Genomic DNA, 449,860 nt, shown 5'->3' with positions numbered 1-449,860 from the left:
GTGGTGGAGTTCTATCAATCAGAGATTGATAAGACCGAGTCAGGTCCACAGGGTGGCGCGCTAGGCGAAGATGCCTTGGCATGCGTTCCTTAATTCTACATTTTTTAGGCATCCAATATTTTAATTCGTCGTTTGGAGTGATCAAAGCCATCTCGAGTTCCACAATCCGCTCGGTTTGTTGCCGATTCTGCAGAGCCGATGGTTGGGTGGAGCCGAATAATGGGACCCTGGGACAATGTGCTCATTTTACTCCGTCGGCGCCGCTTTTTGATTGCTCCCCCATCGGAATTTACTTAATACGCTCATGCTTATACCGGATCATCAAGGATAATTCAGTCATAAACATTGGGGCTCCTGCTTCTCCGTTTCAAAACTCGATTTTATCATGTCACCGAGTGAATATTCGAAATGACGGGTTGGCACTCGATCTGGCCAGTAGCTTAAGAGAAAGGGATCAATCCAAATATATAACTCGGTCCTGTCAATTCAATCAACTTCGGAAGTAAGCAAGGCCAATGTAGTCACGCCACTACTTCGGCAGTACTTAGGTAGATGGTAGTTGCGGACCCGTCCATAATTTATTTAAGGCCTCGTGAAATACTAAGCTTCATAAGCAATAACTACGCATACACGGGGTACCTAGGGACGTCGGGAGCTTTTACGACAAACGGAAGATCGCATAGGTCCCCGCTTTCTTGACTCGGTGTTTATTACCGAGTTCTTCCTGTCAAAACTTTCGCAATCCTTTTTCGGAAACCCCACCGGAATCTTCTCGGTCTCCGCACCTCCGCCATCGCTCCACATGGTGAATCACCATCTCCTATTCGCTAAGTACAATATTCGATCAGCATGGTCGGCCTAATTGTCTCATATCAATTTGCTTGATCCCGTGTGGAAACAGCGTCTCTTCACACTTGAATCGGCCAGCTGAGGCTGTTCATGGAGCTGGGAAACAAGATACTGCTGATCAAGAACAGTCTCGGAACATGACCGAGGAGTCATTGTGAAGGAAATCAAATTATTTGTATCATGAATGCTTATCGTTTCGTATTGGTTATGTCTGCACAATGATGCTCATGATATACCAAACTGTTTGAAGTAGTACAGTCTCGAATGATCAAACCGAAATCTGTTCAGAGCTGCGGGTCAAAAGTACCGATTCAAGAGTACGCAGGTATTAGGCAGAACTTGAAATTGGTGGAAAAGTTTCCGAAACCGTCATGGTATTGAAACCCCTATTCTCGCTCATTCCAAGCAAGGTTGAATAAAAGAGCTTTTCAGGCTCTTTATTATATACGAAGTGTCGCAACATGGATATCAAAATAACCGCCAGCCCTACCCAACAGGGCCCCAACTCCAAATCCAATTCAAGACAGACCCGAACTTGGCGAAACCGAATAAAACGAAATGAAACAGAGAATGATCTGACCAAAGAGATCAAAACTCCTAAAAAGTTAGCAACTCACTTCACCTACGCAGGAAGGATATTAACATCGAAATTCTCCTCCACCTCCGCAACCCTCCCAACAACACACCTCGTACTACCGAGCAAGCTCCCCGCAAACCCTCGATGAACCATCCCTAGGTGATTCATGAAGACATCCAAACTGCCAAACGCAAGAGCGGATCGATCATTCTCAAAACAGCAAAACATACACCCGAACGTACCAATCCTCGACGTATCGCCATTATTTCGAGTCTTACGGGCGATATGGGACTTTGCCAGGAAAGACCACCTGTATCGGACTTTACTGGCGGCATGTGTGTAAACCCTTTGGTCGAAGCGCGCGTCATTGGAAGAATTGCCTCGTGATTGGGAATGTGAACTGGAGGGCAAATCTTTTGATGCCATTGGCATATCAAAGAAACAGCTTACGCATTTCCATTTCGGGACAAGACTGTAGTATCCGACCGGCACGGAGTGGACTTTAAATCCTTCAAACCCGGAGTTTTGTTTCCAAGCCCCCCTTGCAGAACCCGGCATAGTCGTTACTTCGGCTTGGTGGCCAGAGCGCGACAGTAGTTGAGAGGGGTAGAGGGATTATATCACTAGCACTTCGGTTGGAGCTGCCGCTATCGAGGGACATATCGCTGTGTATGGATGGTGTTGGTGGTGCTTTGGATACGCTGAGGTTGATGTTGGGTGTATGTTGCGTAGGGGGTGGTGGTTGCTGTTGTTGATGGTGATGTTGCTGTGGGTTTTGATAATGTTGCATTTGGCTCGGACTATAGTGATAAGGGTATGATTGATCTTGGCGATCCTGCTGTCCGTAAATCAGGTCATAATCTGCTCTTTCTTGTTCTTTCTCTTCGATGACTGATATCCAGGGATTCTCGCTCAACACGTTCTGCTCAACGGGCGTCTCGAGCCCGGGGGGCCTTCGCCGTGGAATTGGACGCGCACCACTGGGTTCCATGTAAGATGTCTGCGGTGGGGATGGAAGTCCCGTCGGAGTTCCTGAGGGTAGACCTGAAACAGCTGCGATGTCGGACCGGTCGTCTCGTTCGCTTCGATCGCTGGACTCCACGGAAGATCGGCGTCGGTCGCGCAGCCAGCTATTAAACGTCGAGCTAAACGAGCTAAATCTTCTCTCGCTTCTATCGCGGGAGTTTCCTGTATCGATTGAAGCCCTATGGCTAGCAGAGGTTATTTCTGGCGGCGAGCTGGATAGACTCCCCGTGAAAACCCGTCCTGACATTGTACCTGGCGCTGGCTGGCCCGGCGAGTAGTAGAAACCCGCAGGATATGAATGTTGCTCGGAAGGTGCCTGGCTCGACGAGAGTGCGCTGATAACACCGATGTATTGAGCGAGACCCGATTGCGGCTCGATAATAGGTAGCCCCGGTGCAACTGGCGACATCATTTGCCATGGTATTGGAGCTGTTTGTGCTAACCGCTGATATAGTTCGTGCATGGCGGAAATCGTTCTGGCACGGCTCAGATCGGAAACGTTGAGGAGGGCTAAGATGTCGAGATGGGCACCATCTTCGCGAAGGTGCGTGAGGAGGGTTATTTGAAGCCCGATGAGAATGTCTTTCATCGTGGCTTGGGCGATTTCATCGCCCACTTCGAACCGTTGGCCAAGGCGACCGACGTGTCCGTTCCACTGGGTTAGGATATCGACCCTGCTCCGCTGCAGGGAATTCTCCAGGTCAATGGCAGTGGAGGATGCTGCCTGGGGGTGAGAGTTACGACGTTCACGCCATTTCCTTCTCACCTCCTGGAAGACGGCGCTTCCATCGTGATAGGCGGAAATGACTGTCATATAGATGTGAGCTGAAGCCGGATAGCCGAGAGGGTGTAGTAATTCTTACCAGCAGCGACACACGCGACAACAGCAATTACCTCCACTCCAGACATCGCGGGGAGTGGAGAGCCTTTTGGGATGGGTTGGCTGATTTGATGATAGTCCAAAGGCTAGCAGTGTGTTGTTGAAGAAAACTGGCGATGGTTGAAGATGGGGGCCAACGGGGAAGGATGGAAAGGATGAATGATAAAGAGGGGAAGAGGGAGAAAGGGTCTAAGCTTCAGACAAGCAGATGAGAAGAAACGCCCAGGCGTTGCGGTTTGGCCCAGCTTCAGTCAGCACAAATAAAATGAATCATTTCACCCGGGTGAGGGGCGCCAATGAAGACGAACGCTTCCAGTGAGGCTGAGTCTTGGCTCGCTTAATCCATGCATAATGTAGCAAGGATGAAGCACCGTAGGCAACGATAATTCCGTTTGAATACAGATGATAGTTGTAATATAGTAAATTGAGCATTATTTGCAGGATTAGTATCTTGTTGATACTAGCTAGAACTATCCTGTCAATATACATAGTTGCTGGAGTGGATCGACTCCACCGGATCCGCCATAATGTCAGATGCGATTGAGCTAAACATGTCCAGGTACAGATTACATGAGTAGTTGCAGCAAGGCGAGTAGCTAGCAGTGCGTAGGATTTATTTCTACTATTTGGCAACCAAGGAAAACATCTACCGGTGAGATATGCAACCCTTAAAATCAAAGGTTATTGCCGACCTTCTCCCGTTATGTCGCCTCTCAATCTGCGCTCGGACACTAAACCCCACGTGATATTAGCCAAGATGCTTGAAAAATCTCCGAATGGACAGATACTGTTTATCCAGTAGTTCGATCGTGTCGGCCGGGACGGGAGTAAAAATCATCTATAACATGATCAGAGCATCATGGCCACATCTGCCAGCGCGCCAAAGTGACATTCGAAAATTTCCTTTGCCATGATAGACTGGAGGACTGCCATTGGATGTAATTATTCCGCAGTTACCCCTTTCAAATGTGTGAAAAGGCTTGGTACTTGAGGCTTGTAAGCTTGTTTCATCAATGTTCAAGTTGGAGATCATCGTCCACGTGTGGGCCAACTACCTAGGTATAAATTACCCAAGTGCTTCAAGTTCAAGTTACTTTCGCTCACGTTTCATGCCAGTGCCAGTGCCAGTAGTTCAACAAGCTTTTAGGTTCAAGATCCATCTTAGTCTATCGCTTGATAGCCTAGCCTATACGCAATGTCAAATTCCATGCGACTTCTTAGAGAGGATAAAAGAGTTATTCTAAGGCTTGAAGGAAAGAGGTCAATACTTGACCTCAACTCAAATACCACAATCAGCTTTATAGTGCTAGTACTACAAGTCCTAGTATTTTTTGATACACAGAAATTAAATGTATATGTACAGTGTAATGACAGGCCGATTACAAAATCGATCAGCGATAATAGAAGCTCAATTATTTCCAACCCCTTTTCCACCTTCAATTCACACGATATACCTTAGCAGTTTTCACTCGCTGTGAGAATAAGATTTGGTGGTTGGGCCTTCCCACTTATGCCGTCCTCGAACAGCCCAATCCACACAGGCGAATAACATCACAAAGCCAAGTACCGGTCCGGCATAGTTCATATTCTCCGCTGTAACGGGCAGGGTCGCAGGAAATGGCAAGAAGATAGAAAAATAAGTAGCAAAGAGAATGGCAACAAGATTAATGGGGAGCCCAAGTTTCCCTAGAGTAAAGTTTCCTTGTGGGATATCCTGGGGTGCCGTCAAACGCTTCCAAACAAGGAGGCCAAGAGGGATAAGGTAGGAAATGTAGAGACCGAGCGTGCTGAGGGAGAGAATAGCGTTGAATGCAGCAGTGGACCCGATTTGAATGAATGATAGAGCGAAAATGCATGATGAAACCAGGAACAAAGCTCGGATGGGGATTTTGTAAGTTGGGTCGACAACGGCAAAGAAGTCGGAAAAGGGAAGCCCATTATCTCGAGCAAACGCCCAGGTGAGACGTGTGACGGAAGCAAACCCGTTGAAGAGGGCGATCCAGCCGGGCATCATGCCCATTGCCATAAGAACATAAGTAGCTGCTTTTGATCCGGTTGCCTGGTAGGCGATTGTTATGATGGGGTAGCCTGTTGGGCTGGTCAGGGCTTCGACGTAATCTCCCATGCAGTAGAGAGTGGCGATCAGGTAGGCGAATGCGAGGGTTCCGTTGATTAGGGTACCGTATATCATAGAGCGGGGAACCACGATTTTGGCATTTTTGACTTCTTCCGCCATGTGGATTATACCGTCGACGCCTGTTGGAATTAGTCTTGTTGAATTCTCTGACAATTTGGAGGGACGTACCGGCCAGGGGAGTGATGACACCAAGGAGACCGATGGAGTACACAACTCCCGAATCCTTCCATCCACTCAAGCCCTCGACGAAAGTGTTCCACACAAAGCTGTCGGGGTTCCGAGGGGCGAGGCAAACGAAGACAGCGATAGTGACGGGCAGGAAGACGACATGCATGATTCCCGCAGCGACCTCAATGGCCCCCATAACACGACGAGCAAATATGTTGATAACAATAGGAACTATCGCAACTGCCCACATAAGCAAGGTACCGCGCCATCTTTTCATTTCATACTCAGGGTTTGCCAGCACAACCATGCCCTGGATTTCGGTTCCGATGAAGTATGGCGCGATACCGACGAGAGCGCACCAAGAAAAGACAGTCACCCAACCTGATATTTTCAGAATTAGCCTAGAATAACGAGAAATTGGAAAGGTATATGCCGACCTTGGAAGAAACTGATAAAGCGTCGTCCACGAGGTGCGAGGAAATAACTCCAGTGATATTGAGCACCTGCGGTTGGGTGTCTGTTCGTCTCGGGATTAGCAGGGGAAGGTCGCATCGAGTTTTTCCACGTACATAGAAGCAAGCTCCGCTAATGAGCACGCGATTGCCATGTTACCAATGATGCTCACAAGAATACCATAAACAATCACGGCAGGACCACCATTGTAGAGCCCCGCGAGCAAACTGCCACCGGCAGACTCCCATGTTGCAAGCAGAGTAGCAGAAAATGCAATCGAAGAAAAAAAGTTCAAATATCTCTTTTTAAATTTAGCGTCTGAAAACACAGTTGAATGCTAAACCTTGGAATACTCACCTCTAATTGTTGTTTCTGGCGAAATGTTGCTCCTTCGTAGGCATTATTCCCACTGCCTACAGGTCCAGTTCGCACAGCGCTGCCGCTCTTCATCTCGATTTCTTCCTGCATATTTTCCTGCATGATCAAAGACAGACGAGTCCGGAAATGTTGAAAGGAGAAAAAGAAATTCTACAGCAAATAGACTGTAATCGGCCTGGGCACGGGAAGAAGTACTCGAGAATATTTCTCGCCCCCCCTCTTTTGCATAGTAAACAGGCGCTAGACAGGGATCTTGAAAGCGCAATGAATACGAAACTAGTATTCAACACCAATGCTGCAAGTCTCTGCGCCGCGCTGGAAATGTTCCCTCTAGCTTCGGCGCAAACCCCTTGTCGTTCGAATTGGAGTACGCGACTAGTATTGTTTAGTGCGGGATCGGGAATCCTCTGAACCAAATCCCCGCTTCGGGGCAAATTTTAATTGCACGGCCAAGTCTCCGCGCCTTATTGTTGGTAGTTAGCCGTGCGCCGTAAAATGCTCGGCATAATTCAGAGGCCAGCAGACGCGGCATTCTGGATCCTGCGTGCATGTCGCCCGGCCGATTGTAGGCCTTGTGGACAATCCTATTGATGGAACCACACTCGACCCACTTAGATTGTCTCTAACCATTGGATATACTAAACAAACTAGTACTGCACTCCATAACTACTGGACAGGGTTTCCATCCTGTTAGTTTCACATTCCCAAGGATTCGTATCCCTGTACATACAGAGAACTAGACAAGATACGATGGTGCTGCACGAAACAAACAGCCACCTCGCGCGGCTCCTGCAGGGATCACTGGCCAGAGCTAAAGAAAAACCGAGGGCTGTAAATTGGCCCCAGAAACAGAGTTTACATACTGTCAGGGATACCATGAAGCAGGCTCTTATTAGCTATGTGGTGGCACCCATCTTTGCAAAGTTTGAAAAGTTTGAAGTCGATGTGATGCTGCCATGGCCGACCAAAGAGAACCCTTCTTGACAATATCAAGCGATAATCGTGGTGCTATTATCACTGTCACCTCCATCGCTTTTCTCATTGTGGCCATAATATTTGTGCTAGCTAAGTTCGGTTCAGCCATTTATTTCAAGCAACGAAGATCAGCAGTCAACCTTCCGATCTGGAGCGCTCTAATCCTTGCATTTATCCAAGTCATTATCTTGCAAAAGGCTGTCTACCATGGACTGGGAAAGCACCAGGACTGGCTCAGCGAAGGGGAGATTCAGTCCTGGAGCAAGTTCGCTTTCGCTGGCCATATTCTGCGCATTCTTGTCTTGACACTTTCGAAATTATCGACCACCCTCTTGGTTTGGAGGTTAACACCGAATAAGAGCCTTCGTCGCAATTGCGCTATCACCTCTGGGGTAGTTGTCGCGTGGTCAGTATTCGCCGTATTGAGCATCGCTTTCCAGTGCGAAATGCCTTATCCGTGGCTATACTCCCCTGATCGATGTGCCGGAAAGGTCAGAAATTACCCAAATACCTGCAACCATTTCCTTACCAGCTCATCTAACCGTTAACAGGGAGCTTTATTATACCCGATCGCAATTTTCAACATTCTCACTGAGATTGCAATTGTTGTCTTGCCATTCATCATGATGCATAATGTGCAGATGGTCTGGCATAAGCGCGTCAAGGTCCTGTCCTCTTTTACCTCACGGCTAAGGTATTTCGTCATGACTTTCAAAAACATCTCGCCGGATTCAATGGCTAACAAAATAACCCATCACAGTATCGCCATCCTGGGCATCGCTCATCTAGCCCTCTTACCTTCATTCGTCCATTCAAATGATGTCTCCTGTTTGTGACACCCGGTCTCCTTTCAATCCTCATCAAACTCTCTTTAAACTCATCTGACAATCATATAGGGGCAATTGTCGATTGGGAAATAATGGGCCAAGTAATGATGCTCACATCCGTCATAATTGCATGTGTCCCAACCCTCTATCATATCTTCGCTGGCCTACATTCGGGTCTTACCTCAACCGAGATCCCCGACGCGATCGGCCTCGAGGGCCCACGGACGAAAGGTAGCGCATATGTGAACCAATCCTGGTCCGGAGGAAGCCAGTCGCAATCTCAATCGCGCTCGCGGTCGCGGTCGCGGGGAAAGCCGAGGAAGAATGGTCGCTCAATGTTCGATGGTTGGGGAGGTGAGAATCGGGTAATAACTGAGGTTTCGACGGGCCAGGATACGAATCGGAATGATCATGGTCGTAGGGAGTCTGGTTCAAGCGATGGCACAGAGAGCACGAGACATTTGACACAAGATCATCATGGGGCAGGGACAGTTCTAAGGACGGTTGATGTTACGGTCGAGATTGAAGAACAGGAGCAGTATCATCGGGATCGAATTTGAGGGTCCATACTTGGTAGTGCAAAAAGGGCTCTGATAGATAGAGGACATGAAGTAGACCAATACCAATATGCCGATAATGAACCATACCTTCCGCAGGGGCGTCCATATTGGACAGTGCTTCTAAAATTTCCGAATCACGATTTCTCGGTAATAAATTCACCTTACTTGAGGGGTAGCGTGCCCTATTTCCAAAGTAGGAATTTGAGTCAAGTCAATATCCACATGATAAAACCCGCAATTTTGCCCCACTGGTCTTATTGTACAAATTAACAGACCTAGAAATACTGAGTACGATGATTGAAAATCAAGTACTAGTGAATGATAGAACTACGCTAATCAATTGTACTAAGCTTATGACCATATATATTGAGAGTACCTAGGTATCCACAAGGTTCAATGCGCGTATGTAAATTAACTACCACATTTCATGTGCCGCTTATAAATTGGCCTCGGTAGAAGCCGGGGGTGAAGCACGGAGTACTAACTATTGTAGTTAGCAGGGATGAAAAGGTCCATCGGAATGCCACTGCCCACTAACACCTGGGCAGTACTTTTGTCCTAAGCGTGGCCTCGTCTAAAGGGGAATCGTGCTTGGCGTCTCGGGCATTGACTTTTTCGTTTTCATTTTTTTTTCTTGTTCACAGTATGACTGTTGAAGGGGCTACCTCTTCGCTAAGGTTAGTGAATAATTACTACATGCCTGTACATTGAATGTGTTCTCGCCGGGTAGGACTCCCATATCTTTTGGTTGTGCTATATTATCGGGCGCTCGATGATACCACGTCACTCTCTAGGGCCGGTATGGGGGACCTAGTGGCAACTTGAAGTGGCGATGCTTACAGACGTCGCGTAAATCATCTACCTAGCTATCTTGTACGAACTATCCCTGGGCGCCAGTACTACTAGTAGGTATGCCAAAAGTGCCCAGGTGGTAGCCGAGAGCCCTGGAGGTCCAGGGACTCGGATGGCTTTTCACTACTGCACCTGGGCAGTAGGCGAGTGACTTCAAATATATTAGTACAACTTCAAGTTTGAAATCCCGTGCCAGGTGGGCCCATCTCGACTCAGGCTTGGTGGTATTCTTTACCCCTTTCTACCTAGGTACTAGCCAGGTATACTAAATGCCCGTCAGAGTCGGCGATATTCGATAGCAGAAAGATTCCCCTTATATCCAAGCTAACAGCAAAGTACCGGGGTGGTTTGTCAAAAACAAACTGCCTTCCAAGGTTGATATTGATTTCCCATCATCTCCCCCGCCCTTGAGTAATTTTTTCGAATTGTTTGCATCAGTCGAATAGGTCTACAGCTCATTCTCTAGGAATTTTTAAAGGTCAATTAAACGTTTGCAGTCTGTCGGGGTTGACCCTGGTATGCCCAATGCGGGTTACGACCCAGGAAACATCACAAATCATAGCTTGCCCAGGTGTTCGACAGGACTGGTAGCAGGATTTCAAATTGGAACCTTGGAACTTGAAGATGATGATGTTTACCGGCATAACTACGAATAGAAATGCCACCTGGGCAGTGCGAAACAGTGTCCTGGGGTTCTCGTAGATTGCGACCACATACTTTCAATCTGAAAGGGATGTAAAATATAGAGTAGTTAATCATGTGCTTGTATTTAAATTATACTGTATCGCAGGGCGCCAATGCAGGTATCAGGGAGAGAAAAAAACAGAAAAAGAAAACGAGGTATTAGAAATCAAACCAGAGACAAACCGCCAGGTACAAAAAAATCGGATACACTCTGCTGCTTTGCTAGCAGCATCCCCCCCCCGCCGGCGTGCTTGAACAACCCGGACCTCCTCAGTCTCGATATTCGGCGTCGCCAGTCCGAGCCAACTTCTTCTCTTATCCCCGATCCCCAGCCGGAAGCTCCCCTCCACACTGGGGGTCGGCATGCCAAAGACCCCATCTATGCCTGGGGTCATTGCAGCTAGTGCAGCAGCCTCTGCGTCTCGTCGATTCCGCTGTTCAACCAGTTTCCGTGTAATAACACGGAATACTTCTTCGATGCCTTCTCCGTCTTTGGCGCTGATCTCATGGCAGCAGTCCCACCCGATCTCTTGTCCCCAGAAGGCAGAGCTCCGTTTACTATCCGGGCTCTGTAATGCACAAGCACCCACTGAAGTCGCGACACCGAACGCACTGGTGCTTCCTGCCGAAGCAGAGATACTGCCAGGGCCAGGGCCAGGACCACCAGCCCCGCCCCCACCATTGCCAAAGACGCCAGATCCAAAGCCCAGTCCTGCGTTGCTGATGCCCATGGCGGTGGCGGGCGGGGTGGATGCTTGTGTGGGGTAGAGTTGTTCGGCGACGTAGGCGATGGTTCGTTCGAAGGGGATGCGTCGACGGCTAGGATCTTCAGAGACGATGTCTGACTTCGTCCCGACTACGTGTATCACGAGGGGTTGCTGATCTTCTACACCGCTAGCTGCTCCACCGCTTTCAGTGCCGAGGTTACGCCGCAGTTCGCGGAGCCAGCCGGCCATCTCTTGGAAGGAGTTCTCATCCGTAATGTCATAGCATAGTAAACAGGCGTGTGCGCCGCGGTAGTAGAGGCGTGAAATGCTTCTGAATCTCTCCTGACCAGCTGTGTCCCATATTTGTAGCCGCACGGTTGTGTCGGAGGGAGTATCGAGGACGCGTTTTGTAACGAAGGATGCGCCGACGGTGGAGGTTGTTGTGGAGGGATTAAAGTCGTTGCGGACGTAGCGTTGCACGAGTGAGGTTTTTCCAACTCCTAAACGTGCGAGTGTTTGTTAGCTGCTCTGTTCGTAAATATGGTCTGTTATATGTTTTGCCGTGGAGGGGTATGGTACCCTGCGCGCCCAGGACGACGATCTTGGCCTCCAGAGAGGAGCTCATCGTGTGCAAGAGGTTTTGAGCATATCGGAGTGATCTTTCGTATGAGAAGCCAATGGAAAAGTGATCCTAGATTGCACAGAAATCACAGGAAAATGGTAGAGGTGGGAGGAAAATGAGTCAAGGGGAACAACGGAAGGGAAGAAAGTTGGCCGAAACAGGATGGAATAGATTCACGGGATCAGCTGAGCCGATCACTCGCGTCAGCCTTGCGCCACTTGACTGTTATTTCGTGTCTGAGTACATTAGAGCGAGGGGTAGAGTTAAATCGGAAGTATAAAGCAAGTCAGATTGCAGTGGAGACCTGCATGAACTACTTTTGTACGGAGTATGGGGAAAATAACCTGAACCAGTTCCACTTTCACGATGGGACGGGTACAGAACATCAATATTGGAAATCTATGCACTTAGAATATCATAAACAATTTTAACAGCATCTTTTGTTTGATTTACTGACATAGTGCTTTAATCCATTCCAAAGTCATTGCTATATTTCATCATCCTCCGCTCGGATGCATTTCTTTGAAATCTCTACTTTGCGAGCTACGTCATTGGTGGAAGGAATTGTGTGAAAATGTAGAATTGCTGGAGGAATAGCCGAGACCATGCCTTCATCGACATAAATCATGAGACAACTTGAAAAAGAAATGGGTATATATATGAAATCCAATCTGGTTTGATCCCAGGCCTGCAGACAAAGAACAATCGCACCTGCCAGTGGGCATCATTGCAAGTTGTAGCACCGCGATCGTGTCACTCCGCACCGGAGAGGCAAAAATATCAATACAACCATTTCCCCTCTACTGCGGCTGCGACTGAGAGTACTCCTCGGTCATCTGGCTGCTCTCCGCCTGCCGCTTGACATTACCCTGTTGTGAAGAGTTGGACGAAGCAGACTGGCCCTTCTCGGCATCATCACCACCGCCCCCGCCAAATCCATACTCCAGAGCCTTTTGCTCAATCTCCTCGTCCGACAGCTTAGGAAGCTCCTTCGCCGCGCGCACATATGACATGTTTTCGCAGAAACCCTTGGCAAAGATGAGGTCGATCTCCTCGAGACTGCGGCCTGCGGTCTCGGGGTAGAAGAAGATCATCGGTGGGATGAATACGGCGTTCATGACGGCGAAGAAGAGGTATGTTCGCCAGCCGATGTGCTCGATCATAACGGGGGTGATCATGACAACGGTGAAGTTGAAAAGCCAGTTGGAACAGGTTGAAACGGCGTTTGCCTTGGCGCGGGTTCGAATGGGCGAGATTTCGGCCGGGTATAACCAGGGAAGAGGGAGGATTGATGCGCCGAAGAAGGACATGTATAGGAACAGGCCGAAGACTGCACCCTTGGCTGGTTCGGTGGTACCGGGGATAAGGCAGGCGAAGACAATAATCATCGAGACCATTTGGCCTGTCATTCCGCCGATGAAAAGCTTACGTCGACCGATCTTTTCAATGAAGAACCAGGAGAATGTTGCGAAGATTGCGTAAACGATCATGTTTACACCACCAATTAGGAGGGACATAAACTCGGTTTGGTTGAGGGATTGCTTCAGGAGGACAGGCAGGTAGTAGATGACTGCGTTACAGCCGGACAGCTGTTGTGCGATTTGAGACGATGACCCGATCAACATGCGACGAAAATGTTGAGTCTTGCCTCCAGTAAGAAGGTCGGAGTATCCAGCTCCGTCGGAGACGCCAGCACTGATGGATGTTAGCTTGTTTCTTTTCGTTCGATGGTCTCTTTAGGGACACATACGCTTCGATGGACTCAATGACAAGTTGCTTCTGCAGCTGGGTCTCGGGGTCGTCAATTTCCTTGCCGGCCAACGCCGCCAACACGTACTCTCCTTCTTCGATCTTGCCCTTCGAAATGAGGAAACGGGGAGAATCGGGCAGGTAATACATTCCGACGATGATGATACCACCGAAGATAACCTGGAAGGCGATGGGGAACCTCCAGGCAAGGTCTGGTGGGCCGTAGGAAGCACCGAAGTCAATCCAATAAGCGATCATAGTACCAATGGCGATGGTACCTCCTTCAATACAGATGAGAAGACCACGGTTGCTGGTGCGCGAGCACTCAGCCTGGTAGGTAGGAATAGTGGAAGTGTTCATGCCGTTACCAATACCGGTGATGACACGGCCGAAGAAGAACTGCAAAAGAGGAATGTGGTCGACAAACGAGGTAACTTGAATGATCACACCGATAATCATGATGGCCGCACCGCCGATAACCATCTTGCGGCGACCCAAAATGTCAGCAGTGAAGAGAGCAAACATGGCTCCGAAGAGACAGCCCAGCTCATAAACTGCAGTAATCAGAGCTTGCATTGTGTTGTCGCCCTTGGCAGCTGTGAAAACGTCGGTGAAAGCAGTGGCGGAGATAATTCCAGACATGACACCTTGGTCATAGCCGAAGAGTCTGAATGTGTTAGACATGGTCTGGCACCAGTAGAAGGGGAGAGGGAACATACAGGAAACCCATTGTCGCAATGGTTGACACCGTCTGCGACAGTGACCTCCCACTCATGCCAATAAAGGAGGGCGCCATGGTTTGTATCAAACGATCCTGGATATGTTATGAATTTGTATACTCGAGGCAGTATATTGGAGAATGGATGCTCAATCCTGCACGTGGAGAAGGGAGAGAATAGAGACACGCAGAGAGAAAAACAAAAAAGGCGAGATAAACCGCGGGGGAGGAAGGGGATATTTGAATACCGCTACATTTTACGAAAGTGGCAAAGAGATGCAATCGTGGGGCATCACTGACTTCCCCGTGTCTCTGGTCTCTGGTCTTGCACAATGCGTGCAGCAAGCAGCCAGCAGTGAGGGGAGACTAGGACAGAACCAGCACCAAGGACGGTGTCGAGACGGTACACTGGAACACTATGGAGTCCAAGACGATCCACTTGTCTGCGCCGGCGGCTCCGCGAGGTGGAGCCAAGATCCCGAATGCATCAATTATCGTGGATTAAGCATTTTCCATGACCCCCGCCCGGGCTTGTGCGGTTTGCGTCCCTGGCGACATCAACTAAGGTGGAGCGAGTCGAAATTTTAGGTGGGCGCAGAAATGGCTCAGTTATGATTGGTATTGTCGGTATTTTCCTGGTGCCATCTCCCTGGTTAATCCGAATTGGAGTAAATGAAGAGGAAATAAATGAGACAAATAAAGTAAAACTAATTTCATTATTAAGGGTTGAGGCAAGGAGCTCAGTTGAGAAACCAATCAACCGAGAATAGGTTCGACTGCCGCCTTGACAAAACCAAATAATAAATCAAAACAACAGCTTTGCTTACAATGATAATATCAACATGCAGTCTGCCGGGCTGGTGGTCTGGATTCTCAATTCGCCTTGCGCCCAAGTGGGTGGATTTTGTTTGTTTCCGAATCCATCAGGCAGGTATGTCGAGCTACGCCATCGTGTAGTGCGGTGGCTTCACATACAGTACAGACGCTCGATCTAATTACAGCTTGTCGGCCTTGCTGTTACCCTAATCGATCTTGTGCAGACACGATCTCTTGGCCCCGGCACAAAGGCCTCGGGCTATAATTATCGGGATACCGTCACCGCGTCCCGAATCAAGCGGTACGGTGGACGATGATACAAGAATGCAGCCGTGTTGGAACTAGCAAGCGGATCAGCGGGGCAAAGGGTGGAGCCGTGCGTGGAGCTCGGGCTCCCTTCGTCAGGTAGAATGTGCATTCTTTGCTCATAAAAATAGCGGCAAGCCAGATGGATGCACGTTCTTTTAGAGTGAGAGCTACCTACCAAAATCAATATAGACAGGGATGGAGGGGAAAGACAAAGTGCGGTGAGTGGCTGGGACTTTTTTATGCAGATACCTAGGTAGTTTAATTTAAAAATTTGTCTTAATCTTATTGCACGTTCTAGATACAAGTTCACTGTTTCGGTGGGAGAGCGGAGCTTGGCCTTGTCTTAGCCGTAAATCTGAATGCATTGTGTGTAGCGTCTGGTTAGTGCACTTCAATCCCTTTGTTCGTCTTCGTCTTGTGATAAATCCAATTTTGAGTATGCCACAGTATACTTCCAGATGCTTTATAGTTCGATACTTGCTTTGTGTCACCCTTGGTACAACCCAAGCCTAATTTCATGGCCTCCCGCAAACTTGAACATGTTCATCAACCACCGTTGACCATAACGGCGCCCGGGTTGAATACGAGATGCTGCCAACCCGTCAACTAAAGCACCTTGCCCCACGCCATGTCTCACGCCCGACCGAGAAACCTCTGGCCCAACGGGCGACCGATATCAGACTCCGCTATGATGTAGCTGCCACAGGTGGGCCATGGAAACCTTCGAGAAACATTCAAGAGGATCAGTGAATGGGCGAGGAGACGGAAAAGGCACGGGGATTTTGATTCTGCCCTCCCACGACTACCTACATGTACATCTTAGTCAATGAATGGACTGACCTGCGGGCAACGCCCGAGCTAGTCAACGCTGGATGGAAGGGTATTTCTTTTGCCATAGACTAGTACCAACTGGGAAGGCCGGTAGGGCTCTCAAAGTATTGATTGGGTTTTACGTGTAGCCTTCATTACGTGTTGTCGTCGAGGCAAGCCCTCGGGTAGGATGATCGGAATGAGGTTTGCTTCACGTTGCGTGCATTCAAGCACAGACTTCCTCCGCTTTCCCCGATATTGGCCTCTCCATCCCTCATCTTTCGTATTGAGTTCAAAGGGGCGGAGGCAAAGATACTGTGACGCGATAGTCTAGCCTAAAGAAGATGAACATTATATCTGCCCTGTTTATGCCAACCCTACGTCATATCGAAGTTGACGAGTACCAGGTAGCCATTCGTATCTACATAGTGTAGCTGCAAAAGCTCCTCAGCGAGAGTTTTCTGTTCAACTGCTATAGGCCACCATATTTCTATCAACTCTCGATGCGACGTCGGCTGATGGTTTGGTAAAGGTTCGTCTAGCTGGGCTGTGACGTACGGGGATCAGTCGCGTCCGCGGGTCAGCTTCACGGTGTTATAACCCCGCATCATTAGATACCATCTTCACACAGCACAGGTGTCTGGTTGAATTTACTTCAGACCAGTATTTCTAGCAGAAGAATACGAATACCTGAATTAGGAGCGAATCTACACTCTACATAAGGACCGCGCAAGGCGAAGACGCGGTAGCACTCGGAAGCCCCGGCATCGCCAAAAATGAAATGATGGAGTTACTTTTTCGGTTGATTGGCTAGAGCAGTGAATGCAAATGCGGTCTCCATGATTTAATTTCGGTCTGGGGATATCCCGGGGGTTTGCGTTCTGGAATTTCGTTCCCAGGAAAGCCTCGAGGTCTATGAAGCCTGACATGGGATCGGCAGTGGCGTCGCCAAGCATTCTTTACCGCGATCGATTTTCTCCCTACCACGGTAAACTTGTTTTGTTACCCTTTTAACGTTATTTATACTGTCATGTTGTAAAGAATTGAGGGGAAATCACCCAAGTGCAATTTGTTACAATTTTGGTTGGGGGGATTACAATCGTCGTGGAGTCCAGCGCAGCCCCTTTTCTGGGGCTGTTCGCGTCGCGATCATCGCCCTTCGTGCGTGCATTCTCGCCTCGCCTTTCCTTCCCAAGGGATAGCCCTAGGGATAATATCGACCTCGCTTTCGCTTCTAGAATTGTCCTGTCTCGCTTTTCCTGCCTTCTTTGGACATTTCTGGAATGCTTCCTCGCCCGCACACGTTAATAAAGGTTCTAGCTGCACATCCGAGCCTGCTTCAAACTGATTATCGATGATTGGCGGTGGATGCTGTTGATCACTCTCTCCGCAAGCAAATAATTCCACTCATGTTGTTGGATATTACAAGTACATCCTTTAACATGGATAAATTGTTTTGTTTACTGGAATATCTTCTCTACACAATGTTTTGATCTACTATGTACATGCAATTTTATATTTGAGTATCCATGGATACCTAGCCAGAATAATGAGAAGCCCTGAAGAGGATTTGCTCGATAGGTCTTTTTAGCTACTTATGGATCAACTAGGTAGTGGTAGGAAGTCCTATCGGCTCCCAAAGGAGCTTGTGTGTTGAAGAGCCGCAATCCATGAACTTGGGTACCTTAGGCCATCTGGACGTCGGGATGTTAAATAATGCCCGTGGGCCTACTAGGTGCCTACTGGGTAGCTACTGGTGTCACTGTACTAGGATATGTCCGAAGCCCTCTAGGCTGGCCTCGGACATTCAAAGGACTCTGAATGTATTAGTATCCATGGATCCATCAACATTACCAAAGCGGTCATGGGCCCGGGGAGCTTCTCCAGGGCTGCCTCAAGTGGGTACCTGCGTACTTCAAAGTCTGAGCTCAAGCTGTTCAAATGTAATAACTTGAAGAACTACTACTATTACCATGAACATGGCCAGCTGGTGGGCTGCTAATTAAAAACTTGAATTGAAAATGAACCTGGAATATAATCAACTTGAATAACTCGAAAGAGTGAGTCTACCCGTACCTCCAGGGCTGTCTTGAACGATGCCAATGGATCTTTAATATGCTATCTTCCAACAGTCTAGAATTGATTGAAATTCACACCCAGTAGGCACTGACTAGGGAAATCCATGGATGTATCTCCATTGAAGGAAGGATAACAGTTGAGTTAGACGTCAGAGCCAGCTCTAGGATCCCTATCCTGGATGTTTAGATATTTAGACACTAACATGTCTTTTATCTTTCTTGCATTATTCGTGCTGTCCGACAGAGATGCCCCCCGTCGACCTTCGAAACCAGAAACATAGAAAAGCCCCGGTGCCAGCTCCAACTGATCATCCTTGGCCGGTTGATCCCTGTTTCCATCCACTACAGGCAAACCATTTGGCCAAAATTTGCGATTAACCCATCGAATCCAGGGTTTATAGAAACATTCGTCCCTGTCCATCCAGTACGTTGGCCCCGGTATCCCCGCCTGCGGTATGCCTCGCCGAAGTGATATAGTAAGAAACCACCTTCCCCATTCGTTAGCTTGTAGCAACTTTGATCCGGAAAGGTGACACTCTCTCGAGCCTTGCCGCATTTTTTCATCAATGCGGCAATATCATCGTCTGTGAATGGGGCCTTGGATACAAGTCGGTAAAGGTTCTCCGGCCAGATCGATCTGTCGTCATCAAGTACAGTACTGAAAAGCCTTGTGATCGAGATAAACGGCGGGGTTGAACATGAATTTCCAGGATCTGTTTTTCCATCGCTTTGCACGTTCCATATGATATTCGGCCCGTTGGCGAATGACCCGCGGCCGTGATGGAGTGTCGAGTTGAACGCCTCGCGAGCCAGTATTTTCCCCGTTATGAAATTCGTGACGTGGAGAGGAGTGTAGCTTGTATTATCCGGAGTGATTGGCAGCGAGGGCTGAACCGAAGGTGTGCTTGCCCTAAGGGGGCGGCAATGATAACAGAGTCAAATGTCTCGTTGTGATTTTCTGTCAGTCCCCCGGGAGATTGCACTGTCCAATGGACATCCCATGTTGAATCAGGCCGCCGAGTCAATTTGGTCACTGTGGATTGCAAATTTAAGAAAAAGTTCTTTCGCTGGCCCAGTTGCTTGACCACGCGATTTAGAAGAATCCCAAGTCCCCCCCAGAGGCTCACTTGGGGTTTTGAGCTTATGAAGTAGCGTTCTGAGAAATCGGATATTGAACCTTGGTCTGGACCTGGTCGCGTCTGTATGAGCAGCTCCTTCACCCTGCTCTGAAACCTATGCCAAGCCCAATTTTCCTCGTCGTGCTCCAAAAGATTTCGGATACCCTGGAGTAAAGGGTCGATGTAGTGGTCCGAGACTGATTTTTTATTCAAGGAGGAAAATACATTATACCAGTATCTTGGGGACAAGAGATAGGTTTGGACAGTCCCTACCGCGTTTCCCCATGTTACAGGGACATCATCAGTCGGATTCAGGTGCAGGGTCTGACCATCCCATGTACTAGCTCGTTCGTGGAGTATTGTGCCGAACTGGTCACTCCCAAGAAGAAAGTCACTCTCAATCTCAGCCTCAGAAGAGGTCTTACGAATCATATCTCCAATCGCTGTATCGTCTGAATCAAATGTATGCGCTCCGGTATCGATAGGTATTGTTGATGTCCAACGATTTCCCGGGAGCCCGTCGTATTGATAGGCTGTTCCGATTCGCCCTCCAAACTGTGGCTCTTTGTCAAATATTGTAACTCTGGTTGATATGAGGCCAGGATCGTTACTTTCGAGGAGGTCTGCGAGGTATATTCCGGCAATCCCGCCACCTTAGGAACGTTAGAAATGATCCAATAGGAGCGGTTTTGCCTAAAATGTGCTTTCGTTGCCGATAAAAGATTCAATTTCAATATGAGAATATGGCCTACCGATAATAGCGACTTTCGCCTTGTTGCCAGTTTCAACTGTCTGAGCCCCGAGGGGTTGTCTGTCTGGATATGGCTGGTGTATCCCAACTGGATATGAATTTGAATTTGGTTGATTTTTTCCCTTACTTGACCCAATTCCAAGCGGTAAGGGGTTTTCAACGGGTAGGGAATTGAGTGCCGATATGGGGACGGCAAGTAGTAAGAAACAAGCAACCGCCAGAAGGCTGGAGGACTGGCCTTGAGAACAAGATGACCTTTTACGACGAAGGCCCATTTTATCAAATTCAAGCACCACTTTGGTACAATTGATACCGTGTTAGTGTATTTGCGCAAGAGAAAATACACGAGAATCATCTTTTTAAATGTTAGCTTCAACCCTGAAGGATTGGTTGGCCCCCGTCCGAGAATCTCAACACCGTGGCCCCAAACACCTTGGCAAGTATGGGTTCAAGTCTTCTCAAGATACAAGTTGCTGGTAAATTTGAGTCATGTAGATGTTGATGAAAAAGACAGATTGTGCTCGGAGTAAAGGATTTTTGAACACACTACCGCAGTTCCGAATATAAATCCTTGATGGTGGGAAGCGGGTCATATTTATGCCCAGGTACTGCGACGGACTATAGTACAGGCTCGGGTTTGTCGCCGATAGTCAACGACTGCCAACCTTGGAAGGTTCCAAAATTGGATTCAAGACAATTCTCACCTCAGAATCCTGATACAAATTCCATCTATACATAGCTAACTCACAAAACCAAACCCTCAAGTCAGCCAATTCCCCTCCTCATCCTCCCACCCAAGATCAACCACATCCCAACCCATAAACGTCCTCCTTTTACCAGGCGTTTCCTTCCAACCGAAATCAAAAAAGGCCTCATCAGTAACCCGCTGCTTCCCAACCTTCTCATGGAAAGAATTAATTCGCTCCACTTCATCTCCAGTCAACTTTGCAAGCTGTCTATTCTGCGCGAGGCGGACCGGAGAACTCGAATGCGGAACAACAATAACACCACGCTGAACAAGCCAAGAGAGGATAACCGTCCCGGCTGAAATATCATATTTCGACGACAATGATGTGAAAAGCGGATCGTTGTAGATACTCGTCGTATTCGTGTATTGACTCGATATCCCACCAGCAAGCGGACTATGCGGTACTCACTCGTTAGCGTAAAGGTTCACAGCCCTGATATTTCCAACTCACCCCCAAGCAATAGGCCGAATCCCATTCTCAAGACAATAAGGCACAAGCATAAGATTAGGATTCCGCGGCTGAATCTCAATCTCATTAACAACAGGCCTAACAAAGACCCCCGGATCCCTCAAAAGCGGCTCTAACGTTCGAATCGTGAAATTTCCCACCCCAATACTACGACACTCCGGTCCAATCAGTTCTTGCATCTGTTTGTATACCTCGATATACGTTGGACTTTCCCCAGGCCACAGTGGACGTGATGGGTCGTCTTTGTTGTATCCTTGAGGCCAGTGCATGATGTAGATGTCAATATAGGTGCCGATTAAGGCGCGGGATCGTTCGAATGCGCCCCGGACATCGGTCACATCTGAGGGTGCTAGTTTGGTGATTATGGTGAATTCTTCGCGGGGGATCGGGCTTTCTAACACCGCTGCTCCGACTAGGTCTTCTGTGAGGTAGATTCTGGATGTGTCGATTGTGCGGTAGCCGGCGTTTATGGCTTGGGTTATTAGGCTTTTGACGTGGGTTCTTTCTGAGGGTGGGAATGTGCCTCCGCCTTCTGGGTTGGTTTTTTAGTTGGAACTTAGTGGATGGATAGGTTCATGTTGATATTGAGAGGGTTGTGCTTCGGGTTTTGGCTTTGGCTTACTTTTCATGGCACCGAAGCCGAGGGCTGGTACCTTTTGGCCTGGGGGTACATTTGGTGAGTATTGAGGATTTTTCGAATGGACAGTGCTTTCTTACCATTGTTTAATTCGAAAATGGTGGTTCCTTGCGGAGTGGCACTGGATGAAGCCATATGAGAGGTTATCCTGGAGTGATCGAAAGGGATGTAAGTGGGAAAGGCGTGGATATATTTGCAGCCCTGGAGTGAATTGAAAAAGGCTAACAATCCATCGATAGCCGGGATATCAGTAGCTTTAATAGCCACAGTATAGGACTGGGATTATCCGGCGTGCAGGGGTATGGGGTATCACATCAGCATTCTAATTCTATTGAAGGGCTAGCTTTACTTACTTCTCGCGTATTTCAGGGTCCGAAGTCCGAGTTGCTAGTCTACATAGGCCGTTACTCTTTTGTATGGTTGAATGGTATTTGTCAGCTTACTACTAGTAACTAAGTTAATTCGGATTTGTCAGAATTGTATTTGCTTTTTGTTGGGTATCTCCAAGGGTCATGGGCATTGTTGGAAGATCCATGAGATAGTTGCTATTGAGATGCAACTCTGTACACCTTACTAGTAGGCCCAAGCTAATTTAGTAGTAGTTCACATACTGGTATGCAAGACCATAATGTACATTGATATTGGAATGTATCTTCGGTGAAGTTAAGAAGGTGTATATTTCATACTTCAAACATGGTACGGTATACACGTCGACTGATGAACCACCACCAGTACGATTGATTAGGTGGAATTCACAAACCACCAGTTTTTAATATTTACAATTAATCAGCCCAATAGGACAAAGTTTTCAAAGAAGTCGAGAGGCTGGGTGCTGGTGCAGATACAGACATAAATGCACCCAACGCAACGCAACGCTAAAAGGACGCTATACAAGCAATAGTCAACTGGATCCATATAGTTCACAGCTCGACTACCTGCGGCGCATTGGCCAGTTTTCCACTCGCCCTATACATGCATGCTGCATTCACCATCCACCCGCCGTGTTGACTCTCCCCGCCCCAGACCTGCGCCCAAACCACGCCCAACACGCCATAAATCAATACGCGCGCCGCATCGATCCAGCTGGCCGGGTCAAAGAGGTCGCGAAGGAAGCCAGCCAGCGAGAGGAGACGACCGTACTTTGCGCGCGGTCGGCGTGAGGCGCAGAGTCGTTCCCAGGCGCGCTGGGCTTCGTCCCAGAAGACGGGTTCGCGACCGGCGGAGTTGTGGATGTGGCCGAAGACGTGGAGGGCAGGCTTGATGCGCCATGATTCGGCGAGGAGGTTGGGACAGCCTGTTGAGTAGATGGGTGACATGTCAAGGTGGGATTGTGGCGGGGTGTGGGTGACTAGGATGTCTGTGTCTGTGGGAATGGTGCGTGTCCAGGCGTCGTGGTGAGGTGGGTAGGTGAAGGCGTGTTCGGGACCGAAGGGCATAAGTGCGGGGATTTGGGGAGCGCCGTAGATTGTGAGTGAACGTGTGTGTTCGTTGTTGATTAGAGGTGTAGTGGCGGTTGGTGGGGAGGAGGGCGCAAAGTCAAGTGTCACAGATGAGTGTTGGAGGTAGTGGATGTCACCCCAGTCGATGCGCGAGGCGGTTAGCTCGTCCAAGGACCGGATGGAAGCTGTGGAGGAGGAGACGGTGGCAAAGGAGGAGGCGCTGGTATCTTCGCGATCTTCTTCAAGGCGCGATCGCATGTCGAAGTAGCTGTCGTGATTGCCGCCAATGACGACTTTGTGTTGGTGTGGAAGGCTGCGCAGCCAGTCGACAGCAGCTTGGATCTCGCGGACGGAGCCATCATTGGCAAGATCGCCGGCATGTATCAAAAGATCGCCATCGGGGACATCGGGCCATTGGAGAGTATGTGTATCGGAGAGACAGACAACGCGGATTGGGGGATCTGATGGCGGCAGTCGGGGAGAGCCGCGGAGACGGAGGAGGAGCTGGTGGAAAGGGTATAACAGGGCGACAAGGGGGGATGAGATGAAGTAGTCGGGGATCGAGCGATGGTGATAGGGGTTTGACATGGTGGGAGGGGGAGGGAACTCGAGAAGTGGTGAAGTAGAAGAGAAGTAGAAAAGAGAAGAAGCGGAGGAGGAAATGCGGAGAGAAATGGATGACATCAGCAGCCAACAAGAGGTAGTATAGCTACAGGATAAATGGAATAAAAACGTGAAAAATAAGTGATCAATAGGGAGTACTAGCAGTAATTCTAAAGAGTATAATATATTTATATTGAAAGAGAATAACAAGATGATGGTAGGTATACTGGTATCCTAGATCGGCAGTATATAAGAGGGGATCTCAGAGAATGGAATGGATATAAAAACGGACAGTATTAAATCAAATAAATTGGATAAAAATGAAGAAGAATATAGAATACAATATAGATAGTTATGTAAATATATACAGAGAAAACAAAGGAGAATGGGCAAAGCTGAGTAGAGATACTAGCAGTCCAATACTGTAAGGGTTAACTACTGCAAAGGGGAATGGATATAAGACTGCGCAAGATTGAATGGAATAAATTGAATAGAAATGTAAGAAAGAGAGTTCTAGATCTGTGGATCCAAACGAATATATACTAAAATAGAAGAGAACAAGCATTGGAAGGTAGAGAGATAGCCTGGTTGTATAAACAATGCTCCAGTGTGTACAGAGTAGTAGTACATAGTTGACTAGGTTGATAAAATACACTTCTATACAGCTACAAGTACAACAGAAATTAGCAAATGATCAGAAACACTCTATAGCGCACTATTACTCTTGATAACAACACGATAGTTACAGAATTGTAGCACTGATGGCATACTCTAGTTGTAGCATCGGTACTCTACTCTACTTCTCTCTACTTCCGCCACTGCACTTCTTCCCTCCGCATCTCCCCTCGACTCCGACTTCGACTTTGCGGACTCGATTCCCTCGTCGCATCCTTGGCCTAGATTGCTCTTTTGCACCTTTTTCTTGCTCATTGGTATCCTCTTTCTTCGTCGTGACCTCAACATCCAAGTTCCCAGGTATATTGGCACCGATCTCAGGCCCACTTGTCGCCCGATGCGACATTTGCCACATCCGTCCCAGCTGTACTCAGCTCTGCTGCATGCGGAATCCGATCGTCTCGATTCTTCAATATTCTGATCATCCCAGGCACTATCTTGATCTTGATCTTTCTGTGTCAAAGTTGGGAATACACCACAGAGTCGGCCTGAAGTCAACCTCAAAGTCGCCACTCACCCCAGCCACTCACCACTCACCACTCACCACTCACACCAACTCAACACGGGCCCGCACACTTCATTGCCCCGCCTCATCTTGCACTCCACAAACATGGAGGGCGTTGATCTCACCAAAGTTTTAAACAAGGGAAAACAGATGGCCAGTGTCGCCGCCTCCGCCGCCAATGGCAATGGTGCTGGCAAAAAGAGGAGAAAGGGTGACTTGAAGCCCATCGTCACTAGTGATGCGACCCCCGGCGCGACGGAATCGTATGTAACTATTTTTCTTTCTCTCAGCTGCGAAGCTATCAGCTCCCAACAGCTCCCCCCCCTGCTTTATCCCAGCTCTCTTACCTTCTTTCACCTCACGTCACCGTCCACCATCACCACTAATGCCTTTCTCCAGTACCGGCGCCGCCACCGCTGCCTCCGCCTCTAAATCCTCCGCCCCCGCCTCACGATCGCCCTCCGCCTCCTCAGGTGATGAACTCGAAACCACAGCCGAAGAGGAAGACTCCGAAGACTACTGCAAGGGTGGCTACCATCCTGTGGCTGTCGGCGAAACATACAACAATGGTCGTTACGTCGTCGTGCGCAAACTCGGTTGGGGTCATTTCTCGACCGTGTGGCTATCGCGCGATACCACCACCGGCAAACACGTCGCGCTGAAAGTCGTTCGTTCCGCCGCCCACTACACCGAAACCGCCATCGATGAAATCAAACTGTTGAATCGCATCGTTCAAGCCAACCCTTCCCATCCCGGTCGCAAGCATGTCGTCAGTCTGCTCGACTCCTTCGAACACAAGGGCCCTAATGGTGTCCACGTCTGCATGGTTTTCGAGGTCCTCGGAGAGAACCTGCTGGGTCTGATTAAGCGTTGGAACCACCGCGGGATTCCCATGCCCCTCGTGAAGCAGATCACCAAGCAAGTGATGCTTGGTCTGGATTACCTCCATCGCGAGTGTGGCATTATCCATACCGATCTGAAACCCGAAAACGTTCTTATCGAGATCGGCGATGTCGAGCAGATTGTCCAGGCCCACGTTCAACAGGAGCAGGCGAAGAAGGATAAAGAAGACAATCGCAATGGTCGCCGACGGAGGCGTACCCTCATTACTGGCAGTCAGCCCCTGCCCAGTCCGTTGAACAGCAGCTTTAGCGGTTTCGACTTTAAGCATAGTTCCTCGAATTCACACAGCAGTCTCAGTCAGATGGTCAACGAAGCAGGTGAGTGCGGTCGAGATGATGCGGGGATGTTTCCTGTTCGCTCTGGCTCAGTGTATACTAACTTGACAGCATCGGGAGACCCTCCATCGATGAAGGAGTCACTTGGCATCGCAGAAGAAGATAAACAGCAAAGCCAGCGCGAAAAGACAGCGTGAGTTCACACCCCGTCTTCGCACACTCCCATTCCCATTGTCTCCCCCATGGACTGCGCTAATAGGTCACAGCGATCTCCTGGAGAGAGAGGTATCTGGTATCTCGCTCAACAAAACTTCCCAACCCGAAGACGAAATCGATCCGAATATAATCTCCGTTAAGATCGCCGACCTCGGCAACGCCTGCTGGGTCGGCCACCATTTCACCAATGACATTCAAACGCGACAATATCGTTCCCCTGAAGTTATATTAGGTGCCAAGTGGGGTGCCAGCACAGACGTGTGGAGTATGGCATGCATGGTGAGTGTTTGAAAGCCACCCACCCTCGTTCATTCGGGTTGCTTTGCTTTGCTTTGCCCGCCTCAGCTCTAACAACCATCAGGTCTTCGAACTCATCACAGGAGATTACCTCTTCGACCCACAGTCCGGCACAAAATACGGCAAAGACGACGACCACATTGCGCAAATCATCGAACTCCTCGGCCCCTTCTCCAAATCCCAATGTCTATCCGGCAAATGGTCCCAAGAGATCTTCAATCGCAAGGGCGAACTGCGTAACATCCACCGTCTACGCCACTGGGCTTTGCCCGAGGTCCTGCGCGAAAAGTATCACTACACCGTGGAGGAGAGTATGCGCATTAGCGAGTTCCTTCTCCCGATGCTGGATCTTCTTCCTGAGAAGCGCGCCAATGCGGGTGGCATGGCGTCGCATGAGTGGATGAGCGATACGATTGCGATGGAGGGTATTGGGATGGGAATCACGCCCGGAACCCGCGGTGAGGGAATTGATGGGTGGGCGCAGGAATACAAGAGGCGATGAAGGGGGCTGGCCGAGTTGGAATGTTGGAGGGAGGGGACAGCGTTGTTTTCGTGCTGAGTTGAGTGGGAGGTTACGATCTATTACATCCAGTCCGGTTCTGTCCAGCGTCTCCTTTGAGGTTGATTTTTTCTTTTCCTTTTCTCTTGACTCTTTTCCGATTTGGATTTATTCTGCTATGACCATGATGTTGTGAGTCTAACGATCTTTTTTACCTCCTTTCATCTCCTCCTCTTTCTTCTTTTTTGTCTTCTCTTACGGGAATCAGTCTGGTCGGGCCATGTCTTTGATTTGATTTTGGATTTTTATTTCGCTTTTGTTCGGGTTGGGTGTTTTTGTTCTTCTCCTTTTCCCCTGCGCTGTCCCGTATCCGATCCCACCCCATCCCATCCTATCAATGCCTGCCCCTCGCTCGCCTAGCCCGCGTTCCCTGGCTTCTATAGATTCTCCCGCTAGCCTGATATCATCCCTAGCGAGAATAAGCAATGCGCTTCTGCCGCTTGTTATCAACGTATACGATTTGAACTGCCTCGGGCTGCATTATAGATTTCATTTATATCCGTATTCGGGTTCGTATTCATTCAACTTCGCTCGGTAACTCGGCCGGAAACCAGCCTACACTCGACCAATCGATGTAGAATTCCCCCATGCTATCTTCTTTTACCTCGACGCCTTCGGAGCGGAGGACTTCTGCTTGGCGCTGGGCACTGCCGGGTCCACTGGTAAATGTCAATGCATGCGAGGAGTGGGGAATTATGAGACGGAGCTTCGCGAAGTAGAGTAAAATTGCCAGGGACTTACCGGTGAGAAATCATTCCTTTGGCATTAACGACTCGCTGCCATGGTACGGTGTCGTTTGTATAGTGATGGCCGGAGTCAGCGTCGGGTAGTGATTTGAGACATACGCCGACTTGGCGGGGTCTTTGGGCTGGATTGGTCGTTAGTCTTGGCTGATTTCGTCATATAGCCTCGTTTAGTCCTGGAGTCCTCTGGATATGATATACTGGACATGCTGGGAAGAAGGAAATGATATTGGAGACGAGGTAAACGTACGCTCTCCTAGAAGTAAGGCGATATGTCCGTATGAGGTCACTTTTCCGTGGGGGATTTCTTGAATTGCGGAGTAGACCGCGTTGGCCCATTGTTCTGCTTCTTCTGAGCGGGGCATTTTGGTCTGATTTGGGTTCAGGGTTGGATTTGGATGATCTTGATCGTTCAAGTTGTATTTCAAAGCATATCCCGGTGGAGGAGGTCTTGTTGTAGCCAAGGAGTGCCAGTGTGCTGATTGGTTGAAGGCTGGAATTTTGTTCTTCCGGTTTTTGGGTATGGTAATTTTCAAGTTGCTGTCTGATGTATCAAATTTATCAATATCCTCTGCTAGTAGTTTCGATTCTAGAACCTCAGCATATTTGATTAGCTCTTGGTATCGGTCGTTTGACGGTAAACCCGCACTGCTGAACTACTAGCTGGGAGGGTGGTTTGGCCTCATATGACAAAAGATTTCTTTTGTCAGTCGACGTTGAGTACGGAACTTCGGAGTTTTCGATTTTCATTATTGAGCAAGCAGCAACTACTAGTATATTGGTGGAAATTATCGGTGCATGATCTATTGGTATTGCTTGTAGTATGTGGACTCATTAGACCACACACGTGGAAAAGGTACCGCCTAGGTAGTACCATTGATGGGGGGGGGGAGTTAATAATGAAGTTTATTTAGCACTGGTTAGTTAATACCCACCACTGTATACAAGTCTTGAGTAATGACTTGGCAGCTTTTTCTAAGTACCTAAGTATGTACAGGGCTAGGTATAACTACTAGTATGGTGTCGGAGGGTGCTACTGAGGAGGAAGCAGATGGCTTGAAACTGGTGATGAGATGAAGAGAGAAGCTATCTAAACATTGAAGGGGCAGTCTTGGATGCCTGAGGCGCCGGTGCTGGCTAGGCACCTGCCCTCAACATATGAGCCCTGCTCTTACTTGAACACACTGGCAGATATAATCTACTAAACATGACTCAGATCTCACACTGCTGAAAATAAATTGAGAATACTAGATAAAATCAAACCAGGTGACCGGTTCTACGTCGGGAAGAGTATCTAATAGCATGGCGGGATCAAAGATGAACAGAAGCACTCGCCCCGACGAACAACTAATGCACAGTGTTGAATCTGTAGAAACACTGTCTCCGGATCCAACAAGAGGGCCATTTCGGTACTCTGGTGGTAGCCACAATAAGCATCGAGAATGCCAAGTGATAAATCTGCTAAATCTGCGGATGCTCCCGGATTGGCCCTGTAGAGAGCCGTAGTGTGTGAGACTATTGGGTCCATAAAGAGAAAATGAATCTGACACGACAGTACCATTGAAAATCTTCAGACTCGGGTTTTCGGAGAAGAAAGTATCCACATAATAGGTACCGATGAACGTCTGCATGCATTTCGCGCTTTTTATATCCCAAACCCGAACTGTGTTGTCACTAGAGCCCTCTGCAAGAAGGCTGAGGTTATTTGAGAACATTAAGGAGTATGTTCTTCCACGTGAACCTTTTAAAGTCCGAATGCACTGCCCGTTTTGAGCATTCCATATCTTGATTTCACAGGGGCTCCCGTCCTCGACCACCGCGACGGAGGCCAGAAGCCTAGAATCATGAGAGAAGTATAATTCTGATTCACAATTATGGCTGTCAATTTGACGCGGTTGTTGTCGATCCTTGGCATCCCATATTCTGACTGTTCCATCAGCTGAAGCTGAAGCGAGGATTTGAGAATCATGCGAGAAGACGACGGAGCTTACGGCAAACTGATGGCCAAAGAATGTCTGAAGGCATTCTCCGCTATATGAGTCCCATAATTTGATGCTATGGTCCTCTGAGCCCGAGACAAGAAGTTTTGAGTCATGTGAGAATTCTAATGACTCCACCCAAGATGTATGGCCGTGCAGAGTCGTAATACAGTTCCAATTCTGCGTTTCCCATAGCTTTATACCCCCATCCAAGGTTAATGAACAGGAGCTGAAAAGCTTGAAATCAGAAGAGAAAGCCAACGAGTTGACCATGTCTTCATGGGCATCAATAGTGTGAAGGCACTTCCCACTGTCAATATTCCATATTTTGATCGTTCTATCGCGTGAGCCTGACGCAAGACACTTTATATCTGGGGAGAAGGCAAAATTCGTGATGCGATCGCTATGTCCTTCCAGTTTCCGCAAAAATTCCCCATTTCCAGAGCTCCAGAACTTGATAGTCCCATATCTTGATCCGGTCACAATGGTATCGGGCCTCGGAAAGAATGCGCCACAGGATACTTCATTGTCACAACTGCCGAGGTTCGAGATGCATAGCCTCTCAGTGATATCCCATACTTTGCCAGGTGAGGTCAAGGCTAGAAGCTTCGAGTTGGACAGATAGGAGATAGCGAAAATCCAGGTTTCCTTCACATCGAAATTAGATAGACATTGTCCACTATTCGAATCCCATACCTTCACAGATCCAGTCGAACAAGACGATGCGACCAGCTGAGAATTAGGAGAGAAACAAACCGACTCGACTGGGCTTCCATGTTCGAGGGCCTGTAAGCATGGACTCCAGTGATATCCCACCATCGGTTTATGATTTATCCAACGTGGCTCCTCAGCTTGATATTGAAGTCTTGTTATACTCTTCTCTGGGCTAAATATTAAGGCACCAGCATACACTTGGAGTGGCCAGTCCATAATCCCGCTTTGACCGTACAGGATAAATCGACGGGCATCCTGTACTCTATCGATCAAGTCTTTGCCAACTCGTTTTGTCTTAATGCAAGCAACAATATAAGTTAGCAATGTGGTAACCTTCGTACGTTGTCCTCATGTTTCCATCTTTGTGTTGATATGAATACATACGTTGATCAGTGCCTCAATCTTGAGAATCAATGGTACAACATTTGAGAGACTCCTCATTAAGCTCATCGCTTCAATCCAGTGAAGATAGTTTATGCGGAAGAATTTGTCCACAGGACCATCCTTCTCGAATCCGTCTAACACATCTTCGCAGACCTTGGACGAGCATAGCTCGAGATGATCCACCCAATAAAGGCATGCGTAACGGATTGGGGCCAGCGGGTCAGGATCTGGCTCCTTGACTTTCCCTATAGGGTATCCGGGATGTACTAGATTGTAGATATCACGTCGAAGTGTTCTGTTCATTGCGTCCAAGGACCTCAAAAAAAGGTCATGATGTAACGCTGTTTCGCCATGAGGGTAGATCTCGTGGTCTGCTTCTCGACGAAGGAAATCCCTCCCAGATTGGTGAACTAGTGAGATGATAGATTTTCGGAGAGTGAGGAAGGAACCGCAAAGACCTATGATCTCTTCAAGATCTGAAAGTTCGATATGATTAGGCATATAGGAGTTCAGCTCGTCCAAGGTAATCGGACGATACACTGCGGTACAAATACCGAGTACAGACTTGCAAAGCTCGGCATCTCCGGTGTGGCGCATCTGATCAAGCATCCGCTGATAGAGACTATCAAGGCCAGCAGGAAACTCTCGTAGCTTCCTGTGAACAGCTCTTCTGGAAACATCAAATCTGGAGATTTCCTCACAGACCAAGGCCACCCACAGAAATGTACCGCGTGCATTTTCTGACAGATACTGACAAATCTCATTTCTGTCATCAGTAGAGATTTTCATTTTACTTGTTAAGATTTGAACCTTGAAGTTGATAAATGAAGCAACTGCCTTCGACACGGCAGCTTCATTGATCTCAAGCCAGAGTCTCTCTTTTCGGGGTGCTGTTTCGATGGTTTGCTCGATTGTCAGCCAATTACGGCTTGAGACGAGCCACTTAACATGTGGATATAAAGATGACTTCTCAACAATCAAATCGAGAAGAAGCCCCAAGTCTGTGGTGCATTCGTCTAGGCCATCAATTATCAAGTATACTTTTTCCAACAATGGATCTTGGAGGATACTAGTCAGTATCACTAACAGCACCTCCCAAGAATTTGCATCCTCAAAGGCCTTTGATCCAGCCCTATCATACTCACGTCGCACATGAGAGATCAGGGAAGGATTTTGATCAATAAACATGAAGATCAAACCACGAATAACAGCAACAGCATGATTTATCCGAGCATCCGCGGCCTGACAGAAAAAAAAGACAATAGTTGTCTCTGGATGACACACAACCTTGGCCAGTTCGTTAATGATTCCACACAAAAGCATGGTCTTGCCTTTCCCAGGATCCCCTTTGACCCAAAGAAGATGACTTTCTTGCTCACTATTGGACCATCGATTGAAATCCGCATTATCAAGCACCCACACGTATGCGTCTTGCAACAATCCACCCTTGGCTCGCTCAATCCTTTGTTTATCGAGGCGAGGATTGGTCGCATGCAAAGCTCGAAGGCAGGCACGATTTTCTGACACTTCTGCATTTTCTAAAGAGATATGAGTATTTGTCTGAAGCGATGTATTGTAAAATGCTTACCAGTCTGTGAATAAAAGTTTGCTGTGATATTGCCATCGTTTCGTTCGACCTGAAGGCCCGAGTTTCCAGCACCAAAAGAAGAGGTAGCCAGTTGGGCCCCAGACCTTTTTTCCGGTTTCGGGGACGAGAGATCCTCGTGGGATCGGCGCCTTTTGAGTACCTGCCTGAAATCCTCCATCTAGGTATGCTTTTTGCTGGACTCAAAGCTGCAAGCATGAGATAGATGCTACAATGATTGATGGTTGTCATATATTAATTTTATGCGAAAGCACTGCATTTTCCAAGGTTGTTTGCCTGATCACTCCCTGATCAGCCGCACCCCGCCATCAGGTGACTTTGATGCAAGGTCGATGAACATGGAATAGTGCATTTTCTGGGGCTAATACCTCCAAGGCTGCTCATGAAATATGCCTTGGATGATTTTTGATATACTATGTACTCCGGGGCTACCTAGGTAGTACACTGGCACGTAAATACTTATGTATGCCCACTGGCAGGTGATTCATGCGTCTAAGGTTTACTATACTATCCTCCGAGCTTGTCCTACTTTCCGTGGTTTCTTGTTGTGAGAATCAGATTTGAACTTCCAAGTTTCACACACAAACATTTAAAATGAACTTCAAGTACACAAGACTTTGAAAAATCTGTTAGATAATTAAAAGATGATTGCTATGGATAATTGCAAGTGTTTTTTGTTTGTTGGGATACACTTCGGAGTAAGGATAATCCGGCCATCGGGTCGCCAAATTCGGAAGGTTCCAAAGCGGAAGATCGAAGCAGCTTCAAAGTTCAAGTTTAAGTTTACTTCAAGTTCACCACAACCACTACACACATTCCAACCGTCGCCATGCCTGGTTCACTCGCCGATTACCTGGCGAAAAATTACCTCAACGCCGACCCAACCACAGAACGACCAAAAAAGAAGCGCAAGAAGACCAAAACCACCGACGCCTCCAACGGCCTCATCATCGCAGACGATGACCCTCCAGACCTGCGCAATATGTCTACAAAGACCGGCGATGACGACGAATATAACCCCACAATCGACTCATCCTTCAAATCGGCCGAGTTCCGCCGCACAAAGAAATCAACCTGGACGACCGTTGGCGGATCCGCGCCTGGCGCGGATGACGACCAAGCTGCCGCCGACGCGATTCTCGCCTCTGCAGCTGCAGAGCGAGCTGCACGAGAGGATGACGATAATGAAGAAGGGGCTACACTGGTCAAAGAGGAAGATGAGGGTGGACCGAAAATGGAGTCTGGAGTTCGCGGAGGTCTACAAACAGCAGCGCAGACAGCCGCGATGGTAAAAGCGCAAGAGAAGAAGAAAAAGGCCGAGATGGCCAAATATCAAGACCCCGCCGCTGCAGACTCAGGCTCACAGGAAACGATCTACCGTGATGCCTCGGGACGAATTATCAATGTTGCTATGAAACGCGCGGAAGCGAGGAGGGCGGAGGAAGAGAAGAAAAGAAAGAGGCGGAGGAACGTGAGGCGGCTATGGGTGATGTCCAGAGACAACAAAAGGCGACGCGGAAACAGGAGCTCGAGGAGATCAAGTCTATGCCTCTTGCGCGGACAATTGACGATGAGACTCTCAATGATGATCTTCGGTCGCAGGCTCGCTGGAATGATCCTGCGGCGGGCTTCTTGACGAAGAAGGCAGCCCCTGGGGCGAGTGTTACGGGGAGACCTTTATATCGGGGTGCGTTTCAACCAAATCGATATGGGATTCGACCGGGACATCGGTGGGATGGAGTGGATCGAGCGAATGGGTTTGAGAAGGATTGGTTTGCGTCGAGGAATAAGCGGGATCGCATGGAGGCGCTGGAGTACCAGTGGCAGATGGATGAGTAGGGAGGAGACATATTATAAACGGGGTATAGTCTGGATATACTAGTATTAATGTCGATGATAGGGTGGTGCTGATGACGCTGGCGTTACAGTGCTATCTACTACAGTTTACAGTCAGGTGTCTACTCTTGTAGTATTTAGTGTAAATATTATAACAAGCCGTATGACGATCATATAATTATCATGCTCATTAATTCAGTGTATGCAATAAAGTGTAGAATATAACTAATTACTCTACTGCACTCTGCTCTACTTTGATGTCACGTTGCCGCGGAGGTGATGTTTACCCAAACAAAACTTCTCCCCCACACAACTTCAACTTCATCTTCAACCCACCCCTCCACTTCAACTGTAGTCCACAAAATGCAGTCCAGAACAGCTGAGAGTCCGATGGAATTTGAGTGGCAGCATCGTCAACCTGGCGATGCCAGCTCCGGCTTCCATCAGGTCGCTCTGCAGCATGAGAACAAGAAGCGTGCGCCCTTCATCCCTCCCCTCCCATCAATTTCATTCCGTTCGATTCCATGCGCCTTTGCCTTTGACCCTGAACTTTGCTAACAAACATCTCATTGTAGGCACATACAGCGCGTTTGGTTCCCCTGAAAAGACAAAAGTGCCCGGTCTCCGCGCTCCCAATTCGCATCCTTTCCTTTTCTCTCAACAACCGGCTTCGCCCTCACCAGCACCCTTCACCTCGCAATCATCTTCACAGACCCCACGATTCGGCCAGTCAGCTTGGACGACACCGCGCAAACCTGCTGAGATCGATTTCTCCTCCGGCGCAGAGAACTTCTCATCACCCGAGAACGCAGACAACGAAGATACACCCGAACATCCCTTCCGACACGAACGACAAAATTCCCTCTTCAACAATCGCGGACGCTTCGCTCCTAACGCCAGTCCAGGTCGCGGGGAAATTCGCAAGAATCACTACTCCGGCGCTGTTGCCCGTCGGGTCTTCAAGAAGCGACAACGGGATAAAGAGATTGGCCGACGAGTTCGCGTGGATAGCGACGACGAGAGCGATCGACCCAGCAGTAGCGAGGGGCTACCAGGAAAAACGAAAAACCAAAAGAGATCCGGGAGGAGGGACCAAGCGACAAACAGCTCTGCATTATCACAATTATTCACCTTCCTCGAAGCACATCCCAATATGCCAAGTATCCTGTCCTGGTGGGCGCAATTGACGCTCAATGTGTCCATCTTCTCCATGGCCGTTTACGTCGTTTGGTCCGTCCTCCAGTCCATCCGCGGCGAATTCCAGCATATGGCCGAACAAGAGTCCAGCGGGATTCTCAATGAGATCCATGATTGTGCCAGCAAGTACCTGACCAATGGATGCGAGAGCCCGCGTCGCGCACCGGCGTTAAGTTTGATGTGCGATGACTGGCAGGTTTGCATGGATCGCGATCCGGCCAAAATCGGCCATGCGAAGCTGTCGGCGGCCACCATGGCGACAATTATTAACTCTTTCATCGAGCCAATCAGTTGGAAAGCGGTGGTAAGTGGTTCTGTCACTGAAGCTACAGCTGCAGCTACTCGCAGTTCCCCCCACTACAATGCAGATCCTCGGCTAACTTGTCCTTCTCGTACCAGATTATCTTCCTGGTTGCCATGTGTGTTATGACAGTTGTCAGCAACTGGTCCCTGAGCGCATTCAGAAACAACCTTAACAACCAACAAGGCTATATGCAGCAACCAGGATACTCGAACTCCTCTGATATGAATAGAATGTACCACCCGGGCCTGCTCCATCACTCGATGCCCAACTATGGGCCCCCTTCACAGCATCAGTCGCACCATCTCGCACCACCGTCCGCCGCGGATGCCGATAAGGAAAACGTGCCGCTCAGATTGGAAGCGCCGAATATGGATTTCGTCACGGAACGCAGTCGAGACCGGGAGGCCCACCTCCGCTCGCCGAGTCCCATCAAGCGGACCCGTCAGTTCTCGTGAGATCAGCATGAAATTCCTAATTGGGTAGGCGTCTTTCAATTCTGTTTTACTTTCGCCGTCCGTAGTTGGGATGGTTTGCATAGCTTGTGGATTTTATCGGAATGGCTCGGGTTGGTTGGGCTGGCCTTTTGGTGTTCATTTTATCGGTCAATATTTTTCATATCTTAGTCTCCCCATTCGGGTGTATCTTTCTTTTCTGTATTTAGCACTCTTTGCCGACTTCATTTGGTCTTGGCCCAATATTTTACTTTCTTTGACTCTGTCATATTCCATTGCAGTTGGGTAGAGTGTAGCGAGATCCTGGCGATACAGTGGCATAGATGCATTTACCTTTGACATCGATCTCCCCTTTCCTGATATAACTAAGAGAGAGTCTCATGAGAACAGTGGAGGAGCCTTTGAGAAGATCCGCGGCAAACATCGTTAACCTGAACTAACTAGGTACACCATGGCGTCACAGACGTGGAAGTATAGGAAAACTCGAATGCAAACACTTTCCCGACAAATCACCCCCGGCCAAAACAACCCAAAGGAATCTCGGCAAACTCAGATATACTCCAAAATGAACCCTCGGAACATGAAACAGCTCCACTGCAAATTAAACAAACTAACTACTAGTAATGCATCATCCATGGCCGACTTCGCCGATGGCCGAGCCTTGGCGATTTTGCCGCCGCAACCATAGAAAACCCTCGGCATCGGCGAACTCATCGCCCAACCAGATGCACGAAACCATGAAAATTTTCCGCCCGGGCCGAGTCCATGATTGGGTCGTTATGTTATATCGGCCTGACAGCTCTCGGCATCCATATGCGTCACTGCGACACCGCGCCATGCCGCGCCGTGCCGCGCTGCTGCACACGTTATCTCGCCCATCGGCGAATTTTCTTACTCGGCATCGCATGGCAGTGCAGTACATTGCGTGCGAATGCGTGGAAACGTGCAGGCGAGCCCCGAAATATGATGTTTTCGAAGAACCAGTGGGTAGTAGAATTCGGGCGAAGTGAAAAGTTTTCGTTTGGCTGTGATAGATCTAGGTATAATAAGCTTCCATCGTCCTGGTTTGGTGAAATTCATTAAACTTGAAGGTCTATCTAAACTTGATCAATACACTCGCTCTGATACACTCGCTCATAATCCTCGGATTAGTTACTATATCAAGTCTATTTTCAAACTGCTCCCCATCCACAAATGCACCACGAACCCAAACACGATGTCGAAAACAACACCACCTATCCCGAAGGCGGCCTCCAAGCCAACCTCGTCGTAGGCGGCAGCTTCAGCTCGATAATGGGCGGTCTAGGCCTAATGAACAGCATCGGAATCTACCAAGCCTGGATATCAACCCACCAACTTTCAGCCCTCAGCGCCGGCCAAATCGGCTGGATATTCGGACTATACAACTTCATGGTCTTCTTCTGCGGCATCCAAATCGGTCCTATCTTCGACGCTCGCGGTCCACGATTACTCATGTGGTTTGGCTCTGCGCTGATCATAATCACCTTCGTTGCTATGGGCTTTTGTACCCTCTACTGGCACTTTCTCGTCGTCATCGGAATTCTCGGCGGAATGGGAACAAGTTTTATCTTTATTGTCCCCGTTGCTAGTATTGGGCATTTCTTTAATCGACGCCGTGGCGCTGCGACGGGTCTTGCTTTGTCTGGTGGAAGTATCGGGGGTGTGATTTTCCCGCTTGTTCTTGAGACTCTTGCGCCTAGGATTGGTTTCGCTTGGTCGACTAGGATTATTGGGTTGATTACTTTAGTCCTGCTCATTCCGGGCGTTGTTCTCGTCAAGGCGAATCTCCCGCCCAAGCCGCCCTCGCCGCCGTCTGCGAAGGTCTTTCTGCCTGATTTGGGGATTTTGAAGAATCCTGTTCTTGCATTTACGACTTTAGGGGTGTTTTTTATTGAGTGGGGGTTTTTTATCCCGCTCGAGTATATTGCTTCGTATGCTTTGGCTAATGGGATTGATCGGAGACTGTCTTATCTGATGGTTGTTTTTCTGAACGCGGGCTCGTTTCCGGGTCGGTGGCTGCCGGGGATCTTGGCTGATAAAATTGGCCGGTTTAATACACTGCTTTTGACGAATATTCTTTGTCTGGTGTCTGTTTTGGCGATTTGGATGCCGGCTGGTGGGAATGTTGTTGCTGTTATTATTTTCTCAGTTGTCTTTGGATTCGCCAGTGGGAGTAATATTAGTCTTGTTCCTGTTTGTGTTGGGGAGTTGTGTCCTGTTGAGAACTATGGGAGGTATTATACAACGGTTTATACCATTGTTAGCTTTGGGTGAGTTCAATGTTCCCCCCGATTCTCATGGAGTACTTATTTCAACATGCTAATATCTTTCACAGGGCTTTGACAGGTGTTCCTATTGCAGGAGAGATTCTTCACCGATGCAATGGCGAGTATTGGGGGTTGATTGCTTTTGCTGGGTGTGCTTATGCTGCTGGCATTGTGTGCTTCTCTGTGACAATGTGGCTGCGGCGGAAGGGGGTGAAGAATTAAATCTGCTGTCGGTGGTGATGAAAGGCGATGATTATGATGATGAAAATAAAATTAGATTTAATGATGCATTTGAGATGAATAGACCCTATCTAAAAGCTTCCTCTCCTTACTGTACATTGTTATAGCTCCCCCGCACGACCCCGCATTCAATCACGGCTTCCCCGCACCCGCGGCCCGTTTCCAATCAATCAGGAAAGTCTCGACTTTACTTTCCTTTAACGATTTCAGGTAGCTGGAATGTCTAGACTACACTTGCCAGCACCACGTCTTCTTATCACTTTTGTCTGTGAAATTTGGATGAACACCTTCCTCTTCTGAGAGCTTGAAGAAGCACGCAATGCTATTCGATTGATCAGAATGTCCTTATTGGAGGCACCCGGCTTCCCACCCGGCCAGTTCTCCACTCTCGGGCGATGCTGCCGGGACTCAACCTCCTCAAGAGGGAAAGACACGCGCCGTTGGAATTTCCGTTGGAGTTCCCCTCGGAGATGCGGCCGATGCAGAGATACAATGTTTATAATAGGCCACCCCGAACGTTGTTCGAGTTGCTTTTGGTTTTCTATTTCGATCCGAATCTCTAACACATCCCATCAAAAGTGAGCACTGCTACTACCCCGCCATCGTCCAGGCCTACGATTTTATATGGATTTCAATGGTGCTAACCTTCGTCCCTTCAATAGTGTCTGCCAACCTGGTTCCTCTCACCGTCATTAAGGGCGCCGGCTCTGAGCATATCCCTCTTCCTCAGGGAGAGAACGCCACCCTCGCCGACTTCCACTCTATCCGGACCAACACTACCCACAGCCCCGCATACTTCACCTCTGGCTTCTACAAGATCGAGGCTGGACCCGCTCGTCCTGCCCACTACACCTTCGAGGAGACCAAGTACATCCTGAACGGACAGATCGACATCCTGGTACGTCAATTGCTTCCACCACCATCAGCGGCAGTAGATCTCTTGTATAAATACATACTAACGTTTGGCTTCCCCAGGACGAGGCCACTGGCATCACCCACCACCTCGTTCCCGGTGACTTCGCCTTCTTCAACGTCGGAACAAAGGTCAAGGTTCGTTACGACGACAACCCATTCACCGCGCTCAAATCGCCGGGTCGCTCAGAGAAAAACAATACGCTGACATGGATTTTTTTCCGGCCAGTTCTCGACGAAGTCTAGCGGTCTCGCTTTCTACGCTGTTACTCGCCCTGTTCGCACTCCCCACCCCAACCTCCAGGGCCGCGAGGAGGAGAAGAAGTCGTCTCGTCTGTAGGCTATGAATGTTATGGAATAAATGATAGATGCAATAGCAATAGATACTGGCATTTTGCCTGATGGATTCGTTTTTTGATTTGATCGAGTAAGATGTTGTATTGATTGATCTCCAAGGCTGTAGTTTATTTCCCACACTGCTACATTGACATGCAAATTGCGGCTGCGAGTGTGAGGACGGCGGCTCGGGGCTCTAAATTTTATTGAATTGAATTTAGTTTACCTACTAGTAGCTCGGTAGATCCGCAATGATGGAATTTCCATTCCACCTTTACCTAGGTAGTATGGAAAGGTAGTTCTGATACGAGAGGTCTCATGTCGCGCAGAACCGCTAGGCCTTGGACACACGTCAGAAGGTTTGTCCCATTGCACAGCCTTTGTCAGTTCACACTTCTATATCTAGGTCTTTTTTCCGGTTTAATAGCTTCTCATCCATGGAAAAGTTTCCTCTGCAATCACGCCTTCTTCCAGCAAGGTTATTCAACCCAGCGCACGTGTCTTTTACTTTGAGCCAGCATCTTTCATGCTCCACATATCTTCATATTACTATCTCCTTTATCTACAGACATTATATAATTAGTGAAATCAACCCCTGACACAATATGCTTCGTTTCCGCATCCAACAGCTACTCAACCCCCGCACAAGGCATGCCAGCAACACCTAGGTAGTTGCAAAATGACATGCATTTATTACTATCATAAATTTTATAATTTATTACAAACCCTGGAGGGAAATGCTATTGATAGATACAGTCATCCGGAAGTTCACAATCTTTATCTTAACCAGCCGTATCGGCACTACAAAAACACAACCTAGCACCCTGAAAGAAAATACCCTCCTTCTCATTTGATGAGTAAGATATTTATTTGGCGAGTGACAGAGGTATCGATAACAAGAAATTTGGACTTATCTACACAATCTCAACAAACAAGACGCCAACAATGGAGATTCAATCGGTAAGAAAACAACTTTCGGCAGGGGCAATCCACAGAATTCTGGGACCTGGCAAGGCACCTACCTGGGCTCCGTTGACAGCGGCCTCCCAGCTGATTTAGGGCCGGAGAAATTATTCCCGGCCTGTCACACTTCATGGGGGTTGCAAACACGAGACAAGGTAATGGAGTCATCTTCTGGCTTTGGTCACCATCAGATCCAGCTGACAAGTTGCAATGCTTCAACAGATGGATACGACGATTGAACTGGAATAACGGGGAAGTGGCCGCAAATGTCTGGCATGATTTTTTTTTTTTCGAAAAGAACCCGCATGGAAACCTGTCTAGGCAAAAGAAGCAGAAAACCCTCCCGGGATGGGAGAGTTAGCAATGGCATTACAGACAATTTGTTGCAGACCGCACATACTGCATGCTAATCGCGGAGTTGTTCTTCATATTCATCGAAATGTTCCGACCACTTTTCTACATATCTAACTACGCCGCGGAGCGTGGCATAGATGCGACCCTAGCATCCAACCTACCAGCTATTGTCAAAAGATTATCGATTTCTATGGCTCCCTAGTCTGGTCACATCCTACTAGTGGCTATATTTCACACCACTATTATTCACCTGGAGAGTATTCCGTTTTACCGTGTGTTACTTTCATAAATTATAGAAGAGCACAATCATGATCTACCTTTTCTAAAGTGACCCAGCGTGAATGTTGAGGACGACGAAGTTTCGACAGTAGGCAAAAGGTCCGGGCGAAGGCCACTAAGCTGTCTGGCAACCTTACCGTGGCGTCGGTTTCGATAGGAAAATTCCAGACCATCAGATATAATTCTATTCAATCTATTCACTTTATAATGTTCGTATTCATCGATACAGGCACCATTCATTACGGTCCAATTGAGAAACTCGGTGCTGCCAAATCCTTGACCAGCCTTTGAAAAGGTTGATGAAATTAAATGTGATGATTTGGTTTTAAAGTTTCTCTCCTAGTTTGTAGGCGCAATTTTTAATTGCCAGCTTTGAATGACCAAGTCAATGTTGGCCCCGATCCATCGCATCTACACTGATAAGCTTAAATCCAAGCCCCACATGCCGACCATCTGCAATGCCGATGCCGACCCTCGGGGACAGTCGGAGCAGCTCACGCTTCAAAATTGAGCGGGCGATGGAACTGGGATGCAGGTTGAATTATGATTCGCGAATAATTACTCTATTGCACGAAGAAATGTTCCCTGTCATGCATTTTCCTTGGCTGTCTACAAAATACACACAGACCCTATTGATCTCATCGCTAAGTTTATGGCGTGCGCGAGCTGCTCCACTTGTTCCTGACCCTTTGTATTCTTCCCAATCATCGCAACCACCCTGACCGCACAAGTGTCTAAATACACAGCTAACCACGAATTATCCCTATTAATTCCTTCGATCATTTCTCTTTCAATTCCCGTAAGATCCACCAGTAGTCACTTCAGCACCGCACAGCGAAAACCCATCGAAATCCACCCCAATCCACAATCCCAATCCACCGCCCACAATAAACCCAGCGCGACCGTGGCCCATCACGACATTTTCAGCAAATGAACGCAGCCCACATTCAGATGTCACCACACACGATCACAAGCACGGTGGATCGGAGAGCACCGTCTGCCCCGCAGTCTCGTGTTGATCATAATGGTTGACTTGCAGATTTCTCCCCTCCCTTCATTCCTCTCCTTGCGCACTTCGCGTTTCACGGATTCTCGCATTTGAAGGGTCGAGCTTCGATGCGCAGCGACGATGGTGGACAAAAATGACATCGATGCGGTCGCATACCGCGCGACAGATACTGAGAATAGTATCCAGAAGACGGATAGCCCGATTGATGGGGTTAGGGATCCGTTTGGGGCGCCGCTGAAGCGTCAGCTCAAGTCGAGGCATTTGCAGATGATCGCAATCGGAGGTAGGTGTGATTCTACTACGTTGAGGGGTATTTTGATTGGGATACTAAATGATTAGGTATCATCGGACCTGGATTGTTGGTTAGCTCGGGAAATGCGCTTCACGAGGGAGGCCCTGCTGGGGCCTTGATCAGTTTCCTCTTGGTTGGACTCAGTGTTTTTTTTGTCATGTAGGTCAATCTACTGCGATGCGAGTAGATCCGATGACAGATTTACTAATCATTGTAGGCAATCGTTGGGCGAAATGGCTACCCTTATTCCTGTCACTGGTTCTTTCGTCGAATATGCCGAGCGTTTTATCGACGATTGTCTCGCGTTTGCACTGGGTTGGGCATACTGGTGGTTATGGGTAACGGTGAGTGAGATAGCGGCAAGAAGAGATTCTGCATTTCCTATGCTCCCTGCATGACCTAAGATCGCTAATGGAAGTTCATTTTAGGTCCTCGCCAACGAATATAACTCTATTTCCCTCGTTATTGGATATTGGACAGACGCCGTACCGCAATGGGCCTGGATCCTCATCTTCTGGGTAATGTTCCTTGGGCTTTCAAATTTGGGAATTCTGGCATACGGAGAGATGGAGTTTTGGCTTTCCCTGTAAGTGATATTCCTCAAAGTACCTCTCTCTCTCTCTCTCTCGTTACTAATAATACCCAGAATCAAGGTGATTGCACTGATCGTGTTTTTCATTCTTGCTATTATCATTAGCTCTGGCGGTATCGGCCCTGGACCTATTGGGTTTAAGTACTGGCATCAACCCGGCGCTTTTGCGGATTCGATCAACGGAGTAGCGAAGACATTCGTTGTTGCCGGAACATTATACGCTGGAACCGAAATGTCCGTCTCTGCAGAACCCATTTACTACTCTGATTCGCGGCTAACTGTATTTTAGGGTCGGAATCACCGCTGGAGAGTCAGCGAATCCTCGCAAGGCTGTTCCGCGGGCCATCCAACAAGTCTTTTGGAGAATTTTGATATTCTATATCGGTTCGGTGCATGCTCCTCTGTGTACGATTTTTGCTAATTCCTCTCAGGTACCATATTTTTTATTGGAATCCTCATGCCATACAATGATAAGAGGCTTCTTGGTGATACCTCAAAAACAGCCAGCTCCCCGTTGACGATCGCCCTTGCGGACGCTGGAATCCTCCCCGCCGCACACTTGATCAATGCGCTCATCGTTATCAGCGTGATCTCTGCGGGCAACAGTTCTCTATACGTCGCGTCACGAACGCTACTCTATATGTCCCGCAACGGAAAGGCTCCCAAGTTCATTGGGCGCGCGAATAAGGCCGGAGTTCCTTGGGTTGGCCTTATTTTCACGAATGTGTTCGCTTGTATCGTCTTCTTGGGCCAGTCATCTAGTGCTGGCAAGGTCTATTCGGCCCTCATCACTCTGTCTGGAGGTATGTCACACCAGATCTCGCGAACTTCTGCAATGTATTGACAATCACTAGTCGCGACATTTTTGGTCTGGTCTGTTATTGGAATCTGCCATATTCGCTTCCGCAAAGCGCTCGTCGCGCAGGGTCAGGATCCTGCGAATTTACCCTTCCGCGCGGCATTCTACCCCTGGGGAACTTATTTCTCTCTGGGCTTGAATGTATTCCTCGTCTTTTTCCAAGGGTATACTTGCTTCCTCAAACCGTTCAGCCCTGACGACTTTGTGATCAACTACATCCTGTTACCGGTGTTCGCTCTGTTCATCATCATTTACAAATTCTGGAAGAAGACCAAGTGGGTCAAATTGGAGGAAATGGATATCTGGACCGGCAGAAGGGAATTTGCCGAGGAAGAAGAACCAGCCAAGGAGACCGGGCGTTGGTGGATTCGTCTCCGTGATGTTTTTGTCGGCTAGCCCTCAATTACCTTATTTATGCTAAAAAGAGATACACTTTCTGTTTTCAATGGGGCGCTCGGCATTTCTCCAAGGTTCTTAAGCCAAGATTCTCCCCTAAGCGAGCTCGCGGACCCACGCCGATCGCACTCCCGAGCCCATCATTGAGATCGATCGAGCACTCGCCGCCTCTCATCGACAACTTGGCGCTACTTGGCGTGGTCGAGATGACGCCGCTGACCAGCCGATTCTTCACTGATTCAAGTTTGGCCAATTTAGCCTCGTCGCTAGTCGCAATACATAAGTCAGACGCTTCGCCATAATGGTTCCCCAAATCTCAATCAGGGGACCCCCCCACACCTTAAACATTTGCGCCTTGTGTCGCGCGGCCTTCAATATGGGTCCTAACGCGATCGCTGGTTCGTCCTCGAAACCATCTGACTATCACCGTTTGCTTATATTCTAATGATAAAATTAGAACGCTCATTCGGCTACATCGACCCGAATTTCCCGGTTCCCCACGGGGAAAATGACACCAGTATCATTATTTATGGTTACACGCCATCGATCGCAGTCGCTGCTTTCGCCGCCGCGTGGTTTTTCGTCCATCTCATCGTCCATACGGTGCAGAACATCACGACTCGCAGCTGGTGGTGGATGACCTTTTCCGTCGGGTTAGTCTTCGAAATCATCGGATACATAGCCCGATCTCTTTTGGCCAAGCAGAACCCCTACAATCTCATCTATTTCGTCCTGAATTACTTCTTCATTGTCACGGCTCCGGTATTTCTCGCTGCAGGCATCTACACGATTCTCTCTGCGCTCATCCCAAGACTCGGCAGCCGGTACTCGTTTCTGAGTCCGAAGGTTATTTTGGCTTTCTTCATCACCTCCGATGTTATCTCGACAGTTGTGCAAATTGCGGGCGCAGTATTGGTCGGCGTGAAGGAGTCGCGCCAGGAAGATCCAACTATTGCAAACCACATTCTCCTGGGTGGGTTGGCTTATCAGGTCTTTGCTATGAGCATTTTCGTCATTCTCATGTCGACTTTCCAATTCCGCGCTCGTCATTCTATCAAACAGAATGGCCTTCGTCTGTTCTGCCTCTCGTTCTCGGTTGCTACGATCATGGTCTACTTGCGGACTGTGTTTCGTCTGGCGGAGACGGCGGAGGGTTTGGGTGGAAAGTTGTCGACGCATGAGGTTTATTTTGCTTGTCTTGAATTCGCACCCATCGCGCTTGTTGTCCTGTTGCTTGCGATCTGGCATCCAGGTCGCTGTATTGGAGCACGTGTGCGGACTGAGGTGCCCAAGTACTAACTAGTACTACTTACTACTAGTCAGTAGGTACTAGCAATGCTAGGCATCGGTTTGAACTGCTGCATTGAACACATTCAATCAAACTTCAAACGAAGTTTCTTGTATACTATTCGTCGACTTGATTATTTACGTGTCGGAACGAAGTAATGTTAATCATATACTGCTGTCTTTCTGCTCCATTTAGATAGTTCTCCCGATTCTTTTGTCTAAGGTTGGTAGTTTTCAACTTGATGTTCTTCAGGACAGATTCGGTTAACGCGGGTCGCATGTGTTGCAAGTGAAAGAAAGCACTCTCACTGGCGCAAGAATTCAATGTATCGCAACCAATGATACCCCGGTCGTAATGTATAATATATTGTTAAATATACTGTCATGCAGATCAATAAACCTTGGAGTCAGCACAAAATATCCAGCCTTGGAGTCTGAAGGTCTACAATCTCCCTCCTCTAAATCGGACTCCGTCGGAGTGCCAAGATGCATCGGCGTCCTCCGTCTGCGATAAGAAGCAACCAAACCACCTGGGCATTGCGACCGAGTTGTTATTGTTTGGTTGAAAATTTTGCTTGAAAATGATTCCTCCGAAGGTAGCTTCCTTTTTCTACGAGCTAGGAATATGCATCTCTACAAGCGACTTCTTAGCTATGCAAATTGCATCCCCACATCAACTTGACGATCTGACCGTTAAACTAACATCGTGGCCATCAGCAAGTTCACCCATTGGCCCGATAGTAACCTGCAGAAACCTCCACTTCGGCACGCAGAGGGTCCACGCCAGATTCAGCCCAGTGCCGGCGTATAGGGCACATGTCCAGATTCCGAGCGCCAGTTGATCCTTCACGCTGCTGGTTCACCCAATCATCTCTGCCCTGTACCTCATCCTTAACTCACTGTAGATCGGCGGACATTCCCGTTGGGGGAAGGGTGCTCTTTTGAAAAGATAGTTCCTGGACTTGCAGTTCACGCGGCCAATTGAATTCTTGTGTCAACGGGAAGGTCAAATGTAACATCGTTTGGCGCTGTTTCGGCTGAAGATGAGGGGGTGCCAGGAGTCGGATATTTGGGGGATATGATTATGTTTCTGCAATGCGAGAAGAACTATATAAGGCCCTGAAGATCCAGCAGCTATTGGTATTGATCAACAAAATATCGAAGATTATCCATACAATCCAGCTGATCTCCCGTTGATCGCGACCAAACCTTCAAGATGCAGTTCACCAAGGTACAAACACTCTTCCATCATCCCCGAAGTATGCCATACTAATACAAACCCCAAAGATCATCACCCTCGCCACCGTCCTTCTGACCGGCGCCGCTGCCATCGCCATTCCCGCCGATCTCGAAACCCGCGCTTGTGCCTACACCTGCGGCAGCAACTGCTACACTAGCAGCGCCGTGAGCTCTGCCCGATCCGCTGGCTATGACCTTTACTCCGAAGGTTCGACCAAGAACTCCTACCCCCACGTCTACCACAACTACGAGGGTTTCGATTTCTCCGTTAGCGGCACCTACTACGAATTCCCCATCCTGAGCTCCGGCAGCGTCTACAGTGGTGGTTCTCCTGGGGCGGACCGTGTTATCTTCAACACTAATGACCAGCTTGCTGGTGTCATCACTCACACCGGTGCTAGCGGTAACAACTTCGTTGCTTGTACTTAGATCCCACGGATAGGAAGTATATCATTATACAGAGCAGATAAACAGTATTATATGGATGCAATCGTCTATCTGGTCGATGGAACTATTTCTCTGCATTAAATGCTCGTACTGAATGTAGAAGACGATCTTTCACGTAAACACAAATGGGAATTGTGTCAACATGCTGTGTTGTCTTCCTTTGATTTTGGTACCTAGAGGCAAACAGCAATCGACACCCGCACAATGTAAAAATGTGGGATCTTGTCGTCGCCGGGGTTTGGCACCACCTGTCTGTGGGTATAACTAACTAGTTGTGATGGGACCGAGAGGTGTTCCAGGGATCATATTTTTTATCCCTTCTCGTCCGAATCTAGCGTCTCATGTATCTCAGAGACATCACATTCAAGTTACCTCCGAGTCCAGTATGCCACAGAATGTTGGCGGATTCAAGTTGGACAGAGCAGATAAGCTCGTTGTCGGGATCTCGGGGTTTACTACGTTGTTAAGGGAAAGAGGCTCGGCTGCCCATGTGAGACTCGAAGGTTGCCGTCTTGTTTTCCGGTGTATTCGGAAGTTGTTGCTAAGCTCAAGAGGCAAAGGCTCTGAGATGAGGAGCTGAAGCTACTCCCAGCTCTGAGTGAAAAGGAAATCAAAAGTGAGGCTGGGCTAGTGGGGGCATTTAAATGGGCTGAGGCGGAAACGGGAAATGTGGGAATGCGGGGATGTGGGGTGGCCTGAGCGACGCCAGTCGTGTCCAACTCGCACGCAGGCAGGTCAATTAGATTCAGCTTGGCGGTGACCATTCGATTTCAACTTGAATACGATGTCCCCCGCAGGACTTTTGGTTTATAGCTATCGTTATCGTATCGTCAGCTTTTTCGGCTTTTGAGTGGGTAGAATCGAATCTTCGAAAATCAATCTCCAGGGTCAGATGGTTGAGACGGCATAAGGCTTTCCTTTCAGCTCGCAAGGTCTTTTTCTAGACTGACTTCAAAACGGTGTGTCCCTTGCAACGGTTATTTTACGCAAGGAAAACTTTGAAAGCGATAGCAGCAATGACCAAGACGGCAAATTTGACCTCGTCGAATATCAGATTTCACATTTTCAAGAAGAGACAAGAAATTGTTTGTCATCGTTTTCGCGACACTACAATAGAACGTACATCCATAAATGCCGACGCATCAACAAGGCAATACCTTAGTTAACAGATTGGTAGTGCACTTGGGTTGTTCTTCTCCTCTTGACTATGTGCAAAATACCTAGGTATGATCAATGACAACAGGAAATTCTTATTTCTTCAAAGGTTAAGCCGACACTCTGAGATTGAAAATATGCGGGAGTGAGAGAATGTGAACAAACAACGGCTACCCAGGTATGCCACAGGAGGTCTTTTTGGGGAACGCATCACAATCGGGAGGCTATATTTGGTAATTTCCAAGGTTTACTAGTACCTAATAGTACTAGTAGGTATTTCTACATAGAGAAGCATGCTCCCGCCGTTCAACACATAAGTGCCGAGATGTGATTAATATTCAAGTCTACCAAATATGTAAACTCAGAACGTGGGGTAAAGCCGCGGGCCAGATTAGCATTGAGTACCCAAGTTGAAGTCGAGGTTACAACACGGTGTACTACTCCCCAAAAAAGGGCCCAAATCAAGCCCTCAAGTGAATGCGATGGCCAAGGTAAGCTCGATTTTCAAGAAGAGCCCCTGCAGGATACGAAGCAGACAGCATAGACGGGGGTGGCATGGAAAGATATTTGATGAACTAGATACAGGGTCCAATTAATATTGTGGGAATTTAATGTGGGGCCGGTTATTTTCCAGGGGAGCTGTTGTACAACAATCAAATTGAGTACATGAGCATCACATATGATATAATTAGTATGTAGTATCCGCCGCTTGAAACCATAGATCTCCAGTGGCTGTTATTGTTTAGATTTTGTCCTGAAAATTGAGATACCTATGTATAATTCTGATACTAGTACTAAGCGCTAGTTTTCTTGAGCATTGCCGGTGGTGATGCCTAGATTTGAAACTCTCCAATTCATAAGTGTTTAAAGCGTTTTCTCCATTCTTTCTCCATGATGAATAGCATAGATCTCCGTAAATTCAAGAACTCACCGGGCGCTCTTGGTACTGAAAGTCTAATCTGAGCTGGTGACCGATAGTTAAGCCCTAGCATGAACACAATTTCCTCGTTCGTCCACCATCATTAGTACCTAGACGTCGATTAGCATACCGTAGCATGGAGAGCACTCCTATCTACGACTATTAACAAACTTCATGGTCCTCTGGGCTCCACTTGCGATCGCAGCACCATGATCCCATGACCTGGCCATTTGACCCCACTGGCACTGACCCTGCATCAGATACTTGGCGAAGGGAAATAGTATTTAAGCCCTCATAAATCCGAGTCTTGGGTTTAGAGCCAAATTACCGAATGATTTTCCTCAGCCCACCACTTAAATACGGCTACGATAAGAAGTCCGATGCAATTTAGGATTTTGTGGAAGCAGAATGCTCACCCGGTGATGTTATTCTTTGAGAGAAGAAGTCCTGTCCCGAAGGCAACAAGTCCGTGTTCGGATCTGAGACAGAGTTTCATACTTCAGAGGATGCACGGGTGAACTTATCAGCCGAATTTCGTGGCATGTCGCATATCAAATATTTCACCTACTAGTACTCTCTATGAGAGCATATAATCCTAGAAAGGACAAAGCATGCAAGCCAAATAGCTTCCGACCTTTGTTGACCTATCGTTTATCACTTCGTATATCAGATAGTAAACATATTTTGGTTCCTGAATGCTGAAAATTAGCTCCACAAGAAATGCTGACGCCTACCTAGCTCCGGCATACGGGGAGTTCATATTTCCGCCGAAGGCAGATGATGCTTTTGACAACCTTGGAACGCTAGACATGAATACTAAATTCAGGCTGAACTCAGAAAGGTGCTCTAACCATCAACATACCTCCGAGTCGCCGAGAGCAACCATCTAACGGATGCTTCCGTTTTTAATTGGCCACGCGCTGAAACCCCACCATCAACGTTCTAGAAATGCCAGCATCCTGTGTGTCGGTCGCCACGCCGAGGACTGTTCGGCTTCTCCAAATTGCACCAGCCATCGGCCTCTTTCTCGGCCGGAGGAGAATCGGAGTAAGGTGGCGTTTATTCTACATAATTCACGCCCAGTCTGGACTCCCTCTCTACTAGTTACAGTATCCAGACGTACTGTATTATGATCACTGGGGCGCTAGAAGGTCCGAGTCGCGCGGAGGCTTTGCTCAGTGATGACATATGCTAGAAGACCCCCCCTTTACCCCCAGGGATGCATAATCAAGTCTCCATGCGGGGATCCTCGGATTCATGCATACAGAGTATCACTGCGATGGCAGCTGTTTGCAATCGCTGATTGACGTCAGTCCCCTCGGCATACTTACCTGTGGGGCATTAAGCGTGCAGGGGATTCGTGAATAGCATCGGGTGGGTCAACGTGAAAACCGGTATGACGCATAATTTTTTCGTAGTAATCAGTACCAGAACTCAGAAATCTTCCAGCGAAAAGAAGCGCACGTACCTGGCGTTTGTGGAATTCCGTTTGACTTCCCGTCTAGCCGACTTTTGGACCAGAAATTTCGTTTTTCGTGTAACCTTCCCAAGGGGTGCGATGTTATCAAGTAGCCGTGCGGCCCCCGTCGATCATCCATGTCGCCATTGGTTTCGGATGCATTCCTAACCCTCTTCCCGAGGTATTCCCGTCAGTGCGATTGGCTGGTTTGCCAATGATCCTCTCTGGGCGGCGTCCCACTTTTGGGGGTTTGGCTGCTTCTTCAGACCTCGATTTCGACGAGACTGAACTTGAATCGGATGGGGGAGGAAAATTGAGCAGGTGTCAACGCAAATATTTCGTTCCAATCAATCCCAGCATATATCCCACGAGCAGGCTTATCAAGTAAACAGTCAAGTAGCGATTATCAAAATTGGCGCGCAAAAATCTGCAAACATAGCCGCATTCACCTCGGCCGACCCACACACCCACCCAAAAGTGCATCAGAGGACCCTCTTTTAATCAGGTTTCTAGAGCTATGACGCTAGAAGGCCAGTCTCAACATCAAAGTTTTACTGAGTGTACATAAGAAAAGGGATGGCGGTCGCAGAATTCCAGCTGACAACAATCCCCAGTCCCGACCATCCCACGATTACCCCGGATGGCGACTGACTCCTCAATTTCATCCGCTGAAAAGCGCGATGAGATCATCCCATCGACCGAGAAGCGCGAACTCAAGGAGGAAGACGCGTACGATGTATTGGGCTACTGCTGGCCTCGCTGGAAGAAATGGTCTTACCTCGCCGCTGTCGCTTTCGTGCAGGTGTCCATGAACTTCAACACCTCAGTCTATCCCAATGCTGTCAAGCCCCTCGCGGCGGCATTCAACATCAGTGAACAACATGCTCGGACTGGTCAAATGGCCTACCTAGTCACCTACTCCATTGGCTGTGAGTTGTGGGCGCCATGGAGTGAGGAATTCGGTCGCTGGCCCATTCTCCAGCTCTCCATGTTCCTTATCAACATCTGGCAAATTCCTGCTGGTTTGGCACCTAACTGGGGTACTATTGTCGTCGCGCGTGCATTGGTACGTAATTCTCGATCATTCGATGTCAAATGTCACCTATATGCTAACCAGTCGCAGGGTGGAATCTCCACTGCCGGTGGTAGTGTGACTCTTGGTCTTATTGCCGATATCTATGAACCCGATAATCAACAATTCCCATTGGCCTTTATCGTCCTTTCTTCGTGCATTGGTACCAGTATTGGCGGTGTCATTGGTGGTCCAATCGAGCGATGTGAGTATTCTCCTGTTTCTAGTCCGGGAACTAGACTAACCTATCACGACTATAGTCCTCGAATGGGAATGGTTCTTCTGGATCCAACTCATCTTCGGTGGTGTCACTCAGGCAATCATCTTCTTCATGCCCGAAAGTCGATCGACCATTCTCCTCGACAGGGAAGCTAAGCGTCGTCGTGAAAGCGGCGAAGACCCGAACGTATACGGACCGAACGAACTCAAGAACCCCCGTGTGTCTCTCAAGGAGGCCGGCAAGATTTGGTGGCGACCCTTCCGCATGCTTCTGACTGAGCCCATCGTCTTCTGTCTGTCCCTGCTATCTGGATTCTCCGATGCTCTGATCTTCACTTTCCTGGAGAGCTTTGCTATTGTCTACGAGCAGGGATGGGGCTTCGGTATTCTGGCACAGGCATGGGCTGTCATTCCTATCAACCTTGCCTACTTCATCACATACTTCACATATTTCCCTTGGTTCTGGCGCGATGAGAAAATCCGACAGACCAAGGGCAACGATGCGCTTACACCCGAGCGTCGCATGAAATGGCTCTTGTTCCTTGCGCCGTTCGAACCGATCGGACTGTTCGGTTTTGCCTGGACTTCCTTTGGTCAAGAGCGCGGAATTCCATGGATTGCATCCATGATCTTCTCTACCATGGTCGGTATCGCAAACTACGCGATTTACTTGTCTTCGGTCGACTACATGATCGCTGCGTATGGTCCCTACTCGGCTTCTGCTTGCGGTGGTAACGCCTTCGCTCGTGATCTCCTTGCTGGTATCTCGGCCATGTACGCGACTCCAATGTACAACAACATCGGAAACAAGTGGCACGTCGAGTATGCCAGTACGGTCCTGGCGTGTCTGTCTTGTGTCGTCGTTGCCCCCATCTATGTGTTCTACTGGAAGGGTCCTGAGATTCGTGCCAGGAGTAAATTTGCTTCTGCGCTTGCTGAGGATCGCAAGCAGAATGAAGGCCGCAGAGTTAGCAAGGCTGCTCCCGAGCAACTGCCAGAGAATGCCTAACCTTGGAACCGTCAAGCTCAAGTGGACTTGAATTTCCTTGAAGGCCCCGGGCTCTCGAGGTTCAGTGACCTCAGAGGATCGACTTCTATTTGTTTGCATCCGTTAGATACGGGTTCGGAGTTGGTGATCTGATGATTTAGATGTAAATACCACGCATCACACCTACCCCGTAGGTAGTATACTATTTTACGACTGAGCCATGATTATAAATAGTACTGATTAATGTACCTGGAGGTACTTATTTGAAGTTTTAAAATGCATACCCACTACCTACAAGGCAGTAACTATTATCCAAGGCTTTCACTTTCACTAGTAATTCTATTAGTAGTAGCACTTCTGCATGAAGAAGATCAATTATACTTCTCACCTGACAATGCCACTCAGAATTGCCAGATGATACCATGAGATAGAGCATTGGCGAACTGGTGGAGTGGAACAAAGACGCGGACAGGGGCGATCGGAATTAATTCCGGGGGACTTGTGGGGGTCAACTAGAATGTTTTGTTGCGGTCACTCACTCCACTTGTCTCTCCACTCTGGACAGCAGCGACCACCAACAATTAGTTAACGATTGACGACCAAGTCAAGGTTTACATAATGAAGCGGTCGATATCAAGGCTGGCAAATCGTTCCTTGTTCTACGCGAGGAGACATGCCTTCAAAGCCGCTGGAGCCACAAGCCGAGGTTACGCGACCGCCACGGGCCAACCACGATCGTTGACTCCCTTCGCATATGGAGCTGTAGGAGTGGCCGTGGGAGTTTTGGCTACGGCTGGTATCTTGCGATCAAACGATACAGGATTGAGAAATAATGATGGTACGCCGTCTTATGCCGATAAATCGACGATGCTCAAGGTGGAAATCCCCCAGCCGCGTGAAAGAGACTCAGACTGATAAAAGACAGGCTGCAAGAGAAATCCAGAGTCTGCTGGGTGAAGACGCAGTGAGCATGGATGTAGATGATCTCGAATCTCATGGGTATTCGGAGGCATCTACTTCAAACATCGACAATCGCCCGGTCGCAGTCATCATGCCTACTTCCACCGAGGAGGTGTCTTTGATTGCAAAGATCTGCAATGAACATCGCATCCCCATGATTCCATTCGGCGCTGGATCGAGCGTGGAAGGGAACTTTACTGCTCCTTATTCCGGATTTAGTATTGACTTGTCACGCATGGACAAGATCATTGCTTTCCACGAGGACGACCTAGACGTCGTTGTTCAGCCCGGTGTCAATTGGGTGAACCTCAACGATACGCTCAAACCAGCGGGTCTTTTTCTTCCTCTCGATCCCAGTCCTACAGCTCATATCGGTGGAATGGTCGCGACAAACTGCAGTGGCACAAACGCTCTTCGCTATGGGACGATGAAAGACTGGGTCGTGAACCTCACCGTCGTTCTTGCAGATGGATCCGTCATCAAAACACGTCGCCGACCGCGCAAAACCTCTGCCGGATATAACTTGAATTCTCTGTTCGTCGGATCGGAAGGCACTCTCGGGATTATCACGGAAGCAACTTTGAAGCTGGCAAATGTGCCTTCGCACTTTGGTGTTGCCACTGTCGCCTTTCCAACCGTCAAGGAAGCATCCAACGCGGCGACCGCGATGATTCGCAGCGGAGTATCTCTAGCTGCCTTGGAACTGATGGACGATGTTCAGATGCGCGTACTGAACCAAGTTGGAGGCACTGCTGGAAAAATGTGGCAAGAGAAACCTACTTTGTTTATTACATTTTCCGGCTCACAGCGGACTGTCGAAGATAGCACGGGGGCCTCACAGACTATCAGCTCCGCCTACGGAGGATCGGAATTTGTTTCTGCTACCGACGAGAAGACGATGGATGCTCTTTGGTCAGCGCGCAAGTCCGCTCTTTGGGCCATGCTGGCGATCAGACCAGAGGGCACGCAGATTTGGTCAACTGATGTTGCTGTCCCACTCTCACACCTCGCTGAGATTGTTGAACAGTCCAAGGAAAACTCTTCCAAGCTTGGCCTTTTCTCGACTGTATTGGGGCACGTTGGCGATGGCAACTTTCACCAAACTGTTATGTATAATCCGGAAAAGTCCGAACAGGTGGAGGGGGTGAAGCGCTGTGTTGATACTATGATCATGCAGGCCTTGAAGATGGATGGTACAGTATCCGGCGAGCATGGAATTGGTCTTGGAAAGAAGGAATGCCTGGAGAAAGAACTGGGTCCAGCTACTATCGCTGTCATGAGGGCTCTGAAGAAGAGCCTAGACCCTTATTGGTTACTAAACCCAGGGAAGGTCATAAACTTCTAGTTTATTGCCTCAGGCACTTGATGGTGTTCTGCTTGTACAACTTGAAATAAATATATGGGAAAGTCCGAGGTCAACTTGGAACTTGAATCGATTTATCTACCAGGTGTCATGCACTTCAATCTTCCGAATCATTTGAAGGATCAAGAGGATTGAGTTGGAAAGAGATATACTAGTACTATTCCTCAAATTTGACTACTACTTCCTACCCAACCTTCGAAAAGAAGAGGCGATCTAGATTGGTGCCTGAGGCTCGACACGAGATGAACATGGACATAAATTGCCCAGGTATTTTCCTGGCATCGAGGGTCAAAAAATAAAAATTTTCCTATATTTAAGCCCGGTGAACAATTAGCTATAGTGTCAATCACACCTTAATAGATTGGGGGCCTGAAGTGGTTGAGAGGGGGAAGTGGGTGGACTCGGAGATGCTCGATAGCCGAGTCGATCCCCGCATCATCTCCGACAAGTCCGAGCGTATCTTTAACATCTCCGCACTGGCTTCCACCTCGGTGCTATTGATTTTCTTTTATTCCACGTCCGTCGGCTATCTGTAATATGGAGTCGCCGAGGGGAAGCGCCTCCGTCTCATCGCCACAAATCCCAACAAAGCGCAAAAGACGGACCTTGTCATGCTTACAATGCCGGCGCCGGAAGTTGAGATGTGATCGAAACCAGCCTTCTTGCACTCGATGTCAGGGCCAAGGAATTGAATGTGTTTTCGAGCATCCCCCGATAAACCAGCAAAGGCGAATTGCCGACAATAATCAGTCCCACTCGGAACGTCGGGCTGATACGCTAAATTCACCAATCGCAATAATCACACCCCCGCAGGGCCAATATGCCCCTTCAGCAACGATCAGGAATCCTACTTTGGAAGCCCCACAGAGCCAAGGAACTTGGGGGCTTTTAGGAGAGCAAGCGATGAACCCCTTGGTTCGTGAGAGGCCCGCCATCATGTCAGATTCGGTACAACTACTGGAGCCCCCAAAGCCTCGGAAGAAGGAAAATGTCATCTTTAGGGGGAAGAATTTCAAAACGCAATTTTATGGAGGGAGCAACCCCACGAGCTTGATTGGTGATGTAAGACCTATTTTGCTTCTTTATGAGACATTTTACGTGCTCAATCTGATTCTTGCTAGTTCCCCGAGCTCCGCTCATTTATGCAGGACAGCATTAAGCAGCACCCATCGCTTCCACGTGTCCAGCGTGAACTAAAGTCTTTGCAAATAAAATGGAAAGCAGAGAAGCAAATGGTATTTCCCTCAATCAAAGGGGAGTTCCTCCATCTATTTCCGGATGAAGAAACGTCGAATCGCCTGATCCATGTCTACCTTGACACTGTGGAGACTACATATCGGGTTGTCCATGTCCCAAGCTTCTGGAAGGAGTATCAAAGCTTTCTAGTGAACAAAAAGTCTGCCAGACCCGCGTTCGTCATTCTTATGCTATTAATGATGTCCACAGCGAGCTGTTTGTCGGGAGAAAAAAGCACTCACGTTGGTGACAGCGCCGTTGTACGCGAACGTGCAGCGTTATGGATCGAAGTGTCCGAACAGTGGCTGCAAAAGCAAAGCCATAAGCAAATTTACCTAGCTATATGGCAGATCCGTTGTCTGTTACTTCTCTCCAAACAGGTCAATGTTATTAAGAAAAAACGCATCTGGACAGAAGCAGGTACTCTTCTTAGGCAGGCCATGGCTGCAGGATTTCATCGAGATCCTGGGAATTTAGGCCAAAAGTGCACTGGCTTCGACCATGAAATGCGACGACGATTATGGGCTACCATCACCGAGTTGGAGCTTCAGGCCTCGATTGACCGAGGGATGCCTTCGGCACTTGCAGGTGTCTCGTCGGACTGTGCGACTGTTCAAAATATTGACGACGATGATCTCATAGATGAAGCTGATGACACATCCCGATCCAAGGACTGGGACCGATACACAGCGAGCTCTTATCTGCATGTTTCAAGATCCAGTTTCGCTCTTCGTGCTACCCTGAATTCCTTAGTCAATAACCTCGGTCTTCCACTACAATGGGAACAAGTCGTGGATTACGAAGAGTTGGTAAAAGCCGAGGTCGAAAATCTCCCGTCTTGGATGCGATCAAGTCCTAGTGATGGTGGTGGAGGGCTATCGGGAGCCATTTTGCAGATTCAGCTGCAACAGCTTTTAATTCTTCTACACATGCCATTTGCCAGAAAAATGGATCCCAATTCTCGATGCTCCGTCTCCCGGATGATATGCTTTCAAGCAGCGCAGAGAATCCTCGAGCAGGTTCGGAAGTTATCCCAACATCAATACTCGTTCATTTTGCTCTTTCGGCAAGAATACTTTCGAGCGGCGTTGGCGGTTTGCCACTGCGCATACATAGCTCATAATATTCCAGGTACTACTTCTTGAAACTTTTTTGTTAGGGCAACGGCTAATCGAAAATTATAGGAGATCTACTCGGCACAAACATTAGACCATCCATCGAGTACCTTGACGATTCCTTGATGTTGTTTGAAGATAGAATTACGCGCCTCGGCACTGATTTCACACGATATTGGTACATTTCCGCCGGTCGATCGCTGCTTAATTCAGCTGTGGATCCGTCGGATGAGACCAGACAAAAGCAACAAGCAATCGAACATGTTGCGAGGCAATACCACCGAATCCGGGGCTCTCAAGAAGATTCAATATCCGTAAAGATGAGGGTATGTAAACGGAAGCTCTTTGCCAAAAACAAACACTAATTTGACTATACAAAGCTCAACTTGACAGAGCCCCCCCGCAACCGGTGACCCCAACGCTCTGGCAACATTTTACGACTCATCGTATGATTACGAATCAGTTAATCCGGTATGTCTTCGGAATTCGATCAAGTCGAAATACCTCTGAATGTTGCATATCTAACCCCGGCCAGGTTGATTTCCCTTTGGAGTCTCTGGAGGAAGAGTTCTTTTTCGGCGATCCAGCCGCTTGGACATTCTCGAACTTTGAATTAATTTGATCGCGATATCTTGCTAGTACTAGTATTGTAGCAGCAATGAAAGGACATATAAATCAAGATTCATCCACCCAAAGAATTCAGATATTTCAAGTGAGCCGTAGTACATTCCGAAAATAGGCACCGGGTATGAAGAGGCGACTCGGAGACGTAGGTTCCGAGCGAGTCAAAAGGTTAAATTGGTCAATCTCACCATACACAGTATAGGTCTTGCGTTATCAGATCTCGGGGCTATCGGGATATGCATAGTCGCTCCTTGATAGGTTGCATCCTCTGCTCGGAGATTGTTGAAGCCCTGAGATCTAAAGCCGAGAGACCGACCCATACAGCTCGGAGCTCTAGTATAAAAAGGACATGAATCCAGCAAAAAGTAAACCTCCCAACAAGCGACTTGAGCACATTTTAATTCTAAGTCAATTATACTCTACGTCACAAACGTTCAACATTTCCCGCCATCGAGATGTCTTCCAAATCTACCGATCAGACCAAAGTCGTCGATGCATACATCAAAAAGCATCTCATCGGCACCGACGAGGGTCTCGAGCATGCCTATACAAACAGCACCGAAAAGGGTCTCCCAATGATCGCGGTCTCTCCGGCCCAAGGAAAATTTGCGTCGATGCTCACAACCATTGGTTCCGCGCGCAACGTGCTAGAGATCGGCACTCTTGGCGGATACTCTACCATCTGGTTCGCCAAAGCCGTCAAAGGGCGCGGGAAGGTCACCAGTATCGAGGTTTCGCCGCATCACCGTGATGTTGCCATTGAGAATCTGCGCGCAGCTGGTGTCAGAGTGCCGGAAGAAGTGGATGTTTTGCTCGGAGCAGGCCTTGAAGTTCTACCTAAGCTGGCAGCAGAGATAGAAAAGGGGGAGAGAGAAGCATTCGACTTTGTATTCATCGATGCCGACTGGCCTAATCAGTGGAATTACTTTGACTTTGGACTTAAAGTGTCGAAGGGCCAGGGGGCTGTTATTTATATTGACAACGTTGTTCAGAACATGTTGGAGAGCGGCATCGTGGGGAAGAATCAACGAGATGAGGAGGCTGTCGATGTCGTTGCCAAGACTGGAGCAGACGATCGGGTCCATGCTGTTGTTATGCAGACTGTTGGGTCGAAGACTCATGATGGATTTTTGTTAGCTATTGTGAAATAGTTTCTTATGTTGGAATATAACCGCAATGCAGCTCGGTTTTATTTCTATAAACATCTCCTTTCGCAGATAGACAGTGAAACTCATCATGCCGACTGTGATGTTCCATTCTTCGCTTTATTCCCATTCTCATCATCGGAAACAACATGCTCAGAGTCCAGCTCTTCAACCTGATTACCAAGGAAATTGACAAATTTAGGAACCTCATCAGCCTCAGTGGGCTTCAAAAATACTCCAAGTTCTCTTGTCTGCGGTAAATGGCCTTCGATGTAAGAGTCGCGAGTCAAGAGAACTTCAACCATGTGACCATGCCATGGACCACGCAGGAATTCCATTATTGGCAAATCGAGCTCGTCAAACTGAAGATGGAATTTTTTGACAAGCTGATCAAGTTGCTTATAGCAATGTTGATCTTCGTCCTGGATACTTTGTACCTCCTCTTTATCCATGATAAAATCCGCGTAAGTATGATAAGGCGGCCAAGTCGTGATCTCAATGCAGCACGTGTGTCTCAATGCAAGTGCTTCAAATGTCATTAATCGGATAATGCTGTGGTCTCTTTCTGATGTCGTTTCTGTCAAGTCAACGAGAGAACTCAAAAGCTGGAAATATTGAGCCCTCGCCAGCGGATCGCTGCGAGACCAGGGCCACTCCAGAATCCTGTTAGATCTCCGAAGAGCCACCAAAAGTGTGGTACAGCCTCCAGCGCAACATCGGCAGGTACAGCAGTCTTTCACAAACGGAACTAGCACAATGGTGCCTTTGTTCTTTTTGGTCCACGGTAGCGATTCAAGCATGCCTTTGCTAGAGGTCATGTCAGAGCGAACCGTACTTTCAAGGTGGCTAGCGAGCTGAGAGCCCACGACATGAGCAATTGTTGTATTCGAAAACGGTAGCTTTTTCAAAATGGATGCCCCTTTATTAACAAGCCATTCCAGAGCTCCTTGACGTAGCTGGTAATCCAGAGCGCAGGTCATCAGGGGTGTTAAACCACGGGCATCTGGTATATCAATGTCTCGAAAGCCAGCCCGAAATAGATCATCCCAGACATCCAGATTATAGGGAACGTTATGATACACCGACCCCTGATCTTTCAACTCACACCGTAGAGAGTGGGGGATCGTCCACCCATTTCTGATTATCTCGGTACATACCCGAGGTGCGTGGACATCAAGAATGGTCTCATCACTAAAATCAGTGAGTATCTCAGCAAGACATCCTGCTGGTAAGCATGACTGGGCCATATCATATAGCCTTTTCCGACGATTCCTGTACTCATTAATCAGGAGTAACCGGGCCTTTTTTGACGTGCAGAAGTATATGTCAAAGTTTTGAAAATTGCATCCACCTTGCAACAAAGGAATAATTGAATCACAGTAATCGCCACAATCAAAATCAGTGGTATCAGACGTCGAATATGGACAGTATCCCAGTCTTGCCTGAGAGGCATCGGCCCCAAACTCCAAGAGGATATGAACACCATCAGGCCATCCTACTGCCAATTCGAGCAATGATAAATGCTTTATGCGTTCATTGGCCAAGTTCGTACTCCCGCATTGTAACGCTTCTCGCAGTTCCTGCTCCGATTCTAGCATCAGTATTTTGACAATTTCGGGTAGGTCCACCACTTTGAAGATTCTTTGTCAGAGATAGAAAGAAAATATGAAACAGGACTCGGGATTTGAACTTACAATCAATGTTCCTACGGAGGAGGCAGCGAAGATTTTCCTTCCCAAATCGCGTATAGGGCAAGAAATCCACAATAGCACCATTATTAATGAGGTACAAGGCAAGTATATGATCGCCTTCTCCCCATTTTTGATTTATAATGATTTTCATAATCAAGTTACGGGTGGAGTTGCGGATGTTGTAACCACACTCAATCGCGAACCGCATAAATTGGGACAATAAGTATCGGCCCGAGTTGGTTTCCCTGTTTGGATAAACGTTCACCAACCAGAAAGCCCACTTTGCTGACACAGTTAATTGAAAGTTGGCCAGGGCATGATGTTCGGAATCCATCTACATACCTCAACAACCGAGACTCCTTCTTTCGTTATATCATCAAGTCCAACTTCCCCTGCCGAAATGGCCTTTTGAAAATCACTGATCAATTCTTTCTCAGACCGCTGTAGCAATTCAGGATCATCCATGAGTCCAATCTTCATCAAGCGGCCGAGGTGCATTACTTTTTCCGCCCAACAGTCTTCGCCCCGATAGACCTGCACCTCCAAAACCGGTGAAATGGAATATACCCCCGCTCCATTTGAAAGCGAGACTGAGAGAGTGATCTTTCGATGAAGCCAGCCACTATAATACTGAAACAATCTCTTGGCTGAGTCTTCACGGCGGGCGCACTTAGTGAATGGTGTCATTGCCAACAGACGAGCTTCGATATCCAGGTCGAAATCATCACTTTGGGTGATGAGATCGGATTGTGAATTTGAGTCGGCGAGACTAGCGCATTCACCACAACGATCACACAGTGATTTGAGCAATGAAGGTGCTGGCATGTTATCTCTCGGAAAGGTAGATAAAGTAACATGCTATAACAGCTATTAGACAAAGGTGCGAAGTTTGAGATTGCAATCAGAGTCATACAATATCCTGCACGAGTTTGAATGTATTTTCTTGGAAGCAATTTGTCTTCTGTGCCTGCTGGGCATTGAATCTAGAGACCCTTAGTCGCGAAAAGCATGAAAGATAGGCTGATGGCACTCACATTGTCAAGGCGAGTTGTATCGTCGATTGTACACTATCCAGATCATCCTTGATATCTCGCAAGGCATCTCGTGCGCGAACTGGATAGGCCACATTCTTCCATTTGTTCCTGAGCTTTTCTTTCAGACTATCTGAAATGACAGGCTTGGCCTTGGCGAGCCTATTCTCAAGTCTTTTCAAATGCCGCTCAAGCTGCGACGCCTTCTCGGCTATGTCATTTGCAGTTTCAGAGTTCGTTACCTGGGTGTCTTCTATAAAATCGCGTAGTTGTTTGAGTGGTCCTTTCAGTGATTCGGCTTTCAGGCCGATACTCTCGATTTCGGCGTCATAGTCGCGGAATGCCTCCACGTACTCGGTGATTTGCTTGCATAGCTGGATACCTAGTGAGATGATACCGACCGCACCACTTGCGATCGAGAACGGATCGGACATGATGAACTCAGTTCTTCCGTTTCTTTCGCATTCAAAGTGGCATCCTCGGTAGTTGCAATCGAAAAGATTTCAAGTTGGGAGCATGGTGGTTACTGGCATTTCAATCCAACACACCGACACGAACACAGCCCGTAGACAACTCAGCCTCAGAGCCAGGGCCCAGCGCATAGCTTTGGGGCTGGCGCTACCTCAAACAAGTCCAGATCGCGTGGCTCCAATCAACCCCGGAATAAAATGCGGGGCAGATGCATCACGGCCCCGTTGTAATAGGTCGGAATCAGCAGATACCATGCGCCAATGTTCTGCTTGTGAGATCCAGATAGAGGGGTTGTTAGCTTTTTATCATAGTGGAAATTATTCTAGCTGACATGTCGAAAATTTCACAACTTCCAGTCCATTTTCTATAAGGCTGAGTCCAGTTCTTCCGAACCGTAGGGCTGAATTCAGCCACTTCCGCAGATCTACACGGATCCCTTTACAAAAATTATATTTGAAATAATTCGATTGAAATGAAGAAATTTCATGCTGATGCATTGCACTTAAAAGCAAATAGCTAATAATTCGAGTCTTTCATGCCTGAATCCCCTAATCATAATACTCCTCATCATACTCAGCCTGATCCTCCCTACCATCCTCATAAGCCTCCCTGCGCATCTCATTCTCCCGTTCCTCTTGTTCCTCACGATCAGAGGAGTCATCAGAGTCTAGGCATTGAAGTTAGCAAAAATATCCTTCAAACTCAATTAAGTATCTGGAAGGGGGGATGGGAAACATACTAGTCTCATGCTCAATCACTGCACCCGCAATACCACCAAGCGCCAAACCCGCCGCACCAGCCGCAAGATATTTGCCCATATTACTGGACTTCTTCTCCTCCTCCTGCGGGGCATAGCCGCCGCCACCGCTGTATCCGCGCTCATCGTAGCCAGACGGGGGAGGGCCGGGGGGGAGGCGCATAGTATCCGCCCTCTGGGGGTGGAACGCTTCGTGAGCCGTCGTAGTAGCCGCTTTGAGGGCCTTGGGGTGCAGAGGCTGGGAAGGGGGATTCCCATTGCGAGCGTCCGGTTGCTTCTTCGACCCAGAAGGCGCGGCGGGTTGAGGGTTCCCATTCTTGGTGCCAGCCTGGTGGTGCGGGTGGGGGTGGGTTTGGTGGGGGGCGGGCGCCGGGGGGGGAGGGGCGCTGTAGGGGCTTCGTTCGTAGGGGGGGGCGGTTGTCGTATTGGGGGGGGTTGTTGGTTGTAGGGGGGGGGGCTTGGTAAGGGCTTCCTTGAGGGGGTGGTGCTTGGTAGGGACTGCCCTGTGGGGGGCGGTTGTAGTCCTGGTAGTAGGACATTGTGAGGGTGAGGGTTGGAGGATGAGGGTAAATGGATGAGGAGGGGAGAGAGGAGGAGAGGAGGGAGGGAGGGAGGGGAGGGTTTATAAAAGGTGGTGGAGTTGGGGAGTGGGGTGTAGATGTTGCTAGTGTTTTGTTGGTAGTTGACTAGACAATATCAATATAAAAGACTAGACTAGGCTAGACTGGAACAGAGGAGGACGGATTGGTAAACTAAGGAGACTTTCATCCGGGCCACTCCGTTGACTCCACTCGTTTTTAGCGCCAGGGAAATGGTGGAGGTGAGAGTGGAGGTTAGGAATGGATGTTCAGGGCCAGGCAGATCCATTCGTGAGACAACTGCTGCTGCATGACAGAAAAGCAAAACAAACAGCTGGATGCGGGTGGTTGAGATGAGATGGAATCAAGTGAAACACGAAGAGCTGCGTGTTACCGTCGGCTGATATTGTCCTGGTCAATGTACACTGTGTATGTATAGATCAGATTGGTGTCAAAGCCCAAGGTACATGCGGGTATGGAGTATACGAAGCAGGAAGTCATAGATACAAACCCCTAATTGCAAACTGTGGTTGGCTCAAAGCTTGACGGCGGCTAATAAAGTGGCAGCCTGGAGATGGGACAAACCCTAACTCACCCCTATATACGATTAAATAACGCTACTGAGCCACACTGCGCCCCTATCATCTTCTATTATGATGAATAGTTAAAGGGGCTCCTCTTCAGGGGGAAGTATAGAGTACGGAGTACATAGGCTCTCTGTACTCCGTTCTTCTTACATACTGTACATAACCCCTCATGACAGAATGAACCCTGCCGAAGCGGAAATCCCGCAGCTCCACATCGGCTGTCAGGAGGCAGCAAGTCGAATCATTTCATGCCATGCCCCCCGTAGGCGGACCAGTCAAGACCGCTAGCGCATGTGCACAGCCACTGGCAGTGGCACACGTGGCGCAGTTACATTCGGAGATGGTTGGCATTGGCTTGGCCAGCATGTTGGGTCGTTGGGCGTGGAGGTGGAAGGTGGGCTGTTTTGAAGGCTGGACGAATTGAGTGGAGAGAATAGAGTACAGTGGAGGTGAGGTGGAGTTCGGGTTGAAGGATCAGGGCTACAGATAAGGAGAAGAGAGGAGGGGATTGTTACGGAGTCCAAGTCTGGCAAGTGTTCGGAAGATGTGATATGTATTGTCAAACTATCCGAATAAATAGCAATCGAGATCCAGCCAAGGAGCTACCATCTGCAAAATGCAAATGGCCTGCAGTTCAGCTCAGCTGAGTTCAACTAATCCTAAGCCCCCGCCCACGCGCTGGCATTGCTGTTATCGGGGTAGAAGAAGGCACCCAGCGCAATGATCACGTAGGCAGCGATCAACAGCGCACCCTCCAGGTAATTACTGCGACCATCCAGGACAAGGAAGTTCACCACAAACGCCGTGACAAACAGACACACCGTTTCGAAGAGGGTGAAGTAGAGCGACATGTCCTTGTCCATGCACCATCCGAGGATGACAACAAGCGGGGTGACAAATATAGCTAGGGCATTGATTAGCTCGTGTCCATAAAAGGGGATTCCCACATGATAAATAGGGAGGAGACTCGGCATTGCTAGAACTTACCAATTTGAATACTACTTCCAACAGAAACACCAATTGACAAATCCATCTTGTTCTTCGTCGCGACGGTGACCGCAGTAACGTGCTCGGCGGCATTTCCGACAATAGGGAGAATGATCAATCCAATAAACGCCTCACTGACAGGTGAACTGGCGATCATGTCCGGAATCGCGTCAACGAGGAATTCGGCGCAGACAGCAACCAGACCAGTTGAGAGAAGAAGCATAACCACCGCTGCAGTGCGAGACATTTCTGGCTCGATATCCTGCGGCGGTGAAGTGGGAGCGATGGGGTCCAGAGGGTCGGTAAGACGTGATGCGCCCCTAGCAAATTGCACCGCGTTTCCGACCGGTGGGTGTCGATTGACCCGCGCTGGGAGGGAGTTACTGCGTGCCATGGCCGGGCGAGCAGCGGCACTTCCCAGTTGAGGGGAGTTGGCCGGGCTCTGCGAACTGAAGACTGTGTTCGAAAGCAACGAAGGAATTGGTCCGAAGGGGGACCACTTGCGTTGAGCCTCATTCTCGCCTGCGCCTTCCATTCCTGCGAAGTTCGGAGTAGATTTGGCGCCCGACATCGAAGGACGCGGGGCCTGAACGTGCGCCGGGAGGATCTGCGGGTGTGCCTGAGCTTGAGCTTGAGCTGTTGCCACAGCCTTCTCGGCGCGCTTGGATCGGCGCTTCTTGCGTTCGCGACGACGATCCTTTTCGCTCTGCGCGGTGCCAATCTTGCTGAGAGCTTGGCCGAAATCACGAGAACGGAATTCAGACGAACCCTGAGCGTCAGCATCAGCATCATAATTGATTTCATCATCGACCGCAACACTGTTGGTGCTGCCGATTGAGTGGTCGACGGAGGCCTGGTTCTCGTTCACCATGACCCGCTTTTGGGTCGATTGGCGCGACACCGTACCCTTGGAGGTGGTGCTGGTACTGGATTTGCGGCGACGGCGGTTCTCAATTGCCTTCCGGATGCGCTTGGCGGTGGTCCAGGACGTGGTGGTATCGACGGACTCGTCACTGGAGCTGGATGATGAATCGGAGCTGTTCAGGAATTCGGCGAGAACACCGGGGTGCGACTCCTCATCAATGATGCGCTGGGGCACACTGGCATAAAGGTAGGAGTGCGATTTCAACTGGAACAGAATGTACAGAATGTAGACCAGCAGGAGAACCACGCTGGTACCACGGCTAACTTTGAGCGTTTGGCTGTCGGCAAAGGTGCTGTCGCTGAACGACGCGTGGAAAGCGGTTGGCAAGAGCAGCGACATGACGGACAGACTCAGCATACAAGCACTCATCTGGGTGACGGTGCTGTTGTACATCTGTTCCTGGAAGCGGAGACCACCGAAGAGGAAGGCCATTCCCATGATCAACAGCAGGTTAGCCAGGATGGATCCGAGCAGGGACGCCTGCACAATACGAATCTCATTCTTGACGAGTGCAATGATGAAGATGATCAGCTCGACGGCATTACCGAAGGTGACGTTGATCAAGGCGCCAATGGTATCACCAAGGCGACTGGCGACACTCTCCGTCGCGTGGCTCAGCAGACCTGCCAAGGGGATGATTGCGACGGCATTCATGGCGAAGACAATGGCCGGGCTGAGACCGGCAGCCTTGCAGGCGATGCCGATAGGAACAAAGACCAAGAGGACATTGACCCAGCTGTGAATGAGAGCATCCTTGGTGTGGTCGTAGAAGCGGATGCTGCCATTGCGCATGCGACGCAGCATGCTTAGTTGTTTCTTTTCATCGTCGGGCTCGGTGGGGCTTTCACCCTCGGCCTTGGCGACTGGGGGAGTCACTTCAGCATCGCGAGAGGTAGAGGAGGAGGAGATGGTATCGAGTTGAGGTTTGCTTGGGGTCCTTTGGATGGTAGGACCGCGAGATGATGCGTGAGCTTTCGCCCACGAGTTAATCCGGTCTGGAGGTGACAAGTTAGTGGAGGTGATCATAAGGAGATAAGGGTGGAGGTGAAGGTGGAGTTGAGCTAACTCACGCATGTATTTCTAGAACCAGTCACTGATTCAGGGTAGGCAGAAGCCTTGTGGTGGAAGATGGAGAGAAGAAGAAGAAGAGAAGGAGAGAAGTTGAGGAGATTAAGAGGAGTCACGAAAAGGAAGGAACAAGTCTTGGCAGCCGGACCAAAGATCGAAGATGAGGAAGGATCGACCTGACACTTTGGACACTTTAAGAAATCGCTCCTTCCCTTTGAACCCTCCACATTCCTGCCTCGTCAGCCATTCCCACCTGACGAAGTTCAGCCCTAACTGGAACTCCTAAATATGTCACTATGTCAACTTTACTTTTACTTTGTACCGACAATCCTGATGTCACTTCACCCAGAATGTGTACACGTACTCTCAAACATTGATTCTCCCGTAAACCTTGCACCTCCTATTCGATGATCGCCACGCCTCGCAGGGCGGCCCCACCCGCCTTTCATTATTGGTCCTCGCCAACAACGACCTGGCGAGAACGAATAAGACAATTGTCTAACCCTGCCCCCCGTAAGCCGTACGCCATATGGAGTAACCTGTACGTTTACGGACTAGATCAGATACGCTTGTACATGTGTACTCTACATGATGTCATGTCATACGGGTTTCGGGTGAGAATCAAGTGCGCAACCATTCCCTGTTCTAGCCATTCTATTTGTAGACTATGTGCGAGCGAATCGAATCACTATTCGCCTCGCCTCACTCCGGTCCAAGGTTACTCGTATCAGTTTCCCCAATCGGTATAACTGTGGCAGTGACTGTGGCTTGCACTGCCACGTCAACCGCTGCACTGCCAAGCGGAGCGGAGTCTTCCCACCAATTATTTCGGCGAATCTCCGTGCCGCTCCAGGTTAAGCTAAACCAAGCCAAGCCAAGCCGATTCTATTCTATTCCGCGATCCCAATGCTCTCCTCTTACTGTCGAACCTTCCAATTCACGTACCCTTTCGCCCCCGCTAATTGCCAAGATCCGCGTCATGCTCCGGTGAAAGCTCAACAGTTGAGGAGACGGGGCGGGAATGCCTTGGTCAGGCTCTAGGTGCACTATTGTGTCATTTTGAGTCCCGTCGCCCGACGCCGTCGTCTAGTGGTGACCATAAGCAATACTCGCATGAGTCAGATGTCGCCTCCAGGTAAATCAGGGATGATGCGAACATCTCTTGCTGCACTTTATCCAGGGTGAGCATGTTGGCTGGGCTTCGCAGCGTAGCTTCATCAAGCGTGTCGCGAATATTTGGCTCAAGCATTCCCATCATCAAGATGGTTGCGCTGCGCAGATCTGAGAAGTAGTTCTAGAAGTAAATATATTGGTAGCTGGTGAGTAACACTAGCTGCGAAAACTAGAACTTGAAGAGACTTCCTTGGTCCTCGCCTTCAAGTTCGGGTCGAGTCTGGTCCAAGTTGGCAGGGGGTACCATTTTCGGAGGAATAATATAAACCCCTCGCACTTGGCTATGATTTTCAGCGAGAAATTCTTGGCCATCCTCGGATGCCGTCGCGATCGCAGTATTCTTCCTACGCCAATGACTACCAGTAATCACGCATCGAGCGTGATCCCGCAGGACTAACGGCTTGGGTAAACGTGCAAATCTGCCCTCAGAATTGACCCGCTTCACATAATTCGCAGACCACACGGTGACTATCATATCCAGGTTAGCTGTATTTCAATGTGGTCGATAGCCTGAGAATGGTCCCTACACCGAAGAAGGATGCGATCGGCCAAGAACCCCGCAAAATCCTGCAGAGCCGCTTCACATCACCCCCTGTCACCTTGCAACTGGATGAAGCGGCGCTTGTTAAGCCGGTTTGTAGTTGTATGGTTTTGGCAGATGAATCGGTAGGTGTAAAACTGGAAGAACCTAAGAAAATGCTCTTGCAATATGATGTGGTCATAAAATGCTTGCACCAGTCTGGGGACGCTGTATCCCATCTGCACTTTTTCTGGAAATCGGGTCAGCATCTTTTCCATGAATGATTTGGGTTTGGGGTCATGCAAATTGTGGGGACCACGTTGCACACATCCTTGCTGTGAGGTGTTCAGTATCTCTTTTATGATTGATAACTCAGTTTATGCATATTAGCCTAAGCTTAATAGGGGCAGTAACTATGATATGAATTGATCGAGGCAGATATCAGGTTCTGGTTCTCTTGGAAAGAGAAGAAAGCAGGACATAAATATCCTGATATTCATTTACTTTTCGTTGGAGAATCTCTCCTGGTCATTTTGATTTCACTATTGCATTGTATGTCGTAGCAAACGAATTCATTTTCTTTCATGGACAACAGAGCATCTGTCTCAGTTCAGTGACAAATTGAAAACTTATTTGCTGTGCACCACAGTATTCTTCTCATCATCTCCCTATAATAAACACCATTCATATTCATTTCTTCGTCGCTTCTTCGCCAAAGAATGGCATCTCATCTATGTTGCCTGCGGGATGAGTCAACGACCAACCTTCAAGAGTTTATGGGTCAACTTGTGTGTAGTAAAATAATGTGAAAAGTATTATCCATGGATAAATACTAGTATTACCAGTAGTTTTATTATCATGATCCATCTTCAACTTGAAGTTCCAAGGTTCCAATTCGAGATTCAGATCATCGTACTCGGAGTCGTGCCTAGGCGCAGTGGGCAGGAAATATATCATAGACTCTGGGCACTAGAGAACAGAACCTCGGGACCCCACTCCAGGGCTGACAGGAATTCATATTTTAAAATCAGAACTTGAACTCGAAATAAATAATCGATTGCGACCTAGATATCTGCCCAATTCCCTAATGATTGAAGTTGCCCCGATGCTGTTGGAAATGCATCATTACACTTTTCACGTGACCGGGATCATTTACCGACATTTTGCCATTTCTCGTATCGCCGCTTCCATCCCCAAACTTGAAACTTGAAGCTCGACCAGAAGCCAAGGGCGAGAAGTTTGAAGCTATGGGTACAAGGTGTGGCTATCGATAAACCCACACCTAGAAGCTTGATGTGATCCACCCTCCACTAACGGCATTTCGCTCGGCACAATCGCGGATCCCTTCTCGGCAACCCGATATCCGCCGCATGCAGTTCGCGATCGCAACTTCGACCTTTCTTCATTTTTCACAGCGGCGAAATCTCACTGGGGCTCATCTCGACGGCCTACCTGAACTGTTTTTCCTTGGTCCACCAATCCATTTGAATGTCGTCAAGTTGAAATATAGCACACTGACAAGTGTGCGTAAACTTCGAAATGACGTTGAAAGAATCCCGGTCTCAGACCGGAAAAGAGAGGTACGCATACAATATCTGATGCATGGATACTGTGTCTGATACCCTCGAATAGATTGTCAACCCCTAAACGGCTGTGGAAATATCTCGATCTAGACTCGCATAGCGTACTCATGATGCTGAAGGGAGCATTGGCGCCGACTATTACCATTGCAATGTATGCTTACATCCAATGATCTCCGACTAAAGCATCACTACAAAGCTATGCTTACAGTTCAACTGCAATTGCTGAAACACCACATACAGATACCAGAGTACCGCAATTTCAAATATCACCACAACTATCGGTTACCTCTCGGCCTTGATCTCTGTCCTCTCACAGGGCCTTATGCCGCGCGCAAAGTTCATGAAGATCATGTTCTTCGATCTACTGTCCACATGCGTCTCCGCATCAATCTGCTGTCTCGCTGTATTCTGCGCCGTCAAGGCACGCGAGCATAATACGCCCCCCGATGCAAGCGAAGCGGTTCGAAATGGTTTTAGCAGCGATGCCTGCGCTGTCTCTGCGATCTGGCTAATTTTCATGATCTGGTATCTTCCCTCTTCCCAATGAATATCTCTAGCTCTTTGACATGCTAAGAATATTCTTCCAGGGCGGCAAATTCTTTACGCGCGCTCAAACCAATGGAGCTGCAGGATCCAATGGTTGCGTTTTCGATCTTCGCCTCCGTGACTGTCACTCGCGCTGGCATGTTTACGTCCCTCTCTGAAGGATTGGAGTTTATCTCTCAGCTTCTGAAGGGTTTCATGATCGGCTTTGCTATCGCGGCTGGGGTGTCACTGTTGATACTTCCCATCACTAGCCGCGGTAATGTCTTCCAAGACATGAAGCGGTATGTCGCGGCTGTGGAGGGGGTTCTTGATGCGCAGATCGCCTTCGACGAGGGTGGTGCTACGGGCGGGATCTTCGGAAGGGGGTTTCTGCGTCGGGCACGGACCGCGATGGGTCGTGATGGGGAGGAGGTTGAAAGTGAGAGTGACACAGATCTGCAGGACAGGATTAAGGATCTGCAGGGGTCAATGGCTAAACTCAATGGGATGCATACTACGCTGCATGCTGATCTGTTCTATTCGAAAGATGAGATCGCATGGGGAAAGCTGTCAGCGGACGATCTGAGTAGTATTGCCTCGTTGTTCCGGAGTCTCTTGCTTCCACTGGCTGGAATGTCGATGGTGCCGGAGATCCTGGAGTCGATTGTTAAGAATGAAGGTCTCGGCACGGCTGAGGGTGACGATCTAGGAGAGCTGGAGTCAGATTCGAGACAGGGGGATGTTCAGCGGGTTGTGGAGACGCATCATGCGCGGCTTGTTGAGGCGGCTGATTTGGTTCGTTGTGGATTGGCGCATTTTCTGTTTGCCTTGGAGCTTATTTCAGCTAAGCATTTGGATCGCTTGAAAAAGACACACCTTGCCAGGTACCACCATGACGAGGAAGCAAGGGGGGAAAGCTTGAATCCCGGCGATCAGGACTTTACGTCAATGTTTGAGAATCAGTTGCACGCTTATTACGCGCGAAGGAAGGACCTTCCCGAGGCACTTATGAGTCTTGAGGCATTTTCTGAGAAACATGATCGTGATGTTGATGGAGGGGCCCGTGGACATGGCGTGGCTGCAGATCCGCCTGTCTGCCAGGAGTTCTTTCTCACTCTCTATATGGCTCATCTCCAGGACGATCTCTTGACGGCAACCATGAAACTGGTTAATTTTGCTGACAGCAAGATTGCCGATGGCACAATGGCCCGGTCGAGATTGATATTCCCCAGGCAAAAGTCTATTCGCGACTGGTTGTCCTTGAGCCACGGCAAAGATAGTCAGTCCTTGCCTGAAGATGGGGGGGTCATCTGTGGACCCTGCGAATATTGATCGCACAGAGCGACAAACAAGATTTCCCGATCCGGAACATCTCCCGCCTGCAAATATGTGGGAGAAGGGTAGTACAATCTTGCGTGTGATTTCCCATGCGCTGAAATCTGACCAGAGCACCTTTGGCTTCCGCGTAGCCGCCGCCTCGTTCTCGGTCGGCATTCTCGCGTATCTGCATCAGACGCAAGACTTTTTCATTCGTCAGCGATGTATTTGGGCGATGATTGTCATTGTCATTGGTATGAACCCGACAAGTGGACAGACCATGTTTGGATTCGTAGCGCGCATTGTCGCAACGGTCATTTCGCTCGTATTAAGCCTGATCGTATGGTATATTGTTGATGGGAAAACGGCAGGAGTGATCGTTTTCCTCTACTTGGCAAATGTGTTCGAGGTAAGTTATGAATCTAAATTTTCAAGATTCCAACATGCCCAGGTGATATCATTCTAACAAGAACAGTATTACTTCTACGTCAAAGTACCGCAGTACTTTGGCCCGTCGGTTATTTCAATTGTCACCTTGAATGTCATCATTGGCTATGAGCTACAAGTCCGCAAACTCGGTATACAAGCTGCAGAGTCCAACGGTCAGCCATACTATCCCATCTATCTTTTTGGACCATACAAGCTGGCAGCTGTGGCCGCTGGATGTGCAATTTCCTTTTTCTGGGTTGTATTCCCATATCCCATCACAGCTAAGTCTCAGCTCCGTCATCTCCTCGGCCGAAGCATGTTCGTCTTGGCCAGATTCTACAGCTGCATGCACACAACTATCGAACTTTGGTTTGGTGGTGGACTAGGCAGCGCGGACGATGAAAGTTCCCCAGGTTATCAACTTCAAGCATCCCGACACAGAATATTTAAAGAGGAGATGATGCTACTCAACAGCCTTCGAATGCACAGTCATTTCAGTACATTCGAGCCCCCAATCGGAGGGAAATTCCCGAAGAAAGTCTACGACGATATAATTTCCGAGATCCAGCGCATCTTGACCAGTATGTCCTTGATGGCACACACGACACAATGCTTGGACGTACTTTCTATCGAATCCGAACATGCTGGTCATAAAAGCGATGGTCAATGGATGGCACGGTTGGCAGAAATTGCTCTAAAATCGGCGGATTTCAATTCCCATCGCATCACTTCCTTACTTTGCCTTCTCTCTGCTGCTATCACTAATTCCCAGCCCTTACCACCGTATCTTTCGACGCCGGACTCATTCCCTCTTGCGCGGCAAATGCAGAATATTGACGATGAGCTGTTGAGTATTCGACATATCGGAGATCCCTCGTTCTCGGCATTCGTTGCCCTGGAGGTATTGAGGTCTGTTGTGAGTTTCAGTTTGCAGGAGTTAATCGAGTAAGTTTAGTCTAACCAAATTGGCTTTGTGGAATGCTAACATAGTCAGTAATGTGCGAAAACTGGTCGGGGAGTTGGATTTTGATTTTCATATCCCTCAGATTCACCGCGACGCGGAATGATCGCAATTGTTGCAGCCCGGTATTTAAAACAAACAGCGGCACCACATGATGTCCAGAAACCTTGGAATTTGATCTAAGTATAATGAAAATCACTTGCATGCGTGGGATTAATGATAGAAAGACGAATCGTCATGATATCCACACTGCAAATTTCAATTTATTGGAAATGCAAAAGCGATCCTTTAGTAGTACTTGATCTATCTTCTATGACCTCTCACTTCGAAAACACCACCATCTACTTGCACCTACAACAACTTATACTTAGCAGCAACCCCCAAACAAATAACCATAAACGCAACAAAACATCCCACAATCCCAAAAAACCAAGTCAACCCACTATCCTCCTGACCAGGAACCTCAACATTCATCCCCCACAATCCCGTAACAAGATGACACGGCACAAAAACCGTCGCGATAAGCGTAACCTTACTCAGCGCCGAATTGATGGTCAAACTAATCCTCAAACTCGACGCACTAAGCTGCGCCAAACAATTCCCCTGACTCCGACCAATGATCTCATCAATATGTCCCAACGTCGACAACGTCGTGACGAGATGATCCTGTACGTCACCGAGGTAGAGGAGTAACTCGCCGCCCGGAAAGACGGGAGATCGATCGGGTGCTTCGCAGCGCTTCACGAAGCCGTTCAGTACGTCCACTTTGCTGTGTAGACAGCGGATGATGTGGGTGATTTTCTTGCGGAGGATGTCGACGGTTGGGATGAGGGATTTTACGTCGTCGATTCGGGCGATGAAGACTTGGTCTTCTATCGCTTCGGATTCGTGTTCTACGGAGCGGGTGTAGGGTTCGAAACTGTCGACTATGTCGTCGCTGTGTTGGTTGTTAGTTTTGCATTCGATGTATTAGCGGGGGGACTTGACTACTTACATCAGAGCGTAGCAGATCCAGTCACTTGACAATATCAGGGGATCGTGCATTTTGCGGATTCGCGAGCGAACTCGCTTGATATGATGGCATCCGCTTGGGGAGAAGGTCACAACGCCGTATTGGAAGACGAGAATGTACATCTCGGCTGGATGGGGGTATCCGGGTCTTTCCTCTTCTTCTTTTGCATTGTCGACTAGTGTCTGGAAGGAGATGAGGTAGTAGTTTTTGAACACCTCTACCTTCTCTCTCGGTTCACGGATGACGATATCCTCCACCGTGAGCGGGTGAATGGAAAGTGCCTGTGCTAGCTGGGATACATCTTCTTCCGATGCATCGCACACATCGATCCACCAGGTTGGTCTGGATGGGTCGGGACGTTGCTTCGTCTTCTCTTGGATGATGTGGTCGATTTCACCACCGGGGAAAAGCTCATCCCATGACGACCCTGTGCTGGTGTTTAGTGTGTCCGAGGAAAAGAAACTGAAGTGGTCGGGCTGCTGTGGCTTTTCGACTTGCGCCAGTTTTTCATGGACGGAGGAGGTGCTGTTTGCTGACATTTTGGCAGGTTTTCTGTTCGGCCATCGGTGGGCTTCTGTTGGCGCTGATTACGGCGCTGTTCCTCATGGGAGAGCTTAGCCCATAGTAATATGACGGGCTTCGCTGGTTGTTGTGTTGTGCCAGTGTGAATGCTGTGCACGTCTTCATCGGTATGTATAGCAGAGTTTGACTGAGACGCTGTGACCTGGGATGGAATAGAACAAAGTAGGATGAAATGAAATGCGGCGAATGAGTAATGATAACCAGGGTGAAAACTCGGGCTAATCTTAGCCCCCTTTCGCTCTGTGCTTTCCCCTTCTTCCATTTCTCCATGATCCATGTGCCCTCAGCCCTACCCGTCGACCCACTATGATGACGGTGGGTTGTGGTGGCCAATTGTGTCCAATTTTGACAGGATTGGGATCGGAAGGTCGGCACTGAAAACTTTTCCGCTGACTTGGCACTAGGCAGATGGATTCTGAAGTAGTAAACGAGAACGAAGTGCAGGGACCTTGGGAACAAGAGAGAGAGAGAGAGAGAGCATGTATAAAGCGCTGCGTTGGAAATTTTCTAGCTGGAGCGAATGAAATGCGTGGTGATTAGGCTGGTCAGCGGTATTTGTATAGTAGCAGTCGTTATGCCGTTATCCACATGATCCAACGCGACCATCGATCCCTCTTGAACATAATTGAGTGCTTTCATCCATCCAAGGAGAAGTGCACTCATCTGATGGTGCGTGGTAATTCCCGGAAGCCGCCGGCTCTAGCAAGGGGTGAGATTGGCACAACGAAGACAAGTGCATACGTCCGCATTATAGATACATTATTCACCCAGATATTAAGCAGCGGTCACGAACCACCTGCCGATTTCCCTGTCCAGATAGCATTGGAAATTGAAATTATGGGCTAGCAATGGAGTGACGCGCCGACGAATCATCCATTAAACTGGCAGCCCTGGAGTCACGGAGAGTTGCAGCGACTAGAATAAATCGCACCCAGAACGAAGCTTGAGAATTTTGAAGAGAAAAGCATGATCTTTGATACAAGTCAGCATAGCAAAATGAAATTGAAGTTTGCAGTGGTTATATACATACGATGATGTCCTACGTTCATTAGTAATTATCAATGCTATCCCCCCCGAATGGCCGTCAGGGATCTGCGAATCCGGGGATAAGCTAGGACGAAAAAGACGATGACAGCCAACAGTATGAGGAAAGTGGGTAGAAACATAAACGTGAAGAGGAGCACGCTGATTCCAAGGGTGGCATGCTTGCCGCGAAAAGCTGGGCGGGCCATGACGACTTGTGGGTGAGCTGGATGAGCAACAGGCTGTCTTTTGTGTGGGGTGCCCAGGTGGTGAATAAAAAGACTTGGCAGAATGTGATCGAGGGAATTGGGAGAATTGCGAGGGAATATTGGGGATAATGCCCAGTTGCCCGGTAATTGGAATTGAAGATGTCACCCCGGTCGCCGATCGGAGATCGCCTTGTATGATATACGGGGGTATACGGGGGTGGCTGCAGGGGAGAAGAAAGGGGAAGGGGAGGACGAATGAATGTGGGTGCCTGCGTTGATGAGTGGGCTATTTGTCTTGGCTGAGGTCGGAGGATAGTGGTCTTTAGTGAGTATCTCTAATTGCAATTGACATCTAGAATAGTTGAGTAGATGCTTAACAACTACTCTGAATAGTGCGTATATCTGATTTCCCTTCCCTTGCCATTCCTGCACCACATATCCCCATTCTTTTCGTGGACAAAAGACCCAACAGGCAGATGCGGAATCCCAATTGGGCTTGGCGCAGGCAGCAACTTTTCCTTTCAAATTGAATTAAATGAATTATGTGTGGTTGTTTTTCTTGTTTTCGAGACATTCCTGCTGGGACCCGTCGATTCCGTCAACTCCGTCTTGTACAAATTTCGTCACCTGGGTCAGGCTACGTTTGATGAAAATTCTAATTTGAATGCGGCAATTCGTGTGCCAGGTGTTCTTCCTCGTTTTCTGCCACTCAGGAGGCTCTCCACGGTGGGTCACGAGAGAGATTGTTCCACAATGATGCAAGCGAGAGAAGAGGGAGGAAGGGAATGATATGAGAGTGTCAATAATGAATAGAAATGGCATGAGTGACAATTCAGAGTCACTGTCATTATACAAAAAGTATTATCCTCAAAAGTGTCACTCAAAAATGTCTCATGCAATGCAGCCGATGCTTCTTCGCCTTGTAGGGCTGAGGTGGATCTATGACAACCACAACAAAGTACCAGAGTAAGCAGAAGCAGAATCGGCAGAATAGAATAGAATCGAGGATAATTCAAGCTCTAAAATAATAATCTGATTACGGTAACATTAATTGGATGATTATAATAATAGTAACAATATTAAATACCCCATAAATGCAAATAAGAATCCCCTTCCCCTTAAGCGCTGATCGATCGCTAGCGTCCCCCCCGCCGCCTTTTCTTTCTTTCCACGCCCGCCTTTTCTTTCCAACCTCACTTCTTCTCCCACTTCCCCCACACCGTCTTTTCGAAACCTTTTCTCCGCATGTCTCGATGTCTTGGCTCGCCGGGATCTCCCTTGAAAGTGCTGAAAATGATAACCTTGGTGTCGACTGGGTCCTGCAATATGAATTCGGTGACTTAGGTATGTCCGATAGCTATAGCTGTCCCCGCGGAGTTAAGCTCATATGCTAACCACCCACTGCAGAGCAATCGCAGGCCATCGCTGAGTTTCGCACTCTCATGGCCGATCTGACTGAAGCTGGTCTTCGTGTTCAAATCCGTCATGGCCATGGAAAAGCCCTCCTCGTCTGCATTCGTGTCCCGAGGGACCACCTCGGCACAATGGTGCAGCAGTCAAGGTATACATCTAGCTCAACATATTGCCTCATACCCCCAAGCCTACGTCATGAGAGCCATACTAATATGATTCACAGAGTCAAAGATTGGATGTACGCCATTACCCACAAACTTCCGTCAGCCACAGAAACTTCCGCAACCGCCGAAACCCCCGCCGAAGAAATCCGCTCCATATACCACGCCGTCACTTGGTCCAAAGAGTTGGGCGGCGCTGGAATCACACCCGAATTCGGCAAATGGGAACGCATCACCGCGTCATTCCCGCTACACGATAAGGACGCCTGCACAGAGTTGTTGAGGGCGTGGAGTAGGAAGACCGTCCTCACAATTCGGGATCTGGATACCATCCGCGCGCTCTTTGGTGAGAAGGTCGCCTTCTATTTCGCCTTCATCCAATGCTATTCTATTGCTTTGGTTATACCTGCCGCGATGGGCATTGTGGGTTGGTTATATTTCGGTCCTTATTCGATCATCTATGGGTCTGCGCTATGTGTGTGGTGCATCTGTTTTGTCGAGTACTGGAAAGTCCGCGAATTCGACCTCGCACATCGGTGGGGGGTGCGCGGTGTGGGTGTCCTCAAGGTGAATCGCCCGCAGTATAAATGGGAGAAGGAGATCAAGGATCCGATTACTGGCCAAGTAACGCGTGTCTTCCCTGGATGGAAGCAGTTTCTTCGTCAACTTTTGCTAATCCCGTTTGCCTCGGTCGCGGCGGTTGCGCTGGGAAGCTTGATTGTCGTGACTTTTGCTTCGGAGGTGTTCATCTCTGAGGTCTACGATGGGAAATTCCAGGGTTATCTAGAATTCGCGCCTACGATTATTTTCTCGCTATCGCTGCCATTTATCACTTCGCTGCTGACGAGCATTGCGACCCGCTTGACGGAGTACGAGAACTACCGCACGAGAGATCTTTATGATCTGGCCCAGACGCAGAAGACTTTCGTCATGAACTTTATCACTTCGTTCCTGCCGACTATCCTCACAGCCTACGTCTATGTTCCATTCGGAAAGACAATCGTACCCCATCTCGACATCATCAAGCGAGCGGGTTTGAATATTGAGATGGCGCACAAAGACTTCCAAGTTGATGGGTCTCGCTTCCAGCAAGAGGTCATCTACCTGTCAATGACAGCACAGATCTTCAGTTTCTGTGAGGAGATTATCCTCCCATACGTCAAACAGAAGCTCTACCAAAAGTGGCGCAATTACCAAGATCGCAAGGCTGGCTTGACTCGCCAGCGCAGTTTCTCCAAAGCAACCGATCTCCTCCTCCTGGACCCGCCCGGCGAGACTCCATTTTGCAACGACTCCGCGAAGAGGCCGACTCGGATGGCTACGAGGTCGAGGAAGACATCCTGGAGATGTGCGTTCAATTCGGATATCTCGCGCTATTCGGCGTTGCCTGGCCACTTGTCCCACTCGGTTTCTTGCTGAACAATTGGCTCGAACTACGCGGTGACTTTTTCAAACTCGCCCGCGAAAACCAACGACCACCACCTATCCGCGCGGACTCAATCGGTCCATCTCTGCTGGGGCTGGATTTCCTGGCTTGGATGGGAACGATCTCCACTGCGGCTATTGTCCACATTTACCGCGGTAACATGGAAGAGGTCCACCTCTCCTCTCTTCTTCTCACCGTCTTCATCGCCGAACAGGCCTACCTAGGCATCCGCTTTATCGCCGCCACAGCCATGCAGAAGATCTTCGCGGAAACATTGTACCAAGAAGAAATCTGCCGCCACGCCGTGCGGAAGGATTTCTACGAAATGAGTGCGGGCATTGCGTCGGGTCGTGCGGGTTCACCGGGTGATTCGCCCGGCCGTGTGCGACAACGTGTTCGCTTCCATGAGCGTGTTAACGTTTACGAGTCTGGGACTGATACGGGGCATTCGGATGGGTCTCCTTCTCCGACGACGGAGAAGGTCCAGGATGATGTTCTCAAGGGGTCGGATCGGGAGGCGGCGTTCTGGAATGCCCATTCTTACGACACGGCTGATGCGGGTGCGAAACTTATTCGGGCGCTGAGTGAGAACCCCATGGAGGAGAAGAGTGCGAAGAGGGCTTGATTTGCATTTTCGGTTGCTTTTGCATCAGCTAGCGTGATTTTCTAAAATGAATAGATTTTTTTCCTAAGTTCAATTCTCCGACTGTGGCCTACCCAGCGCGCATGACAAGCGCTGCAAGCGTACTTTAACCTCCCTACTTCCAAGGTTGACGCCATTCGATAATACGTTTTTGCGCGATGGATATCCACAACGATATCTGATTCGATGCCGGCTCGTGACACCCCGAAATGGATGTGGCGGCGAAGTTCCATCCTCCAATATGCATGCAGTAAGCACTGCGTGCCTTTCCAGTCTCTATCCAGCTGATATGTACATATACGAAGACACTAAACTCGATACGACTAGATCGAGAATTACCGCAAACGCCTCAGAGAAAGTTAGGGACCCGCGTTCCCACTCTCTCCCTCCTTGCCAACCTTAGGAAACCCAAGACTTCGAACGATGGGTCCCACCGTATCCTTTGGCGATCACAACTTCGGGCCGCAGGTCGGGATCAATAATGGGACTATCAATAACGAGTTTCATCATTCTCCCAGTAAGCTACATGTTATCCCTTCAAGTGACTACCGAGCTAACTGCGATATACTAGCCTTCGAGACACAGCTACCAATGGTACCCGAAGCTCTCTTCAACTCATTCCGAGACCAACATGAAAACGAATGTCTGGAAGGAACGCGAGTTGGTCTTCTTCGCCAGATCAGAGAATGGGCTTCCTCTCCCCGAAACTCGCCCAATGGCCAATGTATAGTATTTTGGTTAAATGGAATGGCCGGAACAGGGAAATCGACAATCTCTCGAAGTGTTGCAATGTATTTCAACGAAAGAAACGCATTGGGCGCCAGCTTCTTCTTCAAAAGAGGCGAGGGAGACAGAGGAAATGCCGGGAAGCTTATATCATCAATTGCACGACAATTCGCAATCAGCATCCCTCAACTGCACCCTCATATTGAACAAGCAGTTTCTGCTGACCCGGGCATTGCCATGAAGGGGATGAAAGAGCAGTTTAATAAACTGATCATTCACCCTCTTCTGAACTTATCATCTGAGCAGGCAGATGTTTCGCAGACAGTCGTCATATTAATCGATGCGCTGGACGAGTGCGACGGAGATGAAGATATAAGGCTCATACTCCACCTTTTACCCCAACTTCAACAGTCAAATCCACTGCATTTCCGGGTATTCATTACCAGCAGGCCAGAGCTTGAAATTCGTTTAGAGTTCTCCAGGCTTTCGAACCACCAGGACTTCATTCTGCATGAGATTGCCAAAGAAGTTATCGCAAAAGATCTATCACTATTCCTGAGCCACAGACTGTCCACAATCAGGTCAAATCGCTCCTTACCTGATAATTGGCCAGGCGATTCAACACTCGACCAATTCGTAAAACTATCCTCGCCGCTCTTCATATTCGCTGCTACCATTTGTCGCATGCTCGAAGATCGCTCCTTTGACCCTGCGGAAATCCTTGCCGACATACTATCGTCCTCAGACATTCTATCGAAACTGGATAGAACATATCTTCCGGTTCTCAAAAGGCAGTTTGGTAGCTCCGAAACCACGAAGCATCGAGAACGGGTAATTGCGAGATTTAAGCAGATCGTGGGTGCCATTGTGATTCTCGAGAAACCACTGCCGATCGCCTCGCTTTCCAAGCTTCTCGATACCACAGAGACGACGATCCAGAACACTTTAGACACTCTACACTCGGTTCTTAGTGTTCCAGATAAGAAACATTTCCCAGTGCGGCTATTCCATCTATCGTTCCGAGACTTCCTTCTTGATCCAGAAATACGGGAAAAAACTCCCCTGTATATTGATTCAAGAGTTGCAAATCGTCATCTGACCATTCAATGCATGTCATTATGTCGGAAACACCTCCAAAGGAATATTTGCCAATTGGCTGAAGATGGGACACCTCGTGTAGATCTCGATCTCGACACCCTATCTTATCATCTCCCTTCGGAGCTAGGCTATGCCTGCTGCTATTGGGTATATCATCTAGTATCATCTGCAGATTCATCAGGCGATCCTTTCTTCGAGAATCTTCTCAGGGAAGCAATTTCATTTCTTCAGAAACACCTCTTGCACTGGATGGAGGTTCTGAGCCTCTTAAGTCAAACTTCAGAGATTTTAAGGTCCATAGACCTTCTATTGGCAATTATATCAGTAAGTTGTACATACTATTATGTCAGATAGCAGAGACGATTAACATTAGGAATCTAGAATCGGAAGGATGACAGCTCCGACACGTTCGAGTTTCTTCACTATGCAAGACGCTTCATACTCAAAAACTTCCAGGTCGTCGATGCATTTCCTCTCCAACTCTACAGTTCTGTATTGGTATTTTCTCCCAGGAATGCAATCCGCAAAAAGCTTGAATTCAATCTTCCCCCGTGGCTATCCCAACTACCGGTGGTAGATGAAACTTGGAGTCCAGCGTTACAGACCCTCGAAGGCCATGAAAGTCAAGTTTTCGGAGTGACTTTCTCGCCTGACGGTCGGCACTTGGCTTCTGTTTCCGATTACTCAATACGAGTCTGGGACCCCACTACAGGCGACTTGGAATACAAGATCGAATTCGATGAAGAACTTAACACCAAACCCTCTGACAGCCCTGAGAGGAATCACTTCGAGCCGCTGGCCTTTTCCCCCAATGGCCGATTTCTGGCGTCTCTGTCTCTTCGTGGGAGACTGAGGGTCTGGGATAGGGCAATCAAAGCCTTGCGGGATGATGCTCAACTCAACCGCGCTGATATCCAAGCAGTAAAGTTTTCGCCTAGCAGCCAACAACTGGCGTTTGCGTCTGGCATGGGGGAGATGATCCTGTATGATCTCATAGATGGCACTGTGACGCATAATATGATCGGATATCGAAAGCCAGCCCTGGACAGGGTATTTTCTCCTGGTGGCTGTATTCTTGCGTCTGGATTTTCAGATGGTACGATTGAGCTCGCTGATCTCATGACGGGAGCAATCAATCACAAGTTCGAGGGTCATTCAGTGTTTCCAGTTGAGTCTCTACAAATATCGCCCAATGGAAAGCTTCTAGTGTCTTTTTCACCGCATCAAGGGAGGACTAGACTATGGGACGCCACGAGTGGCAGGCTAATTCACGAAATTGACACTGGTGTTCAGAAGCTAATGTCCCGCCGACTGGCTTTCTCTCCTGATAGCCAAGTACTGGCTCTTGTGGGGTATGACGGAATCAGCCTTTGGGATACTATGACGGGTAATCGCAAGATCTCATCCATACATATTAAGTTCCGTGAAAGACAGAGTGATATTCACGATGTTCGTGAGTTTGCCTTTACATCCGATAGCTCCATGCTGGTGGTGGCTTGGGCAAATAAGTTTATAACTGGCTGGGATTGCTCGACAGCAGTTCTAAAACTAAGTTATGAGACGCAACCAGACTTAATTTTGTCAGCAGCGCTAGCATCAGATGGCCAACAAATGCAAATGGCATCTGGTGGAGTTGATGGTATTTTACGCCTCTGGGATCTCGCCGCACTCACGGCTCTAGAAGTTGAGTCTAATGAGATTGAATCCATGTCGATGTCAGCCAATGGAAGGCTATTGGTATCAAAATATGTGGCAAAAACGATATATCCCCATTTCTTTCATCCTCCGAGTCCATTCAGATGTCCTCCACCATTAGGTGTCTGGGACACAACGACGGGCGTTTGCAAGCATATGCTTCAGGTTCATAGCAACGACTCGGAAAGGACATTTACGTCCAGAGGGAATCTTACAATACTAATTTCTGCAATCGCCTTCTCTCCTGACAATCAAATGATCGCGCTGATGAGCAATTACACGAACCGCACTGACACAATCCAAGATAAGATATCATTATGGAACACAAGAACAGGCACCCAGAAAGGCACACTCCACACAGCTCTGCCTAACGGGCAACAGCCCTTATCTTCATCCCCTTGCCTAGAATTTTCGCGAAGTGATCTATTGGCATGTGGTATGGATTACATAGTTATACTCTGGGATACGAAAACTGGCGCACAGTTAAAATATTGGCGGGTGGATCAGAAGGTTACTAAACTTGAGTTCTTCAACGGCGGGCCAAGCCTGGAAAGTAACTTGAATATTACTGGTCTCCGCAAATTTGGCCATGAAACACACCTGCGAACCAACTTCGGTGTGCTTGATTCAGGGAATGATACTTTCTGGAAAAATCCATTCCAAGTGAGACTGGTAGCTTTGGCTTTGCGGCGAAAGCGAAATCTTCGAAATGCATTTGGTTCCATGATGATTAGAACTGGTGAACGAGAGGAAAGGACAAGCCAGATGCCAATCACCTTGATGCAAGATGGAATTTCAGGTCAATCCAATACTCAAAACCAAGCTATCTCGCAGGTATCCCTGGAAACCAACAATCAGTGGATCACATTGAATGGCAAAAAGGCAATTTGGCTTCCTCCAGAGTTCCGGCCTTTGACATTTGAGGTTGGGATGCGTGACAATCATACCATAATTGCCTTGGGACTCAAATCTGGGGATGTCTGTTTTATTGGATTTCGCATGTAATGGGGTAACAAGTATTATTAACGAAAGCCATTCTCTCTCCTTGCCACACCAATCTTATTACTCAAGTTCATGCAACCCAATGACGTAGGAAAGCTCTAGTGCGCGGACAGTGTGCAAAAGCAATAGACCGGATACCAGGTAGTTCCTTCTAGCGGGCGTCAAAGGGACGAGTGAATCACGCGCTTTGATCTCTTTGTTTTTTTTTTTTTTGAATAGTTTATTATTAAATTTACTTCTCACAATTTGGCTGCCTGTAGTGAGTGGGTCATAGGTTGCGTAATGCAGAGAGCAGGTGTTCTCGCCTGTGTGTTCACCAGGATAGGTTAAAGCTTAACCAGCCAATACAGAAATAGAACAATCCGGCCTGCAATATCCTAGTAAGCACTAGATACATAGTATACAATAAGTAATACTATACTAGCATACTAGTAATATATGCCAAGCGTAGGGCTGAGGATCCACGGTCAGCCCTACGCCCCACACTTTCCTTCTCCGCCTTTTTTCCCCTTGCCAACCTTGGCTTCCTCTCTTCCTCTCTTTTTGTTTCCACTTTTCCACTCTTTCTTTCTCCTGTACCTCTCTTCACCTCCTCTTCACTCCTCTATTCCCCCCTCCCACCTACCTCCACCACCTGTCGGTCGTGAGACATGTGAACTGGTTCCATTCACGACCGACGACATCATGGCCACCCCCGGGGCCTCCTCCGACACCCTCATCGCCCCCTTGTCCTCACCGACTCACCCCCAATACCCCCCAAAAACACTTCAAAAAACACCGGAAATTCCCTCATCGACCTCACCTTCGGATCTCGAATTGTCCACCATAGCCCCCATTCCCAAACTCGCCCGCGAAGCCAGTGATATCACCTGGCAAGAATCCCTCGAATCTTCCAAAGACCAGGTCACCCTAATCCGGCGCCGCGGTCGGTTTCGCCTACTCCACCAGCAACAGTTTAAGAACAGCCTCCTTGCCAGCGTAGGATATCTCGAGCTTGCCAATGCCGGCGACTTTGCTGCGAATGTCTGGAATGAAATTCCGGTCCCGAAATTCGCCGCTGTCCTGATGGGTATTGGTGGTACGTTGGCGTTGGGAATGATCCTCGTGGCCATTCAGGATTTCAAATTGAGTTATCGCAATGTCAAGCTTCTCCAGGCGGAGCGGGTACACTTGACTCGACTTCAGCAATATCATTGCAAGAATGTGGAGATTACGAGGTTACTGGGGAGTCGGCTGGGTGTGATTTACAGGGAGATGGGCACTGAGGTCGTGGACCGCATTGTCATGGACGTTCTGATGGGTTTGGGGTCGATGCTGGTCGGTATCGGTACCCTGATGGCTATCGGTGGTGCTAATCCGAAGGTGTACAAAGCCAGTAACCTTCTCTCGGGCTATGTCGGCAATGGACTTGCGGCGTTGTTTGGAATAGCCAATGCTGTCTGGTCAGTGTGTTTGATTCGAAGATTCCATTTACATGACGCTGCTGTCAAGGCGAGTGAGCCCGATGATGAGATTCGGCGCCGACTGCATACCCGCTTTCGACGCTTTCATTGGCATGCGATCGTCAACGGACTTAATGGATTAGTTGCCGGTGCCGCGTCGATGGTCACTGCGGAGCGATGGTGGGGTTATGTTGTACTGATCCCTTGTATCATCTCCCTTGTTTTGTGCAACTATTTCTGGAGGAAAAAGCTCGGCTACGACCGTCCTATCTTGGATCACGCTTCTCTTGCCCGGATGCAGATGACACCCTTGCTAGAAGACTTGGAGTATGTCATAGCGATGCAGAAAGGTCTTGCTGCACCGGAAGATCCCATCTCCCAAACCATCGTCCAGCGAGACTCCTTTCCATCAATCTTGCAATTCATCGTGCGAAATCGAATGTTGGAGACATACTGCGACTCACTTTCCCGCGATAAAAAGACTCACTTCCTCCTCAACTCACTCCCCTCGCCGACCGATCAAATCGTTCTCAACCATGACGTTCTTCTTCAGTTATCTGTTCCCACTACCCACGCCCCGATCCTTCTCCGCCATGCACAAAAGTTCCTGCGGAACGAAGGCGTGCGCACTTTTACCCATCGCGAGCGCCACCTATTGGAGCTACTCGGCTACGCTGTCTGGCGGGATCAGACACCGGTCGTCGATGCTCGATAGGATGGATAGACTAATTTCATTGCGGTTTTCCACTGCCCAGGCGGCTGGTCGCCTGCCCTGCATTGCATGGTGTTTATTGTCATAGATGCTGGCCATTTTCAGTTCATACGATACACATGTGCATCTCGATTCGCGGTGTTATTGTCTAGCAAGTCTAATGTATCCGATGAAAGAATAGAACAAGGATCCCTCGATCAAATATTCACATTCTACTAGTATTTGATGCTTCGTCATATCTCGTAGCGATCTTCCGTAGACACCTGGCACTGGATCAAATTGTTCCTTGCAATGCAGCAATTTAGCTATCCAGACCAGGGCAGTTCTCGCTCGTCTCGGCGATAATGGAGCTATAAGGTGAGGGATCGGTCCAAATGATGTTGAAGCTGTACATCAAGTTAGTAAATTGTCTCCAACTCATAGTCTCTGCAACTAGCACATACCTATCATCGGGATAATCCGGCGCATCCTTATCACCAAGTTCCTTAACAATATCCGTGAGAGCATCATGCTCCCAGCAAATTAGAATATTGCCACTTCCACTATACCCATCAACCACATCCTTCACGCAGTCAGGATCATCCCGGTCGCAGGATGTATCAACCGTGAGACCCAGGTCGGTAGCGAGGGGTTGCACAGTGTCGAGGGGTCGTTGGCGTTTACCATCTGCATGGACTAAATCAGCACTGCTCCATTTCATGTTGTGTTTCGATACCCAAAGAACTGGAGCTACCAACCGCTCTTAGGTGTCTGAGCCATAATATATCCAATATTATACTCGGAGCTCGATCCGAAGACATTACGCAGACATTGTGCACGCTGCACGCCCGCGGTGCTGAGTCCGTTTCCGTCGTCGGGCTTCTCACCGTGGCGGATCAAATAGACCGTTGGTGAGGCGGTTGCGAGTGTCGCGGCTGCGAGGAGGGAGATGAGGGATACGTTGACCATTTTGCTTGAATCAGTTCGAGTTGTCTTCAAGTTTGACTTTTCAGTTCGAGTGACTCAGATGTGTCGAGTGATCGGTATTTATACGCCCGTCGTACTATAAAGGTTCCTGCGTTAATCCCCGATCCAACCAAGGTTCAGCCCTGGAGCGAAGAACAACCTTGTTGGTCAGTTGCCCCAAACTTGAAACCTGGAACTTGGAATAACATCTAGGAGTGCCCCGGCTAGTCCATGCGAATACCACCCTGGTTGTGCCGACTTTCTCTCGGTCGGACTTTTCCGATCGTGCCTGACCAGACATCTCCGTGATCGGCGCGACATGCGCGGTGGTGCTGTTTTGATTCGCTTGTCGATCCTGGGGCTAATGCTTGTTTGGGGAAATGGAGATTGCCCCGCTCGGGTTTGTTTGGAACGCGAATGCGAGATGGAATATCTAGAAGATATTCTATTTATTTGCATGGGGTAGCGGGGTGAATCGGGTTTTGTATTTGGGTTGACGGAGAGCCCTGGATAATGGTAAGTATATCAGGAGTAGTATAAGACTGCCGAGGTGCAAGGGTGCAGTTATAATCCAGGATCTGTTCAGGTGTTCAAATGAAGAATTGGAATCAATTTTGTAAGCTCGAAGATGAAAATGTGTCTACTACGAAGTACTCCGTACTGCATCAACACTTGCAGTGTATCTCTGAATACATGTGGGCAACAGGCACGATAACCTGGAAAATGAAATACTCTAGTAGGACTATGGAATTGACTCCCCCTCCTCCCTAATTGACCAAGAATACGAGGTCTTGTCCAGCTAAAAACTAAACAATCCACTTCTCCTCTTCCCATACGGATAAACAATCAACGCTGCAATAAACAGACCAATAGTAATCCCAATAGCAACCTGAATCATGCCAAACCCCAAGCTAAACACCGAGCTAGCAGATGCAAGACCCGCCCCGGGCGCAGTACTAGGCGCCTCGTGCGACGAAACATTCTGACGAATCTCATTGGCAGATTGAACGCCAGAGATCAAGGTTCCCGTCGCGGCCAGTCCAGACGGTACCAGGATGAATATGCCCGGGAGAATTGCAGTCGCTGCATGTCCGTGCCATAAACGACTGTACAAATTTCCCATGATGCCGATTGTGAATGCCCCGACTGTGTTCGCGACTTGTGAGTTCGATCCCAGGCGTTTTGTGCTGAAGTAGTTCGTTGTGTAGCCGCATAGCGCGATGACTGTCATTGGAGGAAGTTGTTTCCATTTCCCTTGGTTGATTATGAGGAGCCAGACTGTCATGACGGCGACGAATGGGAAGCGTTGGACGTAGGGGTTTGAGAACGCGCCATCCTTTGGGCAGGTGATGTCTGATACGGCGCCCTTGTCTATGAGTCCGTAGACGGTTGTTCCGACCGTGATGCCGTAGCCGAGGAAGAGTGAGAAGATAATCGCGTATACCATTCGAATAGAACCTGCAATGATCTGATGGGATTGTAGCTCGAGACTACTGCACAGGACCAGAAATCCTGGAAGGATCAGTGCGATTGAGGCTTGGGAGATTGCAGAAAAGCAAAAGAGGTATTGCCGTTTACCATCCACGATGGCCCTGGGGATACTTCCAAATGCTCTTGCTAGAAAGGAGGTCACCACTGTCGAGGTCACTTCGAAAACATTCGAGTAGAGAGCTGATCGAGGAGCGGCCACATGTTGCATCAGTCCAACAAGTATACCATTGATGAAGATAATGGGCATATCGATCGGTCGAGCGTTGAATGCGAATGGTCCGACTGTCGCGGTAGCAACCCCGTATATGAGAACAATAATATACTTGGGGAAACGGGGCTTCTTAGCCATCACCTCGTCCAAATCTTGAACGGCCTCCTCAATGCCTATCACGTCGTGGATGATGTTCTTGTATATGAGGTGCGTATCCGATAGTCGGGCCAGATCAACCCCTTGGGCCACTCTAACAAGCTTCACTTCCGTCGTTCTCGTGGACGGATCATCGAAAGACATTATCATGCATCCGGGCAGATACAGAAATTGACTGTCCACTTCCAAGACCTTCGACGTCATCTGCATATACTCTTCGAGTCGGTGAGTCGGAGCTCCGAAGGACATCAACGCCCGACACAACTGCATGATATACCGCTGTCGACAAATGATTTCGGCAATGTGCACCGTGACTCGAATCTCATCTTCCAATTTCACCTTCTGATCAGACTGTTTGCCCCGGCGCTTCTCGGCCGCGGAAATCACTTCATTCGAGACTGGCGTGGTCGCTCCGCTCAAACTCACATTATTCCCGCTCCGAGTCGACTGCGCTGAGTTCGGCGGCCTTTTGTACCACTTGACTGGCTTTCTTTTGGGCGTAGTTGTCCCGGCTGAATGTTGAGATGGTGCTCCTGGCGTCGGACCTTTTTCTCCGGGTTTCGAATCGACAGTAGAGACGGACGATTGACTGTTTGTGCGCGACATGTCTCCCCCATCCTGGCCACCGCCATTCAACTTAAGCAACTGAGACAAGATCCCACCTCCACCGGAGCGATATCGTAGTCCTTCGTCTTGACTGGACTCATCATCGCCCCCGATAAACACGTTCCCACCATGCGGATACGGTTTCGGGCGCGTCTTGCGTCGCTTGGCGGAATGGTCTTGTGTCAGGTCCCGTACCAGTCGATGCGCTTCCGAACTACTTCCTGCTTGGTTTTGTCGCTTTTCCTCTTCTGACTTGTGCATGCTGTCCGTCACATCTGACACTGGTGGTTGACCGCCGGTCGCCCAGTCGCTGTGGTATACGCCCGAATATAAATCGTCGCCGCCGGTTGGTGGTCGTCCCATTCGCTCGGCCCAGCCCCTAGCTCGGCCTCTGAACTTGTCTTTTGTTGATCGGAGCCGATTGCGCGTACATTGGAAGTTAAGCGTCTGGGGCGCTGGGCCTGATGGCTTCGGCTGTGACGCTGGACCCTCGGCCTTTTCATTCGTGCTTGTATCTTGGTTCTGGTCCTGACCCGCTTGTGGTGCTCTCTCGTTGAGCGGGGTGTCTGCTATATCTTCTGATACGTGGGCATAAGGTGTTGTCGGATGATGCGGTAGTCCTTCGCGCTGGGAGCGATCGTGTTCGGCGCTTGCATGTCGGCGTGGTGCATTTTGAAGCAATCCGCCCGTGGATCTGAATCGTACTCGGGGCGATGGTTGTTGTGTTTCATCTTGGATGGCTGTTTCGCCGGAGTATCGTGATGTGAGATCTGCTAGATCCTCTGGTGGGTCGGTGAAGTAGTTATCGCTATCACTATCGTTCGAGGAGGCGGATGTGTCTTTCTCTTGGGAGGACATTAGGGTTGGTGGTGTCCTGTTCGACAAATTCTAGAAAAACATTGGCCTTCGAACGGTGAAACGAAACTATCAAAATAGAGTCAGCTCAGACTCGAGACCGAAAATCGAGGCACCTGGTTACCTTTCGCTCCAAATCTCTCACTGCAGGTATCGCTGAGAATTCAAACTATTCAGCCGGCTTTGGTCGGCCACACAACTGATTTCCCTTGAGTCGATGGAGTACTGTGTGCGTGAGGTGGCCATTTGCACTCTAATGAGCTCATGGAGGCGGGACGGGGTATACTCCCTCGGGCCGTGGCAAACTCATCACTGACCGGCAAGTTATTTGGCCCAATCGAAGGAGATGAGGAAGTAACCTTCTTCGTCTAGAAGCAATTAGGATTAATTTGCCGCTTTCAGCCGCGTCACCTCTCGGGATCTTTGTCCGAGCGGAAATAGAACCAGCAATACATCTAATCTAAATAGAGTGTGAATGATCACTACTGTTAGCGGATCTGAGATCAAGCTTTGGGTTTTCAACATACTACATTTTCAGGTATCCATGAGATATAAAGTTAAAGAAATTTCACGCTGGCCTCCATAGACAGCTTGCGTCAGCCGCTTCAGAGTCTGCGATCAAAAACCACAAGAATAGGATATTGAAAATGTGCTCCACCTAGTATCCTCTCTCTTCTGCTGCACTCGACCTCGGCAGTATTTACAAAACGAATTTCCGAATCCGATGTCAGCTCGTGCTTCTTAATTGTTCTCCGCATTTCCATTGGACGCACTTGGGGCTTTCGTGAGTATTTGGTCAAAGTACCCCGTCATGCCTGCGGTATCCTCCAACTCGCCCACCCATCCAACATACTGATCAGGGCGAATGATGGCCACAGCACCCCGAACAAGATCAACTCCCCACTTCTCATATGCTTTGCCTTGACATTCGGCATCGTAGTTGCAGGCCCTCTCCGACCAAATACGATCATAAGCCCATCCCATGACTTCATCGAATGGTCGCAATACCTCTGGGAAGTCGTGATACTCAACCTCATCCCAAGGGCTGCTGTGTATGGTTAAAGTGCTGATCGGGCCATCGAACTGGCTGATCGGGGCGACATATCGGTTGAGAATAGAGGGTAGTACACTGCCGAGTTGATCAACCCGGTCTTTCTGCATCGGAAAGCGGATATCACCCGCAAGGACGACAAGTCGGAACCGTCCATCACTCTCTAATATGTTTGTTGTCCATCGCGTATCAAGCCGGGCTTGGTTGAGGAGCTTCCGAACGGGGAATTTCTCTCCGGGCACTAGTCCCTGGAATTTCTGCTCCTTGTCATTGCTGAGTTTGTGGACTAGATTGCTGGCGGGATAGAATGCCTTGCGTCCTTCGTAGAAGTCTTCAAATTCCTGATGGATCGTGCGCGCGTCTGTCTTCTGTATCTCCTCGGACGCATTTTCGTCTTTTGTAAATTGCGACGAGATTTGTCGATCGTATTCGACCAACATCTTCGCCAGAGGCAGTCGCTCGGCATTATACGTGTCCAGTATAGAAGGCGAGGCACCTCCTTGTGCGACAAGGGCCAGTTTCCAGCCAAGGTTGAAACCATCCTGTAAACTCATATTCATTCCCATTCCGATCTTTGGCGAGTGTGAGTGGGCAGCGTCGCCGGCAAGGAAGACACGGTTCTCTCGAGATAGTGTCGAGGCGACTCTCTGGCCGACGCCATACGCGGAAAACCACTCGCAAATCTTGAAATCGAATTCCCATGGGCTAAGGATTGCTTGGACCATCTTCCGGAGATCGTCGGGGGTAAATGTGGATTTGTCGCGGCGGCCGTTGGTTGTGCCATTTTCTGCGTCGGGTGTCTGTGTATCTTGGCCCTTTGGCATTGGCACGTAGAGGCGCATGAGGTTGCGCTCGCGGGGAACTATCAAAATTGAACCGGCAGCATTCTCCACCATAGCCAAGCGGCGAATATCAGCTGTGGGTATTTTTTGGGTTAGTCTGGTGTCAAGATGCGCATCGCGATGAATCACTTACGGAAGTTGGAAATGGGGACAACATCAGCCACACCCCTAGGGACGAGTTAGTTCCAATCGGTCGAATTTGGAGGCTCGGGTTACATACCAGACATATTCGGTGCTTGATCCTTCCATGGCAAGTCCCATCTGGGTCCTCGTCCAACTACGCGCCCCATCGCAAGCAAGTAGGTATCTCGCTTTGACGATCTCGACCTTCTCCTCCCTTTGAATCTCCGGTGGGACGCCATTGGATTCATCGGAAAGCTGGCGATTTACAACACCGTTTTCGAGCTTGATCGGTCCGTTCTGCGCTTTCGCCTCCCCATTAACTGAATTCTTAGGATTGAGAGTCCGAAGTTGAACAGTAATAGGATAAGCTGCGTGGTCCTCTTGGTCCAATTCATTAAAGTTGAGTGCCTCGGCGACAACACCTCGCTCAACCTTGATAGACGAATTCTCGTGAATCGAATCGAGAATGAATTGTTCCAAACGACCTTGTCCCAAAAGCGTATGGACGAAAGGCATGCGGGATTCATTATTCTCGCCAGAATGCTCTTGGCGCACGAGCTTCCCTTCCTCGTCGAGGCCCTATTCAATCCGAAAGGTATTAGTCGATTGCGACGTGTTTGAAGGGCGCAATGAAACGAACCCAGTAAGTTGAAATAACTGCCGCAACTCCTTCATTCCGAACGCGATGGTTGAATCCACAGCTATCGAATAGCTCTAATGTGCGCGGCACCAGCCCGTCAGCATGGCCGAGCATCACCTTCTCTGCGCGCTTGTCCACAATGCGGGCCTTGACTCCATAGCGAGCCATCCAGTATGCCGCCATCAGGCCGGCAGGGCCGGCTCCGATAATGAGTCTGGATACATCACGCTGTCAGTTCTCGCGCAAATGAAAGTGACGATGCGATTCTGAATAACTCACACATCTGTTTCAGACTCGGGGTACTTCGTTATGGTCATGATGGACTTTAGTAGAGACGAACGCGTATACCTAGGTATGTTGGTGGGCAGCGAACGAGAGAAGATTCAAGAAAGAATTCGCAATGCGCCTACGTGGGCAGATCACCGACTCTTAAGAGAAATTCAATCCATCATATGTATGATTGACAGCGCAGCTTGGTTTTGTCGCGGCGCATCCCCTGCGCATGGCACTAGACTGCATCATGTACATCTACCAATGGTCAGATGGTTCGTGTAACCTTGTCATAATTGCTTTCGATCGCTGGTCAATGCAGGCGGTTTATCGAGTGGATCGTCCGGTCGGGTATTATTCCTAGCTGCAATTGAAAGGCATAAAGGGCGCGAGAAAAAGTAAACCACACGGTCGCGGTGGGGAATGGCGCAGCTGGCAGCAAGGATATCACGCAGCTGAACATGCACAAGCGCCTCTGTGGAGAGCTGAAGGGAAGAAGGGACATGGTGGCGTTCTTGGGGGGGATTTTCCTTCGTTCGTCAGGTTTGCTTGTCAGGTTCGTTCATTGGGTTCAGCTAGAACTCGAAAGCAATAATAAAGTTAAAAATAGAATATTTGGGAAAGGAAAATGGTCTGCTAAACAGCCTGGATCCTGCAGAATTGTGCAAATCGCTCATGTCTGTCTATTTGTGAATTCTTCCCACGTTTCTTGTCAAAAGCCATGAGCTATCAGGAACTTGAATGGCTGTCTTTGTTCATCTTGGATCTTCTTTTTTAATTGGTTCCTTTTTTTTTCACTTGGGTTTCTTTTCTTTTTTTTTCGCGACCTCCGACCCCCTCGCGCATTCGCGCGTTAGATGGGGCTTGTACTACATCAGATCGCGCACAGACAGCTGGGATATGCAAATGCGGTTCTGACAGATCGCTTAATGGTTTACGGAAAGTTTTTAGACTACTCCGTACGTATGAATTAAAGGCACCCCAAGGCTTATGAATCATGTTTAGACACAGCTACTTTGTGGTGATCTGTGACTTTTGTAGTTCTTTCTCTGACTGTTGCCGCAACTTGAAGCCTTCCGAGGTTGAGGATCTTGACCCACAGCTCAGCTCCACAGCCCTGGAGCTTGATTCGCAGTTGTTTCGCTACTAAATAGTTGACTAGTGGTTACTATCATGACGATCACACGAAACTGCCCAATCAAACCTTGAAAAGAATATGCTAATGGGCATGCAGGTGTTATTCCTTCGCAGATATCGCGACTCACTGGGCTCTCTAAATGCTTTTCCTCTTCAAATTCCGAGGCTTCCTTTTCTATGAAGAATAAGCTGGCGCATTACGGTGTGAACACGATTCACTGTTACCAAATTCTACGTCGAGATTCGCCCCAGTAATTCTTCCGATCACACTATTGGCAACTCGATTTCCGAGATGGAGGAAGTCCCGATTCAATCCAGGGCGGAAGAGATGCCGGTCTAATACTACGGAATTTCATTAGGTCAAACTTGGAAGCTATGAGATATTATTTCTCAAGCTCAACTATCTTCTTGGGTATCATAATAGCAAAAGCCGTGCAGGCTGCACAAGAAATTCAGATGCCATCGACTGTATACGATGCGCATGCCGCCAGCGAATCCATCGTCATCCAGTCCATGTTACCAGAGTCTCCTAGATAAAAGTGGGTGCCGGGCATCTTCCAGGTATTAGCAGAGGTTAAACTTTCTTGTGGAGGGAGACTCACCATCAGACTCCAGTCAGCCATTATCTCGGATACCGGATCGATTCCCATGTCATCCTGGCTATTCGTATCAACGGTCGCAGCATCGATCTTACCCTCCAGGATACTCAGACATCCGGCCTCTGCCTCATCTGCTGCTTCTAGAAGCACGGTTGGGAGTTCCTCTCTTGAGAGACCGCGCATCAGTCCATTAATCTGTGCACAGACAAGACAAAGGAACAGATATCCTTTGATGTTTGTTTCGCCTGCTTCAATGCAGTGTAGAGACCACTTTTTGGCCTCTTGCAGGACGGAATACAGATCCCGGCGGAGGGACATCGGGCCTAGGGTGGAGGTTTCTTCTTGAACTTGCGTTTTCAGTTCGGCGGCGATAAGAAAGACGGCTTGCATGGACGATGTGCGGAAGCTGCCACTTCCACAAAGTGCAAGTCGAGACAGGTCGTCAGTCTCTAACGGCAAAGCCTTATCTTGTGAATGGCTTGCCATGGCTGTTGACATTGGGAAGATGTTGCACCATGTCTTCAGCGATGTCTCGATAACAACCCTTCTTGAGAATGCGTACTGGGTTTCTTTCAATGACGCACTGAAAAATGGCATGTGAATTGCCGTCATATAACGCCGGATGAGGAAGTCCACGATTCGCGTCTGGAAACGAGATGGTTTTCTTGCGCCGGTCCCCTTGGCTTTGTACCCCTGTAATTCTCGAGAGATCTGTTTTGAAGCTCCACGTAGTTCCTGGTCAAGGCGAAGTGTCTCCTCGTATCCGGCGTGGGAGGATATGCTATTGAGTGTCTTGACAATGCATAGGCGGAGGGGCAGCATCTTTCGAAGGGCCAAGGCGACAGATACATCAGTGAAGACATCATCTGGTGCTGGCGATGGGTTTTGCTGGTTGATTGCTTCATCGTCAAAGTTACCAGGTGGCATGGTGTTGAAGTCGTTGAGAGAGCAGAGAGGAGGACCCCCTGATTCCATGCTGGCTTGCAAATCGAGTTCCAATATAGTATTCCAGAGCCTTCGTCGCATTTCCGATGAATAGCATGACATTCTGGGGAGGAACTCTGGGTCTCGATTAAGCCCCATGTAGACTGCGAAACGGAGCAGCTCACCGGTGGACACCCACACAAGAGCCCCGTCGACTCCGACGATTTCTCTAGCTAAGAGAAGGAGAATGTTAATCTGGAGGAATTGGAGGCTGAGTCGAGCTTTGAACTCGGGTTCTGAAATCCAGGTCTGTGCTTCATGGACCCATCTGATGGCCGTTGCTCTCATGGTAAATCTGTCATCATAGACTGTGGAGCCGATTGCCATTACGAGCTTCAAGAGGATCACAAAGGCTGTGTCCCCGTTCTTTGATTCCATGGCGGCCTCATAATCGCGTCTAAATGTTGGGACATGAAGCACGCGGTAGACTGTCTCGGAGGCTCGGAGATAGTTTGCAACCAGCACATCAGCGACATCCCTGCGGGGAAGATCGAGCGTCGGTGAACATGGCCATGCTGGGGTGCGCTGAGCCTTGATCATTTTTCCGAGCCACTTGCACTTGGACAGGTTTGTCATCGCTCGCGCACCTTCATTATGAAGCATGGGCTCTATCAGATCAAGAACTTCGGCAAACTGTAAATATTCATTGTCAGTATCTGTTCTCCATATTGCATGGGCAAGAGTAGTGATGTACCTGAGCAACTCCATTCATCCAGTGACTTTGGCCAAATACTCTGGTTTTGTGCATGATGGATCGTGATATGGTTGGCGGTTGGCCCTCAGTGGCGCTTTCAGAGGTTACATGAAATGTACCAGCGAGGTAAGATGTGGTTGTACTGATATTGTAGTTGGGACTTGGGGTCGTAGGTCCGGCAGAGGCCCGGGGTGTCTTGGCCAGCTGTTCCTCGAGTTGCTTCACTCGAAATCTCAGGTGATGAAGCTCTTCTGTTGGTGGTTGACTTGAAGGGGTCATGATTGCCCTGTCTGATGGAACTGACATAGATGGGCTTGGTCCACTCGGCGCTGTCATCACTGCGCTGGGTGTATGGGCAGCGTCTGTTTGCATCTCTGTGTGAGTGTCATCTGGCGGATGGATTTTGGTGCTTTGGTTGTCGGATACGCCCATCGCACGTTTCCAAGTAGATGGCGGCGGTGGTGAGACCGCCTCGTAAACACAAGTCGCATTTTTGGCTCTCACGCAGTTGCTGCATGGTGTCTCCCGATCGCATTTGATCTTTCGTTTGCGGCACAGTAGACAAGATCTGAGAAGCTGTCAGCTACTCACGAGACGTGAAAATAATGAAGAAATGTGGTATTCCTTTGACGTACATTGGCGGCCGGCGGCGACGCCGTTCAGATCGCGGCTTGTGGTGAGGATCCATACTCTCCCATATTTCGGATCAGATAAGATACAACGCTGCTTTGTTCAGCCACGGCAGACCCCGAACATCTGCAAACACCGAGATCCGAGAGCCGAAGGATGTCGGATGACTTGCAGAAGGGAAGTTGGAAAGGAGAGAAAGATGTGCAGAGGAAAGAAGGACGAAGCAGCAAAGGAAGGTGAATGTCGGAGTCGGAGTCGGGAATTGCACATTTGGTCTTCCTCGTCTGCAATTTCCCGAGATGCGGGCTGGGCCAATCACGGGACTGGCATCTATGGGTGAATGGGCATTGCTAGAGTATAAACAAGACAAGACAGAGTCATTCTTTCGTAGTTCTGGAAGTGTGAACCACAAGGAACATTGCAACATTTAATAACTTTTCTTTTTCACCACTATCATCGCTTCGCAATCCACACATCATGTGTGATGACGGCTCTTGCACCCACTGCAATAATGATGCAGCTTTTGATACCTTCAACACAAGCACACAACCTTCTGGTACATCCAAAATGGCCTCAAAATACAACCAGCCATGCTTTGCTCTGAACTACGAGTGGCAGAATGAAGTCACCACTCTCAAGTCTGCAGAAGATGGTAGCAACCTGGGTCCACCTCCCGATGGAGGTATCAAAGCTTGGCTTGTCGCAGCCGGAGCAGCTTGCATCTTTTTTTCGACTCTTGGATTCGCAAATTCATTCGGTGTCTTCGTGGAGTATTATCTCTCCCACCAACTGCGAGGCCAGTCGGCAGACAAAGTGGCCTGGATCGGATCCGTCGCTGTTTTCGTGCAGTTCGCGGCAGGCGCGGTTGGTGGCCCTCTTTTTGACCGTTACGGCGCTTGGGTATGTAAATAACACTCCTTTCATTTGTATTTTCCATCTTTAGAGGCACCACTGACACCAACAAGGTTATTCGACCCTCCATGTTCTTCCTGGTGTTCGCCATCATGATGACTAGCCTTTGTGCCCAGTACTGGCAGTTCATGTTGGCCCAGGGTATTCTACTTGGCATCTCCATGGGGTTCTTGCAGTTCCCAGCAATGGCTGCAGTCACGCAATACTTTGATAAGAAGGCTGGCGCAGCACTTGGCCTGGTAATCTCCGGCTCCTCCATCGGCGGTGTTGTCATCCCAATCGCGCTCTCAAAAATGCTGAACAGTACCAATCTGGGGTTCGGATGGTCCATTCGCATCATTGGCTTCCTCCTTATTCCATTGCTGGCTTTCTCTTGCATCACTGTGAGGAGTCGTCTTCCCGCTCGTCAATCGGCTTTCCTTCTTCCTGGCGCCTTCAAAGACCGCACATACTGCATGCTCATCGCGGCGCTGTTCTTCATGTTCATCGGCATGTTCCCGCCACTCTTTTACATACCCACCTACGCCGTGGAGCGTGGCATGGATGCAACCTTAGCATCTTACCTACTTGCTATTGTCAACGGAGCGTCGACCTTTGGTCGAGTCGTGCCCGGAGTCCTCGCCGACAAATTTGGAAGAATCAACGTCTTCATGTTCGGGGGAATAGCTTCTGGTGTCGTTGTCTGCTGCATGAATGAAGCAAAGTCCACCGCGGGATTGGTGGTCTACGCCGTGATTGTCGGCTTCACCACTGGAACCATTATTTCCGGTGGCTCGACAGCTTTGACGCTCTGCATCAAGAGTCGTCAGGATAGTGGTACCCTCCTGGGAATGGCACTGGGCCTTAGTTCCATTGCTGCTTTGATCGGTCCTCCTGTGAGTGGAGCATTCGTGCAGCACTACGGCAGCTTTGCCCAGATGTCTATTTTCAGCGGCGTGATGTGTCTGGCTGGTGGCTTCATTGCATTTGCGGCGAAGTCGACTACTCCCCATGGCCTGCTCGGGAGAACTTGAGCATGCGGGTGCCGGTGCGGGCTTATTCATCGACATTCGTGCTTTGACAAAGTTTCCTTTTGAAAAGCCCGGCGTCTGATGAAAATTCCAAGGTCACTGAGTTCTGGATCCAATGAATTCTCCATATGATTGCTTCGATAAATCCCACCCATAGAAAGCGAAAGATACTTTGTTGATCCAACGTCAGCTTGAACCCCATAAATTCCGAGTAGCCAGGGCGAGTTCTGAAAGAACATAGGTATTGGCCGGTATATCTCTATCACAACTTCTCAGAAACCAACAAGACTGGAATTTCCATTGTGGATAAGAATTACCACCGGGGCATGTACTACAGCTTTTCCAACTCAGGCCGACTAGTAGTATAACTGTTAATCAATGTTCCTCCGGGTCAGGGTAATTCAAACATACAAGAAGACCAAAGTACTTCCAGATTCATCACAATCAGGCAGTAGATTTTTGTCTTGGTTCGCGGTATCTGAATGAGATAACTGCTCGCTCCCCTGGAATTGAAGACGGGAAGACTGGAAATGACCATTCCTCTGGAACATAACGTAACTCTGCCTCGACATCATGCTGTTCATTCGAGACACGAATTGCCTTGCTGTTTTCATCGTGAAGAATAAATCCCAGTAGTCCGATTTCTTGAAAAAGTCATCGTCGTATCCTGCTTCCTTCTTCATCCATTTCACCAAGTTTTTGCTCCATAATGTCAAGCTCTTTCTCCATCATGGCAAGTTCTTCAATGAGCATCTCAATAAGAGCTGGAATTACCGGGGAATTTGTTCGAGGTCAGATCCATGGACTTGTCCGTGTTTGATATGTAGCTGTCTAAAGTTTCTTTGACTTGTTTAGCGGATGTGGAAATGGTGGTCGGTTGGCAAAAGAGTTCCTTGTCGAGTGGAAAGGACAAAAGTGTGCTCGGAATTCCGCTTGAAGTTTGGCCTTTGGCTCAACGGGTCATGGATCGGCGGTTCGCAAATTGCCGGCGACGATCCACAGGGGTACTCTCGAGAGTATTGAGGGAACGAGAGGAAAGCTTAGGTTTCCTTGGCTCAGGACCTTGAAAGCCCCATCGCCTCGACATCAAAATCTGTCAATTCATCAATCGCACGAGAAGCTTGATCAAGGACATGTTCATTCTGAGAAGTAACCCAGAGAACTTCTTGAGTTGGCTCGTTCCCTAGCTCTAGTAGTGCATTTGCGAAAAGACGTTCGGCGTGAAAATCCCTCGCAGTGATCAAGAATTCATCGATGTCATTCTGGAGCCGGTGGACTGAAGCTTGAAGCTGGAGACCCGCAATATCCAAGTGTTCAAAGTACTGGGGCTATGCCATTGTTTCGTCGGTGAGTGCTCTTGGTTGTTGAGTTCTGTTATTGATGGATGACTTTTCAGAACAAATAGCATGTTTCTGTCGGATCAGCTGCTCTTCCATGACCCTCAGAGATGCAACTCTGACTCTCTGGCCTGTGTGGACCTCGTAGATTCGGAGGATCTTGGGATCCTGAGAAAGGTGCCGGAATCGGCAAGATCTGGAGCAGAGGTTTGCAGCGGTTCTATCTCATCTTTTGGCAGAATGTCAGTAAAAGAGGAACTTAGGGGGTGATTCTGAAACAGACCTTCGCTTCCCACAGGTGGGCTGGATCTTCAATGATCATTCCAGTCTCCCCGGAAGGTCCTCTTCCGTGGCATATTCAAGCTCTTGGATGCAAATATTCTCTGGAATTTTTGTAAAGGTAGCTTGATGTAAAAGAAAGAGGGATGTTTTATCAAATCTTAGAATGGCAGGGGCTTGGTTTTGGAGTGAAAGTTTGACAAAATTTCCGTGAATGTGAAAAGTGAATGTGAAACGTGAATCTAAGCAACCTGAGAACATTTCGGGCCTGAAGGTCTCAACTTGACTGGGCGCCCCAGCATGTCCGTCACTGACATCTTGGGCCCATAGAACACTGGCAATTTTCTTTTTCGTTTACGACATGGGAAAATGAAAGAATAAGTAGGTAGAATTAAAAAGGTTCGGGAATAGTCTGATAGGTGAAAAGAAATATAGATGCAAAGATCACCAAAAAGGAGATATTACTAAGGAATTCTTTTCTTGGAGGCTTTTTCGCAGAGTATCTAATCTTGCGATCAATACTCAACCTACTTGAATCTCACGAAAATAGTACTACATCATACCATTCTCCATTGTCACAAAGATCCCCTGTATATAGTCTATCTCCCAGCCCAGAATCGCAGGAAGGCTTCTTTCTTTGTCTTTGAAACCGGATCTTTCTCATTATTCCCGTCATTCACAATAGGCAATCCATCATTTCCAAGATTGGTCACAGCATTCTGCGTCTTCCCTAGGAAGTAATTATTCTGGAAGAACGCTGCGATTAGTGGAATAAATGCAATTCCAAGAGCTGGTGCAATACAATAATATAATGCACGGCGGTAGGCCACAATAGCACCGACCCGCATCGGATCATCGAAGTCATAGCTTCTAATCATAGTGACCTGGCCAAACAGCTTCTTCACATCGGCCTCTGTCGCGGTTTCCGGGAGGTGTGTCCGTAGTTGGTTTGGCATCTGGCTTGACCAAATAACGACGACAATGGCGGATCCAATAGCGCTGCCAATTTTCGACCAGAGGGAGAGGAGAGAAATCACGAGCGCGACATCCTGGTGAGGAACTGATGCTTCAGAGGCGACACGCGATCCAACGACAGACATTGAGCCACCAAATCCGATCAGAATCATGGAAAGAACCATGGCTGCTGTGTTGTCAGTTGCCATGTCTCCTTGCAACATAATTCCCATGCCGATAATCTTGATACAGAGACCAACAATCTGGATCGCTTTGTATCTGTGGGTCCAACGTTGCAGGAGCCCGACGAGGGGTCCTGCAATACAAAGTGCGAGGGTTAGCGTATTTCCATAGTAAACCCAATCTTGGTAGCTCCATGGTTTGGCGATGTAGACATAGGAGCTCCAGTATAGACCGCGCAAATTCCCGGCAACTATTTATTTCATATTGTTAGATATTCGGGTTCTCAAGGCTGAACTAAACGATTATACGAACGCATATAGGTACTATCAATTATAACGGCCATCAAGAAAGTCTTGTTGAAAACCAGTCGACGAGGGGCGCTCGGGACTCGGGCCCATAAGATCTCGTATACCACGTAGGCGATGAGTAAAATGCCCCCCCACAACCATCATTGCGATCATCGAAGGGTTCTTCCATCCTCCATCGGCATAAGTCTTCAAAGAGAATGGGAGGAGAAGCAAAGACCATCCGAACCCCAGGAGAACGAGGCCAAAGGCGTCAATCTCTTCAAGGTTGTTCTTGAATACTTCCATCCAAGTCTGTGACGGCTTGACGGCCGGTGCAATGATTGCGCCGCGGGGGACTCCATGGCCTTCTTTCTCTACCAATTCTCTAGCATCACGGCGATTGGCGTTTGAAGATGCGATATTGACAATACCATGCTTCTTAGCCTTGCGGTCTAGCCAAATGAGAACGGCAATGGCCGGCCCTAAAGCGACAGGCATTATGATGGCAAACATTCCGTACCCCCAGCGCCACTGATTCCGGCTGTCGATTGCCTGGACAATCTTTCCAGAAAACCAGGTATTGACGATAAATGGAGTAGACAGGAGGGAGCTGGTGAAGCCACGCCATTCCAGGGGAGTAAGATCGGCAACAATTATATCATTGGTCAAGTCCAGACCGGAGCTACCGATTGCGACGAAAACCTCACCGACGATATAGGCGGATATTGTTTGGCACGAGGCAACGATTATGTACCCAATCACGTAAAACGCGAGCACCAGGAGATATGTATATGGGCGTGATGTGATGTCGGAGATCTTAGCAATGAAAGGCTTGCTCACTGCGCTGATTATGCTTGTAGCGATGGAAAGGGTCGACAGGATGGAACTATGCTGCCTAAAGTATGAGGAGGCCTCGAGTGAATAGTAGGATGTTGTCGATGAATCGAGTGAGTAGGCCCACGCGCAGACCAATACCGAGATGGAGACCAGCCACAGCGATGTACGATTTATCTTGGCCTCGCGGTAGATAGCCTCCATGCGAGTGACACCCTGTGACTGGAGAACATCGCCAACTTTGGATTTTGCGAGGGTTTTCCCGTCAATTTGGGCCTCACTTTCCGCCGAGACGGTGACAGGGTTGATCTTGTCGTCGACTGCGTCGGGCATTCTGGATCGCGTGAGTGGATTGACGGTCGACAACAGAAAGGATAACGAGCGAACTAGCTTCCTTATATAACTTCTAGCCTCCGAGTCAACCCTCATGGTGCCTAGCGCGAGCAATCCAAATTTTCAAGGTAAAAAAAATTATCTGTGTTTTGAGGGGACATCCAGCCAGTAAGAGGGTTCTACAGGGTACATTCAGCGCGGCCATCTAATCTGATCTGATAGGGGCTCCACCTTGAGCAGGCCTGAGCACAGAGTTTTATAGGTTCTCTCAGTCTCGGTCGCATTGCATTTACTGTTCCGGACTAGAGCGGGATCTATTCCAAGGTATCATCGACCTGGGAGGGAGTGGTAGCCCTCATTGGTCCAGGGCCCGATGAGAAGGTAATTCAAGCCGGGATGCCTCCGGGAATCAAGACATTTGACATTCTTGGCGCAGGGTTTTTCAGTGAGCGGGATCCTATCATTGAGAATCCCAGCGAATCGAGGGATTTCAAGTTGGACGTCTAGCAGCTACTCTTCTAATCTTCACTAGGTATATACAAAGGAACTTGAAGCTTCGATCCCGTCGGGTTATTGCCAAAGCTTTGAAAAGGGGTTGAAAATAGTACCACGTGTACATTAGTATCGTTGGACATGATCTTCTGACCCTCCTCCTCTCTCTCTTTTCCTCCCTAGACTACTACCAGGCTAATTTAAACCGGCTACCTACCTAAGTGGGTATTGACAGATATTGTTGCATAGAATTATGGTGTTATGAACTAAGGAAAGGAAGTAATACCTGAACTATGAGCTAGGTCAGCAATGCCAGATGTCAATCTGTACAATACTGTACCGTGGACCTCGATTTTCCACTTCTTTCGCTCAGTAAAAGAAGAGAATTTCTGCTGTCTTCAGGGAGGGCCGCATTCGGCGTGCCCAGAACCGCCGTCTTTGCCGCGCTGAAGAGCCCAGCAGGAGCAGCAGCCTGGTACTAAGCATACTCAACTTTCTACCGATATTCCGCGCTATTTGACTAGTACTGGAGTGATCTGATCTGCCTCGCTCTTTTCTCCAAGAGTCTTCGTGAAGTCCGTCCCGAGGTCGTTTATTGGCAGACGCCAAGACTCGCTCGCTCGACCCCATATTCCTAATCAGGAAGGCAGAGCACTATCCTTAGCTTAAAAAATATACTCGTCGGTAGAACTATGCACCGTAGCTTATATACCACTCGCTTTGATGTTTGCAAGATAACTGCAACTTGAAGATAGCTTTTATTCCTGCTTCCATGGCTTCTAATCTCGAACTCGTGTCATGAGTTCGCTGCAAACTGGGTACACAGGGCCATTCAGATAATTAAGGCCGAGCAAGCGTTGGTGGTCGATCATATTACTAGGCCACAAGCGATGGAGTATCCGTTGATAAAATATCCAGAAACTACCCAGGCACATTTGGCAGCATCTTGATACCTATGGTTAGTAATTGATAATTCACTAGATATCCCATTTGATCGGAAATAATCTCGGGTTGTTTAGGGAGAATGAGGGCCAAATGCAACCGCCATTTAACGATGCGCCTCGAGTGGTGAAACTTGATGAATATCACTTAGTCTCGTGCAGCACTCCATCTAGAGTTAGTCTAGGACCTCGAGATATATCGTTCTTTGAAAGTCCGATATATATATGCCTACCTAGGTAGGTACACTACATTCCCGTATTTGGGGGGGCATCTTCTCGACTCCTCTCTACTAGTACTCGTGGACCCACAACGATGCCAACAGCATCGACGCCGAAATTAACATCATCATAGTCCACTCTCTTCCGTATCCCTTTAGACTTTGTACCTCTCAGCTTTTTCCATCATTTATCCATCGGAAATGCTGTTTCTGCCATCACCCATCCACCGCCAGCGCGTCTTTGTTGTCCGTCTCTCGTTCCGCTCGCAAGGGGGGCGATCCGCGCGGCCCGCGAAGCTACCGCATTCCAGACATCCTATCCAGATCAAAACATCAGGTTTATCGGTATCCTGACGACGCCATGCCAACCGCCTGGTCTCCTACATGCCAGAAGGGTCTGGCCAGATCCCTGGTCCTTTTTCCGCCATGCCTGGAGTTCCAATGTTTACTTCTTCTCCTCCCTCCCTCTGCTACCAGCTTGAAAGGATATCCTTGAGGGTTGTGGTTGAGAAATTGAGGTTTGAGGATGCGGAGCTCACTATCTGTTGCTACTCTGGTAGCCTTTGTTGCTACTGTGTCGGGATCGGTCGCTCCTCTTCGTGAGAGTGACATTGAACATCTCCACGAAGTCAATCAGGGCCCATCGGAATCAGTCTTCTTTCCGGGTTTGTTTCCGACACTGTTATCCCAGGTAGGCGGTACTCCGAACTTTCTCGATGCACTGCTTGGAGATGCAAAGCCAACAGATACCCCGAGTCCGGAGCCTTCCAGTCCCCCTGAGGCTGTCAGTCCGGTGGAAACGCCGACTCCTGCGGAAACACCCTCTCCAGCAAAGACATCCACTCCAATTGAGTCTCCTGCTGCCTCGGAAGAACCTGATTCGCAGAGTCTCACATCTCCTTCAGCACCTGCCTCGCCGCAAACACCGAGTTCTTCAGGTGTTCCCTCGTTGCAGTCTTCTACACCGGTCCCTTCCTCCGCAGGAGGTGCCCCCACAACTGTGACCTATACTTTGACCCCAGCCTCGAGCCAAAGTTCGTCATCAAAGCAGATTCAGACATTCTCAACTCGCCCAAAGCCAGAGTATGTGATCGCTACCTCCCAAGCTACGGCTCGTGCTGACTATTACCAGATCTAACAGCCCAACCTTCGCCCCGGCGTCCAAGACATGTGCTCCCAAAGGACAACCCTCGCGTCGTGTCTTCTGGTTGGACCAACAGGACCACAAAGGACAAGGCGCTGGTCTGGCTCCCTATATCTCCGAAGATAACTCGTACCCCGTCTACCGAAATGTGATGCACTACGATGTTGCGAACGATGGTACGGGCGATCAGACAGCAAACCTCCAGAAAGCTATCGATGACACCGGAACCGGGGATAGTCGCAAAGGACATGGGGTCACTCGCTTCCCTGCTGAGGTGTATCTCCCCAGTGGTGTCTACCAGCTTGGAAGCACGCTCAAATTGACCGTTGGAACTATCATTGTTGGTAACCCCAACAATCCACCCGTCATCAAAGCATCTCCCAGTTTCCGTGGCCAATTCCTAGTTCTGGGATACGACAAAAACAACGGAAACCCTGAAACTAGTTTCATGATGGTGATGAAGAACGTGATCTTGGACACAACTTCGGTGGATGCCAATGTCGCCATCACTGCCCTCCAATGGGGCGTGGCTCAAGGATCCGGTTTGACCAATGTCGAGGTTCGCATGCCGACTGGCCCTGGTACACACACCGGTATTGATCTAAATGCTGGTTCAACTATTGCTGTCACCGATGTGGTAAGTTTTTCTCCCGTGACAAAATCGCGATGCCGGTCTCAACTAACTTCAACAGCGCATCATCGGCGGTGCCACCGGTATCAAAAACTCGAATCAACAGGTCAATTTCAAAAACATCCACTTTACCGCGGTTGGCACAGCCTTTTATGCCGCTGGCGGATGGACTGTGCTGCTCCAGGGTGCGACTTTTGAGTCCTGTGGTACTGCTGTCAACATGACCGATAATGGACTAGGCAGTCTGGTTCTACTAGACTCGACGTCGACCAACAGTGGAACTGTCATTCTGTTCCATGACTCCTCTCATGACGACGGGAACCAGAACAGCCAGTTCACTATTGAGAATCTTTCCCACGATTCCCAGCACCCTATCGCGGTTGATAGCACCGGTGCTACTCGCTTAGGACCTGCTTCGCACATTGACACTTATGTCTGGGGCTCAAGAGTACCTGGCCAGTATGAAACTGGAAAGGCTTTCGTTACTCAGCGATCGGAGAATCTACTGGTTGGTGGCAAGTATTTTACCAAGGCCCAACCTACCTATGGGGAATATGGCGATGATGATATCGTGAACGTTAAGACGGTGCCGGGCCATGTCGTCAAGGGTGATGGCCGAACTGATGATACGGAGGCTTTGAATGCTATCTTGTTGAAGAACGCTGGGGAGTGCAAGATTACCTACATTCCATTTGGTGTTTACCGAGTTTCCGATACTCTCTTCGTACCTGTGGGCACTCGAATGGTTGGTGAGGCATGGGCTGTCATCTCAGGCTATGGTGATGCCTTCAAGAATCCCCGTCAACCTCGTGCGGTTGTCCAGCTTGGTCGCCCTGGAGATGTCGGCGTTATTGAAATTCAGGACATGCGGTTTGCAGCAGGTGAAATTCTCCCTGGTGCAAAGATTTTGGAGATTAACGCTGCCGGAGCCCAACCTGGAGATGTTGGTCTATGGAACACCATCGTCACAGTTGGAGGTACCGCCGAAACGACAATTTCCAATAGCTGTACCTCACAGGATCCCAAGGACTGCATGGCTGCCTTCATGGTGATGCACCTAACAAACAGCTCGTCTGCATACATCGAGAACTTCTGGGGATGGACAGCGGACCACAACCTGGATAGCGAATCTCTTCTCACCATCATTTCGACCGGTCGTGGTATTTTGGTCGAAGCGACTCAAGGCACCTGGCTCACCGGTACTGGCTCCGAGCACCACTGGCTCTACAACTACAATTTCCACAAGGCCGAAAACGTGTACGCCGGTCTTCTCCAGACTGAGTCGCCTTATATGCAAGGTTCTGGCGAATATGAGAAGGCACCCGCACCCTGGTTTGCCTATGCCCAATATGGAGATCCGGACTTCTCATGGTGCTCCACTGACGACGACAAATGTCGCAGCGCGCTGGCCACTAATATTGACGGGGGCTCCAACATTGCCCTCTACAATTCTGCTGCCTGGGCCTTCTTCGATGGGTCGTGGAATGGTCTCTACAATGAGCCCTGTGAGGGTAAGTGTCAATCGAATATGATGCGTGTTGTTGGATCGCCACACAACTTGGTGTGGTACTCGATCGGCACCCGCATGACGGATGTGATGATCTTGGACGGAAAGACTAATCCGACCGAGACGAGCCATCCTGGTGGATGGGAAGGAATAATTCAGGCCTATAGAGAATTCTCTGCATAGACAGGAATTGGATCAGGCTTGGTGCGCGCATGTGCATAGCATGGCATGTTATTTGGACATAGATGCATTTCTGAGACGGTCTTATATGGCTGAGTACTATTTTCTTAATGACTAGTATGATTTGATTTCCGCTTTCGTTCAATTTCAAGATGTTCAAACCCTTCCGGTTCTAAATTTTATCTGTGCTCCTAGTATTGATAATACTAAGGATTTTGCTCTCATATTTCCATCTGAGTTGATCTTTGATTGTGAAAATAGTACCATCCGATCTTTGGGCTAGACGGCAAGTTCATGCGATATAGAATTCGAGTTTTTGGTTGCAACTGAAATATCTGTCATCCGTTAGACGATTCTCCAGAAAAATATAGACATTGAAATAACTTGAAGACATCACGCTAACTTGTACCTGAATGTAACCTTGAAAAATGAAACAGCTGGGTACCAACAAGTCAATGAGATCCGACGGGGTGCGATAAATACTACCGTTGCCATTACGACGACGGAAGTATAAGGTCACTTTGCGAAAGAATGCCAATGCTGGTATTAAATCAAATCCAAGCTCAAAATTTTCATTTTCAGGATAAATACTGTGATTGTTTTCTGCCCCGTTCCCCATAAATAATAGTTACGCTTTTGCTTTTTTTTACCTAGCGAATCTGATCAGAGTATGGTAAGCTGATACCAGGATTATGATATTTTGAATGAGAAGTCCCTGGAGTATGAATTCACAGAAGACATAACCTCGTTGACATGATTCCCTTCGGGACACCCATCTAAGAAGCAATTATTTAGGTATCTCAGACTGTTGCTGCAAGATGAACGGTTGCTAGTAGTATAAATGTTGAGAAATTGAACATTCAACCAATTAGATCAAAAGTAACACCGTATTCATTTTCTATGAAATTCACTTGGCTTCCCGAAAAGAACTCAAAAAGATCGAAAGCACGACGAATGTTCGAGTATCACAAGACTTTTGTTGAAGTTGACATGTGGCTAAGAAAAAGCAATGACATGTCTTTCTTTACCACCTGTTCTCGCGGCAGGAGACAGTAGCGCCTTGCAAGTTCACAGATTGCCCGTGGGCCAAAGATAGCCAAGTCGTTCTGGCGTTGAAATCCAAAGTCCCGTGAGCACATTCGATGGTGCAGGCTCCGTCCTGTGGGAAAGCAATGAGCTGCCCGTTTGTGGCGTAGATTCCCCCGTTTTTCGAGAGTGCGGTGTTGCCCCAGAAAGAGCTGATGGGGTACTTTTTGCCATCAGCGGGGATGCATCTGTCGGCATTGAGTCCAGAAGGGTCATTGGCAAGTTGAATGGTTATGGTCCGGACATTTTGGTCCCATTCGGCGAAGGCAGGAGCAACTTGAAGCAAAAATGCAAGGCTGAAGAGGCTGGTATATCTCATTTTGAATAGTATTTTGGGACGAGGTTAAGAACAAGATAGGAGGAGTTTGAGAGGTTTCTTTCGTGGTGGGAGTGATTTGAGGGGTACATGGTACTTCCTTAAATAATTTCAACCGTAGCCTAGACCCGCCAGCATAAAATCACTTCAAGGAGTTTCTACAAGGTTTAGACGGGCCGAGGCTGAATTCTTGCTTCAATAGGCTTCTGAAGCAGCAAATCTAGGAAATTCTACGACGTGAATACTAACTTCATGGAAATGGCACGTTGGCCCAGCATTCCAGATTCCAGATGCAGCCATGACTTTCAAACTGGCGATCTAGCCTTGTATCTCCTAGACTGCATGGCTCAGGTACAGATCCTCAGTGGATGATCCTCTTCGGGTAAAATGACTGAAGTGTAGATACAACAGTATATGACAACCTGGACAAGAAATTACTTGCTAAGAAATACTTGTCGATGTGACGGTACCTGCCAAACGTCGCACATCGATCGCTAATTGGCTGGATATCTCAACCGCTTCCGGGGATTTTCAGCAAAACCACGGGATGGTTCAGCCACCCACCGCCTGACCCACTAGCTTATTAGTGTAAATCCCAAGTCTTAGATGCTTCTAGCGAAGTCACATCGTTCATTTTATGAAATTTCTGGATGCGCCCAGGAACCAAAAAAGGCTTTACAGGAAAATGAGAAGAGAAACACAGCCCTCCCTGTTACCTCCTATTTGTTCCTAGGTAGGTAGATTGCGGCAAACCTGCAGGCCGGGAGGAAATTAAGGGTTGAGGAAAGAATATCACCTCAGGATACTGGTACCTTGATAGCCCTCAAGTGCTAATACCCTAAGATAGCTACGGTACTATAAACAGCCCTGGAGCCCTGGAGTTCGTAGGATTCTCCGAGTCCACCCCCAACTAGAAAGACTCGTAGCTCCAGAGCTTCTTGAACTTGAACTTGACCTCCCATTTGGGAAACTCACTGGCAGGGAAGAACTTCAAATTCGAGTTGAGCTTCCACAACTTGAAGCTTCAACCTTTTTTGGAACTTCCAACTTCAACTTACGTTCCAAGGTTGAAGAACTACTAGTATAGAATGGAAAGCTCGAATCATGCCAGTGATACCTAGGTATATAGTAGTACCTAGTAGTAGGTAGTGCCTAATAAACTTGAACCTAGTAGTACTAGTATGACAGCATCCATGGCTTGGAGCTACTATCCTACATGACTAGTCTTAATTCGCTAATTTTGAGATATTTAAGTTAATAATTTGCGATATGATGTATGTTCTATTTTGCTACCCTTTCGTTCCTTCATTGGGCGAGTTGGATGTTTGTTCGTCGATTGCGCCTGCATTTCTTACGCACGTAGCATCAGATTAGGCCCCCCTTCCCGAGCCTGTGTAAAATCACGTGAGACTATCTATTTTTACCACTCCACGTGACTTTCCCGTGACCAGAGCTGTCCAATTTGCCTCTCGGTGCTGGCCGGAACAAACTCGACTCCATCCATGACACCCACAAATCCACAGCCACACCCACGAATTCATCCACTTTGCACCGCGTCAAACGTCATCAGTCTTGGCTTAGTCGGGAGTATTCCGTAGGAGACCCATCAATCAATTCAACACGCAGTTCGTTTCCTTCATCCCGCTTCAATGCCAGAATCTCCTTAGGCTTAGGCGGAGTCGTCCTCCTGAAACTAGATCCTGAAATGTGTCCCGGCCAGTCACATGCCTACCTGCCGTGGCTGGTGGAGATCTTCCCCGACATCATGGAATTAGGGGGGTAAAGCCTACAATGTGGCGCTGCCAGCCGAGGTCTCCGAGGCCTTTAACTTTGTTTGAAGGCAGCACCATATTTGTTTCTAATTCAGTGTACGGAGTAGGCTGTGCCAAATCCCGACCCCATTTTCCAGCATGCAGCATATCACAGCACGATCCAGTACTGTAGAGCCCAGCTCAGAAATAAGCATCACTTCGGCTATACAACTCATGCAGCCCGTCGCAGCAAATAGCCTCATGTGCCGCTGTTCCTCGAAGATCTCTCACTAAACCGTCAACAATGGGGGCGGACAACGGTTCAAACGAATCATCATCCGCCTGCTCAGCCCAAGTGGAGCTATTAAATGATGATTTGCTTTCCAAAATTGCACTTTTCGCTTCAATTCCACTGATCGGCCGTAAGCCTTGGCCCCATTTCTTTCTGTTCTCCGTTCTTCCCCCCTAAACGGCGTCATTGCCACTGCCACAACTGCGGACCCTGATGCCTTGACCCCAGTTTTGTTTGCCCATCGTAGTTACTATGTTTATCTAGGGGAAAATTGAATGCTCCGATCGACACTATAAAGAACCCCTGGGTCTCCCCGAACCAAAACTTATTATTCTCGTCCTATCTACTGCCTAGCCAGCCCTATATCCAAAATCCATCCCCAACAACAAACCACTTCGAAGAACATATCTCAACTTCATCTCCCTTCCACCACCTCCAAAATGAAGTTCACTGCCATTGCCTCCGCCCTTTTCCTGGCCACCGCTGCCATGGCCACCCCCGACATCGATGTCGACTCCATTGTCTCCCAGGCCGAGGGTATTGCCACCTCCGCCAAGAGCGCGGGTGAGTCCATTGGCTCGGATGCCGCTGCGGAAGCTACCTCCATCGGCCATGCCTTCGAGACTGGCGGTAGTGCTGCTCTGTCCACTCTGACCGGCGAGGCTGCCTCCATCGCCACCGCTGTTGAGAGCCACGTTACCTCGATCGTTTCGGGTGCTGAATCCGTTGGCTCTGACGCTGCCAGTAAGGCCTCCGCTTGGGTCTCTACCTTCACTTCCACCAACTCCGATGGCGAGAAGACCACCGGCGCTTCCACTATTACCTCCCGCGCCTCCACGGCCACCAACACCGGTGCTTCCACCACTGGCTCCGAATCTGCCAGCCCTACCACTTCCAACGCTGCCGTCGCTGGATATAATATGAACGCCGCTGCTGCCGGTATGGCTGGTATTCTCGGTGTTATGGTTGCTCTGTAAAGGAGTTATCCCTGAATGTATGATTTTTGGATTCGGGTTTCTGGCATGAATACTCGGGTACGGATATGGCTTCTCTTTCACGACTTTCCTTCATTGGTTTACCCTAAAATATCTTACCGTGCATTCTTGCCGGCATGGGTTAATACCGGCGTTCTGAACTGTATATATACCTGTCAATACTTTTGAATTATGAACTTGAACATTTTCTTTCAATTGGTTTCCATTCGAATACTGGTCGTATTGTACCTAGGCAATTCTATCACATGTACTAGTAAGCAAAATCGTGTACATTCCAAAATTCAAGTTCAACTTGAACTTGAAGTTGCAGGCTGCCATGTGGGCACATGAGCCTTCAACCATGGCTGCCCAGGTGGTCTTAGACATCCTATGCCTAGAGACTCGGAGTTCAGAATCCATTCCAACCTTGGAATTTTATCACCGGCTCTCCCAAAACTGCGCATCAATTGCAACCAATCGATTGAACAACTGATTCCGAGACCTCATACCCGTAAGATGGAACGATTGCCCGATCTCCTTGCCGACCACGACCATTCCATCGGCAGCCTCTTTACTACCAGCCGTCAATTCAACAATCAACTTGCCCTTCCACCCCAATCCTTCCGTCTTCCGCACCTCCTGGATCTCCGTGACTGGAATCTGAAACAGAACGGATCCCTTCTTCCGCGCTTCAATGCTCAGATCTTCCAATCCGGCTGATTGATACGTCGTGAAGTATAAAATGGGCGGTTCCTTGGTGGAATCGATAACGGCTGCCCCGCGCTTGCGCTCGAACTTTGCATCAAATTTCAATGGCCCGTATGGTGTGCCGGAGAAGCGATGGTTTTGGAGCATGCCTAGGAGATTCTTTGTGTGTGCTGATCCTGCTATTGCCATTGCTCGGTCGAAGGCAACGTGGCCGCGAATTGCGGTTGCGATTGTGCGGCGGAAGAACTTGAGGATTTTGAAGATCGTTCGCTTTTTGGGTTTTGATGCGGCGAGGCTCTCGGATGATAGGTTGGTGCTTGAGTCGGTTGAAACGCTAGCCAAGTCGCCTGTTTGGGGAATGGTCACTGCCTTGGACTTCTTGCGCTTGATTGGCCATGCGGGCTCACTGTCCTCGGTTGTTGGTGGTGGTGGGAGAGGTGATGAATTGATTTCACCGATTCGGAGGAGTGTTAAGGTTAGTTGGGCGTTTGTGGGTACTCCTTTCAGAAGTGTCCTATGCCATGATAGTGTTAGAGGAGTCGCTTTGCAAATGATGGGTTGATTAGTGGGCATACATGTTGATATCGAGCTGCTCCTTCCAGTCTGGAAATTTGCGGTTGAGAAGATCCGTCGTGTAGGTGAAAGCCGGTGCACCGAAGAAGGCGAATCCTAGAGCGAATCCGACAAGTTTGATGATCCAATAACTGGATGCGAATGGGGCGACGAGACACACGATGCTCAAGATACCTGAGATGCGGAGGCGTGTTGAAATGAGATAGAATGGTGGAGTAGGAGAAAGAATACTGCAATCCTATTAATACAAACTTTCTCATTTTTTCTTGAGTCTGGAGAACTCACTTGGCAAATCTTTCATAGATATCAGTGATATCACTGACCACTCGCATGGCTTTATCCATTCCTTGGGATACCTTCTTCTTCATGGGCTTTTTGGTCTTTTCTTCTGCAGATTTCTCCGCGGCTGCTTCGGGTGTGTCAGGCGTGATATCAGCCGGTGCTGCTGCAATAAGTGCAGTAGAACCCTCCGCAGTCTCTTCGTCAAGAGGATATCCGAATTTCCCAGCAGCACCCTCGACGGCCATCGTCGCAAAGCTATCCAGCAGCACTTTGGCTTCTTGCTCGGCAGTCTCTCCCTTGTGATTCTCCGGAACACCGGTCAAGCTGTCTTGGGATTCCTGTTGTTCGTTTCCCGGCGTGTTTGAAGTCGAATTGTCTCTTGGTGGCTGCGTTGGAAGAACGGGGAATAGGAGCGGCCGAATCGGAGGAAACATTATCAGCGCAATGAGTAGGCTCGTTGTCATCGGGATTAGGAGGTCAGCCGCCCAGGATGCGAAGTAGACCTGTTTATAAGTTCCAAGGTTAGTATAGAGTGCTGTCAAGCAGGAGAGAAACAATTTACACCGCAAAAGACCGCAGTGCGGACGGGCTCTTTCCACGACCGCAATCTCCCAACATGTCGAAAGAATTCAATCAACCCGACAACCACAGATATATAAAATCTTTCAAGTGTCATCCGAAGCTTTTCCGGAGGATATACCTCATTTTCCGCCCGATTCAGGTCCAGATCCAGATTCGCGCCCGGTACAGCTTTCACATGTAAGATTTGCTTCACATGTCAGTCCAGAAGAACGACTTCCGCAGGGCCAAGCCTTACCTTATTGAATCGCCGAATCAACATCCAAAGATCTTCATTCGAAAGACCCTCTGCAAGTGTCTCTTCCACAGTTCTCGATGAAGGCTTCCATTGCACATTTCGTGGGTTGTCAGTCACTCGTTGGAGCGGCCCGCTCTCCTCGGGTGGTTGGGTGAATTCGAAGCTGTCGGTGTCCTCTATCTCACCGGGAGATTCATGCTCTTGGCTCATATTCAACAGTTCGATGGCGGGAATCCGACGAAAGCTGCATGGATGTTAACGTGTCGCGATCGTGGAGCGGGGGATTGGAGAAGACGGGGTGAGCTCCGTGTCCCTGATGACTGTGGGGTTGCAACGTCATATTTCGGGCTATTTTTAGCGAAGATCGGCGTTCAGTTATGGGGTGGTTGGCGAGAAAGAAGCTTGAACAAGCCAATTCATCCTGGCGGCTTAAGTTTTGCATAGCGATACGTGAATTAAACGGCTATATGATTGGACCTGACGCTGCGCGAAAAAGGGTATAGAACAAGTCCAAGGAAGTCTCTAAAACCACAGGAATCGAACGGTCACTCTTCCTTCGCATATGTTGGCCCTCCGCTTGAGACTACTGAATTGGAGGCGCCAATCTCTGAAATTGAAGAGTTGTTATCGTCGACTGTCATGCGTGGGCCAGCAAACCAGTGTCGCGCAAACAAGAAATAGTAAGCCATACACCCAGCCCACACGAACCCATTTATTACAACTGTGTAATTCATATCCGCCGCTGCGACGAGAATTAGTCAAATTGCCCAAGATTGATAGCTGCGCAAGTAGAATGAACTCACGCGAAGGATTGGGACCGCCGGTTGGAAACATGGAGAGCACAACACCGAACAAGAGGTAGACAACTGCAATCCACGCAATGGGCTTGCTAAGACGACCGGTATAAAACTCGCCTGGGTAGAACCGTTCTTGGCCCCAGACAAGACGGCAGAAGATTGGAGTTCCCCAGGACAAGTAATTGCTTGCGACAAAGAGGGAGAATAAAGCGTTTGTTGCAGCATTGTTGATCAGACATAGGAGGCCCAGGATGAGGCTTATCACCACTAATCCACCAATCACTCGCACAGGCTGGTAGTGAATGCGTTTGCTGATATAGCGAAAGAAGTTCGAAAATGGAAGGGCGCCATCTCGTGAAAATGCCCATGCCTGGCGAGAGGCCGCGACAATCTAGATTGTTAGTATGGCTTAGGGGAATGATATTGGAGGGGGTAGACTTACCAAACTGAGTCCAATGAGAAATTGTATCAAACAAAGTACAATCATGAAGCCCAAAGCGCCATCTTTGCCCAGAGCATCGTAGTAAATCTGCAAGTCGAATTAGCCAATGCGCGATCGAACAAAATTGCAACAATTTACCTGTGCCATTGGTTGTCCAAACTTCGAGTTTATTGTATTGGTCACGTTCTGATCCATTGTCGCAGCCATGACAGATAATGTGAGAAATCCAAGTACACATGCAGAACCAGCCGACCAGATAATCCCCAGGGGCACTGCTTTGGCTGCATGCATCGCCTCTTCACTCATATGCACACAGGAATCAAAGGAGCCGATAGACCAGATAGGTGCGAGCCATGCAAGCATGAATGCCCAACCGGTAGGCCATCCAGTCTCATTGTCGACGTGTTGAAAAACATAGCTTCCAGGATTGAGCACTTCACCACGTGTGACTTTTCCAACCGGAAGGGCAATCACGGTCGCGATGACCAATGAGACATTGATATAGATACACGCAGTTTGAATCTTGGGCATAATGCGACCGGAAAACGCAGCACAGATTCCATGCAAGAGAATCAAGCCCACGTAGACGGCGTAAATCACGCCTCGTGACGCGGACCATCCATCATCGCGGGAAATTGAGACACAGGAAAGAATCATGAGCGCAAGTGTATAATCGACCGAACAGATTCCACCAATAAGACCGAGCGTGTTGCTGTATCCGATCAAGAAGCTCAGTGGATTCTTGTATTTCTCGCCGGCAAAATAATGGGTCCACCAGTATAGACCTCCCGCGGTTGGCATCGCAGATGCAAGATCGGCCTGGAGAGGAGTAAGTCAAGACAGTCGCACATTGATGTTGGGCGAGCTGTAAGATGGTCATACCATTGCCAGCCCAACCAGAAGAATAAAAATGCTTGCTGTGAACCACCCCCAAACCATACCGACAGGTCCTGCTGGCAGCGAAAACGCAAGGGTTGACGCAATTGAAGGAACTAATCCCATTATACTAAACGCGACCGCAAATACCTGTGGAGTCGAATACTGCCTCTTAAGTTCCTGTTTGTAGCCCATTTTCGCTGAGCGCGTGCCCGTCAGCTTGCAATTCACGCATACCGGCATATTGACACGTTTGTGAAAACTCACCCAGGAGTTGCGAATCTCCGGTGTCCGCTAGACCCGGTGTCCCGGAGAAGGTCATGGCCTCCGCGTCCCTCATCTTAGTCTTCGAAGGTATAGCAAAGTGACCTAAACAAGATCGAAGCGTAAACACTCGGGCTGCATGGCGGGGGAGCTCTTTAAGAGTTTTAGAAGTGCACGCGGGGTCACACAAGGCTCCGATCTGGTCTGGGCGTGCTTGCAGGCGGACCTGACAGGGCTAGAAAGATTTCCAGGTGGATCTGCAATCGCTGGCAGGTGGATCGCTGCGTTGAATCCTTTACCAGCAAGTGTACGGAGTACGGAGTACGGAGTAGCAATATCACGATTGGCTTCTTCGGCAGCAGGCGTGCAGAAGGCGTTTGTTGATTTTCCGTTTTCGTGAAGGTAATACTGTCTGATAAGCTTACTATGCAGGGGCTGCTGTGTAGGCGGCTTGAGAAAACTCATTCTTGAGTCTTCGATCCTTGCGTCGTAAATCGACGCTGCATTGATTGGTGGAGCCCTTCAAGTTAGCCCGAGTAAGCAGCCAAATTCCACCCCCTTTTCTGATCGCGTCGTTCCTAGCCTGAAGATCTGTGGAACAGTACCGAGTACGGAGTTGATGTAAATGTTCCGTTTTTTAGTATCTTTGCCCTATGCATGTGCTATCTAATTCTCTGTCAAATTGCAAGATGTTACCTGATCATTGATATGGGTGAGTTTAACCGGATCGTGGTCCTTCGAACTGGCCCCGCAGCTGACTGGGTCGCCCGGGTGATCTGCAGCTAGAATAGATGCAATTTTCTCTAACAATGACTCTATTGAAATTCCTATTGGCAAAAAAAACTTGCAAACCAGCGCAGGAAAATCGATAAGAGTTTTCTCTTTGAAAACGAAATACAGTTTTTCCGTGCATTTTGACTTGGCCCGTTTTCTCAAGTCCTCAACTCTCAACTCTCAACTCTCAACTCATTGCCCGGGGAAATCTAGCCTTGAGAATCGATAATAATTTCACTCAAATATCATTATATTGGCATTATGTTACATAGATAAAGCTCAATATTTCACGTATGCCTGGAGTTCCAAAATTAAGATTCCAAGATATTAATACCATCCAATAAGTGTAATGGACAGTCTGAATAGTGGCCAGTCAGGGATCAGGAACCACCACCAGTAGTAGTTAACCCCTACAACATTTGGAGACTTTACAAGGTTTCACCCTTAAAACCGAATATCCTTAAAGTTCATGCCATGGTGCTTGGGTTATATCTCAAACCTGCTGCTCAGGAGGCACCTGCTGATGGACAGGCAAGTGGTGTCGTACCTCATCCTCAGGGTGATGATGCAGGCCATCCGTGACAGTGTGCTCCGATGCTGCCGAGGATTCACTCTTGCCGGCCTTGACTTCCCATTCATTGTAGTCTTGGCCAGGGTTGATATTTTCCCAACGGACGAAACACAGGAGGTGGTAGAAGCCAGAGGCAAGGAGCGATCCGAGGAGAGGTCCAACCCAGTAAATCCAGTGATACCCGGGGAAGCTACGGTTGATCACATCGGGGCCTAACGAGCGTGCGGGATTCAAAGAACCGCCGGTATAGTAGTCACCTAGGGATCGATTAATGTTAGTTCACACATTGAGTCTAAATTCGAGTCATGCGTACCGATCAATTCTGCGACGAAGAATGTGAGACCAATGCCGACGGGGGCAAGATATGTGGACTTGTGCTTGACCACAGCCAACATAATGATTACCAAGACCAATTGGGCAGTGAGGAACATCTCAATGAAAAGACCCTGTACGATAGAGGCACCACCGCCCAATCTGGTGGCACAGTTCAATGGGCCTGGAAAGAGAGCGCTAACGACACCTGCTGCGGCAATACCGCCGACCAACTGTGCAGGGAACACAAATAGACCACGCATTGGAGGCAGTCCACCAGTGAGACAAAGAGCTAGCGTCACCTTGCTGGAATTAGCATTCCGAAATATTCAGAGAGGCGTTCCACATCGTACCGCTGGATTGAATAGACCGCCAGTCACACGGAAGAATGCCCAAACATTGACAGTCAAAGCGAAGCCGAAAGAAAGAGCCGAGTAGAGAAGATTCGAAGTATTTGGGTAGGAGCCAGGCGGAGGCATTGGTGTATTAGACACTTGCGTTCCGGCGAACGAAAAGAACAAGAACAAAAACGTTCCAACGAACTCGCCCACCACGCAAAGCAGGTTATAGCGCATCCTATCGGGCATTTGCAACATGGGAAGCTGGCCACGGCCACCGGGCCCCGGCGGGCCGCCCAGAGTAGAAGCTCCAGATGGCGCACGTTTGTGAAAGATCATCTTGGGGTGATGATTTCAACTAATTAATAGAATCGATTCGGGTCGAGAATTAAGATACTTGAAGGTATTAAATCTTCAAAAAGTCCAGACGACCAATTCTGTGTCAAACGTCCCTGTGACGAGATATTTATCCAAACACGACAAGCTATCTCAGACGTCACTATAGCAGGCTCTCCAAGTGTAGTCTTGGTCCATTCATCATCGACCGGATCTTGGCGCAGGGTGTGAGCGAGTTCGTCCGAGTCGCTAAGCATCGAAGTAATAGCCAGGGCAGTCTTGCTCGCCGGGCCATTTTACCTATTTTAGAAAGACGCACTTTCAAGCACCTAAGATAATAATTCAGACATTCAACAATGGTGAGGTCAATAATTTGATGTGTACCATGTTTATGGGGGTCAAGCCAAGCCATATGTCAAAACGGGCGCTTCCGAGTGTCCGCAAACGGATGTTCCGGCATTGTCTAGAACACAATCTGACACTTTGAATGGGGTTCCACACAAAGATCGGCTCTATAAAGATCGGTAACCGCTCTGATTGGACAGTGGATAAATCAACATATCCTATCCCACGCATCCCTATCATCTAGGTCTCATAGAGATTGCTCACCTGGGCATTTATGGGGGTGTTACATTTGAAGTTTAATTTCACGAGATGTACTCCGTAGAGTTCAGCTAGTACTCTATGAAACTTTAGTTCTTGAAGATTTTTTTTGGATTAGAATTGACGGACAGGTGAAATTCCGACTGGTATCTCATCGATGGAATGTATTTCCTAGGGAGTATGGAAAATTATCTAGTCTGGTGATATTGATCAGTGTCTTTATCACGCTTAACGTGTAAGATACGGATACTTAATTTCTGGAACATAACGGCCTCCAGCTTGACCTTCTGGGCTATTAATCAGATTCGAGAGTTCCCGAAACACCAATAAGGTTGAAATCCGGTTGAAAGGTGGCGATTAAAAGTCAACCTCCATATTTTGCCCACTTGATATGATTCAAGTACTGGAATTGAATGAATCATCGTCGTTGTGCATTACATGACTTGCGCTAAGATTACGATGCATTCAGGTGAGACCTAATATCATGACCCATGATAGAATGGTTGACAAACGATCGGATTCTGAGGGTTTTAGCTCTTCCCCAATAAGAAATACCTTCGTGATTCGCACATTTCTTCTTAGTTTTGGGGGACTGCATATTGAAAAATCTTGCCAGAAGCGATATGCAGCTCTCTTATTTATGCAAACCGTCAATTTCATTTCACGGGATGAAACTGAGGTCAAATGCCCAGGTGACTTTTGTCATTTTTGAGCGCTTGCCTATGCTTTTCCCGTCGACCATAAAGGCTGTCTAGAGAGTATTGTGAAATTCAAATATTCAGTATCAACTCGATTCCCAATGTCCACACCATAAGTTACTACTTTGGTATTGAATAGCAGTGCGCAAACCCTGGACAAAAACTAATCTGTTCTGCAAGTTAATGCCTAGGTAAGAACCCCTCTCACACGAACTTGAACCTTGGAAGCCAATTGTAGGGTTCTTGGCAATGATGTAGCATTATGCGAACTCATATTATGCCCCGCTAGATTATGCGGTTTTTATCCAAAAAAAAGTGAGGTGCGACAGATTGGTCAGTTCATCTTTAAAAATATCTTGATTAGAAGACAAATCTGCGTCGGGGGACTTCGGCACAGGTGGGGCCGTTCCTACACGTTCTCGTGTGGGCTGATTCGGTCGGGATTGGAGACCGGCGCGTGACCAGACCTAAGGGATAAAATCGGTGGATAAACAGAGCTAAGCGACGTGGCGGCGTAGAACTCGGGACGAACTGCGCAAGCCCCGATCATAGTACTCACTCCATGGTCAACGGAGGATTCTTCTACTTTTGTGTGACTCTAATTGGCGGGAGCCTGCTATCTGTCAAGGGAGATCGGCGATTTAAAGACGACTATTATAGAAGTTGCAGTAGCAAGGCCCCGCTCTATGTCATACTTAACAATTGAATTAATTATCTCTTGAAGCATTGGTCGGATTTTCGCAAACACTTACATCTCCTCTGAAGATAGCGCCGAAAAAACTCCAGTGGGCGGAGCACCAGCACACCGTGGTTAAATAATTTGATTTCAATTGTACAAGTCAACCACTCAGATTTCGGGATTTGGTCAACCTCCGCGGAGATGCGGGACAATCCGTTATCCTCCCGTTTTAACCGCAGAAACCGGCCAGGTACACCATCTCGACATTTCTAGATTTTGCATCCGGCCGAAGATGGGTCATGTGTTTGCAAATTTGAATTGGCTCATAATATAACGAGTAGAATAAATACCTGGTGCTTTTCCGGTCCACGGCAAGAAAATTCCATGTACATTAACTTTGATCACAGCAGTACATAGATCTTTGTTGTACTATTCAAGATCTATACCACATTTCCCCTCGACGGACCTCATTTCTCTCTCATCAGATAACCCACACTCTTCACCATGGGTTCCGTTTCCGGTTTGCGGCCAGACCAAATGCAGCTCATCAAAGCGACAGTTCCTGTCCTGGTGGAGCATGGCAAGACCATCACGACTGTTTTTTACAAGAACATGTTGGACGCACACCCCGAGCTGAAAAACGTCTTCAACATGCCCAATCAGACCAACGGGCATCAGCCTCGTGCTCTAGCGGGTGCCCTATTTGCCTATGCCTCGAACATCGACAACTTGGCCGCATTGGGCCCTGCCGTGGAGCTAATTTGCAACAAACACGCTTCTCTCTACATTGAACCCGAACACTACGAAATCGTTGGGAAATACTTGATCGAAGCCATGGGCGAGGTTCTTGGAGACGCTCTCACTCCAGAGATCAAGGACGCCTGGGCAGCTGCTTACTGGCAGCTAGCAGATATCATGATCGGCCGCGAGAAGCAAATCTACCAACAAAACGAAGGATGGACAGACTGGCGCGACTTCAAGATTGTCGACAAGGTCAAGGAATCCGACGAGATAACTTCTTTCTACCTGGCTCCCGTTGATGGCAAGCCGCTGCCTGCGTTTCAGCCAGGCCAGTACATTTCGGTCAAGGTTCATATTGACGAGCTGCAACATGATCAGCCTCGCCAGTACTCACTCAGCGACAAACCATCCCCTAACTATTATCGCATCAGTGTGAAGAAGGAAATCGGCTTGAAAGCGAGCGAGCCCGGTGCGTCAACTCACCCTGGCTACGTTTCCAACCTGCTTCACGAGACCAAAAAGAAGGGCGATTTAGTCAAAGTCTCCCATCCCTGTGGCGATTTCTTCTACTCCTCAAGCGAGGAAAACCAGCCTGTCGTTTTGATTTCTGCTGGTGTCGGCCTCACCCCCATGACCTCAATTCTGAACACATTGATTGCCAAGTCATCAACCACAAATCAAAAGCTTCACTTCATTCACGGTGCTCGAAATTCCAAGGCTCGTGCCTTCCAAGATCATATATCCTCCATTGCGAAAGACAATTCGAATATTCAGGCGACTTTCTTCACCAGCCACCCTTCCGCCGACAACAAGCAAGGGGTTGATTACCACCATGCTGGCCGAGTGGATCTGAGCAAACTAGATGCTAATGATGAGTTATTCCTGGATAACTCCCAAACACAGTACTACGTTTGTGGACCTGCGGAATTCATGAATGGTACGAAGGCCAGCCTTGAGGCTTTGGGTGTCAAATCGGGAAACATCAAGATGGAGCTCTTCGGAACAGGAGGCTTGTGAAATTGAAAGCACGGCTTTTCTTCTTAGAAACATTTTTTTTATTTGGCGGGCGTTTATACATACCATCTCATCTCTTTTTATAGCATGATTGAATGAAGCAAAGGGGCGCACATTCTTTAGTTCCTGTTTTACTCATGAACACAATTTCTTAGACATGGAAATGCCATTTCCGTGCTACTAGTACGCGTCTGTATCCATGAATATCTTGGCCACAAGCAAACTTGAATGTAATCGCAAGGGTAATTATATGAGTTTCATACTAGTATCATCGAATACTGCCGTAAGCGACAGAGCTTGCCAGTTTAACTTAAAACCTTGGAATGTAGTTCTTCCAAGGGTGCCAAAAGCCAATAAAAGTCCCTCATGATTTTTTTTTCCAATATATTCAAAGCTATATCCTACTCCTACTTTAGATAAATTTCAAGGCAGGATAATCGACAAAGGTTGATTTTTCGGACGGAGATACCGGTAATCGTCCGATTTTTCGGATCTTGCAACAGCCGACCGAACACCCTATTTCTAAGCAAAATCAAACCAAACACCGCCAAGTCCTTGCGAGCACGACCAATTTCATAAACACAGATAGCCTAGGAAGGTACTGTTAATGGTATAAGAGACCTCGGGAATTGCGTTCTTGTCAGCTTTTCCGAGAAATTATACCTATCTCCCGCAGCGCTCTTAAACCATCGGGTTCTGACGTGTAATATTTTTTAGAAAAATGAGCCCAATCATCGGTGTCTTCCCCGCCTCTGGTGGGCTGGGATCGAGCGTTGTGAATCATCTAAAAACACTTGTTCCTGCTTCGCAATTATTGCTAATCGCCCGCCACCCCGAAAAGCTAGTCGCCAGCAGCCGAGAAGGCGCTTCTATTCGACAAGCCGATTATGATATCCCATCGTCTTTGACCAATGCATTCGACGGGGTGGATGTGTTGATGTTAATTTCGTATGCGTCGTTTGAGGTCCAGCATCGGGCTGAGGTAAGTTTCCTGGACAGGTAATTCTAAATTAGACACTGACGAATGAGTAGGCCCACAAACTCGCAATCAATGCCGCTATCGCAAGTGGCGTGAAGCACATCTTCTATTCATCGCTTGGGTTTGCGGGTAACTTAAGCGATGAGAGCGTTGCACATGTCATGGGCGCTCATCTTCTGACCGAAAATTATCTCGCGGCCCAGAAAGATAAAGTATCCTATACTTCCATTCGGGAGGGGCTCTACTCAGAGTCTTTTCCTATATATACGGCCTGGTTTGATCCCAAGAGCCCGGTTGAAGAGATCACAATTCCACATTCGGGTGATGGCCCCGGTGTCTCGTGGGTGAAACAAGACAATCTCGGCGAAGCAACTGCTAGGCTAATCGTTTCATACGTGACGAACCCTACAAGATTTAGCTATCTCAACGAGAAAGTTCTCCTGTCGGGGCAAAGGGAAATATCGCTGACGGAGACGGTGGAAATTATCGGTCGCACTATCGGAAAAAAGCTTCGAATCAAGGAGATTTCGGTCGATCAATATGTTGATTTGCCTCAGATTGGGGATAAGCACACATACCACGGTATTGACCTCTCTAGAGAGTGGTCCACTGCCTGGCAAGCTATTAGGAATGGAGAGGCGGCTACTGTTTCTCTGGCTTTGAAGGATATCTTAGGCCGGGAGCCTGAAGATTATGAGACAACCATTCAGAATCTTATTGGCAATATCTAGGCAGCTTTGAATGCTGAATACCTTTTCTAGCTTTTGAATAGACATCTCATTATATTGTTGATTTTGTTTATTCCTTTATTTGCCACGACTGCCGATACCGTTCAGCGGGTATGGGACCTGAGGTAAAAGAAGCAGGATTGCACGCTTAGCTGGTTTAATGCAATTCACGGAGATAGATGCCCCATTATTGCAATTTAATGACCTCTTCGGCCCGGTCGTATGACCTCTATGAGTTAGAATGATTCTAGGTCTGGGCAGCACAATATGAGGATTCCAAAGATCCGATGTACTGAATCATCCTTCCTCTGGGTCTTTGATCTCCGGTCGAAATCTGTATTTGGAAATATAATTCTGCCAGCAGAAAAAGCGAGAAAAACGTAGTTGACGAGGTCTAGGGACTTGGAAATTTTATATTCGATCATTTATAGATTTGAATTTGCTGAGCGTCTGTACCCATCTAGCTTACTATTCAATCACTTGCTATGGTACACATAGTGCTGCACTAGCTTATTCCTTGAACTCCTTGACCCAAAGGTTGGCGGCCGCATACTCCGCGTTGTGAGCACCGTACCAGAAGATTTCCTTGGCCTTGTCCTCTCCGTAACCATCGATAGCGAACCAGGCGTCGCCCTTGTGTGCGAAGTAGCCCTTATCAGTTTGGTTAAAGCCGATAGTGGTGGCACCTTTAGGCGTGGCACCAGAATGGGGACGAGTGAGGCCGACTTCTGAGACAGAATTTTCCACGATGTAGAGGCTCTGGAAAGCAGTTGGGACACTGTTTTGGGAGGTGAATGAGACGGCACCATTAGCACCGCTGCGAACTACAACAGAATTAGATGAGATTCGGAATATAATCTTGCCATTTATAAACTTACGAATGGCGATCTCGTGAGTGGTGGTGTTGGCTCCGATCCAAAGGTGCTCTGCAATATGAATTAATTCATGTACATTTTGGTGATGGGGAGTATTAATGACTTACCACCGTCGGTGAGGACAGTATAGCCGCCGTCGGCGACGAGGGTGAAGGCAGCAGGAAGCTTAGCAGCAGCAACGGCGCAGGCAAAGCCCGCAATGGCAGCGAGGGAGAATTTCATTTTGGGTTTGGTTTGGATGAGTACGGAGTCAATCGGTGCCAGGGGCTACGAGTCTTTATACATGATCTCTCAGGTGACTATGCTGCAACAGCTCGGTTGAAGCGGGTGAGACACTACTAACCTCAATTACCAGCAAAAAATGGAGATTATACCACATATAATTGAGCTGATTGATGGCTATAATGGGGTAAACTTGTTTGAGGGTCGATCATCCGGGGAAATTGAAACATGTCTTTCATCACCTCATGGCCAGGCAACTTGATTTTCACCGACTTTCACAGAACATCTTTTTGACAATTTCGTGATTCATAAAGCGTGGGTTCAACTTTCTCTAGCTTCGAAATTCACCAAGAATGGAACTTTTCTCAATTACCCCTTTTCCCCTTGATGATGACTGGACGCCGACCCTGAGGTACGGAGTGCCTAGGGGGCCTTTCCATCTGCTGCGGGGTGGCTTTTAAAGGTATTAGTTACTGCCGATCTTCTATGATCGTCGGGAATTTTTCGGAGGTATTCCCAATGACGTCTTTTGTGCTATTCTTATCGAATAAGACTGGGCAGTCAAGATTCTGGGGGCGTATAATTGATGCCCCATCACTCAGTGGTTTACCTTTTCTCAATATAGACATTGAGGGGTTCCATAGACTACTAGACAGTTCTTGAGTACAGAGCAGCCAAGGTGGTTGTGCTAAGCAACCTTCCGTATTGACATTCTTCGGGCCTCCCGAGGTCGGAGAGACCGGAAAATGGGTAAAGTATGGGGACCGTGACCCGGTATTGATTGGACAACTCCGTTTTATCGGTCTTGATACGTAGCTCATTGTATCCTGTCAGATGTCGCACTGCAAGCAGAAGCTTCATTATTAGTCCGTGGTTCTTTTTTTGCCTTCACAGCCAGGGGAGACCTTTGCTCAAGAATTTGCGACCTCCACTCGTCTCGCTGATCTATTCGGGCTTCTGCTTGACGCAACTCTGCAGTGGCGTTTCTTTGTATCCGGTCTTATCATTCTCATTGTGGTTTCCTTTTCGATTATGTAACTGTCGATGGCATTTGTTTTCCACTATTTCTTTTTCTTTATCCTCTTCTTTTCTCTATCTGCCTTCTTGTTCTTCCTGGTTCAGATCTTATCCGGTGTAGGTCCGTATTCTCCTTTGCAATAGGCGAGTTTTACAATGTGGTTAAATTACAAGTCCGGTTTGTTTTGTCTTTTTACTTAATTTCTTTTACCTGTTTTAATCTAATTCACGTCCCCTTAATTGTTTGAACAAGTGAGGAAGATGATCTAGTGAGTAGTCTGTTCAGCGTTCACACTATAGACATAGGTATAATTCCTTTTGCGCGAATGTTCGACAATCAGAAAGACGAAAACCTTGGAAGCTTTACGGGACTCGGACCGGTTGACTGCCGAAACGAAATACCTCTCGAGTCTTTCTTCCAGTGGCTGGATGTTCCCTTTGTCTGTCTTACTCTGCTTTCTTCTCTTTTCCTTCCCTGTGCATCTGCACGGCTTCGCAACATTTCCATACTGCCCAAGCAATTTGTAAATGAGCCGTAGTGATGGATTCGCAATCAGTTCATATATTGGTCTCATCTAAGTCTTTGATAGCTGGTCCTGACCGTATAACTAAATCGTTTCATTTCAAAGGTTGTTACTCTGGATTTTGGCTCGCTGGCCTCTTTTATGAATTGTCCACAGGTTTTCTGTATTTGATTGCCTCAGTCCTCTTGAAGTATAAACCAGTCAATCTACTACATCACGAAAATAGCTAGTTGAAATATGACTCATTGCGATCACCGAAATCCTCCTCATTTCAGGTTGATATCGATCTTATTTATACAAGTAAAAGAAAAATGTTCCCGGTGCAGACTTCGCATCCATTGCTCCCAAAAGCAATGTGTCATTCACATATTTGAAATAGTCAATGATGGGTTTATCATCATAGATCATGGCTGTCGTGATCCCACCACGGTATTGCATGGGACGAAGCTTTTTGAGTTATAGAATCAGCTTACATTTGCCAATGACTAGCATGCAGCTGAATTCTCGGGGTTTACTTACTCTGGCATGACCCCAGTCCTCATTCCAAGCTCGAGAGCCATCTTCCTTATATCCCATAATGGGGTCAACATCTTCAGTGGATCGGAAGTCTTTGCCAGCCCATTTCAGGGCCTCCATCTTTGCCTCGGTCGGGTGGTTGGTGTTTACACTGCCGCCTTTCCAGGCACCTGTAAAATGATCGGGGCCGACAGGCTTAAGTTGATCAAAAAGTTCCCAGACTTCATCGTCGGTGAGATTTTGACGTTTAATCAAGTCTTCGACTTGCTTTTCAGGTGCACTTCGTTTATTGTCAGTTGCCATCTGAGTCTTCAAATTGCAGACCGTTCCTATTGTCTCCCTGACAGCAGTAGTACATACGGCAGTACTTACGGAGACATATTATCGGTCGACTCAGATAGGTAGAAGATCTGGGTTTGTAGAACCTAGGTAGGATAATGACCGGGTAGTAATAAGTCCTTGGCCGAAGCTGTCTTATTTATAACTGAAATTTGCGCACGTATGTAGCTGACTTTGCGTCACTGGGCTCAAGTTTCCAGTTTAGTGCATGAATCGTCTTCGCACATGATATCGATCGGCTCCTCTAGTATCTCGTCTATCTATGGTTCTATTCGCTTGGGCAAGAACGGTGGGGCTAATCCGCGTGGATCAAAGCCATATTGCCCCTTCAATGGATAACATACTCCATAGCGGCCGACTAACTGTCCCCATGAGGGGTAGTGGTGGCAAAGCTGAGCAGACGATGGGCCCTGATGCATTTCCACACTCACGGACCCACCACTCGCAGATTGAGGATGGCAATAAAATTTGCAATGGCATTGGCAAAACCTGCATTGTGATTTATAAATATTGAGATGGAGGAGTACACCCCAGCGAGGACGTGTGCGCATGTACCAGAATCAGATGCAAAGGGTCCACTAGGGCTGCCCCACGACCTGATGCTTGGAACGAGATCTTCACTCAAGATCTTTGACGATCGAAAAAGGAAAATCCTAGTGGCTGGGATCGGCTTGAAGGAGTCTCCGATTAGGCCGAGAATGCGTTGGAAATTGGAAGAAGCCTCCCGATGGACGAGTGAAAGAGCTTGAATTGATCTCCACTCCGAAAAACGCCGGCCGAGGCTGCATACCCTACAAACTCAGATGCTGCTACCTACTCCGTATGGGTTGAATGAGTGTGTCACAGATCGTCACAATGCACAATGGTGCCCAGAGTGTTGTCTCCCACCGCTTCGATGACGAACTTGCTGCAATTCCTTCCGATACTTCTTTTTCTTGATGTATCCACTCTGTAGGGATCCACATATCAACAAGCTCGCGTAGCTCAGTTGGTAGAGCGCGGCACTAGTAATGCCGAGGTCTTCAGTTCAAATCTGGACGTGAGCAATTTCTTTTTGATTTCGATCAAATGCCTTCTGTTCGAAGGCAACTCATTTAACTTGACCTTAACTGCCCAGGTGAATGATTTATTTTTCTTTCTTTTTCTTGTAGGGCTGAGTGACCTAAAGCAGCGGTCTATGCCAAGGTGACTAGGTAATTTCTGCTAGCTAGTAGAGAATTTCAAGTTCAAGTTCGTTCCAAGGTTCCAAGATTGGCAGCGCTGGAGGGTGGAATGAAACTTGAATATACCACCTACTAGGTAGTAGTAGTACTACGTACAGAATCGGAGTACCTAGTCCGTTTGTACATGCGATTTGTTAGTACTAACTCTGATGCTTATGCAATCATGTCACACCATATTTCCAGTTCTGAATTCACTTCTTATCTCGGAATTCCAACCTTGGAAGGCTAAATAAATGTATCGGCTCGACCTAAATTCTACCTAGTAGTAGGTATTCGAAATACCCGGTTCTTTTCTGGACTCTTCGACATCATCCATGGATGTTCAACTCGATGTTGAACTCGATGATCCACAGAAAAGGACCGTGCCGGTGTCTCTCAATACACTAGTGGTGGATCAGACTTTATCCCTCCGCCTGGGCGTATTCGATATTTTATAAGATTGCATCCTGTTTCCACATTATCGTTATGTACCGACGTAGATCCCGTAACCGGAACCCAAAATCCGGGGAAGCTTGAGACCGGCAGGTCAGCTCCATTTCAGATCCGTGGGTGCTGTCATCCGGCGATTCTAGCGTTAGCATGGTATCCACCACCGGGCCAGCGGGCTGCCGTGTCGACTGACTCCAGACTGGCGGGGGAGATTCCCGTCGAAATATTATACCATGTTACCCAAAAAGGGAGAGACAACGGTGAGCTCGCAGTAGATTAACAGGGTGGCTTGGTCCCGCTCGGCTCGGTATCGAAATCGGCTGCTGAAGGCCGAGATCTGTATTATCTTGCGCTTCGGGCGCTGTTGTCGATCGTGCCAGGAACAGACGTCGAGTAATTAAGGGAAAAAAGAGGAAAGGCGGGAATCGAAAGCCACATACGCAGTTCCAGATTATTCAAGGCAGCACTGCAATTTTTCTTCGGTACGAGCAGCCGAAATCAATTTGGTAGGTATAACGTCCCGCTATTCACCAAAACATAAAAAGAGTGGGCAGATCAGGAGATGATCGTATTGCGGAGAATTCCACGCACGGAACCGTTCACCGAGAATGGATATTTGAGGGTGTTCCGTTCCAATTTCGTGGACATGGAAGCGCAGACGAGTCACGAGGCTGGCCTTGTAGAATTCGTAGCAAAGCTCGGCGCCTCCCGGGTTGCGGACCAGGAAGGACTCTATCCGAGTCACCCCATGGCCCAAAACGGCAACTGACAGGAGACTTTTTGCTCTGTATAGGTCAGAGGGAATTGTGTGGACTTGGAATAGTTAATGGCTAGCTGTATTCGGTCCACTCCTATGGGTGCGGGACGGAAGTGCTTCGTGCATTGCATTTGTTTCGGTTTCACGGGGGCGTGGTGCATGGAGTCTGGATTTACATTACAGACACTGCAAATAACGCATGCATTCTGCAGACATCCCAGTAAGTCACGACGGGCGACGATACATGGAGTTGACACGTCTGAAGAATTTGTACGAATGGAGAGGGGACGGGCTTGCGACTGTCCCATCCGGGGAATGCATTCCAAGTGCCACTGTTCTGAGATGCATTACTAGTATATTTTCTATGCCTAGGTACTAGTATTATGTAGTATATCTACCGACCGTGGCAACGACTACTACTCTCTTAGGAAAATGTATACAGAGTGGCTTTTTCTTTTGACCACTGAACCCTGATCATGCGGCTTCAAGAATCTTTTGACTAGGGATAGAACATATCGCAATCTTAACTTTCTTCATAGGATTTTTATTCTTGATTCTATATTGCTTCAACTAAGCTGTGTGAATACCTCATTCGGGTCCTCTTTACCCTGGCAGGTCGCATAGCAGGGATCATCTTGGTCCTGCAGACATGCAGAGTAACCAGGAAATGAATTTTTCCGCTCGAGCCGAGAATTTAGGCCAAATAAGAAGGATCAATCAGGAATCTCCATTATGATTTAGTAAGAGCTACCTTGTACACACTAACCGCTTACACGGGATATAAAGTACGAAGTACTTTCGGCCTACTATATAAAGCAATGATTGCTAGCCTTTTCGGCTCCGAGTCTCGGCCGGCGCCTCTTGGCGATTCCAACTGACTGGATTGACGTCCGTTGGGTCTCCACCGCTGACATTCGCCCCGGCCCTGGCTGGCCTCGTCTTCAACGGTTTCACCCTTTTCTCTTCCTTGGGGCCCATCAGAAAGGGATGACGGCTGCATTCGGAGCCGGCCGTGTTATTTCGAGGTAACTATAATTTATACTAGTTAGTAGTAGGTATGCTAAGATGATCTCGGCTCGCCTGCACCGGGGCGCAATGGATTTTCGCGCCCGGAGACGACACCGTTTGTGGCACCAGGGTCTTTTGCTCGTTTTGATCTGGTTTTTTCCCTGACATCACAAGTCGATCTCGGCTCCTAGCTTCGGCCATTCGACCGTGAAGCAGTCGTAATCCTTTCCGAATCTGCCCCATCCCCCCTGGTCCATTTTTGACGAAGATCTTTCGGGTAGGTATATAATTCCTGCTGCGGCCGATTGGAACCTAAATTTATTCCATGGTAGCATATCTGTTTCGATCGATTCATTATTATTTTATAACCTTTTGGTCCCGCCACATTTCTTCCAACTTGTCTCGTCATTGATATCATCTCGATATCTTCTGATACTTCTCACACCATCGACTCCACCTACCACTGATCACCACAAGCGTCCTCTCAATGTGTATTCCTCCCATCTCCACGATGGCCGCTTTTAGTCGACCGAATGTGATGTCGACTTTAACGGCCGAAGATGAGCGATATCTCAATCAACAACTCAGTCCACAAACGCGCCCGATGGAAATGTTCCCTGGCACCAAGGGAACCGACCCCTTGCCCGTCAATTGGGCCTATGACAGTGCCATCGATTTGTTCTCTGTCAACCCAACTGATATGGATCCTGTTTCATTCGACTTTTCCGAAATGACCAACGCCGACACCAAGGATCTTTTCATGGATCCCTTCGGAACCCCGAGCGCGATTAACGGCTTCACAATGCCGGCCGGCGATGATGCCATTTCCCCCTCTTCGGTATGATATATAATCCCCGCCGCTTAATGCATGATCAAATAAGGCCACCGCTAACCCTGATGCAGGAGCTCGACAGTGACGATCAATCTTGGTCTACTGGAGCTCGTCAATCGATCGATCTCGCCCTGCCCGAGACATCCGTCACCTCCAACAAGCCCGTCACTCGGAATGCTTCACAGACTTCATCGGCGAGGTGGTCCTCGAGCCCAGATATCAAGACTGAAGAATACAGTGCCCCTCGCGCTCAGAAGCAATCAAAAACAGCTAGCGGTCGGAAGACTCGCAGTCTCTCCCAAGACTCCAATCACTCAACCAACCAAGACCCTCAGACACGCAATGCTGCCAAGCGCGCTGCCCACAATATCATCGAGAAGCGCTATCGCACAAACATGAATGCAAAATTTCTCTCACTCGAAAAAGCCATATCTCCAGCCGGAGTGCATAAGCAGACCTCGCGAGCCGGGGCTGGTTCTCTCAAGAAATCCGAGATTCTCAGCAACGCACTCACCTATATCGACAACGTTCAACAGGAAAACCAAGCTTTGCATAAGGAGCTAGCACTTCTGAAGCAGAATCTGCTACCGGGTGGAATGTGGCGTCATTCAAAACAGCCTCGCGTGTGAGTTGATGCCTGAGCATCACACACGATCCCACCACTGGTTGGAGCTTTTTTTTTTTTCATGACCGTGACACGACTTGTACATTTAAAATCGGCAACAATCTGTCGATCAGGCGTTGTTTGGGGTTATATGCGACCTTGGTGACATGGTTGGGATCGGGCGGCGTTTTGGTTGTGATTTTCTTTCTCTCCTTTCCCTCTCCCATCTTTATATGGTCATTCTCGGGTCATGGTGACAACAAAAGTGTTTCTCGTTCGTCTTGATGGGTCGGAACTGTATCCGATAGTTATGTCAAGCATCAATGTAATTGCCAAGACTCGGTTGATTTGTCTCTTTGTGTCCAATTCCTCTCACTTGTATGCTCGTTAGATGTAGTCCGGTCCACTGCATCGGCGCTAGTGTTGCCCGATCGGGCAGAAGTTGCGCCTCTTGTGTGTCATCGATACTCAGCCTCAGGTTGCTTCAAGATATAAAGGTCAGTTGACTCTCGAATTTATTTTCTGATCATTTGTTTCTCACCATTGTCTAATATAATGTCGAGTAGGTTTGAATGCTCTCTGGAAAGTTTAGATTCCGGATGACCGGAGTTGTGAAGATGGACATGCTGCAACTCAAAAACGTCCAAACCTTCAGCAGCAAGCACTCACCATGAATCATCTCTAGCATCATCAGCCCAGATGTTATGATAAATGATTGAGTACTCTCAATCCTAACGTCGATTTGAATTTCTGGTCCTGCTGAGGGCTGGTGCCTAGGCGCGGGCGCCTCGGGCAACCAAGACCGCCCTTTCCAAGATAGCTTCACCTGAGCTCTCTTCATATGATCACCACTTTCGTGCCCAGCTTTTATCTCTATAACAGGCCTCCGACAGGTTCGAAGCATCCGCTAGAGCGCCGGAGTACCCCATCAGCATTCGGGGGCACCACGCTCGATACGCAGGATGGGAGACTGCGTGCATTTCGAATGCAAATTTGCTGCCAAAGAAGTCGATGTGGTTGGAAGAATCACCTGAGCAAAAGCAATTGACCACTAACACCGTGAGCCGAAACCCATGTACGGGTTGCTGCCCAGGTGGTCAGCAGACACAAACCCCTTCCAAGGTTGTCTTGAGGTTGGAAGGGGAAATGCCTTCTGATACAAGGGCAGAAATCAGCTGCGGAATTTTAATAATGGGATTAGAAATTGGGATCAATCGTTAGCGCTGATTTTCATGCTGCCGCCGCTGCCACCGCTGCCACCACGACCCCCTTAGCGGATATCGCTCCAGATTCACCTAGCCGAGGCCGATCTGGCTGCAAATTCCTAAACAGGCTTGGTCCTCTGCACGGTACCTGACTATCATCGAAATGGCGAGACTTCATGGACTTTGAGGGCGCCATTAATGCTCATTGCCGCGGACAGTCTCAAGACTCTACGAAAACAAATTATACTGTATGTTGGAATACTTTCAGCCATAAACTCACCCCGCATTTCACCACCCATCAACCAAGAGTATAGTATCACAACAACGCGCATTCATCCGTTATCACTCAAGTCTTCGTTATTGAATCGAAAAGGGAAAGACAAGGAGATTCTGGCACCGAACACGGCGATACCGACCAATAATACGGCCAAAAGGTCCCAGCTTTCGGAAAGTCCCTCTCGGATCATCAAGTCTGCATGATGGAAATCGCTAAAATTACCTCTCGGTCCATTTTGCCTTTCGATCGACTGCCACGTTCCTCCATGTGTTCTCATTGCGCCCGATGATGCGGGACCTATGCCCCCTTCCCCCATATATGATCTTGAGCATACTCCATATACTGCGGCCTAATGCCCACGCCATCGTTTCGTCTTTCCTGATTCATGATTCAATTGGTAATGAGGCTTTTAGCCCAGACATACCGCTTGACGGGATTGGCCCTGGGACGGAATGTGGCTTTTAGTGTTCCTTGTGATGGTTCCGAAGTACTCCTTGTGCTAACTAGCGATTGAGTTGCTTGTCAAGGGTATAGTCTAAGGCAGCAGAATATTTGCTCCGCTACTGCTGAGACATTAAATGCTATCAAGGACTTCAGTCTTACCGGAATTATAATGGTGATAATATGTTTGAATCACCTACAATAACCTTGTCACTATCCGGGAGAGGATGGAAGTCAGCGGACAATTGTCCGCTGACGATAACGGCTCTCTTATCATTCCGCATGTACTTTCCGTTTTAAGCTAGTGTTGCCACCCGTCAATTCGCGCCTCGATTGCTTACGATGGTGGATGGCGGATGGCGGATGGCGGATGGCTGCATGACCCTACAGATATGCTTATTTGTGTCTGCTGAGAAATGGCTTTCGTTTGAATATTCTTCAACCAGTGGATGATACCACCACATAAAGTGGATACTAAAGGTAAGTAGCACAAGCCGCGATATAGCCTGAAATGCGTATGGCATATCACCCTGATGGTTTCTCAACAACTAGATCAGTAGAACTTGCTATGGCAATCTCCCTATCTACATTCTATATTGTATTCAATTGCTATTTAAAATGCCGGATCCATGGTATTTATCAGACTCTATCCCCTGCTTATCTGTGGAGAGTATAGAGTCATGATAGTATTGATGTGGCTCACTCAAGAAAGTCCTGCCGAGGGCGGTGCCATTTGTGGATCTCTCACTGTTCCGCCCCCCGCAAAAAAAAAAACGAAGGAAAAATGTCCAAAGTTGATCGATTCTATGACCAACATTGGTTGTCTGCGTGACCAATTTCTACTGTGTCCACTCAATCTAACTTCCGTGGAGTCTATCATTGGTTCGCTCCACCCCCAGCTTTATCTGTGCCCCGTATTTTTCCTGGGGGAAGAGAACGCGACACTGATACTGCATGGTCCGTGTGTGAGGGGGCGATTGTTCACCGCGGGATTCCGTCTTGAGAGGGACAGAGATACACTTATAATCCCAGGATACCAATCTCAGAAGGCTCCCTTCTCTTCTCCTGATCAAGCTTTGGCAGAAAATGGGCGTATCTCTTACTCGTCTCTACGCTGAATTGATCTTTATTGCCTCAGGTTGAAGTATGATGGACGTTGAAACGAATTCGCTTCCCCTTAAGCCACCCATTGAAGATGAGCAGGATGTGCAAGATGCGACCGACCTGGCTGCGATGGGCCATGCCCAGGCGCTGACACGCAAATTCAACATCTGGAGTATGCTTGCTCTGGCTTTCTGTGTTCTCGGTATGCACCATCATCATCGTCCCCTCCAGGTGGCAAGCGGCGAGAGTCGCCACCTTGAGGTATCTCTCTCAACACGCTGACGAAATTCGATTTCCAGGAACATACTCGACTTTTGCTCAAGATTTGAGCAGCGGTCTCTCCAATGGCGCCTCCATTACCATTCTTTGGGGCCTGGTGCTGGTCACGGCCTGTAACCTCTGTGTCGCCCTCTCGCTCGGTGAATTAACCAGCAGTATGCCTACGGCCCTTGGACAGGCCTACTGGGTCTACCGTCTGTGGCCCACACCTCTCGGCCGTTTTGTTTCATATATGTGCGCCTGGATCAACACGTTCGGATGGTGGACATTAACCGCCTCGCAAGTCGCCTTTATGACCGAGTTTCTGTTGGGCATGAAGACGATGTTCAATCCTGAGTGGTCCGGTGCTAGTCAAGGGTGGCTCCAATTTGTCGTCTATATCGGCGTCGTCCTCCTTTTGACCGCAATCAACGTGGTTAGTTGCCGCCGTGAGCAGATCCTGCCGTGGATCAATAACTTCGTTGGTGTCTGGTTTGCAGGGCTCTTCATCGTTCTATCGATGGTGATGCTTATTTGCGTTGGCGTCAAGAGTGAACTGAAATTCCAGCCCCCCTCTTTCGTGTTTGGCGCATGGATAAACCAGACCGGATGGAGTGATGGCGTTGTTTGGTTCACCGGTCTTGTGCAGGCGGCGTATGGGTTGACAGCCTTCGACTCAGTCATTCATATGGTCGAGGAAATTCCCGCGCCGCGGAAGAATGCTCCCCGTGTTATCTGGATGGCGGTACTGTTCGGCGCTATCACTGGATTTATCTTCATGGTAGTCTGCCTGTTCTGTATCCAGAATGTTGATAACGTCTCCGGAGCCGACCTACCATTTATGGAGCTGATGCTTGAGACCGTTGGCTTGAAGGGCAGCGCTGTCTTGATTTCCCTCTTTATCTTCAACGGCCTGGGACAGGGAATCAGCGTTCTAACCACCGCCTCTAGGCTGTCATGGGGGTTTGCTCGTGACGGTGGCCTCCCTTGGAGCCGATACTTCAGTCATGTCGACCCTGTTTGGCAAGTTCCTGCCCGCGCTCTCTGGGGTCAGGGTGTTATTATTGCCATTGTTGGCATCTTGTACCTGTTTGCCAATACCGTGCTCGAGGCCATCTTGAGTGTCAGCACTATTGCCTTGACTGTCTCTTATGCCATGCCCATCCTTGCACTCCTCATCACTGGTCGTGACAAGCTGCCTCCCGGGCCCTTCCGTCTTGGTCGCTGGGGCCCCTGGTTCAACTGGGTCAGTATTGTCTACTGCATCATCACAACCATCTTCTTCCTGTTCCCGGGTGCTCCAAACCCAGCGCCTAGCGACATGAACTACGCCATTGCCGTGTTTGGTGTTATGCTGGTCATTGCGGTCGCCTTTTGGTTCATTCGAGGTGGCCGCACATATCTTCAGACAGAAGATGCGATTGCTCAGATGGTATATGCCCAGCACTTGGAGGACTCCGGATCCCCTGTGCCGACACAGGAAGCGACAGTTGACTATAAGTAATAGCCTGGCCCGGTCATGTAGATCGCTACTGCTTGGTTCATGCAAATTGTACATAATTCTTTTGTATTTGTTCTTTTTGCGTCGCTGTTCAGACGCTAAGGATAAATTTATAATCAATTCAGAAACCCTTTGGAATTTCAGCTTGAAGTTGTGCCCAACCTCGGGAGTTAGATGGCTTGTAGTACTACTAGAAATTTCGTGTTGAGCCTATCCCTCCCAATAAACTTTTGAAGTCATGGCTTCCAAATTGGTTGGCACAAGCCAAATTAAACCCGGGCCCGTTCAAGATCGGTATCCACTGGCACCTAGACACATCTCCTTTATAGTTGAATTTGGTACTAGTAGTTCATAGACAATTAATTGTTCTGCCTGTATAGACTGCCCACACTAGTACTAGTAGTGTTCATCCATATCGCAGTACTCCTCCAGGGCCAGATAGTACAAGTTGGTATCTATTTCGCACTAGTAGGCAATTTAGGCGCCTTAAAAAAGGCACAGGCTTGCCGCCGGACTCCGTGCCAACAGGACAAACTAGAATTCAATTAAAGCCATGTCTTGCATAGTCCGTCGGAGACCAGATGACTGCCTGCCTAGCTGGGTACTGCGTCGAGAAATGCGTGGTTTTTACCAATAAATAGATTGAATAGTGATCAACATTTGCGCGTAAAATCCACAGTTGGACGGAAACGATAGTTTGCTGCTATTTGTTTGATACGTACATCACCCTGGCTTCGAACTACATACACACTTCGTAGTAGCTCATACAGGTCTACATAGCTATCTAATAGACCGCGATTGGCCAGACTCCCCGTCTTTCTCTGTGTACTGAGTACTCCGCACAATGTAAGATCCCAAAAGCTTCGCGTGCCACTAGCTGGAACTACTAGATTTCTTATTTCTGCTTTGCTTTTAGGAACTGCACGGGATATTTTTCGTGCAAATGTAACCCACTCGCAACCAACGCTCATCACGCCAAGTGAGTGCTTCTTGGCAGAGTTCGACGGTCACATTTTAGATCCCACCACCAGCCTGCGGTCGTTTTATACGGTTGGAAAGAGCCATGCTGCATCGTCCATAGTGACCGTTACACTAAAAATTACTTCTTAGTTTGTACATCTGATCATTGACCCTGACCCCAGTAGATGCTCAAAAAATTAAACCCCAGCCCCGTCATTCACCTCTCCCTGCCCCTCACTTTATTGGCGTCTCAAACAAGTGGGTCTCTCCCCTGCAGATCGGAGCGGAGTGGCGTCGGTCGCGTCGCGCTCAGGGTCGTATGTTGCCTGGGTAAAGGGAGAATACCAGTCACATCACTGGCCATCTGCCCTCGTCATTTCGCGAGTGCGGCAGCACGCGGGAGGGTCAATCGTGCGAACATGCGACCTCACGGCATCCTGCAGAACCGCAGAGTTGATTGATTGGATATTGGCTGGTTCCTGGATTGCTGCCGACGGACCTCCGGTCCCTGGGGCTTTCTGGGTCCACATGAGGAGTAGTGGAACCCTTCAAGCAAGGCCAAGAGATTGGTGAAGAGCCCGATAGTGTCGATTGTTAGCTTGTTAGTAGAATGGGGTTGTGACTTTGCGCCACTCTTCTGCATTCTTTGCATCGCTCTTTCTCCCTTCCAATGCAACCATAATAAATAAAACCTCCACGACCCCTCCTCCCCTTGTCTCGTCCATTCCAGACTCATTGCCCTATTTATACTTTGGCATTTGCATCTTCGGGGTCGAATCGTGCTGCCTCTTAGTGCTACACGGTCCTTATCGCTATGCTTGCCTCACTTCTGAACGGTGGCAGCTTGTCGCTGGCAGTCATCTCGCTGCTCGCCTCCACTGCTGCGGCAGATGTTTTCGAGAGTCTACCTGGTGTTCCTGACGGTATGTATTCTGTGCTGGTTGATAATTTGTAGACAAAGCCGAGGCTAATTATATTTTACTTCGTAGGATGGCGCTACAGTCGCACACCGTCTGCGAATCAACCCATAAAACTTAATTTCGGCTTGACCCAAGAAGGTCTACACGAATTCGAGAATGCTCTATTAGACATGTCAACACCCGGCCACCGAGACTACGGCAAACATTTCCAATCGCACGATGAGATGAAACGCATGCTACAACCTAGCGAGGACTCCCTACACAGCGTTCAGAATTGGCTCGAAGATGCCGGTGTCAAGGATGTTCAGCGCGACGCCGACTGGTTGACAGTCCACACCACTGTCGAGAAGGCAAATGATCTATTAGATGCAAACTTCCAATATTACGTCAACCATCACAAGCACGTTGAGCGTCTGCGCACTCTCGAATACTCTCTTCCAAAGAATGTCATTCCTCACGTGAATGTTGTCTCGCCTACAACACGTTTTGGTCAGCTGAAGCCGAACCGTGCCACTATGCACAGCAAGGCAAAGGCTGCTGATGCAGCTTTCAAGAAGGCGGCTCTTTCTCCTTCCGCGAGCTGCGACACTGCCATCACCCCGGAGTGCCTGAAAAGTATCTACAACGTTGGTGACTACAAGCCCCAATCCGATAATGGAAATAAGGTTGCCTTTGCGAGCTATTTGGAACAATATGCCCGCTACGAGGATCTTGCTCTCTTTGAAAAGAACCTTGCCCCATATGCCAATGGCGACAACTTCACTGTGATCGAATTTCACGGTGGTGGCAATGACCAGAATTCTCAATCTGACAGTAGCGAGGCCAACTTGGACTTGCAAACCATTGTCGGTCTGAGCTCTCCTGTTCCTGTCACCGAATTCAGCACTGGTGGCCGCGGACCTCTTGTGCCCGATCTTGACCAGCCTGATATCAATAATAACAATAACGAGCCATACCTTGACTTCCTCCAGAACGTTGTTAAGATGAGCAATGACGAGTTGCCACAGGTCATCTCCACCTCGTATGGAGAGGATGAGCAGGTAAATCTTTCCAGAGAATTCCAGAATTCTTGATATCGCCCATGCTAACTCGCCATCAGAGTGTTCCTGAGAAATACGCGCGCTCTGTTTGCAACTTGTACGCCCAGCTTGGTAGCCGCGGTGTTTCTATCATTTTCTCCTCTGGTGACTCTGGAGTGGGCTCAGCCTGCGAGACCAACGATGGGAGGAACGCAACTCACTTCCCTCCTCAGTTCCCTGCCGCCTGCCCTTGGGTGACCTCCGTCGGCGCCACGACCAAGACATCTCCCGAGAAGGCCGTTTACTTTTCTTCTGGAGGCTTCTCAGACCTGTGGGAGCGCCCCAAGTATCAGGAAGCAGCCGTCAGTTCATATCTGCACAGCCTGGGCAACCAGTGGTCGGGACTCTTCAACGCAAAGGGTCGTGCATTCCCCGATGTTTCCGCCCAGGGCCAGAACTACGCCATCTATGAGAAGGGTCAGCTTACCCGGGTTGACGGAACCTCTGCATCGGCGCCTGCATTTGCCGGAATCATCGCCCTTCTCAACGATGCCCGGATTCAAGCCGGCCAGTCCACCATGGGCTTCCTTAACCCCTGGCTCTACTCGGACGCATCTTCCGTTCTGAACGACATCACTAACGGCGGAAGCACTGGCTGTGATGGCAATGGCCGCTTCAATGGCCCGCAGAACGGTGGCCCTAGTGTCCCCTACGCCAGCTGGAATGCGACTAAGGGATGGGACCCCGTCACTGGTCTGGGAACTCCGAACTTCGCCAACATGGTGAAGAATGCAGTCAAGAGCTCTAACTGAACGTTTGCATGATTTATTTGGTCTTTTTTTCTCATTATCTGCATTTTTTTTTGTCATGATCCATATATCCATCCGGTGGAGATGCCGGTCTCGCAGTGCATCCTGGTAGTGCACATATTGTGTTTGCCATAATCAGATAGGTATATAAAAACCCTGGAACTTCCTCTCGTCCTCAATATGCCCAGGTGCCAGTGTATTCTTCAAAATACCAGGCTCCAGACTTGAAACGACCTAGGTCTTCTGTTTTGGTACTTAGTACGTACTTGAGTATTGTAGAAAATATGCGGAGCCTCATTTCAATCAAATACTAGTATAGATCCATGACTTTACTTTCGGCTTTCAGTTGTGCACATGCTTAGTACTAGTATTTGATGTTGACATGAGCACCCCAACCTGATTACTAGTGTAAAAGCTCCTGTGCTTACCTACCTAGGGAGGTATTTATTTCCTATATACAATAAATTGGAAGGTGCACGGGTGGTTCGACATGTACTAACTAGTACCTATTTAGGTAGGTAACCACCACCCGGCATGCCACAACTTCAACTTCCGTTCCAACCAAAGTTCCAAGGTTCAAATTGGAACCTCGGAAAGAGCTCCAGTCGAATCTTTTTCAGCTCTCTTTCCTCGTCAACACCAGACGTGGACCACCGTCTTCCAAGGTTCCAAGGTTGCTACTACATAGGTAATATCTGCCAGTGCTGCTTCAAGTTCTGAGGTTCTCTGCTGATACCTACTTAGGTATTGAAAACCTCTGACACTTTGACCTTGTCTGTTCACATCTCCGAGTCTCTTTTGATTCCGCTAATAGTATCCTTCCAAGGTTTATCAAGACCACAATCTCCGAATCCCCTCCCCTCCGTTCCTCCGCTTCGATGCATGTCAACCTCTACGACCGCGCCACCAACTTGAACAACATGAAGGGACCCAAAATGTGGGAGATACTCCCAAGCCTCTACCTTAGAAATTTCGAGGTCTCATACAACCTGGATCTTCTGCAAAGCAATACTATCACTACAATACGCCATTGTTGCATATCTCATGCGCAAGTTTGAGTCACCACTGGCAGATGTATTGGGTTTTGTTCGAACCAAGCGAAACATCAAACCAAACTCAAATTTCACTCGTAAACTTGAGATTTGGGAGGAAATCGACTACGAGCTGTGGGAGGAAGATGGAACACTATCCATTCCAAAAGCGCCTTACAAAACATTTCTTCAAGATCAAAATATCTTACCGGAGAGGCAGCGGCTCCTGGAGAAGTATTGATTGCGCACCAACAATAAATGCGCCCAGGGAGGTTGATAGCTATTCCTGGCAGGCTGGTCCAGTCTAATTTATGAAGGGCCCTGGAATTCAAACCTCGATCAAGAAACCTCTCTGCGGGCGTATGTTGTTTTATGAGGTTTGAAGTCATGACGATCTTCGACGTCCAGAAAGGCCGAGGCTTTTTCGAAATCATGTTAAACACGAATATCAAATCATTCAATATTGGAACTGTGGATAGGTTGTTCATTATTATCACATAAGATAACATCGTGACTGCTCCGTACACCATATTCCAAGCCACGTACGGAGTACATATTATGACCTAATCCGTATTCTGCCGCAAATCGGAATTCCAGGTGTTCACATAAAGTGGTACCCACAACTATTAAGAGCCTGTTCACACCAAAATAACTAAACGTTGGTCAATTCATAATAGCACTCGCTCTACTCCGTAACGACTATCCTCATGTCCATAACTTACGGAGTACGATACCAAGCAAGAGATACAATATTCAATAATTGCCAATAGTATTCGCAAGACCCATCGAAGCCTTGTCAACCCAAAAAGGAGGTTGAGGCATGTCACCGTGCACGATCATCCAATTTCACGTGTTTCATTCATTCTATGATAACGGTAGAAGCACAGAGGTTTTGCCGTTTTCAAGTGGATCAAAGATTGACATCCGCGAACCTCTGATTGTCGTGTTTATCTTGTCACGAACGCGTGGTGAGTGCGCGGATCCATACATTCAATAGACCCCACATTCCATTGCATGGCGTCAGAAGTGGGCAAAACGAGGGTTTATGAAGGACGGATTATGCAGCGCTAGAGAAATGCCCAGACAATCGGTTTGTCCTATGTATCTTTGATTCGTCCGGTCTGAATTGTTTTGTATTTTGTTTCTGAGCAATCTCCTTGTTTTTTTTTTTTTTTGCTTTGTGGGGCTTTTCGCTAACGAACCTTATTCTTGATGGGCAAATTGAGGTGTAAGTAAGACGGGGTTCGTGGAGATATGCTCTGTACGCACAAGTCGAAATAGCTATCCCTGAAATTTGTCGCTTTTATGGAGATATACTGCGTTCCTAAACTCTGTTCGCTGCAACTGGTAATGACGTATGTCTAAGATGAACTTTGTCGAGCTTTTGGTGGCTTGATACTATGGGGCTCGAAAGTGGGTGGCTCCATTTATTTCCTATTTAGGAAGTGATGCTGTAATGCAACACAGCCCACCTGGGTGGGATTAAGCGACTCACGTGTTATTGAATTGCCCCGCAGATCTGATTCAGAGATCAAGACCGATCATGAACACCTCACATTAACCATGGGTTTAACAGTTGCGGTAGCTGGCGCGACAGGTCGCGTTGGAAGAACAATCGTTGAACAGATCCAACACGAAAATAAATTCCCAGTCATTGGGTTGACTCGAAGCGTAAGTTTTGTCCAGACCCACATCCCCAATAGGATGCATTATCTGACAGTTTAACGAAGGAACACGTTGAATCGGCACTCAGCGGCGTGCCGTATGTGCAAGTAGACTATGATGACATCCCGGCACTCGTGCAAAAGCTGGAGGAGAATGAAGTACAGACCGTTATTTGTACCATCGGAATGCTGGGAGACGACTGTTCTGAGTCCCAAATCAACTTGATCAAGGCTGCCGACCAAGCAAGCACAGTACAAAGATTCATCACCAGCGAGTTTGGCTATATGACGCGTGCTGAGTACTACTCTCCAATCAAGCCAGGCTCTTCACTTGATCCCATCACTAATTGTCTGATTCCAGGAGGAAAAATATAGATCCCGGGGTTGACTGGTTTATAACAGCTGCGAATCTTCTTAAGAATAGCAGTTTGAAATATACTCGACCAGTTTGTGGTGCTTTCATGGACTTTATGGGAGCCCCACAAGCACGGTCAAATATCACCCCCAACACTATCGCCGTTGACGTGTATAATCGCGAAGCATGCATTCCTGGCGATGGGACAGCTAGGATAACTCTGATCTATAGCTACGATGCTGCGACCTTAATTGCAAAATTACTCGAGCTCGATGAGTGGTCAGAGTTCAGCTTTTGCAATGGAGAGGATACTACTCTTGGGCAAGCTCTAAAGGAAGCAGAAGAAGTCTGTGGTAAGTGTGTTTCTTAATTATGAGTCATGTGCGTTTCTAACCTCTATCAAAGGCGAGAAATTTAATGTCACCTGGTTGAAACCAGAGGATGTTGCCAATGGCGACGTTCCCACCATGAAAATTGTCGAAGGAAGTGGCATCCAACCTGAAGAACAACACGCCTATGCTGTTTTTGGCTACCAGCTATATCTCGCGGAAGGGTTTAATTTACCCATTGAAGGCCGACTAGGAGACAAATTTCCGGGCTTCAAGCCAAGGACTGTTCGCGAGTTCTTAGAAAGTGTTTGGAGGCCGCGTGTTTGATGGGCCAGAACTGCTTGACAGGGATTAAGGTGGTATTTTGGCTTGCCTTGTTTTGATACGCCTACGTGCTATGTAATTTTTTTTTGTTTCTAGAAGGGCATTACCACCCGCTTGCTATGTGCGTTGATCAAAGGATGTTATCAATAATGTCTCATTTTTAAAAAGGGTCAAAGACACTCCAGGGCTAGGCTGATTTAAAGATATAATTTTTAATTGGCAATTCTCCATACTAGAGCTTCATTCAATACTAAAAATATAGAGCCAACTTGAAGGAGACCCACAAATCAAGCATCTCGTATCCTAGGGGCGAATAAAGCTAGTCAAAAACCTTCAACCCCACGAAGTCTGCCCCATAGCTTTGAAAAGCATCAGAGCCTGCTTCGTTCCCGACAACCACAACGTTGTCGCCACTCTTCCACCCGCCAACCAAAAGACCTAAGGTCGACGTGTCCCACCATCCCTTTCCGGGACCAAAGAGCTCACTATGTCTTCCTGATAACGGTACTTCCAGTCGCACAGGCTCGTCGCCGTTGACAGAAATTGTGATGTTGCGCGAGTTGGAACCCAGCCCCCAAGATGTCGAAAGCGCAATATCGTTATTTGTGAAGTCGATCTCGATATACTTTTGGATTGTTTCGTTCTTAGAACTTGCTGGTAGCGTGGCTTGAATGTTTGCAGATGCTTTGTTCGAGCTGTTGATGTATGATAGCTTAGAGCCGGTGGGCTTGCAAAATCCTGAGTCGCAAGTTTCAATCTCGGCAGAACCGGAAATCGAAAATGCGGTGCAAGGATAATACATTCCTACCGGGGCCTGGATTTCAATCGATTTGATGGTATTAGCAGATTCTATGACAAGCTTGTTGCTCGCTCCAGCAGTAAGAGTGAGCTTTGAGGATGCTGATTTTTGAGAAGCTGGCACTGAAACAGTTTGCGTAGCTGCATCCAAGGAATTCGTAATTTTGAGGTTTGATTGCTTCGACGTGGCACTGGTGAATTGAACGAGGATGGTATAATCACTGCTCGTGGTGTTTGCATATATCGACTCAAAGGTATAAGTATTTCTATCGGCTGTGAGCGCAATGTACCCATACATACCAGCTATCGCCACTTAACTTACCCGCTAGTCTTTGCAAAAACTTTGCCGCTGTATGAGCCCGCAGAGATAGTGTCCTCAAGTTCCAGTAGCATTACTCCGTGAGGCTGGACAGTAGAAGTATATGCCGTTTTCACGTTTCGCACCGACTTGCCTGCCCAGATATTCTTGATCTGGCCAGCAAATTGAACACCAATATCCGGTAAATTCAAGGTCAGCTCTCTAGACTCATCTGCCCAGTTGATCAATGCAGCCACAGTTCGCCCATTAGAAAGAGGGCCGCTCCAGACCTCATATCCCTCTTCGGACCAACGTCGCTTCAACTCAGCACTCTTACCGAGAGAGTCCTGGTTGAACCCAATCACATCCTTGTTCGATAGGATGGCAAGAGAGTCCTTGTTGATTGAGGTCAACCCATCCTTCAAGGCCCCACCAATGACGAGTGGGCTTTTCAAGATGGCCCACAGTGAGAAATGAGTTTGTTCCTCGGGAATCGTGAGAATATCATTACCAACTTCCAGCATATCGAGATCCGGCCACTGACCAGGGCCTGCAAAGGAAGTCTGAGGAACCGCTTGGTTGAGCGTACGCCAGATAGCGCGCCAGGCAGGAATGATGTCGTTGCCGATGCGCCATGTATGACCAAGAGCGGGTGCCCATAGTGCAGGGAAATCGACCCCCCATTCGCAGATTTGGAACAAGACCGCCCGGTTTTGTGCGGCCAGTGCCTTGGTCATGTTGGCAAAGCGAGGTTGCGGGGATGTACTGGGCTCGTAGTTGACATTGGGGTAGCCGGTTGCTTCATCAGAAAAACAATTGTCATCTGAATAGGGTGAGTTGGTGATGCATGAAATCATCCGGGATCTAAATAGAACGCTTACACTTCAAAGCGTCAATTTTCCATGATGTAAACAGTGCCGCATCTTGGGCCTCGTGGACTAGAAATATCAGCTCATGTTCAAGTGGCAGGAGAAACAGATTCACAGTCGCACATACATAAACTCCCAGCCTGTTCAATGTCCGTCTGACAAGATCGAATACCTGCATCTTCGTAAACTCCGAATAGAAGTCCTAGATCATGAATGTATTGCCCGATCGCGGGGAATCCACTAGGGAAATTTGTTGCGTTCCAGGTCAGGGAGCCATTTACACGGTCGGGAATTGTCCAGCCACAGTCTATCGTCACGTAGCGATACCCAAGCTTGTCGAGACCAAGGTCAACTAGGGCCTTCGCGTTGGATTTGACGATTGTCTCGTTGGGCGAGCATGAATAATGGTTGTACGTATTCCACCTGCTTTGGTTAGGCATGAACATGAGCGGAGAGATTGTCGGGCATACCCCATGGGTGGCGTTTTGGCTAAGCCATTATCGATTCGTGGCTGCAAGGCAGCGCCGTTTGCCAGGCCGATTAGAAAGACCTGAAAGCTCCAATTGAGTTGCATTTTACTAGATTCTCATGATACTACTAGTACAACATATTCAGACAATTATCTACAAGCCCGCAGTAATTATATAGATGACCTCGGATAAATTTCTCCGGAGAATGTCCCGATCATAGTTTAGTACTTTGCGGGGTATAATACCCCAAGAGCGCCAAATAACTAGGATGTTCAGTATCCGGAGATTTACCTAAAGGAGCCAGGGGAGCTTGCATGTCACTGTAACGCGGGCGCGACGATCACCAGCGACGATCGGAAAATCCTATGGACTGCCATTCGCGCGTCAAGCTATGGTGGAGCCGGCCTGATAAAGGAATGCAAAAATTGCAGTAGGGGGTGGAGAATGCTGAAAATTAAGGATTAAAATACTGTCAAGGCTATCGCTAGTGGTACAGAGAAACAAAACTCCTCGCGAAGGAGTAAGAGTAAATCAAGCATATGCCCATTTCCGTGCCCCATGTTTGATGTTTTCCCCCCAGGTCATCAATTACCGTTTCCCGTCCCTGCGGTCCACCGGTTGTCATGTCATAATCACAGTATCCATATCACAGTGTCTGTTTGTTCAAGTTCAAAGGGCGGTCGATTAGGCGAGGACACCGGCGACGGCGGAGCAGAAGAGCATGGCGACGAGGCCAAGACCAGTCTTAGAGATAGGCTGGCTGATGATCGCAGCACCGGTGGAAGTCGAGCTACCCTTTCCAGTGGAGGTACCCGTAGCACTGCCAGTTTCCTTGGTGGTGGTGGCCGATGCAGTAGCAGTGGAGTTATCCTTTCCAGCACCGCAGAAGATACCGCTGTAGTTCTTGCTCTTGTCGGTCAAGCAGTCAGACAGCTCTTTCTTTGTCTGGCCCTGGGCAAGGCAGTAGATGTTGCAGTCATCGTTGTACTTCACGGGACTGTTGCCCTTGCAGCAGGAGTCGAACACATCGGTCATGTTTCCGGTGACAGCACCGGCGCAGGCGACATCGTTGGAGGGAATTATCCAGGAGGAGATGCAAGTGGAGGAGGTAGAGGCGGCGGCGGTAGTGGTGGTGGTGGACATCGTGTCGGTAGGTAGGTGAATTTGGGTGATGTGGAAGTGGAAATGTGATGTGAGAATTGAGATAGATGCTGAGGAAAGAATTCGAAGTTGGCTTGAGGCTCAAGGGAAAGGGGAAAGCGAAAAACAAGAAACAAAAGGCTGCAATATAAAGCAAATCAAGGCCAAGGAACGGGGGTGAGACAGGACAAGGAATGTGTCAGACGCAACCCAACCAGGCGCCATCTTGTGGGGAATATCTCCACTTTTTGCTATATTTAAGGCACGCTAGGGCTGAAAGGTTCCATGTGAGATCGGATGATGTTTCTCATTTGTTGAAATCCAAATTATTATGTTTTCTGAACTGATGATTCCCTATTTCATGCCCGATTTAGGAACCAAGAAGCATGTAAAATTTGATTATGGAAAAGTACGGAGTAGCGAGTGATATGTCATAATTTGATGTGATCAGTTCCCTGCACCTAGATTATAGTTATAAGCCACATGGGGAAACCTCAGCAGAGAACTAATGAGAAGACCAGAAACCGCCGATCGGTGCAAAGCGACGGTGCAAATACCGACCGCTTATGGGAATCGATGTATTCGATGTATGGGGCCACTCGGTGAAGGTGGTAGTGTATATTAGCATGCATAGGACATGGATATCTCGTCGACTCCTTGCCGATTCAAGGATTGCTGCCTGCAAACTCGTTCCACAATGACCACAACGGTTGTTTAATTCTTGACTTCTACAAACTCCTCACTGCCGGCAGTTGTTTCGACATGCTTCTCGCCCTCCGGGCTTTCCATTCCAAGCAGAGCCAGCAGACCGATTTCTCTTTCGATGCGATGCTTGCGATCTGCGTCAGCGGCGGCCATCCCTGTCGTGCCAAAAATCTCGTCCATCTCCTCCAGTGTGCGACCCTTTGTCTCGGGAACAAAGAAGTAGACGTAGAAAACACCAACGGTGGTTACACAGCCGAAGAAGATGAAGGTACCCAGTGTAGAAACTTCGATGAAGGGAGAAGTAGCAGTCGCGACAGCGAAGTTGTTCAACTATGACGATGTTAGATGATCCGACGATTCCGAATTGGTGAAACTAAGATCCTTACCCAATTACTACTGCCTCCCAAGCTAACACCCTTAGCTCGCATGCTTAGAGGGAATACCTCTGAAGTGACGATCCATGCGACAGGTCCTGCGAAGGTTAGCTTGATTGTCACAAAACAGGATTTCGTGGGCGACACAAACCCCAAGAGTAGGCAAAGTTGATGACGAAGATCCAAATGAAAACAATCGCCGTCCATCCAGCTGCCCTGTTTTCGCCGAATTCACCCTGGTATGCACCGATGATTCCTGCCACGATGAAATGGCAGACAGCCATTCCGATCGCACCGGTGATCAAGATCTTCTTACGTCCGATCTGATCGACCCAAAGCACAGCAGGGATGGTGAAGATGAACTCGAAAATACCGACAACGCCAGTAGCCAGCAAGGAGGTTGTATTACCGGGTAGTTCCATGTTGTCGAAAATGAAAGGCCTATATATGAGGTCAGTAAAAATAAATTCAAGAGGATACTGCATGGACGTACGCGTAGTAATTGATGGCGTTGATGCCATTCCACTGTTGGAAGACCATGATCAGGCACTAAATAGTCAGTCTTATATTCCAGTGAGCGGAACAGATGCCATCCATACCGCAACAGTTGTACGTTTGAAAAGCGAAGGATTTGTGACGAGTGATGCGTAATCGGCTAATCCCATTCTGAAGCGACTGGAGAACGAGCCATCCAGCCACTGCGGGTACTTTTCGGCCTGAACTTGTTTCTCGAACATGTGAAGACTCTTAATTTCGAGAAATTCGATGCGCACGAGTATGTCGTCGGTTGAGGCGCCACGTAGTCTGGCGAGGGTCTGTAGACATTCCTCCTCGCGCCCAGTGTTCATTAAATGGCGCGGTGACTGTGGCATGAACATCATCATACCAACTGCCAAAACAATTGCAGGGAATAGCTGGATACAAACTGGGACGAGCCAAGCTGCATTGGACTGAGTGTCGCCAGTACCGCCGATGTAGTTGGTGCCATAGCCGATCTAAGCATGCAGATGATGAGTATTACTCTTGCGATGGGACAGATCCTAGGATGGCAAAAACTTACCCAGAAGCTAACCATGATACCAAAAGTAATGGCCAGCTGTTGGACTGCGACGAGAGATCCACGAATCTCTGGCGGAGCCTAGAAACGATTTCAGTAAACATTGCAAACACTTTATTTGTCTCTGCTTCGCTTCCCGAGTTCCACTGGCGACTTACCAACTCTGCATTGTATAATGGAACTACCATAGACAAGCTACCGACACCCAGACCTGTGACAAAGCGTCCAGCAAACACATAGTCCTTGCTCTGCGTACAGGCTTGCACAATCACACCGATACAGAATACAAAGACCGCGATCAATACAGTTAGCCGGCGACCAACCGCATCAGCGAGGTATCCATTGAACAAGGTTCCAATCCAGGCGCCAAGCTCCAGAATTGATGTCAAGATACCCTGTTCGATACCAGTGCCCTTGGCATATGAATCTGTGGCCTCGACGAACGAGTGCATTTGCAGAATTTGGGCGAACATTCCCTGGTTGTATCCATACACCAGTCCACCCAGCGACGCGAACAATCCGATCGCTGATGTCTTCTTATTACTGAGGAGACCCATAATTCCTCCTTTGCCAGCGAGCTCAGCTCGCTTGGCCGAAACGGCCGACTCTCCAGCGATGGGAGGTGCCATGGTCAATGTACTGTGAACAAAGATACAGGTCAAAAAAGCGAGATACGGTCGAGGTTACTGTCAAAGCCTCTTGACTCACGAGTCCGGGGATCAGCACTGCATTTATTCAACAGTCGGTTCTTCTCTGGGTAATTCCCCCGGGAATTTATCCCCATGGGGGCCATAATCTCTCTTCCTGACCAAGCTTCCTTTTCCTGACCCCACCGCGAGCCGACGCGCCGCGTGTTCCGGGCAGGAGATATGAAAATGCCCGGGTCGGCTGCGGAGTGTGTAAGACGTGGAGACGTTGTCAGTGGCTGCGGTTGCGGCTGGGCTTGGACGTTAGTGTTGCTTGTGGGATGGCCGTGCAGCAGTAGAATTTAGCCGGACTTCCCAGTTGTAAACTTTGGATAAATACAAGATGCAACAATAGATGCTCTGCACTTTGCAAAACATCAAGGCTCAAACTTGAATGACTCGTGAATCAGCAAGGTAACCTATTACCTTGTTTTTTAAGCTGTGTAATTTCGGATGTAGCAATATTCTCACCGATATCTCTAACCCATACTGTCTTAACATTCACGAAAATCCCCTTTTTATCAACCAAAATCCCGCAATGGCATCATCGGCTGCACCCGCTCGGCATGGGAATTGCTAGCAGGCCCTGGGAGGGGGTTTCCTACTGCTTTCATTGGCTCGTTCTCCACGGGTCCCACCGTGATGGAGACCCCCCTGGGGAAACCCCGCATGGAGAGAACCTAGAAATAACAAGTTCAAGCGAAGAAAAGAGTCCAAAGAAACAGACTAGGTCTGCAGTGCAGAATACCGAAATAAAAAATGACTGCAAAGTATTTCCAGTGGTTTCAGGGAAAATATTATCCGCCTCCTCCCGATTCCGGAATGTTATGATTTGTGTCAATTACAAGGTACCGCCTAGCAATTCCCATACGCTACACCTATTGGGCCCGGCTGAATCCTGCACATTTAGCCTGTTTCTCCTAGTCGCCCAGCCTTCGCACGCCTCTTCCGCCGCCACGCAAATCGGCTTCGGGCAGAGATGGATGCCGGAGGTGCCGCCGGCAATTTGACATACGGCTGACATGAGACAGGCGCAATCGGTGTGAGGCAGAGTATCAAACTGATGGCTAAAATGAGATAGAGGCTATTCTCATCACTACCCGGGCGTCAATCGCAAGTCTGGACTTCGCTCGGCTGCTCATCGGCGTTTGATCGGCTGCTTGCAGCGTGGCATGCTCTCTCCCGGACCGTATGACTCGCGGAGCCACCTGCATATTTCATGCCGAGCCTCGCTTCGTTCAAGCTTTGTGCCAGCATTAAATGCACTATTCCGTAGCTACTTGGAATCCGAATGTTCGATATCGTTCTCGGCCCGCCCAATCTGGCAATACCGCCGAGTCGGGTGAAGCAGCTGATCTAAACAAGCTGCTAGAAAATATCAAGTGGAAGGCATTTAAGGTGAGCAATACAGTATACAACTTAACGTCGAACATTATATAGAGACTTCTTTTGCTATTTTTACTACGGAAATATTGGGGCTCCACGTTTGTCAATAATCATGCGCCCCGGGCGAGGTCGGCCTCAACGCCAGCTAAGTACCTGTTAATTGAATGGGATATTTACGATAAAGGAGATGGAGAAAGGAACCTTGGAATGATTATTTTTAAATCCCCAACTTTCCCAGTCTTTATCGAAGTCAAATATCGCGGTCTATTCAATGTATTGTGATGCAGGAATATCCCCAACAAAGCCACCAAATTACGGACAATGGCTTTTGTTATGTTTCAGTTCATTATCCAGCTGTATGAACCCATACCATGAAAGAATTCATTACCGCAGTAGTCTTTGTCACGTAGTAAAAATTTCTTTAAAATTAAATTAATTTTCATCATATAATGAATGCCATGCATATAAACAGCATTTCTGGCTGGCCTCTGGTGGTGTCATTATTGGAAGTTTTCACATTCTTCTCAAGTACTATCAGGCAGCTTACAGTGACTCGACTCACACTTGATATAATTACTTAATACGCTAGTATAACTTCCATTAATCTGAAATTATTAGACTTCGCTATACAGTGTAGATGCCGATCGACACTCAGATGGAGGACGATATGAGCATCGAGCTGGGTCTCTCCGAATCGGCAAGTTCGCATTCCGGTCACCGAGGGCTCCACGATTTGCTTGAAGAGGTTATCGCAGGAATGCCAGGTTTTATAACGGGGTATCTATCGGCTCACCCAGTTCGCCATCGCCGTCGCCGTCGCCGTCGCAGACTAGCCGAGGAGCTTGAGCACGCTCAAGAGCATATCCAAGAACGCACGAGAATTGACCATGAGACAGATCTGAGCGAGCGTGAAATGGAATTAACTCGTTATATCGCGCCTGGAGTGCTTAACTACCACCATCACTTGAGCGAAATAGGAATGGCTCCTTACACCTCGCCGGAAATACTTGGTTACCACGTTCATTTTACCTCTGATTCTCTCCGTCGACCCCCGGCTCCTAGATCGCTTATTTGGGCTCTATCGGCAAAGGAAATTGACAAAGAAATGTTGGAGGAGCTGCAGCAATTTTCTAGCTCCTCCTGTTCTATTTGTATTGAGGATTTCCAGGTGAGTCAAGAGGTATGTGCTCTCTCTTGCAAACATCTCTTTCATAGCACCTGCATCAGACGTTGGTTATATGAAACAAACAGCTGTCCTATGTGCCGAGAAGGTAGAGCTGTGAGAGATTTCATTCATATGTAATATTTCAAGGTTATTAGAAACTTTGGAACTCTCTGAGGTTTTCAAGTTATTAGCGTATAAATACTGGCATAGCATTTGGTATAGAATTTTACAGTTTTTTTTTTTTGAAAGGCTTCTTTGAAGAGTTTCACACTTTCTATCTGTTTACTTGGAATTTTTTATTTGCAGTCCATGAGGGATTCTCAAATTCTATTATAGATATCGATAATAGTTACAAGTGGCAAGCTAATGTCCACTCTAATCTTTGTCGAGGAAGCTCCGACAATGTGGCAAAAGTGATGTTATACGGAATATATGGAGTAGTGATAAAGCACATAGACAGTTTATTCCGAGCCAGTGCCATAGGAAGGAGAAGATGAAGTGAGGAAGCTATGAATATGGCAGCCTAACAGATATAACAGGTGTTCTCAATTTTGGCACATAAATCCACTACGACTCAGGTTCGCCATAATTCTGGCTGATAACAACATTCCCCACAACTTGAATTTCTCCGACCTTCACTTCCCCCCTTTCATTTATAGTCAACTCAATTTAAATGTCAAATATCACACAGTACACTCAGAGTACTTAACCTACGCTCGAATTTCCGCCGCCGACAAAACAGTCGCAAAAGCATCCGCCAGCTCAAACAACGCAGTATCAACCAAATCCTTCGCCTGAACGCCGGGAATATTGCGATCCCCAACCGCATCCCTGGCCACAATGACATCATACCCCTTCTCAGCTCCAGCCCTCGCAGTAGTGGAAATACATACATGCGCCATATACCCGACGAGAACGATCTTCTTGCCTGCCTCCCCCAGCCCCTTCAGATACTCATCGAGATCGGTCTGCGCGAAAGAATTGGGAAAGTGCTTCGTCACGACCTTCTCACCTGACTGAGGGGTGAGCTCGCTGAATTCTTCTGCTAGGGGTGTTCCTGGTGTGAAGACTGGTGCTCCGGCTGGTACTTCGTGCACGACATGGACGATGTTTTTGCCGTTGCCGGTGCTTCGGTAGAGGGATAGGAGGTCGGAGATTACTTTGCGGGTTTCGGAGACGAGTTCGACGCGGAGGTTGCCGGTCGCGTACTCGTTCTGAGCATCGATTATAATTAGGGTTGAGTCTTGGGTTGAGGCTGTGGAGGGGGGGAGACCGATTAGGTCGCGAAATGATTTGACGTTTGACATGGTGAGTTGAGTGGAAGTGTTTGGGATTCCAAGGTGCTTTTCGAGTGGTTTTAATTTCAAGTTGAATGAGGAGTTCTGGAACCCGGATTTAATAGGGTTTAAATAGGAATTGGTCGCTGGATTCCTGGTAACCGCGGGGCCATTGGGAACTCATACTCAAAATTGTGGAGTATACATTGCATCTGCGCTAACCGGAATTGGGATCATATTCCGCCAAGAAATGGATTATTCATCGACTTGGATTGTTTGAAATGACGCCACAGCACAGAATTCGGGGTGAAAGGCGACTCCCACACACGTTGAATGGAGTGTAGGCCACGATTATGCACGCAGTGAGCATGTATGACACACTTTATCCACAGGACAAATGAAGTACAAGAAACGCAGCGTCTGCAATACCTGCCGGCGCCGTAAATTGGGGGTATGAATGCGCGAATCCACACTGGCAACTTCGATGGACCTACAATACGCTAAATATAAACATGTCTTTAGTGTGATGGAAAGCTACCGGGTTGCACCCAATGCTCGCTATCCGGGTATACCTGTGATGGTTATTCGACAGGCTGGACATTTGTTCAGCAGGGCTCTTTCGATCAAAACCGGATATTGAATCAGAATGGAACTCGGAAGAATGAAACTCATCATGAGCAACTTCAAGCCCCGGTACAAATAAAACGCCGCGATAGTTCTCCACGCTCAATCAAAGAGATGGCAGAATCCCCTGTATTTCAGTTCACTCCGAGTCTACCGCGGGAAATATCAACCACGCCCACCCTCCACCACCTCTTAACTATCATCGTGGAAAGCTATCTCCCGGAGAGTGAGAGGAATACAGCTGCTGTCGCCCTCGCTACCGGCCACAGTCAAAATCACGGCCACAAATATCAACATCCACGAATCTGTGGTTCCTGGGTTGAAGTTTTATACGAGCTTCCCTGTCTAGCACACACCGACTCCCTTCTCTCGAAATCAGTAACCGCCCTCGCTGCAGCGGTCTTGACATCGGTTTGTATCTCCAGGCAAAGCATTTCCGAGCCGTATCTTCTCGCTATTGGAGCTCTTCGAAGAAGGCTTGAAAATGGGCTCGGGAGGACAGAGGAGCTTATTCCCGCTGTTATGTGTCTGATCTTGGTGGAGGTATATCTCGCTCATCCTGCATTCCATCTAGCTGTTAAAGCTTTGTTAACGACGAAAGGTCATGATTCCAAACGCGAATGTCGCCCTTGACGCCCATTTAAATGCAGTAGGTGTATTCTTCCGTTCTGCTGGGCCAGAGGCGTGTAAGACAGGACTTCTGCATAGATTATTTGTTGGATTCCGACCATTAATGGTATGAACAATTTTATCCCCGGTCTCTACCCGATTCTAATTCTTCTAGATCATCCATGCTATCCAGAATCGCCAGCCAACGTTCCTCGGCCTCTCGGCTTGGATCGAGATTCCCTTTTCCGAGATCGCGCCGTCTATCATGCAGGCCTTTTTCAACGAGTTCGTTCATCTGTCGTCAATACTTTGTCAAATGGATGGTCTTTGTCTGGAGGTATCTCTTCAATCGACCAGTCAGTCCGAAATTGAGAAACAAGTACTCCAATCTCTTCTCGTGGATATGTCTGCTCGTCTGGACCACTGGGAGGATACTTTAACCACATCCCCTTTCTCCTACCGGCGGGACTACAATCACTCTCACGAAACCAGCCATGAGCATGAAGATGATCAGAACCAAGACCATCGACGGATTTCTTTCCCCAACGTGACAATGGCAAATATCTTCACGCACCTGTGGGCTTTCCAAATAATTATTTTCCGGGAGATGGCTATCCTCAGCACCGCGCTCTCTGAAACGGTATCATCCCCGGAGCACCGTGCAATAGCTCTCGCGAGAAATATCTCACTTAGCATGGACTATCTTTTGAAAGAAGATATGGGTCTCTTTGGCCCAGCGTCATCTTCCTTTCCTCTCCGAACAGCTTGGGAAGTCCTCAAAGAGAGCGGGGATCATGTTGACAGTGCCCATGTGAAACGGAGTGTTGATCGACTCGTCGCAAGAGGACTTTTATCCGCGCCAACCTCTGTCTTCGGTCCTGACTGCATGAAAAGTGTTCAAGATGATGTTGATGTATCGAGATAGATATTGATATCGATATTGATAGATTCCCCTGTACGTAGTCCTATTCCACAATCAAATCAAATAAGCCACCCACCATAAGTCAGTCCATCCCTTCCCATAATCCAGTCCATACATCTCCGAGTAATTCTTCGCTCTTGCTATCCGATTCATCCCCGTTACTCTCAGCATCACTCCCTGTCTCAGCACCCAACTCCCTCCCCAAGACCTCCCAAGCAACTCTCTCGCTCAAATTCAACCCCCCCATAAAGCCAACCCGGCAAGACGCGCAAGCAATTCGCATGATCGGTCGCAAAGTCCGGATCAGCCCACCCGCTCGATCGGCAGTGCGTGATGGCGAGACGGAGGAGTGAGCGGCCGACGCCATTACGGCGGTATGCCTGTTTGACTGTCCAGGCGCGGATGAGTGGTTTCCTTTTGTGGGTAATGGGTTCGCCTGTTGGTGCGGGATAAACGCGCAATACAAGCGTTCCGACCATGGAATCTTTCCACTGACTCACGAAGACGATGTTGATTTCTTTGTTTGTATCTTTGTCTTCGTTTTCATCGTCAGCACTGTATAGCCACCCCCATCCAATATCCCTCGCCGCATCGAGATACCCCGCCGTGATAAACTCGACGCTTTTCATCGCTGCGGCGATGATGGCGATGCATGTGAATGCGGCTGAGACCCGGTCTAGTCGGTAGTATTCTGTTATTAGGGCCAGTGGGATGATCAGGCCTAGCACGGTGGAGATGAAGGGGGTGCTGTGGATTAGGGCGCGGCTGGTTGTTTGGCGTTGTTCGGTGATGGAGGTTGAGATTAGGATTAGGGCGGTTGTTAGATCCTTTTCGGTGGTTGTTATGGTTGTTGATAGAGTTGGGGGAGGGGTGGGATCTTTCTCTTTGGGCTCGGACATTGAGATTGTTTCGGGTGTGAGGGTGGTGGGTGTGGTGGTTGGTGTAGATGTAGATGTGGATGTTGATGGGGTGGGTGAAGGAGGAGGAGAAGGAGAAGAACTCCATCTTGAGTCCAGTTGAGGTAAGTCCATAATAGTAGTGAATGTAGTGAGTGGTAAGTAGACAGGGATGGTAGTGAATGAGTAGGGATTCAAGTATTGAATCAATAATATCTACATCTACATCCATAGTGTACCAGTGTATAATACTAGTAGTGAATGTAAGTGTCAGCATCGAGTCATCCTGAGGTATCTATAGATGCTGCAAAAGAGAAGCTTCAACTCGTGGATCTACTAGACTGGGCTTGACTAGTATGGAATACTAACGAATATCCCAATGTTGTCTCGCATTCTCTCCGCAGTAGTACTATGAGGTGTGATCAGTGCAACATCCCCCATCAAGCAGAGTCAGACAGACCCACAGAGACAGTACTTCAGGGTACCAACACAGACACCACAGATAGATAGATATTCATGATAAGAATAACAAGATTAAGGTAAAATGGCAGAAACTTCTCGTAAATCTAATCAAGCAATCAGAAATACAAAGAATCCTTATTCTCCTCCCCTCGGCCATCCATCATGTCCTTCACTTTTATTCCATTGATCCCGATCTCGAGAGCAAAGCAAAGCAAAGAGAGCAAGCAAGAAGACTCAAGCTCACACTAGCTCATTCCAATTCTCATTGCGATTGCCATCCCCATCCAGGGTATTCAGATTCGGGGCATTCACATTCACATTCCCCTTCTCCGCATCCTCGTTCCTCGCACCATCCTGCACACCCGCCAGCTGGGGCCGAGAAAGAGGACGAATCTCCCCAGACAACTCCTCCAACGTCTTCCGCTTGGTTTCGGGGATTAAAAACGAAGTGAAGATCCCGCAAAACATGAACAGAGCGAAGATCTGCATGACATGATTCAACCACGGCGAATCGGAGGAATCTTTCTTCGCCCCACGATGCACCAACGGCCCAAACACACACTGCGCAATAATAGCGCCGACTTTGCCTGCCGCAGCGCTGAACCCGTGCGATGTGGAGCGGTATCGGGTTGGGAAGCATTCGCCCGGAACGATGAAAGTCGTCGCGTTAGGTCCGAAGTTGAAGAAGAATTGCGCGATCACGTAGAGTGCTAACAGGCCGTTGTGGGAATGCTTCAGTTTGTTAAAGCCGAAGCCGATGGCGATGAAGAGGATCGTTAAAATGCTGAAACCGCCGATCTGGATCGGCTTGCGGCCGATTGTGTCAACTGTCGCAACGGTAACCCAGTACCCCGGGATGGCGCCGGCGCAGATGAGGATCAGATTGCCGACGGCGTTTCGGTAGAAGATTTGGTAGACATTCTCCCCGCCTGTCCAGCCGATAGCACCGAGAATGATCGAGTTGTTGAGGCCGAGACCGTAGAATGCTGCGGAAGAAGTTAGTTAGCGTATCCCGGTTCAAAAAATAAATTAGAAGTAACAATTGTTTCTAGTAAGTAGTGTCACAGAAAGGGTGAGTGCAACGTACCAACGTCCAGAAAAAACCAGGAACCAGCAGTTCCCAGGAGAGTCCGGCCATTCTTCCAGTTCCAGTAATGGTGCGCAAAGTCCTTCCAGCTCGCTTTGGTGATGGCTTCTATGCGGTCATTGCGCTGGACTTGGATACGCTGCATCTCATCAGGGCTACCCTCACGAAATCCCTTGATATAGGCCTGAATGTCGGCTTCTGCCTTGACAGGGTCACGCGAAACTTCCAGGGTGTAACGAGGAGACTCGGGGATTGTCAGTCGGAAGTACAGAGCGATCAATCCGGGCACTGCACCCATGCCAATGATAGTACGCCACATCTTGTCGACAGCGAGCAGGCAGACCCCCGAGCAGTGTGCGACATCCTTGGCAGATTCGAGAGATTTTTGAAAGCCGGCGGTCACGATTAGGGCGATTATGGCTGCAGCGAACTGGCCGATGCCTTGCATAGCGAAGACCGAACCCATCATGGCGCCACGCCATTTGGCATTGGCGAATCTGTGGGGTTAGCGGGAACGAGGGAAAGGAATATTAGGGCTAGAATCAGGGGAAGTCAACCCACTCGGACGTAATGATGGAAGAAAGAGGGTAGTCTCCACCAATTCCAATGCCCATGACGACTCGCCAGAAGATGAGAACGCCGGTGATGGAGACGGCCGGGGAGGCAGCTGAGAGGGACTGAGCCAGAGTAGCGAAGATGATGATGATCAACTCGATGCCGTACATTCGCTTGCGGCCATAACGGTCGGCGAGATAGCCAAAGAGCAACTGGCCGATGACGGTGCCACCGGAGGTCGAGACTTTGAGGGCCGTGTCGGAGTTTGTGGGGAGTTTGCCGGGATTATGCTTTGCATCTTGCCAGTAGACGACACCTAGCATGCTCACACAGAGGTTGATAGCGAAGATATCGTAGGCATCGGTGAAGAAACCCACGCCCGCGACAACAACGGCGCGTAGATGATGCCAGCCAGAGCGGGCATTCTCGATGCGCTCAAATGCCAGACGACGATGTTCGTCCGGGTCAAAAGAAGCAGAAAGCTCTGTTTCGGAGGGAACTGACTGCATGATGGATGAGAGAAATGGGACGAGATTGGTGGAGAGGAGAGAGAGATGAAGTGAGAGCGATGAAATTATAGTCAGATATATACGTAGTAAACAAAGATAATGGAGGAGGAAGAGAAGAGAAGAGAAGAGAAGAGGAGACCAACCAGAAGAGGAGGATGAGGCACATGTCACAGGTTGGTTACAACAGGCAGGCACGAGATAGAAATGGGGTAATGGAGGGTCGTACCTGCCTTGAGTGCATAGCATGACATAACAAAGTATACCCCATACAGTAGTATCGTATAGTATAGTATCGTATAATATAGTATAGTAATTTGTACTAGTATACTACTAGTATACTAGTATTCTCGTATCTACTCTTTATTTTATCTTTATCTTTATCCCGGTTAATCACGCATTCTACCTGAAGGTAGGATCATGATGTATCCTCAACATCACCGTGGCGGTGGCGGAGACTCGAAGTATAAGAACCCACCCACCACCACACTCAAACTTGAACTCTCGTAAAAATCATAAAACAAAAAAAAGGGGAGATACGGTATTCATATACTTCATATTCATATACATCATATTCATATACATCAAACCCAGAAATCATGATCTAGATCCCTCTCAGTGTCAACCCCAACAGAAAAGAACACATCACGAACGTCCTATCTAAAGTTGCCATGCCCGGCCAGAGCCAGCCGGAGTGAGTTTTACGAGGCAGCCCTGGAGGATGCTATACCTAGGTTTATTATTATTGTACTAGTTATAGCTAACATTGGTATCACAGAGAAGAGGGCTCCGACCAGGCTCGTTATAATTGCTCCCATCAGCCAAATCGGATGGATGACGAGCCACAGATCAAGTAAGTTCAAGTTCTCATTTCAGGGTCCCCACCACTCTAGGTATACCTGGGTAGCTACCTCTGTATACTACTAGTAATTTTAGGTGAGTTTTATCGCTGATCTCTCAGGACCATGCATGCCTCGTGTGTGCACGGGGATACGCAACCGCGTCACAGTCAGAACCAGGCCCAAGGTCAGAGTCCCAGCCACTTCGAGATGGAGGGCGACCTGATTGATCTGGATGATTAAAAGAGCAAGTAAGCTCAAGCTCAGTCTAAAGTCATTTTATTTTGAGTTTATTGGTAGTTGTTTCATGGTAGTTATTCAACCAATACGATCTTTATTAAATATCAACAATTCGTTTATCAAGTCACGGTGTCCATCATTCGAGATTACCCCGGTACAACTAGTGACATACCAGTTACCCATAGTATGAACCGTGAACTTGAGGTACCATAGCATTACTGCATCATTATCACTGCCAACTGCCAGCTTCCTGCCCAGGTGCACCATCCCTCACGCATATCCTCGCTTCATCCTCCACCGCATTATGAACGTCGCCACCGGGTAAAACGCCAACGACACCGCAACCCAAATGAATAGCACCGCAAAGTCAAGTCCAATCCGCGAGTGTGTATCGAAAAGAATAGTCCGCAGCGCCTCGACAACTATACCACGCAAAGTTAGCCAACCTGGAGTCTAGTTCGCCACGCCACAGCACACGCAAACGAAAACCAACCCAACCGCCCACGAAAAACTTACTCCGATGCAAAGGCCAAGCATACCCCCAAGCATAAAATCCTGGCGCGAGATCCAGCGCATAAAACCCCGTCGCAACGTTCGTGATAACCCAAAATATCAGAAACAGCGAACTCCACGGAAACCCGAGGACCATTGCCATATTCTCGCACGGGAAGCCCAGCGCTGCCATCCCGACCCAATTCAGCATCCAGAATACCACGAATGAGCCTTGCCCGTATGCGTTTGGGTTGTTGGCGGGTAGTGTATCTGGTGCGGGCTTGTTGCTGAAGGGGATTTGGAAGGCGAGCGAGACGAGGGAGTAGAAGAGGGATAGGAAGAAGTAGGCTGTTATTGCGGAGAGGATGCGCCAGATTATCCAGTGGGGTACTTTGAGCGTCGCGGTTGTTGGGGAGGAAGAGTCTGACGAAGACGGGGAGGTGGTTGGCTTCATGAACTGCGCGTGAATGCCCATGAGGAAGGGGAAGTTGAAGAAGGCGATTATTATTAGATAGATCAAGCCGATTGTTACGGCTGGTGCGGCCACGGCTGGCGTGAAAGGGCGTAGATCGACAGTTGTGAAGCCAATGGCCGGATTAATGGCTTGTGGAGGTACCTGTGAGAAGTTTAGGTTCGCATTCAATATAGATGCAGATCCAGATGTCGAGGTGGAGTTCGAGGTGAGTTCGCGGACCCATCGGGGGCCAAATTCCATCAGGATAGTGCTCTGGAAAATCGCCAGGTCGGGCATAATATAGGTGTAGTATGTATTTTCGTCTCGTGCAGAGATTATCACCGATTCGATTGCCCCAGTCGGGTCATAGGTGCTGTTTCGTTCGGTGACTGCGGCGCGGAGCAAGGCGGTCGCATTGGGGTTGATGATGACAGCTGCGTAGGCTTTTTCATCGTAGATGGCTTGACGGACAGCCCAGGGATCGTGGTTAAAATCAGCAGGCGACTTGATCTCATAACCCAAGTGCAGCCCTGATGAGTGGATTATGTTCTTCGTCGCGTTGGTGACGGCCGGTCCGACGATGGGATTGTCGGTGCGATAGGGATCGACAGTACCGTCAAAATCAACCACGAAGACTTTGAGAGCTGGATAATTTGCCTCAGTGCGATACTGTGAGCCCCAGAAAAGGGAAAGCACACCAAATATGAAGACGCAAAGGATGAAGATGGTACGCGCCCATTGGTAGAAGACGCGCCGGCGTACTTCGGTTAAGGCCGGATCAAAGAATCCCACCGGTGTCGGCACATCCATCTCTGGCTTTTCCATCTTCAAATTGTTTCACGGGGGTGGTGAGTTTGTACATTTCATTTGTACTGAAGGTTGAGTTTTCAAGTAGGACGGGTGACACTGAGTGACACTGTATGACGCTTCCGGCAGGTAATTCCCAAAACAGCGAATTCCAACTTTGACAACAATATAAGGAATTGGCCTGAGAGATCCCTGGAAAGCTAACAGAAATAATTATATAGGCTACAGATTAAATTAAATATGGTGAGCATCTCAATATTCTTGTTTTGATGTGCACTGCAGTGATGCATGCATGCCATCGTTAACTACTGCAGTGCCGCTACTGCCATCCCGCCCCTTGCAAAGGGATAACTCTCAGAGTTTGCACGACATAAGTCAACAATGATAAATTGATCCCCCAGTTGATTCTCAGGGACGAATGAGAAATCTAGAGTTCATCAGTGTCATGGTAAAAATTGCGATTTCGATCTCAGGCATATCTGGATGTCCAACCAAGCTACCATAATGTTTAACATGCAGATTTATGCAACCCCTATTTGATCCCCCAGCCCCTGTGGCCAAATGGTTTAAGGTACCCTCCTTCTAAAACTAACCCTCAACAGATTAGAGGGCGATTGTAAGCTCGACCCTTGCCAGGGGCTATAGAAGATAATTTTTCTGGTTTTTTTGCCCTTCAAAAGAGGAGGTAAAACAACCCTACAATAGCTCATTATTGTATTAACTTTGTGTGTGATGATTGCCAGAAATCAGCTGCTGGGATTTTATTTTCTTGTATAGATTTTGCTGTACATTTGACTTCCAAGGTTACTTCCCCCACCTACTGTTTCTGTTTTTGATATAGTGGAATTATCTAATACCTCTTTCTGTTTTCCAAGGTTTGATATATTGAAGTCATCCACTATCATTTCTGATTTTCTCTTTTTTCAATATCAATTTTGCCCTAGTATTTTATTCTAGACGCTTATGGGCGCATTGCGTTGGGTATATCAAGCCAAAGTCTTGATGTTCGGCATCAAACATGTGAAAGCTGCCTTGAACTCTACAACATTGCTCCCCACAAACCAAGTGAAAGATCATTCAAGAACTTCCGGGGTGACTTTGACATACCACACGTGCTAAATTTGTCAAAATATAAAAGTCTTGAGGGCATGCAGGATATCGAGAACCAAACTGGCACCAATGCCTGTGAGAAGGAAGGCTCGCTGGGGTATAAACTCGGTGATAACCTAGGAGTAACCTATCCTTCCTTTCAATCCTATGCTTTCATTCTACCCCCTATATCTCTTGTTGCTGACCCTTTTCATCCTTTTCTTTGCTTCAAGATATTTCACAGCACCTTACAGCACGAACAGTAACAAGCAGCTCGACACTTGACCATACAAAGCCGTTTATAATGTGCTTCGCACAACCAAGCCTCCCGGTTGATCAGGAGCACTTCGAAATAGTACTAGCAAGTGACTCGACACAGATCAACGCGATATCTGCTTTTCTATTCGTGACTTCAGCTCGCTACGTCTCAAAATACCTGTTAATCGGCTTGGCTGCTCGAAAAGGCTCCAAAATGAAACAAGAGACCCTTCCTTCACGCACCACTCGCTGCCATACCTATCGATTCTACTTTGACGATATGCTTCCATGAAAAAACCTCTGCCATATTCAGCGCTACTTGCGCTCAGAACGAACCCTCGGATGACTTTATCGATTCCAGCGACCACGCTACAGCATACTTGGCTTAACCTACCGGTCGGGCTATGGTCGCACGCCTCAAGAAGAACCTCGAGAAGAGTCCCCCTGCCATCCCATCGACACAAGCGGCACAGAAAATCCCTTCAATGATAATACTGCCGGAGAAGTCGAAGGTTACGGTTAGAATAGCACCTGGGCGTGGGAAATCGGGGCGGCGGTATTCAGCGTCCAGCGCCGTTGGCTTCGCTCTGTTGGTCAACTCAATTGAAGATCAGCAACACGTCTTATGAATCCTCGCATCATACTGCATCGCCGAGGCTTCTGTCATTGCCACCATCACTGAAGCAGCTTTCCTGGATTCGATCTCGAGATTCCTGGGTCCACTTAAATGGAATCAGTATGGCCCTCCCGCCTCGGCTCCACTCTACCATATACATGCTATCGATCAGGCGAGCCGCAGGCCTTAGGGCGCTTTGGGTGTGCTGCGGGGGGGGTATAAAGACACTGGGATGAATGGCTTGGTACCTACTTGAGCCATGGCAATGATGGCCTTTGCTGTGGATCCTTTTGCGCGGCAGATTTTGATATTCCCTTTGCAAACGTTTGTTTGTGATGGAGATGGGACTGCATAGATTCAACTGCACTGCAAAATTTCATGCTAGAGACAAAATACCATATCGGCAATTCCTCCATGAACGTCAATTATCACCTCCCATCAACTTGCGTCCCACGAACCCTGCGGAATATGGACTATGCGCAACGGATACCCGATACCAATGTAGCAATACGCAGGCAGGAAAGCCGGCCCATTTTGCTAGAAGATAAAGCCAGATTTTGTCTGCATGGGAGTCCCCGGACGGAACACGCATGAAACATTCAAAATTCAAAATATCGCGTTCTGATGTATTGTAGTGACAGTTGATCGTCTTTACCACCGTGCTCTAGCTTGAGACCTTGTATCGGAGACATGGCCATTTCAAACCCTCTATCTTCGTTGGAGGGAAATCTTCCGTGTCAATGCCACCAAAGCCCACAAAGATTGTGTACAAATTCTACATGATACGATTATATTTCAGCATACTTATTCGTTCGCAGTCGTCGCAATCCTCTCGACGCCAGCAAGCCACGAATCAATTTGGAAGTCGCAGCAAAGATGGTCAAGTCAGCATGCCATATGTACAAGTTCTGGGAAGTGAATCACACAATTCTTGGTCTTGAAAAGAATTCTCAACTTGACCATCTTTGCTGTGTCTTTCAAGAGCTTGACTCTTTATCAAATCTGTCTGCTGTATATTACGTCCGACGGAATCCGCCCCCCGCCGGGCTGATCATTGCCACATGAAGCTTGAAGGAGTGAACCGATCGGGAAACTTCTTCAATGCACTCGCCGTTTTCAAGGGATCCTAGTGGGTAGACCTGTCACTCCCCTTGACGGGGCGGATGGGTTGAAACACGGCGAAACGCAATCTGCAGCAAATTGCAGAGCCACCTCCGCGCATCAATCAGCGATCAACAATCTATTATACGAACTGCCTAGACGGGCTAAGGTGGGTCTCTGAATCTTATTCATAATCATTTCTTATTGATTTTCATATTCATATCCTCTAGGGTATCATTATCTATTGCAACGTTGCAAATCGAATCCAGTTCGTTCGCATATTCTATGTATCAATAAAATCAAGTTAAATCAGAGTAACTCGAGAAATTCAACGATTGAAAACGCCTTCCTCCAGGACTCCCAGGACCAGCCTGGATTTCCTCCAAAAAAATGGGTTGCTTATTCGAGACTTCGCTTGATTCTCAGCTCTCGACCCTCGTCGCAGGTCACTTGGTACGATCCGATGCGTCGAGTTGTGGCCTGGCAGGACGCGACGCCCGCTGACAGATCGACAATTACGCCAGATGTCTCGCTCTTCTCGCACATGGTGTTCTCGAAGTATTCCACCTGGCAGCCCGGGGCCATTGTGTTCAGGCGATATGCGGAGGCCATGGTGTTCAGGTTGGCGCGGCAGCCGGTGCTGCCCATTCCGGAGTGGATGTCGCTGGTGGAATTTCCACCGCATTGCGTGCTGGGGTATAGATCAAAGGACCACTGGATACCACGCTTCATGAATGGGAATGCAATGGCCATGTTGACCAGGAAGAGGGTGGCGAGGAGGCGGGTAGCGAAAGACATTTTGTAGAGGTGGAACGAGAGTGGTATTTGCAGTGAGGGCAGAGAGTGTACGATGAGAGACGCCTCGCGATCTACAAATACAAGTTAGCATCAACAGTTGCCTGGATTGGGTATAAACGGGGTTACATACTGTGCCGGTGCACTAAAGTGTCAAAGAGTGAACTGGTTGGGGATGAATGGAGACAGACGATCTGGCAGTTCAGGGTCTTCAAAGACTTAAATGATAATTTCAAGATAAGTGGATTCACCCGGTGGATGACGGGCGAAAGTCTCCAGTTTAATAAGATTGGCTTTTTAATTCCTAACAGTTGTAAAAAGCCCCCGCCACCCTTTTGTTTCAGCGCTGATCAGTTCCTGCACTCCACGGCGACGTATACTCCGACGCCACAGCCGCTTGGACGCGCACATACCAAGGATTCGGACTCCGTAACCACGACACTTTTGTTAAGAAAAATGATTCGCATACGAATTGGATTTGCTAGTAATATTTTCTTAATTTTTCCCCCTTTTGCTTCTCATCATCAGATCAAAAAACGGAGTCCGCCGCGATGGCCTCATTCCGGCGGGTGCAGATCTTCCTCGATGGAAAAGAAGTGGAGACTCTTACGTCGCCAGGGACGCGTAATTCCAGAGACACATGTACCCCTCGAGCCTGCACACTGGTTCAGGGTCCAAGTCGTATCTATTATTATTACGCTTACTACGGAGTATAGTGTCTAGGATTCGAGCACTCCTTATACAAAGTACAATCCTCCGCAAACAACAGAGACAAATCCTGAAGCTAAGAACTTTAGCTTGTGCTTGTCTTAGACTTGTTGAAAGTGGCTGCTGACTGTATAGCAGATGTACTCTGTACTCTGGGATAGTTACTATTTTCATCCATCATCCACTTCGCCACTCGATTCGCAGTACCTGCATATCTCAGCTGGTCGGCCTCATCCATCTCGGGTCCAGTGGTCTCGGTCGATTATTCGCCTAATCGCCTAATCGCCTACAGTATGCACTTGTGCCACCTTGCCAGGTGACTACATCGTCATCGCAAGGAATTTCTGCAACATTCCTATCTATAGAACCATTCGTGGCTCGCGTGCGCAATGTACAATGCACAATGTAGAGTATAGAATGTACAATCAACCACGCTAGCAACCACACGATTTCCTGCCCTACTCTGTTCAAGCCATGGGAACATTCGACGATCGTCGTTGAAAAGTTCTTCCACCGACGATCGATTCGGGTTCCGCCGGTCATGTTCTTTAAATGCTTTGACGCCATAAGCCATGGAATAAGCCCCTCCGTTTCATACAAGTAGTTTTGCGTGAAACACCTCCTGCAGATTCGTCATCCTGGGGTAAAATTTCCTTTTGATCATTTGCAACTCAACTCCTCATGACCCCGTACTCCGTAGGGAATATTAAAATGTTGCATGCGGGACCAGCCTCGTTCTGCTCGGTTTTTCTGGGTCCACTCGGCACTCCACTGAGACTCGCCCAGATTCAACATTTTTTGGCTTGGACACCAGCCTCCAATACGTCACTCTGTATGGATGGCTATATCGGTGTGCAGATGGCGAAATCACACCAGCCTTCAACCCCTCAATAGTCATTGAGAGGAGGTTGGTGATTTATTTTGTCCGGGCGCTTGCGGTCGCATTTGTACGGAGTACGGAGTATATGGAGGAATCAGTATGGAGTAGACACGAACTCTGCAATACCCTGTGCAGTCACTCGTTTACTGTTCATAGATGCATACTCCGAACTCCGTACTGTCCCTGTGGATGTTTATTCCAGGACAATCCGGCTTTTCTACCGATGCTCCACTGCCACTGCTCCACGGCCGATCTCTCGCTTAACAGACATGACCTCATGCCACGATAACCAAGGAAAGTCTTGATATAAGTGCTCCATAATACTCCATATTCTATACTCCGCTAGCAACGGGGTATGGGGTACAGAGACTCTGTAATAGTTAGTTTGTTTACTACCTCCAGCCCTACCTCCGATCCAATTGAATGACGAATAGTCGCATATGAGAATCAAGGGTCTTAACTTTGGAACATCTGTTATATGATGTGCCATCCCTGGTACGGAGTAGAGATAATTGAATTCGATTTTATTTCAGGCTCCCTATGGAGATGGCCCTGCAATATCCAAAATGTCTCCCCTTGACGAGTCATGTCCCTCAATCGACAGATCACTTTAGGCCCAAACCTCCTAGCGCAGCCGATCTCCCTCCGCCTTCGGCCAAATAAACCCACAACCAAACAATCCAAGGAAGAAATCCAGGCCCAAGCCCAAGCCCCGTATAGAGTTACGGGAGCGAAGACGAAGCCCACCAAAACGGACAACTATGAGTAGCAAATAGTATGGAGCTATTCCGATCTCCCGGTGTTCAAGATGGATGTGATGTGATGTGGTGGACTTAGGCTGACTGGAGCAGATAATGGCTCGCATTCATCTGCCCAACGAGATCGTCTTGATGATCGCGCAGTATCTCACGCCTCGTGGTATTGCAAACTTGATGCTAGGTAATCGCGAATGGTATACTCTTCTTCGGGGCGATTTCATCTTCAATCGAACGCTGGGTTCTTCGAGGAACGGGATTATCCTTTGGGCGAGTCAACATGGTCGCGAAGATGTCGTCCGTGCGATGCTACAGCGAAAAGGCGAATTCGGATATCGGCACTGGCGAGGATTCGAGACTGTCAGTGAAGCTGCAAGTTCTGAGTTGCACCTACCATTGAGATTTGCGGCTTGGTATGGACATGTGGGGATCATAAAGATCTTGCTCGATTGGGATATCAGCACTATCCGGTATGATCTGCGTGCCCTACCCGCCGCAGCCAGTAGTGGGCATTTGGAGGCCGTCAAGGTTCTTCTTGAATACTCGGCACAGCTGCCGGAGGATAAACCCCAAACACCTGGCTCTGAAGAGGAGTACATAGAAGAGGAGTACATAGAAGAGGATTCTCCAGTTCCGGTGCCTCCAGCTCCGGTGACTCCAGTCCCTTTCACTCCAAGTTATCACGGCAGGTTCCTGAACCAGGCGTTCGTTGACGCTATCAGAGCAGGGCACGATGAGATCATAGAGGTCCTGGTGGCCGACGGTCGGGCACGGATCAGTCTAGCACAGGCTTCACGCATTGGGAGTGAGAGATTCATGAAGCTTTGCTGTGCTAGCGAGGGACCCAATTTTCTGGAAGAGGGTAGAGTATCACCGTTGGGGGTGGCTGCAGAGGCAGGACATGAAGGTGCGCTGCAGATTCTCTTCGAGGCGGGCTGGGATGTGAATCTTCGAGATGGATATGGCAGAACACCACTCTTCGACGCTGTTGCTGCTGGCCAGAAAGCGATTGTAAGGATGTTGCTTGGTAGGAAAGACACCAATCCTGATCTCGCGGATAACCAAGGAGACACACCACTTCTTGAAGCTTCACGCAAAGGGCATGTGGCCATCATTGAGCAACTTTTGGAAACTGGGAATGTGAATGTGAACCCGACGACTTCATCTGGCCAGTCGGCATTATCATTTGTGGCTGGCCAAGGCCTCGAAGATTCAGTGCGTTTGTTTCTTGCTGCGGGTGCCCATCCTGATACCCGCGACCATATTGGACGCAGCCCATTATCTCTGGCAGCTGGGGCTGGATTCCCGGTTGTTGTGAAGATGTTGCTTGCAGTGGATGGCGTGGATCCGAATTCAAAATGTAAACATAGCCAGACGCCGCTTGCATACGCGCTGCTTTCGGGTCACTTTCCAGGAAGAGTCAACAGCAAAAAGACCAACCCTACGGACGACCGAGATGAGCAGCAAATGTTGAATATTCTCCAAGGATCGTTGGAGGATTGCATGGCTTGTTTGAAAGTTGAAGAGAAGGCTCTGGGGGATGGTGCTGCATTGTCAATCATGAAGCTGCTGCTCGAGGATAACCGTGTTGATGCTAATTCGCGAGATGCCAAAGGCAGGTCAGTACTGTGCTTGGCAATATTGAGGGGGGAACATGCAGCAGTGCGACTTCTTGTGTCTTCGAAAAGGATTGATTTGAAGAGCAAGATTTACCGGAATCTCACACCGGTTGACTTGGTCAAAGAGAAGTATAGAAGGAAGCGATTGAGCGAATGGCGGTCGAATAATGACAATAGCTGAATTGTTTGGTTATATTTCGGGTCATACTCACAATTGGAAGTTATGAAATGAAATAAAATGTCCAGGTGGTTATTCAAAAACTCTTCAAGTTATCAAATTGGGACGAACTGCTGGAATGATGTGTGATCAGTAGTATAAAAAGGGAATTGATAATCTTGGAGAGCTTGGGTTGAATTTCCTCCGAGGTTCCCAGCTTCTTCTTTCGAGTTCATTCACATTGATCATGATCAAATTCCACAAGGTTACCCATAGTAAATGTGAGGAATAGACATGGACGACGTTGGCATCAGATCAGGCCTTAGGCTGTTGGGCTGAACAGCTCAAAGAACCTTCAAGTTCCAATCTTGGGGAAAAGACCTGCGAGTTCTAATAGCAAAATGGAAGTGGAAGTGAAATGGAAGTGTACATAAAGAAAAAACATGGCATGATATGATCTTCTCTATATGGCGTAAAAATATTCATTGTCATCAACCGGCCCGGACGACGCTGTCCTGGGCCGTCCTTTTAAGCTCTAATCTAAGCGAAAGCCTTAAGCTCGCCCTCCTTAACCTTACCAGCACCAACAAGACGCGCGCCCTCGGCAGACCAAGCAGACTTGACAGCAGCACCGTCCTTACCAGCGATGGTCAGCTTCTCAGCCAGAACAGCGAGCTCATCGACGTCGATCTTGCCCATAATCAGCTCGACATCACCGAGGACAGAGTCAACCTGGGAAGCAGTGGGCTCGCCGTCAGCAAAGTAGTTGACGTCCTTGACAGAGCCCTTGAGCACACGCTTGTTCTTCTTCGCGGCGTTCTTAGCGGCCTCCTTGGCCTTCTTGTTCTTCTCGCGGTCAGCCTTGGCAGATTCCTCGGCGGCCTTCTTAGCCTCCTCTGCCTCGACGCGGGCACGCTCCTTCTCCTCGGCGGCGCGCTTGAACTCGTCTTCCTTGGCCTTGCGCTTGGCGTCCTTACCGGCGCGGGCTTGTTGACGGAACTTCTTGATACGCTCGTCACCGGCCATCACCTCGTCCAGCATCTCGCGGAGACGAACGTTGTCCTCTTGCTTGCGCTTGCGGCGGGCGTTGGCATTCTTCTTCTCAGTGTGGCGCTTCTGGTCACGGCCTTCACCGTCGTCGGGAATATCCTCGTCCAGGTACTCGAATGAACGCCAGCTGTCGAAGTTGTACCAGAAGTTGTAGAAGGACTCGACCTCCTCCTGGGTGCTGTCGTCGTTACCGAGCTGGGGCACGGGCTGCTTGTTGGAGAAACGACCCTCGGCGTGGAAGACAGGAGCCCAGGCCTTGAAGTAGCCCTTGCTGATCTGCTTCTTGGAGGGGGGGGTCCATCTCGGCGGCCTCGTCGACGGAGTCGAATTGGCGGCGGCGGACGGGGTCAAGCATCAGCTCGGTGGCTTTCTGGATGCACTTGAAGAAGTTGTCGTTCTCGTCACTCTTGCCGGAGGCGGCCTTCTTGTCGGGGTGGTGACGGAGGACCTTCTTGCGGTGAGCCTTCTTGATCTGCTCGGGGGTGGCGCGCCAGCGGTACTTGGTCAGACCGAGGACGGCGTAGTGATCCTGGCCCTTCCAGTCCTTGGCCTCGCGGGTGAACATGGCGGGGTCTTCATCTTCGGAGATGTCCATGTTCTCCTCGTCCTCGGTCTTGGCGACATTCTGCTTGGCCTGGATGCGCTCATCCTCGGAGAAGGTGCGGTTGTGGCGCTTCTATGAGGGTATTAGCAGATGTCATCATCATAAGCAGAGGAGGATATTAGCAAAGATATAGACATATACATACACGGCGAGCGTGGGCCAGGAAGTGCGGGCCCACAGCCTCAATGTTGCGCTGAGTGGCAGCAGAGAGACCGCCGACGGGCTTAAAGTCCTTCTCAGCGGACCAACCCGAAGGAAGGGCAGGGAGGGAAATGTTGACAACCTGAACAGGAGCCATTGTGAAGTACAAAATGTGGATGGAGGTTCAAAAGGAAATCAAAGTTGTTAGTGGGGAAAATGAAGTTTTTCGGTTTTTTCTGCCAGTCACTCCCGCCCTGTACCTTCCAAGATTCAACTGTCTTCTTTATACACTTTGACTACTTTGACTACTTTGATACTTCCAATACTTACACACTTACACACCTACACACTCAGACTCTGTTCTTCCCTTAAACACACAATGGCCTCTCCCAGTCTCTCTGCGCTCAGCGCCTACCGCCAGATTATCCGAGCCACCCGTGTTGCTTTCCGAGGTACGTCGCAGATTGAAGACTCCGAGCCGAAGCAGTCAGTCTGCACCTACAAAATGTTTCTGTTCTCTACTTCATGTATATAAATGCTAATATGATTGCTTTCTTCCAGGTGATATTCCCGTTATGCTCGCCGCTCGCCAGGAAGCCCGCCGCAACTTCGATCAGAACCGCCGAGTCGGCATCGACAACGGAATGCAGATCAACCACGCCCTTGAGGTCGCCAATATCCTCAGACACAACCTGGTGCAGGGTGCGCGGGAGGATGGCAATGAGGCTGCCAAGTGGGGTATGTATTACATGATCTATGTCGGGTTACCTGGTAGATCAAATTGTATGATCTCCGAATGTTGACTAATGCGACTGGATTACTTTAGAACTTCGGATTCACGATGAGATCGAGCGAGGCGATAACGATTCGATCAAGGTTGCTGGCCAGGATGTCAAGATTCACAAGGCTTGTTCGTCTTCCTCATGATCTGAGTTGGATATGCGCTGCATCCATCATCTTTACCATGCATCTACAACCACATCTACAACTACATCTGCATCTCTGCAACTCGCATCTCTGCTCGACTCGGCTTCACCTTACGACAGCTGGGTTCAGACTGGCTCACATTGTGACTGTGTATTATAATATATACCCATCCCCATCCCTCTTCTTCTCTGTTCCGGCGTCTCGGGGTATTTTTGATTTGAAACGTCCCTTCACTTCTCTTCCTTCACTTCACTGCACTGCATAAAGAAATCCAACAACGCCCGCTTTGTACAAATCAATAGAACAGAATAGATCCATATGCAACCGCCAATCCATGACTTTGAACCCGGGCACAAGAAAAAAGAAAAAGATATAAAGTTTGAAGGAGATCGTAAAGTATTTTGTTAATGTTATTTTTTTTGGCTTCGTCGCTCGCCTCTCAATCGCCATTCATACTGGCATACTGAACATCGCCCGAGCCTGGTGGAGGTGCTACCACGTTACCCTGGGCTTTGCTCTGCTCAGTCGGCTCACCAGCAGCGGTAACGGCCTTCTTGCCAGCGCCACCAGCCTTGGGTCCAGGCCCAGCTGCCTGGCGTCCTTCACGGGCATTCTTGATCCGTTCCTCGCGGTCCATATTATCAAGAGGCTTGGGCTTGCCCCAGCGAACGCGAAGCGGGCAGCCTTGGATAACAGCTTTGCCCTGACACTTCGCGGCAGCGGCCTCGGCGTCCGCGCGATTGACATAGTTGATAAAAGCACAGTGTGATCGGTGCGAGCAGACCAGCGACCGAAGCTGGCCAAATTCTGTGAAAAAGAGCCGCAGCGAGTGCTCGGGGAGATCGTCCTCTACTCCCGTTACGAAGAGCGAGGTTACGTTTTGGTCGGCTGGGGGTCGAATGTCTTGCTCGGAGGGTGGTAGCTGTGCTGTTCCTGGGAATGGTCGTCCACCTCGTCCACCTCCGCGTCCTCCGCGACCGGGTAGACGATTCCCGCCGCGACTATCGCTTGTGCGGATCGGTCCTGGCCCGTTGCCGTAGCGGCTGTGTGTTTGTGATTGTGTTTGCGACTGCGATTGGGATGACTCGCCTTCCTCGACGGTCTCGGTGTCTGCGGGGCCTTCGGTGCGGCGGGGTTTGCGGTAGTATGGCTGACTGTTGGCTAGACGGCGGAGGAGCTCGCGCGCCTTGTCGTCGGTCTTTTCATATTCCTCGATGGCGCCGCGGCCTTCTTCGATTTCCTTCTCGTGGTTCTGGGCGTAGAATTCGCGATTGATGGAGCTTTCGGGGCCTGGGGCGACCATTTTTAGAGCGGCGTCTCGGACGACGATGGGGAGGCCGAAGGATAGATCGAGCATGCAACATTGGCAGCAGTTCTTGAGGCGGGCGCAGGTGAGGCAGATGTTGGTGCGCTTTTGGCGGGAGGTGCGATCGGCTTTCCAGCGGAAGATGGTAAATGGGCGAGTGCACTGGGAGTGTTAGCGGAGGTTGATCTCATTATATATGATGAGGACAGACTTACGATTTTGCATTCGGCGCCGTGGTCTTCCTTCAACATCTGCACGTATGGGTTTTCGGGTAGGCAATTTTCGCAGACGGATGGGAAGTCGGTGGACTCCCAACCAGCGCGGTTAAGGTCATGCTTAATCTGTGGAGGCATGGCGGGTTGAGTGGGAGTGGGAGTAGGAGTGACAGTTTGAAGCAGAAGTCAAGCAGTGTCGAACAGAGAAGCTTCAACTTTCTTTGTGGCTGATGAATGACTAAGTGGCTGGTGTTTGGATGACTAAGGTGGCGTTGTTCTCGGAACATCCGAGAGCCGAGAAGATTATACTAGTCCTACTAGTATACTCCGTAGTTTATAGTGGAATTTAGTAGAAGAAAGAAATACCAGAGTAGAGTAGAGTGTACTAATACATCATTAGTAGAGTAAGGAAGAAGCAGTCAATTCCCAATGGCCCTGTAATTTGAAGCCTAACACTTTACATGAACGCCTGGTCTGCATCTGACCAATTTTTACTAGTAACTGGGAGGAATACTCTTAGCAGATATCATTTTCATCCTCGTTTTCATCCTCATCCTCATCCTCATCTTCATCATCTTCCTCTTCTTCGCCTTCACTTTCATCTTCGCCTTCCACTCCTTGTATCAGATCCAGTACGTTCCCAAGTCCCTCGAAAATACAATACCCCTCGGCAAGTTTCTTCAGTTCGTTCAGCTTGGTAAAAAGGGATTCTGGGCCCATCAAATCATTGACAATATTGTCTCTCTCCTCAGGAGACATTTCCGAAACAATATCATACATAGCGTTCTCCAGGCATGGGTCTGACTGGAACTCTTTCTGCACTTCGTGGCCGAGTGTGCCATTGGAAGAAAGACAAATCGTCTTACCAATCTTGCGCAGCGTCTCGAGACCACTCCGTCGATTGCCTGGACTTGGGAATTCGGTACACTGTTCCGCGATTCGGCTGATTGTAGAACTGATGTCGCCAGCAACATCAAATGCGACTTCATACTGTTTGGAGCCTTTCCTGGATCGATACGTGACGTTGATTGTTTTCCAGATCGATTTGGAATAATGATCAAAGTCGATCACATGTTTTCGGCGCTCTTCCTGTGCGCTTTGGATCGCACTGGTTACCGTGGCGTTGACATCGGGGTGCTTCATCGAGGCATTCCGGAGAAGCTCGAGCAGACAGTCGATTTTCAATGTTCCGAGTTGCTCTTTCGTTGGGATCGATCTTTCAGTCAGTTGAATGAGGTCGTCACCGGCGGTATTGGCACGGGCTCTTTTTGCGACTTGTGGGGAGGTCATTTTGTTTGTAGCTTGTTGTTGGATTTGGTTGTGGATGGTGTGGACTCTGCAAAGCAGTGAAAGGGGATCGTGCACACTAGGTATGCGGTCAAGGAGAGATTAAGGCTCAAATGACAATTTTCGACTGGAATATCTGAAGTAGAATTGTTGCAGGTGTCTGACTTGGACAGGTCTCTGGGATATTCGAAGATGTGGGGTGAGAGCTTGTGCGATTGTAATGTTTGTTGAGCCGGGGCCCCACACTAGCTTCGCACGTAGGAACTCTTGGAGAGGGCTTTATAACAAACCTTGGTAGTTTCATTGATGATTTTTTGAAATTTTTATTATGGTACCAAGCTAGTCCGGGCCATATTCAAGTTCACCTGAGCAACCTTGGAAGTTTGGTTCAATTATCCCAACTTCCAAGGTTGAAGTCACTCTGTGACCGTGATATATATCGGCACTGGCGGATGCCAAATTGAAGCGTACTCCAGACCAAGATCAATGACCACCAACAAATAACACTAGCATATACATATTCATCTATAGATATAGGAAAATGATTCCGAGCATCCCTGACGCATAGACCCTTGCCCATATCAGACCCAATGCAATGCAAATCATCTACACAATATGATCTAGATGGTCGGATGTAGATGACTAAGGGATATGACTAATGTGGCTGGTGTGCCTTCCGAGTGTGCAGAAGGAAGGAACGAAGTGTGTACAGTATACACAATAGAGTAGAGTATTCCGTAAGGAAAGAGCAATCCAGACATCTCATCAGGTGATCTTCAACCTCCCCCCCTTGAACCTCAATCGTATCACTTCTTCTTTCCCTCTTCACTCCGCACCTCCGCATCTCCGATATTACATTCCCAGGCATGCTCAATCCATGCCTTATCGTGAGAGTACCTCAGGTCACCCAGTCTCCTCGCCGGAAAGCCCCCCCCTCCGACTAAGCCACCGCCCGGAAGTGCAGTACCCGCTCTGCAGCCTCGACCACGCTAGTCGCTCAGGGGTTCGTGATTGGCCTAAGTTTTCGAATTGCCAAAATGTCTCTCTGGACTGGCCTACTATTTATCTCCTTTTCACTTCCCTGTTGAACTTCACCTCTTCAATTCAATTCTCACGGCTTGACCTACTCCTCTTCGTGGTTGGCCTATCTGTTTTCTCCTTATTCTCCTTTAATTGACTCCGTCTCTCCCTCTCCTCTCCCTCTTCTCGCTCCTTTTCCTCCTCCACTACTCCCCCCTTTTTTCTCCCCGCAACTTTTTTGCTCCCACCTTTCGCAATGGCTCCCACCGCTCTCGAACAAGAGAACCTTTCTCGCGATGCCGACTTCAACAAGGCCATGCACGGCAAGTCCGCCAAGTCTCGTGGTGGTTTCGCTGCCATGAGTGGCAAGGACACCGCCGCCCAGAAGGCCGCCGTCGACGAATACTTCAAGCACTGGGACAACAAGGGTCACGAGGAGGAGACCGCCGAGACTCGTGAGGTGAGCGCGCGCAATTCTTCCCTGACAGCGAATCTATCAATCTACGAACACTTCTAACCACCTCTTGTCAATCAGGCCCGTCGTAAGGAGTACGCCACTTTGACCCGACAGTACGTTCCTCCGCTCTCCCTCCGCGCGCAATTGCGTACTAACTCTTCTCCAGCTACTACAACCTGGCCACTGATCTCTACGAGTACGGTTGGGGATCTTCCTTCCACTTCTGCCGCTTCGCTTTCGGCGAGCCCTTCAACCAGGCCATCGCCCGCCACGAGCACTACCTCGCCATGCACACCGGCCTCAAGGACGGCATGAAGGTTCTGGATGTTGGCTGCGGTGTCGGTGGTCCCGCCCGCGAGATGGTCAAGTTCAGTGGTGCCCACGTCACTGGCCTGAACAACAACGACTACCAGATCGACCGTGCCACCCACTACGCCGAGAAGCAGGGTCTGTCCGACAAGATGGCCTTTGTCAAGGGCGATTTTATGCAGATGAAGTTCCCCGACAACTCCTTCGACGCCGTCTACGCCATTGAGGCTACTGTCCACGCCCCCGAGCTGGTCGGTGTGTACAGCGAGATCTTCCGTGTCCTGAAGCCCGGTGGTACCTTTGGTGTCTACGAGTGGCTCATGACTGACGAGTACGACAACGACAACGCCGAGCACCGTCGCATCCGTCTCGGTATCGAGCAGGGTGACGGTATCTCCAACATGGTCACCATCTCCGAAGGCATCAAGGCCATTCAGGATGCTGGCTTCGAGCTCCTCCACCACGAGGATCTGGCTGCCCGCCCCGACGTCACCCCCTGGTACTACCCGCTGGCCGGTTCGTTCAAGCACATGGGTTCCGTTTGGGACTTCTTCACCATTGCCCGCATGACCTGGTGGGGCCGTGGCATTGCCCACCGTTTCGTTGGTGGCTTTGAGAAGGTCGGCCTCTTCCCCAAGGGAACCCGCAAGACTGCCGACAGTCTGGCTCTGGCTGCTGACTGCCTGGTCGAGGGTGCGGAGAAGAACCTCTTCACTCCCATGTACCTGATGGTCGGCAAGAAGCCTGAGTAGAGAGAGCGCACAATTTCCTGAAAAGAAAAAAGTTGCCTTTTGTTTTTTTGAACCTCTTTGTCTCCTGCCTCTTGTCCTCTGGCCCGTGGCTTCTCTTCATCTCTTCCCCATTTATTTTTTGATAACCCTGCTGTTCCTCTTCTGTTGACATTATCCACCCTGCCCTTCCACCTTTCTGTTGTCCGATTTGGATTGATGGTGACGACTTCACTTCGCTTCTTCCGTGTCTCTTTTGAACCGTGATAAATATGTAATAGTTATTGAGGCAAGATTCATGAGCAAAGGATTTCATTTGTATTAATATTAGTTGTTTTCTGAGGTTAGCAATAGACGACGATCTACCGTGACATACTTGTGCCGCTAGTGTTCTGTAAATGATACCTAGTACACCTAGGTTCTAGTTAGTACTCCATGGATACTAACAGTACTCCGGACATGCTACTACTCGTATTTGAACAAGAATACCTAGTATACTAGGGTGTATCTTCGTGTTGTTCTGTTTGGATGCTGCCACATCACGTGCCCACATCCGCCTTCCGCCTTGGTAAAGCTTCGCCTTCACTTTTCACTCCTTTGCGCTTCTACTTCGGCCTCTTCCACTTCTTCCACTCCACTTCATCTCCTCATCTGCTTTGTCCTCGTTGAGTATCCCTCGTGATCGACCAGTGATACCCCTCACGCACAAAACGTGCCAGGAACAACCCCACCCTCCACCGCCAATGATATCCTCCCCATTGAAGCCTCCTATGTCCGACTCCACCACTAGCCCCACTCGCATTTCTTAGTGTCGTTGTGACGAAGAGCTTCGCCCAGTTATCCCGTCCTGCGATGCAACGTGATACCTGCTTGTCTCCATCTCAGCCCTGTCCGCGTGGTATTCCATCCCGACTAGTCGACTAAGCGAGGTAGGATGACAATATGGCAGATGGGATCTATAGTATCTGCCATCTGCTACGGCATGCTCTAATCCGGGCCCGGTGACTGGCTCGAATTCCTCCCTTGCTGCAGCTATAAGATCGCGTGCATCGCCGGATCGTCTCCCTCGTTTCTTCTTTTGCTCAGACATTCAATTTCCCCGCGACCTTGCTGAACCGCTCAAGATGTTCTCCAAGCAGACTCTACTCTCCCTGGGCCTCCTGGCTCTGGCATCGGCCAAGACTATCACCGAGGAACAACCCACCGAGGCCGAGATCCAGGCTGCGCGTGCCTCTATCCTCCCTTACTCTCCTGTCTCCAATGTCAAGGGAAAGGCCTTTGACCGCTTCGTGAACATCTGGATCGAGAACACCGTGAGTTCAAGTTTCCGTCTGCCTCAAGTTGCTTCTTTACAATGCATACAACTATATCCGAACATGTCAATGCTAATTGAACCTCACAGGACTTCGAGACCACCGCCAGCGATGCAAACTGGGCCAAGATGGCCAAGGAGGGCATCCTGCTCACCAACTACCACGCCGTGACCCACCCCTCCGAGCCCAACTACGGTGCCTCTGCCGCTGGTGACACCTTCGGTATGGACAACGACGACTTCCACCAGATTCCCGCCAACGTCTCCACCATTGCCGATATGTTCGACACCAAGAAGATTGCCTGGGGTGAATACCAGGAGGACATGCCTCATGCGGGCTACCAGGGTTACCGCTACCCTCTGTCCGGCGCCAACCAGTACGTGCGCAAGCACAACCCACTGGTTCTGTTCGACTCTGTCACCAACGACGCTGTTCGCCCTCGCCAGATCAAGAACTTTACCACCTTCTACGAGGATCTGAAGCACCACAGCCTGCCCCAGCACTTCTTCATCACCCCCAACATGACCAATGATGCTCATGACAGCAACATTCACGTTGCGGGTGACTGGCTGGACCGCTTCCTGCCCCCTCTGCTGAAGAACGAGTACTTCAGCAAGGATACCCTGGTCCTCGTTACCTTTGACGAGTCGGGCAACTACACCGTTCCCAACCGTGTCTACAGCATTCTGCTCGGTGGCGCCGTCCCCGAGCACCTGAAGGGCACCACCGACAACACCTTCTACACCCACTACTCCGTCATTGCCTCGCTGTCTGCCAACTGGGGCCTTCCCTCTCTCGGACGCTGGGATTGCGGTGCCAACCTCCTCAAGCTGGTCGCTGAGAAGACTGGCTACGTCAACTGGGAAGTCGACACCAGCAACCTCTACATCAACGAGACCTACCCCGGTCCCCTTTCGGACAATGACTACTCCAAGTATGAGGATTACTGGCCCGTCCCTGCCACTCAGGGCGAGTGCTCTGCTGGTCACGGTATTCTTGATATCGTCAAGAAGACCTACCACGGCCGCAAGGCCACCTTCAACTACACCACTAGCCCAGTCCCCTATGACTCGGTTAGCGGCAACAGTGTTGGCATCAAGTTCCACCGTGAAATCGTATGTTGCCACCGTTTCGTTCCTTGATGAATTCCACTAACTTGTTTATAGCACGGCAAGGAGGAGACCGGCATTACCGCCTAGATGTGGGCGAGGTGATTCTTCTAAAGACGTCACGGGGAATTGATGTGTCGTTATGTATATATAAGAATCTAAAAGAATGCACGTTGTGGACGACAAAACATGATCAACAGTCGTCGACTTGAACACTCAGGATCATAACTTCGAACTTCCTATCTCGAACTTCGAAGCCTTTAAGATAATTCGGACTCGCTTTCGGACTCGGTCTCAGTCTCGACGGGAACCAACTTTGCACTGACTCGTTCTCGTAACCATTCATTTTTCTTGTTTGAATGCCCCCGCTGGTCTCCGCTTCTTCCGGACTCAACTCAACCATTTGCAACGGATCGATCAACCCCGCAACGATAACCTCGAGTCAAAATACCACCCATCATCTCTACCAGGATCATGACGTGCATTACTCACTGCATTTTCCAGTTCCAGTTGTCGATACCCAGCCGTCTCCTCAAAAGGTTCATTATTATTTAGCCAGGTATCCCGAGGTCACGGGTAACCTGAATCAAATCAAATCAATCCAACAACCAGTCGTGCATCTCCTAAGGTTCGTCCCAACGCACAAAAATAGAACGAATCGTCGTTGGCTGGCCCGCTTGTCCGTCTCCACTATCAACCATTTTGACGACTAGCGACAACTTTCAATGCATCATTCATCCGGTTGATCTCCATGTCGACCAATCAGGTTGCATATTGAAAGCAACTGACTTTGTGATGATTTCAGGGTCATCGTTGTGCCTAGACTGTCGTTTATTTACCCATTCCGGGATTCATTTGTCCGTATTTTCAAACTTGCTTGAGAGCTGTAATGCTACACGGAGTAGTATTGTTGATGGGGTCGCGGATTCTAATCAGATATCTTTGAATAGTATCTTTCAGCCACTCGGTCCATTCCGCTATGCAGCTCTTGTTGCAACTCAATCGTCTCTCGATCTATCGATCTATCGAATTGGAGTACACCTGTCAGCCACAAAATCATTGACATGCAATCGAATCACGCTATGACCAAGGGGAACCCGGGAATGATCAAGTTTGGAAAGTTTCATTCGGCTGTGCTTGCTCTTCGTTTCCACTGAAATTCTTCAAACACGCGACAAACACCGAGCACAGCGAAGCAAAATACATACCCCGCACCAGTCGGTGTTATTTTCTGTGTCTAGCTGTACATTACAAGCTCGATACGAAGATCGATTGATGGTTTCCCCTCAGTATTGGCGGGTGCTTCGCTCAGCGAGCCGTGGTTAATGCATTGCCACTACATTCGCCCCAACCTGTCAGTCCCATTTTGTGATCAGAAGGTGTTGACCTGGGCACTATTATTGTCCACAGGGTGAGATCTCATTGGTCTTTGATCATTGGTTTGCTTCCCCAAAACCCTCTTGTGTTTATTTTGTATGACGTCGACTATCCTGCTTCATCCTGTCGGTTCATTACGGCTATTGATCAGGTTTCTATCCATTTCCAACAAGGCGTCTGTTATCTTTTTTTTCTTTTTGGCTATAAGTATGACTCGTCTTACCTGCTCTTTTGGTCTCAGATTTCATTCCTTGTTCTATTCGATTCAATTTCAATCTCAATCTCACTCTCGTCGGCTGTGACTCTTGGCCTTTTGCTCTTTTCTCCTCCCATTTCATTATCAAGATGAAGGGCTTCATGACTCTTGTGGCTTCTGCCGCTGGCGTTCATGCCCTTGTCAATCGTGGCGATTCCTGCTGCTTCCACCTCACTGCATCGGGCGGTGCCTCCGGCCCTGTCGGTCAGCTGAGTGATGGTCAGAACCGGATTGGTGATAATAGTCTGTCTCCTGCAGAGTTCTGCATTGACTCGAACGGCGCCATCACTGATGGTAATGGCCGCGGATGTATCCTGACTCGTAAGCCACTTATCATATCAATACTGAATTGAAGCTCTGCTAACTATCTCAGCTCCAACTACTCAATTCCAATGCGACGTAGGAGCAACCCCCACACCGGGTTTCTCTGTCGGCTCCAATGGCCAACTGGAGTTTGCCGGAAGCGCCAACTTCGTCGCATGTGAAACTGGCGACAACGGTGGTCTCAATATCTACTCTACTCTGAGCAACGCTCTCAGCCAGTGCAAGACTATCAATCTCATGGCTGACTCGTGCTCCGGCTCGCAATCTCCCCCACCTACGCCTCAGCCTAACAATGGCTGTGGCCCCATTTTATCCTCGGGTAACTTTGAGTTTCCTCATCTGATTATCCCCATCGACTCGTCCTCCCCGGATACTGCATTCGGTACCAGTTTCAACGGAACTGTCAGCTCGACCATCTCGAGCATCTTCAACTTCGACATTCCCCAGTCGGACTCTGGAAAGACCTGCAGTCTAGTCTTCCTGTTCCCTAACAAGGCAGATCTTCAAACTTCCTCTTTCAGTTTCAGTGGTGACGGCAAGATTGATGTTGCGAAGCTTGCGAGTGTCGCTACTAGCCAGACAAACTTCAACAACGCCCCCTCTGTCGCGGAGGACCTGGGTGATATCACCATCTCGCCTGGTAATTCTTTTGTTATTTCCACCTTCTCTTGTCCCGCTGGCCAGGCTATCTCTTTCGAAATGAAGAACGCTGGTAGCACGGACCTTGACTTTTTTCAGGACTTCAACCCCGCACCGTAAGTTGATGCTTTCAACTCTCCATATATTGACAAAGACAAAGCTAACATCTTCCAGAATTGGCTTGTTTATTACTGTGTGCTAGAGGCTTCACAGCGTCTGCCAATCCAGTCCAATCCAATCCTTTAAAGTGTCCTTTGCATGAGACTGTATACTCGTCGCAGGGAATTAATCATGTGCTCTCGATTTGTTGTGCTGAATGTAACTATAAGGAACTCTCTTTCAAGTTAGTAAATAGGGTGGAATGAATAGTAATTGCAAAGTTCTCCGAGGCCGGAACGATCTCCACTTCTCGTACGATAGCAGATACCCTACCTAAAGATATGCCCCACGAGGCTCACGCGGGCCTCAAAAATAGCAAAAACAAAAAGATATGACAAGAGTGGGATTCGAACCCACGCCTCCGAACGGAGATCAGGAAATTGGAGTTAAGGTTGACCTTAACCTGACGCCTTAGACCAACTCGGCCATCTTGCCAATCGGATGAGAGTTGGCTGATTCTTTAGTATTAAGAGGGACCTAGAGGGACCTAGATACAAAACATCGGCGCAAATTGTAGAATCAAGATCGAGAGTTCTTTATTTGTAAAGGTATAAAAATAGGTATCGCTCGACGGTTCGTATAAGATATTCAGAGTTGGGTGGAAAGTGCCAAGAAAGTGACCCCTATTTATAAAATAATTTAGCACGAGCAAGGTGGGTGTTTGGGTGGTGTTGTTATTTTTATTTTTAGTTGGTAGTATTAGAAAGTACGGCCCTCAACTGCTTTAATTTTAAAGATTTTTCCTCTTAACCCTCAATTTTATTCTCAGGGTGTGCGATCTGGCCCATTCTAATTTGGGGGGTTCTTAGAGAAAATTGAATAAATACAACGCACTCAACCAAAATTATGTCACAGGCATCTATATATAGGTACTTGATCAAAATGTGGGGTACAAGGTCAAAAATTAACGAGCAGATCTACACATCAAAGGTCTTGAAGGCCTGAAAGAAACGATAGAGGGTCAATATTAGAATTCTCTTTAGAGACCTTTTGCGCATATTGGAGTCGTTCCAAACAAGCGCTCGAAGCAAATATCGCGAGAGGCTTTTGCGCACCAGTGCTATATGAAGTAGCTGATGGTGGATTGCGGGGTTCAAGCTCACATTTCAAAAACTACCCCTGACTAGGCTGTAGCATGTTATAGAGATACGATGACAATCCACAAACCCGGAAATCAATGAACCAAAGCGAGTTTTGATCAGACTTATATACAGTATTGGCGATTTGCGTCCCATTTTTTGTGTATGAGTCGCATCTGAATTCGTAACTGCACATGACTCGGACTTGTGGAGCTTTGGAGTTCTTCGAAGCCAGAAAAAAAAAGAAAGCTTGCAATCCAGAATCCAGAAGCCTTCGGCGTCCGAAATATGCCGAGCGCGCTGCGGCGTTAAGATAACTCCGACGTGGAATCTGCTTTAAATTAAAAGAGTTGCGAAATTTTGTCTTCCAAAGCAAGCATCCTCCTCTGATTCTCATTCAGTATGGCTGGTCGCATCCTCCTTACTCTCGTTGCATTGACAACGTCGATCGGTGGATATCTCGCCGACTGGAATGAAACTCATGTTTTTAACCCCCGATGGCCCCCACACGCGAAATTCCACAATGGACAAACTATGTCTATGGGCATGGTTCTCGGTCTCACGACTCTGTACTTCCTGTATCGACCAAAACCTCAGTCTCTGTTTGCATTACCTACTGCCGTTCAACAGACATTTGAAAGAGACTCCCTCGCTACAGCGGCATGGCTAGCAAGCCTCTATTGGATTACTCAATTGAGTGCCCTATTTTATCCCGGCTCAAAGGCCATGGATCCCGAATTCGGTGACGGGCATCCTCAGGTCTACATTTGTGGAGTACTACTCACTATGGTGGTGATCGGAACCTGGTTGGAGATGGGGAAATTGAACAGGAACACAGAATCGAAAAGGAAGTGAGGGCAAATTGACTGTATCTGTTTCGGGATAGGATATTTCTCAAGCTAGGTGTTCATCTGCTAAGGGATATTTACATTTTTCTATATATTGAAGAGCGGCGAATGCTCTAACAAATCGGACTAGACAGGTCAAGGTACATGAAAAGAATTTCACGAAATTCACACGCATTGTACGATGAACAGGTATGATTGGAAATCACCTTTATTCTCTCGTTGTATATATAGCCTCCTTTATTCCACTGAAATAGTCATAACCTCATAAACTCCTCTGAACTACAACAAAACCAATTGATGCTTCGCTTGTTGAAGATAGGTTTATTCACTTCATTGCTTTTCTTGGATCCACAAGTCATTTAAGGCGAACTGTCCCTGAAGGATCCTGTTGGCCCTCCAAATATCGGTATCGACTGGCCACCAGGGCTCTTCTGATGCTAGAGTTTGTGATCATCGTACGAAACTCATCCCAGAGGAAGACAGCTATCTCATCGAGGTACAGGCCCGCTACGGTTGGTTTCCGACCTACGCGAGTTGGGGGTGCGTGGACGCTGCCGAACTGCTGCAAGTTTCTGCGAAAATCTATGATCGTGATCTTTGCTGCACTCAGCCTCTTCTGCCATTTGAGTGGTGTTTACTGACTGGCTCTCCATCATATCTCGAATGAGATGCAGCTTGAAAGGGGGAAGTCTCGGGGCTATATTGCAAGCCTAGTGTAGGAGGTCACTCAAGAATCATCTACAGGTGAAGAATCCTGTTGCTTAGGGAGAGGAGGGGTGGAGTGGTATCGATGTATAGCAGTTTCTTGTAACTTACAAGGACATGGTCCCACCTGCGTCATGTAAAATACAGTTTCTACTCTAGGAACAAGAGGGATCGACGAATATACACTATCAGGGTTAGCGTGCTTCAGATTAGGGGTTGGGAGTTAAAGTCGAAGAGTGTGAAGGTAAATCTGATTTCGAATATTACTGTACATGAAGGTGATAACTGCGAGTACCTCCTCCCCATCCAATTCACATCGCCATCATTCTCCGAACCGCCTTATTCTCAACGACATATCCACCACCAAGCCTGAACACACCAGGGCCCTGAATCTTAGAATCCATCTTCCCCATCGCCAACTGAGTCAAGAACGAACCAAGTTCCGGCGTGGGCGAGTGGAACGATTTATAGAAATTCTTGACAACGGGCATGAGAGTGGTCCCCATAACTTTGTACAAGAATCCGTGATCTGGGAGATACGGCTTGATAGCTTCATGACCGGTTGGATCGACGGCTGCGGGCCGCACGCTGTCCACTTGGAATGTACCTGGGTTCTTGGCTGAGATGTCACCAAGCAGCGACTCGGTCTCTCCTTTGACTTTTGCGAATAACTGCGAGAACATTCCTGGTTCTTGGGTTGCTCCTTCGCCGGAAACGTGGATGAAGCGGAAGGGTGGGTTTGAGGGCTTGAGGGTTGAGAATGCATTTGCGGCTGCTAGGGTGTAGTCTTTGGTTATTTTGATGTATTGTCTGTTTCATTGTTAGATTGGAACAATGGCGAATGTGGGGGGCTTTTCATACTCTTTATCGACGCTGTTTTGGCTTATTCCTAAGGCCCAAACGCATCCGTCTGCGTCTTTTAATTGTTCAAGTAGTTCGGGCTGGTAGGTCTCGAAATCCTTGTGGGTGATAACGTGAACCCGGGGGTCTTTGCGGTCTTCTGCCATTTGCACAGGTCGGCGACTGAGAATTGAGATTCTGGAGATTGCGCTGTTCTGTAGCATGGCGTCTAGCACGCCTGAGCCGACAAGGCCGGTGGCACCAGTGAGGATGAGATGCATGTTGATGTTCGTGTTGGTATTGATACTATCTGCAAGATTTTTCTGAGGATGATGATTTTCAGGATTAACCCAGCGATCGCCCGGTATTTATAGTGCAATAGCAAAGCGTTCAAGTCCGTTGCTAAGTCCGCGATCCTTCCATTGCTGATGCTGACAAGATACTAACCCAAAGCAGAAATCGTGGTCAGCAAATCCAGTAAGAATGTGGATTTTCTGATGCATATTGATTGGCCAGTGAGTTCAACTTATCCCCACTCGGGCCGCAGGAGAAACGCCACGATGCCGATGGAGCAAGACTCGGGATTAATTTTGCTTTTACTCACTGAAGGAAAAGAGCATGATGATTGAAATGATGGTATTCAAACGCTGAATTGTAGCGCATTAATATGGACTTTTAAGGTATGTGTAGACGCCATGTTGGGGTATGGAGAACTGAAAAACGCAAAGCAAAATCAAAGAACCACTCAGGCCTTTTAATAGAAACGACTTTTATCCAGCAGCATAGGTACTTCTGGCTCTCAAGTTCGCACCGTACTTCCACAAGAATACAGGAGCCGGGATTCCAATGGCAATCCCGATAAATGCGAGTACGCTATTCCCCCAGCCATAGTGTAAAGCGTCGTACATGTAGGGTGCGAAAAGGGGGAACCCAAAGCCTGCGATCGATCGTAGAAACGCCCCTGCAGCAAGAGCACTAGCGGCATATCGAGTGTAAGTGTCTACCATGTATGTCTGCAGGCATTGAAAGGAAATAATTGTTCCTGCTCCAAAGAGAAGGGCGCCAATGTTGGGTGCGATCCAGTGGCAGCGCGACTGCGCGGTCCAACCGTAGATGAATAAACCAGCAGGGAGAAGAAAAGCGGCGACTCCGAGAAGTGGGACGCGAAATTCTGGACGACCGATGTTGTTGTTGCGTGCTTTCAGGCGTCGGTAGATGCGGTCGTTGAGCGGAGCGCAGAGTTGAGATCCGCACCAGAAGCCCAGGCCAAGAGAGATGTAATTCAGGCCGCCGATTCCAATGGACTCGTTGTAGTATTCTGGATTTGTCCAGAGAGAAGGGAAGGTTGAGAGAACGAGGTACATAATGCCGTAGACGTAGGCCATGTAGAGCGCAACCACTTGGACGATGGGTTGAGTGAGGAGAAGGCGGAAAGGTCGAATCAACGAGGCGCGTAGAACTTCAGCAAAGGTCTTCTTCTGAAGCTCGGCTTCCGTTTGATATGATTCATCATTGGTTTCCTTGCGCAGTTTCTGGGCACGATCACGGAGAATGCGAGGGGCATAGGTTTCGCGAAGGAAGAAGAGGCCGGCCACTTGGATTATACCATCGGTGATGGATGTCGCGTAGAAGACCCAACGCCATGTAGTGTTTTCCGCAATGAAACCGCCGGCCACAGGGCCCAGAGCTGGACCAAGAAGGGGAGCCAAGCTATAGATCGCGATACTCTTACCACGTTCTTCGGGACGGAAGCAATCGGATAAAACACCACCTCCAACCTGTTCAAATTAGAATCTCTTTCTTCGAGTCTTCCGACTGATCATGTTGGGACCGAATGGTAGGAATACTTACAGCGAGTGGGGCACTGCCTCCCAATCCTGCAAAGAATCGGCATACAATCATCTGCACTTTAGTCTGCGAGACCGCACATCCGATATTAAACACAAGGAAGAACAGGTTCGATAGTTGTAGCACAATCACACGACCATAGATTTCCGACAGGGGACCCAGGAAGAGAGGGCCAACGGCATAGGCAAGGACGAAGACGGACAGCATCAACTGAGATACCACCTGGTCTGTAACGTTAAATTCAGCCGCAATCGAGGACAAAGCTGGTGCCACCATCGATGAGGAGACAGGCGATATAAACGTGAAGAACGAGACTGTGATGGTTGCGGCCCACTTCTTCTTGTTTGGCCAGTTTTTGGGATTTTCGGGGTCGTCAGGGCCGTTCCAATCCACCTGGAAGGTTTGCCATTAGCATTTCGCTGTTCCTGGGGCGTGAAACGTGAAGCGGCTGAAGGTGGTACATACAAGTTTAGCATCCTGACGAGATCTAGTCGAGCGAGCCGATTTGGATTTTTGGATCTCAGGACTTTCTTGAGGACCTTTCTCAAGATCGACATCCCGCTCATTAACAATGCCATTTCGTACCTCCTGAATGGTCTCGACTTTGTCGGCATCCAACGACTCTTCGTCACTTGTCATTGTGTGGTCGCTATGGTAGACAGACTGATCATCAAGATGCTTGGCGGAGTGGACTCGGTCCAAATGTGGGGTGTTGGGATTTGAGGTTGATCGAAGGCGAGACTTGATTGATTCTGCGAAACCTTGGGGCCGAGATTCTGTCCTGGATATTTCATTCGTTGAGTCGGAGGAAGCACTGGAGCTGGAAACAGAGCTGCCTGACCGCGCATGTTGGTCTGTCATGGTGGACCATACGCTTGTATGGGAAGTCAATAGGTGACAAGAAGAAGGAACTATGAGTAGCAATTTCCAGCTTGAAACGAAAAGCGATTCTTGTTATATTGTAGATCTGGTTGACAATAAGTGACGCACGAGTACTCCCTAGAAGAAAGAAAAAGAAGAAAACCCCAGCGGGGGTCTGTTCTTATACCAAGTTGCATCGCGGAGGAGGTGCAGGCCGACACGGACAGCATAAGAGTCCCGGTGGTAATGCACGGTGATAATTCAGGCTTAAAACCGCCAAAGTGGATTCGAGCATGTTGAAGATAATGGTTTTATGTGATCTTATTGGAGCTTAAGGTGAAGCTTGACCAGGCACAAGGCCCAGGCCGCCCCACCGATGAAATTTTGCGTGAAGTTCCCAGACCGTTTTGCTAGACGGCGGCCTGAACCGGTGTGGCCACCGTGTAGAAGCGGAGAAATAAAAGAAAATGAAGTCAAATGGGACGAATAGGAGGGCTTCAAGATCACGGGAAGCGGAACTCCGTCCCCGGTTAAGCCCCGGTTCAGGGATGTGACTCAGCAATTCGGCAGTTCGGCACAGAATTGCAGTTAGTATAATATAATATAGTATAGTATAGTTTGTATACACTATCACTTTGTACTTAGAGAAGATATCTATAATTAGAGACATTATTCAAGTTACCGAAGTAGTAAATAGCATGGTGGGTGGACTTTATGTGGGTAGCAGGCAATCAAATGGCCAACTAGGATTGGATATGGGAAAGTGATACAAACATGACAGACACGAGGAGCCTGCAGTAACCAAACCAACCAATAAAAAACGAACGTAGGAAATGATTGATCATTCTTAATGATAACTATCATTTCCAATGACATGCAAAAAGATATCTCAGGTACTTGTTTGTAGGAATAGCCGAACGGGGGGGTCGAACCCCCAACCTTGAGATTAAGAGTCTCACGCTCTACCGATTGAGCTAGCCCGGCAGGGCTTGTTAAAGGAGCGGACAAACTATGGTTCCATGAAGTAGAGAGCTTTCAAGTGAGAATCTTGCACTGAGATAGCATTACAGCACACAACTAGGAACAGAAAATCAACTTGTAAACTGATATTCAAAAATTGTGATAGTAGTGCAGGATGGGATTTCAAGGATCTAGATGTATATCAAAGCTCCAGGGCTTCCTTCCTAGGTATTCAGGGCTCCCACTGGCACCGGCAGGTGGTTCAAGAAATTCCAAAGTTGAAATTGAAATTTATATACCTCCCGTGATATTGGTACCACCATCCACCTTAGGCTGGACACGGTACCCACTGGTAACTGGGAAGGTACTAGTGCACCACGACTCGGACTCGGACTCGTCGGAACCTTCAAGTTCCTTCAAAAGTAGTACCAGTATCCACCTGGGCAGCCCCGGGGCCTTGGGCTTGCAACTCGAACCTTGGAAGTTGGAACTTGAATCAATCTTGTCACCTAAAGCTTAAAGAGCTCACTACAGCCCTGGAGGCCCCGGGGCTGGGACTGAAGTCCGACTTGAATTTGAAAATACCCAATGATGGCTGTCGAAATCATTATTTGAATGAAACGTTCACGGTAATTCTACTACCTAGTAGGTACTAGTAGTACTCTTTTTGTGATTACAGTACTACTCTATATGGACTCTGCCCAGGAGGGCTGACTATCTCTCTCGAATCACGGTACTAGTAGTACACTTGGTATTGAAACTTCACATGTGAACTTCAAGTTCGAAGGCTATGGATAATTACTGCTTCGACGAAGGAAAGAGAAGAGATTCGGACTGTCATAACTCATATTCATATTCAAAATACTAGTATGTATTTAATTATCACTAGTATTTACCAGTGTGAACCCGAAATCACACTAAACGTGGGAGCCCGAGCGTTCCACATGGGCCACAGTACCCTGCTGCGTGGCCATCGCCTCCATCTTCTCATCCACCGCCGCATCCTGCAGCTCAGCCTCCGCATTACCGTGACGACCAATCTGGTACCAAGGTAGAGAGAACAGACGATCCATGCTCTCAAGAGACCGACCAGCCGTCTCCGGAACACTGAACCACACCCACACACCACCGAGAATCGTCACGGCAGCAAAGCACCAGAAAGTGCCCTTGGGACTAATACCACCGTCGGCAACGGGAAGAAGCATGTTGGGCACGGCACGAGAGTTACCATATTGGTTGGCGAAGTGGAGGGTCATGGAGAGCGAGGTGCCCAGAGCACGAATGCGTAGAGGGAACAGTTCTGCAGTGAGCAGGTATTGCATCGAGTTCCAGCCCAGGGCCCAGCCAAATCCGGAGATATAGATCATAGCGATAGCACCCCTGCTAGCTCCCTTCTGGTTCTCGGGTAGGATGAACCCATCTACCACGCCCATCTCAGGTACAGCTGTGAGGAAGCCGGCGATGTATAGCATGGCGATGGCCTGAAAGGTGATTCCGAGTAGTAGGGCGCGCTTGCGACCGATCACGTCGACCAGGAAAAGAGCGCATGCAACAGCGGCGACAAGCTTGATGATACCGAAGACGGCGGTCACCAAGAGATTCTCGTTACTTCCGGTGATCCCCAGGAGCTTGAAGAGATCGGTAGCATAAACGGTGATAGAGCCGGCGCCGGACCACTGGGAGAGAATCTGAGCCATGAGAGTGAGGTACACCCGGTATAGGTTGGAGGGAACGAGGAAGGTCTCCTTGAGGATGCCGATCGGACCTGATCCCATTGTAGCCTCCATTTCCATCTGGTGAGCGCTCTGAATAGCGTTGATCTCATTCACGACGTATTCGTGATCGGCGGGGAGACCACGGATTCGGGCAAGATTCTCCACGGCTTCTTCATTTTTGCCGCACTTGACAAGGTATCGAGGGGACTCATACTGAAGGAAGGAGAGGCAGAAGATCAGGCCGGCGAAGATAATGTGAAGACTGGTGGGAACCTCCTATGTGGGGTATTAGCGACTACCAACGGGGATCGGCGATGGGGAGATGAAGAGGAGTAAGAACGTACCCATCGGTTGTGAGTGTTATCTCCGAGATTGACTTGGCATCCATAGTTTGCAAAATACGCGAGGACGATACCTGCCAAGAAAGAAGTTGTTAATAACAGTCGATCACCGAAAACAAGCACCGCGCCAAGTCTTGAGATGCTTAGACTTTCTTGGCTGGAGACAACATACCGAGATAGACAAAACCAGTGAAGACGCAGGTACAGAGACCTCGAATAGCAGCTGGGGCCTGATATTCAAGTTTGATTAGAATTCAACTTCTTGATGGCGGGGAGGGAGGGGAGGAGTGATGTTTGGACTTACAATTTCCGCAAGGTACACAGGTGCGACAACGACAGTCTGACCAACACCGAGTCCAGCGATGAAACGACCAGCGTAGACAGCACCGAGAGAACCGTTGTTACCCATGAAAATAGCCATACCGATGATCCAAAGGACACAGAGTTGACGAGTGGCCCAGATACGACCGATGCGATCACAGACCAAGAAGGCGCTGTTGACAAGGTATAGATTAGCAACAGGAAGACAAGGAAACTCAGAAAAAGAGAACCCGCCAAACTTACAAAAGAGCACCGCCAACAGAGCCAATTTGCACCATGGCGGTGACATTGGCCTTGATGTTGGTCTGTTCAGATACGGAGTAGGATTCATAATTGATATATCGTTGGAAGTCCTTGGAGTTGAAAGCACCAGAAATGAGACCTTCATCGATACCACGCGCCGCTCCCATCAAACCAAATGAAACAACCGCAAACCAAAGCTTCCAGTTGAAGATTTCCGACGGTTCGCCGGTATTCTTCAACCGGAAGATGTTGATAGGCTTCTTCGCACCGCCAGCCATGGTGGGCGATTTCACAGTAAGATCAAGATCGACTTGAGAAATAAAACTGTGAAGTTTTTCCGCGAAATAAAAGGAAAAAGAGAGGGAGAATATCGTAGAGAAGGAAGGGAAAAAAGATCACCAGCTGGTGAATACGAGGGGAAGGCCTTTAATAGCCTCGCAAGACCGGGGGGTCCTTGTGATGCGGGGAACTTCCGGGGGGCATGGGGAGTGTGAATTGAGGGGCATAGATGAGGCAAATTATCAAAAAGTAAATTATGGATTCAACCTCGCGTACTCCGTAGAGTATAGCGTTATGGAGCTCGGCATTCCATCATGCATCTGGCATCTCGTTGCGCACCCCAGATTCCCAACCCCGACTATCGGTGGGACAGAACGGAGTCGGCCCAGGCTGGGGAACAGCGCCAAGATAGCTTGCATCCCGAGACGAGACAGATGGCCGATCATTTCTATTCGACGGCATCGCCGGTAGCTTGGGCTAGTTATTTTAGTTTAGTTTTTATTTATTTTTTCCGTTTTTTTCTGGCCGAGGTTACACCGGCAACCTGATCCTGCCTGACCCGCAAAGAAGTGGCGTGCAACGTACTGTACAGAGTACAGTTGACTGGTCAACAGCTTCACTTCTAGTAGTTCGGAAGCGACAAACTTAGGCCACGATAGAAATAAAAATTTAATAGCAGCAATAGATGTCAAGGAAGCAGAAAATTCCTCATGAGCACTTCGTTCAACGCTGGATAAACCTCGGTGAACTTCCGCACGGAGAGGCGTCTGTGCCGCGAATGCCAAGAAGCCACTCCATGGGGCGTGAAACCGGGGTAGGCCTTCCAATGACACTTCAGTTGATCCTCATTGGCTGATTGATACAAAGGGGGCATCGCGTGCACTTGGCGTGGGGGGGAAAATCTCCTGGAAAAGCACATGGTGGACTTGGGGCTGGAAGTTTATCTCTCGCAGTACCGTCCGTGTCCAGGAATTTTGGGTTTCGAGGCACCACGCCATTATATTACAAGACTTTGCTCGGCGATGCTTCGACAGTCGCCTTGATTTCTGCCGATTCCGGGAGATTTCGTCGGTCTGTTGCAATGCTATAGGGGTCCGGATTTCGGACCGGTCAATTGCTTGATGGATCAAGCATGTACATCTCGCGAGCCGATCCCTCGGAGTTTAGATGGGGGCCATATGCTACATCGTCCCACTCAAGTCTTGGCCAGGCTACCCCCAAGGCATGAGTTGGCGTGAAAATTCTGCTTCACGTATGATCATGTTTGTGCTGATGTGATCGGTCTGGTTCACCGAGGAGTTGGTAATTACGACAGGCTCGGATTAGTTGCCTATAAGCGCTAGATCCAGATAATTGATCGGGCCGAGAGGTGGTGACTCGGAGAAAAATTGCAAAACAGATTGCTCCGCAGATGTTCATTGCAAGAGGCTGAAAGTGATGCAATTGGTGATGCAGCCTTAAGGGACGCACAAACCACTCAGCGTTTATTGAGATGCATGTCGTAAAATGTGGTAGATTAGAAATCAACTAGGTATGGCGTATCAAAACATCCATATCCTTTCACTACGCTCATCTCGTCGATATCGGCGAATTTGGTCTTGAAAGTCCAGCCCCCAGCCGAATTCTGGAGCATGTCACATCGAGTGCCAGACTTCTTGGCCGTTGTTCGCTGCCACAAACAGCATCCCAACACGCCTAGTTCGGAGACTGTCTGCCCACCGTCGAGACATGCGGATCCTATCAGGAGATTGTCCGCGTCTGGGGGGTGGATCTTCTCCATAAGAATATACTTTGACCAGTGTGAGCTCGGAGTTGAGTTTAAAAATGCCGGAATCGCATTCCCGTATACATTGTTGCCACCCCCCTCGAGGGATGGCTTGAGAATATAATTGGTCGAGCGTTTAGGATCGCAGGCTATCCTCCGAGCTTCCAGACCTTCTGTGGATTCGTCCAACCGATGGACCGGAACAAATGTCTCACGGATTCTGGCGACTTCGGAGGGAGATAGAAATCGCTCTAATGCCCCTGGCTCCGTCAAAGCCTGCTGGACTTTCTTGAAAGTTGTCAAGTGTCCCAGCACCGAGGGACATTTAATTGCAGTGGATTTCTCTAACTGCAAGCGGGCATCCCAGCCGGTTTTGTTGTATTCACCCGCTTCATAACCGGCTCTTTGATAGACCACTGATATTTCCACTGGTTTCTTTGATGCGAGCCATGGTGGGTGGAAGAGTAATGCCCGGTCTTCAGTGAGCTGGGTATATTCGAGTATATCTGGGAAATCAAGCCGGTAATTTGGAACAACATCATCTTGATTCCATAAGGCGTACTCGATCGGTCGTTCATCTGCGATGTTGAACTAAATTCAGAGTTAATACTACTGTCTTGACCCGTTAGGAATGGGTGGGACTGACATTGTATGGCTGAACAATGAATAGGATCGCTGTCCTGCTTGCCAGTTTGCTCTTTGGCGGGCCATACTTTTTGTGTGCCAGCGCAAGAATCGAGGCGACCGAATTGATATTATGATTTTCAGGTAGAGAGTCGACAGGAAAGGGCTTGTCATCCATATCATAGACCCCGATTCTTGCAAGATGCCGGTGCATGTTGGCAGCTTTGTTCGCATGCGAAAACCCGGAGCACGAGAACGAGTTGAATTCGACTTGCTTCAATGTTGTTTTCGATAAGCCTGCCCATCGATCAGCTGAAGCTGCATCATGATCTTCCCTCAGATGGAACATATAATCGGACCGAAAGACACCGGCAGAGATTTCCTGTGCATATCCTGCATCTTTCGCGGCCTCGTATATCCCCCACAGAGCCTCAGCGAGGGGCTCAACCGCGATGATGTCCTTGATCGCTTCGTAGATCCATTCATCATCCTCGGAAATAGAACAATATAGCTTGTTGTAAGTTTCTTGCAGTTCTAATGCCTGCTCAAATTGCGCCCGGGGCAAGGGGAAGGAAAACACTGGACATAATGGTTAGAATGAATCGCACCGCAGGTCGAGTCCAGGAAACACCACTCACGCTAACACCGACGGGATATGAGAGAACACTATTCTCTGTCTCCGAATCGACTTGCTTCAACAGCGAACCGTGGTTGATCTGCCAATCCTATTATGCGTTGTTAATTGCGACCGCCGAAGGGAGGGGGGAACCGTATCGAGACGGGGAAATGATTTTCAATGATTTTACCTTGATCTGTGATACCAGGGAAAACAGACGATCCTCGCTCAGACCTGGAGGATAATCCCTATCATATAAAGAGTCCAGACTTGCCATAGTGGTGGATAGTGAACTGGTGAACCGTGGGTTGAGGCTCCAAGGAAGACAGTCCCGCGTGGTGGGGAGATTTGGGGGTTGGTGGAGAACAAATCGAGCAAATCGAGCGAAGTTGGAGGCAAATTTGGGGGCAAAAAAGGTGACGTCTTCGAAATGAGCTTTCCATAACACGAAAACGAAATGAACTTCCAAATCTCCCCATGTAAGCCTTTTCTTCCATCAAAGCTGCTTAATAACCTCACTGTCTTTCTCTTCGTCTCTTCAAGCGATCTATCTCGTCGCGTCCCACCATGGTCCTAATTCGCTGCCAATTTAGACCTTCACCGAAATACCATGCCGAACAAGTCCGATGAACACGCAAGTCAAATCCAGAGCGCTCTGGATAACCTCTTCCAAGAAGACGTGCCCGAAATTACACGGTCGCGAGGGTCACCATGGCTCAAACCGCCGAGACACATTGGAGAAAAGTACTGATAGTCGTACCAATAGTTGGCACGGCTGTCGCGACAATCATCTACGCACTTCGTCTTTATGCTCGGCATATGGTCATACAGAAACTGCGAGTCGAGGACGTGTTCATGGGCATAGGTCTGATCTTTACCTGGGGTGTTGCAGTTTGTACTGTATACGGTAAGTCACTCTGCCCTACGATGACCGACTGTTACTCAATCTTTCGGTATTTCCAGCGGCCTTCAAGGGCATTGGGAATGGGAGAACTATTTGGACATTAGAGCCTAGAGAACGGGGTAGTATTGCACTGGTATGAAACGCAAAATAGAGTCAAACCTCAAGTTATCGGGCTGTCTGACTTCTACATAGGCCGACTGGATTCTCCAGAAGTTCTGGCCCGCTGCTCAAATCTTCGTCAAAATTTCCATCATTCTTTTCCTTCGCCGCCTCCTTGATTGCGTTCCAAGTTTCAGAATATACGCAACAATGGTCATCGTTCTAGTGGTCGCGTGGGGGATTACTGCGATAGTGGGAAATACCTTCCAATGCTGGCCAGTACAATACTATTGGATCAAACACATACAAGGCGACTGTATGAGTGGCCAGAACACGTTTTTCATTATCATTGGTTCTGTATCGCTGGCCCAAGATGTGCTCATTCTATGCCTGCCACTACCGATAGTATGGAAGCTACAGACCCCATTGCGACAGAAGATTGAGATCACGCTGCTATTCTCAATTGGTTGCATGTATGCGAAAAACCCCAAGCAGAGTAAAACCCGAGTGCTAATTGTCTACAGAGTCTGCATATTCAGCGTTTTTCGATTGATTGCATTGAGAGAATTCCAAACAGAGAACTTAACAGGTGGGTTATTTTTTCCAACAGAAAGGCATCCCATTGCTGAACTAGTGATTTTTCCATAGCACACAGCTCCTTTACCTTGCTCTGGACAATCTTGGAACTCGACGTGGCGATCATATGCGGATGCCTCCTTCTAATGAAGCCATTTTTCCAGTCCTGTATAGGATATATGCGAAATGGCACCACACGGCTGAACAGCGGATCTCAGTCCCGTGGCTGATAGAGAATGTCAGCTTTATTCTAACCCCATGATCCCCGCATCAGTCTAAACTGAGTGATCCTTCTTGGCGGCCCCGCGTTGAAAGACGTGGGCCTTCAGATCGCATGGAGGCCTGAGCAACGATAATTAATATGAAGGTTCATGCAAGAAGAATGTACAATTAATGAACAGGGATATACAAAGTTTCGCACCCATTAAGGTGACATGCATTTCAACCGGAAAGCCTTGGGAATTATCATTAATACCAATACCCTGCCAGGCTCAGATGACCCGACCCGAATTGGTAGAAATCCTCTTCCAATGCCCGCAAGGGACGGAAGATCCGTGATACATGTAGCGTAGATTAGGGTTGTCAACAGGGCTGTGTCATCTGGGTTTGTAATTGAAAACAAGTTCCGGATAGATAGCATACTGTATACTACTAGTATTCGAAGGAAGCTTCAAGATTCAAGTTAGCTACGAGGGTAGATGGTACTAGTATGCGAGAGAGAGCAGACTCGTCACAGACTCGGAACTTCAATACTTCAAGTTTCTATTTACCCAAAAAAGGCCCACCTAAGCACCGAGCGAAATATAATACTACTACTAGTAATATCCATACATTTTAAAAGAACTGAATGTCAATCTTGGAAGCGAGTCTTGGGAAGGTACTTCTCCGGAGGGCTATTTAATGCTACTGGTATATGCAGGAATTTAGAACCAAGAGCTTGTCATACCTGATGAAGATTCTTGGCTTCAGTCTATGTGACCAAATCAGAAAGCCTTCCGTTTGAGATGTCCTGAAACGATACGGGGCTGTAGAAAAACACGTTGGCGTTCCGCTTTGCCAAGGGCGCCTAGTCTTGCGTTGCTCTATTCTCCCGGCGCCAACCAGGGGTAAATCAAGGACGTCCGTCTTGGATTAGGTTTCAAGTTGTGAATATGAAATTCGTGGACTTCATTGATTTAAATTTCCGCCTGTCACTAATTCCTGCCCGGGTAGGGCTTGGCTCTATATAAGTGATTATTCTTTCAGTGGCGCTCTTTAGCCTGACATTTCTTCACGCCACTAAGCTCCGTGCAGATTTGACTAGCAAAAAGCTAATTTATCTGTAGTTAGCTATTGGCATTCCCGGTTGACTCGAAACCAGCGATGGTTTGAACTTACGGAGGAGGCCCCGTCGAGAAAGATTGATGAAGCATAAAAACCAAGTCGCTGTCACCACTTGGAAAGGATTTGAATCACTCGAGCGACTCGACGAACAAGAGTTATAATACCACAAACAATCCTTTTTTTCAAGGTTTCTTTTCACCAAAGATTAAATATTTTGAAAATGCTGCAGATTGTCACGCCGATTTTTCTTGCCACACTGGTGGCCAGCCATGGGCATATTAGCAATATTGTCATAAACGGTGTCAGTTATGATGGATGGGATATTAACTCATATCCGTATTCGTCTGATCCGCCGACTGTTGTCGCATGGGGTACTCCTAACACTTCAAATGGATTCATTTCACCAGGTATGACGACCTCCCACGGCTTTCGTATCGCGGCCCAAAATTTATCCCCTGTGGACTAACTGAAAATGTAAGACGCCTACGCGACTGACGACATTATCTGCCATTTGAATGCAACCAATGCCAAAGGACATGCTGTCGTGGCCGCCGGAGACAAGATTAGCCTACAATGGACCACTTGGCCAGATTCGCACCATGGTCCCGTCATCACTTACCTAGCTAACTGTGGAGATTCTTGCGAGAGTGTTGACAAGACAACTCTGAAATTCTTCAAGATTGATGGGGTGGGTCTTGTTGATGATACCACAGTTCCAGGAATTTGGGGGGATGACCAATTGATTGAAAACAACAATAGCTGGATGGTCGAAATTCCGCCCTCGATTGCACCCGGAAACTACGTGATGAGACATGAGCTTATTGCGCTTCATAGTGCAGGATCAGAAGACGGTGCCCAGAACTATCCTCAGTGCTTCAACCTGCAAATCACTGGCTCGGGAAGCGACGCGCCTTCGGGCGTCCTTGGTACCTCTCTCTACAGTTCAACAGATCCAGGAATCCTGGTGAATATCTACGCTTCACTTTCGACTTATGTTGTGCCGGGCCCAACTTTGTATAGCGGAGCTGTCTCCATCAGCCAAGCCTCTTCTGCGATCACTGCTACTGGAACTCCGGTTACAGGATCAGGATCAGGGGGCGCCACGACGACAAGTGCTGGCACGACTGCGACCACAACTACAACCACTTCATTGAACGGTGGATCATCTACCACGTCGTCTACTACTAGAGCTAGTACCACTACTTCTAACACTACTAGCCAATCGACAACTTTGACAACCACGACAAGCTCCAGTGGAGGCAGTGCCTCAACCCAATCAGTTTACGGCCAATGCGGAGGTAGTGGATGGTCTGGTGCGACGCAGTGCAGCTCGCAAGCAACCTGCACTGCGTACAATGATTATTACTCTCAGTGTGTCCCGACCTCTTGAAATGTTGACATCCATCATAGCCAAGGAAGGGGATGTTGGAGTGCTCTGAAGTCGCTAAGTTCGAATTGTATTTCTTCCTGAATATTTCTGTCCTTTTAGCATTATGTTCCAAGGCTAGCATTATTTGATTTTTATCATTCGACTTCCACCGTAAGTATTATTTGATAAAATAAAGCAAATAAATTGTTCGATACGCCTTATGTTTTGCCGGAAAATACTACCCCGGACTAAAAACTCCGATTGGTTTAAAACCGAGCACTTGTTCCCCGCGAACTCCTACCGCGTCGCACGCGTCAGGTTCTCCAAAAGTCTACGCGTATCACTCCGAAATCAAACATTACAACCCTTAAAAATGAGTTTAGATGGTCACAACAAGCTTCCTATGGGATACAGTCTCCACGATGGCTACCCTTCAGTTCCTCATTATCTACACCTTCGCGCAGCATCCGGGTTGTCCCCAAAAACACAATCACAGGCCACCGCCGTTTCCATGGGAAGTTGGCATGGTTGCTACATCACATACGATGCACCTGGTGAAGAGTCACTGCCGATCGGAATGGGAAGAATAATTGGCGATGGGGGCTGGTATTTCCATATCGCCGATATGGCCGTCCATCCTGAACATCAAAAGAAGGGACTCGGGAGTGTGATCCTCAAGGCGCTTCTTCAGAGAATCCATGCAGAATCCCCTGCAGATGGCAAACCCTACATCACGCTTTTTGCCGACGAACCCGGCCGGAGGTTATATTACAGAAATGGATTCGTGGACTCGGCACCTGGACAATTAGGCATGGCTTGGAAGCCATAATGCATATACAACGGGGGAAAAATGACAGTTTACATGAACCCCGCTTTTGTTTTTGCCTTGTCCCTCCAGTGATGAATGTTTAAAATCATCATCTGGTGAGTCCGGACGCCACTTACGGGACCTATCTCTGTGAGGCCTCGGTTGCCATTTTGACTTTTCCCCGACATGAGCGGGGGGGGAGGAGATCTGCCAGATTATTCCAGAATGACAAACCCACAGCCTCAAAAAAGGCAGTGGAGCACGATCGATCATTCTATGAATCACACTACTTTTACATCTCCCAGTTCTCGTACCAGACGGAATCATAGTTACCTCCGCGTACGTTTGCTGAGTTTCCGCGTTTCCATCCATAGTCTGAGCCCTGAACTCTCTTTCTATGATTCTTTTAGAGTGCATACTATATTTACATGACGAATATGGTAGACAAATATTTGCCCGCCCCCCTATTTATATCTTGTTTATCTATTTCTCATCAAATATCCCAGACAATGAATCGACCCGGTCGCTGTCTACTACTTACTGACCATGACATTAGAGAGATAGCTTAATACCATTTTTTGCCATGGTGCATCGTTTAATGTTAATCAACCATAACCCACAGAGAAAACACGAGAAATAAGACAGTTTGTTTCGAATTCGTAACGATTATGTCGATTTTCTTCAAGAGTTGCTCTGTGGTGCGATGAAGAGACATCGTGGCTCTGTAATACATATTTCAGTCGATCTCGGTAGCTAAACGTCAGTGGAGCCGAGCCGTCGTAATCTATACGATGGGACCTTCCTGGGGAGATGGCATATTGAGCATAGCGCGATTTATGCAGGCCCGTTTCGCACGTGCGACCAATCGTTGGTTCGTAGACGTACTCAGTGGGGTCGCTTACGGAGCTGGTGGATGTTGCACCAAACAAGGTATGCGATCACCAGGAGACACGGGAGCATGGATCCGCTCATCAGCCGATGGATCCGCGTTTGAGTTGACTGCCCGTCCGTATAAAAGGGTGCCTGGTGAATGATCGGGTTGGATGATCGGTCTCGAAGCTGTCACCTTAAAGGCATTTTCACGATGCGAGTCAACGCTCTCCCTGCGCTTGTCGGTTCCCTTGCCCTCGCGAAGTCGTCCTTGGCGGTCAATATTATCTCGTCAAATGATGATGGCTGGGCGGAAGTGAACATTCGTGCATTCTTCGACTCTTTGACAGCAGCTGATCACTCAGTTGTTGTCTCGGCGCCTGCACAGAACGAGAGTGGAAAAGGTTCGCTATATGTTTGCCACCACCTTGTGTGACTGTCATTAATATCTTCTACAGGGTCTACTCAGGGTACTCCAACGACACTTTCTGAGGCGTGTGAGTTCAATAGCTGCCCTTCTGGTAGTCCGGCCGTAGGGCATAATGCCTCAGAGCCTCGTCTGAATTATGTCAATTCATACCCCGCAACTTCAATGAAGTATGGTATCAATTCGATCGGACCTCAATTTTTCGATGGTCTTCCCGATCTTGCGGTCGCAGGACCAAATGTATGTCCCTGAAGCTTTAGTTATTCATAACGAGAGTGGTACTGATAGCAGCAGGTTGGTTCTAACATCGGACTCGCGGTTTACCTATCCGGAACGGCTGGAGCAGCTACCTATGCGGCACATTATGCTGGCATTCCTGCTATCGCGTTTTCTGGAGCGACTGGCTCTCAGACAGCTTGGAATGCATCTTCAAGTTATCCCAACTATAGCCAGGTCTATGCTGATGCAGCTACCAACCTGACCAACCACCTTGTTGCGGCCGGATTGCCCTATCTTCCAAATGATGTAAGTCATCCGCATCCTACTCCAGCAGCGTGGACTAACGGAGTGTCTTAGATTTGGCTCAACGTTAACTTTCCGTCTGTTTCGGATTCCGAGTGCACCAAAGCCGAAGACTTTTCCTTTGTATTGTCGCGTATTCATGTTGCGGTGCCTCTAGTTACGCCGGAAGATGTTACTACTTGTGGTGGAGATCGACTACCAAGCGAGATTGGAGTCTCTTTGACCTCGGGATGCTATGCAAGTGTATCGGTTGGCATGGCAGGTACCAAGGGAGATGCAAACGCCACTATGCAGGAGGTTGTCCTGAAGAAACTCAGCAACCTGCTCACCTGCCTATCCTGATTGGCGGAAATTTCTCAGGTATATAGTGTAGTGCATTACTGCTAGTACCCGATAAATCGCTTTGTAGCTCTGATTTTCATCCTATTAAAAAACATGACGCGGTTTGCTATTCCTGTTTAAGGAGCCGTGAATTTCTTGCGATACTACCTTCAAGCCACGTGCGTGGATTAGATTGCTGCGGATAGAACGGTGCCTGCATGAGTCTTCATGAGGCTAGAAAGCTATTTCCAAGCGAAATAAAGAAGGTCAGGTGAAGCGAATCATTGATATTCCAAAACCCACGAGGATCGACCTCCTCAAAACCCAGCGGGGTATTTCTCGGCCACTATCCCGATTCGGGATCGACGACCGGAGACCATTTTCAACTTGGGTATTCTCCGGTCCTGCAGAATTCGGCGGTCTTACTATATTGGTTAATACCAGTTCTTTATGGGAAGGTCTTAGGACGATCGGGAAGAGATATAAAGGCGGCAGTGGACGGGGAGAAAGGACATCACTAAAGATTCTTCACATTAAGTAACCAGGTCAAAAATGATTTCTCGGGTGCTTCTAGGCTTTCTATCTATCGCCCATTTATCCGCGGCATCTCCTAGACAAGGAATCTCTCGTCGGGGAACAGTCGATTCTGATGAAATAGTCGGCTTTGCGCAGACAGTGCCGTCGGGCACAACCGGCGAAGTCTATCTGGCCTACCAGCCACACTTGTATGTTGTCAATGGATGTGTGCCGTTCCCGGCTGTTGATGCAGCCGGAGACACTAAGTGAGTATTGATATCGCAAAGTATACTATTATAGGGCCCAGGTCTAACAATAATAGTGCTGGGTTGGCTATAACTGGCGCTTCGGATGGGGACTGCAGCAGCAGCACCGGCCAAATTTACGTGCGAGGAGAGGCCTCTGGCGACTACTACGCGTTGCTATACTCTTGGTACATGCCGAAAGACGAGCCCTCATCAGGTCTCGGTCATAGACATGACTGGGAGGGTGTGATTGTCTGGTTGTCCGATTCTACAAAGACAACATCCGACAACATCGTCGCTGTCTGCCCCAGTGCCCACGGTGGTTGGGATTGCTCGACGGATGAATACACGCTTTCTGGAACTTCACCATTGGTTAGATATTATAGCATCTGGCCTGTGGACCATCAGTGTGGGCTCACTACCACCGTCGGTGGCACGCAGCCCCTTATTGCCTGGGAATCCTTGCCAACAGTCGCACAAACTGCATTGGATACTACTGATTTCGGTGACGCAAATGTTCCTTTCAATGATGGAAATATGGCCTCAAACCTGGCAAAGGCTACGTTTTAAATGCTGCAAAATCTGGATTAACTCTCTTATGTTTAAGAACAATTAACGAGGGGATATTGGTTTCACGTTCTATTATCTATCTCTATATCTAAAGTAACAAAGTGCAAGGGACAAATTAAAAGTTTTTGGGAAGGAAGGTATTGCCTAGGAAAACAAAAAGCAAGATGTGAAGATCAAAATGATGAAAAATGAAAGTGGCAAGATGGGGGCTGAAAGGCCGTCTCAAGATGAATAGCAGATTTTCACTCGGATCGAGCGCTTTTGGTTTTCTTGCTCCTAAGCTTCATCATGCAAAATACAAGAGCATAAGAGCTAATGCAAAAGAGGGCTGTAATTCCAGTCTATTTCAACATGTTAGAGCATTGGCTATGTGAAGGGCGGAGAACACTCACGTCTCTCCAGGAGTAATATTTCTCCTGTAAGTTGAAAGTTTTGGCGTAGTCGGCACCCGAGGAGTATTGACAAAAAGAGCAAGTATCCGTTGAATTTGAATCCAGTAAATAGCCAGCCTGGGTTGAAAGAAAGTCTGCCATGTATTCACCACAGTTCTGACCAGATGGAGCGCTGAATGTGATATATTCAGATGGTTCGCATTGAACCTTGACATCCCAAAGGACCTCGCCAAGAAGACCACCCACAAGATATGTGAACGGGTCAAGATAGTACATCCAATAGCGCCAGAATGGCTGCATTTGGCTGTAAGGCACAACAACACCACAAAAGCTGACCAGTCCAGCTCCAATCAGGACGGGGTTCATGACCGCAGCAAAATACTCATTTGGTGCGTAAGCCGCGATAGCCTGACCGATCGAGGTATACAAAAACTCATAGACTATCGATGAGTTAGTTCAAGCTGATATGGACGAGGAATAATGGAAATATGGCACTTACATATCATTTGAAGGTAAAAGTGACCCGAGATGCTCGCAAGATTTTGGAATCCTGCGGTGAAATAGAAGCAAACAAAATAAAGAGTTGCACAGATGATCAGATAGGGAATCTCGGTGATAGTTTGGGCACCAATGAAAGCAATCCAGTGATAGGTTTTCGACTGAAAATTTCAGTTTAGGTTAGTAAAGTTTCCGTGACTGGGAAGTCGGAGATGTGAGTTACCTTCTTTTCGCGAGTCTCAAAGATATCGCGGTTATGCAGGAAGAAAGGCTGCATCTGGTTAATACAACCGGGAGCCACAAAAATGAAGTTGAAAATGGCGAAAAGTCGTAGTTGAAGAGAAAAGGTGCCGTCCCCAATCTTCCAAAACGTGAAGCCGCTGAATAAAGCCGCGAAGATATGGAGAATCATCTTGTTCCACATATAATCCTTTTTGATTGTTAGTGGATTTGCTGCAGGGGGTTTCAAGCGAGTAGTATGATCGAGGTTTCTTACAGGTGACCGCCAGATCTGAATGGTCAGGCGTTTTGACACCATCTTGAACTGAAACCAGCGCGAGGTAGCAAAATCCGCAGTATCCTCCACATAATCGGGATCGGCCATGCCGGCCGCGTTCAAAGCGTCAAGCTCTTTCAATGCAGTTTTTCGCTCTTCTGAGTTTTTCCAAACGTCAACCCAGTCGACACCACTATTAGCACTTCCTTGAATTACATCAATGATGTGTTCAGCGGGATTGGCATCTGGTGGGCACGGGCACCGTTGCGTGAAAAATAATCCAAAATCTTGTTTGACTCTTGGCCAGCTGAGAAATTATTAGTCATAGCCAAGCTGAATATATGGGGTAGAATGCTTACTTTCGCCAAAGTAAGTCATTTTGCCACCCTTTGCCAGCAGTAAGAGACCGTCGAATGCATCGAATAGGACGGCAGAAGGCTGGTGAATCGTACACTATAGCAAATTAGTCGTCACAATCGGTGAACGTATAAGAAATGAAATTACCAATACGGCTTGACCTCCATCGACAAGCTTTCGGAGAAACCGCACAATGTTGTAAGCACTCTGACCATCTAGACCAGAGGTTGGTTCATCCAGGAAAAGCAAAGTAGGCTTCGCCACAAGCTCAACACCAAGAGTTACGCGCTTGCGCTGCTCAATACTGAGACCAGCCCCGGGTACTAGAAGCAGTTAATACTAAGCCGTTTGAATGAGTGAGTTTGGGACTCACCTCCAATCAGCGCATCACTGATATCACGAAGCTCCAAAAGATTGATTATGTGGTCAACATAGGCAATTTTATCTTCATAGGATGTGCTGGACGGCTGTCGAAGAACCGCAGAAAAGATGAGTGCCTCTCGCACGGTCGCACTCGACTCGTGCACATCCAACTGCTCACAGTATCCAGTCATTCGTTGAAAGCTGATCCCCTGAGGGCGTCCATCAATGAGAATCGATCCGTAGATTTCACCAGAATCTTTGCGTTGAGCAAGAACATCAAGTAACCTGGCAATCAATTATTTAGAAACCTTAACCAGATATAACACTATCCTTTACTCACGTTGTCTTTCCAGCACCAGAGGCTCCCATCAAAGCAACCAGATTTCCAGGTTTTACGAAACCAAAAACCTTATCAAGCAACTGTTTTTTTTCACCATTGAAGGGAACATGATAGTCAAGATTGTTCCATGTAAATGTCGAGTGCTTGACTGAACCCCGGAGAGCGACCATATCTCCAGATTGCCCATTCTTGGCTGGCATTTCTTTTTCCCCAACTTGAGACTGTTTCTCGCTTCCACGCTTGTAAAGCAACACAGAAGACCCACCTTGACTGTTCTTTAACTCGAATCCCAGCGAAGTAAGACCGATAAAGAAGATCCAAAATCCGACGATGATACCGAAACTGCGCCAGATGTGATGGAAGGAATAGCTATATTGCTCCCGGATATAGGCCTCTCCGCTGATCATGCCATTTTTACTTCCAGGGACTGAGCAGCCCCTGTGAATCGATTCCGAGCTAGAGTAGCCTGCACCGTATGGAATATAATCAGGCTCGATGCATTGGAATTCCCGCCCCACAAACTCGTTTGCCATGAGCGCCTCGAATGCATACGCTCCGGGGTTTAGATAAAATATCCATCTAAACCAGACGTGCATGCTTTCAAAAGGAATCAAGTAGCCTGCAGTTTCCTTTCAATAAAAGTCCGAAGAGTACAAGAGAAAAACAATTTGACATACCTCCATAAACGAAAAAGACAGTCGAGAGTAAGCCGGATATCTTGGAAGCATTTCCAAACGTCTTGCAAGTCGCACCAACCGATCGGAAAAGCTGACCAAAACAGAGTGTCTGGGTGATAATGATGATCCAGAATGTAAAGAATCGCCCGGCATCCATCTGAAGGGCTGACATAAAATACAAAATGAGCGAAAAGCATGTTACCTGCACCATCACAACTGGGACATCTGTTATGGCGTTTGCGATGCAGAAGGCCGTGGGACGGTAGAATCCGAAGCGCTTTTGTCGAGAGAGAATAGGGCGACCCATAAACGACTTGGTCGTTTCTGAAAGAGATTCAAGTAGGAAATAAAGGATGGGGAAAAAGAGAACACCAGGACGCAGGAAAATGGAGCTGCTATCTTCAGCGAGGTTGTAGAAAAGGGAACCGCAAACCAAGGCTTGAAGAATAGCAGAGCCAACTTTGACCACAAGGGAGAATTTGTCACCCCACATGATCTGAAATTGACGAACAGTACAAGAGCCGACTTGCTCCCAGAGACCTGCGGTATAGACACTCTTCTGTCGAGGCAAATGATGCTTTCGCTTTTCTCTAGCCACCGCAAGCTCCAGATCTTCAATTTCGTGAGCAAGCTTTTCTGTAGGCTCCATGCTACCAATCTGGTCGCGGTAGATTGAACTTTGGTGGTATCTTTGCTCAAATTCCTCAGGGGTATTGGGAACTTTTGTCTCCCATCCGGGGCGAACGATACGCTCCGTAAGGACAGTGACAGAAGTAAGAAAGTCGGCAATATTAGCACCCTTAGGGAAATCGAACCCCATACCTTCGAAGTACTCTTTTGCTAGGGAACGAGGGCCATAAAAGGTCACTCTTCCTTCCGCGAGGACCAAAACTTTATCAAACTGATCGTAGATACCATTGCCCGCTTGATAGGTGGTGGCAATCATGGTCTTTTCATTTTCGTCCGCTTCACGGCGCAGCATACGGGCGAATTCGACCGCAGCCTTAGAATCCAAGCCTCGTGTGGGGTTGTCCCACATTTGAACAGGACTCTATTCAAACAGAGTGTTAATTTGTTACATGTAAATGAAAATAAATGACCGGAGATTGAACGAACCTGTCCTGCAAGAACTTCAGCGAGTGAGACACGCTTGCGTTCACCTCCAGATACTCCCCGAATGAACTCATTTCCGACAAGAGTCTTTTTTGTGTGGCCAATTCCCAAAGAGTTGAGGATGTCATCTCTCTTTCCGCTCACAAAGTCTTTGCGATCAGCCAAGTCAGCAGGTCTTTCATTTGGAACTTTGTTTCGTAAGGCGAACTTCATGGTCCGATTGACAGTGAGGGTAGGAAAATGCAGATCGTCTATTTCCAGCTTCCGTTAGTAGCATTTAAATTTAATATTGTGTCGGGAAGCACACCTTCATTGTTGAACATGATCTGCTGGCGGTATTTCTTTGCCTCTTTGTCGCCTAGACTTCCGTACATGGTGTCACCACTGATTTCGTCGAAAGTTTCGCGATCATTTGAAAGCACCCGAAGAAGTGAGGTGCAGCCGGAGCCTGGTCTACCAAGCACGAGGAGCTGCGGACTTCAGTTAGCCCCAGTCCTGTAAATTTCGCAGCAGTTAATATTTACCATTTCCCCTGGCCGAACTTGACCAGAGACATTGTTGAGAATTGACTTTAAGTTTATTAGCTATGCGTCATATTTATTTGGTATCACGTTGCATACCCTTTTTGACTTTTTCTTATTGAATATATTGCTAAGCTGTCGTGGGTCAACCTCCGACCAAAGCGTATCACCTAGGGCAGCATCGGGTGCTGTGACCCGGACAGTGAGATCACGAAATGTGACAGTCAGGCGTTTGCGAATTTGACTGGTGCCGAATTCCACATCCACTGGTGTTGCGGTCCCGGATGAAGGGGTCTCCATCTTGGTTTTGATGATATAAGACCAATGGGCGCCCTTTGATGGCGTAAATAGACTCGGTTTGCAAAACCAAGGACGACTCAAGTCGCTGTTTGTAAATACTGATCTTGAAATTTCGGTGAATCTTGACAGGGGCCATTTTTTTTCTTATATTCCAACTTGCAAATTGTTCTTTTTGTCTCTAGATCCATATTTCCGAAGGTGTGGATCGTGGCTCTAGGATAAGGGGCTTGCGGATCTAAATGGCGCGAACTATTATTAAAATGGGTCCCGGATATGCTGAGTCACAAAAGTATCGCCAGGTGAACAAATCACCTTGTTAGTGATAATTATAAAGCCGAGCCCGGCAATATCTCTTTCTCGCCGGATATATTGGTCTGCATATATGTACTATCTTTCACGCCCTTCCCTGATCAGTAGCCTCCGAGTCCGAGTCCCGAGTGATCCACGCCGATCCACTTTGTATCAAAACTCCGATTTGGAAGACCTGAGAATTACTTTCCCGCTTTCGGATATATGAAGTGGATTCATCATCATCAGTATCGACATCCATGTAAAGTTGTTGGGCTTGCCCATTTGTTGACTTACGCCGGCGAACGATGAGCAACCGCTCTTTGAGTTGCTACCATACCTGTATTTCGAAAGACAAGAGCCAGATAACGTCAGAATTAGTGGAAATTTAAGAGTTGCACCTTTTCTACGAGGTTGTATCTTTCTGCTGGTCAATAAAATGCTATGCTCAACCTTGGAATTTCCACCGTTTTGGGCTTGGTTCAAGTTGATTGTGGGCACTCTCCCCCAGTTTTGTATTTAAGATTTAACGAACTGACTTCCTAGAAGGAGAGGATTGATAAGCTTATTGATAAAATATGATATGAATAGAATGGTAATACATGAATTAGTTTTTCCTTGGCATTGCCACGATCCTACTGGGGAGCCGATGAGTCAATGGGAGGATAGAGAGAGAAGAATGCTTCCAGATCCATAGTTGAGAAATCAAAATTCCAACCCATATCAGATTGTGTGAAGTCGAGAAGATCTTCACTCGATCCCCCTGAGCGCCCCGTTTCGGGTGCTTCCAGAGGGAAATTCCACTGCGATGCGGGAAAGTCAGGAAGTGGGCCGGCGAACGAGTTCCCAGCGAGTGGAGCACCGGGTTGAATCTGCTGACTCTCTGTAGCTCTAGAGCCCTGGGGAAAAGATATTGCGTTCTCGCGGCGAAGGGAATAATCGTTTGTTTGACTTGCGTATGGTAACCATTCGTATGATGGATTGATGTTACGCAGTACAGTTTGAATGGCTCCGATTGTACTTTGAATTGGGTCACCCGCTCGCATTGTCGATAGGTTCTGCAGACTTGCATACGCCCAAGGGAGATGAGTGGATGCAGCACTTGGATCATTAAGTAGGTCGTAAATGATTGTGAAGACCGAGCTGCCCATGAAATAACCATGGTACCGCAGTTCCTAGTGAGATATTTCAGAACAATGAAAAATCGAGGATACTCATATTATCAACAAACCTTGACCAAGTCGTTCGCCTCAGAGGCTTCGCATAAGTGATGGATTGTTTTTCGGGCAGCAGAAAGAGCATGGTTACAGGCTTCGTTAAGCCATGACGGGATTTCATTCGGGCGATTGTGCATCCTAGTAGCCGCCGACTGACTTGACGGGATTTTCTTGCCTCGTCGCCAATGCCCGCGAAAAATGAGAAAAGGTCGGAAAGTGAGTAAAACAGTATGGTAGTACACTGGGGAGATTAGATACAGATGTACTATAAACACTTGAAAGCGACATCAGACTTACGCGTTACAAATATCGTTTGCCGCACACCCAAGGATCCCGTTCTGAGATCTGCATCAGGACCGAAGCCCAATGCTTGTTTCATGTGCGACTCGTGTGCGCGGAGGTCTTCTGTGATCGACCGAGCAACTCGCCACATGTGTAGCAGCGACTCGTGACGTTCGCCATAAATTTCTGTGGTCGACCGTGAGATTGTTTTGCATAGCTGGACTAGTAGTCGGATGAACGGATCTTGTGGATATTCAATTGCGACATCGCGCAATGACAATGAGCTGGGTCGACCCGCATGGAAACAAAACCATCTGACACACGAATTAGAAGAGTGATTTGGAGAGTCGCCGTGGGGTGCTCCACTTACGTTTCAAACATGTACAGTGACCAGAAGGTAGTTCGTCGTTCCTCGATATTCTCGGGACTTTCAATATTGTCATGTGGAACACCTCTGTGTAGTCCTGCCGAGATAGCTTTTCGAGAAGCTGCCCCGAGGTGCAAGAATGCAGAATTGGGCCGACCCTGTTCATTCTGATAGTTGGCGTTTAATCATGTCAGCTGGGAATTCAATTGATAAGACGTGAACGATGGGGACCTCGGGAGACTTATCATGAGGACAGATATTTGGATAGTCTGCAAGTTCACAACGTCATCATAAGATGCAAGAGAAGCTTTGACGCGATCGTATAATATATCACCCCACGCAAAATACTCGGTACCAAGGGCTGCCGTCGCCAAAATGATCAGAACGATAGCTTGAGTAAGTGTATCGGGGTGGGCAGAAGGTGATGGGTCGTATAGCCGCTCTAGGCAGCTTTCATAGTAGGCCTTTGAGCGGTACGGTGTCATATGATAGAGGCTAGACAGGAATCGTGACATAAATACCCGGGCAACGTCGTGAGGCAAAAACATGATTGGGGTATCTCCCCCTCCAGTTGATTTCCCAGGTTCATGGTTGTCCGGCGTGCCGAAGAAGATCCGTCGGAAGCTGAACAAGTCCAAACCTGCACTAGCCTCATCCACGCCGCCTGATGGTTCTGGTTGTGCGGTCGGGTTGGATACGAGGTCCCTGTAGATGTGCTGCATCAAAGAAAAATGCGAAGTCGGTCCATAATAGAGCTGCATCTGACAGGATGGCGATGCCATATGTGTCGCCGAGACACTATTCGGGAAAGTATGCATAAAAGATGATCTTCGCTGTTGGGCTGGCTGGGCTGGCTGTGTTAGGCCCGGAGAGGCTGGCGGTGGCTGGGTTTCATTTTGAGCCTCTCGATATTCGTGTTTCTTTCGCCTGTGGCGGATAAAATCTCGATAGTTGCAAGGTGTATTTCTTTGCTGGCATGTTTTGCACCTTGAAGAACACGTCAGGCATGGTCAGTAGTCGGGGTGTTGAGTTGGTCTCACGGGTTTAGGCCATTGCAGCGGATCTTGCGCTTTCGGCACTCCTGGCAGGCCTTGGGAATGCGCCAGCTGCTAGTGGGGGGATTTGAAACCTCAGACATATCCGAGCCAAGTCCACCGCGGTGTGTTAACGTGATCCTAGTAATTCGTGGGATGTCTTTCTGTACCGTTGGGGTTTGTTCTTTATCCGCGACATCCGTCTATATCCGATTCCAAACACGTGACTAGGAATGTATCCACTTGTTATGTTGGCATTTTTCCTCCTGAAGCTTTGAAATCGTATTGAGATAGAGGATGGAACATCTCTGCACAATTGAAAAATATATCTGATTTTTACTCAATGATAGCGCTTGCGTTTTTGACCTTCCAGAAGGCTCGATCATTTGAAAACAAGATACGTTGGTACCCTGTGCGAGGTTCCTTCTGCATTCTACTGCGCCCAGACAGGAGCTTTCACATTTTACGAGATCGGATTTGGATATTAGCTTACACCTAGACCCTAAAAATCGGCCTGTGAGATTTGAATGTGCATCTGATCTTAAAAAATCCATAGTGCCTTGTCAACATGCGCGTTGCCACTGACTGCAGGGTCATTTGAAATCGACCAATCACTCTTGACATTTTCCTCAGAGTGGGGAGATCCATTTTTGACTTGCGAAAAAGGAGGGGAAATAGTAATCGGTGATCACCCAACGAAGCTGGAACTCTCGTCTATTTCTGCTGTCTTTATTTTACTATCCGACGGAACGCACTCCGATTCAAAAGTGTCTTGGCAATGGCGTCGGTTAAAGTTAACGCATCTCTGCGTATTGGCCAGCGATAGCGGGCTTCGCGTGCCCAGAAATCTCGGATGAAGCTCTCGGTACTTGTACCCCGGGCTTTTGATAAATCTCACCTGGTAATCTGCGGTGGAAACGAGGTCTGGGGCCGGGGTTCATGGATCGACTTCAGCCCCAGAGAGTCTGGGGAAGCCGAGTCCATCAGTTGTGGGGAAGCAGTCTATGGTCCCGCCCACCAAATCCTGTCGTTGTCTTTTGACCGTTGGTAATCCATATGTCCCACTTATTCCCCGGCCATCCAGAGTCCTCGCCCCATTCATGGCACTATCATTCATTTCTACTCCAAACTGCGCTTTCATCCAGTAAACGAGGCTTGGCAACTTGTCGCATGGTTTCGGCATGACTGATTGATATTCGATCAGACACAGCCTCCGACGCATCTTTCTCGTTGACTTTCGATTTACTTTCCCTTCTGAACTTTCGCGCCTCGTCGAATCCTTACAAGAATCGGGGTGCGGGGGCCAAAGCAATTGGCCAAGTGACGCATCTCCTCCCGTCTGCCAAGATGCACACCCCCCTTTCTTTCGCCTCCAGACGTGCGTTTTGGAGCTTGGCAAGCCTAACGTGGGGAATTCAACCAGCCGGCATTTCCCACGGCTCCCAAATTCCCCCCATGACTCCAGATCTTAAGCTCGGGTCTTCCGGAATCCATCCCGGGGAAACTCAAGCCCATAAAAACCGCTGCTTCTCGTGCTGACCTGCCAAATTCTATCCGAGGTTACTCGAACCCATAAGGACTGCAGCAATCCCCGCTGAACCCTCCGTGACTATCTTGCGGACCTGGACAATCTCTTTAGTTTCTTTCCCACCAGGCCTTGAGGTCCAGCTCATTTGCTACCATGGCCACCTCCACTGCTGCTGCCGAGTATGTCGGAGACGACAAGGCCATCGCAGACCACAAAGAGACATTAGCGAATGAGGTCGCTCGCGATGCCGCAGAACGTGGTCATCTTGCTACTGACCAGTTCGGCCACTCTCTCGTGGAGTTTGACAAGAAAGCTGAATCGCGTCTACGATTGAAGATTGATCTGTACATTGTGCCAACCGTGGCCCTCATGTACCTCTTCTGCTTCATTGACCGCGCCAATATTGGTAAGAGATCCCGCCATCACCTTTCCTTTTTAAAAATGCTTGCGCTGATTATTAATCCCAATTCAAGGCAATGCGAAACTTGCCGGATTCAACACAGACCTCGGCCTAAAGGGATATGACTACAATGCAGTGCTGTCGGTATTCTTTATCTCATATATCATCTTTGAGATTCCGTGCAATGTAAGTGCGCATACAATCCAGCCATGCAATAGACTCGTTCGCTGACAGGCTTTCTGTATTATAGATTGCTTGCAAGTGGATTGGCCCCGGTTGGTTCTTGCCAGCCACCACACTGGGCTTTGGTATCTGCTCGGTTGCTACGGCATTTACCCATGACATTCACCAAGTTTCCGGAGTGCGTTTTCTGCTGGGAATGTTCGAGGCCGGGCTGATGCCCGGTATTGCTTACTATCTCAGTCGTTGGTACCGTCGAAGCGAGGTAAGACCCTTCCATATTGTCATTTTGCAACCTCGAAAAATTTACTGACCCTCCGCAGTTAGCATTTCGCCTCTCCTGTTACATCGTGATGGCCCCCCTTGCCGGTGCGTTCGGTGGGCTGCTCGCCTCCGGTATTCTGCGTCTCGACAACTTCGCTGGTCTACACACCTGGAGGATGATATTTGCCATCGAGGGCATCATAACAATCATCATTGCTGTCATTTCATTTGCCACATTGACCGATCGACCTGAAACCGCTCGTTGGCTCTCGCAAGAGGAAAAGGATTTGGCAATTGCTCGCGTCAAGTCTGAGCGCATTGGAACAACTGAAGTGCTGGACAAAATGGACACCGCTAAGACGCTGCGCGGTATCTTCAGCCCGGTGACGATCACTACAGCCTTTATATTTTTGCTGAACAACATCACTGTGCAAGGACTGGGGTTCTTCGCACCGACCATTGTTGCAACCATCTATCCAAATGCCAGTGTGATCTCCCAGCAGCTTCATACCGTGCCTCCCTATATAGTGGGAGGATTCTTTACGTTGCTTTTCCCCTTTCTCAGTTGGCGAATGGATAAGCGACTCTTGTTTTTTGTCCTTGGTCCGCCACTCATGATGATCGGGTACATCATGTTCCTTGCCAGCAAAGACCCGATGGTTCGTTACGGAGCGACATTCATCATTGCAAGTGGTGCCTTCGCCTTCGGTGCGCTCTGCAACGCTAATTCTTCAGCAAATGTCGTCTCCGATACCGCACGATCTTCTGCGATCGGCACCACTGTTATGTTTGGAAATATTGGCGGGCTGATTTCCACCTGGTCCTTCTTGCCCTTTGACGGTCCCGATTACCACATTGGAAATGGTCTCAATTTGGCGACAGCAACAATGACCTTGATACTAGGCTCATTGATGTGGGTGTTTATGTTGTGGGACAACCGTAGACGTGAACGGGTTGATGTTGGCGCTGCGTTGGCGGGTCTGTCGCAGAAGCAAATTCAAGACATGGACTGGCGTAACCCGGCGTTCAAGTGGAGACCTTGATTGTTGCCTACTCTCTTTGTAGTATGTGTGGTGCCATTGGTATTTACTTTTTTTTTCCCCTTGGTATGTTTTACCTAGGTATGAGATTAATGTCAACGAGATTGCGTCTTCGAATGACCGTCAGAATTTTTGTCCGATCCTCGAGATGGCTTTATTTTCCATTATACCTAGCTATATTGAAATGGACACTGTAGACGCGGAGATATCCTTAGTGAGTCATGCCCCACTGACTTCGTCCAACAGGCGGCTGTCACCGCGGCGTTGCCCGTGTTGGGGGACACAATGGTGGGGTCAGGGGCCAATGACCCCGGGACCAGGAAGAAATAAGGAAGCAAGTCCAAAAACACATAAGAAGGAATAAGCAACAGCTTCCTGAGGCCTCCTCTAGAAATCACCAAAATCTAAATCATCATCAACATGTCCTATGAAGCTTGTCGCACCATCCCCCCCAGTCGTTGCCCAGGTGTGTATTTCTAAAGGCCAATACGAGACCATTGCGGGTATCAACACCTGTAAGTGACCAAATTGATCGCTCGTGCACACCCCCTCCATAATTTTCAATCTGTTTATCGATCGCAATAGATGTTACTGGCAAGAGGGATGGCCGCGTCGGGATTGTACACATTTATGATGTCTTTGGACTAGCCAACCAAACTCCTTAGGGCGCTGATTTGCTAGCTGCACGGCTGAACGCTGTGGTGTTGGTACCCGACTGTTTTAAGGGCGATGCACTCGAAGCGCATATAATCCCTGCCGACACTGACGAGAAAAAGAAGCGAATTGGCAGCCTCTTGGCCACCAGTGCGAATGTTGAGCGCAATTTGGGCGTTCTGCTCGCCGCCGTTCCGGAGTGTCGCGTGCGGTTCCCCTCTGTCAACAAATGGGGTGCCAATGGTCTCTGCTGGGGAGGAAAGGTGAGTCTCGCCGCAAAGTTGGCGACTGTTGTGTGAAGCAGTGTTGACATTCACAATGCAGATGACGATCCTGGCGTCAGGTTTCAACTCCCCGTTCGCCGCCTCGAGTCAGTGCCATCCCGGGTACGTTTATTCTGCTTTTCTTATCTCTGCGAAGGTCCAAAAATCACTCGATTATAATTATAGCTTGTTGGATGCAGCTGATGCCCAGTCGGTCGTCATTCCTCATCTCGTACTCGCATCGAAAGATGAGGAACTCGAAACGGTTGCAGCATATCAACTGCTTGTGGTCCCGAAGGGCGGCGCTGTTGAGACTTATTCCACGATGTGGCGCGGGTGGATGGGATCCCAGACAGATCTTGAGAAAGAGGGGAGTCGTGCGGAGTATGTACGCGGGTGAGTTTATCCTCGAGCAATACTAATTACCCAGTCAAAACGTGGAAAATCCATCGGTTGCGTCACTAACATGCCACCAGATACACACAGTTGGCCGAATTTTTCGAGATGCACTTTGCCTGAGGCCAGGATAGTTTACTCGATCAAGAAATATTCAATTTTAACACTCCCTACAAGAGCTCAATATGATTTGAAACGTACTAGTCATTTTTCCCCCAATTAAATCGGATTGCGGTATACCAACAAGCTCAAAAATCCAAGCCGTTACATTTTATTCAACTATCTACTACTTAGTAGATACTCGGTTTGTCCAAATAATAATATGTCCATGGATATCCATGGATTCACGGATCTCCAGAATAGAACTTGAAGTGGTATCAATATTTGCAACTGCAATTTTCCCATTTCAATTTACATCATTCAAGAGCTACAATATGCGAGTGAGTAGAACTTATACCAGTATTTCCACACGTCTACTGAACAAAGAACATACAGGAATTTGGAAGATAAGTCAATATGTTCGAGATTGACCTCGCAAATCTTTCCCGATTCGATAATCCCGGTACCGGCCCGCCACCGGATCATAACACACGCGCCTCAGCAAAAAGAACACACTAAACGATCAAAAGCGGGAATTGGCTAAGGACCGTGGACTGCTAAATACGATGGATCCCCTGCGACAGACAAGTCTTAGAGTGATGAAGTTCGAAGGGATTCCTTTTTCTTTGAGTGATGGAAGCTGCAAACAACGACCGGCGCCCAAACACTCCTCAGAATGATGATGCTCATCACGACTCGGAAAAGGGCAATGCAGATGCAAATGCAAATGCTAATACCAATGACGTGGTGACAGGTACGCCGTATAGCGTGCTACCAACAGGCGAGAAAATCTTCGTGATCATTGCAGGCTCTTTTGCGGCCCTGATATCGCCACTTTCAAGCAGCATCTACCTTCCGGCACTCGATTCGCTAGCGCGTGATATGGACGTCTCGGTTTCATTGATAAATTTGACCATCACGACTTACTTGGTATAGTATTTGAGAGACCACTTCGGATCTGAACATTTCGATACTAACATTAGTTAGATATTCCAAGGGCTGGCACCATCTTTCTTGGGAAGTTTCTCTGATGGCAATGGACGCCGACCGGCCTATATCATCGCGTTCGTGATTTACCTGGGAGCAAACATTGGCCTCGCACTTCAGAATAGTTACTCGGCTCTCATGGTTCTTCGGTGCCTTCAATCCGCAGGAAGCAGTGGCACGATCGCGCTCGGAAGTGCTGTCGTTGCGGATCTGACGACTCGAGCAGAGCGTGGAAAGTACATTGGTTATGCGGGCATGGGAATCGCCCTGGGCCCAGCACTCGGACCTGTCATTGGTGGCCTGCTCAACCATTTTCTGGGATGGAGAGCTATCTTTTGGTTTTTGGTCATACTCTCGGGGTCGTGTTTTATTATTACGCTCATCGTCTTCCCAGAGACCTGCCGGGCTGTGGTAGGAAATGGGTCAGTGATTCCACCCCGATGGAACTGGCCTTTCTGGGCCTTCATTATACCCCAATCTCGCTTCCGAGGGGCCGAACATGTTCCAGATCCAGCTTCTGTTCAGGTGCTCAAACATCGCCCGAACCCGATTTCTTCTTTGCGCATCGCTACCCAGCGAGAGGCTGGATTGATTCTGCTCTATGGCGGCCTGTTGTTTTCAGGATACATGGCGGTATTGAGTACATTGAGCACGCAGCTGAGCACTCGTTTTGGGTTCAACTCAATCCAGGTCGGACTTTGCTATCTGCCGCTTGGAATGGGGAGTATCAGCTCCCGGTTCACGGTCGGTAAGCTCCTCGATTGGAACTTTCGACGTGAGGCACGCATCCAAGGCATGGCTATTCAGAAAAATCGACAGCAAGATATTGATAAATTCAATATAGAGAGAGCTCGGCTGATGATTTCCATTCCCATGATATACCTTGCATCTCTTTGCATCCTTGCTTATGGTTGGGTGATGGAATTCCGCACGGCCCTGGCGGGTCCTATGGTGATGCTCTTTTTCACCGGTATGGCTACCACAGGTGCATTCAACGCACTTAGCACATTGATTGTGGATATCAATCACCATAGTGCAGCTACAGCAGTCGCAGCTAACAATCTCTGCCGTTGTCTGATGGGTGCCGCGACCACGGCCTTCGTATCACCCCTAATCGAAGCCATCGGCTTGGGATGGACGGCTACTTTGATTGCTGGACTATGGGTTCTTTTCAGCCCTATGCTATGGTTGGTTTATCACCGAGGACACAGTTGGAGGCAAAAGGCAGATCTAAAGAAGCACCAGAAAGCTGAAACTGGCAGACTGTGATGCTAGGCATCTTTGCGTCACTTCTAAAGAAACAACTGGGAGGTGGAATACTCCGACGACCTCTCGCAAGGCCCGATCACACACCTTGAAATTGTAGTAGTAATAGGACTACTAGTACTAGTAGTCCCTACCTAGTAGGTACTAGGTACTATGTATGCCAAATTGAACGATCCCAGACTTTGGTATGTACATATCCATACTGGTACTAGGGACTCCGAATCGGAGGAGTCCCGACGTTGTTCACCTTTGTGTCACGGTGACATTTACTAGCATCGCTTAAATTATTGACGTCGCCCAACCTTGGAATTTGCTCTGCCCCAATTTACTACTGGTTTCATAAAATAAAAAGCGGATTTGTTTAAGTCGTTGTTCGAGTTAGTGCCTAAAACTGCTGCCTGGAGCCGCTGACTGTGCTCTGCATCATGCACCCAAGGTCAAGTGTCACAAATTGGTCCGCCTTTTTTGACTGGTAAGCAAAATCTGGGCAGGTTATCGGAATACGTTTACTTGTCAGTATCCTCGTGGCAAGAAGAAGAAATATCTGCCGCAAAAATGGCCTGTGCAGAGAGCCACTGTCTGCCGAAACTGAGTCGCGAGGAGAAGCGAGCGCAATTTAAAAATGAGCGCAGCAATCCACAGGAAACATGGCAGGGTCTGTATGATGAAGCAATCAGTATTGGAAGCCAATTTGTCAACTCCGAGTTGGAGGTCACTCAGATCGAAGAACGCATCCATGACTTGTGGGATGAACTCATTCATGCGGCAATAGCCATTCCGACAGGGAGCGCTGAACATGATCGTTTGGTCACCTTGGTGCTAAATACGCGTGAAATGGGCATCCTACTTCGCAGAGGGGAATCTACTGATCCTCATGGATGCGGCGAAGAAGCGATTCTCCCCAATGAGCAGCGACTCTGGGTAGATCTCCCCTATTTTATCGAGGATGTCCAGGCTTTCTGGATACAAGAATCGGTGTTTCTTACCGCCCCTGAGCGAGAGAATCTGGCCACATGGACGGCAAAAATATGTGCATCAGGGGTTTTTGCAAACGAACTGAGCAGCGTTGCGCTGTGGCTGTTCAAGGAGACTTTCGAGATCTCGAGGCGATCGGATAAGTCGGAGCCTGGCGGCAATGCCGAACTGAGCTCCGTGGTCGAGTTGTTGCCTGCCTGTACGGCTTGGATGCAATTTAATAATTTCAAATTGGTGAAGCTCGCGGTGGCCAATTATGAATCTCAGTCTATGAACGAAACGAGCCTAGGGGCGTTAACAGTGCTGGGTGAACTAGTCAAAAACGTGCAAATGCCGGCGAACGGGTTTAGCATCCCAAGGTGGATCTTTTGGAGGCAACGACTGAAAGACCTCCACAAGGGTGGAGACGCACAGATGGCGAAGATGACAAGAGCTTGTTTCGAGGCAATGATATTGACAGGAGTACACATCGGGGTTGCTGTTCCAGGAGAGAGGAGGTACCTGGGTCGTTTATTTCGTGCACTCGATGAGGAGCTGGCGTCAAGAGAGGTCAAAACTTCTATTGGACCTGAGGATATTGCTATTGACATGGAGTGGGCCGAATCGGACGAAGAGAATGCTTAGTCCGGAGGGAACTAAATTTTCTTCCTGTGCCTGTGCCTTTCTTGCAGTTTGACCCCTTTATTTTTGCGGGTTAGAAGGTAGTCCCTACGGAGTGCTAGGGAGGATGAAACAGCACGTCCCTGAAGACTTGAAAGCGCAGTTGTTTCACTTTTCGTATTCGGATTTGCCCCGCCGGCTTTGATTAGCCCACCTTTGTGGGAGGGGAGGCGTGAAGGCGTATTTTCTAATGAAACGAGGGGAATAACGGACCAATACAAGCACAAGCAGCATTCTATTCAGGATCGAATCTCTAAAGAAGCATTGGCATACAAATAAGGCTGATCAACAAGGATTATATGGGGATGCCGATCGTTGGAAATCCCGACCGCTGATTATTTTGCAAGAATTCACTCCTAATGAATATGCCCAGGTGGTACAAAATCAGGGTATAGACTGTAATAAAATCTGGAGAAGGGTGAGCTGGAAATATCCTTGTACACCAAACTGGTTCATCTGTAAACTTCGGATCTGGGAAAAAACAAGCACAAGGTTGGCTTGAAATTTGCTTCTGCAGGTGCGGCGCGATCATCGCCAGCCCAGAAGCTTGCTAAAGCTTGGCGAGATCCACCGAGAGGCGTCGCTCGAAAAGAAAGGTTGACGACGCTAGCGCCGAGGATTACGCATGCTCTGGCGCTATAATTAATCTCCCAGCGCTATATGGGGCGCCCGCCGCGATTTGAGTGAATTCTGTCGGACTCTCACATTTTTTACCCTTAACAAGTTGCATCTGATGGCTTTTGCGAATAGCCATAATTGAATTTCTCTTTCTTCTATCTCGGCTGGTTCCGTCCCCGCGTGTTGCCGGCAATTCGGATCAATCGGCCCACTAGATAAGAAGTTCTCGACGCCGCTCTCTTTTCCAACAAAAATGCGTCTACCAGGAGCCGGGCTCCTCCTCAGGGGCCTCTGCCTTTCAGTCTTTCTGTCAAGCCCCGCAGAGGCCATCGATTTGGATATTAGCAGTGAACGTATGTGCAACACTTCTACGACCATGTTTATCCTGACTGACTCGCTTTCTACAAAACAGAATCGATCAAAGATGCCGCCAGCACAGCCGTATATGCTATGATGACCTATTATTCCGGTAACGAGACCGGTCAAATACCTGGCGCTTTCCCATCTAAATGGTGGGAGGGATCGGCGCTATTCCTCGCCCTCCTCCATTATTGGCACTTTACCGGCGATACCACATATAATGATGAGCTACGGGTTGGCCTGGAGTGGCAATCTGGAACCGATGGAGACTACATGCCTGCCAACTATAGTAGTTACTTGGTAAGTCCTCGTGGTGAACATTAAGGCCACCGAGCCAGGATTAACTGAACTCTCCAGGGAAATGACGATCAAATGTTTTGGGGAGTCGCTGCTATGACTGCCGCCGAAATGAAATTCACCGATTCATCCACCGGATTTTCTTGGTTATCCCTCGCTCAGGGAGTATTCAACACACAGATCAAACGATGGGACACCACCAAGTGCTCGGGTGGAATGCGCTGGCAGATATACCCCTACCAAAGCGGTTATACCATGAAGAACGCGATCTCAAACGCTGGATTGTTTCAGCTGTCCGCTCGCTTGGCGCGTTATACAGGAGATGCTATTTATCTCACATGGGCTAATAAGATTTGGGACTGGTCTGTGTCAACGAATTCATCGCCCTTGATCAATAATGCGACATGGGATGTTGCTGATTCAACAAACATGGAGAATGATTGTACAACACGTGGAAACACTCAATGGTCATACAACTATGGAGCTTATATGACGGGAGCCGCCTATTTATACAATTATGTGAGTTTGATGCAGCCGAGGAGTCTTGTGGGACATAGTCGCTTACATTGTATACTCGGCTATAGACAAACGGAAGTTCTTACTGGCTCGAAGCCGTCAACGGTCTCCTGAATCAGACATTGTTGTCATTTATCCCTGACAGCAACGGAGGCATTTTTGAGGAAGTCACATGCGAGCCTACAGAAGTGTGCAATAACAATGAGATCCTTTTCAAGGGACTCGTCTCCTCCTGGCTGTCGTTTACCGCTATGCTTGTTCCGTCGACTTACAGCAGAATCGTCCCTAAGCTGCAAACATCAGCCCAAGCCGCCGCTAAGTCATGCACAGGTCATAGCAACAATACGTGCGGTGTCAGATGGTATAAATCTACATATGACGGGTGGATCGGAATGGAGGAGCAAGTCAGCGCAAGCGATATCTTCTCGGCAAGCTTGGTCAGTTTCAATGCGGTAGGGCCAGTCACATCGACAACAGGAGGAAACAGTACCAGCAACCCAAATGCTGGAAATAACGACAGCACGACGACCACTACGCAGAATGTTATCACTACGAAAGATAAAGCTGGGGCCGGAATTCTGACGGTTCTTTTTGTTGTCGGCTGGGCTGGCCTCATCGGATGGACAGTTCTAGGTGGTTAATATGCATGGCTTTGATTGAATGGCGTTCTGGTTGAAATTGGCGCAGGGTTATCTTGGGAATGGCCAAGAGCATTGGGATTGGAAATTGAAATTATTGACCGCAGGCCCTTCAGCTTAAAGAGTATTGGAATTCAACTGACTCATACAAGCTTCCAGAAAGCGTTCCTCACATGCAACTGTAGAGGTGATTTGCAAGGTTATCAGATCATATAATATCCAGGCCACGTCGGACTTAAAATCTCGATCTTCACTCAAACATAGCGTATAATTGCTGTAGTCTACGCACCGAGGCCAGCAACCAACTTGTCGCCCAGCTCCTTGATGCTGTCTTCGAAAGAATTTCGGTCTCCAGCTTTCCAGTCGGCATCGCTGCCAGGAACAGCGCTCTTTCCGGTGAATCCCAGATAAAGCACATCCTCCTCGCCATGACCATTATTGCCGTTAATGCCGTCGTCAGGGAAGCACATCTGAGCCAGAGAGATAGATGCCTCGCCGGTAGAGTCCTCACCATTGGTGTCGCCCCAAATTCCGTACAGCTGGTTCGGCACATTAGCTTCGAGGACATGAAGAAGAACCCACAAGGGGGAATAAACATACCACTTGGTTGTTGCATACGACGGCCATCACACTCAGGGGCTCCATTCCGTATTGCTGAGGATCGAAGTTTGTGTTTCCAAAAACCACATAGGGGTGGACGTTGGCATCCAGATCTTCAATACCAAGCTGACTGAGTTGGTCCTTGAAGGCAGTTTCTCCCTGCCCGGTCTCGTCGGCCCCACAGTCACCTCCCTTATCATTCAACCCATCGCAATCCACATCCATGTTGTCATATTCACCACCATTGGCCGAACCGTGCAGGTAGATTGTCCCATCAATATCAGCGCAGTACGAAAATGTGTGAGCGCCGTCAATGCCGTCAGAGAAGCCACCCGCGAGCTTGTTACTGCATTTCCCAGACTTTTCCCACGTCAGCAAAATGTAACCAAATCACTTCACTTTCCTGAATACATGCCTTGTGGTTGTCATAAATTGTCTTGAGATTGTCTGGCAAGTCATATGCAGCGGCAAGACCGGCTGACAAGAGCGTGGTGGCGGCGAGAATATGCATGTTTATCGATACTCGTGATACCGATACAGATACTAGTATTATTCTGAATCCCAAGGTTCTTTGAACATGGCGGGCGAGCTGGAGTATATATATCAAGTGCCTCGCCGTCCTATTCCTCATGGGGATAATGGGGTTCTGCGATGACAAAGGCCTCTACAATACAGGATCATGAATTCGGCAGTAACTTATCATCCGATAATTCGACTTCAATTGATGGAAGCCAATGGGCGCGGCAGCAGAAAATCACGGGTGATGATCCTTGTGATTTTGGGGAAGAGGTAGTATCAAGGGGTCAATTGTTTGGATTTTGAGAAAGGGTGAAGTAACATTCATTTCTTTCTTCACGATCCTGAGTGGGTATGGCTCAGGGTCTTTCTCGTATCTCATTTGGCGACACTGCTTACATTTCAAAAGGCGTTTTATGACCAGTTCCCCAAAAAGGAAACGAATGGGGCGAAAAGGGGTCTCCATACTCTCACTGTAGCATAGGTTTCAGAAGATCAGAGGCGGTTTCAGCTAGCGGGGCATAATAACACTTAGACTCGCATTCGGGTACGGGAAGTGGTGATGATCGGCAGCCAGGCCCACACTATTTCCATCAAACTTGGACTTGGCCCTATTGTCTTGACTATGACCATTACCAAGATGGTGATTATGAGCGAAGTAATGTTCTGCTAAGAAAATTGAGGAGCTTGGTGCTACATAAATATCAAGTGACAATTTTCTTCCAGAGAGCTGGCGAACCCCAAGTATCTTCACTCGTGCAACGATCATTCAAGTTCGTGGCCCGAACAAAGCATTCAAATGAAACTACATAACATTGCTGCGATCTGCTTGAGCTTCCAGCTAGTTCAAGCCTGGCTCCCAACGGATAACGGCCGCAATGTCCCAGTCATTACGAGCAGTGAGACGGATAAAAATCCACGGAGTTACTTTAAGCTCTTCATTCATTGTTGAGAAGCGGATGGCCTACGGATAATGGAATGGTATGGGCTATGGTGACTAAAACAGTGAATGACAAAGGATTTGGTCAAGATGCAGCCAACAAGGTCTTCAAAAAGCATTGGCAGACTTGGATTACTCAGGATGACATCGACAAATCATCTCATATGGGTTGAATACAGTTCGGTTATGTTGCTCTCGCCATCGACATAGAATCCTGCCATTCTAAAGAATTGTCACATTCCGATGGGATTTTGGTTGAATGAAGATTTGATCAACGGCAATGAACACTATCCGCGAAATAACGCTTTTGAGGACTTTACCAATGTTTACCAATGGGCCGCAAGCGCCGGAATGTATGTACTCGTGGATCTACACGGTCTTCCAGGCGCAGAAAGGCCAATGAAGCTTTCACAGGATGTGTAAATGGGCGAATACAGAAAAGATATTGATTTATCGACTGACATGGTCATTTGGCTTCTAGTATGTTGACCCTCCTGAGTTCTATCAAACCGACGGAAATGCAGAAAGAGCTATAGATTTTACGAGAGAATGGTCGAGCGAATTCACAAGGACAAAGACGCCTTTAGTACAGTTGGTGTCTTTCAGCTTATGAAAGAGCCGCTGCAAAATACAGAGAATGGCGACACCAATTGGTTGGTAGAGCATTTTTATCCTTCCGCAATTGACCGCATTCGCGCCAAAGAAAATGCTTTAGACGTCCCAGGGAGTGTCGCTCTTCATATTACCGTGATGGTATGTTTTCTGTCTATGACCAGCAAGCCAGTACTAAGGCCTGCATATTAGGATGACAAGTGGGATCCCGGCGGAAATCCGACTCGATCTCTGAACGAAACCCAGAAAGACAACCTGCTATTTGGTGATCATAATTACGAGATTTACCTGGTTTCCAAAACCTCTTCGAAGAGTGATATGATCCAAGATGCTTCCAGGGATAATCGAAAATCGAATGTGAGCCCCAAAATTGTCGGCGAGTGGAGCTTGGCCTTCGACGATAAAGGCGACAACTTTCTGCCTATGACGGGAAATCATGCGAGTGCGTATTACAGATGGTTCGCAGCTCAGCAAAGAAAATATGAAGAACTTAATAGGCGGGTCTTCTGGACATGGAAACAGACGAGAATCTTCCCAACGTTGAGTAATGGAATCATCAAAGTAAGTGCACTTCCATGTATAGAGGGGACGCATTCGCTGACTTCTTGAGCAGAGGCTGTCGAAGCTGGAGACATCAGCAAGGACTTGACTGCTCAGTACAACGAAAATCCGTGTTAGTTCGAAATAAGAACGCGGAGCCTTTAATGAGCTGGACCTAAAGGTCTTCAATCAATATAGATTTAATAGCACTACTCCTATAGTATATCTTCGGGATCCGTCTCCGGCGAAGAGAGTATTGATGTCAATTCCGACTTCAAAATTACACCTTCATTAAGCAGATCACCAATTCTTTCGGCCGTTTCCCTGGCGCCTTTTTCGCCCACGAAGAAGAAATGATTCCCCCAAACCTCCCGCGACATTCTTGACGGTGCTTCATGAAACAATGCTCTCAGCTTGTCCCATTTCTGAGTACTTTCAAGATCTTTCAGATGCTTCTTTTCAACCATAGATTCCAATTTGTATGTCAGCAAGAATCCCCATGTGGCCTTATCAGTCAGGGAATGCCCAGAGTCAAGCGAACTTGTTGGATATAGCGCTGATGGGTAGGGGGTGTTTTCGATATCGAAGACGCGTGAATCCTCTTCATGGGTTACTTCATCTTGAACGAAGGAACCCTGGCCATCGTATCTAAGCCTGAGTCCGATGAGATTGATTGGAGTCCCTCCGACATATTCTCTCAGATAGATTTCACGCGGGATGATATTCCGTTCATTGTTTGCTTTGTCCACAGCGTCCAGCTGTTTGCAAAACGCGTCGATCCGGGAAGTAATATCGAAATATCCGGCTGCAGTACAAGACATATCCTGGAGCGAGCGGATACCTGAGATTCCAGGGGTAGCTGCGAGACTGACATATTGCTGAACATCAAGGCCCAGCCTTTTGCATGCGATGTTGAATTGGACAATCATTCTGCCACCCATACTCCATGAAACCAGCACCACGGAACGCGTTGAGAGAGAATGACGGTCTATACAGCTTTGAGCGCTCAATGCAGCTTGGCGTCCCCAATCCGCGATCCGGAATGCTGACCCCGTCGTCGGCATCAGTGGGGGATTTGTGTCGAGTGGGTACGATAATGACAGGATTCCGAAGCCAGATTCGCTCAGCCAGTGAGTTAAGAAGTCTTCTTGGCGGTATCCATGATGTCCACCGTAGAAGACTCGGGCCAGGTGTACTCCTCCTGGGATGCAAACGATCAAGGGTCTGGAAATTGCATCTCCGGCAGTGGGCGGTTGATAGTGACAGATGGTCGGGAATCCCCCCGATTGCCTCCAGGGTCTCCCCCGGGTATAAAATAGGCTTGCCAGCATGATTTTCCTGGGCCATGTTGTCGGTAAGCTGTGGAAAAATCACCTCGATCTGCCGGGGTATCTGAATATCCAGAGGGCTCGAAACGAAGGGAGAGATGGAAAATGCGGATTGGAATGAGGGGTTCTCGGCTTTTCCCCGTCCATCCCCACTACATGCGGAGCCGAGATTCACAAACTAGGGGAATACAGACGCCTTCATTGATTTCTACAGTTCTTAAGACCCTCGGGTACATTTAGAGCGATGAACCAATTGATATTGTGTAATGATGTCGGAGAGTGGTTTGGATTTTATGAGAAATTTTGGAGATGCATTAGTTGCTTCAATGGCCTATCTATGAGATTCACATTCAAATCAATTGGACCAGCTAGCAGGAGCCACAAGTGGAATCTTGCAGACTTTGATATGTAGCTTCAAGGAAGCTTCACACACACATACTATGTTAGCAATGTTCCTATACGAGAAAGAGTTTGAGATCATACTGAGGACATCTAGGGCTGTGCATGAAGCAGCCAAACAATTCATGAGAACCTCGACGTAATCGGCACTGGGACAGGTACATTCGATATTCTCAAAAGTGCCGCAATTTATGGCTGTAGCGGCCTCTTTGTTGCATTGGAGCTGATTCGTAAGACATTAGACTCTTTTTCTTTTTCTTTTTCTTTATTTGATTTTCCTCATGTTTGAGGAAATGTCTTACGAACCAGACAAGGGCTCATGGCCTGCGACCCATTACTAGGATCTTGAGCTACCGTGAATGGGACAAGGGCAATAAGGGATAGCGCGAGTGACAACTTCATCTTGAAGAAGGAGAACTGAGAATTGCGATTAGAGGACGGAGAAGGAGGGTTGGAGTCAAGTAGTATAGTGTTGTTCAATAGAAGCGGAAGAAGTACAGCGGCATTCTCATGCGATTTATACATGATATCTAGGTAATGAGAAACTAATCGTACACAGTCCTTACCACAGCCAATTCCAAATTTAACTATGGTGACACCATAATGCAGATGACTGTACGTCCTGGAGATATCATATCACCCCTCGGACCTGAGCTTGACGATATTGAGGGTGAATACGAGATACTAGTAGTAAGCTGATTCATTCATACGTGAAAACCTGAATTTGATCTTGATAGGTAGAAACAGGATTCAAAGATCATAGCCATATAGAGTGAGTGATCAACGGCCCTAGAGCTGTAGGACAAGATTCGTGATCTCGGTGTTACGCTATGCACGAAATGTGAGATGATGCAAAAGGACTCACCAATATGTGTGATAAAGAGTTCCCAATGACGCAAAACGATGACTCGCGGATCTTTCGGAACTGTAGTCCGGCTTTTATAGATAATTAATGTACGATAACCCAGATAAGCTGACCTGCGACCGAGAGAGTGGCTACGTATTCATCATGCAATTGATTAGTCCTGATCTACTCTGTACAGCCCTATTGGATGTCCGATTCGGCGTTGCATCTCGCTTGACTAACTCTAGCTGCATTCAAATCTCTAGAAAGAAGGCAATTGGGGGGTTTGGAAAAGACTGGAATTCTAAATAGTTCTATCTGACCGATTTAGCCTGGCAATATCAAGAATGATCATGTTTGCAAGATTGCGATGATATTGAAGGGCCCTCCAAATTCAACAACAGATACTCTAATTGGCATTGTGACCTATTAAGGGAAATTTCATTCATCACAAGGAAGTCAACTCATGTGTCTCGTCTTACAACTTTGCTCATTGATGAGCGGACCGGAAATCTGCGTCGGTACTACAAAAGACAACAGCCTCGAGAAATCGGACATTCGACCTCATCATTACGCCAGACGTCCATGGTAGGAATGAGGATCATGGACACCTGCATACTCACAACTTACGAGTTTCTATAAGTATTGTTGCCGCCGTGGAGAGGTATATGGTGTTGGTTCACCGACTTGTTCATAAACTTCATGGTTGTACATTGGAGAACGCGACGCTTGGTCCGCCCTGCAACCTCGTTAGTCTAAAAGGCACTGTGTTAAGGTTAGTCAGGTCGAGAACTATGTGCAAAGGATGGGAGAGAAGACATGGGATTAATATCCGGTGTCAATGCCAGTCCGCGCCAGGCCATACACGGGTCAAAGGGCTAGACTGATTGGGAAACCCGAGAAAAGAGAGACCAGCTCTATGATTCTGGGTTGGCGTCTGTGTGCGACGAGAGGCTCGGGGTATTGGATTCCTCCGGATCATCCTCATCCTCATTATCTTCCACGTCTTCCCATTCAAGGTCAGGATCGCCCTCGCCGAGACCCGTGACCATGGCCTGTAGCTCTTCATCGTCTTCATCCTCGCCGTATTCATCGCCGAGCATGCTCAGCAGCTGCAAAAGCCCGGCTTGCGAGCGCCAGATATCGTCTGCGGGTGGACGGTCCTGACTATTGGGATCGAACAAGCTGTCTCCGCCGGTGGTGTTTGTCGGTGGTGTGGTCGAGTTCGACTTTGGTGTTGCACCGGGAAGATCGGGAGCCAGGCTGATGACGCGAATCGCTTTGGTTGGGAAGATGCGGGCGGGATTCTCATGTTCCTGCACATCGCCGGGGATATTAGGCAATGATTGTCGCCAGCCGAGGGTCTTGTGAATCATAGATTAGCAATGCGGCACACTAGGGGGTGGGTGAGATTTCAGCGGATTGGAGCATACGGTATAGGTGGTCATGATCGCATCGTCGCACAGCGTCATGAAGCTCACCGGGACTGACAGCTGAGGGGCAGAACTGGTGAGCAATGAATAGGAAGCGCGCGATGGGGATTCGACATTTTGAATCCGATCGCAATCATCCAGTGCGACGATGTAAATACGATCTTGGATCTCAAACATCACGCGGTGATTTTTCACGGACAGCCAGCCACCCAGGTCAAAGCTTGACCCGTCCGACTTGCATTCGATAAGCGAACTGTGTGCGGCCAGACCTGCTGGATCCCGAATGGCTTTGCGCCAGTCGGAACAAACGAACACGCTACCCGAGCGTGAGAAACCGACGAAGAGATCACCATCCAGCATCCCAGCCCCCCCATTCATTGACACCATCCCATATATGTTCGGAAGTCGGAAGTGGGCCGGAGTTGAGTTCGAGAGGTACGAGGGAATCTTTTCGAGGGGCGCCGGGTGGGAATGGTCGATGTGCTGTTCCGTATCGTGCGGCGCCAGCCAAAGCTGCGGTCGCAGACGGAGAGCTGGCGGCGGGTGGGAGAATGTGATATTTGTCTGTGCACTGCGACGGGTCGAGAGACCCGAGGAAGTCCCCTGTTGTTTTGTCGTAGGCGTAGTAACCCTTTTGTCCGATGGAGTAAATGACCGCATCTTCACTTTGATCGAGATGGCCGACCGCGCCCTTTTCGATGTTCAGATGGGTTTTCAACGTGGGCGGACGCTGTGCCATGTCGTATACGAAGCCATGTCCCTGGTTGGAGACCACACAGAGGGTCCAGTAAGATAATTGGAACCCTCTCGTCTGGCAATCGTGATTCAGAACGGCAATCCGGCGAAATTCACCTCGTGCCGCACCATCTTGATCGGCTTGCCAAACCTCGATACCGTCCCCTTCCCGATCAAACACCACCATACCATCCTGATATTCGAGATGTGCATAGGAGTGGACGGCATCGCCATCGCTATCCTCTGTGGAGGGGAGTCGCCAGAGGATGCGACCGGTGTCCATATCGGTGACATTCAGCCCGCCAGCATGAGAGGAGGAGACGAAGAAACGTCGTTTGAAATCGGGTCGAAAGCGCCACACAGGATCATTGCCAATTTGTAAAACTGACTCCTGGCTCATGGGCCGACGATCGGTCCAATTGCGAGCTAGAAGGGTCTGGCGTTTGCAAAGATCCTTCCATGATGCTGTCCCTTCAAACAAGCGCGAGAAGGAATGAGAATCGGACAGAAAGGATAGTTCACGAGGACGAGAGCATCCCGGGGACGAAATGTCTTGTATTCGGAGGTGTAGATAGCTTCTTGGTGGGTGTAGTCGATGAACTGATGCCAGGCCTTGGAGGTAGTAGTGAGGGCGGCGAGGGCGGAGACGGGGGAGAATTCCAAGATGCGCAGAACGATCTCCGGGGGGAAGACAGCGAGTGGGTCTGTAGTGAACGAAGCGCCGGCAGTCATATTCTGGGAGGGAGTGGGAGGTGGGGAGGTGAAGAGGGGGAAATTGCAAGGTGAAGTCAAAAGTTGAAGTGGAAGGAAGTCAAAAACGGCAGAAACCTTTTGGACGCGGGGCATGCCGTCATCCTTCACCGCCAAGACGAACTTGGAAGTATACAACAGCAGAGTCCACGGGTACGAGTGGAGTATTTTGATATATTATGATAGAGTATGGTAAATTATGGCAAATTATATTACGGGTAATTCTGGCTGTGACTTACAATTAGCAAGACGATTGAGATATATTTTGAAGGATTCCATTCCGCGTAGCATACATGTAGAGCTAGGGATTTTGAGCCTCTAGCTATGAATCGAGAGTTTTATCGTTTGATTTTCGAATTTCCTCCAAATTAAAACAACAGAATTTCTCTTTATCTTCGTAGCAATACCGCTTAGGAGCCATTCTCATCATATTGAGGGTGTGATGTATGCCTGCTCCCCTTTTCATGCCGCTCCCGTTGTCGAGCCTTTGCTTGGGTCTTATTTGGAACCTTATGCTGTCCCACAGGCCGCCCCAATCCTTCAGGATCTCCAATATCACGATGTGTCACGTCAATCGTAATTTTCCAATACCGAGAGAAGCGGTCTTCATGTTTGAAAATAGCCAGCCTTCGGGCCAACTCCTCGACAAACGCAACACTCCGGTGACGGCCCTCCTCACAGCATATTGTCACAGCCACATCGATATCTGAGTGTTCCAAGGAAGCGTCTTCGCTAGAATCAGCGTTCTTGTCATATCGCTCATCGAATATGCCCGGGGCCTTTTCGTTTTCATCTGCTTCACTTGAATGTAGTAGCTGATCGCAACCCTTTTCGACGGCGCCAAGAACTTCCTCTTGGACCTTGAGCAAGAATGCTTCGACATTATCATTTCGAAGGAACTCCTTCTGAAGACGCCTAGATAAGCCAGTTGAGTTTGCTCGAAGATTGCGAGGTGGATTGGGTAAGTGTCGAATATTGTAGGCCAAATATTTGTGACATGTTGCCTCTTTTTGTTGTTTCAAGATTGGTCCATTAGCGTGACCATATGAAAACAGTGAGACTCGGATTGATTTTGCCCGGGTTGACTGAAAGTCTACAGTCAAGCTTTCACCCGACATATTGGCAACGGTGCAGACCCAAGACAAAAGCTATCAGCAGAAATTAGTAAACGTGTGAGCATGACTGGATTTTCGTAACGGCTTGTCGTAGTGCTTCACAAATGTTGGCTGATGCTGAGCATGGTGTAGAAACATACATGGCACTGGTTGATCAAGACCTATCAAATTTGTGCTCGCACTGAACTGTGTCTCTGTAGTTTCCCGAGGTCCTTAACAGAGTTATTCGCAAGAATACAAAAAAATTAAGAAGGTTTGCCTTGATGAGTTTGCCTTTGCTGTGAGTCAACATTGCCCCGCGAGAGCTTAGTCATACTGAGTTTATATCGAGTCCCACTAAGATCTCGTCGCTTACGGGCTCGTCTTACCTCTAAATGTTTCAAAAAAGACTGTTTTGGACCGTCAAAGTTGATTTTCGATACTCTGTACTGTAATGGACAGACTGCATACATCCTTGGGTACGAGGTTGAATGTTAATTTCGTAACTTAGAATTTCCTCTTCCTCATCATCCGGAATTTGAAAGCCAACTAACACCAGAACAAACCCAAGAAAAAAACAGAGACATTAGACCATCCGTAAACACGTCCATTGCGTACAAAATATCCAAGTGCTCTTGAGAGTCCCGTCATTCAAGCACAATGAAGATCAATCCGAGCGGCGTGTCAGCCGACGAATATCGGACCAGCTAGGTATCAAAAAGAGCCCAATCTGGGCCACAAATAGCCAAACAGCAACCATGTCAGTCTCCGACTCGATGTGATTTCTCTGGACAATGAGTTCTGTCCAGAGAATCAACGGCCACCCGATAAGGAGCATTGCGATTGCCCCCCAGAGGGATCGCGGGATATTTGTGGAGATACCACGGCATCTTCTTCACCTCCTCAGAGTTGATATTACCAACAGTACAAAGATAGCCGGCAGCGAGAGCAGCGTTCAAGACCAGGAATGAATCTCCAATCTGCCACAGTAGAGTGAAGATATGCCATCCTTTACTCAAAGTTCTCCACCCGAAGAAGAAGAATTGATATTCGCCAAATCCCTCCGGTTGATTTGTCGCCCAGCTAACCCACGCAGAGATGGTGTTGAGGATGAGTACTCCAACAGTGCCAAGCGAAAGGAATGCACTCAGGAAGATATTTCCCGATGAAACCCCCCCCAAGATAACTGATCGCATAGATGAAGTTAAAGTGAATCGGCAAGAGCGAAAGTGCGTGGAGTTCCTTCGCCTGGACAGCTTGGTACCATTGAATTTGCGTGTACCAGTTGTAGGCGAGGAATCCCACGTTGGTGGGGATGTTGCTCCCAATTCCGCCCGCAAATTGGGCAGGGGAGAGCATCATGCTCGCATAGAGGAGCCACCGGTTGGTAAGACTGAACCCTTGGACGACCTGCGTGGTAGACATGTTTCTCTGCGACACTGGTTCCAGCCGAGGTGTTACCGAGAAGCAACTGGCATACTACTTGCTCTGGAAAGGCTGAAGATAAAAGAGCCAACCAAAGGCAGCAAGCCACTCGCGAGGATCTCACTTCAAGTAGGAGCTTGTGTGTTCCTTGCGTACTAGGCGTCAGGATAGGAAAAAAGGTGAATGCAGAGGTTAAGTTGAAACGATATCCAGTTAAACTAGGCAACCCTGGGAATCGCGACATGGAGTTGTGTATTTATCTATCCTCCATGTCTTGCACCCGGGCGCATGACAAGTGCATGGTGAGGCGGTGCAATGAGGCTAAAAGAGGCGATGGGTAGATCGTTACTAGTACGAGTCTGACTTTCCGACTGGGAGAAAAGCCTCGGGATGGGCTGGGAATACGAGGCTCAGCCCCACCAGATTCGCTTAACTGCATAAAAATCACCACAGGATGACGATTCTATTGGCCTAGTATCCTGCATGAGGTGACAAGAGGCTTGTTGAAGAGGATGCCCATCGAATCAAAGACGGAATGCATATACGAACTTGAAACATATCGTCTTTTATTTCCCAAGATTCTCCCAAGACCCTGAGGAAAAGATTCGTGATCTACCTACACCGTGCATTTCAGTGTTTAGAACAGAACCGGCTATCTGACGCTAGCCCTAGTCTAGCCCCGGCAACTGCAGTCACAATCATAATGCTGCGACTCTTTCTATCATAGGCCGTCGCTAATTTGATCAAGTAGTCTATCCAATCTCTCGGGTACTGATGATGTCGCTTGGAAGAATCCTTGATTGGACCGGTCTGTTTTCTAGCTTGTGCAGTTTTGTTGTGGCTTTAATGACCCTAGAGGTAAAGCCTCAAATGCTGACACGGACACCGAGGCTGCCAAGTCACACGGTAATACTCGAAAGACTGGAATAACGCTAGTCTAATGTTGTTTAAATTTATGAGGCTGTTATTCTTAATCAAAACAACCTTTGCTATCATCATGACCGTGAGGACCACTCCACAGCAGATTATTGCTACTCAAGCTCGCTCTGTTACCCAATCAGAAGCCCATCCCTGATGGCAGCACCTGGAGCTACGTGTGAGTGCTGCTTCAGACTGGAGAATTTCTTAGTTCAATTTGCCCCGATAGCCAACAGCCGACGAGAAACGCCCAGTCTTGATACCCTAATTGCCGAAAATTGGGGTTTTCATGAAGAAAATGAGGACCTTGAAGCTGTTGAGAAGCTTACTCATAGGTATACGGGATGACTATTGAGTTTACTGACGGAAGCCTGTCTGCTGGGGCTCTACCAACGGGCGAATTTCAAGGTTAACTCTTTGGCAACTTTGCGAAACTACGACACGAATTGCCGAGTGTGCAATGAATGCGACCGATTCTTTTCAATTCGAGGTGGTATGGAATTGGCTTCCTGGAGCCATCGCATGGATGGCTGGATTGCGGATACGCGAGATCGCCCCGAGACTCGATCACGAATGAAACATCGGGGTATTTGGTGCGTGAGCTGCTCATCCAAGTAGACGCAAGAAGTCGGCAGAAGGAATCAAAGTTTCTTGGGGTTGATGCATGGTGGTGGTATGGGATAGGTGATGGTACAAGTCTGCATATGAGCCTTCCCGTTGCAAGTACTGTTGTTCAAGTTGATGAATGAATTGATCAAGATATGGCTGAGAGGAGAAAAGTCAACTCTGAGATTGCCGATGCACTTAAATACAAAATTCACAACACAAAGCACCGAACTCCTACCATATCCTCAAACATCATGGATGCGCACCTCCGGTCCAACAACTTGGAAAAGACAGAGGATCGATGGATCCTGGCCATTATGGAGCAGCTCGCCTCGCCGAGATCCCATCATTATCCACCATTTCAAACGGGCATGAGGGAGAAAGCGCGTCGACCGAGGGGGGCTTAACCGAGTACAGAGCGGCAGTTCAATCAGCTATCAGACCGTCAGCAAAGAAACATGTTTTTGTCACTATTGAAGAACTCCCCAAGATTGAAAAAGAATCAAGCCACCATCCTCCATACTGGCCAGTCGCCAAAAGAATGTTCGACCCCCCCTGTCAGACCGTCAGAAGTGTACCAGTTTCAACGGAGATGGAGGAACCCCCAGGGATTGAATGAAAGAACGCGTGCCTGAAAGAGTAGATCAGTAGAACCAGACGGAGGCCCGAAGGCGACCGTAGAACAAGAAGGTAAAAAAGCAAAGAAAAAACAACGCAATGGGCCCTTTTCTTTGTATTTTGGGGGGGGGGGGGCAGGTCGAAGGTAAACGCAACAAAACATGAAAAGAAGAAGAACAGGTCACCACTCAACACGCCAACAAATCCTCGAGCAAAGCATCAACCCGTGAGTAGGCCATGTCGTCCAGCATTCCCTCAAACGATTCGAAAAGAATATCAGCCCAAACCACCCGGAGGTGATTGAGGAAGGTATCTCTCGAAAAGACAAAGGCAAAACCGATAATGACGAGTGACGCAGCGAGAGCAATAAGGAAGCCCAAGCTGCAGCTCAAGCCACCAAAGTGCACCCACCCGTCAGCCAGATCACTGAAGACCCCACGCTGAGCGTGTTGGGACGCAGCAGCACAGCGTCCTACCTGAGAAGTGGCACGTCGAACCCGCGGATCAATCCTGTGACCTAGATTGAGAGCCATAGGATGAGGAGTGACACAAGGTAGAAGCTGAACAGATTGACACTTGGACGGGGGAGAAAAGACTTCACACCGGGGACGAGGGAAAGGGTTCGCAATTTCTGACAGGCCGGAGGACTGAACTGAAATGATCGCTGGGTACCAATACGAAGGGAGGCAGAGCCACGACGCAGCAAAACTGCGGAATCTGGTGAAAATGTCCGAGAGCATCTCGACGTGAACACCGAGAAACAAAGCACAAGAGAAGAAAGAATATCAAGTAGTTAGAGCAATAGCAGAAGCACGAGCAAGAACCAAAGAAACCAGAACGGTGACGAAGAGAAGAGGAAGAAGAAGAGCAACAACAAAGGAGGAAGGTTTTATCTACGGCCGGTGGTTGCTACAACATGAAGTTGCGAGTGAGAAAGTAAACAAAGATGCAAGATGCACTTTCCACTCTTGACATTTGAGATGCAGCAAAATGAGAAAAGGAAGGAACGATGGAAACTGTCACTTCCCCACACTCAACTACAACTACATTCACCCCGGATTTCGGGTAAACATCGGAAATGCAGCAACTTGTGTACAAAGTATACAAAGTACAACAGAGTGAATGGGAATCGAGATCAAGATTGCGATTACTTTTGAAATTAATATCTGTATTATTTCAGGGACTGAATGTGTTCTTTGTTGAATGATTGTGGATCGCCGTCAGCTAGAGCTTCATGAAGACGCTTCAATCGCAGTTGATCTCTCGATGAGCGAGCCGCAACTGCGCCATTGAGCTGGTTTCCGATATCCGCACGACCTCTTCAATGACGGTATGTTATCTCTCTTCAAGGTGTTGACCTCTGGCAATCGCATTTTAGAGAATGGCTGCTTTCTTCAATCCGTACATATCGGGGGTGTGCTACTGGGATAGACCAGAAATGGGGGAAGATCGATGGTGATATGGATGAAAGAGAGAGAGAAGCTATATAGACATGGCAGGCTCGCGCTCTTGACTGCCTGAGGCACAGGTGCCACCCAGGCACCCTCAACAATACATGTGCTGGGCGCGACGATCCGCGGGAAGGATGGCGTGCCAGCTGGCATCTAAATGCGGGCACCCAGGTCGATCTCTAGAAGGTTGAAGGCAAAAAATGCTTTCGAATCATAAGTATAGAAAAGTACCTTTTTGTACTCGTTCCGATGCTTCATGTCGAGGCTTCGATGCCCCAGGCACAAAATATTGCATTCGTTCCAGCTGCTGCCTCACTCTCTCAAAGATATCTCTGGCCAACCCTCGCACTTGACCATAACTCGCTGCTTGCATGATCTTAAGCTTCCGTCACTCAAATTGACGATCATCTCTGGGCAGGCCTTTATCGGTCGGAAGCCGAATGAACCCCGGCGGTCAAAAGCATGTTTTCAAATCAGCTTCGGGATAAGCCCTCTATTCCGAGATGGCGCTGTGGGCCAGGTCTCTATTCCGGCGAGACTTATGTACCCCGGATCCTGCACGCCAAGACAGCTCCATGAATATTTAATATTTTGAGTCTGGGGCCCCAGATTCTTAAGCAATGCAAAGACCCTGTTCTCTTGGGATTTGGGACTACTGTCAGCGTCGTTAAAAGCTCTGATCATTTCCAGAATTCGTTCTCGGAAATGGCCAAAAGATTCTGGAACTTGCGAGGTCAAGCTTTGTCTCTCGCTCAAATTCTTACAGTTGTTTGTCCGGCTTACGTCCTATTTGGATATAATCAATCTGGACTTGGAAGTCTCACATCATTGTCCGACTGGGTCAAACACTTTCCTGAAATCGACACAATCAACACGACCGGGGTCCAGAAGAGCCACAATGCAACAATCCAAGGGGTTGTTATTGCAACATTCACACTGGGTGCGCTACCAGGCTGTCTCTCCTGCTCATACACTGCGGATAAATTCGGTCGACGCCCAGTCATATTCATGGGTGGTCTTCTGGCTTTGATCGGTCAGGTGGTAGAAGCATCCGCTTTCCAACTGGCCCAGATGATTATAGGTCGAACAATTCTCGGAGTTGGCATTGGCATGCTAAGTGGTACGGTTCCAACTTGGCAGAGTGAATGCGCAAGCTCAAAAAATCGGGGAAAGCATGTTGTATTGGATGGGCTTTTCATTGCCCTCGGGTACATGTTGCAAGCTTGGATCAACCTTGGCTTTTATCAGTTCAAATTGGGCCCGGTGACCTGGCGCGCTCCTACAGCAATCCCCATTGTCTTTGAAATTGTTCTAATAATTTCAATCATCTTCCTACCTGAGTCTCCTCGGTGGCTTGCTCGACAAGGTCGCACCGAAGAGGCAAGGCTATCCCTTGCTTCGTTCAGAGATGCCAATGAAGATGCGCCCACCATCACGGCAGAGCTTGCAGGAATCGAGAGCTCTCTTGAAGAGACAGCCAATAGTGCAACATCCCTCAAAGATCTACTCACAATGGGAGAAGACCGCCTGCTATATCGTTTCGGCATATGCATCTTATTGCAGTTCTTCCAACAAATGTCTGGTGGCAATCTGATATCAGTATATTCCACAACAATATTTGAATCAGGATTGTCCCTTGATGCACAGACGTCCCGTCTTCTTTCTGGTGGTGTCCTGACCTGGAAGTTCCTTTCTTGCTTTGTCTCCTTCTTTACTATCGACAGATTGGGCCGTCGATTTGCATTGATGGTAAGCGGCACCGGCATGGCTACCTGTATGTTAGGCCTGGCCGTCGCAACCTCCTTTCCCAGCTCGAACTATGCCGCCCAAATATTCAGTGTTCTTTTCGTATTTCTATTCAATTTTTTCATTCCAATTGGATTTCTAGGGGCTAATTTCCTTTACTGCACGGAAGTTGCTCCCACTCGGCTGCGCGTTGCTATGTCGAGCATATCAACTGCCAATCATTGGCTTTGGTATGTATTCAACCACTTTCCTACGTTACTCGAAGCTAATTGGAGTAAAGGAACTTTGTGGTTACTATGATAACACCGGTCGCAATCGACACTATCGGGTACAAGTATTATATTGTTTTTACTTGCATTGGATTCTGCATCCCCCTATCCATATATTTCCTATATCCGGAGGTGAGTAGTAATAAACCATTACTACGATCACGAACTAACCCGCTCTAGACCATGGGACGTACCCTCGAAGAGATTGACTTAATATTCCGGGAAAGCCCATCTATTTGGGCGACTGTTAGATATGCCAAGCAGCACCCCGGACATGATGGGCTCGGTAATCAAGATGAGAAAACACGATTCGGCCACGAGGAAAAATGTGAAATAGCCATGAGCGAGCGTGTCAGTGATTGACGAAAAGGAGGTGGCATATTTCTATGAGAACTCAGGGTCACTAAAGCCGACCAGACTCAATTCTAGTACCCAGGATTCAAATCAGCGGTGAATCACGATTTATGATATTTCATAAATACTGCCCAGGTGGCGACCATCGCCCGTCAGCTGCTGCCGGCATCTGCTCAGGTTGCGCTTGGCCAATTTCTCCAATTCTAAGCTATGACCACAAACAACATCAGATTTCTTTCCATAGAATCACAAAAGATTGATATATCAATGTCTCTTCATGTTAATTAGTGGATAACATGCTTGTAGATTTATAGGCGGGGATACAAAAGCGGGTTCGCCGAGGGTCTGGAGAGCCGCAGCCGAGCTGGTTAGACTTTCAAGCTGTCAGGTCGGATACTTTAACCCTACACTAGCTGTCTCCGCCTGGGCCTAGAACAAACCATGAAATTTTGCGCAGAAATATACAACGCCACAAAAGATTCCAAGTTTAGCGGGGATCCCACATCACGTGCTGTTGTCCTTGTGGAAAACAGGTTTTCGCGCCCAACGACAGTTGCTCAAAATTGACAGATTCTCCAATTTCCGTGAGGGGAAAAGATGACATGCAGAAAGTCAGGAACGACTTTTTTCCCTAAGGTGGACGCGGCTATATTGAGATCGAAATATCCGCCTCCGTCTTCTCACCCTGAGGTCGTTGGCCCAACCTACGATCTGCAAAATGTCGATCATCCCATCAAAGCATGGTCCCCAGATCTCCACAATGCGCTTTTCCCCGAGTCAGAAGCTTATGAACCTTCCATCGTTCCGGCGAAGCCCCCTTGCCTCACCGACCGATACTTACGCGCATCACTTTCCGAAAACGAAAGACTACGACTTGCCGTTGTCTGGTATTATACGCGTGATGTTGTGAAAGAGAAAGAGCTTCTTTCTGGCCTTCAAGAGAAAGCGCATCTTGCCCAAGAATCCACGGGATGGAAATACGCAGTCATTGGTATCCTTGATATCAATGTCTATATACGACTGGCGACCGTAGGACTCGAGCTGGGCATCCTCCCACGTGGCGAAACACTGTGCGCCCACACAGTCACCAAACCCCCTGGCGTAGGTGTTGAAGTTCACCAGAGAATGGAAAGTATGCTGAGCATTTTTTTAGAAAGTATTTCTTCTACCAAGCCTTATGGAGGACTGGAGATTTCGGGATTGTCCCTACCGTGAGAGTGGGGGACTGGAAGCCTACGCCGGTGTACCCCTTCGCATACAAACAGAGTCTGGTGATGGTGTATGTCTTGGATCACTCTGTGTGGCATCAAATAAGAGTGAGAAACCTTTGACAAAGGCACAACATCAGGCGCTTGTACACCTGGCGGATTGGGTAGTCTCTGACCTTGCTCAATGTGTGAGAGCGAAACGACAACGAGAGCGCCATCGAATGACCGAACTTATTGCCGATGCCCGGACGAAAGGACATGACCAGGGCTCTACTGAGCCAGTTATGGAAATATTGAAATCTGTGTACGTGGATGCCATCGTTCGCCTCCATCCGTCAAGAACAGCTCGTGTTGAGTTTGATGGGGGCTATTCAATCTCAGTGGGTGACCTTGAAGAAGGCCTATGGGAAGACGCCGAATATCTTGACAGTCTCATTGAAACATCAAATCACCTGGAGCTCCCGCGCAGTCGACCGGTTCGTATTCTTGCATGCTCCTGTGAAAGTCTATCGGGTCCCTCTCTACTCGTTGTGGCATCCAACGACTTCCATATCGTGTTTGATGATGTCGATTTATGGTTTATTCAAGGATGTGCGGAACTTATCTCACAGATCTGGCACACCCGGCTCTTAGAAGAGGCTATGAAAGCAAAGGAGAAATTCCTTCGAGCATTTTCACATCAACTACGAACACCAATCCACGGAATTCTTGGGTCTGTGGAACTTCTAACTGAGGAACTACTGGCGCAAAATTCCAGCAAAAGTCTTCCACAAACTCTCGCAATTGAGCAAAACCTACCAGCGTCCAATTGCATAGGTCCTTTTACTTATCTCAACATGATCGAGACGGCGGGTCGAGATTTGACCTCGGTCATCAACAACTTGATATCCCTCAACAAGTGGTCTGACATTGCCATGGCAGAACGGCAATATTCTTTGTATACGTTTGACGATCTGGAGACTGAGCTCGAAAATGAGTTCAACAAATTGACTGCGGGAGATGCTCGGTGCACGGCTTCAGTATTCTTCACCCATAACCTTTCACAAAGCCATGTTACTTTTAACACTGACCTGATGGTTCTCCGAGACACTTTACTTCCACTGATTATCAACGCAGTTCGTCACACGCCTGCTGGTGTTGTATCAATTATGGCATCAGCAGATACGGAGAAGAGGCAGCTGATAATTGATATTGAAGACACAGGTCAGGGCATTCACCCTGACCACCAAAAACGCATCTTCGAACAGTATGAAAAGGTTGATCTGCATTCAACAGGCGCTGGACTAGGCCTTACACTGGCGTCTAAATTTGCATTGCTCATCAATGGCTCTATCGATCTCGTCTCGTCAGAAGTTGATCGCGGATCCCTTTTCAGAGCGACATTTCACGACGTTGAGTGGGGCTCTCTACCTTCTCCTAAAAACTTTGGCAACCTGCCCCGGGACTTTTTCACAATGAAATTTGGATCCGATGACACCCTGCCAAGTGATCATTTCGCATCATATCTCGTACGGAATGGACTCACTAGGTCAGAGAGTATTCAGGGCTCTTTAGTAATCTTCGAAGATGCTTCAGACAATGAGAAGCACGAGGCGCGTGTTGCGCAAATTCCCACGGGTCAAGTCGCTATTTGCCTTCTTCCAAAGCAGCACGACCGGAGTACTTTTGATGAGACACAGAGCGATGTTATATATTTAAGTGGGCATTTCATGACGTCGAAGATCCTTTCAGCCCTCGTGCAGGCACAAGCAAAGGCACAGACGTATGCGACAATTAGAACCTGCCAGCCATGTTCACCAGAACTGCTTGCGAGTGATGAATCTATCTCCGGAACCCCAAGCCCCGAAGTGGAATGCATCGTCAAGAACGAAAATATCGATCCGTTTAGTCCTGGGAATCATCGTCCCGAAAACCCCATATCACAAGCATTACACAAACAACTTTCACCCCCCTCTAGAATCATTAACAGCGACCCCGTTTTTTCGGACTTCCTCTCGGCCCCAGGTTTTGATTGTCGATGATAATGCGGTCAATGTTCGAGTTATGGAGAAGTACTGCCAAAAGCGGGGTTTACCATTTGTTTCAGCAGCCGATGGGCTACAGGCGGTTCAAACATTTTCTCATCAGCAATGTGATGGGCCCAACGGCGAAATTTCTGATATCCAGCTGATCTTTATGGATCTTCAGATGCCTGTCTGTGGGGGCATCGAAGCCACTCGCCAGATAAGGTCGCTGGAACTGCGGAATAAGTGGACAAAAAGCTGCCTATTCGTTATGACTGGCCAAGATAGCTCGACAGACAGAAGGGCAGCGGAAGAAGTTGGCGCTGATGAATACCTTGTGAAACCTGTCTCACTCGGAGAACTTGACCTTGTGGTAGGTCGGCATTTCCCAAGTTTTGCAACAGGTAGGGAATGAAATGATCATTTCTTGTAAGTTGGGATGATAGTTTTGCTTCTGGGCTTTTCTTTTTCACTATTCGGTATGGCTGCAATAAATTTGCAAGCCGAATCCATTTGATCGTCATTCTCTTCTTAGAATGTAATCCTGTCGGAGCAGACACAGGTAGTTCGGGTGACAGGCCAGGAAGTTGGCTTGCGCCTACATTTTGTCTCGAGAGTCATGCTCCCTTTTGTACCCCCGGTGCCGATAATATCTTTTTCAATAGCAAGTTGACACCCCGCACATGAAACTCCGTGTTCAACGACGCTAGTTTATTTTATCTCAATAGGGGAGTGCACATGGCCCCGTGAAGTCGAACTTTTGGCTTCGATCAGAGCTCCCTGGCTGTACAGTGTACTTGCGGAAGTGCGTGCGATCGGCGACTGCAAACTAAAATAGCCCGGTGAAGAGACACGATCGTGACCTGGGGATTACCTAGGTATGCACAGATGAATCCATCGAGTATATCCTTGACCTGATTCGGCTTTGCCTCTGTGCAATTGCTTTCGGACTGAGGCAAAGGTTCGCACTTGTGTCTGCGGGCACTCCTGGATGCATTCGAAACAGCATCGCGTCCAATTTAGTATTAATTCATGGATATAAAATCGTCAAATACGCAGCAGAGTGTGCATGTGTTCGTACATAATTCCCTGAAGAGGTCGAGTAGAGTGACATTGATGGCGATTATTGTTCGTAACAGGGCCCAGAAAAGGCTCAGACTGTGCGAGAAAACTCTACGATACTGGTCAAGGGAGTCTACCACATGTCTTGACTTGAGATTGATCTGTCGAAATTTGAACAAAATATAAATATCCAGACGGCAGAGGATCTCAGACAAGAGCTAGAGGGGTAGGCGATCAAGGGAGCTAAATCTAGCCTTCGAGGTCCGCTGGAAGGTTGTTGATATTGACGGAAGAATCTCATTGTGTTCCCGATGCGAGTACCAGGTCACGGACAGGCAGTATTCTTTGTGGTGGTAGGCGGTGGTTCGAATAATGGCGTTGGCTTGTTCCTTGTCGAAGCAGAATTCGGCGGCATAGCGATAACCTCGGGAATGAGAGTAGCCATTCTCGAGATTTGGCGGTGCCTTTTAATGGAGGATGGAATTCGGCAGGGTTCTTGAAACTTCGAGGCCCATTCGAACCTTGAACACTCCGTGGAGACAACTGTGTTGTATTGACCCCGGGAACGACGCGATTGTGGAAGACGCGCCTGGATCATATCCATGGATCATGAATAAAAACAAATTGTTGGTGTTCAGAGGGGAATTAGTCCAAATTTGGCAAATGGATGAGTTGTTCAACGAATCTTGGAAGGTCTCTGCTTTCCTACTACTTAGATATACTAGGTAAAATACAATGGTAAATCACCCTAGCAACTTGAAATTGGATGCAGTTTGAGCATGGATCATCCAGGGTTGGAAGGCTCGCATTGGACCTCGGCGCCGCGACTGCGGCGCTACTACTACTAGTAAAGCTCTACTACCGTGGCGGTGCAGTAGTTTGAAACCCCCCCCTATTTTTCTGCCACTTTTTCTGCCACACCAAAACCTCGGGCGCATCGTCAAAATAGTAGATCAATAATCTCATATTCAACTAATAATTAGTATACCGGCCATCATTAGCAAGCAACTCTGCTACACGATGTGGCATTGTAACAGCTAAATTCTCTAGTATCTGAATATCAATCTGCGACTATGCCACCTGCGCCACGCTAATAATAAACTGTAAAGTTTCATCGTTATCCGGTATACCTCAAATCTCAGGATGTAATTCGTATATCTTTGCTTTAAGCAATGGCCAAAGATTTTCAATTGGACTTAGATCTGGAGAATAAGGAGGCCAATACATAACCTTATATTCCTAATCATTAATCTAATCCCGGACAATATATGTAGTATGAACTGAGGTATTATCTTATTGAAAAATAGCACTCTTAACTCTATTCAATAAAGTTAGAAGTATATGTTAGTATAACTCTAAGATAACAAACCGATTAACCTCTCTATTAGGGGACCTTAGATCTCTAAAGAGTAGAAATAAGTCCAGATCAACGACTAGTATCTAAAAAAGCAGCCTAAAATATCTGTTTAATACTTAGATAGTATAGGTATATTTCAATATCTTATTGTAGAATTTGGCGGTTTTGTAGTATAAAAGTCTACTCTCGACGTCCTCCTTTTTCTCTTTTAATTATTATTTTATCAGACTAGAAGATCTTCTTCTACTTTTTAGAGTTATAGTCTTAGACTTATTGTGCCTAAGCTAAGTGTTGATGAGCTTGTTACTTAGTTAACCTAGGTTATTGAAGAAAGAGCTATTTTCTCTTATCTTCTTTCTAAAGAAGCTATTAGATAGTAGTTCGATTATATTTTAAATTGACTAATATTAGAAGAGCTTTATATTTAATACATAGTTTCTTTTTAATCATCTAAAGTATCTTTAGTTAATTAGCTTTATTAAGCTTTTTAGGCTAGCCAGAGCAAGGTAATATAGCCTAAGTTGGGCCTTATTTAGATAACTGGGTAATTGTAGTTTTAATAGTTCCAATTGGAATATAAGGATAATACTCTTAAATCTCAGAATAGGACTATCCAATAGCTTTTAATTTAACGATTCGAACACTTTTATATGGTACTAATTGAGTACGGCGTAAGCGCTGTGCAATATTCGGATGCTGTCCTGGTGTATCAAATTGATCTTGAATTGACTGCTGTGTAGTACGACGAATTGGAGGTATTCTAAGCCCCTAAATACCACAATATAACGCGTGGAATGTGTATGATATGCTATATACTACGTACGTCGCGTAGTAAAATAGGGGGTGGTGTACTAATATAGTGGGTGGTGGGAATAGGCGGTAGGAGAGGGTCTTTCAAACTACTGCAACGCCACTGTATATTAAGTTCGAAAATTGTAGTAATACAATGACTATATAGTATGATAAAATAAAACAGTGGAAATAATAAACTACTACTGCAATAGTAGATCTCTACTACAGTCTAGAATCGTAGCAAATAACCTTAAAAAGATTTACTAGGTACCTAGGTATTAGCAAAAATGGCAAGAACACGCGCAAATATATCTTTACTAACATTAACTTTCTTCCTTTCTTCTTCCCTTCTTCAAAATTAACCTTAAGCTTCCAAGGTTCAGTAAGGTACGTTATCTTATCCTTGGTGTTTTGGTATTGCAACGCGTTGTTCTGCCCTCGACATTTTGGCATTGCGACATAATTGCATGCAATAACGCTTTGTTTTGCCCTCGATCTTTAAGTATTACAACGTATTGTAGGTTATAAAATTAGAAATTATCATAGTATTAGTAGCTGATTATTGTAGCGGTAGCCTACTGCTATATAGAAATACACTATGGTAGCTCCCCACCAGTAGCTTTAGCAACTATATTTTTCTTGGTTATAATTTTAGAACTATATTAAAAACTCACATTCTCCTGGTAAGTACAGAAAATATCCCATATTACCCAGTGAAAGATGGGAATGCTCGCTGGCTGTCTGTCAAGCAGACGGGTCGATCGCAGAGAGACAAAACCACCACACACGCAGTGTTAAGACGAGTAGGCAAGGCGATTACTACTGAGATAAAACCTCCTGAAGCATCCGATCCTTCATGGGCAGTACACCGATACCGCTACCGTCGCAGGAAAGAAAAAGACCGCATTCCAAGTTGTGACCTTTGACAGGTGTGTGTTCCCAGAATGCTATCGCGCGAACTAAATATCTCCCTGTAAGCAGACACCTTGTTGCTGAGGCTCTGATCACATGATCCTGATGTTGAGAGCGTAATCCCCATTACACAAAGCATTAGGGAGGAAATCGACGATCCTAGCCAGGTAGTAATATAGGGTAACTACCTACTATGTAGGCAGGTACTGGTAGTATATTTCTAAAGATGAAAAGCTTCACGGTTTAAGATCTTGAAGGAACCAGCCCTAGAGTGGTATCACCCAACTATCCTACTGTAGGGGAACAGCATTTCGAAGTATTGTCGAGCCTAGATTTATACCACTACCCAGGTAATACTAAGATATTGCTACTAGCTAGTGGTCTATAGAAAGTCCGCAGAGAGCTTTCACAGGGACGATTGCATCGGTTGGTAGAGAAATCCCATTAGTAGATAGAATTGCTGCAAACCTTTGAAGCCATTACGGGCTTAAGCCAGCTGCGCCAACCGCCTCTCTTTCGCGAGCCTCCTGCGAAGGTAACCCGTGTAACAAATTAATATCATGAAAATACATCCCCCGTAGAATGACATCTTTAGAAATCTTCCGTCGCAAACTGTGGTATCCTCATTGTGAAGGTTGCATGTAATAAGCGGGCCAAAAAGCAATACCATGGTCGCTAGAGTGGATCTGATCTAGTTAGCTTGATGCTCGTTGAGAGACTAAAAATGTAAGTCTCACTTGAAAGGGTATCGGGCAAATGGCATGACAAGCCATTTGACAATGAGGTTGTCGGGATAGGCGTCTGCGATGCCAACAAGGCGATTTTGGAAAATAGGCTCCTCTTCATGGCTGCGAGCATACGTTGATTCCGGGTCTCGGGGGGTCCTCTTTTGCCATATTCACCAGCAAGAGGATTGCCAAACAGTGGACCTGTCGGTTGATTCAATTGGATAAGGAGATGGGGCCCAAAGTTTGTGGAGAGCAAAGTGTTGAAAACAGTGGAAAGGATAGGTCTCAGAGCTCCGTGGCCATTGGGAGGTAGTTAGGTTCGCTGGGGCTATAGGTGATGCTAAAAGTACAAGATTATCTGGTTTGGTTCCTGCTAGGCCTTCTCTAGGACGGGGCGGTGTGCATAGCCCCGTCCCTCTTTTTATCGGGAACTATGTATGAAACAGACATTCAAGTTACCAACAACCGTACTGGTACTCTATACTCAGTCTCGGAGTGCAGAGTAGTACCAAGTGGTGCGTAAATCCTGTAGCCTAAAATGATTTATTTCTACGCCCCACAAGTTAGGAAGATTGTGTTGCAATCGATTAATAGATGAGTTCGTCAATCTTGGATGTCTCGGATATGCCCGACGTTCCCGAAAATTATAACTACTAGTACGGAGTACTAGTATGAGCTTTTTAGTATTAACAGGCTCCACTTAAACCTTCGAAATTTTGACAAAATTCACTCGACCTTTCAAGACTAAACTCCCAAATATTTCAGGTGCACAAGTCAATTTCTTATGTACACTAAGAACGTTGTTCTCTCAACATCAATCCACTATCCAAGAATAACTCACTCCTGGGAAAATTCCTTCCATTAATTTCATTCCATACTAGTCGGCAGTCTAATTCTTGGCGTAAAATGGGACCCGCGGGCCCCTCCTCTATGCGACCCGTGATCAGGGTCCTTGCAGGGTCTGCCGTGGGTCCCTGCGACAAATGCATATCCCGGTATGTTACACCCAGCCTGTGGCCAGTGGCAAGCGCCACGGGCGAGCCTTCAACCGAGAAGCCAATATACCTAACCAGACTAGCGTATGATTTGGACCCTATGCGCGTGGAGCCCATCCGAGCCGACTCATATTTGGGCTAGATACAGGGTAATCTACAGATCTGCGATAGTTTATGCATATGACAGCGGCATCATCAAGATCTACGAGTCAGGCACATCCAATCTTTGGCTATGGTACTACTAAAGTTCGATTTCAATACAAGTAGTACTAGTCGTATTGAAATCGAACTTACCGGGCGAGTGAGAGTGCGAGTGCGAATGCGTTGATATGTAGCTATATTCTCGCGTATTTGAGTCTCGCTTCCAAGGTATCTTGAACAGGGATACCTTGGACAATTACTTTGTTAGGACTAAGTACTAGTATCCCGGAAATTGCTGCGTCCTATGGTTCCAGCGGAGCTCTTGGCATCTATACGGCCGCAAAAAATACCACCATGAGGCGGATTTTCTAACTCTTCTTGCAGAGAGCTTAGCACCGGGCCCTGTAATCCTATCGTGTATACTTCTCTTTGTAGTTAGGTGACGAATTTGAGGCTCCATTAGAGGAGATTATCTGCAGTAGTAAGACCATATATGGAATGAACACCGCGTGTTGAGAAAAAACATTTACTCCGCACACCATGATGAGGCATATTTCGGCCTTGAAACTGGAGCTAGGCCCCGACTCAGACAATCGACCGGGAATAAATCCAACGATTGAGCATGATAAGACTGTTGTCAGTGTATTTGGGAGCTTGAAAAATATATATAAAGAGCGAAAGAACCTGTCTGATTGAAAGAATATTAAGAAGCATCCCAAACAACTTCAAACTTTCGAGGGCCATTCCTATACAATGAAGCTTGTCAATAATCTTTGTTCTTTCTTCGCTCTTGCTCAGCTAGTCTCGGCTGCCCCAGCAGATGTGAATGGGATAACTGCTGCTCATCAAGTTGACTCCATCCATGTAAGGGTAGCCAGATCGAGTAACTCGATAGGTGGGAGATAATTAGCAAGGCTCAATGGATGTGGAATATAGCCTGAATAGAGAGTACTGTTGAGAAAAAGGACCCAATGGGAGAAGAAGACGGAGGTACCTCCATGATACCTTAAACAACGACGGCTGTAGGAGCCAAACAATTTGGTATAATATCAAAATCCGTTTGACACCACCTTTTATGGCTGATCCATTCTGAAATGCTTCCGTGCAAATGGCCTGATTAAAGGACCAAAAAGGTACATGGGGGGCGCAATCGCAGCAAGGACTGCGCAAATGACCGCCTGGACATTCATGGAGCCATGGTACCCAATTGCTTGGATGCTTGGAAGAACCGAGTAGCTGAGACCAAACCCGACGAGTCCTCGGCCTGCACAAATCACGACAAGTAGTGAAGCGGATCGTAATGGAAAGCTATCACTTGCTTATGTGATGCTGACGATATTCGCTATAAGGAAACTGAAGAAAGCCCCGTGGTATGGTATGAGGATTGCACTCCAGTGCCACTTCTGTGGGAAAGATCCTGCTTGCCCATATATTATCGCGCTGACGACTCCAGTAATCGATGGCACTGCTAGAAGGAGAAACCTGTACTCTGGTTTGAATTCTCCGTGATTGCGACGACTCATGACCCAAATGATGAGGTCACTTCCGTACCGAGGGCCGGTAGGAATATGGAAGCCAATTCGAATATCGCTGTAACAGTTGCCCTTTCGGCTTCGCCGCCGGGCGTTAATGAATTGTGTGTGTGTGTACCTGGTAACGCTGCCTGCGGTGAAATTGAGAAATCTGCCCGGGTGTCACTCCTATTGGAGACCACCCCGTCCGTCTAAAACCCGCTTGTTTATCACAGCCCGACTCATCCATATACACCAGGTGATAGGATCGGAAAGAGGAGATGGTGTGAAGATAGAAGTCCTGAAGTTCAGTGTTCCGTCCTCTCGCCATCCGCCTTGCAGCTTTCTCAGACCACCCAACCGAAGCGAGCGCTCTGCCGATGCTATTAATAGTCACAAGAAAGCGAAACTCATCCCACAAAAAGACCACCATCTCATCCTGATATGTAACCAGTGACAAACAAAGCATTTAGAAATTGCGCTGTGGCTATACAAGAGTTCCGATTCAGCAAGCTCAATTTAGCTTATGGATTATCACTCCTTGATCCTCTGTTTCCTTGTTAAGTATTTTAATCAATTCCTTTAAGTTCGACACAGGGAATTTCTCAGCAGACACGATATAAATCAATGGAATCTAGATTGATTTGGCTCACAAGAAAAGTATAGGGATCAAGTATTTTTACTTTAAAATGCGGGGTTAAGAAGCATCATAAACTTCTTGAAGTATCATTTGATTTTAAAACTCTCCTGTCTTTCACTCGTCGTTCTGATTGCCTCTTTAAGAATCTCAAAAGCTTTTCTGCGCTCAAAACCCAAAGTTCCCTTCTACAGTACCAATGCGGACAGTATAGAAATGCATTTATTTGGAGCCCGCAGTGTTGGTATTTTCTCCCACTTCCCAAGGGAGATTAGAAGAACCAGCCTGTGCTGTTCCAGACCCCGAGCTACCTACCGTATTCTGCTCCGGTAAGAATAGCCCAACATGTGCCATACGCTCCTGTGTGCGCTCCTGGAGAGTTTCAAGGTATTCCAATCTGAGAATCCTGCCGGAGTTCTCTCGATCCTTAACTGCCTGAGCGATAGCAGTGGACCATAAGTCCACTATCTGTGCTTCATTTCGGCCATGTGCAAAGATTCTGCTAACTCCGGACGGGGCTACAGTATCTTTGACTGTCCGTGATGACCGCCAGACTGAACGTACAACCCCATAGCGCCCTTCCAAGTAGGTGAACAAAGGCGATAGAACGATCCATAGCTGTGCGATATACATCAACGCTTCAAAAGACCTGCTTTCCCGTACATGTCTATACCACTGGCAGCGTGGCGAATATACCTTGAGAGATTTGTTCCAGATTTTAAACGTCACAAATATTTGCCCGTCGTAGTCAATTGACCTCAGGTACCAGGCGACCTCAGACCGTACAGATTCGTGATCGAATCCCGACAAATCTCGTTGCAACGTGAATGTCTTAATTCCAGCAGGATCACGACAGAACCGCTCACACCAGGCCATAAGAGAAGAGCCCTCTCCATCTAAGCGATTCCCATTCATCCCTAGAAGGCTTTGATCTTCCAGCTCCCTATCTCCATTTCCTGAATCCCTTTCTATGCGAAGCCCTTCAAGGCGGGAAGCGTGTTCCCATTCCAGCGACATGCACCGACCGCCGCGAAAAGCCTCTACCCCGTCCCCATCCTGAACAACCTTAAGCTCGTTCCACTCGCCGTCATTCGCTTTAAGCCGGAGTACCGTAAGCGTTAAGTCAATCGTGAAATTTAAATCTGTTGAGAACCCCTTGCGCCCCCTGATCGTAAGAAACGGCCGTGGTGGGAGGCAGGCTTGCTCGCGAATGAGATCATATAGCGCTTGCGGATCTTCGGCAATAGTATTATTCACGTAGAAGGGAAGGTGTGGTTTCGTTTTGCTTTGGTGGTCACCAGAAAGCGAAGTTCTGAGTGGGCTGGAGGATGACTTATTGATCACATCGTCAAACAACGGGAGTTTATCGCTACGGTCGTTCGACTCGAGCGCAATTTCAGAGTCTGACGTTCGGTCCATCGGATAGGCAATACGTTCAAGTTGCTTTATTGAACGCGAGATAGTGGTGAGAAGTCTTGGTGTACTTGACGCGGATTATGAAAGTCGAATATCGAGGTTTTAGGCATCAGTAATCCAGGAAATGAAACTTGAACTTGAACACAGCCCAATTGGCCCCCAAGGAAATGCCTTGCGCTTGGCCCCCGGGGCCATTAATTTGAAAGGCCCCCAAATTCGGACATTACAGTACAGTGGGGTTCCATAAAGAATTGCACCCGCTGTTGCTGTCATGCGTTAGTGGGCCGACCCGAAGCGAGATATTTTGCAACAAAGCGAACCGAAGGGAGAGGAGGAAATCCAACAAAGTATCAAAAAGCACTGAAGTATGAGAGAGGTTCACAAGATCTCTTTAGTAACAAATATTCCCCGTCAATCGAAAGATGACGAACAGTTTTGCAACCCCAAGCGAGACATTGCGCCCACCGGAGATAGGCCATGGGGGCTATCAAGGCTTCAATCCACGATCTGAGGTTTTGCGCAAGGGAGAAAAGCCTTTCGGAGCGCGGGCCTTACCATGCGATATCCTGGTCGCGCACGATGTCTCGATCACAATGAGAGACGGCATCAGGCTCTACGCTGATATTTACCGACCGTCAAAAGTGAGCATAAAGGTCCCAATAGTACTTTCCTGGAGCCCCTTTGGGAAGAAATTCAACGGCATAGACTGCCTGAAATTAATCACTCCGACTCCGTGAAACCTCGGAATTACACCGGGAACATTGAGCGGGCTTGAGAAATCTGAGGGCCTTGATCCTGCAGAGTGGGTAGACCATGGCTATGCGCTTGTAAATATTGACTCGCGAGGTGCCTTTGACTCAGAGGGCCAGATGGCGATCATGGGACCCAGGAGGCAGAAGATGGATACGATGCTATAGAGGATTTGGCCACACGGGAGTGGTGTAATGGGAGCATAGGCATGGCAGGCAACTCCCATTTGGCTATTGTTCAGTGGTTTAAGCGATTGCACCCTGGGAGGGGTGTGGTGACCTGTACCTGGAATAATTTTATGCATGGAATGGGAGCTATCAGGGGCTGGATGGAAATAACGCAGACTAACAAAAAGTGGCTGCGTTTCCATGCTTATCAGGAGTGGTACGTCCTATGGGGTAACCGGCAAGCACAGAATGCACTACTTCTATTCTTCGATTATTATCTCAAGCATAAGAACAACGATTGGGAAGCGACACCGCGTGTCCGAATGGCTGTCCTCAGATATGAAACCACACCTCCACTGAAAGATTTAATCGAAAATGAAATCGCCATTCCTCGGACAACGTACAAAAAGGCCTATCTAAGCCATGGGCAAAAGTTATCAGTCGATAATTGTGTCTTGCCGATCATCAGTGGCGTAGCTGTGCTTCATCCTGAACTTCCTTAAATGTCATGGTTCTTATGAAAATTTTATTAAAAAGAACGTGTCAATCTGTTCCTATCAGTGTTGTAATTGCAGCCGATATTCGATTGCTGGGTAATTGGTGCTTTGTCAGACTGTCAGTGGAGGGTTCCATCTCTGCGAGTAAAAGTGGGCCTTCCCGGCGGATTCCAGCTTAACGTGGCGTTATTGAAAGCTCTGGGTGCTTAATCCTTGGGCCATCAGCAACTCGTTGTGCTCTGGGTGCGCCTCTCAATTTCTAATTCTTTGCATTCGCGTATTAAGCGCTTATTTGAATTAGAGTATTCGATTTTTGAATTCAGTCACTCCCTCCATCCAATCGTTTTGATTATTCTTTTATATACTCCGTATTAATTGGTAGCGAGGACTTTGCATTCTAATTGGTGAATTTGGGAAGGAATAAATAAAATGAAATTTGCAGATCTAGGATTTGTGGCTTCGCGAGTAAAGGAAACCGCAAATTACAGATGGCCATCGCATGCTCACACTGCCCAGGTGTGCACAATCACGCCACGTAGGATAATAAGAAATCTTGTCAGGAGAATACGCCTTGATTGCCATACGTGACCTCGGTCGGCGGAAATTCCGATGTGATTCCCGAATCTGCCTGGAATGCCTATTCTGGTGGTTTCTCCAAATACTTCTCCCGTGCCTGGTACCAGAACACCACTGTCCAGACGTATATTGACCACCATATCAGCCCAAAGACCAAGCAATACTACTCCCGCTACACCAACTTCACTGGACGTGGATTTCCCGATGTTGTTGCTCATAGCTTATAACCATAGTAAGTCTCTCTTGCTGTTGATGTTCTGAAATATTTAAATTTGTACTTACCAATCGACAATATCGAAGTTATCAAGGGTGGTGAAAAGCACCTCTCAGGAGGCACATCCGCCGTAGAACCCATCTTCGCCAGCATTTTCGCTCTGCTGAATGATGCCCGTCTACGTGCGGGCAAGCCAGTTCTCGGATTTCTTAACCCTTTTTTCTACTCGGAGGGGTACAAGGCTCTGAACGATATCGTCGTCGGCGGCTCCTACGGATGTAGTGGTGTCAGCCCCCAGTCCCAGGAGGCTGTTAATGACAGTCTGATCATTCCGTATGCCCACTGAAACGTTACTTGTGGCTGGGACCCTGTTACTGATCTGGGTACTCCTGACTTTCAGAAGTTGAAGGCTATGGTCATGGCACTCTAAATAGAGGGCAATTAAATAGATGAGCTTAATGAATTTATAATTACCTAATTATCAAGGTCATAAAATAATGATTGTCTGTGGACGACTGATAAACACTTTATTCAATGTCCATTCTAACAATTTCTGCAGTGCTTAGAAATTTTCTAGTTTCTTTGAATCCTCGTAGCGACATCCGTATGTTCTTAGAGGCATATGGGCTAATTAACTATCAGTTATCTGCGATTAGTTGTTCTAAAGTCATGATATTTAGGCTCCTCTGCATCAAGTTGAATGCTGATTATTGTACTCCTCTAGGAGTTTCGATATAACTACCGACTCGAAGTTACTACAAATTCCGTATTAGGCCAGACCCACTCGACTTAAGCTACTAGTGACGTGGACATTTTCATGTTCTGGCACCTGGATTCGAACACAGAAACTTTGAACGATTTAAAATTCGAAGAAAGTACTGGTACATCTCTATGAAGCCATGCGCTCCGCACGGCTCTGCAGCGCCTTGACCATATCAATCCCGACCTGGGTAGCCTCATCCAAATTCTCCTCCGGCAAGCCCAACAGCTCATTCTGTGCCTTGTCAGAGTGGTTGCCGGCATCCTCCGGGAAGAACGCTCGCGAGTAGAGCAGCTTAGCAAACCCAGCCATGTTTCCGGTCTTGACCATTGCCAGACCGTCTGCGTATCTCTTGTGGGAATCCTCCTGGCTAATCGTCCAGTCGGCATCCGTCGTTTCAGTCACGCACTTGACGCTCTCAAATATCTCGTTCTGGCTGACGACAAAGCTCTTGAGGTAGACGGGCTTGTTGAGCCAGCTCGAGAGAGTCAGGCTCGTGTCATTTTCATCATCCGGAAGTACCTTCAGGCTTAGTACAGTCGCAACAGCGCGCCCGACCTGGGCCAGAGTCGAGACTGATGTCTTGGTGTTGCCATCGTCGTAGATCGTCAGTTCTTTCTTGTCGAAGTCGAACCCAAAGCGTGCCGAGCCACCGGCCAAGCTGTAGTCGTACCAGAAACCACAGCACACGGTGATCCACTTCATACCCAGCTTCTCGATCTCGTCTCGGTTGGCCTGAGCCACGGGTCCAAGCATGACATCTTGGCCGAACTTGACATGCTCAATATCACCGGCGTATCCGTTGGGCATGATGTAGGGGACTCCTGCCTTGGCGGCCGCTTGGACAAGCTTGCTGTGTGTATCGCGGGGCGCAGTGGGGGCGACAGTGATGATAAAAAACTGTTGATCCTTGAGGACATCGACGATGGAGGACTCATCTTTGTAGTCGATGGGGGCGACAACAACGCCCTCGGGGAGTTTGTTGGAGCTGTCTTTGCGCGAGAGGGCAGTGACAGTATGTTTTCCAGTTTTCACGAGGGCAGCAGCGAGAACAGAGCCAACAGTACCTCCGGCCTGGTGTTGTTGTTAGTTTCACTCTGCAATGTTTTTGGGCTGAGGGGAAGAATTGGGGGCGGGTTTACGTACACCAACAATGGCGACTCGCTCAATGGCGTTGGTGAAGCCGGCGGGTGAATCCTTGACGTATGTCATTTTGATCGAGTGGTGTGTGGGAATTGAATTGAATTGAATTGATCTGGATTGGCTTGAATGATTGAAGACTGAGTCGCAGCTGAATCATGATGAATTTATAAGAATTCCAACTTCCAAAGTGGTCCCTGATGATCTCCGCAATGGCCGCCCTCAACATCTTAACTCCGCAATATTTGCACGATCTCCACTCCGTGCGGCGTTAACTTGATGAGTGATGTTCATTCCGTGCGGCGATAAGTTTTTGGATGGCAGAAACAGTCGGAGCATATTCCCATGCATTTGCCGCCGTGTCAGACTGTCATGGTAAAATTATGACTTTACTCAGAGTGGACAGATTTGACTCAAACACAGCTTCACGCTCAACCACCTGGGCATACACCGTTCGCAATTCCCATTCCTACATTATCTTTGAGTCTACTAGGACTCCCTCTCTAGGTCCGTTATTATTGACAGAAATCACTTCATAGTGAAAATGCCCTCTGAAAAACCATCGCAAGCCTTGCCTAGCGAACTTGAAGTCTCGAGTGCAGATCGTGAAGACTGTCACAGTCAAGATGATTCAAAGGTTGAAAGTCCCAAATCCCTCCCCAGGGAGGCCCTCTTTATCACCATCATCTGTTCCTCGCAGCTTCTCACTCAAGCCGGACTTGCCCTCAGCATCGTGCCACACACATCATCGGACGCTCCTTTGACATCGACAACCAGCCTGGAAAAATAAGCTGGATCTCTTCTGGATACTCCCTCACCGTCGGCACCTTCATCCTCATTGCAGGCCGCTTCGGTGATATCTTTGGACATAAGCCGCTCTTCGTAGGGGGCTATGTCTGGTTCGCCTTTTGGTCTTGTCTGGCCGGTGTTGCTGTCTATAGCGGCCCCAGCTTCTTCATCTTTTGCCGTGCCATGCAGGAAATTGGTCCAGCTTTCCTACTCCCCAACGCAATAGCCATTTTCAGTCGCTGCTATGACCCGGAGTTTCGTCAAAATATGATTTTCTGCCTGTTCGGAGCCACTGCTCCTGGCGGCTTTTCGCTTGGTGCCGTTTTCTCCAGCCTGCTTGCTCATAGACTCTGGTGGCCTTGGTCGTATTGGGTCCTTTGCTTTGCATGCCCCATGTTGGCTGCCTTGGGGTTCCTCGTGATACCTGCAACTCCAGCCCCGATAACGCCAGAGTCTGAAAGCTCCAGTGTCTGGAAGCGCATCGATGTCGCGGGCTCCGTCGCCGGTGTAGCCGCTCTCGTCCTTTTCAACTTTGCTTTGAACCAAGGCCCCGTCATCGGCTAGACGACACCATATACCTACTTTGTCCTGGTGGAGAAGAGAGCAAGTCATCCGCTGATTCCCTTTGGTGTCCTGCGCATCGATTCCCTCTTCACCCTGGCCTGCATCAGCGCCGGCTGGTCCAGCTTTGGCATTTTTGTATTCTACGCACTGGACCTCCTCGAGGTCCTCAGGGAACAGACACCCCTTCTCACCCCTGCACAAATGACGACCATCGCCATAAGTGGGCTATTTGCTGCGCGCGCCACGGGTCTCTTTTTAAACAACTGCCGCACCTCGACAGTAATGCTGATCTCCATGACCTTCTTCCTCATTGGGGTGTCATTTTCGCGACGATGCCTGTTGGCCAAATCTACTGGGCGCAGACATTCGTGGGAATTCTTGTCCTTCCATGGGGCATGGATTCGTCGTTTCCCGCTGCCACGTTTATCCTTAGTCGAGCTATGCCGCGCCAACATCAGGGTTTGGCTGCATCGCTGGTGACTACGTTTGTAAACTATTCTATATCAATTGGGCTTGGCTTTGCCGGTACTGCCGAGGGCCAGGTCAATGGTCAAGGGAAAAATGTTTTACAGGGCTACCGTGGGGCGTTTTACATGGGTGTTGGGCTCGCCGGCTTCGGTGTAGTTGTTGCTCTGATTTTTCGTTTTGCGGAACGGTTTCATATAAAGATAGAAGGGGTGCAGGAGAAGATCGAATCGCAGGAAACAGTCGTTTAGGTATCATTAATGCAATAATGTTTCATTTCTTTCGATTCCTTGAAGTTTAACTCCTACTGTTAGTTTACATCTCCAAGTCGGGAAACATCGACAGATATGGCTCCACGAGAAACTGGTCCCAGTCCACTCCCCAGCCAACAAGATCTGGCACAGCGGTGTCGGGGTTGGGTTCCGGTGGTGGTTGAAAGGCTTCGTATACTGCCTCAACAGCTTCTAGCTGCAAAAGTTCCTTTCGTTTCTTTGCGATATTAAGACTAAGAAGATGCCGTGCTATAGAGAGTGCCTGTCGGGTGAGTGCTGTATCCGTTGCCCTGACAAGATTCTCTAGCGTCTTAAAAGCAGCAGAAATATGAGCTGATGAGGATGGAGTATCGATAGCCAGCAAGATACAAGCATATTGGAAGACACTACCGATAACATTCCATAGTAGACGACCTTGGCTGGCAAGCTGCTCAGCTGCCTGTAGTCCATCCCTGCCGCTATCGATAACAACCTGGATACTTTGATCCGTAATACCTGCCTTGAACTGGTAAATGCGTCGATAGAAACAGAATGCAAGGTCCGCCTTGGTGGCGACCAAGAACGGATGCGTAAAATGTAGTTTGCTCAATACCATAAGGCGCTCAGAGAGATCCTCGTTTGGATCCCTTGGAAATGCAAGTTGAGAGTCAAGTTGGAACGGAGAGTTTGGCGACGGGATAATTTGGATGATTTGCACAAATTGGTCAGCAACAGAGCCTGGGGTCGCAATGATCGCCTGTGTAGAAACGGCTGCAAATGTTACTGCCGACCGATCGCACTCGTAGGAGAGCATCTGATGTGCGGCCCACAGAATCCAGAAGATACGCCTCAGCCGGTCCGCATCATGACCAAGAGCAGCGGCACCAGCGACAGATGCTATACGTTGGATGTTTTCTTCCTTATACAGCCCGACGACTTCGCAGAGGTGCATGAGCGTGCAGGAGGCGATCCAGGCACTACTCGGTCGCGTTGTGGCCCGGAGATAGAACAGCCGCATGCCCCACGCAATGACATGATCGACGCTCAGCATTCGCATCGAGGCCGGATCATCGAGAATAGCTTTGGCGTACTGCAGTAGGTCCGACTCGCGGGAGTACCTAACTGAAGAGAGGAAGGATCCGACTGCAGCAACACCAGCAGCTATAGCACCAAAGGCGACGGGCGGACTTCCAGGCCCATGATAATACTCACGACACCTCTGAGCATATATCCTAGGGCCAATGACATCTAGAATGGAGCCCATTGTAGTGAAGTACACGTTTGAGTAAAATGTGAGGTTTTCCTCAGAGATTAGGCTGCCCAGCATGCCATACGTGTTGGAAGCCTCTTCCGGGCGAATGCCAAAGTTGTACGCAGTTGAATTGACCTTGGGAGGGTTGTCAGACCCGAGAGCCAGGCCTAATATATGAGGGAAGGCCATGGCTGCTGATGCGCCAGTGTATCTGGACTTGTGCTCCTCGAAAATGCCGGGGCTCTTGCCAGTGGACGGGCTGACTTCATTTTCCACGGGGGGGTTGGATTTTCATGTTAGGTCCCTCGAGAACAGGACGCTTGATCACTGGGGGATCCGAAGTCCCGTTGATGTCGTCCTCGTAACTGCATTGATATTGGTAGGAGGAGCACGTTCCACACGGATACTCACCATCGCATTTTCGCTTACGCTGGTGGCACGGATTGCAAGCTTTTCGAGCACGCTTGCGCTTGTGTATGGGCATATTGAGAGTTCTATATCATCATGGCATTTCGAACATGAAACACTTGATGAGAGAGAACTCAAAGATTCAAAAATAGAAACAAAACAAAGAGAAGATACGCTGACTCAGTAGAATGACTAAGCCGATCAAAACAGATAAGCTGTTTCAATTTCAGGGTGATTACAGGATAATTACCGGGTATCGATACTCCGAACATTCCCAATCATTAGTCATACTCCTCTTTGGGTATAGCCTACCGGTACGTATGTAATGCCTCTGTACTGCAGCCTTGTCATCCCCCAAAGTTGAAACTATTCCTACAGAAATTACCAACTCCTAGCGACTCATGCCGACTAAATGATTAGCTATAAGTGACTTTCATTTGCATATCAATTCATTTTAATCTTGTCTATCTATACCAATGCACCCATGAACAGAAGAACTTGGAGAGGCGGCGTTGCGACCGTGGGGACTTGAAGTTGCGTTGTAGCTGGATGAAAGCTTGTATATGGAATGCTAGTAACGCTGGCCGGTTTGATAGTAGTCAGCGGTCCCTTCATTTTCGAAGGTTCTCGTGTGATAATCCAACTGGGTATAGGTATCCCATAAATTCTCCAAAAAGCTGAAAACTTCAATGGATTCCTGCCTTCCGAGGTTGAAATTTGAAATCTGGCCGGAGCGCCCAGGAGGGAAGTATATAGTAGTCGACCTCAGGAGTCACGGTGTGCGTACATCAAGAAGAACAAATAAGTATTTGCTCACTGGCTAATGGAGCACAATTCCTTCCTCGAGATAAATAGATTCACCGAATGTGGCAAGTCGGTCCTATGCTCACCAGGGATTCAACGCATACCACGGGAGACGCGGGGATGGCACAGCACGGGAATCGTATTTTATTTTTATTTTTCCTGGCTTAGTCTTCACGCTATAATGACAAGCCGTGATGAGCTTGATATTCGCAAATCCTTGGATCCTTCTCCGGATCAGAACATTGATATGAAAAACTCAGATGTTGACAAAGATAAACTATTGGTTTTTCTTTTAATACATCTCGAAATGAGTTGGCCAATTTTGGAATTACAACATCCCTGACTATGGTTCCAGGCAACGCGGAACCTACTATACAGCCGGCATACAATAGCTATTTTAAATTCATTACTTACACCCAAGCTAGACCACTGCCGAGAAAACTTATGCCGAATGTTTCCGGCTATCAATTATATCGTTGCACCGACGAAGACAGTCAAGACTGCGGCATATGTAGCCACTATACCCAAAACGTCAAGCTCTGTCGCAGAAAAATATACTGAAATCATTGCAACCAAAAGGGTCCCAATACATGTCGTTAATAAGGCTGTCGCAAGATCCCTCTGGAGGCTCATTATTATCATCGGGCCTATAAACGAAATCGCACCAGCGAAAGCTACGGCTAATCTGGTATAGGCTGTTCTCAGTCGTTGGGAACGATTCCTTTGCCAGACTTCCTTGAGTGTAGTCCGCTCTCTTTTTATCAGCCTCCAATCAAGCCCAGACCTAGCGAATTCTGCAAGCCAAAGCGTCTCGCCACTATCAACAAGAATTTTGGAGCTGACCAGGTCATCTGGACAAACGCCTTCCATTAAAGGAAGATATGCTCGCTCATTCATATGTTCAAGATCATGGATAGCCACGGCTAGAAGGCTGTTGTTAGATTTGATGTATTTCAAAGAATATTTAGATAGCCCTACCGTGTTCGTGAAGGAAACGGCCTATTCGTAAGAGTTGTTCAGGCTTGGTTATCTCATTATGCCCAAGTGATTTCATTTCATCCAGCAAATGAAATTCCAAGTAGCGAATGTGAAGCTTTGATAACTTCCGGAAATCAAGAACGGTATCTTGTAGTGCTGTTGTATTAAGCTCTTCGCAGCTTAATCCATTATAGGCGTGCATAAAACCTTCATGGGTGGTTTGGCTACCGCTGTCCTGTGATGACTGACCACTCCGTAAACCATGACTCTCATTTGTGCTTTCTTCACTCATAATGAAAGTAAATGATAAATATTTACAGAGTGTAGTATAAAAGTGAATCAAGTTGTAGGAACTCTATATCGTACATATTTAAACTTTGGTCGAGATATTTCGTCAGACTGACATAAGACTGTTTTTTCTGTACTCTCACGCGCTCCGCCCTGCCCTTCTCTGCTTGCCTTCGCCTGCTTGCTGCCGCCACTCGCGGCCTGTAGGGTTCACCCCTGTAACTTTACGGCCCAAAATGTCGTGCGGGTGTTCAACCATCACGCCCGCCAGCTTCCCTCCTCTTTCTCTACTACCTGTGCACCATAGGGCGTTCGCGCCTTTCTCATTATGGAGTGGAGAAGATCATCCATGGCTCTCTCTAGCCATCGCTGTATTTGTTGTTATCACCAACTAGGTACCATGGACACAGATAAGTGAATAGTTTTCATGCTCTCAAAGCAAAGGTTGATTGATTCATGTATGATAGATGTCTCCGGTTAGGTTCAAAGTTACCCTTGAATCCCATACACCGGAGCCGTCGCCCAGAGCAAGTTTACGTACACCAAGCGGAGAGATGTGATCTATCAGTCGCCAGCGACAGGGTACCGCCTTCTTGCTTCGGTAGAAGAATATGTCCCGGCAAAAATGTTGAAGGATTAATTTTGAGGACTCGTTGAAGTGGATCGTTGAGGAGTCGTTCCACTTTGACATCTCCCATGGTCATCTCTTCTCAATACTTTGAACAACCCCAGGAAATCTTCTTGACGAGGTAGGAAATCAACGCTCCAATCCAGTATCAGTTTTTTTCGGTAGTACAACTTGCTGCATTTGGTTCCACATCGGCAACAGGCGGAATCAGAATGACCCGGAGGTTTTGTTACATAGGAATACCAAAGATAACTGCCGAGTAGACATACGTAGAATGGGAAGGTCAGCTATAATAAAAGACCCTCAAAAATTGACGCATGAATGTACAGCACAAGACGCAGGACATATATTCCATCACTTCACCTCATAGTCTCACATACAAAGAAGCACAGCGAGCTACCCGAGAAAATCACGATCCTATCAGTGGTAATATTTTCTCGAGAACGACAGAATTCTCCCTCCGGAGAACCCACCGGCGAATCCACCAAAGTATGCAGAATGCAGAGGACACTCTACCTTTGCTAAGCCGGACCCGCACGACCTAGTCATCGCGGGAAACCAAGCCTATATCCATGACAGAGCCGCCCGGGAAACACACCGTTTGAACACCGGTCGCCAGGTACTAATATTTACTGGAGGCGCAGGATGGGAATACTCGCAGAGAGACTGAAGATGGTGGTGACATGAAGATGCTATGGAGAGAAGCTATCTACAGGGCAGGCACGGTGGACACCGGCTGACTCAGCAACCTGGGGCCTGAGCCCTCAGGCCTCAGTACTCCCCCGCAGGCTGTGGACAGCGTGCACCACAATAAGAAGCAATCTATCGATTACTTGAAAAAGAAGTTATTCCCTATCTAGACTAGTGTATCCCGAATAGGTTTAGCTCCCTATTTAACTAATAGCAAGGTACTAAGGCTATAAAAACGAGGGCAAACTAACAGTATCTTTATACTCCGGATTTACGATAAAATAGGCCTAGATTCCTTTATCCTATCTATTTGTATCCCTATTATCCTCCTATATATTGTATACGTTATTGGTGGCGGTTTAGGGTATTATTAGTGTTAGAATTACTATCTGATGTTATATAAGGTAGAGTTTGTCAAGGAAGTAGTTAAATATTGTAGAAGAAAGAGATTTAGTAAGTCTATCTGTAATATTATCTAAACTTATAATTAGTAATATAATGTTTTCTTTATTCTTAAAGTTTCTTTAAGAATTAGTCTCTATTACTATTCATATATATTATTGATTAATTCTCCTCTTCTTTAATTACTATCCAATATCTTACCTAGTTATAGGTCTCTACCCTATCCCTTAGTAATTGCTATTACATAGCTCCAAAACCCTAAGGTAGATTCTCCTGGTTATACCCCAGGGCCTTAACCAAAAGAATTTAAGGTTTTAGATAATTTAGGGTTAACTCATACAACTACTATAGGAGACTATAGATCTTAAGATTAAAAATACTTAGAGATTCTATACCAACTCAGAACTTACTTAAATTTTAGAAGAATCGTACGAGAAAAAGGCCTTGCAGTCTACCCTATAGGGTGAATTCTGCCCATACTTAAGAACTTTTGACCGCCATACAGTCAGGTAGACTGCACCAGGTCCCTTGGGTTAGGTACTATTTAAGTGATATTCGTCTCAGAGTTATATACCGTATTGATACCATCGTAAAGATTTAGTCGATAATTCCGTATGGGACAGTAAAAAAGCTTTATTGAAGACTCGAGCGAACACGAATGCGTCGCACGTGGGCTTCAGGGGTAGACAGAAGATGGTCTATAGTCTATAAAGCTTGTTTGAACAGTTGCTTGAGCCCACCTTCTTGGCGAGGACTTATCGGAGAGGGGATGGAAACAGACTGAGTTTGGCTCTAATTTGAATATTTTGACCACGATAATTCAAAATATGTAGAAGAAGGTTCAAAAAGCCTTGCAAATTACTCGGCATGTTTGAAATTATTTTTGATCGAAATTATTGAAACCGAAATTCTAGCCTTCGAGTCGTCGACGCGAAGATGTGATCTGGACAATCAGAGTAGGAATCATTCCACCGACGACCACTAGCCCACACATGACACCTGCCGTTCCGGTAAACTTCAATGTACTGAACATATAGGGGAAATAGAATGGGCCGGTCTAGAGAAAGTCAGTCAGGACGAAAATCATGAAGATATAGTCGAGAACCTACAAAACCGTAAAGCAGTCTGATAACGTTAAAGAATACGCCAATGGCCGCAGAATTTTCGGGGCAAATATCCACGGCAAATGCGGTGAGGATAGTTGACTGGATCTGGTTACCAAAACTAGCAACGGCAATGCCCACACATGGAGTAATATTCCAAGTTGTCGTCTTTTGTAATTGAAATCCCCAAATCAAAAGCCCGGCAATGATGGTCAGGAAGCCAATGTACGTCAGCCACAGGCGGTCTGAGGGATGGACATGGCCTCTACGCCTTCGACATACTTTCATGAAGTAGTCAGACATTGGGCCAGCTAGCTGCTCTCCAATGAAACATCCAATAATCACGGAGATAAACTGGAGACCTGTTTGCTCAGCGTTGAGCCCAAACCTCTCCCCGAAAGTGATTGGCATTTCAACAACGAAAATGATGTTTCCGTAGCAGAACGTTACAGCAGTAGCCAAAGCCACTGCTAAGATCTGGGGCTTATAGATCAGCACGAAAGGAGAAAAGAAATCCCGCACAGTGATTGGGCGCGAATTGAGTCTCTTCGGCACCAATTCCATCAGATATTTCTTGATGCCTGAATCTCGTCTCTCTGTGATGGAATGCTCGCTTTCGGCGAAATAGAGCGTCTCACCACCAAAAATGAGATAGGCAGCCGCTTGAATGAAGTTCATGATGGCATAGATCCAGAATATCCATTGCACTTGACTGTGTTGCACTACGAACCCCATGATAAAGGGTCCACAGGGCGTACCAAGAATGGTCATCAAGACCCACCAGCCTAGCTTTCTCGCACGTTCATCCGCGGTAGTCAGGTCAACTACCACTGCACTGCCGATCCCGATTGGGGGCGATATGACAATAGCGGTTAATGCCCGGGTAATCATTTGGCCGGCGTAAGTTGTGCACCGAGCGCCCCCAATATTGCACACCAAACTTGCAAGGACGGAGAATATTAGGACATAATGGCGACCGTACCGATCAACAATAACAGTCCAGAATATTGGAGCTATGCCAAGTAATAGGATCTACGATGGCCATTAATCATGAAGCTCAACTGTTCTTTAGAATAATTGACCAACTTGGATGGATATGAGGTAGCTTGCGTCGGGAAGCGATACACGATACAAAGTTGCAAATCCCGCAGCTGCAGGGACAAGCCCTGCAGCCATGAATGTGGAGCTCATAGAGTGGAATGAAACCATCAAAATCATCATGTTTTTCTTCCATTCTGGCCAAGTTTGAATATCGCGCGAGGTAGGTTTTGGCGATGAAGAAGCCTCCTCTGTCTTCGAGCTGGCGGGCCTTTCCGTGCTCCCAGATTCCAATTGTTCAAAGGAGGACTTCTGTTGTGGGTCAGACATCCCAGAAGCAATTATGCTCATGGTGCGAGCTAGGCAGGTATTGAGATGATGAAATAACAGAAGTTGAGTTTCAAGGAAGTCTTAAGATGCTAAGTCAGATCATGAGCACTGAGTATTCAGTCTTGTCCAACTCGGACCTAGAGTCAATTTATGTCTTCCTTTGTAGATCACACCCCGCATCGTGTAGTTTGCTTCAAGACATCGGTGGAGTCAATATTCTGCCGCGAAGGGCACCGATTCAGGTTTCGGATCTCATTCCGGGGGTCTAAGAATCTTGCCCTCGCTTCGGAGCGGCTTCCGTAGAAAGCGGGGTTTCCTACTCAGGAAATGATAGGCAAGATAATGTGTGTCAAACTCAACAGAGAGCTTGTTAGGATAAGATTGGCCTTTATTTCAATTGAACGCCTTCTTGGGCCCTCACTGTCTCCCAGCGTAAGTTGGGACCAGATGGAATTAGGCCCGTTTTGGTAGACTAATGTGCATCATAGTCCTTACTCTACCAACATTATCGCCAGCACAGACTCATATTCTTTTTAAGCCTCGAACAACCTAATCCCCCATTTAAGACAAGATGCAGAGGGTCTAGCAGAAATTAAATTCATTCGATATTCCATGACATGGGTCTATAAAAAATCCAGTTGGAATCTCCCTGTTCATCCATGATCCCCAGCTTGAAACTAGCTTCTGGCAAAATTGAAAGGGCAATGATCGAGGAAGACTTCGTCGTTCCGTTGATGAAAATATTACTCGGTCTTCGAGAAAATTGCTTCTGCGTTCTTGAAGTAGATCTTGTCCCGCAGATCTTGGTCTAGAGGGAATTCGTCCAAAGCTTGCTTGAAACCAAGTGTTTTATCGGGAGAGGCGTAAGGGTAATCGGAGCCTATACCATGCGTCAGTGATAGTCAGAGAATTATTTTCCGCCACTGACCATAAGTAATGTGGTCACGTGGAATCATTTCCAGGACCAACTTTAGCACAGCCTCCGAGCTGGAAAGAGCTAGGTCGAAGTAGAACGATCGGAAATCTTCCATAATTTCTTCAGAGCTCTTCCCGTAAATACGAGCTGTGACAGCTGCTTCTTGTGATACAGTACATATCCGAGTGATCAAAAATGGCAGGGTACCTCCGGCATGAGAGAGGATCACTTTACACAGTGGGTAGCTCCTTTTGGTGTTGGTGATGATCATATCAACAGCCGTCCTTGTAGTCTCGTGGGGGTAATCGATGGCTGGTTGCGGAAGAAGGGGATTAACCCGGGCCGTATCGGCGGGATGAGTCGGGTGAATGAAGACCACAGCGGTCCTGGTGTTTAACTCTTCCCAAATAGGCTTGAAGGCTGCGTCTCCGAGGTATTGGTTTCTTGGACCGTATCTTGTGAACAAAGTGACACCCTCAGCCTTCAAGACATCGAGGGTATATCTAATTTCCGCTAGGGCTCCCTCGGTATCGAGAAGGCACGGCAAGGCTGCAAAGAAACCCCATTTCTTGGGATCTTTGTTTCTCAGAGAGGCGGCGTATTCGTTCGCCTTGCGGGCTAAAGCCCTTCTCTCCTCGTCGGTAGGGGCGATGACTGCTCCGGGGGCAGTCAAAGATAAGATCGATTTTGTTGAACCATTCCTTTGCATGGATGCAAGAGAGCCCTGAAGCGTCCAGGAAGGTGTTGGCCAGCCAGAGGGATCGCCCCCAGCGTCTTCAACGGCTACAGCTCTTATTTAGTAGAAAGTGATCATTGCTCAATGCATCTACATACCTTGCGCATAGAAGTCGGGCACGAAGTGGTGGTGGGTGTCAATAAGGCTCATCTTTATGTGCGCGAATGGTGATCAGTTGATTTTTACTCACAAAGTGTAAAGAGGAAATAGGCCTTTATAGAACTTGGCGACAAGTGGGTACTTTGATGGGGCCATCAGCTGGCGAAGTGCCGCATTTCCGGATGCCGAGCTACCCGGAAGCTGACCCGAAGCTCGACTAGATGTGCACAATTACCGAGATCTAAAGCTCACTCCACAAAAGGTTCGTTTAAATCGTATGAAACGATGGTTTTAGGTGCGAGGTGTTTTTCCCTCGCTCAGTACTAAGCTTTTTGGTGCTCAATGTCACTCTCGGTGAATGAGTCAAGCGACCTCTCATATTTTCAAGCCGAAAGCAGGAAACACATGAAATGTTACCCTAGAAGGAGAAATACAACACGGGTATTCAACTAATGACTAAACCAGGATAGCCTTCAGTTTAAATTGCTACAGCTATATGAAAGGCTTGAAGGAAAATCTCAACATTTAATATGCTGGAGAGACGGCTGATGCAGCTGTGGTCAACAGTTATCTAGACATAGAGAACTTCAATGGGTCATGTGCAAACGTTATTCTAGTTCAACCTCTTCTATTAGCCCCCCCAGCTTGGTCAAAGTATAAATATTTCACTCACCTAATTTCGTATCTAGTTCGTGCTAATCAATACCGAGCCAGAAGCTGAACATGAAGTCCAAGAGGTCTTCGCTTCAAAAGCTCGGCACTGGCATGTCCTCATTACGCAAAATTTTCTGTACGGTTATTTGATTGGCCACAAGGTTGCTTGGACACAATTACAAACGCTGATCCAGGTAAGTGGTTTCATTGGGAGATAGCAAAATTGACATGATCTAAGACAAGCTTTGGTATTTCTGTAAGCCGGGGGTTTCTACTTAACGGTATTCAATCACATCTAGAAGGCTAAGTCAAAAATAAAAGAACCTCGAGATAATTTCATTTCATAATATGAAGATCCGCCCTTTATCAAGAAAAGTCCAACGGCAGGGGTCCCTTGCCCCTTATACTGACTTGGAGTTATAGCTTTCCAATTCTGCGAATGCTTTCAAAATCTCTGGGATAGATCATTCTGCGAAAATCAATGTTTCCAGAAATATTGAAATCCGACAAAAGCTTCTTCAGCTTCGGGGCACGGCAATGCTAGTCGAGAAGCAAGTAGCACATCGGATCATCCAAAGTAAGACATTTCGGGGTTGGGAATGCGGTGAAACGGCAGCGTGGCCGATGCTACTTACAACCCGACGACATCGTTGAAAAAAGCTTCCAGGAAGATGACAAGTTCGCGCTTTCGATGTCCGGAAAGAGCCACTTCTGAAGGAATTGGAAGGCATGATTCTCAAGGTGGCGTTGAATGACCTACAAAATAGCATGTTGGGCAGGGAATGGAACAGAGCTCAATAGAAATATGGGTAACGAGCTGAAGCGCTCATAAATACCTGCTTGAGAGATCGAAAACGTCAATGTAACTTATTAGTCAAAAAGGGGCCCGCGAACTTGCCTTCAGATATGTACCAGCCCGCCTTCCATTGGCAGCTTTGATTCTGCTCTGAGATTCTTGAAGTCTCTTCTAAGACAAACTATCTAGCGAGATTGTAATTGGCTTGAGTGTAGATCCTAACGAGCAACACAGCGAGGCCGGAGGTTCCTGAAGCTTATACAAATATGCGCCCTCTGCGTACATATTTTCAGATAGAAGCCTGCAGCTTCTTTGCCGTTGGATACAGGATCTGGGGCTACCTCCTCAGCTTTGATTCAATGGGCCTCATATTTCTACAAAGGATGACCAGTACTGAAAAGCTGCGAGCAACCATTTGCTTTTTTTTCTAACCTCAGCCAGACGGGAATAAATTGTGATTGGCCGTCTCCCTGGAAGATCCCATGGGCCGGGTACATAATGTAATCTCCATATTTCTTCTTGGCCCCCAGCGTACAATTATTTTGGTGTTGTCATCATGGTCGCGTTCAGGCTCTGGATCACAGGAATCTTTATCGTTGTATCTCCGGTCGTATGAGCCCTGTAAATTCCATTCGACTGCATTCATGTTGAGTTGATACCGGATGTCCAGACCTATCAGCGCATTCGTTCTTTTCCCAGAGACCAAACCTACAGAGCCAGTAAGTTTTCCGTACCACGACGGTATGCGCAAGCACTGTGTGGTTTGCTAAACTGCTAAGATTACTTCTGCACATTCTGATCGCAGTAAAATAGGGACAGAAAATGATGGTCATCTCTTGGGTACACATTACTGCGTTGGCAGCGTCGAGGACAATGCTGATACGATATTCCAGTATACCTCGATCTGACTGCAAACCATGGACGAACTCACCGACATTACCGACATGGCCATTCGAAATTTCGTAGCTCCAAACCCACATCTAAAGTGAAATTCCCTGAAAAATAGGCCATGATGAGTATTAAAGTAATAGTACTAGAAATTGAGCCACTAGCTTCGAGTCTACAACGTGGGATCGTCTAGCAATATGTAGAAATGAAGTAGCAAACGAACCAATCATATTCTAATACCTCAAGCATGAAGACATGGTACAATGTGGGACCAGATCCTTTAAACATCACCCTGGGAGGTGATAAAGTAAGCATATCGATCGAAACATTTCAGGTTGGACCAGACTGACCGGCAAAGAGAAGACGGCTTCACGGCTGTTCTTAGAACCAGGTCTTTTGTGCCATACAGGATCCGTGTCTGGCCAACAAATGTCCACATAAAATCTCTTCTGGCTTAGGAAAGTCGCCCGCTCCTGCCGTTTAATGATCGAGCGTTCCTCACCCAACTGTTGAACGAGCTTGACTACCTAGATCAGGATGTTTGTCGCGGTCACAAGTACAAATCAAAGGCATGAGGATAAAAGTTTTCGTGACAATACTGATTTGCAAGGAGCATGTTCTAGATGGTGGGCTTGTTGAAACGTCACTTGCTTGTTGATGGCTTGGTGAGACCAGCGGGGTGAGAACCATGTAGGTGTTGAGAACGTTGAAGATTTCACCGAATATGCGACGTTAAGAAACTCTTTCCGCTCTGTTGAATCATGCGCGTAAATTTTTGCGCTTCTATTCTCCCCCAATGTCAAATATGAATGGTCGCAACTTCTAACGAGGCCGCAGCAGCGAGTCGTAGCAGCAAGGAGCCGCTAAAACATGCCAAGCCAAAGCACTTTGGCGGTGTGCACCATCAAACGCCGCAATAGCCGCCGGCAAGGCATTATTACTACTACTACTACTACGTTCGCGAGACGAAGAGAAAGATGCGCTTTATAGACCGTAGCTTATGGCAGAACCGGATACGGCTATGACATTGAGAGAGGTTTGGTGTACCCTATTCTCATAGCATATGATGTTCATGAATATGTTTCAGTAGCAATACTAGAATGATTCTTACAAACCTTGGGATTCTACCTATGCATATGTAATGAATGCTAAGGATGCCCGGATGATTTCGGTATTTACTTCCTATTGACTCAGCACATTGTGGTCAGCACAAGGGAAATATTTGGCTGGCCTGCAGTTGAGTTTGTCGACCCTACAATACCGTCAAGATTTCATGAGTTTCAGCGTCCGTTGGGCCATGAATTGTTATATCCAGTCCCCGTATCTGAGGTATGATTCACATTACCGATTGAGCGAACTTTATCTGTGGCCTCCAATCAATTTGACCCACCACGAAGTAACCCGCAGATTGTGGGTCCCTCGTCTAAAACCTCGAAAAGTCGGCGCCTGCACGTGCCGCACCTGCCGGGACGTTGTTGATGTAATCTACCAATCCTCTTTATATTCCACCAGGAATGCAGTTTCTCTCCTGCTTTCATTCTAACGCTAAACTTGCGTTACGGCTAATTGATGTTGAAATGCGTTTGATTGATACCCACCATCATTGTGTATTTTTACGCACAAGGCTAGACGGAACCCCTATGATACAACTATGGCCGCAGGAATGAGATTCTGAATGCTATTCTCCTTTCACGCTGTCGAAGCAGCATGCGGAGACCCTCCTGGCTGGCCAACACCTTCCTGGTCACCACATGGCTCAGTCGAGTCAATGAAGAGAAATGGACCCACCAAGGCAATCTTGTCTCTGACAGCTCCTGGTGCCATTATTTCTGACACGGATGGGGGCAGACGGGCTCTGGCCCGCAAGGCAAATGAATATGCCGCTAGCTTGCGTGATAAAGATCCAGGCAAGTGGGGTTTCTTCGCAGCCCTGCCATGTCTGTTAGATGTTGAGGTCACGCTAGCGGACATCAGATACGCGCTCGACATGCTTGACGTGGAAGGCGTTACTATATTCACAAGATACGGACCTTCAAACCACTATTTGGGCCACCAGGACTTCAAGCCAATCTGGGCGGAGCTGAATGTCAGGTGGGCGGTGATTTTCATCCACCCAACTCATCCAGCCGACACTACATGGGTTTGCCTCCTCCTTCCACAACCCACTATTAATTATCCTCATGAGATGACTCGGAAGGTAGTGGACTTGTTCATCACAAACACGAAAATGAGATATCCTGACTCCAAGGTAATCTTATCTCATGCGAGAGGAACTCTCCCATACCTGATCTCTCAAATTTCTACAGTATTTTGCGAAGCCACTGCATTTCGGGCTTATGGGAAGACGTTAGCAGAGATGATAGAGGATTTCCAGTTCTTCTACTTCGATCTAGGTCTCTCAAGGTCGCCAGCTATGCTGAAGCTTGTTTTGAACATGATTCCATACAATCACTTGCTTTACGGTAAGGTCCAGAGCTCTCAAACATGCATCTAAATTATTGGCGCTAATGAAATATGTAGGCTCTAATTATCCATATGCATCTCCTAACAAGACACTAGGGTTCAAACAGCTACTGGATGATTTCCCATGGACCAGGATCTGAGAGACATTATCTGCTTCAAAAACGCGCAATCTATCTTTGCATCGACCGAGAAGACGCAGTCAATCATTTTCGAAAACAAGACGTGACGATTGCTTTTTGGAAACGCGTTTGAATACACCCTGGCGAACGATCTAGATCACAACCTTGTCTGAATGATCATTATATAAATTTTCTTGACGTCGTAAGGAACATCGGCTTTGGTCTCGGAGTTCTGAAGCATCTCATTGCGTAGTTTCACACCCCAATTCTCCAAGATCATACTCTCTGCTCAAGCATGCATAAGTTATATGCAGAGGGATCCTTGCGTTGAAGATGAAATCATGGTACTCCTTTGATACATAGAAACTTCCTAGCCTACTCAAACCCCCAAGGGAAGATTGAAGATTGAAGAGCTCGAGGCGCGTAGAACGTGAGTCTTGCCTAAATCTTTCTCATCCTAGTAACTCCCATCACGAAGTTACACTTGTTGATAAGTATGTTTTATCTAAAAACCACGAAAATATAGTCAGTTCATGTAGCAGCTCTCGGCGGTCGCAATTCCAACGCCGGAACAGGCATCCGATCGTGCTGTCCCGATATATGGAACTCAAGTTTCCGAAACTGGAAGCGGTGGCAGCCCCGCTACAGAGCCCAGTACGGAACCAATTGGTCCGTCTGAGACCCGAAGTATCGCAGAGCACCAATTAAGACTGCCGCATCCTACAATTGAGGCTCAGTGCGATGTGGAGGCTCACACTCCATATGCCAAGATACAAGATCCACACAAGTCATTTGATCCGGCCAGTCACGTTACTGGAATGGGTGCACTAACTACTGCCAATGAGTTCCTTGAGCCAAAGAGCTCAATGCTTTGGTAGTTCGTCAACTGCATCATTTATGGATTTTTTAGCCCATGATGCGGAGCAACAAAATCATCGCGAATCGGCAGCACCACGGAGACATCCGCCATATAGAGCAATTGGCGAATCCCAATTTTGGAGTCGAGATACACCACCAGTCACCAAAAATGATGGTTTCGTTCTCCCACCGCCCGATTTTGCTCATCATCTCCTCGGTTGTTTCTGGGAACGGGTTTATTGCATATATCCGCTCTTTGATCGTCGCAGCTTTCAAGAGGCATACGAGACTTTGTGGATGCCTACACACCGTGCTAAACATCAAACCACGACACTGAACATCGGGCTAGGGGATCGTATGAGCTCAGGCCCTACGTCAAGTGTTTTCATCTGTGCACCAAACACTATGTTCGCGCTTGGTTGTCATTTAACTGATCTTCCAATTCAGGATCGTGAGACAACAGTGTACCAATTCTTCCTTCGGGCGAAGCACCATATCAGCCTAGATATGATCAACATGCACTTTATTGGTGTCGTGCAAATGTTGTTGATCGTTGCATTGTTTCTTCAAAGCACACAGTATCCTCGCCGTTTTTGGAATTCTATCGGGACAGCTTGCCGTCTAGCTCTGGGACTAGGATTCCATGACGCCCAGCCAGAGAAATCGAAGGGCCCGCTAGAGCGGGAAATCCATCGGCGTACTTGACACAGCTGTGTCATGCTGGATATGTCATTAGCTACACTAATCTTTCTTCTTTTATTGATCCGCTTTTCAGAGCCCCTTGGCTAACAGACACAGGACTGTCATGACCTAAGGACGCCCTAGTATGAGAGCCCATCTCAAGAATATACCTTTGCCAGGGAATTTCGACCTCAGAACCCGTAAGGTGACAGAGGAATCTTTGCTCGCTACCTTCTACGTCTTTACAATAATGTTTTATTCGATTTTAGACTGGCTTCATTCGTTCATGCTAGGTCATTGTGCATCGGGATGTATTCAAGCCGCAGTCGACCTTAGCTCTCTAGTTTACGACACACACAAAACATCAACAGCAGATACATGGTGGTATAATGGCTTTTGCAAGTCACAAACATGGACCCCTGAACTATACGAGAATATAGTCCGACTTATGCACAGATACATCCACTGCAGCTATGATTCTGATTATGTCATACAAATGTCGTCTGGGCAAATATTATGAAGATCCCAAGATCTGTCTCGCTTGGGAAAAAGCCAAAACCATCTTACAGCACATGGCTTCGTTTAGAATTTCCGCTCAAAATACGCTGGGGTTTCTTCAAAGGCACTGGGCTCAAGTCCTCCGCAACTCAGATGCGAGTCGATACTCCTCACTCGATAGCCATACGGCATCAACTAACGTGTTTCACCACCGAACCGCCACCACCACCGAGCCGCCACCACCTCAAAAAAATCGCGTCGCGTGTAGCACCCCCATCTTTAAACCACCACTATGCCACCAATTCGTACCGGACGAACGCGCAAACTCATTGAGCAAGAAGGCAGGATCGAACTTGCTATACAGGCGCTAAGAAACAAGAAAATAGCTTCTATTACTGAAGCTGCGCGTGTTTATGAGGTACCTCGTACAACATTACGCGACCGCGTCAAGGGGATCGGTTATCGTAACACCACTCGCGCAAATTGCTCAAAATTGGATAAAATCGAAGAGGATTCGCTTGAGCGATGGATATTGGATCTAGATATGCGTGGCAAGGCCCCTACCTTAGCTATGGCAAAAGAGATGGCCAATATTCTACTTGCTCAGCGCTCTGTCAATACCCCTCCCTTACCACTCGGCAAAAACTGGATATCTCGGTTTGTTGCACGCCGTGAGAAGCTAAAAACCCGGTTTTCACGTCGTTACGCCGCTCAGCGTGCATTATGTGAAGATCCGGAGCTTATTCGCGAGTGGTTCGATCAGTATCGCAACATCATTGCTGAATATGGCATCCTTGACAACGACATCTATAACTTTGATGAAACTGGCTTCGCAATGGGGATCACTAGTACTTCAAAAGTGATCACTAGTCGGGAGTGGCAGGGAAAAAGAAAAGTCGTGCAGCCTGGTAACCGGGAGTGGGTTACTGCAATTGAGTGTATCCATTTGGATGGTGTTCTACCTCCAACGATCATTTTTAAAGCTAAGGTTTTTATATCTGCTTGGTGCAGTATTGTCCCAGACAACTGGCGCTTCGAGGTCAGTAATAATGGATGGACTACTGATCAAATTGGTATTTCATGGCTCGAAAATTCTTTCATCCCATACGTTAAGAAGCGTCAACATGGTGCCTGGTCTCTCCTAGTCATGGATGGCCATGGGAGTCATCTTACCCCTCAATTTGATACTCTATGCATGGAAAACAATATTGTGCCAATCTGCATGCCATCTCATTCATCGCATCTATTACAACCTCTTGATGTAGGTTGTTTTGGTGTATTGAAGCACTTCTATGGTCAGGCTGTGCAAGATCTTGCCCGCATAGGCTCTACAGATATTAAAAAGCTCGATTTCCTTCATCTGTACCCTACAACACGTGCAGCAACATACACAACCTCTACAATTGCTAGCAGTTTTATGGCATCAGGTATCATTCCATATGCGCCTGAGGTAGTACTTTCAAAACTTGAGGTTCATCCCCCGTCACCTACACTACCACCATCACGTGGTAGTGCTAGTAGTCATGAATTTATACCTCATACACCATCAAAAGCTATCAATTTCCGACGCCAGGCAGCATCAATCAAGCGATTACTAGAATATCGAGATATTTCACCCAATAGCGATATATATCAGCAATTGGAGCAGACTACCAAAGGTGCACAATTACTTGCTAATCAGCTTGTAATGCTGACGACTACATATGAGCGTGTAATGGCAGAGAATGGACGAAAGCAGCGAAAAAAGGCCTTACCTAATAAGCAATTGGTATACGAAGGTGGAATGACTGCCGAAGAGATGCAATTACGTCTACAAATTGAGCATGAGCACCAAATGGCAATACCCCCGGTGCCACGGCGTGCTCCGGCAGCTACAGAGACGACGATTAGGAGGCCTGTACAGCGCTGTACTAATTGCAGAGAGCCAGGGCACAAGCGGAATAGGTGCCCGGTTGTGAATAGTGCTTAGTTTTTGCAATATATTATATGGTGGTTGTGTAATATTCAATATATATCGTTGTAATGTAGGTGGGGTGGCGGCTCGGTGGTGGTGGCGGTTCGGTGGTGAAACACGTTACCCCTTGTCTCGGGTATGACCAGACAGAAATACAGGCTCCGTTCTGTAAAAATGAACATTTCCATCCCGAAAGATGAGTGGTGTCGGATGAAATGGGGTGCCTTGTTCCTTTCAAGTTTAATGAATTTCAGGGTTGGTTTCCGCAGCTGGGGATATAGCTCTGGTGTATACCATCTGCAGACATTTGGTGTTCGGCATTTTACCTCGCTGTGCATGTGATCATGTAACAGGATCTCCCATCTTGATAGTATTACTAACCAAACGGAAAATTGTCAATCTCCATATTTGATAAATCTATAGGATAAGTCAAACTGCTCTTTAACGACCGCTGATATGTAAGGCTTTCGTAGTGCACTAAAGAAGGACATAAGATTCAGTAATCGGATAGGGGATCATATTTCTAGATAAGTAGCCGCCTCAGTGCCTGCAGATTTACTCTGTTGTCTAAATGAGAGAAATGAAGGCAATTAGGAAATAAGATGCGACAAATACGTAGGAAGCAGGCCATCTTTCTTTTCTACCGAAACAAATTTATATTCACTCGGCTGTAATTTGTCCCCTTGCCGAAGCCGGGTGGGAGGGTATGATTTTATGTCGAACTTCCGAGCCACCTCACTTTAAAGTCACATTTCGTCTTTGCCAAAAGTTTCTCAATGGCTGGAACATGGCCCTAGCGCAATTTTACCACTTTGAGGTGGCCCTGACAGCAGCTGTCGCAATAAACTACTGGTATTGCAGAGCTGTTGGGCACGAAGCTTGGTTTCTTTTTGTATTCTCATATCATATATCATGATACTTCTGTAAGAGCATAATATCTGGCATTTGCTATAACCCAATTCCGACACTACTGTGTACCTCCAACGAAATCACATTGCCCCTTCATGGAGGAATGGAGGGCCGTAAGAACATCCAAATACAGTTAATGATTTGGGTAATTAGTGTTTTAGGGTTTAGGTTATACTGAATGGTAAAATTAAAGGCTGCTTTTTAATTTCTTCATTGGCATCTTTCAATACAAGCGCTGTTTCCCATCAACAAAGCTGCAGTTTTGATGTTTTAAACGCTTGTGTTGTCGCAGAGTGGGGTAAGCTACTGGTCAAGGATACGCAATAGCATATAGAAGTTGCACGAGGTAATGGCTAGGGTATGGCGTTAGATATACCAGAACAGTGGTGGGATGCGTTAGATGTCATGAACCGGATTATTGTTACAGGAGGTGATCAAGAAGTCTTTCGTGATCATGTTGTGGAATTAATCGATGTCCTATGCCGGAGAACAAATGCAGATGTAATGGGTTTGATATCTTCCACTAAGGTACATGATGGACCCCTGATGGACTTTACGTTCAAAAACTAGCCAGGAGAGTCTGCGCATAGGGTTGCGGCGTGGGTCATTCAAAGCTTCAAAGGCTAGCCTTGACGGTGCATAGCCATCTAAAACATGATGCTTGACAGTGGTGATTGACGATAAGAGCAATGTGACCCTTTTTTATAATAGCACGGTTCAGATGCCCCGAGCCGAAAACATAGCCCAGCTCCATCTTACACTCCCAATCAAATCTCTTTGTCGGCCCCTTTCTTCCTCTAGCAAAACACGTTTATGATTGTTTTTAGCCTACAGTCTTTAGTTCCCGCATTGCGCACCTGCCTTACCGCCCAGTTTCACTTCTCATGTACTCTAGGAAATACATAATAACATGAATTAGTTTGCTAGCTGCAATAAGAAGTTTCTACCCCATGCCATTGTTAACAGCTTGTCCTTCGGACTCTGACCCGACCGACCGAGCGCCTACGTCAAGCGGGACATGCAATAGTTCCATTATCAACTCCGTCCATTCGGGATACCTGTGTACTCAGAAATCTGTTTCAAATTATTGCCAGAAGTAGAAGCCGAAGATACCGGCACTGGCCTCGACATCTCTCCTTCATTAATGCATGCCATACGAAATCCACATCTGACACTAGACGGCCTTAATGAGGCAAGGCAGTTTCAAGGAGAAACTCCGCGCCCTTATTGGAAAGGCATATGTCGACGCAATTATCATAATTTGTAATGCTGGCAATTGCTTAGCCCTTGATAAACTAGTTCGTCTCGCTTTTCAAAATCGGGAGAGTTCCAATAACCAATGATACCAATGATCGCAATCTAATTTTCCGATGTCCAAACGTCAAGGAACAAAGCGAGTGTCGCCTGTTCTTCGCAAGCTCCTCTTTGACTGAATTCCCACCTGAATGGATTTCCTCCCTTGATTCGGTTGAAGAAAGAATTAGCAGTCATGATGGGCAAAATAGCCCCTGTTGCTTCAAACAATGCATGCTCTACCACTGCCAAAGGCTGTCTTGGTTGAAAGATCTTTGAGAAGAACATTTCTTTAACACCAGCCTTCTTTCTCGGGAACTTGAAGAACCGGTCGAGGCTCCCTTTGATCGCGGACAAGAAGATGGAGTCGGCCCCAGACTTGATACGATGCTGGTCTAGAGATGCACCAACAAATTCGAAGTGGAACCATAGAGCACTGAATCTCTGGGAGACCAGCTGCAATGTTTACAAATCAGCAGTCGGTCTTTATTCGGTGGGCCACCCTTCCGACACCAACAGTAATGCAGATCTGTCGTCTAAAGTGCACGATAGTCCAACTAGAATATGACTTTGGCTTTCGTTTTTTATACGGGTGTAGACTACTAGTATTGCTCCTGGTCTCTGAAAAGGCAGGATCAAGCGGGTAGGGCGAGGAGTTAGGGAAAGAGTAAGACCGCTTCGACTGAGGTATGGCTATCAGATTCTTAAAAGGTGAGGGCTCAGGAAAGTAAGGGCGTGGCTAGAAAAAGAACAATCTTCCGGGCCTTGATTCGTCGGGTTATCTGACTTAACCATCCTCCTTAAGTCCTCGAATTATTGCCGGCTACTAACTTATTCCCAACACTTGGGTTTTCCCAAAGAAGCTTAGTGATATATGGAGATAAACTTGCTAGAGTTAAATGTTTAATATTTCTTCCATAAATCACCACAGTTCTTCGGATATAGACAAAATCTATTTATAAATCTTGACCAAACTACGTGGTAACAAATATTTTCAATAAATTTCATACATTTGTATATTTCAGAAATATTGTATTTTAATATTGTTTGATTATATCTAAATAATTTTTAGGTTTAGGTATACAAATTGCAGCTCGAAACAGAATTAAAAGATTATTTGCTTTCTGGAGTTACTGAGCTAGCGAACATCTACTCCCCGCCAACGGAATAGGTCCGTTATCCTGTCAGGATACCTGGGTCAGATTATGAAATGAAGCTCCATTTGTTAATCTGTCAGTTAGGTCAGCTAGTGGTTTCTGCAAAACAAAAATTTCTCAATGTGCAGGTTGAATGGTCCCACGTATCAACCCACCCGTATGCTGGGGATGTGATCACAATTCCACTTCCTAGGGGGCTGTGCCCTAGCAACTTGTCCATAACCAGATTTGCTTTTGAGCCATAGGATACAATCATTCCATCCCATCCTATCCCGGAATCCGTTCCGTAAAACAAGCCAACCGAGGTCATGTTCCTTGATTTTAGGTTCTTCATCCGAGAAAGCGGGGTATTATGCGGGCAATCTGGGGAACGTTGTGGTAATCGTGCCGGAACCCTCTCCGATTGTTGTATTTCTAATGAACTCAGAGACCCTTGGTGTCAGACTTCCTCTAGATTACAGAGTTATATAGAAATATGCGATTTGACTGAAGTCTTGTTACGTTTTTCATCATGAGACTAAGCACTGCATTTTTCTTTCCCCTTGGCTTGGCTGGCATAGCGTTTTCCAGTCCTTGGCCAGGATTGCCATATAAAATAGACACCCACCATCACTTTCTACCTCGGGTTTACAGAGATGGTTCGTGCGCAATGTCTGTCTATGGATGGCTAATGCTAATTTGCGTTCATGATAGCGTTGGAGAGCGCTGGCGGCGATCCGTCTGGCTGGCCAACTCCGGACTGGAGTCCGGAGGCATCTTTAAAGAACATGGCAAGCAACGGAATTCGGAAGGCAATCCTGTCATTGACCGCGCCTGGGGCAACTATCGCTCCGGACGTGACATCAGCACGAACTCTAGCCCGGCGGGTAAACGAGTATGCGGCGAGTCTCCGCAAGCAGCACCCCGGCTCGTTTGGATTTTTCGCGACTCTTCCCTCGCTCACGGATATACATGGCTCCCTCGCAGAGGTTGCCTATGCACTTGATACACTAAAGGCAGATGGAGTGACTCTATTCACGAGATATGGAGATGAAAATAATTATCTAGGTCATACGCAATTTACTCCAATTTGGGATGAGCTCAATAGGCGTAAGGCAGTCGTGTTCATCCACCCTACTCACCCGGTGAATACCACATGGACGAATCCACTCCTTCCACAGCCCGTGATTGACTATCCTCACGAGACGACTCGCGCAGCTGTTGACTTGATTATCGCCAATGTCACCCAGAAGTTTCCCGACTGTCCCAAGATTCTCTCCCACGCGGGAGGCTCGCTTCCGTACCTTATCTCTCGTATCGCGACTACCTCGCGAGAAACAGAGTCTACAAAGCTGATCTATGGGAAATCAAGCAAAGAAATATACGAAGATTTCCGCTCTTTCTACTTCGATCTGGCACTTTCTAGTTCCTCTGCTGTGTTGAGCATGGTGCTTGATCTGGTTCCTCACGAGCATATCACTTACGGTCTATCTCCCCTTCGCAAATTTGGCTCGTGTAAGCCTCAGTAATGATGCTAATAGGTTCGATCCAGGTTCTGACTTCCCATACGCAGATCCGGACAAGATTGCTGGATTCAGGGAGGAGTTGAGTGCGTTCCAAATGGGAGACAAGCTTCGTACCATGATTTATCAGGGAAACGCGAAAAAGTCTCTCGGTTTATGAACGTGTGTCTAATGAATATGAGCCATAGGCTTAAGCACACCTGGCCCCCTGCAGAGTCTCCTCGAGGATAGTCTAGGGTAGAACGATACTAGATGTAGAGCATAACATCTGGAAAATAGCCAACTTCGTTATAGCGACTTGACAGCAAGGTTAGTCAATTTATAAAATTAGTCTAGCGACGAGAACACACTTTTCAAGCTTCTTTCATCAAGTAGGCCAGGGTGACAGCTTTGAACAGCTGTCTGCATCTGGAAACGGCCAAGGCAATCTGCCGCTCGATATACTCGACCTAGCACCAACTATCAGCAGCCGGCGCAAGATAGTTGTTCGCAACTTACCTTGCTCGCAGCTTAGATGAGACTTTCAATAACAGCCACCAATAGAATCCCGATCGAACTTCTGGGAACGGCGGGACCAGGGCCATGTGTCACTGCCTCTTCATGTCAGCATGATTTCTGGTGACTAAGGGGGGGCACAGACTAATCTTCAATGGAGTCCAGTATCAGCGTAGGCAAGCCAGAGACTAGATCGCGGGGTCAGCTCGATTGCACGTTCATGAGAGCCAGTGATCACTCCGTAACGCGATGCATAAATATGTGGGCAGTATCTTCCAATACATAGCCGTTTTTTTTTGGCTTTCTGTGAACCAGTAAATCTTCAAACACACCAGGTCGATCTATCCTTGGAACAGAGATTTACGGTATTTGGTCCAGGGTAAATCAAGAACTAACCTGAGAACGACCGCCCTCGCGGCCAGAGATCTAGGGTAGATCGAGTGTTGCGGCCTACCGCATCACTTGCTCAGCTACAACTGAGCCCGACACATCTAGCCTCAGCCCTTAGCCAAAAGCTCGATTCATTAGTGACTAATGTATCCCGGAAAGATCATGTTCTTTCTCGGTGGTCGTCAATACTCGGTTTCTACTCATTCTCGCTGGATCGTGCGATAGCTCACTCGGCCTAGCTTGGGACCGGATAATGCCACCATCGAGGCTTCGAATCGGGTATAAGAGATGAGATCAGTGCCTTTAGGGATACGCAACCTAATGTAATGACAGTCAAATTTTGGTCGGACAGGATAAAGCCGGGAGAGATAAAAACATGTTGTAACTCTACCATATGCTGATCCAGAAGCACTAAACCTACTTAGATCTTTTCTGTCAACGTGATCGAGATAGTCGCTTCAAGTAGATGTCCTGGGACAGCAAAATAGAAACACGCTAGGATTCATGGGTCCGGCCAGATAAGCATCCTGACTTGGGGTCAATGGGAAAGTACGGCTTAGTCGTTGCGAGTGCCATCCTAGCATCTGTCCTATGAGTAGAAAGAGACATCAGCAATTCTCTTCGGATAGATGAAGAGTACGTCGAATTTTCGACGAAAATTCGCGCCCAATCAAAAACACAGCTCAGCAATTAAATCATCAAAGTCAACGTACCAGAGTGACGGAGAGGAGGCAATGATTTCCTACAGGAATCATAAAAACAGTATATAAAAAGTATTTTCTCATAGCTAGGACCCTATGAACAGTCCTAGGAATACGACAGAAAAGCATTGACGACGCGTTACAATGTTCATCAACGTAAGAATGCACGTTCTACGACAGATGAGGCAGCAACTAGTCATGCCATTTTATTCTTTCCACCAATTATGAGCGACTTCTCACCCAAGAACCCCCCATTAACATTATACAAGTACTAACCAACGCACATGGCTTTTTGATAGCTTAACCGGGGAAGCCCTTATCTTGATTTAAGGAAGACATGTTCTTGGCTATAAGACTAAGGATAGATTCCTACTGTTAAGATCCCGGTTAAGCCAGATACCAGTCTAAGTGACTGTTATCTAAGGCATCAGGTCTCATCTCCTTACTCCATGCAACCTTTAGGCAGATTACATTCCTCCACGAGGAAGTTCGACTGAATTTTGCACAATATCGAATTATCTCGGATCATGGCGGATATGGAATCCGAAATTGATAAGGCAGCTACAGTGGGAATAGAGCTGTTGATCAACATGGAAATGATGCCGCCGCGCTAGCAGAATACCCTGTCATGTTCATCACCAAGGAAAGACAGGTAGTGCCATGGGCAGCAGGATCAAATTAAGCGTGCAGTATCCAACTTTTATCATCTAAGGGTCCTTCTCCCAATTTTCTCTCATATATGGACAGTTATCACAGCTGTGCGAGTAGTGATAAAATTCATACACACACACACACAATTCATTAACGCCTGGCGGCTGAGCTGAAAGGGCAACTATCACTAATCTACCAGTACATGTATATTTGGGTATAAACCGTGTCTCCTTGGAGCCCATACAGTGATTTCTTCCGTATTTGTTATTTCCGCTTCTAATCTCAGAGCTGGTCCTTGAGGGTAAGTATTAGTTAGTAGACTTGCTTGAAGGCACTTCTTCAAGTATTTAATATCCTATCCTCAGCTATTAAAGTGCGTCTACCGTCTGTCATAAGGTATTAGTGGTTAGTAAAAAGAAATATTCTATCTATATGTCGGTAAGCCTAGGTAGCCTTATATTAGCCTGTAGCAATCACAAATTGTATTAAGGCTTATATGGCTTCCAAATTCGGCTGCTACTTTTGATTATTAGAGAGTTATTTCCCTCCCAGAAAGAAGAATATATTACTTCGGTAAGTGTAGATATATGATAGTATTTCTGTCTAGTGTATAATCCACTTCTGATATTGTAAGAGAAAGTAGCTTATAATTTCTCTTGCTTAGCTATATATATATTAATCTAATCTTATCTTATTTATACTAAGGATTTATATCTCATGATGATAATTACAATAGTAAGTACTAAGCGATAGGCTAGAGACCTATAATTAGGCAAGATTTCAGATAGTAATCAAAGAAGAGGAGAATCACCCAATAATATTTATAAATAGTAACAGAGACCTATTCTTGAAGAAACTTCAAGAATAAAGAAAACACTGCGTCAAGTTATTTATCCAGACTATTATGTGAATCGCGTACGAATCGAGCACGAATCCCTAGCATGACTGAGACAAGATCAGATTGCCAAGGGAAATACAAAGAGAGTTAATTGCTTCTCACCGAAGCTCACCCTCTTTGACACGAGCCCCGTGACACTACCGCACATAATTAGGTCACACATTTGCTTGGGCTCCTAGGAGCGACCATAGGCAGTAAAGCGCTTATTATCGGAGGACGTGAAACCAGAAAGAAGGGTTTTGTGGGCCAGCCGGAGCATCCAGGGTGAGGGATCAGGGTGCTCAGGGTGGCGGGGGGACTAACTCAGGTTTGGCTCCGGGAGCCGATCGCTTCCCGAGGCGGCAGTGTTAATGTCACCTTTATTACAACCAGGTCCCTTGGGATAGAACCTTATTAAAAAAAAACAAGACAGTAAGCCTTAACGTAGCCGTTCTAGAATCATATAGAAATTTTGCAGCAGTTGAAAAAGAAATGCACCATGAGATTTAAGACACTGAAAGCGCCTCGCCGACATCTTCTGAGTTTTATGGCGTGTATTGACTGGTCGCAACACATGCCATGTCACGGTGCCACAACCGTAGACACCTCCGCTTTCCTCGCCATGTCTCTACTGGGGGTGAACTCGACACAACAGACCACTTTGAAGATCGTACTGCCAATGGTCGCTGCCAATACCGCTCCACACAAAGATGCTTTCACTAGGGTCATACTTCTGCTTCACTCCCTGAAGTCGCCGATAATTTTTGCCATAGAAATCGTGTTTCCAAGTACTGGAGAATGGATTACCTTCATTCATGTAAGATCCAGTATGAGGAGCCCACACCCGCCAGACTGGCTCCATAACAGTCTCGTACCACTTTGCTCCCACAGCCAAAGCCTCGCTTGGGTCGGCAGTAGCGTTGACTGTGCCACCATACGACATGACATGGGCGTATGCCGTACGCCAGGCAGGAAGCACACTGCCACGCCTAATATCGGTGGTGCTGGCTGGTCCTTTCCCACCCTGTAGACCCCATACAAGCAAGGTTCCCGATTCCGGTACCTGAGCGGCGGAAATTTGTTGGAGATAGCTGACCAGATCAGATCTTGGAAGGTTGCACAGCTCATTCCTTCCTAGTAGTCTGCTCGAGAGCAAGCTTGTCGCACCTGCAGACTGACTAGCTGAGAAGTCTGGCTTGGTGTACGACCAGTAGCTCTGAGCCTCAGGTGATGTCAAAGTCAAGTTGACCTGATTATGACTTGCACGAGTGATATTTGCGGCTAGCTCTTGGAGAGTTCCGTTCATGTTTTGCACCGTGGAGTTGTAGACAAGGAAACTGAGCATCACCGAGGCCCCCGGTAGAGCTTCACTTAGGCCAAGGTAGCTTACGGCGGTTTCTCCTGTGACTGCCATGAGGGTGCCAGTGATACCTTGATCCATCAGATCCGGGAGCGAAGACGCTACCTCAGCAAATGCAAACCATGACGCGTCCTTGCTAATAGTAGACTTACTTCGTGGATAGAAAGTCAGGCCACCAGTAACCACGTTTTTCGGGACGGGGTGCGTCTGGAGAACAAACTCTGTCACGACACCAAATTGTCCTCCACCAGCACCGCGGACGGCCCAGAAAAGATCTTGGTTTTGCACATCGTTCGCCACTATGATTCTCCCATCTGGAGTAACCACCTTGACTTGGTAAACACTGTCAGATGCCAAGCCATGTGAACTTGACAGGAGTCCGTGACCACCGTTTAGGACCAAGCCTCCAATGCCCACGGTTGCATCTTCTCCTCCCACGACAGTCTTACCCACTTTGTGAGCCGCGGTGTATACAGTGCCCCAGTTGTTTCCACCGCCACAGATAAGCACATCTGCCGTGTCGTTACTTCCAGGGATATTCCACCCTTGCTGGTACTGAGTGTGTTTGAAGTTGTGGGTCCAGATAGAAAGCGAATATGCTCCTGTTGATCTGCATGTGTATCACGGACGGATTAGGACGATGTATCAGTTGCCTTAGAGAAAGGGAGCATACCGGCCGCTCAGATCATGCCCTGTGGATTTTATGACGATACGTAGATTCCTGTCGGATGCCCATGCCATAGCTTTCGCAATTTGATCTTCAGAGCTAGCGTCCACAATGTACTGAGGCATTCCACCGATGCTGCATCCCTTACCCCTTGTGTACCCGGATACACCGGGGGGGCACGCATGAATTGTTGTTCCAGATAGAGTAGTCAATGCTTTCAGGCCATGCGGAATGATTTGCGGCGTACGACCAGTGGCTTTTGACTGCAGTGCAATTAAAAGACGAGCCAAATGGATTATCTGGGTAGCAGGAAGATGCAGCGGGTGTAGATCGGATGAGGCTTCCCCCGATAGAATTGTTCAGGGCAGCCCATTCATCGACGGACGGCCAAGAGGCATCGAAAGGTGAAATTTTGCAATTTGCGGCAAGGACTGAAGAAGATGCTATCGCAGCCGCTGAAAGAACATGCGCAATAAGACCATGCATAGTGACCATATCAGTGGTGTCGTTTGGGGATGTGAAGCTGTACCTAGGTCAACATTTATATTACCCCAGCGTTAGGATAAGGGCAAATATACGAAAACGCTTATTGGCATCGTATGCATAATTTGAGAAGGGCTGCTGCCTGGTCATTGAGAATAGGTAAGGTCTGCGGCTGCGGCACAAATAGCTCCGTTGCGTCAGTCAATTACTCAGATCGTTCTGAAAATTGGGCGTTTTCTAAACGAATACGCGTGGGTCTTCGACAGAGCGGAGCCCGCTACCGGAATGAAAACGCGGAAAAAACCTAACATGGACAAGATCTACCGGTTATTAAAGAGATCGTCTGACCCAAACTTAGAACACGTACGAACGGAGTATTGGGCCCACATTGACCCTCGACGTCTTCTACGCCTGTGTATAGGTAGCTATAAGGGGAATTGACATAATTAGTTCCATTTATTGAGACGAGAGAGCCAAATCATATATATAGAATCGTATATCAAGTCGACTAACTTTATCTTAACTAGAGTCGCTCGATACTAGTTGGTTCATTATTCGAGATGTTCGCTCGTAGTATTATACGAATGACACTTAGGGGCTTTGCCTTAGTCAAAGTATCCTATATACCTAGGTATTCTTTCCCGAGGATGTTGACTAGTGTACTCCGTAATGACATTTTTCCCTAACTAAGCCTATACTTAGATTGGTAACGAGTGCTAACCTGTGCTACTTGAGTAACGTAGTATTTGCATTCCTGGATGATAGAAGTTTAGTCAAGAACTTAATTTTCACCACATAATTCGTTCCGTAATCGCGTTCGGCAGCGTAGACCCCACCCAATATAGCAGTAGAAAAAGATATCCCACGCTGGTTCCGACAATCTGCATGTTCAAAATGACTTAGGTGTCGTTTGCTGAAACGAACACGTAGTACAGATGAGCTACGCCCACACTGAAGGAATTATCAGCGGCTGTTGTTCAAATTCAACAAGCATACCTTCTCCATCTGATGGCAGAACGTGCTCCTTTACCTTTGGACTCCCCGATGGCCCGATGGGTCATTTTGACAGCTGATGTGATTGCTTGGCCGTGTGATTCTCGAGGTTGCTTCTGCTAGTGGCTCCATCAAGAAGGCATTCGGTCGGTGTGAGGCTGTATTGAGCAAAGCATTGGGAGAAAATAGCCAAATTCATTATAGTAACTAGAAAACAAGGTCAGTTGGCCTCCAAACAATCTTAATTGATAGTAACGTAATTCCCGGTCGTCCCGAACACCCCATCCAGAATCGCGTCTTCTTTCCTTCGTACCAACTTCAACCACCTATGTAAGGACTCATATGCCTTGAAAGATAGCAGTAGTATTGAACGAAGGTATTGAACTGAGAGAGAGAAGAAAAGAAGGAGAGAAGCTCCCATCGCAACTATCTACCTGAGCGGCTGCTTGGGTCACGTGTTTAATCACGTGCCAGGAACCGAAGGAATCGTTACAATACAGGATCACAGACACAGTCACGTACATAGTCACGGACGTGGCAGTGGACGCGTGTTGTGTCAGAAGGGCATGCCCGCCATTCCTTGTTTATAAATATGATAGAGAAGATGTGAGGCGGGTTCAGGCCGGCCAACTCGACCAATCAGGGGCGGAGTAAATGCACCGAGGGCTGGGTGCATCACGTACTAGAGTATAGGTTAATTGAACTATGATTGATTGACATATCGATTGATCGATATCGGTGTGGTATCAAAGCCTTATTGCTCTTGCATATACACTATCAGAGTTTATGATAGATAGTCATCAAGCGAATCCGAAATATATGCCAGATTTTCAATTACAGCCAAACCATACTGCGCCACATCGTTAGTTGCGAGCCATGCAGCCTCATCGACGGACAGCAAGACAGCACTCCCATTCACATGCGTAGTGTTCCATGCAGCATCCGGTGCAAGTCCATCGCTGTCATAGAAGTCCTTCCAAGCTCGAAGTGCAATAGTGCTATTCTGCATCTCGTGCGCCGCATATGCTGCCAGTCGGGAGTGCGCTTGGTATAAGCTCTGGCTGCCGAAGCTCACCCCGTAACGGGCCTTTTGCTCCGCCGCTGTGGCATGATAGTAGTAGCAGTAATCTAACCAGGCTTCAGGGAACCCTTCTGGTATATCATCGCCAAAATACGCGATAGCCTCGGAAACAACCTCGGGAAGACCAAAGACAGCAGATAAATGAGAAACAGACACGTTTCCAAGATTGTCCGGATCAGCAGGTGGAGGTCCCAACGTCCAAGTTACCGGGTCGTAAAGACCTGAACCGGTCACGAAGCCGTTGGTCAAGTTTGCGATTCCCGAGATTGTGTTGTTCAACTTTGTCCTAGCCTCTTCCCATCTTGAACCTCGCCGCTCCCACTCAATCAACCATCCTGCAGCGAGGCTCGACCAGTCCGTTCCAAGACTAAAAGCAACTGTCGAATTGGGGCTAGGTGTCCAGCCATCGGTACGGACCTTCCTCTGCGGATCGAGCGTCCCGTATGTCTTATCCGTGTCAAGCAACTCCTCCAGTAACTCCCCAATGCGCTCGTCCCCGCCCGAGAAATAGAAAAAGTACTTTCGATACTGCGGCTGAGAGATACGTGCCTGTTTGGCGCTATCGGCCCAATGTTGCACGCCGTGACGCGTTCCCAGCCCTTTCCAGTCGCCGATGTGGTACACATCTACTTCACCTGTGTGTCGTGTAAGAGCCTCGGCGAACCGGTATGCATTTTCGTGGCCGGTGCGAAGGAAGTAGAGCCAGAAGAAGAGGTCTGGTGAAAGCTCCGAGTTGTCCCAGGCGTAACCGCCGACGTCGTACCGCCAGGTATGTCGGTCAGTGTCGTATGTGTGCATGAAATCGCCGTAATCCAAGAAGCCATACCATCGCCGCTGCTCAATTTGAGTCCGGTAATATTCAAAGATAAAATCAAGGTGATCTTCCAGCGTACTTGCAACCTCGCTAACGCTGTCGGGGATGGTCCAGTATCCACCGAGGGCTTGGGTTTCTTGGATATATTTCGTCTCTGGTACCAAGACGGGAGGATTGTTTATGAACGTAGAAAGCTCGGCGAGTCTGTCACTTGTCGGCGTTTGATCAAACGCAAACAAGTATATCTCGCTCGTTCGCGCGATTCCATAGGGAGTGTTGAAAGCGGGTTCATAGTCCTCGTAGGTGATCTCGAGAGCATCCAATTGATCTTCATATCCGTCTTCGTTCAGGCCGTCATGGAAGGGCCGAAGGTCTAATGGATCGGCGGCAGGGCTGTATAGCCAAAGAGTGACTTCGCCTGTGTCGGAGGCAGCGTTTGAAATGTCAAAGCCGGACGGATAACGTTTCCAAAAGTCCCGTAAACCAACGGCGAGGCCTCCTTTCGTAGCACCTCCCAGGTAGGCCAGACCTTCAGCACGTGTTCCGCTGGGGATTTTGATCCACGACTGGCCGGGCTTTGTCCGTTTTTTAAGGCTGAATCCGTCGGCCGTCAGTTGAGTCAAGCTGTAGTCTGTCCACGTGGGAATCCATTTGAGTCGGGTGGTAACCCGACTGTCCCAAGTTGCTGTGTCTGCCAACTTCTGACCTTCATACTGAGCAGTTCTCACTTCTTCGCCAGGATCTCTTCGAAGTCCGGTGATTCCCTGAACAGCCTCATTGAAAATACCGCCATCTACTCCAGCAAATCTGACGTGTCGATCATAGTACTCCTCGCCCTCTAATGGGACATCGAATCGAATACCGAGTCCCGTAATAAAGTCCTTATCGGCCTCTCCATCGAAAACGATGCTATGCATCACTTTCATAGAGGCGGAGTTGGCATAGAGATAGAATCTAATGACAAATTGGAGCCATGGATCGTGATCAGCGCCGTTATCAACCGTGTGATTTCCACGAATAGTGATGAGGGTCCGAATCGAGCTCTGATTCACAAATACCTCGTCAATGATACTGTGGAAGTTGGAATATTGAATGGACGAGTTTGATCGGCCGTCGAAAGTGTCGGGCACTGAATCCTGAGACTGAAGAACAAGTCTTCCATTTTCGCCGACCGTCTTGCCGCTCTTGGTCTTGATGGCACTGACTAGGATGTTCCCTTCCTTGGGAAACGAGACGATAATCTCACCCGTGTTGACACTAACCACATCAGACCCGTCGGCCACGATGATGGAGCTGTTCTTTGTACCAGATTCCCCAAACGAGGTACGTTTATCGGTGCAGCCCAGAGACGATGCAGTGACAGTGTAGTTGTCGTAGGTTGTATTAGATTCTGCGATAGCGTGGCCCGTCCATTTCAGCGAGCCATCGGCCCAGTAGCCGGTAGCCCAAGACTGCAATTTTTGTCTATCTTCGGAGTTGCCAGCGATTTGGAAGCTGGTTCTCTTGGGGTAATACTTTCCTTGCGGCCATGGTAAACCAAAGGTTACACCGGCATTATAGGATGGTTTATCGCCGAGCCAATGGACAGTCGCAGATGACGAGGTGCAGTTGGAAGCTGAAACGTGGGATATAAGAAGCCCAACCAAAAACAGGAAGCCAATGCCAAGTTTCGGCATGGTTAATTATTAGGCGGATGTAAAGACTGTGTTATCAGGCGAATGAAAAGATTGGCGAATTATCAAGTTTGGAGAGGGAGACAGCACTTCTTAAATGCCCCTGACGCAATTTGACAGAACTATGAGAACGAGAAAATCAATCTTGGCAGTTTAGTAGAGGCAATGGGAAATAACATCTTGGCATGGCGTACGTGCCATGCCCGGGATGGCTTCCAAGTGATCATGATTGGTGGTAAGCTCAGCTGAAAATTACCGAAAGAAGTGATATCGGGGTCACATATGCGTAACAATCGTCATCGCTCCTCAAACCTCTGTCATTCCCCCGCTTCAATTGCGAGATACTTTCGGGAATATCGGTGTAAGTGAAAGCGGCAGCGGTGGATGATGACCCCGGAAATACATTGTTCCGCTTGCTTTGGTCTTGGCAGAAAAAGGTCATTTGCCTAGGCAAATCTCACCCCTGCCACAGTGGCTGCCATTGTACACCACACCCCGCGAGAGCTTGCGCTCTCGTTTCGCGTTACCTATGGGGGTCTCCCTCCGTCAAGCCGAGCGTGTCTCGCAGAGAGCCCTCCTATACACTCGAGCCGGCAGAGTAAGTCTGTTGCTCCCAACTAACCTCCATTACTATGCGTCACTGATTGAGGCTTATATTTTGACCTAAGTAGGTTTAGTGCACTGACCTCCCTCCTCTGAGAAGGTCTGGGTGCCGGAGAACGTTTTCCAACGTGGATAACCGTCGCTATAGATTCGAGGTTGCCATTTTAAGTATAGACCCTTATTCGTCTTTTTTCAACTTTTCACAAACACGCACATCTTACTTCTGATTTCATTGGATTAAAATAACACCGTGTCACCAATTAAAGGAGAAAACGAAACAAAATGGGTAGCACCGACTTAACGATGAGGGCTGCGCAATGGGACCCGATTCAAAAAAAGGCCGTAGTGAATGTCATTCCAGTACTGGGACCGGGCCCAAACCAGATTCTTATTAAAATGGCCTCTGCTTCATTGTGCCACTCAGATTTGATGTCGATCGGCAGACCCGACCTGACCGATCCATTTACGATCGGCCATGAAGGTGCTGGCTACGTTTACCAGCTGGGTGCAAACTGCCAGGAAAAAGGATTCGAAGCTGGGAATCCAGTGGGATTCCTTTATATCAACGGCTGTTGCTTTGAGTGCGAGGGGTGCATGGTGCACAATAATTTGTGTACTAATGGAAGCCCAAAGATTGCCGGGTTTGGGGAATTCGGCTTCTTCCAAGAGTATGTCGCCGTGGATTGGCAGAACATTATTCACTTGCCAAAGGCCTTGGATCCAAAGAGAAGCTCGGCCATTTTCTGCGCGGGTATCACAGGTAAGCTTGCGCAGCTTCTCATCTGCTGTGGTCTTGTTAATGAAGAATAGCTTTCCATGCTGTCGATTCTTGCAGTTTGAAGCCTGGGCAATGGCTTGCAGTCATCGGTGCCGGGGGCTTGGGCCAGCTTGCGACACAATACGCAAAAGCAATGGGCTTCAAGGTGATTGCGTTAGATATTAATGACAAGGCGCTTCAGGTCTGCCAGGAACAGGGCGCGGATGTGACAGTCAACTCCCTGTCACGCGCAAATGAATACGTCGGGGAGGTGAAGAATCTTACCGCAGGTGGTGTGCACGCTGCTGCTGTTTTCAGTGCGGCTACAGTTGCATATAAGGGAGCTCCAGCCTTGATCCGACCGGGTGGTGTTTTAATGGTAGTGGGCATCCCCCCTGACTCTCTTCGAGTGTCGGCGATGGACCTTGTCATTGGGAATTATCAGCTCAAGGCTGAGAGTACCAGCATCCCCCAGAGAATGCAAAAAGCAGTGGATTTCACAGCCAAGCATCAAATTCTACCCCAGGTTGAGGTATTGAAAGAAGGTCTAGAGGGCGTCAATAGGATGATTCAGGAGATGGAAGCTGGTCACTCGAGCAAAAGAATGGCTGTGGTTTTCGAGTAAATTCGACCTTGAATCCAGCATCGAGCTGGGCATATGAAGAATCAATCGGAACAGTCTTTCCTTTTTCCTTTTTTGTTTCCAAATCTTGTATCACTTCTAGATCATTCCAAAGTTAGAATCTTGCCCCATGGGTCGTATGTGAAACTGTTGTTAGAACCTTGGAAATATATGTTGGCGGTTGGAGAAAAGATTGAACTCGATAAAAACACATTGTTAATCCTGGAATTTTACTATCTCTTTTGAAATATCATTGACCCAAGCAGTTTGCACCTAAATAGATATCTTGGGATTGATGCAGGTCAAAATGAATTTAAAGTGTTGGATTTCAATAAGCTTAAACGAACTGCGTTCTGAATTCTACCAAAAAGGGAAGCCAACTGACAATGAATCGGAACCTTTTGTGACTCAAAGCTCGAAACAATCTTAAAATATGATTCTCGCATAATTGACTGTGCAATATTAAAATTCTACTCAGCCGAGAACCTAGTAGGTCAAGTTCACCATCACTGTCTTGACCTCAGTGAACGACTCTAGCGCGTTACGGCCACATTCCCGACCGAGGCCACTCTGCTTGCTCCCGCCGAAGGGAGCATTCAAAAAGTTCAAGCTGATACAGTTCACCCCAACCATTCCCGATTCAAATTCGCTGGCCACACGCATGGCTTTGTTGATGTTCTCAGTAAAGACGCCCGCCATGAGTCCGTACTCGGTAGAATTGGCCTTCTTAATAACCTCTTCTTCCGTTTTGAAAGAATTGAGGATAGAGACAGGACCGAAGATCTCTTGTCGATAGATTTCTGCATCCTGCTTGACGTCCGTGAAGACAGTAGGTTGAATGAAAAAGCCTTTGTCTCCGACGCGTTTCCCACCTGTTAGGAGGGTGCCTTGTTGCGCGCCCCGCTCAATGAAGCCAGTGACGCGTCGGAACTGAGCCTCGTCAACTAGGGGACCCATGAGTGTCTCGTCCTTATCAGGGTCCCCGATCGCCTTGGCACGCTCCTCTAACGCTGCCTTATATCTCTCCGTAAATTTGTCAAGAATTCCTTCTTGGATGTATACCCTGGATGCGGCGAAACAAACTTGTCCAGTGTTGGTCCCGATGGCTCGAACACACCACTCCACTGCATTGTCCAAATTGCAGTCATCGAACACGACAGCCGGAGACTTGCCACCTAGCTCTAACGTCACACGTTTGAGGTTCGATTCTGCAGCCATTTTCTGAATAAGCTTTCCAGTTGCGATTGACCCAGTGAAGCTGACTTTTCGAATTCTCATATGGCGTGCGAGAAGAGCGCCGGTTTCGCCCGCTCCCGACAGCACCTGGAAGACACCAGGTGGAAAACCGGCTTGTTTGATCAAATGACCGAGGGCTAGTGCAGCAAAGGGTGTTTTCTCGGATGGCTTCAAGATGAAGCAGTTGCCAGTCGTCAAAGCCGGTGAAGCCTTAAGTCCAACTGTGCCCATGGGGCCATTCCAAGGTACAATACCAGCAGTTACTCCCAAAGGCTCATGTCGGGTGATACGCATGAAACCATCCTGCTGGGGGTATGCTTCGCCTGCGAATTTATCGATCCAGCCGGCGTTATAACGGAATGTTTCGGCCGCAAGCCCAAGCTCGAACTTTCCGAATGCTTCAAACGGAGCTCCAAGGGTAATTCTGGTAAGCTCTGCGAGATCGTGAGAGTGCTGTTCAATGAGTGATGCAAATTTCAATAAGATTTCCCGTCGTTCTATGGCACTCATTGCCTTCCACGTGGGAAAGGCAGCTTCTGCAGCCACCACAGCCGCCTCGACATCATCTGCGCCGGCGATGGGGACTTTGTCTGAAACCAGGGATCCATTCTTAGGGTTGTAGACAGAGAGAGTCTCGACATTTTTGGCATCAACATATTCGTTATTGATGAACAATTTGCCTGGCAGGCTGGAGGCAGAGAAGCCCAGATCAGATGGCGCATTGATGGAACCCATGGTGATAAAAAATAATCGCTGGGTAAGAGGTCTCGGAGGAAAAGTCTATTACTCGTGAAGTAGGATGAAAAGAACTTTATTATGCCGAATGCAAGTAATCTTCCGCACCGGCGGCCACTCTTAGCCAGCGTTTCATTGTGACGAGAAGCGGGGAGTGCGCATCGGAAAACAATACCCCCACTCTGAATTTGAAACCAAGAGCTCAGTGGTATCAAGTCTAGCAGGGCAAGAAGCCCCACTGCCGCACATGTGAGGTTGCAAATTGCATTATTTTGCGCATTATTATGCTGCGTCAAGTTGAACGAACAAGTCAGATAAGCCCGGGTCGGGAGCCAATGAAGTTGTATGAAGGTGACTGACGAATAAAGCCGAATGCAAAGAGGGGGTGGCTAACTCCTCCCAAGGGCGGGGCCCACCGGGGCGATGATGACCGACATGCGTACGCTGCGTGAGAGAGAAAGCCATCATGATTCAAGTTGATGACCACAAAGTCAAAATAGCCGAATCCATGACTCGCAAAGTTAAATGCCGATTGCGGGGCCCCAGTATTGCGGGGGTGGAAACAGTAGTAGTAGTAGTAGTAATAGTAGTAGTAGTGTCCGTTCTCCTTCCCAAGGACAGCTCGCACGCTCATCTCTAGCCCCCCCCCCAGTGTCTGCTTGCTAGTCAAGCTTTTCGATTAAGAACCATCAAAGAAATACATCAGTACGCCCAAGCTAATTGCAATTACGACGAACAGGAGTACGAGGAGTGGTCACTACCTTCATCGTGAAGGCTTCTTACTGAATGGCCACCAAGGGGAAGGGGAATCCTTCAACCGACACGATGGAGTCTAGCAATGAAAAGACTTCAAAAAGACGACACCGTGCATCGGTAGCGTGTGTCGCCTGCCGAGAGAGAAGGACGAGATGCGTGGTTCAAAACGGAGAGACATCGTGTTCGTCTTGCTTGGAGCTCAAACAAGATTGTGTGATTAAAGATGATGACCAGAGGAGAAAGTATGTTTTGAATTCCTCCTGAAACAAAAGTCGTCCAGCAATTGACTATTCTTTCAGACCTGTTTCAAAGGCATATGTCAATTTGCTAGAGGACCGAATCAATCAACTGGAAGCTGCGCTACGCGGCAAAGAGAGACATGGTTCGGCTGAGATACAAAATTTCGCTGATGAGATTTCAAGTGGGAATGATTTCTCAGCGGGGTATTTTGAGGCAGAGACCGACTTCGATTCCGGAAATCTTTCATTACCGACCTTCTCAGTACCAGATCCTGTACCAGAGCCAGAGCCAGAGCCAGAGCCAGAAAGCGTCCCTCAACATGTCCCAGAGCCTATGCCAAACCCTATCCCAGAGGCTCTACCCGAGCCGCATCTCCCTCGAACGAACAGTGTTTCTGATAGAGACTCCAACAGTCCTCCTGATGGTTCAATTCGCAAGCCAAGCCCGGTTAGCAGGAGATCTCCTACGATCCATAAACTTCTGTCTACCAGAGGCCATCTCAGCTTCGATCAACTCGCCGGTCGTCTCCGCTACTTTGGACCGACAAGAAATTGCCATGTATTGTCCGTGACACAACTTCCAGAAGAGAGCCTGAGGCATGCCCAGACTCGGGAAAGACGAACCCAGCGGGTGTTGTCAACCCTGTCAGAAGAATCGCATGATTATTTGATGGGTATATTTTGGCAGTACTACAACTCTGTCATTCATGTTATCGACCGAGAAGCGTTTGAGGAGGGAAGAGATACTGGTGCTGGACCCTTTTACTCCGGGTTCCTCCATATCTGTGTCTTGGCAGCTGGTTACCGATTTGCAGATAAACAGCAACCGGACATGCTTAGCCTTACGCTTCCTGATAGAGAGAGTATACTCCATCGAGAAGCTAAGTATATGTTAGACTATGAGATGGAGCGACCAGGAGGAATTCCGTTCATTGGAGCGTTACTTCTACTCGGAGACCTGGAAGTTGGCTGTGGTCGAGATAATGTTGGCTGGCTGTATTCTGGAATGGCGTGTCGGCTGTGTTTCGATATCGGTCTGCACCTAGATCGCTCCAATTCTGGGCTCCCGGAAAAGGACATTGAGATTGGCCGTTTGACACTATGGGCCTGTGTTGTGTATGATCGCTACTGGGCACTGTTTCTTGGTAGACCGACCGCACTGAAACCAGAGGATCTAGAGATATACGACCTTTCCGAGAGATTTGACCGGCTGGAAACTGGCCAAATAGAGGGTGCAGAAAGGAATATCGAGACACAAATCTACCAAGCACTGATAGAAGTGATGGAGCTTGCCGGCAAAATTACCGAAATCATGGACAAGGTCTCAAGTCGAAGTGCCAACCTGGACCGAATGCTTTATCTTCGAATGTCTGCTCTTGATCGAGAGCTCGAGAATTTGTATAAATGCCTACCGCCGCCGCTTCAATACACCGCCGACAATGTCCAAACAGCCCCATTTTCTTTTTTCCTTCTCCATCAGCAATACTACTCGGCCACTATACTACTTCATCGCCAATTCGCTCGCTATGATGATATTGTGGACAGTGGCGAGGAGGAGTCGGAGAAACCTGCTGAATCCATAATTGACGCCAGCCACCTCTCAACATTCTCCCGCGAGACATGCACTAAATGCGCGGGAAGAATTGCACAGATATTCTGGCAGCATCGACAACGATTTGACACAAGAAAGATCTTTGTAACAGGCCTACAGCACGCGGGAAATGCGGCTACTGCGCTAGTGGCTGCCATTTCCTCTTCCACGGACCGGGCTTCGAAAGACAAGAATATGAGATACCTGGAATGTATCACGTTGGCATTAAAAGATATGTCAGAGACCTATCAGCCAGCAGAGCAGATGGCAACTATTCTGAAAGTCGTTCTCCTAGAGCTCAAAGATCTTCATTCCAATCATCATCCGGTTAGTGTGGTTCCTGCCAGGCGAGGTAGCTCTGCAGATCGAGAAGACGAGCCTGGCTTTATACCTTCCAAGAGAGGACCATCATCCAGGCGAGCAAGGCTTACTGAAACTTCATTGATCCCAGTGAACTTTGTCGATCACCAATCTAAAAATTCGCCCAACAATCTGCTCTCGATATCTGCTCGTACACCACAACGAACTTATGAGAAACATCCGGGGTACAATATTGCCAATGAAGATTTTATAGTCGTTGACAGCGAATTGGCTACAATTGAAGGCGCCTGGCCTATATTTAATGGTACTGAGCCATTAACAATGGATGAAGACATGGAAAATCACATCTCACCCTGTGCATTTCGATCTGTCTGGGCGGGAGCCGACACGCCCTGCTTCACGCCACCCAACGTACCAAATATGAACCAGAGCTTTATGCCCATCGTAGAGGATTCCGAAGAGGCAGCCACTGGTAAAGACATGGGAGGGATCGAGGCCACAGAGAGTTTCAGGGATGGCATTCCAATGCCCGGCGGTGGTATAAGCATGGAAATCACTGGACTAGAACATTCTCCTCGTCAATCTGACTCTCGTGACAATATAATTCACGGGTACAAGCCCGCAGGCAATTCTGCTGGGAAAAATACAATGCACAGGCGAGACATGATGAGACTCGATGATATATGGACAGAGATCATAAGTTGATCTAACTCAAGATTTCTTTTTCTTCTTGTGTGGGTAGACCAGGCGAAGATATGTTTTATTGGGTTCATGTTTCCCTTTTCAGCTATGTGATATTCTCAGCTTGGCATTCGGTGACTCTTACTTATATTATGCTGTAATATGCAATTAACTTTCAAATATTCTCCCTTTCCGTCCCCTAAAATAAGCAGAATCAGTTCGATGCCATTGTAATATGAATTGTTTTTTGCCATCATCGAAGCAGCAAATAGATTGAAAGCCTAAATTAAGATGACATATTATGGTCATTGAGTTGTGAATCCCCTACCAAGAACGAGATATTAGAACATTGATCAGCGATTGTAAGAGTATAGTCATGATGTTACGTACCCGTCTGCCACAAGTGCTGAGCCATACATATAGCTGCTCATTGGTGACGCGAGGAAGGTAATATGATCCGCAATCTCGTCCATATCAGCAACTCTTCCTACTGGGATCTTGGCTCCTTCTCTCTGCATAATATCGGTCTGCATGCTATTTTCGATGAGAGGGGTTCGAACATATCCTGGGCAAATCGCGTTGATTCTGATGTCTCGAGGTGCATAAGCGAGAGCATCCGCTCGTGTTAGACCGATCACACCGTGCTTCGCAGCTGTATATGAGACCACTGGAACATTCAAGGAAGTTCCAACGATACCATACATTGAAGCTACATTGATAATGACTCCTAAGTTATGGCGGCGGGAAGCACTAAATTTAGACAATCGAGTCACTGATCCGGTTCTTCAGCAAGCCATGGGGCGGTACATACTCTTCATATCTCTTTTGCTGTAACATCGCTCTAATCTCAGCCCGACTGCTTAGCCAAACACCTGTCAGGTCTATGTCAAGCGTTTTCGTCCATCCCTCTACCTCGTGGTCAGCTGACAAAGCGAGAGGGCCTCCAACCCCCGCACTGTTGACCGCATAATCAATTCTACCAAGCTGGCTCACGGTATCAGCAACTGCTGTGTTGATGGATGCCTCGCATTGGACATCTACTTTGCGCGCAACGGCTTTGACACCGGGAAATCGGGACTCGATATCGTTGGCTGTTTGTTGGGCTGCCCCGAGGTCAATGTCAGCTAGGCTTAATTGACGTACTCCATGGCGAGCAAATGAGAACGCGGTAGCTTTGCCGATACCTTGTATGATAAGGTCAGTCATTTTGGCCCGTTGCTTATAGAACGCTTGGTTGTCTGGACCCTACCAGACGCTGCACCCGTGATGAAGCCCACTCCTCTCAACAAAGAACCCATTTTCTTTCGTGAAGAACAGAGGTATGTTATGTTTTAGCGATTAATACCAAAAGTGTTCACCTGAAATTCCCTACTAAAGCCTAAATGCCCAGTACCAAGACAGTGATCTTCCGGCTATCATTTTCCCAGCCCCACATCTACAAAAGGCAGATCGATGAACTTACTTAGCTTTCCTTTTTCCGCTACAAGATAGGCTAACCAAACGCGTCATTTGGGAGCAAGATTGAGATAATAATCTCCTGGAAATCCGGGGTAATTGAGTTCTTTGTGCAAAATCAATATTTGGATCTTTTGTCTAGTCTCCACAGGATACTTCCTTCAGGTATTAGCATTTGATCGTCGGAAAAAATATAATGTCACTAGATTCGAAACTGGTAAGCTCCAGTGAGCAAATCGAACGCTCAAGCAACCATCTTGAACATACTGATGTACCTATCGAGCTGGACAGTCAGCATGTTGCAATCCAGAATGAAACTTTTGCTATCAACGAGGAGGCATTGGGTACTAACCTACCCAAGAATTATTATCGATCTTTCGGCTTCATTGGGACTATCATCGTTCGTTTACATCTCATGCCTCACAGAAAATAGTCTTGTCGTCTAACTGTTCATCTGTGAGCAGGCATTGTGTCTAGGCAATATCAGCAATTATCTGGGATACGTCCTACCTGCCAATCTCCTCACATACATCGACGAAGACATCGGACCCTCGCCCAATATTACCTGGGTCTCAATTTCGTATACACTAGGCCTCAGTGTCGGGTTCCTGATCGTTGGACGATTCTCAGATATCTTCGGTCGGCGCTGGTTTTTCATCGTTGGCAATGGATTTGGCCTGTTGGGCTCCATCGTCGGTGCAACTGCCAAAAATGTCAATACGTTGATTGGCGCCGATGTACTAATGGGCCTCGCCGGCGCGGTACAAATCTCATTCACAGTAGCTGTCAGTGAGCTGGTACCCAACAAAGTTCGACCTCTGGCAGTCTCAGCCATTTTCTTCTCAAGCTTTGAGATTGCTTGCTTTGGCCCTGTGATTGGAATATCACTGGAAAACGGGACTAAGCTTACGTGGAGATGGGCCTACTATCTCAACATCATCATCTCGGGGCTCGCCGTTTTGTGCTTCTATTTATTCTACCACCCACCTGACTTCAATCTGCTACATATGGATCGTTCCAAATGGGAGCAGTGTAAGAGGCAGGATGGTGTTGGGTTTGTTCTCTTCACTGGCGGCCTTCTACTCTTCATCATGGGCATGAGCTGGGGTGGTACTGTGCATCCTTGGAACTCGGTATATGTTGTACGCATCATTTCAACTTTCTTGTTTTTATCCATCTTGTCTTTGAAGCAAAAGAAACTGACCCATGCAATTAGATTGCGACTATTGTGGTCGGATTCTGCTTGCTGGCCGCATTTGTCGCCTACGACGCCTACGTACACCAGGGGGATGCTCTGCTGCCCGCTCGTCTATTTCGCCAACCGGGCTACCTCGCAATGATAATCACGGCCACAGTTGGTAGTTGTGTATACTATTCGATGAACGTCCTTTGGCCAAAACAGATATCGTATCTTTTCAAGGGTTCCACTCTGCACGATGGCTGGCTTGCTTGTATTGTTGGCTCGTCATGTCTCCTTGGACAAGTTGTTGGTGGAGTGCTCTGCCGTTATATCAAGCAATCCCGATGGATTTTAATGACAGGATGCGCTTCCCTTCTTGCATTTTCTGCAGCTATGGTATCCATCAAACCTGGGGAGCAGGCAAAGGGAATCGGACTCATGTTCTCAGGTTGCTTCTCGGTCGGCATTATCGAGACTTGTTCCCTTTCTCTTGCGCCACTAACACTTCCGACTGAAGACATTGGCGCCGCTGTTGGAGCATTAGGAAGCATTCGCTCTGGAGGTGCTAGTGTTGCAACTGCAATCTATGTCACCATCTTGAACAATAAGTTGGCTACTCTTCTGTCCCCTGCCATGGTCAAAGCTGCTGAGAGCGCCGGGCTACCAGAGTCAAGTGTGTCCGCGTTGGAGGCAGCCATATCATCCGGTGATTACAGCAATGTTCCTGGAATAAACTCCAAGATAAGTACTGCGATCAATACCGCGAAAGCAGCTGCCGCGGCGAATGCTTTCAAGTTCGTTTGGTATGCAGTTATTGCCTTTGCTTCGGTGGCACTACTCGCGAGCTATACCACAATTGATTATGGCGAATATCTTAACAATGATGTGGCTCGAAAAATCCGCCAGTCTAAAGGAAACGAGGAAGGAAGCGAAAAAGAGATAAAACCGTCGTCGGACGTGTAGCTTAATAGTGAAAAACATGCATTTCATCCCTACTGATGGTATTTTCTCTCGAACAGAGAGGCGAGATAAGAGTTGGTGTGAATCAAATGTGGCGCTCATGACTCAGAAGGCGTACTATATGATACTTGTATGATCTTATTCCCTTTTACCAAATGTCACTTAGCATTCTTTCCCGCCAGTGTTTACCGAATGAGGAAAAATATGAGCGAGCTCGGTGCTTTCAAAGCGAGCTACACATTTTATATCGATATTCTCAAGTTTAAATATCAGATTATGATAAATGTAATGGAGGCCTGGCTGTGATGAAACAAGCATATTGAATATACGATACTAAGTGTAAAGAAGAGAGAAACTATTGAGGTGAGGCCTCTCGGATAAGGCGAAGAGCCGGAAACCGCACTAGTCTGAAAGAGGAAAAAGTGTCTAGTTTCGATCGTTACAAAAAACGGCTTCAGGTCTTAGTCCACTGTCCACTCCTTATCGTCAGCACGAATATAAGTGGACAGACCGTGCACATCCCCACTTGCTGTCGCTTTAACGTCTCCATTACCCAAGAATGCGAATCGATTGCCAAAGCGATACTTGATATCGTAATCTTCAAATCGAGGATCCCGGATGGTCTTCAAGAAATGAATTGTGGACCCAGGCCAGAGATAGATCCGATTCTTGATCTTGCCGTCTTTGAACCAAGAGCGGCATTCCTCTTGCCAAACAGTGTTTTTGTGGAACTCATCAAAATGAGAATAGATGTCATCTAGGGCTTCTTGCTTCACTGCCATAGATTTGATCGTCTCATGCTGCATCTTCTTCATACATTTAACACTATACTCAACTGAAGTCTCAATTGACGGTAGCAGGGTTCCGTTCGACCATGTCGCTCCTGGTCCAGCGATGGTATAATAATTTGGGAATCTGTCAGAATGGATAAGTAGATGCATAATATAGCACTAGATGGTTTTTGCGTACCGTGGGGCAGATATTCCGAAATAAAGATTGATGGAGTGACCCCAATCTTCTTGAATTGAGTTGCCTTCGCTGTTGACTACCTTGAACGCGGGCTTGAAGGCTACATGGAATCCAGTCGCGCAGACCAGGATATCCATATTGTGTTCAACGCCGTCCTGTGTGACTATACCCTTTTTGGTAACCTTATTGATGCCACCAAATACCGGTCGCACATTTGGTTGAACGAGGGCTTCGAGGAAGCCATCCCCTGGGGATATTCGGCGACACCCTGGAGCCCATTTAGGAATAATGAACTTCTTCAGTTCTTCATGCCCGGGTCCCATTCGGCGGTGCATTTCATTGGTGAATATCTCTCGCATTTGTTTCGAAATTTCAGAGCCCTGTTTATACATTCCAAATAGTCCATTGATCTCGGCTTCGATTCTCTTTCTGAATAGAAGATGATATTCAGGGTCGTCGCGGAATTTTTGCTTCTCCGCCTCGGTGAATTCATACTGTCGGTGCCCAGGATTCTCCTCACTGTTCTTGTTCACACTATTGAGTACTCCACCACCAAATGGAGGGCTAATCCATGTAGGGCTGCGCATGTAAACCTGTACTTCCTTGCATGTTTGTTGGAGTTGAGGCACGATTTGGACGCTAGTTGAACCTGTTCCGATGACGCCGACAGTTTTTTTTTGAAAGTCAACCTCATGATTCCATTTTGCAGAATGCATTATAGGTCCTTCAAAGTCGTGAAGACCCTCAATGTCTGGCCATTTCCAAGTATTTAAGATTCCGGTACCATTCACCACGCAGTGGGCCCAGTCTTGCCAGTATTCGCCTGACTGGGTATCTTGTAACTTGATATTCCATACACCTTGATTATCATCCCATCTGCACTCCACTACCCGCATATTGAGCTTCATGTACTTGCAGCAGTCATGGCGCTGTGCAAAGCCTTCAAAATACTCCTGGATCTCAGGCCCGTATGAGAAAAAGTGACTCCAGTTTGGATTGGGATCGAACGTGAAGGAGTAATTATGAGACGGAATGTCGCAGGCCACGCCCGGGTAGGTATTCTCATACCAAGTTCCACCATAATGAGGATTCTTTTCAAATAAAGTCAAGTCGAACGAGCCCTTCTCCAGGTTCTTATTCATTTTGTATGCCAGGCACAGGCCGGTCGCACCGGCGCCCACGCATGCCACTCTTAGCTTCTGTGCTTTCGAGTGGTACTGATCCAGCACACGATAATGGCAATCTGGCGTTGGCTCTGGGTAGGCATAGTGCTGGCTGGTTCCGTTGACTGCGTTTGGGGGAGGAATGCCCTCCGAAGTTTCAATAGGTGCGTCGCCCATTGTCGCTCGTCTAAATCAAGCAATCTAGCTTCGTGGATAAGAGAGAAAAACTAGGTACGATCGGTGCAAAATGAAAATCTGCGCGATGTTGAGGTAGTATATCTTAGTTCTGTGTGAGGTCAAAGTTTAATGGTGTCGTCGGCCATCAACCAGCAACATTCTGATGGGCGCTGCTCGGGATGATGTTTCCCCATTCTCTCACACCATGTTGCACGATCGACATTGAGAGTGATAAGAATGCTGCATGTATGTCGGAGGACGTTCTGCTATCTCTTCCGCTCAATGACGTACTTCGTGGAAGAAGGCTGTCCATGGGTAATCATTTCCGGGATAAATCCCCACTTCACTTCCGAGGAGGAAGCCCTGCACGAAGGCGAAGGAACTTTGGAAGTCATGCCTCATTTTTTTCATCCAATAGCCGGAGTCTTATGCTGTGATCGGGGCTACTATTGGGTGTGCGCGATGAAGCGAAGAACAATCTGGCCTAGCCCCCGCCCAGCAGCACATGCGCAGATGTGATTCCCCCCCCCCCACGCACCAAGAAGTTAGACGCCATAGAAAATAGGCCAAGGCAAATGATGCGATTAGCTTATTGACAGCTCACATATGACTAATAGATTAACCAAACTTTTGTTCTGAATATGAAGAAGGCGTTGGCATTGTAACTGTCATGAGAACATATCAAACACAAAAATAGAGACATCCCCGTCTAGATAGGAGAATAAGAATTCGCAATTCTTCTAGATGACAAACAATGAATTGAAAAGAATAATTGAGCACTGAGGTATGAAACTTTCTAGCAATTCTATAGCTTCGCCTGCAGCCTCTGAGGTGCCACATCCCGCTTGGCCCAGTCTTTAAGCGTCTTCCTCTGGATCTTCCCACTAGCTAAACGAGGAATCTCGTCCACAAATATGATACCACCAGCCAGTTGCTTGTGTTTTGCAACTCGAGCTTTCATATATGCATGAATCTTGCCTTCGGATATTTTCGAACCTCTATCCTCCTTCAATTGCACATAGGCACGAGGTCGTTCTTCCCCGCCCACGATCGCGGCCACAACACCTGCGTCCTCAATGTCATCATGCTCGAGAAGAACAGCTTCCAATTCGGCTGGTGCGACTTGAAGTGCATTGACCTTAATAAGCTCTTTCTTGCGATCGATAACCCAAAATGCATTGTCGCGAACAATAACAATGTCGCCTGTTTTCAGCCATCCCTCTGAATCAAGGCTCTCGTGCGTAGCTTGTGCGTTCCTCCAGTACCCAAGACAGATGTTGGGTCCTCGCACATACATTTCCCCTGACTCACCGGCCTGAACAGAGCCCCCGTCTTCGTCCACAAGGGTGGCTTCACAGTTTGGATCCAGCAATCCGACGCACCCAGAATCGTCGCTTCTGCCACCAGGTACATGGATCGCGCCGCATGTTACTTCAGTCATCCCCCAGCCTTGAACCACGTTCAGGTTGAATTTTCTCTGAATGGTATTCTGCAGCTCACGCGACAGGGGTGCGGCTCCGCAAAGTATGTTCTTTAGGCTGCTCAGATCGAACTTCGCTGTTTCTGGTCTCTTGTCAAGCATGATTAAGATGGGAGGGGCGACTTGAAGATGGGTGATCCGGTATTGTTGAATGACATCTAAGAAATCTTCGAAAGCAAACTTCTGCATGATATAAATTGAAAATCCGAGCTTCGGAGCCATGAGGCAAGCATATAGTTGGCCTAGAATTCTTTAGCTCTAATTTTTAGCTATGGGCCAAGATTTCATATTACCATAAGCATGATACAGTGGCAGAAAGCCAACCCATCTTTCTTCTGGTCGCGAAGAGGGAACTGTAGCATAAGATGTCTCCTGGTCACGAATGAAGATAGTCTGTTCTAGATTGGCAATTAGGTTGTAATGCGATATACAAACGCCTTTCGGCAGCCCCGTTGTGCCTGAGGAGTAGTTGATGGTAGCTACGGTCGAGTTGGCGCAATCAACCAAATCGTCCCATTTCCAATTCGTCGCTTCCTCCTCAGATGCTATCATCGTGCACCAGTCATAAACACCGTTGACCGGCGAGCAAGGCTTATCGGAGAATTGAAAAATATGGCTTTTCGGTACGTTGGCTCGCGACCCAGCTTCCGTAGCAGCATTGACTAAACTTGGATGGACCAGAACGACCTTCGCACCCGTGTCCTTCATTTGGTGGGTAATCTCAGAAACTGTATAGCTGGGATTGACGCCGCTGAAGATGCGACCAGATCCTACAATACCCTGATATGCCACGGGGACAAACAAGTGGTTGGGTGTTAAGATCAGAACCACCTCTCCCTTTCCGACTCCCAGCTTATCGAGTCCAAGGCCCAGTCGACGCACCCATGATAGCATCTGCCGAGGGAGAGTGAATTTGCGGGGCTCTGCGAATCGATCCATATCGGCTTATCCGAAACCGTTTGATTTGGTGGATATAGGTAAGATAGAATATTCCTATTGGGAATCGGGAGAGAGGGAAAGACCGATTTGTATAACATCTTGTCAGTTGTTGTAGATTGATTATTCATAGAATTGATGGAAACAATTTTGGGTGAACTCAAGAATCAACCTTTTGAGGCCCCAAGCTCATTAGCTGCCGAGGGACCGTGGCAAAGGAGCGGAAATCAATACCCTAGTCAGCATGGACAAAACGATCAAATGTGAGTGTCCCTTTGGCCACAAAAAGCTTCAAGATAACTGAACCTTTACAAACGAGCGCACAATCACGCGAAAAATCAAATTCTCGAGAATGTCTGACTTAACAGGGTTCGGAAATTATTTCAATCTCAATGGCAAAGTCGCTTTGGTGACAGGAGGTGAGCAAGACCTTCCCCGCATTCCATACCCCATTTCCAAAAGAAGCTGACCTCCCGGCTCTTCCAGGATCCCGTGGGCTGGGATTGCATACTGCGACAGCCTTTCTGAAAGCCGGCGCAAAGACAGTGATCATAACCGCTAGGAAATACGAAGGCCCGCAGGGGATAGGACAAGCTGTTCAAAAGTTGAATCAGTTACCTAAGATCAGAGGGAGAGCCATCGGCATAGCTGCAAATGTCGCGCAAATCGAAGGAATCGAGAAGCTCGTCAGCGAAATCCAGAAATTGGAGGGAAGACTTGATATTCTCGTCGCCAATGCTGGAGCGACGTGGGGAGGACCGTTCGAGACAACACCGGACTGGAGAACACAGAAGGTGTTGGATTTGAATGTGCGAGGAACATTCAATCTGGCAAGGCTGTGAGTCAGAGTCACTCTGTGTAATACGACCTCGACTAATAGTCCTACAGATTTACCCCACTGCTCGAATCGTCCGGTACTATAACCTGCCCGTCCCGGATTATTGTAGTGAGCTCCATCGCCGGGACCCATGTGCCTCACGTCGGCGAGCATGGAACAATTGTATATGCCATATCAAAAGCAGCAACCCACCATCTCACGAAGAACCTGGCTGTGGAGCTCGGTCCAAAGAACATCCTCACAAATAGCATTTCCCCTGGATTCTTCCCGTCCAAGCTGGCCAACGGCCTGATTGAGATCCTGGGCGGAGAAGAGGAGCTGAAAAGAGCCAACCCGTGCCGTCGTTTGGGTCAGCCTGATGATATTGGGGCAGTGATGGTATTTCTAGCTGGCCCAGGTGCTAACTATATGTGAGCTACATGCTATTTCTACAAACTTCTCTTGAAGAATACTGACGAGCATATCTGCTAGAAACGGGGTTGATATACCCATTGATGGTGGAAATCGTCTCGTACAAGGTACACTATCTAGATTGTAAATTGTGGCAAACCTGAGGGAATATGACTGTATACGGCGGTGTTCTAGCATCAATCCTGCTCGAATTTGAGATAATGCAAGATCATATTCATACATTTCCTGGGGTGGCGGGTTCTAGATTTTATGTGAAGCAGAACAATTTCTACATACTCCTTGGCTATCGTTTTCCGAGGTGGCCAATCAATCTTACCCTTTTCCAATATGATGAAACTTTATGAAGGGCAGGGTAATTGTAGGCGCACTTAAACGAGTACACATCATACACAATGTTATATTCCCAATCATCTATCTGATTCTAGCATATATAGTTTGTGAAGCTCCAAGTAGTTCAACTTGGTGACGAATTTCTGTTCTGTCAAGCTTTGTGAAAATGTTGCATTCCAATCACGAGATTGCCTTGAGCCAGCCTTTGCAGCTCCTAGCAGTTGGCGGTGTTAGTATACTTGCTGTCAATCTCGTGGTCACTGTGATCTATAGACTTTGGTTTCACCCTTTGGCCAAGTTTCCTGGCCCCAAACTCAACGCAGTCTCTTCGTTCCCATCAGTCTCTTCACTATTAAGTGGAAGATTAGCCCTCGATAACAAGCTCATTCACAACAAATATGGCTCTGTCGTTCGAGTGTCACCAAATGAGCTCTCCTTCAACTCCGTCGACGCCTGGGAGGACATTTACGGCTTCAAAACTGGAGGACGCCAGAATATGCACAAAGATCCTATTCACGTGGGATCAGTAGACCCGCTACCAGGTGCATCTACTCTGACCATGGCCGATGACAACAATCATTCTCGGCAGAGACGAGCTCTCTCTCACTCATTTTCTGAGAGGGCGCTTCGGGAACAAGAATACATTATTCAACATTACATTGACAAGCTCATAGAGAGCTGCAAGCGCATGGCTGGCACGGGCGAGAAACTCAACCTTGTCAACTGGCTCAACTTCACGACGTTCGATATCATTGGTGACTTGGCCTTTGGTGAGCCCTTTGGCTGTCTGGACATTGGAGCGTTTCACTCTTGGGTGGCCCTGATATACGACACGGTGAAGGTTGGCGCTTTCGAGCAAGCTACTCGAAGGCTAGCTGAAGCAGGATCATGGTGGCAACTCACTCTGTTGAACATGATACCAGACAAATGGCGCCAGAGAAGACGCAATCATCTAGTATACAGTCGCGAGAAGGTTATGCAACGTCTCACGAACGAGAAGACGGAGCACAAGGACTTCATCTACTACATCCTCAACCAGAAGGAGAAGTACAATCTACACGAAAACGAGATCGTCCTCAATGGTGCGCTATTTATCGTTGCCGGCAGCGAGACAACAGCAAACCTGCTGTCTGGGCTTTTCGCGCGGTTGATCTGGAACCCAGACAAATATAGGAAGCTTTGCGAGGAGATCCGATCCAACTTTGCAAGCGAAGACGAGATCAATTACGAGAAAACAGGTCAGCTCACATACCTCAATGCGTGTCTTGAGGAAGGTCTCCGCATCCACCCTCCAGTGCCTACCGGCCTTTTACGAACGGTACCTAAGGCAGGCGACACAATCGATGGGCACTGGGTTCCCGGAGGCGTTTCAGTCTCTGTGAGTAGCTGGGCAGCCTCACATAATCCAGTGAACTTCAGAGACTGCGATAGCTTCATCCCGGAGCGATGGCTCGATGACGCCTATGCCTCCGACCACAAAAGGGCCATGCAGCCATTCTCTCTTGGACCTCGTGGGTGTATTGGGAAGAATTTATCGTACATGGAGATGAGGCTTATTGTGTCACGTCTTCTGTGGCATTTCGATATCGTGAGCACAGATGGTGCGTGGCAATGGAACCCGGCTGGTGAAATGAAGCATATGAAAGCCTATACCACATGGCAGAAGCCAGAGCTCTCAATCAAATTTGTCGCAGTGAGAGGTAGAAAGGATGCAAAACGAATTGTCTCTCGCGCGTACACTGCACAGACGCAAGGAGAGAGGGCAAATGTTGATGGCACACATATGGCATGATTCTGTTCAGAGATATCAGTAAAATGCAGATAAGAAGGGTCAGTTGGTCTTCTTGCGTCCCACTTCGTAAGTTGTGAATCGTCTCGACAGAGTCTTGTCGTCTACACATATTTTGTTGTTCATGGCGATTCTATAGGCTTCCAATTGGTGAATGTTCATCCATAAATCGCACTACATAGTCATTTATCTATACAGTGACTTATATCATGGTCAGTCACTTGCACGCGACCTTCCAACACAAGATATTTCCCGATTGAATTGCTTTGTCTATCTTCTCCCGCTGTTCTTACCCGTGTCAAGTGCTTTTAACACGTTCATCTTTTTTCTGAACCTTGGCAATGATGAAATCCAAGGCCCCAGGGGTTTCAAGCCATGCGATGTAAGTGTATTGAAAGCACGTCTTGCGTTCCTCATCATATGGTAATGATGCAAAAGATTTCAAGTGTTTCTCGTTCGCATAAATCTCCGGTGTCAGAAAGACAAGCCAAACCTCCGGGCTAATCTTGTTGGCCATGTCAGACAACTTGTCAATCTGGTGGTCCAACTATTTTTCTTGCCAAATATTATCTCATGATGCTGTTGAATAATTGGACTCTGCGAAATGAACTCATTGATGATGTCGAGTATTTCCTGGGGTACCTTCGGATCAAAACTTGCTGTTGACTGCTCGAGGGTGATAATATCCATCACTAGTTTGACGTCTAAGAGAGCCAAAAAAACGAGAAGAGAAGGAGAGGGAGGGTCTTCAACGCCCTCGAACATCTCAACGGGCTCAAATGGGTGATGACTGAAAAGCCATACGCGTAGTATTTGATCCAGTTACCGCTGAAATCTCCATTCCAAACAGAAGCTCGATTCAACCACCATGACATAAATTCGTAGCATTCTCGGTCCTTGCCCAATCAACAAAAAACACAACTTTGGAAGCATGAAACTCAAGATATCATTGGCAAAATGGATATGAAGTGGACATGTTGCCCAATTGGAGCTCGGGGACAGCAATAGTCCGAATGCTGAGTGGATATAATTCAGGCTGGCCAATCAGGGGCTATAGTATTGCCAAGCGGGTTTTGGGTTCTGGAGTCAACGACAGTATATTTTTCCATTTTGTTCCGCAATTATACCTACATATCAATTGATCTGAAATGTCCTGTGGAGGATACGGAATTCATTTTAGGTTTTTCAAAGCGCATACCTGACCTAGCTCCAACTTCGTACATTGGTGGCTCTTGAGTATGATCTACCCTGTAAACAAAGCATATGGATACTTTTATGTTAGTTAGTTGCCAGCTTGGAATTGTAGATCCGAGTATTTGTGCTCTTCAGCCTTTGCAGAAAATCCGTAAATATCTTTATCAACGACCTAGGTATATCTCAGACTAACAGGGCAGTTTTGCACGGGGTTGCATAGGCTTTGTCAGCTATACACACATCTGCTGTAGCCCCACATATGCACACTCCAGGCCTCTACGATCCACTATAGTGCTGGAACAGAATAGAGTACTGCGTCCACAGGTGCAGCGTGGCGTGGGTGAATAAACGGCAGTTTAACCAACCAGACCATGGAAATTATATGGAAGCCCAGAGTAAATGGCAAGGCCACTCATGTTGGACATTCAAAAGAACCGTCTGAGGAAAGAAACTTCGGATTTCCCATGTCAGAGGACTTCAATGTTGATCCTTCGGCTATCGATAACCGCCTTCCCAGATACGCCCACTTAAAGTAGAGAACAATTCAGAACCCCTTCTGACGATAAAACCACGCAAGGAAGCACTTACGCATTATTTTCTATAAAGATAGAAACTTTGAGCCTGAGCTTGGTCACTTATCGTCCTATCATGGGTAGCATTTCAACCGAAAAAAACGCACTAGTTTTCGGTGCTTCAGGCATCACTGGCTGGGCAATCGTCAATGCCATTCTCAATGGTTATCCAAGCCCAGAATCTTTTAGCCGTGTCAGCGCCCTCACCAACCGCCCTCTCCCTCCCGATGTGGCGCAATGGCCACAGTCTGGGAAATTGAATGTCGTATCTGGAGTCGACTTATTACAAGGAACCCAAGCTGATCTAGAAAGAAACCTGAAAGAACGTGTGGCAGAGGTCGAAAAAACGACCCATGTTTATTTCTTTGCGTACGTGATGGACACGGATCCTGAGAAGGAGGTCCAAATAAATGTCGATCTCCTTCGGCGGGCTGTGACTGCAGTGGAGAAATTGAGTACACACCTGGAATTCGTTGTTCTGCCTACTGGAACAAAGGTATTGATTTATTCCTGGTCTGATGTGAGAAAAGTGCTAACGGGTCCATCATGAAGGCATATGGCGTACACCTTCTTCAGAACTTCCCATGGTCCGAGAACCTACCACTGCAAGAGTCGCATCCTCGTATCCCTGAGCCATATGCCTCCCAGATGTTCTATTACAATCAACTCGATCTCCTAAAATCACTATCACAAGGAAAGAATTGGACATTCTGCGACATTATCCCAGACGTCATTGTCGGATTTGTCCCTAACAACAACGTCTACTGTCTCGCCCAGTGGCTAGCGTTGTATCTCAGTCTATGCCGCGAGATTCATGGAGCGGGCGCTGAAGTCGTGTTTCCAGGAACGAACAAAAGCTGGACCATACAAAGTAATGACAGCAGCCAAGACATCATCGCTCGATTTGCAATCTATGCAAGCTTGAACCCAGCAGTCGGTCGCGCACAAAGCTTCAACGCGGCTGATTCTGCCCAGTCTTCAAGCTGGTCTACCAAGTGGCCCATTATCTGTGACTATTTCGGGTTGAAAGGCGCGGCCCCAACTAACGGGCCCGGGCCTGACCCACCAACATTCTTACGCGAAAACCAGGAAAAATGGTTCGAATTGGAGAAAAGGTATTCTTTACAGACTGGTCGGGTGGGGGGAAATCAGAGGAGCTTTGAGGCATTTCCAGCATTTATCATGTCCATGTTTGATTTTGATCGACAGCTTGATCTGAGCCAAATGCATAAAGCTTGGGGTGAAGGGAAAGAGGAAGTTGGTACGAAGGAGGCATGGTACACTGCTTTCGATCGTTTCCGAAATTCTCGTATTATTCCTTGAACTTTGGGCGTTTTCAAAGCGTCGTAATAAGAGAATTCCAGCATTCTTATGCATACTCACAGATTCTAACATTTTCAGTGCTTCCATGTTGAAAGATCTCTACTGTCAGAAAAGAGCTGTTGATCTATTGTAACGAGGTGCAAATGTTTGGGATCTCCAAAACTCAATAGAAATTATTTAGGTATTCTATATATATCAATCTCTGGTCTGTGACTTGTCGAATTGCACTTAAAGTTTTGCTTTTGTAGACAGATCCAAATACTCCCACATGTAGTCGGCCGCCAAGTTATCCTCCAACTCAAACTCTCGCTTCAAACGCTCCGCAATCTCGTAATATCTTTCATGTCTCTTCTTCACATCCTTGGCCGTTTTCAACTGATCTCTCCCAACCTGATGACGATGAGCTGCGTCAGGCCCATCCGCCAAACGAACAAACCGAGCGTATGTCCACATTTCTGGCAACGGCGTATGTTGAGTCAAGCCCTGCCCACCATACATCTGCATACACTCATCAATGATCCGAGCCGCACCCTCAGGAACAAGAATCTTGCTCTGAGCAATAACATAGCGCCCGGCCTTGTTGCCATGCGTATCCATTGTATCGGCGGCATTGAGCACGACTAAGCGCAACGCATCGAGTTCCAAGCGCATGCTCGCAATGCGCTCGATGTTACTATCGAACTGGCCGATTAACTTTCCACGAGGCTTTTTTCGTTCGTCGGTCGCCCGAAGAAGAGCAAACTCGTATGCTCTCTCACACTGGCCGATCAGTCGCATACAATGATGAATTCGTCCCGGGCCCAGTCGTCCTTGAGCAATCTCGAATGCCCGACCTTCGCCCAGAATCACATTCGAGGCCGGAATGCGAACGTTATCATAGCGATATTCGCCGTGGCCTTCGGGGGCATGGTCGTACCCCATGATGGTGAGGTTTAAGTTCATGTGGAGACCAGGAGTGTCGCTAGGGACGAGTACCATTGAATGGCGTTTCCAAGGATCGGGGTTGTTGGGGTCGGTACACCCCATGAGAATATACAACTGCACCTCCGGATTCCACTTAGCGTTTCCGAACAATTTGCGACCGTTAATGACGTACTCGTCACTATCTCGCTGGATACGGATCGATATGTTGGTCGCATCAGACGAGGCTACCTCCGGCTCAGTCATGGAGTAAGCAGAGGAGAAATCGCCACTCATGAGCGGTTTCAGCCATGTCTCTTTCTGCTCCTCGTTGGCATATTTGGCGAGCAGCTCGATATTCCCCGTCTCTGGGGCATGGCAATTCATTGTCTGTGCGGCCCAGTATACCTTGCCCATAATTTCAGCGCAACACGAATACTCCAAGTTGGTCAAGCCCGGCGATTCTTTGAAATGATTCGGTAGGAAAAGGTTGAAGAGACCGCGTTCTTTGGCCTTTTGTCGTAGATCCTTCATCAGAGTAGGTGTCTTCCAGCGGTTCTTTGCCAACTGGGCCTTCATTATGGGCTCGGCTGGAATACATTCGGTCTCCACCCAATCATGCACAGCTTTGATCTTCTCAATGGCGACAGGTCGGAGCTTTCCCAGCACCCATGCTGGGTATTTGCTGAACGGTAACTCAGTGCTGTCGAATCTTGCTGCTGCCATTTTGAATCAAGCCTACGGAGTGGAAAAATTGCAAAATTTTTGACTTTCAAAGGTTTAAAGCCGAATCTCACTCCAATTAACTAGCCCCGGTTGTCGAAGCGGGGAAGTAGAAGAGCTCAAGGCCGAGGCTCGCATTCTTCGGATAACGAGTTCCTTCAACTATACATTCTGTCTATTTGAACCATAATCCAATGTAATTTCCATCAAGACGGACGCAATTTCAAAATGACTAACAAATTTGCCCCAGCATGGAACAAGGTATGCCAGTTGAATTTCCCCAGATCAGTCCCATTTACTGATAATTCGAAGTTTGTGGTGGAGTTCGGGGAGGCACCAATGCTGCATACACCCATCGACAACATGATACAGCGGTGGGAGGTCACTTTAAATAAATTGGTCTCAGTGTACGGAATTCCACCACCAGACCAGTCTATCCAAACAGAAGAGACAAATCTGGAGAATTGCTGGGCCAGGATATACACACCGCCCAATCCATCAGAATACGATCCCGTCGGCCTGTATTTCCATGGCGGGGGTTGGTCAATGGGAGGCGTCGACCAAGAAGACAGCACATGTCGTTTGATCAGCAAGCAATGTCAAATGAAAATAGTGAGCGTTGAATACCGCTTAGCGCCCCAATTCAAGTATCCTAAAGGGCTTGACGATTGTGTCGAAGGAACAATATGGACTCTGGAGCACTTCAATGTCAAAAGCGTAACGCTTATTGGAACATCATCGGGTGCAAACTCCGCATTTGGAGTTGCTTTACGGCTAATAGATCAAGGGATGGCGGACCATGTAAAGGGTGTCATTGCTTTGGCACCCTGCACAGTTCACCCAGATGCTGTACCAAGTGACATGAAGGCAAGATACACATCCTATGATGAGCATGCCTATGACACTGTTAACACGGCACCTGTCATGCGGGAGTTCTGGCATGCTTACGGTGTACCTCCATCAGATCCTTATGGATCAAGTCTACTTCACTCGAGGTTGGGACTATTGAACAAGGTATACATCGCGGAGTGCTGTCTGGATACTTTACGAGATGATGCAAGGCTTATGAAGGAAGTACTGGAAAAGGAAAATGTGCAACTGCGATACAGTTCTTACCCTGGCTATCCTCACTATTCTTGGTCTTATCCCTCTACGCATCTAGATGAGCATCGCAATGAGTTTAATAATAGCCTCATGGAGGCTGTGAAGTGGATGAATCGAGAATAGGGAAATTTTCAGCGCGCAGCATACAATACAATAACTTAAGCATTGAGGTAATATCATCTCAATGTAATTAAGATTCAAGATTCTTGTCGAAACTCTTCGTAATTCCAAGAGGGGATCTTTATGTGTCTCTGTATTCTTATGAAAGGTCATGGGAAAGCCTTGTGTTTGAGGTGCGGAGCCTTACGGATGTGCGCCGGCAATACATTTCCTATCTTGTTTCAATGGGCCCACGTAACTTTATTTTGGATAACCCATGGAAGTGAAAGTATAAATATCAATGAAAATGAATACATAACTGGAGAATCGCTTCTGAGGATACTTAAGGGGCTTAATATGCCACCTCGCAATTTCGACCCAAGGCCTCTGTCTCTCATATCACATCACAGATCATTTTGAAGAGACTAAAGATCGAAAACAGGACGAGTTCGACTATCGTTTCTACTCAATTAAACACCATAATGGCATCAGTCGATGGAGCCAATCCTCCAAAGAGACCTGTGCGTATTGCCGGCGCAAGTGGTGGCTTCACGGATCGCCAGCGCAGCATCCTATCCTTCGCCCGAGACAATGATGTCGACGTAATTATCGGTGATTGGATGAGTGAAATGACCATGCAATGGCATGGTGTAGCGAAAGCAGACGCAGCCCGAGCGGGACAAGATACGAATGCTATTGGAGCTTTTGATCCCTCATTCATGGGTACATTTTCGTCAGCCCTCTCTCATCTGCAGCAACGTCGGATCAAGGTTGCTGTCAATGCAGGTGCCAGTGAACCAGACAAACTCGCTGCTCTAGTTATTAAAGCAGTTGAAGAGCAGGGTCTTGATCTGAAAGTCGCATGGATACAAGGTGATGAGGTGATGGATGTTGTCCAAACACTATTGAAAGAGGGGGAGAAATTTGAAAACATCTGCTTTGGGGGGGAATCTCGAGGATTGGCCATTTGAGCCAATAGCTGCCCAATGCTATCTCGGCGGGGCAGGCATTGCAGAGTCCTTCCGAGCTGGTGCCGATATTGTCATTTGTGGTAGGGTATCTGACGCTGCGCCCGTAATTGGAGCCGCCATGTGGTGGCATGGCTGGGACCGCAATCATGACTTCGATGCGTTGGCCGGATCACTCATCGCTGGTCATCTGATTGAATGCTCGAGTTACGTCTGCGGTGGTTACTATAGCGGCTTTAAGGCTTTGTTTGATGGATGTGAGAATATCGGCTTTCCGATTGCCGCCATCAAGAAGGACGGCACCTTTGTTCTAGAAAAGGAACCGAATACCGGTGGAGAGATGTCAGTAGGAACTGCCACATCTCAACTTTTGTACGAGATCCAAGGGCCACGCTACTATGGCTCAGATGTCGTTGCCTTGCTTGAAGGTATTCAAATGCAGCAAATCGCCAAAGATCAAGTTCTCGTTACTGGTGTCAAGGGAAGCCCTCCACCGACAACCACTAAGGTCGGGATCACTGCCCGCGGAGGATATCAGGCAGAATTCCACTACTATATGTGCGGGCTGGATCTCAAAGAAAAGGCTGAGTGGACTGAGCGTCAAATTCGGTATAGTATGGGCAAGAATGTCGAGAAATTCTCCTGTCTCAAATTCAGTCTCAATGGATGGTGCCAAGAGGATCCAGAGAACCAGGATGTTGCAACAGTTGATTTCCGCATTTTTGTTCAGACGAAGGACAAGAATATTTTGGGGGCCGGTTCCATGGTCGGATTCCAGCGATGGTGCATGGAGAATTTCCTCCAGAGTGTACCGGGTGCAAGTATTGAGAATGACCTACGACAAACGAGTGGGAAAGAATATTTCGAATACTGGGCTGCATTACTTCCGCAGTCAAAAGTCTCCCACATTGTGAACCTCCCGTTCCTCCATGACAAAACAATTTCTATACCCTCGTCGGCAAGCTTGGAAAATTATGGCAAAACATACGAGACCAGGCAATGGAGCTACGATACCCGGAATCCAGTAGACTTGGCATCAGTTGGTCCTACTAAGAGAGGACCTCTGGGCTGGGTAGCACTTGGCCGATCAGGGGACAAAGCATCTGATGCAAATGTTGGATTCTTCGTGAGAAACAATGATGAGTGGTACTGGCTGCGGTCATTACTCACAGTCGCAAAAATGAAAGAATTGCTAGGGCCCGAGTACAACGGGAAGGACATCGACAGGTTTGAAATTCCAGCTCTTCGGGCTGTGCACTTCTTGCTTCATGATCACCTTGATCGGGGTTGGAGTGCTACAAGTACCTATGATGGGCTGGGAAAGAATGTTTGCGAGTACCTTAGAGCCAAGCACGTTGACATTCCAATTGCGTTTTTGGAGAGGGGAACAGTTTCCCATCAACGGAGATTTCAGGAGTAAGAAATCATATATATATGAATCAAATACTTTCCAGGCGTTACATCACTTGGGCAGTCACAATGTAACATTTGAGTTTATATTTTCCAATACATAGTTAAGAATTCATCTAGCCGAAGCACTCGGAAACCCCCTTCGCAATGACCTCAGGCGCAACACAGTGCGAAATAAACTCTCATGTCACACGGCATGTACAGACAACGCAATCTTAACGGTCAACTGGGGTGACTGAGCCTTCATAGACCTCAGACGTTGCTTAGATACTTATGTGGCATGTTGACTTCGTAATGACGCACCAAGCTGTGGCGGGGAGCCTAGGTCGCACCTGGGCAACATCACATATTCATGAGCAGCTGTTGCACACAGCGCAGAGTAAAGCAATGCTACCATAATCACTCATAAATTCAGTACCGTGACGCATACATACAGTTCAAATATCAGTTTTAGCCTCAAAATCAACATGGATATATTTGGAACTTTTTCGGTTTCTCAATGGAAACACTTATCCGGGTGACTAGATATTTTGCCGCCATCATGCAACGTTCATGAACGATCTACATGTACCACTGCGGGGTAGCTTGGTCATTTCAGCTGCTTCGTAATTAGTTTCACCTATTTTCAAATTTATATTTGCCTTGTCCAGTGCTATTTTATTGTTGGCACTCATATTTACTCAACCATTCTCCATGGCGGGCCACATCAGACAACATATTGACGTTGCGTCATTGGAGAGGTATATATCCCAGCATGTGGGGATCCAAACGCCCATCTCAGTTACTCAGGTGAACCACAGTACTACTAGTAGTAGCTATAACCTACGAAGCGATACGTTCGATGCTAACATGATCCTCTTTTGACCTAGTTTGGATTTGGCCAGTCAAATCCGACCTATTTAATAAAAGACAGAACTGGAAAGAAGGTCGTCATGCGTAAAAAGCCACCAGGCCAGTTGATGTCGAAAAGTGCTCATAAGATCGAGCGCGAGTACCGAGTTCTTCTGGCTTTGCAAGGAACGGATATTGCAGTGCCTCGAGTATACTGTTTATGCGAAGATTCAACAGTTCTTGGGACATCATTCTATGTTATGGAATTCTTGGACGGTCGGATATTTGAAGACCCCAGCTTTCCGGGTGTACCCCCGCAAGAGCGAAATGAAATGTATGCCGACATTCTCCAAAATATTGAGTGTATGAAACTAACAAAGTCTGCGATGGTAGGTGGTGCGAAGCGATCACCACGTTGGCAAAGCTCCATACGGTCAACATTGACGCAGTGGGCTTAGGTAGCTACGGGCGCCGGTCTGGCTTCTACAATCGGCAAATCAAAACCTGGAAAGAGACCGAACATGCTCAAAGCACCGTGGTAGATGTGGATACTAAGATCCCGGTTGGAAGAGTGCCAGGGGTAGGACAAATGATCGAATTCTTCTCGCAGGGACAAGGCCCCCAAGACCGTGCTTGTCTCATTCATGGCGACTACAAAATTGATAATCTCGTCTACCATAAGACTGAGCCAAGGGTCATTGGTATTCTAGAGTACGTTGATACAAACCTGAAATCGGTTGTGGTCTGCCTTGCTAATTGATCAGCTGGGAAATGAGTACTATCGGCCACCCACTCTCCGACATTGCCAATATTCTGCAGCCATGGACGATTCTAGCAATGTCATCTAGTGCAGCGCATCAGCTATTACTTCCATTCCAGATGACAGCTGGAATTGTGGGCTTGCCATCGATACCAGATTGCCTTGAGTGGTATGCTAACGTAGCCGGATGGGACCCACAGCCCGAGATGATCTGGGCAGATGCATTCTCGCTATTCCGAATGAGTGTTGTTCGTCAGGGTATCACTGCACGGCATGCCAGTAGACAGGCTAGTGGAAGTACAGCTGTTGAGATTGGTCGAGGCATGTCAGTTTGCGTCGCGTTGACTTTGAGACTGATAAGCAAGATGAGGGACATGCGAACCAACGGTCGTGCGCGATTGTGATTGTTGGTGATGAGGGTCTGAACTCAAAGGAAGTCAGGAAACGTCATCTCAAAAACCCTAGTGTGGGAGAGCACGAAACAGAAGAGAGGAAGAAAACGAAGAAGATGATGCTATTCCTAATTGGTCCCCAGAAGGGAAGGTCTACCTAAGCGCGGTGAGCGCTCACACCTCAGGCACCTACTTCATCAGCTGGGACAGTCTTTGAAGCTTATTCGAGGAAGCCTTTCAGGATTTTGCAATAGTAGAGATCCAGTACCTAAATTCAACATTAAACTCCTTTGTGATATTTGTACTTTAGAGTTTGAATAGAGAATCAGGATACAGAGGTTCAGCCATCTCTGCCGAGCTTTTATCTGGAATTGATCGGCAAAATATTCGAGCCGATCCAGGTATCTCGATGGATCTTCGAACGCACCAACCCAAAAGCTGATCACATCATTTTCCCATCCAGGTCATAATTGTCAGTATCGTAGTGGCGTATTCTACTGGTTAATGGCTCACGCTGTGCGTGGTAGTCTTGAAGCATGAAGATCAAAGGCGATTTCATGAATGAGTAAAAGCTAATATAAGAAGAAACCATGCCTAGTATCATGTGAGCCCATTCTCCAGGAGAGAAGTCGCCGTCAGCAGAGAAACGGGCTGCAAATAAAATTCCGACCCCCTTGACTAGGACTGCCTGGATTTGAATTCGTCTTTTCAAATTACTACATCAATGTCGAGAACCGGAAGTCGTCTTTTATACCCGATCCGCACACGATAAAGGTGAGGACCTTCTTGTTTGAGAAAATAATGCTTTTTTCTTGGTGTGATTCTGTGTGACAATGGGCTGAATACGATGGGTGCGCTGGTACCAGGGGCCTGAAGATCCTGGCCGGAAGTTTCCTATTCGTCAACGCGCAGATCACGGGGTCCTACTGTCCTGCGAACACTCAACGCGTCAGTTTTCATACACTTTGTCAACTGAGTTCATTTTCACCTTTTTCTACTATTTCTATGGTGCGTCAAGGAGCAAGCCTAGGATGGGCTTTAATTTCATCATAGAGAACTACGATTTATATCTTACCTCATATCTCACGTAGCGTTGATCGTTTTACGCACTTCGTTACTCTACTTGCAGCACAATCTTGCTCCACATTTAGCGTCAGTTAAATGAGCCTTTATGGCGATATTCTTGGTATCAAAAGAGCATATTCAGTTCAATATTGACACAAGATCACGATGTCAAATTTCACTAGAATATCAAGTTGTATTAAAGGACAAAATATTCACAGTAAGGACGTCCGCTGGTTATTCAAACTTGCTTTAATTGGCGCCAGATTCCGATCTATCTCAGCTTGGGAGACAAGTCCAGTTAATTTGGTGGGTGTTGGTGAGATATTCCATTCTGGGATTACTCGAGTCCCCATAGGCCGTGATTTCTAACACGGTTCCTCCCTTGTATTGACCATCTTCCACCAAAGACACTATAGCCTCACCTACTTGAGCTGCGGTAACAGTTTCCGCGCCGTCTAAATTGAACTGGTCCATTTTGTCAGGTTGATTAGTCCAAAGAGGAGTTTTCACCGCACTGGAAAGCATGTCAGTAGTGGCTATTAATCCAAAGTCACGTTTGGTAGTAGGGTAGATATCATACCAAGGACACATCGCGGTGATCTTAACTCCTTCAAGCTCTTCGCATGGGGCCATGGATCGGACAAATCCGGTCACAGCATGCTTTGATGCACAATAAAGCGGAACAGCATAATTCCCCGCTAGCCCCGCAATAGATCCAATTATGCATACAACTCCCTTTTTATTCCTGCTTAGGAGTGCTTGAATTGCGATACGGGTAAGCTTCATTGGGTGGTTCACGTTAATGGCAATGGAGTCATAAGTCTCATCCTCGGGGTCTTGCCAGAAGTTTGACCATTTCTGCGCATCATTTGTTAGCCGAATCGATTTTTCGATAGATTCTCTGCTTCAAAGTGGTCGGCATACCGGCTCAAAGACTCCAGCTCCAGCAATGTAGACGTCCGGTACGTCATTCCAGATCCTCACCGATATATCGATCGGACCTCTTAGGTCCTTCCACCTGCGCACGTCACAAGTCTCAAAATGTACATTTTTCTGTGATTCAACAAGTTGCCTGGCCTCCTCACCCAATTGTAAATCTGCAATAAGGATCTTTGCTTTTTTTGCGTGGGCCAGCCGAACGAATTCAAAACTGATACCTAAGATGTGTTGGTATTTGACCTGACGATTTGGATTTATTTTGCATACCAGATCCACCACCAGTGACCAAGACAATCTTGTTTGTCAAAGGGAAGTCTCCAGCCATCTCGTGCTTCTCTGGGCTTCAAAGACTGATTTCTGTTCAGCGAGACAAAAGTCCAGAGTCAATAAGGAGCTCGTCAAAGCAAGTAAAGATAATGTGGTATACCCTGACAACTTATTATGCAGGAATTACTTACCCATAATGCTGACGAAGAAATATCGACGATGTGGGGCTGAGGAGACCGATGGATGCAGTCAGGCTATCGTTACCCGCAGCCCATCCCGTCGCGGGGGAGCCACCTAGGCAAGGAACTGTGTAGCCTTGGAGGCCGAGGTATTACATCATGCTTCCTTGATTTCAATTTTGTAGAAAAGGGATCGCGATGGTGTTTTGATGTTTTGTATCTCTGTTTACCAACTTTCGGCTAACTCTGAATAAAAATATGGGTGATTTGTTACTTCCTGGCCATGGGGATCCCGTGCGAAAAAGACAGCACCGGCATGATGTTGATTCCCAAAGGTTGAGAATGCCCATTCATACAGAGCGACATATTCGTGTGATTTGTGTCGGTGCAGGCGCGTCGGGACTTCTGTTTGCCTATAAACTGCAGCGAAGCTTCTCCAATTTCGACCTAGTCATCTACGAAAAGAACGAGCAAGTCGGTGGCACTTGGTGGGAAAACAAATACCCAGGGTATGTTCAAAAATGTAACTTTTGCTAAAGTTCAAATTTCTGATAGTCGTACAGTTGTGCGTGCGATGTTCCATCTCACAATTACACTTGGTCGTTCGAGCCTAAACTTGACTGGTCAGGAACATACGCCAGTAGTAAAGAGATCTTCAATTACTTCGACTCATTCACAGACAAGTATGCACTGCGACACTACTGTCGTATGCGTCAGCAAGTTGTGAGTGCCGTATGGAGTACAGAAGACCACGGTTATCATGTGAAAGTTCGTGATTTGAACACCAATAAAGAGATCGACGATTTTTGTGATATCCTGATCAACGCGGGCGGAATCTTGAACTCCTGGCGCTGGCCTGCTATTCCAGGTCTGGACAGTTATAAAGGAACACTTGTCCACACTGCCAATTGGGATGAGTCTATCGTGTTAGATGGCAAGCGTGTTGGGTTAATTGGAAACGGGTAAGTAAATACGGATAATTTTCCACATTACCGCCCATATGTAGTCCGAGTGCTAACAAACATACTTTCTAGCTCCTCTGGAATTCAAGTTCTCCCCGCCATCCTCCCACAAGTGAAAGAAGTCACCACTTTTATTCGAGAGCCTACTTGGGTCTCTCCTATTCCGGGTCTCGAGCAACACGTTTTCACAGCCGAGGAAAAGGAAGCGTTTGCTACCCGCGCTGGATTACTCACTCAATACCGCAAGGATATTGAGAGAGGAATGAGCGGTACTTTCGGTGTGTTTTTGAAAAACACTCAGAATCAACAGGGCACAAGAGAATACATGACAAAGCAGATGAGGGACAAACTAAGTGGCACCAATTTGGAAGGTGTGCTGATCCCTGAATGGTCAGTTGGATGTCGCCGCATCACACCAGGTGTAGGCTATCTCGAGTCTCTGGGTGCGGAGAATGTCAAGGTTGTCTATGGAAATGTTGATTCCGTTACTCCTCGAGGGTGCGTCTCGGGTGGTCGTGAGTACCCAGTGGATGTGTTGATTTGCGCCACTGGATTCGATACCACATTCAGGCCTAGATTCCCAATAATTGGTCCTAAAGGGAACAACTTGCAGGATGATTGGAAAAATGAGCCGCAGTCATATTTTGGCATAGCCGCTGCCGGAATTCCAAACTATCTCATGTTCCTTGGTCCCAACAGTCCAGTTGGTAACGGCCCTGTGTTATCAGCAGTTGGTAAGTTGAATTGCTCCTCTTGTAGAAAGCGATATTGATTAACATGTGACACAGAGGCGCAAGCCGACTATATGATGAAGCTTATTGATCGCTACCAAACAACCAATATTGCGAGCTTCTCTCCGCAACCGGACGCTGTTGCCGACTTTATCGCATACAAGAACAGATTCATGGACGGTACAGTCTGGTCGGATGGATGTCAGTCATGGTACAAGGCTGGCCGGCCGGATGGACCAGTTACGGCGTTATGGCCAGGTTCGACTCTACACTACATCGAGGCAATGAACGAAGTGCGTTTGGAGGACTGGGAGACCACATATTCTGGGAACCGCTTTGACTGGCTAGGAAATGGATATAGTCAGACTGAATGCGATGAGACGGCGGACTGGGCCTATTATATTCGTGGTGAGGATGATGGTGAATACCACAGCCGTGGAAAGAAACGACGTATCGCAACAAAATCGGGAACAGTCAAAGCGGATGCTGGGAGCTTCCAAGTATTCCCAAAGATCTAGCTTTAGATACAGTCGCAATCTATCCCATGGGGGTTATTGCCATCTGGCGCACTGCAATTTAGTCGGCATCTATTTGTAACATGTATTGAGGAGGACGGTCTGAACTCAAGGGGAGTCAGGGAACGCCATCACAAAGACCTGGAATCAGGGATCACAAGGAAGAGCAGAAGAAACGGGGAGATGATGTGTAGGGCTCCGAAAAGGAATAAAGGAATGCGAATATACGATATATTCATATTCGCATTCATATTGTTGAGATAGGTATGTTGGATTGGTTAAGTTAACTATCTTGTTGGAGGTGGGACTCCTCATCTATTTATCTGTCTCTTGATGACCCCCATTACATGCTTTGACTACCGTGATACTCAACATATTCAATTCATATTATTCATATTCGCCAATATTCATGAATATTCATGAATAATCATATTCCTTTCAGATTCCTACCGATGGCGGCTCTTTCTAATTTTCTATACCTTGTTAGCAGATTTTGTTCACGAGTGACTCTTAGGTCATTTTTTTCAATAATTCCAGTATAAATACAACCTAGAATGTCTATCGATTGTGTTGGCAAAATACTGTATAAGGAGGGTGGCTTTTAGTTACCTAAGGCTACTAACTTGCCTCGCGATACCTATACTTACGCGATGTCTAGAATAATATGAATAATTGCCAAGGTTGTCTTCTATGCTTTACAAGTCAGCTACTTGTCTCTGAGTAAGCTTGTTACTTCTCACTTTCTACCCTCTCACTTTTTATCTATATATACATCGAAACCACTACCGCACAAAATGCAGACACTGCCTCCCTATAAGGGTTATTGACTGAGAATATGGTAGTAATGTCACGGCTGGGAATGGGACAGTAATGCCGCACATATATGTAGCATCGGTGGTGAGATCCTCGACCATAGTGAGTGATTTCGACGCTTATTTGACAGTGACGTCAATGAAAAAGCGAGCGCGTGAGCGTGAGCGCAAGGAAGAACTATAAAAGTAATATATCCTACCGGCCATTGTTGAATTTTGAATATTCACTCTCAGTATGGCTCGATTAGCGATGGAGAATCGTCCGAGGACCTTATGGGTTGATGAGACTCATGAATGGTGTCGAAGGAGCGAGTCTATCAAGCAACCTTTGCCATTACCTGACCACCAGTCCAGTGTCGCAACAGCGGATCGCGACCAGGCATCGGCTCCTGTGCAACGCAAAACCCAAGTACAGCCGCTGAAATCACAGGTGGTTGAAGACCCATGGAGGATGTGGGAACCGGTCATTAAGCTTGTCTATACACGGCCGGTCTGGCAGGCCCGGCGGAGGAACAAAAAGCACAGCTAGCCCATATCCAGCAGCTGGAACAGTCACTCTCCGCTAGCTCGGAAGGTGCGGGCCACCCTTGGCATGCGGAAGTATCATACTGCTCTGCTGTATCTACAATATGTCTCAGTGCCCTTCACCCATGAAAAAGGCAGTCACAGTTTTGATTACTTATTTTCGGCGTAGTTTAGAGCGAATAGATGGGGTGGCGGTTGTCTGAATGAGCCCATTCCTGGGCGAGCGGGGTTTCGTCGGCTCTCGGGCTATCTCATCCGGGCTTCGGGGGAGCCACGACGCACAAAGGATCAAATATCTCCTCACATCTTATGCACCCCAGATTTGATCTCGCGTACCCAAAGCTGGTACGAGAAGATCCGTTTAGCAGAATGTCTGTATCTGTGACCAATAATACCCACCATAACAAGGAAAGCAGCAAGCTGCCAGAGCTGTCGGTTGCGTGTAGTAACTGTCGCAACCGCAAACTGCGCTGCTCTAGGGAAACACCCGCATGTCAACACTGCCGCAAAACTGGTCAGCTAGTATATTCATATTCCCTCTGTCTTCTGAGACAGGCTCACTTCGTACAATCTCGCTAATTCGACCCCGGTATAGGGAGCGACTGCGTATACGAACCCAAACGGTCCAAGCCGGGGATTAAATCTGGGGCTATTGAAAATTTACACCGACGGCTAGGTATGACAATGAAGAGTGATTCGGCTGGTGAGCCTATGATTAGGTCCACTCGGCTCGCTTGTTAGGATTGCTGACGAGGCTCACATCTCCGCCGCTAGATCGCCTGGAAGATTTCGTTATTGATCGACTAGGAGACGATTCACCAGAAGAGTCTAACCGACAAACACAGCTGAGTGCAAAGGAGCCTACGGCAAGTTTTGTTCCGTCTGCACAGAGATTCAGTGACAAGTTGGGTAGCGGGGCCGCTGATCGCCCAGCTAAACGACAACGGGTGGACAACCGCATCGGTCCTTCTCAGTCCTCGCTGCCCAATATCGATCGCCGTTTAGTGTTCTCTTTTCTCAATCCTAACACAATTGAAGATGTTTTGCAGACATACTTCGAGCATATACACCCTTGGATCCCTCTCGTACACGAGACCAGCTTGCGTCGGCGTCTTCTCGACACAAAACACAGATCAAAGCTTGACGTGTTGGTGCGAGCCATGATTTTAGTGTCCGCGAGATATATACAACGGCACGAGGCCGTATCCGAGATCTCCCTGGCTGATCTGACAACAGAGCAAGCCAGGAGTCTGATCATTTCGACTTCGATGGATTGCTTAAGCGTTGAAAACCTCCAGGCACTCGTAATATGTGTGTTTAATGATGTGAGGCTTTTCCATTCCAGTCATTTACACTTACCTCGAGATATGGATTCATGTCAACTAATTTAGTCTTCAGATTGGAAACGGGTGGGGGGTAAAGGCATGGTCTCTAGTCGGATCACTGACTCGGACTGTCGAATATTTGAAATTGACAGTTGAAGATGACGAGTGTCGAGGCCATACGTCGATTTCAAAGCCGTTTATATCCATCTCCCCTCCGGAAAGCTGGGTCGAGGCGGAGGAGCGACGCCGTGTGTTCTGGAACGTGTTCAACATTGACCGGTTTTGCTCCGTGACAATGGGCTGGAACACAAGCCTCACCTCGGATGATGTGCACCGTCGCCTCCCTTGCGATGGAGTCTATTGGAGAAGAGATAAACCCAATGTTACAGCCTTTTTGGGCATCTGGGACAAGTCAGCAGGGCGGATGGGAAACCCCATCGCCTTTCCTCCGGCCCATTACGTGTCTTCGCAAGGTACAGGGACCAATGACGCGTCTGAATCGAGTCCGAACAACGCCAGCGGCTCTATTTTATTACCGGAAGATCTCACGATGCAGGCAATTGGGGCATTCGCCTACCGCATCGAAGCAACCGAGTCGCTGAGCCGCGTTACGACTTACTTCCTACAGCAAAAGGTCGATATGCAACGTCCAGAGAACGTCACTGGCTGGCTCACACGGTTCAAGGAACTCGACCTGCGCCTTGTGCATTGGAAGATGCTGCTTCCAAAGAAGTGGAACGTCGCCAACCCTACCTACACTACTGTCGGGCCCCACGACGCGGCCTATCAGAATGCCACACCTAGTAGCAGTGGAGAAGCGACAGGACTTGAGGCCAATGCCAAACGCCAAACAGTAGTGATGGATCCAAATCTCACACTGGCACACATTACCCATAATGCTTCCATGATTCTCTTACATCAACCTATCGCGTTTCCACCCCACGACTGGACTTTTCGCAGCCGCCTGCCCAGCAGTTGCTCTGCAGAGACCTGTCAGCAGGCGGCTTTTGAAATTGCGACAATCACTGAACAATACCTTAAAGTGTCTCCGGCAACATCCCCCGTCTGTCCCCAATTTTCATTCTGCGTTTATGTGGCAGCCCGACTCCTCCTAGCCTACAGGACCTACTACGGTGGAGAGAGCACTGCTCTTTACCCTAAACTGGATGTCGATGACAGGTTTTGGACGCTAGTGCAAAGTCTCAGATAAGATGTCGCGTCGATGGAACGGGAACGTGCTGGCGCCAGAGACCACGACTTTGTCCGAGGATCTGGCTGCAAAATACGCGTTGAAACTGAGAGAGATGAACGATATATGCATGCAGGGCTCGGGCTATAGGATAAATGTCTTGGATTATACGCAAGATATCGACCATTGCAGCAGTAAGACCGACCCTATTGTAGAAGATCCAGTTCCTATGTCAACTCAGAATGGCTTGACTCAACTACCATATCAAGCCCTGCAAGCACAGCCAGCGCACAACTTTCAAGGTAGTGGAAGGCCCGTGGAGAACCAGCCAAATGGGGACCTCATCAATGCCGCACCAGCCATGACGTTACCTTGGCCTTCATCCCCACTACAGCTCCCCAGAAAACCTAACGAACACCGCCCGACAATGTACGGGAAAGAAACGTACTCTCCAGGGAAAGACCAAGCGCCCTGCGACCTGAGTGCTATCTCACAGGTGTTGCAGAGCCATCAATTTATGGATTTGGACCGTATCATCAATTTCGACAACGGAATATTCAGTGCGAATCTAGATCATTCTTGGTAAAGGGCCATTAAAGTGCCAGCTGTACTACACAGAGGCTGCGAAAGTTGAATAATATATATCTACGTGTACCCTGGGCCGGTATCATCGGTTACGTAGAGGTCTAATATCTAATTCTTATGCCTGTTTCTTAGCAATACTGCACGGTTTCACACTAAGCCCATGCGCATCAGCTCGTTTCCAAATCTCACCAAGTAGTAGTCACCATACACCAGGCCGTGGTTCGTATACCGCCTCCTCGCATTCTCATTGTTGTTAGCCGTCCCATGCTTAAGGATCGCATCGAACCGCTTTCCCTGCACAGTGTCTTCCACAATCAGATCCTTTTTCAACTCTTCGCCAGCGACAAAATGAAACTTTGCAGTTTCCCTAGCCAGTGAATAGTCCAGCGTGCCTCTAACCAAACCGACCGCTGCGTCAAAAAACCTCGCTGCAAGCATCCTCTCTCCCTCCGAAATCAGCCCCTGCGACAGCACGAGCAACCCATTCGCAGCGATGGCTGCCGCGCTGGAATCCCGCACGACCTGCTCGCCCTCACTCTCCGTCGGAGCATCAAAGTCCCATGGTGGGGAAGTGTACTGCGACTTCCCACTTCCAGGATCACGCGCAACAGGATGCGTCTCCAACCTATGAAGATAATACTCTGCCGTCCCGCATGCCACATTCAGAAATTCCCTATCCCCGGTCCATGAGTACGTCTGTGCATACCCTGGTATTGCCCACGCCTGACCGCGAGCCCAGGTGGACCCGTCCGCGTACCCCTGCGCCGTCATACGACGTTTGACGGCGCCAGACTTTGGGTCGATACATGTGACATGGTTGGTAGAATATAGCTGGCCATTGTATCTTCCGAGCGTGGGTTGTGAGAGAGGGGGGCTCCGGACGCAGGTGGGTGCGTATCAAAGTGCGGGCATGGGCGACGGCCATCTCCTCGAGTCGTCTGGAGGAACTATGGGCGGCGGCATAGAAGAGTAGGTCAAGATTACACAAAGAATCGATGATAACTATAAGATTGGTAGTTATATCCGTGATCTGCACGTCCTTCCTGATCAACAGATCCCAACTGCGGATAGCCTTTGCGGAGGCAACGTATCTCGATGCCAGGCTGTTGGCCGCACGTATAATAGATTCCAGGCTGCGGGAGTTGCCAAAGAGCTCCCAGTCCTGGCGCAGAGCAGGCATGACAATGAAGCCTATGTCGTGTGTGTCCGTCCTGCAAGCCATGTCGTGCAACGGCTCCGACCATCTTTTACACATGGCGCGGAGCTGGTCTCGTCTCTTCTGGGGCGATGAACCAAGGAAGTATCCAGCGGACTGGGGATAGCGTACTGTTCGTTCAAGCAGCTCGTACAAGGTCCCGGGGAAGAAGCCACATGTCCAGAAGTCTGCTTCACGGAGGAGGTAGAGGTTTGGCTTCTCGCCATGCTGAGGAACCTGGGGCACATATTCGGGAAATACGTGAGGAAATTTCATCGCACATTCCTTGAGTGTCGCTCCAGCGATAGGGAGAGACTCATATGCGACCCGCCAGACTTTGGCCACAATATTCTCGTCAAAGAGGTCTGCAAGATGCTTCCTTAAATTTGAGGAATCCACATTTGGATTGGGGGCTTCGGTGATTTCACCGACGGGAGTGATCTTATTGGGTAAGGCTGTGTGAGGTGAAGGGCTGGATATCGGGAATAACACCTCAGAAGTCTCTTGAAGGGACGTCAACCCATGGGGGCTTGTGATTGTTGCTGTAGCAGGCATCCTTGGGCAGTCTGATTTTGAAAAAGGAACTTTGGAAGGACCTCCTGCCCACGATATTTAAATAGAATTGCCGCTGGCGCGTCGATGCCAGTGCTAGTTCCAGGGCTTTTATGACATCCATGAATGCGATTTTCAGTCCCGCCGCTGTACATTAAACGACATTCAATAGCCTTAGGTAAAACCCAATGCTCCACGCTGTGCTTGTACCATGTCATTATCCCGACGCCAATCATCCGACAAGGGTCTCCAAGGCAGCACAACTGCCTTCCTTCTGTGGCGCTGTTCTGTAACCCTAGGCCCATTTTGCGGGGCAAAACCCTCCGGCATATAGATATTTCGCCCGAAGTCCGCGCGACTTCCCCCGAGCCACTAAGCAGCAAGGAGCCGCCTGTATCTCCCTGCACAACTGACTCGACGATTTGACGCCTCTGCCAGCCATGGAACTGACTTTGAACTTCAACAGGTATTATTTTCTTTTACCCCGAGCGCTGGTGTCTATATAGACGCTATAGCGTCCGGGCCGAGATCTAACAGTGATCCAGCTTTCTCTGACCACAATTTTCTCTTGCTTTGGATTTGAAGATAGCCTCAAGAAAGAATACGACTCCAGCAAGAAATGGCCAATGAAATCAGGGAGGCCCTGCCGCCTAACGCCGACGAGCTCTCCGACACAGAAAAGGCCCCTGTCGTGAGCTCCTCGGCCAATCGGCCAGCAGCTCCCTCGCTGTGGAAGGCATGGAGATATATGTTCGATTGGTACCCAAGCCACTATTCGGCTGAGGAGCGCAGGCTTTTGCGCAAGCTGGACTGCTTCATTATGCCGCTGTGCTGTCTGATGTGTAAGTATTCCCCTTTTAACTACCCCTGAACAAAGCGGGTCATGAAAATGAATGAAGGCATTGAGCGAATGAACTATCATCTTCGGACAGAAGACTATGAGAGAAGATAATCACATACTAACGCTGATGTATCTAGTTTTCATCAAATGGCTTGATCAGGGCAACATCAATAACGCGTATGTTTCGGGCATGAAGGAGGAGCTCCACCTGACCGGAAACCAATATTCCCTGTTTGGAACATTCTATAATATAGGATATCTCCTCTTTGAGATCCCATCCATGCTGCTAATCTCTCGGCCGGGCCTATCCCGCTACTATCCGCCGACTATGGAGCTTCTCTGGGGGATCGTGACATTTTGCCAGGCACGCATGCGCAACGAGCACGATATATTTGGTCTCCGCTTTTTGATGGGTGTGCTCGAGACCCCGGCGGCCTCGGGTAGCATCTATATTCTGACCTCATGGTACCGTGCCGATGAGGTTTTCAAAAGAGCGGGAGTGTGGTATGTGAGCAGCAATGCCGGTTCAATGTTCGGAGGATATCTGCAAGCTGCCGCGTACACCAATTTGAATGGTGTTTTGGGTATGGACGGCTGGCGCTGGTTGTTCATCATAGTGAGTTTTAAATTGCTTCCTTTTCTGACGACAAAAATACTGATGAGGAACTTACGTGTTGCCACACAGGACGGTTGCATTAGCATTCCAATTGCAATCGCTGGGTTCTTCCTTTTCCCCGGCATCCCGCAAAGTCCCCGAGTCTGGTGGCTCACCGAGCGGGACCAGAAACTTGCGCGCGCCCGAATGGGCGATGATGGCGTCAAGGAGAGCAGGAAGATAGGAAAGCGCATGCTCAAGCGCGTGTTTACGCACTGGCATTTCTACATCGCTGTCGGCACTTACGTCTGGTAAGTCCCCAAGCTTACTGTTTTGCGGGGCTGAACTGATTCTTGAGATAATCTAGCTTTCAATGTACTAGCTATGTTGGCGGGCAAATGGCCCTGTGGCTAAAACACGAAGCTACACTACACGGCACTTACACCGTACCGGAGATCAACACAATCCCAACTGGTGTTCAGGGAGTCGCTATAGTAACCGGCATCCTTTCGACTTCTCTTTGCATGGTCTACCCGATCTGGACCACCTTTACGTTCGCAACCGCAGTTCTTCTCTTTTCCAATATCGTTCTTCTCGTGTGGGACATTCCCACAGGGCTTCATTTTACGGCCTATTATCTTCTGGGAATGACATCTTGCATTACTCCAATCCTGTTTCCCTGGGTGAATATGATTATGAAAGATGATGCCGAAGCTAGAGCCTTTACGACGGGAGCGATGGTGAGTTTAGAGATTTTTTTCCTATCGAATTTCTCCGGAGTTAGCAGAATCAGCACTAATCTCAGTTTATTTTCAAAATTAACAGATGACCTGCGGCTGGATCTTCTTTTCCTTCTATCCAATTACGGCCTTCCCCGTTCTCGAGGCACCCAAATGGCGTAAAGGCTTTACCGTCAACACGGTTTTGACTGTCGTTTACTGGTGCCTGTTTATGTTGGGACAATACCTGTGGACGCGAGAGCAGAAGCAACGCCAAAGCCAGGAGGTTGTCGATGGAGACATGGTTGAACTAGACAAGGAGGTCGAACTAGGCGCGTCAAGCAAACATGTTGATTGAAACTACAGCCATGGACGAGATCAAAGTTGAGAGTGTGTGAACAGAGGAAGTAAATGGTTTTAACGTGGCAAGGTCGAGGCATGCGACTTGAACGGTTGATAAGTATTCCAGTAAATTTTTATTCTTAATCGTCATCAATCCTTGGAGTACCTTTAATATTCGTCGCTCTAATTGGTTTTGAGCCTCCTAAATTGACAGTAGAACATGAAGAATAAAATCATCCGGAATATATACATTTTCCCGAGGACCGAGAGCAGACTTGGCACCAGATGGACTATAAGTGCCCCGAGAGCCCAACCTCAAATTCCCCTACGAATTTTCAACTCTCAAACTAGCCCCGCACTTGGAAAACTAGGCAGAACTACAACCATGGTCGCACTCCCAGGCTTCACGGACAACCCGTTTCGGACCCGCTCTGACCTTGTACGGGCTAGCGCCGCTATGCTAAAGCCACTGGAGCAGTACAAGTCCTCCCAAAAGGCCTTTATCAAACTCTCCGCAGGCACGGCAGCAGGGTTCGATGAGGTCTCCGCCCAGCTCGAGGGCTTTGCACGGCCGCTCTGGGCTATCGCGAGCCTCCTTGCTCCCGCATCTAATGCAGATAGCCTTAGCATTGACGTGGATTCATGGGTCAGCGGCTTACGAGCTGGCACAAACCCAGCATCTTCGGAATACTGGGGTGATCTGGGCGACTTCGACCAGCGTATGGTGGAAATGGAGAGCATCGCGTATGCGCTGCTGATGGCCCCTGAAGCATTTTTGTCTGGGATGGACACGATGGACCGGGAAAATCTAGAAAGGTGGTTGCGCCAAGTAAATGGGCGGAAAATGCCGGAGAACAACTGGCGCTGGTTTCGTGTGTTGGTCAATCTGGCCCTGGGGTCCCAAGGCGAGGGTATTGTGGCTCAGGACTTGAACATGCTGGATTCGTTTGATCTGGGTGAGGGATGGAGTAGCGATGGGCTCTGGGGTAATGTGAGGAAACAGGCCGATTATTACTCGGGAAGCTTTGCAATCCAGTTTGCACGGATGCTATATGTGAAATGCCTGGGGGATAGGGGCTTGACTTCCGAAGATCACAGTAGAGTTGAGAGGTACAAGCTGGAGGCGCGACAGTTTGCGTCGGGGTTTTGGAGGTATTTTAACGTGGATGGTATGTCGGCCTATACAACAATTTCATCTCCCTACTATCTAGACATTTGCCTCTGAATTCTCTACACCTGAATCCGAGACATATATTTCTAGAAACATAGTACTGACTCAGCAACTTCTAGGAAGTGCCATCCCATTTGGGCGGAGCCTGACGTATCGCTTCGCTTTCGCGGCATTCTGGTCCGCGGTCGCCAGCGCCGGGGTACAGCTTGACGCACCACTCAACAACATCGGCGTGATCAAAGGTCTCCTTCTCCGCCATCTACGCTGGTGGAGTAAGCAGCCTGGCATCTTCAACTCTGATGGTACAATGAATATCGGCTATACCTATCCAAACATGTTCCTTAGCGAGAACTACAATTCACCGCAGTCCGTATACTGGTGTTTGAAATCATTCACCATCCTTTGTCTACCTGAGAGCCACTCTTTCTGGACAGCAAAAGAATTACCACATCCACTTGCTGCCAACCTCTTGCCTTCCCAGCCGCTCCTTGATGAGGTCAAACTCGTCTGGCCGCCCCGACAAATTCTATGCAGCGGACGCAGCCATCACTTTCTGCTCTCATCGGGCCAAGGAACCACAAAGGACCACCGTGCCAGAGAGGCAAAGTACGGCAAGATGGCGTATTCGTCCTTCTTTGGATTCAGTGTTCCCAGTGGCAGACTGCTAGAGCAGATGGCTCCGGACAGCACGCTGACTGTCAGTCTCGATGACGGCGAGGCATGGATTATGCGTGAAAATCCAGTCAATGTACGGCATCGGCAGATCCCGATCCTCACTTCCGAAGCGGATGCTGAGATGGGAACGGCAGCGAGAACTGTGCCGGCTCTTGTTAGTACCTGGAGACCCAAGAAGGCAATTGACTTCGAGGTCCAAAGTACCCTAATTTCTGCATTGGAACTGTGGTCAGGATGGCACTTCCGTATACACAAGGTGAAGTGGTCACCGGCAGCCATCATAACTGGATCCATCAGGTTAGTTGACGCAGGCTTTGCGGCTTCTGGCGCGGCAAGGACTGGCCTGTTGTGTCCAGAAATAGATTTGGAGAGGCTGTTGGATCAGGATTCTGCTGTGGTGGAAGCATGGGGGAAAGACAAACAGAGGTGCTTGATCTTCTCGGATAGTAGCGCCAGTGGTGTTGTCAATCTACAAAGGGATTCGATGCTTGCGCCGCGTTCAGGAGGTGGCAAGCTCGCGACCGAAAGTCAGGCATTACTGCTGCGAGCAGATGCAAATACTAATTTAATCATGCAAAGAACCTTGATACCTGCGGTTCAGCACACACTAGTTGCAGAGGCCGAGAGCAAATCTCCGGCGGAGATGTGGTTAGCGACGGGAATATTCGCAGTTTCGAAGACATCGGGAATTGATGTGAAAGAGTTTCAGAAATTGTGGTTAAAAAGACCAAGAATCCAGGTGACAGCGAATCCAGGGGAAGAAGATGAGATCCGAATTATTCTCTACTAATATTGGGTACTTCTTACTTTGTTAAGAAGATTCACGCTCGACCAATAACTAATGAAGGGCCGCTATAAAAATCTCTTCCAGTATCGAATAATATATAACGTGCTTCGATAAACTCCTTTAGTGACGCATCCGAAAGCAATCGATAGCTGATTAATACAGGTACTCAGTTTTCCTTCCATCTTCAGGCTCAAAGGCAAGTTCCCTTTGATAGCTCCCTATAATCCACCAATTAGTTGCTGGGATAAAGTAAATGCCTCTTTCAGGCTAAGATGTTTGAAGGGCGCATTGTTAGATTGCCTGAGTCCCTATGCATCGGAGCCATTCCACACCGTGATTGTTGTGTCCATTTCAAAGCCTTCCAAGTCCCGATTCTGGCTTCATAGTTCTTGCACGTGCATTGCAATTTCCTACTCATGACGTTTTCTACGCAACTTCGTCGCGCCAAGGCCTGCCAAGAAGCTACCAGCTGCTTAGAGTCAGGAGCTCGGAAATTGGAGCGGGGATCTCGGAATGCAATACCCCTTACCCCGACATCTTTCCCGACTAACTCCACCCTTGAAGGTGGGGAAATTAAATGTGACACTACCAATGTCAGGGACCGGAGCAAGTGCTGCGGATCGCGGCCTAATCGTCTCGGAGAGATCTCCCATCTTTTGTCTGTGAAATAGAGATGAAAGGATCGTTTACCTTGACCTCTGGGCGAAGTTGAACACTTAATTGGGGTACAAGTGTACTGGTTTATCTAACTATATCAAGATGTAGCTACTTGTAGTTGCAGCAGCACATCACCCTGCTACATAGCGGAGTGCCTGCCTAATAGGTAGCATATAGTCGATAAACTTGATCAAATTATATTATAATAATGATAATAATAATGAGAAAAAATTAGACAGAAAAATGAGACGCATAGATCCATCTGAAGACTATATTAGTCTATTGTGCGTAGAGCGGGCTTGGCGAGGCCGCAATACAGATCTGTCAACAGGTCGGGGCAACGGCATTTATAACTTCCCTTTCCCAGCCCAGTCTTCCGGTAATCACATGTAGTCATGTTTATGCAGCGGTAAGGGACGAGAAAATGCCGTCTTCCTCATCAGAACACATGGTATACCATCGCATCGCAATTTCAATTCGAGAATAGCACCATTCCTACCAGCTATCACGCAGCAGACAAATAGGAGCGGGGTAGATATCGTAGTTGAATCACTGCCCGAGGAACTTCTTTATGCATCCTGGCAATGTGTTGCCAAGTGTTGTTTTATAGTTGAGGTCGGCAAGTGCGACATTCTAGGAAAGAGATCGAATGACAAGACAGATTTCAACAGATTTCTCCCGACCTCCGAACAACAGACCCCGACCCTAAGACTATAACAGGCAATTGATCGTCAATCGATATATCACTGTTACGATCATGGGCATTCCGGAGGTGATTTTCCTCCAGTTGGCTAGATGTATCTGAGATATAGTGCGTCCAAAGACTGGTGTCTTGGTGTATAGAAAGGAGTACGGATGCCTTCAGGAGGTGAATATCTTAAATAAGAAAGAGTACATTGAAACAAGTTGACTCAGACATCAACATGAGACTTCTTCAGAGACTTAGCTCCGGGGCGGTCCTCGGGAGCCTCACCCTCCTCTCCCAAACGGTCCTAGCCCTCAGGCCCCGACCCATGGAAAACCTGGGCCGCGGCGTCGTCGCGGTTCGTGTCAGTGAGGACGAAGTCCTGGTCACCTGGCGTCTGCTAGGCCTCGACCCCAGTGACATCGGCTTCAATGTCTACCGCTCGAGCGACTCTAGTGACGCCGAACTGTTAAATGACGAGCCCCTAACCTCCACTATGGGGACAAACTTCCTCGACACAACGGCCGACGCTTCGGCGGAGAACACGTATTGGGTGCGTTCCGTCGTAGACGATGAAGAGTCAGATGATAGCGGTAGCTTCACGCTCGCCGCTAATAACGACGTTGAGCCTGTGATTCGTATTCTCATTAAAGATACCGGCGCGATAAAATTTGTCTGGGTGGGTGATCTTGATGGCGACGGGGAGTATGATTTTGTACTTGACCGGACGAATACACAGCAAAGTATTGAGGGGTATGCGAGCAATGGCACCTTTCTCTGGGAGGTCCAATTGGGACCGAACAGTGAAAACCAAGATAATATCGAACCTGGGAGCACGTCGATCAGCGTTGGGAATTGGGACGGTGTCACGGTGTTCGATTTCGACAGTGACGGATATGCGGAGGTTGCTGTGAGGATTGCCAATGGGGTTGTCTTTGGGGATGGCGAGGAGTTCGTGCGGGACATTGATAATGAGCAGTGGATTGCGATATTGGATGGGAGGACAGGGGCGCTGAAGGGGACGAGCAAGATTCCTACGGACTACATCGATCATGGGCCGTTGGCGGCGAGATTTGGAGTTGGGTATCTCGATGGGGTGACGCCGCATTTGGTGGCGTTCATGAAGAACCGGAGGGACGATAAGGTGTTCAACCGGGTAATGGGGGCGTGGACGTGGGATGGGGAGACAGTAACTGAGAAGTGGATTTCGATGGGGGATGACTTGGTTGGTGCTGATGGGCACAATACGCGGATCATCGATGTGAATGGGGATGGGAAGGACGATGTTGTTGAGATTGGATTTGTGCTCAATGGGGAAGATGGGTCATTGTTGTATACCATGCCTGATCCCGTGGTGCATGGCGACCGCTATTATATCACCAAAATGGACCCGGAGAGAGAGGGGTTGCAAGGGTATGGCATCCAGCAGGATAATGAAGAACTCTTGATGGAGTACTATTACGACGCTGCCGATGGGACGTTTATCTGGGAGCATTACGGCAGTGAGGTTGGCGATGTTGGACGCGGTATGGTTGGTGACATTGATCCAACTTATCCTGGTATGGAAGTTTGGTCATTCCAAGGGGTCTTTAACGCTGCTTCCAACGAAACCACCACTGACGACAAAGCGCTTGCACCATGGCCGCAGATGGGCGTCTGGTGGGATGGCGACGCCCTGATGGAGCTGTACAATGACGGCAAACTCGAGAAATGGGACTGGGAGAACCCCACTACGAGTGGTAGTCTTCCTCGAATCCTCACCATCAGCAAGTTCGGAGCTCAAAACCCAAACAATCACAACCCGGGCTTCCTGGGTGATATCCTCGGAGACTGGCGCGAAGAGATTGTGGTGGTGAACGAGGACTACACCGAGCTGGTCATCTTCACTACAAACCAGCCTAGCGATATCCGGCTCTATACTCTTCCTCACAATCCGGCCTATCGCAATGCTATGACACTCCATGGATACATGCAGTCTCACGAGGTTGACTACTTCCTGGGCTATAACATGGATACTCCTCCCCAGCCTAACATTCGTTACGTGGAGTAGAGCTCGTTTTACAGAGTCGTGATGTGTCATGTGTGTGTTTAATTAACGGCCGTCCCGTGGCTGGCACAGATTGAGGGCGCTAGGTGTACCCGCGCGGAAAATATTTTAACACAATTTTAACCCTCTTAAACACAAAAGGTCTACGAAGTCATCCACTGGACCAAGTCTCTGATTATTTCGTACTCGTAAAATCAAACCCGCAAGCTATCGTTCTTGACCCGGTCCATGGTTAATTGAGTCTTGTGCTGGTTGCTGCCTTTCCTCTTCAGAACCCCCATCACCGACTTCAGACTTGATTGTACCGCGGATGTAGTTAAGTACCACAGTTTTGATTCTGCTGTTACCGGTGCCTAGATTCATCATTATTCCTCAGATGGTATCTACCATAACCACTAACGTGTTTCACCACCGAACCGCCACCACCACCGAGCCGCCACCCCACCTACATTACAACGATATATATTGAATATTACACAACCACCATATAATATATTGCAAAAACTAAGCACTATTCACAACCGGGCACCTATTCCGCTTGTGCCCTGGCTCTCTGTAATTAGTACAGTGCTGTACAGGCCTCCTAGTCGTTGTCTCTGTAGCTGTCGGAGCACGCCGTGGCACCGGGGGTATTGCTATTTGGTGCTCATGCTCAATTTGTAGACGTAATTGTATCTCTTCGGCAGTCATTCTACCTTCGTATACTAATTGCTTATTAGGTAAGGCCTTTTTTCGCTGCTTTCGTCCATTCTCTGCCATTACACGCTCATATGTAGTCGTCAGTATTACAAGCTGATTAGTAAGTAATTGTGCACCTTTGGTAGTCTGCTCTAATTGCTGATATATATTGCTATTGGGTGAAATATCTCGATACTCTAGTAATTGCTTGATTGATGCTGCCTGGCGTCGAAAATTGATAGTTTTTGATGGTGTATGAGGTATAAATTCATGACTACTAGCACTACCATATGATGGTGGTAGTGTAGGTGACGGGGATGAACCTCAAGTTTTGAAAGTACTACCTTAGGCGCATATGGAATGATACCCGATGCTATAAAACTGCTAGCAATTGTAGAGGTTGTGTATGTTGCTGCACGTGTTGTAGGGTACAGATGAAGGAAATCGAGCTTTTTAATATCTGTAGAGCCTATACGGGCAAGATCTTGCACAGTCTGACTATAGAAGTGCTTCAATACACCAAAATAACCTATATCAAGAGGTTGTAATAGATGTGATGAATGAGATGGTATGTAGATTGGCACAATATTGCTTTCTATATATAGAGCATTAAATTGAGGGGTGAGATGACTTCTATAGCCATCTATGACTAGGAGAGACCAGGTACTATGTTGATGCTTTTTAACGTATGGGATGAAGGAATTTTCGAGCTATGAAATACCAATTTGATTAGTAGTCTATCTATTATTGCTGACCTCGAAGTGTTAGTTGTCTGGGATAATGATAATACTGTACTAAGTAGATATAAAAACTTTGGCTTTAAAAATGATCGTTGGAGGTAGAACACTATCCAAATGGATACACTTAATTGTAGTAACCCACTCCTGGTTATCAGGCTGTACGACTTTTCTTTTTCCCTGCTACTCCCGACTAGTGATCACTTTTGAAGTACTAGTGATCCCCATTGCGAAGCCAGTTTTATCAAAGTTATAGATGTCGTTGTTAAGGATGCCATATTTAGTAATGATGTTGCGATATTGATCGAACCACTTGCGAATAAGCTCCGGATCTTTATATAATGTACGCTGAGCGGCGTAACGACGTGAAAACTGGGTTTTTAGCTTCTTACGGCGTGCAATAAACCGAGATATCCAATTTTTGCCGATTGGTAAGGGAGGGGTATTGACAGAGCACTGCGTAAGTAGAATATTGGCTATCTCTTTTGCTATAGCTAAGGTAGGGGCCTTGCTATGTATATCTAGATCCAATATCCATCGCTTAAGCGAATCCTCTTCGATTTCGTCTAATTTTGAGCAATTTGCGCGAGTGGTGTTGCGATAACCGATCCCCTTGACGCGGTCGCGTAATGTTGTACGAGGTACCTCATAAACATGCGCAGCTTCAGTAATAGAAGCTATTTTCTTGTTTCTTAGCGCCTGTATAGCAAGTTCGATCCTGCCTTCTTGCTCAATGAGTTTGCGCGTTCGTCCGGTACGAATTGGTGGCATAGTGGTGGTTTAAAGATGGAGGTGCTACACGCGACGCGATTTTTTTGAGGTGGTGGCGGCTCGGTGGTGGTGGCGGCTCGGTGGTGAAACACGTTAGCTATACCTCGTCTGCTCTTCTCATCTCATAATGGCTTTCAGGATATTATATTCAGTTCTAAATATACTATAGGATACATGAAAAAGCAACCACAGGATCCTTTATGAGGAAGCAATCGATTGCTAATCATTCTCTTCTCTACTGTGAAGCCAGCTTCGGCAATATTTTTTTTTGATGCTATGAAAGCGCCGCGGCATATTTTCTCCCCGCCTCCCCACCCTTACCATATCCCAGTTTTATATGATCACATATTTCAACCCCTCAGTCCCAACCCAAAGGTAGATCCTCCATTCCTTAACAATCGGCTTCCTATACAGAGAGTCGTTAGCGAAGGCTAATTTAACTTCTCTCAAAGCTCCCATAGTGATCGAAACATACTTTGCCAGCTACTGCTGCACGGGGCATTCGAGTTTGGTCAAGTCGGCTTGGTAGGGGATAGTTTTGATCTATGATAAACCATCTGTAGGTAGCTTCTGGGGCTCTTAATTACTCACTGTTTTCGCAACCTGGATATATTATCGAGAGCATTCCAGTTCCTTAGATTGAATTCCCAGAGGAACTGAGACGGGGCTGATATTAAACATCTTCCATGTTAGCGTAGTCTCGAATTATTGGGTAACTAAACTTACCTGCCGTTTACAGATTTTAGTGTCGAGCATAGACGGACTAGGGACGATACAGCAGGTCAGTCAGATCACAAGTACATCACTTCGGGGTCAGGTTAGTCCATACTGGAGGACAGCAGCTGGAGAGGTCAGAAATATTCGATATTCTTTGCCCCATAATGACAGGAGGATATTTGGGAACGACTGTTCCGCTGGCGAGAATTCGGAATACTTATATATTTGCACCCAGTCCTTACCCTTGCGTCGATCTAATGACCGTTGCAAATTGTGAGGATCTCAACACCGTTGACCCTCAGATTTTAGCCGGTTCAACATCTACCCATTGATCTGATGCAGTATTCAGAGGTATCGCAGCTTTCTCTTGATGATTGCGTATATGAAAAAATAAATTCCTCACTGTTGACACTGTTTCAACACCCGCGGCGGTCCGCAGAAAAACGCTAACGACGTGTTTCAACATTCATCAACATGGGTCTGTACTTCATCGCTACCAGAGGTGGCTCAATAGGGGCCACCTCATTCAAATCTATTTACTGATCATGGGCAGTGTGTTTCTCCGATCAAACGTTGAATGATGTTTGAGTCGTCGTCGCTGTCGTTTTTCTCACTGTTTCTTTTTTTACGGTTTCACGCTAGATCGAGGTCTGAGTTGTATGTATGTGAGCATGCAGTGACGGATCTGCCTATTTTGACAGCTCCTTTTTTCCATGTTGTTTTCTACTATCGCTACGGAGCAGAACTGTGCTATATGCATTACTTTTTGATATCCCTATCTATTTCTTCAAGACCCGCAAAGTACCTGCTTCGCTCAGTTTCATTCCCGAGCAAGAGACGAGGTTCCAAATTTTATTATTGTCCAGATATGATGTTCTATTGTAACTTGCTAGCCTGGTCAAGCCATTTTCGGAGGAAATATTCGATCCGGAAACTGTTTTCGGGGCTACTTTGGACACGAAGATGTGTTCGTATCCCGCGTGATAATCATACGGGGATCTCGGCTCCAGTTTGGAGTATTGAATAGTGCTAAATCGAAACATTGAGTTCAGTATTTAAGACAAGGTCTATTGCAAAGTGCTAACAGATACTATTCAAGACAAAGCGCCTCTTCATTGCCGAGGAAATATGGGTAATCTGTCATGGTATTATGTGGCCTATACTAGGACCCGGGCTTCTTAAGACTAAGAGTATCTCAAGATAATTATCTCAAAACGAGAACTCTCTCAAAACAGGTCTCTCATTCCAGTCCTTCTCCCAGGTACAAATCATTCATATAAAGACTGATCAGTTCCACACCCACCACTGTCAAGGTTATTTTATCTTGTCACCGCCCTAGCTACAACTCGTAAAGCCGTTGAAATCAGCTGTCTCTCCTTACCAAATCTTCCGTCGGCAGCGAGCTGGTTCTCTACGTGCGCGGAGATCAAGCAAATGGTATTGCTGCCATCGGCTGTGGCTGTACGGTAGCAGTGGCCTGGACAGAGGCTGCGTAGGTTCACATTATAGAATGTATAGCCTTTGTATGAGTACTTTCGTGCGACCCGCTCCACGGGCGGGGGATCCGAACGGTCTACAAGAATAAAATCTGATTGATTCAACTGACCTCGTTCGAGTGACCAGAACTTGATCCTAATAAGCTGTTTTGTAGACTCTTGGTCATTGAGATCAGCAGTTGTGTTGTAATGTGTTCGGTGTCTCTGCATATTGCTTCCGCTTGCTGACCATCAGAGGTTGGTAGTGGCAAGGTCTGAGTATGATCTTGTTAAAGCAATTCTCTAGGTGAAGCTTGGTTATAATAGATCAGGTTGAGTTTATGGTTGAGTTAGTCACTCTCTATTCTTTTTTCTAGCTCCTCTTGCTCTACTTGGGACCTCCTCAGGCTCTTGATGAAAGCCTCTAGCTCTTTAGACCTAGAGGGATATCTTTCCTCTGATAAGATTACTGTCTCTAAGGAAGATCGTTGCTTTGCTATAGGATCGATAGGTGTCTGAGCAGCAATTCCGAGTGCAGACGCAATCTCTGGGTGGAGTTCCTCTCCTGCTGCTCGTTTGTCCTGACTCTATTCATGTGAAACTGTTTCCAATGAGATCTGGGTGTATTTGCTCCTAGTATCTCTAAGTTCTGGATCGGTTCCGGGCGAGCAGTGACAAAGAACTATTTCTAGCACTAGTTTACTCTGGAACCCTCTGGGAGTAGAGTAATCTCCATCCAAAGGACTTCTCTAGTCAAGATGTCCTGGTCTAGATCTGGCCCCAGAAGATCTAAGTATATAGGATCGGGTGTAAATTTTGAACTGTCCGTCTTACAGGAAACCGGTTGGTTTGTTGCAAAATTGCTCGTTCGGAGAACAGAGGACCGGCTGGATATATCTATAAGGCGCGTGAACCTATGAAAGCTAAGTGGACTATCTGTGTTGACAAGCAACGGTGACTGTGTTGTATATTCCACCCTTTGGTCTGCATTTATACCCTTATTATATCGTGTTGCTGGATTTAACCTTTGGCGACTTCCCCAAAAATGCAAAACAAACACAATGCCGAACAAAAAAGCTAGTGATTGTGTCAGCGACGTCGACATCAGTATTCGATTAATCTAAGAATAACAAGGGAGTATCTCGTATATAGGTGCGGGTCTGTGGAACCTCAGAGCGAGCGTATGTCTTGACGGTGATACTAGCCAAAAGATCTCGCGAGGGATCGGGCTGATTGGGAACAGCTTCGGTAAAACAATCCACAATCCGACGTACCAGAGCATCGAACTGCTGGTCATTGTATCGCTATCGGCCTGGTTTTCGGGCCTGGAGAAGGGCTGATCGTGCGATTTCGTGATCTGGAGAACTGTTCTGCTAGCAGCCCGTCAATTTCTGGGGACCTAAACCCAAGCTAGTGAGCAAGATAGGCTATGTCGTAGATCGTGCGCGGGTCCGGCCTAGCCCGAGTCAGTTTGACCGGTAGATAATCATTGTTCTTGGGATCCGAGGGCATCAAAAAATAATGTCGCATAGTATGGAGCCATAAATTTTCATATCTAGTCTCGAGGTATTCTGCCTCGGTCGCACGTAGACATCGGAGTTTAGACACCGAGGTCTGGATGATACACCCCCCTTCCTCTGGGTGATTTTTCCCGGAGGCCGACTCCGAATCAAAGTAAGAGCCGATGGCTTACCTTACCGACCGAGTCAACGGGCTTAAGATTCGCTTGAGATAGAAAGTGAACGCAACTCTCTAGGTACTTGAAATTCCCGAAGAAAGCGCACAAGGATGACATGAGGCCATCATAACCTTCATTCGGGGCCCATAAAGGCCGTGCTGGAGATTTTTCCATATTCTCGAAGGTCTAGTAAATACTTGAATACTTGGTCCTTGCACGCCTACATTTACAATTTTCTCGACGCTTCTCGGCTGTGGGAGGGGTAAGATATCAAAGTCAGAACTTTTCTTCAGTGATATCAGCTCAGGCCCAATCAGACGAGGGAACGTACTTGCCGTGGCCTTACGATCGCTGCCGGATGGAATTTCAAAGAGATCGTCAGCTAGACAATACAATCTAGCAATTGTCGAGAGAAAAATCAGTCCAATTAGAGTCGGGCCTAGGCTTTCAATTTCCTCACTATTACACAAACTCGACAGAAATCCTGCCTCATTGGCAGAAACGTACTTACTCGTAATTCTCTTATACATGTCCATTGAATCGTCCCCCAAATATAACGCGCCGTACCCCTCCTAAGCAGCCGCTCATATTTTCTTTGGAAACTCCGATATGGTCAATACAGTCCTGACAGCAGCTTGTCACTCCCACGCATCTCACTTTGCCCTCCACCCTCAAGCCGTCATACTGCCTTTAAATACCCTTAGCGATTGCAGTGTTTGTCGCACTAGGCATTGCGCACCCTGCTCCTTCCATGTCTCAATTCCGTTGGGCATTGAACCAGTCTTCATCGCACCATCGAATCTCGACCTTTTACTGGGTACACCTACTCAAATGCCACAATAACTCGACGCAGTACTCCTGCAATACATGTTGGTGCCAGAGCGGCAGTAAATATATGCATGCGCAGTGGCCTATCTCTGTGTCTATTTTTGAGGGGATTTCCGAAACTTCGTTGATAGCTTCACATGCGTATATAAACCCCGCGAGAGATGGAGGACGATTGACAGGGGTTTTGCGGAGGATAGATTGAAATATAATGAGCAATTTACACGGGCATTGACAACGGCGTTGGAAGCGTGGAGGATCGAGCAGGACGGCAAATCGATCATTACTCATGAATCAGGGAGTTATCATCGATGAGAAGATGAGCCAGGCTGAGGCTGTACCACATAGAGATTTGCTAGGTCCAAGCAAGATCCGGTACGCTAACCTTTGATGATTCGACGTCGTTCAATTCAAAAGCCATATCTTCGCTCACCGGTCCCCAATTGCAAACTTCACCTGCCATCGACCTAATATCAAACGATTCCTAATTTTATTCAACCACCCCATGCGCTACCAGTATTTCAGCACTCGTGTGTGTTTTGGGCGCCAGGAAATCATGCTGACCTCCAAATTGGCAGCAACCCAGTAGATAGTTTGACTCTCCGTCATGTGACCTGACACCGCCACAGATACAATTAGGAAACTTTGGCTACGCTGTCATCCTTATGTTATCGACACGTATTAACTGATTACTGAATTCGCCTTTCGCCCAACAAGAATAAAATGACTTCGAGTTATTCTGTTTCATGCGATGACAGTCCACTCTCAACAACAGGCAGCGTCCTGGCAATCTTGACGTTCGTATATGCCCTACTTGTGAGCACTGCGTTGTATCTTCGTTCGGGGCATCGCGCAAACAAAGACACATATGCAATATTCGAGAGATTCACCGATGATATCGTCGATCAATCTATTGAGATACAAGCCTTCACCTCAGAGCACTCATGCACAACTTTCCGACATGAGGATAGGATCCTTCAGCGTCGCATGCAGCAGATTCTTAGGCGCGCTGAAAAATCACTGCAAGTTCTACAAGATTACGCTGGGAAACATAGATTGGATTTCAAATCGGATCCGAGATGGTTTGAGAAGGAGATTATCGGGCGCGCTAAGTTTGTGGTTAGTTTCGACAAGATAAATTCAATCCGTCGGGAGCTAGGTGAATTGCGAAATGAGATAAGAATACTCGACTTGCAAATTTCGATCAGGTATCTGGTTTCATGAATCACGTTTGTTACATTGGAGAGATAATTTTGCTAATCATAAACCCCACCAGGCATCAACAACGACTGGTACTAGAGCAACTAGACCTGCTTCGGCGTGAAATAACTCCGAGCGGGATGTATCAACTGGAGGCACAGGATGAGGATACTCGCATGGAGAGACTGAAGATGGTGGTGACATGAAGATGCTATGGAGAGAAGCTATCTACATGGCAGGCACGGTGGGCACCGGCTGACTCAGCAAGCTTGGGCCTGAGGCCTCAGGCCTCAGTAATATCAATATAGTAAGCTTACCGCTTAGGTACAATGATACTCGGTAGATGGCTAAAGATGCACTCCCCTCGCACGGGCAGCAGCAATGAGTCACGGGTCTATTATCCGCGTACTCCCTGGTCGAGCGAATGCCGCGATCAATTCCAGGGCTAGTGGGAATAACTGAAGCTATGTATAAAACGAGAAGATTAAGCTGATGCAAAATCAATTTGATTCTGCGTGTAGATATCTCGGGAACTACTTCCGATGGTGCGACTACGTTCCTGATCTGTACCGAACTCATATCACAACTGGACATTAGGAGATGAAGGAGTGTGATTTCCGGTAGGGTGGCCGTTTTGATTGGTGCTTTAGTACTGGAAGTAGGTATGTCAGAAGGCTGACTGGGAGGTAAGCATAACATTGCGTAGACGACCTAACTGGAGACAAAAGAGGTAGGCGGCATGAGGGTTGAGAGAGACGGGTGACTGCTTAGACGGCTTTTCGAGTCACCACACCCACAACTACCACCCATAGAACACCCGGAACATGACCCGGGCAAGGAAAGATCGCCTAGAAATATGCTCTGCAAGGGACAGGATCTGTGGCAATCTCGCCGCCAGATCATGCCCGCAGCCAAAGCCTGTCGTGTACAATTGTATTCCCATTGGCTCCTTCTCCCCCAGTTCTCGATACAACAAGTCTGTTTTGCGTTCACAAAAGTTGTACGAGGTACCTCCAATAACATACATTCGGGCACTTTCATGGAGGGTGTCGGAGTGCCAGTCCACCGGCATCCACATAGGGCGCGGTGTCCACGGAATACAGCGCAACTTCATCGCCACCTCCCAGTAGGTGCGGAAGGCATAACGTTTGGCAGCACCGCTGACAGCGTGAACAGGGCCAGTAGACCCCCCGTGCAAGATGAACGAGCAGCCTGTCAACGACAACATCCACCGGCACTTCGTCTACAGTAGCCTGGGTGTCCGGATTTGGCAGCCGACTAGACATGCGGAAGAGCCACGATGGTGTCAGGAGCAGGGTGGCAGATAGAAGGGTCGATGGTGTGGATTCGGGCATACTGTATCCCGAATAGGGGAAGTTCTGGGCTGGGGCGACGATAGAGGGCCGCATAATGAGCAGCTGATCATTTCGGCTGGCATCGGCGAACATGCGAATGAGAAGCCGCTCCGTAAGATGCTTGGCGTAGGCATAAGCCCAAGGAAAGTCATGCGAAAGGTATTCCATCGAGTAGCCATGGCTCTGAACTTGCGTCCACTCGTCCCGGACGTCAGTCACCCAACCACGTCCAAGGGAGTGTATGGTCTCGTCGACATAAACATCTGTATTCGTTGTCTCCTGGTGTAGGAAGGCGTTGGAGTAGGCGCTTGATACGTACACAAACCGCTTGAGCTTACTGCACGCCAGCCCAAGGTAAGCCATGTCCTCGCTAGCGCGAATGATGGAATCAGAGAGCTTGGCAAGTGATTGGACCAAATTTATGGATGAGGCAGCGTGAATGATAATGGTGAGTTCTTGCTGGAGGTGCTGTAACGTCTCGCTATCTATTCCCATGCCGGGCTTGGTGATATCGCCATCGAGGACGCTTATTTGGCCTTCGAATAGCATTTGAATATATTTGGGTGGCAGATGCTGTTCCCATAGTGCTGCAAGACGTCTTTCCAGTTGTTTGTTAGAATGGCAAACGCTTTAATGGAGGGTGTTTTGCGGGCTCACGACAGTCCTCCTCTGCAAAGCAGATAGAGGTGGGCAATAGGAGCCTGGGAGAGTAGACGATAGGCAATGGCTGTTCCCACGAACCCCGAAGACCCAGTGAGAAACACTACTTGGCCAGAAAAATAATCCCACATGGCAGATATGTCGTTCGTTTGGGGACAAATTGAATATAAATTATTTGAATGGCGTTGTTAAGCAGACTTAGGTAGTCAACTCATACGCTAATTAGTGATGATATTGATAATGCTTTCTCGGATGCCTGATAGGAATAAGGATATACTCAGTATAATAATACCGTCAGTTGTGAATTATATACACGCAGCGTTCCGTCCATGGGTAGTGATCAGCATTTAGCGAGGCCCACCCCAAGGTCATGAGGAGGGAAAATGTTATGACACTATTGCTCCATACTCCGGGGCCAAAAGCAATATGATTGAAATATTCACAGCATTTATTGCTCCTAAAGTATTTTGAATGAAGATGAGTCAGGAATATGAAAAATCGAATGATGCTTCTACGTCAGCATCAATGAAACACTGCCGTATTATCTGACAAGGTTTGCATGAGCCTAAAATACATCAAGTATTATTATTTTCCTTTCTAGCTAAATAAATGGTCCATGGGTGATCCGCATCGGGCAGTGAAGTGGATTGGTGGGAACAATTAGTCCATCGACATGAGACTATTGAATGCTGAGCAACAGGAAAACAAGACTACGTAACATGCATGTACAGCCGAGAATGAACAAGATTCTCGACTATACAAGGCTAATATGTATTGAGAAAAAGGAACCTGAAATTTGTGTAACTGTCATGTACAAGTTGGGCGGTCGTGTGATATAGCGGAATATGGATCTTCTTAGATAGAAAGCCCATGTAGGCATGATGTATATCTTCCGCCATTTCAGGAAACCCGTTAGTTGCTTTTTTTACGCCACCAAGCGTCAGTCAATGTACCTGATATATGTCTAGATATAGAGTAGTACGACCACGAAATGTGCATTAGATGGCTGCAGAGAACCGGAAGTAGTTGTATGGCCTAGAGATATCGGGCTCAAGAGGCCCAGCGTCTCCCATTTACTACAAGTGTTACAGTCGATCTTTTTAACTTGAATTATACCATGACAACGATTTTTGGCTGTGAAACATTGACCAGGCGGTCTACTAGATGTACTATAGTGAGAAGATCGATGCAAAAGACCGCGGGGATTGTTCGAAACTGGAAATGGATGGGCTTAGGCAATACTATTTAGTCAAAGGGTCCCTAAAATGAGAGAAGAAAAATGCTGCAGACCTGATCTCCTCAGAGAAGGGCAAAAGAAAAAAAAGATGCTTATAAAGCTTACCACCGTGGCCTACCTGGGTGGGCTTTCGGTCTTCCTCTACACTATTCGTCACCTCGCTATACTCTTTCTTCACAGGAGGCGTTCCAAGAGGCTCTCCTGCGAGCCATGCCCAGCAGTCTCTGGTGGCCCTCTGGGCATTGGACTGCTCACCGATTTGAAACTTGCCCACAGCCAAGGGCAAATCGCGAACAGGCTTCGAAATATGCACCTACAGAACGGACGCACCATTCGACTTGAACCCCCCCGGTGGCACGATAATCCTGACCTGCGAGCCTGAGAACATCCGCGCCATCCTTGCCTCTCAGTTCTCTAGCTTCGGGCTATCTTATTTTCGTCATCCACAGTACCACCCTTGTTCGGAGATGGCATCTTCACTTCTGATGGGAAGCGCTGGGAATACTCGCGGCAGCTACTGCGGCCACATTTTACACGCAGCGAGGTATCAGCCCATTGAATCCGGTTGCTCAAAGGTTTAGTGGTCAGTCATTAACTCGTTCCCTGCCAAACAGATACCAGATATCGTCTGGTTCGATGAGCACGTGAAGCGCTTCACCGGGGCTCTTCCTCCAGACGGAGAGGCCTTCGATGCCCAGAAACTGTTCTTCCGTCTAGCTCTAGATGCCACAACTGACTTTCTCTTTGATGAGTCTATTAACTCTCTTTCCTCGGCGTCATCCAATCAGACTGGAGTTGCCGAGTCCTCTTACGAAGGCCGACAAGGTTTTGCCGAAGCGTTTGACTACGCACAATACGTGCTCTTCCAGCGTACAATCGCCCTCCACCTTTACTGGTTGATCAACCCACCCAAATTCCGACAGGCAAATGAAACTGTTCATCGGTTTGTTGACTACTATGTTGAAAAAGCGCTTCGACAAACGGACCAGGAGAAAGGAGACACCCGGCTACGACATTGTTTCCTCCACGCTTTAGCCCTTCAATCCCGAGATGCGAAGGTACTAAGAGATCAGATGGTCAATGTTCTTCTAGCTAGTCGAGATGACACCGCCAGTCTCCTTAGCTCCATCTTCTATTTCCTCGCGCGAAACCAGGAGACCTGGGAGAAACTCAAAGCCGAAGTACGGGAGACGGCAAATTCAGGCCCAGTCACGCTGACAAAAATCCATGCCTTACCATATATCCGCGCTGTCATCAACGAAGGTAAACCTCAATTTCAATCTGATCATACTTTTTTCACTGATACGTTCAAGCCTTGAGACTATTCCCCCCGGTGCCAATTAACGCCCGAGTGGCCAATAAAAACACTACCATCCCCATAGGAGGTGGGTCGGATGGCCGATCGCCCGTATATATCAAGGAAGGCCAGACTGTGGGGTACTCAGTGTGGTCTGTACATCGCCGAACGGATATATGGGGGCCAGACGCTGAGATCTTCCGTCCGGAACGGTGGGAAAAAAGTAAACAGAACGCCTGGGAGTTCCTGCCTTTCAACGGGGGCCCTCGTGCTTGTCTTGGACGTAAGCAATAGCCCTGCACCAATGTCCACTTACTGTCATCAAGCTAACCGAATCGTCCCTGATAGAGCAATTTGCCACAATCCAGGCCAGCCACCTGGTGTTTCGAATTGCGCTGGAGTTTGAGTCTCTGGACAACGCGGATCCCGGTCCGGATCTGGGCACACATCCACCTATGCGACAAACACTGACAATGTGCCATCAGAATGGTGTTTATGTTCGACTCAACAGGAATAGAGGGTAGAAACTTAGTTTGAGATACGAGGTGGCCATAGCGGGTCAGATGGCCCACTCAGGCCTCACTGAATGCGCTCCGTTTTGTCACATATAAGTCTACTATTGTGGTTTCGGGTTAGCTTAACAACACAGTTTTTTCATCATTCTTCTGCACCTTGTATTATTAGGCACGAAGAGCTCGCAAACAAGAACAGCAAACTTGGTCAGTTTTCCAGCGCGGCAAGAGATTACATATAAAGGCCAAATTACGCGCTGTCCAGTTTCTCGGCTCTCTACGAGTGTCGTCTCCACATGAAGAATCACATCTGAGGGCTTATTGTATTTAAATTTAATAGCAGTAAGGTAGGCAATAAGCATGGCTCAAACCCGTACTGCACTGTTGAATTACTGAACTGTTGAATAGGTAAAAAATCCGAAAGAGTGTGATAGAGTGTAGATGTAGTATCTTGAGTATGTGAGCATGGGATGTTTTTCGTAGCCTTCAGATTTTTCTCTAAAGAGGAGAAGGAATAGAATACTACTGTATTTTTAATTCAAACGTTGATTGGCTCAAAAAGACGATTGTATAGCCGAAAAGGCTACTTAGAAGATATTCAATTCACTCATAATAATCTAGACATTCCGACTGGAAGGTGGCAAGTCTGCTCACAACACGTAGCTTCATTAGCCAAAGATTGCGTCATATTCAATTGTGCTCGCGATATCTGTCATTATCGCCGTGGGCAGCTGAAGCCAGCTACAATCAGGGGTCTGATGCTTCATCGTTTCCTATCCAAATTTGAGCTGAAGCAGACAGAGATTGAGATAATAAAGGAGTATCTCTCACCTGGTGAAGCTGCCATGCTTGATCAGAGCCGTCTATCTACGCCATCGCTTGAATTCCTTGAGCCGATTAGTGACGATGAGGAGGAAGGAATTGAAGGATACCAGGAAGAGTTACAAGAGGATGAACCGGACCATGATAGAGATGAGCTGGTTATCTCTCATTCCTTGAAGCGACGTGTAGATGTTTCAGATCTAGATGATGGTCTCCTGCAAGAAGAAACATCATTAGATGGTACACAGGCACGGACCGGCAGTGGGAGGATTCGGAAGAAACCGCGGCTCCTAGATGGATTTGAGATTGGCAAGCCATAATACTATATATTGAAGAAAGTTAAATTCATTTGATATATCATTGGCATCAATTTCTGTATCATGAAGGAGTAATTTATTCAACAGTATTTAAGACTCTCATTACAAAACATTACCTCGAAATTTGCACAAGTTATGCATGCCGAATGTGATCACGAGGCTTGGCATGTTCACACTGTTTTCAAATCCGCATCCATATCCGCAATCTGCGGAGCGGATGCGGAGCGGATGCGGAGCGGATTTGGATTTTCGCGGATGCTGCCGCAGCCTAACCAGGCTTCCAACAAAAGGATATGATTAGGGCTACCGGATCATAGCCAGCATGGTTCCGACTATGATGGATATGATGGGACAAAACATAGCGGTCATAGCCAGAGTGCTGATGACTATGTTGAGGATAGGGTATATCAGGACGCTCATTTACCATGTATTTAGTTTTACTCTATCGTCTTGAATTAACTGTGCAAACTTGAGTATACGATCTTCTATCGATCAGTATATTCAGAACTTATTAAGACTTTACTTGCCAAGAAGCCTTTCGTACTTAGAAGCCTTTTTTAACTTCGAACGTTCAGAGCTATCCTAGCTATACTTGACGGTTACCGAACCGAAGTTTCCGACAATTCGGTACCTTTAGAGTGTTCTTTATCAAAGTCAAATTTTTTCCCTAGGAGCCTTGGGCGGGTGTTCCAGCTCCCACCTCTCGCGGAGAGCATTGACCCTCTCGGATTTCTTGGTGAATTCCTCGAACAAGGCTGGAAAGCCGCCACCGAGAGTGCGAATATCCTTGGGGCGACCAGTCTTGACGTCTACGTATGTGGTTGTGCCTTTGATCTGGGCCACAATAGCCTGCTGCTGGAGCGAGAAGAGCACAGTGGTGCCGCCGTTGCGAGTGGGCTCAATCTTTTCCTGCCGATAAGCAGCAATGACCTGTTAGCGACATTGACTTGTTAGTACTCTTAGCGATGGGGTGGGCTGAGGGACGGGCATGGAGGGAGAGAGGGAGGGAGAAGTCACGAACCACGTCGGGGTACTTGACCTGGCGCTTGATCTCGAGGTCAAATCTCCGGACCATGGGGGCGACCGTCTTTCCGTTCATGACACCGTCGAGCTCCTCAGCGGAGAGGAACTCGTCGTAGCTCTCCATGACGCGGATCCAGCTGGCGCCCATGAATGACACAAACTGGGCGTTCATGACGTGGCCGAACGGGTCCTGATGCTCAGCCCAGAGGACGGCATGCTCTACCATGGTGTCTGGGTCGAAGCCCATGGCCTCGAGGGTGGACAGGGCGCGGGCGCGCAGCGATTCGTAGGGGTCTGTGTTTGGGTGAGGGCCAGGGGCACCTGCGCGTCCATATGGCGACATGCCGGCCGAAGCAGCTAGCCTTGCTGACCTTGGCTTGATGCTACCGCCGTCTGACATGGTTTGTAAAAGGTGACAGTGACTAGAGTGGCTTTCTCGGTGAGTTGATGGGTTAGCGCCGATAAGATGGCGATGTGTGTGCAGGTCTTTGTGTGTAATGTTAATATGAGAGAGTAAGCAGAAATATGAGAAAAGGCGCGGAGGAGGGAGTGAGAGAGATGGTCTCCTGTAGAGTTAGAGTGCCCTGAAACGAACGAAGTGAGAGGAAGGGGACATCCCGCACGTGACAAAAACCTAGGCTGATATCACCCGACGGAAGCTGTCGTGCGGCGATATAGGCAAGACCGGCTAGAGGCAGGCGTGGAGTGCTCTTTGCTGCTTCAGCCCTGGCTCGTTCAGCATGCTTCACAAGGTCTACCGGTTGCAGCTTCCGTATGCCCGCACGTTCGGAATGGTCACGAATCTTGACGACGATTTCGCAATCCATACCCAGCTCCGCACGGCTGACCAAAGGGGTTGACGATCCCGCGCTTTGGGATATAGTTGGGGCCGCGCTCCGTACTCTGGCTTGCACGCGTGCGCTTGCACGGTTTTCCATAGGATAGCGGAGTCGCTGGACAGACCCGTTGACACGCTTGATTTTGCTGGTTGCTCGGTTCTTGTACAGATGACGGCGGTGTCTTGTCGAACCTTTTCAAGCAGCCCCTTGAATTCCCCGAGCAGGTCCGTACGCTCGCCTAGCGAGGATGCGAAGTTTTTGACATGGTGAACGTATCCCGCCAATATGGGATTGTTGAGAGGTTCGTTTGGATTACTGTGCATGTACTGTAGCATCAAACTCGACACCGCTATTAGTTGCTTCATCTTTGCGAATCCTTGAATTGATTGATTCTGTAGTCGGCTTTCAACTTGCTGTTTGGTAAGCTTCGATACTGCTTGTTGTTGTGGTGCTGTCGCGTCGCGAACACCTTGCGGAACGAGATTTTTGCCCGTCAAGGGGATCGCAACAGCGCTCTGAGCCATTGCCAGCGTCTTACTGAGTAAAACTAGGATCAAACGATAGCTCTTGACTCAAAGAATGAACTGCTAATTTTACAGTCGTTTCCGACCGGATCTGGGCGCGCAATTTCAAAAATTTGATTCGCGCGGAGAGAGATGTTTTCCTGGTGTTAGATATCATTAGTAGACTTCGGTTAGACCCACAGGGGTTCCCATACCCAACCCTGGGTTGGGTATGGGATCCATTTGGACCCATTACCGAAGTCTAATCATTAGTGAAATCCGCTGAGAAGCCCAAGGCCTCCAATTAGCCAACTGACTTGCCAATCAGCAAGAAACACGTATTCAAGCGAGGGGTTTGGATTCTCCAATATAGAGGATAATTCCCAATGTTAGAAACAACACAGGTGGAATCAATCAAGCATTCATATACATACAATTCTGTTAGTCAACCTGTGTTACAAGCTCATACGCGATATACAGATTCCAACACCTTTCCTAACGATGGCTATGAGACCCTAACTAGACCTGTGCATATGGGACCCATGGGACTAGACTTTTGCACATATCCCATGCCGCCATATCCTATGGGACTATATATTAATCCGGTCCCATTCCCATGGGACCCATGGGAATCCCATCGCCCATGCACAGGTCTAATCCTAACCCTAGTGGTTGCGGATATCAGTGCCCTTTGGTGGCCACCACACCGGAACCGCCATTCACACCGGAACCGCCAAATCTCATCAAATTCAGATTATTTACAAAAATATCAACGCAATGGCCCAGTATCCATATAAAAAATCTCCCCATTCTCTCAAGATACCCTCGCTGCTTCGATTGATGCCTCGCTCTCTTCGGTAGGGGGTGGTGGTGGCGATACCCCGTACATCTTCTTCCAGTCCCTTCGTAGCCGTTTCTCTTCAGCAGCAAGTTCTTTGGCCTTCCTTGCTGCAATTGACCGATTCGCATCGTGTGGCCTAAGAGTATCAAGCTAGCTAAGCGGTTTAACCTGGCGCTTAGTGTATTGGCGCTTTAGGGGTTCTTGTGCCACCCTAATTTGCATGATTGTATCGTTGGCAATAGCAAGGTTCTCCTGGGCGATTCGCTGGTGCTCAAAAATCTTCTTCAACTCTCGCTGTAGCTTTGGAGTAAGGTTATATGCGTGCTAAGATATCTTTGCCTGGTTCTTCTTGAGGGCTTCAATAGATTTTTGAGGCGTATTCTCAATGTGAGATGAGGTAGGATTCGATGGTAGCGGAGGTGGTGTACAAGAGCCACGAAGATCTGGCGTAATGAGGTCTGGGACAACGAGGTGGTTGCCTAGTTTATCCACAATCTTGCTACCATCAATCGGCCAAATACTACGATCTTTAAAAGATTCGCGAATAATCCGTTGATTGAAGGCCTTATCTCGAATAGGCCCGATGATGCGGAGGAAGTCAGATTTCCCTACCAGCTCACCAGCCCAGAAGGATAGCTCATTATTAAAGGCTTCCCATCAAGCGGCTGGCACAGATGTGTTGAATGAGGCGAAAATCCGAATGGTATAATATCAAAATCCTCACAAGCTTGTAGGAATTCGAAGGTGAGATGCGAGCCGTGCCCATCGAAGATAAGGTAGCGTTTTCCACCCCTTTTAAGACGGTCGGGCTGGCCAGTAAAAGCAATGAGATGATATAGCCATGTCAGGGCTAATTCATCCTTAATCTAGCCAGTCGCAGACACAACCACTACTGTGTTTAGTGGGAGACTTTCGCTGCCGTGAAACCAGTTTGCCATAAAGGCGCCTTGACTCGTGAAGATAATCATCGGATCCATCTGCCAACCATCGGCAGATATACATTCAACCGCAGTTATATTCTCGCCTTTTGGGGATTCAGCAAGATCAGGGCAAGATTTACCCTTGGAACTAATCACCTTCCTCAATTTACCCTGGCGAAAACCACACTCATCCATATTATATACCAGCCGCGCGGGAACATCTTTCAGGAGATTCGCTAGAAGATCGTACCAGTGAGCTAGAGAACCAGCATCTTCTGCTTGGATTCGCTTCGATTCCTTAGTGCTCTGCTTCGCTGGGCCTAGATTTAGGTCCTTTGGAAGGCATTCCATAAAGCGATAGGGCCACATCTTGCTAACTTGTTGGTCAGGCTTCCCAGCGCGCGCTTTTCATTCACACAATTCTATTACTAAAAAAAATAAGAATACTGCGCCTCTAATAACTCTTCCCATGCATTTTGTTGGTATGAGAAGCATCGTCCACGAGTCCTGCGCGGCCGCCAGGGCAATGGATCTGCTGAGCCTGCTGAAGACCTGCTCCTGAACACAGCACGCGCTGCACCATGCCGACACCGAACCTCAAGGCCAGCCGGGCGACGCCCGCGCCGTACGCGGCCGCTGTCTCGTCCTGAATGTCCTGGATCAGATCAAGCGGCGGCGTGCTCGCGTGGCCGTCGGTGATGAGCCGCGCGGCGTGGGCGCCCGCGGTGAAGCCGTCCTCATGGAATCCATAACCCATCCACGCACCCGCGAAGTAAATGCAGGATACGCCGTTGATCCTGTGTAGGTGGCGCGTCATGAGCAGGCTCTCGTGGCTGATGAGCGGGTGGGAGTACTGTATCTGGCCCTGGACTGCCGAGGGCATCCCCAACGGGTTCATGGAGACGAGGACCCTGCCGGGGCTGTTCTTCTCGCCGGGCGAGGGAATGGACTGGAGCCTGTTCATGTCGAATGTGATGGAGATGCGCTTGGCTGCGTTTTTGGTTGCCTGGCCGTGGCGCACCACGCCGCCGTCGCCGACTAGGGAGCAGTTCCAGGCGGCCGCCTGGTGTTTTGGGAGTTGCTGTTTGACGTTTTTTGTTAGTAATGGCTTCAAATTAAATAAATGCCTTTTGATTAAAATTCAATCAAATAGGAAAGAAATAAAAAACAGGAATAGGAGAAAAAAGAACAACTTACAGATTTGTCAGAGTGCAGATAGCACACATTTCTTCTGGTTGTAAAGGTACCAAGGATCCTGCGCTCCAGCGCGCTGGCGCCTTGGCCAAGCAGGGTCACGGCCTGGTTGGCATGAATTGCGAGTAACACATGGTCAAAGGTCTCGATTGAACCATCGGCGAAGCTGAGAAGGACCTTTCCGTCTACCCTCGTCACGCTCCTGACAACGGTTTTCAAGTGAAGCTTGTGATGGTGCGGCATCTGCCTCTGGAATTCGTCCACATATGTCTTGGAGCCATTGGCGAATGTGCGCCACCGGAGAGTCTTGGTGACGGTATCCAGCAAGCTGTGTTTATGCCTCAAAAAGAAAAATTAGTACAAAGTATGTAAGAAAATGAGCGGCTCATTTTTAATTTTTCCTCTTTCTCCTTTGTTTTTGCCGCCTGGCGAGGGATCACTTACATAAACTGGATGAGGTTTCTCGCGGGAAAGTTGGCCGCAAACTCATCCGGGTCGATGCACCACGGCGCCGCGACCATAGGGATGAGGAAGTAGATGATGAACTGCTCCGAGTACTTTTGCCTCTTGAGGTAGTCGGCGATGGACTCGCGGCGGTTGACCTTGAGGTCCTTTTCGATGGCCGCAATCTCCATTTCCACCGGCCCGACAAACTTCTTGGGCGGCGACACGGGCGCCTGTTGCGTGAGGATGTCACGCGCAAACAGGTTAAAGTAGACAATGTCAAACATCAGACGCCAGAACCAGGGGCTGAAAAGGTTGGCTAAAGTGCCCACAAAGGCCATAATAGAGAGGCTGTTCCACTCCAACGCCCCGTTCAGGGCCGACACGCCAAACGACATGTCCGTCGGAATTGTCTTGACGCCGAGTTCCAGGAGGAAAGACGTGAATTGAGCTGTCGAACTGCCATCAGTAAATATTTTCAAGTTTATAATCTTACCCAAGATTATAATTACGCTGGGAAAAATTTGTGGCGACTTACGATAGGTTGCCTCTTCCATGACAACGAACCCAGTGTCTACATCCACCGTTCTGCCGTTGCCCGTAAACGGCATCGAATTGGCGTGCCCGCCGAGCTTGTCGCTAGACTCATAAATGTCCACGGTGCACCGCTGGTTTCGCAGCTTCCAGGAGCATGCCATGCCGGAGATGCCTCCGCCAACAATGGCTACGCGCGGGCGACGGACGGTTGCCGTCATTTTAGCGGTATAGAGGCTTTGGTTCTCACAAATCTTGAACGTTTTAGACAAAGTCATCTTTGCAGTTTGCTGGTGCCGATGAATAAGGTATAGCTTGTCTTGGTCTCTGTCCTAACAGAAAGAATAAGGGTTAAGTATCACAGCCCACATAATGCGTACAGTACTTCACCGCCTCATGCAATAAGTGATAATAGATGGACAACAGATAAGATTGAATTAGAATAGCTCAAAATCCATTTTATTCCACTTAATAATGGCCGTTCATTGGGAAGATATCGGTGGTCAATCCTTAATGGTCATGGAAGCCATTTGACTCCCGAATTTAATCACATATGCACTGAGAAACATATTATTCCAATCTGCATGCCTGCTCATTCCTCTCATCTCTTACAGCCTTTTGACGTGGGCTGTTTTGCTGTTTTAAAGCGATATTATGGACAGCTTGTTGAGCAGCGAATGAGTCTTAGATTCAATCATATTGATAAAATCGACTTTCTTACTACATTTCCAACAGCTCGTACGATGGCATATAAAGCTAAGAATATTTTGAATAGCTTTGCAGCAACTGGATTAGTACCATTCCATCCAGATCAAATATATCAACAGCTTACTATCCAATTGAAGACTCCAACACCCCCTCCAAGTCGATCAAGCAATATGCAGTCATCTTACTTACAAACCCCTCAAAATATACATCATTTTACACGTCAATCAACTATAATCAACTATAGTCAAGAGGCGTATAAGTGAGCGTACAGGAAGCCCAAATCAAGTGATTGATCAGGCCATTACATGCATGTCTAAGGCTTATGAAATGACTATGAATGATCTGTTGATTATAGGAAAAGAGAATCAAGATCTACGAGCTGCGCATGAGAGAAAGAATCAGAAACGTTAAAAATCTAAAAAGCAGATATCTCATGAGCAAGGAATTACTAGAGATGAAGCTCAGGCACATATACAAGGCCAGATTGAGGCATCTCAAGCTGTTACTACTGTTCCGGCTGAGCCTGAGCTTCCAATCTCTCGTCCACCTATACAACGTCAATTTCGCTGCAGTGGCTGTGGTATTGAAGGACATAAAATAACTGGATGTCCCAATCGTACTAGCAATTAATTTTTTGTATATAATCTGTATGTAGCTAGGAAATTGAGATTTGAATTTAATACAGAGCGCGTTTTCCGGGGAAAAAATGCCGGTTCGCTTACACTGCCGGCTCGCTTACCGATTACGTTAGACAATCTATTAGTTAATTGTGACGTCTTGATTTTCTGACAGAGATGATACCGTGCATGAGGCGGTGAAGTACGGTTAAGATCCTGTCAAGTTATGTAACTACAGTGTGGCCTTGTACGCATTTGATAGGTCCTGAGAAGTAAGAGGAACCAATCTGAATTGACATGATAGAGATGATTGAAGAATAGACCAAACATCATCGAGGACTTGTTGAAGTGTCCTTGCCTATATATCTGTAGATAAAGGGTTGAGCCTTCGGAACTTTCCGGGCGTCGCAAATCCTTTGATAAGGCAAGAAAATCACGACAAACACTAAGTCAATCTTGCTCTAGTGGTTTTCCCCAGGTCCACAATCCTCGACCGATACTGTTGTGCAAGCCTCTTTGAAGCTGACCAAACAAACCATGGGCGTTCTCCAACCCACGTGCGAATACGCCAACTACCTCGATTGCTAGATTTATTGATTCTCTTCCAACGTCTATATTTAATGGATACAGATATATACCTACTCACCCGCTTGCCAATTGAGTGCACTGAGTGTCGGGTAGAAATAGGGTCATAAAGGATAACAATCAGTACAAGAAGAGGTGCGGTGCCATATCCACTTTTTGGTTTGATAACATGACCTCGGCCCTGTATCCGATTTATGCAAGTATCGTGACATCGGCAAAGTGGGCTGCTTATTTTGGGGCCAGTGGATCGGCAGTCGAGACTGTAAGACGGACCCGATCGACTTGAGCTTTGACTCTCCTTGCTACTCCTTCGGTGTCACGAAGGATTTTGTTCATTACAGAGTGCGGTTGCACCATGTCACACTCACAGCCTGATTTCCGCATTTCGGCTATTTCAATATTACGCTCACTTCTGTAATAAGAAAGCTAGGGTAGAGGGTGACGTGTGGGTGGGCAAGATAGATATGCAAAATCTTACACGCCCCCGCTAAGTCGCTTAGATGACAATCTCCTGCATATTGTTAATCATGCACCCTTTTTGGATCGTGGCGAGACGATGGGAGCACCAGGCCATGGCCGAACTTGGTTTTAGTAATTGGAGGACTGTAAGCTGTTACCAGGAAACTACTGAAATACTCTTTCAAAGGCATGCACTTCACTTTTCCCGACAGGCGAGTCCATCACCATGGCTTATACACTGGGCTGCACGTCGATTCAGGCTATCAGCCTCCTGGGAGGCTGCCTCACGGTTTATGTAAACGTCCATTGCAATTGGAAAGCCACGTTACAAGTGATAACTGACCGTTTCTTCCCCTAGTGCTTCGCCGTGGTCGTGTACAGACTCTGCTTCCATCCCTACTCTAAAGTTCCTGGCCCTTTCTGGGCCAAGGTCACCAACGTCTATTCTGCGTATCATTCATGGACTGGCGACATGCACACAGATGTCCAGAAATGCCATCATCAATACGGTACAGTTGAACTTCTGGCTTCCCTTTCGCATACAAGCAAACTAACACCACATATAGGTGATGTCATTCGTTACGGACCAAGTCAACTTCTCACACTGCACCAAGCAGACCTTATATGTATGTTTTTCGGTGGCTACCAGGTTGCAAAATGAATTCTCCCTCTAACAATGCAGCTAGCAATTTACGGTCATGGCGCGCCGTTCCGCAAGTCAAAGGGTTATGAGACCATGATCCCCTTAGATGATGGCTGGAGTACCATGACCTCCATCGACAAGATATTGCACAAGAACTTGCGCCAAACCTTGCGATCCGGTCTGGGAAACGATTATCTCAAACGCTTCGAGCCCGCCATTCTCCGCCATCTTAAGACATTTTATGCTGAACTCACCAAGGACAAGAAGCCTGATGGCTGGAGCAATGCAGCCAACATGAGAAAATGGAGTAAGTCTACGAGCTACAAAAAAGTTCAGCCGGTGATGGCTCATTGACTAACACCGCCTAGACCTCTACCTGGGATTCGACACAATGTCAGACTTTGGTTTCGGAATCTCGACCAATCTGCTCTTCGATTCTGCCCGGGACTTTATTTTCCCGACGCTTCACGTCCATGAGAAGAAAATGGGCCTGTACGAGCAGCTCCCGACGCTCAACAACCTGGGCATCGGCAAAGTCATCGCCGAGGTGCTCGTCAAGGTTTCGCCGCAAGCCAAGCGGTTTGCGGAATGGTACGAATCGTTCCTCAATAAGGCCGTCGCCGCCAACGCGACCGAGAGCCGTGGCATATTTGGCCCTGTCATCCAGAGCGGTTTGGGTCAGGCCAAGAGCCCAGGGCACAACAAGGCGCAGATGATCGCGGAGGGCTCGTTCAGCGTCTTCTCCTCGGCCGACGCCTACAGCATCACCCTATCGGGCCTGTTCCACTACCTGAGCCACTACCCGGAGGCGTACGAGAGGCTGGCGGCGGAGCTGCGTGGCATGTACAAGCCCGGCGAGGAAATTGTCTGGGACTCGCGCCTCGAGTCCAACGTCTACCTCCGCGCGGTGATCAACGAGGTGATGCGTCTCCTGCCCCCGGCCTGCGGTGTGCACTGGAGGGAGTGCGAGAAGTCGGGCGTCTTTGTGGGCCCCAATCGGGTTCCTGTCACGACTGGAAGTGATGTCGGGGTCAGCGTCTTTGCGCTGTGCAGGGACGGCAGGATCTTCCGCGACCCTCTGCGATTCTGGCCGGAGCGCTGGATCCCAGGCACCCTGGTAGAGGAGGAGTTCGCGACGGCCCGCAAGATGTTCGTCCCCTTCTCGATTGGGCCGCGGAACTGCGCCGGCAGCCACGTCGCCGTCATGATTGCCAGTATCACCTACGCCTACACCCTGGTCAACTACGACTTCCGCTTTGGGCCGGAGCAGCAGCAGAAGGTTGGCGGTGGCGGCCGGGGGGCTGGGTATCGAAGCCCTGTGGAGGACGGTGAGGACAAGGAGCTCAAGTTTGAGAGCCACTACTCCATCGCGGGCTGGGACAATGGCCCATTCAGTGAGCTCAAGGCTAGGCAGTGAGGAATTGATGCTAGCTTATTTGGTTAGACTTGCCACCTCTTTTTGCCACCGTACATGGGTGGAACAAACATACACATATTGTGCTTGCCGGTGAAGAGAAGATACAAAAGCGCTACATATTTCCAATTTTGTTCAGCGCATGCACTTAATAAATTTGGTACACGCATCAACGCAAGCTGAGGCCCCTGGGGCCCATGCGTCCACCAAACCCTAAATAACCCTGCAATGTGAACGAAACGGTAAACCTCCGAGTTCCACACATACTACCGTCCTTCACCGCCTGATACCCACCCGATTTGACTTCAAATCGCGAAAAATCGCGAATTTTTCAAACCGCGTCAAATCAATCAATATGGCTTCATATGAGCTCGCACTTGCGAAGCTTTACGCTCCTTGAAGCTAGGAGAAAATCCTAGTATCAGTTTAGTTGCAAGAACATATGGAGTTGATCCTTCAAATCTCTCGAAACCTTTTCGCGGAGTTACAGGCTCAAAAGAAGCACAATACAACAATTAAAGATTACTAAACGACGAGCAATCAAAAGCGCTTATAAAATGGATAAATCAGCTTACCAAACGAGGGTTCTCACCTACGAATTCAATGCTGGCCAATTGTGCAAGGGACATATGTGGTAAAGAGCCTGGGAAAAACTGGGCTGGCTGCTGAGTAAAGGCTCATTCGGATAAGGTGATTTCTCGCTTTTCTACAGGCCTCGATTCGGATAGGAAGAAGGCAGATTCGGCTCCCGGAGCGCTATCGCTAGGTAGATTTTAGTTCGTTAGATTCGCCATGGCTCGTTGATTATAGACCAAAAATCTTTCAGATTTTAATACTATATAGTGTTGTAAAGCTTCAAAATATTTTATATGGTAACTCGTCAAAATCGGGTATCAGGCGGTGAAGGACGTAGCACCAACACTTGGCCCCCAAACTAGGTTTCCGAGTGTGCTATGTATACCGTTTGTGGCGATACCCGCTGCTCTTCGGCCTGTCGTATTCTGCCCTCTCTCGGATGCCGAAAGAAGACCGCAGCGAGAGAGATTCCTGTGTAACCCCCCCCTATTAATTCCCATTTCTCCTCCTCGTCTTCTCCCAGCCTCCTTGTCAGCACGGCTGTCTATCCGTTGCTCCTCTGCGACACCCTCGGCCTGATTTCCCAGCCCCACATTGTCACCGAGGTCCTGGCGTGAGGCGAAAGTTTTACACCCTTGCCAGGTACTTTCAGGGTGTCTGTTTCTGACGCCAACTACGTCCTGGGAATGACCGCAACAATTTCTAAGAAAGTGTTTTCCTGGTTAGTTTCATCGGAAAGTTCTACAGAGGAAATAACTTTAGAAAATGATACATACAAGGGTTTACATCCCGCCCATCTTACCAGTTGGAGCGAAACGATGACGGTACTAAATCGAGCAAAGATTGTGTGAAGTTATGTAACTACAGTGTGGCCTTGTATGCATTTTATGGGTCCTGAGAAGCAAGAGGAACCAATCTGAATTGAGAGAATAGAGATGATTGAAGAATAGACCAAACATCATCGAGGACTTGTTGAGGTGTCCTTGCTTATATATATGCAGATAAAGGGTTGAGCCTTCGGAACTTTCCGGGCGTCGCAAATCCTTTGGTAAAACAAAGAAATCACGACAAACACTAAGTCAATCTTGCTCTAGTGGTTTTCCACTGGACTCACAACCCTCGACAGATTGGAACGTTGCAAGAGCCAATGAAGAGGTGCAAAGATCAGTCCCCTTCCGCCTTCCCAGCGGCTCAAAATCTCCCTCTCCCATATTGTCGGGTATGCCAAAAGGGAGGATATGAGGGGAGGCTCTGGCAACGAGGACAGTTCTATGTTGCGTTACCTCTCGTGGACAATCTGTTGGCCCTGTTCTGTCTGCTCCATGCTGACTGCATTGTTTCTGCTGAGAGCTGAAGTAGCAAGTAGCATGCACTAGACGCATCCAGTATGCATACAGCGACGAAGGAAGAACCTCTGCACCCTCTGGCACACCATATGGTTCCCATCAGGCAAGCCGTCCGTGATGTTTTGCTTATTGTTGCCAGGATTCTTCAGGCTGCCGGGTGTCGTTCTGTTCGCCTCAGTTGTCACACATGCGGGTTGCATCGCTGCATAGTGACCCTGCTGAGTCGTCCTCAAATGTTCTAGACATCGTAATTGATGTGCTTACTCCTTCTGTATAGCATGCAATCCGTTGTGTTTTGGCATTTGAAGCCGTAGCCGTAGCCGTAGCCGTAGCCCTTAACCTCCCTCCACTTCCGTGCCGGCTCTTGCATTATCACCACTTCGTCTTTTGCCTCTAACCGTCAACCACACACACTGCGACGAAACCATGGCGAGCAACACGACAGGCAACGGCTTCATTGCCTGGAATCCCGACTTGGAGGACCACAGTAAGGGAAAGCCCATGATGGTGATTGCTATACTGTTCACCGTCCTGATCATCATATCTACGGTATCGAGGCTGTTCATGAAACTGGAAACAAACGGCGGACTGGCGATAGCAGACTATTTTATTTTCATTGCCCTCGTAAGCTTCGTCTTTTTTTCTTTCCTGCACGATCACAAATGTTCACATTCAATCCAGGTATTCAATATCACTGCCAACATTCTCGAGGTTCAATCGGTGAAGCTGGGATTCGGTCGCCATTTGCAGTTCCTAGAGCGCCCGCAGGTCCTCGATCTCAAGCGCCTTAGCCAGTACAACATCCTCTTTGCCAACATTTCGCTGTGGGCTGTCAAGATTTCCATTTGTTTCTTCATCCTCCTCCTCATCAAAAACATTCACAACCGCACAAGGTACGTCGTTTACACCCTCATTGGCATCACGACCACGGCCAGCTTTTTGCAGGGCGTCCTCTGGGGCACCCAGGCCCGGCCCCTCCAAAAGCTATGGAATCCCGACATTCCTGGCCATGTCTCGAGCGTCAAGACACTGGTCAACTCAATTATTGCGTTTACAGGTAAGCGTACCTTTGCACTGTGCTCTTTTGCCTTTTTGGGGGGCGGTGGATGTGGTGGTAGCCGTCGTCTTGCGTTATCCTGTGCGGAGTTGCTGATAGCCTAGTTAGCCATCAACAGTTTGACCGACCTGTTTTACGCGCTCTGGCCCGTCTATTTAATCGGAGGGCTGCAGCTGAGCTTCAAGAAAAGACTCGTTGTTATGGCATTGACTGGTTCCGGACTCATGTAAGGACCGCAATCTTGAGCTTCTGAGCACCCATGTTTGGAGATGCAGAACAACAATACTCAAAAAAACCATGTACTACCACAGAGTCTTTGTGTGCTCCATCGTCCGCGCCGCCTTTGACAATGACTTTTACAACCCAGACTTCACCTGGGCCCTCGACAAGGTGTACCTGTGCACCATCATCGAGCGCAACCTTGCCGAGGTCATTGCTGACCTGCCTGCGTCCTACGCCATCATCTGCGGCGTGTCCAAGAAGACCAAGACGCTCATATCCCGGACCACCCGCCGCACCGGCCAGGACAGCAAGGCCTATGATACCCCCAACCCTCACAGCAGCAATGTCGTCAAGGTCTCAGCGCCGCGGAACGTTTATCGTAAGAGCAGCAAGGACGAATACCAGTACTATGATGACGAGGTGCCTCTGCAAAGGTATTCGCCCCCAATCAATGTTATCACCATGCGCACCAACATCGACGTCGAGGCCCACGCCGCAGACTAGAGCAACCGACTCGAGAGCCAGCGTGACATTTCTATCGCCTGAGAACATGGTCACAGGTATGTGTGATCTGGGATGATGCTACGATGTAGGAAAAGAGACCCTTGCATGGGTTTTTGTTGCTTTTTCTTTTTTTTTTTCTTTGCTGATGCATACTGTTCTGCCTATGACTCGATGGGTTTATATATTGTATTGCTTTTACGACAGACTAGTAGTAGCTGTTATTAATTCAAACGTAGCCTTGTTGCTACGAGTCGCTGAGCGTCAGCCCGACCTTGGCTAGATTTGTTGGTTAATACCTCCCCATCATGGATCGCCACCTTTGCTCTCTACCACCGCCTCTCCCCTGCTAAGTGCCATGGCCTTCTTGACCTCCCACTCCCAGGCCGTCAGTTCAGTGTTCTCGACGCCTGCCAGGTCCTGGCTCATCTTGGGCTTCATGCTCGCGTTGCGCTCCGGGCGGAAGAGCGCCGCCAGGCTGTACCGGTCGGCAAAACGCTGCTCGCCGGGCGGGTACTTGATGCGGTGCACGTTGCTGCGCAGCGCGCCGCCTGTCCACTGCACCATGGCGTCGCCGAGGTTTACGATGAGGCAGCCAGGCTGCGGGCGCACCCACCGCCATGCGTCCTCGTCAAGGGCCGAGCCGCCGGGCGTGAGGACCTGCAGGCCGCCGATGACGTTGGCCAGGAGGGTGATGGAGCCAAAATCGGTGTGGTGAATCATGCTCGTGCGGAGGTCCTTGGCGTCGGGGCTGGCGAATGCCTTGATGAAACGCACCACCGTGCCAGACAGCTCGGTCGGCCGCTGCGCCGCGGCAAAGGTCTCCGCCGGCAGCGAGAGCTGCTTGGCGAGCGTGTGGTTGATGAAGGTGGCTATCTGCTGCGAGTAATTGAGAAACTTCTTAAAGTAGTCGATGCGCTCGATCACGAATTCCGGGAGCGCCTGCAGGTCAATATTGCCCATGAGACCATCCTGGCCTAGGTTGAACCATTCGAATCGGTCTGGCTCCTCCGTTTCTGTCTTTGCTGCACCGCGTGGCTTGAATCTTTTTTTGTTGAATGATAAAAGTTGGTTAGCATCACGGTGCCTTTACTCAATAGACGTTCATACCCTAGAAAACTTCGCGGAATGTCGTGCAGGTACTGATGCTTAATACTCTCGGGCAGGTCGAAGATTTCCTGGCCAATGGTGAACAGCTGGTCAATGCATTCAATCATGGCATCGCCCATACTGTCTTCGCGCAGATCGAGAAAGAAGAACCCAAGCTCCTTGCAGGCGGCCAGGGTCTGCTCCGCCGCCTTGGCGTCATTCTCACGCAAACCCGCGAGCGACACTGTATTCATGGAGACAGTGGGAATGTCGTCTGGGAATGGCGGGATGCCTTCAAACAGCTTACTAGAAGCCATTTTTATTCTTTGTATGTTCTTCCTGTATGTAGGTTGCTTTCAAGAGCTGTTGAAGAAGCTATTCACCTTGTTAGCAGCTAAGAAGGCACTAGTATAATCAAATGCAGCAAAGAAAAATCTTGTGCTGGAAGCAGGAAAACTGACTCTGTTGTGTGTGACTCTCTAGGAACTTAGGTTCCTAGGGACGAAGATATCTAGCTACCGGCGCGCTAACTACATCAGGTAGGCGGTGCTGACTATCCAAGGGCAGAATCCCAACAAAAACAGCAGCCCTGCCAGGGTTTTGTCCCTCGTGGAAAGTTACTTTCTCGTGGTGAGGGAGGTCAGTAAGTTTGACTGCAGGGTCTAGCTGAAGCCGAGAACTTTTCAAGTCGAAAATCCGGTGGAAAAACCTTCATTGGTTGGAATGACTTGGCGGGAAACTTTCAAAAGAGCACGTCGACAACTTAATAACGTCGACGAGCCTTCGAACAACCGACCTGCCTACCTACGACCGATTGATACTCGCCGGATTTTGCTTACAACAACTCACCTGCCCTACCGGCTCGATCGCATGTCGATTTTTCAGTCCTTCGTCTGCTATCTGGAGAGACTGCGGCACGATCCGCAATCCACAGTCTTGTGGATTTGGCTATGAATCTCATATCCGTCGGATATTTGCGGATACCCAATGGATATAAAACCAATACAAATATGCCAAGACTCGTGACCTCGAGGGGTGTGCATTATTTTTATGTTTTCATCCAGTATTTTTCGTGTAATAGCATTGTCATGACCGAATGATTATAACATTGGTTTGTCTGTAGTTCAATTGATTTCGTTCTCTCACTCAGTAAATTGTACGCGCATGAAGAGCTTGTTGTTTCCTTTCTCTTTTCTTTCCTCATGTTACGTGTTCTATTCGAATATACCCTTATAGTGAGCATTAGGCGGGACTAGCCCGTAATAATGCAATGGAAAGAGCAAATAGCGTATAGGTGCCCTTGAGGCTTGATGCCTTCGGGCGTAATGAACTTACTACTACTACTGGTACCCTTTTTACAACAGTTTGTGGCGTTCCCCACAAATGACGCAACAGGCAGCGTGCTTCCAGGAGGCCGGCGCAGGGGGCTTGCACATGTATCCGACTAGCCGTGGGCAGAAATGTTGACGATTTAGCACATCGATCCATTCCATTCCAAGAGCGGGGTGCAGGCGGAGCAGGCTACTTGTCAGCAGTTTACCCCTGCACCATGTCAGCAACGGCCTGTCATATTGTTGTACCATTTGGTCCTATTTTGTGGGGTCCTCTGGTTCTCCCGAAGAGTGATATGTATTGAACACATATTTTTGGCACCATGATTGATGGTTTAGGCGCTCCTTACCAACTCCAGGGCATCGCACCATGGACCACGTCGGCATTGCGGAAACTATGTTCTCTCAGGCAAGCATTCTAGCCTGGGGGACTTCTGCTTTTGTTATACTATCCATCTATATATTGCAAGCCAGGCATGCCTTGAGGTCATCCAGTCGCGCGGCACCGAAGGTCGCCAGCGCCAGCAGCCACGGTATTCAGCCTCGCACGACGCAATTTCTGCCATGTTCCATCAGACACTGCCGGCTGTTCCCCAAGCAACACAGGTTCAAATATCCATACCTGTCGGTCGGCGTACCGGTTCGATCGCCAAGCTCGAACTGGTTGCTATCCGTGGACAATCAGCCCTGGTGGGAGAGAGGCTGGTTTCATGTCTCGCCCAAGGACCATCTGCACCGGGGTCGGGACGGCGCGACCCTTTCTGAAAATATAGATGCATATTTAAAGCTTCAGGTATGTCGATTTGGGCTTGGCATTCAAGAGACCCTCTTGTCCAGCTTAGTTAACGAGTTCTCAAAAGGGCCTGGAACCTTCTGGCTATCCTTTCATCTACCTCTTGACTTCACCCCGGTTTCTCAATTATGCGTTTAAACCAGCCTCATTCTGGCTCCTATATACAGAAGACCGCACGTTAACTCACATTGTTGCGGAAGTGAACAACACCTTTGGCGAGCGACGCATGTATCTTTTCGAAGCTCCTCCCAATGGCAACGCATTCAAAATTACGATGCGAAAGGATTTCCACGTGTCACCTTTTAGCTCCCGCAAGGGCTCCTATGTGCTCTCCAGCTCAGATCCTATGATCAAAAACCGCATTTCTCTGACCGTCACCCTGCGGTCCTCAAAAAAACATACAAAACTGGTCGCTAATTGGTGGTCCATTGGCCCTGCGATTGACCCGGCCACGGTATCGCTGCTCGATTCCCTGGGACTCATCATGTCCTGGGGCCCAACAATCCTCACCACATTCCCCAAGATTGTGTTTGAGGCTGTCGTGCTCGCCCAAGTCCGCAGGCTGCAGGTCTGGTACAGGCCAGAACCACTGGAAACGGCGATCCCGCGGCAGCCAAACGCAAACGAGGCGTATCTAGCCTCCATTTTTGCTCAGTATCTGGAGTTTTTCTGGGCACAATTCGAGGGAAAGTTTTCCGTTTCCATCGTACCCAGACATGAAAACAACGAAGGGCTTCCCGGGCATGGTACCTATGGCCTTTTGCACATGCGCATCGCGAAGGTAGACGACAAGTCTCAGACTCTGAATCTGACAGTTCATTCGCCGCAATTCTATCGCCAAATAAACACATGCCGCAAGCTTTCGGAGTTGCTAGAGATGGCACTCCTAGATCCGCACGTGGAGAATCGTACAGCATGGTCCAACGATGCAGTGGCACTGGTCAGCAGTGCTAAGGATATTGAGCGCGCAATGGAGAAAGCGAACGGCGCCGATTCTGGGATTGAAGGCTTGTTCAACCCTTACAAAGCCATATGGATTTTGTACAGACAGCTATTATGTGCGCGTCCTCTACCTGGAGTTTATCCGTATCCAGCTATCCCCGCCGCAAGAAGTGACATCGGCTTGCGAGATGTATGCCCAGGATCGGACAAGCTAGTATCTGAACCTTTCTTGGATAGCTTCATCGCTCAAGAATTTGGCATATGGTCTCAACTTCGCTATATGGCTGTTGCGTTGCGGCTTCGTTGGAGAACATGGCTCGCGGGCATCATCGGCGGAGAGTGATCGAGCACCCCCGGGCCCAGAGAGAGTTATCATGAGGGCACGGTTTGATGCGTGGATGACATCTACATTACAATACCATATACATCTTCAACTACTGCCACCAATACACACAACATACTAAATAAAATTCCAGTACTGAGGGAAGCCGAGAGTCTCCTGAAGGGATGGAAGGAGTCGTTTTACCCGGGTTGAGGGTAGATCCTTGATATGTTATTTCAGAGCAGTGCTCTGAAATACCATACCGCTGCCATGCTTTGCCATATCAGCGATATGCCCTAACCCTAGCGGCTACGGATAATCCTTTTTTCCACAGCGCATTAGCTTCCTTCAGATAGTTAAATCGATTGGCCGTCATTTTGACCGTCGATTTGCCAACTGGCCGTCGTATTGGCTGTCGTTCTGCCAATTTTCTGACATTAATATGCAATACACGGACTGAGTAACAGCACGATAGAGTCGCTGTAACAAATCACGGCAACTAATTGAAGAGATCAAATTTCCTGTCAGCAGTCCACCGACTTGATCTATCTCATGCTGGCTCTATCTGACCTATCATATCTATCACTATATTCGGACTCCGACTTTGGAATCTATGTACGGAGTATACTGTTATATATAAGAATAAGGTTCTCTGTGGATAGGATTACTTTCTCTGATCAAGCTTTAGTCTCTGTATGTTAGTAATAGTAACTTTGTTAGTGAAGGTCTGAAGATACTGAATGCTTCTTTTATATTGATAATTCCTCCTGCCTAACCTCCTATTACAGATTGTGGGATTGCTACCTGATATCCTAAATAGGTTTTCTCTGTTTTCTGTCTGTACTAGACTTTGGCAGAACCTATAATTTGGACCCATCCTGCTGACTCAGATAGGTTTTCAGGTTCTTAGAAAATCTATATCTGCATAAAATCTGCATAAAATATATAAACTTTATAAATATTACCTATTTAGGAAAGATTTTGACCGATCAAAACCTATATGGGTCCAATTGTTGGGCCCATTGCTGAAGTCTAGTCTGTACAGTATGACAAGGAGGACCATCTTGATCCTGCTGACTCATAAAACCTTGCTTTCTTTTGTGCCACATAGCCACTCTCTTGTACTACATGCCAACCCCCTCCTTCAAATTATATTAATTTGTATGTCAGACCCCTCTAACCTTGGCACCCTTGTGGCTTGTTCTTACAACCAACACCTCCATTACTACTATCACTCTTGCTGCACCTACTTCATTTATATCATCATTTCGTGTAACAGCTAATATCACCAGACATCAAGCCACCAGTCTATAAAAGGAGTTTTAGCAGGAGAAATTATCAATATAACAGAAGTATTCAGTATCTTCAGACCTTCACTAACAAAGTTACTATTACTAACATACAGAGACTAAAGCTTGATCAGAGAAAGTAATCCTATCCACAGAGAACCTCATTCTTATATATAAAAGTGTACATAGATTCCAAGATCAGAGTCCAAATATAGTGACAGATATGATAGATCAGATAGAGCCAGCATGAGATAGATCGAGTTGATGGACTGCTGACAGGAAATTTGATCTGTTTACTTAGTTGACTTGATTTGTCACGGCGAGGCGGGGTTGTTTGAGTTTTGGCGCTTCTGTCGGGTGTGATGACGGATGATTTACGCTACATGCATATAATATACTTTTGTGCGGGTGGCACAGTGGCCATTCTGACAGCGGAAGACAGGTGTGTGAATACTGTACAACATGTGGTTGCGTCGCTGATGATGGCAACGAACGAGGCTCCGAGGCAAATCTGCGGGCGCGGCGTCGCACCGCACATGGCGAAACTTATTGTGCTTACTGCATTGATTAAAAAAGTGGATACGCAGGAAAGCAACACAAGGCTCGCTGGCTTGTTGAGGGCACTTTTTGTTAGAGAAAACGAGACAGCCTTACAAGAATTCACGCCTCATCTTAACCAGCAGTTATCAAGGTGGGGAAACAAAACAATACCCCAGAACGACTCATGTAGTAAGAACCCGCTAACTAGTGACACACCACAGACCCGATCCGATCATCACCCAAAGATCCACTTTTAATCCCTGTTTTATCTCTCTTTTCAGTAGTTCCTCCGTCTGCCTGGTGGTTACTTTCATTTAGTCTGGTGGCTGGCTGCATAGGGTTGCCGTTGCTTAAACACAAGACTCAAGTGTAACGGCTCAGTCAATCGATGCCTGACATCTGCCTTGGGGCCTTACGTGATCTTGCCTGTATGTCAATCCCATTCCGCGATCACACACTTCTTCATGTTTTGTATTCTCGTACAAGCTGCCTAGATAGGGGAATCTATATTGATTTGCGTTGTCAACTCTATTCTAGATTGAGCACCGTCGCATCAAGCTTGAAACCAGAAGGAGGCGGGGTCAAAAACAAACAAGGGCAACCATCCAGAAACTTTTCTTTTTTTCCTTTTTAGAAAAAGAAAATGGCCCCAAGCAGCTCCTCCGTCAGCGAAAAGGGTCTCGGCTTGAAGACTCCCAACTCGAACCTCAACAGCGATGCCGTTCCTGCTGGCGCCGCTGCTGCTGCTGCTGCTGCCCCTGGCCTCGGTCGCACCGAGTCGCTTCAAATTTTGAGCACGTTCATTGTGTTTACGAATACCTGGTAATATAATTCTCTCTCCTTGTAACTTTGTATTTGCTTCGCTTCTCCTGGTGTCAGAAGCTCCTTTGTTTGGAATGCTTGGGCCTTGCGAGACCGCCAGCCGAGACAACCCTCTTGCTAACGCCGCAATTCGTTTTTGTTTTGTTTTTCTGCACAGGGGCTTCCTACTCACCTCGGGCGTCCTGCAGGCGCACTATGAGCTCGTGCTCCTCAAGGACCAGTCGAGCTCCAACATCTCATGGATTTCCACCACCTGCGCCTTCCTGGTCCTGTCCGCCGGCATCGTGACGGGGCCGCTCTACGACCGCGGGCTCTACAGGCTGCTGCTCCTGGCGGGCAGCGTCTTGCAGGTCCTCGGCCTCATGATGCTCAGCATTTCCACCCGATACTACCAGTTGTTCTTGTCCCACGGCATCTGCATCGGAATCGGCGCCGGTGTCGCCTTCACCCCCAGCGTCTCGGCGGCGGCGCGGAGCCTGCCTCACCCTGCCACCCGCGCCAAGGCTATGGGTCTGATGGCCTCCGGTAGCTGCATTGGTACGTCCCGATCCAGAGATATACATATGTATATGTGTATATATATATTTTTTCCATTGTTGCCACAAACATACTGACGAGAACGTTAGGAGGCATCGTCTTCCCGCTCGCCCTCCGCGCTCTCATCCCCAAGGTTGGCTTCCCCTGGGCCATCCGCATCATCGCCTTTATAATCCTCGGGCTGTACTTCCTCTCATACCTGGTGCTGCTCCGGAGCAGCGCCCAGGTGCAGGCCGGCTCCTTTGTCCGTGCCTTTTTCGATATCTCCTCGCTCACCGACGCGCCCTTCATGATGCTGTGCGTCGCGTCGCTCTTCAGCGCCATGGCCTTTTACATCCCACTGCTGTACCTGCCGCTGCTCACGGCGATCCGCGTCCCGTCAATAAGCACCAAATTTAGCCTCGACCTCCTCGCCATCCTGAACGGAGCGTCCGCCGTCGGCCGGCTCCTGGCGGGTCTAATCGCCGCCGTGTACGGCCCCACAGAGACCGTCGCCGTGTCGCTGGTGGCCGGATCCGTGCTCCTCTTCTGCTGGATGGCAGTCGACACCCTCGCCGGCACCCTGGCCTGGGTGGTCTTCTGGGGCATGGTGTCGGGCATCCTGGTGACGCTACCCGGGGCTTTTATCCCGTTTTTCTGCCCGTCCATGGCCGTCATCGGCACCCGCTCCGGCTTCTACTGGGCGTGGGTTGGCCTCGGCATGCTGATCGGGAGTCCCATCGGAGGCGCCATCTACCCCCTCAAGTCATCAGGTGGCGGATACTGGCACTTGCAAGTCTTTGCAGGCGTCTTCATGATGGGCGCCGCCGTACTCACAGTTTACCCAATCGTTTACCTGCAACACAGGAACCGCAGAGCTGCTGCGAGCTAATATAGAAGTCAAGACTGTTACGCATTAACGGGGTCGTCATATTTAGCTAGGATCAGTTTCTGAGTTGCCTTTGTTTTGTTTTTGTTTTTTTGTCATATTATTTGCTTACCTCTGCCACCTAGCGTATGAGGTGCCTGCTTGGCTGTTACGTTGAATATCAGGGTTGCAGGCCCTTTATGAACCCCAAAGCAGAGTTTCGGTTCATGGATTTACGACTATCGCAACACAGCACTTCACTTCCGATGACTGTACATGTTAGTTTAACTAGGGGATTGATAACACGAAGCACAATCACCTAGTAAGGCATAACACGAAGCAGCCTGGTGAGCCTGATCAACATGGTATGAATTCCTGATATTGATGACTTACCCCCAAGAACGAAGGGGGCTTCGGGGGTGAAGTTGAGGCTATATACAAAACTCAGTGGTGCGGCGCTCGGCATAATGATAATCCAGTTCCGGAGTCCGATGGTGCGTAGTACGCTGCCGAACATTGGGAACAGGATTTTTCAACGTTTAATCATAAATAATTGAAGCCTTGTAGTCAAACAAGTGGTTTCATGTGTAGCTGCAATAAGCCCTCCAATCTTTTCTGAAAGCTGCCCGGAGCCCACTCGCGGTGGAAATCGAACGCCGAATCGAGTTTCCACCTCAGGAACGACACAACACCACCCTGCCACGAGGAAGCCCGTAATATTCTTAGAACCCAAAACAAACCCTGACCAGTAATATCTGTAATGAGCTGATCCGGCAAACCCGGCAAACCTAGATTCCTAGAGAGAAGCCCGTCAGAAGCTCCTGATTCCCTATGATCATGTAAGATTGTATGCGCGTGAAGAACTTGTTGTTTTCTTTCTCTTTCCTTTCATCATGTTATGTTTTGTATTCGAATATGCCCTTATAGTGAGCATTAGGCGGGACTAGCCCGTAACATGTTCTTCTCTTCTCACAGGGGGCTGACCGAGCCAGAAAACGGCCGTCTCCATGGGCCGGGGAGGGGCCAGAAGGTATGAAGGAAGGGTGCCACTCGCGGGCATGGCTTAGACAAAGCCTCGTCGATCGTCTTCGTAATAATTTGGCTCATATACCACTTGCTCGCCAGCTGTTTATCCCAGGGACTAACGGGTTTACCGTATTGCTAGAGTGCAACAGATTCTCGAGCCCGTTCAGTCAGTCTTTCCTCGATCAAAGAGAAGCTTCTTTCGGCTCTTTTGTTTCTTCAGCCGATGTGGAAGCACGTTTCACTGCCTCTCTAGCGTTTCACCATTGAGCAAACAGAAAATAACCGTACCTACATAAAAAAGCAGGGAGAAAAAGTCGTTGGTGACTCTGTTTTCTGCGTTCTTAATAAAAGTGGCCGCTCCAAAGTTATCCATGCCGTCGCAGAACCTGCACTGCAAGGCCGAGGGCTCTATGGCAAAGGAAAATGTCGACAGCCTGGCCCCGAGTCCTTGCTCGGACACCAACGACGACGAGATTTTCTCACCGGCTAGGCAAAAGCGAATCATTCGTCGAATGTAAGCTTCACTACGCCCCGTCCCCCTTTCAACTTAGCTTCCCTCGTTTCCTGTTCAAGCAGCAAGCATCAGCCGAGGACCAGTGTTTTGAACCACGCCCCCTCCCCCCCCAAAGGAACCATTTATTTACAGATGAAAACTAAAATGCAGAGACTTACGACTCATCGGAGTACTGGCAATCATCTATGTTATCTCGCTCGTGGACCGCGTCAACATATCCAGCGCCGCCATTGCCGGCCTCAACAAGGACCTACAACTGCAAGTCAGCACGCGCTACTCCCTCATCATCAGCACCTTCTTCGCCGCCTACACCGTCTTCCAGCCGCTCGGTAGTGTGCTCACCAGGAAACTCGGCCCGCGGATCTTCCTCAGCACCATCACCCTGCTGTGGGGTATCGTCATGATTGGCACCGGCTTCGCCAACACGTGGGAGAGCCTCGCTGGCCTGCGCGTCTTGATCGGGTACGCTTGAACTTCGCTCCTTCGTCTGGAAGAGCATCTCTAGCTATTCCCCCTGAGAAAACTCTTCCCGCCCACCACAGATGGTATGCTAATCCGTTACCTTTCCATCGTATCAGTGTGTTTGAAGCTGGCTTGTTTCCCGGAGCCGTGTACCTCCTCAGCACCTGGTACACCCGATTCGAGATGCAGAAGCGATACACTGCCTTTTATGGCCTGGCCTGCGTGGCTGGTGCCCTAGGCGGTATCCTTGCTTTTGGCCTGTCCAAGATGAACAAGACGTCGAATCTGGCCGGCTGGCGATGGATATTCATCATCGAGGGTCTTATTTCCTGCGTCGGTGCTGTCATCTCATTTGCTCTCCTTGTCGGGTTCCCCGAGGAGGCTCACAAGGCATGGAGATTCCTCACCGTGGAGGAGCGCGACTTCATCATCCGTCGCGTCAACCGGGATCGAGGGGACGCCATCACCGAGCCCTTCTCCCTCGGCAAGTTCCTCCAACCCGCGCTCGACATCAAGGTCTGGGTGTACGCCATCATATTTTTCTGTGTCACCACCGTAGGCTACTCCATCAACTATTTTCTGCCCATTATTCTTGTCGGCATGGGTATGTAATCCCACTTTCGCTCCAGATATAGTTGTACGCGTTCTACAGCCTCACCTAACATGCTTTTACTTGCAGACTTCTCCGTCGCCGCATCGCAGTGTCTCATTGTGCCGCCGTGGATCTTCACCGGCATCGTCATGTACATCCAAGCCTGGATTGGCGACCGCTACCGCATCCGCGGTCCCATTATTGCATTCAATGCTGTCCTCTCCTTGATTGGGCTCGTTTTGATGGGATTTGACCACTCCAACCCTGTCCGCTATTTCGGCGTATTCATCATCGTCGCAGGCGCCAGTGGAAACACGCCTCCAGTCCTGACTTACCAGGCCAATAACATCCGCGGCCACTGGAAGCGCGCGTTTTGCAGTGCTACCTTGGTTGGCTTCGGTGGTGTTGGCGGCATTGCCGGCGCGCTCGTCTTCAGAAGCCAGGATAGCCCAAAATATTTGCCGGGCATCTATGCCTCAATTGCCTGCAACATTATCATTCTGATATGCGTGGCTGGTCTGTCTCTGTGGTTCCGATACGCGAACAACAAAGCCAGAACCGGTCAGAAGATCCTGGAAGGCCTGGAAGGCTTTACGTACACGTTCTAGTGCTGCTAGAGATTGTCACCCTCCTGCCGTTCGACCCTATCACATGGGGGGTGGTGGGATCAGGTCCACCCCATTTATTTTGTATGGCCCCACTTTTCCGGTTTTAGTCCATTCCAATTTCTTTTTATACTCTATTCCTCTTAACCTTCTCGATAAACTACGGACTTGTGAGTTTGATATTTTCGAGAGCAAGTAATTATGTACAAGAAATTTTAAACCAAGAGGACTTGGTAATTGAATTGGGGTTGTAGTGTGGTTTTCAAAATAGAGGGTTTTTGATGGGGGCGACTGCGAGACGGGCCGACTATCATAGTACGTCTGGCGGAAATATATATTTCTGATATCTGTAGACCATAACTGCCTATAAAATATGAAAAAACCTACTAGTTAGTTTAAACAGTATTATAATAGAATAGGAAGTTCCTTATTGATATAGGAAAACAATTTTAGATAATCTAGATATTCCTTTTATAGACTTAATTTATAGGGTAGTAAGAGGGGTTAGAGGCTTTATATAGAGACTTTAACCTATGTATAAGTCTATTTATTTTTTATAGAGATTATTCTATTTAATAAAGAGATATAAGTCTGTTCTAAATTTAGAGATACTAGTCTATTTGATTCTCCTATACTTTAGTCTATTTAGTTTACTAGTACCAGACTCTACTCTAATTAATATAACCTAGTGTAAGTTTATTCAAATTTCTATTAAGTAAGTCTATTCTAATTTTATTACTATTAGATAAGTATATTTTATATTCTATATATTACTTAACATTATATTATAACCCCCTAAGTAATTAAAAGTAGTTAATAGATAGATTTTAGAATATTTGGAGGTTTTTAGGGTTGAAAATAAGCTCTCTATCCTCTATTCTATTTAGAAACCTTATACTTTAATCTATTCTAATTTTAATCACTTCTTACTATTACTTAGTTCTATTTCGTAAGCCTATTAGATAATATCTATCTCTAGGAATATTAATCACTTAGATTTTTGTTACCTATCTAATACTTTAGCATTTAGTAATTTATTATATCTATTCCAACTACTAAGTAGCTATTCCTTTAGCTCCCTAAGTATTAAGTAATTATATACTACTAGTATAAGTTTACTATCTATCTAAATAAGTTTTTTAGTTACTTTTACTATAGTAACCACTAAATTAATACTATATATAGTTAGTAGATCCAGAAAACTATTACTATCTAGTATAGAATTATACAAGATCTATAGCTACTATAATTCCCCTATAAGGTTAAGGAGCCGACTAAGGGTTTATATATTTACTATATTAGACTTTAGTATATTAAAGAGCTAGAGTATTACTATATCTACTACTCTATAGAAATAATAAGAAAGTATTAGTTTGCTAAGTATTACTTCTCCTTGGTAAAAGACCATAGTTATATTTAGTAGTAAGACCTACCTATAGTACAAGAAAGCTATAAGTATATAATATAATATATAAACTAGACTGCGGCATATCCATATCCATGGACATGAAAGTGGTATCCATATCCATAAATTATGGATATGGACATGGGATTAATATCCAAATCCATAAGTAAATATCCATGGATATCCACGTATGGATATGGATATCCATATATTATCCACACCAGCATAAACCTCGCTAATTTTCCCAGTTTAGCCTAGCACATCGCCCTTATGCAGCTGATTCAGCCTGTTTTCAAACTAAATATACGGATGTTTTGTTCTAACTATTCTCTATATTGTAATTGATCTTTTTGTAAACGAAATTTTATGAATTGTATCTGTATTTATATTTTAAATTATATAAGTTATCTTCAAGTAACTTAGTACGCAAGGCTTGTTAATGATGTGGATATCTCATTATGAGAGTTGTTGAAAGTGGATGTTACAGACCATGTAACTATGAAAATATATATTAGTGTTTCGAGGCAACCCATCAAAATTTGGGGAAATGATTGAAGTTGAAGTACCTTAAAACTATTGTAAAAAGGCTTCAAAGTTTAAATATATAATAATACCATACAGTCCTATTTTATATGTCCTTTAAATGATAGAATCTTATGCAAATAGACTAATGAGATTTACATTCAAAGTTCTCAAATTACGGACTTAGTAATTTTTTGGAATCCTCTATGGATAATTATGGATAATGTATGGATAATGTGGATATCTATACTTTACCCACATTATTATACCCTCTAGCCAATGATAATTCAGAAATTCACGAGTCACGTCGCCAAACATGTCAAAAGCACCAGTTTGCTCCTACCCCTGAGATTTTCAGCTCAAACACTTTCTAGGTGAGCTCCCTCTTTTCTCATATTGAGCATTCTTAGATTAATACAATATGTTGCAGTCCTATATCTCTCAGTTATAAGGATCTCTTTATCCAGAATCAGATTCATTTCTTAATACTGATCCTCTGGTATCTGATGATATTCACGACTTTCTCAGTAGTCAGCCAGCTGTGATAGCAAGGACAACTTATTCTTCAGAAGCGTGTATATCCTCTGCTCTAATATCGCTCTCTCGCGTTGGCCTGCCTCTCTAATGTGTCTGGGTGCTTTACTTAAGTACTCCTGATATGGATGAATCCCGATAAAGCTTTGTTCACTGGTGGTTAACAACTGAATATGGGATAAAGTTAAGCACCAAGTATAGGGAAGGTCTGGAAGGATTAGAATTCCTCTTTTAAATGGAATAGCCTAAAACGATCGGAAATCTGGAACAGTTTTGAACAGGTTGTATATGAGAGGACTGGGGAACCAAAGGTATTGTGTAAGCAATGTTTATCTACTTTGGTTTATCTACAGCGTCAGTGTTTTGGAACATCTTAACGCGCTGGAACCTCTCCAATGATAGCTTATCTCAAAAATGCCTGTCAACAGAAGCCTATTTTAAAACGACGAATTGATCAGTTACTATAAGATATGGTATGCTCCTTATATTCTACTTCTATTATATTATACAAACTAATTCTATACTCTCTCTTTGCTAGCTATATAAACCAACAGTCTCAGTATTCTCACAAGAACTGCTAGTAAACTATTTACTAGAGTTTATCTCAGCTGCTCGGCTACCTTTCTGTATTGTGGAGTATCCTCAGTTTAAAAACCTGGTTGATCTTGTTCAGCAATCACTAAGCAAAATCTCTATTCTATCTCTACGGACCCTACGACGCGCATTAAATATAACTGTTCAAGATAGTCAAAAGAGGATACTTAGCAAGCTGCCACCAGGATGCTAAATATCAATTGTACTTGATTGCTGGACGTCTCCATTCCGTCAGCTATTTATGGCTATTATAGGCTACTTCTTGGATGTAGATTGGAATTATTGTGAGGTTCTCCTTGGGTTTGAGCATGCTCCAGGCTCATATGATGGCGAGAATCTAAGCAAGACTGTTTTAAAGCTACTAGAAGAGCATGACATTACTGATCGTGTTTTGTCAGTCACAACTGACAATGCAACAAACAATGCCATATTGATGACTAGTGTCCAAGATACTATTCGATCAAAGATACAGCAAGATACAGCTATCTTCCGAGTACCCTGTATCTCATATGTGATTCAGCTCAGTCTGAATGATCTCCTTGGGAAATTGAAAGTAGCTCCTTTAAATTCTCAGGCTGAGTCAGAATGGTCGGATGAGCGAACCCATTTACTACAATCAAAGCGTGGAGGTCGACAGATTGCAGATACTCTCAGGAAGGTATGATTGATCTATCTCTAAATTATATTATTTTAGTTTTTACTAATAATGTAACCCCAAGATTTGAGAATTTGCTGTCTTTGTCAATGCCAGTTTGTAGCGCCGAGAGGCATTTCTTGAGCTTCAAAAACAAGAACCTCGTCTTTACCCAATTCAAGATGTCCGCACACGTTGGAATTCAATATTCTTAATGCTCAACCGTGCAAAGAAGCTATAGCTAGTATTTGATCTCTATTGTAGAATGCATTAATATCTGTATTTCAAACTTGACTAAGAGGAATGGCGTCAGGTTGAGTATCTTCTTCTACTTATAAAGCCGTTCTTTACCTTTACAAATATTCTTTCAAAAACAAAGGATATTACAGTCTATAATATCTTTAGTATCTATAACAAGCTCTTCAACCATCTGGATGAGGCTGAGACTAAGCTGAAGAATAAAGGTGTGATTTGGAAGAAATATATGCTTCAGGCTCTTGGTGCAGTAAAGAGAAAACTTGCAAAATACTATGCTGCCACTGACAATGAAGTATATGGCGATATATATGCCCTTGCTACGATTCTTTGCCTATCAAAGAAGCTCCGATATTTTCAATCTGCTGACTGGTGAGGTGAGATTGACTATGTCAAGCGTTACAGGGATGTTCTTGAACGAGAATTCATACGATATAAAGACCAGATAAGTCAAGATCTGGCCCCAGATACCCAAATCACATCCCAAGAGCCTATCAGCTACGAGGAGGATCTTGAGATGCTATGTGACTCTCAGAATTATCTCTTACAGGAGATTGAGAAGCCAGAAGATGATGAGATTGCCCGGTATCTAGTAAAGGGTCTAGTGAAAGGTAGCCCACGCCTCTTCTGGAAGCAGAATGAGCATGAGTATCCTGTTCTTGCAAGAATAGCACGAGATATTCTCTCAATCCCTGTGAGTGGTGCTGGTGTTGAACGGCTCTTTAATAGCGCGCGAGATATCTGTCACTATCGCTGAGGTCGTCTTTAGCCAGATACAATCAAAAAGCTAATGCTGCATCAGTTCTTATCTAACTTTGAGCTTGAACAAAGTGCGTTAGATATTGTGAAAGAGTATCTTGATGTTGGAGAAGCTGCAATGCTTGATCAGGCTTACAAACCAGTTCCTTCTCTTGAGGATCTTGAGCCGATCAGTAATAATGAGGAGGAGGATCAAGAGTGTATTTCAGAGGATATCCTAGAGAATGGTTCCAGTGAGGATCATGATCAACAAGAGGAAGACCAACATTAAGGGGGCAAAAGACCACGTTCAGTAAGTCTAGAAGAAGATGATGATTTACCACAACGGCCAGATGAAGAGAATATACAAGTGCGGTCAGGACGGATTCGGAAACAGCCAAAGATGCCAGCTGGGTTTGAGATTGCAAAGGCCTAAGCAGATCTGCAGATTTGTTGAGAAGAATACAGCTTGTAAATAGGTTCATCTATTCTGTATACTTTATTTATAGCTGGTAATACTCTTTCAGTTATTATTCAAATAAACCAGTAGTCAGAGATTAAACGAAGGAGAATCCAGTACAACAAGAAACTATCAAATACGGGAAAACATGCACAATTTATGCACTCCGATTCTGGACTAAAACCTTGGCCAGTTTGTCCTGTTTATTATCCATGGATATCCATGCATATCCATATGGATATAGATTCAATATCCATATCCATAACTCATGGATAATGGATATGGAATGGTATCTATATCCAAAAATTATGGATATGGATATGGATATCCATGGATTTTATGGATACTGCCGCAGCCTATCTTCTAGAAGAAACTAAACTTCCTTAGATACTTTAATAACTATAAAGATTAGACCTGGCTAGAACCCGCGGGTACCCTCCACGACCCTGACCCTCACCTCCCCATGCGGAGGGTCAGGGTCCGAGACCTGGACCCGCGGGGAGGGTCGCACCCAGGCCGACCCTCATGAGGGTTACCCGCGGGGACCCTGAGGGTCGTCAAACATAACAAACAGGTAAAAGACGTGACTGGGCGTCAATTGCATAAATTATGTAGAAACAAGCTGTATTTCATTGTAATTGTAAACTAAAAACTTCATCATTGTATAGCCTTACAGGAGGATACACTCCTTATTGCATCCATAGGTTCATCCTCGAATAGGGGTTTAATTTTTGAATGGTTTACATTACATCTATAGCATAGTGTCTAGTCATAGTTCTAACAAGCCAAGAGTCAAACTATATACCCATCCAGTAGTCTCGACTTCTTCTGTATCCTACCTGATACACGATGCTGCGTATTAGGGAAGGATAATAATAGGTTCTCCTCCGGGTTCACAAATCCATCGGCATCAGAATCTTCCTCATCACCAGAAGTGACCGCAGGCCGCTTTCCAGCGGCAACCGCTGAGAGTGGCGGTACGTTTGGGGTTGTTTGCATAATTGATACAGCAGCCGGTGTATCAAGACGCAACTCAATATCCTCCTCCTCGTCATCACTGATAGCCTCGAAGGTATGTGTCTGGACATCAAGTGCTTCTGCCGAAGCTGCTATCTCATGGTCTAAGAGATACTCTTGGAGAATTAGCCGCTGCTCCTCCTCAATATCAAATTTTGTTGTACACATGTACAACATAATATCACGAATAGTCTCTGGATTCAACGACCCCCGGCGGTAGTGGCATACATCCCGAGCAGAGTTAAACAGACGCTCAACTCCGGCACCAGTTGCTGGAATTGACATGATATCACGGGCAATGCTTGCAAGAACAGGGAACTCTCTCTGATGATCTTTCCAGAAGATCCGAACAGATCCTTTAATAGTATCTAATCAGGTGAGGTTAGTTATATGATTCATTACATAGGCTTATTTACTTACCACTCTGGAGATATTTGGTAAGCTCGTCGTACTGTGGAGCAATTGATCGTGGTGAAGAATCACCGTCAAGGGCCCTCTCTAGCTCCGATTCAGTTATTAATAACTGGCTATTAGGCTGTATCATATCTGATGGTATACGTTGGCTATATCTCTCGAAAAGAGACTGAAGACTCTTGCGGTATTCTTTTCTATAGTCCTTTCCTATCTCAGGATCTAGGTCCCAATCACCTGTTGAAAAGAACTCTATCTTACTTGATGGCGCTAAGATCGTCCCAATTGCATAAAGATTACCTTCGATATTATCTGTCTCGCCGTAGTATTTCTTTAGTTTCTCCTTTGCAGCCTTAAGGGAGGAAAGCATCAGCTGTTTCTAGTGAACTTTCTTTCGACGAAGCTGACGAATTGATCTTTCAAGATGATCAAAAAGCTTGTTATAAATCCTAAAGATAAGGTGGATACTTGAGTCTTTAGTACGACAAACTAGTGTAGTAAGCGTAAAAAAGGGCTGGAGAATATAAAGTAGATAGTCAATCTGCCGCCACCCCTTAATACTCAATGTAAAATGGGTTTGGGTGTAGTCCTTGTAGTACTTGTTGAATATGTTATGAAGTCTTTTCGCCCGCCGAAGTATCAGAAATGTCGAATTCCATCGTGTACGGACATCCTGGATTGGGAGAAGCCTTATCCTAGTATTATTAGATTGAAGATTTAAGAAGGCTTCTTTGCGTTGAGGGCTTCCGTTGATATAAACTGTAAGGCCGCGAACCTATAAGGATTATTATCGTTATTGGATTATGATTCGTAAATAGAAGCTTTAAGCTTACCTTATTTAGAGTATCGGCGATCTTATGTTTCTGCTGGCGTGCACGAAGTGAATGTACACGATCTTCAGACCATTCCGTCTCGGTGTTGTTATTCTTCGGGGCGGCCTTAATTTTACCAAGTAAATCAGTTAGACTCAATTGAATAATATGTGTAAGGTAGGGCACTTGGACAATTGTAGAATCTGTCTCTTGCTGTAGCGTCTTAGTCGAATTATTTACCGCTGCGATAAGTGTCTTATTATTAGACGCATTATCAGTTGTCACCGCCAGTATACGGTCAGCGATCTGGTGCTTCTCTAGGATCTGGAGAACAACCCTACCGAGGTTCACTCCAGTATGAGATCCAGATATTGGCTCAAACCCAAGGAGAACCTCGCGATACTCCCATTCCTGGTCTAGGAAGTATCCTGTGATAGCCATGAATGCTTGCTGGAATGGAGAAGTCTAACAGTCAAGCGCAATCGACATTCTTACACTAGATGGAAGCCGTTGTAGTGTCTCCTGTTGATGTTCTATAACAAAATCCTGAAGGCGCTCACGAATCACCTTTCTTGATGGAACACTTGGTAGTGTGGGTGCTAGCCGTGTGTAGGAAAGGAGGTCGTGGAATTCTTGATGTTCGACAAATAGGAAGGGTAAATGCGATACAGTGATCAGGTTTAGGATCTTCTGCTCCCATATTTGCTGGGTAAAGGTAGGCGCTGGTCTTCTCTCAGCCTAAATAATAGTGAAAATAGTATTAGTATTAATATTAAATATAGGCTGGTTCAAATATACCGCGTCACTAAGTAGTTGCTGGATATTACCCTTCTTCGGTATTCGCTGTCGGCACCTTAGCCCATCGAGATGTTTCTGCATCAATGAGGTTCCAGTATGGTTGGTAGTTGGGTGCTCAAGAATTGTACGGCACCGTTTGCATATAACGCCTGGCTTCCCATCTTTGGTATTTGCAACTTGTTGAAACCCTTTCCAGCACTCTGCACGACGGTTCACATCCCAGTTGATCCGCTTCTTCTTACCAAAGTCGGTTTCAAGCCACCACTGAATAAATTCTGCGGTCATTGTAGTTGTAAAGACAACGTACTCGTTGATACGGTCTGGTTTGATTCGTGTAAGAGTGTCTGGGGCCTGAGGTGCCACGCGCGATCGATGGGTTGGAAGGTCTGGAAGGTCTGGAACTGATCCAAACTGACTTTCGGATAGTAGTTGACTCTGGCTTTCGCGTTGGGATAGGGAATCGTTAGGAACAAGGTATTGTAGCGTGTCTAATTGCACCCCATCGAAGCTAGATGATGCGTAGACATCGGAGAGCTGCGACATGACAGATTTAGTAACTAGAAGATAGTACTATGACTGAGGAAGAAGAGAGTGAGGAACTTACTGTTTAATTTGTAGAAAAAGATACGCAAGATTCTTGGGGCATCCGTTCATCCCTGTTCTATATGCTAGAATTGATCTATCATCTTTTGTTTCCACATAGCTAGATCTGATTGGCTAGCATAATAAACGAACCTCAATGAACCTCAAATAGACCCTCGCTTACCCGCAGCGACCCTCAAATAGACCCTCGCTTACCCGCAGCGACCCTCAAGGGGACCCTCACTACCCGCATCGACCCTCAAAAGAGACCCTCAAGTTGAGAAAAAGTCTTGATCAGAACGACCAAGTCCAATAATTGCAATCTTTGAACCGGATTTACAACATATTTAGATTATTTGTCCTGAATTCTTGAAGAAAAAGTAATAGAAGAAGATATAACAGCTCAAATGATGTAAAAATGAGGTTATTTGAACCACGTTTTTATAGCTTTCTTAAAAAACAGTGGTTCTACAAATGAAGATACACATAGGTTACACTATCTGCAATATATATATTTACAACTTTACATGCATTTTTGTCGACAACCGCCACTGACCACCCCCTATATCGATATCATCAAATATTACTTGTAATCTGTGGGTGACCATGTCTACGGTTTACTTTTACATGAATATTTATTTATAATTCGCTATATTGATGGAGTATTCAGTAAAATATCTACAAATTGACGGAACAGCTATAAAAAACATAGATGAATCATCAATTTTATGCAACCGAAAGAGGTAAGGCGTCGAAAATTTATGCAAATGCGGGTCGTTGAGGGTCGCCGAGGGTCCGCATACTGAACCTCAACGATCCTCAGGGTAGGTTGAGGGTCGGAAGGTTGGAACCTCCCCTCAAGAGGGGAGGTTCGAGGTTCTGGGGTAGGGACCCATGCGGAGGGTCGTAGCCAGGTCTAATAAAGATATAGGCTTAGTTTCTATATACTTTTATAAACTAGTAAGGTTTTAACTATTCTATTATCTCTCTTTTATATTCAAACCACTATTATCTCTACTATAATACTAATATAATTTATATCTCTTAGATAGTTATATTTAATAATAGTATTAGGGATCCAAAGAGATAAGGATCTCTATTAATTATAATACAGAAATACAAAAACTCTTATTTTATCCCTCTAGAGTTATATATAGTAATTAAAATAGTCTATATATTATAGGTAGGAGTATCTTATTAACTTATTACTTCTAAAAGAAAAGTACTATACTTAGCTTAGTTAAAGCAATATTTCTAAACAAATTTATAACTAATAAGGTCTATCTCTATACAGATATCGATATCCGTATATATTTCAATATTATTTTAAATATAGATAGAAGTATAGAAGTAGGTAACTATTCCTACTTAAGACTAAGAGTTAGAATCTATAGAAACTAGTTTAACTCCTATCCTTTTCCTAAATCCTTTAATTAAATATTATTACAATAATACTAGAGTCTTAAGTAAACTTTCTGGATTCTAACTCCTAGAGCTTTTAGTAGTAAATAATATTTACTTACTTAGTGATCTAGCTTACTATAGTTAAAATAAGATTTAGAAGATATTTTATTAAAGGAACTAGATAGACTAGTCCTAGTAATATAAGTATAATTAGAATTACCTTTATTCTATAGGGGGAAACAGACAAGGTCTGTTTCTGAAACAAAGAAGGTTCAGATTTGAATTAAAATTATTTTAATTTAGATTTAAATTAAAGTTATTTTAATTTAGATTTAATCTTAGACTATAAAAGCTTCTTAAGTATAAGTACTTAGAACTCCTTTAATTTTATTCTTTACTATTAGATTAGTTTAGAAATAAGTTATTAGGTTATAGGTATTTCAAGCTTAAATTTAAATTACTATTAAATAGATTACACTTTTATACTTTTACTTTATTAAATTCCTATATACTTTATATTTCTTCTATCTATTCTACTTAAGTAGTAGGTATATTCTTAGTATATTATTAAATATATAGAATTAACCACTACTATAGCTTTAATATATAATAGTAAACTTATTTATCTTAGGATACCTAGGGTAGATAATACTCTAGATCTATAAGATAATAGTAAAAAGCCTTTAGCTCCTTATTAATTTACTAGCGACAGCACTCTATCTTATTACTAACTTCTCTAGTAAAGATATTTTTATTATATATTAGAGTAAGAGTCTACTCTTTAAAGTACTCCTAGCTACTAAAATATTTATCGTTGTTATCCTTAAGATATCTTTCTTCTATAGTCTAATCATTTTTACAATTAGAATTAAGATACTTAATTCCTATAAGAATCTTTATCTCCTTATCCTTATAGACCCTAGAGTTACCTCAGAAGATATAACTAAGTTAAGAGAGCTAATTTTCTTACTCCTAAATACTAAATAATCTCTTAAACTTATCAATCTCAAAACTCTCTACTTTCTTATACTTCTTAGCTTCGATTTGTCCACAATTTATAGATAGACTATTTAAAAAGTCTTCTGTACAAATTTTGGAGACTTAAGCAATAAGTTCCTTAAGATATATATAAACTGCTAGGAACTCCTTAAGATACTTAATTTTATACTTCTTCTTCTTGAGACTCTCTTAATCAAGTTCTGTAATACTTCTAGTTATTAGTTCACTTACAATTCCTTAGATCTGTATCCTATATAGGGGAGGGGATAGTGATATATTAATAATGTATTCAGCAGTCTCATAGATAGGTATCTAGTCCGGTATAGGTTCGATAGGGGTTCTAGGTTGATCCGGGATCGATTCAACCTCAGGCTATCGGATAGCCAGAGATATAGCAGATTCAGAATAAGTGCTATTGCAGGAGAATACGGGGTTTCAATACATAGAGGGCACCATCTTCAATCCTTGGATAGTCAATGAAGAAGAATCAGAATTGTAACAGTTACTAAGTTATCAAGCTAGAGACCTATAACTAGGTAAGGATATCGGACAGTAGAGATCAGATTAGATAGTTGATATACAGACTAATTCTTAACAAGATCAAGAATCCTAAATACTTGTGGGATCTTAAATACATTAGGGTTCGGGTGGGCCTCGATATACAGGTAGCTCGAAGGGGATTCAAGTGCGGATCGACGTCGAACGTCTGGGGTGCTGTATACTTCGAATCCCGTAACATATATAATGGCAATCTAAGGGACAGGCTAGAGACCTGTGACTAGGCAAGACTTCGGAGGGTAATCGAAGAATAGGAGAATCAACCAATAATATATATGAATAGTAACAGAGACTAATTCTTGAAAACTTTTAGAATAAAGGAAACACTGTATTAAGTTATTTATCCTGACTATTACATAAATCAGGTATAAATCAGTATCAAATCAGATATAAACCTCTAGTATAGCTAAGATTAGACTTCGGCACGACCCACGGGTACCCATGGGTACCCATACCCAACCCATCGATGGGTTAGGTTTTGGGTCCAAATCTCCGACCCATGATGGGTTATGGGTCGGAGCTCAAAACCCATAACCCATCATGGGTACCCATATGGGTACCCATATTGCTGTAAACAGGGCAAACTACGAAAAATCTCGTGATTGCATAATTAATGCAAATTTAGCTGTAATTTTAGGTATTCTAGTCACATGTAAAAGAACCTACATGATGATGATAATTGATTCAAATTAATTCTATTATTCAAATTCTAGTACTGCTCAAAATTATTGTCCTCTCTGTGTTTACGCTTCCTTGTAGACATCCGTAGCTGAGTCCCATTCTCTGGTAATAGAGGCTGCTGAGGATCTTGACCCTCAACACCAAGATCTATTAATTCAGTAGTAGAAGCTACAACAATATCCTCCTCCTCCTCCTCCTCCTCCTCCTCCTCCTCCTCATTATCACTAATCGAAACTATCTCAACATCCTGGAGATTCTCATCATTCTGTTCCTTTGACATCTCAATCTCATCCAACGTAAAATACTTCTCAAGCTGCTTCATCTCTGCCTCCTGGAGATCGAATCTTGATGCACACAGGAATAGCATGATTTCTTCAATAGTCTCAGACTTTAAACGGCCGCGTCGGTAATGGCAGACATCACGCGCGGTGTTAAAAAGCCGCTCAACACCAGCACCAGTTGCAGGGATTGAAAGAAAATCTCGAGCAAGCAATGCAGTTGCGGGAAACCGAGACTGGTTCTCACGCCAAAAATGAAGTGGTTCATCTTCGACTGGGTCTAGAAATAAATTAGTATAGAATATTAAAGATAAAGACTCTTTATGAAAGAGTTAAAGAACAAGACTGACCACTATCAAGATACTGAGCAGCCTCATCTCCAACAGGTTTTGCTATAGTCTTGCTCCCACTGAGCATCTTGTTGAGTTTTGATGTAGGTCTTGATGATGCCTGGGGTGTAGGTGAGGCTTGATCTCTGGCAAGACGTTGCTGATATGGAAGCAGTGCTGACTGGAATGATTTGCGATATGCAACACGCCACTGTTGCTCCCAGTCATCAGTTTGAAAGAACTGGAATTTGCTATCTGGTGCAACCATAGTACAAATCGCAAAGATATGTCCTTTCACACCATCTGTTTGCGAATAGTAGCCACCAAGCTTCTGTCGGCCAGCTTCAAGTGATTGGAGCATCTGCTTTTTCCATGGAATCCGCTTCTTCTTTAGCTGACCTATTGACTTCTCAAGATGCTCAAAGAGTGCATTGTAGAGCTTGAAAACCAGATGTGTAGTAACCTCCTTTGTCTTTGACAGCTCAGTAGTGTAGTCAAAGAAAGGCTCTGTAATACAGAGAAGATAATCAATCTGACGCCACTCCTCATTATTAAGCAACATCTCTTTACAATCATACTGCTCACAGAATGATATAAAGTAGCTGCGTAGTCGTTTGGCACGTCGAAGCATCAAAAAGGTTGAGTTCCATCGAGTTCGGACATCTTGAATAGGCACTAGCCTAGGTTCTTTAGGCTGAAGCTGGAGAAAGGTCTCTCGCCGTTGAGGACTGGCATGGATGTAAATTGCAAGATAGCGGACCTTGTTCAATGTGCCTGAAATCTCATGTTTCTGTTGTTTTGCATTTGCCTTTGCTGCAGACGATTGCCGATCGGTCCATTTTGTCTCAGCGGCATCATTTTGGGGTACAGCTTTAAGACGATCAAGAAGCTGATTCAGACAGAGCTGGATGACATGGGCAAGACAAGGGATTCGGATAACAGTGGTCTCACTAGAGAGTGCTTGCTGAATTGTATCCACCAAAGTTTTGTTGTTTGTCGCATTGTCTGTTGTAATTCCAAAGACTCGATTTTGGATGTTGTGATGGGTCAAGGTCTCAAGGAGAACTGCGCTTAGATTTGCACCAGTATGTGAGCCATATAATGGCTTAAATCCAAGAAGAACCTCTTGATATACCCAGTTGGCATTAACAAAATAACCAGTGATTGCCATAAAAGCCTGGTTATAGGGAGAAGTCCAACAATCTAGTGCAATCGATATTTTTGACTCAGGAGGAAGGGTTTTGAGAGTAGAGCGTTGTTTATCTTGGATAATATCTCGTAATCGTCGCCGAATCGTTGTTGCAGAAGGTATCATCGGAGGAGAAGGTGCTAAGCGTGCAGATCGGATAAGGGTGTGGAAGGTTGGATGTTCAATAAGATGGAATGGTAGGCGATTTAAGGTGAGAAACTGCAATAGCTGTGTCTCCCATGTAGTTTGTGAGAATGACTGAGTAGCTGTTTGGCCCTAAAATAGTTAATATAAGATAAATAATAGTAAATAGAGAACATACTTCTGATATTAGGAACTGAGAGATATCCTCTTTTCTGTTGGCCTTGACCTTTTGGCAAGCTGCTGTTTTGAGATGCTTTAACAGAGTTGATGTACCATATAGACTTCTGCCATTTGGTAAAATTGATGCAGGATGCTCTAAGATCCGGGCACAGTTTTTACACATAACCTTTGGTGCCCCATCTTTACAAGCGGCAACCTGATCAAAGTGACTCCAGATATCTGAATTGCGATTTGTATCCCATTTGAGATTGCTTTTCTGTCCAAAGTCTGTCTGGAGCCACCAATCAACCCAATCTGTGTGAGTCATGCTGTTGTAAAGTACAAATGCCTTTCTCCGATCGGGGCCAACACGAGTAAATAAGTCAGGGGGGGGAAGATTGCTCGGTCGGAGAAAATCAGGCTCACTACCTTCAATTGGACAAGAACCAAGAATACTGTTTGTCGGCGTAATAAGAGGATTTGAAGGAGTAAAATCAGTTAACTGACCTGTGTCCCCCTCATAAAGAGAGGGCAGAAAGTCAGACTCCTGGCTTTGGCCTTGGGACATATTGACACCAACTGAAAAATAGCTGTAGAGAAAGCGAGACATATTAGGAGAGAACATACCTTTAGCAAAGAGATTGACTGAACAGACAGATTCTTCTAAATCCAGCTGGAAAAGGGGATAAGTAAAAGCAATATAGGGAAATGATATTTTATTGGCTATGGGCACAGATCTGATCCACTGAAACCCATCACCAACCCATCAAGCCCATGTGATATATCGAAAGCCCATCAAAAACCCATCGGAAACCCATAATACCCATCAGAAACCCATTTAATACCCATTCCCAACCCATTTCCCACTTTTTGGGTCAAAAAAGATTTTGACCATGGGCAGTTTTTGGGCGAAAAACCATCCCACCTATAAGATAGACTCTTTGTCTCTAAAAGCTCTCTATTACCTGGGTATCTATAGTAAAAATGAATAAATAAATACTAGTAGACTTTATTCTCTATGAGTATTTATTAGTGCTCTAGATTTTGGTAGTTCTTGAAGTGAAAAGCATTTTTGATCCCTGTTATATTGGAGTATGTATTACCTTCCTAGAGATATATATCTCCATGTTCTTCCAAGGTTAAGCGTCAAAACAGCCAAAACATTACATACTACAAAAATAGAACCACTGCTACCTAAATTTAACAATTTGATCTGAAAAAAATAAATAATTTGATTCAAAGATTCTTCTGCTGATTTTAAAAAATGTATTTTGAGAAGAGACTGTAACTATACAGCCATGAAGTCATGAATATCAAAATTACAATGATCAGTCAGCTGAATTATCCATGCCAAGCCTCAAATTTATGCACAATATGGGTTTTTTGTACCCATATGGGTACCCATGAAAAACCCATGGGTACCCATCGGGATGGGTGCACCATTTTGAAAAAACCCATAACCCATCATGGGTTGGGTATGGGTCCAAAAGTTGGACCCATTTGGACCCATTGCCGAAGTCTATATAGAGGTAATATATCTTCTTTAAGTTTAATTAAATAATTAGTCTCCTTTTATAGTAGTATAATCTTAGAATTTTCAACTTTAAATATATCCTAAAATACTATTAATTTAGAGAGGATTTACTCTTAATTCTTAACTAATTTCCCTTTATCTTCTAGGGAAAGCTAAACTTCTTTAGGTACTTTAATAATTATAAAGATATAGACTTAGTTTCTATATACTTTTATAAACTAGTAAGGTTTTAACTATTCTATTATCTTCCTTTTATATTTAAACTACTATTATCTCTACTATAGTACTAATATAATTTATATCTCTTAGATAGTTATATTTAATAATAATATTAGGGATCTAGAGAGATAAGGATTTCTATTAATTATAATATAGAAATATAAAAACTCTTATCTTATCTCTCTAGAGTTATATATAGTAATTAGAATAGTCTATATACTATAGATAGGAGTATCTTATTAGTCTATTACTTCTAAAAAAGAAGTACTATACTTAGTTTAATTAAAGTAATATTTCTAAATAAATTTATAACTAATAAAATCTACCTCTATATAGGTATTAATATTTATATATATTTTGATATTATTTTAAATATAGATTAGAATATAGAAGTAGGTAACTATTTCTACTTAAGACTAAAAGTTAGAATTTATAGAAACTAGTTTAACTTTTATCCTTTTCCTAAGTCTTTTAATTAAGTATTATTATAATAATACTAGAGTCTTAAGTAGACTTTCTATCTGAGACTTTGTATGTCTCAATAGGCTTAGGGAAGGTTGGATGAAGAAGAAGAAGGTGTTTAGCTTGTTTGATAAAGAAGATTGGTGTTTGCAATGTTTGCTGATATTGTATTGATTGTCTTGCTTGTCTTGATTGTCTTGATTGTCTTGATTGTCTTGTTCTGTGTTGTGTATGGGGGGAGAAGGTTATATATATATTTAGCTGGCTTAGGCAATATTGCTAAGTATGGTAGCAGTAGCACCGGCATAGTTACATCCGGGGCACTAGCATAGTTACACCCGGAGCACTGGCACAGTAACCCCCGGGGCACCGGCATAGTTACACCCGGGGCACCGGCATAGTTACACCCGGGCCACTGGCACAGTAACCCCTGGGGCACCGGCATAGTTACACCCGGGGCACTGGCATAGTTACACCCGGGGCACTGGCACGGTAACCCCCAGAGCACTGGCACAGTAACCCCCGGGGCACCGGCATAGTTGCACTCGGGGCACTGGCATAGTTACATCCGCTCTCTAAGGCTTGTATAGCCTAGGCAACGGTAATATTTGTAATATTCATAGGTGCCGCTCGGCCATCGGTATAGGTGCTGCTCGGCCATCGGCATGGGTGCTGCTTAGCTGTCGGCACGGGTGCCACTTAGGTGTCATCTATCGGTTGTTATAGCCGGAGCTTTGGCGTATTTTGTTATAGGGTTTTATAGTATAATATTCATATTCCCCCTTAATCTTTATATATATCTTCTTATATAGAGATTAGCTCTGAATATTAGTTATTATATTAGGTATATGATTTATAAATATAGGTTTTATCACATTTTTAGTGAATATATCAGCAATATTATCTTTTGATGGTATTGGTACTAGTTTCATTTGATTCTTTTGTATAGCATTCCTAGTAAAATGATATATGATATCAATATGTTTTGATCTTTTATGAAATTCAGGGTTTTCGGCAAGCTTTTTTGCTCCCTCATTATCTATTAATATTATAGGTATTGTATCAGTATAACCTAGTTCTAGGTGATTATTAATATAATTAAGCATATTATTTAGATATATAGCTTCTTTTGTAGCTTCTTTTAGTGCCATATATTCAGCTTCACAGCTAGATAAGGCTACTGTCTTTTGTAGCTGGCTATTCCAAGATATTGGATTTGTCAGGCCTAGGTCATTACTTAGGCTAAATATATAGCCAGTAGTAGACCTTCTATTATTAATATCATTTGCCCAATCACTATCACAATAACCTTTTATATATAGGTTATTACCAGAGCAATTATATATTAGACCTTGATTATTATATTTTAGTATATAGCACCATATATAGTATATAGCTTTGAAGTGTTCTTGGCTAGGATTTGACATAAACCTAGCACAATTTGACACAGAAAAGGCTATATCTGGCCTTGTTTTTAAGGCTAAATATAATAAAGAGCCTATTTCCTTTTGGTATTGTTTTATATCTGTGTTACTAGCTATAGTAATATTTTTAGATAGTTTTATGCCTGGTTCACCAGGTATATCCTTATTTTTATAGGTATTATTATTATATATATTAAATTTAGTTAATAATTTATCTATATATTTTATTTGAGATATATATAGCTTTTTTGCTTTATAGTCAATAGTTATATCATTACCTAGGAAGGTAGTAATTTGCCCTATTTCATCTAATTCAATAGATATATTTATTTTATCTTTTAGGGCTTTGATATAGGATAGGTCTTTATGTAATACTAGTATATCATCAACATGACATATTAGTATGCAACCATCTTTTTTATTTATATATATTCCTTCATCATATGGAAATACCTCAAAATCTAGCACTTCCAGTACTGATTTTAGGTATTGATACCATAGTCTAGGAGATTGTTTTAATCCATATAGTGCTTTATTTAGTTTTGCACATTTATTTTGATATATATCTTGGTTATATAGACCTATTGGTAATATAGTATATATCTCAGCATCAATATCAGCATGACAGAATGCATTTTTTACATCATATTGCCATATACATAGGCCTTTATTAACAGCTATTAATAATAGCATATGCCATGACTCTGTTCTGCATGTTGTTGAAAAGGTTTCTAGGAAGTCTATTCCTAGTTTTTGGTTAAAACCTTGTATAACCCATCTAGCCTTATAGCGAATAGTATTATCACTATTAGTAATATGACTAGTATTATTGGCTGTTCTGTTTATAGTGGGTTTCATCTTGAAAATCCACCGGCCATTAATAGGTATAGTATTATTAGGGATATCAACAATATCCCATGTCTTTTGGCTGACTAATGCATTATTTTCTGCTATACAGGCTTTTTGCCAGTATAGGCTATCAGGGCCTTCTAGGGCCTGCTTTAGTGTATTAGGCTCCTTAGTAGTAGTTGTAGTTAAAACAAAGTTTAATACACTACTATATAGAGGTCTATATATAGCTTCTACTGCTGTATCAGATAGTGTATATAGTATATTATTATTATTATTTTTATTATTATTATTATATATAGTATTTTTCACTGGTATTTGGACTTCAATCTTATGAGAAGGATTTTCTGAAATTTTGGCATATTCTTTTGCTCTTGTATTCATCCCATGTATTTTAGGGTTTAGGGTTTTCTGGGTAACCCTTTCATCCGAATTATTATCAGGATATATATCTATAGTATCTTCTTTGATACTATTAAAATTATAGTATTTATTTTCAAGGATTGTTATATCTCTTGTTATTATAGTAGTCCTTTTATTAGGTAGATATAGTTTATAGTGGCCATAATCAGTATAGCCTACTAGTATAGCTTTTTCTTGCCTAGGTTCTAGCTTTATAATCTGCTTATTAATAGTATAATAGGCAGTAGAACCCCATATCTTTAATTGGTTATAGATATTATTAGGGGGTTTTCTTTTATTATATAATTCATAGGGTGTTTTAAACCCTAGAGCACTATGTGGTGTCCTATTATATAAATAGGTAGCTGCTATTAAAGCCTCACCCCATAGGTATTTAGGACAATTACTATTAGATAGCATTGTCCTTACTTTATTTAATAAAGTAAGATTTATACGTTCTATTAAGCCATTAGGCTCTTTTGTATAGGCAGGACTAGTATTATGGGTAATACCATATTTATTGGTTATATTTCTCATTGGTTTATTAACATATTCTCTACCATTATCGGTGAATAATTGTTTTATATTAATACCAATTTGATTATTTATTAAAGCCTTTACCTTTTTAAAGGCTATTATTGCTTGGCTTTTATTCTTTAATAATATAACAAATAGATAGCGTGTCTGCTTATCTAAAAAGGTTATATAATATATATAATTATTATATGTCTTTGGTGTTATTGGGCCACCTATATCACTATGAATTCTTTCTCCTTTTTCATAGAGAATATTGTTATTTGACTTTTTATTTATATATCTTTTTGCCTTAGACTTTAGGCAGATCTCACATTCTTTTATTATATTATATAGGTTTTTGTCAGATATATTTATATTAATAATATCTTTTAATATATGATTTAGGGCCTTAGGTCCAATATGACCAAGTCTTTTATGCCAATTATTTATCTCTATATCTTTATCTTCTAGATATAGAAGCTTATTTTGATATTTATTATCAGATATCTTTCTAGGATATAGTATATTAGTATTAGTTTTATATAGTATATCTTTATAACCTTTTATTGTTGGTTTTTTATTATTATATATATATACACTATTTTCCTTGAAAATAGATAGGCCTTTTAGCCTATTAGTGCTTAGTATATTAATACCTAATTCAGGCATATATAGCACATTATGCATAATATATATATAATTCAGATTTGTTTGAATTATAACTGTTCCTTTATATTTTATTGGTATTTTGAGTGCTTTTCCCCAGTTTACTGTTTCATTTACTTCTCTTTTATAACAAAAATAGTTTAAATTTGTAATAACTGAGATAGTAGCAGCAGTATCAATAACAAAGTTACAAATAGGTCCAATCTGATAGGGCAATTTGCCTAGATAACCTTTATTATTTGTAAGCTTTTTATTATTTTTATCATTTTTTTGGGGTATTATTGACACTCACATCATTGTCCAGGTCCAATAGGAGATTATCGATTTCCATATCAATATCCTGAATAGGTATAGTGTCAAGGTCATCTGAATCAGAGAGAATAGCATTAACAATAGCAATATCTTGTTGTTTTTGCTGTTTTTTGTTTGTTTGATTTATATTGTTTGTATTGTTTGTATCGTCTGTATCGTCTGTATCATTTGATTTCCACCAATCAGGACGCTTCTTAGGATATAAGAAGTAGCAATCATCGACATTATGATTGGTTTTATGACAATTTTTGCAAAATTTTCCACTCAAAGGTTGTTTCTTCCATGGTTTTTTGTTTTGTTTGTTTTGTTTGTTATTTTTGCTTATTTTGTTGTTTTTGTTGTTTTGTTTGTAGAAAGAGTTATTAATACTATAAATAGCATTATCATCTTTGCCACGTGATTCATCAATAAGTGATTTAATCAATGAATCAATAGTATATGCCTTAGGATCATTGCGTAGAGATTGTGTAATATTTTGTATGAAGCCTGAATAGTCTTCATCCAAACTATTTAAAATCCAGGCAATAACTACCTGATTAGGTAGTATAATATCCTTAGATTTAAGGTCATTGATAAGCAATTTTACCTTATTAAGGTATTGCTCCATAGTATCAAAATCACCCAAAGTGGTATTAAAGAATTCTTTTAACACCAGGAATTCAGTGGTAAAACCTTTAGGGTTGAATAACTCCTTTAGGGTATTCCATGCCTGAATAGCACTAGTTTCATCCTTTATATATAATAGAGGATTATCATCACATAGTAGCTTAATAATAGCTAGTGCCTTCCTGTTCTTAGCAGGGGTGATATTGGTTTCATCTGATATTGTCCCATCAGGGTCTAGGGTATCAAACCCTAGATCTTCCTTAATCAATAAGGCATAAGCCCTAATTGACCATGTAGTATAGTTTTCAATACCTAAGAGCTTAGGCACCTCAATTTTTGGAAGATTTGACATTTTTCGATATTTTCGATATTTTTGATGTTTTTGATATTTTTGATATAACCCTAGGGTTTAGGGTTTTAGGGTTTAGGGTTTCTAAACCCTAAAAGATCAGATGAAAGAAGATAAAGAAGTGGTGGTAGTATAAGCCAGATATAAAGCAATCCGGGCTCATAACCTCTGAGACTTTGTATGTCTCAATAGGCTTAGGGAAGGTTGGATGAAGAAGAAGAAGGTGTTTAGCTTGTTTGATAAAGAAGATTGGTGTTTGCAATGTTTGCTGATATTGTATTGATTGTCTTGCTTGTCTTGATTGTCTTGATTGTCTTGATTGTCTTGTTCTGTGTTGTGTATGGGGGGAGAAGGTTATATATATATTTAGCTGGCTTAGGCAATATTGCTAAGTATGGTAGCAGTAGCACCGGCATAGTTACATCCGGGGCACTAGCATAGTTACACCCGGAGCACTGGCACAGTAACCCCCGGGGCACCGGCATAGTTACACCCGGGGCACCGGCATAGTTACACCCGGGCCACTGGCACAGTAACCCCTGGGGCACCGGCATAGTTACACCCGGGGCACTGGCATAGTTACACCCGGGGCACTGGCACGGTAACCCCCAGAGCACTGGCACAGTAACCCCCGGGGCACCGGCATAGTTGCACTCGGGGCACTGGCATAGTTACATCCGCTCTCTAAGGCTTGTATAGCCTAGGCAACGGTAATATTTGTAATATTCATAGGTGCCGCTCGGCCATCGGTATAGGTGCTGCTCGGCCATCGGCATGGGTGCTGCTTAGCTGTCGGCACGGGTGCCACTTAGGTGTCATCTATCGGTTGTTATAGCCGGAGCTTTGGCGTATTTTGTTATAGGGTTTTATAGTATAATATTCATATTCTAGATCCTAGTTCCTAGGTTTCTTAGTAGTAGATAATATTTATATACTTAGTAATTTAACTTACTATAATTAAAGTAAGTATTTAAAGAGATTTTAATAATTAGATTAGATAGATTAGTTTCTCCTATAGATATATAATTTAGATTACTACTATTTTAGAGAGAAAATAGATAAGACTAGCTACTAAAATAAGGGGAATTTATACTTAGATTAATATTTAGATTAGAATTATTTTAATTTAGATTATTTAGATTTATATTTAATTTCTAAAGAGAGCTATCTCTTAAATTCCTAGGATTATAGTCCTTCTAATCTTACTTTCTACTATTAGACTAGTAAAAGAGTAAGTTATTAAGATATAGATACTTTAAACTTAAGTTAAAATTATTATTAAATAGACTATACTTCTATACCTTAGCTTTTATAAATTTCTAAGTAGTCTATACTTCTTCTATCTATTTAGCTTTAGTTTCTAGGAAAGTCTTTATATATTACTAGATATATAGTATTAACTATAGCTATAGTTTAGATATATATCAGTAAGCTTATTTATCTCTAGATACTATAGGGAGATAATACTCTAGATTAGTAAGATAGTAGTAAAATATCTTTAGTTCTTTATTGATTTACTAGTAATAACACTCTATTTTATTACTTACTTCCCTAGTAAAGGTATTTTTATTATATATTAAGATAAGTATCTATTCCTTAAAGTATTCCTAGCTACTAAGATAATTATTATTATTATCTTTAAAGTATCTCTCTTCTATAGTCTAATTATACTTATAATTAGAGTTAAGATACTTAACTTCTATAAGAATCTTTATCTCCTTATCTTTATAGACTCTAGAATTACCTTAGAAGATATATCTAAACTAAGAGAGTTAGTTATCTTACTCTTAAAGACTAAAAGATCTTTTAAACTAATTAACCTTAAAACCTTCTATTTTCTTATATATCTTAGTATTAGATCCTCTATAGTTTGTAGTTAGATTATCTAAAAAGACCCTAGTATTACTATTTCCAGAGATTTAAGTAGAGAGCTTTTTAATACAGTTCTAGATTATAAGAAACTCCTTAAGATACTTTATCTCCTATCTTTTCTCTTCTAATTTAGTCTCTCTAAGGCTAATAATAGTTCTTAGTATAGTATTATTAGTAATTCCTTAGATTTATATCCTATAGGGTAGGGAAGGCTGTACGTTGATCTTATATAGGATAGAGTCTTAGATTAATACTAGTTCTGGCTCTAGTTTAATAAGGATCTCTGACTGATCTATAATTGATTTAGTAGTAGTTTATAGGGGTAGGGAGATTGTAGTAATCTCAGGTTAAGTACTGCTACAAGAGGATATAGGGTTCTGATATATAGAAGGCACTATCTTCAATCCTTAGGTAGTTAATAAAGAAGAATTAGAATTGTAATAGTTACTAAGTTGTTAGGCTAGAGACCTATAACTAGATAAGGATATCGGACAGTAGAGATTAGATTAGACAGTTAATATACAGACTGATTCTTGACAAGATCAAGAATCCTGAATACTTATAGGATCTTAAATATATTAGGGTTCGGGTAGGCCTCGATATATAGGTAGCTCGAAGGGGATTCGAGTGCGGATCGACATCGAACGTCTGGGGTACTGTATACTTCGAATCCTGTGATATAGGTATTCTATTGAAGAAGTAGATATATCTACTGATAGAGTAACTATAAGTTCTATTTCTGTAGGATAAGTCGACGAAACTGATAAGACCTTAATACTATTTCTTAAGGATATATTAAAAGATTAGTTCTATCTTAGGTTTTATTAGTATATACTATATTATATACCTAATTAGTGTCTTTTTTACTTAGTTAATCGTAATATAGCTTAACGAAAATACTCTATAGTGTAAGTGATATTAGGGTAGGTCTTTATCTCTATCTAACTAAGCTTACTGACTAAAGATATATAGTATAAGGCTTTATTTTAACTTAATATAGTATTAGTAAACTCCTTAGTATTAGACTCTTCTTTTTTTTTTATATAGAGATTTAAGACTAGTATACTAGATAGTATTAGTAGTAAGCTTTTTAATAAGAGTTTCTTATTAGTAAAACCCTCCTTATTTATAAACTTATAAAGGTATTCTGATTAATCTAGTCAAATAGTAATTTCTAAATGATGTAGTGGGGATTTCGATCTCAACATCGGAGTCAGGTGACTGGGGCCTTAGCAACAAGGCTGCCATTTAGTTTCGAGGAAATAAGTAGCGTTTGTTCCCTAGTATCAATATCAACATGCATGTTCCCCCTTCGAGATGTCCTACTGAGGCTGCTGAGGTTGCGGTATCGATATACTGCCTATGAGAGGTTCTGTCATTCGTTCGATTGTTCCTCTATAGCGTCACGCTCCATCTACTACTCTCCTGCACTCTGCGAGTGTGGTGGTTTTGTCCCCTTGTGATCGACCCGTCTGCTTGACAGACAGCCAGCGAGCATTCCCATCTTTCAATAGATATTTAGATAATCAGGAAAACAAAATACGCTACTTTATCTAGTGAGGGCTATTTCCTGCCCAACAGAATTTACTCTTTTCTGCGTAAAGATACGGAAAGTTATATTAACTTCTTTCAGATCGATGAAGCTAGAATACTTTTGATAGAGATCTTCTTGATTTAAAATTTCTTAGTTGTGTAATAGAGCTAGATATGTGGATATATAGGTTTATAATCATGGACCGAACTTAAACAGTTCTCCCTAATATGGCTTTTCTGGGACTTACAATATTCGTGTACGTACGGACTTTGTATCCAAAATATATCGAAATATTTTTGATGAAACTTTCTTATGTCAAAAATAAAGTCCCTGGACAGAACTGCTGCGGTCTCCTTGTTATTATCGTAGTGCCAGAGATAATAGACTTTGGGGACAAAGAAAAATATGGATTTAGATTTAAAGAAGTTGAGCCCCGGGGGAGTTATAGCTGAGCTTTAAAGTTTTAAGCGAGGTACTTTATCCATTAGTATTCTGCTCCGAAGGAAACGCGAGACAGACCGACTTACTATCCACTGAGATGAAACTAATTGGATTTGAGTGTTCAGTCCGAGATTGCATAGAAAACTGGAGATAGTAATTTGATATTGAAAATTGAGAAAGGAACCAAGGCTTCCTCGTATTAGATACATGACCTTGGCGAAGAAGACACATCCTCGCTCAGGTCATACTCATGCGGCATCTCTCGCTCCCACGATTGCCACAAGACCAAATACTGTATCACTGAAATTCCATCTTCGGAGATCAAGCGAGAGGCAATGGCGCTAATTGGTATCTTTTTGCCGTTGCCGACCTGGTTGCTCTATTTAGCTCGATAGCCCAAAGAAATCCTATGGACACACTTACAGTGCTCGATGTCTCGTGACCATCCATGGTATGGTGTATGCAGGAAAGACTGGATCCTAGTGACTCTTCTTCTGAATAAGTGGTATCATCGCTCCCTGATACCACAAACCTGCAATCTTCACTTGTTTCCGAAAGGTCTTCCTCTGTAGTGGAATCGTCGTCCGTTTCTTCAATATTGAGGTCTTCGTAACTTGATAGAACCTTGAAGAGCTCGTTGTCACTTTCCTCTGTTTTCTCTGGCATTTTTAAAATGAGGTGCCACAATTGACTTGGATGGTTCGAGCAGGGCAGAGATCATCTCAATTTATAGAATCATGGGCGTGTGGCAGTACTCGGTAGCTTGGCGTTGAACTATGTGATGATGGGTGAGGCACAAAATGCAAAGTTTTAAGAATGAGCAACAATCATTCGCATTGGTCTTCTTTGTGCACGCGTTCAAGTTGGAAATTCTGCGATGTGTTGGCAGGGACATGGCGTACGTACTTTCAGAGCAAAGTCTTCATGATTGAGGTCCGGACTTTGGGACTCCAAGAATTGCTAGACTTTTATTATACAACAATTCACAATGCAGGGTAGGCCTTGCGTGAGAGGCTCAAAATCAAATAAGTAGACATAAACACAAGCGAAGATTTGTCATATTTTATCGACAAGCGCCTCTAAATACATCCGCTGAGAGAGCCTCACAGTGGGCTCGTCAACTAGTCTAGTCGAGACCTCTGCAAGCCAGAGGGTCAATGGCAACAAAACCAGCTGTGGGACGAGAAAGTTGACCTCGAGCCCAAAAGGACCAAAGGTAGGCAGGGGCAAACGATTAATCCACCAGGGACAATTTTGAGCATGTGAATCGCGCACCAACCCCACTGCAGCGTAGAGCCTGTCTCCCAAAATCCACAGAACCGGTCCGTGGGCTAAATAGAAGGCAAATGAAATACGGCCCAAGTACTGGTTGAACGGGGCTGCAAAAAATGTCTTGAGCCACTGAAGGTGAGATGTGCACGAGACAAGGAAGACAGCGGCCCAGAACAGGTAGAACCACTTGTAGTCGAACACTGCCTGTGGCTTCAGAAACGATAAGAGGTACCACCCTGGTGAGTCACGTAGTTGTTGCAAGTTATCCGTATGCGATGGGACCCCGCCAAGGTAGAGGCTGGTATAGAAGAGTAAAGTCATAATGGCTGTCTTGAAGGGCTCCAGTCTGCGAAAGAAGCCGGGCAAGTTATTGCGCATGGCGAGGAGATCGAGATCTCTCAAAAGCATGCCAGCAATAAACATGGCAAAGTGCGCCCCATCCGCAATGTACAAAAAGTATACCACCAATGCGACCTCGCCGATTAGCCGGACGTTGCGGCGAAACCTTGCAAAAGCGATCGCGGCGGTGTAAACAGCCAGAGAACCTCGATATTCGACGGGTATAGACCAAGCATGGAAATTGTACGTGAACCAAGGCTCACCGCCTGTTCGCAGAGCGAAGCTGAAATTCTTGAATTCGGCGTACCAATTCCATAGCTCCGAAAGGTAGCTTCCTTGAAGCTCTGGGATAGTGCGAATTTTAAACAAATGCAAAAACGTCATGTAACAAAATGTTGTGCAAATGACAGGTATATAGAGACGAAACCATCGGCGGAATACCGCAGAGGAAAGACTTTTACCTAGTTCAGCGTAGTCGCCATCCTGGATGCATCCCAGTGGCTTCATTGAGAGAACGTACCCAGAGAGCACGAAGAAGACGCTGACCGCAAAATGCCCCCCCCCGCGAAGATCGTTCGAACACCAGGAAGGCATGCGAAATAGTACTTGTTGTCGTAACCGTAGGCTAGCTCGAAGGCCTTCCCCACTCCTGCGCCTTCGTGGGCCCAAAGTTGATGATGTCCCAAGTAGACCAGGAGAGCCGCAAACCCTCGCAATCCATCTAGGTATGCGGTCGGCCTGCTACGCTGTCGTTGCTTTTCATTCGTATTTGTATCGTTATTTGTCGGCCCAGTGAACAAAGTGGGCAGGAAAGGAGCCATCCATGAAGAATACGACATTCCATGTCGAGGGTGTGTCCTCTGGGCTAAATGTGGTGTCCACTGTCCACCGATGACTCGTTCGGGGCCCAAGTTCAACTGAGGCGAGAAACTTTCAGTTGACGTGTGTAGGATGGGCATTGGGGGTAAGAGTTGAAGCTGCTAGAGTCCTTGGAAGGTCGAAGACGATTAATAAAACCCCAAGTCTCAATGCTTGAGAATTATTACACAGCTCCTGGTAACTCGATAACACGTGAATTGTGGGGGCTCGTACAGTGACTACTAGTGCTCCTTAGCGGGTCGCTGGGTAGGTTGAGTGCTAGTGCTACTACCCACTGGTGCCGAGGCTGCCGCTAGATTGCGTTTCGTATAGATTATGCCAGTTCTTTGCGGATCCTCCTCCCTACCTCCACACGGGGTCTGAACGCAGACCCCCAAGTGACATGACCGAGCGGCTGAAGCCGTGCCTGCACGATCTCGCCCCCGCAATGACAAGGTTTAGGGTCGCACTGAGTGGGTTCCATATCATGCGGATAAGATTTACGGAAGTCTGAACGGCGTTTTCCACTAAAATGCCATGATTGACTGCTCCCACAATTTCCCTACTATTGGTTAGGCCGATTAACTAAAAGCGACCAGATGCCACCGAATGAACCAGTGGATCTTGAAATTTCGACGGTTCCCGTACCATTGGCTACAAATGCGCTCGCAGGGTTACCAACAAGACAGCCCAGCAAATTAGACATAATCTTTCAAAGGTGTCAGGGACTAACGCAGCCCGAGGCAATACATTTCAGATTTAGTGGAAACCACATGATAAATACAAAGCTATGTACTGTATGTAATCTACACGGCGGTGAAACAAGGCTATGATTTCCTGGAGTCACGATCTTCTCCTTTTTTCATTTTCTATGCTTCCCCCAGACAAGAGAACAGTGAATTAGATCTTATCACAAGCACGGCCATGGTGGAGAAGAAATTCGTGCCGGTCAGTCTCTTTCCAAAGAGGGCACGTCGATTCACGCACGGCGGCCTGGTGGCATTGTTCCTTTTCATCTACTTCTGTGTCACCAGGACATCACACGACTTTAGGGAGACTCGACCATACTCTACCCATGTGACGGCCGATGTTGGTGAAAAATTTCCCCGGAAACTCTGGCAGATTTGGAAAGTGAACCCATTGGAATTTGATGGACGCGATATCGAAGTTGCGCGCAGCTGGACTGCGAAAAATCCGGGCTATCGGTACGAAGTTCTGACCGACCAGAATGACCTCGAATATGTTGAAACCAGTTTCGGACCTCTTGGGGAGAATCGACCAGATATCGTTGAAACGTATCGATCTTTGACTGCGCCGATTATCAAGGCTGACCTGCTTCGGTACCTTGTGATGTACATGGAAGGAGGTGTCTATGCTGATATAGACGTGGAAGCATTGAGACCAGTCGAGCGATTTGTCCCAAGCATTCATGACGAAAGAGATATCGACATGGTTATAGGCGTCGAAATTGATGAGCCACAGTTCAGCGACCATCCTATATTGGGTCAGAAATCGCAATCCTTCTGTCAATGGACCTTCATGTGCAAGCCCCGACAGCCCGTGATGATGCGACTAGTCGAGAATATCCTCCACTGGCTCAATGAGCTCTCCATCAAGCAAGGAAAGCCGATCTCAGAGCTTCAGCTGGACTTCGATGATGTGATCACGGGCACCGGGCCTTCTGCCTTTACGGGTGCCATCCTATCTGAAATGAGCCGTACCACTAGCAAGACCGTGACATGGCATACGTTCCATGATATTCCCCAGTCCAAAGTCGTTGGAGGGTTTCTGGTCCTGACGGTCGAAGCGTTCGCCGCTGGGCAAGGTCATTCTGACTCGGGCACACATTATTCGCGCAATGCGTTGGTCAAGCATCATTACCATGCCTCCGAGTGGCCAAAACGTCACCCCCGATTCTATCACCCCATCTTTGGGGAGGTTGAGAAGTGCAATTGGGACGTGGACTGTGTGAAAAAGTGGGACAAAGAAACAGCTGCTTTTGCTGCCTTGCCTCAGGAAGAGCAGGAGCGGCAGATTGCCACATTTCAGGCGATAGGGGAAGCGTTGAAGAATATGGAACCGCCCCCGCAGCCCGCCTTTGGCGGTTTTTGATGCATTGGACTTTCTTTCTTCTTCTTCAACTTTCTCTTGTCGTTTGCTCCTTTTCTTCTTCTACTTCTTCTCTGGGAAATTTGATGATTTATTTTAGATATAAATGGCTTAAGCCACTGTTGACTAGTATTTCAAAAGATACTCTTTTATTACTAGAATCATCGTTAGTCGCAGCATGCCGAGTGACAGGACTAATGTACCGTAGTCTGCGCGAAGCAACTTTTGGTGCATCTCCCGACAGTCCGTCTTGGCCTTCATCATAGCTACCTAGACTGCAAGTGGACGTGCCAATTGAACTGGACTGTTATGGAACCGGGCTCCATATACACTACACGCTACAATCAGAAGATGCGTAGAGTGTGATATTAAAGTGCTTGTAGTCTAAGAAGAAAAAAGTTAGTGCACTCTAGGTGGTGGGTCAAAATACTCCCTATATATAAGGGCCCAGACCGCTATGCAGTTAGGTAGATGCACCAGGTCCCATGGCATAGAAGAACCAGAAAGTATGCCCAGACCTGCTAATTTGGAAAATCTGTCATTTTGAAGGCATTTTGGCTACTGGATTCTAGCCAAAGTTAGTCTTTGGTAATATACTCCTGGGTAGTAATCTATAGCCCTTTTTCTGTCTTGTTTACTAACCTTCCCTGGAGATTTTGGTGGACCTAGGCCTAAATGAACTTACCCTTGGATACTGTACTAGCTAGTAGTTGTTGTCTGGTTAGAGATAGTGTAATTATACTAAAGAACCTGCTCCCTAGGCCTAATACAAAGAAATGCTAATGGCTTATCTGTACTAAAGTGGCAGTAATATCTGACTTAGCTTTGTAAGTACAGCTATATAGTTACCTAGTTTCTGGATGTATGTTTGCTAGATGGCCACACATTGTTGCTAATTTTTGTGATACATAGGAGCAGTGGGGGCAGTATAAGCCAGGGTAGACAAAAAGACCATAAATAGGTGTGAAGTCCGGGAGAGAGAATCCCTGTAGCTCCGAGGTTACACCGATTACCATACACAGAAATTAAGAGTTGCGGAATTGGCCACGCTACACCCCGTCGATGACTAGTGGCAAACACCCCTCAATTCAGCCACTACCCGCGTTCGTCGGGTCCCCCTTTTCTGGTCAATATGTTAGTGACCAATCTCGGCAGCTCATTTTCTGAAATATGGCTTATTACCTGTTACTGTTACATCCCGATGCCCTGCTCTACACACGCCGGACTGAACATGGCTAAAAAAACACCTACACGCCTGATGCTTATTGCAGGGCTATTGTCTGCGGTGATCCTCGTCGCTAAACTTCAATCCAACCATCTCTACTTGCAAACGAATTTTTTGTCCACGTATCACTCCACGGATGGTCCATATGGGCAATCTGAGACAGCTTGCTCAGGCGTTCCCGGCATCGAAACGTGGTCTCACTGTCAGGATGGACAACCCGCAGACGAGGACGGAAGACGTCCTGAATTCGAAAAAGAAATGTCTCAAATGCACCATATATTATATTCAGTATCGAGTCCCGACCGGAAGTATTTTAAGATCGATTTTGGGAGAAGATCCGTGATGAATCCCAGTATCATACCCCATCCTGAATTGCTTGACACCTGGATCATCACTGCACAACTTCAAATCCCTCCTTCGGCTCGAAAGGCATCAGTCTGGTATGCTGAACTCGTCTGCAATGCGGCGTTCTCGGAGGATAAGCGAGTTCTGAGCTGTCTGGAACCACCACTGCAATTGCCCATACCAGCGACGTTTGGTGACGCCAGCAAGTGCGTCGGCGACCTTTCATACTTTAGTCTCAGCGTTGGGCCTCATGATGCGAGGGTATTCTACGGGCCCGAAATTCCGTACACCATATATGGCTCCAATTCTTTCTTTTCGTGCTTTGGACAATGGCTCTCCGATTTTCGAATCTTGGTGGACTGGGGCATAGACACGATACATGAACACGAGTTCCTCCAGTATCGTGAGCTCCAACGTCCAATGCCATGGAATGCTGTTGAAAAGAATTGGTTCCTTTTCTGGGACGACTTTGGACAAATGTTCGTACACCATGATATTGTACCGGTGCGAGTGTTTGCTAAACTCGAGCTAGATGGCTCCGTTGGGCCCAACTTGGCTCTGGCGACCGCGACTTCTGACCAAGCGTGTCTCGAGAGATTCTTGCCTGAGAGTACAAGCCTAACGGAGAGCATTCATCAAGCAACAAACTCGCTAGCTATCACTCTATGTGCACGATCTGACCAATCTTGCCAACCCGATATGACCAATGCCTTTGTGCTTTTCATCATTCAACAAAAGACCTTACACGGTCTTCACCCCGTATATGAGCCATATGTCGTGCTTGCTCGGCGTTCAATGCCATACGAGATTTATGCGGTCTCGTCAAAACCAATTTGGATTTTTGGTCGCAAAACTGCCGCTGAACAGTCAGATATATCTTCTTCAACATTGTTCTCGGAAGATTCCGAGATGCTCTACGTGACCAGCATCAGCTGGAAAAGCCAAGGCCAGAAGTATCATGGGTTTATTGATGACACGCTGTTCCTGGCATTTGGCAGGGAGGACTCGGCCGCTGGCGGTATCGACGTTACCGCAAGAGACCTCTTAGCAGAGCTGAGTATGTGTGCAGGACTTTGATTTAATTTTTTATTAGGAGATCTAGTGGCTTGCATGTCCCGTTTTTCAATTATCTTGAGGATGAATGCGATCTTGTTACGATGAATAATACATACATGTGCTTGAATATTGGGGATCTAATCCAGCATCGAACAATCCACTATCGATACACGGAAATTACAGAACGAACAAAAGGAGAAAGATAACCAAGATCCCTTTCAGAGTCAGTAGCAGTCCAAAATACTTTTCAGTCTCCATTTCTCGTACTGTCTTCCTATCTTTCTCTCTGTTTGTTCGCCTAGAACTTGGTCAGTGGGCTGGGTGGCTTGGGCGGCGCTGTGTAGCGTGCCCTCCCACAGGATTGGTTTATTTGACATGAAAAAACGTTGACCAGTTCCCAAGCGTTATGCGTCCTTCACATGTTTTTTGCCACCATTTTGTCTAAGACATTGATCGACCGAGGTGAGTCCCCTTACATGGAGAGTGCCCCATTAACTTTGAGTAACTTTGAGCATGTGCCCGAAACTCAAAGTAGTTAGTGCCAGCGTGGTGTGGGGAATATGGTCCTCAAGCCAATGACCCTGATCTTCTGCGTTGGGAGTATGCATCGATTGGCCAATGGAAACTATCAAACTCACACCTCACTGCCAGAACGTCTCTCCGGCTGTCAATCTCGATTAGGTTAGATATCCGATCGATGGATGCTTTAATGCACCTGGCCACCTTTGGTCTCCACGGGGTAATTATGACAGGAGTTGGTCAATGCGGGCAATATCATGCATCGCTACGAATTTGGGGAAGGATCGTGCACGGTTTGGTATCTGCTATCGCCTGAATCGGGCATTAGGCGAGCTTTTGCGGAAAATGAGCTAGGGGCACAATGACGAGGTCCGAGGAGAACTGACCGACAGACTTAAGGATTCAGACAAAGTTTCTTCGCTCTAGTATTTCTCCCCTTAGTTATGGCACCGTTCTTCTTGCTGTCTTGGGACTCGTTCCTTACAGAGTCGGAACGAAGTTAAATCCCGTGTAAGTTGTTTCCTCACACGCGTCATGAATAATAATCTAAAGACTCAGAACCAAGGACGTATTTAATTTCTTTTCTATTTTCAGTTAGATTGCCGTTGCCGATGTTGCATCCAATATTACAATTCTATTGTCCTATATTACGATGGGACTTTTGTTTTCCGCATAACCAGCTTTTAGAGGTGTGCATATTTATATAGGCAATGTTGCTAGAGAGTGCCTTGCTTCGAACCGCCATGTCGCCATTTCAATGAGACTTCGTGCATTCATATACATGTGAACAAGTTAGTTCAAATATTTTGACCATAGGAATGATTTTCCTTCGTGTCATACTGCGTTCCTCTTCTGAGGACTCCGTTCGTCGTTATTCTTTCCATGGACTATAACAATCGAATTTGAGAAGGCTCTAGGGTCTAGGTTGAGGCAGACAATTAATGAAGAAATGCACCCTGCAGTCAGGTTTTGTACAGTGTCGTAATTGTGCAATGTTTTCTAGAATAGGAGATATATTAAATGAGTGTAGCTTGAGATACCTTGGTAGCAAAAAGCCACCAGCGTCAAATTATGTATATCAGACAACAGTCGAAAGAAACCCCGGGTCTTTCTCCACGCCATTCTTTAGACTAAGAACATCAGGCTAGCTAGCAGGATGGCAGTACCAGCCACCTGAGCAGCTCCGGATCCAATACCAGAGGCCCCGTTGAATTGGGAGGTCGTCGAAGGCGAAGCAGTGTTGACCGTGGACGAAGTCGTGGAACCCATAGTCGAGGTCATGGAGTCCGCAGGCAAAGTCTGAGAGCTTCTGCCCAAGCCACTGACCGTGGTTGAATTGGAGCTGCTCGATGTGGTCGGAACACTTCCCGCAGCAGTTGATGTGGGAGCCGATGAGTCGACCGGCGGGACAGAGATTGGGTGGCCAGCACCAGAGCACAAAGACACGACGACATTGGAAACGGCTAAAGCGCATGGTTAGAGCGAATCATACTGAAGAGAATGTGGCTTCTCATACCTTGTTGGTCCGTGACATCACAAGTTTGTTTGACGCAGGGCACAACCTGTTCCACGAGGCCCGTCTTTTGACAATGGCATGCGAAATCCGTCAGCTCAGAGCAGCCGTCCACGGCGAGAGCCGAAGTGAGACAGTTAAGCTGCGAGAGGAAGGAGAAGAGAGCACGGGTTAGTTTTGAAACGAGATACGGAGTCGGGGCATTGAGCGGACAGGCCTCACAGAGCATTGTGGGATATTGGATAGTTGGGCGCTGGTGATGGCACCGGCGCCGAGCACGACAGCAGCAGCAGCGAGACGCATTTTGGCTATGATGCGGAAACGAAGGGATGGATAGCCTGGAGGTTGTCTGGCGTGAAGGGGCTCTCAACGCGACAAGCACAATTAAACTCGAATGTATGCACCCGACTAGTCTTATATAATCCAGCACTCCAGGCCGTATTTCCAGCTAGCGGAGTATACCGGCTATGAGCGCATCATTCATGTCATGTTATTGGTCGCGTAGAGTTATCTTTGATTACTCCTTTCCATTGACTTAGTCGGCTCGGGTCTTTTCAGACTTGGTCTGCTAGTTTTTTATACAGTGTAATCCTGTTACTATGATACGGTTGGCCCTGTAATGGTATGAATAAATGAAATCAAAGGTTGAACGAGGCGGAGTCCCAAACCCAGACAAAGATGGTTTAGCGTGGTTTGGCTCTGTTGCTAGAGTGTTTGTACCCTGACTCAGATGGCGTTACCCGCACATGTCTTTAATTAAACGAAGTGGAGCGAGGCTGGGAGTGCGTGACAATGTAATTGGAAAACCAAGGGACCGTTCCCGAGAAGCGAAACTATCCCCTCGTTCAACCCAGGAAGCACAATCAGCGCAATTTACTAGCGTATTATACTAACGTGTGTTATTGGCTGGCCGCTGTAATATCTCAGTAATCAGATTCAGTGTAATTAATTAGGACTATTGTGGAATTCATCCCAACATGGCCCTTTTACACATAGTGCTATATTACCACACTCGCTACAACCAGATCTTGACCGTGGTGCATGTTGACCTCTTTTACCCTTCTGTCTCTTATACTGGCACTATAAACAGGCTTGCGCCTAACCCAAGGGACCTGGAGCAGCGGGCCTCACTGCCGAGCAGTGAGGGTTTCTTAAGTATGGGCAGAATTCGCCCCACCACCCTCACTGCTCATGTATTTCAGGACCTGACTGCGCAGAGCTTCTATCGTACGATTACTCTGAAAATTTTATAAGTTCTAAGTTGATATCTCTACCGTTACTAGTTTAAATCTTAGAAGTTACTGTTCTCTATAGTAGTTATATAAGTTAACTCTAATTAGTAGACTTCGGCACGACCCACGGGTACCCATGGGTACCCATACCCAACCCATCGATGGGTTAGGTTTTGGGTCCAAATCTCCGACCCATGATGGGTTATGGGTCGGAGCTCAAAACCCATAACCCATCATGGGTACCCATATGGGTACCCATATTGCTGTAAACAGGGCAAACTACGAAAAATCTCGTGATTGCATAATTAATGCAAATTTAGCTGTAATTTTAGGTATTCTAGTCACATGTAAAAGAACCTACATGATGATGATAATTGATTCAAATTAATTCTATTATTCAAATTCTAGTACTGCTCAAAATTATTGTCCTCTCTGTGTTTACGCTTCCTTGTAGACATCCGTAGCTGAGTCCCATTCTCTGGTAATAGAGGCTGCTGAGGATCTTGACCCTCAACACCAAGATCTATTAATTCAGTAGTAGAAGCTACAACAATATCCTCCTCCTCCTCCTCCTCCTCCTCCTCCTCCTCCTCCTCATTATCACTAATCGAAACTATCTCAACATCCTGGAGATTCTCATCATTCTGTTCCTTTGACATCTCAATCTCATCCAACGTAAAATACTTCTCAAGCTGCTTCATCTCTGCCTCCTGGAGATCGAATCTTGATGCACACAGGAATAGCATGATTTCTTCAATAGTCTCAGACTTTAAACGGCCGCGTCGGTAATGGCAGACATCACGCGCGGTGTTAAAAAGCCGCTCAACACCAGCACCAGTTGCAGGGATTGAAAGAAAATCTCGAGCAAGCAATGCAGTTGCGGGAAACCGAGACTGGTTCTCACGCCAAAAATGAAGTGGTTCATCTTCGACTGGGTCTAGAAATAAATTAGTATAGAATATTAAAGATAAAGACTCTTTATGAAAGAGTTAAAGAACAAGACTGACCACTATCAAGATACTGAGCAGCCTCATCTCCAACAGGTTTTGCTATAGTCTTGCTCCCACTGAGCATCTTGTTGAGTTTTGATGTAGGTCTTGATGATGCCTGGGGTGTAGGTGAGGCTTGATCTCTGGCAAGACGTTGCTGATATGGAAGCAGTGCTGACTGGAATGATTTGCGATATGCAACACGCCACTGTTGCTCCCAGTCATCAGTTTGAAAGAACTGGAATTTGCTATCTGGTGCAACCATAGTACAAATCGCAAAGATATGTCCTTTCACACCATCTGTTTGCGAATAGTAGCCACCAAGCCTCTGTCGGCCAGCTTCAAGTGATTGGAGCATCTGCTTTTTCCATGGAATCCGCTTCTTCTTTAGCTGACCTATTGACTTCTCAAGATGCTCAAAGAGTGCATTGTAGAGCTTGAAAACCAGATGTGTAGTAACCTCCTTTGTCTTTGACAGCTCAGTAGTGTAGTCAAAGAAAGGCTCTGTAATACAGAGAAGATAATCAATCTGACGCCACTCCTCATTATTAAGCAACATCTCTTTACAATCATACTGCTCACAGAATGATATAAAGTAGCTGCGTAGTCGTTTGGCACGTCGAAGCATCAAAAAGGTTGAGTTCCATCGAGTTCGGACATCTTGAATAGGCACTAGCCTAGGTTCTTTAGGCTGAAGCTGGAGAAAGGTCTCTCGCCGTTGAGGACTGGCATGGATGTAAATTGCAAGATAGCGGACCTTGTTCAATGTGCCTGAAATCTCATGTTTCTGTTGTTTTGCATTTGCCTTTGCTGCAGACGATTGCCGATCGGTCCATTTTGTCTCAGCGGCATCATTTTGGGGTACAGCTTTAAGACGATCAAGAAGCTGATTCAGACAGAGCTGGATGACATGGGCAAGACAAGGGATTCGGATAACAGTGGTCTCACTAGAGAGTGCTTGCTGAATTGTATCCACCAAAGTTTTGTTGTTTGTCGCATTGTCTGTTGTAATTCCAAAGACTCGATTTTGGATGTTGTGATGGGTCAAGGTCTCAAGGAGAACTGCGCTTAGATTTGCACCAGTATGTGAGCCATATAATGGCTTAAATCCAAGAAGAACCTCTTGATATACCCAGTTGGCATTAACAAAATAACCAGTGATTGCCATAAAAGCCTGGTTATAGGGAGAAGTCCAACAATCTAGTGCAATCGATATTTTTGACTCAGGAGGAAGGGTTTTGAGAGTAGAGCGTTGTTTATCTTGGATAATATCTCGTAATCGTCGCCGAATCGTTGTTGCAGAAGGTATCATCGGAGGAGAAGGTGCTAAGCGTGCAGATCGGATAAGGGTGTGGAAGGTTGGATGTTCAATAAGATGGAATGGTAGGCGATTTAAGGTGAGAAACTGCAATAGCTGTGTCTCCCATGTAGTTTGTGAGAATGACTGAGTAGCTGTTTGGCCCTAAAATAGTTAATATAAGATAAATAATAGTAAATAGAGAACATACTTCTGATATTAGGAACTGAGAGATATCCTCTTTTCTGTTGGCCTTGACCTTTTGGCAAGCTGCTGTTTTGAGATGCTTTAACAGAGTTGATGTACCATATAGACTTCTGCCATTTGGTAAAATTGATGCAGGATGCTCTAAGATCCGGGCACAGTTTTTACACATAACCTTTGGTGCCCCATCTTTACAAGCGGCAACCTGATCAAAGTGACTCCAGATATCTGAATTGCGATTTGTATCCCATTTGAGATTGCTTTTCTGTCCAAAGTCTGTCTGGAGCCACCAATCAACCCAATCTGTGTGAGTCATGCTGTTGTAAAGTACAAATGCCTTTCTCCGATCGGGGCCAACACGAGTAAATAAGTCAGGGGGAGGAAGATTGCTCGGTCGGAGAAAATCAGGCTCACTACCTTCAATTGGACAAGAACCAAGAATACTGTTTGTCGGCGTAATAAGAGGATTTGAAGGAGTAAAATCAGTTAACTGACCTGTGTCCCCCTCATAAAGAGAGGGCAGAAAGTCAGACTCCTGGCTTTGGCCTTGGGACATATTGACACCAACTGAAAAATAGCTGTAGAGAAAGCGAGACATATTAGGAGAGAACATACCTTTAGCAAAGAGATTGACTGAACAGACAGATTCTTCTAAATCCAGCTGGAAAAGGGGATAAGTAAAAGCAATATAGGGAAATGATATTTTATTGGCTATGGGCACAGATCTGATCCACTGAAACCCATCACCAACCCATCAAGCCCATGTGATATATCGAAAGCCCATCAAAAACCCATCGGAAACCCATAATACCCATCAGAAACCCATTTAATACCCATTCCCAACCCATTTCCCACTTTTTGGGTCGAAAAAGATTTTGACCATGGGCAGTTTTTGGGCGAAAAACCATCCCACCTATAAGATAGACTCTTTGTCTCTAAAAGCTCTCTATTACCTGGGTATCTATAGTAAAAATGAATAAATAAATACTAGTAGACTTTATTCTCTATGAGTATTTATTAGTGCTCTAGATTTTGGTAGTTCTTGAAGTGAAAAGCATTTTTGATCCCTGTTATATTGGAGTATGTATTACCTTCCTAGAGATATATATCTCCATGTTCTTCCAAGGTTAAGCGTCAAAACAGCCAAAACATTACATACTACAAAAATAGAACCACTGCTACCTAAATTTAACAATTTGATCTGAAAAAAATAAATAATTTGATTCAAAGATTCTTCTGCTGATTTTAAAAAATGTATTTTGAGAAGAGACTGTAACTATACAGCCATGAAGTCATGAATATCAAAATTACAATGATCAGTCAGCTGAATTATCCATGCCAAGCCTCAAATTTATGCACAATATGGGTTTTTTGTACCCATATGGGTACCCATGAAAAACCCATGGGTACCCATCGGGATGGGTGCACCATTTTGAAAAAACCCATAACCCATCATGGGTTGGGTATGGGTCCAAAAGTTGGACCCATTTGGACCCATTGCCGAAGTCTAGCCTATTATATAGCAGATTGTGAAGGGCTACAGCCAAATTGATTCAATTGAGCGGTACCTGTATGCTGTTTATCTAAAGCTTGGAGAAGTGTAAGAGAAAAGGGGGCGACCGGCGGCAACTAAGTATCCTGGGGAACTGATAGATCACATCGCACAGGCCAAGCCTGAGCCATATATCGGGACCTGGCCTGTTACAGTACTCCCCTCCTCAGATCTGACGTATAGACGTCCAACTTGTGCTGTTCCCTTGGGCGGGAGTGGTTGATTTGTGGCCGAAACGCTGCCGTGCTGCTCCTTAAATATATCCAGTGCCGTACACTCTCCAACCGACGATAATAGTTCCTATATACACTCTATATACCTAGTCTAACAAACTAAAATCTCCCTTCTTGAACCCCATCCAATCTTCTTTATATATATAGCTAGAATCTTAGTGATCTGATACTCTAGTTCTCTATCGATAACTAACAAAGGCAGTTACGAATTATCTATAAATTGTAATAGAAGTGGGTTCGTTGATATAGGACGAATTAATTCTATATAGAATACTAGATAAATACCTATTAGTATATTAAGCTGTATAGTATATGAAGTAGGGGTCTCTATTACTGTATACTTTATGTAAAGCTAATCTAGTTTCTTATGTAGATATAAAGACTTTATATTTTGTAGGTTAAGCTAGACCTTATTCCCTTCTTTATAGACTAGTATAGCTTAGCTTATCTAATTTACTTATTTCTATTATTAATCTTATATAAATACTATTAATACCTAGACGTATTTAGTAGTATATCAGAGTTGATTTATTAGTAAATTATCTATTTTTCTAGGACTAGATAGTTCTCTATTAGTAGTCTTATTTTTACTATTAACTAGATTAATATAGTATCTATATATAAAGAAGAATAGAGATAGGCTAGTTGATATAGTCTCCCTATTATTAATTATTATTATAGTTACTAGAAGTAATTTTATCTAGTTTTTTTAAGAGAAGTAACTAAATACTCTTAGAATCTGTTTAATTTCCTAGTTTACTCTCTTTATAGATCTATTAGATTATAGGTAGAAAGTAGTAGATAGATATCTCTAAATCTAAAGTCTTTTATAGATAATACTCTAGAATTTACTTATAAATTAGGTCTCTTAATTACTTATAATACCTATCGATAAACTATAGTATATATAAAAATAAATTAAGAAATTATTAACTAGTATATTAGCTATAATTAACTTTATACTAACTAGGATTATACTCTTTATTAGTCTATTAGTAATATAAGACCTAGGGTCCTATAAGCTATAGAGGAGGTCTGAATAGCTTCAAGAAATACCTATTAGGTAATAGGTGGAAAGATTTGATGATTGACTAAGTAATCAATAAGGATGGTCTTCAGAATAATTAAAGATGATGATTCTCCTAGATTTGTCTGGAGGGTATAGGCCCTATATATATCCAATAGCTTCTTTATAATAGTACTATATTCTTTTGCTATTAATACCTCTCTTATTTGGAGAGTAAGTTTAGGCGACCTTAGATCCTATTTTGTATAGGTTTAGGCAACCTTGGGGTTCTCGATATATTAACCTAAATAGGTATAATTATCCTTATATTTAGAATATATTTTTTAGTTAAACTCTTAACTATATCTTAGTTATATCTTTAACTAAGTCATAGTTGGATTCTTTAACTAGATATATTCAGAAGTAATAACTAGATAGTTTATTATATCTATTCTATTAGCTAGTAGACACCTAGTAATAAAGTCTATTAATATTTTAGTCTAGATTTATTATTGAATTAGTAAAGATTTTAATAAACTATACTTTATTTCTTACTAGATATTACTTTATCTATAGATACTATAATTTTTATGAATATTACAAATATTACCGCTACCTAGGCTATACAAGCCTTAGAGTGCGGGAGCTTATCTAACTATACCAGTGCCCCAGGGGTTACAGTGCCAGTGCTCCGGGTATAACTATACCAGTGCCCCGGGGTTTACAGTGCCAGTGCTCCGGGTGTAACTATACCAGTGCCCTGGGGGTTACAGTGCCAGTGCTCCGGGTGTAACTATGCCAGTGCTCCGGGTGTAACTGTGCCAGTGCCCCGGGGGTTACTGTGCCGGTACTACTGCTACTATGCCAGTGCTACTATACTAGTGCTCCCAGTACTAGGGCCTAATGCTTAATAATACCAAGACTTAGTAATATTGCCTAAGCCAGCTAATATATATACAACCTTCTCCCCCCTATACACAAATTATAACAATCATCATCTTCAATCATTCTTAATATCATTCTTAACCACCAATCTTACATAACTACTACCTAATTAGTAGTATTTGAAGCTATTCCCAACTTTCCCTAGGCCTATTAAGACCCACTAAGTCTTAGAAGTAAAAATAGATTCTATTCTACTTAAACTATCTAGAATAGTCTTACTTATAAATTATTCTTAAATAGAACTAACTATAGTTATAGATAAGTAACTTTACTTATAGTAAGTATATTAAGTTTAATAAGTAAAGACTAGTATTATTGAAGAGTAGTAAAGATAAAAAAGTAAAGTTAAAAAAATAGAGAGATAAAGAAAGAAAAAACTAATATATTAATAAAATAGTAAATAATAGATAATCTTTAAATTATATTTATAAAGAAAGTATAACTAAGTTATTATTATTTACTTCTATTTATATTATTTATATTTAATTTAATATATATAGCTAAGTAGAATATTTAATATTAAAAAAAACAACTTTAGAATAAATAAATCATACTATTAAAATCTATAGAATATAAAATAATACTAAATTCTACTAATTCTAAGTATATATATCTATAAGATTATAGATACTAGTACTAATTATAGCTAAGAGTCTATTATTCTTTTAATTAATATACAAAGTTACTACTAAAGTAATATTAATCTTTTTTTATTTAAAAATTACGTTTAAATAAGTAATTTTAGTCTTAGTATTAACTCTCTTCTTATATAAGACTATACTAACTATTATACTAACTAAGAATATAAGAGAATAATTTTCTTAAGAAATAGAAACCTTAAATTATAACTAATTAAATAGTAAAATTCTAAATAATCTAGATATTATAAGTATCTTAAAAGATATTAGTAATAGAAAAAGTAGTTATAACTATTATACTACTATCTATAATTCTAATAAATATAGATCTCTCTATTATAATAATTCTTTTAGTCTAATAGAGTATCTTAATAAAAATTTAGATATCTCTATATATTAATCTAGAAACCTAAGTTAATTAGTAGTTAAATTACTACTAAAAGAATTACTTATAGTCTAATATATATAATTTTTCTTTAAATTACTATAATAAATATAGTATATTAAAGTATCTTAATTAAAAATATAATTAATATTAAGTATTTTACTAATCTTTTATAGACTAATATTATAGTTAAAATATTTTTAATAAAAATTATATATAGATTTTTAAGAATAAAATATTATAATACGACTTTTTTAAATAAGTTTTAGTTTTATTAAAATTTTAGTCTAAGTAGTAATCTTTTTCTTTTTAGTTATAACTTAGTCTTTATAATTTTTAAACTTTTTCTTTTTTCTTATCATATTTTTAAATAATTTTTACTAGTATAATAGTTTTCTATACCTAAAGAATATAAACTTTAATAGAAAAAGAGTAAACTTTATTATTATTCTTATCCTTATACCTATCTTCCTTATCTATATCTCTATTCTTTTTTTTCTTTTTCTCTATCTTCTTAGAACTATTAGTCTCTAAAATTAGTTTTTCTTTAATACTACTCTAAATTAATCTTAGATAGCTATCTCTATATTATCTAGTATAAAATATACTAGATATAGAGAATAAAGATATTTTATAAATTAAATTATAAAAAAGATTTCTAGATCTTTTATCTCTTTCTTAGAAGAGTTTTTAGCTAATTTTTATCTTTACTTAGATTAAAGAAATATCTTAAGTCTAAAAAGTAAAAGTTTTCTTTAATAGTTTCTTAAATTTTTCTTATTTAAATTTTAGATTTTCTCTATCTTTAAATAGAGTTTTATTTTAAAAAGTCTATTTTAGTTTTTTTTCTCTTTAAATATATTTAAGAATCTTTTTCTTAATAATTTCTAGGATTTTTCTTATAGTAAGTTTTCTAGTTTTTTTCTATTTTATCTTATATTAAATTCTCTAATTGTAATTACTATTAAATAGATTTTAATAGATATTATCTAGTTAAGTTATTACTTAAAGAATTATATCTCTTTAACTACAAATATCTAAGACTAGACTTCGGCAATGGGTCCAAATGGGTCCAACTTTTGGACCCATACCCAACCCATGATGGGTTATGGGTTTTTTCAAAATGGTGCACCCATCCCGATGGGTACCCATGGGTTTTTCATGGGTACCCATATGGGTACAAAAAACCCATATTGTGCATAAATTTGAGGCTTGGCATGGATAATTCAGCTGACTGATCATTGTAATTTTGATATTCATGACTTCATGGCTGTATAGTTACAGTCTCTTCTCAAAATACATTTTTTAAAATCAGCAGAAGAATCTTTGAATCAAATTATTTATTTTTTTCAGATCAAATTGTTAAATTTAGGTAGCAGTGGTTCTATTTTTGTAGTATGTAATGTTTTGGCTGTTTTGACGCTTAACCTTGGAAGAACATGGAGATATATATCTCTAGGAAGGTAATACATACTCCAATATAACAGGGATCAAAAATGCTTTTCACTTCAAGAACTACCAAAATCTAGAGCACTAATAAATACTCATAGAGAATAAAGTCTACTAGTATTTATTTATTCATTTTTACTATAGATACCCAGGTAATAGAGAGCTTTTAGAGACAAAGAGTCTATCTTATAGGTGGGATGGTTTTTCGCCCAAAAACTGCCCATGGTCAAAATCTTTTTCGACCCAAAAAGTGGGAAATGGGTTGGGAATGGGTATTAAATGGGTTTCTGATGGGTATTATGGGTTTCCGATGGGTTTTTGATGGGCTTTCGATATATCACATGGGCTTGATGGGTTGGTGATGGGTTTCAGTGGATCAGATCTGTGCCCATAGCCAATAAAATATCATTTCCCTATATTGCTTTTACTTATCCCCTTTTCCAGCTGGATTTAGAAGAATCTGTCTGTTCAGTCAATCTCTTTGCTAAAGGTATGTTCTCTCCTAATATGTCTCGCTTTCTCTACAGCTATTTTTCAGTTGGTGTCAATATGTCCCAAGGCCAAAGCCAGGAGTCTGACTTTCTGCCCTCTCTTTATGAGGGGGACACAGGTCAGTTAACTGATTTTACTCCTTCAAATCCTCTTATTACGCCGACAAACAGTATTCTTGGTTCTTGTCCAATTGAAGGTAGTGAGCCTGATTTTCTCCGACCGAGCAATCTTCCTCCCCCTGACTTATTTACTCGTGTTGGCCCCGATCGGAGAAAGGCATTTGTACTTTACAACAGCATGACTCACACAGATTGGGTTGATTGGTGGCTCCAGACAGACTTTGGACAGAAAAGCAATCTCAAATGGGATACAAATCGCAATTCAGATATCTGGAGTCACTTTGATCAGGTTGCCGCTTGTAAAGATGGGGCACCAAAGGTTATGTGTAAAAACTGTGCCCGGATCTTAGAGCATCCTGCATCAATTTTACCAAATGGCAGAAGTCTATATGGTACATCAACTCTGTTAAAGCATCTCAAAACAGCAGCTTGCCAAAAGGTCAAGGCCAACAGAAAAGAGGATATCTCTCAGTTCCTAATATCAGAAGTATGTTCTCTATTTACTATTATTTATCTTATATTAACTATTTTAGGGCCAAACAGCTACTCAGTCATTCTCACAAACTACATGGGAGACACAGCTATTGCAGTTTCTCACCTTAAATCGCCTACCATTCCATCTTATTGAACATCCAACCTTCCACACCCTTATCCGATCTGCACGCTTAGCACCTTCTCCTCCGATGATACCTTCTGCAACAACGATTCGGCGACGATTACGAGATATTATCCAAGATAAACAACGCTCTACTCTCAAAACCCTTCCTCCTGAGTCAAAAATATCGATTGCACTAGATTGTTGGACTTCTCCCTATAACCAGGCTTTTATGGCAATCACTGGTTATTTTGTTAATGCCAACTGGGTATATCAAGAGGTTCTTCTTGGATTTAAGCCATTATATGGCTCACATACTGGTGCAAATCTAAGCGCAGTTCTCCTTGAGACCTTGACCCATCACAACATCCAAAATCGAGTCTTTGGAATTACAACAGACAATGCGACAAACAACAAAACTTTGGTGGATACAATTCAGCAAGCACTCTCTAGTGAGACCACTGTTATCCGAATCCCTTGTCTTGCCCATGTCATCCAGCTCTGTCTGAATCAGCTTCTTGATCGTCTTAAAGCTGTACCCCAAAATGATGCCGCTGAGACAAAATGGACCGATCGGCAATCGTCTGCAGCAAAGGCAAATGCAAAACAACAGAAACATGAGATTTCAGGCACATTGAACAAGGTCCGCTATCTTGCAATTTACATCCATGCCAGTCCTCAACGGCGAGAGACCTTTCTCCAGCTTCAGCCTAAAGAACCTAGGCTAGTGCCTATTCAAGATGTCCGAAATCGATGGAACTCAACCTTTTTGATGCTTCGACGTGCCAAACGACTACGCAGCTACTTTATATCATTCTGTGAGCAGTATGATTGTAAAGAGATGTTGCTTAATAATGAGGAGTGGCGTCAGATTGATTATCTTCTCTGTATTACAGAGCCTTTCTTTGACTACACTACTGAGCTGTCAAAGACAAAGGAGGTTACTACACATCTGGTTTTCAAGCTCTACAATGCACTCTTTGAGCATCTTGAGAAGTCAATAGGTCAGCTAAAGAAGAAGCGGATTCCATGGAAAAAGCAGATGCTCCAATCACTTGAAGCTGGCCGACAGAGGCTTGGTGGCTACTATTCGCAAACAGATGGTGTGAAAGGACATATCTTTGCGATTTGTACTATGGTTGCACCAGATAGCAAATTCCAGTTCTTTCAAACTGATGACTGGGAGCAACAGTGGCGTGTTGCATATCGCAAATCATTCCAGTCAGCACTGCTTCCATATCAGCAACGTCTTGCCAGAGATCAAGCCTCACCTACACCCCAGGCATCATCAAGACCTACATCAAAACTCAACAAGATGCTCAGTGGGAGCAAGACTATAGCAAAACCTGTTGGAGATGAGGCTGCTCAGTATCTTGATAGTGGTCAGTCTTGTTCTTTAACTCTTTCATAAAGAGTCTTTATCTTTAATATTCTATACTAATTTATTTCTAGACCCAGTCGAAGATGAACCACTTCATTTTTGGCGTGAGAACCAGTCTCGGTTTCCCGCAACTGCATTGCTTGCTCGAGATTTTCTTTCAATCCCTGCAACTGGTGCTGGTGTTGAGCGGCTTTTTAACACCGCGCGTGATGTCTGCCATTACCGACGCGGCCGTTTAAAGTCTGAGACTATTGAAGAAATCATGCTATTCCTGTGTGCATCAAGATTCGATCTCCAGGAGGCAGAGATGAAGCAGCTTGAGAAGTATTTTACGTTGGATGAGATTGAGATGTCAAAGGAACAGAATGATGAGAATCTCCAGGATGTTGAGATAGTTTCGATTAGTGATAATGAGGAGGAGGAGGAGGAGGAGGAGGAGGAGGAGGAGGATATTGTTGTAGCTTCTACTACTGAATTAATAGATCTTGGTGTTGAGGGTCAAGATCCTCAGCAGCCTCTATTACCAGAGAATGGGACTCAGCTACGGATGTCTACAAGGAAGCGTAAACACAGAGAGGACAATAATTTTGAGCAGTACTAGAATTTGAATAATAGAATTAATTTGAATCAATTATCATCATCATGTAGGTTCTTTTACATGTGACTAGAATACCTAAAATTACAGCTAAATTTGCATTAATTATGCAATCACGAGATTTTTCGTAGTTTGCCCTGTTTACAGCAATATGGGTACCCATATGGGTACCCATGATGGGTTATGGGTTTTGAGCTCCGACCCATAACCCATCATGGGTCGGAGATTTGGACCCAAAACCTAACCCATCGATGGGTTGGGTATGGGTACCCATGGGTACCCGTGGGTCGTGCCGAAGTCTAAGTATAATAGGGGTAGAAAATTAGATACTATATATAATTAGGTCAGAAGAATATATATACTATATAGTAGAAGAGGTTTTAATAAATTAGTTACTAAATATTTAAATACTATATTCTGTAAAGCTATCTAATCTCTACTATTAATATACTTATATAGTAATAATATATTTAGAATTCCTAGTAGATTAATAGCTATAGTCTCTTAGGGTACTCTCTATTAAGATTCTCTCTAAGCTATAAAAAGAGATCTAATAGGATAGTACTTCTATTATTATATATATTCTCTACTGAATAAATATTAGAGATCTTCTTAGTATAGATCTGATTAATTAGGGTATTAATTAATAGTTATTCTATAGTAGTAGTAAAATTAGAGATAAAGAGGGTATAGTACTATAGTTTAAAGTAATAGATACTAAGACTATTTTTCTACTAGAAACTGAACTATTAAGGGTAATTTTTTATAAACTAATCCTATAATCTAATATACTAATATAATTAGAGAATATAATTAACTAATTACTAGTGGTTTTTTAAGGTACTCTTTATCTATAAGATATTAACTAATATCTTAGTATATTTATTATAGAGAGTATTAATAGTAAAGTCTTCTAATTTTATTAGTTTTCTTCTAATTATTTTTAATATAACTAGACTATTCTTTCTCTTTAAGAAGTTCTTTTCTTTAAAGACCTATATTAGTATAGAAGGTTATAGTAAATATCTATATTTTTTATAGTTATTAGTAGGAGTAATTACTTTCTTATTACTTTCTTTAGTAATAATATTCTTTAACTCTTATTAATATAGTAGAGAAATATTATATATTTTTTTATTACTCTCTAATTTAGTTTTAAAATCTATATCTTTAGTTATTATATTTATTAATAGTAGGGTACTAATTAGAGTTTTACTATAATTAATACTTTTACTTTCTCCTATATTATTATCTTTTAGTTTATTAGTAGTAGTAGTAATACTTTCTAGTAGGAAAATATTCTTTTCTAGAGATAGTAGTAAAGTATATACTCTTACTTTAATCCTTAGAAAGTTAAAATCTTTATTTTTTAGATAGATAAATCTATTCTAGTCTATTTAAAAACCTATATAATTAAGTTATTTCTACCTAATTAGTATTAGAATATAGCTTATATAGATCTTAAGTAAGTTACTAAATTCTATATATTTAGTTTTTAAGGCTCTACTTCCTTTCCTAAAAGTATATCTCTTAATAATATAGTTATTAATTAATAGTTTTATATCTTTATAAGTAATATCTATATTAAGGAACTTACTAACTTTCTCTAAAAATACTTAATTTATAATCTATTAGAAGAACTTAGTAGTATTCTTACCTATAGAATCCTAATTATTCTATTTTATAATAACTTACTATTAGATTCCCTTAATAGTTTTTATATTCTTCTTCTTTTACTTCTAAAGTTTAATAATTTTTTTCTATTACTACTAGAATTTCTTATAGTTCTTATAATAATTCTTCTATAATTTAGTAAAACTAATATAGTTAAATAGTCTATAAATACTATTACTAAGTATACTATAGATATTATTTAATTTTCTATAATAGAATAGAGTAAGACTATATTTATCTAAAGATTCTAATCTTTCTAGAGTATTAAGTATTTCTCTAATTATCTAGATTCTTTTACTATTAATAATTAGTCTTATAGAAATAAATTCTTCTATCTTAGAGTTTCTAATAACTATATAGTTTATTAGAGTAAAGATATTTTAGCTTTCTACTATCTTAGTATTAGATATCTTAGTATATCTTTTATATATTTTATATAATAAAGAAAGTAATTTAAATAGATTTTAGAGGTATTAAGGTAAAAAGAAATTAGTAACTAGATTAGTTAAAGAAATTATAATTAGTAAATAGTTTTAAAATATATATTAGTTATATTAAAGATATAGGTTTTAAGATATATTAGAAAAGGAAAATATAAATATAAAATAAAAGAAATAAAGAATTATAGTTTTTAATAAACTTTCTAAATAAAGAACTAATTTTCTTTCTCTTCTCTTAATATAACTATCCCTTAGTTAAATTATATAATATTTATATAGTTATAGAACTATATTAAGTTCTATATTATTCCTAAATAATTTAATAGCTTTAGGTAAGTATTAAAATATATTTAGTAATAATAAAATAGATAAAGAAATAATAAAATAGAGTAGTAAAAGTAAGAGAATTTATAGAAATTAAAAATAAAAGAGAGAGAGAGAGAAAAATTATATTATATAGAGTATAGTTTCCTAATTAGATTAATATAAACTAAATTAGGCTATAAGACTATAAGGTTCTAAAATATTAATTTTCCTACTAGAAAATAATCTTCTAAATAAGATAGTCTATCTTCTTATTTTTCTTAGTAATAGTTTTCCTTATTACTATAGTAATTACTCTTATAGTATTTTAACTTATTCTTTATACTATTACTATTCTTAGTTACTACTATAATTCTTTTAATCTCTAGAGTATCTAATAGAATTATACTATAGTAATAATATAGTTCTTTTATAGTTATTTAGGTTATTCTAAGAATAGAATTTCTTTAGTTAATCTCTATTAAATAACTCTAGTTAATATATTAAATTCTTTAGTACTATATTATTAAGTTTACTTAGTAAATATAAGTTACTTTTAATAGTATAAATTTAATAAGGCTCTAACTAGTAGAATTATAGTTTTATTCTAAAACTATAATTTATTCTATAAATTAAATTATATAGAAGAATAAAGTTATTTTTTTTAAATCTCTTATTCTAAAGAAGATAATAATTATTAAAGAAGTATATATTAGTTTCTTTTAAATAGTATAAATAGAGAATTACTTCCTTAATATTCTACTCTTATCTTTTAAATTATTATACTTTTATTACTAGTAAATTCTTTCTATCTTATACTTTATACTATAGTAGTATACTCTAAGTAGATATTTATAATTTAATTAGTATAATTAGATTCTTTCTATAAAGAAAGAAGAATAGATTAATTCTAGTAATTATATTAATAATAAATTAATTAGTTATTAGAACTAAGTAGAAATATAGTCTCTATAGTCTCTTATATTAGTAAGTTATATTATTAATTAGATATTTTTTTATTATCTTTAAAAGTATATCTTTTATTATTTATATTATATACTTAATAGATCTATTAGAATCTAGATAATATATAGAAATTTTAACTTTTGATATTTATTTATATTCTAGAAAGGTTATTAAACTTCTATAATTCTTAGGTCCTATATTAATTACTATTTTCTAGGGAACTCTATAGTAGTAAATAATACTTTCTGATTTTGTAGAATATAATACTTTTACTTCTAGCTATCTACTAATAGAGTCTCTTACTTAAATAATAATACTTCTACTATTCTCTAAGAGTATCTAAGTAGTATTAATATACTATTTATTAAAGAGTAATAGTAGTTATATAATAATAGTAGATTTACTTAGGTAATTTAGAGCTCTTACTTAATATAGAGAATAGGTTCTGATATATTTTAATATATCTTTATATATATAGAGTTACTAATATTAATACTTAATTAATATATAGGTAGTCTTTTATTCTTTATAACTAAGATTATTATAGGTATTTTCTAATATATTTTATTAATTTTTCTTTTTATCTAGTATATAGTAGAGTAATTTAGTATTACCTTTAATATATTAGAATAAATAATACTCTTAAATGATAAACTTTAAATATTTTCTTCTTTTAAATAAATAGAATTTAGATAGATTTATATAGCTAGGTCTTTAGAGAGTTATTAGGTATCTTACTATTTACTCTAATTCTAAAGAGGATTCTTTATATAGTATATTAATAGTAAAATTACTAGGAATTTTAGTATTAGTAGAGATAGGATAATAATTAGTATAGAGAAATAGAATCTCTAAATCAATAAAATTATTAATATTCTATTTTTAGTCTCTCTTATATAGATCTTCCTTAGTTAGTAGATAGTAGGATAGAGTATCTATAGTACTATTACTAGTACTAGAAATATATTTAATATTAAAGTTAAAAAGCTAAATCTATATAATCTAGTATATAATAAAGATACTAGATAGGTTAGTTATAGTATAATTTAATTAAATAACTAAAGTATTAGTATCTATTTCTAAGATAAAGTATACTCTATATAACTAATAATAAAACTTCTTAAATACTATTAAAATAGTATAATACTTTAGTCTTCTAGTATTATATTTTAATTTAGTATCTAACTAAACTCCTAATTTATACTAGATAGACTTATAGATACTATTTTAAACCTATATAAGTACTCTATTCTATTCTTTTACTAATATATCTATAGTAATAACTATAAGAAATAGATAGAAGTTATAATTAATAGGTAGAACTAAAGGGAACTCTAAAAGATATAGTTTTATTTTCTTAAAAGTTACCTAGTATATTTTAGTCTATATAAAGTAGAAATTCTTTTATAGTATTTTATAGAGAGATTTTATAATAATCTAAAATCTCTTAATTAGGATATAGAAATAGATAGTAAGACTAATAAATAATTAAAGTTTATTCTTAGATAATAGAATAGACTACTATATAACTTTTATAATCTTTACTTTATTAGGTCTTCTACTTTTAATATTATAAATCTAACTAATAACTTTAATCCTCTTTATTAGGAACTAGGACTTTTTAGCTAAAATAATAGTACTAACTAGTTCTAAAAGATATAGAGTCTTATAAAGATTCTAAATATACTTAAGGATATATTAATAAATACTATTTTCTATAAATTCTTTATTATATATTATTTATAAGTCTTTGACTATAATATTATTAAAAAAGGAATAGACTTTAGTACTAAAGATACTATATAGAATAATAGATATTATATATTAAAACTAAGTAACTAAATTTACTACTTCTTAAAGAATTATAGTTTAATAGAGTAGATCTAGAGATATTTAGATTATAGTTAGATTCTAATTATCTTTATATAGTTTAATCTAATTGTAACTAGAGAAGAGATTAACTAAAGAGACTATTACTATTCCTATAAATTCTTCTATAAATTTATCTACTATTAGAAGTATATTAGTATCTTATTTAGTTACTTTATTAATTATTATAGTTATATTAACTATTTAGTATTTACTAGTTTACTTCTTACCTATAAAAAACTATAGATTTTAGTATAGACTATTATAGGGTTTAAGTACTCCTTTTTATAATCTATTATATAGTATTTTAATAACTATAGTAGCTAGAGTATAGGGAATCTTAAATTCTAGATATTACTATACTTTATAAGAAACTATTTTAATATACTATAGAGATATTACTTTAGTCTATATTCTCTAAATATACTCCTACTTCTAAACTAGTACTCTCTCTCTTTTAAATAGAAATTCCTAAAAAAATACTCTCTTATATAGTAATAGATCTTTTTCTACTAATAGAGTAATCTTTTGTTTAGAGATAAGATATACTTCCCTTATTATTATAGAGATATAAGACTTTAGTAAATAATTAAATTTAGTTTAAATATCTAATATATAGTACTATATATAGTATTTCTTAAGATATTTTTATTACTAATTTAGATAACTAATAGAGATTATTCTATTAAAATTAGATAAGTTTATAGGTTATACTTTATCTACTTTTTTTTATAAAGTATATTAACCTATACTTAGTGATAAAACTAATATTTAGGATAGTTATTCTATAATAACTTTATATTAGATATATCCTTAAGAGAGAAGGTAGTACAATATTCCTAGATAATTATTTAGTTATAGGTAGTATATAAAAATTAAGTATAGTAAGGAGATAGTTTCTCTATAGAAAAATTCTAAATTAATAGTATATAGAATTTATTATAATTTATATATTTTTATAGGGTTTTATTATTTTTAATTATTTTTAGCTAGGAATTATTACTTTTCTAAGAGTATAAAGAGTAATAAGAATAGAATATAATTAATTCAGAAAGTAGTAATTTATAGTAGAGAATTAAAACCTTAGTATATAGTACTAAAATAGAGAATAATACAATACCTATATATCCTACTTCTTATTTAAAGAAGGAAAATCCTAAAACTATAGCTAGTTTTTGAAGATAGATCTATTATTATTAGAATAATATACAATAAATAAAGCTTACTATATATAATCTTTATTAAAGATAGTATATATAATATAGCTATCTACTATTTTCTTAGTTTATAACCCTATATTTTTTATCTATAAGTGACTAAGAAGTAACTTATTAGTAGTATAATTAGTTACTATTATATAAGAATTTACTATAACTCTATTAATATTAATTAGTAAGTACTTAAGATATACTAAAATACTAATTCTATAATCTTTATCTACTAGTATAAGTTAAAGCTATAGTTTTAGCCTTATATTAGGTAAAACTCCTAGATATTTTATTACTCTATAATAGATAATATTTACTGTACTATCTATATTAATTAATATCTTAATAATCTAGTTACTAATTACTACTATTATATATATAAAATTTTATATATATTCCTAAAGAGACTTTATAGAGGTATTAATAATCTCTATAGCTTAGAAATTAATAGATAAACTAATAACTAAGAGAACTAAAATATTCTAATTAGAGCTAAATAATATAAAATAGGAATAAGCTTCCTTCTATAAGTTCTAAATCTAGATATTAATATATTAAGATAGATTTATAGTAGTAGTATTAATAGGTATTTAGTTAATAATCTTAGTAAGTTTCTAACTTATAGTATTAGTACTAATATCTTTTCTGATACTAGTTTAAATATAAAGTATAGTACTAAGTAGTTTACTAATAGAGATTATAATACTAGTTTCCTAAATCTTTTATAGTATTAGATTAGTAATTATAGATTATTTCTTAGCTATAGTAGGATCTTATAGTCCTCTAATATAATATAGAATCTTATTAGAAGATAGGTTCCTAGTAGGAAATCCTTCTAATATATACTTCTAAGACTTTCTCTATATATTATCTAGTATAAGTATTAGTTTACCCTTATTAGTCTTCTTAATATATAGTTAAAAACAGTCTTACTAAGTATTCTTAGTATATATATAATTAGAAGTATACTACTTTTTCTTTTTTATACAACCCTTCTAAATCTAATCTCTAATAGTATTAACTAGCCCTATCCAATATTCCTCTATATATTCTTCCTTACCCTCTAATAACTTTTCCTATATAGATTTAGACCTAAGAAGAGATATAGTAATATAATAAACTAGGGTAGAGTAATAATTATTACCTATAATATTCTTTAAAGATATTCCAGAATACTATATAGATACTAATAGTATTAATTAGATATAATTACTTCCTAATTAATAAGTATTTTACTTAGTCTATATAGTATATTATTTAGAAATTAGATCTTTTTGTAGAATCTCTATCCTAATTCTTAGTTTCAGACTAGGATTTACCTTTGTTCTAAGAGTAGTCTAGCTAGTTATTTTATTATAATAAATTATGCTCTTTACCTTAAAGTCCTAAATAATATCGTACTACTTAGGTATACTATTATATAGGTCTCTATATATCTAGTATTCCCTAGAAGGATTAACCTCTATATTATTTAATAATACTCTATAGTTTTATTTATATAAAGAGTTATTCTAGTAATTAGTTTAAGTATCTAATTTTAGTATAAAAGCTTCTAGCTTCTAGACTACTTTATTAATTACTTTTAAAGTATAATCTTCCTATTAATTATTAGATACTATAATAGGAATAGTTTAAATAATAGAAATAAGAGAAGTAGGGGAATATAGAGAAGTAGATAAAGATTATTTTTCGGTTAATAATATATACTTAGTCTTTTTTCTTTCTACCTTCTGATATATATTTACTTTAATTTATAGGTTAGTCTAAATTTATTTATATACCTTATTATAGAAGATCTTATTACTATAAGAATAAGTCTTTAGAGTATAATACTTTAATATCTTTACTTACTATTTTTTAGAAAGATCCTTAATTAGTAGATCTATCTATTTACTATTACTTAGATAACTAAATAAGAATACTTTAGTAGAAACTTTATAAAATTCACTTAGATAGTACTAAATCTTATTATTTATAGTCTGATTACTACTAGTAAACTTATCAAAATACTTCTTATTATACTTTAATTACTTATTATCCTAGTTATAATAATAGTCTAGAAAGTTCTTATAAAATATCTTCTAATCTCTTATCTTCTATATAGTTTAATCTTTAACCTAGATATATAGTAGTCTTTTATAGTATTAGGGGAGAAGATCTATAATTTCCTTATAATAGATAATACTACTATAATAATAGATATTCTCTAGCTTTCTTAGGAAATTAGATATATTAGTTTTATTAAAAGTAGGGACTCCCTAAAATCTTAGAACTAATATTATACTATATACTATTTAATATATTAGTTAAGGAAGTAGAACTATATAATACTAAATTAGTAGTATAGAATCTTATAATAGTATTATTAGTAGAGAAAAAAGTAGAGAAGATCTTACAGTAGCTTTAGGACTTATAGGATAAGAGATTTTACTAATAGTTAATCTAGAAACTTTAGAAAGTAGTTTATAAAACTAAGTAAATTATTCTGTAGTAGTAATAGGTATAGCTATATTACTAGAGAGTTTACTATTATTTCTACTATTATTAATAACTATAGTTTTATAAGATTATTTTCCTATAGAAAAATAAAGTACTAAAAAGCAAAAAAAATAAATAGATATAGTATTAGTAAATAAATTAGCCTAATAAGATAATCCTAAAGTATAAACAAAAATAGATAAAGATATAGATAAAGAAGGGAATATAGAGTAGAGAATAGAAGACTTAGTACTCTATAGTAATAGTAATAACAATATAGTAGTTAGTAATTAATACTATTCCGATAGTAATTTTTTTAGTAAATAACATAATATAAATAATAACAGAATATTAGATAGTATTATATACTAGATATAGCTAATACCAGGATATCTCTAAACCACTATCTTATATAGTTATCTTAGTATTATTTATAGAACTCCTTCTAGTACTATAGTATCTCTGGTATACCAATCAGTAAGTATTAATCACAAAAACTATATATATTTAGTGAATAGAGATACTCCGATATCCTTTTTAGCCGATATTTTGAATATTTTAATAGGCTAATTATCACAGGATTCGAAGTATACAGCACCCCAGATATTTGATATCAATCTGCACTTAAATCCCCTTCGAGCCACCTATATATCAAGGCCTACCCAAACCCTAATATATTTAAGATCCTATAAGTATTCAGGATTCTTGATCTTATCAAGAATTAGTCTATATATTAACTATCTAATCTAATCTCTACTATCTAATATCCTTACCTAGTCATAGGTCTCTAGTCTAATAACTTAGTAACTATTATAATTCTAATTCTTCTTTATTAACTATCTAAGGATTAAAGATAGTACCCTCTATATATCAAAACCCTATATCCTCCTATAATAACACTTATTCCAAACCCACTATACCTCTAGCTATCCAATAGCCTAAGGTTAAATTAATCCCAGATTAACCTAGAATCCCTATCAAACCTATATCAGACTAGATACCTATCTATAAGACTACTAAATATATTATTAATATATTACTATCCCCTCCCCTATATAGAATATAGATCTAAGGAATTACAAATAAATTAATAACTGAAAGTATTACAGAACTTAATTAAGAGGGTTTTAAGAAGAAGAAGTATAAAATTAAGTATCTTAAGGAATTCCTAACAGTTTATATATATCTTAAGGAACTTACTACTTAAGTCTCCAAAATTTATATAGAAGACTTCTTAAATAGTCTGTCTATAAATTATAGATAAATTAAAACTAAGAAATATAAGAAAGTAGAAGGTTTTAAAGTTAATAAATTTAAGAGATTGTTTAGTATTTAGAAGTAAGAAAATTAGCTCTCTTAACTTAGTTATATTTTCTAAAGTAACTTTAGGGTCTATAAGGATAAGAAGATAAAGATTCTTATAGAAGTTAAGTATCTTAAGTCTAATTATAAAAATAATTAGACTATAGAAGAAAGATATCTTAAGGATAATAATAATAAATATTTTAGTAGTTAGAAGTACTTTAAAGAGTAGACTCTTACCCTAATATATAATAAAAATATCTTTACTAGAGAAGTTAGTAATAAAATAGAGTACTATTACTAGTAAATTAATAAGAAGTTAAAGACTTTTTACTATTATTTTACAGATCTAAAGTATTATCTACTCTAGATATCCTAAGATAAATAAGTTTATTATTATATATTAAAACTATAGTAGTAGTTAACTCTATATATCTAATAATATACTAAGAATATACTTACTACTTAAGTAGAATAGGTAGAAGAAATATAAAGTATATAGGAATTTAATAAAGTAAAAGTATAAAAGTATAATCTATTTAATAGTAATTTAAATTTAAGTTTAAAATATCTATAATCTAATAACTTATTTTTAAACTAGTCTAATAATAAAGAATAAGATTAAAAAAGTTCTAAATACTTATACTTAAGAAATTTTTATAGTTCTAGATTAAATCTAAATTAAAATAACTTTAATTTAAATCTGAATTAAAATAACTTTAATTTAAATCTAAATTAAAATAACTTTAATTTAAATCTAAATTAAAATAACTTTAATTTAAATCTAAATCTTCTTTATTTCAGAAATAGACCTTATCTATTTCCTCTATAGAATAAAGGTAATTCTAATTATACTTCTATTATTAGAACTAGTCTATCTAGTTCCTTTAATAAAATATTTTCTAAACCTTATTTTAACTATAGTAAGTTAGATTACTAAATAAGTAAATATTATTTATTACTAAAAGTTCTAGGAGTTAGGATCTAGAAAGTCTGCTTAAGACTCTAGTATTATTATAATAATACTTAATTAAAGAACTTAGGAAAAGGATAGAAGTTAAACTAACTTCTATAGGTTCTAACTCTTAGTCTTAAGTAAGAATAATTACCTACTTCTATATTCTAATCTATATTTAAAATAATATTAAAATATATATAGATATTAATATCTGTATAGAGGTAGACCTTATTAGTTATAAATTTATTTAGAAATATTACTTTAATTAAGCTAAATATAGTACTTCTCTTTTAGAAGTAATAAGTTAATAAGATATTTCTATCTATAGTATATAGACTATTCTAATTACTATATATAACTCTAGAGAAATAAAATAAAAGTTTTTATATTTTTGTATTATAATTAACAGAGATTCTTATCTTTTTAGATCTCTAATACTATTATTAAATATAACTATCTAAGAGATATAAATTATATTAGTATTATAGCAGAAATAATAGTAGTTTAAATATAAAGAGAAGACAATAGAATAGTTAAAATTTTACTAGTTTATAAAAGTATATAGAAACTAAGTCTATATCTTTATAGTTATTAAAGTACCTAAAGAAGTTTAGCTTTCTCTAGAAGATAAAGAGAAATTAGCTAAGAATTAAAAGTAAATCTTTCCTAAATTAATAGTATTTTAGAATATATTTAAAACTTAAAATTCTAAGATTATACTACTATAAAAAGAGACTAATTATTTAATTAAACTTAAAAAAGATATATTACCTCTATATAGTCTAATCTACTCTCTCTTATAAGTAGAACTTATAGAGCTATAGAAATATCTTAATAAAAATCTGATAAATAGTTAAATCCAACCTTCTAAGAACCCTATCCCATGGGGGTAAATTCAATGAGGCCCATTGAATTTTTTAGGGTTTTGTTAAGTATGGGGGAAAAAAGTGGGTCCAGGGCCCATTGAATTTAGATTTCAAACCCCCATTGAATTTAGCAAAATAATGTCGTAGAGTTTCCAGATTTCGATATATTTTAATTTAGTATTAGTTTTATTCCATAGCCAAATTTAAGCACAATCAGAGCATATCCAGTATCGATTTTGTCCCCCACAAAGTAGCAAGATTTTTTGATGGGGTAACCACCAGCCGCCGGTCGCGACCAGTCAAACCCACCAACATCAACAACCACCATATGTAGTTTAGTCATAGGATTTGTTTTTTTTTGTTTCAAATTTCAGGGGGGTTTTCCCAGATCCCCCATCATCATCCCATTTTATTTTGGGTCCATTTGAACAACATTGAGTTGATCCCATTTCCCAGATATACAATACCAGCCGATATATAGATTTCCATATCCGACATGGACACCGAATACCAGGCCCACGAATTATTTTGTGTCAATGCCGAATTTCGCGTGTTGATTTGCCAGAAATGTCAATGTGCCGTACGCCGGGGACAGATCAAGGCCCATTTAAGTAGTACCGTACATCGGATACCCATTTCGTGGGTACAGTATATCGACAGAGTGATCCAGCAGTGGGATCATATTGATGATCACCCAGAGGTGGATAGTTGGCCCCGCCAGATTGATCAACCCATCCCCGAGTTACCCGTTTATCAGGATGGATTATTGTGCCAGCAATGTGAGGTATATACATGCCGCCAGATCCGTACGATGAAGGCACATTGGATAGAGGCCCATCAGTATCGTGTACAGCAAAGCCGCGGTCGTCCCACACCCAGACAGGAAAAAGCCATCCAGGCCGCCATTAACGCCAATAGCCGAGCCGTTGCGTGTCAGCGTATATTCAGCCAAGGCCCCGGTTCACATTATATTCATATTGTGCAGCCCAATCCCAATGAGCCCCCCCATAGACCCCGTGGAAGACCCCGACCGGATTCACCAGTTAGTGCAAATGGTTGAGGAGTATCAGCAGCAAGATCAACAGGCCCATGAAACCATCATCCAGGCCGGGGAGTTAGATGAAGCCACGCCATGGTTGAATCGGACGGGGTGGGTTCGGTATTTACAAGGGACCCCCCGGCAGCCATTATTCGAGAGTACCCAGCGCCCCGAGGAGGATGCCGAGGGACCAGAGCGTATCGCATTGGTCATTTGGGAGGCCATGGAGCGATTGGCATCGGTGAGCCAGGAGATCGCCAAGGCGTGCGGGCATTTAGTACGCATTGATGTGGTCCGTACGATGAAGGACGAGAGTCCACATAAGCCATTATTGGCATATTTAGATGCCACCGCCATTCAAAAGCATGTGGCACCGTGGCAGCAGATTATGATGTTTTTTGCACGAACCCAGGTATGATCACGTCCGTACCCGATATCAGACACCCAGGTTGATTCACCATCCCAGATTGAACATGATTGGGAATCACCCAAGTATTCATTTACCCCCCCGACAGCAGCAGTTATGGGATGCCGTGTGGCGCCATGCCCAGGCCCAGGCCAGTTGTCCCGACCCCGAGGATGATGAGCCCGAGCCATTCGAGATTCGTCCCATCGAGCATGCATTATTAACGTTTTGCATCGATTTATTACGCCAGAAGATCCGCAACGATGAATATGGATGTGCCATGATTTGTGCCACCGCCGTGATTGGATGCGGGCAGTTTGGTTGGGCCACGCCCGAGAATT

The 449,860-nt window shown here is 46.3% G+C and overlaps 156 protein-coding genes and 1 pseudogene across 157 annotated transcripts; 79 read left to right on the top strand and 78 right to left on the bottom strand.

The window, feature by feature from the left end:
- Positions 1-1,937: 1,937 nt before the first annotated feature.
- Positions 1,938-3,361, bottom strand: N7533_000157 (uncharacterized protein; the record flags this gene model as incomplete). Its single annotated transcript, XM_057096807.1, has 2 exons — positions 1,938-3,259; positions 3,316-3,361. 2 exons carry the CDS (start codon positions 3,359-3,361, stop codon positions 1,938-1,940), a joined length of 1,368 nt encoding a protein of 455 aa, XP_056965300.1.
- Positions 3,362-4,797: 1,436 nt separating this feature from the next.
- Positions 4,798-6,570, bottom strand: N7533_000156 (putative GABA permease; the record flags this gene model as incomplete). The annotated part of the gene is made up of 5 exons (XM_057096806.1): positions 4,798-5,588; positions 5,638-6,018; positions 6,075-6,154; positions 6,207-6,391; positions 6,448-6,570. 5 exons carry the CDS (start codon positions 6,568-6,570, stop codon positions 4,798-4,800), a joined length of 1,560 nt encoding a protein of 519 aa, XP_056965299.1.
- Positions 6,571-7,424: 854 nt separating this feature from the next.
- On the top strand, positions 7,425-8,830 carry N7533_000155 (uncharacterized protein; the record flags this gene model as incomplete). Its single annotated transcript, XM_057096805.1, has 4 exons — positions 7,425-7,934; positions 7,995-8,137; positions 8,204-8,271; positions 8,340-8,830. The coding sequence occupies 4 exons, from the start codon at positions 7,425-7,427 to the stop codon at positions 8,828-8,830; spliced, it is 1,212 nt and encodes a 403-aa protein (XP_056965298.1).
- A 1,658-nt stretch (positions 8,831-10,488) lies between these two features.
- N7533_000154 (Rab family GTPase) lies at positions 10,489-11,698 on the bottom strand (the record flags this gene model as incomplete). Its single annotated transcript, XM_057096804.1, has 2 exons — positions 10,489-11,573; positions 11,653-11,698. 2 exons carry the CDS (start codon positions 11,696-11,698, stop codon positions 10,489-10,491), a joined length of 1,131 nt encoding a protein of 376 aa, XP_056965297.1.
- A 797-nt stretch (positions 11,699-12,495) lies between these two features.
- On the bottom strand, positions 12,496-14,240 carry N7533_000153 (putative MFS monosaccharide transporter; the record flags this gene model as incomplete). The annotated part of the gene is made up of 3 exons (XM_057096803.1): positions 12,496-13,390; positions 13,446-14,111; positions 14,164-14,240. 3 exons carry the CDS (start codon positions 14,238-14,240, stop codon positions 12,496-12,498), a joined length of 1,638 nt encoding a protein of 545 aa, XP_056965296.1.
- A 764-nt stretch (positions 14,241-15,004) lies between these two features.
- Positions 15,005-15,295, top strand: N7533_000152 (uncharacterized protein; the record flags this gene model as incomplete). The annotated part of the gene is made up of 2 exons (XM_057096802.1): positions 15,005-15,055; positions 15,164-15,295. The coding sequence occupies 2 exons, from the start codon at positions 15,005-15,007 to the stop codon at positions 15,293-15,295; spliced, it is 183 nt and encodes a 60-aa protein (XP_056965295.1).
- A 5,509-nt stretch (positions 15,296-20,804) lies between these two features.
- Positions 20,805-22,033, bottom strand: N7533_000151 (aldo/keto reductase family protein; the record flags this gene model as incomplete). Its single annotated transcript, XM_057096801.1, has 4 exons — positions 20,805-21,186; positions 21,244-21,793; positions 21,884-21,922; positions 21,979-22,033. The coding sequence occupies 4 exons, from the start codon at positions 22,031-22,033 to the stop codon at positions 20,805-20,807; spliced, it is 1,026 nt and encodes a 341-aa protein (XP_056965294.1).
- A 785-nt stretch (positions 22,034-22,818) lies between these two features.
- Positions 22,819-23,925, bottom strand: N7533_000150 (metallophosphatase domain-containing protein; the record flags this gene model as incomplete). The annotated part of the gene is made up of 1 exon (XM_057096800.1): positions 22,819-23,925. One exon carries the CDS (start codon positions 23,923-23,925, stop codon positions 22,819-22,821), a length of 1,107 nt encoding a protein of 368 aa, XP_056965293.1.
- Positions 23,926-25,225: 1,300 nt separating this feature from the next.
- N7533_000149 (serine/threonine-protein kinase) lies at positions 25,226-27,313 on the top strand (the record flags this gene model as incomplete). The annotated part of the gene is made up of 5 exons (XM_057096799.1): positions 25,226-25,383; positions 25,520-26,340; positions 26,410-26,491; positions 26,565-26,793; positions 26,876-27,313. The coding sequence occupies 5 exons, from the start codon at positions 25,226-25,228 to the stop codon at positions 27,311-27,313; spliced, it is 1,728 nt and encodes a 575-aa protein (XP_056965292.1).
- Positions 27,314-27,887: 574 nt separating this feature from the next.
- On the bottom strand, positions 27,888-28,478 carry N7533_000148 (MGMT family protein; the record flags this gene model as incomplete). Its single annotated transcript, XM_057096798.1, has 3 exons — positions 27,888-28,029; positions 28,112-28,238; positions 28,364-28,478. 3 exons carry the CDS (start codon positions 28,476-28,478, stop codon positions 27,888-27,890), a joined length of 384 nt encoding a protein of 127 aa, XP_056965291.1.
- Positions 28,479-29,360: 882 nt separating this feature from the next.
- On the bottom strand, positions 29,361-32,956 carry N7533_000147 (uncharacterized protein; the record flags this gene model as incomplete). The annotated part of the gene is made up of 3 exons (XM_057096797.1): positions 29,361-31,100; positions 31,191-32,728; positions 32,779-32,956. 3 exons carry the CDS (start codon positions 32,954-32,956, stop codon positions 29,361-29,363), a joined length of 3,456 nt encoding a protein of 1,151 aa, XP_056965290.1.
- Positions 32,957-33,625: 669 nt separating this feature from the next.
- cwc26 (putative cell cycle control protein (Cwf26)) lies at positions 33,626-34,635 on the top strand (the record flags this gene model as incomplete). The annotated part of the gene is made up of 2 exons (XM_057096796.1): positions 33,626-34,267; positions 34,321-34,635. The coding sequence occupies 2 exons, from the start codon at positions 33,626-33,628 to the stop codon at positions 34,633-34,635; spliced, it is 957 nt and encodes a 318-aa protein (XP_056965289.1).
- A 360-nt stretch (positions 34,636-34,995) lies between these two features.
- Positions 34,996-36,588, top strand: N7533_000145 (putative nuclear envelope protein Brr6; the record flags this gene model as incomplete). Its single annotated transcript, XM_057096795.1, has 3 exons — positions 34,996-35,146; positions 35,208-36,133; positions 36,229-36,588. The coding sequence occupies 3 exons, from the start codon at positions 34,996-34,998 to the stop codon at positions 36,586-36,588; spliced, it is 1,437 nt and encodes a 478-aa protein (XP_056965288.1).
- Positions 36,589-37,737: 1,149 nt separating this feature from the next.
- N7533_000144 (uncharacterized protein) lies at positions 37,738-39,095 on the top strand (the record flags this gene model as incomplete). Its single annotated transcript, XM_057096794.1, has 2 exons — positions 37,738-38,876; positions 38,942-39,095. Coding segments are annotated over 2 exons (1,293 nt in total), but the record flags the coding sequence as incomplete, so codon positions are not given.
- Positions 39,096-39,747: 652 nt separating this feature from the next.
- Positions 39,748-40,365, top strand: N7533_000143 (uncharacterized protein; the record flags this gene model as incomplete). Its single annotated transcript, XM_057096793.1, has 3 exons — positions 39,748-40,011; positions 40,089-40,163; positions 40,255-40,365. The coding sequence occupies 3 exons, from the start codon at positions 39,748-39,750 to the stop codon at positions 40,363-40,365; spliced, it is 450 nt and encodes a 149-aa protein (XP_056965286.1).
- Positions 40,366-43,086: 2,721 nt separating this feature from the next.
- On the top strand, positions 43,087-45,105 carry N7533_000142 (amino acid permease; the record flags this gene model as incomplete). Its single annotated transcript, XM_057096792.1, has 8 exons — positions 43,087-43,249; positions 43,306-43,417; positions 43,476-43,602; positions 43,687-43,844; positions 43,905-44,084; positions 44,140-44,234; positions 44,282-44,653; positions 44,705-45,105. 8 exons carry the CDS (start codon positions 43,087-43,089, stop codon positions 45,103-45,105), a joined length of 1,608 nt encoding a protein of 535 aa, XP_056965285.1.
- A 376-nt stretch (positions 45,106-45,481) lies between these two features.
- On the top strand, positions 45,482-46,404 carry N7533_000141 (RTA1 domain-containing protein; the record flags this gene model as incomplete). The annotated part of the gene is made up of 2 exons (XM_057096791.1): positions 45,482-45,503; positions 45,563-46,404. The coding sequence occupies 2 exons, from the start codon at positions 45,482-45,484 to the stop codon at positions 46,402-46,404; spliced, it is 864 nt and encodes a 287-aa protein (XP_056965284.1).
- A 1,204-nt stretch (positions 46,405-47,608) lies between these two features.
- On the top strand, positions 47,609-48,060 carry N7533_000140 (extracellular guanyl-specific ribonuclease RntA; the record flags this gene model as incomplete). Its single annotated transcript, XM_057096790.1, has 2 exons — positions 47,609-47,623; positions 47,680-48,060. 2 exons carry the CDS (start codon positions 47,609-47,611, stop codon positions 48,058-48,060), a joined length of 396 nt encoding a protein of 131 aa, XP_056965283.1.
- A 4,191-nt stretch (positions 48,061-52,251) lies between these two features.
- N7533_000139 (uncharacterized protein) lies at positions 52,252-53,911 on the top strand (the record flags this gene model as incomplete). The annotated part of the gene is made up of 2 exons (XM_057096789.1): positions 52,252-52,888; positions 52,944-53,911. 2 exons carry the CDS (start codon positions 52,252-52,254, stop codon positions 53,909-53,911), a joined length of 1,605 nt encoding a protein of 534 aa, XP_056965282.1.
- An 811-nt stretch (positions 53,912-54,722) lies between these two features.
- Positions 54,723-56,195, top strand: N7533_000138 (FAD-binding oxidoreductase; the record flags this gene model as incomplete). The annotated part of the gene is made up of 1 exon (XM_057096788.1): positions 54,723-56,195. The coding sequence occupies one exon, from the start codon at positions 54,723-54,725 to the stop codon at positions 56,193-56,195; it is 1,473 nt and encodes a 490-aa protein (XP_056965281.1).
- A 921-nt stretch (positions 56,196-57,116) lies between these two features.
- On the top strand, positions 57,117-59,186 carry N7533_000137 (fungal specific transcription factor domain-containing protein; the record flags this gene model as incomplete). The annotated part of the gene is made up of 5 exons (XM_057096787.1): positions 57,117-57,275; positions 57,335-58,580; positions 58,634-58,890; positions 58,958-59,035; positions 59,100-59,186. The coding sequence occupies 5 exons, from the start codon at positions 57,117-57,119 to the stop codon at positions 59,184-59,186; spliced, it is 1,827 nt and encodes a 608-aa protein (XP_056965280.1).
- Positions 59,187-59,643: 457 nt separating this feature from the next.
- On the top strand, positions 59,644-60,339 carry N7533_000136 (O-methyltransferase; the record flags this gene model as incomplete). Its single annotated transcript, XM_057096786.1, has 1 exon — positions 59,644-60,339. One exon carries the CDS (start codon positions 59,644-59,646, stop codon positions 60,337-60,339), a length of 696 nt encoding a protein of 231 aa, XP_056965279.1.
- Positions 60,340-60,422: 83 nt separating this feature from the next.
- On the bottom strand, positions 60,423-63,489 carry N7533_000135 (uncharacterized protein; the record flags this gene model as incomplete). The annotated part of the gene is made up of 5 exons (XM_057096785.1): positions 60,423-61,963; positions 62,043-62,304; positions 62,367-62,882; positions 62,938-63,007; positions 63,059-63,489. The coding sequence occupies 5 exons, from the start codon at positions 63,487-63,489 to the stop codon at positions 60,423-60,425; spliced, it is 2,820 nt and encodes a 939-aa protein (XP_056965278.1).
- A 585-nt stretch (positions 63,490-64,074) lies between these two features.
- On the bottom strand, positions 64,075-64,785 carry N7533_000134 (WW domain protein; the record flags this gene model as incomplete). Its single annotated transcript, XM_057096784.1, has 2 exons — positions 64,075-64,193; positions 64,266-64,785. Coding segments are annotated over 2 exons (639 nt in total), but the record flags the coding sequence as incomplete, so codon positions are not given.
- Positions 64,786-66,107: 1,322 nt separating this feature from the next.
- Positions 66,108-68,386, bottom strand: N7533_000133 (uncharacterized protein; the record flags this gene model as incomplete). The annotated part of the gene is made up of 2 exons (XM_057096783.1): positions 66,108-66,352; positions 66,436-68,386. 2 exons carry the CDS (start codon positions 68,384-68,386, stop codon positions 66,108-66,110), a joined length of 2,196 nt encoding a protein of 731 aa, XP_056965276.1.
- Positions 68,387-69,482: 1,096 nt separating this feature from the next.
- N7533_000132 (uncharacterized protein) lies at positions 69,483-69,848 on the bottom strand (the record flags this gene model as incomplete). Its single annotated transcript, XM_057096782.1, has 2 exons — positions 69,483-69,709; positions 69,788-69,848. The coding sequence occupies 2 exons, from the start codon at positions 69,846-69,848 to the stop codon at positions 69,483-69,485; spliced, it is 288 nt and encodes a 95-aa protein (XP_056965275.1).
- A 1,812-nt stretch (positions 69,849-71,660) lies between these two features.
- N7533_000131 (aromatic acid exporter family protein) lies at positions 71,661-75,042 on the top strand (the record flags this gene model as incomplete). Its single annotated transcript, XM_057096781.1, has 7 exons — positions 71,661-71,701; positions 71,754-71,855; positions 71,945-72,229; positions 72,292-73,508; positions 73,570-73,955; positions 74,022-74,920; positions 74,970-75,042. The coding sequence occupies 7 exons, from the start codon at positions 71,661-71,663 to the stop codon at positions 75,040-75,042; spliced, it is 3,003 nt and encodes a 1,000-aa protein (XP_056965274.1).
- A 245-nt stretch (positions 75,043-75,287) lies between these two features.
- Positions 75,288-76,487, bottom strand: N7533_000130 (magnesium transporter CorA family protein; the record flags this gene model as incomplete). Its single annotated transcript, XM_057096780.1, has 2 exons — positions 75,288-75,873; positions 75,931-76,487. 2 exons carry the CDS (start codon positions 76,485-76,487, stop codon positions 75,288-75,290), a joined length of 1,143 nt encoding a protein of 380 aa, XP_056965273.1.
- A 2,528-nt stretch (positions 76,488-79,015) lies between these two features.
- Positions 79,016-81,387, top strand: N7533_000129 (anoctamin family protein; the record flags this gene model as incomplete). Its single annotated transcript, XM_057096779.1, has 4 exons — positions 79,016-79,106; positions 79,170-79,323; positions 79,399-80,564; positions 80,612-81,387. The coding sequence occupies 4 exons, from the start codon at positions 79,016-79,018 to the stop codon at positions 81,385-81,387; spliced, it is 2,187 nt and encodes a 728-aa protein (XP_056965272.1).
- Positions 81,388-81,828: 441 nt separating this feature from the next.
- Positions 81,829-85,929, top strand: N7533_000128 (NACHT and WD40 domain protein; the record flags this gene model as incomplete). Its single annotated transcript, XM_057096778.1, has 3 exons — positions 81,829-81,922; positions 81,977-83,553; positions 83,611-85,929. 3 exons carry the CDS (start codon positions 81,829-81,831, stop codon positions 85,927-85,929), a joined length of 3,990 nt encoding a protein of 1,329 aa, XP_056965271.1.
- A 681-nt stretch (positions 85,930-86,610) lies between these two features.
- N7533_000127 (uncharacterized protein) lies at positions 86,611-88,083 on the top strand (the record flags this gene model as incomplete). Its single annotated transcript, XM_057096777.1, has 1 exon — positions 86,611-88,083. The coding sequence occupies one exon, from the start codon at positions 86,611-86,613 to the stop codon at positions 88,081-88,083; it is 1,473 nt and encodes a 490-aa protein (XP_056965270.1).
- A 298-nt stretch (positions 88,084-88,381) lies between these two features.
- On the bottom strand, positions 88,382-89,028 carry N7533_000126 (uncharacterized protein; the record flags this gene model as incomplete). Its single annotated transcript, XM_057096776.1, has 3 exons — positions 88,382-88,466; positions 88,524-88,746; positions 88,818-89,028. The coding sequence occupies 3 exons, from the start codon at positions 89,026-89,028 to the stop codon at positions 88,382-88,384; spliced, it is 519 nt and encodes a 172-aa protein (XP_056965269.1).
- Positions 89,029-89,824: 796 nt separating this feature from the next.
- N7533_000125 (threonine/serine exporter family protein) lies at positions 89,825-92,347 on the bottom strand (the record flags this gene model as incomplete). The annotated part of the gene is made up of 1 exon (XM_057096775.1): positions 89,825-92,347. One exon carries the CDS (start codon positions 92,345-92,347, stop codon positions 89,825-89,827), a length of 2,523 nt encoding a protein of 840 aa, XP_056965268.1.
- Positions 92,348-93,085: 738 nt separating this feature from the next.
- N7533_000124 (uncharacterized protein) lies at positions 93,086-95,317 on the bottom strand (the record flags this gene model as incomplete). The annotated part of the gene is made up of 5 exons (XM_057096774.1): positions 93,086-94,311; positions 94,371-94,405; positions 94,458-94,939; positions 95,001-95,214; positions 95,280-95,317. 5 exons carry the CDS (start codon positions 95,315-95,317, stop codon positions 93,086-93,088), a joined length of 1,995 nt encoding a protein of 664 aa, XP_056965267.1.
- Positions 95,318-96,859: 1,542 nt separating this feature from the next.
- Positions 96,860-99,372, bottom strand: N7533_000123 (Zn(II)2Cys6 transcription factor; the record flags this gene model as incomplete). The annotated part of the gene is made up of 4 exons (XM_057096773.1): positions 96,860-96,961; positions 97,010-98,623; positions 98,685-99,252; positions 99,320-99,372. 4 exons carry the CDS (start codon positions 99,370-99,372, stop codon positions 96,860-96,862), a joined length of 2,337 nt encoding a protein of 778 aa, XP_056965266.1.
- Positions 99,373-99,881: 509 nt separating this feature from the next.
- On the top strand, positions 99,882-101,239 carry N7533_000122 (MCT family MFS transporter; the record flags this gene model as incomplete). Its single annotated transcript, XM_057096772.1, has 2 exons — positions 99,882-100,214; positions 100,280-101,239. The coding sequence occupies 2 exons, from the start codon at positions 99,882-99,884 to the stop codon at positions 101,237-101,239; spliced, it is 1,293 nt and encodes a 430-aa protein (XP_056965265.1).
- Positions 101,240-103,451: 2,212 nt separating this feature from the next.
- On the bottom strand, positions 103,452-105,443 carry N7533_000121 (MFS general substrate transporter; the record flags this gene model as incomplete). Its single annotated transcript, XM_057096771.1, has 2 exons — positions 103,452-104,239; positions 104,354-105,443. The coding sequence occupies 2 exons, from the start codon at positions 105,441-105,443 to the stop codon at positions 103,452-103,454; spliced, it is 1,878 nt and encodes a 625-aa protein (XP_056965264.1).
- A 2,177-nt stretch (positions 105,444-107,620) lies between these two features.
- N7533_000120 (glycoside hydrolase family 55 protein) lies at positions 107,621-110,559 on the top strand (the record flags this gene model as incomplete). The annotated part of the gene is made up of 3 exons (XM_057096770.1): positions 107,621-108,177; positions 108,236-108,875; positions 108,931-110,559. 3 exons carry the CDS (start codon positions 107,621-107,623, stop codon positions 110,557-110,559), a joined length of 2,826 nt encoding a protein of 941 aa, XP_056965263.1.
- Positions 110,560-111,580: 1,021 nt separating this feature from the next.
- N7533_000119 (uncharacterized protein) lies at positions 111,581-111,961 on the bottom strand (the record flags this gene model as incomplete). Its single annotated transcript, XM_057096769.1, has 1 exon — positions 111,581-111,961. The coding sequence occupies one exon, from the start codon at positions 111,959-111,961 to the stop codon at positions 111,581-111,583; it is 381 nt and encodes a 126-aa protein (XP_056965262.1).
- Positions 111,962-114,441: 2,480 nt separating this feature from the next.
- On the top strand, positions 114,442-114,978 carry N7533_000118 (putative GPI anchored protein; the record flags this gene model as incomplete). The annotated part of the gene is made up of 1 exon (XM_057096768.1): positions 114,442-114,978. One exon carries the CDS (start codon positions 114,442-114,444, stop codon positions 114,976-114,978), a length of 537 nt encoding a protein of 178 aa, XP_056965261.1.
- A 435-nt stretch (positions 114,979-115,413) lies between these two features.
- Positions 115,414-116,972, bottom strand: N7533_000117 (uncharacterized protein; the record flags this gene model as incomplete). Its single annotated transcript, XM_057096767.1, has 3 exons — positions 115,414-116,197; positions 116,259-116,494; positions 116,580-116,972. The coding sequence occupies 3 exons, from the start codon at positions 116,970-116,972 to the stop codon at positions 115,414-115,416; spliced, it is 1,413 nt and encodes a 470-aa protein (XP_056965260.1).
- Positions 116,973-117,316: 344 nt separating this feature from the next.
- Positions 117,317-117,565, bottom strand: N7533_000116 (uncharacterized protein; the record flags this gene model as incomplete). Its single annotated transcript, XM_057096766.1, has 1 exon — positions 117,317-117,565. One exon carries the CDS (start codon positions 117,563-117,565, stop codon positions 117,317-117,319), a length of 249 nt encoding a protein of 82 aa, XP_056965259.1.
- Positions 117,566-117,900: 335 nt separating this feature from the next.
- On the bottom strand, positions 117,901-119,395 carry N7533_000115 (putative GABA permease (Uga4); the record flags this gene model as incomplete). The annotated part of the gene is made up of 3 exons (XM_057096765.1): positions 117,901-118,097; positions 118,159-118,543; positions 118,829-119,395. 3 exons carry the CDS (start codon positions 119,393-119,395, stop codon positions 117,901-117,903), a joined length of 1,149 nt encoding a protein of 382 aa, XP_056965258.1.
- Positions 119,396-121,001: 1,606 nt separating this feature from the next.
- N7533_000114 (uncharacterized protein) lies at positions 121,002-122,068 on the bottom strand (the record flags this gene model as incomplete). Its single annotated transcript, XM_057096764.1, has 3 exons — positions 121,002-121,336; positions 121,393-121,693; positions 121,745-122,068. 3 exons carry the CDS (start codon positions 122,066-122,068, stop codon positions 121,002-121,004), a joined length of 960 nt encoding a protein of 319 aa, XP_056965257.1.
- A 2,481-nt stretch (positions 122,069-124,549) lies between these two features.
- On the top strand, positions 124,550-125,803 carry fhpA (flavohemoprotein; the record flags this gene model as incomplete). The annotated part of the gene is made up of 1 exon (XM_057096763.1): positions 124,550-125,803. One exon carries the CDS (start codon positions 124,550-124,552, stop codon positions 125,801-125,803), a length of 1,254 nt encoding a protein of 417 aa, XP_056965256.1.
- A 718-nt stretch (positions 125,804-126,521) lies between these two features.
- On the top strand, positions 126,522-127,510 carry N7533_000112 (uncharacterized protein; the record flags this gene model as incomplete). The annotated part of the gene is made up of 2 exons (XM_057096762.1): positions 126,522-126,782; positions 126,833-127,510. The coding sequence occupies 2 exons, from the start codon at positions 126,522-126,524 to the stop codon at positions 127,508-127,510; spliced, it is 939 nt and encodes a 312-aa protein (XP_056965255.1).
- Positions 127,511-128,017: 507 nt separating this feature from the next.
- Positions 128,018-128,604, bottom strand: N7533_000111 (uncharacterized protein; the record flags this gene model as incomplete). Its single annotated transcript, XM_057096761.1, has 3 exons — positions 128,018-128,331; positions 128,386-128,433; positions 128,490-128,604. The coding sequence occupies 3 exons, from the start codon at positions 128,602-128,604 to the stop codon at positions 128,018-128,020; spliced, it is 477 nt and encodes a 158-aa protein (XP_056965254.1).
- A 1,829-nt stretch (positions 128,605-130,433) lies between these two features.
- On the bottom strand, positions 130,434-130,964 carry N7533_000110 (DUF4334 domain-containing protein; the record flags this gene model as incomplete). Its single annotated transcript, XM_057096760.1, has 2 exons — positions 130,434-130,592; positions 130,665-130,964. 2 exons carry the CDS (start codon positions 130,962-130,964, stop codon positions 130,434-130,436), a joined length of 459 nt encoding a protein of 152 aa, XP_056965253.1.
- Positions 130,965-134,904: 3,940 nt separating this feature from the next.
- On the top strand, positions 134,905-135,878 carry N7533_000109 (uncharacterized protein; the record flags this gene model as incomplete). The annotated part of the gene is made up of 2 exons (XM_057096759.1): positions 134,905-135,255; positions 135,321-135,878. 2 exons carry the CDS (start codon positions 134,905-134,907, stop codon positions 135,876-135,878), a joined length of 909 nt encoding a protein of 302 aa, XP_056965252.1.
- A 3,044-nt stretch (positions 135,879-138,922) lies between these two features.
- N7533_000108 (putative amino acid permease family protein) lies at positions 138,923-140,642 on the top strand (the record flags this gene model as incomplete). The annotated part of the gene is made up of 2 exons (XM_057096758.1): positions 138,923-139,082; positions 139,180-140,642. 2 exons carry the CDS (start codon positions 138,923-138,925, stop codon positions 140,640-140,642), a joined length of 1,623 nt encoding a protein of 540 aa, XP_056965251.1.
- Positions 140,643-142,413: 1,771 nt separating this feature from the next.
- Positions 142,414-144,350, top strand: N7533_000107 (S53 family peptidase; the record flags this gene model as incomplete). Its single annotated transcript, XM_057096757.1, has 3 exons — positions 142,414-142,522; positions 142,589-143,559; positions 143,619-144,350. 3 exons carry the CDS (start codon positions 142,414-142,416, stop codon positions 144,348-144,350), a joined length of 1,812 nt encoding a protein of 603 aa, XP_056965250.1.
- Positions 144,351-146,941: 2,591 nt separating this feature from the next.
- N7533_000106 (uncharacterized protein) lies at positions 146,942-148,053 on the top strand (the record flags this gene model as incomplete). The annotated part of the gene is made up of 4 exons (XM_057096756.1): positions 146,942-147,049; positions 147,109-147,341; positions 147,404-147,750; positions 147,803-148,053. 4 exons carry the CDS (start codon positions 146,942-146,944, stop codon positions 148,051-148,053), a joined length of 939 nt encoding a protein of 312 aa, XP_056965249.1.
- A 316-nt stretch (positions 148,054-148,369) lies between these two features.
- Positions 148,370-150,589, bottom strand: N7533_000105 (uncharacterized protein; the record flags this gene model as incomplete). Its single annotated transcript, XM_057096755.1, has 5 exons — positions 148,370-149,114; positions 149,171-149,969; positions 150,028-150,084; positions 150,143-150,438; positions 150,486-150,589. The coding sequence occupies 5 exons, from the start codon at positions 150,587-150,589 to the stop codon at positions 148,370-148,372; spliced, it is 2,001 nt and encodes a 666-aa protein (XP_056965248.1).
- Positions 150,590-151,169: 580 nt separating this feature from the next.
- On the bottom strand, positions 151,170-151,628 carry N7533_000104 (uncharacterized protein; the record flags this gene model as incomplete). Its single annotated transcript, XM_057096754.1, has 1 exon — positions 151,170-151,628. The coding sequence occupies one exon, from the start codon at positions 151,626-151,628 to the stop codon at positions 151,170-151,172; it is 459 nt and encodes a 152-aa protein (XP_056965247.1).
- Positions 151,629-152,339: 711 nt separating this feature from the next.
- Positions 152,340-154,390, bottom strand: N7533_000103 (uncharacterized protein; the record flags this gene model as incomplete). The annotated part of the gene is made up of 7 exons (XM_057096753.1): positions 152,340-152,660; positions 152,717-152,802; positions 152,856-153,145; positions 153,198-153,253; positions 153,304-153,699; positions 153,765-153,842; positions 153,920-154,390. 7 exons carry the CDS (start codon positions 154,388-154,390, stop codon positions 152,340-152,342), a joined length of 1,698 nt encoding a protein of 565 aa, XP_056965246.1.
- A 2,098-nt stretch (positions 154,391-156,488) lies between these two features.
- N7533_000102 (uncharacterized protein) lies at positions 156,489-157,136 on the top strand (the record flags this gene model as incomplete). The annotated part of the gene is made up of 1 exon (XM_057096752.1): positions 156,489-157,136. The coding sequence occupies one exon, from the start codon at positions 156,489-156,491 to the stop codon at positions 157,134-157,136; it is 648 nt and encodes a 215-aa protein (XP_056965245.1).
- A 572-nt stretch (positions 157,137-157,708) lies between these two features.
- On the bottom strand, positions 157,709-158,305 carry N7533_000101 (putative isochorismatase family hydrolase; the record flags this gene model as incomplete). Its single annotated transcript, XM_057096751.1, has 1 exon — positions 157,709-158,305. The coding sequence occupies one exon, from the start codon at positions 158,303-158,305 to the stop codon at positions 157,709-157,711; it is 597 nt and encodes a 198-aa protein (XP_056965244.1).
- Positions 158,306-159,013: 708 nt separating this feature from the next.
- N7533_000100 (uncharacterized protein) lies at positions 159,014-160,433 on the top strand (the record flags this gene model as incomplete). The annotated part of the gene is made up of 3 exons (XM_057096750.1): positions 159,014-159,442; positions 159,501-159,635; positions 159,684-160,433. 3 exons carry the CDS (start codon positions 159,014-159,016, stop codon positions 160,431-160,433), a joined length of 1,314 nt encoding a protein of 437 aa, XP_056965243.1.
- Positions 160,434-160,612: 179 nt separating this feature from the next.
- Positions 160,613-161,329, bottom strand: N7533_000099 (acetyltransferase GNAT family; the record flags this gene model as incomplete). The annotated part of the gene is made up of 1 exon (XM_057096749.1): positions 160,613-161,329. One exon carries the CDS (start codon positions 161,327-161,329, stop codon positions 160,613-160,615), a length of 717 nt encoding a protein of 238 aa, XP_056965242.1.
- A 699-nt stretch (positions 161,330-162,028) lies between these two features.
- phoD (phosphate:H+ symporter) lies at positions 162,029-163,939 on the bottom strand (the record flags this gene model as incomplete). The annotated part of the gene is made up of 3 exons (XM_057096748.1): positions 162,029-162,774; positions 162,876-163,372; positions 163,437-163,939. The coding sequence occupies 3 exons, from the start codon at positions 163,937-163,939 to the stop codon at positions 162,029-162,031; spliced, it is 1,746 nt and encodes a 581-aa protein (XP_056965241.1).
- A 668-nt stretch (positions 163,940-164,607) lies between these two features.
- N7533_000097 (uncharacterized protein) lies at positions 164,608-165,018 on the top strand (the record flags this gene model as incomplete). The annotated part of the gene is made up of 3 exons (XM_057096747.1): positions 164,608-164,630; positions 164,715-164,789; positions 164,898-165,018. The coding sequence occupies 3 exons, from the start codon at positions 164,608-164,610 to the stop codon at positions 165,016-165,018; spliced, it is 219 nt and encodes a 72-aa protein (XP_056965240.1).
- A 267-nt stretch (positions 165,019-165,285) lies between these two features.
- N7533_000096 (SNG1 family protein) lies at positions 165,286-166,786 on the bottom strand (the record flags this gene model as incomplete). Its single annotated transcript, XM_057096746.1, has 2 exons — positions 165,286-165,437; positions 165,532-166,786. The coding sequence occupies 2 exons, from the start codon at positions 166,784-166,786 to the stop codon at positions 165,286-165,288; spliced, it is 1,407 nt and encodes a 468-aa protein (XP_056965239.1).
- A 3,445-nt stretch (positions 166,787-170,231) lies between these two features.
- On the bottom strand, positions 170,232-170,630 carry N7533_000095 (uncharacterized protein; the record flags this gene model as incomplete). Its single annotated transcript, XM_057096745.1, has 1 exon — positions 170,232-170,630. The coding sequence occupies one exon, from the start codon at positions 170,628-170,630 to the stop codon at positions 170,232-170,234; it is 399 nt and encodes a 132-aa protein (XP_056965238.1).
- A 2,439-nt stretch (positions 170,631-173,069) lies between these two features.
- On the top strand, positions 173,070-174,770 carry N7533_000094 (uncharacterized protein; the record flags this gene model as incomplete). Its single annotated transcript, XM_057096744.1, has 1 exon — positions 173,070-174,770. One exon carries the CDS (start codon positions 173,070-173,072, stop codon positions 174,768-174,770), a length of 1,701 nt encoding a protein of 566 aa, XP_056965237.1.
- Positions 174,771-175,286: 516 nt separating this feature from the next.
- On the bottom strand, positions 175,287-176,698 carry N7533_000093 (putative ribosome associated DnaJ chaperone Zuotin; the record flags this gene model as incomplete). Its single annotated transcript, XM_057096743.1, has 3 exons — positions 175,287-176,078; positions 176,116-176,472; positions 176,546-176,698. 3 exons carry the CDS (start codon positions 176,696-176,698, stop codon positions 175,287-175,289), a joined length of 1,302 nt encoding a protein of 433 aa, XP_056965236.1.
- Positions 176,699-176,920: 222 nt separating this feature from the next.
- On the top strand, positions 176,921-177,468 carry N7533_000092 (LYR motif-containing protein; the record flags this gene model as incomplete). Its single annotated transcript, XM_057096742.1, has 3 exons — positions 176,921-176,993; positions 177,103-177,279; positions 177,368-177,468. The coding sequence occupies 3 exons, from the start codon at positions 176,921-176,923 to the stop codon at positions 177,466-177,468; spliced, it is 351 nt and encodes a 116-aa protein (XP_056965235.1).
- A 439-nt stretch (positions 177,469-177,907) lies between these two features.
- On the bottom strand, positions 177,908-179,127 carry slt11 (Pre-mRNA-splicing factor ECM2; the record flags this gene model as incomplete). The annotated part of the gene is made up of 2 exons (XM_057096741.1): positions 177,908-178,936; positions 178,990-179,127. 2 exons carry the CDS (start codon positions 179,125-179,127, stop codon positions 177,908-177,910), a joined length of 1,167 nt encoding a protein of 388 aa, XP_056965234.1.
- A 378-nt stretch (positions 179,128-179,505) lies between these two features.
- Positions 179,506-180,279, bottom strand: N7533_000090 (uncharacterized protein; the record flags this gene model as incomplete). The annotated part of the gene is made up of 1 exon (XM_057096740.1): positions 179,506-180,279. One exon carries the CDS (start codon positions 180,277-180,279, stop codon positions 179,506-179,508), a length of 774 nt encoding a protein of 257 aa, XP_056965233.1.
- Positions 180,280-181,552: 1,273 nt separating this feature from the next.
- erg6 (sterol 24-C-methyltransferase) lies at positions 181,553-182,814 on the top strand (the record flags this gene model as incomplete). Its single annotated transcript, XM_057096739.1, has 3 exons — positions 181,553-181,756; positions 181,832-181,866; positions 181,920-182,814. 3 exons carry the CDS (start codon positions 181,553-181,555, stop codon positions 182,812-182,814), a joined length of 1,134 nt encoding a protein of 377 aa, XP_056965232.1.
- Positions 182,815-183,914: 1,100 nt separating this feature from the next.
- Positions 183,915-185,302, top strand: N7533_000088 (putative acid phosphatase; the record flags this gene model as incomplete). The annotated part of the gene is made up of 3 exons (XM_057096738.1): positions 183,915-184,103; positions 184,193-185,218; positions 185,270-185,302. The coding sequence occupies 3 exons, from the start codon at positions 183,915-183,917 to the stop codon at positions 185,300-185,302; spliced, it is 1,248 nt and encodes a 415-aa protein (XP_056965231.1).
- Positions 185,303-186,934: 1,632 nt separating this feature from the next.
- On the top strand, positions 186,935-187,928 carry N7533_000087 (uncharacterized protein; the record flags this gene model as incomplete). Its single annotated transcript, XM_057096737.1, has 2 exons — positions 186,935-187,166; positions 187,219-187,928. The coding sequence occupies 2 exons, from the start codon at positions 186,935-186,937 to the stop codon at positions 187,926-187,928; spliced, it is 942 nt and encodes a 313-aa protein (XP_056965230.1).
- Positions 187,929-189,448: 1,520 nt separating this feature from the next.
- On the top strand, positions 189,449-189,901 carry N7533_000086 (uncharacterized protein; the record flags this gene model as incomplete). Its single annotated transcript, XM_057096736.1, has 1 exon — positions 189,449-189,901. The coding sequence occupies one exon, from the start codon at positions 189,449-189,451 to the stop codon at positions 189,899-189,901; it is 453 nt and encodes a 150-aa protein (XP_056965229.1).
- Positions 189,902-190,910: 1,009 nt separating this feature from the next.
- Positions 190,911-191,720, bottom strand: N7533_000085 (putative nucleoside-diphosphate-sugar epimerases; the record flags this gene model as incomplete). Its single annotated transcript, XM_057096735.1, has 2 exons — positions 190,911-191,409; positions 191,461-191,720. 2 exons carry the CDS (start codon positions 191,718-191,720, stop codon positions 190,911-190,913), a joined length of 759 nt encoding a protein of 252 aa, XP_056965228.1.
- Positions 191,721-192,209: 489 nt separating this feature from the next.
- Positions 192,210-194,148, bottom strand: N7533_000084 (MFS transporter; the record flags this gene model as incomplete). The annotated part of the gene is made up of 3 exons (XM_057096734.1): positions 192,210-193,217; positions 193,291-193,680; positions 193,753-194,148. 3 exons carry the CDS (start codon positions 194,146-194,148, stop codon positions 192,210-192,212), a joined length of 1,794 nt encoding a protein of 597 aa, XP_056965227.1.
- Positions 194,149-196,025: 1,877 nt separating this feature from the next.
- Positions 196,026-198,006, bottom strand: N7533_000083 (putative MFS quinate transporter; the record flags this gene model as incomplete). Its single annotated transcript, XM_057096733.1, has 5 exons — positions 196,026-197,099; positions 197,168-197,238; positions 197,337-197,394; positions 197,469-197,658; positions 197,729-198,006. The coding sequence occupies 5 exons, from the start codon at positions 198,004-198,006 to the stop codon at positions 196,026-196,028; spliced, it is 1,671 nt and encodes a 556-aa protein (XP_056965226.1).
- A 1,517-nt stretch (positions 198,007-199,523) lies between these two features.
- Positions 199,524-201,289, bottom strand: N7533_000082 (glutathione synthetase; the record flags this gene model as incomplete). The annotated part of the gene is made up of 4 exons (XM_057096732.1): positions 199,524-200,363; positions 200,419-200,975; positions 201,028-201,121; positions 201,203-201,289. 4 exons carry the CDS (start codon positions 201,287-201,289, stop codon positions 199,524-199,526), a joined length of 1,578 nt encoding a protein of 525 aa, XP_056965225.1.
- Positions 201,290-201,723: 434 nt separating this feature from the next.
- On the top strand, positions 201,724-202,821 carry N7533_000081 (uncharacterized protein; the record flags this gene model as incomplete). Its single annotated transcript, XM_057096731.1, has 4 exons — positions 201,724-201,919; positions 201,976-202,049; positions 202,109-202,608; positions 202,650-202,821. The coding sequence occupies 4 exons, from the start codon at positions 201,724-201,726 to the stop codon at positions 202,819-202,821; spliced, it is 942 nt and encodes a 313-aa protein (XP_056965224.1).
- Positions 202,822-204,134: 1,313 nt separating this feature from the next.
- Positions 204,135-205,304, top strand: N7533_000080 (AA9 family lytic polysaccharide monooxygenase; the record flags this gene model as incomplete). The annotated part of the gene is made up of 2 exons (XM_057096730.1): positions 204,135-204,321; positions 204,394-205,304. The coding sequence occupies 2 exons, from the start codon at positions 204,135-204,137 to the stop codon at positions 205,302-205,304; spliced, it is 1,098 nt and encodes a 365-aa protein (XP_056965223.1).
- Positions 205,305-205,656: 352 nt separating this feature from the next.
- On the top strand, positions 205,657-206,112 carry N7533_000079 (GNAT family N-acetyltransferase; the record flags this gene model as incomplete). Its single annotated transcript, XM_057096729.1, has 1 exon — positions 205,657-206,112. The coding sequence occupies one exon, from the start codon at positions 205,657-205,659 to the stop codon at positions 206,110-206,112; it is 456 nt and encodes a 151-aa protein (XP_056965222.1).
- Positions 206,113-207,175: 1,063 nt separating this feature from the next.
- Positions 207,176-208,252, top strand: N7533_000078 (uncharacterized protein; the record flags this gene model as incomplete). Its single annotated transcript, XM_057096728.1, has 4 exons — positions 207,176-207,365; positions 207,420-207,628; positions 207,683-207,913; positions 207,965-208,252. The coding sequence occupies 4 exons, from the start codon at positions 207,176-207,178 to the stop codon at positions 208,250-208,252; spliced, it is 918 nt and encodes a 305-aa protein (XP_056965221.1).
- Positions 208,253-208,783: 531 nt separating this feature from the next.
- Positions 208,784-209,562, top strand: N7533_000077 (NPP1 family protein; the record flags this gene model as incomplete). The annotated part of the gene is made up of 2 exons (XM_057096727.1): positions 208,784-209,013; positions 209,070-209,562. The coding sequence occupies 2 exons, from the start codon at positions 208,784-208,786 to the stop codon at positions 209,560-209,562; spliced, it is 723 nt and encodes a 240-aa protein (XP_056965220.1).
- A 242-nt stretch (positions 209,563-209,804) lies between these two features.
- On the bottom strand, positions 209,805-214,619 carry N7533_000076 (putative ABC multidrug transporter; the record flags this gene model as incomplete). Its single annotated transcript, XM_057096726.1, has 15 exons — positions 209,805-209,903; positions 209,955-210,394; positions 210,454-210,613; positions 210,676-210,882; positions 210,949-211,154; positions 211,211-211,255; positions 211,308-211,401; positions 211,453-211,628; positions 211,679-211,953; positions 212,009-212,627; positions 212,686-213,736; positions 213,802-214,049; positions 214,106-214,268; positions 214,323-214,367; positions 214,419-214,619. 15 exons carry the CDS (start codon positions 214,617-214,619, stop codon positions 209,805-209,807), a joined length of 4,029 nt encoding a protein of 1,342 aa, XP_056965219.1.
- A 923-nt stretch (positions 214,620-215,542) lies between these two features.
- Positions 215,543-217,911, bottom strand: N7533_000075 (Zn(II)2Cys6 transcription factor; the record flags this gene model as incomplete). The annotated part of the gene is made up of 6 exons (XM_057096725.1): positions 215,543-216,082; positions 216,139-216,365; positions 216,422-216,720; positions 216,777-216,940; positions 217,028-217,760; positions 217,814-217,911. The coding sequence occupies 6 exons, from the start codon at positions 217,909-217,911 to the stop codon at positions 215,543-215,545; spliced, it is 2,061 nt and encodes a 686-aa protein (XP_056965218.1).
- Positions 217,912-219,488: 1,577 nt separating this feature from the next.
- Positions 219,489-221,222, top strand: N7533_000074 (putative MFS transporter; the record flags this gene model as incomplete). The annotated part of the gene is made up of 4 exons (XM_057096724.1): positions 219,489-219,741; positions 219,809-219,921; positions 219,986-220,180; positions 220,239-221,222. The coding sequence occupies 4 exons, from the start codon at positions 219,489-219,491 to the stop codon at positions 221,220-221,222; spliced, it is 1,545 nt and encodes a 514-aa protein (XP_056965217.1).
- Positions 221,223-221,646: 424 nt separating this feature from the next.
- Positions 221,647-222,655, top strand: N7533_000073 (uncharacterized protein; the record flags this gene model as incomplete). Its single annotated transcript, XM_057096723.1, has 6 exons — positions 221,647-221,734; positions 221,805-221,839; positions 221,885-222,136; positions 222,198-222,259; positions 222,323-222,532; positions 222,613-222,655. 6 exons carry the CDS (start codon positions 221,647-221,649, stop codon positions 222,653-222,655), a joined length of 690 nt encoding a protein of 229 aa, XP_056965216.1.
- A 393-nt stretch (positions 222,656-223,048) lies between these two features.
- On the top strand, positions 223,049-224,887 carry N7533_000072 (uncharacterized protein; the record flags this gene model as incomplete). The annotated part of the gene is made up of 3 exons (XM_057096722.1): positions 223,049-223,094; positions 223,386-223,561; positions 223,619-224,887. The coding sequence occupies 3 exons, from the start codon at positions 223,049-223,051 to the stop codon at positions 224,885-224,887; spliced, it is 1,491 nt and encodes a 496-aa protein (XP_056965215.1).
- A 552-nt stretch (positions 224,888-225,439) lies between these two features.
- On the top strand, positions 225,440-226,483 carry N7533_000071 (DUF3632 domain-containing protein; the record flags this gene model as incomplete). Its single annotated transcript, XM_057096721.1, has 1 exon — positions 225,440-226,483. One exon carries the CDS (start codon positions 225,440-225,442, stop codon positions 226,481-226,483), a length of 1,044 nt encoding a protein of 347 aa, XP_056965214.1.
- A 907-nt stretch (positions 226,484-227,390) lies between these two features.
- On the top strand, positions 227,391-228,951 carry N7533_000070 (glycoside hydrolase family 76 protein; the record flags this gene model as incomplete). The annotated part of the gene is made up of 4 exons (XM_057096720.1): positions 227,391-227,490; positions 227,550-227,797; positions 227,855-228,313; positions 228,379-228,951. The coding sequence occupies 4 exons, from the start codon at positions 227,391-227,393 to the stop codon at positions 228,949-228,951; spliced, it is 1,380 nt and encodes a 459-aa protein (XP_056965213.1).
- Positions 228,952-229,229: 278 nt separating this feature from the next.
- N7533_000069 (glycoside hydrolase family 75 protein) lies at positions 229,230-230,059 on the bottom strand (the record flags this gene model as incomplete). The annotated part of the gene is made up of 3 exons (XM_057096719.1): positions 229,230-229,487; positions 229,549-229,908; positions 229,964-230,059. 3 exons carry the CDS (start codon positions 230,057-230,059, stop codon positions 229,230-229,232), a joined length of 714 nt encoding a protein of 237 aa, XP_056965212.1.
- A 1,188-nt stretch (positions 230,060-231,247) lies between these two features.
- On the top strand, positions 231,248-232,294 carry N7533_000068 (glycoside hydrolase superfamily; the record flags this gene model as incomplete). Its single annotated transcript, XM_057096718.1, has 4 exons — positions 231,248-231,357; positions 231,541-231,757; positions 231,809-232,177; positions 232,232-232,294. 4 exons carry the CDS (start codon positions 231,248-231,250, stop codon positions 232,292-232,294), a joined length of 759 nt encoding a protein of 252 aa, XP_056965211.1.
- A 77-nt stretch (positions 232,295-232,371) lies between these two features.
- N7533_000067 (thioesterase domain protein) lies at positions 232,372-233,085 on the bottom strand (the record flags this gene model as incomplete). Its single annotated transcript, XM_057096717.1, has 1 exon — positions 232,372-233,085. The coding sequence occupies one exon, from the start codon at positions 233,083-233,085 to the stop codon at positions 232,372-232,374; it is 714 nt and encodes a 237-aa protein (XP_056965210.1).
- A 2,559-nt stretch (positions 233,086-235,644) lies between these two features.
- Positions 235,645-237,627, bottom strand: N7533_000066 (F-box protein; the record flags this gene model as incomplete). The annotated part of the gene is made up of 4 exons (XM_057096716.1): positions 235,645-236,091; positions 236,161-236,476; positions 236,511-237,321; positions 237,375-237,627. 4 exons carry the CDS (start codon positions 237,625-237,627, stop codon positions 235,645-235,647), a joined length of 1,827 nt encoding a protein of 608 aa, XP_056965209.1.
- Positions 237,628-238,055: 428 nt separating this feature from the next.
- Positions 238,056-238,763, bottom strand: N7533_000065 (uncharacterized protein; the record flags this gene model as incomplete). The annotated part of the gene is made up of 1 exon (XM_057096715.1): positions 238,056-238,763. One exon carries the CDS (start codon positions 238,761-238,763, stop codon positions 238,056-238,058), a length of 708 nt encoding a protein of 235 aa, XP_056965208.1.
- Positions 238,764-242,494: 3,731 nt separating this feature from the next.
- N7533_000064 (uncharacterized protein) lies at positions 242,495-242,839 on the bottom strand (the record flags this gene model as incomplete). Its single annotated transcript, XM_057096714.1, has 1 exon — positions 242,495-242,839. The coding sequence occupies one exon, from the start codon at positions 242,837-242,839 to the stop codon at positions 242,495-242,497; it is 345 nt and encodes a 114-aa protein (XP_056965207.1).
- Positions 242,840-244,462: 1,623 nt separating this feature from the next.
- N7533_000063 (sugar porter family MFS transporter) lies at positions 244,463-246,135 on the top strand (the record flags this gene model as incomplete). Its single annotated transcript, XM_057096713.1, has 3 exons — positions 244,463-245,733; positions 245,784-245,904; positions 245,953-246,135. 3 exons carry the CDS (start codon positions 244,463-244,465, stop codon positions 246,133-246,135), a joined length of 1,575 nt encoding a protein of 524 aa, XP_056965206.1.
- Positions 246,136-246,723: 588 nt separating this feature from the next.
- N7533_000062 (hybrid sensor histidine kinase/response regulator) lies at positions 246,724-249,752 on the top strand (the record flags this gene model as incomplete). Its single annotated transcript, XM_057096712.1, has 3 exons — positions 246,724-247,227; positions 247,280-249,096; positions 249,122-249,752. The coding sequence occupies 3 exons, from the start codon at positions 246,724-246,726 to the stop codon at positions 249,750-249,752; spliced, it is 2,952 nt and encodes a 983-aa protein (XP_056965205.1).
- A 7,942-nt stretch (positions 249,753-257,694) lies between these two features.
- On the bottom strand, positions 257,695-258,891 carry N7533_000061 (uncharacterized protein; the record flags this gene model as incomplete). Its single annotated transcript, XM_057096711.1, has 1 exon — positions 257,695-258,891. The coding sequence occupies one exon, from the start codon at positions 258,889-258,891 to the stop codon at positions 257,695-257,697; it is 1,197 nt and encodes a 398-aa protein (XP_056965204.1).
- A 419-nt stretch (positions 258,892-259,310) lies between these two features.
- Positions 259,311-260,308, top strand: N7533_000060 (cocaine esterase; the record flags this gene model as incomplete). The annotated part of the gene is made up of 2 exons (XM_057096710.1): positions 259,311-259,529; positions 259,778-260,308. 2 exons carry the CDS (start codon positions 259,311-259,313, stop codon positions 260,306-260,308), a joined length of 750 nt encoding a protein of 249 aa, XP_056965203.1.
- Positions 260,309-261,981: 1,673 nt separating this feature from the next.
- N7533_000059 (aromatic alcohol reductase) lies at positions 261,982-263,064 on the bottom strand (the record flags this gene model as incomplete). The annotated part of the gene is made up of 2 exons (XM_057096709.1): positions 261,982-262,926; positions 262,999-263,064. 2 exons carry the CDS (start codon positions 263,062-263,064, stop codon positions 261,982-261,984), a joined length of 1,011 nt encoding a protein of 336 aa, XP_056965202.1.
- A 472-nt stretch (positions 263,065-263,536) lies between these two features.
- On the top strand, positions 263,537-265,061 carry N7533_000058 (MFS transporter; the record flags this gene model as incomplete). Its single annotated transcript, XM_057096708.1, has 4 exons — positions 263,537-263,636; positions 263,693-264,288; positions 264,346-264,507; positions 264,567-265,061. The coding sequence occupies 4 exons, from the start codon at positions 263,537-263,539 to the stop codon at positions 265,059-265,061; spliced, it is 1,353 nt and encodes a 450-aa protein (XP_056965201.1).
- A 64-nt stretch (positions 265,062-265,125) lies between these two features.
- On the bottom strand, positions 265,126-266,797 carry N7533_000057 (uncharacterized protein; the record flags this gene model as incomplete). Its single annotated transcript, XM_057096707.1, has 2 exons — positions 265,126-266,576; positions 266,725-266,797. The coding sequence occupies 2 exons, from the start codon at positions 266,795-266,797 to the stop codon at positions 265,126-265,128; spliced, it is 1,524 nt and encodes a 507-aa protein (XP_056965200.1).
- A 4,624-nt stretch (positions 266,798-271,421) lies between these two features.
- On the bottom strand, positions 271,422-273,003 carry N7533_000056 (MFS transporter; the record flags this gene model as incomplete). Its single annotated transcript, XM_057096706.1, has 3 exons — positions 271,422-271,568; positions 271,621-272,646; positions 272,701-273,003. 3 exons carry the CDS (start codon positions 273,001-273,003, stop codon positions 271,422-271,424), a joined length of 1,476 nt encoding a protein of 491 aa, XP_056965199.1.
- A 722-nt stretch (positions 273,004-273,725) lies between these two features.
- N7533_000055 (amidohydrolase family protein) lies at positions 273,726-274,784 on the bottom strand (the record flags this gene model as incomplete). Its single annotated transcript, XM_057096705.1, has 3 exons — positions 273,726-273,862; positions 273,911-274,681; positions 274,733-274,784. 3 exons carry the CDS (start codon positions 274,782-274,784, stop codon positions 273,726-273,728), a joined length of 960 nt encoding a protein of 319 aa, XP_056965198.1.
- Positions 274,785-278,746: 3,962 nt separating this feature from the next.
- Positions 278,747-279,565, top strand: N7533_000054 (amidohydrolase family protein; the record flags this gene model as incomplete). The annotated part of the gene is made up of 1 exon (XM_057096704.1): positions 278,747-279,565. The coding sequence occupies one exon, from the start codon at positions 278,747-278,749 to the stop codon at positions 279,563-279,565; it is 819 nt and encodes a 272-aa protein (XP_056965197.1).
- An 8,073-nt stretch (positions 279,566-287,638) lies between these two features.
- N7533_000053 (amidohydrolase family protein) lies at positions 287,639-288,665 on the top strand (the record flags this gene model as incomplete). Its single annotated transcript, XM_057096703.1, has 3 exons — positions 287,639-287,654; positions 287,697-288,497; positions 288,556-288,665. 3 exons carry the CDS (start codon positions 287,639-287,641, stop codon positions 288,663-288,665), a joined length of 927 nt encoding a protein of 308 aa, XP_056965196.1.
- A 3,582-nt stretch (positions 288,666-292,247) lies between these two features.
- Positions 292,248-294,141, bottom strand: N7533_000052 (putative isoamyl alcohol oxidase; the record flags this gene model as incomplete). The annotated part of the gene is made up of 3 exons (XM_057096702.1): positions 292,248-293,589; positions 293,653-293,745; positions 293,795-294,141. 3 exons carry the CDS (start codon positions 294,139-294,141, stop codon positions 292,248-292,250), a joined length of 1,782 nt encoding a protein of 593 aa, XP_056965195.1.
- Positions 294,142-295,906: 1,765 nt separating this feature from the next.
- Positions 295,907-298,693, bottom strand: N7533_000051 (uncharacterized protein; the record flags this gene model as incomplete). The annotated part of the gene is made up of 1 exon (XM_057096701.1): positions 295,907-298,693. The coding sequence occupies one exon, from the start codon at positions 298,691-298,693 to the stop codon at positions 295,907-295,909; it is 2,787 nt and encodes a 928-aa protein (XP_056965194.1).
- An 882-nt stretch (positions 298,694-299,575) lies between these two features.
- N7533_000050 (uncharacterized protein) lies at positions 299,576-300,675 on the top strand (the record flags this gene model as incomplete). Its single annotated transcript, XM_057096700.1, has 2 exons — positions 299,576-300,053; positions 300,104-300,675. The coding sequence occupies 2 exons, from the start codon at positions 299,576-299,578 to the stop codon at positions 300,673-300,675; spliced, it is 1,050 nt and encodes a 349-aa protein (XP_056965193.1).
- A 483-nt stretch (positions 300,676-301,158) lies between these two features.
- On the bottom strand, positions 301,159-302,643 carry N7533_000049 (uncharacterized protein; the record flags this gene model as incomplete). Its single annotated transcript, XM_057096699.1, has 1 exon — positions 301,159-302,643. One exon carries the CDS (start codon positions 302,641-302,643, stop codon positions 301,159-301,161), a length of 1,485 nt encoding a protein of 494 aa, XP_056965192.1.
- Positions 302,644-303,429: 786 nt separating this feature from the next.
- On the top strand, positions 303,430-306,255 carry N7533_000048 (uncharacterized protein; the record flags this gene model as incomplete). Its single annotated transcript, XM_057096698.1, has 2 exons — positions 303,430-303,641; positions 303,699-306,255. 2 exons carry the CDS (start codon positions 303,430-303,432, stop codon positions 306,253-306,255), a joined length of 2,769 nt encoding a protein of 922 aa, XP_056965191.1.
- A 281-nt stretch (positions 306,256-306,536) lies between these two features.
- On the bottom strand, positions 306,537-307,437 carry N7533_000047 (SDR family NAD(P)-dependent oxidoreductase; the record flags this gene model as incomplete). Its single annotated transcript, XM_057096697.1, has 3 exons — positions 306,537-306,555; positions 306,622-306,981; positions 307,043-307,437. 3 exons carry the CDS (start codon positions 307,435-307,437, stop codon positions 306,537-306,539), a joined length of 774 nt encoding a protein of 257 aa, XP_056965190.1.
- Positions 307,438-307,497: 60 nt separating this feature from the next.
- N7533_000046 (trichothecene efflux pump) lies at positions 307,498-309,829 on the top strand (the record flags this gene model as incomplete). The annotated part of the gene is made up of 4 exons (XM_057096696.1): positions 307,498-307,550; positions 307,915-308,086; positions 308,151-308,828; positions 308,903-309,829. The coding sequence occupies 4 exons, from the start codon at positions 307,498-307,500 to the stop codon at positions 309,827-309,829; spliced, it is 1,830 nt and encodes a 609-aa protein (XP_056965189.1).
- Positions 309,830-310,287: 458 nt separating this feature from the next.
- On the bottom strand, positions 310,288-312,135 carry N7533_000045 (flavin-containing monooxygenase; the record flags this gene model as incomplete). Its single annotated transcript, XM_057096695.1, has 2 exons — positions 310,288-310,741; positions 310,796-312,135. 2 exons carry the CDS (start codon positions 312,133-312,135, stop codon positions 310,288-310,290), a joined length of 1,794 nt encoding a protein of 597 aa, XP_056965188.1.
- Positions 312,136-312,940: 805 nt separating this feature from the next.
- On the bottom strand, positions 312,941-314,554 carry N7533_000044 (acyl--CoA ligase; the record flags this gene model as incomplete). The annotated part of the gene is made up of 2 exons (XM_057096694.1): positions 312,941-313,857; positions 313,909-314,554. The coding sequence occupies 2 exons, from the start codon at positions 314,552-314,554 to the stop codon at positions 312,941-312,943; spliced, it is 1,563 nt and encodes a 520-aa protein (XP_056965187.1).
- Positions 314,555-314,903: 349 nt separating this feature from the next.
- On the top strand, positions 314,904-315,803 carry N7533_000043 (SDR family NAD(P)-dependent oxidoreductase; the record flags this gene model as incomplete). Its single annotated transcript, XM_057096693.1, has 3 exons — positions 314,904-314,970; positions 315,038-315,389; positions 315,440-315,803. The coding sequence occupies 3 exons, from the start codon at positions 314,904-314,906 to the stop codon at positions 315,801-315,803; spliced, it is 783 nt and encodes a 260-aa protein (XP_056965186.1).
- Positions 315,804-316,296: 493 nt separating this feature from the next.
- On the top strand, positions 316,297-317,922 carry N7533_000042 (cytochrome P450; the record flags this gene model as incomplete). The annotated part of the gene is made up of 1 exon (XM_057096692.1): positions 316,297-317,922. One exon carries the CDS (start codon positions 316,297-316,299, stop codon positions 317,920-317,922), a length of 1,626 nt encoding a protein of 541 aa, XP_056965185.1.
- A 295-nt stretch (positions 317,923-318,217) lies between these two features.
- Positions 318,218-318,436, bottom strand: N7533_000041 (uncharacterized protein; the record flags this gene model as incomplete). Its single annotated transcript, XM_057096691.1, has 1 exon — positions 318,218-318,436. One exon carries the CDS (start codon positions 318,434-318,436, stop codon positions 318,218-318,220), a length of 219 nt encoding a protein of 72 aa, XP_056965184.1.
- A 1,325-nt stretch (positions 318,437-319,761) lies between these two features.
- N7533_000040 (SDR family oxidoreductase) lies at positions 319,762-321,008 on the top strand (the record flags this gene model as incomplete). Its single annotated transcript, XM_057096690.1, has 2 exons — positions 319,762-320,181; positions 320,238-321,008. 2 exons carry the CDS (start codon positions 319,762-319,764, stop codon positions 321,006-321,008), a joined length of 1,191 nt encoding a protein of 396 aa, XP_056965183.1.
- Positions 321,009-321,236: 228 nt separating this feature from the next.
- On the bottom strand, positions 321,237-322,634 carry N7533_000039 (uncharacterized protein; the record flags this gene model as incomplete). Its single annotated transcript, XM_057096689.1, has 1 exon — positions 321,237-322,634. One exon carries the CDS (start codon positions 322,632-322,634, stop codon positions 321,237-321,239), a length of 1,398 nt encoding a protein of 465 aa, XP_056965182.1.
- Positions 322,635-322,859: 225 nt separating this feature from the next.
- On the top strand, positions 322,860-323,858 carry N7533_000038 (alpha/beta hydrolase; the record flags this gene model as incomplete). Its single annotated transcript, XM_057096688.1, has 2 exons — positions 322,860-322,892; positions 322,944-323,858. The coding sequence occupies 2 exons, from the start codon at positions 322,860-322,862 to the stop codon at positions 323,856-323,858; spliced, it is 948 nt and encodes a 315-aa protein (XP_056965181.1).
- A 458-nt stretch (positions 323,859-324,316) lies between these two features.
- N7533_000037 (acyclic terpene utilization AtuA family protein) lies at positions 324,317-326,222 on the top strand (the record flags this gene model as incomplete). Its single annotated transcript, XM_057096687.1, has 2 exons — positions 324,317-324,707; positions 324,841-326,222. The coding sequence occupies 2 exons, from the start codon at positions 324,317-324,319 to the stop codon at positions 326,220-326,222; spliced, it is 1,773 nt and encodes a 590-aa protein (XP_056965180.1).
- A 683-nt stretch (positions 326,223-326,905) lies between these two features.
- On the top strand, positions 326,906-328,207 carry N7533_000036 (uncharacterized protein; the record flags this gene model as incomplete). Its single annotated transcript, XM_057096686.1, has 4 exons — positions 326,906-327,001; positions 327,082-327,377; positions 327,437-327,754; positions 327,808-328,207. The coding sequence occupies 4 exons, from the start codon at positions 326,906-326,908 to the stop codon at positions 328,205-328,207; spliced, it is 1,110 nt and encodes a 369-aa protein (XP_056965179.1).
- Positions 328,208-329,536: 1,329 nt separating this feature from the next.
- N7533_000035 (NAD(P)-binding protein) lies at positions 329,537-330,524 on the bottom strand (the record flags this gene model as incomplete). The annotated part of the gene is made up of 3 exons (XM_057096685.1): positions 329,537-330,118; positions 330,185-330,357; positions 330,467-330,524. The coding sequence occupies 3 exons, from the start codon at positions 330,522-330,524 to the stop codon at positions 329,537-329,539; spliced, it is 813 nt and encodes a 270-aa protein (XP_056965178.1).
- A 379-nt stretch (positions 330,525-330,903) lies between these two features.
- Positions 330,904-332,856, top strand: N7533_000034 (flavin-containing monooxygenase; the record flags this gene model as incomplete). Its single annotated transcript, XM_057096684.1, has 4 exons — positions 330,904-331,154; positions 331,209-331,607; positions 331,680-332,341; positions 332,396-332,856. 4 exons carry the CDS (start codon positions 330,904-330,906, stop codon positions 332,854-332,856), a joined length of 1,773 nt encoding a protein of 590 aa, XP_056965177.1.
- Positions 332,857-333,900: 1,044 nt separating this feature from the next.
- On the top strand, positions 333,901-334,194 carry N7533_000033 (uncharacterized protein; the record flags this gene model as incomplete). Its single annotated transcript, XM_057096683.1, has 1 exon — positions 333,901-334,194. The coding sequence occupies one exon, from the start codon at positions 333,901-333,903 to the stop codon at positions 334,192-334,194; it is 294 nt and encodes a 97-aa protein (XP_056965176.1).
- Positions 334,195-334,874: 680 nt separating this feature from the next.
- N7533_000032 (fungal specific transcription factor domain-containing protein) lies at positions 334,875-337,284 on the top strand (the record flags this gene model as incomplete). Its single annotated transcript, XM_057096682.1, has 5 exons — positions 334,875-334,893; positions 334,965-335,534; positions 335,589-335,606; positions 335,668-336,578; positions 336,709-337,284. Coding segments are annotated over 5 exons (2,094 nt in total), but the record flags the coding sequence as incomplete, so codon positions are not given.
- A 152-nt stretch (positions 337,285-337,436) lies between these two features.
- On the bottom strand, positions 337,437-339,039 carry N7533_000031 (uncharacterized protein; the record flags this gene model as incomplete). Its single annotated transcript, XM_057096681.1, has 2 exons — positions 337,437-337,985; positions 338,047-339,039. 2 exons carry the CDS (start codon positions 339,037-339,039, stop codon positions 337,437-337,439), a joined length of 1,542 nt encoding a protein of 513 aa, XP_056965174.1.
- Positions 339,040-339,655: 616 nt separating this feature from the next.
- N7533_000030 (uncharacterized protein) lies at positions 339,656-341,549 on the top strand (the record flags this gene model as incomplete). The annotated part of the gene is made up of 5 exons (XM_057096680.1): positions 339,656-339,878; positions 340,015-340,493; positions 340,563-340,783; positions 340,840-341,212; positions 341,298-341,549. The coding sequence occupies 5 exons, from the start codon at positions 339,656-339,658 to the stop codon at positions 341,547-341,549; spliced, it is 1,548 nt and encodes a 515-aa protein (XP_056965173.1).
- A 369-nt stretch (positions 341,550-341,918) lies between these two features.
- N7533_000029 (DUF2264 domain-containing protein) lies at positions 341,919-344,169 on the top strand (the record flags this gene model as incomplete). The annotated part of the gene is made up of 2 exons (XM_057096679.1): positions 341,919-342,702; positions 342,824-344,169. The coding sequence occupies 2 exons, from the start codon at positions 341,919-341,921 to the stop codon at positions 344,167-344,169; spliced, it is 2,130 nt and encodes a 709-aa protein (XP_056965172.1).
- A 1,577-nt stretch (positions 344,170-345,746) lies between these two features.
- Positions 345,747-347,558, top strand: N7533_000028 (uncharacterized protein; the record flags this gene model as incomplete). Its single annotated transcript, XM_057096678.1, has 1 exon — positions 345,747-347,558. One exon carries the CDS (start codon positions 345,747-345,749, stop codon positions 347,556-347,558), a length of 1,812 nt encoding a protein of 603 aa, XP_056965171.1.
- A 4,219-nt stretch (positions 347,559-351,777) lies between these two features.
- Positions 351,778-352,164, bottom strand: N7533_000027 (uncharacterized protein; the record flags this gene model as incomplete). Its single annotated transcript, XM_057096677.1, has 1 exon — positions 351,778-352,164. The coding sequence occupies one exon, from the start codon at positions 352,162-352,164 to the stop codon at positions 351,778-351,780; it is 387 nt and encodes a 128-aa protein (XP_056965170.1).
- Positions 352,165-353,343: 1,179 nt separating this feature from the next.
- N7533_000026 (uncharacterized protein) lies at positions 353,344-353,862 on the bottom strand (the record flags this gene model as incomplete). The annotated part of the gene is given in 3 exon segments (XM_057096676.1): positions 353,344-353,595; positions 353,627-353,797; positions 353,809-353,862. Coding segments are annotated over 3 exon segments (477 nt in total), but the record flags the coding sequence as incomplete, so codon positions are not given.
- A 2,811-nt stretch (positions 353,863-356,673) lies between these two features.
- N7533_000025 (male sterility protein-domain-containing protein) lies at positions 356,674-357,540 on the bottom strand (the record flags this gene model as incomplete). The annotated part of the gene is made up of 1 exon (XM_057096675.1): positions 356,674-357,540. The coding sequence occupies one exon, from the start codon at positions 357,538-357,540 to the stop codon at positions 356,674-356,676; it is 867 nt and encodes a 288-aa protein (XP_056965168.1).
- Positions 357,541-359,355: 1,815 nt separating this feature from the next.
- On the top strand, positions 359,356-361,839 carry N7533_000024 (cytochrome P450; the record flags this gene model as incomplete). The annotated part of the gene is made up of 5 exons (XM_057096674.1): positions 359,356-359,452; positions 359,510-360,151; positions 360,202-360,468; positions 360,534-360,614; positions 361,499-361,839. 5 exons carry the CDS (start codon positions 359,356-359,358, stop codon positions 361,837-361,839), a joined length of 1,428 nt encoding a protein of 475 aa, XP_056965167.1.
- A 651-nt stretch (positions 361,840-362,490) lies between these two features.
- On the bottom strand, positions 362,491-363,259 carry N7533_000023 (uncharacterized protein; the record flags this gene model as incomplete). Its single annotated transcript, XM_057096673.1, has 2 exons — positions 362,491-362,766; positions 362,858-363,259. The coding sequence occupies 2 exons, from the start codon at positions 363,257-363,259 to the stop codon at positions 362,491-362,493; spliced, it is 678 nt and encodes a 225-aa protein (XP_056965166.1).
- A 100-nt stretch (positions 363,260-363,359) lies between these two features.
- On the bottom strand, positions 363,360-364,222 carry N7533_000022 (uncharacterized protein; the record flags this gene model as incomplete). The annotated part of the gene is made up of 2 exons (XM_057096672.1): positions 363,360-363,702; positions 363,762-364,222. The coding sequence occupies 2 exons, from the start codon at positions 364,220-364,222 to the stop codon at positions 363,360-363,362; spliced, it is 804 nt and encodes a 267-aa protein (XP_056965165.1).
- Positions 364,223-365,908: 1,686 nt separating this feature from the next.
- On the bottom strand, positions 365,909-366,331 carry N7533_000021 (transposase; the record flags this gene model as incomplete). Its single annotated transcript, XM_057096671.1, has 1 exon — positions 365,909-366,331. One exon carries the CDS (start codon positions 366,329-366,331, stop codon positions 365,909-365,911), a length of 423 nt encoding a protein of 140 aa, XP_056965164.1.
- An 85-nt stretch (positions 366,332-366,416) lies between these two features.
- N7533_000020 (uncharacterized protein) lies at positions 366,417-368,355 on the bottom strand (the record flags this gene model as incomplete). Its single annotated transcript, XM_057096670.1, has 4 exons — positions 366,417-367,043; positions 367,160-367,484; positions 367,601-368,051; positions 368,139-368,355. The coding sequence occupies 4 exons, from the start codon at positions 368,353-368,355 to the stop codon at positions 366,417-366,419; spliced, it is 1,620 nt and encodes a 539-aa protein (XP_056965163.1).
- Positions 368,356-370,571: 2,216 nt separating this feature from the next.
- N7533_000019 (benzoate 4-monooxygenase cytochrome P450) lies at positions 370,572-372,563 on the top strand (the record flags this gene model as incomplete). Its single annotated transcript, XM_057096669.1, has 5 exons — positions 370,572-370,649; positions 370,862-371,012; positions 371,070-371,129; positions 371,190-371,453; positions 371,515-372,563. 5 exons carry the CDS (start codon positions 370,572-370,574, stop codon positions 372,561-372,563), a joined length of 1,602 nt encoding a protein of 533 aa, XP_056965162.1.
- A 1,852-nt stretch (positions 372,564-374,415) lies between these two features.
- Positions 374,416-374,852, bottom strand: N7533_000018 (uncharacterized protein; the record flags this gene model as incomplete). The annotated part of the gene is made up of 3 exons (XM_057096668.1): positions 374,416-374,508; positions 374,569-374,720; positions 374,747-374,852. 3 exons carry the CDS (start codon positions 374,850-374,852, stop codon positions 374,416-374,418), a joined length of 351 nt encoding a protein of 116 aa, XP_056965161.1.
- A 56-nt stretch (positions 374,853-374,908) lies between these two features.
- On the top strand, positions 374,909-376,265 carry N7533_000017 (uncharacterized protein; the record flags this gene model as incomplete). Its single annotated transcript, XM_057096667.1, has 4 exons — positions 374,909-375,106; positions 375,164-375,539; positions 375,648-375,765; positions 375,815-376,265. The coding sequence occupies 4 exons, from the start codon at positions 374,909-374,911 to the stop codon at positions 376,263-376,265; spliced, it is 1,143 nt and encodes a 380-aa protein (XP_056965160.1).
- A 50-nt stretch (positions 376,266-376,315) lies between these two features.
- On the bottom strand, positions 376,316-377,668 carry N7533_000016 (oxidoreductase; the record flags this gene model as incomplete). The annotated part of the gene is made up of 3 exons (XM_057096666.1): positions 376,316-376,384; positions 376,635-377,307; positions 377,373-377,668. The coding sequence occupies 3 exons, from the start codon at positions 377,666-377,668 to the stop codon at positions 376,316-376,318; spliced, it is 1,038 nt and encodes a 345-aa protein (XP_056965159.1).
- Positions 377,669-379,052: 1,384 nt separating this feature from the next.
- N7533_000015 (DUF1365 domain-containing protein) lies at positions 379,053-380,760 on the top strand (the record flags this gene model as incomplete). The annotated part of the gene is made up of 2 exons (XM_057096665.1): positions 379,053-379,475; positions 379,543-380,760. The coding sequence occupies 2 exons, from the start codon at positions 379,053-379,055 to the stop codon at positions 380,758-380,760; spliced, it is 1,641 nt and encodes a 546-aa protein (XP_056965158.1).
- Positions 380,761-383,211: 2,451 nt separating this feature from the next.
- N7533_000014 (MFS monocarboxylate transporter) lies at positions 383,212-384,798 on the top strand (the record flags this gene model as incomplete). The annotated part of the gene is made up of 3 exons (XM_057096664.1): positions 383,212-383,390; positions 383,548-383,927; positions 384,017-384,798. 3 exons carry the CDS (start codon positions 383,212-383,214, stop codon positions 384,796-384,798), a joined length of 1,341 nt encoding a protein of 446 aa, XP_056965157.1.
- Positions 384,799-386,171: 1,373 nt separating this feature from the next.
- N7533_000013 (phthalate transporter) lies at positions 386,172-387,976 on the top strand (the record flags this gene model as incomplete). The annotated part of the gene is made up of 4 exons (XM_057096663.1): positions 386,172-386,314; positions 386,465-386,776; positions 386,893-387,380; positions 387,456-387,976. 4 exons carry the CDS (start codon positions 386,172-386,174, stop codon positions 387,974-387,976), a joined length of 1,464 nt encoding a protein of 487 aa, XP_056965156.1.
- Positions 387,977-392,207: 4,231 nt separating this feature from the next.
- On the top strand, positions 392,208-392,947 carry N7533_000012 (uncharacterized protein; the record flags this gene model as incomplete). Its single annotated transcript, XM_057096662.1, has 3 exons — positions 392,208-392,294; positions 392,363-392,611; positions 392,720-392,947. The coding sequence occupies 3 exons, from the start codon at positions 392,208-392,210 to the stop codon at positions 392,945-392,947; spliced, it is 564 nt and encodes a 187-aa protein (XP_056965155.1).
- A 960-nt stretch (positions 392,948-393,907) lies between these two features.
- Positions 393,908-394,676, bottom strand: N7533_000011 (uncharacterized protein; the record flags this gene model as incomplete). Its single annotated transcript, XM_057096661.1, has 2 exons — positions 393,908-394,080; positions 394,553-394,676. 2 exons carry the CDS (start codon positions 394,674-394,676, stop codon positions 393,908-393,910), a joined length of 297 nt encoding a protein of 98 aa, XP_056965154.1.
- A 1,246-nt stretch (positions 394,677-395,922) lies between these two features.
- N7533_000010 (uncharacterized protein) lies at positions 395,923-396,696 on the bottom strand (the record flags this gene model as incomplete). Its single annotated transcript, XM_057096660.1, has 2 exons — positions 395,923-396,093; positions 396,154-396,696. Coding segments are annotated over 2 exons (714 nt in total), but the record flags the coding sequence as incomplete, so codon positions are not given.
- Positions 396,697-400,405: 3,709 nt separating this feature from the next.
- N7533_000009 (uncharacterized protein) lies at positions 400,406-402,804 on the bottom strand (the record flags this gene model as incomplete). The annotated part of the gene is made up of 3 exons (XM_057096659.1): positions 400,406-400,935; positions 401,006-402,449; positions 402,496-402,804. 3 exons carry the CDS (start codon positions 402,802-402,804, stop codon positions 400,406-400,408), a joined length of 2,283 nt encoding a protein of 760 aa, XP_056965152.1.
- Positions 402,805-408,810: 6,006 nt separating this feature from the next.
- Positions 408,811-409,818, bottom strand: N7533_000008 (uncharacterized protein; the record flags this gene model as incomplete). The annotated part of the gene is made up of 1 exon (XM_057096658.1): positions 408,811-409,818. One exon carries the CDS (start codon positions 409,816-409,818, stop codon positions 408,811-408,813), a length of 1,008 nt encoding a protein of 335 aa, XP_056965151.1.
- Positions 409,819-414,718: 4,900 nt separating this feature from the next.
- N7533_000007 (acyltransferase family protein) lies at positions 414,719-416,232 on the bottom strand (the record flags this gene model as incomplete). The annotated part of the gene is made up of 2 exons (XM_057096657.1): positions 414,719-415,734; positions 415,794-416,232. The coding sequence occupies 2 exons, from the start codon at positions 416,230-416,232 to the stop codon at positions 414,719-414,721; spliced, it is 1,455 nt and encodes a 484-aa protein (XP_056965150.1).
- Positions 416,233-417,055: 823 nt separating this feature from the next.
- On the top strand, positions 417,056-418,243 carry N7533_000006 (glycosyltransferase family 32 protein; the record flags this gene model as incomplete). Its single annotated transcript, XM_057096656.1, has 1 exon — positions 417,056-418,243. One exon carries the CDS (start codon positions 417,056-417,058, stop codon positions 418,241-418,243), a length of 1,188 nt encoding a protein of 395 aa, XP_056965149.1.
- A 1,228-nt stretch (positions 418,244-419,471) lies between these two features.
- Positions 419,472-420,887, top strand: N7533_000005 (uncharacterized protein; the record flags this gene model as incomplete). The annotated part of the gene is made up of 1 exon (XM_057096655.1): positions 419,472-420,887. One exon carries the CDS (start codon positions 419,472-419,474, stop codon positions 420,885-420,887), a length of 1,416 nt encoding a protein of 471 aa, XP_056965148.1.
- Positions 420,888-422,510: 1,623 nt separating this feature from the next.
- N7533_000004 (CFEM domain-containing protein) lies at positions 422,511-423,201 on the bottom strand (the record flags this gene model as incomplete). Its single annotated transcript, XM_057096654.1, has 3 exons — positions 422,511-422,848; positions 422,902-423,040; positions 423,121-423,201. The coding sequence occupies 3 exons, from the start codon at positions 423,199-423,201 to the stop codon at positions 422,511-422,513; spliced, it is 558 nt and encodes a 185-aa protein (XP_056965147.1).
- Positions 423,202-424,534: 1,333 nt separating this feature from the next.
- On the bottom strand, positions 424,535-427,176 carry N7533_000003 (uncharacterized protein; the record flags this gene model as incomplete). The annotated part of the gene is made up of 3 exons (XM_057096653.1): positions 424,535-425,067; positions 425,138-426,581; positions 426,628-427,176. 3 exons carry the CDS (start codon positions 427,174-427,176, stop codon positions 424,535-424,537), a joined length of 2,526 nt encoding a protein of 841 aa, XP_056965146.1.
- Positions 427,177-433,377: 6,201 nt separating this feature from the next.
- N7533_000002 (uncharacterized protein) lies at positions 433,378-436,016 on the top strand (the record flags this gene model as incomplete). Its single annotated transcript, XM_057096652.1, has 3 exons — positions 433,378-433,926; positions 433,973-435,416; positions 435,487-436,016. The coding sequence occupies 3 exons, from the start codon at positions 433,378-433,380 to the stop codon at positions 436,014-436,016; spliced, it is 2,523 nt and encodes an 840-aa protein (XP_056965145.1).
- Positions 436,017-449,069: 13,053 nt separating this feature from the next.
- N7533_000001 lies at positions 449,070-449,859 on the top strand (annotated as a pseudogene). Its single transcript has 2 exons — positions 449,070-449,525; positions 449,629-449,859. Coding segments are annotated over exons 1-2 (687 nt in total).
- Position 449,860: the final 1 nt, after the last annotated feature.

Source organism: Penicillium manginii, assembly GCF_028828005.1.
Source record: "Penicillium manginii strain IBT 31320 chromosome Unknown utg000001l:1.0-3466041.0:1.0-3467806.0, whole genome shotgun sequence".
Lineage (NCBI taxonomy): Eukaryota > Fungi > Ascomycota > Eurotiomycetes > Eurotiales > Aspergillaceae > Penicillium > Penicillium manginii.
Note: the sequence above shows the minus strand (reverse complement) of the source record. Positions and strands in the feature narration are given on the sequence as shown.